Here is a 576,716-nt window from a genome sequence, read left to right as displayed (position 1 = left end):
TGAACAAAAATGAATTTGCCTCTAAAAGAGATTTCTTACAGTCAACCGAACACAGTAGCATAGGAAATAATGAGCGGGCAACAGTAGTACAAGAGAGAAATGTTATTTTAGAAAATAATATATGTGGTAACCTTGACACAGTGCAATAAAGGTGCAAATGCAGCTGCAAACAACTGGATGCTATGATTATCTACTGATTGCTCACTTACTAGAGAAATAAATTACGACAGAACGTCCACAGTTAATATTTTATTCATGTTATGCGTGTCAACTTTATATTAACGTCTCTTCTTAACTTAATATTGATTTATTTTCCTACTTTCTGCTTGTATTATATTAAACTAACTTTAATCCGCGACTCCTCCCTGGCGAATTAGAATAAAACATGTCCTAAGATATGAAAATAGAAAATATTCTTGACGTAAAATAAAAAATGGTAACCATCATCTATAGACATGAATAATACATTCTATGAACTAACATTTTACACACAGAAAAACTTATATATCAAATTTTATTCAAATCCCAATAAATGTCCTAAATTCTATTTTTAAAGCTATTCGTGTTTTCTTCTATGATTTCAATATTAGTAATTTCATTAAAAATCTTTGTAAATAATATTAAAACTTTTGGTCAACTCTTGGTGAGCTGTTCGAATTCAACGTGATTGACCTTGGATCGATCAAATCGATTACGCCTTTTTCTAATATACGAGTACCTTATTGATCATATCCTGTAATGTATCGATTATGACGTCATAACTAATTTGTTGTGATGACTTGATGATTATGATACATGCTTATTAGATCATCTGTTCTATGAATGATACTGATTTAGGTACTACAAGGTGAACCGAAATTATTTGCGTCCTTCTAAGAAAATGATCTACCATTGAAACTGGATATTTTTCGCGCAGGATTATGGTAAAAAGTGACGTCAATTTTACTATACGCGTACTAATGTGATACATTGACATGAAGACGTCAAATTTTTTTATATAAAATAATAATTTTAAGTCTCAGTTCTTACTAAGTAGCAATTATAGATTAAATACCAAAGTTTGTACAAAATATCGTATTACAATTTTATTAGTAATTGATAAAATTCTATATCAGGGAATAATAATATTATTGTTAAAAAGAGAGAGATTATTTCTTTTTCTCTCTCTCATAAATTGAAACAGATATTATTAGAATTCGCGATTGGTTATTTTAACAATTCTTACATATATATACATAACATACACATACTTGTATTAACGATTAGTAAAAATTTCAATTCGTACAAATTTAATATAATAAAATTGTAACTGGATTAATAAGACCAATAGATGCCAAACCAACAATTAAAAAAAAATGTCTATGTTTTTTCTGATATCACGCAAAAACAATTACATACATTAAATTAGATACAATTTCCGTAGTTGTGTTCTTAAAGGAATAACTTTAAAATTGGTGTATATTTTATCTTGATATCTCCTAAGTGGTCGCTTTGATTGATTAGCTTTTTTACTTCTCTAATTCCCGCGTACAAAGTAGCGAGCAAAATGGTACATAGCAATAAATGCATATAGCGATTGGTACAACTTTCAATAAAATCTATATGGTCGTTCTCGCTTGATATATTTTCTCCATGCTATTTATTCCGAGACACGATAAATAATGGAGAATTATTGTCGATGTGTATTATTGTAATGATTTGTTGTTATCTCTATCGCGTGGAACAAGTGATTTATGGCTGTAATTTTATTTGAGGCGATACTGGTAGTGGTATGATAAATTTCACCCTGTCTGTATTAACTCCAATATATTGTCACAATTTTGTGTATTAGTTTAAAATTTTATTTGTTTTATATTACGACTATGACCCGTGAAATGTAGTTTTTGCTTCTTACTGCCATCTAGCGGGTATATTTTTAATAACCGGATAAAAATATCCTATCTCTCATGTGGGAGTAAACAATACACGTTTGCAGAATTTTATCGAAATCGGTTGAGCGGTTCCGGAGATTACTGTGAACAAAGATCGTGACATAGGACTTTTATATAGTCGTATTAAGATTGTTATCTTTAAATAACAAACAGTTCACCTGATGGAAAGTGACCATTTGTCTATAAACACGAAAAGCACCATGGACATAACGAAATACTTTGTTTAGCTCATGGGTTTGATAATTCCGAGGAGTAATGTGTTATGCCCAAATATTCAGTAACTTTACTGTCATATATTACACTGTAAACCAAGACAGAGCCAGGCAAGCATAGATGCTTGGCGAAAGGAATACGAGTATGATAAAGGAACGAAGAATGTAGAATAAGAAAACAGAAGAAGAAACAAGAAGTCAGTTCCACCATCAGAAATGGGGGGAGAGATTGTCAGTAATGGGAATTAGCAACCTCATTGCTAGCAATGAACCATATTAAGTCGACCTCCTTGCGGTTCCCCAAGGAAACTATCGTGGTTCATTTTTGTGGCACTCTTCACGTTACGCTGACTGACCTGCTTTCATTCTCACCTATCATCTCTTACTGGTGTCTGCCATCATATACCGATGGTGCAGGCAGAGTGACCATTCTATTTTCACACGTTAAAAAAAACGCTAGAGGGTTGAGGGGTGGGTTATTGTTAGGAACGTAAGATCGATCTCCATGCGGTTACACCTAGAAACTACCGAGGTTAATTCCTGGTACGAGTACATTAGTCATGTTAAGCCAACTGACTTCATCATTACCAATCATCATTCATTTGAATTTACAGGGTATAGAGGAATAACACTTGAGTCCTCAGGAATGGCAACGCATGGGAGGTATCACAGGCGAAACAGTATACTTTGTTATGTCCATGGTACTTTTCATGTCTATAGGCGACGGTTACCACTTTCCATCAGGTGGGCCCTCAGCTTGTTTGCCATTCTCATTTATATAAAACAAAAATCACAAGTATCGCGCCCGCGTATACCGATGCAGGTGATGTTATTCCATTTTCATCCTATAAAAAATAAAACCAGTGGGTCTATCATGAAATGAAATGAATTCGGACTCAATTTCGTTTTATTTATACCAAAATCGGACCATTAAATGGAATTTAACATTTCGTTCGTCATACATTCTATCATAAAAGTCCAAAGAAACAATATTTTAACATTTTTAATATTTCCAAACGGCTTGTATTATGTAATTTTAACATTAAATTTGTGTTTCGTTTGGCTCCGAAATTTCGGAAAACATTTCATGGTAGGCCCTCTGATATCGTACGTATTTTACGTTAGTAGAAATTGTATAATGCTACCCATATAGCTACATACTACGTTTAATCTCAATTATATGTATATAGTCGTGCCATTCTTGCATGCATTGAGTGACGCTCGCAGCTCACAATAGACGGCTCAATATATGTACGTCTGATGCGGACGCAGCATAAATTATATATAATAAAATTGTATATGCTATGCATGACTTGGTGCATATAGTATGAAATTGGTCGCGTATACTGGCGGAGTCTGCCACCTTTGATAAGTTTGGAAATTGTTCAGTTAGAAATTATGTTTTCGAACAAGCTAACTTCGAGTTCGTTTCAGTTCACTTCTGTGAAGTTTCAACTCACAATCAGTTAGAACAGTAATATTTTAGTTTAGTTTTGTTAATAACTAGAAATAAGATATTTGGCGTTGTTTATATTGGTTCGAGAACTTGGAGTCGTGAGTTGTATTGTTAGTTAAGATGATTGGAATTTTTAATCCTGGTAATTCCATATTAGAAAATTCGTTATAAACCTATATATATATATATATATATATATATATATATATATATATATATATATATATATATATATATATATATATATATATATATATATATATATATATATATATATATATATATATATTTCAGCCGTTAACTGTCCACTGCTGAACATAAGCCTTCTTCATATAGACAGTTTTGCCAGTAGTTGCCACGCTTGGCAGGCAAGTTGGCAACTGCAGTTACTCTTTTAGAGATGTTTTAAAACGGACGCTGCTGCTCATCCCTCAGGAAAGAAAGGGGAGGTTTATTTTATGACGATACACTCGGCGACCGAGATATTTTTACATAATTACTTAAATTAATTTGTTAAAAAAAAAATTAAAAGCATCAGTATAGCGATGACAGCGTCTCAGCTAGCTTGACTATGCTTTAGGGATTACAAGTTCGAAACTCAGCTTAAACATTTAAATTTTTTAGTCTAATGAACTAATTTCGATCATAAGTATATAGAAATAAGAACAATTGTCATTTGCCTCGTGATTTGCATGGTATATACGACGATCGTACGAAAGTTTGAGTACAACTAAGGCGACATACAGACTTTTGATATCAAAGAATACCATATTTAACATTTAGGAGATATATTAGTATGTAACGCTTACAGTATTAATTACTATTGCTACTTCAACTACTTCTTCAGACGCAGTACTTGTGGAAAAACTGCTTTATAGACTTCTTTTACGATACTTAGAATGGCAAATAAGCTGACGGCTGATCGAAAATCATACCCGTCGCCTATAGACGTGATGGCATATATAGACATAGCGCTATGGTGCTCATGATACATTTCATGCGTTGTCATTCCTAAGGACTATGGTGTTATATCTCCGTATCTCGTAATTTCACTGCCCTTGAAACTGAAACACAATAATATAAGCGCAGCTTTTTCATGCAAAAACATGTGTGGGACAAAGGTACTCAAGTAGATGACTTTTGTATAAAGTTTCCCTTTGGTAAATCAACAAGTACGTAATTGACTAATAATTGCAGGAAGTCTATGAATGCAGGCTCAAGACCGTTCCTTATGGCAGTTTATAGGGGAGGCCTATATTAAACAATGGACAAATAACAGCTGATATGTTGATGATTATGATGCTAAATTGACTAATGGCTACTTTAAAGACATAGATGGAAAAGTTACGCGAATTTTAGCACTCAATAAAATAAATTTTATCCTGCCATTAATAAACGGTTAACCTTAATAGCAGATTAATTGAAATACCCACACGTTGTAATATTAAGCAACTACTAAATCAGTTAACAAGGTTACCTGAGGATTAATAGAGTCACCCATAACATTGTCGTGAACTGTCCGTCATGTTTTGAAATATGCTAGTAATAATGATTGTATGCAAATATTTAATTCACGGTATATATCATAGCTGTTTTCTGTACGCTCTCGTATCTGTACTTATTTCGACATCTATTATTACAGTTTCCTATATTAAAGTAGGTAGATAGTAGGTATAATACCTCTATGAGTATTATTACTACATGATCTATATTTCTTTCTTTTTTTTTATTCTTTTTTTTTCAGTGGCATTTTGCGGCTCACTTTTGGCCACAACGTAATATCAGTGTTTTGCTCTTTTTAGGGCAAAGCAAAAAGCTGAGTTGTGACCATTTTGTATTACTGTGGCAAAAAAAAAATTTTACTAATTTTATGCATTCTGATTATGATTTTGTTTTTTTTTTAATTTTTTGTACATGTATCTTTTTTCACTTTGCATTTGTGTCTTTTGCTGTTTGTGTGCTGTAAGTAATGCAAATAAATTATTTATTTATCTATCTATCTATCTACATATTATACATACAGATAGAAGAAATCTTGGGGTGGCCCATTCTAAATATTGTAGGTCCCGACATAGAATTGGCCACTAATTCCTTTCCTGTGGGTGTCGTAAGAGGCGACTAAGGGAACTTAACTGTAGAGGGATGGACAGCAGCGTCCCTCTAAAAACGTCACTAAAACTCTATCTGCGGCTGCCAAACGCCTGCGCCTGCCAAGCGCAGCAACTACGAAAAATTTCGCTTTCTGGAAAAGGCTTATGTTCAGCAGTGGATAGTTAGACTGATATGATAATAAAAATATTTGTTATAATCCTTAATGGGGTTATCAGAGGCATTCATTAATTGTCATCGTTAACAATAAATGCCTATATTATTATACAATTATACTTTGTAATTATATATAGAAGTATGTATCGGTATATTCAAATTAAAGGTAGGGAACGAACCTATCATCGTAATTCGTATTAATATGGTGTTTTTCCTAAGAGTTCGTCAGAATTTTAAATTGATACGAGTTTATTTTGATTGAAGCACGGCTAGTTTTGATAATATTTTTTTTTATTAATTTTATATTATTGGCCTTATTTATGTATCAAGCAATGCAAATAGACAAACATAGAACACAGCTTATTAGACAGCTATGGTTTTTTTTATGGGTGAAAATGGAATGGTAACCCCACCCCGCCTGCGCTAACGGGATACGCTGGCGGAGCACCAGTGAAGGGTAATCGATGAGAATGAAAACAGGTCAGTTAGCCCATCATGATGAATTCATCAGGAATTAACCATGATAGTTTCCAGGGGAACCGCGAGCAGGTCGACCTGGTTGGGTATATTGCTAGCAATGGGATTTTTAGTCTCCATTACTAACAATCCCTTTCCCCCCAGACAGCTATGGTTGGGTTTGAATAGTGGAGTATGAACACACACAGTTCTTAGTTCACACACTTAGTTCTACAGTTCGTAGTTCTGTGATCTCTATGTTATGTCTCATACGCATTATGTAATTTTAATGCTAGCTAAGATTATAGGCACGAGGAATAACATAGACATCACAGAACTACGAACTTGTTCGTTCATTTCTAGACAAATACAACTTTCTAGTTTCAACTGGAAATATAATTTACCTTAGTTATATAAAAAAGGATAAGCAAACTGACGTGCCAATGGGCTGGTCACATATCTCTAAGAACCGACAACCGATGGGAAAAAAAGGTTCTTGAATAGCGACCCCGTACGGGAAAATGCAGTGTAGGACGATCCCTAACTAGATGGAGTGACGATCGCAAATACATTGCAGGGAGTCAGTGGATGCAGGTGGCTCAGGACCGTTCGTTATGGCAGTCTATAGAAGAGGTCTATGTCCAGCGGTGGACGGATGGTAGCTGAAATGATGATGATATAAAAAAATGGTGTCTACCCAAGAAAATCGCATAAGACACAACTGTTAGTATTGTTTAAGATCACGTATTTCGAAAAACCCTACGGACACACATAAACTAGCACGTTTGTTCATTAAAAAATAAGATTACTACAGTGCTTATATATTCCAATTAAAAACACCGAAGTTACATCGTGGTCTCTAATAATCAACCACTAATAACGAGAGATCTCCGCTGCGATTACATCATATATAATTTACTCACGATTTATGGTATCTAAACAAACTAACAGAAAGCATTGTAAACTGAGGGTCGTTGAGAAATGAGAAACAGTATTTTAATTGCACGTTATATTTTTTAATTGTTATTAACATTCCAAATGTGATAGATTGGTTTTTCGATAAACAAAGTCTCTAAAGTAAAAGTACAACACTTATATTCAACAATATTTTATTCACTAAGCAAAATAAATCTAGTAATTTTGTTCATATTATTTTAATTTGGAATTTCTCTTCTGGAATTGATAATAACATAATCTTGAACACAGTACTAAACTACAAATTAATGTAACTTACGACACCAAGAAGAAAGGACTCTACCCCCAAGACAGTAAATTGCGAGATATCAAAGACTTAAGATGATATCAAAAACTGAATACTCCAACAAAGATTGTCTAACAAAATAACGGCGACATCTTACAAAGTAAAATTCAATTACTTTACAATATTTTCTTGGCTTTCATCACAAAGTGAAGTAGATGCAATTCCAATTTATCTGCAGACGTTACATTTTGGTGATTTTTTTTCTATATAAGGTATGATATGTAGACATTGATATTTCAAGGATAATTACAGCATTTAATCTTTGTTTTATGAGTATGGTAGTTATTTTTTTAGTTTTTTAGGTTACTTTATCTGTTTTCTATTGATATAGTATTCTTTATTCTTATGTCAATGTAGCTCCCAAATCATACGGATGGTTTATTCGAATTGTTATTAGCCATATGTGTATTGTGGCTTTTTGCTCTCTTTTTTTGTACCCACTAAACACGATAGCTTAAATGTAGTAAGATAAACATTTATATTTATAATAAATATTATTTTATTTTTCCGAATTAGGTGTTATTTTTTAGAATCCCATATCAGTGTCAATTGATTAGAATTATTATTTTCTTTAAATCCACTACCTTTAGATTATATACATAGATAGTGTCTTCATAGAAATTCTTCGAGAAAAATAGGGTAAATTTTTTCATACAATTTCGCGTAATCAATAGTTATGACTGATTCCTTTATAACTTCTATATTTATTTTATCTTATAATTTCTGCATATTTTTTATGCGTAAACACTCATTTTATTTATTAAATAATACGTCAAGGTATATTTTATGCGTAAGTATATAGAATACTGATAAAAAACAAACGAGTCAGCTAATTTGACAATTAGCCACTACCATATTCCTATTTAAAAGGCCGGTAGCTACCTGCAATTCTCCAGTGTTGAGAATGCTCGTAGGTGGCGGTAGTCACTTATTATCAAGTGAGCCGCATGCTCGTTCGTCTCCTGTGTTAAAAAAAAAATACTATGACAGTCGGATTATGTCAACATTTGAGGACTGCCTATTGTAAGTAAAAGTGCTACGATCTTTTCTATTAATCATCAGTCTCTGGCCATTATTCAGTCTACACTCTAAATTATTAATAATAGTAATCAATTCTCAAATATTAATATTAGCACACATACTAATGGTAGCAGAATTAAACAAAATAATTTTAATTAATTAACCAAAATTTTTTTATACAACTTAGAATGGCAAACAAGCTGACGGTTACCACTTTCCATCAAGTAGGCCATTTGATGGAAAGTGGTAACCGTCGCCTATAGACATGAGCAGTACCATGAACATAACAGAGTATACTGTTTCGCCCATAATACCCCCCATGCGTTGCCATTTAGTACTTTAAATGAACTACTTATTCACCAGTATCTTATTATTTACATTTAAAAGTATGAATGTATATCTCAAATATACGTAGGTCTATAATAATGCATTAGTCAGAAAATAATAGAAAATCCCACACGAATCGATCTTTCTTATTGAAGTTTTATTACGAATATCCGAAATAATCATTAACATACCTATGTTAAGTTGCTAATGGATTATTGGAATTCTGTTAATTATTGACAATATTAGATCAAACGATGCAGGCACATGGTAATTCTTGAATTGGCCTATGTGTCTACCTAATTTGGAAGAAACAGATTATTCAAGATTCAAAATTAACAATTGTAAAATATTATTTCGCAGTAATCAATTTTTATTTTTGGCGTAATTTACAGATGAAGACGCCGTTCACTACAGTCCTGCTGTGACCATGACGTGATGCAGTAAACGTACAGTTTATCGAAACGTCGGCAATAAAAATCAAATAAGCAAGTACTATTTACCTGTAGAATAGAATAGAATAGAATAGAATAAATATTTATTGTGAGCTGTACATTACAATTTTTCGTAAGATGTTATTAACGTCTTAAAGGAAAACAGCCGACCCATACATCGGGCATACAATACGATTAATTACATAACATTAATTATTTTACAGTCATACATTAAAATTGTCAATAAAATTGAAAATAAAATAAAACATGTCAATCAACAGTCACAAACTAACTCATGTAATCGCATCATTTTAAGTATCGATCATGAACTTAAACGTAACATAAATGTATAGATCTCTCATACATACACTCGTTCGTTATCTTTTGACAGCCCGGAAATTCATAGACACCGCAGGTCATCTTTATGCGTAGAAACGTGAACTTGATTTAAATAGAGTAGACACAATTTAGTAGTACTAATTTCAATATAGTAGTGGTAGCAAAGGGAGGCGTTGTATAAAAGTCATTTGTTTGGGTACCTCAGTCCCATTCGTGTTTCTGCCCTGAAGTAGTTATGTTTGCATGGCTGTGTTTCGATTTGAAAAGTGGGATATGGCAATGAAATTACAAAATTAGTCCTCGGGAACAGCAGCGCATGAAGGGTATCATGAACGACTTAGTACACTTTGTTAAGTTCATGGACCTTATGGAAAGTAGTATGCGTCGCCCATAGACTTATTAAAAGCATCTTACAGAATACTGCGATACCCATGGCATTCTTCATACGAGTATATTGCTATTTCTTATGAACTAGGATATCTTAGTATTCTATAATTGAATTGTCATATTTTATCGTTCAAAACGAAATTCAGCCATTCAAGCACAGCTTCTTGACGGCAGAAATACAAATGGGACAGAAGTACCCAAGTAGGCTTAGGTACATATACCTCTGGCTTTTAAGTTAATGAAAAGATAATATATGTCTATTATTTTCTCAATTCATACAATATTTCCCATCATCGTAACTTGGGCGTTAGGCCATGAACTATGTTTTTTAAATTATTCATGGACAATAATAAATCATTGTCATGGTAGATGTTGACAGAATCATAGATCACGAAATTGTTGTATACAGTTTGAGTAGACACTGCATACATAGATAATCATATTTTTTTTATACAAATAATATGTGTTTTATGATTTATATTATCTAATGCTATTAGTAAAGTATTGACGCGCTTGTAACTCGTAAAATAAATATTTATTCATGTAAGTATATTATAGAGTAAGTGAAACAGGTATTTTTTTATTGTTCACAAGCAAACTGCTTCGGCTTTACATGGTTAGATAGAAAATAATGTAATTATATATTATACATAACTTATGTTACTCAGGGATAATGGCATTCTAAGGGTGAAATCATTTTTAAAAAACACACATAAAACAAACATACAAAAATACGAATCTTTCTTCTTTATAAGTTTAGTGTATATATATATATACACTAAACTTATATATATATATATATATATATATATATATATATATATATATATATATATATATATATATATATATATATATATAACTAAATACTTTAACACCAACTATGTAAGTATTGTGACATCTATTTGAAAATACAGAGTAATATTGTAGTCATTAATATCTTTTTGTCAGACTGAGTTATCAGTTCGTAAAAGGTCGAAAAATGACAAAAAACGTTGAACCTCTCATATTACAACGCCTCCAGCTGTCAAGTTAATATGGAAGCTCAAAATTTTTGTTCATACTTCTTCAACCATATTTCTTTGAGGAAATTCTGCTGTTTTATTACCTAATTATTTTGATTTCAACATGTAGGTATCACAAGTAATATAAAATTAGATCGTGCTATATTAACATAATTGCCATATTATCAACTGAATAAATCTAAACGATTTTTTTTATGCAACTTAGAATGGCAAACAAGCTGACGGCCCACCCGATGTAAAGTGGTAACCGTCGCCTATAGACATGAGCAGTATGATGGTCTTAACAGTATACTGTTTCGCCCATGATATCCCCCATACGTTGCCATTCCTGAGGACTCAGGTGTTATTCCTCTGTACCCAGTAAATTCACGCCATATCCCACCGTTCAAACCACACCCATGCAAACACAACTGCTAAACACAATTAATTGCCATATTTTCTACACTTAGTTTATGAGCAATAGAATACTAATCATCGTGACTCCATCTGGCGTCAAAAGTTTTAAGGCCGCCTTTGCATATAAAGGCCTCTAAGCTCACTGGACGACTTCAATTTACGTGCTCCTCGAAGCACGAAGCAAGCGACAATCATTTTTATTAATGATCCAAATTTGAATTTTAAAAATTCAGAGATTGAGCCCGATATTCATATTTCGGGTTCACGGATCTCGGTCAAGCGTATTCAACCGATTGACCTGTCATTAATGATTTTATAACGCAAACCGATCAGTCACAGCGATGTTGAATCAAACTGACGTGCCTGTGTACTTAAGATTTTATTTAACAAAAAACATTTACTTGAATGACCAGTGGAAAAACCATTTATTTTAATTTAAAAACCATTCAATGGATTTTGATAAATTTTCTATGAGATTTGTCTGAAAGTCCTTTCAGATAATAATGAATTTTTCAAATCTGCTTATAAATAACGGAGTTATGAGGTAAAAAAAACACAACCGAATCAAAAACCTACCTTGTTTGTCTTGTTGTTCGTCTGATTTCAATCGTGGCAAACCCAGTGAAATATAAATTGACAAAACTTCTATTAGAACTACTTAAAAATATATCCTTTCGAATGTAAAAGGAATTTTCCAAATCGGTTTATAAATGATGGAGTTATAAGATAAAAAACATAAAAAATACATGCCAATTTAAAACCTTCTCCTTAATTGAAGTCGTTTAAAAAGTACATTTTATATAAATATAAAACTTGATGATACAAGTAGTGTTTTACTAATATAGGATAACAATATATGTCTAGGTAATGGAAATCCATTACCTAGACATTATCATATTATCTATGTTTAGACTTTGCCTTGAAAAGATTGCTTTTAGCAATAAGGTCGTTTTTTGCACTCAGTATTAAATATGTATGTGTTGTTTAAATAAAGCATATTCTCTCTCTCTCTCTCTCTCTCTCTCTTTCTCTCTCTCTTAATGTTTTTGGTTATTTTAAGATGAAATAAAGTCTTTTCATCTTTTAGTTATATCTTTTTTCTTAATTTAACTTTTAAAAAAGCTTGTACAGTTTTTTTTCGTTTTCAAAAGATTTCTCCTCAATCTGTAAATCAGAATCAATAAAATGTCTCATATTGGTCATCGTTTCATTTTTACCATTACTTGACAAAATACATTGCTAGCAATGGAAACACTAATCCCTGTGACATAAATATCCCATCACCCTATTTTCTAAAGTTACATATATAATTAGTTATCCCGACATTTCGAGTATTTTGCGGTATTCGTGGGTGCAGATAGGCCAAAATGTGAACGTTTGTCAAGAGTTTTGTTATTAATTGCAGTTACTGTCGTATGTTTCATAACTTATAGTAACCAAGTTCACGCAGAAACACAGATATTACGGATAATTGTATAGTTCATACGTAAGTAAGAGGTTCTAATTGTATCTTAAAAATATAAAAATTAAAGCATTCGTAATGTCTGGTTTGATAATAATACATACTGGTCGCCGTGTGGTTCCGGCATAGAATGGGCCACCCCTTCTTTTCCTATAAGTGTCTTAAGAGGCGACTAAGGGAACTTATTGGTCGAGGGGTGGGCAGCAGCGTTCTTCTTAGAACATTAATAAAACCTAATTGTAGTCGCCAACCCGCTTGCCAAGCGTGACAACTACTGACAAAACTCTCTTTATAGGGTAGGGTAAAAACCTCCTCAATAGGGAGAGGCCTTTGGTTGGCAGTAAACAGTTAACGGCTGGTATGGTATGGTATACTGGTCCAGCTCGTCTCTTATGTTCCATCACTCCTGCTTATCCCAGTAGGTAAAAGTAATGGAGTTATACAACCTTGAATGTCATGAAAAAAGTGGTCCTCTTCCCATGGCATATTTAAACCTTACTCATAGGGGGGGAAAGGGATTGTTAGCAATGGGGTTTGACAGCCCCATTGCTAGCAATATGTCTTATCAGGTCAACCTCCACGTGGTTCCACCTGGAAACCATCGTGAACAATTCCTGTTGAATTCGTCACGATGAGCTAACTGACCTACTTCATCCTCATCTATCATCCTTCACTAGTGCCCCGCTGGTGTATACCGATAGTGCGGGTGGGGTTACCATTCTATTATCATCCATTAAAAAAAAACCTTACTCATATTATAAATATGAAAGTTTGTAATGTTTGTTACTCAATCACGCTTAAAGAGTAATGTGGATTGGAATAAAATTTTGTACACAAGTAGGTTATATCCTAACCTAACACATAGGATTAGGGGGCAAAGGGATTGTTAGTAATGGAGACTAAAAATCCCATTGCTAGCAATATACCCAACCAGGTCGACCTCCACGCGGTTCCCCCTAGAAACTATCATGGTTAATTTCTGATGAATTCATCATGATGGGCTAACTGACCTGTTTTCATTCTCATCAATCACCCTTCACTGGTGCTCCGCCAGCGTATCCCGTTAGCGCAGGCGGAGTTACCATTCCACTTTCACCTATCAAAAAAAACATAGGATTTATATGCTGATACACGCAGGGAAAACCGCAGAACCACTAGTAATAATAAACAGAATAATGAATCATTAACACCTTTATAACCTATCCAATGCTTTAGCAAATTATACATAAAGTATTAGTTTTTCCTAAAGAAACGTTTGACTCTTCATACATATCTGGTTTTCAACTTACGAAACGAATAATTTAAAAAATATTTATCGTTTGGTTATGAGTCTAACCTTTTAAGAACGGTCAACACTATTTTAAAATGATATCAAATATTTTGGTGTCACCTATAGTCCTGCCTATCATTGAAAGTAAGTCAACAAAGCCATGCGGTATGCGGTAGCTAGTTAAAGTTTATTAATACGTATACCGTCTGAAAGCTTCAAAATATGGGTCGACTAACAACCATTCAAGTGCTACTCATAAATTATCTTCAAGTGCCTATATGTATGACATTTCATATGGATTCCAAGTGCCCTTATTGTTTCGAGACACGTGGGTCCACAGCGTAGGGTTATTGTTGACACTATCGATCACAGTACATGGGAACTACTCTATTGTCTGTATTTATTTTCAACCTACTTCAAAAGGAAAGAGGTTCTCAATTCGATTGTATTTTTATTTTATTTTTGTTACCTCATAACTCCCTCAGTTGTAAATTAATTTGATTTTTTTTATATTATATAAAAGGATTTTTTTTATGCAACTTAGAATGGCAAACAAGCTGACGGCCCACCTCATGGAAAGTGGTAACCGTCGCCTATAGACATGAGCAGTACCATGGATTTAACAGAGTGTACTGTTTCGCCCATGATACCCCCCATGCGTTGCCATTCCTGAGAACTCAGGTGTTGTTTCTCTGTACCCTGTAAATTAACGCCATATTCTTCAAACAAACTTAAACATTAGTTCCACAAGAATTTCATCAAAATTGGGTCCGTAGTTTAGTTTTAAAATAAAAATAACTGGTTTTGCTGCTTTTTGTGTAGAAATTAATTTTAATTATCTAATAATTGTGTTTAAGTTTCCACAGTGAGAGCAAATATGCTTTAATACATTCTACAACTTACGTTCAAATCGATTTAAACATAATGCCTATACTTGGTGTAAATTTATATAATTTTTTTTCTTTGTACTACTATGGTGGCAAACAAGAATACGACCCGGCTGATGGTAAACAGAGTTATCGTAGTCTATGGACGTCTGTAACGATAGGGATGTCACGCGCGCATTGATGACCCTTGAAATTTAATTTAATTTATTATAACTCAATTCTCTTACATAAAAAACTTCACAGCTGAACGCACCGAGTTAGTATAGAACAGATATTCAAGTTTTCTAAAGATATCTTTCAGTCATGTGTTTTGGGAGAAAAATTTCAGTTCTATTTAACTGGATACCAATAATTCCAATTTCTTGCTGCAGTGTTAATATCCAACCCTGGGAGAGAAGAGTTAGTAATAAGATATAATAGCTCCGTTGCTAGCAATAAACTCTGTCAGGTCGCGCGTGGTCCCCTCAGGAATAAACCGCCGGGGTTAATTCCTGGAATTCCTCCTGGGCCACCTGACCTGATTTCATCCTTATCTATAATCATGTGCAGAAATTATAATTATATATTTATATTATTGTGCTGCCATTACCTTTTAATTCCATAAATAAAGTACTTTAATCAAAACAACACTACGTTGGCTGGAAGAGATCTCTTTCAGAGATAAGCTCTCCCTTGCTAACAAGTTGTTAAACTAATCGCTATATGTATTGTTCAAGTGCAATAAAGAATATATAAATAAATATAAAACAAAATGTACCTAATACAATCACAATCTACTACAGCGTATAGGTAAATACTGAAAGGGAATTAAATCTAAGAAGAGAATGTCCGTGGCAGGCTGTTAGGCTTGGAACTTGCAAACTCAACCCAAATCCATATCTATCCTTCTGTCATTCAAAGCCGAACCCAAGAAAGACCTTTCCAAATGAAAGAATAAATTACTACCTATCAGTATCTACGTTTCTGTCAAAGCCAATCCTGAAATCTTAGCAAATTGAGAATAAAACATTATGCTATAAAACAGTATTAAATACGTTGTTTTTATTATTAAAATGATAATTATTATTATAAAATCATAAATAAGACATTAATACTTTGGACGAATCCTTATCCTCATTTAATATGATAAATGTGAGAGTAAGTTTGTTTATTCATTTCTTACCTCTTGGAGCCTTAACGGTTCAATTAATCATCATGGACAGATTTTTGAACTTATACGACGTGTTAACCTTCAAGAAAAGATCATATTCCTTTTTAAAAGGCCGTCAGCACACCTGCAATGCCTCTGGTATTGCGAGTACTCATGTGCAGCGGTAGTCACTTACCATCAGGTGAAAAGCATGCTCGTTTGCCTATTTGTTAAAAAAAAATAGCTTTTTTAATGTAATAAGTGACTACCGTTGCCCATGATTACCCACAACACCAGAGCCATTGCACCTGCAATGTGTATATATATTAATATATATATGATATTAATATATGTGTATATATATATTAATATCATATATATATATATATATATATATATATATATATATATATATATATATATATATATATATATATATTAGATATATGGGTATATTAGATAATACGATATTTTTTTTTAATGGATGATAATGAAATGGTAACCCGCGCTATCGATATACACCGGCGGGGCACCAGTGAAGGATGATAGGTGTGGATGAAGTAGGTCAATTAACCCATCGTGACGAATTCAACAAGAATTGTTCACGATGGTTTCCAGGGGGAACCACGTGGAGGTCGACCTAATAAGGCATATTGTTAGCAATGGGGCTGTCAAACTCCATTGGTAACAATTCCTTTCCTCTCGATAATACGATATTGATCTTTTAATGTATACGAGTATATACCGTTTTCGTGAGTGTCACGCATTTGTACTCGTATGACACTTGTATAATAAGTCATCATGACGCTATAACGCCAACAATCATGGACTATTCGTCGATTGTACATATTTATTTAAATATTCACCTATCAGAGTTATTTAAACATTCATAAATTAATATTATAATTTGTGAACATAAATTAAAATTCTGAATAATTCAACAGTGAATAGTATGAGTTATTTATTAATTTTAAGTAATGTTTCATTAAAGACATTTTTTTTATTTTTCACTTTACATATAAATCATCTGTTAAAAATTTACTATCACTAGCTTAAGATTAATAATCACATATAAAAAAAATACAAGGCAATGATTTATATCATACTACATTAGTCATTTATTACTAATACTATGTACTTATTTACATAATATTAAAATAGTTTTGCTTTTTTATAAATTAATATAAGTGCATGGGAACTAGGTACATGAAATTTTTTATAACATACATACATACATACATATCTGTCACGCCTGTCTCCCATTAGGGTAGGCCGAAACAATGGAAAATAAAAGTAAAAAAAGTAATAAAATAAAATAATAAATTTAAAAATAAAATTAATAATAATTAATAATAATAAATTAAATAATAATAATAAAAATAAAATAATAATTAATAAAATAAAAGGTAATAAAGGTAATTTTATAAATAAAAGTTATATTAAATGCTATCTCTCAACATTTGTCACTATGGCATAAAACATATATTTATCAAAACATGAATAACTAAGGCCGCAAATTTGAGTCAGTGGGATGCCATATTAACGATGCTTAAAGTGCTACTGATTATAACGTATTAATTTAATATAATAGATGAGTGCAAATTAAATATATCTTATTAACATATTAAAATTATAACTAAATGGTGTTTGTAAATGGGTGATATTTAAGAAAAAAAAACTATATGGGGATCTTAATTAGAACAATTGAGGCTAAAACAATATTACAATAATTCTTAGAAATTTACTTTCTCTGTTTGACTGGCCTGCCATCTATCTATCTGCATGTTTATTTCGATATCACCCAAAAATACTACACCAAATTAGATGCGGTTTTCACGTAATTCACAGTTGAAACTAGTATATGTTTTAGCTTAATACACAATCTAGAAGTGGGCTATTACATTGGTTTCCCTACTTCTACAATCTACACGCATGAAATAGTGTGCAAAAAACTTGTCGAGAAATAAATGTAAAAAATAACTGTGGAAAGCAACATAGCTTTGGTAGCTGGTTTAAGCCAATTTCGTTTTTATTATTAAAATTCTCGTGAGTACAATTTATATTTTAATCCAAAAACCATGTATTTGTTGAGAAGTTTTTACGTCATACCGAAATAAATAATAACAATCCACTAACAACATAGGTGACAACCTATATACAAACTTTATCTAACTTTTTTTTTTAATGGATGATAATGGAATGGTAACCCGCGCTATCGATATACACCGGCGGGGCACCAGTGAAGGATGATAGGTGAGGATGAAGTAGGTCAATTAGCCCATCGTGATGAATTCAACAAGAATTGTTCACGATGGTTTCCAGGGGGAACCACGATGAGGTCGACATAATAAGGCATATTGCTAGCAATGGGGCTGTCAAACTCCATTACTAACAATCCCTTTCCCCCTTAACTTTATCTAGTTACAATTTTGTTTTAATAATTAGATACTCCACTCTTTGAAGTCGGTTAAAAATTTCAACACTGAAACTTTCTAGACGGTAAGAGGTACGTTATTATACTACCTCACTGTATAATTATGTTAATTAAGCTTCGAATCCAAATAATAGATGTTTTGCTAAAACCGTGTTATTACCAACATTCTGATAACAGAAATCGTACTGGCAAAGTTTGTTTAGGCCGCTTTTAAAGTGCTTTTGAAATAAAACAAAAATAAACCGACCATCATTAAAAAAACTTGAAACAGCAGGAGCCATTAAAATGTCGTTACATAGGTCCGTAGAATAAAACTGTAACTCTTGAGACATACGGTGTAACGTGTGTATGTCTTTATACGATAATATACTTACTAATATTCTAAAAGCATATTCTGTGACTTTATATGTCCCTTTTCAGTGTTTTCATTACTTTTTTTTTCTCTAATAACACAATATGTAGAACAGACTGCCTATTATTTTTTGTGATGAAAAAAATTTTCGATATGGGCGGGGTTTATTCTCTTATCGACCATTGTAGTCACTATTTTACATTATTTTAATCATATTTTTTAGTAATTAATATTATAAATATGAAAGTAAGTTTGTTTGTTTATTACCTTATACAGCTTCACTCTTAATAGTATATATATTCATTCGCCTATCACTATGAAATTTGGCATACACATACTACATAGAGAAAAATATAGGCTACTTTTTATTCCGGTAAAAGCTAGCATACGACAATTTATCTATGTCTATGGTAAAATCCAAATTTTCCAATTTTTTTAAATCCATATACAATATACCTATGAACACAGTATAAGAGTACATTGGTTCTACAAGCAATACATTTAGTTTTATAAAACAAGGTATACATAGTAAAGTAAATATATTGCAGAGATCGAAGATAAAACTAACCACAGAATAGGTTAGTAGTACCAGTCCCGTACTTCCCAGGGACGTATGGGTCCACATCCAGGGCCACGTGATTGCTAAGAGCCATAAAATACGGTTTCATTATTTACATAAGAAATCTGTTTAAAAGCAATTTTTAAAAACATGTTTTCATATTGTAATCCATCATCTTGTAGTTGTGGCCACTTCCATTTTATCGTTACTTACTCTTCAAGCAATTTTATTTGATACCCATATGGTTGACAAATATACACCATCCGCCATCTTGTGGTGGCAGCCATTTTGAAAATATCATAATATTAAGTATATTATTGTCACCAGAAATAAAAATGTATGCAAAATTACTGCAATATCGGTTGAAAAGAATTAGTTATAATTCAACTTGCAATAATTGACCTAATCAATCTAACTAATATAACTAAATTGCTAATTAAATAAGTTTCTAAAAAAAGCTCGAAATAAAAACACCTTAAAGGAAGGAGGCTCCCAATTCTTTTTCTATTTTTAATTAAAAGAGTTTATTAATTCCTCGTTGGTCGCATACTAATTTTGTAAACAATGGAGTAGGTAATATTTTGGAAACAAAATTAATAAGTAGTATTTGCCCGCGACTTTGTCCGGAATATTGTGACCGAGATAAAAATAATCCTGTACGTCTCCATTCCAAATATTAACTACGGGCATGCAAATTACATGCATTAGCATTTATTTTCTTTGTTTATTTTTTATTCTAATTAAATAGGTAAAAAAATAAAAAAACTCACTCTCACATTCGTAATATTACTAAATATTTACATGTACTAATTATAATTGCCGCAAAATTTTATAATTAGTTATATATATGTATTTATAGTTTTTAATTCATGATTTAATTTAATTTAAAAACTTTCATTAAAAATCGGAAGAATTTATTTTTTTACTTTCTAAAAGGGCCCTACCTATTAACCCAGAGCCCTTGCATGACCTAAGACGGCTCTGGTTACTACAAATGGAGCTATTTCCGTTTAAGTCGAATTTTAAAACTACATGGACGTATAGACATACACAAATGTCATTAAAAAGAACAAGTTTCCAGAATAATTAAATGATCACACCTACTTTCGAAATTGGTCACAACACTTCGTTTTATTTTAAAATACGATAGTTTATCTGTACAGTGTGTACAAGTCGTGTCATATTAACCATTTATTAGTTTAACCCTTTCAACCGACATCGCAACTGTGTTTCGCAAACAGTTGCGAAATAGGTATTTATTATTTGTCGGCCACTAGTAGAGACGGAAGCGAGATTACAAACAAATAATATTCTGTTGGATTATTAGTGACGTCACAATAGTAACATAGATAGGTATTAAAGTTTTTCCTATACTAGTAGTGACGTGATTGTATCAATAGCAACTGTAATATTTTTTTTTCACTAAAAATGTTAAACAACAACATATGGAAGAGGGCACTAACTCCTGAAACACAGGTTTTTTCATACCTACCTCGGGAGTTAGGGACTTCAAATTATATTGTAACAAAGAGTGAAATAAAGATTATTTATTATTATTATAAAATAATTTAATTGTTCAAAATTCATATCATTGATATCAATTTTAAAAGTAAAATTTCACTTTTTAATCATTGAAAGGTATTATAAACTAGCTGCTATATCTTCACTCGACAATATTATTAGCTATAGCTACATGTAAGAAGCGAGAATAGATCACTATATTTATATAGTTACTTTCCATTATCGTGAGAATTCTTAAAAGCCTAAGTTAGCCCATAATTTATATTTTAATTAGTCTTAGTAATAGACCACCGAAAAAATTGCGCGTTGACATGTCTATTAGACATTAGCATAAATAATTAATCAGTCTTTAACATAATTCAACTTCTTTTAGAATGGAAGATTATATTTCTATATTAATAAAACTACTTGTATATATTTTTTTACATCTTTTCGTACTTCACATGTTTTTTTTTTATACAACTTAGAATGGTAAACAAGCTGACCGCCTACCCGATGAAAAGTGGTAACCGTCGCCTATAGACATAAGCAGTACCATGGACATAATAGAGTATACTGTTTCGCCCATAATACCCCCCATGCGTTACTATTCCTGAGGACTCAGATGTTATTCCTCTGTACCCAGTAAATTCACGCCATATCCCACCCTTCAAACCGAAACATAGCCATGCAAACACAACTGCTTCACAGTTGAAACACGAATGGGGCAATCGACTTTTGTACAAAGTCTCCCTCTGGTATGTATGTACATGTTCATCTGTGTGTGTCAGAAAAACAGCTAATTAATGTAACAATACAAATAAAGTGTTAACCCTCACAAAAAAAGCGATACACGGCGATAAATGCAGCTAATTTCGCAACTAAAATGAATATTGACATTAAATATAACTTTACAGTCCAACCGACGGCACCACTTTATGGCTTTCCGATTAATATTGCCTATAAACAGCCTCCAATTGGTGAACTTTTATATTTATTGACATCTAATAAAATTAAATTAACGCACTTAATTTTAAAGTTCATATTAATTTGACAGATCACTATAACCGCGTGCGAATAACTATCTTGTTTTAGCAAATGACCGCCGCTCGGTCTTTGCACGTTGTATTTACACGTAGGTGGTCCGGTATCTTTTGAATGACGGTTTTACCTATCTCTCGGGACCTATAGTTACAATGAGCATGTGTTTCCAGAGGCGAATTTATTTTATACTGCTATTTGTGTAGCAAATAAACATGTAATACTAACACAACAGTAGGTAACTTAAAAGATAAACGGAAAATGTGGATCTCAGTGTGAAGTATAGATACATGGGAAACAAAGTGAATGAAACAAGGTTAGAGTATTAACTGCTATTATTCTTGTGAATTTGTCTCTTTCTGATGTTAAGAGTTTCGTTGTTAATTATTAGTTCGTTAGTTTAATAGTTAGTTACAGTCATAAAAAGATATTAATACTACTAGTTGTATTTATTTTAAAGTGTTGTTGAAATTAAATTGGTGCTTCTTCTTTCTTCTTCTTCATCTTTGATACTTATGTATATATATTAGTATCTTAGATTTGTTGCAAAATTTTCGTGTGTGTTTCCTTGGAACTTCATAAATGGTATCTCTATGTTTTTAAAATACTGTTATTGGCACTGTAAGGTCTATTGTTCTAAAACTGTAATGTATGTTGTGTTAATTATTTTTGTAAATGACTGTTTGTTGCTATAAATAAATAAATAAATAAAAAATTAAAAAGTAAGAATTTATTAAATAAATTGATTAATGTTGGCGAAAATAAATGAAATTTATTGCATAGGTTACGGTAAGCGCTTACCATCAGGTGGGCCGTATGCTTGTGTGCCACCTTAGTAGTATAAAAAAATCACCAGGATTAATACATAAGATAATCCAATATACAATTTATGATTAAAATATCAAAATAAAATTAAATAGTACTGCTTGTAAAGCCTTTTAATATTTTTAAAATAAAATATTACGCGTAATATCAATTTGTTGGTCAATATAACCTCCAGCTCGCATTTAATAAGGCGATTATGATGAGTAGATACCCATCATTACATGAATCATTTAATATTTAATTATATAATAACGCTAACCTTTACTCAGTAATGAGATGTTAAACAGATTAATTTAATTTAGCCAGTTATTTTGCGCAAACCAAAATCATCTGCTTTACTGAATGAGTTTGTTTTATGTGTAGGTACATCTGTAAACGAGGCTTCAATACTTTATTTATATACGAGTATTTATTAAAATAACTTTATTAACAAAATAAAATATGGTACAAAAGGCGGACTTAATACTAGTAGCCTTATATATTTATAATCATTTAATGTTATTGTTTATTAAAATATACATAGATACAGAAATATATAAAATATAAAAGGTGATGACTACTCTTTGTAATAAATTCATAGAGTAAACATGGACTTTTTTTAACGTGAATTTATTTATTTATTTAGCATTCTGTTCCCCTAAGTGTATTGCTCTTGACAACTGGTTACGTATTCTATTAATATTAAAATGTGAAAGATTATAACGGTGGATAGATAGACGAATGGATTTATGTTTGTATCAGTTTTCAGCAAAAACTACTAAACAGATTTGAATGAAATTTGGTACATGTGTAGTTTATATTCTAACTTAGTATATATTATACTTTATATACTGATTCAAGCAAGTGAAGCCGCGAGATACAGCTAGTTAAGAATATACGTAGTATTTCCTGTTTTGCAACTGTGTTATCATTACGATCGTGAGATTATAGATAGCGGGCAATCTATAAAGTACATAGACTACTCGTTTTATTCGACCATACTTAAGTTTTACTATATTAAATTCGTTATTTTATTTACTTCCTCAGATCAACATCTGTGCCAGAGTAAGTCCGGTGCTCGGCAGATAAATAATATAAGATTGTGTTCATTCATATTAGAGACCGACTTTAATTGTTGGAAAAATCAGTAATTTTATTATAAAAACTAAACTTTTAAACTGATTTTGATAAAACTTTTATAGACCATGATCTAGGAATATATACTTTCAAATAAAAGATGTATTTACTAAATCGATTCGATCGATTTACCAGAGGGAGACTGTACAAAAGTCGATTGCTTGGGTATCTCTGTCGCATTCGTGTTTCTACCGTGAAGCAGTTGTGTTTGCATGGCTGTGTATCGGTTTGAAGGGTGGGATATGGCGTGAATTACAGGGTACAGAGGAATAACTTCTGAGTCCTCAGGAATGGCAACGCATGGGGGGTATCATGTGCGAAACAGTATACTTTGTTATGTCCATGGTACTGCTCATGTCTATAGGCGACGATTATCACTGTCCATCAGGTGGGCCGTCAGCTTGTTTGCCATTTTGAGTTGTAAAAAAAAATATAACTGACCAAGTTATGAGGTTAACAAAGTTGAAAAATACAATCAAATTATACCTAACGAAACCGAATATATCAAACCAATCTGTTTACCGGTAAAAATTTTGCCAAAATCGGTTCAGTAATAGATTTTTCAAATCTGATTTAAAAAGTCTTTGAATAAAAAACTGATTTGTCTCAATTAATGTCGTTTTTTTTGTAAAACATAATTTTAAATTAAATGAGTTTGTAATCATTCTAAATACCTATACACATAACACCAAAACGGTATCGTTTAGAAAGTCTTGTATCGAATGGCCAGTTAACATAATCGTATCTTACGATCTATGGCATATTTGAAAGAAATTTTAACAGTTCAACATGAGAATAACAAACCCAATATTAGTTTTAAAGTACGAGTATTAGCATAGAAAATGTAACGCTGGAAAGTCAGGGGGACATAAACTCGTGACAGTTATCTTAATTGCCTTTTTATCATTCCGTTGTGATATTCATTGGGAAGTCTCTTGGGTCCGTCGCTCAAACTCGTAACTTTGAGATGATGTATCTTAAACTCATCTGCATACCTGCTGTATGTTCCAGATTATAAGTAATGTTAATTTTTTATGAGTTAATGAAATATCTATATAAAATACTATCGACATCAGAAAGAGGGATTTTTATATATTATATATGATATATATTTAATATATAAAATTATATATAATACTTTATATATTTGTTACCTCATAACTCCGTCAGTTATAAACCAATTTGGATTTTTTTAACTAAAAGGATATACTTATAGATAATTATAGATTGGCTTCATAGAAAATTTTATCAAAATCAGTTCAGTGGTGTAGTTTTTAAATTAAAATAACCTTTGCCACAAATAAATTCTGTTTTTAGAAACTACAATTTTAAAATTTTTAACACTCGATAGTACTATCTAGCACCAAACTAAGCGAAGATTAAGATAACTAATACAGATATATACTTAAAAACATTTTTATATGTACGTTTGTATTTGTAATAAGTATTTGAAAGGTAGTCTAGATAATATTTTAGCCGCATTACTTGGTGCTAGTTGAGTACAGTACAGTACTCAGTACAGTACAGTAGTAGTACATACTCGTACAAATAAATGTGAAAAGGCAAGGCGATAATTAATATTTAGCGCTAGTAATTTGTCTTTTGTTGTCACATGCTGGCTAACATACAAAAAAAGTAGGTTAAGATAATGTTATTTATTATAAGTGTCAAAATTTGATTTAATAATTTATATCTGGTACAAACTAATATTGTTAAAATTTTGTGGGCCCTGGTTGCCTTGATTAAAGAATTTATTTATTATTATTATTATTTATTATTATCATTTATTATTATTATTTATTATTATTATTATTTATTATTATTATTTATTATTATTATTTTAATATTTCTATTCAATAATATTGGTAACTGCAATTAAGCTTTTAATGATGTTTTAAAAGGGACGCTGCTGCCATCCTTCGAACATTAAGTTCCTTTAGTCGTCTCTTACGACCCCCACGGAAAACGGAGGGGTAGCTTATTCTATGCTGGGACCATCCGCCTGCCAACCATGGCGACTACTGGCAAAACCTCCCAAGGAGAGGCTGGTGTTTAGCAGTACATATGATGCTTGAATAATGTTATTATTATATTATTTCAGCCGTTAACTGTCCACTGCTGAACATAAGCCTTCCCCATAAGGGGAGTTTTGCCAGTAGTTGCCACGCTTAGCAGGCACGTTGACAACCGAAGTTAGGCTTCTAGAAATGTTTTTTTTTTATACAACTTAGAATGGCAAACAAGCTGACAGCCCACCTGATGGAAAGTGGTAACCGTCGCCTATAGATATGAGCAGTACCATGGACATAACAGAGTATACTGTTTCGCCCATGATACCCCCATGCGTTGCCATTCCTGGGGACTCAGATGTTATTCCTCTGTACCCAGTGAATTCACGCCATGTTTTAAGAGGGACGCTGCAGCCCACCCCTCGCCTTCCCTTAGTCGTCTCTTACGACACCCACAGGAAAGGAAGGGGTGGCCTATTCTATGCCGGGACCACACGGCGAATAATGTTATACTAATGTTCAAATATAAGATTTCTTATTAATGATGTGTATCATGATACACTTTCTTTCTATTAATACTATTAAATGTTTTTTTAAGGTGTTTCGTGCATTTAGTAAATAAATAAATATAGACTTTATAACTTAAATAGGAGAATATTTTAATTTAACTATAAAAACTGGAAACATAATCACTTACGTGTTATAATATCAGATAGAATATAATTATAATTAAGTGCAACTTAACCATAAATACAAGGCGTGGCTCATCCATAAATAATTAAGATAATTAACAAAACCCATCACTGTGGCGTTTACGATAAAAAATACTTTGAAGATCGGAGGATTTCGAGGCACCCTTTTTCGTGTAATTACAATGGCGGATGGTCGACACGGAACCTAATAATTAAATTCAGAGTATCGGAACTTGTCATCGCTAATTGTAATTTAAAATAATAATGACCTATTGTAATATACCATCGTATTCTCTTGAAAGATAAAAGCTTTTATTTCGTTAATTGGCAGACGCATTATAAGTGTTATAATAAATACACAATCAAACCAATCGCATGCTTCTTAGGGTACCCTCTGTTTTGAGGCACCGATCAACGTACATCAGGGGGGGGGGAGGGATTGTTAGTAGTGGAGACTAAAAATTTCATTGCTAGTAATATACCCAACCAGGTCGACCTCCTCACTGTATCTCCTGGAAACTATTATGGTTAATTCCTGATGAATTCATCATGATGGGCTAACTGCCCTGTTTTCATTCTCATCGATCACCCTTCACTGGTGCTCCGCCAGCGAATCCCATTAGCGCAGGCTCAGTTACTATTCCATTTTCACCCATCAAAAAAAACGTACATCTGGAGATATAATCAAGAAAGGAGCCAATTCAGAATAAAAATCTTAAATGAATTGAATTGGACCTAATTTATGCATAGCAAATGGTAGGCAACCACTGCACTATAAAGGTTATTAGCATTAAGCATAATTTTACCAACAGCAGTCATTAATATCATGTCAACCATCACCAATTCAGTGCTGAACATAAGCCTTCTTCATAGACTGCCATAAGTGACGGTCCTAGGCTACTAGTATCCACAACAGTAATGTTTTACAAAAATTCAGTTCCCTATTCCAGTGGCAAATGTATTTGTTGATACGTTTTAATTACCGCATTTATAAGAAAGAATAACATGCCCGATATTGCTGTCTTGCTCTATTTCATATATCGTCGTCTCAGCCATTATCTGTCCATATATCCTGTAGCGACAATATACGAATCTTCGAGTAGTGAATACAATTTACACTTGTTTATCTCATATTATTCTGGGTAATATTTAAATCCTTTGAAGAGATATGTTTAACAATTTAACAGAATTGTCAAATTAGTGCGCATAATCTAGCACTTTCCCAAGCGGATTATTTGATTAAATTCGGGCACATACATTTAATTTATTGCAACATATTTTATCATGAGTTTTCACGTTTATAATTTAAAACAAGTACAATAAAATAGTCGATTTTAATTAATATAATTATTTTTTTCATTATTTTTAAAAATGAGGTTAAATTAATCATGAACCGCGTGCCCACAAAATTGTCCAGTGCCCAACTTTGAATATGAGCGGAGCTCTTAGATACATCTAAAGACATGTCTGAGAACTGAGAGTAGACATATAGAAATTATAAAAGGTGCCAGCTCCTCTGAACAAAGTGAAATAGAATCTATTGATAGAATCGTTATCGCTCGAGTCCAAGTGCTAGAATGAGATAGCGCCGTGCATTGTCTCATTCTTATGCAAACGCTGACCGAAATCATTCCGTTAATAGATGCGTTTGTACCTTGTCTAGATGAGTTGGTCCCCCTCTTAATAGGTCCTCCAATTATTTTGATAATCAAAAACAGCATTTTATGATAACAAAATTAATATGGGATTACCGCCAGAGTAAACCCTAACAATTGTTAGAAAATTATTAAAATTGGTTTAGTAATGACGAAGATAACTCCCCAAAGAGGAGACCTATGTTTAACAGTAGTCGGTTAACGGCTGATATAATAATTAATGGCACAAATATTACATAACATACTAAATAAAGACTAATTAAGAATCGACTAATTGTTGAAGTCTATTAACGTTTATAATAAATGAAATAATGCAATATTAAACACTTTCTAATATTGAATATAGGATATGAAAAGGAAGAGAATTCCAGTTAAAAATTCTTCGCTCTACAGCGGCTATTACATGTAATATTAAAACAAAAATTAAATAGGTCGGTGATTAAAATAAAACACTTCCTTTGCCCATACGAACGATGTCATAAAATGTAATGACAGCAATCAAGGCATCATTGTCCCGAGCCTTTGGGAACATGTTATTGTCATAGTATGGTACGTCTATATGGAATATTTACTGGTGGTAGACATTTTTGCTACACATAGATGGGTTTTTTTTGATGGGTGAAAATGGTATGGTAACCCCACTTGCGCTAACGAGATACGCTGGTGGAACACCAGTGAAGGGTGATAGATGAGAATGAAAACAAGCCAGTTAGCCCATTATGATGAATTCATCAGGAATTAACCATGATAGCTTCCAGGGAGAACTGCGAGGAGGTCGACCTGGTTGGGTATATTGCTAGCAATAGGATTCTCAGTCTCCATTACTAACAATTCCTTTTCCCCCACATAGATGGGTTTGACGACGCAAGTACACTCAATCTATATTAAAACTATTCAAGTCGGACTTTACTAAATGTTTCCTTTTATGCAAATTGATGGCCTAAATGACAGAAACTGGTAAGAGGACATGAACAGCAGCATGGACATCACAGTATCCACTGTGATGCCCGTGGTAATATTATACCCTGGTATCCTGTAACTTGTATTTACTATAGGTACAAATACTTTATATTTACTTTTAAATTGTAAAAAGTACATTAAAAGTACTCTTATACTAGCTTGTAGGAATATGTTGATGAATGTGAAGGAAGCGAAAAAGGTTTGTTTGAATCGGAGCATTTGTCGTTTTTTAATGGATGATAATTGAATTAAAGTATACGCTTGCGGTGCACCAGTGAGGTACAATAGGTGAGAATGAAAAGGCAATTCAATTAGCTAATCTTGATGAGTACACCTGGAGTTTAGCACGATAGTTTCCAGGGAGGACCACGGGTAGATCGTGTTACTAACAATACGGTAACGGTATTGGAGATTTCGTGAAATTGCTAGAGAAACTACGAAATCACGCTCATTTTCTCGAGGCATGTATAGTGATCTAAATATAACACAATACTAATCAAAAGAGAATTATTCACACAATGCAATCCGATTACGAATCGAGAATCGATTTGTTTGTTTGCACGATGTGGATTGATTCAGTCAAGAACAGATCCACTGCTTTCCGCATGAATGGAACTTTATCTGGTATCTCTCAGTGGACTCTTTGTTGATTACGTCATACTATAATATTAGCTGTGCCCGCAGTTTCGTTTGCATTGTACAATATTTTACGCATATTAAGGGATAATATCTAATTACTCTCTTTAAGGGGGTGATTGTTAAATTTTCTGTAACATATATATAGGCTAATATTTAGCTCAATATAATGCAAAAATTGCATTTTAATTGATCCAGTTTTTTTACATGTAAATCGATAAACACACGTTTGTTCCAGTATTATGAAAAAACTACTGTATGAAAATAGATAAGGTGGGGGGAAGAGATTGTTAGTAATGCGGATTATTAGTTCCATTGCTAGAAATATGCCTTATAAGGTCAGCCTCCAAGTGGTCCCCCCTGGAAACCATCGTGCTGAATTTCTGCTGTATTCATCACGATGGGCTAACTGACCTGCCTTCATTCTCACCTATCACCCCTCACTGGTGCCCCGCCAATGTATACCGTTAGCGCAGGTGGAGTAATCATTCCATTATCATCAATTTAAAAAATAAATAAATAAGGTTTCTGTTGTTTATTATTTATTAGATTGTTGTTGATGTTGTTGTTTAATAGGTTATTATCTAGAATTCAATCTAAGAAAGTATATTTTATTATCACGCATACAAAGTTGCAGGCGAAAGCTATATACAAGCACTAAAACATATAAGAGGTGAGCACGTAAATACACGGTTTCAATAAAGCCGGTGATGGCGGTGTAGTAATGATGATGTTAGAGAAGTTATTTCTCAATTTTTTTTATACAACTTAGAATGGCAAACAAGCTGACGGCCCACCTGATGGAAAGTGGTAACCGTCGCCTATAGACATGAGCAGTACCATGGACATAACAGAGTATACTGTTTCGCCCATGATACCCCTATGCGTTTCCATTCCTGAGGACTCAAGTATTATTCCTCTGTACCCAGTAAATTCACGCCATATCCCACCCCTCAAACTGAAACACAGCCATGCAAACACAACTGCTTCACGGTTGAAACACGAATGGGACAGAGGTACCCAAGCAATCGACTTTTGTACAAAATCTCCCTCTGGTAGTTTTAGATTCGCAACAAATAATTCATATTCGCATTTGTAAATAAATTAATTTTTGATTCTTTATTTGATTATTGTCTGTTTAATTTATATAAACCCAAAAGTAAATGATTTCCCTTGGGCTAACCATCTCATTGCTATTGATTTAAAGTATTGCGAACCATTGCCTTATTGACCTTGGTACTTGATTGGTAAATTAATACGTAGGTACTTTGAGGGAAAAGGATTGTTAGTAATGGGTTCTAACTATGCCATTGCTAGTAATGGGGTCTTAACAGCCCTATTGCTAGCAATATACCCCGTCAGATCGACCTCCACGCGGTTCCCTCTGGAAACCATCATGGTTAATTCTTATGGAGTTCATCACGATGGGCTAACTGATCTGCTTTCATTCTCACCTAACGTCCCTCACTGGTGCCCCGTCACCGTATACCGATAACATAGGCGGGGTTACCATTCCATTATCATCCATAAAAAAGCACTATTCTATTGCTAGCAATATGCCATAACAGGTCGACTCACGGAAACCATCACGTCTAATTAAAATAATGGATTCGTTATGACAGGCCAATTGACCTGATTCATCTTTACCTATCATCGTGCTGGTGCTGTGCCAGTGTATACCTATAGCGCAAGCGGGGCCACTATTTAATTTTCATTCGTTAAAAAAAATTACTACATATTGACAAACTGGCAGTGCAATTACAAAAACGAGACAAGAAAATACACTAGTGTGCGTATTGTGTAAATGTGTGCATGACTGATTTGAATTTATATGAATTTAAAATTGCAAAAATAACAAGCATTCATGTATTTCTTATAATCAGGTATATTGTGCAACTTAATATCTTATGGTCTCTCTCACTCTAACATTCTGTTTTTTTTTTTTTTTATATTTTCAATCTATATACTTTATAACCTAAGCTTCAATATCTTTGATAATTTTCAGAGATGCAATAATTCCATTTACATGTAAAGGACTAATTACTAAAGCTTTGGTTTTATTTTTTATAAAATAACATAAGATCATTGCGTCTGAAAGTTAAACTAATAAAACAATCGTGAAAATCGGTATCGAGTTTAAGAGAAATGAGTGTCACTTGCAATAATAAGATATGCATTACTTGCCAAAGGATAATTTACTTTTTTTTAAATAGGTATAAGATAAAACCAAAAAAACGTATGGTATGTAAATCTAAAAGTTAAAATTAAATAAATTCATCGTAGAATATATAATATGTAATTTAATAACTGCAGGTCAAAATAATTTATACTACTAGAATTTTTATATCATATTTAGGTATCGCTCACAGTTTACTGAAGAACAAAATTATCTTTGCCTATATTGTATTTACATACATATTTTCGCTAAAGAGATTGTATTACTGCTCCAAGACACCGCACCGAATATCAATTGGTTGCCGGTCATGACCCGACCCACGACAATCTATAACAACCGACCCCTACTCCATCTTGATGGGTTGATGTCATTCATCTTCATATAATTACTTTTTTAAGATTATTAGTTTGTTAATATTATCATTTTATCAATCATTTTAGTCAATTGATTTTGAAACAAATATATATTGCTCAAAAAAAGTGATTTGAGTCGTGAACATACGAGATGCTTCATAGATACACTACATCCTACTACTGTTATCAATGAGCAATTTTTTTTAAATAGATGGATAAATAGATGTTTCTTAATATTTTATTGAAGTAGGTGTTATCTTGCGAAAATCCATATCACTGGTTATTTGATTTTTAATGGGTGATAATGGAATGGTAACCCCACCCGCGCTAACGGTATACACCGGCGGGGCACCAGTGAAGGATGATAGGTGAGGATGAAGCAGGTCAGTTAGCACATCGTGACGAATTCAATAAGAATTGTTCACGATGGTTTCTAGGGGGAACCAAGTGGAGGTCGACCTAATAGGGCAAATTGCTAACAATGGGGCTATCAAACTCCATTGCTAACAATCCCTTCCCCCCATGATTATATGATTAGAATTATAACAATTTATCTGAAGATGCCTCGTTTAAAGGTTTAACACGTATCGCAAAACGTGTGTGAACAAAATGGCAATCGGAGATCGATGGCTAATATGCAAGGTTGTGGAACTTCTGATGGTAAATGTAGTGGTCGATCTCCGAGCGTTAGCAGTCACACATTATAGTAACAGTAGCGGAATTAAACAAAATAATTCTATTCAAATTACCTACAAAATTTTTATAAGCTTATTGTTTATTATCTTGACTTCGTTTCCGAGATTTATCTATGACCATGTAGTAGCCTCGCTACGCTGCAACCCTTCGCACAAGCATTCAGAGGGTAGGAATAAAAACATAATAATGACATTGCTGTCACTCTCCTATGCCGACACATTCCGACCCAGCCTCATTCTTGTCCGTGCGCTCGCGCCGACTGCACAAGCTTATAAATATATAAACTAAAAAAAAAAAAAAAAAACTAAAAAAAAAAAAAAATGCCTAAACGCAAACGCGAAGAATCGAAAGAGGAACGTTGGTCAAGAAAAATGAAGAAATATGAAGCGAAGCTTCTTAAAACACAGTGTCGTACTAAGCTAAGCGTATTGTTTACTCCAGCACTAAGCGTATTGTTTACTCCAGCGATGAAGATGATGTACATATCGAAGGTGATTATTATCACAAATTTATTTCTCGTTGAATTCTTCGAGATATAATTTTTTTAATCCCGTTGTATTCTTCGGGATCAATTATGATCGTTGGCATATTTTGCACGATCGAACTTACCCACATATTGTTTTATTTTATTTTTTCCTTGACTAAAAATTCGTTATTGAGTTTATTATAAATAAATTATTACAATGAATATTACTTAATATCATTGTTAGTGAAGGAGACGTGTTTGTTATTTAAATTAAAAGAAATCCTAGTGAATTTGAGGATTAATACGTAACATTCGTTTCCAGAACATCCGGTACCTGGAGAAACTGAATTGTTTAATGTGGGTAATATTTCAAGCGAACAGCAAGAAATTTTCTCGGATCTTGACTCGTACCAAGACCTTCCTCCTAAGGAAGTACCCTTAACTGTAACTGAGAATAATGAGGAAGTCGCAGAATGCATTGACTCGGAATTATTACAAGCCTTAGGAGAAAATGAATCGGAAATTACTGAATATGGTGATGAAATATATAAAGATATAGCAACAAGGTTCCCAAAAATTTTAATAGAGGGCTTAAGAAAGGAAAATAGAGAAGAACTTATAAAGAAATATCTGTTTCCTAAAAATTTGCCGTTCTTAAAGGCACCCACTCTAAACCCAGAGGTCCATGCTATGCTTCCTGAGCCTTGCCGTCTCCGCGATAAACGTTTGATTTGTAAACAAGATCAGCTCGGACGTGCACTATCAGCCCTAGGAAAGGCCATGACGGCTCTTTTAAAGAAAGACCCTGTTATATCCGAAGTTATTCGCATATTGAGCGATACGGGAAAACTTATCGCAGACTCCCACTACGCAGAAACAGACACCCGTCGGTCAGTCATCATTCCATTAGTAGACAAATCTTTGGCCGATACTTTTAAAAACCGGAAGAGAGATACTTTCTTATTCGGAGAGAGTTTATCTGAAGTAGTGAAGGAATCTCGAGGAATTAAGAAGACTAGTCAATTAATTCAAGCTACAGCCTCTTCTTCCAGCTCTGGTTTAAACTTCAGGGGCCCATCGGCTCGACCACGTCAGTGCGCCAGTCAAACCAACTCGCAACAACGAGCCGGTGGGCACAAAACTTCATATGCGAATCGGCGACGTGTAGTCGCCGCACCGGCGCCACACAGTCGCCGTCCGCAACCACCGCCGCCGCCGCCAGCGCGGCGCCAACCAGTCTACAAGCCGCGACCAGCAGCCGATCGGTCGCGGAATTAAATACAGAATCTCAGGTATATGCAGGTCGCTTGAAATATTTTTTACACGCTTGGCGTTCAATTACAAGCGATAACTTTATTTTAAATTCTATTCAAGGATATTCAATTCCATTTATTACTATACCAGAACAGAGTCCAAGTGAATATCCAAAACGTATTTTTTGTTCTAATGAACGAATTGCACTTAAAAAACAAATTCAACATTTGATAAAATTAGGGGCCATACAAAAATGCAATCCTGTTAAGGGACAATATTTATCTGACATATTTTTAGTGCCAAAGAGTGACGGTAGCATGAGGTTTATATTGAACCTTAAAAAATTAAATAAATATGTTCGTGTCGAACATTTTAAGATGGAAGATATTAGGACGGCGACAAAACTAATAACTGAAGGGTCTTTTATGGCCAATATTGATTTGCAGGATGCTTATTTTTTAGTCCCAATCCATGCTAGCCATAAAAAATATTTACGATTTTATTTTGAAGGAATACGAATTCACTGCACTCCCGTTTGGATTATGTTCTGCGCCTTACATATTTACAAAAATTTTACAGCCCGTTATGACTCACTTAAGAGCTCGTGGTTTTAAATCAGTACGCTATTTGGATGATATACTTTTACTAGGAGACTCGGAAGCGATTTGTTTGAATAATATAAGTAATACTAAAGAATGCCTTACAAGCTTAGGTTTTGTAATAAATTATAAAAAGAGTAGTTTGAAAACAAGTACTTCGTGTACTTTCCTAGGATTTGTTCTCGATTCCAAGTCGATGACTTTGCAATTACCCGATCGAAAAAGAAATAGTATACTCAAAAATTTAGAGATGTTACTCACTACTAAATCTATACGCATTCGAGAATTTGCGCGAGTTCTCGGTTCCCTTACTGCTGCATGTCCTGCCATTTCCTATGGATGGCTACATACGAAGTCACTAGAAAGAGCTAAATATATGGCACTTCAGCGTAATGCAGATAATTACAATGCTTTTATGGCTATTCCAAATAAATTGCACGATGATTTGATATGGTGGAAAAATCATATTCTAATAGCTAGTAATCGTATTAGACAACATAAATATGAAATGGAACTATTTACTGACGCTTCATTGACAGGATGGGGTGCCGCCTGTCACAATGAGAAGGCTGGTGGTTTGTGGTCTCGCATTGAGCGTACTAACCACATAAATTATTTAGAATTACTAGCCGTTTATCTCGGACTGAAATCATTCGCTAACACAAAAAAAGATTGTGATATTATTTTGCGTGTCGACAATACAACAGCGATCTCGTACATTAATAGGATGGGCGGAGTTCAATACCCGCATTTAAATCATATTGCAAATATAATATGGAAATGGTGCGAGGAAAGGAGAATATTCATTTTTGCTTCATATATTAAATCTACATTAAATACTGAAGCCGATAGAGAATCGAGGAACCTAAATATTGATACTGAATGGGAATTAGCGTCGTATGCATTTTCAGAAATAGTATATACATTTGGTAAACCAGATATAGACCTTTTTGCATCTCGTGTTAATACTAAATGCCCTAAGTACATATCGTGGAAAAGAGATCCCGATGCTTATAATATTGACGCTTTTACTTTGGACTGGTCTACTTATTTCTTCTATGCATTTCCTCCTTTCGCTATAATATTAAAGGTACTAAACAAAATTATACATGATAGAGCTACAGGCATAGTGGTTGTACCACAATGGCCATCACAGCCTTGGTACCCCCTTTTTAAATCATTATCTGTAACGAAATCTGTAACTTTTAGACCTAATAAATATCTCCTTATCTCTACTTTCAGTTCAGTTCACCCGCTACATGGTCAACTTTTCTTGGTAGCGAGCGTGTTATCCGGGAAGGATTTTCCAAGCAGGGAGTACCAAAAGCAGCTGTAGATGTTATGATCTCTTCCTTGTCTCGGAATACTATATCGCAGTATAATTCCAGTCTAAGAAAATGGTGGGAATATTGTAATCAGAATCATTGTGATTTTTATGAAGTTAATCTCAGTTCCCTGCTAATTTTTTTGACAGAATGTTTCCAATCAGGGTCATTCTACGGAACCTTAAATAATCATAGATCTGCTATTTCCTTAATTTCTAGTAATAATATTGGTCATAATGAAAAGATAAAACGTTTTTCAAGGGTATTTTCAAATTGAAACCCGTTTTCCCCCGTTATATTGTTACGTGGGATACTAACATTGTACTTAATCATTTGGCCAATCTCTCAAACGATTCGATTAATTTAGAAATGTTAAGCAAAAAACTAGTGATGCTGTTAGCTTTGGCAACTGGGCAAAGAACGCAAACATTGTCATTGATAAAAATTTCAAACATTACTTATTACAATGACCGCATAGTTATAGCTATATCAGATTTAATTAAAACTTCAGGTATTGGTCGTCGCCAACCGGTATTGAATCTACCGTTTTTTAATTCTAGACCTAGTATTTGCCCAGCTGCCACACTTAAGTTTTATGTAGCATCAACTTCTTTTGTAAGACCTAATGATGTGGACCATTTAATTTTAACTAGTAGGAAACCATATAAAGCCGTCTCATCTCAGACGTTAGGGCGTTGGATAAAACTAACTCTTCAAGAGAGTGGCATTGATACTTCCATATTTGGTGCCCACAGTACAAGGCACGCTTCTACCTCTGCCGCTTCACGTGCAGGCCTAAGTGTCGATGTCATTCGTAAGGTTGCTGGTTGGTCTGACCAATCAGCAGTATTTGCCAATTTCTATAATAGGCCAATTATTGATACCACTTCTAACTTATTGATTAATTAGATAATAATAACCATATTTTCAGTTTATTTAGGATATAATAAAGAAATGTACACACTGATTAAATTTTGTTTTTTACTTTTTATTTATTTTTAATTTATTTAATTCTTTTGCAACATTGATAAAAACCTCTGAACATCTACATGGTCATAGATAAATCTCGAAAACGAAGTCAAGATAATTAAATGATCAAACGAACTTACCTAAAGTGAAGTTCGATCAAAATTATCTTGACTTCGTTGAAGAGATTTAAGGTCCCTCCCACCTCTGCTTATAAAACCCAAATTAATATCAATGTTGCTAGCAGTTACTACCTTATGCTCTAAATAGAATGAGGCTGGGTCGGAATGTGTCGGCATAGGAGAGTGACAGCAATGTCATTATTATGTTTTTATTCCTACCCTCTGAATGCTTGTGCGAAGGGTTGCAGCGTAGCGAGGCTACTACATGGTCATAGATAAATCTCTTCAACGAAGTCAAGATAATTTTGATCGAACTTCACTTTAGGTAAGTTCGTTTGATCATTTAATTATTATTTATAGTTTACTATGTATAACACAAATTAGATAGACAAAAGCCGAGTATTAGCTGTGGTTATGCATACCATAGCACTAGTTTTCAGCTTGCGCCTCTAACTTTCCAAGAATTATAAACTCATAAAGAGGCTAAGTAGAGCTTAGCGTAAATAGTTTCCTGTTGCGTATGAGTTATAAATATTAACAATATTTTACTATAACAATATTTTTACGGTTTACCAGCTTATTATCATGTTTATTAATTTATAACCAGACGGTAATTCCCATACTTTTGTTATTGTAAATTCTTTTTATTTGTTACAAATATTCTAATCCGAAAACCTCACCAAAGCCCAATTGCGGTTGCTAATCTATCTGCTAATCGTGGCAAGTACTGGCAAAACCTTCCTTACAGCAGACAGTTAACGCTGCATATGATGTTGACGCTTCTAAATCAAAAGTTTCTAAGTAATTATAATTACATATTTGTTTGTCAATTCTATATGCTTTACTGACACAACTAAACAATATAACATTTCGAATAGACGTAACATTTCGGTGAATAAGGACATAGTGCACTGTTTATACTACTCTGACAACAATATAAATTGTTGTTAGTGAACAACAAACAATTAATTGTTTTTAGATATATATTATATATTTTTAGAATAACATCTATCATAATATATATAATATTATTATTGTTTTATACCTACAATTTAAAGGTTGTCAGATACTCATTCGTAAACATGTACCTACATTATCTTTACTTAGTAATCCATATTTATATAAATATTGAAATCCAATTAACAATATCAACATACGAGTTCTTATACTGATTATAAATATGCATACTTAAGTGAAAATTTTACCATATCCAGCTACTAGTTAATTTTTTTTAATATGTTTAAATAAGTTTAATTCAATTATGATTCTTGAATGTAAGAGCAAAGGGTCGTTTTTAAATTTAATTTCCCATCGAAATACTAGCCATGTCATCATACTGAGTAACATCAACTTTAGTGATGTGCCTAATATTTTTATTTTATTTATTCGTATTAGTATTTGCGGAGAAAAAAAAAGATCTGCGCCGATATCCATATATATATTTGTTATTTATGGACGGATTTTATCTTTAATTTTATTTAATTTCATTGCGTATATTAATTTCTAAGTACCTAATGTGTAAATAAAAGAGGCAGCAATAAAATACTATTATATTCCATTCAATTCAATTTCTGTCTTTTAAAATTACATATTTGGTATATTTATATTGTAAAAATTAAATATTTGAACATTATGATCACCTACCTTGCAAGGCTCCTATTTCACCTCTAAGGGTGTGAAAATAAAGTTACCAATATTGCACCTTAAACATTACGTTAAAAAGTAAAAATCCGTATTTTGACACTAATGATCCGTATTTGTATCCATATCTACAAATACATATTTTTAACGATCCGATCGGCACATCACTAGTAAGTATGTAAAAATATTGACTCTATTGGAACAGCGCCTGTCAATTAGTTTTGTCAACAAATTAGTGGCTGCCGTACGCCGCTGTAAAATTATTCCTGTGCTCATTAAATATCTCATAAATTATATATAGGAGAGATATTACGAAGCGTTCATTGTTTATTAACCAAAATTAATGAGCATAGTGACAAAAACTCTTAGAATATTGATAATCTCTAGTCTAGACTACATATTATGTGATTAAATGTTTACAAGCTAAAATATATACCTACATGAAAATGAAAGAATGAAATCCAAGTTAAAGTTGTTACAGGAGTGTTTTATCAGTGAAAATGAAAATTTGTCTCAATGAAAAAATAAATAAGTCGAAATATGACAAAAAAAATTAAAAACTTATTTTAACATGAACATGACCCGGAGTATGAAAGACAACATTGATATTAAAAAAATATGATTCTGAATTTGACTGATGGTATAATATTCAGTTCATATTGGTTCATAGACAGACAGTCTATACCTTTGGTTTGACATGTAAAATGTCCCTTACAAAAATACAAAAAATTGCTGCGTAAACGACGTCCCGAGCAAGTCCATTGTGTGCCGTTCAATGTTTACATATTGGACCGATACATAGTTACTGTATAAATGATTTATATTTATTTGTGCCTCTAGTTAGAAAGGTTATAACTCAAAACTGCTACTTTTTAGGAAAGCACCCCCGCCCGCTGCAACGACGACACGAACTATGCGAGTTCATATGTAAGTGTGAGGAGAGACACTGACACAAACTGCTAAATACCCCTGAAGAAGACTTTAGGATGAAGTCGAAACAATTGCCGGATACGACAAAAATACTGTGAGTTCATTAATTTCCCGTTACATATGTATATATACAGTTCCTGCAGTCACCACGTGATAATAGGCCTAATTAGATTTACGAAAATGTCTAATACTGAAGGGAAACCATTTCATATAAAAGGATCTAACAGAAACGTTTTTAATAAGGTTTTCTGACATAATAAAATAGTCGTTGCTTAATCGTGTAAATGAACATAAATTTCGATTGAACCCAATATAAAGAAAATAAAAAAAAAAAAACGTATTTGTCGTTTGAGACTAAGTGAGTTGTTGTTTTTGGTACTATTTTTTTTTATAAAATATAATCGTTTTATAATTGAAAATATTTAAATAATTGTGGCTTTTTATAAGTTCTGTATTTTCGTTATTTATAAAGAATAATATCTTTAGGTTTCTTGTATCGTTAGAAAGATAAATGTTTGCTTTTTTTATGTAACTTAGAATAGCAAACAAGTTGACGGCCCACCTGATGAAATGTGGTAACCATCACCTATAAACATTAAGTAGTACTATGGACATAACAGAGTTGCGTCCATTTGCCCGTCTGTTACGCCCATGATAGCCCCATGCTTTGCCAATATTGAGGACTAAGGTGTTATGCCTCTGTATTCTATAAATTCATTGCTTATTTGGAATAAAAAAGAAAAAGGGCATAACTTGACTTACATCGTTTCTCACTAGAGACAGATATATTTACGTGTTACCAATTGATATAATGTATTGGCGGCTGCGACCACAGGTGAAGTGTAATTGGGACCTGCCCAACAAGAACCTGTATTCTCGTTATATGCATCTCACGACTCGTTTGGGGTCCATTATTCACTTCTAATGTCATTATTACGTTATTTGTTGGCTCACACAGTATACTGAGAATTCAGATTGTTAATGGATGTAATCAACCGATTGCTATGAAACTTTTTTTAAAACTTTCTATCTATTTATTTGAATAAAAATCAAATGCTGTTCTTTATATTTATTTAAGAAGACGAAGGGTGATTTAGCTATTTTCTTTAATGTTCGTAACAGTCTGAGGAAATAAAAAGACGTAATTTGATCTTATTGTGAGTAGTTTATTATAAGTATGAAAATAATTAAAAATAATTCAAATTTATTAGTGGGATTAAATAAAAAAATATTATTTTTTATTTAATCCCACTAATAAATGTTATATCGAAATTGTTGGTAAAGTTGTTTAAATATTATTTATTATTCGTTTATTAATTAATAGCTAAACGAATTGGAATGAAATTTGATATACGGATAGTCCAGTAGCTCATACCTACTTATATAGGATGTTTTTAATCTTAACTCATCTGGGCAAAGCTGCCGCATTCTACTACCGACAACTAGTTCTAGTTCCCATCAGTGGTACTTTAATGGGTTATTTATTATAATGATACTGAATAACTTGTGTTTGCAATATAAATACGTAGTGTATTTATAGAACATATATTGAAATCCATTTAATGATTTCGTTAAATTATTATTTAATGAAATTTAGTTTTTTTTTATGGGTGAAAATAGAATGGTAACCCCACCTGCGCTAACGGGATACGCTGGCGGAGCACCAGTGAAGGGTGATAGATGAGAATGAAAACAGGCCAGTTAGCCCATCATGATGAATTCATCAGGAATTAACCATGATAGTTTCCAGGGGGAACCACGAGGAGGTCGACCTGGTTGGGTATATTGCTAGCAATGGGATTCTCAGTCTCCATCACTAACAATCCCTTTTCCCTCTGAAATTTAGTATTAAACCAACATGAGTGTAAACGCTATTGATTGTAAAAATAATCATCAGATTCGATTGATTATTGACTAATATTAAGGATAACGTAAAAAAAAAAGATATTGCTCTTTTTTACGGCTTAACTACTAGATTGATTGACCTTATATAAGTAAGTAATATTACGTAAATAAATACTTACCTATATCATGTCTTCTCCCTTATAAATATCAACAAGTTGTACCTAATACTTATAAGCGGATATATCCTTCCAAATACGTCGGGTGAAATGAAAGAGATCACCGACAAAGTGGATATTCTGAGTGATTGGGTTTATTTCTTATATAAGTATAACGTATGATTTTTTTGTAATTTTTCTATATTCAGTTGAACGTATTTGAATGTAATTTTGCGCCTGCTTTCCTTACTTTATACTATTACTAGCTTTCAGTCCGCTAATTTGTATGCTCGGATTTGAAAAATAAAAAATCAATTAAATAAACCATTTATAAATGGCGTATCAAGATAAAGCATATACTAGTTTTTAAGTCATACTATCAAAATTCAACTGGGGAAACGTCATCCAATTTTATATAGTAGTTTCTGCGTTACACCGAAACAAACATACACACAGATAAAGAGACACAATTTGTAAAAAATAATGTTTTAGCTTCTATTGTTTTTAATCAACATTATACTGCTGGTAGCACTGACACAGATAAGAAAAACGGTATTCGAAACTCTTTGGGTATGAACGGCGGGCATCGTTGTCTTCCTCATCTACTGTTTACTGTCACTGACTGTGTTGCCTTTCAAGTCAACTTCTTCAGCATTGGCCATGGATGAATCGCGGGGAAATGGTGCTAAATACTAATTTATTGATCAGCTAGTTTTTACTGCGACTTCATCAGCGCGACGGGGATGCCTATACCCTTCTTCATTCCGTATAGTTCATGTATGTCAAATTTCGTAGTGATTTGTTAAGCCGCTAAGGCGCGAGAGTAACAAATAAACAAACTCACATTGACCTTTATAAAATTCGTAAGGATAGAATAAAATATCATTGCACACAATATTGAATAGAGACCAAGGATGAATACCTCCGAGTGCCTGTGTTCATCCTTGATGAATACAGGCGCTGATGAAGTCGCAGTAAAAACTAGCTGATAAATAAATTAGTATTTAACCAAGTTTGTAAGCTTGCAAGTTGTTTGCATATCTATCCATCTACACGGCGACAGCGATGCATATCTATTTGACAAATGCTCACATCAAACTGTTAAAAATTCTAAATATATTTTGGGTCAAAATGTCCACTTCAACGTTTGCAGAGTTCGGCCTTCCCTAACTGCAGTGGGCCTCTCGAAACACGAACGTTAGTTAGAAAAGCTTTTTGGCCGAGTATAAAATTGTGTTTTAGGAGTGAAAAATAAATGTATAACAATATCTACATACAGTGGTTATAATATTTATATATTGGCCAATAATGGATATATAATTAACATCGGTTATCCAATATATTACATCTTCATATGTATTTAAAATTAACAAAACTCTTATTGTGCCTTCCATCAATCTTCTATAACTACTCCTCTCCATTCAAAGGTTTATTGGAAGAGATCACTTTAAGCGATAAGACCGTCCATTGTTTTCTTAATATGATAGTACCTTGTAATTATTTGTATCTATAATAAGTTTTAATTAGTTTACTACTGTAATTTTCTGTGGAAACACTAAAGAGCATCTATCTTTTTATCTATCTATCTATGAGAGATATCGAAATGGGTGATGACCTTTCTTTCCACTATCAATGTTCAGAAGAAGCCAATGTATAGATATCGGAGCAGTACATTACCTATATTCCTACTGTGTTTATTATTTTATTATATTATTATATATTATACACTTTTTATTTTCTGATGCTACAGCTGTTTGTTTGTTTATTTCCAAAATATCGTCCGTGTGAACAGACGATATGACTATGACTATGACTTTTTTTATCTAAATAGTACGTGTGTACCAAATTTCATTATGATCGGTTGGGCCGTTAAAGTGGCAACAAATAAACAAACAAATACATTCACAAATAAACAAATCATAAACAAACAAATAAATACATTGCCAAAGGTTGACTGGGAGAGAATGCTATATAGTATTAAGTCCACCTTTTGTACCATATTTTTTTTTGTAATGTGGTCAATAAAGAATAAATAAAAAAAAATAATTCACTATAATACTTTAAATATTAGTTTATAATTTTGTAATGCCTGAGACTGCAATTGTTTTTGTGGAACAAAAGTCTAATTGTAGACACAAAATTGTCTTAATTCAAATATTTTAAATTTGATGTATCTACAAAACATCGCGTTCTTCATCGGTGCTAGAAATAACGTAGTGATTGACGTTAACTTTCTCAGTGGGTGCTAGTCAAAATACTCTCGCTGTTCTATTTTCCCCCTCAAAAAGATCAAATCTACTTGTTATACGACGAGCGGTATTATACGGAATAATATTTTATTACTTTCATACAAAGTTGCATTAACTCATGGTACAGTTGAAGAGTTGAAGTTGCAAAATTTTTATTGAAAAGTTAAGTCTTAAACTTACCTTCTTTAATACCAATATCCCAATATTAGTTTCAAATTCCATAAAGCACACACTCAATATTCTTCATCCTTTCATATCCGATCTATATTCAACTTCAATACTCCTTTCTTTACCTTCTATCAAGGAATATAATACAGCGTTATATATTCTTATTTCCATTTCACTATGTTATCTTCGCTACAGCGTCATAGATCACACAATATGAATGAAATTCCTGAACAAATTCAAACAAGTTGTATTTGTGTATTTTTATTATTTTTTTTTTTTTACTATAACAAATATCTACAGCGTGTGGTGATCAATTTTGTTTTTATTATAATAAAATATTTATATACATGTAAAAAGTACAGTACTAAATTGTATGCAGTTTTAACAGTTATATTCCTGTAGGTTTTATTTTAAGTTTTGTGTGTTTTATTTTGATACGCGAACGAGAAGGGGTCTACTTCGTTGTTTTTTTTTTACTACCAAAAATCACACGTTACGAAGTTGTGGACAAAAGTTAATAAATAATAATTACGAGATTATAACAATGCAATATGTAGGCCAATAAAAAAAATAGGTCATTAAAAATGTTTTTTTTTTTATTTATAAAAACCTCAAACCTATCGAGCTGTTTTTTCTCTTTCTTTTATGCTATATTCTCAGTTTGAATGAAAGTGACAAACTGTATTATAGTTAAAATAGATTTGTAGGAAATTTTAGTTTTTACGAATGAATGAATGAGGTAATATTGTTGGTGATGACAAAATAAAACTAATTTATCAGTAATTATGTTGCAAATAATGTATTATCATTTTTTCATCCCTAGGATATAGTCAGAGGCGACAAAGGGAACAAAGCTTGTGGTTTCTATATAACTAATATCAGGCATAGATAGATGGATAGTCCAAATTGACCTCCGTAATTATCTGGTGACTACATAAGAGAATGGGAAACATGAGTTCCAGTGTTAGCAAAAATATATTTACTAAGTACTAAAACTCATGTTAATAAATATTCCTCTATAGAAACCAGTACGTTGACGTCTGCGGGTGACACGTAGTTTCGTATGCCGTTGGTAAAGTGCTCCTCATCTGTAAAACCTATTGTAATAATTCTAACGTACCTACATGGACAAATTTGGCGATACACTAAAGAGAAACCAAATTGTTAGTTTCGAACCGGCAGGAATTAAATTTCGGCAGGTAATTGAAAATAGACGAAACAAAAGCGTAGCTATCTAGTTTAGGTTGGGTATTGTTCTATCAACATTGTGAAGAAACTTAATCAACAGCTGTTTATTCTTAATTTTTAAAATTATTTTTAGTCGTCTATTATATATTATAGCGTGGTATCTACTGGCAAAACCTTCCAAAAGGGAGACTTATGTTCAGCAGTGGGCAGTTATTGGCTGTATCATCATTTTCATTTACCAATAGTGCATCAACATTGATTATTATTTTTTTATTTTGTAAATCGAAATGCGTTATTAATAAATGCAAATATTTAAAAAAAAATCGAAATTTTGTGGAACAAAATCTTTAATTCGTTCCTATGCATGTACGTAATATGTCACGTTATAACGTAGGAACTTCTTAAGTACTTCGTTAATCAAATAATTTTATAATATAATTTGATTAACCAAGTACTAAATTGTACGCATATGTAATGTGTTACATAATTATGTTTACATATAAGTAATATGAAAACACTTCATTACTTTGTTAAATTATGTACGCATGTAATTACTTACACACTAATAAATGTAATGAAACGAGTCTCCTCTAAATAGACCTTTGTAAAGGAATGGCTGCACTCTTTGGGCGCGGCACAAATAGGTATACATACATATATGATGTGGCATGTATACTTACTCGTGATGAAGTCATTTAAAAAAATACAGTCAGGCAATTGGACGTCTATCATTAGCATGACTAGAGCTCTACTTGATCCAAAAACAAACAGAAGTGAAATCTTATAGAAACATTACGATATGTAATTTTAATATATAAAAATTCCGTATCACTATGTTCATCCTAATTTTCGAAACCGCTCAATCGATTTTAATGACAATTTGTTAATTTTATCTTAAACGTAGTTTCGCCCCCCGCAGCCAAATATCGGGTCCATTTGATCTTATTCAGATCAAAATTATCTTATCTCTCAAATTGGGTCAGTGTACATTTACAACATCGATTGAGCGGTTTCAGAGATTAACATAAATGAACATCCTGACATGGGATTTATATATATTAAAATACTAGTACCACATAAACAGCGTTGCCAGATTAGGTATTATTTTCGCTATTTTTGGTAAAAGTTTTTTAGAAATTAAATTTCTGGAAAAATTTTTGAGAAAAGTGAAATAAGTTTGGAGAAGTTTGGATATTTTTTTTATGTTGAGTAATACTTTTAGTATTCGTAAATTCTGTATTTTCTAAGTTACATAATGAAGTAGTAAGAAAAGTAGTAACAAGGCTTTTTTCAATTATTTTGTGGCATATGGTAAAACGTAGTGAAAAACGATATTTGTGATAAGGTCAAAATCCTGAAAATCATATCGATTTGAATAAAAAATATTTGATGTTTGGGTAAAAATTTAAATTCGCACCTGGCAACCCTGCATTCTTATGCTGTGAAGTGCCAAACTTGGTTTTATACGAAATCTTTTTACGGAAAACTTTCGGCGAGATTGACAATGTTAATGTGAAATATTTTGATGACATTTTAGAATAACATAGTTATAACTATTCCATTCCGTTATATAACTGTTTCATTGTAATTTACAATTGTAGGTAAAGATACTATTTCAAAGTGAACATTCTCGAAAATATTCTCAAAAAGGTTAAAATCACAAATACGTTACTGTAATTATGTAATAAATGATCAATATCTGATTGAATATGTGATCAACAATGGACTGATCACATAACTCGAAAAACCGACAACCGATGGGGAAAAACGGTTCTTGAGTGGCGACCTTGTACGGGCAAACGCAGTTTAGGACGACTCCCCCTACTAGATGGAGTGACGACCCGAAATGCATTACAGGGAGTCAGTGGATGTAGGTAGCTCAGTACTGTTCTTTATGGCAGTCTATGGGGAAGGCTTATGTCTAGCAGTAGAAGGAAATAATGACGATGATCTGATTGAATACACTTGTTGCAATTGCGTTATTTCTGAATATACTTGTATATCTATATATATTAATATATAAGTACTTATAAATAAATCTCCTTTTTTTGTCTTTAAGAGATTTCTTTTATAAAAAATAAATACTCAATTACTCGCATTGTAGTTCATTATAATTATTACTGTATTCGAGAGTCCTACAAGAACATACAAATAAACAGTTATATCCACAGTCCAACGTGCTAGGTGGTCATCAGTGAAAAAATTAATAGAGCGGACATCAAGCTGCTTTTGGGCGCTGGCGACTTTTTATTTTATATAGATAGTAGATTACCAAGGAACACCTGTGCTCACCCGCCGCGGGCACCAACTTCCGTCGTTGTAACTTTAATAATAATAAAACTGAACCGATTTTAATAATAAAGTACTAAATTCCATGAGCCTTCTTACGCTTTATGACGATTCAGACTTTACTCGAACTAAAGGAAAGGTTTTTAAGTAGATTTAATTCAATTAAAAGATTCTAAATGCGCTCAGTCGTTTTGTAAATTTAGCGGTTCCTTCTCACACCTGTCCAAATCATAATTTTATGGTAAATTCAAAATCATTAGCCATATATTTCCATTTTCTTATTCTTTTTAATGGAAATATTTTTAATCTAATGGGTAAATTAAAAATATTTTCAATCTAAAATAATAAAAGTAACAATTAATTTCTATTACTATTAAGTCAGGAATTTTTATGACGACACTTCTTATTATTCCTTTTTATTCTATTTACTTATAATTCTTAACTAATACTTTAAATATTAAAATGAGTGTGTTTGTTTGTCTTTTAGTTTAATCAATCACTATGAATTTTAGTATACACATACTATGCGGAATGGAAAGATCATATGCTACTTTTTATCTGGGTTAGTAATCACATGCCGGTCATGGGGACGAAGCCGTGAGTAAGAGCTAGTAGCAATATTATTTCGATTTTTTTTTAATTAATTACAATTTTGAAGACTACAGGAAGATTATAAAACCGAGAAGATCTCTTTTGCTGCAATCTGTTTGCGATACCCTTCTATTTCTAATATTTATGGTTATGTTATTTCTATGTATCTTAATTATTACTATTTAACGTTTCTGCATTTGGATACTTGTTGATAAATTTAGGCATGGATTATATGGATGCCGATCCGATATCTATATATTGGGTTCCTCTGGACTTTGATGGCGGAAAAACGATCGTCACCCATTTCGATATCGCCCATATCAGTCGGATATCTATTTTCGACGATGTTAAAAGTATGCTAATCAATATTATTTTTTGTATAACAGACTTTTAATATATTCATTATTAGACCAGTATATAGATGTAGTAACTAAATAATAACTAAACAACATATTACTAAATAATATATTATTTCGGTTTGAAAGGTGGGATATGGCGTGAATTTACTGGGTACAAAGCAATAACACCTGAGTCCTTAGGAATGGCGACGCATGGGGGGTATCATGGGCGAAACAGTATACTCAGTTATGTCCATGGTACTGCTCATGTCTATAGGCGACGGTTACCACTTTCCATCAGGTGGGCCGTCAGCTTGTTTGCCATTCTAAGTTGTATATATATTATTTACCCCTAGACAAACGTAAACGCGATTATATCACCCTCTTAGTTACTTATATCGTAATGATCACAGTATTATGCTCATTATTTGTTGTTTGGATAACAAAATATGATAACGGAACAGTATCACAATAACTAAGCGTACATCATACACGTCCATTGATTACGTTAGATTATCTTGACAAAAGCAGATGGTAAAACTGGTTCCGAAGTAGCCGGGCCGGGTCTAATGGCCGTCAATTATTTCAAACCCGAATATGACTGCACACAATGACATGCACGATTACGTATCGAGGGATCCATCTTTTCAACCGACTTCAAAAAAGATGAGTATGAAGAGATTGTTTAGTTAAGGGAATTTAATGGTCGAAGGATTGGCAGCAGCGTCTCTCTATATGTATATGAATATATGTTTGCATGTATTAGTGTCCACATGATAGAGCGCCGCCTAACCTTTGTCTTTTAGGGATTGTTAGTAATGCGCACTACCAGTCTCATTACTAATAAGAGTACATTACTAGTCTGGTCAACCTTCACGTAATCACCTTCCTGAAAACCATCGTGCTGAATTCCGGAAGTATTCATCACGATGGGTTAACTAACCTGCCTTCATCCTCACCAGTCATCTATCACTAATGCCCCGAAAGCGTATACTGTCAGCGCGGGAGGAGTTGCCATTCCATTGCCATCCATTAAAAATCATTTTATCCGGGAGGAAAGGGATTGTTAGTAATGGGGTCTAACAACCTCATTGCTAGCAATATATCCTATCAGGTCAGGTATAAACCCACCCAGTCCCCCTGAAAAATACATTGATTAATTTCTGAACTCATTACGATGGGCTGACGACTGAACTGCCTGATTTCATCTACACCTATTATACATTCACTGGTGCCCCGCCAGCATATACCGACAGCGCAGACGGAGCTGCCATTTCATATTTAATGTCCTCTATCCAAAAATTAACTGGAAGAAATTGCTTAGTGATAGCATCTTTTGTATCACTTCTTATTAAAATTTACTGTATTTGTTATATTTAAGAATAGTGCAATAAAATTAGGCTACTTTTTAGACTTAGTTGTGAATAAAAATTAGTAAGTAGATAAATACAGCAGTAGTATTGTAATAAATTGTTCGATAGGCCGCTAATCTTTCATATAAGTGTTACATAAAAGTATTTAAAAAAAGAAACCTATTTAAATTCAATTCCAAAAAAAGTATTTAAATTCAATTCCAATAAATACATTAATCCCTGCGTTAGCTTTCTGTAATATTGAACTAGCTGTATCCCGCGGCTTCGCCCACGTGAATTCATACATAAAGTATCCTATATACTAAGTTAGGATCCGTGTGCTAAATTTCATTCAAATCCAGTTAGTTTTTACATGAGAGAACAACAAACATCCATTTATCCATCTATCCATCGTTCAATCTTTCGCATTTATTATATTAATAGGATTTCTTTAAATAAAGATCAAATTACAGTTGTTGGGCAAAAGCAACAAAATATACGGCCTTAACAATTTTATAAAACCTTTTCTTGCGTCCGGAGTTAATTATGCATAAAAAGAAATATACGGTGAAAATGAGTTTTGGGTTCTTGAAATCCAATACTCATTTTCAGGGATCTTATGATCCGACCTCGATTCTCAGTTCGTAAATAATCAGAATTTCGTTGGTAAGGGCCGAAATATGCACGGTTATCTGATTCGATACAAAAATTGTGTTATTTTAAAGGTAGAAACTATGGATTTTTTTCTCATGATCATGTGTTAAACTCCATTCAGATGATATTATGGTTTTTTTTTCTAATAATCTTATTATGTCTGTTATTATTTTCTTTATGATTCTACTTTATACAAATTTTTGATTATTTGATTCTTTAGAAAACTGAAAATGGTTGAAGTAGCCCCCGTCCTTTTCTACTATATATACGTACGTGTATATAGCTGTCACCTGCAACATGAATCTTGTATGGTATAGATACAACAACCATTTCAATAAAAGATTAAATTATATAAAATATACAAATTTTATACTAGCATATTTAATTACTTTAAAACCATATAAAAATTTTCACATCTGTAATATTAATAAGGATAAGTACATAAACTATTAAAAATATATTTTTTGTAAATACCACTTTTCTCGAGACTCTAGAGAGTGATAAAGTATGCAGTATCACGTAATTGAAGTCCAGCAAACAACAAACTCCTGGACAAAAATAGACAACCCGTTATTATAAATTTAACATAAACTTGTTATAGTATAGCTACAGTCTGTTTCATTGAAACTTAATGAAAATTTTAACAAATGAATAATTGGACCGATCAAAAGACAGTCTGTGATCTCTAATTACTATTATTACTAGTATGGAAATAAAAAAATTAATTAATAGAATTATTTGATTCCATTTAGAGAGTATTCCTATGATAATTACAACGGAATGAGCTTACATTTTTATTAAGTTCTACTTAAATAGCCTGGTGAACTGTGAAGCAGCGGACGATATTAACGATAAACTAGTGGAAACTGTCCAAGCTATCTATGTAGTAACTAAATTCGGTCGAAACATGGGCGGTACTAGAAAAGATATGGTATAAACATCAAGGGAGAATACATCACTCACCTTAGATTCGGTGATGACATAGTAATCATGGCAAAATTCCTAGAGAATTTAAATACTACGCTCAATGAACTCAATGATGCTTCTTAACATGTAGGTTTTAAGATGAGCATGGGTTAAAATTATATCTAACGACCATTTCACACCTATATTGGTTACGATTGAGAACCTGGGACAACTTATCTGGTTAGGTAAGTCCAACTTCCACCGAGAGGTCAATTGACGTATCTAACTCGGCTGGGTAATGTTCTAAAAACTACGCCACATCTTTTCATCCTAAATACCTCAAAGTTTGACGACGAAGGTCTTTAACCAGTGCGTGTTGCCGATGACGATTTATGGAACCGAAACATGATCCTATGCCCATATGCAAAAGTTTAAAATTACTATGGAGAGGCTATGCTGTGGAAAGAGAGAGGACTATGGGGAGAGCTAAGGTCGGAGTTTCTTTGCATGATAGAATCCGAAACGAGGATATTCACAAAAGATCCAAAGTAACCGACATAGCCCGAATGATAAGCAAGCTGAAATGGCAATGGACTGGTCACATAGCTCGAAGAACCGACAGCCGATGAGATAGAAAGGTTCTTGAATGGCGACTCCGTACGGGCAAAAGCAGTGTAGGACGACCCTCCACTAGATGCTGTGACGACCTCAAATGATTGGCAGGGTGTCAGTGAATGCAGGTGACTCAGGACCTTTCGTTATAGCAGTTTATGGGGGAGCACAATATTCATCAGCGGACAGATAATGGCTGAGACAGTAACACCAAAGAAATGGTTGGAATCACGTTATGTTTAGAAAACTAACTTTATTCTTCTCGGTCTGAGTACTCTACATTTTGCTCCCACTTGCTCATTATCTGAATTCTCATATTACATACGAGTATTCTAGTTTGAAGTAATTACTGTGATTGTGTGACAGAATCTTCTTATATTTATTTTATAAACATCATTATTGCAACACAAACTAGTATAATGTTACTAATAAATATTTAATAAACTTGACAAGTTGAAATTTATTACGAAATATACTGAAATTATAAATACTTATTACTGGTTATTGATTGATTAGAATTATTTTGTTTATGACTAATATGGAAGGTTGTGGAAATTGTGGTAGCAATAGTGGTGGTCAATTTGCGAGTGTTGGCAATCACGATCATGCTAATGGTAGCGGAATTAAACAAAATAATTCTAATCAAATAACCAGTGATATCGACTTCTGCAAAATAACCTATAGTTAGTATCTAGTCACTAAGTAAATAATTATTACTTGTACATTCGTAAGTTCTATTAATATAATAATAACGAAGGTTTTAAATGTGTAACAATAGAATGGATGGATATTTGTACGCTTTCACGCAAAAACTACCCAACGGATTTGAGTGTAATTTAGTACACAAGTAGGTTATATACTTAGTACATAGGATATATTATGTGTTGATTCACGCGGGTGATGCCAAAGGATACAGCTAGTATTAATATAAGTAGTATACCTACTTACGAGTAAGTAGATGTAGTAAAACAAATTACGATTTTTGCAACATAAGTACCGTAAGTAATCAGTAGTTATGAAACCGAAGCAAGGTCTTATGCTGTTAGCCGTATGCGGAAGTTCCAAGTTGCTCAGGGAATTATGGCGTAGAGAGGGCTTTGCTCGAAGTTTGGCTGCCTGATAGAATCCGAAATGAGGTTATCTGTAGTCTGTTTAAATAGCAGTTAATGAAAATGTATATAAACGAAGAATAAAATTAATTTATAAAATAAGATTAATGTATATAAACGAAGAAAAAAACAGATTAATTCAAACAATCTTATATTATATCCCCGCACAATACAAATATAAATATTTGTATTGTGCGGGGATAAAACCCTCGACCATTGGACCAGTGTCGTCATAAATCTAAATATTCAATCAATCAGTATTTAATATTTGATTTCTGATAGTGAAATTACAGAGTACGTATACAGAATCTGAAACGAGGATATCCGCAAAAGAACCAAGCTGAAGTAGCAATGGGCTGATCATTAAGTTCGAAGAACCAATAGAGAACAACGTTCTGAAGTCGCGATTCCGTACGGACGAACGCAGAGTAGGACGACTCTCACACAGATGGAGTGACGATCTCAAATGCATTGCAGGGTGTCAGTAGATGCAGGTGGCTCAGGACTATTCCTTATGGCAGTCTATGGGAGGTCTATGTTCAGCAGTGGACAGATAATGGTTGTGATAATGATGATGAGACATAACACCCTAGTTCTCATAAATGACAACATGAATGGTATCGTGAGTTTCACAGTATATTCTGTAATACCCATGGTGCTGTTCATATCTATAGTTGACAGTTACAACTTTCCATCAGGTGGGCCGTTAGCCTGTTTACTATTCTTAGTTGTATAAAAAGAAACAGATTATATAATTAATTATCTACCTTGAGAAGTACAAAAGTACACACAAGAAAATTGGCGAACCAGTGTACTGAGAACTCTGTCTACAATGACAATCAAACATCTCAACAACAACAATGGTTGTCTGTAAGAGATTGCCCTAACGATAAGATTGCTTTTTGTACCTTTACAAGTATATGTTTATTTTAATCTGTACTTCATGCTACTGTGTTTCAGTTGAATTGTTTATATGTCATTGTTTATTTTTATGTTTTTGGTTCAATAAAGAGTAAATAAATAAACAAATCTCATACCAGTATTTTCATAAAAAGTTTTGCCGTGTGGCCCCGACATAGAATAGGCCACCAATCTTTTTCCAATGGGTATTCTAAGAGGTGACAAAGGAAACTTAATAGTTGAGGGATGGTCAGCAGCATCCCTCTTAAAACATCACTAAAGCCTAACTGCGGTTGCCAACCCGCCCGCCAAGCGTAGCAACTATGAGCAAAACCCTTTTTATTGTCCAGCAGTGGACAGTTAACGACTGATATAATAAGAATGATGATAATAATAAATTTACATACAAATGTATCAAGTTTATTGTAACGTTCATTAGGTTGATATATAGAAACAATGTTGTTGGGCGATTTCCATTACGCACTCAACTCAAAGTCTCGTTGTATATTATTATCCAGACATATATTATTTAGAAGCGAATGTGCCTATTATAACTTTACGTTTTAATATCAGTGAGTGCCGTTACATAAGTTTTCTAACCCAATACCCTGTTATGAGTCTAGACACGAAAATAAATGAAAGTTTGTTAAGATATTTGGATGATTATTACTCCATAACTATACCTGTTAATTATTAATTTATTAACGACCTGTTCGCTATATAAAAGTTGATATTAGCTTGTCGTTTACCCTTACCCTTTAAGTTGCTTGATAAATCTAGTTTATAATCAATCAATCGATTTATTTATTTTTATTTGAAACACATGACATCATCATTATATCATCGGTTAACTGTCCACCGCTAAACATAGGCCTCATAGGTTTTGCCAGTAGTTGTCACGTTTGGCAGATGGATTGGCAACCATAGTTAGGCTGTGGTGGTGTTTTAAAATGGACGGTGCTGCCTATCCCTCGATAAATTTCCTTAAACACCTCTTACGACACTCACGGGAAAGGAAGGGGTAGCCTATTATATACCGGGACTACACGGTAAAATACATTTATTCAGGGTAAAATCAAAGTCGTTGGTTATACGTAAAATTAAAAATCTACCCTTGCTATACAGTAGATTCCTCTGTCCCATTCGTGTTTCTACCGTGAAACAGTTGTGTTTGCATGGCTGTGTTTCGGTTTGAACGGTGGGATATGGCAGTGAATTTACAGGGTACAAAAGAATAACACCTGAGTCCTCAGGATTGGAAACGCATGGTAGTATCATGGACGAAACAGTATACTCTATTATGTCCATGGTACTGCATATGTCTACAGGCGACGGTTACCACAGTTTTCCATCAATTGGGCCGTCAGCTTGTTTAAGTTGCATAAAAATAAGCAAAGGACAAAAAAATTCGTAAATCAAAACTTCAAAATCAATTAAACATAATAATTCAAGATTATGTCCCGTAAAAGAACCGCCTTTAGTTGTACCAAGACCAGTAATTTTGATTTAAAAACTAATAAATCGATTTTGATAAAATTTCTATAACACCAATCTGTAAGTATAGCCTTTCAGATAAAAAAGAATTTTCCGAATGGGCTTGCAACTGACGGGGATATGAGATAACAAATATAGAAAAAAAAAAAGAAAAATAAAACCGAATTGAGCTTGAAATGAAATGAAAAGTCTCTCACACTGAACAGCTGCACGCGTCGTGACAGTATAGGAAGCTCAAAATATATAATATGTGTTCTTGTAATATTTTCTTCGATCCATATAAATCAGATCCAAAATACTGTAAACAATCTTCTATTGATTTACTTTATATCATTTCCTTCTACTCGGATTTTGGGGACTGAAATGCGAACAGCAGACATAAACTACTTGCTAAGGGCTTCCGGAAATTTCCACATTTCCTTGTATGTTGCCCTCGGAGAGAGATAAATTGTAATACAATATACAGGTGCGACAATCTCTAGGAATATGTCTTTTTCATGTTTTATTTTGACATCTAAATATAATATCTCCCTCATGTCAGTCAATCCGTGTGAAAATGGAGTAAGATTTGAAAGGTGAGATACTGCAGTGAAATTACAGGGTACGGAGGCTTAAACCTTAGAAATAGCATAACATATGTATAGTGTATTATCGAAATTTTACATATTTGAATGTTGAACAATTTTCTTTTTGTGTTTATGTTAACTAGAAAACAATGCTAAAATAATGACACCTCGTGAGAATCCCATGAGCATTAATGTATTTCGGACTAGTAAAGTATTATATTATCTGTGAGTTTGGTATCTCCTTGGTATCATTCAAGTCTATAGAATGTATATAGGTGGTAACTAACAGGTGAGCCATGAGTTTATAATTTGTTTACAGGAACAAAATTAAGTAGATCTACTAGTTAATTCTAAATACTGTTTGTTGTATAGACAGGCAAAAATCAAAATCTCTTAAAACCACAATTCTATATGCTCTAATTTCAGATAATGTATGTATGAAATATCAAGCCATTATACGTATAATCTAAGTTGGCTATCGCTGCGGTATTCATTTTACTTTATGAAACTTACTAATCAATGTTACTCCGATCAATATTAATTTTGTCACAACAGAAGTACCTAACCGTTTATTTGCAATACAAAATATAGGTGTTATAAAATATGCATTATACCAATATGAATTCAAAGTCTCACCAACTGCCAACAATCTTTAGTATTAACATAGTACACCAAACTTCAATTTCTGCCAGTTTGGCTTGATAATATTCGTCATTCAGACGGATCGCTATTGTTGTAAGTTCGTGGAATGTGTCATTGTTCTTGAATGGCTCGTTCGTTCCAGTAATGGATTGTTATGTCCATTTAATGCGTTGTTATGTCCATTAACTGTCATAAATTAATGTACGCGCGTCCCTTTGTGAGAGTCGGCTTACCCTATATTTTATTAATAGCTCCGAACATTTGTAATTTCTTTCAATTTCTTCTTTAACGTTATAACGAAACTTGACAATTTAATTTTATTTTAATGTACTAATTCTTTATATACATTATTATGACCATACGTCTGTATACTAATAAATATGATCAGATTATTGTAATTTTCTTACTAGTATTAAATAACTTAATATATCTAGATGCAGAATCCAAAATAATAAGACCCAAGCCAATTTAGAAAAGTTCGTTTTTTAAATTGGCCTAACTACGACTTAAACCCGAGATCAAATTTTATGCAAAGCGATAGACTTACGATTTCAATTATTACAAAATACATCGACAAACGACGAAAGATTTCGTAAATGCATTAGATTAAATGTATTTAAAAGAACCCGGAATCGTGTCTCTACAAATTTTACTTTGGTATATAGATAGATACTCTTTATTTACTCCTCTATAAGACTATACTATTATATAGTAAACTTATTATAAATAAAAACAATTACAAGAAAATTTTACACTAAGAAAACAATAGGCGGCCTTATCACTATCGATCGTTCGATCTCTTCCAGGCAACCTTTGGATGGAAAAGAGTAATGTAATATAAATGATGTATAAATGGTAATTAATTTTGCAATAATTAATCGACAATCATCACATAATTAAAATGAAATCAACACGCGACTATGCCTTATCGATTATATAAAGTATTGTGTAAATCAGTTCAGAATTTGGCCACGTCGCTTTTTTTTTTATAAAATTTATAATTGAAAAAAGGTGACGGTTAACCTGATAGAAAACGGTAACCATCGTCTATAGACATAATCAATACGATGGTCGTCACACAACCTGCTGTGGTATCCAAGGTATTCCTCATGCGTTACTGGTCTTGATGACTATAATGTTATGTCTCCAAACCCTATAAGTTAATATTAAGAAAATTAATTATAAGTATTTTTAATAGTAAAAATATTATACAAATTAAAAATCTTCCAGAAAGTTACATATAAAGACGAATTGATAACTTCCTCCTTTTAGATAGAAGTTTCTTAATTAAAACGAAACTTGACAATCGAGAATTATTTCGTATATCTTTTGTTTACATTCAGCATAAAGGTACGAAGGTGACGAAGTAGATAAAGTCGATAACAGTTTAAACAGATAGATACAGACTAATTTAGCATTAATGTGTAATGAGAAGTCTGATTTATATTACATTATCTTTTACAAACACCTGTTACTAAAATAGCTAAGTTAGCTACGTGAATATCCACTTCCATATTTTATTCATAAAGGGCGGAATAATGTTTAATTCATTCATTAATAGATTTTATTTTACATAAATCCTAGTTCACTTTAAACAAAATTAACATGAGATAAGTAAATCCTATGTATTGCAAAAGTAATTATTAAAATAATATCAGAATTAGCAATGACACGTTCCAAAGGCACAGAAAATCAGACGAAATGAAAAGAAAATAAAAAATGATAAATAACTAGCTATTAAGTGGTTAATAGCTAGTTATTTATAATTTTAATTATTGTAATAGTTATTAAGTGCATAGCCGTGGGGTTTTGCACGCGTGGTGTTGTGTTTCGCTTTTAAGTTGAAATTTTCAAAATCTTTCCTTAGCGGATCCTTGCATTGTAAAATAAACCTATGTTCCAAATTTTAAGTTTTTAGATTTAGTAGTTTTTAACTGTGTTAATTTTTGTAAAAAGAGGTACCAAGTTTTTGCTTCACATTTTTTTTATACCACTGAGGTGGCAAACAAGCATACGGCCCACCTGATGGTAAGCGGTTACCGTAGCCTATGAACGCCTGCAATACCAGAGGTATTACACGCGCGTTGCCGACCCTGAAGAAACCTCTTTACCCCCCCCCCCCCCTTTTTGAAGAATCCCATGCTATAGTCTCTTGGGAAAACCTCGGCAGGAAGCTCATTCCATAACCTGAGTGTTTCTGGGAGAAAACATCTCTGAAACCGCGTTGTACGCGTCCATTTAGGCTGTAAGGTATGAGGTATTAATATATAGATTTAAAATTAATATAAAGATTACTTCTAATTGCGCCCTACAATCGCAATAAACGTATATGGGTTGGTATATTTTATTCTTGATTAAATACATAATTGGTATAAATACACATAGATATAACCACACATAAGGTAGACAAAGGTACAGGGTTCCATTGTATTAATGTAACACTCGACCAACCTACATTTTGCCGAGCATATTTGTCACCCCTTGTCGCTATCCAGTGACAAGGGGCAAGCCTACACACCGTCTTTTGGATATACAAGGTTTATTAACGATATTTATCATCACTGGATTTAGTTGGATATTAAAATTTATTATTTACTAGGTACTTTTTAGTTACGACTTCGTCCATTCAACTGGAATTAATTGATTAACAGAGCTAAAAGTTGCCTATGTCCTTCTTCATTCCCAATCATCATCTTCCTACCCTTATCCCAATTATTATTTGGGGTCGGCGTAATGTTTTCCACTTCCATTCTTCTTCATTTCCGATATATATTGAATTTTCATACTGATTTATTAAGCAATTATGATAGGATAAGGATGCAGATGTCTCGTTTAGAGGTGAAACACGTGTCGCTAAATGTGCGTGGACAAAATGGCAGTTGGAGATTGATGGCTAATATGGAAGGTTGTGGAACTTCTGGTAATAGTAATGGTGGTCAATCTTCAAATGTTGGCAGTCGCACACATACTAATGGTAGCGAAATTAAACAATATAATTCTAATCAAATAATCAGTGTTATGGATTTCCGCAAAATAAGTAGTTCAGTAAAATAGTTATAAAATAAAATTTTGTAACTCAGAGTTCGCTTTCATATTTAACACGCTTCAACAAAATACCCAATTAGAATATTTTAATTGTGTATGTATTATGTTTTATATTATTATATATTAGTGAATATTGTATCTGTGTAATATTTTCCTTAATCTGAGAATAATTTATTTTGTGATTGTTTTTTCAGTGAGGGTTGCTGTCGTGTTGATTCTATTGTAATTTTATTTAAATCAAATTTAGTTTCTTTTGTTTGGAATTACTCAGTGCAAATCGTAAACTGGGTAAATTCATACCAATGAAATAATTCATGATATATATGTTATTTATATTTATATATAATATTATATATATATATATATATATATATATATATATATATATATATATATATATATATATATAAATGGAATTCATTATTGGTGTTATACTTATGTTCAAATCTATCAAACCCATCATTATAAGTTAATTCTCACACTTCAACGATTTTATCTTCTTATCACCGAACATTTTTATTATCTTACTTATTTAATCAAATTCTATTATAAAAATAATTGATGTTTATATATTATTGATATTTAAGAAGAATTTATGTGAAGGGTCTTAATAAGATCAATAGAAGTCAACACAATAATTTTTACAAATTTTGTCTGTTTATATGCTGTGTCTATGCTATCTATTTACTGGTATCACGCAAAAACTACTACACTAAATTGGATACAATTTTTACAGTTATATTCCTGAAGGTCTAACTTATAAACTGATGTATGACTTATCTTAATACTTCATACAGAAGTAGTCCATTTCATTGGTTTAGCTACTTTTGAAATCCACAAGTATGACATAACAGGCAAAACCTAGTGAATAATATAAACAGTAACTCATTTACAAACTTAACGGGATATATTTTATACATTTATATTAGACTTTTTTTATGATAATGAACTAATTAACGAATGACTTTGAAAGCTCGCACCTGTTTTTTGATTGGGGAATGCTTACTACGCAGTCATGCGCATATTAATTGGTTTTTGGTGAGGATTTTATTGCACCTGCTGCATTATATGTATATAAATTGTGTGGTATAGCCGTCATTTATATAATTAGAATAAAGAAAAAACATGCTACAGGTATGTACGTATAAAAAAATATCTTTAAAAACATTCTTAAGAAAAAAATCTTTTATAATGTAATCTGTCACCTTGAAGTGGCGGCCATATTGAACTTAATGTAACATTACTTAATCGTTTTCTAATCTTCAAATCCATTTCATTTGATACTGATATTAAAAGGGTCGAAAATATACATAATCTACCATATTATAATAGTGACCATTTTGAAAATATTACAATATTCACAAAAGATACATATCAAGTACAAAAAATTTTGAATACTTCGCTAGTCCCCGTCATAACAATCCATACCGGTGTGTTATTTAATGGACGATAATGGAATGGCAATCCCGCCTGCGCTAATGATATACGTTGGCGGGGTACCGGTGAGGAATGGTAACTGAGAATGACAGTGATGAATACACATGAAAATCAGCATGATGGTTTCCAGATAGAACCGCAGGGAGGTTAACCAGACAGGGTATATTCTTAGGGATATACCCTATATACCCAATGGGACTGGCAGTCCGCATTACTAACAATCTCTCTCCCCTTACCTGGGTATTATAGATGGGATCACTACGCGCAAAGTTGTTGATGGATATAGTTACAAATATAATGTAAGACTTTGAATGTGGAATTTTATTATAGTCTTATGCTGTTATTTGCAACATAATAGATAATAATGATCAGCTGGCTGAATAAATAGCTCAAGCAAATGATAATTAATGGTGAGGAAGAAGTTACTTCGAGTGGATATTCTGTGCAAGCAAGTGTATTATTGAGTCCCACGTAATGAATTGACTACCTCAAAAGTGTTACAATGTCGATGCATGCGAAAATAAACCTTCGTACTAAGACAGATAAGTTATAATGATACAACGATTTAATATCTAAATAAGAGAAATGTTTAAGAATATGACTGTATATTTAAAACTTCATAAGCATATTTAGCTTCCAAATTATTAGTAGTATATTTTAATCTTAATTGACATAACCGCTCCAAACATAAGGATTTCTTGTTTACATTTTTTTTTACACAGCTTAAACATTTCTAAAACACAATGTCATCGTCTTAATTAAGACATTAATTCCATATCGAGTGAGTAAGTACTCACTTCGCTTCCACCACGCTTCAAAGGTTTGTTTTCAAATTGTCGGCTGCTCAAACATCCATCATTTGTTTGCAGTGTCCATATGGCCGCTGCAAACATTTAAAAGGCCGACGTACAAGCAGCTCTTCTCGTAATGCAGATGTTCATGAGCGACGGTAGCCACTTTCCATCAAGTGGACGGTCTGCTCGTTTGCCTCCCTAACAATAAGAAAAAAAACATTGATTGATGCTAAGAAATAATTATCACATAATATCTATAAGCATATCTTATTTATATGATATGTATTAAAAATTGCCGTGTGGTTCCGATATAAAATGGACCACCCCTTCCATTCCCGTGGGTGTCGTAAGAGGCGGCAAAAGGAACTTACCGATCGAGAGATGGGCAGCAGCGTTCTTTTTTAAACACCACGACCCTAAGTGCGGTTGCCAACCGGGCGAATTGCTGAGCGTAGCAACTAATAGCACAATCTCTCAATACGGGTAGGCTAATATTCAGCAGAGAAAAATTGACGGCTGATATGATGATAAAAACGAAGTATTAAAAAATAAAACTAGGAATCCATCTGATAGCAAGTAGTATCTAGCATAAACACGAACGGTTCCAAAGACCTCATAAAATACAATATATATGCTTGATACCATTCATCCCTTCTAATTCCTCCAGACCAGGACCTCTGAATACTAGTAATTTCATTACCATTGGATAAGTTTTAATTAAACATATACTCGTATAGTACTTTATAAACCTACTACCATTCATTGCAGAACAAATACCTCCAAAATACGCCATATTTATGGTATTAGGTTTTACGAATCCAATTATTCTCAGCATGTTTGTGCAACTGGAACCCACACTGGATCTGACGTAGAATTCATTCCAGCCCCTCCTACATACTTGTAATTTAAAAACGACGAATCTGTTAATAGATATATTATCACAACTGTGGGCAATACAATGTTCGTTGTCTCATTCTTTCTCGATATACAACAACTAACAAAAACAATAATTTTATTTGCCATTTGTTTTAGGAGCAGAACACGTTACATGAACAATTTTTACACTTTATTGTACACAAACATAGTGATAAAAACATTTATTTTAAACTTAATGTACAAAGGCGAGCTTAAAAATAAAAGATCTATTCCAGCATACCTTTTCATGTGAATTAAACTGTTATTAAAAAAAATAGGCAAACGTCGGTTTTCCGATAGATGTGAACAACCTATTGCAACTTCAGCCTGCTAATCCTATTGGCTGTATCGGCTTATGTAATTATTTAACAGATTATATTGTTTCAAATATAATCTCTTAGATAAATTCCCTCTCATAAGAAGTACTTTTTGTACTAATTAAACAGTCTATCCGTTTACATTTAAATTCCTTCAGCCATTTAGGCGTGATTAAATAGCAAACTACAAAACTATTGGAATACTCAGTCAAAATTAAAAAAATATTGTAACTTTTATGACGACCTCTGTGGCTCAGTGAAAAGCAAGTTGCTTTACTCAATGAAATCGCAGGTTCGATTCTCTATGAGGCCAATTTTAGTAACAAAATTTTTCAAATTGGTTCGAGTTATATTCTTCTTGAGTACATACGAGTACCATGTCTGTATTTTTTTATTACTTTCAATCGGATTAAATATATTTCATATTCATATCCAGAAAGACGTAAGAGCCGATTTAGAGAACGTAAGTATAAAGTACTTTCAGAAGCGCAAGAAAAGAAATAAAATCCTATAATAGGCTACTTAAACCGTATGACGCGCACAGCATTATTAAATAATAACATTGCGGTAATAGTGAGTTAATATCGCCTTTTATGGAACAGACTCGTGCCCAATAGTGGGACGATAATGGATTGTGCGTAATAGTGATGAAATATTCTTGGTCAGTAGGAGTAATAAATTTGATTACAGTAAATTACACGAACTATATAATGAATATACAAATAACAATTAAGATGTAAAAACCACAAGGACTATTTTTTATTGTGCAACGCTGGAAACGTTGCAAATTGCCAAAGCCTTCAATTGTTTTGTTTCGATTACATAAAAAAGGTACGCAATGACTCGTTTCTATTTTTATTTCTTCTAAATCAACATCGGGTCAACTGGTTTACCACTAATTTTGTTTGTCTTACAGTATTGCAACATTTTTTGTTTTCTCAATGAATTTGATTACAAAACTATGCTTGTATTCTATGGAAGTAGAGACTACCTATTATTTATAATCCCAATATTTTATGCTTTTATGCTGGTGAATAGAAAGTTAGTGAAGTCCTTATCTGATCTACTCGTATTGGCCTAGTCAAATTGTTGGTTTTAGGGTTCCATACAATAAAGGTACGAAGGAACTCTTATGGTGTGACTTTGTCCGTTCGTCGGTCCATCGGTCTGTCACAAAGCTATATCTCGGCAACTACTAAAGCTATCCATTTAAAATATGGAATAGTTTTACATGTAAATAATTAAAAAAATACTTTTGTTTTTTTTTGCTAGAGAATTCAAAATATGTACTCAAAATTTGAAAATAAACCTACTAGTCTAAGTGGGATGTCACTTGGATGGGGTTCGTATGTACATGTTAAAACTGATTTTCATTTATGGTATGTTTATGATATATATTTTTTGTTGTGATGATGATGTGAGATAAAAACCAATTCCTTTATCATATCTTCAAAGATTCTGGAACAAAAATATGAAATAATTACAATTCATAAACATTTTATTTTACAATCAATAAATAAGTGCGGTCCAGTTTTTAACCACAATTATAATCGAAAATAATAATTTACGAGTTGTAGTATTAATAATAATAACTATTTCTCATATGAAATAGACATTAGGCGTTAGGTATAAATAATTAAATACAATAAAGGTCATCTTATTTCATATTTACATATTTATGTACGGAATCCTCAGTGTGTATTTCAACTCGCCCCTGACCAGACTTTCTTATTTCAAAAACTTGTGATCAATGTTTCCAAATTCTATGGCTTGTTTAGATATCTATCTATTAATAATACCAATGAATGCCAAGTCCAATATAGGGTAGGCAGACAGAACTGAATAGGTACCAAATACTTCTTTTCTTATTACTGTTTTTATCAAACTTTCATATAAGATTTTAGTACGTACGAGAATTATGCCATTTTGGTTCTGGCATGTCCTTTATCATTTTTACATCAACTCATCCAAACTAACTCGCCCTCGCATCGCAATGGGCGATGTAGTTGTGGGATGGACTGTTAACCATTGATAAGAAGTTATGTAAAGACACATATTGAAAAAAATAGATAACTTGGACAGCTGCAATATATTAAAAAGACAAAGAAAACACAGAAACAATAGAAAAAAATGATAAATTTAAGAAAAGAAAATTAAATTAATAAAAAGAAATGTACAGAAGAGGTCCATATTTTAGACACCGACTATCGGATGTCTATTAGTATTTATTACTTTCATTTAGTGGGTGTTTCTGAAATAATTTCAACCAAAGTGTTTTATATTGAAGTAGACTATAACAATGGTTATTATGACTGCGACTGGCTATAGATTCATTGTTTAATGGGTCCTGCAATAGACTGCTAATAATGATGATAAATTTTATAGAGTTTCAAACAATTATAACTTACTATACATACAATTATACTTTAATAATCAACTAATATGAAAGAGAAACAGACACCGTAATGAATGATCTATACCAAGTTGGCTTATTTCGGTATATGAGTGTCTAACTCCATTACTGTATTTGAGTATTTCAATGACTTGAGTAAATTTCGAATTAAGCCCAAGATCTTATATTTTGTTACTTAGGTGTGTATTTAACCTACTTAGTATATCTAAAATATAATTGTATATATAATTTGACAGACTTTGTACAAAAGTCATTTGCTTGGACACCTCTGTCCCATTCGTGTTACTACCGTGAAACAGTTGTGTTTACATGGTTGTGTTTTGGTTTCAAGGGTGTGATATGGCAGTAAATTTACTGGGTACAGAGGAATAACACCTGAGTCTTCAAGAATGGCAACGCATGGGGAGGTATCATGGGCGAATGAATATACTTTATTACGTCCATATTGCTCATGTCTAAATTGACGGTTACCACTTTCTATTAGGTGAGCCGTCAGCTTGTTTATCATTCTAAGTTGTATAAAAAAATTATAGTATATGATTAATATTATTAATAATATTCATATAATCTTCACAATATTTACATTATATCAACTACATATTAATCTATGTATCAATTACATTACCATAGATAGTAATTCTGAAAGAATATTGAACAGTTCAAATTGTTATTCCAGTAATGTGTATTCGAAATAAATATTTTAAATGTGATTGTTTATAAGGTTATTAACTACTTAATACTGTATTCCAATGAGTCTGAATCTACCCATCACTAACCATAATGTGGGGCATATTCAATAAATTAATGATAGGAGTGTAAGCCAATTAATAGCTATTGGTTGGCGCCAAACTAGCAAAATGGTTTATAAATAAATTGAAGAATTCATTGTCTCAGACGTGCAGTGCAATTAATTGGTAGTATAATTGACCCAGTTATATCTTGAAAGATGAACATCGGTAGATACAATAAACAATATAAATTGTTTGTACAATTTTAAAGATGTGATTTATTTTTCCAGTTAATGATATCATCATGCCAGCCATTAACTGTCCATTGCTGAACATAAGCCTCCTCCTATTGGAGGGGCTTTGCCAGTAGTTACCATGCTTGGCAGATGAATTGACAACCGCAATTTACTTTGATTTAGTTAGTTTAATTTTAGAACGGACGCTGCTACCCATTGTCTAACGATTAAGTTCCCTTAGTCGCCTCTTACAACACCCAGGGGAAAAGAAAGGGAAGTTATATGACATTTCTGATGTATTAAAAATGGCATAAAACTATTTTCTATTATTGCGTCAACAGGGAATTAATTCTCACAGTGTAGAAGGAATTTCTTTCTGCAAACACTCAAGTTTAATCATTTATGAGTAACCTGTCATAGTTTTTTCTAGAGACCATAGTTTAGGGTCATCAAAACAACGTTATAATTTATTGTTTCACGACGACTTTCATGGCGCAGTGGCGAGTTCGTAACTTAGCTTAAATGAGGTCTTGTTTTCCATTCCTGGTCGGACTAAACTATATAATGGACTTTTCTGTAGTTGTCCCCCACATGTACGTTGCCTGTTTGTTTTTCACAAACTATACTAACTTGATTATCAGGTAATTGATATTTATTTGTCATTATACCATATTATCATATTCATCATTATCATAATTTCTTACGCACATAGTTTCTTAAAGCCCGGCGATGATATAGCAAACCCTTTATGCACAAGTGTCATGTCTCAATTTTTTTTAATAAATGATAATAGAATGGTTACTTCGTCTGCGCTAAGGTATATACTGACAGGGCACTAGTAAGAGATGGCAGGTATGAATGAAAAGACAAGTCAGTTAGCTCATCGTGATAAGTACACCTGGAATTCAGCACGATGGTTTCCATGGGGGACCGCGAGGACGTCGACCGGACAGGGTATAATGCTAGGAATGGGACTGGCAGTCCTTATTACTAATAATCCCTTCCCCCCTTGACATGTCCCATTTGGTAGTATGGCAGCTCATTTGTTTTCCTAATAAAAACAAAATGCTTTTCGTATTTTGAAATAGGATTTCCCATCCTTTGTGTTAAGTATACTCTTTTGTAAAGCATAACTCTATCCCGAATCTAGTCTTTAAATTTTACACAAAGGTTCCTGTTTTAACGAAACTTACAGTACACACGTGCCACAAATAATTTTAGAATATTACTGCGGGAAGCGGAGATAACAAACAGTCGCGTATAGTCACCGAATTTCCTTTTAATCACGAATAAAAAGAAACTAGGAGGAATTTTTTACAACACAATTCATAAGTTTTATGGTAAACCATTATATACATTGTGTCACTGTAACAGAAATTTTGTTTCTATTTTATTTGGGAAACAAACAATTTCTTGTAGCACTTAATATATCAGTTTAGGTTTAGCTATGTATTTAGCTGCTTGTTTTGAATTAATATCTGGTACTGCTTTCACCACCTTACAACCCACTACATACTAAAGTTCCATCCCAACCCTCTGGATGAGTGGTGGTCCTCCGTCGTGCGTTTTTCAAGCATTGCAATCAACTTCCAGCAGCAGTATATCCGAATCGATACGACATCGTAACCTTAAATAAAAGTACATATTCCTTTTTAAAATACCGGCAGCACAACTACAATGCCTCTGGTATTGTAAGTGTTCATAAGTGGCGGTAATCACTTACCATCAAGTGAAGCGCATTCTCGTTTACCCCTATGTTATAAAAAAATATAAACAAGAACTTTAAATGTAAATAAATATATATACATATTTTACTTTAAACAACATTTAATTCACTTGAAAAGGTTTGCTGCAAGAAATCTCTTATTAGAGATAAGCTCGCCTTTGTACATTATGTTTAAAATTATTTTTAATATTATGTTTGTGTACAATAAAGAATATATATCTATCACATACCAAATTATACTATATACTTATGGATAAAAACTATTTATCTATTTTGTAACGATTTTCTAGCGTATACCAAGTGTGTGATTTGAAGGTGCCCTTTATAAAGTTACGCAAGCGCTTAGTACTCGTAAAGCATTTTCTGGGTCGAGTATAAGTTTAGCTGTTAAGAGGCAAGTGTTCTGGTATTATTTGATGTACGTGATGTTAAGTCGAATGTCGAATGTCTAATGAAAGCGAAATTACTAAGTATTTTAATGTAACCTAATAATTAATAACTACCGCTTCTTGAAAGGTATGTTTAAGATTTTAGAATGTCATTAAAATGACCTTATTTTACGAGAAAGATTTAATTTGAAAAGCTTCAGCAAAAACAGTAAACAAGCCAAACCAAAACATTTTCATTAGACAAAAATGCAGATGATTTATAACTCCATAGATTACGCTGTTACATGGTAGTGAATATGAGGTACGTGAAAACAAAATAAATGGAGTCGAAACGTGCAGAATATTGTGCTGATTTGGAGGAGTTGCCTATTTGATTGTATTTTGTTTTATTTATTTATTTAACAATAAAAATTACACAGTTTTACCATTAGAGAAATCGAGAAATCACGGAACTATTTACCAGTTTATTGGCGGATACAAAAACTCATTTAATTTAAAAATGGAATTGTTTTCAATATACATATATCCTCACATAACTTCTTATCAATAGTTAACAGCCTAATTCCCAACTACATCGCCCAGCGCAGTACAAGAGCAAATTGGTTTGTATATGTCCGTGCAAAAATGATAAATTTCATTCTCGTTAGAGAAACTGAAACTATATATCTGTTTCTTTAGTCGTCCTGATGTCAATTTAACAAATCTATATTAGTGCAATATGTTCATACAAACTAGATACCAATTCTAACCCAACTTCTATTGTTATATTCTAAAATTATACTGCATTATAATCGATACTGAGTTTAAATTCAAGAGTAGACCTAAAGGAATTAGTTAGCGCTATAACAAGATCGTAACTGCATACTCCTTAGCACTTTAACGTTGCGCGAAGTCAACAATGCCGATCTCAAAGGGCCACAATAAAACGGCTCGTTTAATAGACGTTATCTTCACTTTAGAAAAACATAAATTCTTAAAACAGCTCCCTAAAACTCCGTTGGCCTGGTTTCATCAGTTTATCTTCCCCAATCGTCCTACATTTCCAATAGGTAGTCCCGGAGCGAGTATTTCGGAAGCACTTCATTCATTTACGGACCACCCCTCTTTTGTCTTATTGCCTGTCATCATAGATATTTATACTATTCAGAGAATGGAACAGACATCAGGCGTGTTTACTTAACTTATATATTATATATTTTTTTGTCTTCATTAAATTTATGATTTGTTTTTATTTTTAAATAACACATTTCAGTAAATGTATATAGAAGTATAATATTGAAAACAGTTTTTAAGCCAATAACAACTGCTTTAATAACATTTTTTTTTAATTCTACTAATTCTAATTCGCAACTATGCCTCATGAATTAAAATAACATTCCAAATATTAACTTAAGAATTATATTAATATATACTACGTATCAAATTTTATAAAAAAAAAAATCTGGTTATTTAATTTCATGTATTTCTCTCACAAACAGTAGGTACTTAATTGAAAATATTTCGATGTGGCCGATATTTAAAATAAACCTTCTGTACCGAAACCAATGCCAGTTAATTTAAATAATCGCTTCGGTAGACACTCATCGCGAATTTTTTTTTCCATTTTAAAATATCAATGAATATCGGAAATAAAATTTCACTTCAATAGATACTATAATTGTGAGTTTAAGAATAGAGAACATATATATAAACATACAAATACTTCAAAACTTAGAAAACTAAGTGTAATTGTTAGAATGCAAAAATAAAATTAAAAAATTGTAATTGTTGAAGTTGCTAAATTAAAAAGAAATGTTTAAATTTGTTACTTTAATTCCATGTAAACTCATCAACAACCTCTAATTAGGGTGACAATGAGACATACCGACAAGAAACCATTATTGTTTCCACAAATAAATTACATTGCCATAAATATCGCCGCGCCTTCGTGATATTGAACAGCATGGATGCCATCACAATAATACAATATTGGTTATTTATATGAAAATATTGCCCTTTTATCACCAATAAAATTGTTCTTTTGTTTTTACTGTTCACGTCTACTGAATTAAATTATTGCACATCCGTGACAAATGTTTCCTTTTTGTTCCACATGTCTTATTTTTTATTTCTTATGTCTTTTACGTTAGAAATACACAAAGTAAAATCGTAATGAAGCGTAATACTTGACATGAAATCATTATTAAGTGACTTCAGAAAAGGTGGGATATTTTTTATTTATGGTACGCGATATTTTCGGGGACTTATTTTAAGGTTTTTTTTTTTATTAACCTATTTTCAGTATTGTTCCATAATAATTTATTCCGTATATTTATAACAAGATCCCCAGAGCGTCTATTTAGGTTCCTGTACATTGATATATAAAAATACTTAGACACTTATATGCTCAAACACTATAAAACAGCAGAGAAAATAGAGAGCATTGAGTTAATTTTTGTACACATTTTTAGCTATCCAGTGATGTTTGTAGACAAACGTGCTAAGGATTTATTTTGTTAACTTTACAAATTAAATTCAGCTGTCCTGCAAATTAGCACTTAAAGCACTGACTAAATAAAGCAGTTTTAATGACGTCGTCTAAATCTTTAGGCAAGTTTTTAATGTAATAAGCCCCTAAAGTATTCTTACAAATTTTACATCAAAAAATCTTTACATTATCCAAAACTAAAAAAAAAATAATTAAAATTCTGTATCTGTACCTACAGTAATACGATTATATATTAATAGGTATATATGTTTTGTATTTTTTTATAAGTTTACTACTGTAACTTATAGGGATCAATTAACAGTATCTATCTATATACGGGGAGAAGGGATTGTTAGTACTGCAGACTACCAGTCTTATTGCTAGCAATATAACCTGTCAGGTCGATCTCCACGTGGTCCCCCTTAGAAACCATCGTGTTAAATTCCAGATGTATTCATTATGATGGGCTAACTGACCTACCTTTTCGAGGGGGGAAAGGATTGTTAGTAATGCGGACTACCAGTCTTATTGCCAGCTATATGTATACCTTGTTAGGTTGACCTCCACGTGGTGACTCCCCTTGAAACCATCGTGCTGAATTTCAGGTGCATTCATCAAGATGGCCTAACTGACCTGCCTTTTCATTCTCACCTATTATATGATCCTTCACTAGTGCCCCGCCAGCGTAAACCGTTATCGCAGGCGGAGTCACCGTTCCATTATCATCTATTAAAAAAAAACTATTATAACTACTTATTTCTTTAAATTCTATAAGTAAAATTTTAAGTGTACTTTTTTTGTGGGAATGTGAAAAATGGGTTTTCTATATATCGATGCCTTTAAAAATTTGTTTTGTAACTGAGCTTCGTACATGATATGAGGGAGAGAGTAAACAATTCGACGGCTGACGTCGTGTCTTGCGTGACATTTTTACGTCGCATCTTTAATATAGTTCAATATATTAAAACCCCTCCCGTTTCTCTGCCGTCATGTGGTAATATCGATCTTTTATATATTTAATAATTTATATATTCAGACAACATAAACGTTAAGTTTATTAGTTATATTTTACTTATGTTAGCAAATGAGTGGTTAAGACATTTATTTTATATATATCATCTAATATTCTAGTATAGAACAGTCCATTTTACTGGCATTTTATATGAGTCCATTATATATATGTATATATAGCATTATATATATTAGCATCCTTTTATAGGAGTATTTTAGTCTCAATTTCTAAAATACTCCTATAAAAGGATCTAGGACTCAATTTTTTTTTTAATTTGAGTGGAAAAAATTTAGTCTCATACTACATCGGCGTATACAATTGTTGAATTAGTATGAAAAGCTCAACATTTTATTTATAGTTTTTGAATTTATGATTTACGCTATTTCTTTTCTAATATATTCTATAGTATAATTACTCTCTTAGTTTTACATACGATCAACTAAAAATAAAAATCACGTATCAGATACTAAAGAAATAAAGAATCTGTTAATAAGATTTTTTTTTTATTTACTGTATTATGTTATATTTATTTGTTGTTACGAAACTTAGTATGGAACAAATCATTTTATAAAGCCAATAAATGCTGAGTATTATTGCTATCAAACCTTGTACTCATTAGCCAAAGAAGAATAATAGCAATTAAAGAAAAAATTAATAAAACAAATAACTAAATAATACATAAATATTAAAAAAAAGACAGTCACCAAACTTAGGGTTGCTAATGTCCAAAAATTACTAAATATATGAGTATATCTACGTAATCGCAAACGTACAGATGTTGCAACCATACCATCTTGCTCAAATTTTACGATCAAACTGCGAGTGGCAATTAACCGACAATTTTCGATGTTCCGCCATTTTAGATACGCCCTTCACTGACACCTTTGGCTCTATTTACAGATATTTAATTAATTTAATGTCTTTTGGCGGGAAATTGGCGAGTACCTACAATTTTGTCATTTGCCTTTCGTTAATTAAATCGTGGCGAGCCTTATTTTTATTAGGTGCTTACATCTTGTTGATTGGTGTCGAGGAATTATTTAGTTAATATTCATTTTAATCTTCCTTACTGAGTGAGTTTGTCTGTCCGTCTATCTTTCACGTCAATGTATATCATATTCCAAACAAGGCGTTAGTAAGTGCAATTGAATTAAATAATTGAAGAATTAAAATAAACACAGTATCGATCGCAACACGTTGCATGATCGCAACAATTTTGTAATCATAATAATGAATTCAAACAATTTGTAATTTACATAAACTACAGTGAATATAACGATTATTGTGAGAGTACAAACATTACTTCACCAGAGGGAGACTCTGTATAAAATTCATTTGTTTGGGTACCTCTGTCCCATTCGTGTTTCTACCGTGATGCAGTTGTGTTTGCATGACTGTGTTTCAGTTTAAAGGGTGGGATATGGCAGTGAATTTACAGGGCACAGAGGAATAACACCTGAGTCCTCAGGAATGGCATAGTATACTCTGTTACGTCCATGATACTGCTCATGTCTATGGGCGACGGTTACCACTTTCCATCGGGTGTGCTGTCAGCTTGTTTGTCATTCTAAGTTGCATAAAAAAGAAAATTACTGACTCTAAAAAAATATAGAAAGAAAGCATTCTTATTCTTATTAATGATGATGATGATGAGCTAATGAAACGATAGTTTCCTAAAAATACAAAGGTTGAATGTAATTTTCTCTGACAACTACGATTCAGTAACAATGCGCAAACCTAATTTATAATAATAATTGTAGCTCCTGTATGGCTCTGTAGAGCTAATAAGTTGTAAGTATCAACAAAACTTGTCCAAAAACAAAGATTTTCAATAAACATTAAATGCAATTTTCGGCTATCGCGAACCGTTTGCGAGGGCAATCAGCGTGCTGCTTAGCCACTCAAGCGTGATCGAGTGACATACATATAAAAATGTTTACAAATAAAACATGTTTGTTCAGAATTGATTTTAATCAATGTTTTTTTGTTTCAAAGTCTGTCTCTATAATATATATATATATATATATATATATATATATATATATATATATATATATATATATATATATATATATATATATATTAAACTACTAAACTAATTTCGATAAAATTTCTATGGGACTAATTTGAAAGTACATCCATTCAGATAAAAAAAAAGTAATTTTCCAAATCGGTTTATAACTGACGAAGTTATAAGGTGTTACCTCGTAACTCAAATATAAAAAAATAACTGAGAACCACCTTTTTTTGAACTCAATTGAAAATATATATGTTAGAAGAGTGATTGCATTTTTACTGCTGTTATGTAAAACTGGTTGAAAAAAGCAAAGCCTGATTGGCATGTGCAAAATTGCCAAGTTTTTACAATACAAAATGTTCCATGTTTATTTCCATTTTGTTAGTTCTCCCTATTTTTTTTCGTGTTTTTATTTGAACATGATTGGAATATAAAAATATCTAAATTTTTTTCAATAGTGGAAGCGTAATATTTACAATATGTCATATTTATTATATTTATTATATTTACAATACAATGTTTTACCTGTTTATTTTATTTTATATCTTTATGGCAGTCTATGGGGGAGGCCTGTGATCTATTTTTTTTTTCAATTTCACTTTCTGTTCAACAGTGCACGATGAGCTGAGATGATTATTATTATTATTTATAGGAAGTGATATATTATTGTTATTTATGCGTGCGTGCGTGCGTGCGTGCGTGCGTGCGTGCGTGCGTGCGTGCGAGCGTGCGTGCGTGCGTGCATGTGTGCGTGCGTGCATGCGTGCGTGCGTGTGTGTGTGAGTGAGTGTATATATATATATATATATATATATATATATATATATATATATATATATATATATATATATATATATATATATATATATATATATATATATATATATATATATATATATATATATATATATATATATATATATATATATATATATACTAGTAAACCTCGTGGAATTGTCCGTACCAGATCAATACTCAAGTCACGTACACAATAACCCGACAAACCCATAACAGTCCCATTACAGTTATCACATTCAACTGCATCAGCTGACGGTAAGACCATCTCCTGTCCCATGACACTTTAATTCCACTTTTATCGGGGGAAAAGATCCCATACCGAGCACTTTTGGAATTACAGCCTGGCTAAGATAAATGAAACGAGCACCTTTGGAATAACAACCTGGCCACAACTACCAAAGCAGCTTCACGGCAGAAAAATGAGTGGGACAGAGGTGCCGATGCAAAGAATTTTGTACAGTCTTCCTCTTGTTAATTGGAGTTAGTCACTACAATACAGTTCCATTTAAGAAGTTTCTATGCGTACAATGCACAATGGTCAATTAAATTACGAGAGGTCCAGATAAGTAGAATCTAAGAAACTAAAAAGTTTTAAGCACTTAGCTTACTACTGCCCACTAGCCCTCATTGCCAGCAGCAATATATACTATCAAATCGACCTCCACGTGTTCCTCCTTGGATACCATTGTGGTTAATTCTTAGCGAATTCTTCACGGTGGGTTTACTGATCTGACCTCAACCTAATCCTTACATCCAGGAGAAAAGGGCCTGTTAGTAATGGAGTATAATTTCTTTTTAGCAATATACCCTATCAGGACGACCTCCACACGACCACCTTGGAAACCATAGTATTTAATTCCTAGATTTGTCACGATGAATTAACTGACCTGTTTTCATCCTTGCCTATTATTACTCACTGGTGCCCTGCCATTTTATGCCGATGGCGAAACCGGGGCTGCCATTCCATTTTCTTCCAATAAATAAAGTTGTTTTATCCTCCACTGGTACCCCGCTATTGTCTTAGTACAGGCGCCACTCCAGCTTCATATGGAGGAAAAAGTATTGTTAAAAATGAAGATTAGCAATCCCATCACTAACAATATACTTTACAACAGTTAACAGGGTCCATAATTGAAATGTTATCTACTAATTATATTATAGAATACAATAAGAAATAAATAAATAAACTTTATAAGGTTGACCTCCACGCAGTTCCCCTTGGAAACTGTTATGTTGATTTATTGTTGAATTCGTCACGATGGGCCAACTGACCGGTTTTATCATTATCTATCATCCCTCACTAGTACCCCGCCAGTGTATACCGATAGCGCAGGCAGAGTAAACATTCCATTATCATCCATTAAAAAAAGCTCCACCTTCATCCGTAAAAAAATTACTGATAACCCGTACTTTTAAAGTGTCTCAACACATCCAGGTTACGGGCTACTAGAAGGACTTCTTTAAAATAAAAAAAGCTCTTATTTAAATGTTAAAATTATTTTAATGAATAAATAAATAAAAAAAAATCTAATATCTTTACTAACATCAGAAATTAATGTGAAAAAGGGTTAGTTTATTACGTTAATTAAATACATATCTATACATATTATATCAGGTAAATGAAGTCACGACTAAAACTAATTACCTAATTGAAAAAAAAAATGTCATCAATACTTACAAAGATTCCAAATTTCTAATCAATAGCATAAATAGTTCCTGAGATATAGCACTGTGACAAAGGAACGAACGGATAGACAAAGACATTTTTATATGGACCCCTAAAATATATAAACAACCATAATGAGCTAGGGAGGTACAGTATATAAAAACTGTATAATACTAATTATACTATGACGATATAATACCAGGTCATTAGGAACAGTCAAATTGCAGTCGAAACAATGCGGTTAAGGTCGATGTAATTTTGTGAACAATGGTCAAACTATCAAGACTGTGAAAATACTGTAAAAATCGGCCAAGTACACGTTTAATAGCTAAAAGATAATAATAAAAAAAAGTTAATAAAGCACTTCCTTAAAAACTTGTATATAAAAAATGCTTTGCAGTTAAGTAATGAAGAATTTTATATTTTTTTTTATGCAACATAGATTAGCAAACAAGCTGACGACCAACCTGATGGAAAGTGCTAACCATCGCCTATAGACATGAGCAGTACCATGGACATAACAGTGTATACTGTTTCGCCCATGATACCTCCCATGCATTACCATTGCTGACAACTAATGTGTTATGCCTCCGTACCCAATAAATTCCTTTTCACTAGTAAATTCCCACCCTTCAAATTGAAACACAGCCATGTCAACACAACTGCTTCACGGATTTTTTTAATGGGTGATAAAGTAATGGTAACCTGCCTGCGCTATCGGTATACGCTGACGAGGTACCAGTAAGGGATGTTAGGTGACGATGAAAGTAGGTCAGTTAGCACATCGTGAGGAATTCCATTAGAATTAACCACGATGGTTTATAGGGGGGACCGCATGGAGGTCGACTTAATAGGGTGTATTACTAGCAATGAGTCAGTTAGACCCTAGCTAGACTAACAATCCCTTTCCCCCCAATTGCTTCACGGTACAAACACGAATGAGACAGAGGTACCCAAGCAAACGATTTTACAAAGTCTCCCTTTGGTCATATGTCCATGTTACAGCAGGGTTAATGACATATTATAATTACTATTTACATACATTGTAGTAGGTGATGTTTAAAAACACTACGATGTAGTAATAATTTAGTGCTACAAATACTCTAATTGGCTAGCTCTGGTTTTCAAACTGTATCTGAGTTAGTCTAGTGTTATAAGAAACCAAACAATAACATTTGGGCGTTCAACCCAATATGCTAATTTAAAAAGTTTCCTAAGTTATCCTGAATGAGAATCAAACCAAATACCTGATTTATGCAAAATAACCTACCCACCACCACGTCATGGAAGTCGTTAATTAATAAATTTGAAGCGTAAACACACAGTTACATACGGAATAATTTTTTTTTTTTGTAATTCTATTTTCTCTCATCCTGCGCAGTCAACTGGTTCTACGGTAGGAATGAACAAGTTAAGGCAGTTAAAGCTCGCTTGGTCTGTAGAACGCACGTCGTTACGCCCAGTTCGTGTTTCCGAACATACTCGAGTCGCGCGTTCGAAATTCAAATTTTGTGTTATGAATGTAATTTTTATTCTATTCCACGTGTGAAATCTGTTTTCAAGTTATTGTTGTATTAAAATAAATTTTACGTTTATGATGGTATAAATAATAAAAAAAAAGGATAGTGACAATATAATCTTCATGGTGTTGTAACAGGAAAATAAATTAACAGTGAGTATCTTTAACATTCTAAATATTCCATTTTTTATTTTTCTATTATTTTTCATTTTTTTCTTTCATTAATTATTAGTGATTTATTCAAAATTATGCTTATTTTAAGTTATATCATTATTTTTTTAATTAGATATATTACTTATTGTAAGGATACCAAAGTACCTACCTTAATATAAAAAACCCTCTGTTACAATTTTGTCACATTAATTTCCGAAACTACTTTACCAATTTTATGAAATTTTATCCAGTAGGTGTCGATAAGGTACAAAAGAACATTTGCTGGGTCAGCTATAGTATAATATAAAATAAGGGAATTTACTATGACCAAAGAAACCTTAATAACTTACATTAGTTTTACATGCCAGTAATTACATAGTTTACACACTTATCACGTTATTAATCACTTCGTTTTCTACAACTCTATTAAAAAATAAAAAAGTTTTTGCCAAGGGCAATGACCGGGTGCTACAAACACGCAATAACTAAAGGCTCTAATTTGAATATATTTGATATTTAAAAACCAGTCCTTTATCTAAAAATTTTAAGAGGTTTTAGCCAAATCAGTAAGATATTTATGTCTTTGCTCGATACAAAATGGCGGTAAAAAACTCAATATGCGTAACTTATGACTACAGTATAAAAAATCCAGCTAAATTGTAGATGGATTATACAAGCTAAAAAACATGTACCTAATATATTAAACTTTTGTAATAATACTTTTATAATTGTCATAAAATTTATATGAAGTTATATTTCATAATTAAGTTAATATTAATAAAAATTATGCCTTAACTTTAAATTAAGATTATTATCTCAAAATAATATTTATCTGCTTCGAATATTACAAAGAGATGGTGAAATAAAATATAGTTTTTTTTTAATTACTTAAATAATTTTATTTATAGTAACACCCTTACTTTAATTTTATTTTTACAAGTTATTAATAAAAGCGTCCGAATTCCAGACAATTTATCGTATTGAAGACTAGACAGCATGGTCTCCGACCTTAACCTGTTCTACAACGGAACAAACGTACTTAAAAAAAAAGCGTCCGAATTGAAGCCCTGATTTTAAGTCAAATAAACGATTATGCTTTGTGATAATCTGCTTCTATTCGAGTATAATTTTGTCACAATTACTCATAGTGTTACTATATGTTTCATTTTAGTTTTTCTCTTATATTATGGTATTTTCATACTACCTCATAGTACCTATTGTGTAAGAAATCCATAGACATATATAAATTTTTTTTGGTGACTTTATACTAAAAGTACTTTTATAATTCAGATTAATTTAAGCTCTATCTATAAGATAAATACTTTATTTTTATATTTATTTATAAATATAAAGTCAAATAAATAAATTTATTCAAATAATTGAAACTGAAATTAATTATATATTAGGTACCTATACCGACGACAACTTTTTATTCCCGACCAATGTTTTTATCAAATCAATTATTTAAAAGTATGATGGACATAATATAGTTACTTTTTATAACACTAATGATATGGATGATACATACTTATAATGACTAATTGTCACATAAAAATAATATATATACATAACCTAACTCATAATCATAATAGTGTAAGCTGTACAGCTATATAATAGTTTACAAGTTTCTATACGAAATATAAAATGTTTGCTAAGTTTTAAAACAAAACTTACAGATTTTTATTTGAGCAAGTTGTCATCTTTTTAATTTGTTTATTTGCCTGGTTAGCATACCTATTCAGATATCTAAAAAATTTGTGTTTTATGTATACATGTGAGCAATAGTTATATATTTTTATGTATTTGTGTAGGTATTTATATGCATGTGTGTATGTTTGTGTATGTATGTATACATATAATGATAAAATAATGAGTGGGGATGTATATTTACATTATTATATGTATTACATCTCCATATTTAGAAATGATAGAATTTTCATCGCGACTCCGATCAAACTGTTTATAATTACTCCTCTCCATCCAAAGGTTGCCTGGAAGAGATCGCTTTTAACAATAAGATCGCCCATTGTTTTCACACTATGATTATTTCTTGTAATTGTTTTTATCCGTAGTAAGTTTATTCTTGTAATCTTTTGAAGGAAACAAGAGTATCTATCTATCTAACGCAAAACCTTTTTAGACACTGTTATTACGAAAAAAGACATGCCAAGATTGTTTATTAAATATGTCAGGTGAGAAAAAATTTCTACCGTATACTTTTATGTTTGTTTACATTGTTCTAACAATAGTTACACATGCTATAACGCATATGTAGTAGGAATCAAACGGAGGTGAATATTTGTGGGTGGATGATTTAGACTCTTTATTGTTGTGTAAAATTCATAACCATTTGTAGTCAACCATTACTGCTTTTATACCATTAATAATATTACGATTTTGTATACAACGTGACTACAAATATGTAATAAACTTGAAATATGTAATAAATATGATTTGATAAACGTGGTATAATATATACTAATATTTTATAATGGCAATTTGATTTAAAAAAAAAAAGTTTTTGATGACACATTACTGGAGAAAGGTTTAATATCACAATAAAATATGTACAATATAACACATTTGTATTTTGTATCCTAAGAAATGTGCTGACTTAATTACCTAAATAAAACTGTCTTATCTCTTTATAAAAATGGGGCACTCTTCTACATATTTTATATTTTATTAATCTCATATTAGACTTATTTTATCCTTCAAATCATCTTTTCATTTATTTGCATTTTTATTGTGTTTGCATGGCTGTGTTTCGGTTTTAAGGGTGGGATATGGCGTGATTTTTCAGGGTAGAGAGGAATACCACCTGAGTCCTCAGGAATGGCAACGTATGGAGAGTATTATGAGCGAAACAGTATATTCTGTTATGTCCATGGTACTGCTCATGTCTATAGGCGACGGTCACCACTTTCCATCAGATGGGCCGTCAGCTTGTTAGCCATTCTAAGTTATATAAAAAAAATTACTGTATTGTCATTTAATTTTTGCACGCTACGTCATACGTGTGGATCTCAGTAGTTTTTGTTTAATGGGTAATAATGGTTACCCGGCTTGCGCTATCGATATACGCTGGCGGAACACCAGTGAGAAGTGATAGGTGAGGATGAAAGCAGGTCAGTTAGCTAATCGTGACGAATTCCACTAGATACGAATATCGCTATTAATATACCTAGTAGTTTGTTACCTATTTAAAATTAATTTAAAAACTAGCTTTTATCCATGACATCATACTCATAGTCTTTTTTTTTAATGAATGATAATGGAATGGTGACCGCACCCGCGCTAATAGTATACGCTGACGAAGCACCAGTGTGGGATGATAGGTGAGAATGAAAAGGTAGGTCAGTTAGCCTATCTTGATGGATTCACTTGAAATAGAACACGATGGTTTCCAGGGGGAACCACGTGAAGGTCGACCTGATAGGGTGTATTGCTGGCAATGGGTCAGTTAGACCCTATTACTAACAATCCGTTTCTCCCAGACCTCAATAGTAGAAAAATCAACTAAACAGAGGGACTACCATGAAATGTTTTCCGAAATTTCGGGTCCGAACGAAACATAAATTTGATATTAAAATTACATGACACATACCATTAAAAATATTATAAATGCTAAAATGAAATTCCTTTGGTTTTTTATGGTATGATTTATGAAAAACGGCATGTTAAGCTCCATTTACTGGGTCGATTTGGTTATGAACAAAAACAAAAAACTGAATCTCAAAATTCGAAATTTCATTTCATGGTAGTCCCCAGACCACTTCTAGATGGCGTATTAAACTTTAAGTTAGCCTTTCAGGAACTCACTTGTGAGCACCGAATCCAATTTCGTTTTTACATGATGCCGGAACAAACATAGACAGACGAACAGACAAAATTTCTAGAAAATACTGCTGTTAGTTGGACCATATTTGTTTTTTAAATAACTTCTACATTTACCATAGACGTCGTCTAGTTACATTTTTATTACGTTAATAAGATACTTAATACAACGTTTTATAACACTCGCTCTTTCTAGATAAGAAGTAAAACTTTGCGTTTTACAAGTAACTAGTAAAGTAGTTAGTGTAGTTTCTTTTGCAGCATGGAAAAAGTACATACGTATTGGTTATGAGACTTGGATGTGTAGAAAAAGAATACTAGGTGAAATAAATGCGGTCGAAATGCGAACATTGCGCAGAATTTGCGGAATAAGGCTGGCAGAATTTCAAGAATTCGTAATATAACACGGTAGCGGCAGTTGGAAAAAAAAGTGTTTGTATTATCTGTGGTATTGTATCGTGTGAGTGATAAAGATACTGAGTTACCTTAAACCAACTTACTGACAATTAAAGTAATGATAATATATTGTTTAATTATTTATATATTTGAAAGAATTTATTCTATATTAATTTGTAACAAAACCATGTTTGTGGTTTAATTTTTTGTATTATTTATTTATGTCTATAATAATTACTTAAACAAAACTTCTCATTACTAAAATTTTATGTATATTAAATCTATTCATAATTATTTTTGTTTTAAATTTCAATTTGTTCTTAGTTAAGTTACTTATTGACAGTGACGTCAATAAATGACTGTAAAATTTATGTATTGAACAATTTTGTGCTAAATTATATACCTCCAAGTTGTCTAACACAGACATAAAGTGAAATAGACAACGCTTACTCCACAATCCATATAAGCCTTAAGTAACTTTTTTCTACTTACATTGATATTGTAAAAGCTATTACAGAATTGTTATCAAACCTTCCGCACCAAACCCTTTTGAAAATACCTTATGATCTGACTCTTTTTTTCTTATACGTAGTATTTAATAGGTGAACGAACATATGTATTATAAAAATAACAATCCATTCAATAAACAAATAAAATTATATTTATATTTATATATTTTTTTTATTATTTCAGCCGTTAACTGTCCAGTACTGGACATAAGCTTTCCCCATAAGGAGAATTTTGCCAGTAGTTACCATGCTTGGCAGGCGGGTTAGCAACCGCAATTAGGCTTTTATAGATCTTTTAAGAGAGACGCTGCTGCCCATCCCTCACCCTCCTTTAATCAACTTTTACGACACCCACGGAAGAGGAAGGGGTCTATTCTATGCCGGGACCACACGGCGATTTTATTTATATATTGGTGTTTAATAGTTTTTAACGATCTCATAATTTGTAACTTCAAACTATTTGCAAAAAAAATATTTAAATGTCAGTAAAATCCGTATCAAATCGGTATAAAAAAGCGAAGAAACAAAGAGACGCGACGCGATATGAGTAATCATCTGTTTTATTGTTTATATTTGGTGTCGAAAATAAGACACATCAACATTATAATTATTTACCAAATCCTAATATAAAACAAAAATATGCCTAAATCTCATGTATAAACTCACAGTTATTCAAAATAAAACCTTATTTAGACATAAAATAAAAACTCCGACTCGCCATTTTGCCGGTGTGTAAGTAAGCTTAGTGCAAAAAATCTAGACGCTGTCTGAACCATTGTCTGATATCGCATTAGCTAATAGGTTTGTTCTAGTTTAAAAATAAGGCAATCGATTTACGACATTAAGGCAATTCGAGTTTGGTACTGAAGTTATTTTTAATAGAATTCAAAATAGTTACGATACAGCTGAATTTTTTTGTATATATTATTTAGCTAATTGTGAATAAATTTTTATGATTCAAATGAAACTACGATTTGTGTATGTGTGTATATATATATGTATATATTTTGTTAATGTATAATTAATTAATTTATATATATATATATATATATATATATATATATATATATATATATATTAAATATATAAAAATTTTGGGATAAAAAACCTAAATTTTTAGTATTTGATAAAAATGATGGTATTGAAATAAAAAAATTTAAAGCTTGAACTTACTAATTTTTGGAGCGTGTATAAAAAATTTTTTCAAGTAACACGTATCGCGCAACCTTAATGAATATCATAAAAAATACTTTTCTAAATGTTTATCGTTCTTACTTTTGATGTACGGACTTAAAAAAAATTTTACAATTTAACCACCTTATGGATTAGGTTGGTTCACTTAGCTTTAATTTTGTTTTATAAAGTGTATGTGTGTATGTGTTGTGTATATAGAAAAAAATATAAAAATAAAAATTATGAAACAAGGGGTGTGAGAGGGGAGCGATCGAAATAGAATGACAGTGAATATGTATGCAAGAAAGTGTCATTGTCATGTCTGTATGGCTAGTGCGAAAGAAAGAGGTAAAATAATTATGTCTAGTTTAATTAACCTACTTTATGGTAAAGGAGGTAATGCTATACACAAATTGCTGTGAGATGAATATGTAGATAATATTTATTTATAGACACCATATTACTATCAGTAAACAAACAAACAATCAAACAGTTATACTAATAATACTCGTATCAACACTATGGTATGAATGTCGAAGTCACTTTTTAAATTAAATAATCAAGTACATGAAACCATAAAAAACTGAACTCAGAAGTGGAACTGAATACACTTCTAGATCTGATTAAATTAATTCAACAAATTGAGAAGGAATCCAGTTGTGGTAAAAAGAGAAATTATATCATATTGACAAAAATCAAAATATGGACTCGAAAGAGCATCATCAATTGGTGATGAATTAGTGAAAATTACACATACACATACACACACATATGTATGTTATCTTCACTGAATCATAACATACAAAAATAAATTCGAATTTCCCCTTTTGATATAGATTAAAAACATGATAAAATACATGAATGTTTTCACGGATATAAAATTTTCTATACGAGAATATGAGATTAATTATGGTAGCCATCCAACGAAATGGAATAAAGGGTGTTGAGCCGTAGATAAAACAATAATGCCTTTTTCTGTGGCTGAGCTCAGGTGTACGTGGATAGGTATTTAAGCAAATATGCAGTTGTTTTCTATAAATTTATTATGTGTCCAATATATATTTTAAGAAAAATCTTTATAAACTAAGTGTCTGTCCCGGCTTTACACGTGTATACTTATGAAAAAAATGAGATCAAATTTTCCCTCTCACAAACTCAATAAATTTTTTACATGGAGATTTTTAACGTATTTTTTTTTACATACAATTTTTCAAATATTTTCTATCGAACAAGTTTTATTCTGATAAAACACAACACTAATTTAAGATTGTGTTTCAAAAAAGCCGACTTCAAGTGAGGTAAAGCCAGTTATTTTGATTTAAGAACTAAACTACTGAACCCATTTTGATTAAATTTCTATGCGACACATATTTGTAAGTATATGCTTTTACACAAAAAAGGTTTTTTCAAATCGATTTATAACTGACAGAGGTATGAGGTAAGAAACATAAAAAAAAATCGAACTGAGAACCTCTGATATAATACGCTTGCATACATTCGCTAATTGATTTATATTTATATATAAATGTAAAAATGAGTTTGTGTTACCCCTAGTTATTACAAAATTTACCACACACGTAGTGTTTAGAATGCAGAAGGCTATACATCATGCTTTATATAGACAAACAAACACAGACGCACTTTTCAAAAATTATATCCTATATTTTGTAGGTAATCATAATAAAATTAATACTTACTCGTATAATAAAACTTTAACTAGTTTATATCTGTATACTAAAAAAAAATAAGCGAGCCATAATTCTTATTAAGGTCGTCTTATTATTATTTTATTATTTATTTTTCATTAGAGGTCAAAACAATAAGTTTTTGAATTTTTGTTTGTATGTCTGTATGTTTGTTTTGATATCATGCAAAATCTATCAATAAATATAATCATCAAATTAGATACTATTTTTACAGTTGTATTTCAAAAGGTCGAACTAAAAATTTAATATAGGTACTTGTATATTTTACCGCAAAATTCACTCATACAAAGTTGCAGGCAAAGCTTGTATTTTACATTTATACATTACATTAGAAAAGATATTAACTAAGTAATCAACAGTCATCAAATTATTTGAACACACCAAGCTACGTTCTATACGTAGACTATAATTACTATATTAATGTTGTAAATAATTAATTACAATTAAAACGATCACCTGAATGTTATATCGATAGTGTGGACACAAGGTGAAAATGATATTTCCATTAATTTTAACTATAATATTAAGTAATGGGTAATTAAAGTGTATACACGTGTGGTCCACTTCACCTGTAAGTAAATGTCGAAAGGCCAATACTACTAAGACCAAAGCAATAATGTTTATTTAATACGAAGTGTTTGATGAATTAATTAGAAATTTCTAAGTGATCCGAACGCCATAGCCGCTTTGATCAGGCCGCGGCGGACGATGCGAAGGTGAGATTAATAACATGACTGTACACATAAATCTTTCGATTGTAAGCACTAAAAGAATCTTTACACGGAAATTGAGTTATAAAAAATCGATTGAGCATAACTAAATTTTAAATGGATAATTCAAATTCAATTCTTCTCCACTAACTGTATAATAGTGATGTGTCATATCAGGCTCACTCGAATACTAACTCGAATACCTAATAGGTACTCAGGTACTCAAGTAATTCTGTATATTGAGTACTCAAATATAGAATTCGAATACACCACGTTCGAGTACGGACTTCGAGTACTTATATACGACATTTATTACGACATTCATGTGTTTATTGAAGAATTTTATGTTTTGCCGTTTTTTTAGCTATAATTATCAAAGTAAACATTTTTAAATGTCTGGCCATTTTTACTCATCAGAAAATTATTCGAGGTATTCGAATACTAAAGAAAAAATGTATAATCGAATTGAGAACACCATTCTTTTTAAAGTTATTTAACCAATTCCTCGAACACTTGTTCGAGTCCTAAGACTTAAGTATAATTATTAGTTGAATTCTTCTTTTAACATATACCAAAATACTCGAATGCCAAAAAAACAACTCGACACATCACAACCATATATGTCATTCGAGTAAATTACATATAACACAAAGTTATGGCTCCAGTTGGGATGCGAGCGTAAATGGAGAAGTTTGCTTTTTATATTTGGATTGGATAATGCTCACGTTTTCATTATTGATGGAATACATTTTCTTGTAGGTAATAAAACTTTTTGTTAATTTAATTTGTAAGAGCTTTTACATTAAGTATATTGACCGTATCGTAGTATGAATCCAAAACGAGGATATCCGATAAGCAAGCTAAAGTGGCGATGGCCTGGTCACATAGCTTGAAGAACCGACAATTGATGGGGAAGAAAGGTTCTTGAGTGGTGAACCCGTACGGGCAAACGCAGTGCAGGACTACTCCCCACTAGATGGAGTGACGACCTCAGATGCATTGCAAGGAGTTAATGGATACAGCTGACTCAGGATCAGGATCAGGCCATTTCTTATGGCTGTCTTTGGGGGAAACCCATATTCAGCAGTGTACAGATAATGACTGAAATAATGATGATGATCGTAGTCTGAACAAATGTGACAAATTAACTTTTATTTACTTGTACTACCTATCTAATCTTGGCGATAGGTCGATGGAAACTCCTTCCATTTGATCGCTTACTTTTATATACAGATTTACTTTTAAAATGTTATAATTCATAATTTCGAGTTCGTATTTTTTTACCATTGCCCTTTTCTATGCTTGTTTGCTATACAATATATTTTCTCTACTAAAATCAGGGTCGTCATCATTTATCACCTCATCACAGTCTCTTTCTGTAATATTAATATGATTTCTTTTTCTTTTGATGTCTGCGATTTACAGAGATATTAAGAAAATGCTAATACATACTGAAATAATACAGCTTGGATAAGACCAATATTTAATTTGTTTAATCTGAAATCTATTAAACTGATTTTTCTTTGATAATATTTTGTTTTTTTTCTTCGGCATGGAATTCTAAAGTTCCAAAAGAACGTACTCTTAAGAGTTGCCAACTCGCACATGACTTTCTATGCTATGCAGCTGTCTTTAAACTAAAGTAACTATTTATAATCAGATAGTCAGGCGGGTTGTATGCTTGTTTGTATAGTAGTATTAAAAATATGACATTTAATTTGTCTTTATCCAAAGTCATATTGAATTCAAAGTAACACAAACAAACAATATGTCAGAAAACGTGCTTACGAACATTTAAAAGGCCGGCACCGCACAAGCAACTCTACTCGTGTTGCAGTATTCTTAGTTAATGATAACCGTTTTCCATCAATTCGACCATCTACTCGTTTGCCTCCCTACTATTAAAAAAAAAAAAATCAAACAAACTACAAATCACTCCTGCTATATCGGCTAAAATCAATCAATACACACATTCAAGTTCTCCATTTGGAAACAATAAACACCTATAGTGTTTGCCCAAAACTACGCAGATTAGGAAGTTTTAGTTCAACATACTTTGCTTTTAAGAGAGGCTATGAGAATTTATGGTTGTACGCACAAGGGACAGCCACCTAAAACGAAACGGCTAGACTATGCGGAAAATCCGAACCCTTCGACTTTGTGATAGACATTCTAGAAACAAATTTACCCTCCCTTACATTATTACGTTTTAGTAAAATTGAATAAAACTTGGCTACGATACCTATCTGCCTACACGTTGGTAAAATGTCTAACATACCTACATATCTTGAGAGAAAGGAATTATCAGTACCTACCAGCTAGACTTCCATGTAGTTCCCCCTGGAAGTGGTTAATACTTGTGGAATTCATCACGAAATGCTAACTGGTGCACTTTCATCCTCACCTATCATCTTTCACTGATGCCCCGCTGTGTGACCGAAATTTAAGCCTTTAGTATCCTTTGAGGGAATGTTTTACTAATAAAACTGGTAATTTTTTCCAAAGAAACATGGGTTGAAAATAATAAAAAATGTAAGTCTCGCACTAATTGAATAGCTGTACCTCGCTCAATTTTTTTTTCTTTTTTGACCTATTTTCCTTTGTATAAAATGTTCAGTTTCACTTGCAGTATATTACTTTAAAAGAACGCTATTGATTTCCATAATAATGCCTGTAATAATATTGAATAATAACTGTCGTGAGTCATACTGTATTGTAATTATATATGTCGGCTTTACATCCAGCATACATAGATTTACATCGCACCTGTCGTCCATTGCTCCCATTCAAAGAGACCTCTTTTGACTCCTTCAAATTGATCATTCTATTCATACAAAATAGCCAGTTACGAGTACCTTTAACTTAGCCCTTTTTAGCACCCCACCTACTTGTATTTGGTCGATTTACGTCCATATAGAGCGGCCTCTACCTACACTCATTCACGCTCGATATGACTCTTTCGTAATTCTTCTTGCATCCACCCTTTCCAAATGACTAACTCAATAAAAAAATTTAACACTTAATTTATTTAGTAACTAGCTTTTTGACCGTTTCTTCGTAGGCGCTTATTTTAGAAATAGGGAATCTAATAAAATAGGGCACTTTAAGATGTCGTATCAAAATAAAACACATGGCAATTTTTAAGATAGACCTTCAGTAATACAATAAATAAAACTGTATTCAATTTGGTTTAGTAGTTTTTGGGTAATACTGAAACAAACTTACAGAGAGACAGACAGAAAATTTCAGACAAAATCTCTAAAAAATAATAAAAAAATTATTATTTTGGCTTCAACTATTCCCTTTAAAACCCTTTACATCAATTTTTTTGTTTCCATGTACAGACATCGTTAGTAGTCAGGTACAATTTTATTATACTGGACTATACTGCGATTTTGTAAATCATTACCTAGACTGAACTAGATAAATAAACGTATCATTTTTATAATTTATACAGTTTATAATCACTTCGATGATTTGAACCGGTTTCCAGTTTAATTTGTAATATTCTGCGTCTGGCATTACATCTTCACCATTATCTCACATATATAAATTTACAAATACATTTGACTAATTAGTTCTTCTTAATAATTATTTTAAAATATTCCTATATGAACACTTGTATATTTGCTATGTTTGATAAAGTAAGAATTTAAATACATGTAAGACTACACAACTATGTATGTCCACAATATTTAAGATACACAATCTACAAAAAAGAACAACTTCATATATATGTGGCAAAATCGTTTATTATAATTTTTAAGTCTAGATATTTTAGTTTAAAACTAAACCACAGAACCGATTTTGATAAAATTTCTATGAGACCGATCGATGTAAGTAGATATATATAGTATATATGATATATATGATAGTATATTTTCAGATATTTAATTGGCGGAGCTACGAGGTAACAAAAAAATATATACCTCCTTTTTTTGAAGTCGATTGAAATATAACTAGTCTAATCGAAACATATGTATGATCAATACGATTACATTTGGAAATCAATAAGGTTTACTACCCATTTCAAAATATTATCAACATTGATTCAGAATTGCAGAACATATCGCGTAACATACCTACATTCATAAATGTATCATCAAATTTCGAACAATCTTCTATAATGTAGTAATTCATTAGAGCCTCCTCTTTGAAGAGCTTAAAAATAATTACTTAAAGATTTAGCAAAGTTAATTTGTATTTACAACGAAAAATAGCATTCTCTTTTAAAGTGTGAAATCTGATGAAAAGTTTTGATTTTATTCCTGCTGTTCTTATTTTAGAAATACGGAATAAATATTAATTTTCTCGTATTTTATTGTTTTCATATTTCTATATTGTTACATAGACTCATTTTCCAGTATTATAAATATAATGATAGTGCCTACTCTTATAGAAAAATTGTGATTACTTGCTATTTAATCTATATTTCCTGTGTTCCTTTTAAGTATAAGACCCCATCATCGAACAAAAAAGAGCACCCGAATCGATATGAAATTAAACAGTTTTCTAACTATAATATAAGAATAATAAGCTGTTATTATATAAGTTCGTTTATTGGGATTCATTAGATTTGACATATCAAATTTCTAGTTTCATTTAAATGTAAACCTTAATACTATTGAACAAGGTATATTTTCATGTTAACATGAAAATGTGGCATTACCATGAATTTTGTGTATATACTCGAAATTTTCTTTAAAAACTGCCTATTATGTTAATGATTGTGTGATTACGTATATTTACGACAGAAAAATTTCATATGCATTCTTATTGTTCTCACGTGAATTCTATTACAATATTGGAATATAATTTGTGTTATTATATTTGAGTATTATTAGACGTAGACATTTGGTACTACCTGTTGTGAAAATTGCATAAGCTGATTATGGTGTAACAGAAGTCGTCAACTTTTTTGTTATTCTAAGTTGCATAAAAAATTCACGCTATTGTAAACTATATATCGAGTGTAAGGGACAGGTAGGCTAAAACGAAAACAGCTGATTCAGATGAATCGTTTGAATCAGATGGCAGATTATTTTCCCACCGGAACTGCACCACAGCCATATAATTATCGATTCTTATTTTTGATGCCGCGCAATGTATTTGAAATTTTACGATCTACACGACGCGTGATACGTAGGTATAGCGCGGTCAATGACGCTTCGTAGGTAATTTCGTACGTTGACTTCACACAGCTGATTCTGCGCGTCGCGATAGGATTTTAATACGTGTATTACATTGCTGTTTTTTGGTATTTATATATATTATGACATAATATCATAGGTGACATGATTTTAAATGAAAAACTAGAAAAAGTTTTGACATTTTACTTTGGTTTTCAGTTTAAAATAATGGTCTGAATTCACTGTTGCAATGTTTGCCAACCTGCCCCTTACATAATAATTTAGTTTAATCTCTGATGAAGGAAAATACTACGAATGTCTCTGACTAGGAGAAAGTTAGTGATGGGGATTCCAATCCCTATCGTTTGGGGGGAAAGGGATTGTTAGCAATGGAGTTTGACAGCCCCATTGCTAGCAATATGCTCTATCAGGTCGACCTCCACGTGGTTCCCCCTGGAAACTATCGTGAACAATTCTTGTTGAATTTGTCACGATGAGCCAACTAACCTGCTTTCAACCTTAACTATTACAACCAGTATTTCGCCAGTGTATGCCGATACCGCAAGCTGAATTATCATTCCTTTATTTATGCATAGAAAATACCCAATATATAGATATCGTAGGGGTATCGATATTTTCCATGCATAAATAATGGAATGATAATTGGGCTTGCGGTATCGGCCAATGCTGGCGAAATACTGGTTGTAATGGTTTAGGTTGAAAGCAGGCTAGTTGGCTCATCGTGACAAATTCAAGAAGAATTAACCAAGATAATTTCCAGTGGGAACCGTGTAGAAGTAGACCGGACAGAGCATAATGCAAACGATACGGGGAAAGGGATTGTTAGTAATGGAGAATGAGAATCCCATTGCTAGCAATATACCCAACCAGGTCGACTTCCTCGCGGTTCCCCCTGGAAACTTTCATGGTTAATTCCTGATGAATTCATCATGATGGGCTAACTGGCCTGTTTTCATTCTCATCTATCACCCTTCACTGGTGCTCCGCCAGCGTATCCCGTTAGCGCAGGCGGGGCTACCATACTATTTTCACCCATCAAAAAAAAAAAGCTCGATATACATTGTATTTCGATATATATTACAAAGATGGCGGCAAAGCGTATATACGAGTATAGGTAAGGTCCGCGTGTAAACAGTTGCCGCAGCAAAATTACTATTAGGTATTCTGCGGCATAAGGACATTTTTAATATGAGGGTTACACGTACGCATTGCAAACTTAGAGAGGTTATCTCTCCCAGATAAAATCAGTTTCTATTACCGGTGTCGCTAAGAAAAATATGAAAACTATAATATAAAATATCTATACTAATATCATAACTGTAAGAAGAAGGGATTTATAGTAATAGAGAACAGCCCCATTACTAGCAATAAATCAGGTGGATTTCCACGCAGTTCACCTAGAAACCATCGTGGTTATTTCTTATGTAATTAATTACGATGGGCTAAATGACCTAGTTTTATTTCGGCTTAATTAATATATTCCATCACTTGGACAAACTTGCAGATAAAACTTAACATAGATTGAATTAACAAACATAAGTTTATATTGTGCAGGGCTCGAACCCGCAACCGTTAATAGGTAATGCAATGTGATAAACCAGTGCCAAAGCTATCAACCCCGTTCAGAATATTACTTGAGACTGCCAGAGTTCATTAGAAGTTGCCAAGGCTTTGGATTACTATGTTTTGGCAGAGAGCTCAGCCGATCTGATCTCTGTGAAGCGATTATAACTAATTAAGGTATCTAGAACCTCACCACATCAAATGATTTCGTCCGTACAACTCCTTGAATCTTGTACAAATCCTTGGTTCCTTATATTCTTGTAATATTTACTAGCATTTCGCACCGGATTCGCACGTGTAGAATTATTCACTTACACAAAAGTTTGTTTAAAATTATAATGTAATATATTAATATTGTATATATAAACCTTCCGTAAAAATATCTATAACAGAAAAATCCGTTTTAAAATTAGTTGAATGGTTTAGAAGTAACCATAGAAACAGACCGATGCTACTTTGTTTTATTCTATTTAGAAATAGAGATTTGATCGTTGCTGTTGATATATTTAATTCATTGGTTTGCAAGCTATTCCACTTTTATATATTAATATTTACTTATCTTTTTGTTACTTATATAGTATTTGATTATTGGTTTAACACTGTAAAGTACACCGTTGTGGTCTGTGAAGTCACTGTGTGGCTTGCCCAGAATAACAACGCTGTACCAGTAAATAAACTGCTATATAGTATATTGCTGAGTGCTGCCCACGTTGGCAATTGTTACAATATATTATTATTGTTTTTCCTTTTTATTTTGTTTCGTAAATAAAATTGTTTGTCAATAAACCTTTTTTTTCTTTCTTTAATTGAAACCCTTAAGTATTGGCCATTATGACCAATTTAATTCGGCCTGAATGTACTTTATTAAAATTGTATATTTTGTAAGATCAAAAGTAAAACATGCAGAAAGGACTTATAAATTTAAATTCTTTTCGTAACAATATATTAATCCAATATTTTTTACGAGTACTCTATAAAGTACTGTAAAATGCAAACAACAACACTAATTATTAATAAATAATTTAAGGATTACTAATTATTGACAAAACAAATCGGATTATTTTGAAACTAATGACAGCTGTCAATTTAATCCTTTTGAAGACACTACAACAGTTCTCATATCAGTATAAACACATTATATTGTACATTATTTTACTAATTAATTACTTTTGACGTCGACAGCTAATAATAATAAATAATACTATGTATTATTTATTTATGTATCAATGTTTTAAGTATGTGAGGTATTTTATAAAATTAGGGTATGATGAGGCTGACATATCCTTATAGGATAAAAGCCTCTAAATAAAAAAGATAAAAAAAAATACTAAATAAATCTCTTTTTGGGAAGACCGAGGAATAACTTAACATGACACCTAGAAACACTAGGTCGTATAGGGAGTTCAAACAAGAAAATATAAAATAGAGCTGGCGGGAAAAAAATGCTTGAATTAATTGCACCAACGAGAGGAAACTCTTAAATGAGAAAAAAAAGATCTCTTTTAGTTTACGATAGTTTGGGAATTTAACCATATACAAATTAATTTGGCTAAGAAATCACGTATGATTTTGGAAAAGTCCATACATAAATCTATACATTGGTAAATCTTAGAAGACTTGTTTAGAACGTAGTGCTCATATTCGTGATCAGAAAGGTTGATTAGATTAGGTTTGGTTAGATGAAAGCCCAAAAAATTATCTTTTTTCTTCTCATGATGATAAATCTTAGGATTTATCCTAAAAATTATATAATATTGTTAGGTAAATTTTACGATATAATATAGAGTTAAGCTTAAAAATTACCAATGTACATAATTTTATAGTAACAGAAAAAAATAACAGTCATATTAAGAACTTTCTTTTGATAAGTTTAATATTAAATAGTAGATCTATACGAACTAAAAAAAAATCAAAAACTATTTCGTATGACGGAAACCAAACTCGAACGCCTTTAGCGGGTATGGATCTATCTTTGGCATGACAAAATACGTTTCTTTCTTTGCCTTCGTCTCTGCAAACATAAATGAAACATGAGGGAACGTTTCAACATAACGTCCCGTTTTGTTATAGATAAAGGTCTTTCTTCGAGAAATTTCAAAGTATATTTTTATTGAAACCTTCATATTACATTTCATGTTACTGGCATTGTTTTACATATTTCCGACAAAATTACAAATACTAGATAGCCTCTTGCTACATACTTGTATATGATGATAGCGAAATGGGCATTCTATCCTAAACAATGTTTGAATAATAAAGAAGGTTACCTACTGGATCTTTTAGCCCCTAACCGCAATTTGTGTTAAGTACTGCTATTCGTTACTGCTTGTCTATTTTTAAGTAGGTACATACAGACATTTAGAAGGCATAATTGATGTAGAGTTAGGTATTATATGTATTTTATCTAGTCACAAATAAAATATAGACTTAGTCACGTGATCATTATCTCGGCCATTGTCTGTCCACTGCTGGACATAGGCCTCCCCCATAGACTGCCTTAAGGAACGATCTTGAGCCAGCTGCATCCACTGACTTCCTACAATGCACTTGAGGTCGTCACTCCATCTAGTGGGGAGTCGTCCTATACTGCGTTTGCCCGTACGAGGTAACCACTTAAGAACTTTTCTTCCCCATCTGTAGTCGGTTCTTCGAGTAATGTAACCAGTTCATTGACACTTCAATTTGCTTATCCTTCGGACTATGTCCGTTGCTTTGATTCTTTTGCGAATATCCTCGTTTCGGATTCTATCACGCAAAGAAACTCCGAGCATAGTCCTCTCCATAGCCCACAGAGTAATTTATGAGCTGTTTCATACAGGCAATCGCATGTTTCGGTTCCATAAGCCATCATTGGCAACACGCACTGGTTAAATATATGCTAAATAATAATTGTAAATAATCTTTAAGATGAGGACCAGCGCTCGAAACATTCCGGCATATTTTCTTAATAAATTAAATTGGAATGAGAATCTTGCCAGCTTTATTTATTCTAGGGTATAACTGGAATATAATGAAAGGTGAGTATGAAGGCAGGCCAATTGACCCATAGTGCTGAATTTAGCAGAAATTAATCACCTTCCTTGAAAATGATTAATTTCTAAAAATTTCTGGAAAGACATAGACCTGATGGAATATATTGGTAATTAGTATTGCAAGGACCTCAATCGCGAAGGAGAGCCTCATCAACGATCCACTGTCATTGTAAAAACCACGACCACTCTGTCAAGAGTGTACGACTGAAGAGAGAGAGATATATATATATAAGGTCTATCACTAGCTGTTACTAACGTCCTCATTAATAATAATGAGGACATTAATAACAGTTCACAAGCAAACAATAAATAGTCCAACAAAAAAAAGAATGTAAGTACCATTCTTGGTACTGCGGTATATGACAAAGACCTGTTTAATCTTTAAAAGAGGCCTTTTTTAATCATTATCATTTACTGAAAGCGATCATTTATTAATTTTATAAGGACCTATTGTGGTGTTTCATCAATATAGTGGTATGAGAAAAGAAATTTTAATCTAATTTATATGGGGGGAAAGGGATTGTTAGTAACGGAGACTTAGAATCCCATTGCTAGCAATGTACTCAACCAGGTCGACCTCCTCGCGGTTCCCCCCTGGAAACTATCATGGTTAATTCCTGATGAATTCATCATGATAGGCTAACTGGCCTGTTTTCATTCTCATCTATCACCTTTCACTAGTGCTCCGCCAGCGTATCCCATTAGCGTAGGCGGGGTTCCCATTCCATTTTCACCCATTAAAAAAAAATTACCTAATTTATATTGTTTTAGTTGAGTGTGTTATTTGAGTGTACTAATTGACAAAGCTTCAAAATACGAAAAAAGGTATCTAGCTTAACAATGAACATATATCCTTACGTTAGTGAATCCAGCTTAACTAACGTAAGGATATAGATCAGAAGTCGAAATACAAAAAATATCCTTCGTAGGAACCGCGTGATCATATAAAAGGATCATAAATTGTTTTCATATTTGGACCCATGTAGAAAGTTGTTCAGTTTCATGAATATATATTATCATTGGATATTTGGATTGTTATTCCCTTTACATTATATATTTAACATAAGCTTTCATCTGTTTGTGATATTGGTCCTATTGATATACATAAAATACAAGATACATAATCTAAACTAATATTATAAAGAGAGAAGATTTGATTTTATTATTTGTAACAGATAAACAAAAACAAAATACATGATTTTAAAAAATCTTTCACCTATAGAAAGCTATGTTATCAGCGAATAACATCAAGCTATTTTTGAGATTTTCTGTCTATCTATTCATGCAAATGCAAGTCGAATCGCTTATCAAACATAAAAAAAAAGAAAATATTAATAAACCAAATTATAACCTTATTTAACTATAGTGTGAAAGTGGTCTCTCTAAATTGAGTAAAAATAAAAAGTTTAGACTTACAATTTTCATTATAGTTGATACCTATGTCACTTCATTCCCTCATCATAAAACAATTACATAGTTAAAAAAATTTAATTAGGGGCAGTTTTAATTATAACTTTTCTATGATACGTGAATCTTGTATTTTTATATCTATAAACGATAAAGTTTTTGAGTGGCAATTCCGTAAGGTAAATGCAGTGTAGGATGACACCCCATTAGCGGGGGGAAAGGAATTGTTAGTAATGAAGATTGAGAATCCCATGGCTAGCAATATACCCAACCAGGTCGACCTCCTCGCGGTTCCCCCTGGAAACTATCATGGTTAATTCCTGATGAATTCATCATGATAGGCTAACTGACCTGTTTTCATTCTCATCTATCACCCTTCACTGGTGCTCCGCCAGCGTATCCCGTTACCATGACATTTTCACCCATCAAAAAAAAAAGACCCCCCATTAGCTGGAGCGATGATCTCAAATCCATTGCAGTGATTCAATGGGTGCAGGTGACACAGTACCGTTCCTTATGGCACTCTATGGGTGAGGCCTATGTTCAGCAATGGATAGATAAACAGTTGATATCATGTTGATGATGAGTATTTAGTTTATATATATACTTATAGTTTTTTAAACATATACGACTTTTCTCATTAGATACCTGATTCAAAACTAATTGAGGTGAATGAATCATCAAGAATAGAATACTTTTTTATGCAAATTGTAATGTTAAAAGGTATAGTGGCGGCATAATGATCAAAAACATAATCCACGTCCACATAATCTCAAAGTTGTTATTATTTGATGAATATGAAAAAAGTTAATGAAACGTATATATTGAAGTAACTTGTAATTCTAAAAGTTTAATTATATCTTTCACAAAATTGTCGAGCTTTCAAAATATCATACGACAAACATTATTTTACCAAATTCAAACTTCGCACAAAACTCGTCTGCTTGGGTAACTCTGCCCCAATCGTGTTTGTGTCATGATGCAGTTTTGTTTGCATAGCTGTGTTTCGGTTTTAAGGGTAGGATATGACGATGAAATTACAGGGTACAGAGGCATAACACCTTAATCCTCAGTAATTGCAACGCATGAATGCAGTTTACTCTATTATATACATGTACTGTTCATATTTATAGGCAGTAGTTACTACTTTTCATCAGGTGAGCCGTCAGTTTGCTATTCTAATTTGCATCAAAAAACATAGTTAAATAACAAAATCCTTTATTTAGTATTTACTATATTTTTCTCTAAACTTTTCTAAATTATTAACTGTAACACATAACATTGGATATCGCAAAGTTTTCAGCTACTAAACTATTAATCACAAATTCTGTAAGGCTGATAGTGAACCCGGTATATTTCATGCTTTTCACTATGATAGCGCAAAATATTTCACTGTCTACATTTATCCAAAAGCTTAAAACAGATTTAAAGGTTTAAGATAATACTCAAGTCGAAATGAAAATATAAAATATGCTACGACTATATTAAATTTCAGACGTTCGCTTTGTCTGATTTACGATTTATAAGAGACGGAAATTAAGGCGTTCGTTTAGGTAAAATATAATCATTTACAATTACCTATGTGTAGGTCCTAACATAGAATGGGCCACCTTTTTCCAGTGGGTGTCTTAAGAGGCGACTAAGGGAACTTATGGCCGAAAGATGGGCAACAACGTCCCTCTTAAAACATTACTAAAGGCCTAACTGCTATTGCCAATCAGGCTGCCAAGCGTGGCAACTACTGGCAAAACTCCTCAACTGTGAGGGAGGCCTATGTCTCGCAGTGGACGGATAATAGCTGAGATGATGATAATTACCTTATTAATTTACCGAGGTGTATCTAGATACTTCGTCTTGCCTTGCTTGTTATTTTCATCAGGTTTCCTATTTCACAATTTTCATAATTTTTAAGCAACTTGAATCGCTAACTAACTAATAGTCCAGCTTTTTTGCCCTTTAAATATGCAACTTAAATGGTAAAAAAAAGCTAAAAAACTAGGATATCAAAATTCTAATGAAGAGAAATTGCTGATAATGTTTCTTTCTAACTTAAAAATTCAGATTTCTTTAAAATACAGTAATTTGTTAATTAAATAACTTGTTGAATGTGAAGTACGCTTTATGATATTTTCGATTCGATTCCCACGTAAATTAAAAAGAATACTCTCTTATTAATAAGTCTGGTCAATATGTAAATTTAATTTTGTTTAAATTGAGCACTTAATATATACAAATATTACGTTATGATGTTCGTTCACTCCAATCACCGAAATCACTCGACCTATTTAAATATTTGGAAATGTGTATCTTTCATTCCAAATTGAAATACGATAATTTTTATCACGATAAGAAAAAATAGACCTACTTTTTTTTAATGGATGATAATGTAATGGTAACCTTGCCTGCGCTAGCGGTATACGCTGCTGGGGAACCAATGAGAAATGATAAGTAAGAATGAAAAGGCAGGTCAGTGGGCCCGTCGTGATGAATACACCTGGAATTCAGCGCGATAGTTTCCAGGGGGCTCACGCAGAGTTACCTGCCAGAACGTATTGCTAGCAATAAGACTGGTAGTCCAAATTACTATCAATCCCTTCCCCTCCCTCCTCTAAAATAAACCAGTTAAGTAGCAGAAGAGAACAAAACGTTTGGTCTGCTAATATATAAATCGCCATTGTGAAATCGATTCTATTTCCACAAAGCCAATTCATAATTACTGCATTTCAAGATGTACAAAATTGTCATTGGCAATAGACTACATTAAGAATCGATATTGATACTAAATTTAAGATTAGACCTACAGACATAATTATACCTAGATAGAGTAATACTAGTGTAGATGTTACTTCTAAATGATTATTTATTCATATGATAAGTCATATGAGTTTAATAATATGTAGTCATCTATGTACAATATTCAAATCCGTTCAACCGAACCGTAACAGAGTAATAAACATCCAGACATGTTTATTATAAACTTTCACATTTATAATATAGTAGGTATGATAGGAGAAAATGACATCTGTTTAAATAGATTCATGCATAAAATAAACATTACCTCACCCGTTCACACATTACCCTCTCGCGCTTCACTGTGCTTTGGTAAATATTTATAAACGTCTTCTCTGCAGTTCTAAATGAATTAATAGGCTCAAACAATATCAAACTACGTAAATAATTAACATTGCCATTAACGGAAGCAATTCAGCCCGCAATCTCATACAATGAATGTTGTTAAGGTGTTCATTGTATAGACAAATAGTTGGTAGTCACTGAGCCGTACCTTAATCCACATAGGTACAAATGGGAGAGAATTGTAACAATGACTAGCGGTTTTATTGCTAACAATATACATAATAGTCTATCTGGTCGACCTCCACGCAGTCCCTCTTGGAAACCATCGCGATTAATTTCTAGTGAATCCATTACAGTGTGCCAATTACCTGACTTCATTCTAAACTATCATCCCTCATTGATAATTCGCCAGTATAAACCAATAACGTTTTAATTTTATACAATAAAATTCGTTAAAGCCATATTATCATCTTATTAGCTTTTAATTGTCCACTGTTGAACATAAGCTTCCCTCTTGGTGGGTTTTGCCAGTAGTTGCCATGATTGGCAGGCGAATTGGCAATCTCAGTTAGGCTTTGGAAATGTTTTACAAAGGACGCTGTTGTCCATCCCTCGCCTTCCCTTAGCTGCTGCTGTCTTTGCTGCTGTCTTACAATACCCACGAGAAAGGAATGAGTGGGCTATTCGGAAATATTCGGACCATACGGAAAATAAAACCTTATATGTACTCTTCTTTAAGTATATACTTATTAATATATGTACTATAAATATCTATATGTGAACATAACATATTTTTACGTCCGATATTTAAAAAATACTATTACTGTTTTATATCTTTCTATAGAATTTCTACAATATCGAATAAGTTTATTAAGATATTTTATGGGGAATAGCAGACTAAATTAACTAGAAAACATAAGGAAATTACAAGGCTTAGGTAAACTTCTTTTTGTAATTTTTAATGTTATAATAATTTTGTATTTCATGTCAAATGTCTGATAAATAAAAACATTCATGTAGCTATACTTGTTTATTTTTTTATTAAACATAGTAAGTTCGCTGATTATGGACATTAATCATATAATACCGTTTTATTTATAATCGTACGTGACAAGCGGGCACTAGGTCACATGCATGTCATAGTTTTAATGATACTAAAATGACTGCAAATCATGTTATTTTCACAATAAATTCTACATAATTGTTATGAATTATTGTTATTAACTAATTTACACCTTTTTCCTCTCAAGATACGAGGGGATTTAATAATGGTATAACATGAGACTTGTTTTTTATATTTAAATATTTTCTTTACTATATATAATATCAACATTCTTAGAACAAGCTTGATTTTAAATAGAATTTATACCATTGCTGTTATGTGTTATATATATTTAACTACATTTAAGACTAGACCGTTAAAGGCTAGACAGAGAGAGAGAGAGAGACAGAAATTATTATAGAAACACTATGTGAAATTTATAACAATAAATACGTGTACAATTGAATATTTCGATTTGTAATTAAATTATCGATTTTTTATTCATACTGTTATTGGATTACTTATAGACGGGTCGATTATGCATTTATTTAACAAAGTATACTTTTTTTTACAACTCGTCACGTACATTTATGAAAGCAAGTACTATTCTTAATCTATGACATGTATATATACCAATTTTGGAGAGTACTCCTCTATAAGATAATCTCTATCTATTTAAACACTACAGGTTAATTTATATTAATTCGAAGCGTTCTACTTCTACATTCTATTTATTTTACCAAAAACCATGTAAACATTATGTACTTTCAGCTTATTAAAACTAACCTCATTAACAGTTTTAGCACCTATTTGTGGTATAAAACAAATAACTGCCAGAACCCATTTCATATTCATATTACTCTATTTTATATTCATAACAATATACAAGGGAATTCTTATATATACTTACATAATTGTCAATTCGCGTTTCAAGTTGTCCCTAACTATAACTACGACGTTATGTTAAGCCATTATATTATTTCACGTACAGCTATTAATAATTTGCAAACGAAATGGTTACCTTGAAGTCCTTGTAATAATCGGTTATACCTAATCATTACATTACTTGAAAATAAAATGGAACAACGTTTATAAATAACTAAATACCGTTGGACATAACACAGAGTCATCTAGTCGGAAACTAAGCAGCTTATTTTATGAATATGTTACGAATAAACAGACATACTACCGCCTGCTAACCATGGCAACTAATGGCAAATCTCCCCTAGGGGGAGGCTTGTGTTCAGCAGTGGACAGTTAAAAGCTGATATGATGATGATGAATGAAAAAATAAACAAATTTTGTTGAAATTATCACAGAAACATTCTCTAAATGAAATTAGTAATAAATCGAAAAATTTTAATTTTAGAGTGGGTAATATACCATATAGCAATATCTATGTACTGCGGTTACAATATCTATATACTTATTTAATAATAGATCTATTAAATATCATTTATCCTGTATATAATAACGAAATAAAAGATCTGATCGAAACCGATATCCCACTGCTATGGGTGATATCGAAATGAGTGTTGGCCTTTTTTCCGCCATCGTTGTGCAGAGGAACCCAATATATGGATATTGCAGCGGTACCGATATTACTCGTGCCTAATTCAGTCAATTACTCAATCGACTTTTAATTCATATTACCATTGGATCATCAGCAAGCTGCCTTTTGTGGTAATCAATAATTTTTATCAATGTCTATTTAAATATATTATAAATGTTTTATATATATATATATATATATATATATATATATATATATATATATATATATATATATGTATATTTTTTATATAGTGTAGGTAGACAAATTTTTGTTGAGCAAAATGTACTTGTTAAAAAAAACAAAATCTATGTTTCTACGATAACAATAGAAATAGAACATAGCTACGAAAGTTCTAAGGTCCGAGTTTCTGGACTAATTGGACTCATTAATTAGTACTGCACTGTGCAAACAGACCAGTTTATGTTGGAAGCCGTTCATCAGGTTTTACTATTACATCCGGATGTTAGTGAGATCGAATTTAAATTACTGATAAGGCTTCGTTTACTAAGTTCTGCATAATTTCAAGGGATTTTCATAGAAGGCCATAGAACACTGTGTGGGTTTACCACAGAAACTATAAACATGTATGTTTGTCTGTACGTTTTTATAGAATCTAATCAGGCCAGTTTTGCGCTGGTGTCGCATCAGCTCAAGATTGAGGGTCCCGAATGGTCCCAAAACCAATCGAGCTCCCTTGACCAAATTGTATGTAAGTTGAACCGTTAGTTATTATTACATTAAAATAAAAAATCGATTGAATAAAAATGTAAAATTATGACTTGTTTGTTTAAGTTCTTTTTTGTGGTAATTTCAACAATACCTTTTCATTAAATTCTGTTGAAACACTACAAAATCGTGTTTCGATCATGTTTCTATTATCGAGGAGCTATACTTGTATGAAAGTGCTTTAGTATAGAAGGTAAATGCAGCAGTGAAATGCAATAGCAATAAAAAAATAATATACGTGTAATGAAATGAAATGATAGAATAATCGATTGACTAGTATATTGAATATTGTATATACTGCTATTTTTAAAATGTTAATTAATATAATGGAGCAAATAAATTATTAAATTAACCGTCACATATTGAAATAATATAATAATGTAAATAAAAATGGTATTAAAGAATCAACATTTACATTCCTATGTGTACATATACGTAGCTAAACATATACTTATGCATTTTGTATGTAACACCTTGTATAATTTATTTATTTATTTATTATTCTCTTGAAACATGATCAAGAGAATAATAAATAAATAAATACATTGATAGAGATATTTGTCTTAGACAATAGCTACACTTGATGGGTAGCAAAATATGATGCTTGATGCATTCATGATGCAACATTTACCATACAGGTAGTACATCAGTTTGTTTGCTATTCTGGGCAATATATAAAAAAATCTACTCTCTAAATCTCTCCATTTTTTTTTGCATAGAGAATCTCAAATCTTTAAAATCACGAAACACAATCTAACTTGACTGTGACCTATCAAATTGCATTCACGATTGATGATCCGCTTATCACGACGTGTAATCTTAGAGATTGCGTCGAGAATCGTCGGATGTCAATACCGTGGCTCGGATTAAGACAAGAAAAGCGGTTTACCGTTAAAGTACATTCTTATTAGTGTTGCCAATTCTTATCTATAAGAAATCGATCTAATTCTTGAAATAATCTGATGTTATTCCAGAAACAAACCAACCTAAATGTTAACGATATTGGTATGGTGATTTTTCACTGAAAGAATTTACGAGAAACTAAAGAATCATCAACATTAGCTCACATTTTTTTTGTTATTCATGTAACAAATACAATCGATTTTAAATCTTATTAACACATAAACAGTATTTTTCATATCTGTTGATATTTATTTATTTACTTATTATACTTTTATACACTTAGAAAGTGTAAATGGCGGATTTAACATAATATGGCGTTCTCTACCACTCGACCGTAGACACGAATAAAAATTATATATATATATATATATATATATATATATATATATATATATATATATATATATATATATATATATATATATTACATTATATTTATTTATTTATTATTTATTTTTAATTCCTTATTGTACACACCAGTTTTTTATAAAAATATGACAGAGGTAATCAACAAAGGCGAGCTTAACTGTAATAGAGTTCTCTTCCAGCAAACCTAAAGTGGAAAGGAGCATCAATGTCAGCGGGTAGAGCGGTGTACAATATTGTGACAATTATACTTATATACATATAAATATTTTATAAAATAACAAATAATATCAGAAAATCTGCTTAGATACTAGGGAAAGATCAGCATCATACAAAGCAGTGTCTAAAATATATTACGATTCTATGGATTCTAAATAAAAAGATTGTAATTTATGCTGGAATGCCAATTTAGTTGGGGCAGATCTAATGTCAAAGGGTTCTAATGTTTATTAGCTTAAATAGCGAAAGAATTAGAGAAAAATCCCGTGTAATGATATTCCTTCAGTGTTGTTACAGGCAACATACTCGACCTAGATTGAGAGTAGAGTATTCTCTTGTCGGATATATCTATCGGGAGGTAAAATTGTTCAACCTGTAATATTAAATTAATGTTAGCAAAAATTTAAAAAAGTAATAATAGCTGTAAAATAATGATAATGATAATAATTCTAGGTCCCACATAATTTATAAATTAACTAAATATTTTTAGTTGGTTTATTAAATTTTATGCAAACAAATGCAAAAGTGAAATAAACAAGATTGAATTATGTGTATAAATTAAGATTAAAGTATATATATAATATTATTCTTTCTTTTAACTTGAGATATTATATTCCTCTGTATGCCATATTCCATTAAAATTTATAAAAAAAAAAAACAAGAACATGTAAAGATTTTTACAAACTTGCACATTTTATGCTATTATTAGATTTTATATAGATCTCATACTTATCGTAGGTCGGCTTCCGTCGTTTTCATTTACATATAAAAGGTCGTTCAGATATCCATTTTCACGTCTCCAGCTACAAAATATTGCGAAATTCCCATATAAATTTTCATCTCTTGCGTAAAGATACCTATTAATGTACGAGTAAGGGTTCTTTCTTAATGGAAATCTCGTATTTTAATGTATACTCCATATTGAAGAATATTATTTCTGATATCCTTTCCAATCATCATATGAGCTTTTAACTGTCCACTTCTGAACATAGGCCTCTCCTTTGGGGGTTTGGTCAATAGTTGCCAGGCTTGGCAGGTGGATTGGCAACCGCAGTTAGACTTTGGAGATATTTTAATAGGAATGCTGCTGCCCTCGCCCTTCTTAGTTACCTTTTACGACACCCACGGGAAAGGATGGGATAGTCTATTCTATGTTGGGGTCGACACCGCGAACTTTACTAATAATATAAAATTATTTTATTTGTTGCCTCCCAACTCATCTAAACATAATGAAATTTGGTTTACTAGATAGTTTTTGAATGAAGAAGAACATGGCTTATTTTTATATTCGGATCTGTAATATTTCACCTTTTAAACACAATTAAAATAAAACTGTTTGCAATAGAGAAACCCATGTGTCTTTACACAATCACCCCTATTGAATTAAGTAATTTCGACACTAATTTTAATATTATAAAACTTCTTTTTGGCTTTGCATATGAAGCCACTAGCTCCAATAATAAAGATTTACAAGAAGAAGGCTGTATGCAAAAGTTATCTGCATGTTTGGAAGTTAACCACTCACGATCAACCTATGCACACCTGTTACACCCCTTAATTAACAATCCCTCCCCCTTCCTTCAGTTTTACACATTGATACTGATGCAACTGACCCAATATAAATTTACCTTTAGAGATTGTGTGATTAATTACAGTAATATTTATAATGCCCTTGGGATCAGACAATGTAACGTATATGACGGTCGACTAGTCCAACTACCCTACCGTCTCAGTAACCTTTTAACCCATATCGGAATATATGACAGTGTTACGAGTTCAATAACTCTTCGTATATTTAGCAGAGAATATATTGATTGTTCAGTTCAGTTTTAACCATTAACTGCCCACTGCTGAACATAGGTCTTACCCCTATAGAGGAGAAGGGGGTTTACCAGTAGTTGCCACACTTAGCAGGCGAATTGGCAATTGCAGTTACTTTGAAGTGTAATTAAAAAAAAAAAGTATTTTATTTCCAACAGGGAAATCTATATTGTATTAGTATCTTACTCACTGTTTTAGTAAATTAAGTACTTTGTATAATTTAGTTATTTAGTTAAGTATTAGATTTTACAATTAGTGGTCCTTTCAACCGCACCAGCTTGTACTAGAAAAGATTCGAGGATTTAAAGCACAAACAAGATGCTCAAAGTGGAATAAGTCGTGTATGCAAAAAGTGTACTAGACTATTGTCAAATTAATTGAAACAGGGTGTGTTTGTAGACTTTATTTTGTTTGAGCATTAGTGAAATGCAAAATAATTGATTTTCTTGTGCACTTCTAAAATAATTTAAATGTAAGAAATAAAATTAATTTACACAGAGCAATAAGCTACTCTCTGAAATTTAATAACCAAAGACAAATAAAGGCGGCCACACACATACTAGTTCGACTGTCGAGTCGAACCAACTTATATATGCTTATTAAACAACTAGCTTTTTCCCGAGGCTTCGCTCGTGTGTGGTATTCGAGAGAGGTAAAATTTCCTGAAAAGAAAATGTACCTATTTTATTTATTTCTAATTAGAAGCTTAACACTAAATTTTCGTACTTTTGGTTTCAATTATAATAGAACTCCCATACGAATTCTCATTCTCTATAGCATTCCTTTAGGAGTGAATTCATCAAAGGCTATTAAACATATTATTTTTTGTTTTTTTGAAAACAAAAAGTCATCTAAATTTTCACGTGTCTAACTTCTAAATTGACAACATTCCATACACACATTTAACTCCCATTTTATCCTCTTAAATTTTCTAATGTCTTTCTTATTGTTCACTTACGCTTTAAAAAGGACATATCTTCAAAATTTCAAGATTTAACGGTTTCGTTTGTGCACTGATATATGGGTGAGTCAGTCAGTCAAATGCTTTACCTTAAGAGGTCCAATGTTTACCTTAAAATGAGAGGCTCCAAGAAAATTAGACAGATTCGCTTTTTTCGAAATCATAAAATATATAAAGTCATAAAAGGGCATAAGCTATAATTAAGTGGCTTATGCCCAACCAAAAATTCTTTTGCCCTACCTTAAAACTTGGGTCTAACTACGGCCCTATAAAATACTAGAATGTAAACTTTACTAGTACCTCAAACAAAATATTACTTTATTAAAGAAAAAACTATAACTAATATTTATAAAACATCAAAGGTAAGAACGAATGAACACTATTTAAAAGCTAAATTAGAATGTATAGAAAAACGTTGGGAGATTTTCGACGAAACATTGTTAAATAATTTATATGAGAAAAAAGGAATACATTTGAATATTTTAAAAAAGTTTTGTTTTTAAAATACAAAAATTATATAAAAAATATATTTAGGTATATACATACATATATATTCTGAAACAGATATCAAGATGGAATAAGGGAATAACAAAATATAATCCCTCCTGGATTATACTTCATGCAATTTCAAAATTAATAAGTCAAGAAGGAAGTCATCTAAAATTGATATCCCTATTTACAAAAGAAATTGTAACACATAAGTAGTATCAGATAGGTACTGATTCATCTGAAAGTAGAGGAATACAGAGCCACTTGCATACATTGACTTAACTTTCCATACATTTTTAGTACAATTTCTGTATTTCTATTTATATATAATTCTTATTAATATTATAAATCTGTAAGAGAGTTTATATGGCGCCTTAACTACTATTAAATGTGGTATATGGGATGCAGTAGAATATAGGCTACTTTTTATCCCGGCCAGTAAACATATCACGCAGATAATGATGCGGGTAAGAGTTAGTACAAAATAATTAGTTAGTTGATCCATGACCTGTAAAGTCAACTCAACTACAAAATTACACATATACCTACAAATATTACCACCTGGACGCATAAGACAATCGATTAACTAGTAGTTAAAACACATACGAAATAGTTGGTCTGAATATTAAATTCAAGTCCGCTCTACGAAAAATAGTTTTGATTCGCAGACTAACTAATCGAACCGGACTCTCTGGACACCGACTCACTCGTATTCTGCACCAAAGATAAAATATTGTAACAAATTTATCTCTATGTCAGAGATAAAGTTACAAAATTAAGTTCTGGCGTTCGGCTAGTCGCTGACGGTACACCCCTGCTTTTCATTCTTCGCTCCCACGGTACTTTATAAATTGTATATTTAATATCATTTATCGAGATGATTTTGTAATAGTATGTACATATTTTATAACCTTATAAACAGTATTCATGTAATTCTCACAGCTAATAATAAACTTATAATTTTCATGAAAGGAAAAATCTTACAACTTTTGTCCTTTGTGTCGTGTTGTTTAGATTTAAAACAATTGTCTAGAGGGTTTCTCGCCTCACTCTATATAAAGCCCATTTATCTAAATTAGTAACTCATTCTATAACCTCAGATGTTCCGTGGGATTTTACTGCCTTCTCCATTAATTATTTCGTTTAAAATAAAATAGAAATAAAATTAATATACTCATGTTTGTAATCCCTGATGACGTAGTCAGAATAATTTATTAAAAATATATATAGGATTTTCGAACAGATATTAAATCCAGACTTGTAAATGAGTGACTTCTAAATACCCGAAACGTTTACTTACACAACTCAGAAAAAAAATCTTTTCTACTTCTTATATCATCTAATAAAAGCTTGTGTATAAAATACGTAAGTACTTAATATTTAAATAATGAACATGCTTGGTACTAAAGTCTAGTAGATGTTCAGTTAAATGATTTCAACTAAATTAAATTTAATGTTTAACGACGGATATAAAATAACGTGCTGTGTGCTTAGTGCAACAAAGTTTAACGCTCTAAAGCACTAACTTTGTTGTAACTATTAATTGATTTAACTGATCATCCTTAGAACCTGCCATCTATAAACTGTGTCCTGTGTCCCATCTAAATTGTGTCCCAGATTTTTAAAAGTATAATAAAAGCTTGGAAACATTTGTATTTTATTTTCAGTAAAAATATTTATAAATAAAAACTTGGAGTACTTATTTAGATTTAAAAACTTTTTTATACTACTTAGAATGACAAACAAGCTGACGATCACCATGATGAAAAGTAATAACAGCAAAGAATAGATAATATTTGTCATAGCACAGATTACATAACATGCGCATAGTACATACTATGGTACCATTTCTCCCCGCTTATATTACCACACTAAACCATAAGTTACTTTATTGTGCAAACTGAAAAAATAATATGTTTCAAAGTAGATATAAGAGGTACTGCATAGTAATCAAAGATAAGACCATCCTTCATTACTCGTATACATTCCGACACTCTCCGGCTCTCCTAAACTGGTGGTATTTCCAGTCCACGAAATACGATTACGTATATAAATGGATTACGTATATAGAAGGAAGAAGGGGGAGAGGGAGACCGAGACATAGTTACATCAAGCAGATCAAGGAAGGAGTTGGTGTCGTGTCGTATGAAGAGGTGAAGAGACTTACTGAAAATCGTAGTGAGTGGCAAGAGCTCCACCGACAAGAGCGCAGCTCTTAAATGGATAGATAGATAGATATAAATGAATGAATGAGTATACTCAATTTGCGTTATGCAATATAGGGAATAATAGGCAACAAGACAATAAATATAACGATACACTTGTATAAGTATTGTAAGGCAATCTTATTACTGAAAACAATGTTTTCAAGCCAGCCTTAGGGTAATGGACTAATTGTTAGATCTTCTATGACCCAAGCGTAAGCATCTTCTACCCCAACATGGGAAGTCCCCTATCTAATATCCACTAGTGAGAACGAAAATGCAGCAAAGCATAGATAGCAAATGAAAAAATAGTAGTATCTAGTCAAACTGGATTATTTATTTATTTAAAACTTAATGCACAGTAAAATTCTATGTACATTTGGCGGACTCAGCACCGGACGTTGTTCTTTACAAGTCACCCAATGGGCAAACCGAAAAATAAGTAGGCGGTGTATTATTGAATAGAGGAAAAAGAAGACAATACTTGATTTATTCATATAATATAAACATAATTATACTAATATAAACATACACGTAAAATATTAAAATAAATACAATATATTAAATTAAATAAATAATAAACACATACATAAATAAATACATAAAATATTACTATATAAGATAATTAATTGTAATAGAAGAGTAAATAGCCATCAATTACTCAAATAGAATAACCAGCAAGATGAAGTTTAAAAAGAAAGTGTTTTTTTTAAGAAATAGGATTATGTCCTCAGACGTTCGTAGTCTGATTCCTTATAATATAAAATATCCTACCTTGAAAACTAGATGTCCAGTGTTTTTAGTTTCAGTGTTGTAGCATTTAAAAAAAAAATACTAACCATTTGTTACTTTATTGACAACATTTAACGATGAAGGCCGCACATTTATCTCGTTTTTTCTCATGCATTCGGTAAATTCATTTAAAATTCAAATCGTTCGCCCGTCTAGGCCCTTAGTACGGATAGATTAATTGCAGTTCGCGGCTATTCATGCTGTTATATATTACAAACCGCCAAACAACTTCCAACTCAGTTAAACGACTGTTTTCAACTTTTTACAAAAAACATGTTCAAACTCTGACTGTGGGGTGTTGAAGCCTTGCGTGTAATGTATTTGTAATTTTATAATAAGGAAACGAACAATCGTACATAAATAATGAGCGTACATTTGAAACTGTTCGTACTGAACCTGCGTACTAATTCTAATTTTAATCAGAATAGGACTCAAAATTGCAACACCTAGTATACCTGTTTAATTTTTTTTGTTTTACGAACAGGTAAAAAATAATTGATTGTTTATTAAACTTTAAAAGATGTAGATAGTGTAAATGGCAGATTTAACATCATATTGCGTTATCTACCAGTTGACCGTAGACTGAAATAACAGAAAGTATAATTGACGATGCAACATAATGAACAATATTAAAACAGTAATTTAAAAATGGCAAACATATAATACTCATATTACCTACATTATACATACATGTATACAAATATAATATTATATAATAAAGTCGGACGGAAACCCACTCAGATATAAGGGAAATACCAGCAACAGACAAAGCAAAGCGTCTAAAATTAGTTACGATTCTAGAGATTCTAAATAAAAAAAAAAAACGGAATTTATGTTTGAATGCCAATTTACTTGGGACAGATCTAATACCATTTATACATTAAATAATTATAGACCAAACATCCTGCAAAAGAGCATTTATACGACGTATTTTACGACGTATGCAATGGCGCAAGCCACAGCGAATATGTGGTAGAAGCATCTGGTAAGAAAGGTTTTTAAAATTTTTATAACGCAAACGAGTATGCATGCAGCGTACAAAGCCGCAGGAAACCACTACTCTGTACGAATAATACTCATAAAATGGTATAACTCACAACCAAGATGATACATGATGTATGTTACACAGAGTTACAGAGTATGCTGTGGGAATAAACCAGTCATTGTATATTATATGTTAAATATTGGCCTCATTGGCAGCTATTACTGTATAATAAGGGGAAGGGATTGTCAGTAACGCGGACTAATGATTGTATTGCTAGCAATTTACTCCATCAGATCGACCTCCGTGCACTGGAATATTTCAGACATCACAAGCGAATTTCATATGATACGCCAAATCATACGTCACTCCAGCTACGTCGCTTCACAGAGTGCTACAAATCACACTACAGTGAAATCGCAGATTGTTACTGTGTTCGAATTTATTCGTAAGTCATCGGCTGGGCTCGGTTAGCAGTGAAGAGAAATGGCATCAGACGGCCGATTGGGACGTAGCGAGAGAATAGACTTTATCACACTCAGTTAAAATGTCTATCTATACGCTCGCTCTTATCATAAAATCATAATTCATATCTCACTTTTAATAGCAAATAGAATCGACTGTGACATTTTATAATTTGTCAATGATAATACCATTGAAAAAAAAGTCACTAAATGATAAGACATTAAATGTACCAATAGTAACTATGCCTACTACACATTTCCTTTGGATACCATCGTAGTTTCATGCACACCTGCAATGCCGCTGGTGTTGTGGGTGATCATGGGCGGCGGTAACCACTTACCATCAGGTGAGCCGCATGCTCGTTTGTCCCCTGTGTTGTAAAAAAAATGCTCATCGTTTGTTCCTCCACTGGTATTTTGCCATTGTATACCGTTAGCATTAACGAGTGCACCATTCCATCTTCAACCATTAAAAAAAATATTCTGAATATTAATTAATAATAGTTTTCTTTCTATTTCTTAAGAGTCGCTCAATACTGTAATAAATCACATAAATTGCCACAAAAAGTGTTCTCTATGCATTTGTTAGTCGGTCTGTGTATTTATGTATTAAATTTCGGTCAAATCTGTTCTACTTTTTAAACATGATCAAGTAACAAACATCCTAATATATTACAAACTTTTACAAATACGTGAATTAGGATAATTTTTTCAGGTATGCAATAAAATATAGTTTACTTGCATAGTAAATTTAATTTTTAATCATTCAGCCCATTAAAAGTGATTGAGAGGCAAAATTCCAAACATGTTTTAAAAATTTTACGCATATGCGTACACATAATCGATAACTTACTACTCGATACCTTTTCCAGTGTCTACGTGAACCATAGGAAATGGTAATCCGCCACAATGAAAAACAAAAAATGTTATTCAATACATAGTATGCCAATTAACAAGCTAATCTAAAAATAGTTGACCTCATCGTTAGTAAAATAACGTGAAGATTAACATGGAAAATACCAGACGGTCTAGAGAATATCCAATATGGAAGAAATATAATTGAAATGTTTATACGGACGTAATATTTTCTCATTCCAAAGCAGGTACGAGAAACTGAGAGATTTACCACGGGATAAAACCAACGCTTCTTCATTTCATTTTCCATTTATAAGGACTAGAATATTTTCTTGTATTATAAATTGAACTGACTCTAAGATAGGTAGTCTTTTATTTGTTTCCTAAAAGGCGACTAAGGGAGAGCAAGGGATGGGCAGCAGTGTCCCTCTTAAAATATCACCTGCTAAGTATGGCAACTACAGGCAACCCCCCAAGGAGGAGGATTATGTTTAGCAGTAGACAGTTAAAGACATGATATATGTATTAGTTCCATGTATTGCTACTTAATCACTATTTGTGTGATAAACAACGAACAAGTCGTTGCACTTCCCGTTTCGTAGCAATCGTGATATACAATATCATTATTTTTATCAACCCATAATCATCGTCTCAGTCATTATCTATCTACTGCTAAACATAGGTCTTCATCCATAAACTGCTAAAATATCGAAGACATCATGCTTATTAGCGATCGACTTTCAAGTATTGATGAGAAAGTATACACCAATTTGATCTTTTAGTCGGCAATATCAGTGGGCTTATTGATCCCTTAGTCTATATGATGGTGTACGAGTAAAAGACGGGCAAGTTTAGTACAATTAATCTGAGAGACAGCGGTAGGCTCCACCGTGTTACATTGGGTTATTCGCGATGAAATATGAACAAGTCCTTACCTTTGCAGGTACCGTCTCTATAATAGCTCTGACATTTAGGATTATCGTTGTCATAGTATTTTAGTGGACCATGTCTAAAATGAAAAATAGAACATTTATCATTTCAGAACGGAATATGGTCAAGACGAATTTAGATTTTAGCTCGGAAGAGACTGCGGTTAGAGTAGATCAAACTCAGACCCCATTTTGAACTTTTTAATTCCAAATTCAAATTTAAATGTATCTGCCTCAATGGTATTTCTGCGTATATGTAAGTAGTTATGCTCGCTTGACTATGAGTCTCCAAATATGACAGTGAAGAGCTGGATATAGGTACAAAATTGTTAAGTGTGGAAACATGTCTTGTCCTTAGGAATATTACCGTATCCAATATTGAAGTTACAATGTACTTTATTGTGTCCTTGGTAGTATATGTAGTTCTCCGTTTAACTCCGTTCACCTGGTTTACCTTTCCAATTCATATAAAATAATCAGAGGACATTACACAAACACAAACAGACTGTTCAAAAGACGAATTAAAGCTTAATTTTGAGATTTTATAAAACAAAAAATATAATGACGTCTAGTTGGCTGTTTAAAGAATAATAAAAATTCAATTAGTTCATTTTGTCTTTATTTTGTTTTATTCAGTATTTTTCCATAATTTTACTACAAACAAAAATTAATAAACAGACAGACTGCATCTTGACTAATCATTTCTTACCAACTTGGGCCCGTGTTTTTTATAATTTAATTCACTCGGCAATCAACTCAACTCTCCGGCAATGCCTTAGCATAAAAAATATAGACATCAACTATACAAACGTAGGCCATATTTTATTCCAGTCAAATAAGATTCCATGGGGACAGTGGGTCACAATAGAACGCGAATGAGGCCGCAGGCAACCGCTGTAATAAATTAAAGAGTTGAACGTGATGACTCAGTTGGAATTAATACTTCAAAATATTCAACTCGTTCGGGCCATAAGACTTAATTTCTAGCTTATAAACTTTGAATTGTGAACGAACTATAATATAAATTGAATACCGGGAAATGGTAACTTAATTCAATTGTCTTTTAGGTATTTTCTGTGTATAAATTTCTTAGAGCATTTGTGAAAATATACTATACTAATATATAACGCGGAAGAATTCATTTGTTTGAATACGCTAATCTTTAAAAATACCAGTCGGATTTGAATAATTCTTTTTGCATTTAATAGCTCATTTCTTATAGAAGGTTAGATTGGGTTTTTCAATATCGTAATACGACCACGAACGAATTCACAAGATACAGCACAGCTACTTTTACAAATATTTAAATATGTTACTAGTATATTTACATCCATATTTTATATAGCATATTATAGTATAAATTTTATAATTCCATAAAAAAATTCAATCAATATTTGCGCGGGAAATTTAATAAAAATTAACTTTGGTAGATGGTGTAATTGATCTTTAGAATTACGTCACATATTATTATCATATTTTTTATAATACTTTAGAATCTAAAGCATAGATCCATAGTTGTTACTTCTTACAAATATACAATAAAGGAAGTGTCCAGGCACATCACTAACAGATCGCGATCGACTACTAGCAACTTCCTATCACTCACCTGTTACTTACTGTATTTAAAGGGTGAAAATTACTCAAAAAACTTGGAGTCAGATTAAAAATCATTATAAATCAAGAATCCACATCCATCTCAGGCTGGAACAAGAAGAAATATGGGTTGAAATCATTTTGAGCGTTCCTTTTCATATGGTTCAGAAATGGCGGCTTAGGTAAATAAGATTCAATAACCACAAAAAATACAAACATTTTAAAAATCTCTGTCTTTTAGAAGTACCTTAAAAATTATAATATATGCTGCTTGTTCACAATAAGTACATTTATGTGAATTGATAGCACAAAAATTTCGCGATATCACATTCAGATATGAAAGTGGGGAATTAACGATTTAACCGAACATACCGAGATGACGCACATGTGGTTTTTATAGGAGCGCTTTTTTTCGTCCGGATCCATCCAGAGTTTCGAGTAAGACATTTGTTTCTCGCAGCTGGATAATCCACGGTTGGAACGCTGTCGCTTTATTGTATTTTATGTCGACGTCCAATGAAAGTAAATTGTAAAATATGCCTTTTCATAAAGCTTAATTCCGTTACTCAAGAAAGTTACTTATCAAAGGTAAATAAATGCTTAGATTGGATAAACAATACATTTACAAAACTTGACAGCCTCTTTTGTTCAAAACTAAAACAAATTTTGAATATTTATCCAATTATATATTGAATAAGCAGATTTTAGGAGAATATAATTATTAATTTATAGATATATCATTGTTCTTGTCTTTATTTGGATAAGAGGATAAAAGAATAAGATTTTATTCCAAAAGTTACTTCAATCGGGACAAAAGTAATCTTATAAGATGGCGTAACTCAACAAAACCAATTATGAATATCGGTTTAAATTTCGCAAACAATTTGCATAATATACACACAAAAAATTTAAGATATTGATTTTCAAAAAAAGAACACTGGCTTCAATCGTATCAAAGTTATTTTGATTTAAAAACTAAACTAATAAAATTTCTGTGGGACCAAACATTATATCCTTTCAGATAAAGAATTTTCGAAATCAGTTTAGAAATGACGTAGTTATGAGATAATAAATATAAAAAAAACAACCGTATTTAAAAACAGCTCCGTTTTGGAAGTCGTCTAAAAAATATCTACCGTCAAATTTAAAATTTCTATCTTTCAATTAAAATTAAATACGGCAAATAATTTCATGCTCTGTGTATTTGGTATCTATACCTCAAAAGAAAATTTCAGATATATTCCTGCCATCCACAATGTAAAGACTTGATCAGTGATTTTCATTATATTTTGTATTATAAAGTCTCTATAAGTTTATTCCAACTTTTTAAGTAATCAACACTAAATATTACACTACTGCAACCCCAAATAATGAGACAATTTTTATACTAATAAGGTTCGATAGATGATTATTTACTGAACGTCCATTAAATTTAATCCGGACAATTTAGCATGAAATCAATGCATCTTTGCGTTTTAACTTTCATTTAAACAAAGGATTAAAATAGCATTAATAACTATTGTAGATAATATATTCAATTAAACCGTTTGCTTTTAATACATTTTCACTATCATAAGGAGTACAAAAAATATTCTATCCGTTTGGTTGTCACATTAATATTTAGCTATCTACATATAGCTATAGGTATTTATATTAAATCATATTTGATTAGAGAGCCTTTGAGTTACCATAATAATAATATCTTTATTATATTATATAACAAAAACTTTATTTGCAATAAATTTTTTATGAAAGCCGATCGAGATCCGATGAAAACTTTTTTATCTCAAAATTTTACGTTTCTATAGAGAAACATGTCTAAAACTGTTGTTAAAAGTGCTCTAGTTATATAATAGCTCTTTATGAGAGTTTATACAAAGATCAAACTTTAAGAAATTGTTATTTATTTATTTTATACCTAGATCACTTGAACTGCAGAAGTTATAAAGCTATAATACAAAGACGGTAGGATAGAATGGCAGACGTGATTAAAACTTTCTATTTTCAACCGACTTCAAATAGGAGGTTCTCAATTTAGTTATATATATATATATATATATATATATATATATATATATATATATATATATATATATATATATATATATATACAAATTGTATCATATCATAATTGGTAAAATTGAAGTAAATTTTTTGATCTTCCAAAGAAATGAAATGAAAGAAATGTTAGTATTTACTTCAGCTTTTTAGTTACAAGTGGAAATTCTATTACAATGTTATATCGCCAAAGGCTAGCACCATGGTTGAGTATAATGTAAAATATTATTTTTACTGTGTTTCCTACTTCATCCGCCTAAAATTAATCTTTTTATCACGAATATTCAATTCCGTCGGGAGTCCCGTTGGATTTGAGTAATTCCGGAATTTAGCTCTATCAAAGAAAGATTTTTATAAGCCTTCAAGGTCGTTAGCATAACCTTTTTTTACTTGTGTTCCTGACGACAAGCATTTATATTTACACAGATATATTTAGGTTTAAATGTTAAGATATGCCAATGTAATCACTAGATAAGGATAATTGCTTATCTAATAATTACACTATAAAGGATGTGATAATAACATCTTTGTCCTGTAGAATTACCAAATACCGAGTACTATTGATGTCAGTGTATCCTGTGAGACACTGTTTATATCCACGGATGAGTGTTATTATTTTCCAACATGTAGACCAGTGTTTTTTAAAGTCCCATACCTTGAAAACGAGACCCCCTAGAGTGTTGCCAAACCTATACAAGCAACGTAACGCTGTAAAAATAACAATTCTGCAAAGTAATCAATGTCTGTTTTATATACTCCATTACGTATTAATTATGTATCGTATTTGACTGATACCTAACTATAAACATATATAAAAATGTACAGATTTGATAATTGTAACAAAATTCATGCAGGTTAGGAAACGGGAACGGTAAGGAGTCTCAATATATTTTTACATACTATGCAGGTCGTGCCATAAAAAATAAAAGACACCGAAATAGACCATCAACATTTTTGCAATTTTTTTGAACCCATTGTTAAAATTATCAGTATAATCTCTGTGAGATATATTTATTATTAAATTTTAATTTTCGATTAAATATAACTATACAATATACTTGCAGAGAAATTTAATTCTTATTTCCAAAATGATAAAATCGCACTGTTTCGTGTACGTGTATACTGTGGTAAATTATGAAAGTCTACGACATTGTCCTTAATAGTACATTATGGTAGTGCATAACTTTTTTGCGACTAAAAACAACAAACAAGCTGATAGCTCACCTAATGGAAAGTGGAAGCGTTATTTACATTTTCATAATTACAATTTCAAAATAATGTCGGCTAAACTGCCAATTAAAATTTACACAAAGAGTTCAGAAAGTAAATAATGGAAATTATTCATGTGTGTATTAAATAAATATAAACGTATAAACTCATGGTGATGCCCATGAGTTTATACAGATGGCTATCTTTCATTTAGCTGGTAAAATACGCCATGCATTTTCAACTGGCAACTCCAAATAGGTAGTTCTTAGAACTTCGTTTTATTCGAGTGAGTTTTGATGATCCTACAATAATAATATGTTAATGAGTCATAACGTTAGGCTTAGCACAACAGGTTGTAATATAAAACAATGACGACACGGTACCTATTTCAATTAATATAAATTTTATATACTAATATTTACCTGCGATTTCATCCTCGTGACCGATATTATGGTTGAGTAAACTGTGTCCTTCTAAATTCCCAATATTACACGTACGTAAATTTTATTAGAATTGGTGAAGCATTTACGGTGCCTAGAGGTAAACTAACTTTCGAATTTATAATATTAATACGGACTAGTAACCCGTCGTAGCTTCGCTCGGGTAAATAGATGGAAATCTCAATTCTTTATAAAAGTATAATACAGTGATATTATAATACTTGTTGACAATGTATCTTTCTACCTATAAAAAAAATCTCCTAAGAAAGATTTTTTTTTTTTATACTACTTAGAATGGCAAACAAGCTGACGGCCCACCTGTGATTTGATTTATTTTGTGAGTTTATCCATTCCAAATGAAATTTTTCCTCTTTACAATGTTAGTTTAAACTAATAAGATAACACCTACAATATAACATACTACGACTAGTAGATACTTAACAAATACAAAATTTAATATTTTTTTTATGCAACTTAGAATGGAAAACAAGCTGACGGTCCACCTGATGGAAAGTAATAACCGTCAGTCATAGACATGAGCAGTACCATGGACATAACAAAGTACACTGTTTCGCTCATGATACCCCCCATGCGTTGCCATTCCTAAGGACTCAGGTGTTATTCTTCTGTACCCTGTAAATTCAACGACATATCCCACCCTTTAAACCTAACACAGCCATGCAAACACAACTGCTTCACGGTTGAAACACGAATGGGACAGAAGTGCCCAAGCAAACGATTTTTGTACAAAGTCTCCCTCTGGTAATATTTTAAAAATCTCACTTCTAACTTCATCATCATCATCATATCAGCTTTTATCTCTACACTGCAAAACATAAGCCTCTTCCCCCTTGAGGGATTGGATCTCCCTACAGTTTTGCCAGTATTTGCTATGCTTGGCAGGCGGATTAGCAACCGCAGTTAGGTTTAGAGATGTTTTAAGAGGGACGCTGCTGCCCATCCCTCGCCCTCCTCTAGTCGCCTTTTACAACATCCACGGGAAACTTCTGATAGTTATAATCTAAAAAATATTCCTTAACATCAAGTTAATAAATAATTCATTGTTTTTATTAAATCGATGCTCATAACTTTAGACATTTTGATATCAAAGTTTACAAATTCATTTAATAATAGGATTCATCGATTCGTCTAAATTTATTTTGCATAATTTATTTTTTGCTGAACCATACAGCATAAACTATACATATAATAAATCTCAAAAGGTGTAGTTATTACTTTGAATATATATATGAATTATAATTGAATATATATATATATATATATATATATATATATATATATATACATATATATATATATTGAGACTTTATTATTTACCACACCTTTGTCTAGCGAACTGGTTATCCCACATCCATATTTAGGATATTCTTTTTTAGTTATATCATTAAAGTATATTTTATTTAGAAACTAAAATTTAATATAATAAACTAATAGAATATGGCGGATATTATATAATAATAATAATACTAATATAGTGGATATTAATGCAAGAGAACGAAAACTTATAACGAAACGCTATACTAAGCTACTTGGCCATGATGTACGTGCATATACATATATACAGTTGTTAATCAACAAAACCCAAAACCAACAAAACTTGATTCCCTTTTATTTTATTTTTTACTTACTTTCCCTTTAAGCTTAATCTTGCTGGTTACTTCGTTTGAGCCACAGATAGTTTCATTTGCTCTTCTAATGCAGTTGTTTTTTATAGTACCTATTCTATATTCATGCATTTATTTATGTATGTATTTATTTATTATATTATGTGTATGTTTATATTAGTCTAATTATATGTTTATGTTATATGAATATATCAAGTATTGTCTTCTTTTTCCTCTATTCAATAATGCACCGTCTACTTATTTCTCGGTTTGCCCAATGATTGACTGGTAGAGATCAACGTCCGGTGTTGAGTCCGCCAAATGTACATAGTTTCATTGCGCATTAAAGTTTAAATAAATAAAACCCATTCCTTAAAACTATTATTATTATAAGTAAATAGTGTCTCAAAAAAGATTTTTGTTTTTCTAGAAAAATCATCAATTTTAAAGAATGGATTACATAATTAACATACTGTACAATAGCACACCATTAACAGTAGTGAGTCCATAATGAATTGTTACTGAGAGGGGGGGGGGCTGTTAATAATAGAGATTAATGGTTGAATTGCTAGCTCAGTACATACTCTATACACATTGTTAGGTTGATCTCTGCCCCGCCAGGAAACTATCATAGTTTATAAATTCTGGTAAATTAATCACGTTGACGCAGACGGATCTGACTTCATTGTCATCTATCGGTCCCTCGTTGGTGCCGTGCCAGTATATACCGATAACCCAGGCAAGGACACAATTCTAGTTTCATCCTATTAAAATAAATTGTTCTGGCTCGGACTTAATTTTTGTATTAGGTGAAATGACTAAAATTCATTAAACAATGAAATAACTAAGAGAATAACGAATATCAATCTACATCCCAATAATTCGTAGAATCATTGACAGTTCGTTAACGGAACATTATTATAGCAAATCGATACCTGCTAATATAAACAGTCATCCTTATTATAAGAAAAACTTTCACCCCGTAATTGAAGGTGTATGTGGGCAGCGTTGTTAGATTGAGTATTTATTTATTTTTTTGTGATTTTGGACATAAATTTTCATTTTTGCAAAGTTTTGGATAAATGAATTCGTCTGTGAAATTTTTGTAAAAATATTAGATGAGTGTGAAGAAATTTAAGTAATTTTTTGATAGGTTTAATATTTGTAAACCAAATATGGATTCACGTGGATCTACAATATTTTTTTGTCGTTTACGTTGTTTACAAAGTAAACAAAATAACTAGCAATGAAAACCAACACAATTTTATGGTTGGAAAAAATGAAAAAAAACGTGTATATTATTTATTTATTGGTACATCAACAGTGTTACATATAGTTTGTTACAATCCAGCACTTAATACTGACATGGTAACACCAGAGAAATCAAATATTATTTAGAGAAACAATATTTGATTTTTAGGTAGAAATGAAAATTACATCTGGTAACCCTGACTGTGGATCTACAATGAGCGTGCTAAACTAATGATCAAAATGCTTAATATACTTACTCTTGTCTTTTTTTTTTCTAATAAAATAAATTGAAATAAAAATCTTGAAAAACAATTTATTATACTCGTAAATATTAAATTTAATGACTATTTATGTATTTCTAGCTTCAGCTGTATTTTATTTATACACAAAAATATAAAATAGAGAATAAATAATCTCCTCAATCTCAAACACCATATATATACAAAATACAGTGACGCTAAGGTAAGAAACAAAACAAACAGTCTCTTTATTATTTATCATATTAGGAACAATAATAGAGCAAAAACGTACTATTTTTTCCTGTCCTGTTTTTCCTGATCAATGGAAAACTGATACGATGATGATGATTCATATTATACCAAATCGAAGCAAGAATGCGAACCCAAACTTGTATTATATTGTGGATCCGCTCTTAAAATATTCGCGAAACATCTTACCATAAAGTTTTAATTTTGGTACGATAAAAAAGTCGAATAGGTATAGGCTTGTAATCAAATTAAATCTGTTCTTTTAATATCTTAATGGTTTCTTTTAAATTTTTTGTGTATTTTTAACAAATTAGTTTTCTAAGGTTGTCTACTACTCGTACATACGTTGTATTATAATAAAAAAAGACGAGTCATTTCAATTAGATTAAACATATAATTATAAAATATATTATTTAAAAATAATAAATTTATTTCTGTTAATATAAATTGTCAAAGTGAAAAAACATATGTTACGTTGATTCAGACATGTGAAAAGAATGTCGGATCACATTCTATTTTGTGCTTTCCATCAGTAAGTCGTTGGCTTTTTTACTAAGTTGCATAGAAAATGCTGATAATATAGAGAGCTTTGTATTTTTATTTTTAAGACTTTCTTTAACAAATGATAATAGAATGGTAACCCCGCCTGCACTAACAGTATACACTGACTGGCCACTAGTGAGGGATAATAGGTGAGAACCGAAAGGCAGGTCAATTAGCCAATCGTGATGAATCAACGAGAATTCAGCACGATGATTTCCGGTACCGCGGGGAGGTGAACCTGACCAAAATGTATCGGGAGGGAAAGGGATTGTTAGTAATGCGGACTACCAATTCCATTGCTAGCAATAAATCCTGTCAGGTCGACCTCCACGTGGTCCCCCCTGGAAACCATCATGCTAAATTCCAGATGTATATATCACGGTGAGCTGACTGACTTGCCTTTTTATTCTCACCTATCATCCGTCACTGTTGCCACACAAGCGTATACCGTTAGCGCAGGTGGGGTTGCCATCCGCGGCGGCGTACGGAAGGAGTCCCGCAGCACTGACAGATGACATGACAGAACAGATGACACTGGGGGGTTTTAGCCGGTAGAAGTCCGGCAGTACCCACATATCTCCCCCAAGGTATGTAGATCTGCATGAAGGAGAAATGCCTCCTTGTTAAAAAAAAAAGATGGAGTTGCCATTCCATTGTTTTCCATTAAAAAAAGTCCTGAATATATTTGATATCGCTAGCAATAGTCACCATTACTAACAATTCAATTAATTATTACTAGTACCGCATTCGAGTATTGTGACACTTCCCTAAAGTTTGACTGGGAGCGAATGCTTTTAGCATTACGTCCGCCATGTGCACATACATGTACTAATGAATAAATAAATAAATATATCCCTTCCCCCTTCCTCTTTACGGCGTTTTGATAACTGATACACGACTATATAAGGAGATTTATAAGGAGACAAAACAACAGAGACATTTTGAAAGTCTATAAAACACAGGAAATGTCAGTATAATATAAATTGTGCTACTTAAGGATCGGTCGGAACACATAAAATATTCATAGGTACACTTAACTAAGAAAATTGTTTATACGAGTAAAACAAAAACGGTATCTCTTTATAGTTACTATGCGAGGAAATAAATACATAACCGACTTCAAAAAAAGAGAAGCTTCCCAATTCGGTTGTATTTTTTATGTTTGTTACCTCAGAACTCTGTCAGTTGTAAACCGATTTGGAATATTTTTTTTTTAATCTGAAAGGATATACTTTCAGATTGATTCCATAGAAACTTTATCAAAATCGATTGAGTAGTTTAGTTTTTAAATCAAAATTACTGGTTTTGCTACAATTGAAATCAGTGTTTTTTTTTTTCCTAGAACCAAATCTTACATTATTTTACGTTTAACCTACATTGAGATGCATGTAAACTCTAATTAGAAAAGAATTTCTTTTATAATGAACTATTAAAGCTAAATACTTGTATTAAAGTTCATTTTGCTCTGCAAAAATATACAGCGACTTCGTGTATAATAATATATTTATTTATGTCTCCTCACAAACAACTTAAATTTACACATAGGTATTTAGGATAAAATAAAATTAAAATAATATGGAACTCTGCTGTGAGGAGCTGGTGTCTGTAATAGGTTAAGACCTGTAATACAGATCACCAGGCCCCCAACCGATATGTGTTTAAATAATAATTAAACATATATAGAAACATATAGATAAAGAGCATGTATCGCATTCGCATTATATTTAAACAAAAATATATGTTTAAATTTAGAACTCAAAATTGTATATCTGTACATAGATTAATGATAGTATCTGTACATTCTTTTTCTACGTATGCATAATTAGATTTATATGTATACACTGTTTCCCGCAGCACTGCCCGCTTAAATCGATATAAGTATAAAAAATCCTATGAGTTAAAATATAATATAAACCTATCTTCATAAAATTTCAACCAATTCATCTGATTGGTTAATTTATAGCATTTTATATGTGATTCTTAGATTAATATAACTTTTTTATTTGTGAAATGTGTGAAATTGAAATAACATAAACACTAAATGTTAAATGGAGCAAACTGCAACGCATTAGTGAAAACCGCATTTAAATCGACTAAGCCGTTTCCGAGATTATCGTGCACGAATGTACAGACGAACAGAGAAAAATTCTAAAAATCATTGTTTTGGGTTCTATTGCATCCATAAAGCCCATATAATAGTTTTTTTTATATATCTTCCATGTACAGATAGCAACCAGTTACGATTTTATTATATGTCTTGATTGATTTAGATCTAGCTGGCTTGTGACAAGCACTTTTTTGCTGCATAAAAAAGCCAGCTATATTGATGTTTTAACTAGATGAACGTATGATATACACATTATTATATGAATGTAGTCCGAAGAATATGAGCATTTTAATTTACACAAGCCACAAAACAGAAAAGTCCCTTAAGTGCATCCATTAAACACTGTCTCGTATAGCAGACTTGTTTCCTGGTAATGGATACCTGTAAAGAACAGCATATTTCACTATATATTAATAACGAACTCACATTTCCCTTATTGGATTAACACATTTTTACACAGTTTATTTTTTTGTTCACAGCTACGCTCGAACACTTCTCTCGCGTGTACTGAGACTTGTAAGTAATTTTTATAATAATATTCGCACGTAAGAAGTAATTATTAACACATTTTATGTATTAATTATTCAAATTCTATTAGTTGTTTTAACTGTTATACTAACTTGCCTATTAAATACTGGATGTTAATATGCTCGGCGGGGGAAAAAGGGATTGTTAGTATGAAGTCTAACAGCCCTATTGCTAACAGTCTTATCAGGTCAACTTCCACGTGATTTTCCCTGGGAACCGTCATGGTTAATTCTAGTTGAATTCGACAGGATGAGCTAACCAACCTGCTTTCATCCTCACCTGTCGTCTTTCATTGGTGCCCCGCCGATAGCTTATGCGGGGTTGCCATTCCAATATCATCCATTAGGAACCGACCAATCTGCATTGATTCTCACATATCATCTCTCATAGGTGCCGTGCCAGAGTATACCGATAGTGCAGACGGAATGACCATTTTATTTTCACCCATTAAAAAAATATACTCGGCGAAATGTGGGTCAATTGAATGTTACGTCTAACTGCGGTTGCCAACTTATCTGCCAAGTGTGGCAACTATTGGCAAAACTTCCCTTATAGGGAAAGGTTTTATTCAGCAGTAGATAGTTATTGCCTGAAATGATGATATAATGATAATCTGCATTCTTTGTCAGACCAAAAATTAAGCCACTTAGTCATAAAAAGGTCAAACTTCTAATAAATATATTTTAGTTACAGAACTGTTTCGTCTCTTTCTTTTGTCCTAGATTCTCAGTTTGAATGAAAGGGACAAAAGAGTGTAATAGGTTTGTAGTAGTTATTATGAACAAGGGGATTAGAGTGTAAGTAATTTATTGATGAACCATATTCCAAATTACGAGGGTAATTTAGAATATGATTCACCAGTGTAGCAATTTGTATTAAAACAAAATTATTCCATTTTATGAATTGATCCGTAACTGTCTGTTTGCATGTTAAAATAAATAACCTCAACATTACTACACCAAATTAGATGTGATTTTCACAATTTTATTCTTGAAGATAATTTTTTTTTATCTCGATTCGCTCTTAAATTGGTCTAAACGATTGCTTTAAAACCATTTAAATATTTCGAATTTACGGACTAATGCCAGCTATTAGAAAATTAATTCAAACCGATGTTAAAAATAATTATGCTGATATTAATCAAATTGAAATTATAGATTTAAATATAAAAGTAAAAAATGTGGACGAGACCGCGAATTGTCGCCAGTTAATTTATATAATCGTAAGCAATAAGGGCCAATGTCCTTCCATTGGCCTTGTAACACTAACACAGGTACACACGCAACAAACATTAACCCTCTTGTCGTGTAATTGTGTGGTAACAAACGAAATAATATCATTGATTAACTTACGGCAAGAGAAAAGTAACATTATGCAGTTTTTGAAGATGCATAATGATGCATCTTCAAGAACCTAACTACTCGTAAATCTTACTACATGTCTTTTAATGTTGCTTTTATTTTTGTCTTTTCTTACCTACCTGTCCTGTGATTGTGTGTAAAATAATTGTGTATATATATATATATATATATATATATAATAATCTTTTACTTATCATAATTTAAGATTGTATATCACAAAAAAAACTTACTTCAATTGCACCAAAACCAATTTAATTGGTTTTAATTGAACAGCCTGTAAGTACCTATATTCTTTCAAAGAAAAAAATCCTAATCCCTTTATAACTAACGGATTTATAACGTAACAAAGTTGACGAAAAATTAAAACCGAAATGAGAACCTCCTTCTCTTTGAAGTCGATTGAAAAGTATTTTTCTAAATTAGAAAAGATCTAAGAATCTTCAGAAGTTAATTAAGAATATTTATGTCAAATGGTTACTTTTTATTTAACTTAAAAATAACTTGTATAAACTTAATTAGAAAAATCTTCGTCTTCTAAAGACATTTACAAGTTATCTACCTATCGAATACATTCCCGTTTATTTTATTAAAGTGCGGACAAAATAAAATCTATCAGTATGGGTTCATTTAATTTACACTAAATATATTTTTTGCTAAATCTCTTTTAATATAAATAGGTACATTTATATTAACTTTAAAATTAAAACTTATATTTGTTAAATAAAACTGTACTTTGTAAGCTCACTATTATATCACTTTTTTATATATTACTAGCTATATTACGCGGTTTTTCCCACACGAATCAGTATATAATAATTATATTAAATTATGATAATTATAACCTATGCATGTACCAAATTACATTCAAATCCGTTTAGTAGTTTTTGCATTAAAGAGTAATAAACATCAATCTAGACATCCTCACATACGTTCGAAACTATAATAGTAGCATGATTGTAAAACATAATTTTAAAACAAGTCCTTGTTGAAAAAAGAAATGAAAATGTCTATTAAAATACAAATCCTGCAAGACAAGTATTAAAATTTATTTATTTTATTAACATAATTTAAAGAATTGGTAATCATATTAAAGAAAATTTACACAGTATTTTATAAAAGTGACTTTAAAACTTTGAAAGTAGAAAATTGCGTTACGTTTTTATTATAATACTTTTTTTTTCTATTTACTTTTCTTTTTAAGGTACGTTGAAAAACGGCGTATAGAATTTGCATGTGTTAGTTCTTTAGTTCAATTAACTTGATAGGTTGTTAAAATACGACTACTTTGTTTACTAAGTTTAAATGCACGCGAGCACAATAGTTCAGGTCACCTAATACAATCCTTCTACTACCGTTTGTTTTTTCATCTACTATTATAATTATGGAAATTTGCAAAAATGTGTGGATGTTTCTTTCGATTTAGATACAGATTCTTTTATTGCTATATTAGTGCAACAAACAACACAGATAAAACCGAAACACATTTTTTTTCCTTTCATTTAAGAGTTTCCTCTTGTCGGTGCAACTAAGTAAAAGTATTAAATTCATAAAATTACAAATAAATTATTATTGACACAAAATTTTACTTCATCCTTATACACTTAAATATTACATGAATATTAAATTTATAATCGGGTTTTCCTATTACTTTAAGTAATAATTTAATAAGTACCAAGACATTTCCGTAATTTCCATCCACTCTCCAATAATTTCATAAGTTTGTTACATGCGAAGCTTATATTTTATAGTTTTCAAGCCAACTTTATTAGTAGTCAATAATTAAAGTAATTTGAAATAATTCACGGTTCTAATACGCCTTCATTCGATACCATCACTTTTTATTGCAAAAAAATTAAGTACCACATAATTCGTACATTAAGAGGAACGGTCATGCAATCAAATGTTGTACTTTATATTACTTTTATTTAAACGCATACGACACGCCTTATGGCAAACCGCTACTTTATAAACGCTTACAACACCAGACTACTTGAATGAATGAATTAATTAATTAAAAAATAATATAAGCATAGTTTTAAGAAAATGTTTTACCAGTGTTCTTTTCTCCCAAAAAGTCGAACAACTAAGTACCAATATCTCAAAAAATTATAAAAAGTTTTAATCCTTTCATTGGGCATCTAGTGTTAGCATGAAAAACGTATATTTTTTATCGTTTTTCAATACATGTTTTTCCAACATATTCAATTTCACTATTAAAATACCTCCTTAAAAGAATGCACATTATTCTTTTAATGAGACGTTTTAGCAATGAATTAATGATTTATTATTATTAATTAAAGTTTGTATTCCCAAAAAAAGACATCTTCAACTGTAGCAAAACCGGTTATTTTCATTTCAAAACTAAACTACGTAACCGATTTTGATAGTATTTCTATGGGATCGATCTGTAAGTATATTCAGATATATATACTATAAGTATATATTTTTATATAAAATATATACTATAAGTATATATTTTTAGATTTTATCTAAAAAATCTATCTAAAAATTTCCTACTTCGATTTAGAACTGACAGAGTTATGAGCTAACAAAGATAGATAAAAACAATGGAATTAAGACCCTATTTCCTTTAGTCGGTTGAAAATGGTAACCTTTATTGAAATAATCACTGACACTTGTTTGACCACAGGGAGACTTTTGTAGACTTTGTGTAAAAGTCGTTTCCTTGGGCACCTATGTCCCATTCGTGTTTCACCCGTAAAGCAGTTGTGTTTGTATAACTGTGTTTCGGTTTAAAGGTTGGGATATGGCAGTGAATTTACAGGGCACAGAGGAATAACACCTGAGTCCTCAGGAATGGGGGTACTATGGGCGAAACAGTATACTCTATTATGTCCATGGTACTGCTTATGTCTATAGGCCACGATTACCACGATTACTATTCCATCAGGTAGGCCGTCAACTTGTTTGCCATTCTAAGTTGCATAAAAAAACCTACACATGAATAACAAAGTTTATGAGTTTGTTTTTGGTGAAGCATTTGTATGAAGACATTATTTATATTCTTTAGATTATATAAAACACTGAACATTTATAGATAAATAATTTGGGAATCCTAAAAGAAAAAGAAATCTAAAATACGTATGGTTCAAATCTCGTTAGATAGAGCTCCCGGAAAATAAAATTTTTCAACATAAACAGCTGAGAGCGGGCTCAGTAATGTATGTAACGTATTGTATAGATACCTAAAATTATGTGGTTTCGACCAATTTATTCTCTTGAAGGTTCTTAATTTATAAGTCTAATTAAAACCAAAAAGTTCGTCTTCAATTAATATTTTTAATTTATAACACTTATACTTATTATAGGTAAAATAGATAATGTTTTTCAATAGTAGAATACTTCTTTAAATGACTTCGACTTCATCTAACATAATTTTATAAATATTCAAAAGATTTTCTTTCTTATATACCACAAAAAAATTATCTCACAATGCACTCATTTCCAACTGAATTTAGAAGAAATTCATGAATGTCCTCTCGTTTAATATCTATAAACTCAAATTATCTTATCTCATAATATTATAAATATCAAAATGGCGAATAAGGCATAAAGTTAACGATTTTCTCTTTAATAAATAATCGGCTTTAGCAACAAGCAGCTTAACGTTGTGACCAACGCAACGGTTATGTTTCATAAAAAAAAAACGAAAACAAAACAAATGAAAAAGAAGCTATTTGATAAAAATTAATTTCAAAATAAGAATGCGAATTCTTTCCTTTTTCCTTTAAAAAAAGGTTGAATGTACAATATAAATATTCAAAGAACTTTCTGTATTTGGCTGCGGCTTTGTTCATATAAAACTCATTATTATACAGATCCTCACGACTTATTAAATTGACGTTATTAACTGAACCTCTTGCTCGTTCTATTGAAAACAACTAAAACATATTTCTGACTCGGTCTGAGAAAATTTGTCTTAAATTCTTCTTTATAAATCTGTGAATAGGGAAAACAATAAATTTGTACCAATTAATTATCTGGATGTCAAGCGCAGACCATAATTCTTGCCAAGAAATAACGCAAACGTACCTCCTCAGAAAATGTTTGGCTACCCCTTTAAGCTTAAGATCGAAAAGGTCGGCCCTCCACTATTTACCCAACTGCCGTAAAAAGAAGGATAAATGTTTTAGAAACCAAATCTTGTATGTATATATATCATATCTTATATATACTCTAAAAATCTTTTATGAATTCTTATAAGTGGGATATTGTCATAAATGTGACAGTACTTTAGACGACATGACGACAAAATAAATATGACGATCATTAAAATAAAGTCAAAGATTTATTTTACAGTTAATATTTTTAGAAATAATATATTGTTTTTTTTAAAAAAACATATGTACTTTTCCACAATTTATGATAGCAACTTGTCAGTTTTCATTCTTATTTTAACCCTTAACTACTTACCACTTAAGAGTGTAATCAAAGAAGTAGCATCAAAAATTAATCAATAGATTTCTTGTATTCTTGCTATAGAATATATGGAATATTCTAACCGACAAAAAAGTTCAGCGATACGTAATTAGAACTATACCACAAAATAATAACTCTGTTACTGTCGATATCGTAAATACTCGTATAGCAATTGTCGGGCAAAATGACATTGGAAGTTGAATACTTCAGAATGATTTTAAAAAGTGGAGACGCTGAACACACGCTTTTTATCTAATTTTAGTAGAGACTTATAAATAAGTAATACCAGAGACTAGCAATTATGAATTCTATATCAAAAGACATCAAAAACTAGATAATTGACTGGGTAAATAAAACATTTGTATATACATACAAAAATCCCGTATTTGTTCTCACTAATCTTCGAATCCGATTTTAATAAAATTTTGTAAATGTTGATTTATAGAAATTTCCTTATAGCAATTCGCCATTGGGGAAATTTTAAAGCAGTTTGACATTTGGTGATGTTTTAAGAGGGACGCTGATGACCATCCCTTGATGATTAAGTTCCCTTAGTCGCCTCCTACGACACCTACAGAAAAAGAAAGTGTGGCCCATTCTATGCCGGAATCACATGGCAATACCTACATATTATATGATAATATAGTAAGTAACACCGATGGTTCCCAAATTAAAATTTAGTATTTCTAATAAAGTGTGTACTATTCATTAACTATTTACATTTATTTTATTATATAAATAGGCAAAAAATAATAAATAACAAGTAAATGTTATTGAAAAAAATACGCAACTTGAACAGTAAACGACCTGACAGTCCATTAAAAAGTTGTAAAATATGTAAATTCATGTTAGAAAATTAAAAAAAAAAACAGTACTAATCAATATTTAGATACGAATTTTCTCTACAATTAAAATACAGTAAAGAGAAACAAAATTAAAATTTACGAGCTAGTTAGACTACTACGTCAAGTCACAGAAGTGACGTAGTGACATAATTTACGGTTGTAACGTTACTATAAAGTAATTATGTTTTATGTGACGGCATACTTTATTAAAAAGTTACAAAAACCAAAAAAAAACTATTAATAAATATATAACACAAACTTCTAATAATGAGCCGCTGTGTGTCCAAATTACTCCCTACCAGTATTATGTAATTAAAGGTTGTGACCCATATAAAACCGACTTCATTTGTGACAAAACCATTTATTACGATTTAAAAACTTAACTACGGAGTCAATTTTTATAAAATTTCTATGGGACCAATCTGTATATTTATTCTTTCACATAAAAAAAGATTTTTTCAAATCGATTTAGAACTGATGGAGTTATTAGGTGACAAACATAAAAGAAATATCCTGTAACCCCGGCATAGAATAGGCCACCTCTTCCTTTTCCGTGAGTGTCGTAAAAGGCTGACTAAGGATCGGCGAGTGATGGGCAGCAGCATCCCTCTTAAAACATCTCTAACATTTAACTGCAGTTGCCAATCCGCTTGGCAAACGTGGCAACTACTGACAAAACCCCCCAAGGGGGATGTTCAGCAGTGGATGGTTAAGGTCTGATGTGATAATGATTAAAAATACAACCGAATTGAGAAGTGAGTTTGATTCTTTATTTATTACCTTTCGCCTTAACGGCTCAACATCATGACATTTAGCATACACGTATCTAGTGTTTAGAATAGAGAAGGACATTGGCTACATTTTATTCCAGTTAATCAATATTTACTATGTAGATCTTAATAATAATATAATAGACACTAACCACAACCTAGGGTTTTGCCGGCACTTTCTATCTCTATGTCTAAAACAATTATCAATTAGATATTACGACGAAACCATTATTCTAAGGATCCGCCTGAACAAATTTTTTGATAGATTTGAGTCACAACTACATGAAATTTAGCAGGGCATATAATAATAATGATTATTATTTCGACTAATAACTGTCCACTGCTGGACATTTAATAATAAGCCATCCCCATGATTACCAGTAGTTGCTACGCTTTGAAGTTTGGTAATATAATACTGATTATATTTTGTATAGAAAAATGTATTCACGACTTAATCTGTAATAGGATATTCATAGGCACTCGTTGACCATTGCCGTTGTGGTGAACGTAACATTTATCACTTGGCATATCGTCACCTCTATGGCAAAATTACGAATCTGCAGTTTTCTTCAAATTTGACATTTCTTTAAAAATCTACATTTTGCGTCATACTACTTATTGTGGCTTATTTTCAAATTTCTATCTCTAACGGCTTAAGAAATCGAATAGCTCGAATCTCTATATTTTTGTGATATACCCAAAGTAAACTTACTTAGCATATTTTTATAGTATTTTCTATAATAAACACTTTAATTTGAAAATTTCAATGATTATTTTATCAATTTTTCAATCCTAATTTAGTTATTTTACATGAATGATTGCTATAACGTTGTTATTTAAACTGAAGTTCTCTCCAAAACACGTGATTTATACCTTGGTATATTTACGAAAGTGGCACTTTCGTTAGTTTGCCAGATATTAAAATAAATGATTTTCTTTGACAACTTACGAAACTGCCACTTTCGTAGATTTGCTGTTGTATAACTCAATACCTAGGAACTCTCATGTATGAAGGTGCAAAGTAACGAATATGCATTTATTTCTGATACTTGTAATATAATAATAATTAATTAAGAGTATTCAATAAAAAACAGGATTTTTAAAACTAAAATGTTAGCATAATCTTTTACAGTAGTCTTCTATCAAAAGTTATTTGCATTCTAATGTTTCAAAACGTTCCCTTGTGAAATGTATCTTTTTCAGTTTCGTAAGTTTACCATAAAGGTGACGATATTTCGTTGAACAATAGAATCTAACATGATTTAATTGTTATCAGTATTTCTATCACCAGAAATTTACTAAGAAATTTAAATTGACACAAAATTCTTAATGTCAGCCAAATTCAAATCCATGACCTTTACCATCTATAATTCGAAGTAGTATACCACTGGGCTACGAGGCCATAACGTCCTCTTTATTACACTATCAATTCGAAATTTCAATTTTAAAGATAGGGCCATCAGAGTCGACCCCACTGCCACATTAAATGCTGGCACATGACTCATCAAGGCCTATTGGTCAAAAATGTTAAGTCATCGTTACGCAGAAAGCAAAATGTCACGATGCGGCAAGTACCCCTTCTATTTAGGCAACATTCTATTTAGGTTGTTAAAGTGACAGCCAATTTGGCGAAAATATGCAAATCGAACAGAGTTGCTATTCTGTAAAATTTCTCACTACATTCCGCAACAGTCTTCACTGTCACTTCATTAAATACTCTCTCCATCTCATTTTCACACTCTGTAAACTTTAGCAATGACAAGTGAAGTTAAATGAGTTTTGAAAACTAAAGTGACTTCCTAAAGAAGGTAGCGCCTTACCCCAGTTCACTACTCTACCATCTTTACAAAATGGGACTGTCATCGATCTTACTTGTTTACTGAATACTGAATGTAATTCACTCGCGGAAACACTAGTGAAATTTGAATTTGACTTTACAGAATAGCACTACAGTATGGAGTGAGTAAACATTTTTAACGAGTGGCCCCCGGCGACACAGGCAATTTGCAACGGTGTAAGGGCTCGCCCGCAACCCATTCCTCTTTTAGCACTTTGCCAAATATAAATATTTATAAGACTAGTATCTTAATACTAAGCTATTTTGAAGGAATCTACAGTCTTTCTCCTACCTAATATTAAAAAAGTGAAAATGTGTAAAGATTTTTACATTTATTAACATTCTTGCTGATTTTACCACGTGCATGAGTTTTATGACTGCAATTTTTGGCACTGCATTGATTTACAAAAAAATGATGCCTTAGTTGTGACAACAACTTATTTTTTTCAGTATATTTTAGTGCAATAGAACACTATCTCCGTTTTCCATACACAATAAAAAGGTCCTACTTAAATATTGTTAGAGCTACTACATCGTGGCGGAGAGTTACTATTTATTAAAAATATTTTCTACCTAGCACATATTTTTCTGCTTCTAAGCTTTGCTTCGTTGTTTATTTTTGATTTTATTACAGAATAAGAGGTAACGTCCCGCTTGCCTGCGTGAATAAAAATGAACTATTATCTTCTTTATTTATAACTTGTAACTAACCAAGAAAAAATTGTAATAAAGATTAAATACTATTGGGTGTCTCTACCGATCTATCTTTTCTTATAATATCTGTGTATTGCCAAATTTCATTCAAATCCATTTATCCGATTAAGCGTGGTTAAGTAACAATCATATACTCGTCTAAAAATTTTTACAAACCGATATTAGTTTGTAAACATTTTTGAATGAGTAGATTTTTTTTCTTAGTTTCTTTTCTTCTAAATAATATAAAATATAATCTTTAGCCAAGATGATATTACCTATAAGTATAATTAAAAACTATTGTCTCTGTAAATCTAAAACCCAATACAAAACATAGCATCGTTTAATGAATAAATAGAATTTGAAATCCATTCGCCACTGCTCACTTTAGTGCCTTTTATACCTAATACTTACTTTAAACGTTTAACAAGTACGCCAGACCTCTTATCCAGAGCCGTGTTCCATATCAATGGACTTACAGGCTTATCTAAGCCCTCTTCAGATCACCAACTAAATTAGCTAGCGAACCTATTTCAAGTGCAAAACAAACGGTTTTTAGGGAAAATCGATTCCGTTTAATATCGGTTTTCCGCACTGTGAGAGAAACAGTTAAATAACGGAGTTCGACGTTTTTGGGTCGAGCTGAATAAGTTCTTATCCTTCCGATACCTAATGACAGGGCCGGTCTTAGCTTATCTTCCGCCCCTGTGCAAGTTTTTGACGGCATAACCGTCCCCCGTCTGTGATGGCGAAAAAACGAAAAAGCATCGTCTTTTACTGAGATGCCTTCAAGCAAAAAGTTTACAGTGACCGTCGGCTCACCTGACAACGAAATAAAAGTGCATTCCAAACTTGAATTTGATACGGTTCTTAACTTCGCCCTTTAGATACCACGACGCCCCCGGGATCCCCTTAAGTCCGACACTGCCTAGTGGCTCATCGATAGCTAAGATTTCCAAGAAATTTATAGTCTGATAGGTACGATACATTTACCCCGATCTATACATGTGGTAATATTAAGCCATTATCTTATTTCTGATCTTCTCTCAAAGATTATTCTGTCTCTATTTTTCGGCTCGCTATTGAAAATCATTGTTCAGTCTATTAAATATTAAATATTTGATCCTTATGTCACAATAAACATACGCTTATTAAGTACGCGGAATTTTAAGCTTTCGGATTTTAATTCGTCAATCAAATTTATATTCGGCATTAGTGTTTGGACATAAGTCATCCTTTATAACGTAAGGGACCGTCTTTCATATACGTGACTAGTCACAGAGGTTTTCAAAATAGGGGACGCGTATTGCAAGGAAGGCACAGTGACCCATAGAGGGATGCGTACTATCTGCGTGATAAGGCACATGGGACAAATATCATAACAGTTGCAAACCTTGCTTGGGGCTTGATTCACATAACTCTGAGAGTCCCTACTCTAGCAGATCATCTTAATAATATAATAAAATTGTAACTAGACAATGTCTATACATGACCGATATCTTAGGAAAAATTAATATGAATAGTCTTAATAAGAGCAACAGAAGCAAAAGCAATATTTTTTAGAAATTTTGTTGGTCTGTACGTTTATTCCGACATTACGCGAAAACTGATGCACCAAATTGAATGCGGTTTTTTCAGCTAAATTCCTGAATATCTCACTTAAAATCTGGTGTATATTTAATCTTAATATAAAAATAGTTAAGACTGTTAATATAACCGATTAATACCAAAGAAGGTTATATACAATAAATAGATATAAATTATCTATTTTATTGCTTTTTCTACTTCTGCAATTCGCATGTACGATGTTCTAAGTATATAAGACGTAACGTACGTAAGAAGTATGAAGATGGCAAAAGACTACAATATAATAATTATGTTTTATATATTTTCTATATTAAATTAACAATGTTGGTGTGTTTATTTAATGCAATATTACAAAGTATTTAATGTACTTATAAAATGAGAATTTGTTCCAATAACAAGAATATAAAAACCAGCCAAGATTACTAAATATGGTAATTAAATTTTAGTTTGTTCTGCTTATAATCTATTATATCCATAAATATACTTATATTCTTTTTTTTATTTTAATACTGCTTAAACATTTATATACATAATTATATTAAACATTACATTTATTACATGCATAACTATTTGCATTAAAAAAATGCTTTAATAGTCGTAATGGTAGGAACCCGATAGTATAGAGCTATAACTTTAGTTTAAAGTTAGCTTTATATTCAAAGCTATCGATTTGTTTCACATGACAGTCGGTATTTTACAAAATGCGAGACATAAAACGTAAGAGAAAAATGGATGTTTGAACCGTTGTATTATTTCTGTATAGAAATCTGAATATGAAATGTTTCGCATGGAATGAATATCGACAATATCTTACGTGGCGTCTGTGTTTAAATAACAATTCTTACATTTTACTTATTAAAATATAATCACATACATTCATCTATTTAATCTTGGATGGATTATGTTATGGTCATATACCTGGGGTTTTATTTTTGCCAATTCTAAAATGTATTAAACAATTAATTTGCTTAATACATTCTAAAATCATAAAAACATATCTTAATATACGTCATATCTATATTGATCTTATATTTATTTTGAAGCGAATAAATCTACCGTTTTTCTTTACACAGAAAAAGTTTTATTAAACAATAAACCTGGAAGGAAGACAAAGACGATCTTTAATTAGCAAAGCGTTTGACTGTAAATTTGCTTAAGTCACTAAGTAATTATACTTGAAACTATGTTATTTATTATATTATTATATTATATAACATTATTATACTATTCCTCATCTAAAACCTACGTTACAGTTCTAACGATTGACAACACATAATGTGTACTATGTTTATCAGAGAGTACTGTATTACGTTCATAGTATTGTTCATATAGTGAAAGCAACGATTACCACTTTCCATCGATTGAACCAAGTTTGTTTACCATTCCAAGTCATATAAAAAAAAAACTCTATTATCCCACTCGTAACGCACCAAAGGTCCCTTTACCCCTTTTTAGTGGAAAAAAATTCTTTATTCTTACACGAAAACCCCTTTTTACCCTTTTTTATTCTTACACGCTTTTCCTGCTTCGCCCAACTCACAATACATCAATGTCGCCACCAGAGCAATGTGAAGAACCAAACGTGCCTGGTTTGAAAAATTCCTTAGATAAGTTTAAAATTTATTTTTAAATTAAATAAATTGGTGATAGCTTTATTAACTTTAAAAATTGAAAACGAGTTTGTTATTTGACGCTTTAAAAGCTCTACCAATCGTTAGGAAGTTTAGCATAAACGTAATTTTAAGCCGGAGAAAGATATAGGCTACTTTTTTTGTGGTCACGCGATAGAAATGTCAGTTAAATGTCAGTCACAGCTAGTATCTTCTTATCCTTATCCCAATTATTTGGAAGCGGCGTAATATGTTTTAATCTTCCATTCTTCAGCATCCTACTAATATTAAAAATGCGAGAGTTCTTAACGTCTTCTAATTTTTATCTTTACATTTACTTTTTGATATTTATTACTCAATCACGCTCTAACGATTGAATTGATTTAAAAAAAAAAAATTATACACACAAATCCATGAATAGTATAATTTTATCTTAATCTACGCTGACAAATCTGGATAGAGCTAGTAATACTGTAAATATGAAAGTGAGTTTGTTTATTTGTTGTTTTAATTATTCAATGAATCGTGACAAGGCATACACGCAATGTTTGGAATGGAGAAGGGCATAGGCTACTTTTTATTTCAGTCACGCATGCGAAGTCGCAGGCCCGACTAGTATTATATATAGCTAATACGGTGACAAATCTTCGGCTTTTCGGGTATTATTTTTTCCTGATAAACCCTACATTTTTCCGGGGTCCCTAATGTCCTTCACTATATTCCTGACTGCCCTCTGCCAAATAAACGCACCGCCGCCGTTAATTTACATAATCCAGCCATTGTTTTAACTGAAAACCTACGTATTATTTTACGTCTCCCACACTAAACTTATAAATGAAATTATGAATATGATATTCAAATAATGTTATTATTTGTCAGCATAATTAAATTCAATGACGAGATACGAGACTAAACATATTCTATTTATGTTCTATATCTAGTATTATTTGAATTATTGTATTAAAAGTTCTATGTTCTACAATTTTTTTATACTAAGATGGTGGCAAACAAGCATACTACCCGTCTGATGGTAAACGGTCATTGTAGCCTACTGACGCCTGCAATACTGTATAACTATCCTTTTTGAAGAATCCTATATTCTAGTCCTTAGGAAAACCTAGTCAGAATACTCATTCCACAGCCAGATTATTTCTATATTAATGCTAAAAACTTTTATGGATTTACCTACACCAGCTTCACATGGTTCCTTTTTTTTTTTATAAAATACTACTAATACAGCTTTCTATGGGTGAAAATATTTTTCAAATCGGTCAAGTATTTATTGAATGTATCTATTACAAACAAAAAAAAATATGTTTCCTCTTTTAATAAGAGTTTTGATTTTGGAATAGCAACCCCGTACGCGCTTACGGTATGTATACTAACGAAGCACCAAAGAGGGTTGTTGATAGGTGTAAATGAAAAAGCAGGACAGTTAGCCCATCGTGATGAATACACCTGGGATTCTGCATGCTCATTTGCCCCTGTGTTGTAAAAAAAACATATAACACCTTAACGGCATAATCAATTATTATAAAATTTGTTATATACGTACTATATAGCATGGAGAAGATTATAGACTTTTACCCAGTTTAATGAACATATCCCGCTCATCCTGACGAAGTCGCAAGTAGAAGCTAGTATGTTATAACTAGTTCTTGAGTGAGGATTCCATATAGGCATATATGTATTGTAGAGTCTTCTACTAAACGACAGAAGTGAATTGAAGGCCATTGTTTTACAAAGAATGACTGAGTTCCTCATGGCAAGCTATGAGGTACTTTCTATTCAACAGTAATCCTTAAATGGCTTATATCATCGTCATCATATCAGCCCTTAATGATCCACTGCTGAACATGTCTTGGGGGGTTTTGCCAGTAGTTGCCATGCTTGGCAGGCAGATTGGCTTGACCGCAATTAGGCTTTAGAGATGTTTTAAGAGGAACGCTGCTGTCCATCGCTTGCCTTCCCATAGTCGCTTCTTACGCCACCCATAGGAAAGGAAAGGGTGGCTTATTCTATGCCGGTACTATATGGACGAAATGGCTTATATAATAACGATATAACAAACAAAAAAGTAAGACAATATTTAGAATTAAATATAATTTTCCAATATGATAATGAGATTGATAAAGTACTGCAGGTACATTTATTTTCCTGTAATAATATTATACCATATACAAAAAAAAAATCTAAATTTCAACTACGCAACTTTTGGGACAAGTCGTAATTTTAAATGACTTCATTACTATTGCGTTTCTACTTGACATACATATTACAAACAAGTAACTTTATATTGTAACTCTGTCATTTAAAGAGACGCCATTTCTCTCTATCGCAAAACCTTAACCGTGTAATCAACACAGAACCAAAGATTGCTGATGCAAGCACGATCACCACTAATTTCTAGTATTCGTAATAATAGATTATTGGCTTGGCCGCTATAGTCAAGACCCTAACATAATTATTAAGTTATCTCTCAATGCTGTTACATATATTTATTGTATCTGATGCTGATAAATCTAATTGATCGTAAATATACCAAAGAGAATCTACGCGACCTCCTATACAGGCTTTGCTGTCAGTATTTATCATGTTATTTATTACAATAACATTGAAAACACTGAATTTGTGTGAAATACGTAGATAACGTCAATATTTCATCGCAAAACAAACTCCCGCAACAACAATGAACTGAAGTGATTTTCGATGCCCAAAACAAATGCCCTCTGGGCAGTAATACAATAGATTTGTGCCTCTTAATTTATTCTGTGTTGTGTGTCCATCATTTCGACCCTCAAAAATGTTTTATTATTCCAAATAGGTTGATTAATGAAATTACTCCTATAAGTTATCCAACGGCGGTCGACTATAAAGCACATTGTTTACGATCGGGTTTACAACCGTCAGACAGTTCCGTCTTTCCACGTCACGACCGCTAACGTAAACTTAAATGATTAATTCCCTTTTCTTATTATGAATAGTTTACAAAGATATGTACTGTATCTACGTATCAAAATTCCTTTGAGCAACAATCCAATATACAACGGTAGTCACTGACAACGGGTTGCTTGAATATCAAGAAGTCTTGAATAGTGATCACATACAAAAGCAACGACACGCGATTGCTATCAAGAAATATTGAATGGAATAAACGAAAGCAGTGATACGTGAATGCTTTGATACTATTTGTTATTACGTTATTCAATACTAGCTATATACGGTGTCTTTTACTGTATGATTTAAGATGACATTTATTCCAGGTCTTAATCTAAGATATATTCTATCTGAGCATAATGTTTTAGGGCAAATCTGTAAAGCCATTTATAAAATAAAATCATACTTACTTCCAAAATTTCCTCGACCAGTCTTCCGCCTGTGGTTTTTGATGGGGTTATGATAGATTACCAGAAAAAAGTAAAAAATCTTGGCATTATTTTTGATAACACTTTGTCATGGTCTCCACAAATCTCGGAGGTCAGTAAAAAAATGTTTGCTGCAACTTTTGCCTTAAATAGACTACGTAATTTCCTCCCAGTTAACACCAAAATTGCGCTCGCACACACCTTACTCCTACCCATTCTTGATTATGCCGACTCATGTTATTTAGACCTCACCGAAGAGCAATTAAACAAGCTTGAGCGTCTCCAAAATTTATGTATCCGCTTCATATTTGGTCTTCGCAAATATGATCACATTTCTCAATTTCGTACTCAACTCAAGTGGCTCCCTATCCGTTTTCGTCGTAATCTGCATATCCTGTCTCTTCTTTACACAATCCTTTTTAATCCTGCTGCTCCTGATTATCTAAAAGACCGATTCTTGTTTCTCAGTGAGGCTAATGATCATACTTTACGCAGTGTCAATAACCTCCGACTTGAATTTCCCACTCATTCTTCTTCCTTTTATTCTAAATCCTTTACTGTACAGGCAGTTCGTCTATGGAACTCACTACCTACCTCTATTCGGTGCGCTCAAACTCTTACTAGCTTCAAAACCTCTGTTAAATCTTACTACCTCTCACTTTAGTACTATTTTCCTGTGTTCTCTCTTCGTTTTTCTTCGTCATTTTTTTTTCTGTTGTATGTGTGCTGTTAAGTATGTGTATGTTATGTATATATTTAATTGTGTATATATTATATATGTATGTGTATATATGTAGGTATGTATCTATATGATAATATTTATATAATAGTGCGCCACCTACTCTTTGTCTTTTTCTCTATGTCCTCTACCCAAAGGTTGTCTGGAAGAGATTGCTTAGCGATAAGGCCGCCTTTTGTATCACTTCTCATTAATATTTACTGTATTTGTTATTTCTCTTTTTACTTGGTGCAATAAAGTGTAAATAAATAAATAAAAATAAATAAATCTGTCACCATAAAGGCAACAAAGTTCATCCAATCGCGTTTTTACAGATTTTTGAATGGCCGACAGTATACTAGCAGCCAACCTCCTTTGTGTTCCAGATGTTAAATTTTTTATGAAATTTAAGATGGCAAATAAGGTAACAGCTCACCTGAAAAGACAGAAAACGATAACTGTTTGCCCATAGACATGAACAGCATCCCGGACGTCACACAACACTCTGTGATACCCATGCCATTCTTGAGGACTATAGTATTATACCTTCGTACCTTGTAAAATCACCGTCATATCCCATACTTAAAACCGAAACATAAATAACCATGCAAGCGCAACTATTTCAGAAAGGGACAGATATAACGAAGCAGACGACTTTTACACGAATTCTCCTTTTGAACAGATCATAGACAATAATTATCACTTTCCATTAGCTCATTTTTCTATCTACCAATAAATATAAATAAAAAAATTCAATCAAAATTGTACAATTTAAAAAGTTTGGATTCCTCACAGTTCGGTTAGACTAAAGGTCCGATTTCGACTGTTTGATCTTTTTATACGTTTAAGGGATAATTTCGATTGAATTTATCGTTTCATCGTATTCACAAAATTCCTTTCCGCAACTTCAAAATTGGGTTTTATAATTGACTTCCACAAGCATTAATGCTTGACGCATAATAAAGCACTTGAACATAATGCATAATTATAAGAATCTTTCTAATACTTTTTATTTTATTTATTTATTTACACTTTATTTATTATTTATTACAATATAACTATATATACAAAATAAGAATATTATTATTATATTATTTCTTTAACACTTTTTTTCATTTTCTCTAAGCACCAAACATCATACAATTCCGCGAACATATTATTTAGAATGAAAAATAAAATGCGCTTATTTATATTTCGGTTAATCAGTACATGCCGCTCACGTGGTGGTTGTTATTACTCTCGAATAAACAATTAATTCGGCCGTGTGGTCCCGGCATAGAATAGGCCACCTCTTCCTTTCCCGTGGATGTCGTAAGATAGGACCAAGGGAACTCAATAGTTGAATGATGGGCAGCAGAGTCCCTCACTAAACGTCTCTCACTAAAAGCCTAACTGCACCTACCAATACACCTGCCAAGCATAGTAACTGCTGGCAAAACTCCCCTTATGGACAATTAACAGCTAATATCATCATCATGTTGAAGTAATTAATACGATACAACCTGCTAAAACTGTTTACCATTTACAAAATACTTACTAAATAGGTACTTGGACCGCTATTACTATATCACTACTACTATAATAATGATGTTATTGATGATGATCATCAATATTTTACCGAAATATTTATGTTGTCAACATTAATTGACTCTCAGTAGTTAAATACCAAATAATCAAGTAGTCATTGTTAAGGAAAACGAAACAGGCGTTAACAACTCATCAATGTTTAATGATTGCTTTGGCTCGTTGTCACGACAACAACTGATCTTTTAGGGTTTCATAACTGGTTAAAATATATATGAAACCTTATGAGAAAATAAAGTAAACCTTTAATTTTGAAATTTTCTGAACAGTAAAAATGAAAAGAAGTCCAAAAATTTCCATTTTATTGTAAATTAAATACATTAAAATATGAATACATAAAATTACATTAAACAAAGGCCTGTGTAATGGTTTACCTTCTCTTTCTTTCATTTCTTTCGGTAAGGTCGATCGAATAGATAACATACTTTTTGTTTGTTTTTAGTGCTACCGTGATATCCTTATCCTTTATTCATACTCTGATTATTAAGACAGAACATTATTTGCTTAGATTTTTTAATATTAAACCAATATTATTTACATCTTATTGATGACCGATAACAGAGGTGTGAATTTTCACAATTCAATTCAGAACTCTCTACACAATTTATACTAGCTCATATTCATTAACATTATTTCGTTTCATTCCGCTATCATTGATATGCTGGCGACTGCCAATATTTGAGAATTAACTATTGTTATTAGAAAAAGTTCGAAGGTCTTCCCTATTATTCATCAATCTCTGACCGTTATTCAGTCTACGCACATGTTGCAACACGTGTTTCACCTCTAAATGAGGCATCTTCGAGTTATTAATAAATTGCTGCTCGGAACCTAGGGTTGACCGTTTGGTGTTCAGACTACGAATTATTAATTGTAGTGAAATTAAACTGTAGTGTAATTAAATTCTAATCCACAAACCAGTAATTTAAACTTTCGCAAAATTACACCAAATTCAGTAAAATAGCCCATATTAGCCAAATATCGCAATTCATTAACATGACTTATTACCATTATAACGAAAATGACTTCATAATAATTTTTTTCGTTGGGTATTAAAGGTCTATAAAAATTTTAAAGATAGATGAATATCCATATGGTTGCCATATTGTTGCTGAAGATTATGCAGCACAGGAATTTGGAATTCATCTCTATAAATGATGAACTTCATAAACTACCACTTACTTTTACCAGAGGGAGACTACAAAAGTCGTTTGCTTGAGTACGTCTGTCCCATTAGTGTTTCAACCGTAAATCAGTCATGTTTGCATGGCTGTGTTCCGGTTTGAAGGATGGGATATGGCAGTATATTTACAGGGTATAGAGGAATAACACCTTAGTCCTCAAGAATGGTAACGCATGAGGGGTATCATGAGCGAAACAGTATACTCTGTTATGTCCATGGTACTGCTCATGTATATAGGCGACCGTTACCACTTTCCACCCGTCAGCTTGTTTGCTATTCTAAGTTGTATAAAACAAAAAACAATCTAGTCGTATTTAATACACAAATATCTATAATACGAGTAGAATTATAAGAAGCTGAAATAAAATTAAACTAATTTTGATAATTTTATTTTTTTAATCGAACACGTTGACTCCTGTGTTGGCCCATATACTTTTTAACTAAAGTCTATGTTTTGTAGACAAAACAAAGTACACTATTTTAAAATACAGTAGCTAATACCGTATCGTATTATCTAAAGTCAGGTCCAATACACAGGTTTGACCTACATGGATAGAAACCGCATAGAGTTCTCGGAATTTCAACGGGGCTCCCAGCGAGATATCCTAGAACAGATAGAAATAAAATTAGAAATACAAAATTTAAAATCTTTCATATTCGTTTTCATATAAATATAATCGTCAATGAAAAAGGTATGTAAGCTAAAATCCATTGATGGTTATAAAATTTATAGGTACTTAAGGGTTTTTGTAGTGGGTGATAATGTAATGGTAACCCCACCCGCGCTATCGGTATACACCGGCGGGGCTCCAATGAAGGATGATAGGTGAAGATGAAGCAGATCACTTAGCCCATCGTAACGAATTCAACAAGAATTGTTCACGATGGTTTCCAGGGGGAACCACGTGGAGGTCGACCTAATAGGGTATATTGCAAGCAATGGGGCTGTTAAACTCCATTGCTAACATTCCCTTTCCCCCCAGGTACTTAAGGAACATAAATTGAAGAATACTAGAAATGATGCTACTTTCTTCCCCTAAAACGACAATAAAGTAAAGAAGATGGGACAGCGGTAGATTGTCAATTGTCATGTTCTGCTTGACGATTGAGGTCCTTGCAAAAGCGAGATCTCAGTACAAAAACATTCCAAATATAGTACTATGTTTATACGTAATATATGTATAGGTACTAAATGTATATACTTGGTATTAATAACACATATCTTTATTTAGATTCACAACAGGAGGCATTTTTTTTTTATTTATTAATTTACAAGAACCATCATCTACTACAAGTCAAAACTCTTCGTAAGGAATTTATGAAGACAGTTTACAACTCTTGATACTAGAGGGTGCAATTCTCACACGATTAGTAGCAGTATATTTGAAGTTATTTTCCACTGTTCGCAAGCGATATACCCTCTTTCAGAGAAGTGGCTTGAACTTTAAAGATTTATATGTTGAATGTGAGAATTTCAAGTCGTTATCTCATTTCGTCTAAAAGTTAACAACTTTTGAAAGAGAGTCGAATAAAACAACGAAAATAAAGGACACAATATTTCATTACAAATATTCACAGAGGCACGTTATAAAAGCTTAAAATTAAATCAGGATAACTCAGCCTTTTAATCAATCTACCCTAAAATCTAAGGTTCGTTTTAATCAAAGAATCGTGAAAGATATTATTCAAGACTATATTTTTTACCAATACTTCTACCTCTAGTAAACGTGACTAAGAATAAGAATATATATATTTATATATGTATGTATATATGTATATGCCTAAAGTTACCATAGATATATCACAATATGCTGAAAGTTTGAAGAATTTTAGATTCGACTATTACTACGCTAACTACTAATATAAAATACTCCTTTATACCAAACCACCAGGGTTTGGTATAAAGAAGGAGTATTCCATTTCAAACATTTCTCTTTTCTTGTATTGTTTTATTGTGCTTTTGTTTTATTTTTTTTTTACAACACCCTAAGAAAGAGGAATTATAAAATGTATTATTTCTCCATAGTACACGACAGAAGTTACAATACAATTATTTAATATGAACATATACTGTGCTGTCCATGTCATTTTTTTCCTCTTCTCTTTCTTGTCTTCCAACCTTTTGTACTTATTGATTGTATTAAAAACACAACAATGCGTCCATTAGGTTGATGTAATTGATTTACGCCCGAAAAAGGTAACACGCAGGTACTTACGCATCTAGCTACCCGAAAGCCTAGACGATCAATTGATATTTATAACTAAATAAAATTAATGTGTGATAAATACCGATATCGTATCCAAAAATCGTCAAATTCTTTTCATAATCGATTAATGTTTTTTTTTTTAACAAAATCTTAAATTAGTCAGCAAACATATTGTAATAAACTTGATTACAGTTTTTTTTAATGAATTAAAATGGAATGATAATCCATGCTGCGTTATCGGTATATGCTGGCAGGGCACCTATCTATCTATCTATCTATGACAAATGATAAATGAGGACGAAGGCAAGTCTATTGGCTCATCGTGAAAAATTCGACTAGAATTAACCACGATGATTTCCAAGAGGAACCACGTAGAGGTCGACCTGATAGGATGTATTTAACTCATTACTAACAATCCTTTTAAAACACGCTCGTATTATAATTGTCAAAGGTGTTTGTTATTAAATTACAATTTACCAACTGATTGAATTTAGATGAAATATAGTACACAAATTGGCCATAGCCTTTATTTACACTTGGACTATTTTTCTTAATTCACGCGAGCAAATCCACAATGTATAACTAGTGATAATAACAAAAGCACACTTAACGCTTGATCTCATTAAGCCCCCACCGGCGATATTATTTTCCTAACTTAGCCCATTATAAGAGGGGCTTACTTCATTGTCCGATTTGAATGCGGTTGAGCGTTTCTTGTCTAGCTATTTTCTTATAATACAGAATGAAACAACTTCATTTTAATGCTTTTACGATATTTACCGAACAATGTTTGCTCTCTTCCGTATATTTTGTGATGTTCGTAGTCGAACCACGTCCGAAGCTATATCGTCTATTTATAGAATAAATCTTAGATGAAGTTTTGGGATTACTTCTATTTGTTCGTGAGATTTGTCATATTTTTTTCCAGTTACCTACTGCACAAAGTAATTGTATTGAGTCCTTACTAATTTTTTTATCAATATTATAAATGTGAAAATTAATTTGTTACCTCTAGTCGCCTTAACAGCTCAACCAATTGTCATTTTGCACACGTGTAGCACTTGACACGGAGAAGGACAAAGGCTATTTTTATCCCGAATATACAAATGAAATTATGAGTACAATTAATAGATTACACAAATGATAAAAATTAATATAACAAAAAAGAAAACCACTAGTTTACTTTTGTATTTCTGTGACATAAATTCCCCGACAGCCGCTCGGTAAAGTTCCTTTCAGTGTTACGAAAGCCTTCAGTATCTTTTCTCTCGCATAATGTTCGAAACTGTGAAAGGCATTACAGACTAACATCAAAAGAAGTTGTTTTTACTCCATATGTCACAGTTCTGTGTATATTATTCGAGATCTATGAAGTCGCTAGACCGTAATCAAACCGTGTTACAGCAGGAAGCTTACCTTTCTGTAATACAAAACGAATTAAAAGAAAAAAAAATTAAAATTACAAATCATCTAAAGAATTAAACATTCGTAACAATATATATTAACGACGTCATATTTTTTCGCGTATTTTGTAGCGTAATGGAAAAAAATATGAGTTCATTTCCTTACAGGAAGCAAGCTAACACTTCGTTTCCTTATACAAACGTTAGTTTGCGTAAGGAAACATACTTTTCTCCGTTGTTTATATATAAATTTGATGCTTCGACACACCATCGATTGTTCTATCATAAATCAGAATTTACAGCTGTGACCTTCAAAGGTCACCTTTTTTTTAGAATATACTACATTTATATACATAAATAACGGGAATTTAATAAACTTGTAATATTTATTGTATTGTGTATGTATGTATATATATTTATATATGTATGTGTATGTATATATTTGGATATATATGTTTATTTATGTATGTGTATATGACTATGCTGTCACAGATATTTACTATTTTTACAGATCAGTTTTTTTAACGCGCCACTTACCTATTTATGCTTTAATTTTTTCTACCTAAAGGTTACCTGGAAGAGATTACTTAGCAATAAGACCGCCTTTTATACTACACTATACTCATTGAAAATTGTTCAACAAATCCTGTTATGTTGGTGCAATAAAGTGTTAAATAAATAAAATAAACTTTCTATGGTTACTAATATACTGTTAGCTGTATTCCGCGGTTTCGCCCGCGTGAATCAGTACACAAAATATCCTATGTTCTAAATCTACTCGTGTACCAAATTTCATTTAAATCCGTTCAATAGTTATTACATGAAAGAGTAACAAACATCTATCCACCCATCTCTCATCACAAACTTTCGCATTTATAATATTAATAGAACTTATTTCGATTATTTTAATGAACATAACTAAAGCGCTGTCTCAAGTACATATTGAACCACCGATGAACTGATTATTTTCATTCGTTATCAGAGGAAATCTTTGTACAAAGATCCTCTGTCCTATGCTTATTTTTTCCGTCAATTAACGGCAGTGCATTGCTGATCTTGGTACAGGGTGGGTAACCAGGGTTATTATATAATTTGATTGACAGGAATATTATATCAGTTATCGTTTTTTTAATGGATAATAATGGAATGGTCCATCTGATATAAAAGATAAGAATGATGGGTGAGAATAAAAGCAGATCAGTTGGCCCAACGTGACGATTACATCAAGATTAACCACGATGGTTTCCAGGGGAACCACGCGGAGGTCGACGTGGTAAGATACATCGATAGCAATGAGACTGCTAGTTCTCATTGTTAAAAATCCCTTCTTCTTCCTATTATACATAGAGACATCGGAATATAAACATACAATGGACATAAAGTCGAGATAAAAATATACGTAGATATTGTCTCGAAATAAATAATTATTGCGTCTTATTCATGCCTAGTATTATTCCGTGTTTTTTCATTGACTTATCTTTTTATTTATTCATTACTTAAATGGCATAATCCTCTCGGTTGTCGATAAAGCACTTACCACTCACAACTTACTCACTGTTTTCGGCAAATTCCTTTACATTTTTATTAGTGAAGTGCCGAGTCGGGCTGACTCGAGTAGGTACTAACTTGAATACTTACTAAGTACTCAAGTACTTGAATACCCTATATACATATTTTGGATACACGATACTCGAATACAGGGTTCGATTACTTGCGGTACTTGAATACTAATCCCATGTTAAACGTAAATATTGTGTCGGTTTCATCAATTTATAAATTTTTTCTTTAACTACCAAATGCAAAAATATTAATTGATTGAATATTTGACATCTTTATTGAAATATGCTCAAATACAATGATTTATTCGAATATCCATACAATTACTTGAGTACTTGTTAAAGTCCCCAGGTTCGAATCAGGATTCGATTCCTTTTTTAATAACTTCCAAAATACTCGAACACCAAAAGACTGACTCGGCACATCACTAATTTTGATACGATACAACTCCAACTTTTTCCTTAATCTGCCTAATGTAAAATTGCTTGGTTTTCTATGAGACAATTTTATTAATTTCTTTTTTACTGTTGAAGGGTCCTGCGATTGATTACGATCTTACCCGATGGAAAGTGATGACAAAGATTAAGATATAGCTTGTAGGCCCACAAATAATTTAGATAGATAAATGTATAAATATTTATTATTTTAACATACCATATATAGATGGCAAACGCAGCGCAGATAATAAAACTTATATTTAATTTCTAAACTTTACACTTCATTTGGCACACTAATTCACTAAATGCTTTAAAATTGACAAAACTAACTTTCTTTATCACAACAGATGGTAATGGACACAATTACGCAAATTAAAATGCAGGAACATCGACGTGTACTAATGATTTATGTTAGATAATAAACGAGAAACTTCGAAACAGTCGGAATCCCCTCTGGGCCTTTTAAATTGATAGATGATGATGATGAAACAGCGATATTACTAACTGGGTTTTAAATAGCATTCAATTTGTACGCTGACCTCAGAATACCTATCAAAGGTATGCCTAACTTGATAATAATTGGTGATATTCAGGCCGATCATGGAACTGATTAGGTATAACAAATGTTTTTACACAATCCAAAAACAAAAATGAGGCCCGTGTGTAATTACGGTCATCGATTTGGTTATCGTAAAAGACATCTACAATGTTCTATTAGGGATAAAGATCTTTGGAAAATATCTTTAATGGAACTGTCCCCTGTTGGGATAGATATATTTGTTCTTTGACCTCTTCGTGTTGTGTATTAAGGATGAAGTTTTATGATTCTAAAAGTTGATATCAATATGATTTATGTGTTTGCATACGTTGTAGTAATTTAAATTTATAAAAAAAATATTGGCCCTACATACAGTATATTGAATTTCTATGATGTAATGGTAAGAGAAACAGTAAAATAGTTTTATGACTAAGTTCTTATTAGGGTCGAAGTATGACGCAATACGTACTGGTAAGGAGCTTTATAAATTTTGATACATTATATACTTGAATACCTGTAAAATCATTTCCCGACCAACCGATCGTTGAAAAACAAATAATAATGTTAAAACGATTCTTGGTTTTTTTAAATTATATTCTTGCAATAATTTCCATTGTAGCAATTCCATTGGTAAATGATATTCAGTAAAAATGTGCAATTTAAATAGTATTAAAATTAAACAGGGACTTTACTGTGCGGTGCATATAAATGTAATCAGCAAACTGCAGAAACATTTAATGAACGAAAAGGATTGGATGGGGTTTTCAAATAAGTGGGTTTATGTATTTGTTAATTTAATTTCCATTATTATCATACTAGCTGTATCCTGCGACTTTGCTCGCGTGAATCAGTACAAAAAGTATCTATAGTCGTAATCCTATGTGCTAAGTTAAAATATAACTTACCTGTGTACCAAATTTCATTCAAATCCGTTCAATAGTTTTTTTGCGTGAAAGAGTAACAAGCATCCATTCATCCTTACAAACTTTACGTTTATAACATTAATAAGATTTTCAAATCCATGTTATGGATAATAAAATTATATGGATAACTTATTAGCTAAAAGCACGACTTTACCCTCATGCATTAGGATAAATACTATTGTATTATTAAATATTCAAATTCGTATAGCAGTGATTGAGTAGTAAACGCCCAAAACAGATTCTGTATTAAATAACGTAATAAGATTATTACAATATAGGAAAAGAATACTTAAGTGAATATGCATGATAAAATGACCTAAACTCTACTAAAAAAGTTAGAAACGTTCCTCTTCTGATAAAAAAAATTAAAGAGTTTGTTTAGGTATGAATTATTACATTTTAATTGAATTCTTGACTACAACGTCTGTACTACAAAAATACATTAAATGGAATTTGATCGTAAACAAGACAATCAATAAAATTGTAAACAATAACTTTTTAACTAACTAGTTGACCTTCTAACTACCACATTATTTTTAATTTCAGTTTTGAAAAAATAATCTGAGCAAATTAACTGAAAGCTCCTTTGAGCTGGGCAAAGTGCATACTGCTCAAGTCTTTCGTAAAATATCCACTTTGATTCCCCTGCCTTAACGCTTCGTCGATTACGACAGTTACAAGTTCTCATAATTTAATGTACAAAATAATAAATATTAAAACATTATACAGATAATATAACACTATAAATATATTAGTAAGTAATGTATATGCTGTATAATGAATCCCACCAAAAACATAAGATAAAAAAAATGCCAAGTCCCGCAGTTCTTCTAGTTATCTATTCTTCCAATACAAAAAGTTGTGAGGCCTCATGAAAAAGCAAGTCAGTTATTTTCGTTAATGCCTATAGAAATACCTATTCAACAACTTTGTTATAAATTGTCATCTGATCAATTAGTTACCTGGCAACATTTATAGTGACAGTATCAATATTAGATATCTTTATTTCTATAATAATTATAATGACTTGGCACGGGATTACGGGCACGTTGCCGATCCTGAAGAGAGATAAATAATACAAAATTTAATAAAAAATATTTTTGTATTAAAACGAGCCTCTATAATTAGAAATTTAAATATAAGTGTCTCATAATTTAATAGGTACTCCATATGAGAAATGAAATTAATTTTGATTAAAGGACTAATTTAATTGCCTAATTTGTCGTATATTCATGTCCTTATATACGTAATTTCAATTATTCCATTCATATTATAAGCATTATTAGTCAATTACGGGAACTTTAAATCAAATAAAATAAACCATTACTTAGAGATGAATATGGAAATTATTAATGAGAACTCTGTTATCTACATTACGAATCTAATCAATTTCAAATAATGTCTTAAATGGGTATATTTATCAATTGCATTAAAATGGAAACGCATTATAGGACGGCAAATAGATGGAGAGACAACCTCAAGTACATTGCAGAGAGTCAGTGAATGCAGGTGGCTCAAGACCATTCCTTATGATAGTCATACAGTATAGGGAGGCCTATATTCAGATATGGACAGATAATGACTGAGATGATGATGATGATGATTAAAATGGAAATATGCGTTATATATACATATGTATGTGAAAATTTTTCTTAGAATATAGATAGATAGACTCTTTATTGTTTCCTTCAAAAGATTACAATAGTAAACTTATTATAAATATAAACAATTACAAGAAACAATCGCCATAAGAAAACAATGGGCGACCTTATCGCTATAAAAGCGATCTCTTCCAGACAATCTTTTCATTGTATATTTTTTATTTATAAATATGTACCAACAGTAACTTAATTTTACAATTTATTAATACAAGTATGCTATAAAACTGAATAGCTTTAGGCGTATACTGGGTCACCTGTTGCATACTTTATGCATCCACAATATATGCACTACTCGGGTATACAATTTATTTACAGATTAATCAGTCGGCAATACACAACTGCAAACTGATATAAAAGTATGATTTTTTTTTATACAACTTAGAATGGCAAACAAGCTGACGGCCCGCCTGATGGAAAGTGGTAACCGTCGCCTATAGACATGAGCAGTACCATGGACATAACAGAGTATACTGTGTCGCCCATGATACCCCCCATGCGTTATCATTCCTGAGGACTCAGGTGTTATTCCTCTGTACCCAGAAAGTTCACGCCATATCCCACCCTTCAATCCGAAACACAGCCATGCAAACACAGCTGCTTCACGGTTGAAACACGAATGGGACAGAGGTACCCAAGCAATCGACTTTTGTACAAAGTCTCCCTCTGGTAATCTCCCTATGAAAATCATACCTACATAATAATTTATTGAGAGATTGTAAAGTTTCAAATCGGGAGGAACTTGAACGCCATGCTAGGGCCAGTGATCTTACCAGTTGACGCTGTAGCAGCTAGTAGACAGGTAAGATCCTTATTTTTTTTATAAATACATACAAATTATACGTATACAGGAAATACCCAGATCAATACAATTATAAACCCAACTGGTTATACAAAGCAGGCCTTGAACCCGAGACCATTGGAAACTGAGGTGATCAGTATAAAACGACCAAGATCTTCATATGAATCACTACTTGTTCTTTCTGTGAAAATTAATGAATTTCTTTCCATCAAAACGTTTTACTTGCGCCTTTAACAAACAAAACAACCAATCTACGAACATCCGGGTACAACAAAACATCTTTGACGTTTAGCTACATTTCGAGACTCATTCAATTTTGATCCTTATGTGACTAACAATAATGGCCGTGTTATTACAGTACCGTCCATTTCGAGACTGACCACTTGAATAGAACGTAAAACCGCAAATCAAGTGAGCCTCCCGTGACCCAAGCCTTGGCAGTTGGCATTTCCGTTCAATTATGAAAATGCTATACGATACCTATTTCGTGGTCCGTTTGATTGAGACAAAAAGTAATACGTCACGCGACACGCCCCGCCTAATAATAAGATACAAAGATGCCTGCAAACAGGAACGGAATGTTAAATCTTTCTACAACAGCAACTTATAACCAAATGTATTTTTTATGCAATTAAGAGTGGCAAACAAGCTAATAATCGTTGCCTATAGACATGAATAGTACCATGGTCATAACAGAGTAACGACTGTATATAGTATAGACATAACTGCTTCATGGTAGAAACGCGAATGGGACAGAGGTACCCAAGCAAACGACTTTCGTAAAAATACCAAATAATGGCGGAGTGAGTAAAAGAGGTCGTGGCACAGAGCTATCACACAGGAGAAAATCATAAAAATGTTATTTAATAAAATGTGAAGTTAGTCAAAAACGCTCGTCTCCGAATGATTAAAAATTACTTAGTAATTAATTAAATTAAATATTAGCTATAAGCATCCAGCAATTTCGACGCTTCAGGCAAATATTTGCCACTCTCAACTTTGCCATAGAAATATTCTGACCCTCATTTTTGCCACCCTTGGCATTTGTCCACCTCTAAATACCTAAATCGCATCTTATTAACATTTATCCACAATCTTACACACGCTCTTTATTTTTCGGAAGCTTGGAAATTTCCCATTCTATACTCGCTTTATTAGATAACTACGTGATACGGCGTGTACTCGTAACATAATATATGTATATGAAAGACAAAAACTATTGATAGTATTCATAATATCGAACAAACTAAAATAATATGTAAACATTTAGTGAACTTACAAATGAACTTAGCATACAAACTGCAGTGTCATGCGATCGATTTGCTATAGATTATTCCAACATAAGTGTATGTAACATTACCTTGACCAGTGAGCACACTGAATAATGATTATAAAATAATTACTTGGATGTGAATTCGTTGACTTTTGTACACTTCTGGCTAGTAATTGACACTTATGAATTAATTAATCGATATTGTTTCACATGAAAGTATAATACGGTTTAATATGACAAATTAAAAAATGATTTTGTTTTTCATTTTCATTTTTTTTTTCATTATTATTTAATATTTGTATTGTTTTTTTGGTTCATTTTTACCTTTTATTAATATTTAAACAACTTTTGTACAAATTCTATCTTGTTTTCAGAAAACAATCAAATATTATTTAATATTGTTATAAAATTCGATAATTTTATGACGATCAAAGCGTAATAACTATTACTGTGATCGAGTAATTGCTCATCCAAAATACCTGCAGGTCAAAGGAAATTCACAATTTACAAGCGTAACTTGTTCGTCTTGGCACTGATCAAATTAAAAGCAAAGTTCATTTTCCTTTATTAACACAGAAACAACATATTTTATTAAGTTAACATTACGTGTAAAATAAACGTTTTTTAGTCATATGTTGTGTTTGCTAGATATAATTTTGTCTAGACAAACATAGGTTTGCTTTTTATCTACATTAATTCTAATAAAAACAGAAATAAAATACCAATGTTCCATTCTATGAAACTTCAACTTTTCACTCAGAAATTTACATAAATGAATTGTATAGTTTCGTTTAGTTTAAAAAACGACAAGCTAGTCTAGAGATAAGTGGTCGAATTTGAGTGACCTTCAAAAAAGGACAAGGAATGGACGAATAAATCCAGACGAATTTATTTAACGAATAAATATGTCTGCATACATTCATTCATTTTTATCTAGTGTTTACATTCATAGATGAAAGTATTAGATAGGTACAATATTAGACACTAAACGCTTTGCTTTGCTCTACAAAAAAGGTCAGTTTCATACTTAATAAAATTAATATACAATCAACTTTACTAATATTACAAATTTAAAAGAGACTTTATTACCTTATAGTGTCTTAACGGCTTAACCAATCATTATGAAATTTGGTATACACGTACTATATGGAATGGAGAAAGATGTAGGCTACTTTTTATCCAGGTCAACATAACCCGGTCACTCGGATGAAGTCGCGAGTAAAAGCGAATCTTAAAAAACCGCTAAATTAAACTCTGCTTCTACTGATTGATAAAAATAATTTACAATTTCAATAATGAGAAAACTTTTTTATAAGCATAATTTTTTATTTAATAAACTAACTACTGAACTTATTTTCATAAAATTTCAATGAGGCCTGTTTGAAAGTATATTATCGTCATATCAGCCAGTAACTGTCCGCCGCCAAACATAGACCTCCCCCATAAAGGGGATGTTGCTAGTAATTCCCACGTTTGGAAGACAGCACAAGGCAGGTGGGTTGGCAACCGCAGTTAGGTTTTGAAGTTGTTTAAAGAGAGACGCTGCTGCCTATCTCTCGATTAATCTTCCTTAGTCGCCTCCTACGACACCCACAACAAAGAAAGGGGTGGTCTATTCTATGTCAGGACCACACGAAAAAAGAGTTTGAAAATATATCCTTCCAGATAAAAAAAAACCCAACCTATTTATAAATAACGGAGTTCTAAAGTAACAAACATAAAAAAAATAGAACCGAATTCAGAACCTCTTCCTTTCAAAAAGTTAATTGATAATTGCCGTAAACAATTCAGAACTAACAACGTAATTGCGAACTCAGATGAACTGAGAAACCAGTCCGTCTGATTTTATGTTTTCCTTCCTTTGAAAGTCGCTTAAATATACAAATGTTTTCATATTCAGTGAGTGAAACACAGACAAATCTATATTACTGTGATAATTATATATAATTACGTCCAAGTTGTGCAATTTTCTGGTCAGAAATAAATATTACAGATTGTAAGCTAATGTTACAATCTCTAATTATACTTCTGCAGATTTCTCAATAAACAAATACCGCCTACACATCTCACACCTATTAGAACTCAAAAAATATACCTCTAATGACTCAAGTGGGATGATGTCAGAGTAATATATCAATTTAACATGTAAAATATACAACTTCTGTTACATACGGACAAGTAACATTAATTAAGGGAACCTCACATTTAGTTTTAATGACTTGATGATTCTAGGTCTGGGAATTAATTTTATTGATGTCATTGAGTCTTAATAGGGTTCCACGACCAAATAGTTGTAATTAAATATCTTATAATATATTGTTTAACTATTTATCTATATATCTTATATGGGAGTAAATCATAAAGGAAAAAATATGCAAACAATTTCAGGTTCGAATAAATTTTGATTGAATTTTTCTATTTATTGTCGATATTTGTAAAAAGGTATTAATACACAAAAACAAAAATTGATATCTGAGTTATATATATATATATATATATATATATATATATATATATATATATATATATATATATATATATATATATATATATATATATATATATATATATATATATATATATATATATATATATATATATATATATGGAATGGTAAACAAACTGATTGATTTTCAACGAATCACTCCACACATCAATAAAATATATACAAATCTGAAAGTTCAAATGAAAAAACTTTTCTCACATCTCATCAAATGGCGTGACGTTAAAAGCGGTCTAAAGCAATTAAAAATGTCGAATTTTTTTTTATTAGATGTTATCGTTTTGCGAGATTGGTTATCTATTATATCCCGTTACTTTGCCTGTGGGAATATATAAATAAATATATAAATTATCCTATATATTAATCTAGGTTATTATTTATTTACTTAAATCCATTTAAGCGTTTATAAATAATTTGATCATCATCATGATGTCAGTCATTAACAGTCTACTGCTAAACTTAGGCTTTTCCCTATGGAAGCGTTATGCCAGTGGTTGCCACGTTTGACAGGCGGGTTAGCAACCGCAGCTAGACTGTGGTGATATTTTAAGAGGGACGCTGCTGCCCAATCTTCGACCATTAAATTCCTTTAGTCGCCTCTTACGATACTCACGGGAAAGGAAAGTGTAACTCCTTCTGCGCCGGTAGCACATGGCAACGGCAAACATAATTTACTAAATAACAAATACCCAAATATACTCGTATTTACGAACTTTCACATGTAGGATATTATTAAGTATGACATAATTCTATAAATACTTATAGCAACTATTGATATTGTTAAAAATATTTTGTTGTGAAGCTATCCTCTTTATTTAATCACTTAATATGTTATCATTCCTTCAATAATTTGAAATATATGCATTAAAAATAAAATCGAAACTAGCTTTTACTATTCGCCGATAATGTCCCATTATTAATTTTTAGACTTTCTCATTGCATCATTTATGGTTTATACGAGATTGAAATTAACGCGATTATTTAGGTAAAATGATCATTTATAATATAAGGGCACAATTTGTGTGATATGTGTACAATGAGGGGAAAAAATGCTACTGTCTCAGAAGTGGAGACATGACAGCGCTACATCGGTCTACTCGTGGCTACGGCCGGTGTAACCTAGTCGAAACGTCGAGATAATCCAGGTAAATTATTATAGTTTATCTAAATGGTCGCATTAATTCCCGTCTCTTATAAACCGTAACAAACAACAGTGGGCACAATTATCTCCCTATGTAATAAGGACTAACCTACTGTTACTTCACTACACTGTTACTCTACTACTACACTACTGGTACAGGAATTATTTCAAACTTTCCTTCTCTTGGTAAATTGTACTTGATCCACTTAGTTGCTTCTTACGACATCCTAATATTGAATAATATAACAAATAATTGCAAATTTGTTTAGTCGTTCAAATGTGTCATCTTTGGTAAAATATAACTGCAGTACATAATACTATACAAAAGAACCCAAGATGTCACAATTGGAGACTAAACAGTGGCATAAAAATATAACATATTCAATCAAATTTCTTCACACTATAAAACAATACTAATTAACAAATTTGCTGGAATGTTTTTAAAATTTTATGTATGCCTAGTTTGGGAGATTCGCCTCTAATCTTTAACAACTTATTTTTATTTATTTTTTCTAATTTTAATTAAGGTCTATTTTATATTAAAATTTTATATAAGAATGTGAATCAATTACGAAACCCTTTAGCGCATGACGATGTATTTTAATCAGAAGATTTTAGACATGTTTACGGAAACAATGTTTTTGTTTTTAGTTTTTTGTAGTGGCATGGCAAATGCACAAAACTTAATTATACTCGTACAATCTTATTGATAAACACTATATTATTACAATTATTATGATACTGACCTCACTCAACTAATTTGATTATCTTGCGACTGATGGGAAATACGAAAGTAAAGTAAAATACATAATGTTAAAGTTAAGAGAACACGAAGCTAATCTACTTATACCTAATTTAAAACTTTGAAATGCGAGATCAACGTTATTCTAACTGAGATGCCCTTTTTCATTACTGTATATTCGTTTAAATTCACTCAGTATTCCAAACGGTTTACGCGTTCATTAAATTACTTAATCGGGGCCACAGACATAATTCAGATAGATGTCGCATGCACCCCAATATACTAAACCAAAAATACCATAATATTCTGCTTACTGTAGAAACACAAAAACTAGACTAGCTTTCGCTGCGACTTCGTACTCGGATAATGGAAGTAGGTAACTACTTGTAGATGACGTATTAAGATAAAACATACAGCAGATTTAAAGTTAAACCTTTAGGAATACAATACTGGAATATATAGGAATCAATTTGGTGCAAATGTGATTGCTCACATTATTTTTTCATAATATTTTTTTTATATTGTTAAAAGTATTATAATTGTATTATAATAACTATGCATTATTATAATTATGCACTAAATTGGAAAACAACGCAATCTTTGTATATTTTTGTTGAACATCCAGAATTTTTCGACACCAATTTCATGTAAATGTCAACTTGGAATTGACATTTTGCTTGGGAGAGAATTTTTATTTAATAAATAGTTTATCCAAGAACAGCATGGTTTATGAATGCGAACGTCGAAAATTAAGCAATTCTTTCCTCAATGATTGTCCATACTATCCCAGCTCGTCAATATTCTTTTACGATTTCTTATGCTAAAATTAAAATAATCATAATACGGTTAGGACTATTCAATAATTTTATAGCCTGGTTTACGTAAATGAACCATAATTAGGTGTAGCTGGTAGCCTATCCAAATAGTGCGATTGCTAAAAAGAGAAAAAATAAAATAAAAAATTATAATTACTCTGATACTTATCATCTCTCTTGTACAAAAATTACTAACGCAGCATGAAAATCGGCAACTTTGAAGTGGGACTGGGCAGGACATATGTCGTATACCAAGCGATAGGTAGGTCCAAATATACTCGTATAAATTTTGTCTAAGGATGCAAGATTGAAGTTGCACAAGACCTCGTATATGATAAAGAAATGAACTTGACCGAGTCCATAAAGACTAGTATATCTTACCCATCAGTCATGAGGGTTGAAAGCAATTGGCGGCCTTTTGTGCAGCAGAATAATGCCATAGGTTATGACTGACTAACTAGGTACAAGACACTCGGAAAAGCCATATTGGCCGAAGTATTCAAAAGAATTATACTACCTCATCCCACGAGGATGTACTAGAAACTTTATCCTTATACTGAAGACTGCCCGTTCCTTCGAATAAATGAGTTATCGATCTTCTACCTGAACTGCGCCTTGAGGCTATAGAATGGTATTTCCATGACGTAATTATTTCTTCTTAATAAAATACAGAGAGTAATATCTATATTTTTTTGTAGAATGAATAAGTATTTAAAAAGACGACATAGTATGAAGACATGTTGACGCAACCATTTCCGTCATCAATTGTCCACATTTAAAGACTATACCGTCTTTGTCTTTATAGAGGGCTCTTATTATATGTCAATGAACAGAAGAGTGCCTTTGTCAAAACAACTTTGAATTGAGTCTATCGCAAATGATCAAAGTATGGTGGTATATTATAAAATATATGATGGTATATTCGTAATAAACAACAAAGACAAAAATACAATCATCTCTAATAATATATATATTACAGATTTGAAATCTCTTCCTCTAATTACAGTAGACGACAATGTGTTTAGTACGTGCGTTTTTCAAGGCACTTTCTTCCACGCACAACCATTCTTTGGAATCAACTTCCAGCAGCAGTATTTCCGAACCGATACGACAACATAACCTTCAAGAAAAGAGTATATTCCTTTTTAAAAGGCCGGCAGCACACCTGCAATGCCGCTGGTGTTGTGGGTGATCATGGGCGACGATAGTCACTTACCATCAGGTGAGCCGCATGCTCGTTTGCCCACTGTGTTTATAAAAAAAAAATCTTAGATTACTTGCAAAACCCTCCTTATGAAACCTTTCCCGTAAAGGAATTTTTGCCAGTAATTTCCATACTTAACAGGCGAGTTGGCAACCGCAATTAGACTTTGCTTATGTTTAAAAGGGAAGCTGTTGCCCATTCCTAAACCATTAAATTGTCTTAGTCGTCTCTTAAGACACCCACGGGAAAGGAAGGGGTGGCCCTTTTTTTTATATTTGCCGTGCGGTCCCGGCTATCAGGAGCCGGCTTATGGGCATATTATTAGTAGGATATTTAACAGTCAAGATATCATAAAAATGAAATCTGGTACAATATACATGGCACGCAAAAGTATAGTTCTTTTTAATGGGTAATAATAGATTGGTTGATGATTGATGGATAGATGAGGATGAAGCAGGTTAGTTAACCCATCGTGACGAATTTAACAAGAATTGTCACGATGGTTTCCAGGGGGAACCACGTGAAGGTCGACCTAATAAGGCATATTACTAACAATGGGGCTATCAAACTTAATTGCTAACCCCTTTTCCGCCGCAAAAGTATAGCTACAGTGCCTATTTATAATCTACGTCTATGATCGGAACGCTTGTCCTCTCAAACGATCTTCACCTTCACCCGCGTCAGCTGAACTAGTTTCGTAACTCTCATCGCGATACACAACTATTGTATGCATAAATCCCATTAATAATATAACATTATATCTCAACCACAATGCCGTTGATCTGCTTACTCGATATTATGTAAATTATTATTTTACACACAATGCACAAAATTTTACATCGAGTTTCGTGACTTCTGAATCAATAATCTTAATGTTTTAACATGCACTCATTATTCACAGATATAATTCCTCGATTTACATTTTTTAAAGATCTGTATCGAAAAGGAAACTTTTGTTCTGTTATTAACATTCTGTCGGTCTAAAGCATTGTCTATGTATATATATTTTCAACTATCTTTATAAAAAATTTCTCAGATGAATTACTAAAAAACTAAATATGAAGTTTTACACATAGTACATCTTAAACGTCATAAGTGAACGCTAGAAAGGGGATTTTCGGTTACAAATTGCTACGAAAACGGAAAATACTGTTTCGGGAGATACTACGAGACACAGCTTATTGAAATACAGATTATTATTATAAATGTGAAAGTGAGTTTGTTTGTTACCTTTTAACGTCTTAACGGCTTAACCACTTACTATAAAAATTGGCATACACGTACTATATGGAGAATGGACGTATGGAGAATCCTGATCAAGCGACATATCCCGCACGATGTCACAATATTAAAAATGCGAAAGTTTGTAAGGATGGATGGATGGATATTTGTTACTACTTGGCGCTAAAACTACTAAACAGAATTGAGTGAAATTTGGTACACGGGTAAGGTATGTCCTAACTTATCACATAGGATATTAGATATATATATATATATATATATATATATATATATATATATATATATATATATATATATATATATATATATATATATATATATATATATATATATATATATATATATATATATATATAATCTAATTTGATATTTATTGCTGACGCATACTTATAAAATTCCTTTAAAACAAAAGAAACTTTAGTTTACGATAAGGTAAAAAACCACATTTCAATACCTAATTACTTTGATCCGTGTAAACTAAGTTACCAACTCGCTATTAATTTTATAAGACCTTATCAAATCAGACAACCTTCGTAAGTTTACGAATAGATTCGCAATTTCACCCCTCGTGTATCATTAAGTACCTAATCCTCAACAAGTTTAAGTGGCAAGACAGGAATAGACATAAATATCTATGATATTACAGTTCAGAACTGACTACGCGTCACAACAGTAGCTGTGAAATTAGATTAAATTAGTGAAAATGTTTACCGAATACTATAACAATGTCACATGGATATATTTATGTTGCTAGATAACAACGAAAACTGATGTTTTTAGAGCATATAAATTCTCTATACATCGTTATCTAAAAAAGCAAATCCAAAACTTATTCGAATTTAACAGGACTTTAATTACAAATTAGGTTTATTTATTAGCACAAAAGAGATCCAAAATTTAATAATTGCAATACAAATTCGAACATAGTAGCTTATTAACGGGGGCCTAGTGAAATAGATTGCGGCGCTTTGAAATCGACTTCAATGAGACAGGGACCCTCCCATACTTATTTGCGATGCACCTGGTACCGTAGTAGTACCTGGGCGCTTCAGAAAGGCTTCAAAGACCCTTTGCTATTAATAATACCATTAAATAGAATGGTTCGCAAAAAGGGTACTATGACGTTAATTTTATTGATCTAAATTGGAACTATGACATACGAATTTAATGACAATAACTACTAAATAAGTATTAAACATATGGGATTTTTTTAGTTATGTTACTTTAATTTAAAATTTATAATCATGTTTTATGAAATATATCTAAAATCAACGGTATCATGTCTGTATCCTTTATTGTTTAAGAAATTGTTTATATACTGAAACTAAATATCCTCTAAAAGCAAATAAATTACTTTTATAATTAGATTTTCCTTATTGCTTTAAAAGGCAAAAAAAAATACTACCTTATTGCTGTTTTTAACATGTGACATGTAATCTGTTATAACAAACGTAAAATAAAACTAAAAATATGTTTGTCCGGAAAAACTACTCATGAAAATAACTTTGTTTTGTAATTACGATAATCGTCGTAATTATCTTAGTTTTTTGAGATATTGTACAATGTTTAGGTTCAATATAAAACATCTTCAATTATGATAATTTGTTCCAGGTATTGAATGCCTACATATGGCGAGCGGTGTGAGCTACGGGGTCTCTCAACTAGTACTAGATGAGACTCGGTGCGCTCTCGTTGACCAATGAGAACGGCGCACGGGAGCATGGATGGGCCGTAGGATGCGCGTCACTCCGGCGCTTTACCTATTGCTGCTGATCTATACACGTGTCTACACATTCATACCTGGCGTTGACGGTACGTTAATATTAAATAAATATAATAAACTGAAAAAGTTTTGTCTAAATGCGGTAATATCTGGAAATACGATATCATTTGAATATAACCACGGGCGAATTTAAAGAATATAACTAGTATAAATATGTACTTATTTTAATTGTAAAATCCAAATCTATATTAGTAATATTACAAAAATGAGAATGCATTTTTTGATGGCATCTATCACCTGCGGTATGAAGGAAAGGACTGCCGAAAAAAGAGTAAATAAAGGAAGTTTGTAAAAAAGACTGAAAGATTTATGGGGGAAAGGAAAAGAGGGACATTGCAGATGCTGAAGAGATACTGGTCAGAAACTGCAGCGGCTCGGGAAGCCGGAGCGACATACTCATATGCCCTTACTCTAAAACCGGTTAGATTACTAGAGAACACCCCTACAAAACAAAGAGAACAATTTTGAAAACATTCATCAAAGATAATGTAAAATTAAAAGCGTCTTCACACAATTACATTAATTTTGCATTCTAATTATTCTGTAACGATAAAATCGTGCGTGCTATGATAAAACATAAAAGCGTCCATTACTTCTTTCATTACATTATATTGAATATTACACCGCTATCCTCAGTTTCTCATAGGGGGCGCCCATTAATTATACGAGCTTAAAATGGGGGGAAGGGTCTGGGAAAATCTCATTTATAAGGAGGGAGAAGGGTCAATGAATGTCTCACGTCAACTTTATTCTTCACCTATTTCACTGAAAAGAACAAATATAGTTAGTTTTTATAGAATATAATGAAATGAAAATGTACAAGTAATTAAGTTTTGTTGAAATTATAACAGAAATACGATCCAAATTAAATTAAATAAATTATACAGCTATAGGACATCAACAATCTGTTTATGTAATCAATTTATTCTTTGTTTATATTTTCAGTCAGTTCTACTGAAAATATCAATCTAATTTATATAATGCATACAGTAACATACGAGTATAATGGATAAACTAGTGTCTTACCAACACTCGAATTAAAAAAACTTATGCGTAGTTCATCACCATCATCATCATATCAGCTTTTAACTATCCAGTGCTGATCATAAGCTTTCCCATAGGTGAGTTTTACCAGTAGTTGCCATGCTTGGCAAGCGAATTGCTAAATGCATTTAATCTTTAGAGATGTTTTAAGAGAGATGCTGCTGCTCATCCCTCGCCCTTTCCAAGGCGCCTCTTACGATTTCCACGGAAAAGAAAACAGTAGCCTATTTTTTGTCGAAGTCACACGGGAAAAACGTATTTAAAGAAGTTAATATAATGTATTCGTAATTATGAGACATTTTTGATATTTGACCATACTGTTTAGTTTAGCAAGCATTTTAACAGACCTAAAAAAGTGCAGGTTCTCATACCCTATTTGGATTTTATTGCTTTTTTTTGTGTAATAAAATCTAATTATAATTGACAAAAACCGATAGCTACAAAGCAAGAAACCACATGTTTTATTCTCATAGAACTAATAACAAATTAGTATTTTGTATATAATATACTTCCCCAGTAATCACCGACTAATTCCTATCTACTTAGGAACGTACTTTTGTATCGACAATTGATACCTATATAATGCCAAGTAACACGTCCCTAAGTAAACTTCAAGTGATTGATTATTTCTTCACGTTCATGAATACTTAATACAAACTCGCTGGATTTCGAATTGTTTTACCCTTTCCATTACACTGTGTGTGTACTTAAACATACTACGTAGATACAATCTACTTCACATGGATTAAAGCAGCAAAGTTGATTCAAAATTATCTTAGTCAATATTTAGTAGTAGTATTTTATTAATATATTTCTTTACTAGCTGTATCCCGCAACTTCGCCCGCCTGATCCAATACACAAAGTACTCTGTATGTTAATTTATGACCTACCCGTGTACCAAATTTCATTCAAATCCATTCAGTAGTTTTTGCGTGAAAGAGTAACAAAAACCCATACATCCATCGTTACAAACTGTCGCATTTATAATGTATTAATAGAATTGACTATTACATATAAATTATATTATAATCTCAATTTTTATATAAATAATACAAATTTAAATGTATGCTGTCAAAAACTATATTCTAATGACCATCCAAAGTGGTTAATAATGTGAAACATTATAATGAATCATATTTTCTATGTAATTAGTGACATTTTTGTTTAGCTAGTAACTTATACAGAAAAAAAAAATCTGCTTTAATCTTTACTAATATTACAAAGAGAAAAGATTTACTTGTTTGTTTCTTTTTTTTTTTAACGTGTAAAGTCTATAAACTACCTACTCAACCAATTGTCAAATTCTTTTGTAATTCTTCTGTAAAAAGCTACATTATCAGCTAGTGACATAAGCTACATATTACTCTCAAAAATTCTATCTACTTGTGGAAAACCAAACTAGTAATAAATAAATGTAAAAGTTAATTTAACTTAAGTCACTGTAACGGATATATCTTATCACAGGGCCAGTATCCCAACAAGAGGCCTTGGACGGCGGCAACACTACCTTACACTGTAACTCGTCGGCCGACACTTCTGATGAACAATTTACGTTGCTCGTATGGTACAAGGACAACGTACCTATTTTTAGGTAAGACTTATTAATTTACATCTCCTTGATATGTTAGTTCACTAGTCGGTGATTTAGTAACTATGCGGTCGATTGTGTTTAGACAGTGACGAATAAACTCCAAGTGGGTTTTTGTTTGTGCTGTCTGTGTTCGTAATATCATGGGCGTATTTAGAGGAGGTCCGGATCTCAGAATTGTCTGGTATTTACCAAAGGCTAAAACCAAACTTCGAAAAAACATGGATATGCTATGGTAAAAAAGCGCATATTTACTCTCAAATAGAGTACATATACGCTTTTTAGGCGGTCAGCCTCCCCCCCCCCCTTCCCCTCCTCCAACTTGAAAAATGTATTAAATACACATTGATGTATTTGATACATATTATGCATCAAATATTGATTCTTTAGCAATAGCAAAATTTGAACAAAAATCTTCTGCATGGGTATTTTTGTCACATTTATGTTTCCGCGTGTAGCAGCCATGCTTACATGGCTTTGGCGTGGTTTTCATTTATGTCATAATGATAGTGAAAATGTAGGGTATGGGGAACCCTAGTCCTTAAAAATGCTAACGCATGAGGGTTACTGTAACATCCATGGTGGTCGTTAGTTATTGCTATAACATCAATATATTCTCACAGTATAAGGCTTTGCTTTTATTACTGCTATTTATTTTTTATTTATTTGAAAAAAAAAGAATAGAAAAGAAAGAAAGCGGTAGCGATCTATTTGGCGAAAAAAAAACACTCAATGACACATACCTAGTGCTAATATGCATACATTAAAATATATATATTCTTTATTGCACTTGAAACAAAAAAGATACAACGATTAGTTTAACAACTTGTTAGCAAGGGAGGGCTTATCTAAAAGAGATCTCTTCCAGCCAACCCAATGTAATGAGAGAGAAAATACTTGTATATACATATATATATAATTATTTCACATACTGTAACGAGAGAAGTAGATGTGGAAAGAAAAATTAGAAACTAAATTATTTTGCTTAGATATTATTCTGGAATAGAAAAAAAATACATAGATATAATATAGATACAAGAGATAACATATCTCTTAAATTATTTATTTTTGAAATCTTTTTCTACACATAGAACAATTCTTGAATTATAACTATCGTAAGTTATGCTGTATTGTAATTATTTATATTGAAATTAGTCGATAGAAAATAATTACAATTATACAATTCAATAGATATTTTATTTGATGTAGCCCAGCATAGAATAGGCTAACCCTTCCGTTTCTGTGGTTGTCGGAAAAGGCAACTAAGGGAACTTAATGGCAGAGGGATTGGCAGCAGCGTCCTTCTTAAATCATCTCTAAAAGCCTAACTGCGGTTGCCAACCAGCCTGCCAAGCGTAGCAACTACTGGCAATACTCCCCTCATAAGGAAGACTTATGTTCAGCAGTGTACTGTTAACGGCTGAAATTAATTCTTGAACAAAAAGATATCTTTTTATTCTATATAACTGTAAAATATGACACCTCCTTTTGCAGCGTTGAAATTTATATAATATATAAATTCCTTGACTACATTCCTATATATTTCACTCTCTCTCTCTCTCTCTCTCTCTTCGTCCTCTTCATTACTGAAGGTCCTTGAAAGGTGTCTATTGCCTCTCTTATGATGTTATTCCATTTTGCACGGTCTTCTCGCAGGGCAACTGCAATTGACAGTCCCGTAACGGCGGTTACTTGGTCCAACCATCGACTAGGCGATCGTCCGCGTGGTCTTTTTCCCTCTATCTTGCCTACAACCATTAGTTTGTCCAGATTGTCGGACTGTCGTCGAGCAACATGACCAGAGTATCCAAGAATCCTCCGATAGCAGACTGTCGAGAGCCTATCTTTTATGCGGAGTATATATTTCACTAATTAGTTCTAAATATATCATACATTACGATTATGAGTAAATATAAAAAGAGATTCACCTTGAACTTAAGAATAAGAGATATTAATAAATAATTTTGCGTAACTATTGAGAGTGTTATATTCATCATGCTAGTTTCTTAACATTATTATTAATGTATTCAAAGTGTTTTATCGTATATCTATTATGTAACTAAAATTAGTTAAGCGCGATATTTATACATTTAAATAATATATTTATAGGTATCATAAGGTTTCTTGAAAGAAAACTAGCTTTTTGCCTAAATATTGTATTTTATTTCTAAAAGTTTCGTAAATACACATTATATTTTACCTGTTTGCATAACTGGATTAACTTCTATGTAATTTAATTGAAATGTGGAACCCTTAATCATAAGCGGCCGTAATGCGAGCGCAAGCCTTACTGATGATCCCGAATCCCGAAGCTAGACAAGCATACTCGACTAAAATACATTTACATTATTAAATTTGAGTGCATTTGACCACAATCTCATCTGATTTTAAGTGATGATGATATTCAAGGTATGATATACACGCAAACTCAAATAATGCCTATTCACTTTAGTTTTGAAAGACCTAATGTACTTGCCATATTGAAAATTGCTTTCGAAAAAACAAATGTTAAAACAAATATCAAATTGAATTATATATAAAAAAAAGATTGCTTGCCAAGCCGCCAGCAACAATATTCGATAACAAAAATTACCGGAACCGATAAATTTTTGATATTTTAATTAGGTATATTTTCTTAGAAAAAATCCGAGTTCCGAATACGTTCAGAGAAATGTGTTCACTTCAAAAGAGCTTCACTTTGAATAATTGTATAAATACTTTTATGTATTCAGAGAACTAAGTTGATTAATGTTAAACGCGAATAATTAATATATATGATCCTTAGACTTTTCAATAATTAAATCAATGCCAAACTTTGGTTTGAAATATTTCACTGCTCACGTATTAGATACAAACTTGTAATTTGAGGGTTAAAGTTCCTCATACTTGTCAACTGAAATTAACTGAAAACTACTAATTTTACCCACAATAAAATAATATAGAGCACATAAAAATCAGGTTCGAGATAAGGGTTGTATATTCCCCTGTTAAACTTAGATATAGAACATAAAAGTAAACCCTATCTATTGAAAAAAATAATACACTACTATTTTTTTTTAATTGATGATTAATGTAATAATAACTCCGCGTGCGCTAACGGTATACACTGATAAAGTACCAATGAGGGATGATAGGTGAGGATAAAGAGGCAGGACAATCGCTCCATCGTGGTGAATTCACCTGAAATTTCAGGTGAATTCACTGCACTGCTTAATTAAGCACGATCATTTCTAAAGGAATCAGGAGTAGTTCGTCCTGACAGGGTGTATTGAAATGGGGCAACTAATCCCCATAACTAACAATCATTTCCTCATTACACATACACTACATAGGATGTGTTTCCATATGACACTACTGGTACCCACTGGTGTTAAGTGACTTGCCTGACAATGACTTTACGTGCTCTTCAGAAGATTACTATCTATAAGGCTTAATTCACACTATAACAATCGGTCTCAGCTCGATCTCGATTTGGTAAGTAGAAAGACTTCTAGATTGAACATGAGTGCAATGGAACTAGGCTGCACAGATAGGTAGATATGAATACACAGATTGTTTCTTACATAATAATATTTTACCAGACCGAGATCAGATCGAGAAAGCGGCATTATAATCCAATATATAATCCAAACATTAATCTAAGTTAGAAATAAAGTCAGGTATTGTCCAACTGACCTATTACCATTAAAAATTTTACAAAAATTGCTTCGGAACTAGTAAATCATTTAGAAAAAAGATACCCACTACACTAATCGTATTTGAAATGAATTTATATCCGATTTTATTAAAACAGTAAATCTATTTAATACAATATACCTGGAGATATAGATAGATAAAGCTATTGTTAACAAATTATCGATTGATGTTAAACTTTTAACCACATTGTTCAGTTAAATACAAAAAATGGTTAGATTGCGTGGTTATTTATCTATCATCTCTCTCTGAATTCCCATTAATTGAATACAAAACATAAAATTCCAAAAGTAATCTTTATGAATATAATGGAAATAGAAACTTTTTGTGAGTTTTATAGTTGATTTCAAGTTATTTGTGTACCTATTATTTCACTGGAGTTGCCAGATATAATTTGTAATTAGGAATTCCTGTTACGTATAAAAAATCAATGTAAATTTCTTCAATACATATAGAATAAGAAACTAAACTAAAGATATTTTTTTCTAAGAAACATATGTTAAAAATTGACAATAAAATATAGAGTTTTTAAACCCATATATCTTTGGAGAAATTTACAGATCCACTAGTAGGACATTATTTAAAACGCTAGTAATTTCAATTTTATCTTTATTATTAAAGCTATAAATTTTACTAGTAGATATTGATCATATTTGTTACTATAATTATGTCTTATATTTTTCACCACACCTGTCCTTCATACGCTTTTTGTTTTTACCTAATTGTTAGCTGGTAGAGAATGCCATATGGCATTAAGCTCGCCACTTATACAAATTTTTATTGTGCAATAAAGAATAAATATTAAAATAAAATATTTTATTTGAAAACTATGAAACCATGAACCATGTATATAATTTGAACCTTTTACTATTTGCACGTAAATATCCAGAGCCACCAGATAAATTATAAAATTATTAAAGTAAAGAAAACGAAATTAGGTTACAAATGAAAATTGGTCAATGTTCTCATTCGATTAATTAGCAAAAAGTCGCTCGATGAGACTTGGATACCAATCTTCGTCACTTCGTCAGGATAGGCGTTACCCAGATAATGTTGGTCACTTCATTGATCCTTGTCTGACTAGAAGGACATTTAGCCCTGACATGGATAAAATAATAATATTTATTTCCTCCTTATTATAACACTATCATTAGAAAATAATATCCAATAACTTTACCATAATATCTGATTGTGAAATAAATATGGCGGTTATAAATTGTCAAATCTGACAGTTTACGGGCGCCATATTTATTTTACAACCATGTAGCCTACAGCATCTTTACAATGAAGATAAACGATACCTCATTTATAAAAACTATCAAGCCTTTTAAGAGTCCTTTCTTTTTTTTCAGTGGAGGAAATACTGAATTTTATTTAATCCTTACTAATATTATAAATATAAAAGTGAGTTTGTTGGCTCTTGGTATCCTAATGGGTTTTAAAGAACAAGATATTTTAACCCAATTATTTAACATATTACAGACGATGTCGCGAGTAAAAACTAGTTACAACATAAGAGGGACTAATTAATTTAGAAAGGACTAGATTTACTTTATATACCTAAATTAACAGGGTTACTCATTAAACTCGAGACACTTATATATCACTGATCATATTTGAATATAAATGAGGGACAAATTTACTGCCATCTCTCGGATTAATTACATTTGATAACAACATTTTTCATCAGACAAATTTAAAATTATTACCTTTAGAATCAAGTCTCGATAGTACACCACTAATCTCTCAATCCCTATAAATTTCAGTCAGTTTGATAAGCAGGTTTTCATTAAAAACAAATTGCTACTTAATTCCTGAAAATTAATATTATTGACTAACAATTTCCCTGTTCTCATTACAAAACTAATAACTACATGTATATTAAACTCCGCAAAAAACAAGATTTCATTCTACAAAGAAACAAATGCTTCTGTCTAGAAATTAACATATACATTACACAATTAATTAACATAATAATAAACCCTGTCGATTGCAAAAGAATTAATAAAGTCAATCAGAATTAATATATTGCTAAGGTTGGTTGCCTGGAAAAGATCGCTCTTAGCGATAAGGTCGCCCATTGTTTTCTCATTATGATTATTTCTTGTAATTATTTATATTTATAATAAGTTTACTATTGTAATCTTTTGGAGGAAACAATAAAGAATATCTATCTATCTAATTATACAGGCATAAAATACAACCGAGTTTCGAATCTCGCTCTTTAGTAAGTTGCTTTAAAAAAGGAATGTTTTCTTTTTGATAACCTGCTAATTTAAATGTAAATAATCAATATTCATGATAATATAATTATTATAAAATACTTTCTAACGCGTTAAAAGTTGTTTTCTCTTACTGGGGTCCAAAAATCTTATCTTGTAAATTGAAGCAAACAATACACATGTACAAAACTTCTTTAAAATTGGTCGACCGGTTAGGGAGACTAACGTGTAAATATCAAGCATTGTAGCACGGAATTTTCATATACTTATATTACAAAGTTACAATTTAGCGCAATTTTACATTTTTTTTATTTACATTTACCATTTGTTTACATTTTTTAAGTAATTCAAAATAAGCTTGTGTATATGAAACTGTAACAAAATCAATATACAGTCTAACTTATTGAATTTTAAAGCTTACGGCTTTATTTACGCTTAAGATTTACTTCAAAGTAATATCTCTTTATAAGTAAATCTGTTGTGACTATATTCCACTAAAATTGCGATATATTTTCCTTTCATCTTTTCCACCCTTTTCTATGATATACTTTCATTTGCAGTTTCGACACACGTGTAGAAATCGAATGGTCGAACGAGGGCTTCAACAGAAGCGGCCGAATAAGAGCGGACGTAGTAAGCCAACCCACGGCCCTTACAATATCAGCCCTCACGGAGGACGACGAAGACTTGTACCACTGTCGCGTTGACTTCCTCAACTCACAAACTAGGAACATTGGAGTCAATTTGACTATTACAGGTATTTATTTACTTATTTAAATATACATATAGATATTCTTTCATCAGGCTGAAATCATTTCCCTTACCTTTCCTTTGAGGGGCTGTTCAAACGAAAAAAACATATTTTAAAATGAAAAACGAGTAAAATTTATAATATACTGTACAAACTTAACTGGAAGACGTATTTCATGTGTTAAAGAGGTTCTCAATTCGGCTGTATTTTTTTATGATTATTTCTTCATAACTCTATCAATTTTAAACTAATTTTAAAAATATTTTTTATCTGATAGGATTACGGATTGGTCCGAGAGAAATTTTATCAAAATTGGTTCAGTCGTTTAGTTTTTAAAATTACTGGTTTTGTCGCAATTGACGTAGATTTTTTTGTAGGATATAATCATATCCAATTAAATTATTGTATTTAAATTCATGTTACTCAAACAAAAGGTTTAGATTCAAGGAATCTTTGCTTAATTTACAGTTGTTAATGGCCTTGAATTTCATCTATATAAGCATCCATTAATGTCCCACAGATGGGCATCGACCTATATCCACAAGAAAAGTATTAGCCTAACTAGAATGGCATAGTATAGCATAGTATTAGAGATTTCATTATAAACATTAGGTATATAAATATTTACCAAACATAAACCAGTCCCGAGTTTATGTTTCTTCCGCCATTTTAATTATCTCAATTTAACATCATCCAAGGTCCGTTCCGTCGTTTTAGAATGCAGACTAAAAAAAGGCAAAAAACCTTTAACCCACTTGTCTTGTCTAATCCATGAGATTAGACTTTACGTATTAACCATGTAAACCACCTGACCCTCTATCAATTACTTAGTATTTTATACAAATATGTATTTATATACTGGAAAGAAATTAAAAAGAAAATTATGATTAATAAGTATAGAAAAAATATTCTTACAAAGATTTCTTTAACTAAAAAAATTGAATGTTCTTTATAATCCATTTGAACTGAAAGCTATTTTAGTATTCTCTGTGTAAAAGATTTATCTTGAAGTACGTAATAACAAAAAATTAAATATTTTATGTATATTTAAAGAACCATTAGAACTGGGCTCAACTGGTCACGTCAGCTGAATGCCTGAGTACGAGGAAAAACTAAGTGCCTACCATTGAAAAACGTCCGCAAAATGTCAATCGACGACGCAGATGTAGGTAGCGGGATATTTTGTCTCCTACTTACAGGAAGGACTGAACTATTAAAGTCCAAACTATATAGAAATAGAATGAAGGGGAACGTTCTTTGTATAAACGTGGACATTATATATATATATATATATATATATATATATATATATATATATATACATGATATTACAAGAGCTATATAGGTCTTGTAATATCAATGGCATCATCATAACATAGACCTTCCCCATAAGATGTTTTTACCAATAATTGTCACGCTCGGCAGATGTGTTACCAATCGCAGTTAGGCTTTGGTGATGTTTTTAGAGGGACACTCCTGCCCATCCCTCGACCATTAAATAATTGTTATATACGAGTGTCATTTTATCATCAGCATCATCATTTCAGCCACTATCCGTCCATTGCTGGATATAAGCCTCTCCCATAGGCTCTCATAAAGAACGGTCCTGAGCTAAATGCATCCACTGACTTCCTGCAATGCATTTTAAGTCGTCACTCCATCTAGCGAGTTTGCTAACTACTAATGCCTACTCCGCACGGTTTTCTTAATAAAACACAGCCCATATTACTCGGTGATAAGTAACTTTCTTTCGGTGTAAGAATTTTAATAATCAGTTATATATTTAGATATTGTATTTAAAACATTTATACATAGTTTTACCATTTTATTGTAGAATGTAATAGCGTATTTATAAAGTAATACTATGAGTATTTTAAATAATGATAGTCCATCAAACACTCACAACACAAACAGTAAATTATATCATCATCATCATTATATCAATCATTAATTATCCACTGATGAACATAACCTCCCCCTGATGGGGTTTGGGAGGTAACAAATTATATACCAATACACTTATATAATATGGAGAAACGTAAATAGATACCTAAATATTTATTAATACAACTGTTTGTATTGTGCGGCGATCGAAGTTTAATCCTCAAACATATTAATACACATAATACTTAATCGAAATGCCCATATTTCTCTGAAACTACAACTACCTACTACTGCCGCCGTAAATAGCTTGCATCTAAACTACAGTTTAATTAGTTACAAACCATTAGTGATTTAAGTGCAATGGTCCGCAGTTTGCATATTTTTTACATCAAAACTGAACATAAACTACATGTGACTGCAAGAGGAATGCAAATAAATCGCTTTTTAAATCTCCTTTACATTCTCATATAACGTCATAGCAATTTGAGGTATGACGTTTTCGTTTGTATAGAACTAACTAAATGTTTACGGAAATTATTGATATATTATATAATGAAATGTAATGTAAATTGGACTCTCTTTTTCGCGCTTAGCCTCTTATTTAGGCCGTTGTGCGTACATATAATTATATATATAAGACAATTATATATTATATACTTACATGTATATTACATATATTTATTAGTCCTAATATGTTTAGTAGGGGATAATAAATAGCTTCTATGAAAAAAGAGGAGTGTTATAAGTTTGACGTGTCTGTGTGTCTGTTTGTGGCATCGTAGCTCCTAAACGAAAGGACCAATTATAATACGATTTTTTTTGTGTGAAAGCTGACGTCATCGAGATGATGCTTAGCTATGATTTATGAAGATCTGTTTAGACGTTTCAAGATAATTAGTTCCTTTTATAGGTTTTTGTGTTAGGGCTTTTTTTATTTTTAATAAATTTATATTTATGTATGACAAACGAACTACAACAGTATTTTTTATTAATTAAAACATTTAATGCAAGAAAATTACGTCCTAAACGTAATATAAAAGAAACTCAATTTATTACCTTCATTTAAAAATAACTATTAAAATCAATTTGGAATCGTTGATGATGTAAATATAACGGATGTAAACATCAAAATAAATATACAGCGTGAAATCAAAACGATCTCACTTTTCCTTCATAAACCATTTTCTATATTATAGCATTTGTTAATGATATTGAAACTGTCTAAAGTAACTTTAATAATGGCCGAAAAAAAAACTAAAAAAGTACTGATAACAATTGTAAAAATTTATATTATATACATTTATCAGTTGTTCCATATACATGTGCTAGAATTCAACCTATTTTGAAATAATCTTTCACGACGTCACAAGATCATTAAGTAACTCTATGCTTGTAAATATTATTTTGTGAATTTGCAATATTGATACAATATTGCAATACTGAATAGTAAAATCGTATACAAGCCTGCTACTTGCTTTGAGTAACAAAACGTAATGTTTATAAATGTAAATCCTCGGAGGAGTATCAAATATATTTCACTGTATGTACCAGATTTTAGAAACTGTGCAAAAGGTTTCGTACGAAGAAATGTGAAACGAAATAAAATAAAGCCTATGTTACATGAGACTCTTGTTATTTGAACGTTGAACAGGCGAAACATACAATTTCTAAGTAGGAGGTACACGATACGAGATCAGCATGCCCTTACGTACACACTTGTACATTCTATCTAATGTACAATTTATTGTAAGTACCTACATAATAGTTTAATTGAAACGTGCGCCATGTAAATCCTGTTATATATACATGTATACACACAAATTCTTGTAGATAGATAGGTTTAGTTACCAGAACATTGATTTTTAAAGATCTTGATTTTTATAATGAAGTACAAATGTTCGCCTTATAGTCTAAAACATGCAAATTCATTGATACTTAGATACAAGTTATTATGCTAAACTATCTCAATATTATGTCAATTATTCATTAGATTAACATTAATAAAATCATAATAGTATGTTAAACAATCAATCAATTAAAATAAATTACATTCTATTCAATATCAATGCTATTTAATAAAAAAAGTACAAATTATATAATTGTGTAGATAATGTAATACTTATGTACCCTCACATACTACCTATACTTAATATTTTCGAGTTATTATATTTATTTATTATTATATTTATTTACATTATATTATATTATATTACCTTATCATATTATATAAATATCATTATAGCAAATGTCTATATGTATTTGTTTAGTTATAAAAATTACACTCATAGAATAGATAACTTGTTTCTTTGTATATTTTCTTACTGAAACAATTTAAAAGAAATTAAGTACCAAAAAGTTTCTTTAACAGAATATGTTGTTAGCTACGTGTATTGCGTAAATAGGTAAGTACTTATACATTATTTATATATAAAAACATTGTACTACTACGTTATAATTTATAAGTATCTAAGTACCAGACGTAGGCTTTGTATAAAAGTCGTCCGCTTGGGGACAGAGACATTTCATATTGTCCCACTCGTGTTTATGCCGCAAAGTAATTTTCGCATAGCTGTTTCAGTTTGAAAGATGAAATATGGCATTTAAGTTAAAAGATACAAAGATATAACATCTTAGTCCATAGAAATTGCAACACATACGCATAGCTACCATGGGCACCACAAAATATTTTTGATAGCCATAATGCTGTTCATATCTATAAATGACGGTTATCACATTCCATCTGGTGATCCTTAAACTCGTTTGCCATTCGAGATTGAATACAAAAAAGAAAACAAAAATTTTGAATAACAAATTAGAATAACAATTGAGAAATAAACAAGAATATTGAAAAGTTCTAAGTAAGTCTTTTATCAAAATCGTGTTGTTGTATATACGGAACAAGGTACGATAGAAGTGACATCATTATTTTATGTACAAAATTCCCTAACTAAATACAGAAAGAAAATCTTTTATCGTTGTGCTCCATCGGGAAATAGACAAGTAGGCCGCTAGAAGCGATTCTTCTAGTAAACTTTCCGTCTCAATACTAGTACCATAAAAATAAGGACTAGGTAGAAGTGGCACACCCGCTAATCCCATAAAAATACCACGTTTGTTGCACGGACCTTGAGAACTGAACTCCTTTAGTCACCATGGTTGTAAGTCACGCAAAAAGCATATTTAATTGTAAGCTACAAGATGGACCATAGTTTTCAGGGTTCTTGTAAAACGGTCCGATACATTACAAGAATAGGGCAGACATTCGTAGAACGCGTTACGTAACATTTTTTTTTTTTAATTCAATAAAAACTAGTGAATTAAAATCTCCCAAGCTCTCAACCGTTGCCGTGTGTGCCCTGGCATAGAATGGGCCACTTCTTCCTTTCCTGTGGGTGTCATAAGAGGTGACTAACGAAGGGCGAGGGATGGACAGCAGCGTTAAACATCTTTAAAAGCTTAACTGCGATTGCCAATCCGCCTGCTAAGCGTGGCAACTACTGGCAAAACTTTATAGAGAAAGCTTACGTCCAGCAGTGGACAGTTAACGGTTGAAATAATAAAAATCAAATAAAAAAGCTGTCAACCCTTGTCGTTTATGTTTTACGAGGAATCCCTCGAATGTATTAAACCGTCATTTTTATTGTTTTTATTGTCAGTATTCATTAGTGTTATGGCTTTTAGGTAAAATGGTCACTTGGATGTTACGGCGGGATACATGGAGGGAGAGAGGGTCAAAAATCTTCAAAAATTGCGTTACATAATACTTGAACACCCCCTTATGGGTATGAACCGCATATTACACAAATTTATTAAATTGTATGTATCGTCGGAGGGTAGTAATAGGAGTCGCCCTACTCTGCTAATAGGAGGTCGCCCTACTCTACCTTTGTCTATACAAGGTCATACCTAATAACATATATATTTTTCCGTTTTTTTAATACGATTACGGACTGCTTTTTATTAATTACATATAAGAAAGTCATTTATTAAACGAATATAAATTGTGACAGCAGTATTTATTTTTTCTTTATTTTATTTATTTAACACTTTATTGCACCAACATAACAGGATTTGTTGAACAATTTTCAATACGTATAGTACAAAAGACGGTCTTATTGCTAAGCAATCTCTTCAAGACAACCATTGGGTAGAAGGAATTAAAGCATAAATAGGTAGGTGGCGCGTTAAAAAAAAATAGATCTGTAAAAAATAATATTTGTGACAGGATAGTCATATACACATACATAAATAAACACATACATCCAAATATATACATATATATATACATACATATATAAATATATATTATATATATATACATATATACGCACAAATACATACAAATATACCACACTAACACACATATATATAACATACATAAAACTGGAAATACGTAGGACTAAGTGATTATAAGAATAGGTAGTGGGCTTTAACTACCATAAGTTTTTAAAAATGGGCATCGATTGAGCGCACCGTATAGAAGTAGGGAGTGAGTTCCACAAACGAACTGCTTGCACAGAAAAGGATTTGGAGTAGAAAGAGGAAGAATGAGTAGGAATTATGAGTTGGAGGTTGTCAATTTAAAGTAAGTAAGGGGAAATTTATACATTTTGTCGGCATCGGTACGCTCACAAAAAAGGAGCATTAGTGTTACTTCTACCGACATTTTTTATTCCCATGCTAGTACACACTAGACCGTTTTTCCGAAATACTGCGAGCCCGCCGAAAAGGCTTCGCCCAATTCACACGTGACATCGCAAACAGTTGAATTATTCAGATCGCATCACGTATTACTTGAGCGACGTAATGTTCGCGAGGTAATTTTCATACCGAGTTAACAACATTTTTCGTTAATCTGAAAACTCGGAAAGAAAGGTTATAAACCGAAAATGTTATGAACCTTTGGATTATAATATGTACGTGTGACTGTGTAACCAACGTCGAAATCAAAATATAACTGAATATTTTTTCTAAAGAAATTTTTGTCGAAAAATTACAAAAAAATTTGTCTCTCATACTAGTTTAATAGTTGGACGTGCTACCTTAATATTAGAGGTATGTGAATGTGAATGTGAGAAAGACTCTGTTTTCCGCACTTAGCCTCTCATTTGGGCCGTTGTGCGTGTGAGTCGTGGCTAGTACAGCCAACCTAGCTCCGCCCAGAAGCGCAGAAGCTTCCTGGGTTCTTCACAGGCCTCACGGAGCGACCTCACCGTTCCGAGGATTTCTAAACGTTGATGGGCCACAGCCTCACATTCCAGGATTACGTGAGCAGCCGTTTCTTCAGCGTCGAAACAGCCTCGACATAGAGGGCTGTCTGTGGCTCCTATTGTGTATAAATGTTTGTTTAATGGACAATGACCCGTTATTGTCCCTATCATTATTTTGAGGTTTCGAATATGGAGATATCGAATATGGAGAGTGATATCTATGTTTATGCGTACAGTGCAATAAGGAAATAGTTTGTTTATTAAGGACTTTAATAATTCATAATTGTTATTTTAGCACTTCACGTACTAGGTTAAAGTATCGGCCCACCATTAATTTCCTATATTTGTATTTAATATATAAAATATTTTTTTTATTTCTCGGTTATCTCTTGCTTAATTCTCAGTTGAGCGTCAGTTACAGGCCAGTTAAAATATATATCTCTACCAACCTCGTCGTCTCAATCAAACTCGCAACAAGAGACGCGATAAAAATAAAAATAAAACCTTTATTTTGGGAAAAAAATAATATATATTCTATATTGCACTTGTAAGTTACATATAAAATAATGTATTTATAAATGCGGTGAGCAAGGATGGACTTATCTCTGACAGAGATCTCTTCCAGTCAACCCAGTACAGTATTAAAAAAACATTATTATACTAGCAGAGTACTTTCATAAAAGAATGCTAATTTCTCTATTAACCTTAAAATGTTAATAAAATTTCCTTTTAAAAACAAGTGTGATACTACTCATATAACGAATTAAAGAAATGAGTAAATAAATAGCGTGATAAATAATAATGCTCACTAAAGACACGAATAAATAAATAAATATGTTGACTTATAATAGTCCATGTATAATGAATGGTACAGTAAATAGATAACACTTTCCCACGAGAGAATTTTATGCGAGACCAATAATGAAGCCTTTTGGGGTAACACGAAACTGAGTTTCTGCAACCCTTGGGGACCTTGTGTATTATATTCCTTCCTGTTGTGCGTTCTCTAATTTATATGTTTCATGGAAATGTAGTCAGTCGTACGAAGTCATACGTACTTTTCTAAAAGTAATCATACATATTTGGTGTTTATGAACGACATTTAAAACTGCCTGTGAACTGTCGCTTTTTACGCGTGTATTATAATAAGTATTAAGTTATGTGTTACGTTAAAATTATTATAGTTATCCATATTTATAGAAAATTTCATTGAAATCTGTTCAGACATTTCAACGTGATTGACTAACAAACATCTTATCTAAATTTCACATTTAAAATACAGAAGAGTAGGATTGTTATAGAATAATAACTACTTGAGTTTGCATTAGTTAACTAATTAACAACTGCTCATAAAAATATAGCTGTCTTCTGTCTTTTTCTATTGTGTTCTAAAGTTCACATGAAATGGAAAGAGACAGAAGACAACGCAAATCATATGATTTCTTAGCCCACGTTTATTTTGTCTATGGCAACATTTATGGTCTATAAAAAAAATATTGGACTTAATATATATCTGTAAATGACGAGAATGTACTAAACTATCGCTCCCCCACTGTAATAAATAAAAAAAGAAATTTTCTTTATGTATTTTATTAATTACATACAATTATAATTATTCAGAATATATTTTACAATTAGGTTTTACAATATTCCTGTAATTGGATGTAAGTTTTTTTTTTTTTTTTAATATAATAATGAGTTGTTTGATGATTAAAAAATAATAGAATTGATATTGCAATCACGGTATCTAAAAAAATTTTGTTCGCAGCAGTAAGTTCGTATTTATAAGTATTAAAACAAATGGTTTTAATGTCATGTATAGTTCAAATAAAGGGTAAATTATGTTAAAAATAAAAATTGTTCCTAAAATAACTGACAATGACAAAGGGCAATGTGGGTTTGTTGGAACACACTGCGGAGAATTGTCACAATCTCTAACCAATGAAAATTTCGTTCGTTCAAAATTACTCAGGATAATTATAAATGCCACACCATCACACTAACTGTCTCAAAATAGGATAATTAGAGACAGTGTCTTAGTGTAGGCGTCCATTGACTACAATGACCGTTTACCATCAGACGGACAGTACGCTTGTGGCAAACACGCTATACGCTGGTGGTACGTCTCTGTGATATAAAAAAACAACCTACGACTCTCATGCCTAAATCAGTTTTAAATTAATGTTTTTTTTTTTTATTGTTCCAATTAATAAATAAAATCTAAATAGGTTATATCACCTTTAAATGTTTTAAATATATATATATATATATAGAAAAAACATGTTATTTTATTATATTTATTAAATTATTAATATTATAATTTCAGACATAGGACGCCAATGTTTTTTATATATATATATATATATATATATATATATATATATATATATATATAGTGTGTATTATTTGAACGTATTAAAATAATACTCAATATAAAAAAAATATTGACTGTTTTTTTTTTTTGGACGTTTTTAACAGTCGACCCTTCATCTAAATACTATTATGATCTATCTCAAATATTGATATTATTTTAATATATTACAAAAACCATGAAATAATCCATCTGTTAAATAATTTTCCCAGAATCCCAGAATTCATTATTATAATTAATATTCTTTGCTACATAAGAGTTAAATGAATCTATGCCTGAGATCAAAATTTTAGTACATGAATATTGAATAATCCATAATGAATATGTCGCCTGACTTCATTGAAATTCGTCGAGCAGGTTTCATATGATACATAGGCATATATATTATATGTAGACATAGATAGATATTTATATTATCAAGAATTTTTACCTATATTTATAAAACCTCTCGTTCCTTGAAAATGTGGTTATTTGATACTCAGTCACGTTGTTGAACAGATTTGATTGAAATTCGCTATACAGACAGACCCAATCTTAGATTTATAAATAGAATACTTTATACACTGATTCTGGCGAACAAATTTGTGGATTAAAGCTAGTCGGGCTAATCTAGTAAAAAAATGATAACGACTGTTATCTTTTGTAAGAATAACGTCTATGGAAATGGTATTAGTTCCCGACTGTTTTAAAAATAAATATTTTACATTTTTAATCAAAGTTGTTGTGTGTTAATATAATCAACATGAGTAGTTTTAAATGTCACTTACTAAATTAAAATTTCTCTAGAAGAAAAGAAACGACGCGTAATATACCTAATGTCAAAAGTAATATTAAATCAACATGGAAATTGACATCACTTGAAAATTGGCGAAAACGTCGCTAATAAAGATAAAAACACAGATTGAGAACTTTTACCTTTTTAAAGTCGATCGAATATGTTATTGTTCTCTTTGTAAAAAAAAATCAAAGCTCTTATACCTCTTTATAGTGACCGGACGTTATTGATATTCAAACCTAAGATTCGAACACCTTTTAAAACAAACACATCCGTATCACCGCGCATTAACTATAAAAATAATAACGTTTTATCTCTAATGCTGGTAGACGAAAAATCTACGTGCATATTAAAATAAACAGAATGGTATTCATGCAGTTATAATAAAAGATGTAATCGATTACTGATAAATCGACTGTGTTCACTTTTTCATATCGATTGCTCTAAATCGACAGATAGTGACACTATTATCATTACTATCAACGTGGAGTTTCACTTTATTTCTATAAATAGTCTAGCAAGATTATTGATAATATCGATATATATACAAAACGTTACTATAGATTAATTTATTATAATAAATTATATACTATGTTCGATAATACGAACATTTTGATTAATCGATAGTAATTTAGTCAATTATAATCGAATAATTTTTAATAATATATTTTTCGTATTATTAGACGATTATTCAATCGATAATATCTTCGACATTTATAATTGAACAATTATAACATATTATTTATTATGTCATTTATAAATTAGATTATTTTATTGCCTGAATTAAAATATCGATTAATATTCAGCACTTCCTGCCTATTAGGCAAGTCTAGCTGTAATACGTCTCTATAAGCAATGATTATAAATATGTATTCATTACAAATCGAGAAATAATGGCAACTTCACCAAAGTTATCGTTGTATTTTATCTTGACCAATATTACTCGTGCCTATAAAGACGGCGAGCTCTCCGTTCAACTTTATCCTGATAATCTTCTCCGGAAATTATCGGATTTAACTGTTCTAAACACAGATCAGTAAATATACTGATATCAATGGTTCTGAAGGATTTATCAAAATCTGTAATTTTATTACTGCATTTATTCTATTTAATAAAAGATGAAATGGAAATCATTAATATCTCAATCATTAATATTTTAAATAAGAATTCTAACAGTGAAATTAAACATTTTTTAATATGGATTATAATTCGACATAGATAAACTCATAAATATTTAGATTTTAGATGATTTAGAAAAGCTAGTTATTTGATTAGAATTATTTTGTATAATTCCGTTACCATTAGTTCGTGTGTGACTCGAATAAGGTAGTAAATCTCCGAGTACTCCATAGACTTCCGTAAGATAACACGTGTCTGAGTAGATAATAGATTTAGAAAAGTTTTATTGCCAAAGTCTGTACATGTACAACAGACAGCGTTGCCAGATTTGGTAAACTTTTCGCAATTTGGGATAAAAAAAATGAAATGAGAGTGATGGAAAAATTGTTAAATAAATGAAGAAATTTGGTAACTTTTTGACAGTTTACCAATTAAGGTAGTAGCCATAACTATAAATAACATATTGTATATCATAACGAAAATCAGTGAAAATAACGGCGTTTTTTTCGTCGTACGCGTAATAGTTATTAGTAGTTATTAATTAATATCTAGTCGTAGTGGCCCGTAGTAAGTTTGAGATTGGGTAAAACTGGAGGGAATCGTATAGATTTGAGAAAGAAATATTTGAAATCTAAGTAAAAAAAATACATCTAGCAAGCTGATGACGACCTAGAAAACAATTTGCAATGTAAGTTTACTGTGGTACAAATCAGTGAGCACAAGCCACCAGTAACAAGACAAGTAAATTCAAAATAAAAGCCAATACCAAGCTGAACTAATAATACTTATTAATATCTACATATATATATATATATATATATATATATATATATATATATATATTTCTTATGAAGAAACGCTCAACAGTAAATGTTAATAGGTTAGGAAGTGTATTCCCAAATGAACCCTCTTAAATCGTTTAATCTTATCATGTAATGTCTCTAATACCATAGAAATACAATAAGAACCATATTCCCATGGTAATACATAAGCTATTAGATTTACAATTAATATAAGGTTATAATTATAATTCCTAGTTGAATAAAATAGAAATACGGTTTATTTCATTAAGATTGTCTTAATTAAACAGTGTTGAATTGTCATTTTTTTTAACTCTATTGCCCAATTCAAAATGTAGAATCTACCAAGAAAAATCGACAAGAAACTTCACCATTCAGCCCCTTGAACGAAACTAAAATATTGCAAGTTAAAAATACAATGTACCAAATATCAAAAAAAAAATGTAAACTTACAATTAGAGATAAGTAATAAAGTAAATCAGTACTTGTACGAGCAGGACCAGTCCCAATTGTTCTTAAGCTTATAAGTAGATAGTATCGTTGACAAGTATGACGATTCAACCGACCATCATTGCATTCAATAAAATTTTTAGGAGAACAAGAGTAAAAAGTCTGAGTAGAAAAAAGAAGAAAAAGGAAGACTTATTTTGGATTCAACTTTTGCTATACAACTTTCTTGAAATAAAGTATTGTGAAAACTAAAAGTTGTGCATAATATATCAGAAGCGCCAGAAATGCAATTACAGATAGTGTAATAGTAAAACTGTAACAGACCTTAATAAAAATGTTTTTCTTTGTGTTTCAGTGCTCCCAAGTAAGCCGTTTTTCTTGGACGAAGTGGGCAATAAAGTGGAGGACAGAATTGGCCCTTACCACGAAGAGGACACTTTAGTGCTCAGCTGTCTCGTCATAGGAGGTATACATTATTTATTTAACTGGACACTACTATTGCTGAAGTTTAATTAAAACTTTATTTGTATTTGAACCGTTCCAAACATTACATTTTGCTAGTGGACTTCGCTCCGCAATAAAACAGACACTTCAATTGTGAATTATGTGTACTGGGTGTTGTTATTTTAAAAAGATGAATAATTCACCATTGAACAACATGATTTTTATAGACACATACTATGGATTTTTATAGATACACACATTTTGGTGTTATTCACCGAAAAAGAAAATTAATAATAATGTCACAGACATATGTACACGTATCAAAAAATAATTTATCATTTCTTTCACGTGGTCCTCTTCCATGTAATTCAACTAATATTAGAAACTAGCGCGTACGCGTAGTTCGCCCACGGAGCAACAATACAAATATAAATTTAAGCTCACGACTATAATTCTAGATGAGGCAATCAATGGCAAGTTCTCGGGTTTTGCCTTCATCCAATTTGCCGTCATTTCATCAAGTATATTTGAAACTAACCTTTAATATTTATTAATTGTTATAACAGTACTAGCTGTATCTCGCAACTCTGCCCGTATGAATCAATACCTAAGTATATGCAAAATTAAGGTATAATCTACCCGTGTACCCAATCTCATTATAATCCATAAATTTTTTTACGTATGTAATCATTACGTAAAAATGTAACAGATTTATCCATCCATCGTTAAAAATTTTCGCATTCACTATATTAATATGATTATTATATAATCTGATATATTATTTTAATAATAATTCAATTTTTTTTAATATATGAAAATATAACAAAGCCTGCGTTATTAGTTTACGCTTGCGGAATACCATTTAGGTGAGGATGAAGTCAGCTCCGTTGGCCAATCAAGAATTCACCAAGAATTAACCACTACGGTTCCCAGAAATTCAATCAGATAAGTTTTGACCCCGCATCTCTTCAGTATCTAAATCAACTGTATTTCCAGTTACACAAACGATGGGATACTGCCAAATTTTACTTATGCTAATAAAATTTTTAAATATTTGCCTTCACATTATTGCGTCATGCTTAATAATTCAATAATAATTATATATATTTTTAAATCGAATGTTCCCTAATTGTATACAGTAAATTTGATGGAAATAGGTTCTTAATGCTCAGACAAAAACGATAATGGCTCTCAAAGAAATATACACTATGTATAAACCTGAGACGTCTTATGTTACTCTACTCATTACTTTCGTCCTTTAATTAGATCACTCCGGAACATACAAATGCAACCTTTTTCTTTCGTAATTAAGTGATTCCTGCGTAATAACATAAATTAACCCCTAACTAATAATAATATTCGCAGAATATGTTTCTTAGAATATGAAGTAGATGAATAAATAACTTCACGTGAATTCTCGTAAGTATAATGATATATTCAAGGATCTCCCATCTCGCAATTCTAACTACGTAAATTACTTCGTAAACAGCAAAACTTAGAATCACAATTATTAAATTAAATCGAAGTGTATGCCTAATTTATGCCTTTAATTTTTTTTTTCTTTTCATTGCGTCATTTTCTTTAAAGTATTTGCTAGTAATACATATAGCATAAACCCCTTTACAAAAAAATGGCTATAAATACCCTCTTTTATGAATTCTTCGAATCTATACTAATATTATATGGAGGAAATATTTAATCGTTTATTTGTTAGTCTATAATAGATAAACTCAAGAACTAATCAACGGATTTTAAAATTCTTTTCCTATAGAAAGCCACATTATTAGCGAGTAATATAGAAATCCCAATAAAAATTACAATAATGTATAACAGTGGCTTTTGAGGGATGTTTCCGCTACCAGGCTGCGAAATGCTGAAATAATATACCACCACCGATACGATTGTCTAAAACTAAACAAATTTTATATAAAAAGCTTAAATTTATTTAATTATTAAACAAAAAATTGGCATACGTCATAGGTGTGTAGCGGAAATATTTATCGCTTGAGTGCTGGTATCTGACTGAGAATGACCTCTGACTATTCTATATCTCTCTTCTAATAGTATCTGTTATTAATTTATTTAGAATAAAATATTAAATAGTTGTGAATGTAATGGACACACACTATTTTATCCATATATTGTTTTTGTTAAAGAATTTCGCGGCTGGCTTTTGGCCACAACAGGATTGATGTCCTGTGTTTTACTCTTTTCCTCAAAAAATGTTTGCCCTCACAAAGCAATAAACTGAGTTGTGACCATTTTGTGTCACTATAACACACGCACAAAAGGTAAAAATTGTGTTACTTTTTTATGTATTTAACTTTTTTTAATATATATGATTTTATCTCTTTTTTTTTGTGTATGTCTATTATTAGGTCTGTTCTTATTTGTGTGCTGTAAGGCAAATAAATTATATATTTATCTATGTAGCCAAATGTATAAAAAATTTGCCTATTAAAGCTAATATGAAATACTAATTTATTTTTGTGTTAACTATAACTGTATATATACTAATGCGGATAGCTAAATGGTAGTAAAATAAAAGTGTATTTTTTATATAACGCAGAATGACAAACAGGCTAAATGCCTGCCTGGTAGAAAATTGCCACTTTCCGTCAACTATACAAGTAGAAATAAACATCAACTTACTATAATGACTACAGTACACCACAAACGTTGCCATTCCTCAGAAATAATTTTGCTCTGCATCCTGTAATTTCACTACCATTACCTATCTTCCAGAACACAGCTGCTTAGCAACAGAAATATAAAGACAGTTGTACCCATGCAGATGAGTTTTGTACAAAGTCTTTGGTGGTAGAACAAAGGAATCTAAAAGTTGATACAGAGTCAGAGCATCATCATCATATCACCCATTATTTGTCCACTGCTGGACACGAGCCTTCCCCATAAGGAAAGTTTTGCCAATAGTTGCCACGCTTGGCAGGCGGGTTGCCAACCGCAGTTAGGCTTTGGTGATATTTTAACAGGGACGCTGCTGCCAATCCTTCGATTATTAAATTCCCTTAATCGCCTCTTACGACACCCACGAGAAAAGAAAGGATTCTATACCGGGACTACACGGCAGAGCAATAAAAGTACCTAACCTACGTTTATCTTTAAAAATGTCTTTCTTTGATAATATAAATAATAATATTGTATAGAAAATTTCCATTACCAAAGTCTATAGAATATTACATCACGTTACGTTGTATTCGTCGCGCAACTCAATATCTAAAAACAGACAAAACAGATTATCTATCACTAGAAGCCTTTAATTAAATGTAAAGTAATTGTAAAAGTACTCAAGCAATCGACTTTTGTACAAAATTTACTAGAGGGAGACTTTGTACAAAAATCGATTGCTTGGGTACCTCTGTTCCATTCGAGTTTCAACCGTGAAGCAGCTATGTTTGCACGACTGTGTTTCGGTTTGAAGAGTGGGATATGGATATGTACAGAGGATTAACACCTGAGTCCTCAGGAATGGCAACGCATGGAGAGTATCATGAGCGAAACAGTATACTCTGTTATGTCCATGGTACTGCTCATGTCTATAGGCGACGGTTACCACTTTCCATCAGGTGGGCCGTCAGCTTGTTTGCCATTCTAAGTTGTATAAAAAAAATTTGTGTTATAATTATATATATATATATATATATATATATATATATATATATATATGAGCCGCATGCTCGCTTGCCCCCTGCATAGTAAAAAAAAAATTAGTTATAGTTAATACCTAAATAATAAATGAAGTAATGTAGTTATGAAGATGCACTGGTATGTACGGATGGATGTTTATTATTTTTCACTCAAAAAGTACTAAACGGAATTAAATGAAATTTGAGGCATGCATTATAGGATATGAGTTAGATCCTAATTTAAAACATAGGATCTTTTATATACTAATTTACGCAGACAATAAATACGGAATTTAGCTAGCGAAGTGTACATTTTTGCAGAATGTAGTCAGAGTTTATAGAATTATCATTAAAAACGTCAACTTAAATTAAGTATTATTCTAATTCAGCTTTTACTTTACATATTACATCTAATAAAAATTAAGGTATACATGGTTGGTATAAATATTGGACCGAGGGAAAATTTTCAAAAATGAAAGTAAAAGACATTGGTAGGAAACTTTTTAAGCGAATTCAATTCGCACACGCCGAGTATTTTTATGGAAATGGAGGGAAGCAACAAACCCGCGATTCACCTGACAGTAAGTGATCACCTCACCCATAGGAATTCAATAACACCCAAAAACACGATACGTTCCCGAGCTTTTAAAAATACTCTAACCTTACCGAAAACATTGCAGCAGTTGTTTTTCCATACATACATTAAATAAATTTAATATTGTGTAAAATATTTGGACAAGCTTTAATATTGTAGACCGGGAAGAAAGGGATTGTTAGTAATGGAGTCTAAGAATCCCATTGCTAGCAATATACCCAACCAGGTCGACCTCCTCGCGGTTCTCCCTGGAAACTATCATGGTTAATTCCTGATGAATACATCATGATGGACTAACTGGCCTGTTTTCATTCTCATCTATCACCCTTCACTGGTGCTCCGCCATCGTATCCCGTTAGCGCAGGCGGGGTTACCATTCCATTTTCAACCATCAAAAAAAAAGTAAAAAATATTGTAGACCACAAAAATTAAGATCGTATCAGTTGAATTTTAATGTATGACGAATGATACGATGTTGAAATTACCGGTTCACGTTAATTTAAACAACTCCAATTTCAAAGCACTTCCATGATAGGATCTCAAAGAGAAGCAATGTCTTTCAACTGTAAATAAACAAATAAATAGGCTTGTTTATTATAAAGTAAACAAATATATACAATAAAATATCTAGAATGGAATTACGAGTATACCTATAAATGTTTTTATACTTGTTTATTATATAAATTTATGTCTGGCTACTTTTTATCTTGGACAATCAATTTGTCTCGATTACGTATACAAAATCGCGGACATGACTATACTAAATCTTAATATATAAAAATTTTATATTAATATACACATCCACGCTAATCTCCGAACAGCTAAACCGATATTGGTCAAAATTTGTATATATGTATTGTTTGCTCCAACTTGAAAGGCAGAATAGCTTTTATCTCAAAAAAAAAAAGTTTGGCCCGATAGGGGATAAAACAACGTCTATGGAATCAGTTAGGTCTCATTTTATTATAATATTATAAAACGAGATTGTTTGTTATCTGTTGGCACCTTCCTTTCCCGTCAGTGTCGTAAGAGGCATATATGGGAATTTTATGGTCGGGGGTTAGGCAGCAGCGTCTCTCTTAAAACATCACCAAAGCCTAGCTAAGGTTGTTCACCTAGGAAGGTTGGTTGGCACTAAGCATGGTAGGTTTTGTTAAAAGCCCCCAAAATCCCTTTTGGGGCCAACGTTCAGCAGTGGCTGATATGATTATAATAATCATCATCATTTGGCACATTAGTGGTTCAACCAAATGTCATGAAATTTATCATACTAGTAGTCAATAGAAGCCTTTAAAAATAACACAGAAAACCAGAATAATTCACGTGAGCAAAGTCACGGGCAAAACTAATATTTTTCAAGCAACAATATTTAAATCTACTACTTTATTTAACAAAAGTGACCTTAATCTAAGATAATTAGATTTAGATGTTTATTTTTCTACGTTAGCTGCTTGTATTACCAGAATGAATGATTCCCTGGAGCCATAACCCTAAAAGCAAAACCATTTTATAATATATTACTGGAATCAGTAAAATGTGGTCCGTATTAATGTATAATCTTCAAGATTATTCTTCTAATGTGTTAATTTTTGTTATAAAATAAATAATTTATGTACGTAAAAACATAAAGCGTAATTGCACATTAACGCTTTAATTTTATTATTTTAATGCGTAAATTTCATTATTGTAATTCATCTTTATCTTATTATACTCCTAAAATTAAATAATTACAGGTATATAAATACCAACATTAATTGTATACAGTTGTAACCCGAAAACAACACGGCTTCGCGGTCAAATTTAAAAATTAATTAACACAAAGTAAACGGAGACTTCTGGGTCCAACCATCTACGTAACTAAGTAAAATATATACAAGTACTCGTATGAAAAGGTATTATTTGTCCAGAGTAGCCGAAGTAGACACATGTGCAGGCTACCGTGGCTGAACTTTGTAAACTTTATCTTTGTAAAAGGAAAACAAGTTCTAATTTTGAATCCTGTAAAGTTTTCTTATATATTAATTTCATGTCGTTAACTGTACAGAAAAATAAGAATATACTTATACTATTTATTACATATTATATTATATTTATTATATACATTATATATTACATCTGAAAATAAATTTCGCGAATAAAAAAAATTTGAGCCTCTCATCTAGTATCAGTAAAACGGCGCGTAATGATGTGAATATTATTATCTTTTTGTGTTATTTTTATGTACAGCTAGTAACATAAAATGACATCAGGTGAACCGTTTGCTCGTTTGCCTCCCTAACAATAAAAAAATCTACCCTTGCTAAAAAAGAAATTTAACGGAAATTTCGTGCATCAATAATTCAAAAATGATATAAAATTTTCCCATACTCATCTCACTTTCCCATGCTCACGCCATCATTAGACGTGCTGTCTTAGTAACATATGGAAGGTTCAATATTTTTTTTATGTTTATGATCCATTTTTCTTTGGTTCCACTAATAATTTTCAACCCTCTCTCAAAAAGATGCTAACGATATTCATTTCACCCTATATATATATATATATATATATATATATATATATATATATATATATATATATATATATATATATATACATATATATATATATATATATAACATAATATACTCTACTAATGTTTGTAAGAGATGCATAAAAATAGAAGCCAAAACTTATTTAGAAATTATTATTTGGAATTTTTATGTCGTGTTTTATGTTTCGACATCACGCAAAAATAACTACACCAAAAAATTTTATTAAGTTTATACAATTGTATTGCTAAACGTCGAACTTATATTTTTTTTGTATATTTTTTGATACGTCATCTATAAGTAATCTATTTTTTTTTTCTAACGCATCAGGATAGCGTAAGTTATCGGAATGGTTTTTTTTTTGGTCAATTTATTATATGAAGACTGTAGAGAAATTAAAACAAAATTTTACCATGAAAAAATATCATATACCCATACGGAAAATATAGTCAAATTATTATCAACCTACTTACCAAACAACGAACACGAATATACGAGTATATTCTAAAGCTAAAAATCGTACATAACTTCTGTTTTCCAGTTAAATTTATTTTCAATTTCTCATTTATAAATTTCTTTCCTATCTACCGGTCGCAAACCGCCGAAAGCTTTTATCGACAAGTCAGTCCACTTGTGACAAAGGACGCGGAAATGGCTCGCAATCAGTTACTATGAATTTTGATAGTTTGAGGAAATGACAAAGCTGGCTACGAACTAGTGATGTTCCGAGTCAGACTGACTCGAGTTCGAGTTCAATATACAGAATTCGAATATACGGTATTCGAATATAGATCTCGAGTACTGTACTCATGACTACTCATGTGTTTATCATAAGTTTTATATATTTATATATCAGCATTTTATTAATCATCATTATCATCATCATGTCACTTATTAACTATCCTAACCACGATGGTTTCCAAGGAGAACAGCGTGCAGGTCAACCAAATAGGATTATTACTAGCAATAGGTCAGTTTTTTATGGGAAAAATGGAATGGCGCCTGCATTACACGTGTAAGTCGACCTGATAGGGTATATTACTAACAATGAGGCTTTTACATCTCTATTCCTAACATTCTCTATTTTAAATTTATTTATTTTACAAAACCAGATACAGCGTTACTTATACATAGTACTTACCAAAGTGTCAAGCAGTGTATTGGTTTGATGAAGCTCTCATATTGAATTTATATAAATTATTTCTTATACCTAATATCCATCATGCTAACATATATGCTTACTAATATATTAAAAAAAAATTGCCTAAAGATGCCGTGTTTAGACGTGAAACGATGTCGCAAAACTTGCGTGAACATCATTATGTTCTCGCACTATGCAATCAAAGATTGATGGCTAATTTGAAAGATTGTTGAATTTCTGGTTTTAATGTTAGTGCTCAATCTTCGAGTGTTGACAGTAAAAAAAAAATAATTCTAGTCAAATAAAACATGAATTTCCGCAAGATAACGTTTTGTTTAGTAAAATATGCTATTTATTTATTGGCATATATAATTATTTATAACTATATTGCATATATACATGCACGCACGTATGCAAGTTAACACGCACGCACGCACGCACCGTCGCACTCTCATACACACATGTTACAGCCAAATTAATCATATAATTAAACAGTACTTTTTATAATTCCCGCTCCGTATATATGTAGGTACTACTAAATAACTTTATATTATTTGTACTACTACTAAAGTATTAAACGTGGTTAGATTTCTGTCTCTTGTTACCGATGGTCACATAAATTTTAGATTTTTAATAGTCTTTATCGTCACCAAGAATTTACATTGACACACAATATATTATTTTTTAATCTGACTAGAAAACCACTATAAAATACAATAAATTACATGAAATTACTCGACCTTGATTCAAACACACGTCAGTTGTCAAAGTCTTGTTATTAATTTAACGTTATTATTCTACATTAATTGGTACAATTATGACCGAACTACAAAAAAATGGCCTTTACTTTCATTGTAATTACCTTTGTCACTTTGTAGTGTGTATTTCAGTAGCACATACACCTCCAAAAATTACTTAAAGAAATATATAGAATAAATTTAATAAATCTATAGTAATAGTAATATATTTTTTAATATATATCATAATATGTTGCCATTCCTAAGAATATTGTGCCTTATTACACTTACCCAGTAATTTCTTTACCATATCTTGCACTTAAAACAATCATACAAGCACTTTTATTACTATTTACTTGGCAACAAAAATACTTGAGGCAAAAGTGTCATGTAGACAACTTTGTACAAATATTTTAAATTCACAACCGGGACTTAAACAGTGCCTACATACCTGATTTTTATTGCCGACCTATCAACTTTGATTGCACCACATCATCACACATCAGGACATTAAGTCCCGACCCTGAATTTAAAATATGTTAAAACAGTTTAAAATTAAGTCGCCTTCTGGTGATTAAAACACTTAACTTTTACTGTTTTATCTTAAATACTTCAAATTGCTTATAGTTACAATAATAAACCGTTTTTTTTTGTTCCCAGGCCGTCCACCACCTCATATCAGCTGGTACTCTGGCAGCACCCTAGTGGACGCTTCTGACGGTGCAAGCGACATTCCCAGTGTGAAAGAGAACGTGCTATATCTACCTCTCAATCGAGACACGCCAGCAGAGCTCTACTGCAAAGCTTCCAACACTGATCTGGCACCACCGTTAGAGGCCTCTGTACATATTGAGATATATGGTAAGAATTATTTTCATTAATTACCTCGCCCGAAAAGAAAGGACTGAAAATTAAGAAAAAGATAACCTATTATCTATGCTGGCAAAAAAGCATGATACAGTCAGCATATAAAGTTAATAAATACTTGCAGATTTCCAAAATATATAAACATCGTTATTTATATTACATAAAGAACTCAACAAAATTAACGCAGTATTTGGACTACAGCATGAGTTTCTTCAAAAACGTTTTCTCAGAGCGCACATTGGTGTTGCAAGCAGGCAACCGTCCGTAGGCTACGGTAATCATTTACCATCAGACGGTCTATATACTATAATTCACCACTGTACCAATTATTTAAAAAAAAAAAAACATTATTACAATATCTATCTGTAATATTTTTATTATATAGGTAACAGATTGTCTTAAAACTAGAAAAAGTTTTAAATCCAAGACAAAACAAATGATATTTTTAACAGAAAGAGAGCATCTTTAGTAACACATTTTATAACAAATGCAAATAAACACGATGTTACTCGTCGTCAAAGTATTCCCATTCTATTCTATGAAACTTCTGCGTTAGTATCACCGCTTGGCTGATTTACAGAGGAACGTCTGCAGTGCATAAATGCAAGCAGCTTAATAAATTTAATGCAACGGTACTCAAATATAAATAGAAAATTTATATTCTTGTATTTTAAAATATAATAGGTTTATACTACTAGTATAGTAAAGAATATTAGCTTATTTAGGATTATTTTCCAAAGGAGGCATAATTCATTAAAAAAGTCATGAGTATGTACTCTCGTATATGTTTTTGTGAAGATTCTCTAGAATCCTCGAGTGAACACCGTACATTTCTGATGTGAGCACGGCCGTTATCCTGTTATTCACTACCGGTAGAATCGCAAAAAAAATATTCAATTTAAAAGAGCTTTTGTATATGCCTATTTAAATAAAGATTATTTTCAATATAAATCACATTGTTTTGTCGTTCTATATTATTTATTAGTATTTAAAATACATATTGTAATCTACGATATATAATATAATCTATTTGTGGACCGAACATTTAAATTCAATCAGTCGTTTCAGCGGGTATCAAATAGCGATTCAAATTATTGTACATTATATTTATTTATACTACATTTAGTATAAATAAATATACCATTGTATATTAGCATTTTAATTTACTGTCTATATACATGAAGATTAAGCCCACATCTTTTTACTATTAATGTGAAGTGTTTAGACACAAATAATTACAATAAAAACACATCCATCCATCCTTAGGGATGGATGGATGTGTTTTTATTCTTTCACACAAAAACTACTGAACGGTTATGATTGAAATTTGGTGCACGGATATATAAAAATCTAAAACGTGTAATATTTTATACAATGATTCACGCGGGCGAAGCTGCAGAATATAACTATATAAATTTATAGAAATTAGAAAAAATAAAGAAAATAGAGAAAGCAGAAAAAATAGAAAATAAATAGAAAATCTAGAATTTTTTTATCTTTAAATAATTTATATTTTTTAATTACTTGTTCTTGATAATTATAATAAATTAAAGGATTTATTAGTTACTAGTTTATAATATTAGTAATCTCATGTTCTGTCCACTAAATGACGAATTCATTATGTCACATTCACATCAAAACAGATTACGACAGTATTGAACCCTGCATACAAATTGCTAATAATTACGAAAGCATATACATTTCGTCTCAATCTATCGATTTATCAATTCGATCGCGTTACATAATTACAGTTACATGTAAGCAAACAGCCGAAATGGAAAATTTTATCGAGCCCTTAAATCTAAGGCGAGACTTTGCCTCCCATTGTGTGCTCTACCGCTTGTATAACGCATTGTGTTCTAAGAAATTGTTTTAAATCATGCCCATACCTACCTTTTATCACCGCACCTCTCGCCATCGACAGGGAATTCATCCTCACACGTTTTAACCTAAATGGTCATATAAGGACTATACGCTTGTTTGCCACCTTTGTAATTTAAAAAAATTAAATGTAATTTCAAAATAGGACATATAACAGACTTTTTATATAGATGGAAATTAAATAGTAAGTTATTGTTCCATTTGTAGGGTTACTATTAGCACAGATAATATACTATACTATTAGTTACCCTTGCACTACCAATATCGCTAGCGTGACTCTAGCGAGAGATGAAAGGTGAGAATAAAAACAGGTCAGTCGGCCCATCGTGACAAACGATATAAGAATTAATCACGATATTTTACAGAGAAACCGCGTAGCGCTCAACCTGGTAGCATATATGATATTTTTTTGTTTTAATGAGTGATAATGGAACGGTTACCCCGCCTGTGCTATCGGTATACACTAGCGGGGTACCAGTGATGGATGATAAATGAGGATGAAGTAGGTCAGTTAGCCCATCATGACGAATTCAACAAGAATTGTTCACGATGGTTTCCAGGGTGAACCACGTGGAGGTCGACCTAATAGGGCATATTGCTAGCAATGGGACTGTCAAACTCCATTGCTAACAATCCCTTCCCCCATATGATATATTAGGTGTTTATAGGTTTTTTTATGTGATAATGAAAGTGGTGATCGCCATCTATAGAATGATAATATCATGAATAGCTTAAACATTACCGAATTTTATTACGTCTTTTACCTTGTAGTTTGTCTTTGGTTATTACCCACGACTTTGTCTGCTTATTAGGAATAATATGTTCATTGACCATGATAAAATATACCTATGTCCTTTTATATCTCATATAGTACTTCTATATCAAATTTCATACTGATTGTTTAAGCCATTAAGGCGTCAAAATGTAACAAACAAAGAAACAAACTCATTTTCACACTTTGAATATTAATAAAGATTAAATTTCTAAGTATGATTAGAACGCTAAAGGAGTGTGTAACAAGTGGAAAATCACACAACGGTCATAAATGCAATGTAAAGAAATTCACAAAATGCAATAGAAGGAAACAGTACTCTGCGAATAGCTGTATATATAATATTCTTATCTTACCTAACATTTAATTTGTTGAACATGGAAGGCATCTTCCCATAAGAAGACGATATTGCCTACTATAACTATGTCTAAACGGCTTGATATTATTTTTCCCCAATTTTCCTTCTCTTGCTCCAGTGTGTTTTCTTCTCTTAGTCGTTCTTACAAAATTATAGACTTAGTAAGATAATTTTGTTTTTTTTTTAATACAACTATGATTGCAAACAGGCATACGGCTCGGCTAATGATAAACGGTGTTATATGTTAGCTTATGGATGCCTGTAACACCAACGATGTCACGCGCGCGTTGCCTACCCTTGTAATTGTACGATTACATACGTTATATTCTATCTTCCCTAAAAAGAGGTTAAAAAAACCCCGTCACACCACACGGATAAACCATCCTATTCTAAAACGTAAACGCGAGTTCTTTTGTTTTTACCTGTTGAAGCGGAACTCTAAAATATTAAATCCCTTTACTCTCCATTTCGGGGTTCTAATTAAAATTATAAACCGGTGAAATGGTGCTGTAAAAACAAATTGAAAAATTAATATCCCACAATTTTCCACTGGAGTTCCTTATTTTTTCAAATTAATAAACGAACACTACCCAGAATTTGCGAAGGAAAGTTGCCATAATTATATTCAGAAATTAGTAGTTAAAAAGCAAGTGTCGATGTAAAAATAAAAGATAAAATATGTCTATGATTTCCTTGTCTATTCCAAACATGTAAGAATTTCATGATAATTAGTGAGCTTTCTTTTTTTTTTATGAAATTGTGTACCCGCCTGCTTTATCTGTTTACACTGACGAGGCACCTATGACAGTGAGTGATAATAGGTAAAGAAAAAGCTAAGGTCAGTTGACCTAACGTGACAAATTCCACAATAATTAACCACGATGGTTTCCAGGTGTAACCATGTAGAGGTCGACCTGATAGGGTATATTGTTAGCAATAATATTGCAGAGCCATCTAACAGCTAATTCCAACAAAATTAACATATAAATCTTCATTATGAAAATATACAAAGGTTCTTGCTAATCAGTCAAACTTTCATTTTCAAAAGACTTCAAAAACACGAAGGCTCTCAAGTCGATTCTATAATTTTAATATTTGTTACCTCATAATACCTTCAAATATAAACCGATTTGGAAAATTCTTTGTTTTTATCTAAAAGGATATACTTACAGATTGGTCCCATAGAAATTTTATCAATCGGTTTTATTTTATCAATCATTTTAATCGATTCACTAGTTTGTTTTTTAAATCGAAGTAACTAGTTTACCACGATTGTAGTCGGTTCTTCTATCGGATTATAATCTTAGATTAAATATGTACCAGAGGGAGACTTTGTACAAAAGTCGATTGCTTGGGTACCTCTATCCCATTCATGTTTCAACCGTAAAGCAGTTGTGTTTACATGGCTATGTTTCGGTTTGATGGGATATGGCGTGAATTTACTGGGTACGGAGGAATAACACCTGAGTCCTCAGGAATGGCAACGCATGGAGGGTATCATGGGCGAAACAGTATACTCTGTTATGTCCATGGTACTGCTCATGTCTATAGGCGACAGTTACCACTTTCCATCAGGTAGGCCGTTAGCTTGTTTGAAATTCTCAGTTGGTTAAAAAAAATTAATATCATCATTACTTCACTTCGATTTTGACATTGTAAGGACATTCCATAATGAATCACATAAAAATCTATCAATTTTACAAATGATAATACATACAGTTTCAGTACAAAACGTGTCAATCCAGTGGGTGGAAGGTGTGATAGGACACACGCTCCGGTCCGGTAGACCAGCTGTTGCACAGTGCACCGTCCACGGGTCCTACCCGCAGCCCATCTTGGAGTGGTGGTTGGACCGCCAACACCTCACCAAACATAGTAATCAGGTACGATTTATCAGTCACATGTACCAAATTTGTCCGTGTAATCCCGGCATAAAATAGACTATCTCTTCCTTTTCTGTGGGCGTGTGACTAAAGGAACTTATTGGTAGAGGGATGGGCAGCAACGTCTCTCTTGAAACATATTTAAAAGCCTAAATATGGTTGCCAACCCGCCTGCTAAGCGTCGAAACTACTGGCAAAAACTCCATATGGGGAAGAGAGAGACATTGTACAAAAGTCGATTGCTTGGGTACCTCTGTCCCATTCGTGTTTCAACCGTGAAGCAGCTGTGTTTGCATGGCTGTGTATCGGTTTGAAGGGTGGGATATGGCGTGAAATTACTGGGTACAGAGGAATAACACCTGAGTCCTCAAGAATGGCAACGCATGAGGGGTATCATGGGCGAAACAGTATACTCTGTTATGTCCATGGTACTGCTCATGTCTGTAGGCGACGGTTACCACTTTCCATCAGGTGGACCGTCAGCTTGTCTGCCATTCTGTTGTATAAAAAAAAATACGTTCAGTAGTAGACGGTTAACGGCTGAAATTATAATGAAAATAATATGTACTAATTACCATAGTTTCAGTTATTACCAAGTTATGCTGTTTTTTAAGCAATTTACATGGAATATTTCTCTAGATAAATAAACATTAAATTCAGATCATTGATAGGTACAACGCTTATAATAGTTTAAACGATTTTGCAATTTTTTCAATTAAGGGATTTAGGATTAAATGAAATAGGACAATGGCTGTCTTTCTTTTTAAATGACTGAAATTAGATTGGTTTATATCGTAATAAGTAATAGAGTTGTATAATATTAAATAAAATCACTTTTTATTTTCTAGTTACCTATACTTTACTCCTCTTAATATTTTATTAAAAAACGTTACGTCTTCCTTCAATAAATTAAATCAGCTTACAATATATTGAAAGCACTCTCAATCATGTTACACGTAACATTCGTGTTAACAACCCGAATATAAGCAAATTAAATTGATTAGTTCACATCCAATTTTAGTAGGTACGTGGGCACCGCTTTTATACGACCAATGCTTTGATCATTGAATTAATTAAAGAAAACTATTTGCTCTGTTAAAGCCTACGCCGCGTGAATCTGGAAATTGTATTAAAATAGTTGCCCGTGACAACATCGCATGGGTGTATTAAACTCAAATTTTTCACTTTCCCAAACAATTTTTCTAACATTTTTTTCATGCAAAGCTTGTTCTGACAATTACAAACAAAATAAAAAATAATTAGGTACAGCCGTTCTGAAGTTATGCGCTTACATATATTCAGCAATTGTTTTTTATTTATTTATTTATCTATCTATCTATCTATCTATCTATCTATCTATCTATATATATATATATATATATATATATATATATATATATATATATATATATATATATATATATATATATATATAAACGAATCTATGGATTTACGCACTAATTCCAAGGGAAATTTCGCCACTGCTTACACCAAAAATTTTTTAAGAGACTCAATGTCGCCGTGTCGTTTAGAGCAGGCCATGTCCGCCATGTCCTCTAAAACTGACCATAATCGGACCGGACTGATCTGACTGATCAATCCACTTTCTTTAATTGAAAAAATTATTTAAGGCATGTCCTGTATATCAATGATATTATATTTTATAATATGCGACAGAGTCCTAGCGGGAATCTTTGTTTCTCGCGATAAGATTTTTAGCTTCCTAAAGGGGTATCGACGAATTCTGGCTTTAACAGCATTAACAGCCTTTGTAGTTTTAGCAGCACGCGGCCGCCCCGATCTTTTCTGGTCTTCGACAGAGGAAGTGTTGTTGTATTTGTTGATAATACAATGTACAAACATACGGCTGATACCAAGCTTTTGAATTGTCTGGAATATGACCGACTTTGTGCAAGGAGATCACTACAATCCTACTTAACACCCCATTTCATATTGTAATTTGATAATGAAAACGAAAAAATACGTGAAATGGCGCGAAATCATTCGAATCATTTAAAATAATAAATGTGTCCCAAATTCAAAATAATTAAAAAGTTGAAAAAAGAAAAGTTTTTATGTAACAGTATTTATGGCCAGACTAGTTATAGACAAAATTTTTTTCATGTCTATAGCCCATGCGTTACCGCATGATGCTGATAATAAATTTGTAAAACCATAGTACATATTTTAAAAACGATCTAATAACATGAATTTTAAAAGAAATATTTTTTTTATGTTCTATTGCTTATTTCCAAACTCGGTCATTATTTTTTTCGAAAATACTCAGACTTTTAAACCCTGTATTGCCGTAGATTTTAGTTTAAGGTAATAACTTTTTATTTATTATATTATAGAGTTGGAACAACTTGACACGTACTTCGATATCTTACCTGGAGCTGATCCCGTCTGTGGCGGAGAATGGTGCGACCCTTGCATGCGTAGCCACCAACACTGCGATGGCGCCAAGCCGGGGCTCCAAAGCTGACGTCATCAAACTTAATGTTACCTGTAAGTCAAATGTTACAATTAAGATCTTGTAACTTATAGATAAGCCAATATATCATGTTAGCAAAGTATAATCCAAATTATTATTTTAAAATATTCTTTTTGGATGGATATGAAGGATCTCTTTATTGCCTTTACAATATTATAATAAATATTAAAAAAATTCTTTTAAAAATAATTCTAAAAATAAACAATACAATATCTCATGTAGTACTAAAAATGAATTAGGTTCTCAATTCGAGAATATTTTTTTATGAATATAACGTTTTCTTCAAATAAAATAAAGTTTTTTTTTGTGAAAAATATCTTAATTTATGTATTAATGACAAACTATTTTATTTATTACAGATAGCCCCATAGTAGAAATTGCCAAATTAGGAGATGGGGACCTAAGTGATGTAGCTGAATTGGATCCATTGCATTTAGAATGCGAAGTCCAAGCAAACCCACCCGTAAATAAATTTATATGGTATCATAATGTAAGTATACTTTGTAATTTTTTTTTTTATTATTATATTATTATAAAAATTCTACTATTTGTCCTTGCTTCGTTTACTACTCGTATTATCACTATTCAACTCTGGAATATCTAGCGAAATCACAAAATTTTTCTGTATCATTTGGGTATATGCAAGCGATATGAGACATTATGACGCAAAGCGCCGTCTTCCCCCTGCAGAACACAGACACACTCAGTAAATTCATAAACTTCCCGTTATACATATATATATATATATATATATATATATATATATATATATATATATATATATATTTGGTTATAAATACTTAAGTCCTTCACTTAAAGGTCATGTAAATCGTTTAGTAATTTACTTCAAAGATCCTTTCATCTTCGTTTATAAAAAAATAGCCATAAAACTCAATAATTCTGGTGTAAGTACACCAGAGGGCTTTTTTTTTTGATGGGTGAAAATGGTATGGTAACCCCGCCTGCGCTAACGCTGGCGGGGCACCAGTGAGGGATGATAGATAAGGATAAAGCAGGTCAGTTAGCCCATCGTGACGAATTCAACAAGAATTGTTTACGATGGTTTCCAGGGGGAACCACGTGAAGGTCGACCTGGTTAGGTATATTACTAGCAATGGGATTCTCAGTCTCCATTACTAACAATCCCTTTCCCCCCTACACCAGATGGCTCACCTTTATACTATTAGTAGCATTAAAGATATTCAAAATATTTACTTACAGGATAGTGAAATTGTTCCCGGATATATATGGGGTAGTAATGTCTACTCTCACAAATTGCTGGTGGAGGAGGCGTCCCGAAGGCACTCCGGGGTGTACTCTTGCGCTGCTAGCAACAACGTGGGCGAGACCAGGGCTGAACCGCTCACCATCACCGTTTACTGTAAGTATCTGGATCAGTTTATCATTAGTAGCTTTTTTAAACTTAAAACTTAAGATCACCACGTGTTTACCTTATATATGGTGCCCAGCAGGTAATATTAGAAACTTCTTTCTGAAGACATTTTTAGGCCTTACAATATTGTCCACCCGAATATCTATATCCATTTATGTCATCATCATTTCAGCTATTAATTCTTCATTGATAAACATGGCTTCCCTCAAAGACTGCTATAAGTCCTGAACCACCTGTAGCCACTAACTATAAATTTTGTTTTTCTTAAATAAATTACCAACTGAATGCACTAATAAATTTACAGATCCGCCAGAATGTATAGGACCAGGCATTAGTCTCGTCAAAGAAACTATAAAATGCAACGTTCATGGTCTACCTTCCCCGGATACATACTTCTGGCACGTGCAACCGGCCGGCTTGGATGTACAGCATTTGACCACCGGGTCACCTATACTGCCTCTATCCCAGATCAATGAACCACTCTCTGGTATATACTATTACAATATATTTTATCATTTACTTTCGTAACAGAGCGCTATTTACAATAGCGAAAAATAAATTGGTTAGAAAAAAGGTGTTGGCGTAAAATTGAGAAAGACCATGCTGAGTTAGTGTACAAAGAATGTCAAATAGAAAGTTGATAAAACAGTGGAAAATACAAGTATCTGAAGACCTATGCTAACCTTAATGATCAGATAGTTTTACTGTCTAATGGAGTATTCAAGAACATCAGGAACCAACATACATATATTCAAATGACAATCTTGCAAGAGAATGTTACTATGAAAGACGTTCTTTTTTTTATGGGTGAAAATGGTATGGTAACCCCGCCTGCGCTAACGGAGTACGCTGGCGGTGCACCAGTGAAAAGTGTTAGATGAGAATGAAAACAGGTCAGTTAGCCCATCATGATAAATTCATCAGGAATTAACCATGATAATTTCCAGGGAGAACCGTGAGGAGGTCGACCTGGTTGACTATATTACTAGCAATGGGATTCTCATTCTCCATTACTAACAATCCCTTTCCCCCCATATGAAAGACGTTTGGCTTGTAAATAAATAAAATATTCAATGTATTTTCAGGGACAATGAAAGCGAGTTGCGAGGCCGGTAACGGTATAGCGTCTCAATACGAGGTCTGCGAAAGGATCTTCAGTCTGGAGTCACTTCGGCCTCCGCAGCCCAACCAGTGTGACTTAGCTTTTGAATATGGAGAATTCCAAATGAGGTGCATACCTGGTATGTTTCTAAAAAGATATCTTACTATTGTTGTCATCTGCAGATACAGATTTTTTCGACTACATATTTCGTTACAAAAGACAATCTCTTTCTACGTTCATCGACTCAAATATAGCGGATTACAACGAATCACTATAAATAAAAGATGTAACGTGCATAATATTCCTATTAAATGTATCTCGTACTTCTTTTATTATTTTTAAATTCGCTTTCAATTTCTAGTGGAAAACGCAACGTACTACGAGATATCAGTATGGCGCATGTCGACCTCCAATTCCTCTCTATATCTGGAGCGTCGGGGTTCTATAGGATTTGGGACACGGCAGGCATTAGCCCAAGGTGGAGTAGAAGGTGCCCCTGGAAGCATAGCACCCACATGGCTGGTGCGTGGAGCCCTAGGCGTCCTTAAATCTGCTGATGAAGCTGGCGCGGCAGCATGTAACAGATATGGATGTTCAGCTCCACTTCTGCTCAGGCCTACAGAGAATCTACTGCTAGCAGCAGAACCTCCGTGGTGGCATTGTGAGTATTTTATTAAAATTTCTTGTTCATGGACTCCTATTTACAATAAACATATCATTATTCCTGTGTAGTCCCGGCATAAAATGGGTCATTTCTTCCTTTCGCATATATGTCGTAACAGGCGTCTAAAGGAACGTAATGGTCGAGGGATGGGCAACAGCGTCCCTTTTAAAACATCGCCAAAGCCCAACTGCGATTGTCAATCCAACTGCCAAGCATGACAACTACTGGCAATACCCCCTTTATAGAGGAGACTTATGTTCAGCAGTGGACAGTTAACAACTTATATAAAAATGATAACATTATTACCAAATTAAAGCTGTTCCTAACCTGACAACTTGCCTAACTCACTTGGTAAACTACAGATACTACCATACTCTACACCATAAACACAAATACTATAGACAAACTAGCAATATGCATAATACTTCTCAAACTGAACCTCATACCGCTCATGGAAATAAAAGGTTACATATGTCTCTTGTATTGTAGGTTACTTTAGTTATCTTCGTGTTTGCAGTATCTATTAGGTGATTAGCGTTTTCTCCATAATTTCCAATGACAACACTATATTTGCATATTACAATATTTGCATGCCATTTGATGTGGCGAAACATAATGGACATCTTGTAAACTTGACAAATGCAGCATCTTATCTACAATGTTTCAGGCAATAAATTTCATTTCAACACTATTTTGCAATTTAAATGAGTAAAAGCTTAAAAATTCTCGAAACTGTAATAATATAAATAATAAAAAAGAGGAAATATCATCAACATTCTACAAAAAAATCCTCCACCATCCTATCATTGATAGAAATTAGCAGCGAACTTTAAAAAGGGGTAAGCACAAAAAATCATGGAAAGGTAGCAGTGTCACAGGTTTTTTAGCCTTAAAAAAACCGTCTGTCAATAATAATTGTATTGTATTGTATCAGCCGTTAACTACTTAACATAACCTCCATCAAAATATAAGAAGGGTTTACTGCTGCCCATCTCTCGACCATAAGCTCCCTTAGTTGCCTCTTACGACACTCACGAGAAAAGAATGGGTAACCTATTTTATGCCGGGATCTACACGGCTTTCAATAACAATAGTAAAATCATTGGCAATAAATCCGAAATCATTGAATGTATTTTTAATGATTTTGGTAAGTGTTCCTAAATCATAGCCCTTGGGGTCACTTATGATATAAACAACATTTCCTAAATTTCAAGTAATCACAAACCTACGCGATTTTTATAAAATTATTTAGAATATTTTTCCATAGGAAAATTATTGAGTAATTGATATATTGGCTAGACTATTATTTCCATTCTTTTTCACTCTGTGTAAAGAGATCCATTTTATCATTTCCAGTTATACTAGAAAAAGATGTGGGCATATCCCTGGGCGCAGTAGTGTTAGTCATCTCGTTTGTGGTGTCGACGGTGCTGGTGGTGAGATTGATCAGGAGGCCGCGCGGCAAGCCGCCTCCTGTCATACAAGTGGTACAGTTGGATGATCTCACCAGGAACTACATCGATACTATGGCAGGTTAATATTGCATACAGTAAGAGTCTTGTTCAAAATCCTATTAATATTTTAAATACTAAAGTTTATAAGGATAGACGGATAGATGTTCGTTACTCAATCACGCAAAAACTTCTGAACGGATTGTAATGAAATTTGATAAACATGTGGGTAACATATCCTAACTTAATACATAAGATCCTTTATTTACTAATTTACGTGAGCAAATAAAGGATAAAGCTAGTAATCGAAATAAATTTTTCAGATAGAAATTCACTCCATAAGTTCTTTTAGAGTTACAGAATATACACTTCTCGTTAAAGTTGTGATTACCATCAGAAACTACAACTAAAATAATTTAAATAATAAAACATCAAAATAATAATTTAAAATTAATAGAGAGAACCTAGCAATTGTGATAGACGAAATTCTAATGAGAACAGGAACTCCCTATTGCTAATCATCGTAATTATTTCAACTAGTTTGATTTCATCCTCACCTTATGTCCTTACTTATCATGCCTCACTGCCGCCAGTGTAAACTAATAATGTAAAACTATTTTTACTACATTGAAATTATCTATAAAATTGTATATGTAAAAAAGTATAACTAAGAATTAAGGTGAACAGAAGAGTTCATGCAACGACATCTTAATATTTTTCCAGAGAACAAAGTGCGCGCATCGTGCAGCCTTCGTTCTTGCAGTAACGGATACTCCGACGGGTCAGTGTTAGACGAAGTGGCGCCAGCTATTGACCGCCGTCGGAAACCACCAGCTATTTGGGAACAGTGGGACGCCCCTCCTCCTGATGTCACGCTTACATTACATAGGGAGAGTGCCGTTTGAACTGAATAATTGTTTTATGTGATTCTCTCACATATTGTTATTTAAATATTACCCAGTTGCGATGAAATAATATAGAATATCACAGCATCCACTCAAGCAGAGGAAAAAATAAGCCATTTCTCAATAGAAAATTGATTCATATAAGTTTGTACTTGTTTAATTTTTCTTTTTTGTACATCGAATGTCAATTACAAAAAGGATAATGAACGGACGAATTTATGTAAATTATAGAGACGACATCCATTACTTACTGAGTAGGTACCTCAAACTTATTTTCAGTATGTACTCGAATATGAAATAAAATACGAATAGCGCCATCTACTATTTATAATCAGAACTTCTAAGCTGTAATAATGGTTTCTATAGCAGTTTATAGTTTCTGTAAATTTAAATTAACTTACCTATTCGTTCTCAAGGTTTATTTTGCGGGTCTTCAAATATTGTTTTGTGAAATTATTGAATTAGAACTGTATGTTTTTATACATAATATTTAATTCATTCTTATTTGTTATTATTACAACTTGTTTCAACACAATTCTTATTTGGTGTTATTGTTGTTGTCTTTACAAGTGATAAACTGACATTCACAAGATGCATTTCCGTACACGTATTTAATTAAAATATCGATTATAATAAATGACTCAAACATTTTAATTCATATTAAATCTTTGTACAAATTAAAAGTTACTGTTGAAAATTCGCATTTCACTAAATTAAACTATTTAATTTCTAACGTAAATACAATTTTAAATAAGTAATGACTTCTTGATAGAAATTCGTTATTTTTTTGAATGAATAAAGCGTTCATTTTTTCTAGTTTTAAAGGGAAATAAGCATGCTTAGCTACCGAATGTCAATTGTCTAATTATTATCAATTTCTCTACCTACCTAGGTAGTGATAACCATGGAAAATACCAATTTATATTATGTACATTAGCAAAATTTTAAAGGAGAAACGGACACCTATATATGTTAAATGGTCTAAAAAGATTTTATCATTTAAATTATTAAAATTTCACACCGATATTTAATATCAATGATGAAATGAAATTATACTTTACATTCTGTAAAAATTCAGTAAATGTAAAAATAATAATAAATAATATCATTATACCTAATCTATTGTTGAATGTTGTATAAAATTTTATGCGATATCGTTTCCTCTTGTCTACTGTTGGGTGCTGTTGTTTAAAGAAACATTTGCCAAGTTTATGTTTTAAATGAAGAGACTTAATTAATAATAAAGAACATGTTTATTAATATTATAAGCTTACAGTATAGTTTCTACATAAGTTAAGTATAATTTAACAATAAATACTTAAAATTATTTATCTGTACATTTATTTAATACCGACTTATAATTTTAGGATCAATTGAATGCATCTGGTATATCTCCTCTGTTACGATTGACTTGCTTGATATTTACTTTCACATCTTTTTTTCCAATTTGTTTAATATTCAACGAAGAGCCATCTTCTCGTTTCTGTGTGTAAGAATATGTTTCAGAATCGTCAGCAACAACAATTGGATGTTTACTTAAAGAATCATCTACACTGACTTTCATATCGCTATGACTAACGTCAGTTACATTCACTGTAAACTGCTGTGGTGAATTGGGCTTTATTTGTTTATAAACATACCTAGAATTTACTGGTTGAGGAAATAAAACAGAACTTTGTTTGCTTACTTCTGATGATACATCTGTGCTATTTACAACACCTTGATTTAAATGTGGATTGCATTCTACCCCATTTACAACTGTCTCATTATTGACCTCTGTGCAGATTCTATTATTCATCTCTCTATTATTAGAAAAATTTGATGCTGGACCATCTTTGTGGACTAACTTAAAAGAATATGATCCAGTACTCACTTTAACTGCTGGATTATCCATTTCGTTACTAGTGATTTTTTTTAACGTTTGATAAAGTACAGTATCATTAAAACTTTTGTCTATACTTAAACCCATTATTGATGATACCCTTTTCTTTGCAATTTCGCTTTTTCGTTTATTTTCTGATACTTGATCACTTTCTGGATTATTTTCTTTGAAATTAACAATTTGATTATTGTCATAATATCCTTGATAATCGGAAAATGAAGAGATTCTATCACCAATTTCTTCAGCTCCGGGAAAACTTGTCACTGAACCATCGCTATGCACTACTTTGTATGAATAAAATCCATCTCTATTTGCATTACTATTAACATTAGTATCTATGTTGTAGTCATTTACGATTGAGTTTCCATTATTTATTTTTTCCAGTTGTACTTTTTCTGAGTAACTCGGTACAGACTCATCATTATAAATATTTTTATCTGAAAAGAGACTAGGATTTTCATTATTATAAAAATTCATGTGTAACTGTGACACTTTTGTCATATTACTAGCCTGTGAACCCATTATTGATGACACCCTTTTCTTTGCAAATCCTGTGTATTTGGCCATAGAACCGTCACTCTGTCCAGCTTTGTAAAAATATGGATGACCTTTTTCAATATCTTGTTCCGTTGTGTTTATTGGTTCCACATTTATTGTTATTTCACTTTTCTGTTTATTTTCTGACACTGAATTAATTTCTGGGTTATTTTCTTTGAAATTAGTTATTTGATTATTGACATAATATCTTTGATAATCAGAAACTGATGATATTCTATCACCAATTTCGTCTATTCCAGGAAAACTAGTCACTGAACCATCGCTATGCACTACTTTATATGAATAAAAACCACCTGTATTTCTATTACTGTCTAAATTTGCACCCAAAGATTCAACATTATAAATATTGTCCCTGTTATTATTTACAGTTAGGTTTCCTTTATTAATTTTTACCGCTTGTCCATTTTCTGAATAACTCATTACAGATCCATCCTTAAACGTGTTTTTATATGAAAATGGACTAGGCTGTTCATTATTGTAAAAATTCTTATCCAAATTTAGCACTTTTTGTACTTTATCATTATTTATTTGTTGTACATAGAATGGTGAATGCCCTGCAACATGCTTATCATGAGACATTGTTGAAAACGGAATTTCACTGTTCGTTTTTTCTACCGTTTTATTACCTGCATAAGTTGTCACAGTTCCATCTCTGTGCACAGTTTTATAAGAAAATGTATCAAAATCTCCATTATTATTATTATTTTGGTGTTCAGTAGTATATGGTTCTTTAATGTTTACAGGATGCGTATTAACCATCACCATGTTCATATAAGGCTTAGATGTAATATTCAATATGTTTATTTCATTTGTCTTGTCACTTAGTAGTTCATTTCCTGAATAATTTGTTATGGGACCATCTTCGTGGATAGTTTTATAAGGGTATAATCCTGTATTACTTTGTAGAGTCATTTCACCATGAATATTTTTATTAGCATTTTCAGGTTTAGGATATACTGGTATTCGATGTATACCTTCAACTGGTTTCACTTGATCGTCCTTTATATTTGTAGTCTCGAAACCTCCTTTTTCTTCTGATGTCCCAGATCCAGAATAAGTGGTCACTGAGCCATCTTTATGAATCATTTTATAAGAATACAATCCACCATTTTCATTAGCAGTATTATCAATCTTAAGAGCCGGAAAGATGCCAAGATTATGTATATTCATATGTACTTGCGCAGTTGAAGAAACTTCTTTGTTTACTTCGTCATGAGATGCTGTTGAAAATGGAATTTCTCCATTGCTTTTTACTACCGTCCCACTTTCTATGTAATTTGTCACAGTTCCATCTTTATGCACAGGTTTATAAGAAAATGTGCCAAAATCTTCCGTACTGTTGTTTTGGTCTTCAGTAGTATGTATCTCCTCAATATTTTCAGGATGCACATTAACCATCGCCATATTCATATAAGGCTTAGGTGTAATATTCAATATATTTATTTCGTTTGTCCTGTCACTTGTAAGTGCATTTCCTACATAGTTTGTCACTGAACCATCTTTGTGAATAATTTTATAAAGGTATGATCCACTATTACCGTAAAAGGTCCTATCATCGTGAATATTTGCATTAACATTTTCATTTTTAGATATAAGACTTGCCGGTATTTGATATATACCTTCAATTGGTTTTACTTGATCGTCCTTTATATTTGTAGTCCCGAAACCAGCTTTTTCTTCTGATACCCCAGATCCAGAATAAGTGGTCACTGAGCCATCTTTATGAATCATTTTATATGAATACAATCCACCGTTTTCATTATTATTGTTATGTATATTTTTAGCTACTTGCATAGTTGAAGTAATTCCTTTGTTTATTTCCATCGTTCCTATTCCTAAATTATTAGGTACATAACTATTATTATGATCTTGATGACTTTTACTAGATTGTATTAAAGATACAGCATTATGTCTAGGGTTATTATCAATCACATTGACATTGGGTTGGTTTAAAAAATGTGTTGTAACCATATTATCTCCAGCATATATCACGTGATTTGGTCTTCTTCCAACCATAGTTGCCGTTGCAACTTGTCGAATTCTATCTGAAATTACTTCAGGTATAACTGGAGATGTTTTAAGTTCAGATATTCCTATACCGGATTGACCCATTAAAGTTGTTGTAGAGCTATCTTTGTGTATTTGTTTATAAGGGTAATTATTTGCAGTAGATGCAGAAGGTACTACATTATTATAAGATTCTTGTACATTTGATGAAATAACTTCCACAGTAGTTGGAAAATTATGAACTTTAACAGACGTGACTGGTACAGGACCTTTTTTATTTGTATTTTCAGATATTTCATAGCTTTCCGGTAATGAAGATAATGAGCCATAGGTATTCGTCACCGTTACATTCTGATCATCTTGTGCTGTATATGTTGTTATCTGACCATCCCTGTGAATTAGTTTATACGAATACTTGGGCGATGATGGTGTTTGTGCAATAGCAGGAACTAATACAGGGTTAACGATATGTACAACATTTGGCCCTGGAACGTGTACTAACTTCGATCCTGGTATAAAAGTTATTGGTTTTGATACAACAACTGGATAAATATAACCGTGTTTGTGTTTGTTTGCTACGTATTGACATATTTTCATTAACAGTGAAAAGACCCCAGTATTATAACCATCACTACTATGTAAAAATTTGGAACAAGGTGTAGGTGGAGTTAATCGCATATTAGGAGGCAAAACGCCAGTTGCCATTATTTTCTGTACAGCTTCTCCTTTGGTCTCAAGTATTCCTGATTGCATTAGATTTTTTATGCCTTCTAGTGCTGATAATGTCTCATTATCAGTTTTTGTACCTAAATATGACCCAACAATAGTAGACACCGCATCTGCTCCAAGAAATGGTTTATCAAATGCAGTATCTGATTTCAAACATCCTGGCTTTTTGAATTCAGGAACTCGGTAGATTTTATAATTTTCCCCTTCTCCTAAATGTACTGAAGATAACGTATTCTTCGGACTTTCGAATCCAAATATTGATTTATATAATCCTTTTAAAAAGGCCAAATCTCTTTTCGGTCTGGTACTTTCAGTTTTCGCTAATATGATGGCAGTACATCCAAGTAAAATACACTGAAACAAATTAATGTGATATAAGTAAAAATATGGTTAACATAGAAAAATATATAATATTTTTTTCATCAAAACATTTAAATACGATTTATATAAAAAATGGCAAGTAAATACACCTAAATGTCTGCGCACACGTTAAGCAAAAATTACTGGACAAATTTTGATGTAATTTAGTGTGCTAGTAAATCAGTAAGCACGCAGGGCATGTCATACAACATTATGTTGTATGACATGCCCTGAATGGACCCTTTTTGCCACAGTAAAAAATCTAAATCCCATATCAAATTTCCAAATTCTACCATATTAACAATATCTTGTCGAGATTTGATCGAGAAAAAAGACAGAAATTACGCTAATCGCGAAATTGTTTTCTGAATCAGTACTCGAAACAACACATACCTACAACTTTTTTATTATTATGAAAATTAATAGAAAAAAGCTGATTCGCCCACCTATTTCTCACATTTTAATATAAAAATATATATTATATCATTAACACTCTCTCTCTCTCAAATAATAACTACTACCAAAATTCTATATTTTTTCTACCAGAGGGACTGTCAAAAGTCGTTTGCTTGAGTACCTTTGCCCCATTCATTCATTCTTCCGCGAAGCAATTGTATTTGCATGGCTATGCATTTCGGTTTGAAGAATATGACAGTGAAATTACAGAGTACAGATGCATAACATCTGAGTCATACCACCTTAGTAATGGCATTATCTGTGGTAATGGCAACGCATGAGAGGTATCATGGGCGACAAAGTATACTGTGTGATGGCCATGGTACTGTTTATGTCTATAGACGACAGATACCACTTTCCATCAGGTACGCCTTCAGCTTGTTTGAAACAATAAGAATAATAATAACAACAATAATACTGCCAAAACAAAGAGATTCTTTTATCTTAAACAACTTTTTTTAGATGATACACGTTTAAGTTTTCAATTTGTTTCCAATTTCCAATGATTGGGCGACAGTTTCTCTTTGTAGAGCAAACAACTGATTGTTGAAAAGCAAAATGGTAATAACAATTTATTTATTAATTTCTTATTGCATTCTATAATGTGGTTGGTAGATATTATAACAACTTAATTTATGAACCCTGTTCGACACAGCATGTAGGAGAGAGGAGGCTAACCTTTTTTTACTTTAGAAAAAGTTAATAAGTTTATTACAATGTTATTCAATCAATGAAATTGTTTCACGTTATTTCTGTATTATTATTATTATTTAAGTATTGATGTGTATCTATTCATACTGTAGTTATAATTAGTATTATATAATATATTTTATAGTTTATAATTATTCATATTCATATTATAAAAATAATGAATAAATAATTTAATAATAAATTTTCGCCAATCTCAGTTACAGCTATGTTTTAAATTATTATACGCGCATATTTTCATTAATTCTAGGCATACCAACACGAAAATATCTATCTATAGAGTGTCACTTTTTTTTATAGTGAGTTCAATAAATAAATACATAATTGTACAAATACACTTAAAATAACAATCTACACGTGGAAGAGAATAAAACAAAGTGTACGTAGACACATGCTACGGATAGGTAGTAAGGACGAGTGCTTTACTGATTATTACGTAGATGTAATTCTCTAAAATTTTTAATGATAAAATTTGTAATTTATATTATATATTTATATTAATATTATATTTGAAATAAGTAATATAATACGTATGTCAATACTTAAATTTTTCTTAACAAATCACATGCATTTATCGAGTCCGAGTGATATGAAAAAAACACGAAAAATTTACAAATAAAAATCGTATTCTTACATGAAATATGAACCACCTCATCTTGCACTGATATTAACTTATTTCTGAACTTCACAAATAATTATTATGATAAATTATCACACATGTCACTCCGTATATTTCAAACGTTAAACTGACTAAAATTTTCACAGTAGCTTACCTTTATAACAGAGGTTCGTTACTTAATTGCACACTAATGATAGTGATTTCGTGCGTAATTAAAATAAATTATGTAATTGTCCAAAATCCTGATCGATTTAACTGATGACGAAGTAGCTAGGGCATTTCTGACGCAATGTAAATTTGTCACTAACACTACAATCATCCTGCTGGAGGGGCGTGGAGATTTTTAATAATAGGAACTAGTAGTCCCATTTCTCCCTGTTAAATCGACATCCATACGGTCCCATCTTGACGAGATCGTTTTTTTTTTTATGCAAATTATAATGGCATACAAGCTAACGGCCCACCTGGTGGAAAGTGGTAACCGTCGCCTATAGACATCGTGGTTAATTTCTTATTAATTTGTCACAAGGGACTAATTGATCTGACTTCAGCTTCACCTATCCTCATTAACTGGTATATTAATAGTACACGTCGATTTCACAATCCATTTTCAAACAATAAAAAATCTATTTATAGGCTTAGGTATATTCAAAGGAATCCTGGTTACTCGTGCCCACCCCAGAATAGTCTAGCGCCCTCTCTAGAATACAAGTAGAACTTTTAACTGCACACCCAAACCGAAATTTTCCCAAGAGACTACAGCATGGGGTTCTTCAAAAGGGGGGTAAAGAGGTTTCTTTAGGGTCGGCAACGCACACGTAATACCTGGCAGGTGTTCATAAGCTACGGTAACCACTTACCATCAGGTGGGCCGTATGCTTGTTTGCCACCTCAGTGGTATAAAAAAAAACATAAAGACATGTCTGAGACCACTTAAGATGCCTTTTTAAGGGGCTAGCGAGGTCAACAATACTGTCTAAATTCCAAAAGCAAAATAAATTCTTTAAAAACTATACCGGAATTACCGTTAGAATATATGATTGTATATCTATTAAGAAATATCAAATAATATCTATAACGGATTCGAACCACATACCCTATTACGATAGTTAACTTCTAATTAACAATAAAGATAAAATTATTGTGGTTTATCAGTAAATGATTGCTCGTATTATAACGGTGATGCTTTATTTTATACTAGCTTTCTGGCCGCTACTTTGTACGCTTGGATTTTAAAACCAGAAGAAGAAGAAATAAATAAATAAACCACTTTTAGATGGCATCTCAATACATATTATCATATACCATTTTTTAAGTTAGTTTTTTAGTTTTTTAGAACACAACTGTGAAAACAGCATCCAATTTGATACATTGTATCTAACAATAATACAAACAGAGATAAATTCTAAAAAAAAGTGTTGTCGTTTCTATAGCTTATATTAATACCCCCATATACATTTTCCTTAGATAGCTTGTACAAACAAAAATCGTTCAGATACGATTTTATTATATTAGTAAGATGAAAGATACCTAAAGTCTAGTGCCTAAGACCAAAGTACAAGGCGGAAAGAGATTGTTAGTATGGGATCTAACCGCCCCTGTCAGCTCGACCTCCACGTGGTCCCTCGAAATCATAGTGCTGAATTCCAGGCGTATTCATCACAATGGGCTAACTGACCTGCCTTTTCATTATCTCATTGGTGCCACGCTAGCGTATACGCTAGCGTGGCACAGGCGGAGTTACCGTTCCTTTATCATCCATTAAAAAAATTCCAAAGTACATACGAATCACCTCATTCTTAGGGAAAAAGGAACAATTTTTTTTCAAGTTGAGGAAGTTTTTTGTGAAGCATCAAGTCTTCCTTGTAGAATACGGGTGATGAAAAAACATGAAATAATTCCCATTAGGATTCCATATTATCTTTTTTAAGTAGCTGTGCAAAGTGACTTTTGAGATTAGCATCAAATCAAAATCATATAATATCAATTTTTTTATGAAAATAAAAACAAGCAGGCGTACGGCTCAGCATCATGAACATCGCAGAAACACAGTAATTCCCATGATACAGATTATGCGTTGCTATTGGTTAGGTTTAGGTTTAAAGTTTGGTTTAGTTGAGTGTTTTCAAAAAGAAACACAGCCATACAAGCAGAGCTGACTCGCGGTAGAAACACGAGTAGAAAACACGAATGATGTTTTTAAATTTAGTTTAGTTGTTTGAAAATAACTAAACGAAGATGTTTCTAATTAGATTCATCTAATCGGCACACATTTCATGTGATCCCGGCGTAGAATGGGACACCACTTCCTTTCTTGTGGGCGTTGACTAAGGGTTAACTTAATAATAGAGGAATGGGCAGCAGCATCCCTTTTTAAAGAACACCAGAGCCTAACAGCGGTTGCCAACCCACTTGCCAGACTCAGCAACTACTGTAAAAAATTTATGCTTATTTATGGAGCCTATGTCCAATAATGGAGAGTTAACACATACATTACACTTACAAAAATATTCATATCCAATATCTTAAATCTGATTGAATAAAAAATCAGCCCACTAGTGTAATATCTTAGAGTTGATAAATAACTATCTTAATAACTATGTAAATAAAATTATCACAAGTCACAAAGTTGGATTCGATTTTTATTGTGAAGCATATCTATCGATTGATATATGAGATAAAATTCCGACTAGTACATATTAGGTATCATTATTAATGGAAGGAATATTAAATTAATTACAGTGCACTTTGATAAATACCTACAGTATTCGTTATGTTAAGAATACTTGGAAACTGTTAATTGCAAAGATTTTTCCAAAAAATTAGCTATCAAATGCCAAAGATTTTATCAAATCCGATCGGTAGATCTAGAGATCAGCACGTTCGAACAATCTTTTGCACTTCATTATATTGGTTTTTGTGAAATATAAAAATCATACCAAAGAGGCTACTGTGCGAATTACATTTATAAAGAATAATAAAACCAATCGTGTATCAAATCCATAGATAATTTACTTTAATGATCAATTAATAACATACTGTAAAATCTATCTCGAGTTACCTATCTCCAGTATTTAATGGCAATTCTAAATTCAAAATATTTAAATAAATAATTGATATACAAATAAACATATATAGAAAAAATTCTATTGAGCCCCAAACTAATACACCTATCGATCTTTCTAGACGTTGACAGAGGAAGATTTCTTCAATTCAATCATATTTTTTACTATTTTTTTGTGTATATGTTTCATCATATCTTCTTTACTACTTCCGAATTTATTTGTATTTCTTTTTTGTTAAAAGAGTCCACTCCCATATCGAATCAAATAATTTTGTCAAGAAAGAAGTCGATTCTTATAGAATAAAATTTTATATTTCTTCTATAAATAACTTTACAAATAAATTAAATAGGTACATACTTATTCTAATAATATCAAATAATTATTATTAAATTTATTATATTAAGTACAGTAATCAACAGTAATTACTAATTTTAAATGTAATGGAAGACATTTTGTAAGTGGCTATTAATTAATCACTTACTTATTCATAAATGCCAATTCAATTCAGCAAATTAACTTTTGACGTAATTGTATCGGAATTCAATCGAAAATCACATTGCATAGATGTCAAATGACATAACGGTACCATGCATTTATTCAATGAGAGAATACGTCAAAAATTAACCTACTAATTTCTAAATCTTGTATCTATACAAAGAAATGCAGATTCTCTAGACAAGCAGCTAACGAATCCATTATTGGTAGGTATCGTTTTCACAAGCAAATCCGTAAATTGTAATGAGACATCAGACCACACTATCTCATTCTAGATGATCTAGAGGGCCAACTTATAAACTGCATGTTAGCTTTGGCATTCTTCTAAGGGAATCTTCCAGAAAAACTGATTTTCTGTTCCTTGTTAAAAAAGAAGAACAATAAATAGTCCCTCATACTGGGGGAAAGGGATTGTGATTAACTTACCCATTGCTAACAATACACCCTACCAGGTCTACCTCCACGCGGTTCCCCCTGGAAACCATCGTAGTTAATTCTAGTGGAATTCGTCACCATGAGGTGAAAATGGAATGGTAACCCCGAATGCGCTAACGGGATACGCTGGCGGAGCACCAGTAAAGGGTGATCGACGAGAATGAAAACATGACGAATTCACAAGGAATTAACCATGATAGTTTCCAAGGAGCACCGCGCTGAGGTCGACCTAGCTGGGTATGTTGCTAGCAATAAGTGTCTTAATCTCCATTACTAACCATTCCATTATCACCCATTTAAAAAAAAATAGTCCCTCATACATACTATTATCAGAATACTCCCCTAAGCGAATGGTAATAAAAATGCAATATAGAAAGTATGCAGCGCGGAGCCTTCTGACTCTTCATGACCTATACGAGGAATCTACAAAAATATAGCATAATATATTTTAACAATTAGTAATTCCGACAAAGAAGCATTTCGAAAATGTTCAAACATTCTGTCACAAGACAGAATTCAATATTTAAGTAGTTCGATGGACTACATCATCAGTATATGTGTAGTAATATCATCGAGCATGTGTAAAATATCTATTTTTGTATGATAGTCACATGCTTAAATATTTTTCTACGCTTTTCTTATTTTAGGATTCCTTAAAATATTTAATATTAAAAAACAAATCCTACGCAAACAAAAAAAAAACAAAATAAACTCTGGAAAACAGACTAGTTTGCTTTTCTTTTGCGCTATAAAAAGTTTTAATAGTGTTGGTATTTTTTTTTTCTTTAGTTCTCCTTATTTTTTCTCTTCAACGCCCATGTTGATTCAAGCACACCATGGCACTTCAGCATCAAACACATGCCTGGGTGGGTGAAGCGCGTGGTGTGGGTTGTGATGAGGTTGTGGTGATCCGTGGAGGAGTTCACACATGAAGCTGATATATGTGATGGCCAGTCTAAGTGTCTCGATACGAGAGAGGCGTTTTTCGTAAGCGAATGTTGGCACCTAAAAAGTAATAAAATTTGTTTTCTTTATATCATTTTGCATATAGAAAACAAAATTACAAGAATAACAATAATATTTTATAATACAGCAGAAATTTATGATTGGGTGCAGAGTGTAGTAAGGTTATAGCTGTCGTGAAAGAATTCACACATGAAGTTAAGGATTTTTATTATGAACTATATGATCCGCTGAACTTCGTATCACCTACAACGTCATCTATTAAAAGTAATACGAAATAACGATTCCCATACAAAATTGCCTTAATAATTTTTCGATTTTCGGCTAAACTTTTAATTTTTACATCTTTTTTTTCTTTTAAACCACCTTTCCAAAAACAAATCAGTCAATCCCTTTTTGAGTTTTAGTCTTCCATCCGTTAACGCATCCAGCACCTAGTTAGTAAGGGGAGACAAATTTTTAATATTTTTTTAGTTTTATAACTTAATTTTACATACCGCTATCGTTTACATTTCACTTGCAAACCAAAACCTTGTTTAATTAAAATTCATGAAACTGATCAAACCCAAGAAACAATCGAAATTCTTACATACTTACAAATGTGAAAGTGCGTTTGTTTATTTATAAACTCTTAGCATCTTAATGGCTTAACCAAAAAATATGAAATTTGGTGCATACATGTAGGTCATAGGCCATAGGCCATTTATCCCGGTCAGTAAACATGTCCCGGTCACGCAAAGTCGCAGATAAAAGTTAATTTATAACAGCTGTTAAGTACCTTTCGCCGCAACTTATCGAATGCCTCGTTCAAATTGAACATACGTCTCCTCTCCCGAATGTTGGCGGCGCGCCGCTGCGCTACGGAGGCGACGCGGCGCCGCGGCTTCTTCCCGACGGGCGTCGCTCGAGCGCCGGCACGGCCGCCGCAACCCGCCGCCGACCATACTGGACATTCATATATTTTCAACCGACTTTAAAAAGGCGATTTTAAGTACAGTTATATTTTTTATGTTTACTACCTCATAGCTCCGTCAGTTGTAAAACCGATCTGGAAAATTCTATTATTATCTGAAAGGATATACTAATAGAGTCGTCTCATAGAAATTTTATCAAAATCAGTTCAGTACTTTAGTTTTTAAATAAAAATAACTGCTTTTGTCACAATTGAATTAGATTCTTAATGTGGAACACAATCTTAATTATTTATAGATTTTATATTAAATTAAAGACCACACCAATACCCAAATGTTTACGCACTAACTTACGCACACGCACACACACATACACAAGCACGCACGCACACACACACACACACCCATACAAACACCTATGCATGTCCAAACTCACATTCAATGTCACATATTCAAATTAACCCTGTTCGCCGCACTATAATTGTTAAATTTCTAGCTTTGACTTCCACGAGACAGGCTTTGCCTAGTGTGGGGTCATAGTTATATTGTACTACAGTCTAATTTTATTTAAGGAAATAAAGTTATTATATTAAATTGATACTATTAGTTCAGCTTCGCCACCGTGAATTAGTACATGAAACATACTACATTCTAAGCTAAGATATAAAGCCTAATCGTGTACCAAATTTCATTTAAATCCATTCAATAATTTTTGCGTGACAAAGTAACAAACCTCATTACATCCCATTCTTACAAACTTTCGCACTTAAGATATGAATAAGACTAAATTAAATGTAACTTTGTTGAAATCCATAAAACTAGTTAGTGGAGGAAAGTCTAACATTAATATCTGGTATATGTTTCATCTTGATACGCCATCTAAAAGTAGTGTATTTCATTGAATTTGCTACTTCTAGATAGTAAAGTAGCGGGCATCTAGCTAGTATAATATATAAAGAATATCCTTACCAAGGTCGGCAGGCGGGAAGGCCAGGATGTCGGGGTACGGCACTGGGGCAGGCGGCGCGTCCCACAGCGGCCCGTATGGAGACACCTCACTGCCCTGCACCATAAAGTCTCTTCTGCATTTTATCTATCGAAATAATTATACTCATCCGAATCTTCTTTCACAACAAGGACAAGACAATGAAACATACGGTTGTCTAAACTTTATTCTAGACTAACTATCCACCTCGACTTCAAATGTATAGATAACTTTTTATTTAATGGATGATGATGGAATGGTAACCCCGCCTGCGCTATCGGTATACACTGGCAGGGCACCAGTGAGAGATGATAGGTGAGGATGAAAGGGCAGGTTAGTTACTCTGCGTGTTCTACCGCTTATACAACGGATTGTGCTCAGAGGAATTATTCAATATGATGCCTACGGCCACTTTCTATCATCGTACGACTCGCCATCGACAGGGAGTTCACCCTCATACCTTACAGCCTAAATGGTCGCGTACAACGCGGTTTCAGAGATGCTTTCTCCCACGAACACTCAGGTTATGGAATGAGCTCCCTGCCGAGGTTTTCCCGAGAGACTACAGCATGGGGTTCTTCAAAAGGGGGTAAAGAGGTTTCTTCAGGGTCGGCAACGCGCGCGTAATACCTCTGGTATTGCAGGCGTTCATAGGCTACGGTAACCGCTTACCATCAGGTGGGCCGTCAGCTTGTTTGCCATTCTAAGTTGTATAAAAAAAAACAGTAAAAAACAGCAGTACCATGGATATATCAGAGTACACTGTTTCGCCCATGATACCCCCCATGCGTTGCCATTCTGAGGACTCAGGTGTTATTCCTCTGTACCCAATAAATTCACGCCATATCCCACCCTTCAAACCGAAACAGCCATGCAAACACAACTGCTTCACGGTTGAAACACGAATGGAACAGAGGTACCCAAGCAATCGACTTTTGTACAAAGTCTCCCTCTGGTCTCTAAGTCCTCTATGTCCCTAAGCTTATTTTTTTATGCAGCATGAAAAGGCAATGACAAACGAAGTAATGAAAGGAAGTGACAACTGTTGCCTTCAGAGAATATCAAAATAGCAACATGGTTAGTAGTTACCTAGCTAGTCTAAAGTCATAAGAATAAATAATCTATAGTTCTTATTCTTATGCTATGGTCTTATCAATGCTTCAGAAAAGAAATATAATGGATATACTCGTAGATATGGTAGATCGCCTTTATAGTTTATATCTCATTATATATATTGGTGGTGTCAGTTTTTGGCGAACCGTTACACAGATCATCTTCAATAGTTGTACAACAACAATTTAATTTCGTCAACCATTTCCTCACAATCAGAAATGAAGGAACAAAATCTTCATAAACTTCTACTTGCATTGGATAAATATCCATTGATTATAAAGTAAAGGGATATATTGTCTGCGCGATATATCTACTAGTTTATCTATTTAAACACACGACATATCTTTTTTAAAATTCTCATAATCAAACTATTGACAGAATGGGAAATTTGAACATCATTTCTTTAGTTAACAGACAGAAATTAAAGAGAAAAGATATTATTCTAACAATACAATTTCCGTGATAAACCGAGAACTTGTTACCTTTGTCTCTCATATAATCCAATAACAACTCTGTTAACTACTAAGTTTAATAAAGGTTTAAAACCATAGACGTGGTATAACGTACTCATGCTTTATAATCTAATTTTAAAACAGTATTTTTAAATACCAACTCGAAAACTAACTACGCCCATGATGTTACCATTTTTAGAAACTATATTGTTAAGTATACTTCCATGCTAAGTAATTTTTATATATATTATATATTATGCGATATCTTTGAAAATTCTGAAACTATATATATATATGGTTTTGATTACTAAAGCATATTAACTATATGTATATCTGATTTTCTATTTTTATGTAAGTACAATAAAAAATTAAGTAAAAAATTAAGTGCTATGTGACAATAATATAAAATTATTATATGTATAATCCTTTTATACTATTGTGAGAAAAAGTACGAAACGTCATCGTACTATCATCAACATGCGATTTTTTTTGCAAGTCAGTTTTTTGTAACTTGATTACATTAAACTTAGAATAGAATAGAAAGTATTACCAGAAAAACGCAATTACAAAAGAAAATACAAAAATATTACACATATAACTCGGCTCTAGGCTCAGCTGATATTGTGAGTGTCCCAGTGCAATGTGTAGGTACAGCTGCACAGCGCTAATTTTCAATCAGTCCCTCTCTTAATAAAATTTGACAAAATTGCAAAAGAGTAAACTGCAATTCCCTGTTAAAAAACTTATACTTTTTTTATATAATTATTATAAAACCCACGTACTGCTGAACTGCTCCAGACGTGCGGCGTCTCGCTGCCGTAGGACATTAGAGGGAAATGAATCTTGATATTTTAAGCCACACCACTAATCGAAACTCTGCACAACACACTGATCACCACCGAACTGAAAGATCTAGAACAAATACGCTGAATGACACTGCAGGAACAACTGAAACCTACCGCTTGTGAAATTGGACTAAATCAAAATATTTCACCATCATATTTTCTGAAATATGGTCTGGGAGAACTTATTAATTTTTTAAACCCAATTCAAAATTCAATCTTCATACTATAATCTTAAGGTCTATAATCTTACAGGACAATGGAAAAGCCACCCTTAACCATAGCAACGCCAGATTTTCCACTTGTGATTGGCCAGTGTAAGGGTGAAATAGGATACTTGAATGTAATTGGATGCAGCGGTTGCAAAGGGCGGGGCTTAGATTTCTGAATTCTAGCTTTTCTAACTTACGTATACTTCCAACCAGATCTCTAGATATACATATACTACGATATATGATATTAATTATATTAAATCGCTGGAAAATTATTATAAAATTACATTCAATTAGTTTACTAAAACGCCCGTCGCAAAAATTTTGAATATATACCTACTTAAGTTACCAGAGGGAGACTGTACAAAAGTCGATTGCTTGGGTACCTCTGTTCCAGTCGTGTTTCAACCGTGAAGCAACTGTGTTTGCATGGCTGTGTTTCGGTTTGAAGGGTGGGATATGGCGCGAATTTACTGGGTACAGAGGAATAATACCTGAGTCCCCAAGAATGGCAACGCATGAGGTGTATCATGAGCGAAACAGTATACTCTGTTATGTCCATGGTACTGCTCATGTCTATAGGCGACGGTTACCACTTTCCATCAGGTGGACCGTCAGCTTGTTTGCCATTCTAAGTTGTATAAAAAAAAACTTAAACTATTGATTCTTTCAGGTACTAATTGTTCACTGGTAAGCATGGACCTCACCTATACATTACCATGAGAAATGGTCAAGAATACCTACATCCTCTGCATGGATTTTCTTATACTGCGTTTGATGCTCTTCTACCATAAGTCATCAACGTTTGAAGAACTTTAACTTCAAACTTTGTGATTTTTTATACCACTGAGGTGGCAAGAAGCATACGGCCCACCTAGTGCTAAACGATTACCGTAGCCTATGATACCAGGGCATTATACACACGTTACCAACCCTGAAGAAACTTCTTTAGTCCTTTTTTCTTGAACTCCACGCTGTAATCTTTAGAAAAATCCTCGACAGGGAGCTCATTCCATAACCTAAGCGTTCATGTAAGGAAACATCTCTGAAACCGCGCCGTACGCGACCACTTAAACTGTAAGTTATGAGATGAACTCCCTGTCGATAGCGAGTTATACGATGATAGAAAGTGGCCATGGGACATCATATTGAACAATTTCTCTGAGCACAGTCCGTTGTACAGGCGGTAAAAGACGCAGAACAAGGCAAAATGTCTCCTAAGATTTAAGAGTTTATTACCGCTTGTAAGCCTGGGATCATCGTTATCGTTGCACTGAGTCGAAGAGTTCAAGCTGGTATCTAGGTGCTCCTGCTCATAAATGACAACAATACTCCATGTGTAGCCGAATTTGCAATTTATAGAGATTTAATAATTAATCCGGCGTGAAGTATTGCTTCACTTTATTAAGTATACCGAGTTTCTTGGATGCCAGCTTCACCTTATCTTCGAGGTGGCCAGAGAGCTGTACGTCATAAGAGATACCAAGGATCCTAATGCTTTTAGAGATCTATATATATGGTACAAATATATTTATATTGTATTTAAATATATATAATTACAAAGGTATTCAAACAATATTTATCCTACTTATCCTGTTACATCCTGCTAATATTATAAATGTGAAAATTTAATGAACAGCTGAACGAGTACTTAAGTCTTGCTACGTCAAAGTATATAAAAAAAATAGATCGTTTTGCCTTTTAGTCAATAATTTTTTTCTTAGGGGAACACTCTAAGTAATTCTGTGATAACAATCACTTATAATCAATACGTATATTTTTTATAATTCTTAGAAAGTAAAACAAGCCGATGGCGAAAAGTAATAGGCATCGCCTATAGACATGAATAGTCATAGGCATCACAAAATACTCTATGATAACCATGGTACATCTCACGTGTTGCTATTCCAGAGAACTAGGGTATTATGTCTCCATACCCTGTAATTTTACTACTATATCCTAGTCTTTAAACCGAAATATAACCATTAAGGCACAGCAAACACATTAAACAAGAATTTATTCTAAACAGATAAATTATCCCATAACAATGCACCTGCATTGCACAATACGTAATTCCATACGAATTAATCTGTTATTGATCACATTATCGCATCAAAACCGAGGCGTGACCAGACACAGATGGCAAATTCGTCACAGTCGGCAATTCGGCATATTGTCCCCGGGACTAACTGGACAATAGAACACTTGTCATTTTGACGCGAATTTAGGGCAAATGGGGTAAATCCGATCGCGTTTATTAAAATGTTGATCGATGAGGATAATCACAGAAACAAGATATCTAACTACCAAATTTCAAATTTTTTATTATAAGACAGCCAGGGGGAAAGGTATTGTTAGTTACAGGGAATAGTGGCCCCATTTCTAGCAATATACCAGATTGTTCTCCACATGCTCCCCCCTGGAAACGGAACGGACGGATAGTCTCGCCAAAAGCGCTTGGTACCTTTTTTATACAGAATCCCAAAATAAACAATAGCTTGTAATGAGAGATATAGACTTACGTTTCAAAAATTAAATAAAACGTACATATGTATAATAAATTATTTGGAATTTAAAAACGATATAAACTTACTTAGTGTACTTACGATATAAACTTACTTATCTGGAAAATGGAAAAAAAAATTTTAGAGATCAACTTGACTTCCCAAGGGGTGTAGAGCTGTGTCAAATTATGAGATTTAGCAAAACATGTCAACTGAATTACACGCTTCAATTATAGAAGGGGTGCGATATTAAATCGGAGGAAGAATGGTCGCCGCCGCACGTGGTCCAACTTGAGGGGAAATGACAAAATATGTTTTGATATGATAACTAATTCACTATAGACGATACATTGTTTTCTAATTGCTGAGGGAACCGTATTAAATTAGCTGATGGTAAAAATTGTATAAAATCATTAGAAAGAAAAAGAAAGAAAACATTTATTGATAACATCAAAAAGTAAGATAAATTATGAATTAAAAAAAAAAACTACATTTATTATTGCCAACGTGGTCACCACTCAGCATGTGCTGCAGCAATTTAATTGCTACAGCGCTGATATTCTGTGGTGCCCATACGTGACATTACGAACGACGTCAGCAAACATACATATATGTATACATATATGTATACATACAACAACACAATATTATACAATGAAGCAGCAATGTTATGCAATCACAAGGAGTTACATGCTTTTTGTAGATTTAAATAATAGTTCTTAGCATATTTTTTAAAAGTATAAATTGTTTTTAAATTTCGTATGGGAGGCGGGAGGTCATTCCAGATCTTGGAAGCTGCATATTTGAAACCCCTCTGAAAACTTGCAGTTCTATGTCGTGGTACCTTTAAACGTATAGAAGCTACTCTTAAATTATATATACTATGCTCTTGCGCCCACGATAATTTATCGTAAAGGTATTGAGGTCTGCCTGTATTTATTACATTAAACACTAAACATGCAAGATGCAACTTCTTTGTGATGCATTTTTTTTTAAATTATATACATAGGTAGTTTCTATACTTTAAGAAAACAAGCACATGCGCAAATTTTCATACATTATAAAAACATCGAACTAGATTACACCAGGACAATCGACTCGAAACTATATGAATCACCGTTGCGCTATGAAATTCTGAAATATTAGGCTATTTCTCAATCACAAGTATGAAACATTTGTTTAATGAACTCTGCGTCATCAGTACCTACCCACAGACTAATTATAGTGATCATTACTTATTACATAAGTTAATTATTTTTTTATTGACTATTTACGTAGAAGTAATATCAACACAATAAAATAGATAAATATTCATTGACTATAATATTCTACAATACATGTACATGTAGTCCTACAATACAATGTATACACACATACGCATATTATTATAGTATAACTAGTTGACCCCGTCAACGTTGTTTTACCAATTATTGCGAAATATAAAAATCGCGATTAAAAGACAGGGGTTGATCGTAAAACGGTGAAAATTTGAAGTTGTATGTATTTTCCAATGCTAAATCATAATAAAATAAAAATGGAAAAATTTGTTAAAAAAATAAAAAAAAAATTTTGGGGAGGGTCACCCTTATCATTGAGGGGTATGAAAAGTAGATGTTGGCCGATTCTCAGACCTACCAAATATGTACACAAAATTTCATAAAAATCGGTAAAGCCGTTTCGGAGGAGTTTGGTAACAAACACCGTGACACGAGAATTTTATATATAAGATATTACAGTATACATATCTACAAATAAACTTACGCACCTCCTACATACATACATTCAAATTACACTCTACACTCAGAAAGCAAATTTTTTTACAATTTTCATTACTACTAATAGTTATAATTATATGAATTAACTTTATATAAAATCAACATTCTATATGTAGCACTAAAAACTTTGCTGAACTGATATTATAGTATCTAATGAGAATTGAGCGCTGTCGTCTGAAATACAGGTTTTATAACCTAGTTCAGACACAGATGTTTAAGCTGATCCAAATGTACAAATGAATTCGTACCTACTATTATTGTAATTTCCAGTGCTGACTTTGTTACAACCATGGTTATGCAATAAAGTTATGACTATTATTATAGAAGTATGTATCCAAAACATTGATATTTGTAGGTACCATAAAAGACCTATTTACTTTTAGAAAATATTTCTAGAAACGCTGGTTATCTATGGAATCGTATGAAATCTATATTTCATACAAAAAGTGTTTTATTTCAAGTGTTACAGGCCTGAGCAAAGATCAGTGTAAACACTTTTTTTGGTTCCGTTTTTCTGTCACTGAAAAAGGCAAAAGGTCTCAGCCTATACAGCTTTTGTCTTCAGTTAAATTCTAATACTACAATTTCTTTGTTTATATAGCTACCTTACACTTCATACAAACAACTGTAAACGATGCTGCTACAGTTTCCCATTACTTAACTTGAAGAAAAGATCGAAAATGGGTTACAAACATTACACTCAATAGCTGTAGAACAGGCCACGTGTATATATATATATATATTTTTTTTTTTATGGATGAAGATGGAATAGTAACCCCCCCTGCGCTATCGGTATACGCTGGCGGGGTAACAGTGAAGGACGATAAGTGAGGGTGAAGGCAGGTCAGTTACCCATAGTGACCAATTTAACAAAAATTAACCACTATGGTTTCCAGGGGAACTGCGTGGAGGTCGACCTGATTGGGTGTATTGCTAGCAATGGGTTTATTAAACCTCATTACTAACAATCCCTTTCCCCGCCATGTATATATTAGTAGGTAATATATGTTTATGAAATAAAATATCCCAGATTATATAAAATGTATATATCCTGAAGTTTTAACTTATAAATCAGAATAAAAAAAATTGTATTAATCTTGAATATGATCTATCTATGTGCCAAATTTCATTCAAATATATTCAGCTATTTAGGCATAGATAATTGAATAAAAACATCTAAACATTCAAATCTTTATTAAGTAAAAAATAGGATGTTTATATAACATATAATATAATCACTTCTAAACTACACGAGCGAGAAATCGCATCTAATATCAAACATACTAATATGATTTTAATTAAACAGAACCGTAGAAAATTCGCGCAGTTTGGTCACCCTCCGACTAACGCGCAAGGGCACCTTAAGTTAGGGTAAGTGATCGAGGGATAAAACAGTTCAACATTATTTAGATTTTATGATAATCGGTAGTAAAAGTGACTACTCTTATATGATCATAAAATAAATAAAAAAGCAAATTCATTTTATTAAGTAAATAATAAAGAATATTTTTTTAATTTTTTAACGTAGCTGTCCAATTAACTTGATGTATAAGAGATTATTATGAGTTCTTGCCTGCATCTTTTATTTGTAGTTATCTTTTAACACTTACATATTTACATATATCATCGTTTTGGAAGTAAAAGGAATTGTTAATAATGAGATCTAACTGCCCCATTGCTAGCAATGTATTCTATCAGGTCGACCTCTACGCGGTTCCACATGGAAACGATCGTGATTAATAATTGTTGAATTCGTCACGATGGGCCAACTGACCTGCTTCATCCTCACCTCTTACTAATACCTCGCCAATATATACTGATAGCGCTGGCGGAGTCTCTATTTCATTTTCACCCATTAAAAAATATCTATTCGTAATAATATACCTACGTAAACAGGAATACAAATAAATTGTCGTATCTTAGACTACGTAGTTCATCATACTATGTCTATGCGTAATATAATATTGGCGTAGATTCTATTTATAATCTGAGGTTTTATACTACTAGATAGATATCATTATATCTATCTATGGCCGTTAAAAGAATTAACCAGAGTTTTATACGTAGCAAACAATATTATAATAATAATCTTGTTTCAAAAATGGAATATAGAACTATTAAAGAAAAAATAACATCAATGTCATGTGTTAAATCATCAACATCACGATCCTAGAAATGTGCTCTATGAACTGTCCCCTGCTGAACATAAGCCTCTCCTATAAAGGGGGAGTTTTGTCAGTAGCTGCTACGCCTTAGCAGACGAATTGGCAACCGCAGTTAGGATTTAGTTATGTTTTGAGAGGAGCACTGCTGTCCATTCCTGACCTTTAAGTTCCCTTAGTCGCCTCTTATGACACCTACGGGAAAGAAAGAGGTGCCTCATTCAATGCCAGAGCACCACATGATTATGATAAATATGAATGGCAAATGTAATAATACATTTCCCAGGCTCAGAGAAATCATTTTCAATGAGTTTCTTTTGTTTACTTTTAAAACATTGTCAACATTATTTTGTATTTATATATACCTACCATATTACTGGAGGGAAAGAGATTGTTAGTAATCTCGACTAATGGCCCCACTGCTAGCAAGCCCTGTCAAATCGACCTCCACCCGGTTCCCCCTTGAAACCATTGTGATTAAAACTTCTTACATTCATCACGATGGGCTAACTGACCTGCTTTCATACTCATCTATCATCCTTCTGTGGTGTCCCGCCAATGTATACCGATAGCACAGGCGGGGTCACCATTTCATTATCATCTATTAATAAAAAAAAACTACCATATTACTTATCCTCTTAGCTTATACTGTACTAGTACTAATATTAAATTAGAAAATAAAACATCATTACAGATTTATATAAAAGTATATATAATTTAATGAATGAAACTTAAATAGGCTAGTGCAAATTCAACTTAGTGGTAATGAGCACTCTGATGCACTGGTCGTAAGCAGTGGCGATGGCTAGACCCGTGTGGTCGCGATTCCAGTCCAGCGCGTTGATCGGCTGCGAGCTGATCACCATCCGCTGGAGTCGCTGCAGCTTGCCCGGAACACCGCTAGCGACGCCCTTGTCATCCGTTCTTACTCTTTGCTCGGGATATTGACTGGAAGTTATTCATGATTTTTACCAAAAATACAGACAAAATTAGTATGAGAACAACGTTATACACTATCAATTGAAAAAATAATCATCAGAATCGGAAAGATATTGCGCAACATATATATTAAAAACCCCGTCAAATCGGGAATAAGCTCGTAAGCGTTGTTTCCTTAGTCGCCTTATTTTGATATTTATGGATACAAATAAATAAACTTATACTTGCTGCCTTTGTCCAGCATTTAATTTAACCACAATATAATGCGTTAATCTTACTAATTTAGCTATATAGCTTGTTTGCCATTCTAAGTTGTATAAAAAAAATGCCAGTTTTCGTTGTAATTTTATAACTCAAGAACGGGCTCACCTATCCAAACCAAATGTTTAGGCCTTGTTCGTACTATTTAGTAGATGGTTTATATGAAGTTTGCACAAAATCGGTCGAGCGGTTCTTCATTTATCACATCTTTTGTAACTAATGAATTCAATAAATGGCGGATCATTTTGTTATTGGGGATTTTTGTGTCAAATTCAAACTTTTTTTAAGATGGGGATTGTGCTATGAAATTGAAACTTTTTCAGTGTCGACAGTACAATTAAAATAGCTAGCTAATTAATAAAATATTTTTTTGTTTGAATAAATGAATTTGATGTTAAAATTATCATTTTTTTATTATTTCACTTTATACGTAGCGAAATACGTACCGAGCCGCTAATATTAGTAAATCGTAATTAAAGCATGTCTGTACATAGAAAAAAAAATTGATATGACACTTCATAAATAAAAAAATATTTTTTAAAAATGTTGTCTACATATATTTTTGCTCCGGTGTCACATCAAATACCACTGCACCAAATTGTTGTTTTATAGTTGTATTCCTAAAAGTCTTACTTAAAACTTTGTACATTTTATCATGATACGCCATCTAGAAATGGGTGCATACTTCCAAAATCCACGCATAAGAAATTATTCAGTCGTTTGGAACTAATAGAATACATTTATAAAATCACTAGCTTTTACCCGCGACTTCGTCTACGTGATCTGGATATGTTTACTGACCGAGATAAAAAGTAGCCTATATCTTTCTCACTTCTCCACCCCTTATAGTACATGTATACCAAATTTCATGGTAATTGGTTAAACCGTAAAGGTGTTAAAAGATAACAAACAAACAAACTCACTTCCAAATTTATAATATTATAGTACCTAAGGATTGTTAAATAATAAATATATCTACCTACTTAATTATTTACTGATTAATGTAAAAAAGTCCCTTCTGCATCTGTAGGCAAAGTACTTACTATTTCCATAGAGACACCTGTCCATTGCCAGCGCATGTTACGAATAGATCCCGGTTCTGGGGTAGGTGGCGGGCCACCCAGATCGTGCCGCTTTTCGATGAGTTGTCGAGGACCTGAAACCGATACCTGGTCAAGAGCGAGTTGGATGTTCGCATCAAAAATTCCGTACTTATTTAATCAATAAATTTTAAAGTATTATTACTACCAAAAACAAGTCACAAGAACATTCAGTCCTCAGGAATGGAAACGCATGAAAGGTATCATGGGCGTCACACAGAGTCATAGCTAGTAGCTTTTGCCTTACTAACTAGAACTTTTTGATAGGCAAGGCATAATTAAGTAACTTCGAAAAAACTAATCTACCTTATTTTCTTTTTAAAGCCATTCCTTTTAAAGTATGGCATTGGGACATTTAAGGTAGGGCATTACCCTCAATGCCCCCCTCCCCCCTAACTACAACCATTACGTCACAGAATATTCTCTATGATGTCTATGTGTTTATTCATGTATATAGGTAACCACTTTCAATCAAGTGGTCCATTAACTTATTCTCCATTAGAAGCTGCATAATAAGCCTTGATACTTTTATTATTTCGATATCGAATCTTAAAAATAATGAAAGTCATAGGTTAATCTGATGAACGCTCACGCAGGTACCTGTGCAAATCCTTTCCTGGGGTTTTGTGTCCTCACATCAAACACATGGAACTTGCCTTCCAAAGTAGTTGCAACTATCTTGTTCATTGGAATATCTTTGCGATCAAACTCAACGGAACATACCTGTAAAAAGTGAGTAGATAAGTATACTAGAATTCCTTATTTGATAATAGGTTTATTTAACTAAGACAACATTCGTGGCATAGTGGTAAGCATGTTGTGTTCCGTAAATGAGTGTGCGTAAATCGAAATCAGAACAGTTTCAATACTTGATGAGACCAATTATCTCCGATCTGGATATTCTACGAGTGAATAACAGATAAAATATATCATTTAAACCACATACGTATTGTGTGGACGTCACAGTATATTCCGTGATGTTCGTGGCATTGTTTGTAAGTAATGGTTACCACTTTCCAGCTTGACTATTAGCTTGTTTCCCATTCCAGAACGACGCCAATGAATTTCTTACCCCATTCTTCAAGTTGCATTCCCATCTGAGCGACATTGTTCGAAGGTCGAACATTTTCAGATCTCCATTGTCGTACCCAGCCATGACAATTCTCTCTGTATCACTGAACGAGTTTCCGAAGGCAACCGTCCAGCAATCACGCTTCGTCTCGCCTTTCATAGGTTGCATGTTTGCTACTGGTTTTCCTCTTTGGCGGGGATCCCATACCTTTACAGTGCCTAAGGATAAGAAATCATCGCTGGAAACGTTAATAGACGCAACCAGAAGATTGCTATTTTAGGGAAAATATTATTTCATAATTTAATTTTAGTGCTTTTATTAAATTAGGTGCTATTCTTTACATGCAAGCCTAAATACATGACACTTCAATTCTCATACAATGAGAACATATCAAACTATATATCTTTATCAATGGTGTTCTTGTCTATTAAGAATAAATACTTTCTGTTATATAAATCAACAGGTTGTTTTTCATTATAAACTATATTATGAGTCCTTACCATCCCGGCTTCCAGTAACAATTTCTGGTGCCCCACAGTTCATTGTATTCCCACCCATGCCATCTATTGAGTTAATAATATCTGTATGCTCTTTTGTAATGTAAACTTGACAACTCTTCTCCAAATCCCTGAAAAAGAAAAATTTAAGTTTTTAAAAAAATATACAAATATATAATCAATATATGTACTACAAGTCATGACTTTTTGAAATATGTTAGCAGATTTAAATGAATATTTATCACTCTTTATAATAAAGAACTATGTGATCCCAGCATAGAATGTGGCCACTTCTTTCTTTCCCATGTTGTAAGAGGTGAGTAAAGGAATGCACAGCAGAGTCCTTCTCAATATGTCACCATAAACATAACTATGGTTACCAAGACACCTACCAAGTGTGGAAACTACTGGCAAATCTCTCTTTATGAAGAAGGCCTATGTATAACAGTGGACAGGTAATGAATAATGATGATAATGGCAAAAATGAAGAACAGCAAATTATATTTAAATGAATTGACCATATCAACTCACAGTGAACTCATTTCCAGCTCTGGCATTTGCCAGAATTTAGAAATGTCAGGATTTTTCAATTACTTAACAAAACACAAAGATACAGATTTATTTTAAAAAATCCTGACATGTAAAACAAATTTTAATTATTAGAAGTTTATTTGATTAATAATATTATATCAAAAGTTAGTATTTTTCCATGTAAAAATTGAAAATTTCTTCAAAATTTCTCAATATTTCATATGGGTACCTAACATACCTGAATGGAGACAATCCCATTGCTAGAAATATACCCAAACATGTTGACCTCCTCGCGGTTCCCCCTGGAAACTATCATGGTTGATTCCTGATGAATTCATCATGATGGGCTAACTGGCCTGTTTTCATTCTCATCTATCACCCTTCACTGGTGCTTCGCCAGTATATCCAGTTAGCACAGGCGGAGTTACCATTCCATTTTCACCCATCAAAAAAAAATATACATATAAGGTACCCTCCTTATATTTTGTCCTAGTAATATTATGTAAAATACATTGTGTGAACATATTATGCAACACAGAATGGCAAACAAGCTATTGGCCCACTTGGTGGAAAGTGATAACTTTTGCCTATAGACATGAACAGTGCTATGTACTAACTAACATAACTGTTTCGCCCATACTACCCCCATTCATTGCCATTTCTGAGGACATAGGTGTTATTCCTCTGTACCCTGTAAATTCACTGTCATTCCACCCTTGAAACCGAAACACAGCCATGCAAACGACTGCTTCACGGTAAAAACACGAATGGGAGATAGGTTTGGGTACCGACTGACGACTGGCAAACGATTTTTGTCAACAAAACAAGAAAGTCTCCTTCTGGTACTTCTTCTACTACAAGAGCCTGTTTGGACTTATTTATCTGACTACAAACCATATTTCTAAAGTTCCTTTGAAGTCTCCTGTAGCCAATTTCCTTTCCACATCATTACTGGCTCCAAACGTCCCACATTTGAATGAATTAGGTCTTTCAATTTCTTTTATTTTCTTAGCTTCACCCGAATTTATCTCAAACAATTCAATTGTTCCACTGCCCTTTGGTAATGATCCAATAACAACAAATTTTGCTGAACAGGGTACCCACTTACAGTCAAATAAAGAATGATTTAAATTATTTTCAATATGAGTAATTATTTGCGGAGTTTCTAGATCCTCCATTATATTATAAAATAATTAAGTGCAGAAAAACTGCGATGTTAAAATTTTATAACCTAGAACATCTGACAATAAACAAAAAGGTTGCTATAGCAACAGCAATACTTAATTTTTTTTTGTCACGAATAGTAAATAGTGTCACGCACTAAGTTAATTTTGTATTTTTTTTTTTTGTTTTTCTAATATATTGTGTACCATCATAAATAAAATGAACAAAACACTATATGTATGTATGTTTCATTCAAATTCTATTTATTATCAAAGCAAAGACCAAAATTTTCTGTTGTTGAACGATTGCTCTCAGGTCAGCATCACTACGAATAAAAGACTATTTGAATAGTCTATGTAATCAGTTCCTTAAAATTAAAAATTATACACTATAAACTACCCAAATTTTTTTATAACTTTTACCGATATCAAAATAATTAAAACAAAATTGTATTGTAAATATGAATAGTACAATTATGAATGTAATTTATTTCTTTGTCTTGTAATTTCTGGATTGTTGCATAAATGAGTTGTAGTTTTGTTAATTAAAGCTAGTGCCGACTCTTTTAGTGCTAAAGTGCTTATACCTTCTATCATTTCTTACATCCTTTAATAATTTGTATTCCAAATTTCTAATTATTTTTGTAATCATTAATTTGAATTCATAATTGTATGTTTAAATTAAAATTCGTGTAAATTATTTTTCAATTAATCACTTTACAAACATACAAAAATGAGTGACAAAAAGTATAAGCAAAGTGTAAGTTTATAGACATTCAGAATTTGTTTACCTCTATATTAATCACTTAATTAACGCCAATTTGATTATTTTTTGCAGAAAGCTGACATAGCTAAACAGTTTGACCTGCCAGAGAGGCAATCAAAGATAACCACGCTACTGAATCAGGCTGGTCAAGCATATTGCATATGCAGATCGTCCGATAGTTCGCGATTTATGATGTAAGGTCTTGCACACAGTACATTACAAGTTATAATATTATACTTAATATTTTACAGAATGGGTAAATTATATTTTGTATTAGATTCTGACCTAATCGCATTGGACTATGCATGTAAAGTTACGATAATATTTATATAAAAATATTTATTCATAAAGTATCAGATATTTGTAAAGACTATTTTAAAAGTATTCCCTGTATCACTAGAATGTTAATTTTTAAATCGGTTTGATTAGAATTTTAAGTTATATCTCTTTTTGTAACACAATCGTGGCATATAAGCATACAGCCTATCTGCAGATAAATGGTCACTGTAGTCTATTAACACTTAAAGATAACTAGAGGTATTATTTAATGTAGAGTTTAATTTGTAGAAATAAATGTTTAAAAATATATTTTCACACATATGTGTTTCCTTTGAAAAGCAATATTAGAGGTGAAGTAATAAATATTATATATCAGAATAGCTAAACAACAGGTTTTAAGATCTCTGAACTGTTCCATTGAAAACATAACTGTTCTAGTTTCATAACTGACTGCCTGACTAATCACAGAACATACTCTTCTCATATCTAGCATGTGGATTTTACTTGTTAGAAAGAGATGTAAGCTTTCCTTTGCTCTAGAACAATCTTCTATGTTGAAACAGTGTTTTAATATAATATTGTGTTATTTTGGAACAGCCCAGTTACTTCCATTTCAAAGAACTTCTAATCAATATTGCTACAGAGCATGTGATGCATGTGAGGAGTGGTACCATGGTGACTGTATCAACATATCAGAAAGAGAGGCAAAATACATCAAGACCTACTTCTGTGACCGATGCAGAGAAGAGGACCCCAGCCTCAAGACAAGGTTCAGGCCACAAAAAAGAGAAAATGAGACAGAGTCAAGTAAGACTATAAATTATGTTGCAAGAAGATGAAATTAATACATTAGCATGATAGCTCAAATAATCAATGATCTACTGCAGTCTAAAAACCCTAAAATGAAATCCCAACCTAGACCTTAAAATTCCCATAAATAAATCGTAAATTTTGGACAGTGCTAGTAGATCCCAAATAATTGAAATAAGGGCAATAAAATTTTGTTGAATGACTACATTTATTAAAATAATATGTTGGTATTTTTAGCACTAATTGTAAAATATTAATGGGTTATATATTTAAATTATTGACAAATTTGATAAAAAAATTGTAACATTTAAATTACAAAATAATGCGTAGTATTGTTATTAGAGTTTAATGTGGATAAAACTGTTATATTTGTATGAATTAAATCAGGTCGAGATGATCGGAAAAAGAAACGGAAGGAGAAGGACCATTCCGAGAACAAATCATCAAAAAGAGGTAGCACTAAGGATGGTTGTGGTGAATGTGAAGGCTGCCGACAAACACATGATTGTGGACAGTAAGTAATAATAATTGATATATTTAAATTATATATTAAAAATACAGCAGGTAAAAAGTTAAGAAGTTATTTTCTGAAAACTACAGTATCAATTTGTATTAACACACTATGAAGGTGATCTATTATTGCTGTGGGCAATCAATGGCTTAGATAAATAATGATTTGATTATTAAATTTAATAAAAAAATTATTATTCTGACTAAAATGACTCTGGTGATGAGTAAAATAAAACGCATTTTACATTATATAAGTTTAATTTTAGTATATATATATATATACTGATAATATTAACACTAAAAAAAACATTTAACATATTTATGTATGGATATAACTGTGCTAATTTGCATATGTTTAAAGTAAAATTTATATTTTTAACACCACCTACCCATTCATTCTTTGATTCCTTTTACCCAAAGGTCTGGAAGAGATTGCTTAGCAATTAAACTAGCTTTTGTACTACACTATGCTTATTGAAAATTCTTCAACAAGTCCCGTATAAACTAATATTAGTGCAATAATGTGTTAAATAAATAAATATTCATCATTAATCAAATATCAACTGTTAAGTTCCCTTTGTCGCTTTTTACGACACCCAAAGGATAGGAAAGGATTACCCATTCTATGCTGGAATTTCAAGTCGTATTACTCTGATATTAATTAGGGTTAAATAATATCATTTTCAGAGAGATTTTTTCCACAGTTATTTTTATAGTTTTTTTTAAGTCAATGAAACGCTCATACGCACAATGGCCCAAATGAGAGGCTAAGTGCGGAAAATGGAGTCCCTTTCACATTCACATAAGTCAATGAAAATACTGACCAATAGAAAATAATGAGCAAGTGAGAAAGAAGTCAAATCAGTTAGTTCCTTGTGACAACTCGTTAATCAGCTTATATGCTGTATTATGTGATAACCAGGGGCTAACTTCTTGTTACAAGAGTTAGCAATGCTTAATTAAAATGGCCCCATACACATTTGCAATATCAAATGAATATAAATAATTATAATAAAATATAAAACTTTATTATTATTAACTCTACAGCTGTGATGCTTGCGAGGACATGTACAAATATGGTGGCAGCAATAAGTTGAAGTTGAAGTGCAAACAGCGTATATGTGTCAAGAGCAAGAAAACATCTAGACAGTCGAGGTAAAAATGTGTCTCGATAATTATTACTATTAGATTTCAATATGCTCTGTGAAATGGTGAATATAAGAATTGTCTGCAAAATATATAAAGTAATTTTTTATTCAACATATGATGGCAAAAACTGATGACTCACCTGATGGAAAATGTTAACTATCTTCTATAGACAAGGATATCACAGAAAACACTATTGTCAATGGTACCCCTCATACTTTCAAATCTCTTGTTTATTAAAAAAAGTGATACCAAGATATTGTTAATGAAAAAATACCTTTTTCTATAAACAGTACAAGAATAAAGAAGAAACACCACGAGCGGGAGACCTATGAGCCAGAGGAGTCGATATCTCACTTGCAGACCGCGGAGCCGCGCCAATGCTACGGGCCGCAGTGTACACGTGCCGCCCAGTACGGCTCCAAGTACTGCTCCACGCAGTGCGGCATGAGGCTCGCCACCGCCAGGATATATCAGGTTGCCTATTTATATTAGCTTTACAATACTACAAAATAGGTTTGCCTGTTAATAGTGGTTACAAACCAAGGCAGTTTGCAACACTGATGTTAACTAGAGGTAACGTGTGTGCTAACCCAAAACACGCTTACCTATTAAATTCAACTTTTTGAAAATATATCATCATCGTCATTATATCAGTATTTAACTGTCCACTGTTGAACATAAGCCTCACCCCCTTGGGGGGTTTTGCCAGTAGTTACCACCCCATAAAAGCCGACTAAGAGGGCGAGAAATGGACAGCAGCTCTTAAAACGTCTCTAAAACCTGACTGCTGTTGAAAATACGAGGTCTGTCCGGAAAGTTCGTATAAAAGTGTTCTGGAATGCGAGAAAGAGGAGTGGGGAGGCCAGGTAAGCGCAGGACCCCTTCCTTATGTCCCTAACAATGCTTCAGTTCTGGTCTGACCGCCGTGCGGTGCGAACTGGCTTGTCACGCCATCTGTGAAGTTACCTCTTAACGAAACCCCGTCGGCATGGAGCCCGCTTCCGTTGAAGAGCAGCGCGTCGTAATCAAGTTTCTCTCGAAACTCGGCAAGAATGGCCGTGAAATTTTTGCCGATCTCAGAACAGTTTATGGGGATGATGCTGTGAAGGAACCAACCGTCCACAAGTGGCTAAAAAGATTCAGAGAGGGCCGAGAAAGCGTTCAAGATGACCCACGTTCAGGACGTCCTTCCACTTCACATTCCGACGAAAACGTGGAAAGAATTCGAACTTGTGTTAATGGGGACCGTCGTTTAACGGTCAGACAGGTGGCTGAAGAGCTTAATTTGGGCAAAACCGTGGTCCACGAAATTCTAAGAAACGAACTTCAAATGAAAAAAATTTGCGCCAAGATCGTTCCGTGAGTTTTTGAGTAAAAATTCCATTACGGTGACCGAACACCCCCCCTATTCGCCGGATTTGGCCCCGTGTGACTTCTTCTTGTTCCCAAAAACCAAATTGGTACTTCGGGGGCGGCATTTGGGGGACATAAATGAGATAAAAAAAGCTACGACGGGGCAGCTGAGAAACCTACAACCAGAGGACTTTCAAGGAGCCTTCTCACAGTGGAAACGGCGTTGGCACAAGTGCATTATGTCACAGGGGGAGTACTTTGAAGGGGATAAAATTGATTTACCTGAATAATTGTAAAATAAAATTTTTAAAAAACTTTTATACGTACTTTCCGGACAAACCTCGTATATATGTTACATAATTTTGCATTTGTGTTTTAGTAATTTTAATATACAACTCCTCTAGATGACTGCTAGTTTATTATTTAATATATAATATAAAGATTTTATACTATTAAACTACTGTACTGTGATTCAGTCTCATATTCATTCATATCCTTTTTTTTTTATACAACTTAGAATGACAAACAAGCTGACGGCCCACCTGATGGAAAGTGGTAACCGTCGCATATAGACATGAGCAGTACCATGGACATAACAGAGTATACTGTTTCGCCCATGATACCCCCATGCGTTGCCATTCCTGAGAACTCAGATGTTATTCCTCTGTACCCTGTAAATTCACGCCATATCCCACCCTTCAAACCGAAACACAACCATGCAAAAACAACTGCTTCCCGGTAGAAGCTAATATCCTCAAATGGTCTGTCCATGTGGGATGTTTGTAGTCAGAAGTGGATGTTTAATTGAATTAACTACTAATTGTTCATAGGTGCTCCCTCAACGTATTCAAGAATGGTCATTATCAAGTTGTGTGGCGGAGCAGAAGAACCGTAAGGCACTGGAAGGGGTCCGCTCGAGTATGGCACGCGGGCAAGCCGCCCTCCGCGCCCTCGACCGGCAGCATCACGAGCTCGATGCATTGGTCGCGCGGGCTCGTGGCGCCACCATCACCCAAACCGACGATAAGGTAACACACACTAATATCACTATTATATACAGCATATAGCAATATAAATAATACAAATTTGTCAAAGTCATTCAAGATCCTTTATTTTAAAATACTTTAGCCTATAACCCCTATCTGTGCCAAATAAATAAATGTGTACTTACTAAATTTCATGCAAATAAATTTTTTATATATATATATATATATATATATATATATATATATATATATATATATATATATATATGATATACTTATAGATATGGGACCACCCTAGAAATTTTCTCGAAGTCAGTTCAGTAGTTTAGTTTTTAGGTTAAAATAACAATTTGAAATCTTTTATCTTGTGAAACACTATCATAAATTATTAATAAATCTTATTTCTTACCAGGAAGCGGACGACGAGACCTCCATGTACTGCATCACCTGCGGCCACGAGATCCACTCGCGTACAGCCGTCAAGCACATGGAGAAGTGTTTTATGAAATACGAAGCGCAGGCGTCGTTCGGCAGTCGGCATAGGACCCGCATTGATGGACAGAGCACATTCTGTGATTACTACAATCCTGTTAATGGAACATACTGTAAACGGCTTAGAGTAAGTTCGTCTTCATTTACGTTGATTTATAAACTAGATATTGTTAATAAAAAAAATTATCTATGATTATCTAAAATTGCAAAATTGCAATTATCCAAATGGTTGAACTGTTTCTAAAAGTAACCCAAAAAGTACCATATAGTTGTCTGCAAATACATATTATATCAACACTCTTAACTAAACGGGAGATGAACAATAAGCATCAGCTGTAAACTGTCTACTGCTAAACACATTCCTCCCCCATAAGAGGGGGGGGGGTTACCAGTGGTAAATATTGGCACGTGGGTTAGCAACCACAGATAGGCTTTGGTGATATTTAAAAAGGAAATGCTGCCCATCCCTCGATCCTTAGTCGCCTCTTACGATACCCACGGGAAAGAAAGGCATGGCCCATTCATTATTAATACATAAATATTATATTAAATTAAATATTATATTATATTAAATAAGTGATTGTTAAAAGGTTTTTTAACAATCACTTACATCAGTTATTATAATAATGTCCATTATTTAGGTAAATCATGACTTACAAGGTCTACTTTCATCAAGCCATCAGCTTATTTACGATTTACTATGTGCGTAAATAAATATATCTGCACCTTCACATTTTCCAGGTAATGTGTCCAGAACATTTCAAAGACCCCAAAGTGAACGACACAGATGTCTGTGGGTGCCCACTAGTACGGAACGTATTTGAGCCCACGGGCGAATTCTGTCGTGCCCCCAAAAAATCGTGTTTGAAGCATTACCAGTGGGAGAAGTTGCGACGCGCTGAGATCGATATGGAGCGGGTTAGACAGTGGCTACGGCTGGAAGACCTTGTGGAACAAGAGAGAAGCATCAGGCTTGCTATGGCATCTAGGTAATATATGTAAAAAGAGAGACATTATACTGTATTTAATCTTTGGTTCAAATAACAACCAAATTGATTGTGATTATGTATGAATCTGTTTGATATAAAAATTTATGTGAGGTTTCTATTTCTCCTGTTATAGTTAATAGACTTAACTAAAGGACAAAAAGTGGCTTTTTGTTGCTACATTTGATTGTAATGTAGTCGGTAAAATATATATAATTTTTTGGCCGCCACTCCGTACGTGTAGATTTCAAAAATAGGCAAAGCAATTAAAAAAACTACTTCTAGATGGTATATCAAGATAAAATATACACCAAGTTTTAATTTAGACCTTCATAAATACAGCTGTGTAAATCGCATCCATTTTACTGCAGTAAATTGGATGCGATTTACACGAGTTTTTTGCATGCTACCAGAACAAGCAAATAGACAATTTTCTAAACAATATTGTTTTAGTATCTACTGAACTTATTAAGACCATTCATATCATTTTTTTTTCTTAAATATTTCCCATGTACAGATTTCGTCTAGTTATAATTTAATTATATTTGTAAGATAAAAACAAAAATATATTAATTGGATATTATATCCACCACATAAACAATCCATATAACACATCTGACTACCTTTTTGAAATTATAATCGTTAGTATATTGAAATATCATAGCATAAAATAGTAGTAACCGTAATATATACATAGTTTTATTAACTGGAATTTAATTATCAGGGCTGGTGTACTGGGTCTCATGCTGCACTCCACATACAACCACGAGGTGATGGAGCGCATCACCAACAAAGTGAACGAGAATGGAAAACTAAAGGACGGCTCTTGACAGCGGCACGAGCGGCCGCCCGCGCGTCCGCACAACACGGCGGTTCAGAAGAGCCAAGGATCTTCTTAATTAAAATATTACATATTAAAATCTTAATATTAGTTGAAATTATAAATATACCAATAATTTCGTAATTTTTGTTGTTCGACTTTAACAGAGGATATTGACAAAATTTCGCTTCCCTCTACATAGGTCACAAACGAACCTATTTATAGATATGTTATCGCTACTGCATACATGAGACAGAACTAAACACCAACGTCTGGCGTGTTGACCTTTCTCATGCATATGCTGATAGAAACATCTATCTACAATCTGGCTAGTATCACAGTATTTATTTCTATCTATATTGGGGTTTCAATCAACGGTATGTGTACACATATTTTTATCATTGATCAGCTCTCTACGAACCACAGACGAATTAAATAAAACAGCATGTCAATTTTCTAACTCAAAAGAGCAATTTTATTATTCTAGCACTTATAATAAATTAAATTAAGGCTAGCGCATTCAGTTCTTATTACCACTAATAAATGTTAGAACAAGTTGAACAATTGTGCACTTCAGGGTTTTAGGTAGTTTATTGAATTAAATAAACATGAACAAATTTATCTTGAATACTAACAGGTGTGCTTTTACTGCAAACACATTATCAATGATTATTACATGATCATTACAATAATATACACATTACAACCAATATAAAGATAATTTTGTTCACTTTAATAGAAATTTGTGTTATATTAAAAGCACTACCTTAAACAATATTATGCATTAATTTATCACGAGTATGATACACAGCTATCATTAATGAGAATTAAATATTAAATAGGCAATGCAAAAGAGAAAAAGCATAGTAAATACATGATAGAGCGAGTTAAACAGAGGAGACAATCAATTCAATTAAATCTTATCGGTCTGGCATCAGTTGTTACAAATTTAATTATTATGCTTATCAGTTTTTAAAGTGCAATTTGGTGCTTATATAATCATGTTATAAAGCAAACATATTCACATAATATACAACATGTACAAGAGAGTAATTTATTTTTTAGTCTCAACCATACATTAGATATCGCCCTTATTATCATTGCATTACCAAATAAATACGTCAGTAGACAATACTATATATTTTGTCGTGACAACACAAATCCTGAAGTGCAGAACCATCATCAAAAGCGTTACTACATTCATGAACTTCCTCACTCTAATGAAAATAATGCTAAATATAAACTAGTGCAATGTAATTATTTTTTAAAACACATTGATGCCGAGTTGATGCCACACTGCAGTTGCTGAATACCTATTGCCGCATGTCAATACAGTTCAAAGCGTTTCCTTGGATTTCTTTATACAGTCAGCTTCATGTAAAGTTTACAACCAAGAATGATCAAAAACATCATGTGGGAGATAATTTCAATTGTATGTATTTACTTCATCAGAACATATGACCATTAAGAATTGTCAATATTATATTAACAACATATTTATTGTATTTTCTTACATAATTAATTATATAAAGAAATATGTTCAATTAATTGTTTCAAGTTTAAATTATAAAAGTTAAATCTTTATGAAGCCGACTGTAGGTTTCTGTTAAATTGTAACAGAAAAATAGGGACACTAAATTACAAGAAAAAGATCGAAAACAACTGGACTGGAAGTACACAAGTCATTAATTTGCCCATCACGTCTACGTAACGCAGCTACTATTAAAATATAAAACGCATTCCGCTGATAACATTCCTACACCGACATTATCACTTACATAGACTCTTTAATTTTTTTTCCATCCAACGAATTTAAAATTACCTAAGCATGCTCAATTTAGCAATCAAGATCGATTGAAACAAATTTCACACGGGTCGATTTGAAAGCCCATAACACGTGATATCACTAACTAGTGAAATTCATATTGTACAAAAACTTCCATTACTCCATAAGCTAATGATTGCTAATTTCTAACTTATATTATTTTTACAACGAGCTCATAGTTGGGACTTGAATGTGCTGCTAAATATTTTCATTATAAATTGATAGAGGAACAGAGAAGTTCAGGTTACATTATTACATCGTACATGGCAATTAAAAATATATTTTAATGTTCGGAAGTATTAACAACAATTTAATAATTGTTACATATTGAATATTTATAAGAAAATAAACATAGGATTAGTTAGTAGTCGTTACTATAGATATGAACAATATTCACATCACAGATTATATTGTAAATCAATCGTCAATATCATGCAATGACAATCACGTAGCTAGCCATGATCCTTAATTGCACAAACTTTTCATTATTTTAAACCAAACTCCTTTTTTAACAACAGTTATGAGAGTACAAGTTATGAGAGTACAGTATCGAAATAGACCGTCTATAATTCTATGTAAGTATTTATAATGTAATAATTTCCAACTATTTTTTTTTATATTATGATGGTATCACGTATCTGATTCCTCCTCAAAACCAGATTTCAAAAGCGGGTTCATTTATTTATATCCAATTCAAATGAATCATATTAACATCCTCCTAAGGCAGCTCGCTTCTAATAGAATTTGTAGTCTTATTACCGATTGTGCATGCGAGCTTCAAATTGCGATCTCTTTATTAACATTTGATTTGTAACGCCATAAAATAAGTAGAATTTATAAGGGTTGCGTTGCATCTAATTATATTGAAAGGGTCTGGATTTTCATGGAGTAACGCTGAGTAGTTAATTAAGTTTCAGTGCAAACATTACATTACGAAATAAATCGAAATATAATACAATTCTGACACATCATCGTCAACATTCCAGCTGCTGCAACTAACACAAGTAAATTTGAATTTAGATATTATTTTTTATGCTGTATGTGCAAAAACATTACTATAGTGCTCTAGTTGTAAAAATGTAGTTTAGTCAGCGTCAAATAATAAAAATAAGACGTAAGACATACTTATATATAATCATTTAATCAATTTTTAACAATATTGACGAAGCATAATAATACAGTACAATTTTTAGAGATGAATCAATCAACAGCTTGTTCTCTTATGTATTTTAAATATTTAAATGTTACATTAGATTGCGTATATTTTTGTTATGTACAATGTTACATTACAAGAGCACATTCGCACATTACAATATTACGTCTTAACGTTTTCTCACTAATGTAATTAATGCTCGTTCTTATATTACATGTGAATGATCTAGGTGAGTATGCACCCTTAGATATATTTGATGCTGACTGTGCAAACAAAGGGTAAACAATATTTCGTACAGCTGGACCTTTCCTTATAGTCAAAAACATTATACATCCCAAAGATAGTCCATACAATAGAACCTTGGAATCTAATTATGATCTAATTAAAACAAACTGCTTATTATTATTGTTTGTATACAATATACATGGCATTCTATCACGCGTGGCGATACCCGTCGAACATTCTGGACTGACAATCTAGAATAACACACTGTGAGTGGAACCAAAAATTATTATTGATCTACAATGACCTGGCTCTATTACTAAAAGGCTTCCTTACAATTAACAAGCATTTCACACTACATAAACCCAACATAAATTACTTAACAATAATACAATTCATAGGAAATGATGTAATGAATATATTTACATTAATTACTTGATGAATATTCCAAACACACAAAAACACCGTTCGCATCAATTACAGGAACGTATTTATACTATCTGATAATAATCCAATCATCTCAATTTAAATAATTTATGCAAAAACGTCATTATTGTTAGGGAGATATGACACAAAATACCATTAACAAATAGAAGTAAAAAATAACGTAAAGCCCGTTACAATATTGATAAGATGTGAATTTTAAAAATAAACTTAACTTCTTTTACAATTACAACGTTGTCAATAACTTAATGTAGCGACGTATTATACAAAGCGATAAATACCTTTTTATTTTATTTGTTTTTTTTTTTTATTATTTTCATTTATTTCCTTGTCGTCATATCTTACATTGACTCTTATCAAATAAATACATGTCCTCTGTTATTCGAAGTCATTACAATAATCTTATTATTTAAATATACAAAACACCGTAAACACATCGATTTATGAACGTAATGCAGGCCACACACGTTATGACAAACCACTATTACTATCGCACTGTACAATTCGCATTAGTATGGTACCACAAGTAATATAGTCATAAAATTTTGTTCCGCAGTAGCATCGACAGACATCGAATTGTTAAACTGTTATTTTTTATACAATAAAAAAAAAATCAAGAAGCACAAATATTTCGTATAGTTAATTTGGTAACGAAATTGTTTTTGTACCAAAAACTATTCAACTGTCAATATGGAACAAACCGAGTCTTTAAAAAAAATATACTCAATTGATCGTCATAAAACCAAATTGGTAATTGTCGAAAATAATCAATACATCCACAGTATTAGGAAGCAGATAAAAATAATTGGATGAATTATACACTTTACTATTAAACTGCAAAGTCTGTCAATAACAGTAATTGAAATTTATCTTTCACCTCATTTACCAGTACAGTTAAAGTCGTAGAAAAGTGGATAGTCGTGTGTATGTGTTGGACACACTGTACAATTTATTTTTTATACAGTAGAACGTCCATTATTCGAACGTCGGTCATCCGAACAACTGCTTAACCGAACTGTTACTTAGCGGCACGCGTAAACATGCCACTTATAATTCAAATAATAAGAGTAAAATATGTATGTTGTTATTATTGATAAATAAAATTACTTAGTTCGATTATTCGAATAAACTGTTTACCCAAACATCCATGTCGCCCAATTAGTTCGGATAATAGACGCTCTACTGTATTTCGTAAACCGTATACGGCCTGCATTACATATGAGTTCGCGCAAACAATATTATATAGTAACGTAATTATTATCATTCCATTTCCAAGCTGTGTTCACGTTTAGCGCATTTTAATCAATTCAATGGTGGTCGCGTGTGCATCGGTGACGGTAAACGGTGAGATTCATATTTTATTTATTTATTTCATAATGTGAAATGATTACAAATGTATGGACCTTGTTGGCGGCATGATAATATTCTCAAACAATTGAGGATCAACATAACCGGCTGAGTCTGACACGTCGGAAGTCTCGTCGTTAATAGCATCTATGGCCTACGTGCGGGGACATCCGTTTGTTGCACTCGTGTACGTCGGCAGATGGCGTTCCTGCAACACAAACATTGAATAAATTTCGACGTCAACATACACCTACCATCCCGTATGTCGGCTTAAATCCAGCGACCTGGAGATTATGGCCTCCGGAGAAGAAAATGTGCTTTATTACTACAAAGAGAATGATTGACTGTTATTGAAGGAGCCTCCGAAGTTTTTTGAAAAAAGGCCAACTCATTCATGTAAGAACTATACCCAATATAACATTCCGCGCTACAGCAATATCTTTCCCATAGGCTAGATCAAATAAATTCACTTCACGGGATAAAAATTGTCTAATGTTAAAATTCAATATCGTCTCTTATTAGTAGCAGTAATCATATCGGTCGTTAACTATCCACTGCTGAACATATACCACCCTTATAAGGGGGTAAACAGTAGTTGCCACGCCTGGCAGGCCGATTTGGCAACTGCAATTACGCTTTGGGTTATCCATTCCTAGACCATTAAGTTCCCTTAGTTGCCACTTACGACACCCACAGGAAAGTTGGAGATGGCCCATTATACGCCGGGACCACACGGCGTAGTAGCAGTCAATATAAGATAAATTTAAAGTTTTGTTCCACAAAAGAACGTGACAAAACCAATTTGATAAAATTTCTATGGAAACAATGTAAAGATATATCCTTACAAATAAAAAAAAATCTTTCAAATAGATTTACAAATAATGGATATCCATGGTAACCAAAACAAAAATAAAATATTACAATTAAATTAACAACCCCATCTTTTTTTGAAGTCTGTTAAAAAACAAAAATAACTTCCTCCGGCGCAGTCGTTGCTATTAAATAAATACAATAATAGATCTTAATAATATAAATTTAGAATACAATTCTGTATACCTGCTGCGTACATGGTGCCGTGACCAGTGAGAAAATTCAGTCAAGGTTGTCCTGGAATATGAGCCGCACGTAACCGGGCGTGCCCTCTAGCGGCGCCGCGCAGAACGGACAAATGGCGTGGAACCCGTTCGTTCCGTGAGGGATATCCACCGTCGCCCAGTATCTAGATACGTGTGGATACATTAATAACTATTTAATTCATCCGCACACTTTACAAATACACACTGTTCAACTTTATTAATTGTATTTTTTTAGTTTAAACTACAATATTTTTCCTTTCTATTTTGTTAAACTTGATAATTTTCCATCTGTATATACAACTTCATTGTTCTAATTCTTGTACGTTGAAGCCTACTTTCAACATACAATAATTAGCAAGAATCCGAGAAATATGTAACAGTGCATACATACAAATAATTGTTAATACAAGATTTATATTATTACTATTATTATTTACAACTAGCAGTATCCCGCGGCTTAAATCGCGTGAATGAGTATATAAAGTATCCTGTATGCTTTTTATAACATTTGTGACTCTTTAGTTTGATATAACATTTTTATTTATGAACCGATTGAAATAAAACACTAGAGGTTAAGTAGAGCAAACCGTAATACATTAGTCAAAACTGTATTCAAATCGGTTGAGCCGTTTCTGAGATTAGCGTGCAGACAAACAGAGATAGCAACACAAAAAATTCTAATAATCATTGTTTTGGGTTCTGTTGCGTTCATAAAGCCTCCCTATAATAGTTTTTCTTATATATCTTCCATGTACAGACAGCGACCAGTTAAGATTTTATTATATGTATTAATTCTATATGACGCGCGTAAATACAAGAGGAACTGATGGTTTTTTTTATGCAACTGTGAATGACATACAAGCTGACGGCTCACCTGATGGAATGTGCTAACTGTCGCCTATAGACATGAGCAGTAGCATGAATATAACAGAGTATACTGTTTCGCCCATGATACCCCTCCATGGGTTACCATTCCTGAGAACCCAAGTGTTATTCCTCTGTATTCTGTAAATTCACTGCCATATCCCACCCTTCAAACCGAAACACAACTGCATCATGGTAGAAACACGAATGGGACAGAGGTGCCCAAGGAAACGACTTTTGTACAGTCTCCCCTCTGATAGTTATGAAAACTAAATGCGTCATTGCCTCTCGCTGTATCTCTGTGTATATATCTCTTTCTCACTAGCGGCATGTATCTCCGTATATGACATGAATATACTAACTTGACGGTCCTCTCAGACGCCATGTGCCCGCACGGGTTGAAGGCATAGGTGGGCGGGCCGGCGTCGACGTAGAAGGCTGGCTCGATGCCCATACAGACGCGGACCACGGGCCCGGCCGTCAGGCACATAGGGCACCGCCGAGCTCCGGCTTCCGTGCCCTCCGCTCCCCAAGAGTGCTCGCCTGTATAATAAACAATGTTCGACATCATCATACATCATACATACATAAATATATATATATATAATATCATAAACAGGAAACATTTAATTTTGTTTTTTGTAAATAAATTCAAAATCATCATCATCGTATCAGCCTTTAACTGTCCGCTGCTGAACATAAGTCTCTCTCTTGGAGGGTTTTGCCAAGATGTATTGGGAACCGCAGTTAGGATTTGGAGGTGTTTTAAAAGGGTGATGATGCTTAACCCTCGTCCTCCTTAGTCGCCTCTTACGACAACCACGGGAAAGGAAAGACGGCATAACTCAAAATATTCCTAATTTTATAAATTCTTTCACCTATATTACGCTAGATTATCAGTGAATAATAGCAACTATATTAAAAAAAAAACTGCGAAGACGGGACGGGTTGTTAGTATTATATAAAACCGAATGTTATTATATTTGAAATTAGATTATGAAAGCGACTGATATATAAGTTTCTTGCTAGTTATTGACTATATAACAAATTAGTACATACATACATACTGCCGCCACTCAATGTTTTATAAACATCGGGGTCAATTCTGAGGCGCAATTTCTCTAAATTTATGTCTAAAATTAAAATTTTAATTTGACATCACAGCAAAATCTTGATTCTAAGGATGAATATGAACTAAATTTGTAATAGATAAGTCAAAATTATTATAAATTCACTTTAGTAATTTCGTGAAACTATCGAATTAAAACATTAGGTTAAACATCAACGAAATAGCGCCTCAGAAATTGACTCCATTTTCTCAGTAACCGACTGTCATATTTATAGTGTTTTAATACCTCAACGCTTATTATAAAATTTGAATAAATGGCGCCAAGACCTATTCAACAAAATATACCTTGTACGTGTCCGCAGTTAAGATAGACGTAGGGCTGGTTGAGATCCTGCGAGCGCTCGTTGGCGGTGGTGGATAATCGGCGTGGTATCACCAGTGTGTTCAGCCCGACCGGGCACTGCGGCCGGCCCGCGTTCAGTTCGTCGACCAATGTCTCCAGGACACGCTTCGTCTGAGATAGAAAATACATGTTAGAAATCGTTTGAATCATATATTGTTCTATTCACAATTTGAAAAGACTTGAATTTGAAACTCAGATGGATTTAGAATTAAGAGAAATTTATGAAAATTAATGTTTGGAAATCAATCACAGACTAAGTTACTTCATAATTTGCATCAAAAAGTTTCGAATACTTTTTGCCATAAAACTCCCGAGTTTTCTGTGGCAGTTTAATAAGCATATCATTTCATGTTTCACTATTAAAGCACACTTTAAAATTAGAAATATTGATAAGTTGTTTTTAGAAATGGACAACCAATCCCGAAGTAAGTTAATACTTTAGTAATATTCGATACGAACGCTATTAATAATTTTAAAAAGACGCTAATGCCTTTTATTTCACTTTGCATAATAAAAAATATATTACCGGTGAATTTTTCAGTCCTTCTGCACTTCTCCAGAGCAATGTTGCTCCACACAAATCGATCATAGTCCCGTCTCTCAACACGTTAGTCTCCGATTGACATGGCAGACCCTAGAAAATATAAAATATAATATTTATATTATTTCAAAATACGAAAATACAATAAGTGACAATAAATGTTAAAATAAATGTTCCCATTCATGTCTCTACCATGAAGCAGTTGTGTTTGCATGGCTGTGTTTCGGTTTGAAGGGTGGGATATGACGTGAATTTACAGGGTACAGAGGAATAACATCTGAGTCCTCAGGAATGGCAACGCATGGGCGAAACAATATACTCTGTTATATCCACAATACTGCTCATGTCTATAGGCGACGATTACCATTTTCCATTAGGTAAGCCGTCAGCTTGTTTGCCATTCTAAGTTGCATAAAAAAATATAGATAAGCCCCCGGGACGAGATGCCCTACGCTCTCTATTACGGAAGTTATATGAAATTCTATACAATTAATTAAATTATTTGTTGAATTAAACAATATCAAGCGCCTAGGTTTTCATAACGTTCGTGAGACGGAAACGCGGCGCATCGGAAGCACATCCCCGAACGCCTGTTATAACTACTCCCTAATATTCATGGTGGTTGAATATTGTGTAACTTGGTTACGCAATTTCCTAGTAATAAACTAATATCAGTCATCTCCCTTCAGGCGTTTCCTTATTATTTGGTGTTGTTTTTGCCTTCCATTATTGTCTTAGCATGTTATTATTATCTTAGGTACTGCATAATATTATTGTTATTTCATAATTTCCTCAATGGATTACATTCTATTTAATACATTAAATTAATTTAAATTGTGATGTCCATAGTACATGTTCGTGCCTATGGCGCGACCATGTTTATCATTAGAATCATCAGCTTGTTATTATAAGAGTTGACAACGGATAGTGTTCTGGGAAATTGGTTGAGATGACATCTCCCTGAAATCTAAATGGATACTCACAGTACCGTTTTAGAGAAATTTTCTGCTTCGAACACTAAGATTAAGAAATGAGCTTACTACCGAAATTTTCCTAATATATGGGCTTCTTTGAAAAATACGTTATAACATTTCTCATTGGTCAACAACGCAGATGTGACACTCTTAATGTTACATACATCATTAATTATGGTTACCGTTAACCATCAGATAGGCCGTATGTTTTTTAACCACCAATTTCATGAAAGTTAGAAACCAATACAAGGAAGTAGATGACCGTACCTTCTGTTGTGCTGAACGACTTTCACGTAAAGAGAATACTGCGCCGCCTACGGAGGTCTCGCGCCATGGCTCACTCGTTGCACTGCCGCCGCAAAAGTCGCCACGTGGATGCATGATCAGGACACCGTTAGTCGTCAAGCCGTCGATTTCGTGGTTCTCTGTCCATTTTGTTGCTTTCTCCTGTAATGTGTTTCCATTAAATTAGTATTAACTTGTGTAAGCAAAACAGGCAAGATATAAAAATCGCACAAAGCTGTAAACTTTTGTTAAAAAACTTTTTTACAAAACTTTTCAGTTGTTTTTAACAGTTGAGTTTCTTGCCCGTTTTTCTCATCTAAAATTACATTCCGAACTGGGCGGTAGATTCATAAAAAATTACAATTAAAAATAATTAAGTTTACTTGTGTAAAAATATTTTTATTTTATTTAAAAAACAATATCGTTCTATACTAATTTAACAGCTGGACGCGTCGTATTTGTATAAAATAGTCTAAATTTTGTATCATTTTTCGAGTTACATTTCTTTAAACAAAACGCTTAGTTTCCCTAGTAAACTTAACTCGGTCAAGGGGTGCTAATGATACGATTTAATCTATATACTGATAGTTGCCGTTACATCTAAAACAGTAATGTATTGTACACTTCTACAAGTAAGTATTCACAGAATAAAAATGCAAAGTACGTATTTACCTAATTGTAGCCATTCATTGCAGCGCGACCGAAATACAATAAGAAATTGCTTCGCTATATAATTATAATGATTTTTCAATTGTTTCTATATTATAGATATTAAAAATTCGTTTTAGACAACTAAATTACTTGTTTGAGAACAAGGTTCATTTTAATTATAGCTGACTCTTAATAATTGGGAAAATTACTAACACAAAGGGGCAGAGGAAAAGAAAATACCAGTAGCTCAGTCAGGTCGACTTCCACGCGGTCTCCCTTGGCTATATTATCGGTGAATTCAGCACAGTGGATCAAGTGACTTAACTTCATCTTGATCCAGCTTATTCCGCCAGAGTAAAACAACAGTATAAACGAAAAAATAATTCAATTTTCATGCATTAAAATTACTTTTATTAAAATACATAATATTATAACCCCCCCCCCCCCCTATTTATAATAGATAGATCAAACCTCTCATAAACCTAACCTATTTAATTATAAAAGTATTTTGTTTTTTTCTTCTACACTAATATCTCAATCTGAAAGTCAGTGACAAAACACTCCAATAATTAAAATAAGTTTGTAGAGCGTCTAAGTCTTTATGAATAAAAGGGTAACAATATATATAATCTGTAATGTGTAATACTGATAATAAGAAACTATATTATTTGTTCTTATAACGTTATTTGTGAATTAATATTATTATTATTAAATACAATAGATAAAACAGATATCTAGTTAATACAAGCATATTATTAAAGACGGCAACAGCGAGTGCATTAAAATCAATAAATGTTTTAAATATTACTATATAAAGATAAGTGGGATTTTACAACTTTTCTTAAACACTCTGGTTTAACCCAAGTATGATGAAACAAAAATTCATTATGAGTTTCTTGATATTTTTTACTTGTAAAGATAAGCATTTGGCATTCGGTTCTCATTGTCTAAACCGTAAAGGATCAGGTCATGAAGGTAAATAGATAGGATAAATCAACTTAATAATATGACAATTTGCACACATAAAAATCCTTAATTTTTGTTTTAAAACTCTGTAGACATTGTATATTTCATATAAAAATTGGTAAACTATTCCATAACCATACAGCTTACGCAGTCAACGATTTGTTATAAAAACTAATAAAATATATTCAGTAATCAGTCAGTCATCAGCTGGAGGCCCACAAAAGACCTTAGATTGAGAGAATTGACAGATGTAGAAAATCAAACCACTAATTTTCAACTATTAAAGGTTGCATACTATCAAATACTTACACCTAGAAATATATTCCTGGACGAGTCGAACCCTGCGGCGTATATGCGACAGTTGTTGACGTCGTTACGGTCCGCTATGATCCGACAAGCGAACCGCGATATCGTGCTCTGCATCACCTTTGTGTCACCGCTTTTGTCGCCAGCAACCGTGTCCATCACAACAAAGTCTATTGGAGGCTCTGATGATCTCCCAATCTGCGGACAAAATACGAAACAATAACTGAAATTATTCCCCAAAAAAAAATCAGTATTGATAACCCTCTTATCAACAAAAACGTTACACATCCAATAAACCTATTTTAACCATTTAAGTACTTTGTCTTTTGCGATAAATTCTCAATTAGAAAGTAAATGGCTCCAGTAGTTAAACCAGTATTGTTTTAATTTGTATTTTTTTTTTATGAATAAGACCGTTAATGTGAGAACTTTTGGATGTGGAATCAGTATGAAAGTAAATCTTAAAAAAAACATTAAATCTGTTAACAGTTAACATAAATGCACAAAAAATATCGTCTAATTTATAACTTCATATGGTCTTTGCTTCAAATTCTCTTAGCGGCTTCAAAAAGAGGAAGAAGTTATCAAATTGTATTCTTTCATTATGCCATATCATCGTCAATTCTGAACCTATTTCGATAATTATTGTGAACTTGATATAGCAATACAATAAATCAAAGGAGCAATATCCTCCTTTAAGTCTGTTAATTACACTTCTAAAGACTATTTTGTATAATTTGTCTAAGCACCACAAAAAATAACAACAGTAGCAAACGCTTAGGGATCTCACGGCCATCACAGCAAAATTTGTGATGTTAATGCTTCGAGTTAACATTTTAATGAGTGCTTAAATGCATGTTTATTTCCCATTAGTGACAAAATTAGTGGTAGATATTTGTGGAACCGCTTTTTACTTTGATACGGAATTCTTAAATCTTATAGATATAACATAGTCGATTTATAAAGTGCTTGTAAGTTATTGTGTTATATCATGATAACAACAATTTATTGAGTTACTTATAGATATTTTTGCACTTAAGTTTTTGTTCTGAGAATACTTGCATTTGCAATCACTTTCGTCGATAAGAAAATATCTAGGTGGTTTCCATTCATTGACGCATTATGTCACAGAACATTATCTACAGATTGCGGTAAAAAAGGAATTCTTTACTATATATTTGGTAATTTATTACTTAAATATATTGTCATAGTCGTAGAATACTCACGGATATATATATGTAATCTTTGTCAGATCCGTCAGTATTCTACGACTATGACGATATTGTTTGTCATCTTTATAGTATTAAAAAAATCGTAAACCAATATATACGAAAAGAATCTCATAATTAAACGCATTTATCGCTCTTTAAAGAATGCATTAAATACAATATTACAACTTAATGACGATGATGATAATGGGAGTCGTAAATTGAATGGACATATAATGGTGTCCATTAAAAAAGGGGAATCGATTGTCCGATAATAAAGATGTAAATTGTGTGTAGAATTGATACGCTCACACGCGACGAGTTACGAAAAAGAATGAAGCATGATGTATGGAAGGAAGGAAGCTGTGGCGTAATGATAGATATTCAAAGATGTTCAATATACATCTTGACTACAATCGTTAATTCCACAGCAACAATCAGCAATGCACGGGCGACGGGTGTGAAGGCTACCTTACGTCAGGCGTTCCGCTGCGCGCCCGCGTCGCTCTAATTGTCAATAACAGAGTGGGATGGAAAGAGCCACGTCTCAAAGTTCCTACCATTAGTAATCTGTGGTATGCACTAGATATCCAGACAACAGATAATTAGGAAGTTGGATAGCACAGCTAATAAAAGAATCGTGCAAGCAACTACGCTTGCATGGACGTTTCCTGCCGGTTTGATGTGTGAAATGACTTACTGTATACGGGTGGACCCTAGCTTTATTTCTTTAGAAATACAATGCAGAACTACTCAGGGCATCCTCGCCACTGATGTTAAAAATATGTCAATATCTAAAGAACCGTCAGTTTGCTCGCTATTCCATTTCGTATAAAAATATGACCCAGAAATAGAAGTTCATTTTAGAAGTATAATATTTTTGGGAGCCAACTTATTCGTTTTCCCCTGTGCACACGTTCCACACAGGCGACTACTTTTATTTGACTTTTACGAAAATTTCCTTTTATCGAATTCCTCACTCCTGTCTTACTCCCGGGAGCAATGAATATTTGCCGTCTGGCAGCTACACATTCCATTAGTTCATTATATTTATTCATTCTTGAAAAAAAAACCGCATATTTGGGTTCTTGTTTCCAACCCAGCTCTTATTACTTTACAAATGAACGCTTACAGTTATTCTACTAACGAAATGTATATGACGATACCAAATAGATTTAAAACTAAAATACCATAGACAAACATTGGGTAATTGAAATTCGATATACATCGAATATGAAATATAGAATTTAACTACGAGAAACTTATATCTGTCAATAAAAGTTAAATTACAAACCATATCAAAGGTAAACATAGAATGTCGCTTGAGCATTCTGCTTATTGACTTATGGGTATGGATTTTAGAATACGAATGTCAATGACTGAAAGAATGTTCGTTTGCAAATTACTAATGCTGTGGTAATTGCTAAAAAAATGAGAATGTAGATTGGCGTGATTGAAGCCGCATTGCCGTCGTTCTGTTGGGTAATGTGACGCAGCGGCCGGCGCGCCGTCGCTTGCGTCACGCGAGTAACTTCGACGCAGCCGATGTATGCAGCGTCAACCAAATGCCATACATTGCAACCTCCATTATTTACTTATGAAACTACATTGGGTATAATCGATTAGATGACCTTTACTCAAGGATGGTTTATGATAAACAACTGATTATGAAAACTAGTACACTAGGTCTACATGCCTAGTTATAAACAATGCAGTAATCAATAGCATTTTTGAGAAACAGTGGTAGTTTGTTAATGCTTGCTAATTGTTGACAGTGTCTAGCATTGATTTTTTTTTAATGTAAGCACATAAGACTGTTGAAACATTCATGTACGTACGAATATAGACGAAGAAAATTTTTTTAATAAAATAGGACGTAATATTAACATAATTTATTAATAATATATAATGTATTTCTTATAATAAGGACGGCTTTACTGCGTACTTATTATTAGTTTGAAGGTTATTTTTTATATATATAATCCTGTACACCATCCTCGTAATGGTTTGTAAAGCTGTAGTTGGGGTCAAAAGGACAAGAGGATTAGAGGGTTGCCTTTTACCGACCTCCTTATTTATGGCATTCTACTATACTCGTATTCTCATTGACCTGAACTGTATGTTATTAAAGTACAAATTGTACGACTGCAGACATATTAGGATAATATTTCGATTCTATACAAAATAAAATCCACTATTCATGAGGTAAAGAATGACAAGCACCTAAAGGTGGATAGAGACTAAAATAACAAAGAGGAAAAGAGCAAAAATATACAATCAATAGAAAAAATTTAGAGATATACATTGCAAAGAGCCATTTATAGGCTCTTAACAAATTTACATTGAAAAAATATTAGAGAAATAGAAAACAACAATACATAATAAACTAAATTTCATTTAAACTTTAGTAAGATATCCTAAACTCGACGCCTAAAACGCCCGTGTTTTGTCATCATCAATCAAAAACCTGTTACAAAATACCAGTCGAAACCATTGAGTAATCATTTTTTTTTCAACCGTTGAAACCAGAGAATTGGGCCAGAGAGCGTGACGAGGCGATAGCTTAAAGGTGTTGAAGATTATATTATCGCTTCGCGGTTATGTCTGAATTATCGCTTTCCGTTATGTCTGACTTAGTACCTTTATAGCATGGCTAATCTTATCTTAAAACAAGTTTAGCATAAACCAAAACAATTGTAATTACTTCGCGTGTAAAGAGATAAGAATGCGTACGTTTTTTATAGTTTCCGAGAAGCTATTAATTACGTTTTGTGCGAAATTTGTTGTATTGAAATTTGTTTTAGATATTTTTTTAGATTTCGAAGAGCAAAGATAACTCATAATAACTCTGGATAGTTTTAATTCTGATAAATTTAATAATATAAGCAAATTACGAGAAATTATTATCATCAAAATTTTATAAAAGTAACAAGTAGCCAATAACATATTGGAATCCAACATATATCAAACTGATTTATTCTATTCCCTGTATAATAATTGCTTGTACTTAGGTTTAAGAATAGAAGGATTATACATTGTAAATAAAAACTAACATTATCTACCATTCATGACTAACATTAACTGCATTGATGTAGTCAATATTGTTAGATGTTTTTAAATCATTGTTAAACCGCTAACTTTATTTTAAATATAAATAATAAACTAGCTAATAAAGTTATATAAGTATACTATTTAGTGTACTACGTAATTGCAGTTACGTTTGATATCAACATACCACAAATGAAATCACCTGAAGTAGATATAATACTTCAAATTTTATATTTATAACTGCAAACGTTCAAATGGGCTTTAATGGTCAATGTAACTTGCATGCTCCGTTGGTCTTATTCCTTCATAGAGGTCTTGGTCTAGTGAACCATAACATTCATAGTTCCACTCACATAACCCATTCAGAGTGCTAATGTTCTTTACATTATATGTGTTACGAAATGATTAATATTTATGATTTATTCTATAAACTAAAAAAAGAAACGACTATTTTTACATATATATTGTTGATGTTCAAGACAAAGTAACACCGAGTACGAAATGAATTTTTCAATACAACCCTAAAATCATTGAAAAATATTAATTTAAATTTCTTTACGGTTAATCCAGTTAATTGGAAAATACAAATTATTAATTTAAGTAGTTCTTTAAATGATATTTTTATTAGAATCAACTACCACACTATAAATCTGTACACATCGCCATACAAGTCGACTATTGCAAAATCATTTGCAGTATCTTCTTACACACTGCACGATAAATCCGATACAATATTAGGACTAAAATGATTAATCAACAGTTTGAGAAGTGACACATATTGAGTGTTCATTACGATGATTCATAATAACAGAATGTCATGGCATTTTAAGCGGACGTAGTTCTAAGAACCTTTACCAACTCCAGATAATACCATTGACACTACACAAAGAAATAAAAATATAAACGAAGAAATAGTACCCAATACACCAAAATATAGTGAAAATAAGGTTGTAAATGTTATACTTCATTTGGATAGGTGCTGCCGTCGTAATTTTCTACCATGACAACAAAAGATGTGACGTTCAAATTTGAAGGGTAAGAAAGTGCATTCATTACAGCAATAGACATTGTAAGTGAATATACGAAAAAAACTGAGCGTCACAATGTAATAATTTGTGAATGTCATGAAGCTGTCCGTATTTATTGGAAACGGTTACCTATTTTACAAAAGATGAGATGTGAGCTTGTTTGTTACAATAAGAAGTATAAAAAATACATAATAGCAGTTAAATGTCGATAATACGTAGACGTAAACTTGAATATATGTTAATTGTATTACACTGATGTTACAATCAAAGCTTCTTCCACAAAAGCAACTAAAGTGCATTATAAAGTTGAAAACCACAAGTGTCAGTTAACACGTGGAGGTGGTTGCCGGAGCGCGAAAGGCATTGAATCCGCTACTGCAAGGCAATTTCCTTGCACCCGATACCCTATCATCATGCTCGGATTTCTGCGCAATCTAATATAGGAACGAGGAAGCACGCTAGCACTTAATAACTTATTTAAGTTAGATACAATTTATAGAGACGTTGTTTACTTTATAGTATACTGAAACAGTCTTTGGGGCGATAAAAACTCCAGAAAAATTTTGGCTACTTCCAATTTTCAATTCATCAGTATTCTTATGATTCTGTTACGCGTTATTGTCAATTCGGAACCCACTTTTATTTTGATTGATGTTGCCGTTTTTCTTAGTGGAGCAAAAAATATTATTGCGAAACAAATTCTATTTATAGGCACACAACACCGCATTTGTCATGACACTTTTTCGCGGAGCAAAATGTATTTGATATAAATAAGTTTTAGCCTACCTATCTTTTTCTCTGTTAGTATACACGTTCATGGCTTTGATAGTGCCATTACATGTCATGTAATAGTTATGTCGTAAAAGCCACTTTGTATATCTCTTTTCCTTGTACTCTCGAGTCTTATTGGGGTTTTCGGAAACAACTACAAACCATAAGCAAAAACGGTAATGTTCAGTGAAGCCAACATTCAATATCCTTTTACAGCTGTTTTGTTACAAATACTTTGGGCCGACTGGCGCCGTTTACCTGGTAAACAATATCTATTGATCTGCTTCCTGCTATTTAGAATGGCACAAAAAACAAACAAGAGACATAGAGCTAACAGAGTCATTATTGAAAGGACTGAATTCTAATTTTTCGGTACGCAACGGTGTACTTCTTTTTGCATGCCAAGACAGATTACCACTTTTCGAAGAACTATCGCGATCCAATTGCTTCAAGTTGTCGTACAATTTTAGTAGGGAACATAATAGATTTTGAAAGACTTTCTTCACTGGTTTTTGTATAATGTGAAAAGCGGGCTAATATTTACGGAGCGTTATATCTTTATGCACGCATTCTCCAAGCAACTAGAAAGAATTTGTGCAGTGATATTTCGTTATAATGGTCAGCCTAAATTTATCTGGAGACAACAAATTGTAGTACAAAGTCATTATCAAAATGCAAATGTATATAATGTGAGGCCCAAAAAATTCTACAGCCCATTGTAATTTAGGTAGTAGGCGTGATGTAGGCGAAACTATTAGACAGTCAAATATTTCCCAAATGAATTCAATATACATAGTCAAGTGACATTAAATAGACAACGAACTTTGAATATATTTACAAAATACCCATGGCATCAACTATCAAATTCACGGTCATATTACCATAGCAACAAGCAAGCATTATATAATATTTATTTACTTAGGCCAAGGTTTATTATTATCATAAAATGCATATTATCTTTCCATTTATATTTAAGAAATGGTCATTAATGAAAGTAACATAAATTTTTTACTCATAGCATATGATATGACACAGACGTAAAAATATAGACACATCAGATAGATAAAATTTGATCTATATCAGAGAAACGACATATCAATGTAACCAACTTTTGTGATAAAAATGAAATGACAGTGCTCTCCTTCCGAAATCTATAGCAGTCTCCCATATCAATAAAGTATGTTCATTTAGTCCTCCATATCAAGTATCGAAAATGAATCGAAGCTGCTATATTTCAAGCAAAAATACACTCTAAAATTGTGACGTTAAAATGTAGTTTTGAATAACGCAATATAAAATTACGGCGTATGGATGGCAATGTAAGGAAATTGAGCCGAGCCCCGTGTCATCTACTGTCAATATCGCTTCCCTGGCGGGGGCACATTTCATTTTCAACATGATATGAAAGTCGCGTAGAGAATTGAAAAGGCCGATGTCGACGGACACGACACAAACTGGACAATAAATGTTGATAACTTGTACACTAGCACGTTTTATTCTTGTAGTACTCATATAAACTAAAAGTGGAACAAGAGTGAAAAGATTTAAAACCGCTTCATATTAGAATTATACAAAAGAACCCAAATCCATCTCTAGTTTCAATAACATGTGAACAACTAAGTAAAATAAATTAATACGTGTTAATAAAAGGTGATCCCTAAATACATATTAATATAAAAATTAATCTAAAAATGTATTCACATTTTGATAAAGGTTTGCTAAAAATACAAGTAAAAAATATAACAAAAAAACATACATACATATTAACTCATTGCTACCTACTACGGTGGTCATCATTATACAATCATGAAATGCGGATAGTCATGATGTCATCAGGACTACAAACCACAAGTAAAAAAAAAAAGAACTTCCATTTATATTCTGTAAAAGTACAAAAGCATTGCAATGTATGCAATGTCCAATTAAATTATGTATTCCTTTATTATAATATCGGTGCGGATTCTTAAGTTTTTATTCTAGCTTTGTGTGCAGGAACTAATACTCAAATATTCTAATTGTTTAAAAATAATTCATTCAACATCTACTGAGCAAAGACTTCCATCGACCGATTAAACTTTTTTGGCATATCTGTAATTTCGTACGAACAAACTAATAAAATAATTAAAATACCTACTATTATAATTTATACTCCCATTAATACTTTACGATTTTTGAATGTTTTATTACAAATTGATTATTAATGATTTTATTACAAAATGCCTTAGGTTTTATAATCACTAAATGACGCAATTGCCGTGTGGTCCCGACATAAAACGAAAGGGTCTGCCTATCCCGTGGGTATCGTAAGAGGCGACTAAGGAAATTTAATAGTTGAGCGATGGGCAGTAGCGTTCTTCTTAAAACATCACCAAAGGCTAACTACAATTACCAACCCACCTGCCTAGCGCGGCAATTATTGCCCCCCCCCCCCCAGCGTTGAGGCTTTTTTTCAGCAGTGGATGGTTAACCGCTGATATTATGATTATAATGATGAACAATTCAAAAGTCAAATATTAATGAAATAATTATTCATCCTAAAGGTCCAAATTGCATTATCTACCTCTATTTACTAGATATAACATAAATATACACGTGTATACATATGTTTATAAAATAAGAAAAATATTAAATTTGCACCTTTCGTACTGAATAGGAACGATTTTATTTCACATCTATGCGGTTTGTGTAAATTGCTAAACAGTTTCATGAATACTATCTCAGGATTTAATATACTAATTACATAAAAAAAAGTTTGATAATATAACAACTATTAAAGAAAAAAAAATTAATAATATAATACATGGCTAGAGCTATAAAACTTTGGGGAAAGCCCGAACAAAACGTCAGCAAACATCGTATCACTGAAACGGCTTTATTATTCCCGTTTAGCAATAACCTTGAAATAACTGAGTCGATTAGATAACAGTATGCCATTGAATACTTATACTGATGCTAGTTGTGTACTTACTGTTCTCAAGAAGCTGTATAACAGCACAACAGATACTTTTATAGTTCTTCAAGCCTTCTCATACTGTCTACATAGGATACAAACAGTCATTTACAATGATTGTAAAGTTATTACTGCCATTCAACACAGAAGCTGTATAAACAAAACAACAAAATACGTATATTGTATCTCATAATAACAAAAACAATTAGATATACTCAAATTCGTAATTTTGTATCCTGCCGAACATTGCAGCCGTGGTCCTGTAATAGGATGGGTTGTAACAACGCTACAGGGATCAGAATGGAATTATTTATTGTACTACAAAGGAAACAAAGGAATTATAATTGAAAATCGCCTGATCATGCAATTTGTGGAAAGCATTTGATACAGTGTATATAGAATTGATATCTAGGATTGTGTACAATAAGGGGCCGAAATAATGTTATTTTATAAATAGGTACCTGAATAGAATATCAAGTGTTAAAAAATTCGAAATACATAGTAAAAGAAACTACTGACACTGCAGAATTGGAGACTTTTGTGTCAGCAGTTATACGATCTTACTCTGTTTAAGTCACGTCAGGCGTGCAATATGTAAATATCAGAAAAAAAAATACATACTAAATGATTAATAAACATAACAGAGACCACAAACCGCCATTTATTTGTATCCTGATTAATTTTCTCCACATATTTTTATCAAATTTCTAAAACATAAAAAAATTTCAAACTCATCTCTTTACTTATAGTAAAATTATCTTTTATATATTTTTGTATCATTCTGTGATTAGAAATATTTCTAGTGGTTCTAATACTAAAAAAATATCTATGAAACGTACCTGGTTTGTACGAGACGTAGGCAGGTGCAAAACCTAATTTGTCAAATCGAGCAATGAAGCGTAAACCAAATTTGAAATTACGATTATTCTACTTGAGTGAGTTTCGAGCGGAAACAATTTGGGAAATCTGATGCCTAAGTTTTTTATGCAAGTTGCAATGACAAGCTGACAATCCACCTGGTGGAAAGCCTATTATTACCGTTATGCTCAGCTACTGTTGATGCTAGATTATTATACACATAAACTTGACTTCAAACAGTTCACGTCATAATAATGAAAACCGCATACTCGCTTCAGTGCTTTTGTCTACATGACGTTTACCGCTGGCTGTCGCATACTCGTAGACGCGCGTCAGGGTACACATGAGTTGAATTCAATTAAAAAAACTTTTAGATATAGTTAATTTTCGAATAAAACGGCGTAATATAACCAAATTCCTTTTTAAGGCAGGATCGGAGATGAGCCGTGACTATCCCAGAATTATTTGGTGTCCACCCCAACATCACTATTAGGAATGACTAATATACAAACTGGAGAATCGCTTTACCTAATAAATATTTAATCAATAATATCAAACTTTACTACAGACGACTTTTATTGCCATGTAATTTTCAAATATACAATGGTGCTCGTAGTTACAAATGCTTCAAAACAAAAGGTTTTCAATATTTCCAATTTCTCATTAAATAATCACAACTTTGAGGCCGTGAAATTCTTGTATAACATCACAAATCTGTTACAGTCGTAGGATAGTCCAAATTAGCACTGACAATGATAAACCAAATATTTGTGCCGAGGCTATTTCAACGTCCATAAATCGGATTCTCCTGTAATCCATAAATGTGTGGCCCAGCAAAGTTCACAAATATTCAAATCAGTGAGGTCGCACCGCGAAGTCAGAATATTCCAGAAATCTTATGCACTTCTGGGTAGAGATAAGTCTTTACCTCTGCACTATTGTTCATGGGTTTTTTCGAATGTTTTCTTAAGAAAATTTTGTATTTTATTTCAGATAATTCGAATGACCTCGATGTAGCTCTGCGACATTGAATTGTCACAAAAAAAAATATACGAATTACCTCGATATTGCGAGTTAATCACAGTATTCTTAACACCGCTATTTTCATTAACAAGTATATGTTCCCACGTGTTCAATAACATTATACATGCAGTTAGAAAAACCCACACATTGCCGCGTAACGTGAGGTCGTAGGTACCTACGTATGATTCTTACAATGTGCCCGATTGTTTACTATATCCAAAGACATTATGACACTGCATATGGTCATACCGCTTACCCCGATTCTCGCGGTCATTTTCAAACAATGGCGTATAAGTACAAGATGGCTAACGGTGGACAATAGCGGATATTTTGAACAAAAAATATGCCTGTATCAAAAACATACGGTTCGCTTTGCGTGTATGTGTTCTGAAGATGACCCAATTTAAGGGTTGGCGCACCAAATGGCGTCGTTTGCGAATTCATCGTAACAATCCGTTCCTTGCGGAAAATGCGTGATTATATTCAAAATATTTTATAACCTGTTTCAAGTTTAATTCCATTAAATGTGGTTAGTAAATATTCAACTAGCATTTTAAAAATGATGTACAGATTTCCTAATATGCATTTTAACATAGTCTTCTAATAAAAATTGTCTCAATTGAATAAGCAATTACTATAAAACGCGCCACTCGTCCACTTTAATTACGAATATAATCTAACATTAGTCATTACAAAGAATTATGCATTAAAAGACATAGACATTTTGAAACTTTAATATTCTAAGATATAGATGAATAATGGGTAAACTAAGTACTAAACGAGTTCATAGATTAGTTAACTTATACATACCATTCTGTCTAGTAAATCAGATTTATTCCCTTGTAACCCGTAATCCCTTTAAGATATTAAAAGATCCAATGTAGATACTTCTTGGCTTATGTTAGTATTTCTAGAAACTGTCTCAATTGTTTAATAAACATATGTATGTATATGTATAATGTATGTTAAATAAATATATGCCCAACAATGCATTAACGAGGCGTTGAGTATATTTAAAGAATTTTCATGGAATATAGCATGGCAAAGAAGATGACAGCCCACCTGATAAAAAAATTAATAATAGAATAGACGCAAACATTACTGAAATAATAATTAAAGATTGCCTCATAAAAAAACGACTTCAATTGTGACAAAACCAGTTATTTTGATTTAAAAATTAAACTACTGAACCGATTTTGATAAAATTTCTATGGGACTAATCTGTAAGTATAGACCTTACAGAAAAAAAGAATTTTTCAAATCAGTTTATAACGGACGGAGTTCTGGGGTAACAAACATAACTTTTTCTTTTTGAAGTGGATTGAAAATATACTACAATGCTCATGGTACTATCATGATACTCCTTGCGCGTTATTAATCCAAAAAACAAAGCTGTGTCCGTACCCTGTTAATTCGCTGCCATGTCCCAACCCTTCAAACCTTATTATTCTTATTCGATTAAATTCAGTCTATTAACGTGATTATCTCTTCGTATACAGCGCTCAAGTGTCGGCTAGTGTGAATTGTGCTAAAAGGAGGTCAAATGCATCGCTCTAACGGTCCTGTTATAATAGGCGACGTGCCATGAATATATTATAGTTTTATTCAACCATTTCATTTTGTTATATCGACAACAAACCGCAATCCTCACCGTCGCTTGTTGTGGCCACTGTTATCTGACGATAAATTTGATTTCTTTATAGCGTTTTATTAATTCAATTAAATTGTGTTATCACTTTTAAACGACCTTATTAAAGTAAATACACATGTCTGTAAGTCATATCGCTATTTTATTTCATTATAAATTTTAATATTACTTTTTCGCAACTTCGTCCAAATGACCTGGATATAATTGACCGGGAAAAGAGAAGTCCACAGGCTAGGAATGACATATCATTCTCTATCCTAAATACTTCACATATACCAAACACGACGATTTATTAAGCGATTCAGGCACGAAGAAGTAACAAATCCACTTTCATATTTACAATTTATCTAATATTATGGAGAAACGGTTGTGCTTATTGTTTCATTTTTAACAAAAAGACTTTGGCGTCTGGTCATTTCGAAATCTAATAAGAAAATATCTTTTACTAAATATCAAAACACATTCTGTTGCAAAAAATGGTTACAATCTTTTATAAATTCTTTTAAATTTTAAGCCATTTCCCCGCCATTTCGGAACCGGGTCTGGACTTGGAACGGTAATGGAAATGGCAGATGCCATTAAATTATTTGAAGTAGAACTAACTTATCTACCAAGTTCATCAACATCTATTTTGTAGTTTGACCGTGAGTACGTAGTCTGGCAAACCTGCTTGCTTCAATAATATTTAGTATTAGTATGAACAACCGACAACAGTACCGCTGCTATTAGTACAATTATTCTTATATTGTTATTTTTAGTGTATTCCTAAAAAAATATTTTAATAGGTAAAAATGAAATAGTGATCCCGCCTGCGGTATGTATGGTTCGTTACCGTTGTTCATAAAAATTAGTTGACTTTTGTCTCTTTCTACTATATTCATAAAGTCACAAGAAATGGAAAGAAATAAAAGACAATGCAAATCGTATTCTTTTCTTAGTCTAAGTTTTTTGTCTATGGCCGTAATAAAAACATTTATGGTCTATAAAAAAAAATATTGTATTTAATATAGATTTTTAATGTCAGCAATGTGCCTACCGCTCCTGCGTTATTCTAAAATAAAATTTCCTTTATGTATTTTAATAACACAACCATTCCGATGCCTCTCAAGTGTATGGTCTAATGATATAGGTTCTACTAACTTCTAACCTTCTTTACTAACAAAATTTTAAGTTTCTTACTAACAAAATTGATCTTGTTATTTGATAATAAATTGATAATAAACCAGTAAATAATTATAATTAAGGATGAAGCATGTCACTTGGCCCATCGTGACGAATTCATTAATAATTAACCGTGACGGTATCTAGGGAGAACTGCGTGAAGTCGATCTGAATATACCCTATATTTATAACAATAAGACATAAGACTTTATTAATAACAATCCTTTCCCGTTTACTATTAAATTTTCCTTCGCAAAAGACAGTTTTCTATTGCACATATAAAAACAACAATTTTAATAGTTATAAAATTAATATGGACCCAATAATGGAGTAAACCCCCATCGACTATAAAAATAATAAATAATTCTGTAGTTGAATTAAACACAAATTTACTAAAGGGTAAGTGAATAAATTTAAAGGTCAATGTTAACTTTGATAGAACGGAATTAAATACAATAGACTTTCATTTATGTAACACTGTTATTGTTGTCTAAATCTATTGGTTTCGTAACCATCAAATTGTTCTGATGTTAAATTGAATTAAGTTTAGTAAGATATATACTAACTTATGAATAATTTAAAGATAACAAACGAGAATACAATTTGCAATAGAAAATGACTATTATTTATTATTTTAAATGACTATTTATTATACCAAAATAAAAGAAATATCATCACGACTAAAATCTCTAATGGGATAATCTTAAAAAATGCCTGTTATAAAGTATAGAGTACTATAGACGTGTCTAGAGTAGTTGATTCGACCTGTAGATTAATTTACGGAACCGTCAGCATGTGAATACGAATGACGCTTGCCGCATTTTAACGAGAATTATATTTTAACGACCAAAATCCCTCGCCAGGGCTGCCATATACGCCATTTTATTCCTCCCCAATTCGGAAATTATTAATTTTACCCAACCTTAAGACTATACTACAATTATATATTTACTACACATACGTATTAAAATAAAAAGTAATGTTATTTTTCTTGTTCATCCAAGATTTCCCTCCACTGAGTATATTCCTTTTCTCTAGTTTCTCCTGGATATAATTTTTTTTATACCAAATTACGATAAAAATCCAATCTGGCATCATTGCCTCTCGTCGACATTAAAAACAAATACAATCCAATCATCTATAGATAAACTTAAGAACGACTTTCCGCCGGTAATAATAAATCGCGGACAGAATTCAAATTGTGCGAGGACGGAAGTGGTCGTAATTTTATGACCGTTCGATTGTATTGGTAGTAATCGGACCCAACCCCAATATGCATAAAAAAATACATTTACACATGATTGGCAATATTGCCAATATATACAAATTTATTTTGATGCAAAAGTAAACCCTACGACCCTATTTAATTAAGGCAGACGCATACAACATTTTAGTACTATGTCTTAGTAACATGACGTCAATGATAAAGATTCTTTAAACTAATTATTAAACCTACAACGCTATACGATAAAGTGATATTTACATTGCAATACATATTATTTATAACTTTATTAAACCAAATTAATTTTAAAGTACATTAGTACTTCTTATACATTTGAAAATAAGGTTGACAATTTGACATGAATAGAATAATAATATTTAAATATTGATACGTATAAAAAAACAGCATCCTCAATCGAAATAAAATTAACTCTGGACCAAACATGTCGATCTCAAATCGGTTGAGAATTAGCTACGATACCGCGTAACATATACACAAATGTTTTTAGAATCGCTTATAGAAATTGATTGAGATTTCTAGAATCCCTACATTTGCTTGTTAGGAGGACTCAATAGCTTTAGTCATTGATATCCATTAAAATTCCACCATCTTTAAAACGAATAAGAACGATAATAGATTCAATGAGATTAACAGTGATCTCAATCGTCTAGACATAAAATAATAACCCTCCACGATCCCGTCTCCACGCAACTTCGTGGTCCGATGAACCGTCTCGCCGCTACCGATCCCCTCCCTGGCCCTATCCTCTTTGTCCCGTCCTCTTAACCTCGAAGACACTTAAAGTAACGTACTGAGAGTCCAAAATGCACATTACTAATGTTAAAATGTTTGAAAGATCTCAAAATATTTTCACTTATTCGTTTTCTGATCTAGTAATACAACAAATAGATATATACTACTGTACAAAAAATACAAATTGTACATATTATACATTAATAAATACATTCAAAAATAATTATGAAGTTCAGTTTAGAATTAGTGACTTAGCAGACGTAAGATAGTCGCAAAGAAGAATGAGAAAAAAAGTGGCAAATAGTGAATATTCTTCCATTGGCACTCATTTAAAAAAAAATCGTTTTAATAAAAATACATAAGGACGACTTGAGCAAAACTTTTTGGTCCTAGAACAATTAACAGGATAGAACCAGTTAGTATCCAATACATGACGATTTTAAGTTCTTATTCTACTATTCTAGTTTACAAATGCTTCAATAGAGAGAAAATCTGATAATGGAAACGGAATGTTGATAAATTGAATTTGTAAAGCTAGATATATTTTATGTGTACTTACGGCTATTCCCATAAGTATTTACACATAGTGGTAAACAGCAGAATTGTGGTACTCGAAAAAAGTTAATATCTTTTTAAGTTTATATCTTTTTAAGTTTATATCTTTTTTTCGAGTATCGAGTATTATCAAGTTTTCGAGTGCTATCAGGTCAAGTTCCACGTGGTTCCCCTGAAAACTACCGTGGTTAATTCTAGTGAGATTCGTCACGATGGGCTAACGGACGTGCTTGCATCGTCACCTATCACCCTCGCTGGTGCTCCGCCAGCGTATACCGACAGCGCAGACGGGTTTACCATTTCATTATCACGCATTAAAAAAAAAATTATTCCTAACCTGAATTCGGCATACCGTTTTTTCTTTTTTAATAAAAAAAAAATTAAAACAAAAAGATATTCTATTAAAAATATAATAGTAGGTTAGTGTAATTATTTTTCGTTAAAATAATTTTTATAAATAAACTAATTTTCATGTTTAGTATATAAGTAATAAGTATAGATATTGCAAACAGATTCTTTGAACTAGAAATTGAAAACTTCATTAAAAGATAAAAGGAAAAGTCTCCGTACCATCCATACCTACTCTGTTTAATAATAAAAGTTTTGCGCATTTCAAAGTAATAAACCAAGCTAAGAAAGGTTTAAATATAATCAATATAAGAGTCAATAGACTGCGATTGAATGTTGAATAAGAATAATTCTTTACAGACTATTAAAATTTTATTTAAATAACTATTATAATTTTTCTCCGGAAGAAAAATTACATTAATCGTGAATTCGTCACATTAATAACGGACTACCATAAAAACATTGTCGTTGTGTGTTACCGAAAATTATATCAACGATAAGTAGCGTATGTAAGTATACTACGAGTAAGTCCACAAATATACTACATGATTTGTCCAATGTGCATTTGCCAAGGAGCAATATTTTAATTTACATAAATTATTCTTAAATTAAAAAAGAAAAATTGAAAACTTATTCCTTTTGGGAGTCCCATAATAAATAAATAAAAATTAATTAATTAAATAGATAAATAATCTAAGGAATAATAGTTAACATAAAATTGATTCTTTGTTCGTTTTTATAAGTTATTACAGGATTTTTATGCGACTTTTGTACAAAGTCTCTCTATGGTAATATACATATACAATATAGCATATATACAATACCGTGCTATATTATAATACGTACGACGTACGGTATCGATATATACAATACCGATATCGTAGTCGTGTTATCGTCATCAGCATCATAATAGGAGAGCAAACGGTATGCAATTCTATAGAGAAACTTTTAATTTTCCATTTCCGATTTGACAATATCATACCATATCGTAAATTTAATGTATAAGCGCCCTTCACAAGAAACGTGCTTTCGAAGAATTCAAAAAATGTTTTCATATTTCGCCCCACGTCCCTAGAGAAAAGTCGTTAAATTTCATGAATAGGTACGATTGCGGATTGTTATATCTTTTCCGATACATAATATATAATAAATAGAACTCGTATTTACGAGTACATACAAACTTTTAACCTATTTTACTTTCCTAATAAATTTCCCCAAAAAAATATCTTAAAGCTGTGGAAGGGGGCAGCGTCAACGATTCTTAATTTAAACGGCACGCGCGATAACATCATGTTTTCTCTTTTATTTTGCGATAAAGTTTTATGTTCTAAGACTAATTTTAAAGCCAATTTTTCTTAAAGAGAAATTGCGTAAAGGTCAGCTGAAAAACAAAATAATACTCGTATTACACTGAATATTATGAGTTTGTTTGAAGTCACGGATAAAAGCTAGGATATAAAGTTATCTCTCACTCTCAAAAACGTGCTGAACTTGGGAATAGAACTGAGAACTATAAAAAGTAGAAACAGTATCTATATATTGATAAATAATAATAACTACATACCAACATAGAATTATGTATTTTAAATAAACCTATCTTTTCGTGTGGTGACGGAATAGAACTATTTCTTTTCATGTTTAGGATCACAGTAGGCGATTAAATAAAATAAATAATACACCAATACAAGAAAAAAAAAACACGAAATAAAGCCTATCACAGAGGTATTTAGAAGGGTTTGGGCCGTGCCCGCCCTAAAATTATCTGGTGCCCCCCCCCCATGCTAACAAAACGTTACAGATATGTCCTAGAGCATATATGAGCCTTTTTCAGGGGCCAGCCCCCTGAAAAGTAATCTTAAATACGCTAATAGCCTTATGCCAAGCCGCCCTGCTAATGTGATAATAGTACGCTAATATTTTCATTATTTAAACATAACCTGGAAATATTGGGATGCTAATGGTATGTTATCTCTTTTCAGAATTTTTTTAAATAGTAGTAGTTACTCGTAGCAGAAAAGTAGGCAGACAATAAATTGAAACAGAGATAACATTAATTTAACAAAGTGAAAACGTCTAAAAATAGCTTCCTCTCAGGGCTCAGAAGTAGAATTCGAATTCTGTAACAGACTTAATGTATTTTCAAAGCATCACAGGGCATACTTTCACCAGTAAAAGCATATTTACTGGACGCCGGCCAGGGCTGTACCAACGCCAAATTTAATATGACATTTTGGTAGTGCACTAAAAGAGCGCAGTATTTCGGGAAACATAAATTTTTTTCATCTGTTACTAGTTGTATCCACGACATTAGCGGTATGACCTTTATTGGTCAGACAGGATAAAATATAGCCTGTATAAGGACACGGAGAATACTCCATACTATTATACTAACTTAGATTATATAGATAATGCCTCCATAGAAATGCTTCGAGAAAAACGGATCAACTTTTTCATACAATTTTGCGTGATTCCTTTCTAACTTCTATATTTATTTTGTCTTATAAATTCCGCACATTTTTAATGCGTAAAACACATTTTCTATTTATTAAATAATACGTCAAGACACATTTTATGCGTAAATATATAAAATACTGATAAAAAAAGAGTCGGCTAATTTGACAATTAGCTGACAAAAAGTTAAACCGTTTTTGAGACTCGAGGCTCTATCTACATATATAATCTAAGTATACTACATATTCTATACTATGTCAAAATCAAGACAATTTGTTAAACCGCTGAAAAGTCACATAGTAATAAACAAACGAACTCACTATTACATTTATAAAATGACTAACCGTAACAGCATATGTGTGACAGAGAACAAAAACTAGTCTACATCTTTCTCCATGCCAAAAACTATGTGAATGCCAAATTTCATAACCTTTTAGTTGGGGCGTTGGAAAACCAAGAAGTAAGAAACAAATTCGTTTTCACATTTACAATATTTATAAGAAAAAAAGGACTATAAGTACATGTATTGTAAAAAAGTTGATTCGATTTATATAATAAGATGATTATATATATATAGTAGGAAAGCTCACTAAAATATCAATTGATGTCGTATTCAAAGATTTTCCTCAGATAAACAGCCCTTTCACTGAATACAATTTATTTCTCTACGTGACAGATTGCGAACCCGCTGACGTATTTTTCGGATAAAAAATAGTAGACTACGCCTACGCTACTACGTCGCAGATAAAAATAAAAATTGATTTCATCTAAATTGAAATGGAATTTTAAATTTACAATTTATTGTATACGCAATGCCGTTTGTTTGGTAACTAAAATTATAGTAAAATATAATATTATATTTTAAAAATATTCTTTTCGTAAACATTACCATTCACTACCAAAGACCTCTACTTTCTATGGACTTCATAGAATGGGGAAGTCAAGCTGTATTATATGCTTGAGCATTGAATTAGGGTGTCCTGCAGATTATTATCAACTGACTTAAAAAAGGAGGTTCTCAATTCGGTTGTATTTTCATTATGTCTGTTACCTTATAACTCCATCACTTATAATTCGATTTAAATTTTTTTTTATTAGAATGGATATACTTACAGATTAGTCTCATAGAAATTTTATCAAAATCGGTTCAGTAGGTTAGTTTTTCGATTAAAATAACTAGTTTTGTCACATTTGATTTCAATATTTTTTTGTGGGACACAATCTTTAATCATTTTAGTTGAGTTTTTAAATGTCCTCGTGAAATTAAATTTATTACAAGTTCTCAGTAGAACGGATATAACACTACCACATACATAAATAAACACAATAAACGTGTAAGTTGTGTTTATTCAAACATGTGGTGGTCTCAAACGTGACAGAGTGAGACGTGGGACTGGATTGTAACCAGTTTCGCTACACGCATTGAAGGTTGAGATAAACGAGCGAAAGCCGAGTTACCGGAGCGGTCTACTCTTGCTTTTAATATGGACAAAAAAAAAATCTAATACTAAAGAGTGAAATTAGATTAATAATCTGGCTTCCAAGAGTATGTTGGAGACAGTCTAGACGAACACAGACATGCATATATTATGATGTTCAATTTACGGAACTTTGTATGGCCCAATTTCATGTTGAAAACATATTTCTATCTGTGCCTTGTGTTCACTCACAAGCATGATCAAAGTTTATCAGTATTTTGTAATTCAGATGATTTATTGCGTTACGCTTAAACGCATTGCCATTATAATCTGACCATTATAATATCAGTATTATATTTAGTTAGTATATCTAATTGTCAGCAACTTGATCATTGTTACTTATTTTAACATACTTATTTGATAATGATTGATAGTCTACTTATTCAGATTATTATTTAATATCTATCCTATGTTTATATCTATAACATAATTTTGATAACACATCTCATGCATGCATTAGTTCTCAAAACCCATTCAATAAGATAAATATGTTAATTAAAAAACTTTTGGTAAAAATTAAATATTAGATCTATTCTAAAGAGTAGTATTTCATACATGGTGTAACTAAGGAACATACTCGAACTAAATATTTTAGAAGAGTCGTATTCAGTCGTGTTAAGCTATGAAAGATAACATTTCTCTAACATTTTAAAATTTCCAAAAGGTACATATTTTTGATGTTTTTAAATAATCGTTAAATCGGTCGGTTACATTCAGCTCCACTATGCTATTCGATTCCATATCCTATCGTCTCATAAAACGTCTGTCACGAATCATGATTATGATGGTTATAAACTAAATTGATTTTACACGAGCGTGTCCAGATAATAATAACCACGTGACATTCACACGTTCTATGAAAAATACAAATCAAATTAAAACCGTCAGAAATTTTAATATAGCATGTAGATTAATATTCAACAAAAAATTAACTTATTTAACCAAAGACGGAAAATTCCTGACAAAACTCGTCTGATGATGAATAGATCATCATCTATTCATTCATCAATGGAAACTGCTATTTTAAGGAAAAGAAATCTTTCTGAAATTTAAATACAGCATGTACAATTTATATCCAACAAAAAATTAACTAATATAAATTCTATTTATTTCAAATCAGCATATTTTTTTTTTATTATGATATACTAAACATGGAGAAGTCTTGATTGCCATTGAATTGATATGGCTATTTTTAGCAGAAGAAAATTGATTAGAAGTGGTTGTTGGCATTTCATTGCAAATCAAATCCTTGTTGTCAAGTCGGCGGTATCGATTGCTGCGGGTGTTGCGCAGCGGTCGGCCCGGCGACGTCCTTGGCCCGAGCACGCCGTCTCATGCTGTGCCACCCCACCCTCGCGTGACGTCACGGCCCACCCTCTTTGACATGTGGGCCGGGTCATCCGTGACGTCATCCTCCGCCTCGTTAACCCCGCAACGGGAGATGCAATGTTTTCATTTCATTGATACCGCTCAGTTTATGTACTTTTAATTGTGTCACAGTCAGAACTTAGGAACTTACAAACAAAAACAGTTAAAATATGTACTTCTATCGTAATTACGTCGTAATATATGCACCTCAAATGTGTAAATAAGTAAACTAGCTTATTGATTTTAATCGATCAAAAAGACTTTAGACTGTTTTTTTAAGTGATGTTTTACAGATTTCTTAGTATTTTATACGGTCAAAGTATTTAATACATTTGAATATTTTTTTTATATCATATGTTTTTATTAACTAATCATTATATTCTATGTACCTATATCAACAGTGTATTAACTATATTAAAAAAATTAAAAAACGTATGCCACTCGTGACTTTAAACGTGTTGATTGGATACCCTATATTTATAAACCTACTTTGTGACCAAAACACTACTAAGGTTTTTCCAAAACCGAACTTACCTATTTTTACTAAATATTTTTTTATGTAACATAAAATGGCAAACAAACTGACGTCCCACCTGAATTCACCTGATAGAAAATGTCGCTTATAGACATGAGCAGTACCATGGACATAACAGAGTATACTGTTTTGCCCACATTATGCGCCATATTTAAATGTAACCTTCTGAACCTGGCACAGACTTAGAAGCAAATTAACCTTAAATAAGAATAAGCTTTCATATAATCACAGAACCTAAAATACTTTATTATAATATTAATTACATCAACGCTGAAAATTTTTGATTGTTAATAATTATAATATAACATTATAAGTAATCGTACTATTTACCTTTTCATATTTACACAAATATTGTTTTACTAAAATTTATGATCAAAACCTACAACCAACATTATAAACTCAAATAGGAATTCTGCCTATATTATGACTAGCTTAAAATCAAAGATAAACATGGTAAATACTTCAATAATATGTCACGAAAGTTTCAAATGAAACCCACATACATAATCATTATGGTGATAATTATTAATAATTAATTTTAAGGAAACAAATCACCATTTAAAATTTAATATAAATCATCATAAAATAGCAATTTAATTTATATAGAAACTAACGTAACCTAAGCTATTAGTATACTATAATAATATATAACCGATAAGAAGATCTATGAGTATAACTGTATCCCTAATGTAGCTAACAATATGGACCCACGAACTTCATCATAAAAAATTCGTTCTATAAAATCCCATCAAAATAAAATAGTTGTACTACCTTATTGAACCCATTTAAGTGTTTTTCTAAACGAAATTCTCAACTCGTCTAATTTATCTGTCGCAATATTGACACCAAATCTGAACCGAATTTTTTTTAAAAGTTGATCCTATATTATTTTTAATGATAATGGGAGCTATTATTTTCTTAGCTGTCATTAACAGAACTTATTATTTCTTTTCGTACTTTCTCCAACTGGATTCGGAGCAATAAAATAATGTATTTTGGTGGAGTGTCGTTAAAACTCGATGGGATCGTTTATATAAAACATTTACTGTCAAGCGGAAACAGCAAATCAGTGCATCGTAACACATTGCAATACAGAATGCCTCAGAAGACGTACTCCATTACATTCGTGCCGACAGTAGGTTCAAAATAGATATAGAAGGATTCAATTAAACGTCATTGGAGTTAAAAGGACACTATTTGAAGCTATTTTACAATTGACTGCATCTCATGTAGTAATCAGCTGGGCTTGAGACGTTCATAACACTACTGAAAATATGTCCAAACTATTTCTATAATATAATTATATAAGTCCTTATACATACGTTCTAAACATTTGTAAAATTTAAACACGAAGCCGAGTACGATATATGAAGGTTCAAATGTAACATTAAAATTGCAAAAATTGTAAGAAGCAGACGTTATTAGCAAATACCTAACAAGGTTCAACTGCCAAAAAATTTAGGATACTTCAGGATATTCTCCAACAATTTATTTACTATTATATATAAATATATACTTTAAAATACATTAAAAGGTTATAAGCCCAATAAAAAATTACAAAATTGGTAAATATTAATATACTAACCTGTAGTTAAGTAAATAATGCATTTATATTCAATTAACAATTTGGTTTTAAAGCGGACGAACTTTTATTCTAACTTATTATTATCTTATACATTCATGATTCATAATTATTTCCTGTAGTTAGTATAGGTAATATGTTATTGTTCAATTGTTTAATACATCGAAACATTCTCCAAGAACACGATAATGTTTATAGATATTCTGGAAATAAGCGAGGTCATACGAGGTCTGTCCGGAAAGTTCGTATAAAAGTGTTCTGGAATGCGAGAAAGAGGAGTGGGGAGGCCAGGTAAGCGCAGGACCCCTTCCTTATGTCCCTAACAATGCTTCAGTTCTGGTCTGACCGCCGTGCGGTGCGAACTGGCTTGTCACGCCATCTGTGAAGTTACCTCTTAACGAAACCCCGTTGGCATGGAGCCCGCTTCCGTTGAAGAGCAGCGCGTCGTAATCAAGTTTCTCTCGAAACTCGGCAAGAATGGCCGTGAAATTTTTGCCGATCTCAGAACAGTTTATGGGGATGATGCTGTGAAGGAACCAACCGTCCACAAGTGGCTAAAAAGGTCAAGACAATGTTGATTGTTTTTTTCGATGTTCGGGGGATTGTCCATCAAGAATTCGTCCCTCCAGGCCAGACAGTTGATGGAAAATTCTACGTCGATGTGCTCAGACGCCTCAAAGCTCGTGTGGCACGAGTTCGTCCAGAATTGGCGCGAGAGGGGCGTTGGATTCTTCACCACGACAATGCCCCTGCCCACACCTCTCTTGTTGTCCGTGAGTTTTTGAGTAAAAATTCCATTACGGTGACCGAACACCCCCCTATTCGCCGGATTTGGCCCCGTGTGACTTCTTCTTGTTCCCAAAAACCAAATTGGTACTTCGGGGGCGGCATTTGGGGGACATAAATGAGATAAAAAAAGCTACGACGGGGCAGCTGAGAAACCTACAACCAGAGGACTTTCAAGGAGCCTTCTCACAGTGGAAACGGCGTTGGCACAAGTGCATTATGTCACAGGGGGAGTACTTTGAAGGGGATAAAATTGATTTACCTGAATAATTGTAAAATAAAATTTTTAAAAAACTTTTATACGTACTTTCCGGACAAACCTCGTACAAATATGATTATGCAGATAATCTAAAGTAGCAACTTCCGTTTATTCTGTCATAATAATGAAAAATGCTATGGCTATCACTTAGTGAACTTTAGTTACAACAGGAACTGAATTTACAAAATTAGCCATGGTATAAAAGGCAATAAAGATAAACCTTTTAGATGTTACTCTTAGAGAGTGAAAAATAAATAAGAGATTCAGAAGACATAGTAAAGTAGCTGAAAGCGACATGACAAAATTGAAAAGGCAATGGGCAAGTCCAAGTGGCCCTTAAGTAAACAGAGATCGTGAACATGCAGAAGACCTGCAGAACAGCAAAACGGTATACTCATAAAAAAATAGCAATAAGTTCAACTGCCCGAAACAGAGAATGGAAAAGATTGAATGAGCCCTGCACTAAAACAATAACTTGAAGATGGCTTATGGCATTGTCATTAATGTTATAAATTTTTAAATTTACTTTTTTATATTTATCAATAATAGGAAAGTAACTTTTTTTTTATACAACTTAGAATGGCAAACAAGCTGACGGCCCACCTGATGAAAAGTAGTAATCGTCACCTATAGACATGAGCAGTACCATGGACATAACAGAGTATACTGTTTCGCCCTTGGTGCGTTGCCATTCCTGAGGACTTGGATGTTATTCCTCTGTATCCTGTAAATTCACGTTGCTTTATAGATTACTGTCGTTAATTTAGTTAGGTGCTTCGTAAACACTTTTTTAAATTCTTAAAATATTTATTGAAATACAATGCTTTGGTTTTTCTTGTTTTGTTTTAGTTATTGTATATTAGGTAGATAGTTATCAGTGACGTAACACACACAATTCAATCGACATGTGAGGAAAGATAGGTGTAAACGACATATAAACACAACAAAATATAAATTCTACAAAAGTGAATAATTGAAATAATCTAAGAGTGTTCTACAAAAAAACGAATTCAATTGTGGCAATACCAATTATTTTGATATAAAAACTAAACTACTGAACCGATTTTGATGTCCTGACCTTTCAGATAAAAAAAAACTATTTTTTAAAAAGGCTTATAACTGACGGAGTTATGAGGTAACAAACAAAAAAAATGCCGATTAAAAATACAACCGAACCGAGAACCTCCTTCTTTTTGAAGACCGTTGAAATTCGTAGAAGTGGAGGAATTAAATTAATATTGCGTAAAAGTACCACACGCCCAGCGAAACACAATAACGTTTTAGGAAATTAGTTAATTCTATTAATGGAGTTTCATTAAAATAATAATGGACATAAATATATGGTAACACTGCGCGGTCAGTGGGTCGTGTTAGTTGGTGAAGAAGAGGGCGGAGGCGTAGACCATTCATCAAAGTAAGATGCGCTATTCAATGTACATATGAGAGCTCATAACATTTAAATACCGGCCCAGATCTTAAGGTCAATAGCCCTCGAGGCCGACAGCAGTTACAATTGAATACTGGATATATTAAATTTGAACAATAGATTCTAAGTACTGCGTAATTTATTTTTATTAGCTTTTAGTATTATAGTAAATAAACGTATTGTAATATAAAGCCTAACGATTAATTACATGTTTTTTCTTTCATGATTAATTTAAATTATTGTTTTTATACCAAAAATTAATACGTATATAGTTTCAAATGCATGGAATATAAGCTGTAAGTTTGTATAATGCTATGATATATGAACAGACTCGAGCTCCGGTCTAACTTTACGCGAGTAGAATGTGAATGTGAAAATGACTCTATTTTCCGCGCTTAGCCTCTCATTTGGGCCGTTGTGCGTATGAGTCGTGGCTACAGCAAACCTAGCTCCGCCCAGAAGCGCAGAAGCTTCCTGGGTTCTTCACAGGCCTCACGGAGCGACCTCACCGTTCCGAGGATTTCTAAACGTTGATGGGCCACAGCCTCACATTCCAGGATTACGTGAGCAGCCGTACGCGTTACGCGAGTAGATAGATTTATTGAAAAAAAATATATAGCCTAAGTTACTCGCTGATAATGCAACTTTCTATAGGTGAAAGAATTTTGAAAATCGGACGAGTGGTTTTTGAGTTTATCCATTACAAAAGAAAACTTTCCTCTTTATATATTAGTATAGATATAGATGGATAAACAAACACAACCACAAATATGACCGATATGAAAAATTACAACGTAATTGTAAAGTTTCATATTTGACACAGGGCTACGATATGCTAAAGTCACAAATTCCGTTACATACCCACGGAACCTAAAAACAACATTTCGTCAACACGATAAACAATGACGACGCGAATACTATATTGGGTGCGCATCCGTCCTAGCGTAATAAATATTTATAATCCGTTTTTTTTATACTTGGTAACTTAGTAAACGTAAACAATCTACGCAGTCATGTTTTTATTTTGTACTGATACGAGTATGACAATTTTTATAAGAAAGAGATACATTAGATGTTATTTAAAAAAAAAATCCCTTAACTAGGTACTTTCAAAATAACGGTTTCAATTCGTAACCTTGAGACGATTGACACTACAGTTTACTTTACGGAACAAAAAAAACTGCTTGTTACGAAACAAAATCTAATTAACGCGCGAATTTACATTCTAAATTCAAATATTTTTATCTATGAAAAATCTAGTAAGTAGTTCATCGGTGTATGTGTTCACGATTGATATAGCTTTTTATTGCAGAGCAATTGTCTTAATTCTTCATATATAAATTTTATAAAAAAAATTTAAAACATACAATAATACAATCAATTAACACAAAAACTCTTTTACTCTACCTGTTTATTTCATACCCAATCATATCGCTAAAAACACGCACAAAGCTTTTTTTACTAAACAGGGCAAGTATAAAAAAAACAGCTTATGTGTGTTTATGATATCAGTGTGTCGGTGCACTTGCGGTTAGCAGTGGCAACAATGAAGTGGCGACCAATGAACAGGATGTGGAGCGGTGCGACGACCGCGGCGGCAACGAACTTGCTCCCCGTGCCCCATAGGAATTAAAGCGTGTATTCATTTAGGAACAATGTCCTGAAACTGCGCTCCGGAAAATGCGGACAACGCATGTAAATAAACATCCTTCTACAGAAACACGATAAGAATTTCACTAATATTATTCCACTACTATTGTAAATATTTATAAAATTTGTAAACATGTGCAGTCACGTGGATAGATTTTTGTTACTAGTTCACTCAAAACCCACTGTATGGATTCGAATGAAATTTAGTATAGAGATAAGTTATATCCAAAACTTAACACGCAAGATACTTTATATACTGATTTCCAAGGGCAAAGCCTTGGGAAACGGATACTTCAACAATTTGAATAAAATTTAATATACAAATAGATCATATCCGAGCTTAATACAAAAAGTACTTTATACTAATTGAAGTGAACAAATTCAAAATACAATACTGTCTAATATTGTAAATGTAAAGTTTGTTAGATTGTATTAATGCTGTATGGCTGGACGGTTTTAAAAGAAATTATACATATCGTCATAGTCGTAGAATACTGACGGATCTTTATATGTAATATTCTTCAGATCCGTCAGTATTCTACGACTATGACGATATAAACCGTAGTCTAGATAAGCAAATAGGATACTTTTTATCCTGATTTACGCGGATAAATTAAATATTTCATAGCTGACAATAAATGTGTTATAACAGTTCATGGTAACAGTACAGATTTTCCAATGGATCTAATATTTTTGATACGCACAGGATGTAGATGCGTAAAACATTTTCCAACCTACTTAAGCACGCCCATTAAATAGAAATAAATCATGTCATCGCTCATCCTACGCGTTTCCGAATACGATACGATAAACCTGATATGACGCTATTACTTACGACATTATCCATTATTAGGTTGCCTGGCTAGATCATGTACGTCTAGATATCTAGATGTAGTGTTGAGTATCAAAAAACATCCCAAAAAACAGTTCCCAAACTGATTACACGTGGTTTCTTCGTACTAAACGTTTAAATGTTGACATTCTGACTGTACAACTATTGATAATACAATAATTATAAATAAATAAAACAACGGTTTGTGTGATAAAAGTAACCAATTACAAGATAATAAAATTTTACCAGCACGTCATTTTAATTGTCGAATCGTTTGTAGAGAGAGACACCATCTAGATGTTATTGATCTAAGATGACTAGGTGTTTATTTGCATTGTGTTTAGATTAGGGTCGTTGTCACTTGCATCCTCCGTGATCCACGATGTAGGCATAGGACCAACGCATTGTCTCACTACGGGGGGCACTAACCCATGTGCGCCGGGCGCCGATTAGATATGAACAATGTGACCATTTATATTTTCTTAGAACGGGACATAGTTACAATTACGATAGGCAACAGGAAAAAGTTATTTTAAATTTTAACCCACTTTGGCTTCATTCAACTACATACATTTTTAATTGTTTGAGAATGTGAATGTATGTATTTGATATCGTCTGCCAACTGTGAACCGATATTATAATTTTTTTTTATAGAAATACTTTAGATGTCGTTTTAATTATAATTATGATTGCAATTTTAATAGAATAAAAAGTAAAGAATCAAGAAGTAGGGAGTCTTTTAGTCATATTTGTAGATATATTTAGTTAGCAAATAACGGTTTGTCAACATCAAGTCATTAAACCCACTAAAGAGAAATTCTTTCTATTGCTACAATTTTCACCATTTGTGTTACAATTATTTTGTGCTTTTTAGGAAACGAGATAGTTTTGCATGTCGAACCTTTCTTTGGAGAAACCATGATAAAATATGAAGCTGTCCCAGCCAAAACAGGGCATATGGTCACATTAGATATTAACGACTACGCCAGTAAGTACCAGACGACAACGCGTAAACACGCGCCATATTGCACACATCGCAAATAAACAAACCAAGCAATAGCAACATATTGTGTTCGTTTTTGTTAGCACAAATTCTGAAAATTACACGAACATAACAAATTGATTCAAACGAGAAACAATAGCAGTGAAACAAACATCTACATAGTTTTATGTATCAGGCGATTCCATTAGGAGACATATGATCTCGCGGCACTTTGGCACAAAACCAACGTTTTGCTACAAAAAATTACCGTACGAAAATAAGCAAATTATTGACGCGCCTACATTTTCTAGTTTTTATACGAAACTACATCGAAAAATTTGTGACTGTCATTTGTATCCTCGGATAATCGGATAAATTTGTAAATTGTTATTGTAAAACAATAACTAGTTACTTACTTATATAACAAAATTCCGAATCTAACGGTACTTAGTAGAATTATAAAAACTTTGAATATTAAAAAATGCTTGTGTGATCAAGTTTATTTAAATAAATATTATTCAATTCTACTTATTACTGGCATTTTTGTATAACTCGCCAGAGTAGGCCTGTACCACTTATTTTAAAAAAAAATATGATGAAACAAGTGTACCTACTATATTTAGTAATCGCATTATTAAAACACATTGTTTAAATGCTTTATAGTCCAAATAAACGTCTGTCACCTGATAAAATTTCTCAAAGAGAGAAGCTCAGTGATTTGATTGCAAAGGTCTTAAAAGATACACACTATCTTAAAATGTTGCAACACTCTTTAATACCCAGAAAAAATATTACCAAACAAAGTCTTCTTAAACAATCACGGCCCTCTAAAATATGCGTAATATTTATTAGAATTCTAATACACACAAACTTCGCGTTATTAAAACGGATATCTAACGAGTGGTCATAACGTCACAAGTAACTTGGAAAACCCATATTTCCGAGTACTTATATGCTGTTGGTTGCCACCGCTACGAGAATAAATCCTGCTAGCATCATGCATTTTGTCACGTAGGTTTGTGTTCTAATTTTACAAAATAATTATAGCTTGCATGAAAAATATTCATTATTATGATGTGTACTAATTAATCGGAAAACCATGTGAAATTCAAATGTATACATTGTTTAGAACAGTAGGTGTAAGGGAAACATTTGCTTAAACAATTCCGAGGTCAACCGCTCAAAAGCGGAATGGTATTGAAGGTCGAGATCGGATAAAGGATAGACCATGAATGTAAGGTCTGTTAATTTTCCGACGATCTGTAGACAGTCGCAATTACTTGCAATTAGGTCAAATCGGGAGAAGAACTTGTTAGTAGTAAGAACAGCGGCCGCATTGCTAGCAATGTACTCTCCCAGATCGATCTCAATCCGATTCATCTCGAAAATTAATTCCTAATAAATTTGTCACGATGATCCCAACGAGTCTGACTTCCTTACTTGAAGGGGTAAAGGATTGTTAGTAATGGAGTCAAACACCCTTATTTCTAGCAATATATAAGCCCTATTAAGTTAACCATCACGTACTTCCTGCAGGAAACTATAGTGGTATATTTTTCTTGAATTCGTCACAATGGGCTAACTGATCTGCTTTTATCCTAGTCCTATTGTTTCTCATTAGCATCCCGCCAGCGTATCTAGATAGCGCAGACGGGGTTACCATTCCATTTTCATTCATCCAGACTTTCTTGCTTAAGTGGACCCTTTCAACGTAAATCAGAGTGCAGGGAGGGTTACTATTCCACTTTCATCCACAAGAAAATATATCTAATCTTACCTGAAACATATCTGTGTCGGGGTCCTCTGTGTACTCAACGATGACTGCTTGGTTGCGGCTCAGCGTATACGAGATAGAGTGTTGGCTAGCATCGAGTATTGCCTTGCTACTGTGTGGTGTCTTCACTACATAGTGCTTCGAGCGACGGACGCCGTTGGCGACGGGCCGTCGGTACAGTACGAACTTGCTGCGCCGTCGACCACGCTCGCCTGACGGCAACGCTCCATTGTATCTGTTAAAATTTCATTATAATGTTAATATATAGTTATAGACTATATATATTATAGATATAGTCATTCGGTCTGTATAAAATATAGTTGTCATAAGAGCAGCGACACTCCGAATAAAATAGAAGGATACCTTGTTAATTTTACTCAGTTCAAGCAAATAGCATACATACATTTGTTTATTTTTATTTAATTAACTGTATTAACCATAGGAAAATATGATACAAATTGCGAACTTAATGTTAGTAGTATTATCTACCAGTACGCATTTATGATTATTTAACAGGATTCGTGGTGAAACATATAATCAGAAGACAACAAAATCCTGATGATCGTACAAACATTTAATGTTCCTATTTAAACACTAAAAATGAAATAATTAGCACCCATTTTAAAGCACTGCTAGTGAAAGAGAATATTTATCCCAAATAAACAGCAGTTGTAAAACGACAAAAATTTTCAGCTTCTATATTTTATCCATTTTTATAAATTATTTATCATATTTCGCCCCAATTAATTTCGCCCCAATTTAATTGAGAAAACTGTTTAGTTTTACTGGTTCACTTTTTTGAAAGTATTTTAATAATTTCTATTTTACCATGTACATATTTTTTTCTTATTTTTCCTTGCAGCATTACGCAAATATAAATTGTTTAGTCTGCAACTACTATTTAATTGCACAGATTCAATAATAATCGCTGATGGGAAGACTTACTTCCGTGAGAAACAATACAGACAATGAAGTTTGAACACGTTGCGGCATTGATTTCTCATAGATATTTAGCATATCAGAAAAATCCAGTGCCTATGTAAAGCTGATTACATGGTATAGTCAGAAATAAAATTAGAAATATTTCATTCATTTAAAACATTAAGTTTTATTACACAGATTGGAATTCATTCGTATAAATATGTTACGATTTGAGGAAGGCGCAATACATTGGAGCCATTATACATGTTTAATCATCAAGCGTCAGCTATTAATGAATTGAGCAATCACTTGTCTAGACGGCCGGTTATGGAAATGTGTATGCGTAAAATAGAGACAATAAGAGAACTGTTAGATAGTTCACAATGTTGTTAAAAACCATCATGATAGTATTACTACTGCGGTATTACAATGTCGTAGCAAGAAAACGGACAATGTGCCGCGGCTCGCATGGGAAGCTGAACAAGTGCAACCTTTGTTCTCTCTGTATTATATAACACGTCGTAACATTATGTGACATAATGAGAATTCACACCATTTTGACATAATTCTATCATTAGTTTATACGTATCTGTAAGAGTTTAAGACAAAATACAAGTTATTATCAGTGCCTATAACAAGAAATATTACTTTCGCATATTGTAAACTTAAAAAAAAAATAACGAAGTGAAGCTATAACTAATCAATATTAATGGAATTTAATCCGAAAAATATTTCAAGTCATTTAATATCTAAAAATATTGTACTAATAAACAAGTTACCAAGGGTAACTTTCACAACATTACCTCGACATCTGACCTGTATTTGTTCTGGGAAACATATTTTTGTGTAACAAACCAATTTCATTAAGAGAGCAAACGTTTGAGCCTCGATTTCTTGACTCTATGTGTAATCAATTAACAACCTTATTATTTACGAGGTCGTTCAGGTTAAAACATTGAAGATAACGCCAGGTCCTCACAGAAATTATGTTCGAACAATAAAACTGATAAACTGGGTGAAAGTACTATACTGCGATACGGAAACATTCGAGTGTTTGTTAAGCAAATAATAAGCTGATATGTTAGATCAGACTGTAACACTTTCTGTACTGTATTTATGTATGCAGCTCAATCACCTTAATACACAACTTTGTATTGCCTTTGTTATTTGTGCAAAATCAGCACATCGATATGTAAATGAAACAAACGATAAGGCTCAAACAACACTTAAGAGGACATAAAGATACGATAAAAGGTTATCGCACTGCAGACATAGTTAATAAACTATAATTTTGATGAATAATATATTAACCTGATAAAATCATAAATAATTTAAGATTGTGTTCCACAAAAAAACGACTTTCATTGCAATAGAACCAATAAATATTTTGATTTAAAAAGTAAACAACTGAACCGATATTGGAAAATTTCTGAGACAAAAAAAGAATCTTCAAAATCGGTTTATAATTGACGAAGTTATGAGGTAATAAACAAAATAAAAATAATACAACCGAATTGAGAACTTCCCTTTTTTGAAGTCGGTTGAAAATAGATATTTTAACTAGAGGCTTTGTACAAAGTAATCTATATATGTAACTCTGTCTCTTACACGTCATTCGATCGTCAAGCAGTTAATCCGTTTAAAGGGTATAGGGGATATGACAAAGAAATTATTAGATACAAAGACATAATAGCTACGCTTTTTGCACGAGCGGTACCATGGCCGACAGTATATTTTGTGATGTCTGCAGTTGCTGTTCATTTAAATAGGTAATGGTTACCATTTCTCATCAAAGGGAACACTGGACAAACTCGATAGTTGTTATTTGAATACTATTTAGGACTGGTAAGACTTTATTTTTGTATCTATCATTAATACATAAATAAAGGTAATGACCAAGTCTCTAATGCTGCATGCCATATAAATAAGATTTAGTCGGGGATTAATTCAGGGTCCACATTTTTCTGCCTCAAGAAAAATTCGTTTTGATCTGGGTATTCGGAGTGTGTAGGTTGTGAATAAGAAGATTTCACAGCACTTAGAATCAAGACTATATTCGTTACATTACATGATAATAAGCCAAGCTAATGTTTAATCTCCCCTACCCGGTTAAAATGTAAGCATTTTAGTGTAATTGAATTAAAGCACTATGGCGTATGCCTGCGTAGTAACTACTGAAGCCTTCACTTTGGTGCACTGCACACAAGTTGGGTCGCCATTTATTCTATAGAACATATCGATCCAACATACGTAAAGCTTGAATATACGAGTACTTACTATTCTTTATCGATTTTATAATCTATATTTAAATACATACAAGTGTGCAATAAGCTTCATTACTTATTGTCTTTACATCTTTATATTCATAATAAAGCCATAATATTCCAAACAAAATATAAGTAATTCTATTTAGTCTGAATAAGGTTGGAAATATCTTAATCGTCGATCATCGATTGATCAGCTCACCCCCTAGATTATGCACGACAGTATGTATATAATTTACGTAACTGAATAATGTCTTGCATTATTACTTTGCCTCGAGGATTGTGACTGGTAAAGTATTGACACTCAGTATTACGAGTGAGTTCCAATACGCATTATATAGAAAAGTGTATTAAACACAAATGAATTAGCATATCAAGTCAACGTTAACGCGATCTCCCTGGAAACCATTGCGGTTTGTTTTTAGTGAATTCGGTATTATGAGTCAACTGATCTAACTTAATTTTCATCGTGGTCCTACCATTTTACACCTTTAATATAGATGAGTATACAATCTTTATCAGAGACATTTAAATGAAGTATATACTCCACCATGTCGACCTCTATCTACATGGTTTCCCCTGGAGACCATTTTGGCTAATTCCTGATGAATTCATCACGATTCTAACTGGCATGTATTCGTTCTCACTTATTATCATTCACTAATGCCCCGCCAGTGTATACCGATAGCGCAGACGGTGTGACTATTCTATCAATCCAAAGAACCATCTTTAGCAAAAAACAATCTTGAGACGTTTGGTTTATTCCTCTAGTCACTTATAGGAAAGGTAGCGTTGAAATATTACGTAACATAATTTGGAAGAGAGGGAGGGTCTTGCAAAACGTTACAATGCGTTACAGTGGCGGAAGGGAGGTTTAAACAATGCGTTGCGTAACATTGCTTTATTTAATTAAATAAAAACCTAGGGAATTAAAATGTCCAAAATTGGCAACCCTATTCATTTATGTTTTACGGGGAATCCCTCGACTGTATTATACATCATTTTTATTTTGTTTTCGTTATCAATATTTGATAATGTTGTGACTTTTCGGTAAAAATGGTCATTTGGATGTTATGATGGTGTTTGGATTTAGGGAGGGGGAGAGGGGTACAGAAAAATATTATGGCGCGTTACATGGGAATGAGGGTTAAAATTTACAAAAATTGCGTTACGTAATACTTGAACATCTCCTAACAAATATTTGTTTGTTCATCAGTATCAAGTTTATAACAGTAGTTAGGTACTCGTATATCTTATTATTTCGCATGCATTAATTAGAATAAGAAATATCGTGTTTTAAATACAATGTACTAGTATGTTCCATCTATGCACCAAATTTCAATCGAATCCAATCCGGCGTTTAAGTCTGATTGAATGACAAATACTAAAACAAGAAAAACATCTTTACAAACTTTCAATAAAATTTAACATAGGATAGAATTAAGTAAGAATTTTTAAAATACTTTTAAAGTTAATGATGTAATGTAATGCAACAACATAATAATTATTACAGACATTTATAGTAGACTGTAAGACTTTCAGCATTTGGAAATCTGAAACAATCACTCTACGATCAAATCTAGGAAAGTACGTAGCTAATAAATTATTCTGCTGTTGCGAAAAAGCAATTTCACGCTTCTATCATTAGCGTCGCTAGAGCGTCGTCCGGACTTCCGTAGCCTAACCAATTAAGTAAATCAACGTTAGTGATCCATTTTGACGTTCAAAGCTAAACAAACACCTGTGGCTTTTAAGTAGCGATAAAAAAGTTTGTCTAGTATTCTAGATTCTAGTTTACTAAATCATAATCTATCATTTCAATAGTCAAAATATACATAATATATATTTTTTTAACTGTCCACTCCTGAACATAAGCCTCCCCCTAGGGAATTTGCCAGTAGTTGACACGCTTGGCGGGGGTATTGGCAACCGTATTTAGACTTTGAATATGTTTTCCCTTGCTCTCCCTTAGTCGTCTCTTACAACACTTACAGGAAAGGAAGGGGTGGCCTGTTCTATGCCGGGACCATACGAAAAAGATTTACATATAATTAGGATCAGTTAAGTTTTTTATTAAGTACTAATGTTTACCCGTGACTTCGCGTGATCAGGATATGTTTACTGACCGTATAAATGTAGCCTGTATCCTTTTCCATCCCATATAGTAAGTATGTACTAAATTTCATACTAATTGGTAAAGCCATTAAGGTGCTATAACGTAACAAACTAACAATTTCACTTTCACATTTATAATTTTAGTAAAGATTTATAATATAAGTAAAGATGAATATTTATAGCGCTGAAAGAATTATTTTATTTGGTTCAAATATTATCAATAAAACAGGGCAAAATGGGACAGACGTAAGTACGTAGAATTTGTATTAAAATTATCTACATGAGTCATGTAGATGAATTTAATACAAATTCTATCCCTGGTAAGTAAGTAAGGTAAGTGGTAACTGCTGAAATATAGAAAACAAAAGAACGAGAACAGTAAACGGCGACTTGCAACAACAAATTAGTCTATACTGCAATAAAAATATTACTCTGTGGTCAAACGTTAACGCTTACATATCAAACTAAAAATAAGTGTTCAAAAGAGTTATAGCCACAGCGAAGTCAGAGCATATTAGTAGAATTGGCAAGAGATTGGCTAGTTTGCCCTCTGGGACTCGAGCTTTCTGGTCTCTTGCCAAAGCTGCACAAGGGAATTTCTGTAAGTCATCTTTTCCACCTTTGCGCAGGGAGGATGACTCGTTGGCCCAGAACGCTAAAGAAAAGGCCGATCTTCTTGGATCCATCTTTGCGTCAAACTCGACATTGGATGACGGGGAGAAACCACCACCGACCATCACGTGTTGTAGGAGCTCTATGCCTGACATTAAATTCACGCATAGCTCAGTGCGTAGAGCACTTTTCTCCCTCGAAATCCATAAGTCGAGTGGGCCTGATGGTATTCCTCCAATTGTGCTTAGGACGTGCGCACCAGAGTTGGCTCCGGTTCTTACGCGTCTTTTTCGGCTTAGCTACTCATCGGGCATAGTCCCAAAGTTTTGGAAGACTGCTCTGGTGCATCCGATCCCTAAAAAGGGAGATCGCTCAGATCCAGCTAACTATAGGCCCATAGCTATCACTTCCTTATTCTCGAAGGTTATGGAATCCATCATTAACCGTCAACTGCTCCGGTACCTAGAAGAGCACCAGCTGATCTGTGATCGCCAGTACGGCTTTCGACAGGGACGTTCGGCCGGTGATCTTTTAGCTTACTTAACACACCGATGGGCAGTGGCAATCGAGAGTAAGGGAGAGGCCTTAGCAGTTAGTCTGGATATTGCGAAGGCCTTTGATCGGGTGTGGCATAGAGCGCTGCTTTCAAAGCTACCTTCATTTGGGTTGCCTGCGAGACTGTGCATTTGGGTCGCCAGTTTTCTCAAGGAACGTAGCATTAAGGTCGTAGTCGACGGTGCATGCTCTGATTTAAAACCTTTGAATGCTGGTGTCCCGCAAGGCTGTGTACTATCTCCGACTCTGTTTCTTCTGCATATCAATGATATGTTACAGATAAGTAATATTCATTGCTATGCGGACGACAGTACAGGAGATACATTATATACCGGTCATGCAAAGATCTCGCGGGCACATACCGATGAGTGCCGGAATAGACTTGTGTCTGAAATCGAAACTTCACTCCATCAAGTTTCGATCTGGGGTGAACAAAATCTTGTTCAATTTAACCCCAAAAAGACACAAGTCTGCGCGTTTACCGCAAAAAAGACGCCGTTTGTCGTATCTCCTCACTTTCAGGGCACTTCCCTTGATAAAAAGTCAAGTCTAGGAATTCTGGGCGTTGATATATCTTGCGACGTCCAGTTTTGCGGTCATCTGGAGGAGAAGGCTAAGATAGCTTCCAAAAAGTTAGGAGTGCTCAATAGGGTGAGACGATATTTCATGCCAGAACACCGCCTGAAATTATATAAAGCCCAAGTCAGGCCGCATATGGAATACTGTTCTCACCTGTGGGCAGGAGCGCCACAGTACCAACTCCTTCCGTTAGACCGCATTCAAAGTCGGGCGGCTCGAATTATCGATAGTCAACGCCTTACTGTCCGGCTTGACCCATTGAAACTGCGCAGAGATGTTGCATCTCTGTGCATCTTCTACCGAATTTATCATGGGGAGTGTTCTGAGGAATTGTTCGGATTGATACCTGCTGCTGATTTTCACCACCGTACAACCCGCCACAAACTAAAGTTTCATCCCAATCATCTGGACGAGTGGCGGTCTTCCACCGTGCGTTTTTCAAGGCACTTTCTTCCACGCACAACCATTCTTTGGAATCAACTTCCAGCAGCAGTATTTCCGAACCGATACGACAACATAACCTTCAAGAAAAGAGTATATTCCTTTTTAAAAGGCCGGCAGCACACCTGCAATGCCGCTGGTGTTGTGGGTGATCATGGGCGGCGGTAGTCACTTACCATCAGGTGAGCCGCATGCTCGTTTGCCCCCTGTGTTGTAAAAAAAAAAAAAAAAAAAAAAAAAAGTGACAAAGATTTATTGACCAACCTCTTTCTTGGTAAAAATAGCAAATTGCAATCATAACGTCACCACTTATTGCGGTTTGTGGTATATTTTTTCCCCTTAAATGCCGATTTCAAATTCTACTGAGATTTTATATTCGTATTTTGTGCAACACTAACTTATTTTCACTTTCTAAACAGGGTTGCCACACTACTCGCTTAGTGTATTCATATTTTCCCATTAATATTAATATAAAAAGTGTATAAATTTTGACATTAAATATGATCGCTACCAACTGATATGATGCTACGCTTTCAATCGTTTCCACACTAACACAGCTTAGGTTTACGATCTACAAAAATGTAATATTACTTTTAACACGTCCTGGTATTGAACCTATTATGTTCTTTGACAGGCACTTTAACAAATATTTGTTTTAAAAAACAAATACCTAAAAATACCTAAAATAAACAGTAACGTCAGTTTAAATTACGCATATTTTTTGGCTACCATCCTCGTCGCACGCACTACTTCCGCACCACTGTTTACTGTCTGTAAACTGCGATCCGACGTATAAATGCAAGTAAAATAAGTTGCGTAACGCTTGTTATAAAACTACTATATAAACGAATACAATAAAAACAACTATTATTTTGTGATAAAAGTAACTGGCAACATCATTTTACAACGGACGTCCTAAATGAGAACTAATTATAAATAGATACTAAACGACGCGATGTTGGGTAATCAGTACGGTGTGTTAACATCTTAATTGTCAAGACAAATTTATCTATGCACTATACAAATCGGACTTTGAAATAACTACAGAGATTATTGTACAAACGTCACTCACATGGTATGTACTGTTGAAGATATCACCATTAAACTTTAGAATCATTATTCCCTTTTGTTCGATATGTAGTTGTTAGCAGTGTTAACAATAAGATAAAATCTATTGTATATATTCAAATCGTATATTATGTACACTAATTAAAAATATATGCTATTGTGGCTATAATTCTAAACGGAGATAGAGGCATTTAGCTAAGAATAAATAATAGTAGCATAAGCTGACTTGTATTTTGCTAATTTTTGGTGAACATTGCCGTGCATATTTGAATACAATATAGCAGAGTGCGCTACTGTCGTCTTTGGAATTATTTGATTTGTTACCGTTATTAGCATCACCTGAGCATTTATTGGAAATTTATATTTTAATTTATATTATGTTAAAGCTTCAGCCACATTTAAATAATGGTGCATGTAGGCCACGAAAGTAATAAACTAAAATATATTGAATAAAAAAAAACTTAATATAATGTTTGCAAAAATATATTAACATTGGCAACCCTGACTGTTAATGGCTTATCCTTATCAAAGTCCGTCATCGTCGCAATAAGAGATTAGAGTTGATTGACCTAAATAAATATATGCAGAACGAAAATAACAACTGGACTGGCCGCGGCGTATGTGGAGTAAATTGAGCGAACGTGACTACATCTCAGAGATGGAGACTTGATCATGACCTCTAGCTACGAGTTGCGTGGAAACGAGAAATCGACTTATGTGACTAATCGATTTTTTACCAAATATAACAATGTTCTTATTGTATATAATCTACTATATATTTGATGTGAGTATAAATACTACTAGCTGTAACTCGCGGGTTCATCTGCGCGGATCCTATTATTTCCTTTTCTCAGGGGAATTTTAAAAAAGAATCTGCAAAATTGTAGTTATTGATCGAAGTTTTGGCTGTGCTATTATTTCCCCCGTCAATCGGATTACATATTTTGTATCATGATCTAAAGCCCTCAGGCATTATATTCAAAAGATATTTATTAGCTAGCTGTAACTCGCGGTTCTGCCCACATCAATCAGTATATTAAGTACACTATTAATATTTACACAAGTTAAACTTTCTTAATTACTTAATTATATTAATAGGATTAATTATAGCGAAATACGAAATTGGCATAGACTCTATACCGAAATTTGCAGATTTTTTTTAATAGTTAACCACTTAGTTAATTCTTTTAATAACATCTTAGTCCTCAGGAAAGGCAATGCATGTGATGTATCATGGGTGAAACAATACACTCTGTTATGTCCATGGTACTGCTCATGTCTATAGGCGACGGTTACCAGTTTCCATCTGGTGGGCAAGTTAACATATTTTTATTATTTTTATTTACTTAATTATAAATCATTCACGACTTCGTCTACGCATTTTTTCATTTCATTAAAATATACATACTCGAAATTTATTTTTGAAGAGAAATTGAACATTTCCTTTGTTCCTTACAAGTAAGTATTTATACAGTTAATGTAAAACCGCTAACATCAGATATTTCACAACAACCCTTTACAGACACAACTATCCAAATAAAGACATGTTTGACAAAAACGTAGGTAATCCTTAAAAGAGATACCCACGATAAGAGATTGAAAAGATTATGGATACAAAAACATGGTAATGACATTAATAAACCCTTTTATGAAAATTTAATACATTGTAAAAATGGTTATTCATTTATAAATCTATTTAGAAAATTCTTTATGTGAAAGGATATATTTTCATTTTGGTCCCATAAAAAAAAAATATTAAAATCGGTTCAGTAGTTTAGTTTCCAAATCAAAGTAACTAGTTTTGCCACGAAATTTGTTGTACTTGTTTATTCATTATAAATGTAAATAACATTATAAAAGCCTATTTAACTTTTGAAAATTTTATGTATAATTTGATCTTCGATAGCAAATAAGCGTTTAACAACTCTTATAGCCCCAGGTAAACACAACAAAATTAACATATTAAATAACAGAAAGTAATGTTTTTATACATAAAAAAAAAAAATTTCAATCGTGTAAAAATTAGTATGAGATCAACACGGTAGTAAACCGTAAGGATTGCAAAAGAATCGTCGAAATTGAGGAAACAGTGTTTGAAGTCAGTTTAATTATAAATTAACCGTACTAAACAAAGGTATCTTTATTTCCATGGATCCAGCGTGTAATATATACAAGATATTGTAGTTGTATTCTAAACTAGCTTCTATCCGCGACTTCGTCCGCGTTTTAGTCTGAATTCTATATGGCACATTGAAGCTAATAAAAAAAAAATAAAGGAGATGTGCTCATATTGCGCGCGAAGCTATCGAGATCCTATTATTAATATTTCTGGACTGTTCAATTCCAAAATTGTCTGAACTCCAAGGTTTTAATTATTAAAAAATGTATTGAGCGTAAGTGATTAGCGCATACAACTATACACTTGAGAGCATTATAAATCGGAACGGAAGCGGTGTGACGTCACGCATCTGGTAGAGGAACCAAGAACGCGTAATCGCATGCTATGCGCTAATCCGCACGTGTTTACTTAACCTTGTATCCGAGCAACGTGGTATTTTTAGGGTTCCGCAAACAACAATAACAATTTAGTGATTTACAGCATTGGTTTATCCATCAACCTAATTGACGTGAGAATTAGAGCTGGGAGTTTTTTTTTTTATTTGGTGAAAATAGAATAGAACAAGTAAACTGAGCCATCGTGACGAATTCGACTGTGATGATTTGCAGAGGAAATCGCGTCGATATTAACTCTATAGTATATATTGTTGGAAATGAGTACCCATTGTTAGACCTCATTCATGGCCGAGTGGTCCCGGCAACCCCTTCCTTTCCTGTGTGTGTCGTAAGAGGCGACTAAGGGAACTTAATGGTCACGAGATAGGCAGATATCTCTAAAACTTAACTGCGGTTGCCAATCCGCCTGCCGAGCGTGACTACTGCTAGAAAAACCCACCAAGGGGGAGGCTTATGTTCAGCAGTGGACAGTTAAAAACTGATATGATGATAATGATGTTAATGATGATGATGATGATGAGACCTCTTTGCTGAAAATCTCTTTAGTGTCGGAGCTGACGGGTGTTGTATTACCCTCACCAATATGTACGTAATTCTGTTTGTTAATTCTTGACGCATTGAGTCCCACATAGACGGGTTGGGAGGAAGGGATTGTTAGTAACGCGGACTACCAGTCCCATTGCTAGCAATATACCCTGTCAGGTCGACCTCCACGTGGTTCCTCCTGGAAACCATCGTGCTGAATTCTGTATGTATTCATCACGATGGGCTAACTGACCTGCTTTTTCATTCTCACCTGGTGCCCCGCCAACATATACCGTTAGCGCAGGTGAGGTTGCCATTCCATTATCATCCATTAAAAAAAACATAGACGGGTTGATTATTGTAACGATTCGTCGTTCGATCTTCGAAATCGATTATGATTATTGTTTTTATTCAACAAAGCAATAAATCTCTCTGTATATGGCGAGTATTAACATACATAGAACAATCATGTAACTTGGCACACTTCTATCTCTAACGTTGAAGCAAGTATTATTTGGTATGGAGAAGGCCATAGCTACTTTTTATCCCGGTCACGCGGACAAAGTAGAGAACAGAATTAATGATCAAATATAATAAGTTTGTCTTCGAGTTCAATATTCGTAATAACTTACAAAATTCCTACAAAGCATTTATCCTATTCCTTCAATCTTAAAGCTCTAGGTTTATAAGACAGTCAATAATCAAATCATGAAATTATATAAAAGTTTTTGAACTAAAGAAAACTCTGATAATTTAGAAAATGGAATTAAACCTTACCACCTTATTCATAGAAACTAAAACCGTCTACAAATTCTATAGCTAAAGTAGGTTTATGAGAGGGTTGACGTTTTTATGAATAAGGGGGTCAGTCTTCAGGCATGGCAACGCATGAGGAATATTATGGGCATCACAGCATACTCACAGTATTATTTTCCATTAAGTAAGCCACCAGCTTGTTTAACATTACAAGCATCGTAAAAAAAATTACTACGAAGTCTTCTCACATAACACATCTGTCAATAAGTTAAAAATTTAATATTCTTGATAGTTGTTTGCGTAAAACAACCGAAGAACAGGGCCGAATTAGACAATAATATTAAATTTTTTAATAATTTTTAAAACTTATATTAATTTTTTAAAACATTTCTATAGTACTGGACTGCTGTCCACTGCTGAACATAAACCTCCACCATAGATTGCATAAAATACTATATTTATGAATCAACAATGTAACAAATGTTTCATATCTTTTACAAAATCAACTTCAAATAATAACATCCTTATGTAATCCTTTCAACCCGTACGCGAATACTTACATTTTACATATGTATAGTACAAATCAAAATAAATAATTGTTTAACCTCTACAAATGTTTGTTTAAGCTCAATCGTGAATACGGTTTCTAACTTAAATAGCAGTAAAATAAAGATTATATTTGCAAACAGGTCTAACAATATAATTGTATTAACATAACAATCGTTAGTTGCTTTTTGTGAATTATTCATTTTACGTTTATTATTGTTTGTGTCCTTGTCGGATAGTAATTTAGTTGCTCACATGTTTAGTTTATCTATCGTATTAAAATGTATTATTATCATCATCATATCAGCCGTCTACTGACCACTGTTGAACAATGGCTTCCCCTTATTAGGAGGTTTTGACAGTACTTAGTCTTACTTAGTAAGTTAGCAACCGCAGTTAGGCTTTGGTGATGTTCCAAGAGGAACAGGCTATTAATCGCCACTTACAATACCCACGGGAAAGGAAAGGTTGGCTTATTCTATACCGTTACCATACGGTAGTATTAAAAATATACAGCGTTTCATAATTTTTAGCTAACTTTAAAAAAAGAGAAAGTAATAAAAATAATTAAAAGTTTACATAAATACTAGCAGTAAATGTAAGTTCCTATCTAGATTATTATTTTTTTTCATTTTCAACTAAAGACAACAGAAGTTAAAAGATATACCTATATATATTTAAAAAAGCCAAATTATCAAAACCAGAATTCAAAATTACTGATTTCGTCACAATTGAAATCGGTTTATTTTGAAGAAAACAAAAGTCTATTCATCATATATATATTCTACAAGCCTACCACGATTACAATACGACCGGTTATGAATTTACTATAAGACTCTTCTGAAAAATCCTTTAAAAGCCTTTGTACCTATCTTGCCTAGCCTACATAGAAACTAAAAGCAAACTAGCTCAATAAATGTTCGAAATTAATTTATAATATACGTCTATATTAGAATAACATTGTGTTAGAATGCCTCATTTCCAGTTCGCAGCGTACTTACATTCCCAAAAAAACGCTTTACTATAACAAAACCGTGTAATATAGTAACTTTATATAAGGTAACGGGAATATTATTTTTCAGGGAAATATTCTAAAAAAAATAAGAGTTTACTTGTGTTAAATTTTTACCACATAGCAACAAAATAATTAAAAGATTACATAAAACTTTAGATTTTTCCGATTGTCTTTAAATATGCATAGTCGATGAATTCTTAATGATAAATTGGTGTGCTCGATTGTTTACCATAACCGTGGTAAGGACCTGTCAATTATGCATATTATAATAAGTGTAAACACTATTAATGTATTAAAAGAACACCAATACATTTCTTTATTGTTTATTTTTATTACAAAAAAAAAAAAAAACTTCAAAAAAAATCTCAATTCATTTCATTTTTACGATTAAATTACCAAACAGATTCCACTAATATCTTAGACATAAACATTTAGATGTTATGTTTGTATCTCAATCACGCATAAAGGTCTGAATACATGGATAATATTTGGTACACAGCATACGATACTATATATATAGGCACACACCGCAAGTACCTCATTTTAACACTAAACGCGGTACTAAAATGCAAACTCCGAACCTAAATTTAGGTGGAATCAGTTAAGCTCATTTTAACCTAATTTAGGATCTAAATACACACAAAAGTACATACAGTTGCATCACCTATTTAAATCAACTGGAAAGCCCAATACAATTCGTAGATATTATTGCGGACAAATTTTTTTTTTTTTTTATCAAGTTGACTCATACAAAAGAGAGAAAGACGTTACCATCATGAAAGTGTCATAGTGCCCATGCATCACTGTTATTGCAAATAAAAATCACGAACATGCCTCTAACATCATTTCCCGTTCGTGTCTGAAGTGAGAACGTGCAATCAGTATCCTCGGTAACTGACCCATCATATAATAGATCGTTAATAGGTTATTAGGTCAACTTATTCAAGGTAAATGTGTCAACGACGATGCGTCTCACAATTTTTAAATACATTTTATGAAATTTATTGGCATTTAGTTTAAACCGTTAAGCGCAGTTTATCAATACAAAATGATGTATTACACTATTCTTATTTATCATGTAGTGTATTTATTATATGTAATTATTTTAAACAATTGACATTAACTTTAACATTTTCGTGAACTTGACAGAAATATCGTTTGATAGTTAAAACGCACTTTACCGTTATCTAATAATATTAGGTTATAAAGCGAAACGAATTTAGAAATTTAATAAATTGGTCTTTGAAAATTGTAATTTGTATATGTACATAATATACTGTATATATATTGCTACATCTATATTTTGTTTCTACCTTTTTATAGTGCGGAATGCCCTAAGATGATTAACGTATGGCGGTCGATTGATTGTTTAATTAATAATTCTTAATCACTGTTGTGGTTTTTTTATACTTGTTTCCATTTATTAATAATTTCCATGTATTAACTATGCTACTTAGAGATACACGTTCAGTAACGTTTAAATTATTTAAGACTTCAAAAAGTGGGAAGTTAACACACCAATGTTCATATGTGCTTAATCGATCTAAAATTAGGGCAAAATTATAACATTGTCCACTGTCCAAGCCTATTTATTTATATATATAAAAAATTGTAACACTCACCCAAGTATAACTAATTCGCCATATTTGACAGGTGGTTTGGGTTTCTGTTCTGAGCCACTTTCGCCGGTTTCCTCAAGTATGGGCGAATCCGCAGTGTCCGCAGCACTATAACAAAAGAAAAAGAAACTAAAGCATGGTATAAAATCAGTTTAACTTAAGATTGAGACACGATCAGTGTTATGTGCAGAAACCATAAATGCATAAACATTTACAACGCAATATTTGTATTGAATTTAATATAGCATCTTGTCATTCTTATTATAATACAATTCTTTTTTAAATACATTGTTTTAATCAAAAGTGTGGACTGAACTCGCATAACGAATGTTCAGTATAAAATTGTAACAATGTAGTAATGTAAAAATGATGAGTTTATGTATGAAATACATACCTAAAACTTAAAAAATATCCTCGAATATAGATCTTTTGAAGTTGATTAAAAATATCAAAGGACTAAACTAATTGTGAAACGTTATACAAATATATTTTTCTTTAATTTATATGCCTAAGATATATAAGTAGGCATATAAATTACGCAGTACACAAAAGACGCATTAATAATCTCAACTATTTAGGATAATTTTATTTTTAAAAAACAATTAAGTATTATAAAATAGTATCACTAATATTATAACTAAATTTTCCTTAAAAAAATAAAATTTTTGGTTCGATATTTCATTCATCGAGGGTACACTTACGTTCAGAAGCAATTAATTATGAAGGTACTGAAAATTACCTACTTACGCAACAGCTTCAGAGCTACGACACTGCGTAATTAATGTTATAATCACCATAATATTAGGATTAAGTTTTGGTCCAAAGATAATACGAACAATTAAGTACAGTTGTATAATTATAAGCTTACATTGTAAAAAGGAAAAGGGTAAAATAAATATTTGTTATTTATATATGATATCAACGGATTAACATACTTCTTTGCACTTTTGCTACTTAATTAAAATTATTTTATATTTAAAATAAAAAATATTAATTACAGACAACAGAATATAGAGACAAAAAATGCAAACTTTTTTTTAATAATACAATAAAATCCTCAGGCGGGAAAAAAAACTAATATTGAGCCACCTTAGTTTTATTTTCACCGATATGGCTCGTCCGGCTGTATCCATCCCGAGTGATATTCATTAAAATTTTTTATCATCGTAATATACCTGCACTATTTTATTATTCAGGGTCAAATACTTTTACCCTCTTATTAAAAACGTCAAAGCTCTCATAAACCTATATACCTACCGATTTTAGCTATTGTTTTGTCTTTTTTCTTTTATGCTAAATTCTTAATTTGAATGAAAGTAACAAAACAGGGTAACAGATAAAATAGGTCGTCGTAGTCGTAGAATACTGACGGATCTTTATTTGTAGTATTTGTCAGATCCGTCAGTATTCTACGACTATGACGAGGTGTGTAGGAAGTTTTCATTTTTATAAATAAGGAGGGGGTTAATCCCTGATAGTCACCAGAAAACACATCAGTGCACCGCAATTACTAATTTCAAAGTCGTTTCTCCACTAAGGAAACTATACATTAAAATTAAACGCGACTAATATTTTTTTAGCAAAACCCCTTCAATGATTCATTATGATAATCAATGAATTTATTGGATCCTGCTAATGAGCAATCAGTGACGTTATAACTACAATAAAGACGAAACAATAATTTAATCAATTAATTAAATTACATTAAAAAAAATACGTCAAAATTATTTTTTTTTAATGATAACGGATGAATCGATTCAAATTAGACTCGCTAGCCTACTAAATGAAATCTAAGTAAAAATCAGAATTCTGTGTCCTTATTTAGGTTTGGAGAAGTGTTTGTTATCTGGCTGTGTGGTCTCAGTAAAGAATAGGCCACCCCTTCCTTTCCCGTGGGTGTCGTAAGAGCCGACTAAGTAAGTAAGTGCCACTTCAGTAGTATAAAAAAATATATCAAAAACGTGCAAGTAAAATTTTGTAATGATTGGTTGAACCAAGTAACAAACATGGGCTGTGTTCGACGTCATTTTTTTCAACCGACTTCAAAAAGGAGGTTCTCAATTCAGTTGTATGTTCATCAGCTGTCAGTTGTAAACAAATTTGATTTTTTTTATCCGAAAAGATATTCTTGCAAATTGGTTCAATGGTTTAGTTTTGTCATCAAAATATCTGGTTTTGCCACAATTGAAATAGTTTTTTTTTTTTTTTTATGGCACACACTCTTATTTTCCAATGGGAATGAGTGAGATATTCTACTGCAGTAGAAAATGATTTACTTATATGTTGATTCAGGAAAAAAAGTTTTATCTTACCAAATTTAATCCAAATCCGTCTGGAAGTTTTTGCGTCACGCGTACACAGACCCGATCTAATTTGTTTTACTATTTGTATAGATAAATTAATAAGAGATAAATAAGGATAATAATATGCAATATGCTCCATTTCCACCACTAAAATATATCTTGAAAAATTTCTGCGTAACAAGTATCAATCTAATCTATGGCAGGCGTAAACAAAATCTAAGGATTAGGTACATATGTGACGTGGTCAAATACGAATATATTGCGCAGACAGTATTATATTACAGTAACAACTTGTGTATTGTAGTCTATGAACAATAAAGAAAAATACCTACATGAATGATTCCAAATGACCCCATTTAAATCAGAAATGTTATTCACGACTATGTATAGATTTTGTAGAGATAACGCTTTCAATTAATACCATTAGCTCGAACTTTAAAATAATGCGTATCACGCATTATTATGAAGTCATTGACATTTTAATCCTTACTAATCCCTATTATAATAATAAAAATGAGTTTGTTTTTTTTTTATTCACACCTAAACAGCTTAGCTAATCGTCATGAAATTTGGCATAAACAAAAACCATAAGTTACTTAATATTTCGATCACGTAAAATTATAGAATTCTTATCTATTTATTAATATATCTCTAATACCGATATTAACAAATAAGGACGACGCACTGCTTAAACCAGGATATAAAACACTGATGTACAAAAACCGAGATATATTATACATATACACTTACATACAAGGTTACACTTAAAATTGTTCCGAATTAAAATATATTGCTACCTATCGTAGAGAAAGTCGAATCTAATATTTATCATAGATTAACATTTAATATGAAACCCCATCACGTTCATATATTTTTATTAAATTTGTAAAAACAATTCATTTCACAAACGTCACTTACGGATTAAAAAAGAGATAATTTGATAGTACGTGTTCTATTTTCGACGATGTTTTTAAAAAACTCAATGATTAAATATCATAAAAAAAAACATGAATGAGATTAACATCATCTAACAAGCATTTAGCTAGTGTCATAAAAGTAAATTGAATGCACGATTATCATCTTGGTCGTTACCACCTACAACTTACAGCTTACAATTTCCGGCCCAGTGAGTATTACTATCGCGGGTCAAAACCTCGCAGAGCAGACCGAAAACTGGTCCAAGACAGCTGTGGGTCAAGATTAGTGGTAAATTACGACCATGACTGGTCGTAACCGGTTACCGGCGATGCATTGACACTAGCGTGAGCTCATAATATCAATGGTATTTATATTACTGAAACATTAAAACATCTTTGTCTACACTCAACATTCTATAAAATGATGTAACCAGTGAATTGATGTAGTTGTAATACATGTAATATACATTTCAATATTACCTATTACCTATGGATACCTAACCAATCTACTCCGAGAGCTTTATCGATTGCGCCAACGATAATTTTATCAGTTCCTCTGCGAACTAGGACACTATCAGGTAATCTGACATTTAAAAACTTTGCGATAAAATTACTCATTCACGCCCTAAATGCAGCATTCGTCTATTATCCATTTCGAATAGATTGCAAGGTATACAGGCACAATTTTTTTTATTAATCCAAATTATACTGAACTACAAAAATAAATCGATTGAGTTCCACAAACAAGTTTTAAATTTTTTATGTTGTATAAAATAGTCGATATGGTAAAGAAAAAAAAAACATTTATTCCAGTCGATGTGGGATAGGTAGTCAGGCCCGACTGAGCGGCCGTGATTACGGGCACGGGGTCAAAGCCCCTCGTCTCCACGGACCCCTCCCGCACCGCCATCATCCCGGTACAAGGATTGGACACGTATACTAACTGATGCCGACCCACAATTACTGGATGCTGTTAAAATAAAAAAAAGGATGAAATTTGTGTGGAGAGAATACTCAATAAGTAGGCTGGTAGGTTTACGTTGGACAAAATTTACATTTCGTATAGCTATAATGAAAGATTTTGTTTCTGCCGAAATTAATAAATAACAAAATCAAAAACAAAAAAGAGATCAAAACTTTGAAAAAAATTTTTCAAACAATAATGTAGGTACAGTTCATAGTAATAAATTTTTTATAATATTACTAGGAATGACTAAAATTACCGACTGACAGATGACCCACATGACACATTAAATTTAATGATGTTCATACACCATAGATATAACATAGTGAAGTAGTCTATTAAAACGTAATATAAAACAATATACCTACATTTTGAAGAAGTAAACGATATTAACGATAGTACCTATTCGATGTTGAAGCACCATTAGGGGAACACTGAGCACATTTCCTTGATAATAACAATCTATATTTGCATGCAACGCTGTAATTTTTATCGTACATGTCTTCCGCCGCCAGTCTCGCCTTTGTCTGGTGCGATAACTTTGTACGACATGATTGTTAGCTGTGATAAACAGATTTAAAGTAGTCTATTTCTTTTTAATGCCACAATGGTGGCACACAAGCATAAAGCCCATCTGAGAGTAAGCGATTACCGTAGCCTATGAATGTCGCAATGCCAGGGGCTTAAGTACGCATTGCCGACCCTAAAAAACCTTAAAGAGGTTTCTCATTTCTCATTCCATAACCTGAACATTCGTGGGAGGAAACATCTCTGAAACCGCGCTATACGCGACCGTCTAGGCTCTAAAGTAAGGGGGTGAACTCCATGTCGGTGGCGAGCTGTACGATGGTAGAATGTGGCCGTGTAAATAATATTCAACAAGTAATACATAGTTAGCGGTAGCAAAATGCAGACTACTACGGAGAATCAAGGGTGGTTTGTTTCGTAGTAACTATTCGGCAAACCAAGCACGTTAAGATAAAACGCTACGCCATGTCCGGTTGTCGCAACACCAAACGAGGGTATGTGGGAACAACGGAAGTTTACGAATAATCAATTATGACACGAGGAGAATATCCATGACTCATTTCTTGAAACTCCAAGTATGGTCTTATGCGATATTTTTATTCACTACACAACGGCAACAGTACGAGTATATCGTAGAACAGGAAAGACGAAAAGAATTAGGTTAGCCTTACGCAATGTTTTCGCTCCAACACGTGGTTGAAATGAAGTCATTTTTGTAACTTCAACTCGTTCTTCTAACAATAATACAATAAATTGTATTATATAATACAAATCCCTTGTTCCACCCGTACTTTCTCCATTCGCACGGTCACGATTTCAAAACAGATCTCGTGGATTCAGCGGACACTTTCTACCTCAATCGCTCGTTGGCTTTTCCCAATGACTTCATAGTCTTTTGTTAAAATAAATGCTCACAATGTTTTAGTTAAGTGTTAATTAAACTAGATGACACTTACACTTAAAAGCCTATAATCTGAACAATATGGTTGAATGAAAGAAGATACATTTTAAAAAATTATCATGGCAATTTTTAATTTTAAGAAATACATTTCAAATTACCTAAAGAAAAGAACTAAACAAGCAATAACGTCAGCTAAAATTATGCCTACGTTATGGTAATTATTATAAGCGATCATTACACATTACAACACAACTATACAATGTCTTATACAATGTACTTTAAATCACAAAACATCACTACAAACAACTCAAATGTCTAAAAGTAGTCCTCATTAAATAGTGTATACTAAAAAATAATGCAAGTCAGTCAAATGGAAATAATTAAGAGTCATCAAATAAAAATCTATGCTATCTTCAAAAGACAAAACATTTAAACAAAGAAGTGTCATTAAATATAAATTAACGTGAGGTAGTAAGTCGTAACTTCCAAAGAATACGCTCAAAGAAGTTTTATTTTTTAAATGTGTGACTGTACACACAAAGGACGGTCTTGCCATCAACTGAGAATAATCGAAGTGGCTAACGCTAAAATAACGGTAATTGGTCCAACGGTCAGTTTTTTTATGGCACACGGAAATTAACCTGAATCAACACTGCATGCATCCGGATATTCAGATTCGCAATTCAACAAAATTGTAGACAAGGTAATATGTCACGAAGTGTTGTTTAACTCTTTTCTCTTTAATATTAAAATAATTATTCTAGTATATCATTTTTATATCATCGTAGTTCTATGACTTATTTGGCATGAAATGTATATTTTCTGGACAGGTTTCTTGCAACGAACGCGCAAAGAACCAAGTTCAAAGAGCCTCTATTTCTCTGTTAATATTTTGCTTCATCATCTTTACACCAAAATTACATTATAGAAGCGCTCAATTAAAATGGGAAGTTCCTTGTGGTTTCGATTCGTAGAATCGATGATTATAAAAACCATGATTTGAACCCAAAATTCGCAATGCTTACCATTGAATAGCCGTGTAATAGCACGCGGTCAGTGAACCGCAGCAACTTAGCATTGCACGTGTAGTATATATCACATAAGGAGGGGATAACCTTCTCAACGACCCATCATATGAAGATCCCAATACCAGACCTAATTGCCTAACGCAATCTACAGCGCGTACATAATATGAAATTAGAAATCGTCTATAAACCGTTTAATAAAATATTGGACTGGCTCCAATTAACGAACACATCTAGTTATTATTATCATTGCCTTTGAAAAAGGTCGCTAAAACTATTTCTAAATTCGTCTAAGCAGTAACAAAAACTATCTACATCCTTTTAATAGGTCTCTATGCGGGTTGCACCATCTGCCGTGCAGGTGTTCCGCAAAGCAGGTGTGCAGTGTCCGTGTTGAACTTGGCGGATGCTACGCGATAATTTTAAGCTATGGTTTAAATAACTGTAAAACTAACTTTTTTGTGTTGTTTTATTCAAAAAACTGAAATATTTAATGTATATACCAAACAGAAGATATATTACAGAGGATTACTTTCCGTAAATAAGCAAGATATTTTTAAAAGACTAGTCTGGTATTTTTGTATTTAATTTGCACATTTATCAAGACGGCGTGTTGTGTGAATAAAAAATACTTCCATCACATTTAACAAACAAATCTCGTTATCTGTAAGGTACTTGGGTAACATACCGAAGATTTTACGATAGATCATAAAACCGCAGATTCCTATAAAGCGATAATATTGCTACATGAACCATATTTACCCTCGATAAATCTTCCATTATTTGAGCTTGGGTCTCTCTATAAGGAACAAGACGTTTTTTTAAAAGAAAAAGTTAAAATGCTGATGATATTTCTATTAAAATATGATTATATTTACCGCTGTAATTTATAAGCGGTAAAAATAATACTGCTGATTAAAATTATACAAGAGCATTGGATATCCTAAAGAAAAAAGAAAGAATTGCGAGTATTCTTATGTCTATATAGCATATGGTTTCGTTTTTAGTATATTATAACTATGCTTTTTTAAAAAACGAACTGACTGACACAATATTTTTTATTGTTAGACTAGGTTAAATACCAATGAAATATCGTTTAAAATGCCTACCCATCACAAGCAACATCATTGCTGAGCGTAGGTACATTACAACTACTAAACCTCAAATACTATGTGCAAATTTTCAATCCCTGTAGCATACTTAACCCAATGCAACAGGGACGTTAAAAATATGCGGGACTGTGCGCAGGTAAAACTTTCCGGGAAACATAAAATAACCCTGCAAATATCATTCAGCATTTTTCACCCTGGACTTCGGAATAACAAGTGTATTAGGCTCAATTTCAAACAGCTCTTTATTATAAAATGACATTCCTTCCTTCCTTATTGTTTTTAAGCGACTACAAATGGAAGCGATTCTCAATTTGTTATTTCATAATATTACATAATATGTAAGTACGCCAATTCTGAAACAATTAGTGACTTATTCTCCCTTTGGTTCTATATTAGTTTTATGACGAATAATTCATAATATGTGGGTAGATGTTAAATAATTTAACCTAATAACAGATAGAATATAGAAAAGTATGTCTTTTAAATTGATTCAGACAAGATATGAACTCCACAATTATGCAAGTCTCAACTGCTAATACTACGGAAACATACCTACTTCCTGACGTAGATACCGTTTAAAAATTAGAGACAAAGTTGGATTTTTTTTATATTAGTTACTCAAGCAGGTCGACGGCCATCATACAATGGGTTGTAACAACGGCACATTTGAACAACTAAGTGAATGACGCCTGAGGACGCCCTGGCGCACTGAAACATTAATGAGCGAGGGCTAAAAGAGGGCTCAACATAAACGTCACTGTACTTATACAATGTAAAGGTTATGCTAAAAATAAAACGGCGCGCACAAATATAAGGCCCTTTGACGATCGGTGCTGTTGAGCAGACTTGATCCCTTTGAGTCCACCTAAACGAGAGCCCTGTTTGTTGGTTGCTTTTGTATGTTTGTCCCCGTTTATATTATGTGGCAGAAAAACAACAAACGACGAATGTTGTACATTTTTTAGTGGAAAAAATAAAAAGAATTTAATGAGAACGACCTTTCGACCCTGTTGCGTATAATATCCACAGAAATGTTTGGGAATTATAAATGTTAATTCTGTAATGGACTCAAATGCACCCTTTGATGTCCACATATTATGAGTAGAGATAAAATCATTGTAAATAATATATTATGTGGAGATTCTTCCTAAAGAATTATTACAGCTATATACAGGTGCGAACTTAGAGATAAATAAATATAATTACACTAAATGGACACTGTTAGAAATTCACAGAAATTATTTAGTACCTTATAGGACTCATTATATTGCTATATCAAACCTTTCATAGACAGGTTTATACTCTTTTTTTTTTTATACTACTTAGAATGGCAAACAAGCTGACGGCCCACCTGATGGAAAGTGGTAACCGTCGCCTATAGACATGAGCAGTACCATGGACATAACAGAGTATACCGTTTCTTTCGCCCATGATACCCCCCATGCATTGCCATTTCTGAGGACTCAGATATTATTCCTCTGTACCCTGTAAATTCACGCCATATCCTACCCTTCAAACCGAAACACAGCCATGCAGACACAACCGCTTTATGGTTGAAACACGGATGGGACAGAGGTACCCAAGCAATCGACTTTTGTACAGTCTCCCTCTGGTGAATATTAACTCACTGAGATATTAAAACCTAAAATTTAAACTGGTGTTTGTATATTTTTTCATTTCATATTTTTCCCAAGGAGTAAGATATTAAGACCTCCATCTATACCCAGTTATTTCTGGTATATCTCACTCTTTCTCTCACTTAAACCATATTATACAACCACTATTGCTTTGAAAAAAAAAATACCTAAAAGAAGAGAACCTAACTTAAAGACTATGGAGAGAAGGGATTGTTAGTAATGCAGACTACCAATCTGATTGCTAACAATATACCCTATCAGGTTGACCTCCCCATGGTCCCCCTGAAAACCATCATGTTGGATTCCAGATTTATTCATCATGATAAGCTAACTAACGTGCCCTTTCATTCTCACTTATTATTCCTCACTGGTGACCCACCAGTGTACACAATTAGTGCAGGCGGGGTTGCCAATTTCATTACAATCTATTTAAAAAAAAAAGAAAAATCTAAAGACTGTGAGAGAGATTGAATATAGTAATAAGATCAAACAGCCTTATTGCTAGCAATATACTTTATCCACAGGGTCTACCTCCACATGGTTCTCACTGGAAACTCTCACTAGTGCCCCACCAGTGTATGCTATTAGCATAGGTGGAGTTACAACAAGTAGTATATTATATCAAGAAGTCACCACACAAACAGTGAACTATAAAAAAAAACCTATTTACTATTAGGAAATCATGGACTTTAAAATTAAATACAAAACTAACTTCAAACTGTCTAATTAAATAGGTTTAATTGCAAAAATAATAGTGCTTATTTATTTGCGTGAGTGAATATTTAATGTTATTACTTACTAAGTAAGTAAGTTAGTGATAAAATTATACATGTGATTGACATTATCAAAGTTGCATTAAGAAATTATAACTTATCTGTTCAATAAGAAAGATATTTTCTATTAATAATATTATTACAACATTACAGATTGAACTTTGTTTTAATACAATGGTAATATATTTTATCTGACAATAAGAGAATCAACTGTGTGTAGTTCTGACTCTTGAACTAACATTAATTATATATTTTCAAGCTAGTTAAATAAATATCTGGATATTCCAACTGTGAACTAGGAAATTTAACAAGTCATGTTTGACATATAAGCAAAAAGGTTGTACCACACCAAGTCTAGTTCAGAAGAATTTAGATGAGAGTGGTGATATGTTCCAATGAAAGAAAGCATGCCTAGTAAAGTTATAGCTTATAGATATAATCAAGAAGAAACTCTCAAAAACTACAGGTGAATCAGTGGATGATAATGAAATAGTAACCCCATCTGTGCTAATGGTATACACTGGTAGAGCACCAATGAGGGATGATAGGTGAAAATGAAAAGACAAATCAGTTAGCCCATTGTATTGAACACACCTGGAATTCAACATACTGGTTTCTAGGGGAGACTACATGGAGGTTGACCTGGTTGGGCATATTGCTAACAATGGGATTGGTAGTCCGCATTACTAACAATCCCTTCCCACCATAATTCACATAAGTGAATAAGAACAGATCAGGTCAGATAGACATGATAAAATAATATAATTGAGTTGCCAGAAATACAGTTGATATCTCAGCATCAGTGATTGAGAGCAGAATGGCCAATTATAATCTCTTCCATTGCTTATGGCCCTCCAACAGGACCTACTACATAGTTTGAGTTATAATACTAATTACAACGCCAATATTTTTTGTCTTTGGTTCCAAAACAATTACTTGTCTCATTATTCTGATTGACACTATCCTTAGTGGAGCATATCCAAAATGTAATACAGAAAAAGTCTTCACTTATCAGAAAAATCTTTAAGGTTTTTTAATAGATGAAAATGGAATGATGATACCATTCCATGCACTGGACTATAAATTTACTCATACAAAGTACCAGTAACAGGTGATAAAATCTCAGTTTCACCATTCCAATTAATCCTACCAAAAAGAATAGAAAAAAAACAACTGATTTGTAGATCCACATAGTCTTCATAGTGTTCCAAATTTAATTATTTTTTATATGGAGGGTAGTGGAACAAAACTGATTCTATACCACAAATATTTCCAAGGATCTTGCATCTAAGAGATACCCTCTACATTGCTAGCAGAAGAAGAGGGTACTTCGAAAAAACACTATCATTTATGTATAAGGATGTAATGTAATGTAAATAGGACTCTATTTTCCGCGCTTAGCCTCTCATTTGGGCTGTTAATCATATGAGTCTTGACTAGTACAGCCAACCTAGCTTCATCAGAAGCATAGAAGCTTCCTGGGATCTTCACAGGCCTTTCGGAGTGACCTTACCATTCCGAGGATTTCTAAATGTTTATGGGCCACAGCTTCACATTCCAGGATTACGTAAGCAGCTATTTCTTCAGCGTTGAAACAGCCTCAACAGAGGGCTGTCTGTGGCTACTATTGTGTATAAATGTTTGTTTAATGGACAATGGCCTGTTATTGTCCCTATCATTATTTTGAGGTTTTTCCAATCTAGATGTAATAAATGTTTTGATAGTCATTGATTCAATGTAGGCATGGCCAATTTTGATCCTCTGCAATCAGTAGCCTGTATCCATCTTTGGTTTTGTATGTCAGCGGATCTTTGACAAACCCATATTCGAAATTGCAAGAATAGAAGAGGAAGAAGTGGATACGGACCTACCACCCTCGTTTCTGAACCTCTTCTAGCTAGTTCATCTGCAGCATTGTTACCATAAGATCCACTGTTCCCTTTTATCCATTGGAGGATAACTCGGTTATTGGAAGATATACAGTGAATGGTGGCATTCAATTATTAATTTGTTTATGTATGAGGATAAGAGATTTAAAGTTATTGTCTATGTTATATTGTATGGCCATTATAAAGTAAGGATAAGGTTTCTTTATAATTATTATTACATTAGAAAACAAATTAATAATCTTCCATAAGGTAAATAAACCTGTTGAACTGTAACTAAACTTTAGAAACTAATATAATTTACCAACAATCCTCATATATAATTTCACATTTATAATATTATAAATGTGAAATTTGACAAGAATATATAGATTTTAATTTAATATAGATAAAGTCTGAATACACACATATGTGAAAAATACCTTAACCCTAATCTATAAGCAAAGCTATAAGACACATCTGAAATGTAAAATAATAAGATAGTACTTAATAAATGTATTTAGATAAAAATAGGTGTCAATAGATGAAGAGATCTGACATGAAGACAAGTATATTCCTAAATTTGTAGTAATATTAACAGTAACAATCCAATTATACATCTATTAGCAGATACATAGTCAATCAACACTAATACCTAAGTTTAAGTATTGAAATTTAGATATGTTCACATGGTATTAAATATTAGACATTTGCTCATGTTAAGTTTTTGTCGCCAAAATTCGTTTTTATTTGTAATAAGTAAATACGAAATTGTATGTAGGTAGTTGTGCATCCCAAATGGAACACACTAACTTAATCAATAATGGCGACAAATTAAATTTATTATTAACAAGTATAATCAAAACGAAAATATATTTAGTTGCATCGAAAAAAAGTGCATTATTTTCGGGAAATAGTACTTTCTCATATGATTTTAACTAATGTAAACAAACAGCAATACATAGACACCCATAACATCTACCCACTAATAAACACAAAATGACGTATAGAACTATAGATTCAATTTAAATGTGTAATCCCATCGACTAGTATAAAATTCTATTAACTATTCAGTCACAATATCGGTAAATTTATGAAAACGGTACAAAAACGTTACCTACATTTCTACAAACAATGAAGACAAAAACTTACCGTTTTACGACCATGGTAGAATCCGTAGAATCGCCTGTGGACCCTATGATTCGAACTATACTTTACAAATGACACTAACGTTATATAAAACACCATGAATTTTATTAATCCACCGTCAATTCAATTTTATAAATTCACACATCGCTAAAAAGCGATATACGCACTGATCCTCATTATTACACCAACCTCGATTTTACACTGCACTTGTAAAAACATGTAAGCAAAGCAATACTTTAATATAAAATGTGGATCACACCTCACTCTTACAACGATTACAAAAAAAAAATGGTAAATAAATCGCAGTAATAATGAACACAATAACGTTTGAGATATTTATCTCGTAAACACAAACTAATGGTAAATGTGTTTTTAGAATACTGTCAACGTCTGACAACTTCAGATTGAACAGTTTGTAATAGTTCAAACTTCACTTCGATTCTGTACATGTTAGCCAATATAAGATAAAAATAAAGCTATGAATACATATACGTCCCACTAAGACAACCTACAAAAATTAATGAATGAGGGCGTATAAATATTTTTTTTCTTTTTAGATGAATGAAAAATTTTCAAATCGGGTTGGAACCGACGGAGTTATGAAGTAATAAACATAAAAACATACGACCGAATTGAAAACCTCCTTCTTTTTAGAGTCGGTTGAAAAGCATAGTTTGTAATCCATTAAAAAACTACTTGCATAATAGTTACTATTCTTCATCTAAGATCTAGGATCTTTTTTTTCCAAGTTAATGGACACTGTCCTAAAACTATCAGTAATGGATGCCAACACATAGACATTATCTCTGTGTACCAACATTAATAAAGCCTGCTGTTTACTACGAAATTTGAATTCAAATAGGGAGGTTAATACTTACCCATTTGTCCCACAGACAGAACACTTGTATAATATACTAGTTCCAGGTCACAACGAACAAAAAATATTTGAATGACATCTATTCAAACAGTTCAATATATAAAAAAAAAATATTATTATAGAGCATTAGGGATTTTATGATATCAATAAAAATCGATATTTTGAACAAAGGCATAATTATATTGTATAAAACTGAATATTAATTGGATTTATTGTAGTTGTACTTCACCACTTTCGTCAATATAATAGAAGTGCCGACTCTTAAATTATTTATTTCTTGCTGTATATAACACATTGTTTTGTATAATTTAAAAGCTGTTAATGTGCAAATAATAGTGCGCCTCTAGTGAGCGATTTAGGAACTAAAACTTTCTACTTAATCAGAAGTTTGTTCGTAAGGATATGTAAACAAGAAAAGTAGAAAGTAAATTTTATTTCAACTAGCAACTGGGAAGCAGTTGCGCTTCATAATACCATTTTTCTAATATTTATCAATCGTTCATGAAGTACTTACACAATGTTTGCTGTTATAAAGCAAGTCAGTTGAACTATCATACATTACTATCTAATATTATTATTAATATATTTATTCTTAGCTAATATCAATATCTGGGGTAATGTATTCTATGTCGTGTGGTCCCGGCATAAAATGGACCTTACCCCTTCCTTTTCCCTCGGTGCCGTAAGAGGCGACTAGGGAACTTATTGGTCGAAGGATGAACAACAAACATGGCTTAAAATATTAACAACATGGCTTAATAGCCTAACTGCGGTTGCCAAGGGGGGAAAGTAATGGGGTCTCACTGCCCCATTGCCATATTGCAATACACCCTGTCAGGTCGACCTCCACGTGGTTCCCCTTGGATATACAAATAGTAGTATAAATAGGTAGGTAAATAACAAAAAAACTTACCCACCCCATTGTTACAAGTCCTCTGTAGGGTGTCACTAACTTGAGTTTACGTCTTAAATATGTCCTTAAGTAATTATTTATATAAGATATATTTTGTAACAATGTGAAATCATTCAGCAGCTTAACATGAAATTTGCTTTTAATGCATTTTCTATAAATTTCTTCTTGTCTCTTACACCTTATACCCATTTTAATACTGTTGTTTACTAAAAAAATAAATAGGAAAATTGTTTATATATTAATATTTTCTGTTATCATAAATACACAATATCACTTATTGACTGACTAGAATTATATCTACACCAAACCGAGACTACTCATTTATGCTGCGAGCAGTTTCATTTTATAAGGAGAGCCGCGACGTCACGTGTTCAAATTCAAATCAACAAAGCGTACATGTAGCAACAAGTTTCGTCAATGAATAATGGGGTGGAACTATGGACACTTCCATATATTCTATCTTATAGAAGTCATAAGAGGACGAACATCCCAGATTTCCATTTCCAAATTTACTATACTAAGTGCTTACGTTAATAAGTGTGGTGATCTATTTAGCTTAGCGCTAAGAATTTTCGCATCCTGTCTAAATTTTACAGTTAACTCATTATTGGATAAGGACCAGCGCAAACTTTTGTATATTTAATATTTTTTAAATAAGTACCTACATACCTAAAACTTTCGCTTAGAAGAGAAGGATTGTTGATTGGGGCCTAATAGCCCCATTAATAGCAATTTACCCTATCAGATCGACATCTGGTCCCTTCTGAAAACCATCATGATTAATTCCCGGTGATTTTCATTAATTTTATTTATTTATTTCATAACAATATACATTGTATCAAAAACATTATTAATGCAGGTTCTAAAAATATTCCACAATACATTTACAAATTTATATATAATCATAATTGGGGTCTCTAGATAAAGATTAATTAGTTAATTATATCTTAATTTTTTTTTTAACATTTGTCACGATAGGCCAAACGATCTGACTTCATCTTCACTTATCATCACTCGCTGATAGCCCGAAATTACCATTCCATTGACCACTCATAAAAAATATTTCCGCTTTGAAATTTAAATTTTTGAGATAAGTAAGTTTACGAATTAAGACTTCAGAATTTTCTTAGTTCAAACTCAAGTAGGTACTAGGTACCATATCGGCACCCGGTCCCCCCAGCAATTCGGTGTGATTAATTCCTGGTCAATGTCACAATGGGTCAACTTACTTAATTTTATCCTCATCTAATTTATCACCATTTTCACTAAAACCTAGCCAGCTTATATAGACAACTCTGGAGCTACTGATCTATTTTCATCCCTATAAAAATATATGGGGATGAAATAAATATTTTATCACAATATGATAAGGAAGAGTTATTTACTTTGTGAATAATGTTATAATAATGCACTATTGAATATAACTATTATGACTATATTTATAACGCGTACAAGTTCAGACATGTTCGTTTCGCAGTGATGATGCATTTAAGTGCCAGAGATCATATACATCTAGAAGGAGCATCAATGTCAAAACAGTCCCAAAAGCGCTCAGTCAACTGTTGACTAAATCGTCCTTTTTTAGCCGACTTCAAAAAAGGAGGTGATTGTCAATTTGGTTGTTTTTTCTTGTTTTGTTTTTTTTTAGTTTGTACCTCTTGACTTCAGATTGGTTCCTAAAATTTTTATAAAAATCGTTTTAATGGTTTGATTTTTAAATCAAATTAACTGGTTTGTGGAATGAAAAAACGTGTTCATACAACACAAAGTTTAAAAAAATGCCAATGATTTCTATTTCAGTTTGTATTTTGTATTGCCAAAAGTTGATATTTAAATACCTGCAATATTAATATTAATAGAAACGCATTATTTATAAATGTTAAATTGTTTTTTTACGAAGCATTTACTGAGACACCATATCTAGATATTATTGGTCTGTGAACTGCAGAAGTGTCATTGCACGGAACCATGGATATCTTAAGAACCTTAGACACCTACTTAATAACCACCTACTTAGTGATAATAGTAGTATAACTAGTGATAATAATTTATATATTTATCTTTTATAGTACACGAAATTAAAATTTAGGTATTAATTTCTAAGCACTTTAGACGCCATTTTTTCCAATTTAAAAAATTGACTTTTTTATTTCTTTAATTCTTTATTGTACATATTAATTATACATAGTCCGTGCATAGCAAGCATATTTAAATAATTTAATTTATTTATACGACCAATTGATTTTTTGTGTTGATTAGATATCAAATTTATATTTAAATTTATGCAGAAATAGTTATAATACCTATTTTTTGAGGTCGACTCTGAGGCGCCATTTTTTTAAACCTATCTCTAAAATTAATATTTTAATTTATACAGTTTTATGAAAGTACTATTTTATATGTACATCAAATATGTACTCATTTTGACTTAAAACTATTAAAAATTTTTGTTTATATCAGTTCTTAAAATAAAAATTTCGTTAATTGAAAAATAAATTTAAGAGTTAAGTATAGAAAATAGCGTCTCAGAAACGACCCTCTTATATCAATCACATGTTAGGTAGTTTCAAACAAGTGATCTCACTATATATATATATATATATATATATATATATATATATGATTCTTCCAGAACAAACAATAGAGAACATATTATATATCTCAAATAAATGGATGATAAATAAATAGAAATATTATTGGTTGGAAATACTGCATTTAATTTCTTTTTCCATATTTAAAACAAACATAAATACATTAAAAAAAGAAAAACAAAAGTAATCATAAAATCTGTAAACCTAAGATTTAAAATGAACTTTTTCTAATAATAGAGAATACGCGGTACTTTTAATCCCTATATACATAAAAAAAAGTACACACACATCGGGTAAAACTTTTACAGATCATAGAGAACATTAACTTAATAATAGGTACTTACATGATGTATTATTTTATTTAACATTGTACATTGTAACATAGTGTGGTTGCCATGTTGATAGGTTAGCAGTTTGCACTGTAAAGAACTGAGTAAGGTTTATAGATTCAAAGTATATTATAATCAAATATTCTGTTGAATATACTACATTTTAATATTTTTTTTCTATGGTTTTAGTAGCATATCATCCGCATTATACATAAAGAACATACGTACTGAGTTAATATTACACCGACCATAACTGACTAGTTGTATGGTGACTTTGTCCGCGTAAACCGATACATAAAGTATTTTATTTGCTATGTTAAGACATAATCTTCCCGTGTACCAAATTGGGTAGTTTTTGCGATTATGTATTTTCAATTCTGATGCAAAAAGGAACTTTTTACTAGTACAATATAACTGAAATTTACAAAATTTGCAAACAGTTGGATTTTTTAATACACTCAGACATTTATGTAATTTCATTTAAATTTTTTTAAATAAAAACCTATTTACAAAAAAATTGGCACATTCAACTTTTTGGAATAGTTAAATACGTAAAATAATTGATACAATAAAATAAATAACATTATTTATTGAATAAGAGCAAAAAACTTTTAGTTTATAAATTAATTTTATTTATAGTCGATGTTACTGCCCAAACCAACCTTATAAAATAGCGGAGTTACCTACGATTTTTTAACTCGACACGCCATCTACATGCGTATGATTTACTATGGATATTAAAACATTAGTTAATAAGTAGACACCACGCCGGCATACACAGACCACCAGTGTATGCCGGCTGAAGAACCCAGCAGCCTGGAGGTCGTCGCCTCCGGAGTTGAAGCCGGGGAAGGGGTATACCCCGAGGCCCCTACCTCGCCCGCCCACACATCATCTGGCGGGCATGAGATGTCCTTGTTGATTGATTGATAGTTAATAAGTTATCTGTGATTAAATGCACAAATAGTTCCTTTATTAAAAATAAACTCAGTTGTTCAGTCGAGATAATTATAAAAACACTATCCCAGATTTATTTTTATCTAAATTAATACTAACAATAGAAAACTTAATTAAAAACAAAAATACATCCATACGTAGGTGCTCACAAATGTAATATTTAAAACTTATTACCTAAAGTATCTTAGTAGTAAAACACACACGTACCATTCGAGATTGAGAAGGAAATAGGATCCTTTTTATCACGGTGGAATAATACCGGGATTTATATTAACTGAATCTCTTTGAGAAATAGTTTTATGGAACATAGTGAACTCCAAAGTACTTATTAAAGGACGGTGAGGTCGATTTTGAGAGACTAATTTCTCTATATCTCCTATTTCTCTTAATCTAATATTTAGTTTTAATAGTTTTTTTTTTTTAATGGATGATAATGGAATAGTAACCCCACCCGTGCTATCGGTATACACCGGCGGGGCACCAGTGAAGGATGATAGGTGAAGATGAAGTAGATCAGTTAGCCCATTGTGACGAATTCAACAAGAATTGTTCACGATGGTTTCCAGGGGGAACCACGTGGAGGTCGACCTAATAAGGTATATTGCTAGCAATGGGGCTTTCAAACCCCATTGCTAACAATCCATTTCCCCCCGTTTTAATAGTTTCACAAAATTACTTTTTTATGGACTATCATCACTATATTTATAATAATTTTGACTTAAATCTTTTAGAAATTTAGTTCATATTGGTCATCGGAATAAAGATTTTTTTCTGATCACCATCTCGCCTGGTCAAATGTTATGATGTGATCTGAGATGGAGTTCGCGGGTTCACAGTTACGCATAATGTAATGCATTATCAAATAAAAAATTGAATTTTAAAAATGTCGCCTCAAAATCAACCACAATGTAAAACTAAATTGTTTCATCATATTATAATCATAGTCCACTACAATTTTAGATTTCCAAGTAAAGTATGATGTCATGTAATGTTTCTATTTCATTACTATTTATCATAATTTCGCAACATTTTCAATGTAAACATTAATCTATACAATTTTAATTTAACAATTAGTATTCAAGCTATTTGTGTTTTCAATCTGTATCTGAATTAGGTAAAAGAAAAAATATTATTTATATTAAAAAAAATGAAGAAGACAAATAATTATCCTTATTAATAATAGTAAGTTTGTTTGTTACCTTATAGCGCCTCAACGGCTTAAGCAATCACTATGAAATTTGGAATATGGGATAGACAAGGACATACTGGCTTCTTTTTGTCCCGGTAAGTAAATAAATCCCGGTTATGCGGACGAAATTGCAAGTAAAAGTTAATAAATAATATAATATAAATAATAATTTAACTAGAAAAAATTTCTTGACTATTCTAAAAAAAAATATACAAATTTTTATTAGTAATTCTCTAAATATGATATTTTTGTGATATTTTTTACTTCCGCAATGGGTTTACTTTAAAAATTGCTCAAAAATAATCTTATCACAAAAATAATGGAGTGCTTATAGGTAGGTACAATGTTAAATACTTGAAGATTTTTTTTTATCAAACATAATTGTGTTTGTGTGACAGATAAGAAACGTTACCTTATCATTGTCATTTAATATTTTCTGTGTTACATAAAAAAATCTCCTGATAATTGTAATGTCAAAGAAGCTTATATATATAGGGCAAGGAATTAGACTGACTTCCTGCCAGCACCGGACTACAGCAGGACTTCATTTCTTCCATAGTATTTTCCTAATCTCACAATTATGATGGTGGTGGTATGATCGATTGGTATGAGTGATATTTATCGATATTATACATTTAAATATCAAGTATCAGTGACACAACAATCGTAGCTTAATAATTCATGTAAGTACCCTTTCTATGTTTTTTTCTTGCGAATAAAGAGTTGACATATTGAAAAATAGCCACAAATTTTTTATTTTAATTCAAGATGTTTCTTTCTAATGGATGAATATAGTACGGTAACTACGCCTCCGCTATTCATATTCACTGACAGGGTACCAGTAAGAGATGGTGGCTAAGGATAACCCCATTATTACAATCCCTATTCCCCCATACCAAAGTCTTCACAAAAATGACATGAGAATTTCTCATATGGTTTCAAAAGTTAAACAGTTTTATAAATATCATTGTGTTTAAGCTGTATATATTGTCTACCGAACTCTGGGTAACAAGGATTAATAAAAAAAAAAGTATGAACTCTCAACATATCAGAGACTTACACATCACTAATTATGGGTATTTACCCATAATTACAGCAAATGATAATGACTAACAATAATATAACAATGAAATCATTAATACCTATCTGTCACATACACGATAATGTATTTACATAATGAAATTTTAATAAGTTCAAAATTATATATGAAAATATTTATTGGGCAATGCTCAACTCGAAATGGTGAATTTCGAAAATATTCAATGATAATGATGGCGAAAATTATACGTAAAGGCGTTCTATAGTAATTTAAATAACATCCATGCCATAACTGTAATCCAAATGTGGTAAAATATGAAAAATGAGACACTTTGTTTAACACTGCATGTTTTTTTTTACATTTTAAGCTTCAAACCCCTCGTGATATCGGAGCTGCAATACCTAGTATCGTAACCACTCCAGTATCAAATTAATATTGCCATGTCAGGTCGACTTCCATAGTCTACCCTAGAAACCATCATAATAAAATCTTGTTGAATCACGTTTAAACTGTACTGCATCCTTATCTATCACCCTTTATTTCCTGTCAGCGTATACCATCTCGCAGACGGGGCCAAAACTCCATTTTAATCAATGTTAAAAATCCCTCTATCCGTTGACTAAGTATATATAGACCCACATGCACAAAAAGACAATCTGGAAACTCTTTACACTAGAGAGCGCCACCTCCATACTATTGGATACAAGGGCAACTTTACGAAATGTTTCTACTCTATCTGACAATCATAAATTTATTAATTTTCACAGATATCAAAAACATATTGATATCTTGCTTTATTACTTACAAAATTTAAATAAAACAGTGGCGAATTTAAATAAATTACATATTAACCTACTGTACAAGTACAATATTATATAACACACTAATATACATAAATGTTAACTACAGATTTAAAGTTATAGTATAATATACTATTATTTTATATATGTATTATATATTATATACATATTTGTAATAATACTAGTTATAAACATGTTTAAATATATACATGTTTAATTATAACATTATAACATGTTTATATACAATAACTTATTTTATACATGTTTCGCAAAAGCTCATTTTCATTGGAGCCGATTCTAAGGTGCCATTTCTCGAAATTTCACATTAATAAAATTACTATTTTATGGGCTATCATAAATAAAATTTATAATAAATTTATAAATCTATTATAAAATTAGTATATATTAGTCCTTACAATAATAATAATGATATCAAATTGAAATTTTAGAGATTGGTTTACAGAAATAACGCCTTAGAATCGACCTAATTGTCTTACCTGATAAGTAGGCCTGTTTACCCGAGCTTATAAATGTATACACTTCCTAAATACACGTTGGTTATTTTAAACATTTGTCATAGAATAAATGTTTATTACGGCTTGGTCTTGTGTTTCTACCAGTTGTCTACTAGCCATAGTACAAGCTTTGATTAGTCTGACTAGAAGGCGCTCTGTGATGTTTAATTTTTTATTATTATTATGTTATAAATACTACACATATTAATTACAGATACATGCTGTCTGTTTAGTGCTAACAAGGATATAGACAGGATTTCTCCATACAAATACTTTGAAAAAACAAGTCGACTTTTTTATAGATATGTGTGTGATAGGTTTACCAGATTGAAAATTATTAGCTGAAGGTTATAGTTTCAAATATTATTAGTGTGTAACTTTTTGTCAACTAATTTGACAATTAGCTGCCAACAAGTTGACTCGTTTTTTAAAGCAAATTACAGCCACCAGACTTCAATATTCTTCGTAGTCATAGTAATCCTCTTCCTCGCCGTTCTGCAACATGGCCGCTAGCGACATCTCGCCGCCAGTGTCCGTTGGTTCCGTTTCCAATTCGTCGTCGTAGTCGTCTCCTACATCTGTTTATAGACATATGTACATTCATACATTTTAAAAACATGAAATATTAAAATAGCCGGTACCAGATGGAAAGTGGTAACCGTCGTTTAAAAACATGAAATGTACCATATCAATTAATATAGATATCAATTAAGTTTATTTTTAATACATTTCCTTGCGAAGAAGTGTTTATTACTAATAGGGATTAATGGTCCCATTTTCAACAATAAATCTTATTAGGATGGATATCTTCCATGGAGGACCACGCGGAGGTCGACCTGATAGGCTAGCAATATGACTGTTAGACCCCATTACTAACAGTCCATCTACCCCTGATAAACATAAAGTAAGGTCAGTTAGCCTATCGTGAATTTACTTGGAATTAACCACGATAGTTTCCAGAGGCACCATGTGGCAATTGCCTTGGTAAGGCATATTGCTTGTATATGGCAACAATACCATCCCCCAAAACATAGCAGTAATAGTACATTATTGCAGCGGCCAGCAACTGCGCGGAAATCAAAAACACAATTTTACTTTTTAAATTCAATGGCGAATAACAAACAATAATAATTTTTCACGCGGCAGAAATTTCCTTGGTTTTTTTTTTCAATAAACAGCTTTCTATTTGCAAGCCAGTTCGAAATTTAAATAAAACCTTTTATTAGTTACCTCCTTGGTAGCCATGTTTCGAAGTATAAGGTCATTCCATTTTTAAATTACAGGACAGATATGAATTTACATAGTAATTTATCTGGCCGCAAAACACGACAGATATGGATTTTCATACAACTCTTGCCGGCCGCTGCCCGCATGTATCTGGCCAGTATGGCAATTTTAATTTATCTCGAAGAAGATTGTCAAAATAATACTCACATTTCCAAGCATGTTTGAGAAAAAATAGTAAATTTGTTGGTTACCAGTGAGAGCCGGCGTGGGCGGCGCAGGCGTCGCCGGGGCGGATGTAGCTGGTGTGAGCGGGGCGGGTGTCGCGGGCGCTGACGACGTGGAGGGGGCGAACAGGTTCGGCACTATCGAAGGCGGTTGCTTCTTTTTCCTCTTGCGTGGTACCGGCGACTGAGGCACCGTCGTCTCCGCAGAGGTTTGAGGCTTTGTTCTAGAATTAACAAATATGAAATAAAATAAAAAATATTTATTCTCAACTGTATTTATATTAAGGGAAATCCTTGGTAAAATACAATACAGTTTGTTTAAGATGCAACTCCCTTAGTTGTTTCTAGATTCTTAGGTATTTTTTATTGAAATTGGAATATTGAACTGTATTCTTGTTACTTACATTTATTTGTCATCATATACCTTAATCTAAATTTATTGTTAATAATAAAAAAAAAAAATACAACTCACTCTGAAGCAGTTTCAACTGTAGTTGTTGCCGGGGCAGCCGGCAGGGGCGTTCCAGGCTGGTCCAAGCTCTTCAAGATGTCGTAATTAATCTTCGAGCTGATCTTCTTCTCTGCTAACATTTTACCGATCGCCTCGCCGGCGGTCGCCGCACTGCACGTAGTCTTCTTTTTGTATGCACCTCGGATTTTTTTTTTCTTGTCTTTTCCCTCTTCTTTTTCTTTGGCACGCAGTTCTTCTTTTACTGTGAAGGAAGATAAAGAATTTGGTAACATTTTTCACATGTTCATATATAACTTTAAATATATACTTCTATAAGTATATGTACGCGGTTTATTTAAGTAAAGAAAAATTTTGTCTCCTACGAACAGTCTTTCCTTATCAAACATATTTTCTCGTGGATGAAAATGGAATAATGACCCTGTCTGAATTATGTTTGATGTTGGAATGGTACCAATGAAATAGGTTCCAGAAAAAATCAAGTGAAGGTCAACCAGATAGGGCATATTGGAATGGCACTACTACATCTTATTACCAACAATCTTTCTACTCAGGATGTTGTAAGAGACGGCCAAGGGAATAAAATACTACACACCAGTGCAAGAGAAAATAATTTCGAGTATTTGCAGCTCGTTCTACTATACCGAGCCGTATGGCCAGTGTGGCAATAGTAGTCCTAGCAGTGGGGTATCAACGGTTGTTAAAGTAGTTACTAGTGACTTCGAGGATAAATAAAAAAAGGTGTATAACATATCATTACGTTATTAATATGGTATATACCTATGTATTTTGTATATATTTATATTGTATAATATTCATTATTATATTAATTTATATCATAAGGTGTACTTTTTATGTAATATTACATATATAAAAAAATTTCAGTACCACTGTCTCACAATCGCCTTCTGTTTCTATCTAATGGTTAGGTAGTATAGAATGCCCTTAGATTATATAGATAGAGCCACGAGTCTCAAAAATGGGTCAACTTTTTGTCAGCTAATTTGCCAATTCTCTCTTTGACAAGGTTCATTTTATATCAGTGTTCTATATACATATAGATACAATGTATCTTGACGTATTATTTAATAAATAAAGTAGGTATTTACGCATTAAAAAGGTGCAGAAATTATAAGACAAAATAAATATAGAAGTTATAAAGGAATCATTCATAACATATAAATCACACAAAATTGTATGAAAAAGTTAACCCGCTTTTCTCCAAGTATTTGTATGGAGACACTCTATCTATATAATCTAAGAGAATGCCATACTTTATTTGCCATACAAATTGTATCGTTCAATAAAGAATAAATAACATACTTTTTTGCTCCTTCAAATATCCGGCGTTGATTTTATTCCAAAGCATAGTTTTATGTTTCGCCTCATCCTCGCTCATGATAAGCGAGCTGATGTAATCCTCATCCTTGTCATTGAGCAGCAATTCCTCGGCACTGTGAAGGTCCTTGCTGAACTGTTGTTTCGGTTCCGGTTTTATGAATTTGTCACTTTTCTCGTCAGACGGGCCCAGACCTATCACCGCTAACTCAGGCCCTGAAATATAAAAAATTATTTTGGGTTAATAATCAAAGAGGAATTGTATTTTTAGTTTATATAAACTCAGTATAATTTACATAATTTCGAAAGACAAACCCACTTACTTATATTATTAATTTTAATAAATATATAGTTTTCATTTTATAAATGCTTATTGTCTATATGTAGGCAATATATATTTATAATAAACTAGCTATGTTCATAACATTATAAAAAGAAAAGAATTCATTTTTGTTCATAAAGGATAAACTAAAAAATTCATAACCGGTTTTAAAAATTCTTTCACATATATATACATTTTTTTTTTTATTTTATTATCAATAAAAATACAAGTTACAGAATTTATGTTCCATTAGCATTTAGAAACCACGTAGGTTTATATTAATACTAAATACATTAAAATTATTTAAATTGTATTAAAACCATGCAAGAAGTATCGTTTTAATTTACACTTGATGTTGCTAATAGTAATGTTATCTCGTACATCGGTGGGTAGTTCATTAATAAATCGAGGAACCAGGTAGTCAGCCGTACGCTCACCATAACAGTTATTTACGCGAGCGCTATTGGTACAAAGTTGCTTCCGTGCAATTTATACATGTGTATATAACAGAGGACCACCTACGTATTCAAAGACTGTTTGGAAAAGATTGTTTAGCAATAAAACCGCCTTTTGTATCACTTCGCATTAAGTATTTCCCGTATTTATTATTTTTTATAACTGGTGCAAAATGAAATAAATAAGTAATTAAATACACTTACCAAGTCCTTTCTCCAGTTTTAACCGGGCAGAAGGTTTTACTGTCTCGGTCTTCGGTTCAACGTCCCTCGCGATCTCTCCGATGAGTTCGAGTGTGTCCTCAGCTGCGAACCGTGACGCCTCTGCCTCTTCTGATGTACCTTCGTCTGAAAAATACAAAATATATATTTATGTTTAAAATAATCAGAGGGAGACTTTGTAGAAAAATCATCTGCTTGGATACCTCTGTCTCATTCGTATTTCTACCGTGAGGCAGTTGTCTTTGCACCGCTGTTTCGGTTTTAATGGTAGGATATGGCAGTGAAAATACAAATTACAGAGGTATAACACCTTAGTCCTCAGGAATAAAAACGCCTGAAGGGTATCATGGGCGATACGGTATACCCTGTTATGTTCGTAGTGCTGTGCATATCTATAGGCGACAGTTACTTTCCATCAGGTGGACCGTCAGTTATAAAAAAAGTGATCAGCTCTCGATTTCATGCAATCGATAAATAGGCGAGCAATCGGTAGAAAAGGTAATAAACACACATAAATTATTTTAATTTCCGTAAAAATAATAACGATTCTTAACGATATCATGTGGTTTGAATTAAAATAAATAAGTTTACCTATGCCTATCAAAGAAGCTGGAGTAGTGTTGACATTGGCCGCTTTTTTCCTCCGTGAGTTGTCCTTCTCGAGTTGTGCATCTATCTCTTTCTGCAGCTCTGTTAGTTCTCTCTCTCCGTCCTCTTCATCCATAAGCTGTAACACATTACAGAACTTACTTTTAGCCTCTATTTATGCCTCCGTTTACTATCCATTGCTAAACATAAGCCTCCCCTATAAGTAAAGTTTAGTCAGTAGTTGCCACATTTAGCATGCACAGTTGGGCTTTGGTGATGCTTTAAGACGGACGCTGCTACCTATTAAGTTTTCCTTACTCGCCTCTTACGACACCCACAGAAAAGGAGAGGGTGGCCCATTCTACGCCGGAACCAAATGGCAATACGCTTAAACACCCTTAAACAGTCGCTAGCTTCAAAACCTATGTTAAGTCCTATCTCTCCCCTTACGAGTATGTACTGTTTTCATATATTCTCTCATCACCTTTCGCTTACATTCTCTTCTGTTGTATGTGTGCTGTTAAGTATATGTTTATGTATATATTTGTTTATTTATACATGTGTATATATTAGTACATAACAAAGAGCCACCTACCTATCCAAAAACTGGAAGAGATTGTTTAGCAACAAAACCGCCTTTATATCACCTCGCATTAATTAACTTGAACAATAAAGTATAAAATAACTATATAATTGTTCGCGACATTATTGTACATGTGTAATTATAGCGATATTTATAGCAATGTTTATAGTTAGTTGTTAAGTCCCTAGTTTAATCGTTTTGTATACTGTTATTTTATATAGATTTTACATAGATTTAAGATACCTATAGTGTAAGTCAAATAAAGCATTCATTACGTGTCGTTATTATTACCTGCGAATAGAAATAGAAATTGTAAAAACAAATAAGAAATTGTAAATTGTGATAAATAAATAGACGCTATAGGGTACCGATCTGAAGAGACACGCGTCTCGTTCACTCTCGCCCCGTCCCGCTCGCACAGATTCGCTAACGCAAGTTAGAAATGTTATCGTGCGAGCGGGCGGGTATAAAGATAGGCCGCCTCCCGTCGAGCGGCATTCGCTTCCGAGCAGCGACGCACTACACTCGAGAAGAAATAGGACAAGAAGAAAAAATACTCTCTTCAGACGGTACCGGAGGCTTCAGAATAGTAATCGCTGTGTTTCACTCCAGCCTGAACCAACGCCCCTACAGTCCACGCTCACCGTACGGCAGTCCACACCGTTCAATAATAATATATATGTATTAAGTAACTTGTATATCTATGTATCTATCTCCAAGTCAAATCCAGGGTAGGCAGAGTAGTCGGAATGCCAAAGATCTTTATTCTTACACAAGTCTCTTGTTTAATATTTACTCTCATAAGTCATCTCATGCATACACGCCGATTTCAGAGAAATTTGCTTGACTCCTCACTCAGATAGCGAAATAAATTATCTGATCATTATAGGTCAGTTTAGGTCATTTACGCATTGTATATTGTAAATCAGTCTAGATATCGCCCACTAACTGCATCATTCTACTCTCGCTTTGTATATTTGTTTTGTCAATCTTTCATCCGGTATTCGTTCCAGATCTTAAACCAACATAAAACGCCCTTAAATATAGAAATACCTTTTGCAGCCTCTCCTTATCCCTTTTCCTAGCCGCTCTAAACGCTGGCGGATCCTGCTCCTCTTCCAAATCAACAGTCATAAACTCGTCCGGAGTGAGGGCACTCGAAGGCGTCTCCCCGAACTCCAGCAGCCGTTTTCGCAGTGTCGACTCATGAACCTTCACTATCCGAACAACATCGGCGGGTGTTCGCGAGAAATTGTGCAATCGGGCAGCGATGAGAAGCGCTGAAATGTTATGTATTACATTTACTGTCTATATTTGTGACTTTGTTGTCGCATGATCAGAATAAAAATAATCTATGTCCCTTTTCTATCATAAGTATTAAATATATTTCAAATTTCACAATCATTTTTACCGTCAAAGCGCCAAGATGTAGGTAAGAAACAAATAAACAAGCAATAAATTAATAAATATTAGTAAGATTAGGGTAAAACCAAAAGACTTCTTGTTCCCAATGTCTAAGATGTAATCTCATTTACAGGAAACGACTAACTACAGTCAATTTACGAAATAAATTCTGTAAAGTATACTAATAAATATGCAAGCCAGTAAAGATTGATTGGGTGTTACGATGTTTGTTACTCAATCACACTTAAATGGCTGCACGTATTTGAATGAATTTGGTACACGCTTATGTTATACGCTAACTCAACACATAGGATATGTTATATACTAATTTTACGGAGGCAAAGCCGCGAGAAATAGCTAGTATCTAACAGAGTCAATCCGTTTATTTTTAAGCAATTTTAAAAAGGAGAAAATTCTCGATTGAGGTTATTTAAGTAGAATCGTATGATAGGCGATATTTTCGCAAATTCTAATCCGAATTGCAGAACTCTTTGCTACCGTTTACTTTTTAATTATGTGTTTTACTATGGCGTTGGAGCTATATAAATTTTGTCACAACTAAAATAGCCATTATTTAAAAAAAAAATACATTCTTACAAAATATCGTATCGTATACTGCTGAGGGAGAAGTTAAAATTTTTAAGCCAAAGATGCGTGTTGTTTTTTACACTGAAATTATCAAAGTCCACTCAGTAAGGTGTGAGTATAGACAGAATCTCGATAATTATTCTTGGTTAATTTATTTTTGATCCCTATCTTCATTTACATATAGTAAAAATTTCTGGGTATAGAAACAAGTTATTTGGCACATAGGTTTATTTTTGTTTGTAACCTAAAGGTGTTCAAACTATTTATAAAGATTTTTGGAAACACACGCAATAACAATGCATGTCGACACTTTACGATGAATTTTTTAGCATAGACCAAAAGTATGTAATAATACTATTTTTATACGTTTTGTACTTTCTCTAAAGATAAAGGCAAGTTTTATAGTCCTATCGTTTGAATATCAAACAAGTCGAGATTATCCTTAGAAGATTTACTCTCTAAATAGCTAGAATTAGGTATCCATACATAATATTGATAACAGTCGTGGAAATGCTACTTTGCGTTGGTGATGTTCTGGATTTGATTCGTGGTCAAGCCAATTTAGGAAATGATCTTTTCTGGATTGGCTCTCAGTGCTATGGATTGGGCTCTCAAATATCCATTGCTTGATTCTCCATAACACACCCTGTGTTCTTCATAAAACATGTGATATTGTAGTATTTATATAATACATTATAACGCTTGTTTGTACGAGTACATACCATTCTATTTGATGCTCTCATGGATGTGCCTACGCTGATTATGAAAACTCTTGACTACTCATTCAAATAGTACCTCCAAGTACGTTAGTACTAAAAGCAATTTTTGGTCTAACTTTCCCTTGTATAGCTACATACTTTCGACTCCTCAATATGGTCAACAATTGAACTGTAATGAGACACTGTCCTTGTTGACATGTGTTTAAAAGGAATGAAAAACATACTACCATAAACAAAAACTAATGTATGTACTTATTTACAATAAGTTTTGTATGGAGAAACCATTATATAATTGACTCTCGAATTGAATAAGGCTGACATTCTATAGAAGATCATGTAAAACCACAAAAGATAATAGATTTGCTTTAGTTCCGGCATAAAAATAAGTAATTATCTAGACAGAAGTAATACTCGTGTATTTTCTTTGGAAGTGCACCGATGTAGACAAAATGTACCCCACTTCTCCTTACTCAAATATGGTTGGAACAAATTTATACTCATTTAATAAATTACTTTGTCTTATATAAATAATAAAAGCAATCCCTAACAAATAGTAAGTAAAGTTATAATATTACTATAAAAATATTAAATTTAGTTTTGTAAAATTACGTACATTTTTACGGTTGTTAAATAAACAAATCATTAACGTTGATATAAGTTATTAAAATGAAAAAAACATAAAGCACTATCTTGTGGCTTACGATTAAACATGATCTCCGAGTTGAATGACGCACAAGTAAAGGAATTCACAGGGCCTACCATGAAATGTTTTCGGAAATTTTGGGGCCGAACGAAAGACAAATTTAATGTTAAAAGTACATAATATTAAAATATCATTCTTTTCAACTTTTGTAGTAGATGTGACGAATGAAATGTTGAGCTCCATTGACTGGGCATATGAAAATTGGGAGTTTCATTTCATAGTAGACCCCCAGTTCTTGCCTACGGTTCGAGAGACAAACGCGGTATTATTATTGAATTGGCGAAAATATCACTTCTACTTAATCCTTACTATTTCTTATGGTTCCGGTGTAGGATGCCGACAGATGGTTACGATTTTGCAATGTAAACGTCACAAGTTTGCATAAATTAACGAATATAGCAATGTCCTCAGCGTTTAAAACTTTTAATATTTATTAAATGCATTTTGGGTTGGTCGAGTAGTCATATCATTTCCGCATAATAGCTCTTCATGGTCAAGCAAGAGACATTGACTTTTATAGGTAGTGTTTATTTATTATTATTTTTTTACCTGAGCACCAACTATAGAGAAGTTGATAAATCGTTTGTCTAGGTATAAACATGTGAAAGAGAGAATGTGGTAAAAATGAATTAAGAATGAATATTTTAAGTATAAAATACGACCTAAATGGAGACATGAACTGTGTGAAAAATGACATGGCCAGAAAGGAGTGAATACTGAGATGTCTGTAAATAAAGATGAAGAGATAAACATATTACGCCGACTCAAAATAGATACGGGACAAGGGCAGGAACATAATGATACTAAATAGCATTACACTGTACAAATATACTCATGTACCTATACGGGCATAGTAATGGCAGCGAGAGAGACAGAAATATAGTCATCTAAGTATTTTTTGTTTTTTAATATTTAGGAAGCCTTTATTTTATATTAGAAAATCTTGATAATTTTGTATACATACTAAATTAAGTTATTAATATTATTAAGTACTTAATAATTTATATAGATTAATTTTAAATAAATTTTACACGAGAATGACCAATCTCTTTTACACTACGCTTTTTAATTCCGCCGAGATACTTATAGGTCACCCCAAAACATCATATTCAATTTCTCATAAATTCGTCACGATCAGCCAACCGAAATGGCTTTATACTCAACCTCATTTAGTATCGCGCCAGCATAAATCAAATACAAGCGAGATTTACGCGTTCATTTACAGGTAAAACAGAGAGATATTACCTTTATGTGAAGCTACATAAATATTAGTTTTCTATTCGTGTATATTTCTTTAATAATTTTGTCAGTACACGTTTCTTTCCGTGTGTGTAAATATAAACTTAGCTTCACGTATACGGCGATACTTAGAAACTATTTTTATATCACTAGTTACTATTTAAATTTTGTTGTTTCTAAATTTAACATGTACAGTTGCATAAGTAGGTGCGCCGCAGTTATTTTTAACTAACTTACGTAACGAATGTTATCATCCAATCAGAAAATAGGAAACTGGGTTACTTGAAACGCAATTTACACCTGACATACATGCAAAGAGAGAAATAAACGTTCCAGGTGAGATATATGAATTGCCATATTACAAAAATAACATACAATTTCAAAATATACCCATCCATACAATGTTTATCTTCGCAACTTCATTGAAATTAATAAAAATCACCATTAAAATGAACAATAAATGTATCTAATAATTATTATTAATGCTGTAGAATAAAAGGAGAATTCTTGAAGTTATATCTGTCGATAGACATGTATACTTTACTTCTCGAAAAAAAAAGAAACACTGGCCTCAATTATGACAAAATTAATATGAACCTAGCTCAGGACTGAACGTACTAAAAAAGAATTAAAAAAATAGAATTATCTAAAATATAATATATCATTTAATATATATACCACCTTTTTTTGAAAATCACGAAATAGTCACTTTCACCTGATGTTTAACACCGAGTAACTTATATAAGAAATGTTAAGGACGAAAGAAAAAATATTTATATTACCTGCCCCACAAATTCCAGATGGTCTCCGACCAGAATGTATAGAGTCCTTTTGCATCCGTTTGACGAGCCGCAATGCCGTTGTGGTAACATCGTGAACTTTGTCTTCGAATTGCAGCTGCGACGCGAAACGCAGGATATACATGCATGGGTCTGAAATTTAAATGTAATGTTATTTTCTTCCATGGACTTATTTCATATTTGAATAGTATAAAAATTAATTAACTGCTGTTTTCGATCCTAAAAGTAAACTATAAACGGTAAACTACTAAGAATATGCATTTTTTTTAAGGTTTCAATGTTGTATTTGTTTGGAAATACTACTGCCCGGATTAAGTAAGCAAATTCTTCTTCATTCTCTCTTTCTGCACTCCTTCAGTTTTTGAAAATACATTTATATTTTATAAGATATTTAAAACCATTCTTTTCTTGGTCTAAGATAATTTAAACCTGCCTATTTCTATTCTATTTCTTATCTTTTAAGAAACTGCAGTATGAGGCGTTGCTAAAACAGCATGAAAAAGGACATCAATAGGCTACGGTAGTCACTATGAGACGAACCATATTTTCTTTTTCTACCTCAGTAGTATAACTGCGATTATTTATATCAAAATTGGAATGCATTAGTTGTATGCGAAGTATGTAGAAAGGTAATAAAAAAAATTAAATAATTGCAAAAATCAAATAAAAATACATACAAATTCAAAATCAAACCCACTTGAAAAATATGATTTATTTGCCAATATGCAGTCGGAAATTGTACGAAGGTCTGTTTGTATTGGTTCGTAGACTGAATACGGTCGTCGAGTGCCGTTAACATAAATTTAAGAACCTATATCTTCGAATATACGTTTGTTATGATTTTGGTGGAGGCCATGTATAGCGGAACGATTTCGGTTTGCATAATGGCACGGTGACGTAATTCACTGACAAGGCAACCAGTTCACGAGTTCTGGTTTTATGTGGATTGGAAAAATCCATTTACCACCTATATATATTGAGATGTATACTTTAAATTGAATCGGATGATAGGAGTAAATAAAAAAAAAAATCGCGGAATATTTATTTTAACTAAGTATGAACCGATACTGATATTAATTTTGTGACGATTGAAACTGTTGTATTTCTTTGCGGACCAAAAAAAAATGTTAGTTGTGAGTCTTGGTTCTAAATTCAAATATTTTCAATCAAATATGTCTACGAAACGTTACGACAGATTTTAAGTTCGAGTAACAGTTTTAAAAAAAAAAATATCTGTTCTACGGTTTTTTACGTGTATACTTATGTACTAAATGTTAATTATTGTTAAAATAATATACTAAATATTAGTATCTAGTTGATTGAAGCATTTCACTACTCAAGATCAACTGGTGCACTAGGTATCAAATTTGCAAAATGTACCTACTCTATATTATATGTAAATATATGCACTAAAACTAAGCAAATGTTTGGAAGAGTATCATCATTCTATTTCATTCTTGTCGTAAGAGACCACTAGATACAAAAAGGCAATATGTCACTGGAAAAGAAGAAAATTTCGAAATAATACCATATACCATAGGGCGTATGGCTATTACCCTAGTTTATGGAATGATAATAATATAACATAATCTTAACATAGGTATATAATTATTATAATTATTTTTATTAATTTCTACCTTGCATATTAAGTCCTTATTTAATTCTTATTTCCTATTTTTCCTGCCTCTGAACACTATCAACAAAACTTAAGCCTTAACTTAACTTTCAAGGAGAAAACATTCGCTAAGAAATTCGAAGGTAATTCTTTGGTAGTTATAAGTTCAAAACTTATTGTTACATGTCATTAACAATTTCCCGCGGCTTCGCTAACATATTTGCTGTTCGTGGAAGTTGATCCTTTGTTCTCAGTTCGGACGGAGTCCTCGATAATAACCTGGCACCAACAAAGTAACTCATATAAAAATACAAAAAAAAAATCAATACCTTGAAATACTTGGAAGAATCCCTCCTTTATCCCTCAATAGTACCTTACCAGCATAAATCAATAGTGCAGACAGGGTAACACTTTCATCCATAAAAAATCTTTAGAAGCCTCATGTTAATCAAGGAATTTTAGTATTCAAACCAAATATAGTATTAAACGTTAAGAGGTTAGTTTCCATTCAAATAATATTAACTGAAATGGCCTCCGCTGCCCATTGTGATGGGCGGCAATGAAGAGGCGTGCTTCTTAGCACGTTTTCCTGTCAGTGTCTTATAATGGCCTGCGGAGACGACGGACATTTTGCTCCATACTGACAGTTTTACCTGTCAGATCGACCTCCACACGTTTCCCTTAGGAAATTATTATGTTTAATTTTTGTTGAATACATCACAATGGGCCAACTGATCTAGTTCCATCCTCATCCATCAGCGCACACTGGTGTCTGCCAGTGTATGTCGATAGCACAGGCGAGGTTACCGCTCCATGATCAATAAGAAAAATCTTCACAATACAATTAAGTCCGGCATATAACATTTAAAATTGGTTATTTGATTACAATTATTTTGTTTACAAGTTGAAGTTCCACGTCCTTCAATAGCGGTCAATTTTGAGTGTTGACAGTTACTAGCACACTAATGGTAGCGGAATTAAACAAAATAATTCTAATACCCAGTGATATGGATTTTCGCAAGATAACACTTTGTTCAGATAAATATTTTGTTGATACCTTATATTGTAAATATTAAAATTGCAAAATCGGAGTCGCGATCCCAAATATATATTTTACTTAGCAAAAATTTTTGCTCCTCGAAAAATAGCAATTTGGATTATCGCTGTTTTGTGGAGAAAATTTATAAATTATCCACTTTATATTGGACATTTTGTATATATGAAAACTCTGCACAATTGTACTGACGATCCTCGTCATGTGATCAAAACCACGCATGCATGTATGCATGTTAATAATAGTCCGCAATCTGGTCTCATGCAAGTGTGAGCTGCATACTGATGGTACAATGTACCTCATAATATACGACCAGTTGGTATAAAAGCATCGAAGGCTCTTTCTGTAGTTTTTAAATCTAGTTCCTTGTTCTACATCCGTGGCTCCAAAAACTATTTACGGAAATCCTTATGGTGAGCACTTTTAATGGAGGTTAATGGTAACCAATAAAGAATTATATCATCTTTAATACTTCTTTACTTCTTCGAGGATGAAGTAATAATAAATAAACGATGAATGAACAATAAAAAAAACGATTATGAATGACAATAACAATCGATGCCTATGACTACTCAATCAAGAGTTCTTGACATGAGCATAATATTTATTAATTTACTAGCTTTTATCCAAGATTTTGTCCGCGTGACCGGTATCTGACGATGTCCTTCTCCTTCCCATATAACAACCCCCCTAATTTATAAAAGTTAAAACATCCTACACACCTATTTTAACTATTAGTGTTTTGTTACTCATTACTTTCAAATTGAGAAAATAAAGCAAAAGAAAAAAAAAAACAAAATCATTCTATATCTAAAATAGATTTATAAGAGTTTTGACGTTTTGAATAAGGGGTAAGTGTATATAAAAATTCATGATGATTGGTTGATCCGTATGCCAATAAGTAACAAGAAAAAACAAACTCACTTTCACACTTAGACGATTACTAGTTTTTACCCGCGAATTCGTCCGCGTGACCGGGACATGTCCACTGACCGAGATAAAAAGTAATCTATGTCTTTCTTATATAAATCTTGTATATCAAATTTCATAGTAATTAGATAAGCTATTATGACCCCAAAAGTTAACAAACAAACAAATAATAAAACTTACTTATAAATGTAATTTAAATTTATAATATTAATAAGGGTTTTATTTATTTTTGTGTGCCGATTGAGTAAGAATAACTGTAATGTTTCACTATTCCTTTGCATTTCTGTTATTATGGGCGACTAAGCGAACAAAGTACATTAAAACTCGAAAAACCGTATGACCAGAGTGGCTATATCTAGCCTAATGTGGGGGGAAAGGGATTATTAGTAATGGGGACTAAAAATCCCATTGCTAGCAATATACCTAACCAGGTCAACCTCCACGCGGTTCCCCCTGGAAACTATCTATCATAATTAATTCCTGATGAATTTATCATGATAGTCTAACTGGCCTGTTTTCATTCTCATCGATCACCCTTCACTGGTGCTCCGCCAGCGTATCCCGTTAGCGTAGGCGGAGTTACCAATCCATTTACATCCAACAAAAAAAAAAAAAAAACTAGCCTAATGTCTTCTCTTACAGGAAGAGACCCGTATTCAGTGGTAAGACGTTTAATTAACGGATGTAGGAAGTACATACACATAATATGTAACTATGCAAACATTGTCGTATTTGATCAGAGATGATAAATTATTTTCGGGGTTATTCCGGTATAAGTAGCAAGGATAACACGAAACTACCGGTACGAGTATCTTAATTAAATTGGTTTATTCATGCTCTTGTCTTAGCGAACTCGTAATACTAGAAAATCGACGTTTTATTAGATATTTAAATTGATATTGGACAAGTCTTAAAAATTGTTTTGTTTTCGAAGCGAGGCACAATTTTAGTGACAAAATAATTAGATGTTTATTAAAACAGGAAATAAGTCTTTTTTTTTTTTTGCTGAGAGGCGACTGAACCCATGTAGCGATTATGTGTGTTACCTTTATTTAAATATTACATTGTGTACTTCTTTTATGTGAATATTTTTTCTGCTGAATAATAAAGTTATTGAAATATTTACATTCAATTAAAAATGTGTTCATGATACATTAAACATCATGATTAACTTGAAAACAATTGACTTTTAGTGGACTTAATAATAAACATTAAGTCAACCCTCAGTCAGAAGCAGTGATATGTTTAAATAGCATGTTTTGGTTTGGATTTGTCGCATGTTTGTAAGTACTGATGTATTAAATTATTCTCTTTGCTGCTTTCTTTCTCTTTCTCTCTCTACCTATACTCATGCGGTGAATACGCATTTAGTCAAAATCAAAAATGTTTTAATACTAACTGGGAAACAATAAATATAGTAAATTGAGTTTCGAACACTTGACAATACGTGATTTTTATTTCTTCGCGTTTTCAAAAAGGAGAATATTTTCAAGGAGGAATTTTGTGCGGAATAAATTCTTATTGATTTTCTGAAGTTTTGTGATAATGTTTGCGGGGAAAATTTGCATAAAAACATAGTAAACACATCGTGCGATGTAGTGCTATATCTTTTTTAGTATATTTATATATTGTAGTAATATGTACTGCTGCTGTGAGTTGAAAAAACACTTTTTTATTATTTTTTCCAATCTAAGACTATAAATTTTAAACTTAGAGGAAATATCCCCGGACCTACGCTAAAGAGGTTTTTTTTTTCTGATATTAAGCGTGAGATTTCACGATGTATTTTCAATAGATTTTTAAACACTATTTACATGGTAGTGTAGATAAGCACGTGTCGACGATTAATATAAGTGATTTGACCGTAACACGTAATAATTATTGCGCACAACACTTGCATCGATAATAGATGACATCATAACACTTTCTCAAACCAGCAACTGCACTAGTCAGGTGTCCCTTGCCACGACCTTGCGCAAGTCTCGCGTTCGTAGTTACTCTGTTGACTTCGAGAGGCAGTCAGTACAGCGACTCAACGCGCGCGCGCACCAAAAAGAATACGTTCGAAAAAAATAAATAAACAAATTATCTCTAGTCATTTAATTGAACGAGTGTAAAAATTACGAAGTGTATTTGTGAGTTGTACAGTACGTACACAGGGACATGTTCTGTGGTCCTGGTACCGAAGGAATGAAATGAAGCAGAGAACTGCCGGTTCATCACGAAAAAGACCTGTGCTGCTTGGGAAAATCGTCATACACTGGATCTTCAATAAGGCAGATCTAGCGAACATCGTTCCCCGGTTCGTTTGATTCACCCATGTATGTCAACACAGTTAACCTTGATACCGTTAGATTCTCTCTAATAAGAGAAGTGAGTTTATATTACTTAATCTTTATGTAATCATATCGTAATATGCAATATTATAGGAGAAATTAGTATAACAGTAGTTAGGTTTGACGTATAGAAGGCTATAGGTCAAATCTTTGAACTTGTATAAATCAGTGGAGTGAAATGTAGAGTTTAAAACAAATTCAATTTTTCTGGTAACTTCTCTGATAAAATTAAAAAACATACAATATCGTCTACTTTAAATCCTTACTAATATTATAAATGTAAAAGGGCGTATGTTTATTTATTATCTCACACCAAGAGGTTCTTGGCATCTTAACGACTAGACCAATCGACGTAAAATTTTATATAAACACAGTATCATCTTAATCAATGATCAAGTATCAAGAAATTTAAGCAAAGCTACTTTTAGATACTAATCAATCACTAAGTACTATTACATTAGTAAGTAATATATTACTACCCGTAGTACGTAGGTACTTTTAAAATATTAAAATTATTGTTTTCTGATTTAAAGGAACCATGATGTTTTCAAATCAACTAATACACTACTAATAACGGTTTGAAAAGACACTTGATTTCGACTTAATTCTACTTATGCCGAAGAAATCTGTGATAGTAGGTTTAGATACGACGGCGTATCGAGAACAGCTGAATATATTGTAGGTATACACAAAATAACCTAGATCAAGTACTATTCATTTGCACAGAGTTGGCTGCTCTACGTTGCTCAGCAAGTTACAAAGAGAGCCATGCTGGGAGTTTTGCAGCTTGATAGAACCTCAATTGAGAATACCCAAAGTCGTATTTTTCTGAATGAATTTAGTGAATATGATAGAGGTATTTTGGATTATACATAGGAATAATAACATTATATACTAATTTTTATGCAGAATATATTAATTGGCCAGGACAAAAAGAAGCCTATATCCTTATCTATCCAAAATACTAGGTAAAAACTGTATGTATTTATAACGATTGATTGAGTCGTCAGAACGCCAAGATAACAAATAAACAAAGTGACATTTATAATATTTGTAAAGATTATTTTTAGATATATACATACAATTCGCAAAGTCATATAAAAGATAAGAAATTATTATTAGAAATTCTATTTTTGAAAAAAGTTATTAACTTAATAGCTTCTGAAAATTATAGATAAATTATATACACTTAAAATAATTATCATTAATATAACAACACTGAATATTTAATACACAACAAAAACAAAATTATTATCGTAATATTGTTTCAAATTGCTACTTAGAAATTTGAAAACAAATTCCTGTATTAGAATTCATATTCAGAATTAAAAAAGTTATGCTATTATCTAAGGCTGTTATATATTCTCGTTAATTTATTTTCGGGATACTGTTTAAAATAATTATAATTAACAATTACAATATGAATAAATACATATCAATACTTAAATAATTAATAATGGAGACAATATTTACCTATCGTGAAAAAGGTTGTCCTCCTCTCTCCTACTTGCTATGCACAATAGGGTTCATAATTGTAGTTGTTTTGATATCTACCAACTGCGTTATGGAATGAAATAACAAAGAAATAAATATTTGACGGATTACTAATAAAATAAATAAATATTAACTGCTATAATATAATTGAATGAAAAAAACACTATAAAATAGCTATCTAGGTGTTTTACGATACCTATTGATATCGATATTTAGATAGAGACATTTTATAAGAAGTAGTACAACACTATAAATCTTTATTTTAATATATTGATACTTTTAGTTGCAACGATTAATTTGTTAATTCTATTAATATAGTGTAAACTTTTAAATAACGTAATGCCAATTTAAGATTTCCGCACTAAGCCCTTTCGTAAACACCATCTGTAAGTTATTATGCTTTGCAGTAGGTACAAGCAAAATAAAACAAACAACAATAAAAGTAAAAGATAACGCAATTAAAACAATAATGTAATATCAAGTTACGACCACGCTTTGCTTGTTTCGTAGATGTAATAAAAACAGCTATACATGGTGCCTTTCAAGTGGTAACATCATCTATAAATAATAACCGCTTTTCATTTTTGCCATTCCATATTGCATAAAAAAATACTCTACGGACATGCCATAGAATATTTTGAAACATGCATTAAATAGTTTGGTTTCAACTTCGAGAAAATTCATTCGCTTGTTCTCATTTGCATATATGATTGGCTTTTATATTGATCGTTTCCTCTGACGATTTCAACATTATTTTGTCACAATCAAAACCTTCTCTTTTGCAATTATTATTTCATTAGATATCTTATATAAGTAAGTACATTATTATGTGCACACCATATTACATTTTCATTAATTTTATACTATCAGTATCAAAATTATTAACGTCGCTTAAGAGAAAATGTATTTCTTATCTGTCTACGCTTGTTTACATAATTGTATCAAGCAAAAAGAAATAAAATATTCAATTAAGTTTTAACAAAACAAAATTGAATAAGTGTTTAATGATAAAACAGATTTATTCATAATTTAACTTAGTGCTCTATAATGTAAAAAAAAAAACACCGACTTTTGAACAATAGCAATTTGAGTAACTCTTGCTTTTTAAAGTCATTTATAAAATACAGGCGATTCGAAATCTTCCTTTTTTGCATACGAGTATACAGTGTTGCTACTGCTCATTAACTGAGATTAGAATAATTTAAAAATTAATTAAATCAATATAAATATAAATTCACTTTAGGCTAAGTTTCTTCTAGGCTTCTTTGTTAAATTCCTTTCAGTAAGTAATATCAAAATTATTTCGCGCCAAACGTATTCGTTCAAAGATAGGTAAACAGTTGGAAAGATATTTCTGTTATTTAAAAATTTTTTAACGCCTCATTTATGATTAAGCAATATCAATTTCATGAGTTGAAATTTATTTCATGTACCCTCTCATACAAATAGGCATTTTTCACCTTACTTACATTTTACATTACGCAAAGTAGTTGTGGGTTGGGGTATCTATTTGAATTTTAAGTATCTGATCATTTATGTGATGCTTATTCTTAGAAATACGTGACAGGATAAGAAATATGGTCATTAGAGAGATGTATAGTTTGAAAGATGAAGTAACTAGAATAGAGAAGGGAATGTTTTGGTAGGTTAGGCGAATTGAGAGAATAAATGGTAAGTAAACGAGATATAAAAAGAGTTTTGTTAATAGTTAAGTATCAAAATATTTTGAAGTAACTGAGCAAGTCGATCAATGGCGCCCTTCTTGCATATATATTATAATAAAAGAAAAAAACAGATCGATATGTTAGCCTGATATGTAGCCTGCCGAAAATTAATCCTATCTTAAGATAATATCATTAAAATTTATGATCTGTTCTGCGAGGGACATTTTGTAAAACTGTTTCTATCTATAACACGTGCGCATTGGATGGACTAGAGTCTAGACACTAGACGACATCTATACATAGGAAACAATTGAGAAAAAATAGTATGAGGGGTCTTAATAAAACTAATAGATACCAAAACAATATTTTTTAGTAATTTTATCTGTTTTTTTCGGCATCACACAAAAACGACTGCGCCAAACTGGATGTGGTTATCATACATAGTTGTGCTCGTTAAAGGTCTAATTTAAAGTTGAGTGTATCTTGTAAGCTATTTCATGGTCTATTCTATTGGTTTTTCTACTTTAGAAGTCAACGCGTACGAAGTAGCGGGTAAAATGCTAGTATACTTGTATTATAATAAAAGAAAAAAACAAATATTTCACAAGCTTGCCATAAATAAAATCTGAAGATGATCCTAATTAGCCCTACCACAATATTTGTATACACTTCCACGCTAATGATATACACTGACCACATAGATCAAGGTTAGCCAAACTACCTTATTTAGCTTACTTTTAACCTCTTCACCCTTTTTCAATTAGGTAATTGACAATTCGGTGAAACACTCGTATGTGCACTTAGTGGGTTCGGAACGTTTTTTTTTTTTTTATTATTCTCTGAACGTATACGCTATATATTATATTTAAAATAAATAATTGCTTCCTTGCATTTTACGAAACCGACTAGCCGTGCGTGGAAAGGTAAATAAATTAATGTGGAGGAAACTAAGGGCATATAATATACTACGAATGCTAAATATAATATGTATATATATTTGTTTCAGGTTTATTTTGTATGCGTGTCATTTACACGTCCGATCATCGATGAACAGCAGTGTTGACTTTTTTGAAAGTCTCATTGACGAAGACGGCCGTTTTGCTGAATTAAATTGTCAGGAACCTGTTCGACGCAACAGGTCACGACAGCGGTCATTAATTCAAGGTAATTTTGTGCAAAAGTACCTAATTGAATATCAAATCATAATCCAAATTCAGATATTTTATTTATGTCACTTGACTAGGTTCGAAATATATAGTGCTACCACAGTGTAAGGAGTGTTCATACAGTGGTTTATGGCGCATAAAAATCTGTTGTCATTCCACATTCGTCGCAAGGGTTGTCATTTATTGCTGTTATTGTTGAGCCAAGTTTAGTCTAGTTTAATCGCTTAAATCGCGTTTCGTATAGTTTGGCCACTTGGATCAAATATGCTCAAGTTTATTTAGCCAAGTACGACCACTTTAACACTATTTTTTTTAATTTAATTTTAATCTCCTTCTATTGAAGTTTGTTTAAAATAAATGTGACAACAATTTGACAAAATTTACTCCAAAATTAAATAATTTTAACATCGCTATTTTTTTTGTCAAAACACAAAAATATTATAATTTGTGTTTGATTTCTGCTAAATGTATCGATTCGGAGTTTTGAATATCAAAAGAGTTTAATTGGAGACAAACTTAGTATAACGTACTTACATATACTTAATGTAAGTACAGGACCGAATTTTTATTAATTTTAATCTAATATCAATCGCCACTTGGGAGCAACTCCATCTGCGTCCCAATAGCGATACTGGGGTCGATTCTGAGGTGCAGTTTCTCTAAACTTATTTATTAATCTAATATTTTTATTTAATAGTTTTACGAAATAAGTTGTACTGGATATTTCAATTTATTTTATAATAATTTTGACTTGAATGTGAAATTGAATTGGCTATGTTAACAAATTTTAATTTAAGAGATAGGTTTTAGAGATAGATATTTTAATTTTAGAGAAAAATGGCATCTAAGAATCGATCCCATTGATTCGTGTAACTTGTTCGTTTACTGAACCATAAATATTGAAAATGCAAGTAGATCTACTATTATATCCATAAAGTAGAAAAATATAAATCAACCAAAATTACAAAAAATATCACAATAAGTAATTAAACCAAAGAATTGCAAACTATAGACATGTGTACTGCGAACGTAAAATATCGACTTATGAAAATGCGTCATCGGTAAGTGTAAATTAGGGACGGAAATTGTAAAAAAAAATCAATATTTTGTTCAATGTAATGTATCATATATTAAGATTGATATTTTGAAAAATATATTAATGTGTGTAATATATTAAGTGTCTTTAGAAATTTAATATCGCCCACTATTGGTAAATGGTAATTAAGTATTCAGAAAAAATCAGTATTAAACTATCAATATAAAAAAGTTATATAGGCGTTATATTAATATTTTGATACCAATATCAACATTTTATCGATATAACTGCCCCTATGAAGTATTAATAAAAAAAAAATGTTACAAATACTGGTTTATTTTCATTACCTTTGACACCATAATAAAATAAAAATTTGATTGCTAGTATGTAATCCTTATTAAATCTACGTGTCAGTTTTCTTAATTCTATATTATTATTTGAATTACCTTCAAAATATAAATTGGAATTCATTTGTCAATAATATTTATTTCTAATTTCCGCAAATTCAACGCCCTAAGACATAAGAGTATTAAAGAATTAATTTACTTTAATATTGTTAACCCTTAAAGCCTGATTTTTTTAATCAAATTAAAAAATATATGTGTACCCTTTACTGTGTTTACTAATGGGGAAAAATAGTAAAAAAAAAAAAAATCAAACGATATTTTTATATATTTATTTTGAAAAAAAAACATTTGGTAACATGTAAACAGCCAAATATTAAAATAAAATCGATTGTAGGCGCTCAATGCGATTTATAACCCCGGTATCAAATTTGAAACTTCAGGTATTTAAGGGTTAATAACACAGCTGTTTATATAACATCACCAGAGGGAGACTTTGTACAAAAGTCAATTGCTTGGGTACCTTTGTCCTATTCGTGTTTCTACCGTGAAGCAGTTGTGTTTGTATGGCTGTGTTTCGGTTTGAAGGGTGGGATATGGCGTGAATTTACAGGGTACAGAAGAATAACACCCGAGTCCTAAGAAATGGCAACGCATGGGGGGTATCATGGGCGAAACAGTACACTCTGTTATGTCCATTGTACTGCTCATGTCTATAAGCGACGGTTACCACTTTCCATCAGGTGGGCCGTCAGCTTGTTTGCCATTCTAATTTGTATAAAAAAAAAAAAACAATATTTAAATACACAAATAAAAAAAAATTTGCTGTAACTATAAGATATATCGAAAGAAAAACATAGATAAATCGATTATATCACAGCATCAATGATATATTAGTTGAATTTGATACATTTTTATAATACATCAAGTGTTTTTAATACATCGACGTATGTTGTCCACCATTAGTGTAAATAATATAGAAGACAACCCCCGTTAAAATATTTTCTAAAAGATACGCAAAAAGTCTTTTATCTAGTTAATATACTACCTAATGCGATTTACTTTTGATTTTAATTGTAAACAAATAATTTTCGATTCATAATCTATAAATTTTCTGTGACCGTTTCCGAACGTATGACATTTCATTTCCCCCTTCTTTTTCTCGAACGTCAATTCGCTCGCTTCGCCCGCCACAAACAAAGAACAAATCAAGATGGCTGACATCGGTGTTTAAATTGTGACCCAAATGTTGGTTTAAAATTAACTATAATTTACAAAGTCAGTATTCATAATGTCGAATTTGTGTTCAAGAATTGTTTCTAAACCGCCTAAAAGATTGCAAGAAAGTAGAGATAGTATGTCAGTGGCTCAAACAAATACATGGATGAACGGTGAGAAATGTCGCTTTGTAAATATTGATTTTCCTAAAGAACTTCGTATTCCTAAATATAATTTTGCGACGTAATTGAGGTCATTTATGAGTTTTTAAGAAAAATCCTACAAAATATCCCCACTTTATGTTATCACATGAAGTGTCGAATCATATAACTGACATAATTAAAAACAATATTGTAAAATGTATGTAGTAATGTTGAGATTGTTTATAATGCTTAAACAAATAATGAACCTACAATTAGTGATATCATGAATGCTTTTTATTTACAGCGGAAACCATTAATAATGGTGGAGGTTTATCACTGTCCCCACCACACACGATATCTCAGCGTGAGACAGGCACACAGGTATCACAATGCTACAGTGGACCACCATCACCAAGTGGATCAACAAGTTCCACGCCTTTACCTACAGCTTCTCCAGTGCCTCCCCCAGGCACAGCCACCCTTGACCCTAATTGGCAAGCTACCAAACATACTGTCAGAGAAAGGAATGCAGCTATGTTTAATAACCAATTAATGTCTGATATCAAGTTCATTGTAGGTAGTCCAGGTAAGCATTTATATTGTGATTTATATTTATTTATCCAAATAATTAAACTGTCTATGTATATTTATATAAACTATTGGACAGATTTTGGTGAAATTTAGTGTGGGATATTTTTTTACTATAGAAAAATGTCAACTTTATATGCAAAAATTATAAGAATTTGTTGCATGATTGAATTTTTATGAAAAATATGAAATAAATTATGGTTATGTTCAGGAAAATGAGCTTAACCATAATTTGATTCATTTTTTTTAGTGCTTACTAAATGTGTATATATATATATATATATATATATATATATATATATATATATACAATGATATAAATATTATTTAAATATATTGTAGTAATATCCGTCCACATTTATATATATATATATATATATAAATGTGGACGGATATTACTACAATATATTTAAATAATATTTATATCATTGTTATAATAATAACTGTCTGTGCTTATATATAATTTTGTAAAAAAAGATTGTAAGTACTTAAAATTTCCATGAATTATTTGGGGTAATATGATGGGATAGTATATTATAATAGCACTATTCATAGGTGATATTTACTATTATCTGTCATAAGGATAATCAATTTGTCAAGAGTCAGTTTTAACAAACTTCAGCATCCAGGTGCAATATATAATTTACATTATGAAATTCAAAGTGAAAATTACACATTAACCTTACATAAAAATTTTAGATTGCATTAACAGAACATATTATGAGAAATCACCAATAACATAAAAAGATTTTGTATCATTTTTTTAATGGATGATAATGTAATGGTAACTTCATCTGCAGTAACGGTATACATTAGCGGAACTCCAGTGAGAAATGATAGATGATAGTGAAAAGGCAGGTCATGAATACGCAGGAATACACCTGGAATTCAGCACAATGATTTCCAGAGGGGACCACATGTAGGTCGACTCGACAGGGTATATTGCTAGCAATGAGATGGGTAGTCTACATTACTAACAATTCATTCCTGTTCTGTATACATATTTTACCAAATAGTTGATAACATTGCTCAACTGAACTAGACTGATGGAAATCATCTTGGTTAATTCTCATAGAATTTGTCACAATGGCCTAAGTAGCCTACTTTCATTTTTACCTATCATCTCTTGCCATGTATTGCATAGAACAGGCCATCCTTTCTGTGGATATCATAAAAGGTGACTAAAGGTACTTAGTGGTTGAAGGATGGGCAGCACATCCCTGTTAAAACATCACCAAAGGTCTAACTGTGGTTATCAATCCAACTGCCAAGCATAGCAACTACTCATATAACCCTCCTTATAGGGAATGCCTATGTTCACAGTTAACGGCTGATGATGATTTTATCTCTCGCTGGAGCCCTGCCTATATATACTGATAATACAGGCATGTTAAACATTCCATTATCACACATAAAAAAAATTTGCTCAACTGTACATTTTACATTTAACTTTATTATAACATTTATATATGAATTTCACTTTACTTCCAGGGAACATACAAGTAATACCTGCACACAAGTATGTATTAGCGACAGCTAGCTCTGTGTTTTATGCTATGTTTTATGGAGGACTTGCAGAGTGCAAGCAAGAAATAGAAGTGCCTGATGTTGAACCATCAGCATTCTTAACATTACTCAAGTAAGTCTCAACAAAGACCATACCTTCCTATACATATTCTTTAAGAGTATACTACTATAATCACCTATATATTTTTCAGATATGTATACTGTGATGAAATACAATTAGAAGCAGACACAGTTTTATCAACACTGTATGTTGCAAAGAAATACATTGTACCATACTTAGCAAGAGCTTGTGTCAGTTACTTGGAAACTAGTCTAACAGCAAAAAATGCATGTCTACTTCTTAGCCAGTCACGATTATTTGAGGAACCAGAATTGATGCAGAGATGCTGGGAAGTGATAGATGCTCAGGTATGTGAGTCAACTGAAAACTTAGCCACACTCTGCTTAGAACCATCTACTTCATACAGTAGCCTACTAATGGAGCTGTCAGACACTTCAAGTCAGAACTACTCGAGTCCAGAAAGTATTGAAAATCTTACCAGCAATTTGCAATAATTAATAATTAGTTAATATTAATTAATAGCTTTTAAGATATTCCTAAACACAGATGTATATAAATTATTTTTAATAATTATAACATCTTTAGGTTAATTACAAATTAGCTTTCCTTTAGATACTCAAATTCTGGCACTGTCCTAGTATTATTACATAATGATAGATAAAATTCTCACCATATCATAAGTTACTTGTGCCACAATTATATAGACTTTTGTAATTTTCGGTTGTGATTTAGGTTAAGAATAAGAAGGAGAATTTATTTAGTAAAATTGTACAAAATCACACTCTACCATTACATTCCAACAATAATATCCACTATTTGTATCTCTAGTCAATATGCCTAGACATATCTAGAATAACTGCAATACAGTTTAATGTTGTTTGCATGTTTAGTGTTAGTGTTATACAAGTGATTATTACATGTAATATTTTGTAATTTCACATAGAAATCTGAATAAATTATTAAACAAATTGTATTGCAGTTTCAATATACCTATACCTAAAACTTATTATTTCATTGTAGGCTGAGATGGCCCTAAATTCTGAAGGATTTGTAGACATTGATGTGTCTACTTTAGAATCAGTATTAGCACGCGAAACACTAAACTGCAAGGAAATAAATTTATTTGAAGCTGCATTAGCATGGGCAAATGCAGAATGTGGCCGAAGGGAAATCGAACCGACGCCAATAAACAAGAGAGCTATGCTTGGTAGTGCCATATACCTCATAAGATTTCCAACTATGACATTAGAAGAGTTTGCAAATAGTGCAGCACAACTTGGGATTTTGACGCCGCAGGAAACTATCGACATATTTTTGCATTTTACTGCATCTAGCAAACCACAACTGTCATATCCAATCAAAGCAAGAGCTGGATTAAAAGCTCAGGTAATATATAATATTTTATTTTATAATAGTTACCCATTCTTTATGAAAGTAATAACAGTGTATATTTTATTTTCAGATCTGTCACAGATTTCAATCATGTGCATACAGAAGTAACCAGTGGAGATACCGTGGTCGATGTGATTCTATACAATTTTGTGTAGACAAGAGAATATTTGTTGTTGGTTTTGGATTATATGGATCTTCAAATGGAGCAGCAGATTATAATGTTAAAATTGAATTGAAGCGCCTAGGAAGAGTATTGGCCGAAAATAACACAAAATTTTTCTCAGATGGTTCAAGTAATACCTTTCATGTATATTTTGAGAACCCGATACAAATAGAGCCTGAAACATATTATACAGCTTCAGCAATATTAGATGGAAGTGAACTAAGTTATTTTGGACAGGAAGGACTCAGTGAAGTGTATATGGGTACAGTAACTTTCCAATTTCACTGTTCATCCGAGAGTACTAATGGTACAGGTGTTCAAGGAGGTCAAATACCAGAACTAATTTATTATGGCCCAACAGTGAATACCACAATGACTAACTCGAATACAACTGAGGACTGACAATTGGGAAGAACGCGCCCTATCAATTATTACTCTGTGTAATGCAAGGTGGAAAAATTTAATTAGAACGCTCAATTATACTCTCACAAAGGTTCAATTCATATATTTATACTTAACCATTCCCAAATGTTAAAATTGTTTTGTTGAAAATATGTAAGAGTTCTTGTGTATATTGTTGAACTTGAATAGGCTTTAAGAGAACCTTAAGATTGTGATATGGGTGTTGTAAAGCTCTCTAGAAATATAGATTTAATTGAATCCATAAATCATTACAATAAACTCAAAATACCCCACATGTCTTTATATTATTTCGACAATACTACACAGATTATAAAAAATATAAATCACTTAATTATACAAAATTAAGACAAGGTTTAACAAATCGAAAGAAAATTCCAATTCTTGAACTTTCTATTGGTTGACCACACTGTAACATAATGGTTGACTGAAATTTAGCACTAAATATCTTTTACAATTCATATATACAGTTTACTTAGCATATTATAATCAGTTCTGTTCTTACCTGTTGGAGGTATTACAATGCAGAGCGCCCGCGATAATCTGAAGTAGGTGCGGCCTAGTTGGTAGCAACATATTTGTAGAGCATCACTAATATCTATCAAAAGATCTGACTTAGTGTATTAAGGAATTAATAAATAAAAGTAATAACAATTAGAAACAAATAGGAGGTCCAAACTGAACACATTTCCTGGACCACATTTTAGTATAGAGGGGTGAGGTTTACCCGTCAACTTAGAAACTGATTAATTAATTACAAAATCTCAGATTGGCTCATTTAAAATCCTTTAAAATTTGGTAAAATTTAATTTCAAACTTTATTACTTACCTGTCTACTGACTTTAGATTTATGATCATTTATAATTTTTTAATGCCATGGAAATGTTAAAATATATATATTTAAAAAAAAAAAAAGACTAATAGAACCCACCAGATATAAAACTAAATTACTAGGCATAAAACCGTTCAGAAATATAGTCGTATAAATATAGTCTAATTGCTCTCAGCAATAAGACCGCCCTACTGTACTTATACAATTGTATCGTTGTTTGTAAATTGCCTTGCTTATTTCCTATATTGTATAATGCAAATAAAGTATAATCATTCATTCATTCAAATTGAAACTACAGTATTTATGATATTCATAGTAATGTGTAAAGGTGTGTAATATCAATGAATTATGGTTTATACAATTAAGATGCTATTCCCAGTAATACAATTATTTCTAAACACTACTGTTATGAGATGATGAGATAAAAAAACACTATAAAAGTGATAATTAAAAAAAATATAGATATAAGTGATTTTTTTTATGCAACTTCAAATAAGCTGGTTGTCCACTTGATAAAATTTGATAACTCTATAGACAAGTATAGCTCATTGAACTTCATAGAATAAACATATAAATATTCTTGGGAACTAAAGACTTTGCAAGATTATGACGGATAAAGTTATGTATATGGATATTTATATGACATACAAGACTATCTGATTATATTTAAGAACAATATTTTTAAAAGGATACGATCAGTTCTCTCTGTTCTACAAGTCATATATACACAAGCTGCTTGTGTGTGTGTCGCTGGTCGTCCAATAGTGAGATGTCGAGTAAGTGCCATTTTGAAGAAGTTACATGCAATGTCTATACATTGTTGGTTTAGACGTAATTGCTGACACAATGTTGTTATGCCCTCTCTTGCTTTTCTTAAAGTTAATTCTCTGGATTCTTGCCCAATGCCTGCATTGAATGCTAAAAAATACAATTGGATTAGCATAGTTTTTTCTTCGATAACATATGACCTGTTTTACTCACTGATAATGTAGTATAGTAATGTAGTATTTTTAAAATTGATTATGTACTTTTGAGTGTATTACAAATATACAATTATATAAGATTCTGTATTACAAAAAAAAAAAAAACTTTAATTGTAATATAACTAGTTATTTTGATTTAAAAACTAAACTCCTAAACTGATTTTGATAAAATTCCTATAGGCCCAAACTGTAAGTATAATTTAATATAATTTATCATTTTTCAAACTGATAGAGTTAACCTTCTTTTTTCAGGCAGAAAAATCAATCCCTTTATAAAATATACCATTAGTTTAGATTTCTTTATAATATTAGTTTAGATTTATAACAAATAACATTGTTATTAATCTAATCTAATATATATTCAAAACTAATTCAATTCCATAACAATAAATTGTGTAATTAAAGTTGCTAATCGTAAGATACCAACTGGGTTTGTTTTACCTATTTTTATTTATATTACACTACAGTATAAAAACTACTGTTACAGTTATCCAATTCAAGTCACACAGCAGTAATATACATAAGTCTATGACATAAAAACTACCTTTTCCAGTTTTATATTTCTTTATTTATTTAGTTTCATAGTTTTATATTTCTTTATTTAGTTTCATCATATAAACCAAATTAACAAACAAGCTTATAAAAAATCACAGAAATTTATCTGGGATGCCATACATTCTACATATACATACATAGTCCCGGAGGAATAAGCATAATAAGTCTACAGAAACCACAATAATGGTTCTAAATGCACTTAATTGACATATATGTTAATTTATATATATAAAAAAACTAGCTGACCTGGCAAATATTGTTTTGCCTCCTACGGCCATTTACTAGGTTCACTTTTTTTACTGTAATAAGAATTATCTTAACTCTCACAAAAAAATACAAAACTTTATTAAAATCAGGTATCTGACTTCAGAGATTAACATAAAGAAAACTCATTACATAGGATTGTTATAAATGAAATATAATATAATAAAACAAATTTTGTGTTAAATTCCAGTGTCTACATAATAGTATACAGAAATTATCAATATTCAATCATTATTATTTTTCATACAGTGATACATATGGGTTATTAATTTGGGTAAACATGACAAATATCTATAAAACTATGGAATTAAAACTTGTCTCTTAAAATAGAATCGTATTGCGAACCAACCTCGTCCAAATCCAGTTGCACCACCTTTGGATTCAGCCGATACAAATTGTCCAATCGCCGATGCACCACCATGAGCGTTCTCTTGAAATTCAACTTCGGCAACGATTATATTGTCCTCTAACACTGTACCACAACTTGTACATACTGCATCACCTCGGGCTGGATCTACTTCAATCTCTGAAGATCCACAGTGTTTACATTTTTTGCCTGACATGGTTTAGGCCTTCATCTGGAAATATTAGAGTTAAATGCCTTTATCTAGTAAAATTTAATAACATTCCTACTTTAATATTTTACTTACCAGAATTATAGGACATTAAATTTACAGACACGGAAACTGCAAAAAACCAATTTTATTTATTGTCAGTTTAAAAAAATATTATAATATCACATGTAAAAAATACCTACAAACATTTTTGTGACTTAGTTGAACTGTCATTCACATTCATACTATCAATTTGACATATTAACGTTGATATTTGTTTCAATTATAGACAAAGATTAATATTATATAGATAGTGCAGTAGATTCAGAGGCGCCATTTTTTAAGTAATAAATTTAGTATAATGTTTTTACTATAAATCTATCTTCTCAGTGAAATCTTAGTAAGGATCATTATAAACTAAATTTATAATAAATTCAATTCAACAATTTTATAATTTTAGATTATGATGGTACATAAAATAATATCGCGAAATTATCAAATTAAAGATTTGATCAAAAAATAGGTTTAGAGAAATATGAGAGAGATGCCTTAATGAGCTCTAGTATTTTCGAAATACAGAAAGCGGTATTATTTTTAATTTATATGATTATGAGCATAAACAAAGTATGTCAATTTCTTATATTCTTTATCTATGCACAAAGAATTCTTTTTCAATGTAATTCCAAAAAAATAGGCAAATTATTAATTAAAATAATATTATTAATTCACAATTTAGTTATTTTAAAGTGCCTATAGAAATCTGAGTAGGTATTTTATGTGTACCAGGGATTTATTTTCATTATAGGTAAATTTGGTGGGTAATTTATAGCGCATAAAAAAGGCTTAGGTAACTATGGAACAAAATTTTTGAGGTAACTGTGCGATAAATCTGCACTTAAATTATAAGTACCCAATATATTAATGCTTCTTAGTTTATAAATAGTTTGTAGGTACTTTTCAACAATAAAGACCGCACTTTGTAGATATTTATTAAGTAAATGTTAGGACCGCAGTTTGTAGATATTTATTAAGTAAATGTTAGGTAAATTTAGAAGGCCGCAACTTGTCGATATCATAATATCACTTTCATTTTGTAAAAATTTTATGAAAAATAGTTCTTTCTTAATTTACTTTTCACTTAGTATTTAATTTACTTTTCCGTACCGAAGTTGATAATTTTCTGGTTTAGATAGGTAAGTTTTCTGTGTTTCGATTTTACAAGATTTAGATAAATTTATTTTGTGTATATTTTTGTAAACCTTGTCTTTTTGCTAGTTACCACTATTTATCATGTCATACTTGCCAATCTCAATGTTTATAACTTTCATCAAAAATCCGTTCTACATCTGCCAGGGTCAGCAACACTTATGACGTCATAGTCAGAATTACTTATGATTGGTAGATTATCACGCCATAGTCTGAATATAGATGTTGAGATCACCCTTCAATTTTGTATAGCTTGAAGTAGAGGGCTTAATAACAAAAAAGTATATACGTCGAAACTGACGAAAGGCGGTTAGGCTATTTTGTACATTAAAAAAACTCATGAGACGGGCATCCCCAAAGAGAGGACGACGTCATCGTGTTATGTGTACACACATAGCAATTCAGTGATGTGATGAGTCATCATTGTTGTGTTCTCGTTCGTGGTTAATCTCTTGAGAAATTTTTAGTATTTTTATTTCTTTGCTGTCATTTGGGAACTGTCAGATTAGACGTAGTGTCTGAAATATTCCAATATAAATTTGATAAAGTTTTTCTATACAGAACTGTTTATATAAAGTAGTTACAAACATTTCTAATATTAATAAAGTTCGAACAATTACGTAAATCAGTTTTTGTGTGCTGGATATTTTTTTAGTTTTGTGATAAAAACAAATCGAACTGATGACGATGAAGCTAGAAGTTAGTGACAGCCAATCTAACCATTCAGATTTCTCTTGCGATAGTCAATCTTCGCAAGGATCCTCTACAAATGATTTCATATCTTCGGTGCCTACTTCCAGGTCTTTACTTACAGTAAGTACCTGTAATCCTAGTTTCCTATCTAAGGGAAGAATATGTTGTTTTTATTTATGACCTTGATAAAATTCAATGCTATTATATATATGATACCTATTAAATATATCAAATATTTAATAGGTATCATATAATTAATAATATAAAATCTAAAGTTACTAAATATTCTATTTATATTATCTAGCTGTATCTCGCAATTTACACATACAGTCTGAGTAAATTAGGATAAAAAGTATCTTACTTTTTTTATAGGTTATAGTATACATGTACACTAAGTTTTATACTACCACCGGTGATTTTGTCCGTATTAGGATAAAAGTAACCTATCCAATGTATAGTCTAATATTAATATCTAAACATCTTTTCTCAAGCATCCATATTTAATTTATCATATTATTAGGATAAATTTTATCTAAATTAAATTGATGAACTCATGTTCAGCAGTAGTATTTTAATAGATTTTTTTTGGATGAATATAATTATCCTACAATAAATGCAATTATAAATAAAAACAGGAAAATGCGAATTGTATGTTGTAGAATATTCAAAGAGACCGGGAATGGCAATCTTTTATTGATGTTATATTATTATTGTTATTAATTTATATGTTTATCATTGTTTTATTTTTATCCCTCTATGTATAAAGTTTTTACACATTATATTTATATAATTGAGTCCATATTTAGATATTTTCGTAAAAAAGTGCTTTTTACCAAGAAATTTTATCACAATATTTTAAAAAAATATTTTTATTTTTTTTTATAATCATTTCCATTGTATGTATAGTATATATGTATATATTTGATAAAATTTCTACATATAATGTCATCTAGTGGTAATAAAGTACTGTACCACATTAAGTACCATAGTATTTAGTACTCAATAGCATTGTAAAATGTGACATTCCGACAGAATAACATATGAATAGAAAGTCAGAATTCCAATTTTTAAATGCATACAAGTGTCGAGGAAAGTGAAATAGAGGAAACATTTCAATTTCCTTTCCTGTTTAATAACCCACATTGAGGAAAGTGAAATAAAAAAAATTTTTTACCTGTTTAATATATTGAAGCAAATTGTCCAATGGATTATACTTTAAATATTATAAAAAATGTTAAACAAATAAGCAAATAATGACTTGGCTGTTAAAGTAAAAAAGATTAGCTTGTTTATAATAGATGAGTTATTTTATGATAAGATTATTTCATAAGTATGTATTAGTCATTATTATTAAAATATATCATAAACTTATGTCATTTGATAAGATGAATAGGCATAATACAGTATTTTTTAGAAATAATGTTAAAATATGAAATAGCATGTCCTAGTTCATAGTTATGTTCACTGACTCGGATAAAAAAGTATTCTATATTTTTCTCCATCCTATTATCCTATAATATATAAAATCTATAATATGTGGCCCTTTAAAGCACTAAGAGATAACAACAAAAAAACAAGCAAACTCACTTTCACATTTATAATATTAGTGAGGACAATACAATATGTATAATATACCTGTGTAATGCAAGGTACTATAACAAAATATATAAATTATTTATTTTTCCTTTTTCATATAGACTTATGTTAAAATGGATATTTTTTGTATGTTTGTATGTATTTATAATGATCTAGGTGGTGTAATTAATAAGATTTATGTAATAATACCATCCTGCTTCTGATGGTTATGGGTACAATCCACAGAAAATATAAACATTTTTATTTATGACATTTACAATAAAGTATTTATCAATGTCTATCAGATATTTAGTTTGGGATTAGATGACACTATGTAATATATCCCATGGTATTATAGAAAATTAATTAATGAATCGATTTTACAGCTGTTTTAATTTATTATTTAAATTGTCCTTAGTAAATATGCTTATTTTTAAAAGTATAAACAATCTTTGGATGTTTGTTAGGTATTTACTAAATAGAGATGAACAAATTTACATGAAATCTGGTGCACAGATAAATCATATCCTAAATTAACAGAGGATATTATTTTTCCTAATTATCATGGGTTTGGACAGAAGCAAGTGGTATTCTGTAGTCACGGATTGACTAAATGATTACCCATTGTTTATAATTTTATTTTGCAAATGTAAGCAAAATTTATTCAAGTATTGATATTATATATGATGTGCTCTGTTGCATAGTCTATTCATTAAATTCCAACTTTTGAAGCCATTATGAGTCAATGATATTTTATAAGACAGTTACCTAAGTAAAAAAGACACCTGACTTTTCTTGGTTTTCCAAGTTATAGTTATTGGTAGATTGTTATTGTGTATAAAGCAATAGGGTTATCAAGACTGATAGCAAACAATCATATAAATAAGATTGTACATTTTGTTATTTAAAAAAATATAAACAATATTGTATAATTGGTATCTCTTTATTATTATGGTAAAAATATCTATTTATACTATTATTATAAATGTTTGAGTTTATGTCTTTGTTACCTCTTAGCGCCTTAACCTTTCACTATAAATTTTTTTATGTCATATACACATACTATATGGGTTGGCAAAGAACATAGGCTACTTTTTATCATGGTCATTATGATATGTTCATTAGGTATACTTAATAATGTTTTATTTGAATTTTATTCTCACCTATTGCCATTGTAAATCTACTAATTAAAATGCAATTACGACTCCGCCAGCGCTGTTATGTACGGTTGTCATTGATTTCATAAATTTTAAAACATAGACGACTTTTGGGCGACGTCTCTTCTGGTAAATTCTGTAGATCGTTTCTTAATAATATAATTAAACTACAATAAAATTGTGTAAAAAACAGAGCACATTGCTGGCTTAACACGAATTTAAAGCAGGAAAACGGCTTGAAGTGGCGGCAGTCGCGGTCAACGCTGACGTCATTGGTTCGAGGAAAACTCGCGGTCGTGGGCCCACGCGCCGACCAATAAATAAGTAACACAACAATAATATATATGTATGAGTTGTTTGGTGAAGCAATAAGAAGGTGCGGGTTCAAAAACCGCTTATTAGAAAATATTTTTTTAAGAGTAGGGATTATTGATATTTTTAAGAAGTAAGCAGAGAAAAAGATTTCGACAACGATCTTGTTTTATACTATTTACAGAAAATGGAATTATAAGGTAACTTCGTTTATGTTAGTTGGATAACAATGAAGGATAGTGAGAATGATGAAATGAGAATGAAGTTAGATTAGTTGATCCAGCGGCAAATTTACTAGGAATTAACCACGCCGGTTTCCAGGTAGAACCGCGGGACAAAAATATTAATATTGCTTCTAATGAGGGCAGGTGTCTTTATTACTGATAATTTTTTCCCCCCATGAATACCAGTTTGTGTACATGTATATTCTACAAATGGATTTTTCTTCGCGTAGAACCCGTTTCCGTGGGAATTTTGTATATATTTACATGATTTAATTATCTTTTTTCTAAAAATACTAGCTGATCAGGCAAATGTGGATCCTACAGCCACATATCAGCTAAAACATATATTGGACAAAAACTATATGTATAAGAGAAAGATCTAAAGAGAGATATATTTTAGTTTGGAGTAAATAATACATATTAACTAAATAGAATAAATGAAGAGTTAATACTTTTGAAGAGCCTCACGGCCATCTTGACTTGATTGTATGGGAAAAAAAACAATGCCGTTTTATTTCTGATATTTCATATTGACTTGAAGTGATATGCGCAATCAATTTAAAATGATAATACGAATATAAACGCGCATGTGCGCGTTTATATTAGATATGTATCTAGGTACGTAAATAATTAAACGGTACAGAAACTCATATACATGTATGAACAATTGACATAATTAGCGAATACCTATAAGATAGGTATATTTAAGGTAATTAGATATAACTATGAAATGACATCAATAATTTTAACTTCATGTCACAAAAAGGGGAAGTTCTAAAATTGTATATATTTTTTGTGGCTATGTTATTTTTGCCTGTAATTTTTTGTAATTATTAAACGTGATTATGTCGCCAATTCTAATATTGCAAAATAATTGATCAATTCTAAGAATTGATCATTCATTTTGCAATATAGGGTTTACTATTATTTTGGTCCTATATTAATTGTGACAATTATTAATAATTATTCACACATTTTAATGTTCTTTTTTATTCGGGGATGTAAAAAAATCCTATCTAGATTGTTATTGGTTTTTGTAAATCATTCTATTGTCAAATTAAGGTTTAGATTCACATACACATATATTATACAAATATTATTTATATTTGATTTTATTTTAAAAAAGTTTCCTCTTTATTTTTGGGAATCTCCACCTTAACGTTAACTTCCTGCGTTAATCTACTATTCGTTGAATTTAATAAGTGTTTACTTGCAGATAAGAACTGAAAAGCCTTACCAACCTTGTTCTTACAAACTGGATGCATATATTTATTCAAAAATTAAAAGATTGTAAAACAAATTTAGAATACTACCTGTAATGTTACAGTATGAAAGAATCTCAGAATTGGTAGATTATAGCATAAAAACAAAACTCAATAAAAATTTCTTTAATAAAAATACAAAAATTGTTTATTGTTTTTTAGAATTTTTTACTGGGGGTAATGGGGTAAGGAGTGCAGACTCCAAACCCGCAGAAGGACTTAAAGAACAGCTTTCTCTTGCTTACCGGTTACGGAAGATTATGTATTATATCGCATCTTGAGTCTTCGTATCGTATCACAGTATAGAACGAAGCTGCTTGATGATAGAAACATGTGAATTAGCAGTGCAATATGTGACCTAACCTACTCGAATTGTACCAACCCCATTGCTAGCAATATTATCTGTCGCTGACTTACCCGTTTCCCCTTGAAACCATCGTGCTTAATACCGAGTCAATTCATCACGATGGGTTAACCGAGCTACCTTTTCATTCTCACCTATCTTCCCACACTGGTACTCCGCCAGTGTATACCGTTAAGCGGGGCTAGTATTCTATTATCACCTATTAAAAATATCACCGAATTTGTTGTTTGCTATCATTTTAATGTACAGAAAAGCTTGTTAACAGGCATAGTATTAATGTACAATTTAGAAACAAATTTCTTTGTAATTAATTACGAAAATGTAGGTATATAATATGTAGTGGTTTTCAAGATAAACAATCAACAAAAGGTGAATCACGTTCAGGGTATAGTTCAAGGGTGTAAGTGGCACGCGAGCCAAGGCTTCCAGTAGTTCGACCCCTTTTTCCACGAACTCGGACTCATTTCTACGCGTTGCGGCCGCGATCACTATCAAGTACAAAGCGTGTTGTCATACTATCGATCACCTAGATTTACGAATATGACACGTGAATATAAAATATAAAATAAGAAAAAAAAATCCCGGCTTTGTTGACATTGGCAAACACCGCACAACAACTCGTTTGTTTTTTTATTTCCTCGGAATTTTTCCGAACCCTTTGTTTGTTAGTTGATTATTATATATTTTTTTATGATATGCCACACAAGCTTATGAAATGTATAACCGTCATCTATAGATCGCGATATGAACATCACAGAATGCACTGTATTCTTCATCCGTTGATATTCTACATCATATTACGTTTGTAGTTTTTATAATTACAGAGTTATTAAGTATCATTGTATAAATTTTATTAATTACGGAACTCTACATGGGTAGATAATAATGATTTTTTAAAGTATGATAGAAACTATTTAAGTACTTATACGATTATGGTAAACGGTCGCACTGAGTTTGTTCCTTATGATTTTATTGGTGTTGTAGTATAGTTAATGATGTATACATCAAAAATGTGTACAATTTAAGTTGGATAACTATTTTCTAATTATTGACAAAGAACGGTTAGGGAGAACTAATAATGAAAATTTTGTAAAAGAATTTCTACAATGAGATAATATCATAAAGTGTAAGAATAAGAAGAATAAGAATAATTTATTTGCTCGAAATGTGGTACAAAGGTCTTAAATGGTAACTGAGCTACACATTTCGCCTTATCTAAAGGCATGCAAATTTTGTCTTAGCACATGTTAAGTAAAAATTTATCAATTATGTATGTCCAAATAATTATTTTAAATACATAATAATAGGTACAAACTTAATTTACGAATTGCAAGTTTTTGGAATATAGATACTGGCATTCTTTATTAATGATATCATGTCTAGAATCCACCATGACAATAAACCATGTCTTATCAATTACGATTGAATTGAAGATCTTACGGTAAATACTCGTAAGAAAATGATCTCATGAAGCACCTATGCGGTTAAAAATAGTATTTACATCATTAAACTATTTTTAATAGGTGTGTTACTTTTATATTGTTTTTAGAGGTATTTGCTCAAGTTCTAAGCTGCTAATAATTTTATTGTATTACTTAATTAAAAAAATAATATTATAATAAAATATATAATTATTATATTTAGCTTATAATAAAAACGAAATAGATTATAATCTATTAGTATACATTATAAAGAGAAAAGATTTGATTTTTTTCTATAGAAAGCTATTTTAGTAACGAGTAACGTATATATTCATTTCAACTATAAACATCAATAAAAATCAGAGATCCCCTATAGACGTGAATAGTATACCATGGACATAACAGAGTATACTGTGTTGCCTATTATGCGTCGCCATTCCTGTGGACTAAGCTATTTATGCATACCCGTGCGAAGCTGGGGCCGATCGCTAGTTTTGAATAAAAAATAAAAGTCATTTCCGACTAAGGAAAATTAGTTTGTTCAGTTCATTGGGCACTGAATTTTAATAAAGAATATAAATTCTAAAGAAGCTCTTAACCACCTTGACTAACATTCTAAGTATCAACTGCTTACCTCCCAAAAGAAATGGCGGGAAAATAGATACACATACTATACATATTATAAGGAAAAATATAATATAAATAAGATTATCAGTTTGTCAGTCGTTATTTTTTGTTATACCGCTTCTTGTTATCGAAAATAATATGAATTACGTAAAAACTATTATTTATCAGTGACTTCACCTTATATTGTACGTATTTTCTATCTAAAGCGTATCAGACGGCGTGTTACAGGTGTGCTTGGACGTCATTGGTGTTGCTGTTGATGTTATGTCACATTTACTAGAAAATGAGTCCCTATCAATATCCTGCTTATGGAAATATGAGTACCTAATGGAGGAAAACGTATTGATATTTTAGAGTATTACCGAATTGGATTATGTGAAATAGCACTTTTTTGGTTAGGGAATGGGAAAACCATTAAACCCAATTGGGATGACTCGGACCTAAATTGTAGACAGTGATGCTTTATTCGTCATGTAATTTTTTAATATTTTTTTTAATTAAGATCACACTAAAAATTTGTAATAAAGGATTTAGGCTTTTCATTAATTAAAGTTATGTGAAATAGCACAATGTTATTTATTAACGGTGGTACGTAGGACATTTAGGAATTATTGTACTGATGGAACCTCAACTCTTTATATTCATAGAAAATCAAGGAAAAATTGCATTTTAAAAAGTCCTATGTCTAGTCATTTAAAAAAAAAAACAGGACAAGAAGACCTTACCAGTTTCTTTTAAAAATTTTTGCATTGGGATTGGTAAATTTTTACAATAGTAGTTTTCGCTTCTGAAACGGGCAGGCGAGTAATGAAAAATGCTGATTATTAATAAATTTTAAAACAGAATATATACAAGTCTCTCGTTCTCGTTGCCTGTCATATTGCACAAATTACAATTCTAAACACCATGAATAAAATTTGATCAAAGGTTCGAATTGTATTTTTAAGGAATATATATGTATGTTTTTAATGTTCTTAAGGCAGTTGTTAGATCCCATTAATAATCTCTTTCCCCCCTAAGGCAATATATAATTCCTAAAAGAACGAATTATAAGGAGCTACAACGGAAAATTACTCAAAAATAAAGATATTTATTTGATTGTTGTAATAAAAGATCTAGACTTTGGATGGAAGGCAAAATTCTACGACGCTTGTGCGTTTAATAATGATTGTTTACCTATTATTATTTTAAATTGCTTATTACATTTGACGACACCATGTATGTAATCAATATATTAAAATATAACTAAGTGTATTATTGATATAAGAACGTATTATATGCAGATTAAGCAGCTACATTACAATATGTCCGTGTTTTTATACTCATATTATAGAACATGATTCATTTCGTTAATAGCAATTTCTTTTGTGTTAACTAACCGATGCGGTTATCAAAGTCTATTCGCAGCGATCTGGTATTGTTAACTTCCGAAGATGTGTATTTCTATTTACCATTTGTATTGCTTAGGTAATCAAAACAATTTTTTTCTCACGAAAAAGTGTGGATCATCCAGAAATTTTTGGCAACATCAAAGCACAAATTCATAATTGCAAAAATTGTTTCATACTGTCATAAGGAAAGAATTCTTCGATTCATTGGAATTTAAAGTTAAGAAATGCACCGAGTATCTGTGTGTTTTGGCTCAGTAGACAAATTGTTGGAATATTTAGTGACATATGACGTTCTGTCGTCGAGAATGTATTTGCGCGCGTGCGCGGTACAGTTGCCCGCCATCCTACAAAACCGGCCATCAGCGACCTAACTGACTCAGTCTGATATAAAACATTCTAGCTGTATGTTCGCTCATAGTTGATAGCACTCGTCGTATGACTCATACCCTTATCAATCTTATCATAGTGATTTGTAAAGCGGTTCCTGAATTTTGCGAACTTTTTCCCAGTGTTCTTTTATTGTTGATCCTTTTTAATAATTTTTGGGACGGTTGTTGTGAAAACTTGCCTTCATGTCTCAGTTGGTGCCATACTACCTGAACGGCGAGCAAGACGACAGTCTAATGTTCGCTACCATGTTCGAGTACCAAACAGATGAATATAACAAGCCAATGGTGAGTTTTTGTCACATAACTATTTATTAATAATTTTATAAGTAGTTGTTACACAAAAAGTTTTGTGTCGTAGTTTGCGCGTTCAAAGTTTGTAAATAACTTTCTCTATTTCGTTGCTTAGTTTCTCGATATTTCGTAAGAATTCATTTAAATTACGTTTACTTTTATTACTTTTTGGTGTCATTAGATAATTACTTTTTTTTTATAGAATTAATAGACATTGACCTATACATATGTTTCTCTTCGTTTATGAGCGAAATAGCAGTATGTTACATTATTATTACAGGAAATGCAATTGTTTTTAATATTATGTAAAATGTTCAAATTCGCATCTAAATACTAAATTGTAGAAATTTTAAATTTATTATATTAATGAATATTAATAATAATGTTTAAGTATCAAGTCCTAAAAGTGTGTACATAACCTGACGTAACGATACCTATTTGTATCATCAATACCTATCATAAAATTCTATAAATAAGTAATAACATATCTATTAAATAATTTAAAAAAAATTCTAAGTATAATTAAAAAATGACTACTGCTTTAAAGTGAAAATATAAACAATTTGTATTAATTATTTTAAATTTATTGTTAAGTTTGATAGATGGCGTTGTACGTTGTAAAATACTCTACAATCTGTTTGGCAATGGTATTAAAATACTTAGGTATGTGTGTAGCGATATGAATTAACTATGATAAATTACTGACAAGCGCATTGCTTTTAGGTCGTTATCACTGAAATAACAATAGTTGATATTAACGCGATCAAGTAAGTAAAATATAATAATTATTCTAAGGTTTTCTCGATGATTCTACCGGGTTACTAGCATGACAACGTTAATTTTTATCTCTTATAAACTATCCAGATTAAACGTGAAAGTTTAAAAGCTAATAAAACTTATATTTTTACTTTTATCGTAACATATTCAATTGTGTTTATCAACGTAATATATTTATTACTTGATACCCGTTGTTAATTTACTACAATTGTTACTTTTCTTGGGAATCTTCCTTGAAAACCTAAATTTGTTACGTCACTGATCGCGCTATAACATGCCGTCATACTATGACGTCATCGTCGCCCCTCTACCATATCGCCGCCGCTCGAGCGCTTGGAGTTCCACGAACTCACTAGTAAAATAGCAAATTACCTGTACAGCTGGTTTGTACTTGAACATTTAAGTATGTAATTAGTTTATATAGTTAAATGTGATCTTTAAACTTTAGTGTCAGAAATTGGAAATGATAAAAAACTTTTTTTACCAGATCTTTGGATATTCAACGTTAATGCCCTAATTATAATGCCTAGTTCAATTACGTCTAGTTGTATGGTTTAATTACTTACTGATTTTTTGGAGTACAAAATTTGCAGTTATATAGGCATAGCTAAGAGATATATAACCTACTTTATTACCAACAATGGGCTACCTGTTATTCTTCCTCAATTGTTTAATTGTCAACATCTAGTTCAAACCTGCATTTTCTGCGGTGACTGGTGTAGAAAAAAAATAATAGTATGGATTCATTATAAATGTATTCAATATTTTACCATGTAGATAAACAGAAAGATCTCGAAGTTTCTCGTTCAGATAGATTTCTTGTTAATTTACGTTATTTAACAAATGCGTTTACAAACACAGTAAACGAATTTGTTAGCAATATCTGAGAGAATTGTAGTACATAAAGCTTGCCTTAACCAGATCTTTTGTTTAGTTCTGGTGTAATAAGAAATTATTTTAGGTAGAACAGGACCGCACAATGAACAGACAACAATTGTTTGTATTATTAGCAACATAACTCATTGTACCATTGTAAGGTACTTCATTGATAAAATGTTTTATACACATTATTTAGCACACCACTACCCTGGGTTACTGAAAGGCTAAAGCATTGAAATTTATGTTATAGTCTGGGGGTTCAACACAAAACGCATTATTTTGGTCCCATTCTTATATGCGCATTTCTTCAATCTACATTATTTAAATGTTATCATTGATAGCACATTTTTTTATCATATGATCATGCGTCACGCAAGCGTGATTCCAGTTGTAAATTAGTTACATGTTTAAACTGCATGGACGTGCTTCCACTCACGAACTTAAAAAAATCAGGATAATATACAAAAATATATGTAAACAAGGTTATCAATATATAGACGTCAACAAGTAAACCACAGAGTTGTTTACTTTCAAAAACATTACTAATCCTATGCATGAATGAAATCCTTGGGTTAAACCAATAGGTATAGTGCTATTCAACAATGTTGGACATCATTATTTATATGGTCTTATACCTAATAATATACGGATAATTCGATATTGTAGTTTTTGTTCTTGTTATAGATACCTATTTATTGTATTGCATAGGTACTAGAACAACTGATCTTTAAGGATCTGATAAATGAGGCTGTCAATTGCGCAATAACACAACCGGATTTGTCGGTTGCCGTCGACGACGGCGGCGCACGCGCAACCTTTGCGAGGCGAAACATCAAGTCCGGCTGACTTGACCTACATCGCGCTTGTGAAATTTCTCCAGCGCTGCGCACTTCCAAGAACTATCTTCTGGGGAATCCCAATGCCTCGCTGCAAAATTGGTATTGATTTACCTGGTTCTTCTTTAAAATTAATTCACTAAAACTTCTTGTTGCTTTTGTCCAGATATATATTTTGTAACACGAAAGCAAGATTACATTCCGTAATAATATTACAAATATTGTAGTGTTCAATTTATAACTCTTGATGCCTTAACTGCTGAATCTTCATATTTAAGATGCACATGGACACAGGTTCCGTGAACACGGACGAAGTCGCGGGATTAAACTAGTTATTAAAATTACAGGTAGTGGTTATGATTGATTGATTAATAATAAATTAGTGTTATGTCATGTCATATGGAATGTCTCACTATCAATATCAACAATGTCATTCTCCATCTCAATTTTATAGAGACCTGTCTGAGTAATACCAATGATTGACCTCGTGAACTCGAGCAGATGGTTTCTATTGACCAACACCTATTTAATGACCTAGCTAATGTAGCCAATACAAGCCGGATGTGCACAATTTAGTCTAATTCGTACGGGAATTAGAAGAGACGTACTACTTTATGTAGTACTTTACAAAGAAAATGGTTGTGTTTTAAATGTTATCGTGGGTACTAGATTTGTTCTCAGCGTAATTCCAGCAAAACTGGTTCGACATATTATACCGTTTCTAAATGTGTTAGCTAATTTGAATAGCTCATTCTCAGAATAAAATTACTCATCGTCGCTCGTCGGAAGTAAACAATTTATAAGAACATATGACAAAAAATAGGTGTTTTTTTTTTACAGTCAATATGTAAAGTTAGATATATATTAAGAGAAATTATAATACAATTATAAATCATGGTTGAAATCCCAAGAATGTTAGTCGCTTCCGATATAAAACGTCGATGTAGGTAAAAATCGCAGCCGCAACACCTGTGGCTTTGTCATGACGTCATAAACAAGGCATGTGTTAGCGAACGTGGTGATTTTCGCGTCCACCGTCTTGTTTTAGTAGCAAATATAAGCAAAATGAAAATGCATCCACTTGAAAATGGTAGCTAGACCTGAGTAAGGGGAGCTTTATGTAGGTAGAGCTGCACAGTCGTAACTATAAAGACGAAAGTGACTAGTTTATTGTTTCTCTCGAAGATAATTTACCGACGTTATCCGCTGTGGGCCATTATCTAGTTCGGTACGTTTCCTTAACCTTTGTTGCTTTACAATATCTTTGTAAGAGTACCAACTTCCCTAAATTACCACACAGGTAAAATGTTTGTTTCTTATCTAAGCATATTTAGTATCCAAAAAGGTATTAACAACAATCTTTTTACTTCCAGATAGTAAGAACACAAAGTAAAGTTATTAAAGACCGTTTAAAAGTTATTTTTACCGGCAACCAATTTGTCTTTCGACGAATGCCACAAGCATTGATAAAAAAGGCAAAAAGTTAAACGTTCGATGTGACAGGTATGCTGTAGTATCTTTATTGTAGAAAACACATTGTTACCTGTCTGTCGGGGGCACTATTTCGAATGCACTGTTGTTACTTTGTCAAATTGTAACCACCCACGATGGATTAATTATCCCTGGTCGCTTTCACTGTACTTATAGTAACCTCTGTTTTATCTAAGTATACTATTATCTAAGTTATTAGTTACTATTTAGTTTACTATTATTGTATATTTGTATCTAGATGTAAAATGTTCTTGTGTTGTGTCATTTTACTTAAATTTAAGTAATGTTAGTAGTGGGTCAACTACTGATTTTATTAGATTATAAAACATTGATTTACAATTGAAATTATTAAATATTATACTATTAAGACTTCATAACATTACTCTCAATAATTTAAATTAATTAACTGTTTAATATACACAATATAATATTTTAGGTTAGAAAATGTACATATAATTATAATAACCACAATTTAACAATAAATGTATTTATAATAGACATGTACCTATATAATCAACAGGAAAAGAGCATTTACAAAGAAACATAACTCTCGTTATATTAACATAATGTTTAGTCTTTTAACAAATGAATGCATTCTATAAAATTGTGTTCTATATAAATTGAACTTCCTGTTTATTCTATAGAAGTAGACGTAAATGATAAAATTAAAAAGACAAAGGGTTTGTTGAAGTAGTGCAGAATTAATTGCTATTGTGATCTACAATGTTCATTTATAGATATCTAGTTTTGTTAATAAATACTCATTGCAGTAATAAATTAATGGTGTATCTGTCCTTTCAGAATTAAAACTATATCACTACTTAATGTAGCAAGACGAATCGCGATAGAATTTTAGCCACAGACCTATTTTAGCTATGGCTGCTCTATTGGTTCTCTACGCGCTTTTGTCTTCGTTAAAAATAAATGCACGCAATTCTTTTAAAATATTAGGATTCTTTACACGGTCTTTTTGTAATGATAAACACACTCAAAATTCTCCGAACTGTTACCAATAGCGTTTTGCCAATATTTGTCATAATTTCAAGTCGTTATGTTTTGTTTGTGTAACTGTCGGCTTTGCCCAACATTCTAAAATCTATTCGTCTGAACAACAATGCATTCATATAAAAATATAAAGCCATAAAATTTGAACATGGGAATACTTTGTTATTTAAACTACATAAGTGTTTCTTAGATTTAACGGGGTGTTTGAAACAGTCAATATAAACAATTGCATCGGCTTCTGGTGGGTTCAGGAATTCCGTTAAAGGTCTCGAATCCATATTGAATGAGTCATAGTAACCCCGAACCGAAAGATATTTCAACGGGCATTCTAAACATTCCATTCGTTTATCCAAACTGATCGACTACAGCTTGGTTATAGATCTCCTTGTATATTACTATTGTATAAATTAATGAATGTTTCATAAACATTATTTGTATCATATGAATTAAATATTCTTTGTTTTATAAAGTAATTATTATAATTATAATAAGAAGCAGATACATAACAACAGCTGCTTAGTCCTTGTACCAGTTATGGGCAAGAATCGTGCTTACAGCTCTAAAGATTACTGACATTTTCTATGTTTCCGCCTTGAGTGCCTTATTAAAGGATGTCATACTTGGAGTGCATTCGCACGTGCATTGTACCTACGAGTCTCATTGTTATTGTAATATTATAATCAAGACATTCGTGACCTACATAATCGTCTTCATTTGTTCATCGATATTTCTAGTATTTTTACGATTCAACAAAATCTTTACCATTATCATGCAGATATAGCTAATCGTATATTCTTGTAACATTTAATAGATTTAGTTAGTAAAAAAAATAATGAAATCATTAAATTCCTTTCGATTATACATGATATGTGGGACTTGACCGTTCAATCATAATCTTAAAGGGTTTGAAATGTTTATCATTCCATCAAACTTAGTAACAACACTAGTACAAATGTTGCTACGCGCACCACTCCCGCCCACAACAAAGTTTGATATACGACACAATAACTGCAATTCCCAATACCGCCCGACGCCATTATTTAATGAACCCTCGTCAGATGAAAAGGTCAAATTATTTAAAAAGATTAATCTTATAATTTATGTGGGTCTAACGCGCCTCGCCAGATTTCTCGGCTGACAGACCGGAGTTATATGACATTGATTTTATGTAGACAACACAAAAGAAATTTGAGATCATTTTTTACTCCACATCAACTACAATAACTGTAGGATCGTTCCTCAATTGTATTTTAAATATTTTGATGAATGCATTTTTTATTAATCCGAGTGCATGTATTTGGTAGTAAATCCTGTCTATAAAATAAATTGTCCAATCGTGAAGAATAATTTGTGCGGGCACGTCGCGCCGTCGAGCGAGAGTAATGCACTCGTAAATGTTTACTGCTGTGGCTGCGTTTTCAACAGCAATGTTTTTTAAATCATTTTTCGAGATCTCTCGCGCATTTGCAGCAGTTTTAACATTGAAGACTTTTATTGACGCACAATATTTTAGTTTTATGATGTTCCATTCATTTCATGTGAAAATTAAGCCAGTGTGATCTCGAATGATTGCTTTTGCATTTGCCAATTCGTTTTTGCATACGATATTTAATTAGCTTTACGTTGAACACTGTATACAGTTTTTATTAAAATGAGAAATTGATACTATTTTGCGACCAACAAGTATGTAATGAACCAAATTTTTTTAGGATCATATTTTCTAACCTCCATTGTTTGCAATACATAATTCACAAAATCGCAATATCAGTACGTTATGCGATTTTGTTAATTATGTATGTATGTATTTAAGAACAATGTCTTTATTATTTTATCAACTAAAATCATGTGACAGATTTAAATAGCTATGTCCGATAATATATTTAATATTTGGAAATTTTAAATAGCGGCAAACATTAAATATATATTAGTTATTCCGTAGCCAATGTATTTAGATAAGAGCTAATATAAATTTGAGTATTTAGAATAATAATAAAAATTAATGGTTCTCATATGACTTACTTACCGTAATTCTTTGAAACCGATTTTGTATTTAGTAACGCCTACACAATTCTTGATTGTAATACTCTTGTAAAAGGTCACACGTTATGATTCTGGATTTCCGTTTTAAGTCGTAGTTTGTTAAAGTTCAAAATCAAGACTTTTATGCAGTGTATAACATTTTCACAGTAGGTATGTCCATCGTCATTAAGCCGTAACATCGGCATTGTTTTGTGCTACGTATTTGCCATTACGTGTTTTTCGATCATTGAACTTGTAAAACCTATGGGAGGTGACACTATGTCATTGCCTCCTTGATCGATTGTCATGGTATGTTATTCTATTTTAGTATAGGTAAAATCAAAAACATGTATTTGATCTCTCAAGAAAAACAACACGAAGAATTTTTTTCAAAACAGAAATAGGGTTATAATTATCTCAAGTTATAACCTAATTTTATATTTGATTTGAAAAGGCTTTTGATTAATATTTGAAGTTAAGATTTTGATGATTGAATAGTGATACTTTAACCTCTAAAGTTAAAAGACAGGAAAGTTAATAATACATTAACTTTCCTGTCTTTCAGTCGCCAAATACATTAATATTTATTAACAATAGAAAATATTTGTAGATAATGATTTATTTCAAATTTGCTGCAATCTACAGTATTGTGATTTTCTAGAAATGGTGTGCATAATAGTTATTCTATTTCAATGCTTCTTAGGTGAGCATCGCTGCGAGTTATTCTTGCTCGGCATGCTTGTACTAATTGAATTATTCCGTTTATGTATCGAAACGAACGCGTTGCATATTGAATTTCTGTTCGTCTGACGCACCTCTACGCCCAATTAGGAGGACACTAAAAAGGCTGTACTTTTGTTCGCGCCTCATTGTTCTCTTCGGTATCTGGGCGGCCGCCATGGTTTCGCAACAGTGGCCCCTGTTCCCTCGTCTTTTTAAGGAGTCGAAAGTTGTACATTTTCCGCAATACGCGACTCGTTGTGCAGTTGTGAAATTTGCGTAGGTGCAATGCATAATGCGCGGGGGCCTGTCTGGTCGGCGCGACGAGGTCTTCGGTGGCGACGGTAACAACGGCGACGGTGGCATAGTTGGGTGCTGAGGGGCGGCCGGTGGTGTTTACGATGCACCGGTGCGGCGGCGCCGAGTGGGGCGTAGGCGTCGCCGGGGGGCGTCGCGCCAGGCTTATCAGACAGTGGCGGGGCCGGCGCGCGAGCCTCACTCCACGGTCTACCGCTGGCCGCGCGGCTCGTGTCGTACACGCTTGCTGACACCGGTTTTAGATAACAAAAACCTTTGTCCAGTCGAAGCAATAATATTTACAAAGTGCGTCCTCTGCGTCGTATAGTCGCTGAGGGGTTTTCCGACACCGACCGATATCTTGTAACCTATTGTTTTAGTAGTGCGCACGCGTGTTTCGATCTTGTGATTACAAGTTCTGACAAGTTTTTGACATTCTCTGGTTGTTTAATTTATTTTGCGCTGTGAATTAGTGTCCATAATTGGATTGCAGTTTGTGGAAATTGGTAAGTTTAGAAAATACTATCCGTCATGTAAATAAGGGTGGATTATAGTGCTTATTTTTTATAGTTTAGGTAACTCATTGCACCATACGTATCTGAAATTGTCAACATTGCATCATTACCTATTTATCTGAATTCCTATTTATTGGTAGCTGTTTATCAGTTCCTGTTTGTTAAGGTGAAATTTTGTAATGTTTATTATTGATTGAGGGATATCATCTCACGTGTTGGTGTCTCATCATGATGCGCATATGACGCCGCGACGCTGCGCGGGCGCACCGTGTCATCGTTCGCGGTCAGTTGAACGAACCCTCGGCCGACCGACGTCAACCTTGCCATAATCGCGATTATTTGCATCGGCATTGTACCCAGTGGACTGTAAGCGTGTCTCTAATTGTCTCACCATCAAGAAACACAAATCTTTAATTTACCCTTGTCCACTTACCTTCTCTCCTTTAAACCTCTTTTTGTCGCCATTACGGTCTAATATTGCTGATCAAGTTTGTAAATGAAATTAAGATTTCTTGAAATCATTAAATGTAACACAATTGTAACTGTCTTCTCAACAGAAAAATATTTTACTTAATTTCTCTAACATGGGTGTAGAAAAGAATTTGAAGTTAATAGTAAAATGATATATTTCGTATATATATTAACAAGTTTTGTTGAAATTATCATAGATACTTCTTAAATTACTAATTTACGAATAATTTTCAATACTAACGAATTGAAACGTTCGCTTAGATATCAGCAGATTATCTTATGGACAAGTCAATTATTCGTTTGTTAAATTTTTTGTATAATGAAGTTCTGTTGAAACAGACTTGGTATAAAGTGATTATCTTCTGCGTTGCTTTATGGGTGCGGTAACATACAGTTTTCACAATAATTTATTATACAAAGTATCTATGATAGTTATAATAAGAACTTACCATGGTACATGATAAGATATACTCGAGTATCGCTGTAAACAATAGCTGAATGTGGAATTCCGGATTGACCGACTGATAACATAAAACAGCTATGATAATAGATGGATTTAAAGGAATTTACAGAATTAAATATAGATCAAATCGTGTAGAAAACAATAGCTTTGTATAAGAAACTGAAGTCAAATGAATCCTAAATAAAGCTGCTACAGCTAAATAAGAATTGAATAAGAGAAATGCTGCACTTTTCGAAAATAATAAAATGTTAATGACGATAATCACTTCATTTATCTTACAACATTCTTGATTTGTTAACAAAAGATATAAAGACTTTCTATATAAATACATATATTTACACTTATTATTATACATAGATTAAGACCATTTCCAATTATTTATCTGTTTCTAACTTACTGGAGTATAAAAATTGCAAGTCTTTGAAAACAATAATTGCAATTTTGTATGCTATTTATTGTGTGTGTTTAATGTTTTCTCCTTAAAAGTTATATTATTAAAAAAGGTAATTTACATTTTGTTCTACTAGCTATTACTGTTGTTGTAGTACTACCATCCAATATAAATTGTTAGGTCTCGAGCTTCAAAATTACAGATAGTGTTTTAAAAAATATGAGTGGAAAATCCTGAATGATTTGCGCACTTTTTGGATATATTTGAAAACAGTATTTCTGAAGAGATACGGCATTGAAATCTTCATTAAATGAGTATATTCCTTCCAGAAAAGCTGGCAAAAGACACCAATTTCTCTGATGATACCTATGAGCGGCGGTGATTACTTTATATTTTGTTGCTAAATATTATTTGCAGCATTGTTCTACTTACATTTGACTTTTATTTGTATGTATTACGTTTATTTATACATAAATACTTTATACTTATATATAATTATTTTTTACCTACATAGAATTTACAAAAACATGTCTAATCAATTTTTGTTATATTCAAAACTTCATTCTCATATTACATTGCACGGTATATTATTCTCAACAATTTTATGAAAGTGAATAATTCAATATTATGTGGGCTTATTATTCCTCGCATGTCGTTAATGCGTCTCGTCTCTTGATGGTAATCATAAAAGCTGTACCAAATGCATTATAGCTGCGACGGTTAAGTTTACTTGTAATACCTAAGATTTTACAAGGAATGTTTAATATTATGTATAATGAACAACAGTGGACGAATAATGGCTGAATTGATGATGATGATAATGAACAACAATGATTATAAAAAATTATAGATCTATACAATCTATTTGCATTTTTGAATAGTATTCAATAGCGAGTTAGTATTTGTCAGCATTAGTTTTGAGTTCTATTTAGATAATTATTAAGTCAATTACTTGGATACAATGATGTAAAATCTAGAAAAGAAGACTCATTAAATGCTTGAATTCAAGTTGTTATAAAAGGTATCACATGTTTTAAATGATGTATGCAATTACATCTCACATATCTTCCACCAATTATGGAGAATTCTCTAGATACTATGTATTGCTGAATAAGAACAACATTAGTACATAATAATCACATTATAATGACACTATTCACGAACTCGTTCCTTTCTCGTATTGTTAACTGTAATTGCTTCTGTGTTGATATACACGTAGGTACCTAATTATATAAAAGCAGTCGAATATCTTGGAAATATAATGGGTGGTATTATTTATTGCCTGTATATAATGTTTATGACAAATTAATTAATGTTCCCATAACGACGCTTGTACATTGTGAAAATCCTTGGGTATATGCCAAAATGGCTTCAAGTAAATATTCTATTCCATACAGAGTCGTGCTAAACATTGACAGTTGCAATTTAAAATAATTAAGAGATTGTTCTAGACAGTATACTACTGATGTAGTAGAAGAAAATATCTTCCACTTAGTTATTTAATTAAAATGATTAATCTTAACTTATAACGTATAATATAGGAGAGTCTACAATACTACATGTATGTATGATTGAAGTTTTTTTGTTGAAGTGCAAGTGTCTTAACTTCGTTCCGTATTATGATCCAGGTCCATATTACGGACAAGAATTGAGGATTGCGAAAATAAAAATAATATTGAAAATATAAAAAATTAACGAAAATAAGATCTCGTCTAAAAAACTAATTTAAGAAGTTAAGACATTTCCTCAGGATCAGCAACGGATGCGTAATATATATAATATTATTACAGATGTTCACAGGTTACGGCAACTGCTTACTATCAGGTGGGACGTATGCTTGTTTGCCACCTCAATTGTATGAAAAAATTCAGTCTATAAGAAATACTTTACATGAGTCGAACCTAGAAAATAGAGTTGAATAATAGATACTACCATTTGGCATTTACCATTTACCATCTCAAAGAAATTTTTTATCTTTAGATAATTTTTTAAGGACTTGTTTTTGATATTTATAGTACATAGATGTATGGAAATTTGAAAATCTTATAACCCCTCTTTTGCAAAAAAGATAAAAAACCGAACTAATTTTAAATAGTAATAATTGAATACGAGAACTAAAGAATATCTATGGATAGATTTACTGATTGTAAGATACGTGTGGTGCCGCACGTATCAATATACTTTTTAATAATACAAGGAAAATATAGCACAAGTAATATAAAATACAATTTCTAACCTGTACAGTCCACAATGGAGCATTCTTTAGTAAAGATATTTCGAAATATTTCGCGATAAGTGCAAGTGTTTATACTGGATTTCGTGGAAAGGCAATAGATAAGTAAGCCCAGTGTAGGAAGACGATTCGGATGCCGCTATCTACCGTTGATAAGCGGGACGCTTATGTCCTGTTCACTTCGCAAATTTAGTACTGGAGACAATAATTGCTCGCCAAAATATAAAAATAGATGTTTGTTCATGTTTATTAGGCATAAATAGAAAAATTAAAAGTAAAATAAATATAGATTAATATCTATATTTATTTACATAAAAATGTATGAGCGATAATGTTAACGTGCAGCTTTTCCTCTATATTTACATATGAAATTTTGTAGATTCTTTATAATATGCAGACAACCATTAAAAATGTTTGTTTAATTGCTTTAAGGCTTGAGAACCATATTATAAATTTAAACGCAGCAGAATCTTCTACATTTAGGTATATCTACGTACATTTTTTTTTTAAGAAAATTCGCACATTGAGTTAAACTTCAAAATCTACAAACTTGAAAATTTATACTAATCTTTCTCATGCTACGTAGAGTTATTTGAAAACAATAACAAAAGTATTTTTCTAAATTCCCACGGGAACACAAAACAATGTGTTTCGTCCGCGTTTGCTCAACTCATCAGTTCAGCCGTTGTTTTGAGTGAAATTAAAAAATGAATAATCTATTTATGTAAATAGTTATAAACAGATTTACTGAAACTTGGTCAGCCAGATATTATAGCAGATTCATTTAAACGACAGAAAAAAAAATTATAACTTGGATATAAAAATACTAATCAGTGTACTTATTCATTTTAAATGAACATTAAAGTCAGGTCTATCATACTATGAATAGACACTTCAAATTATGCTAATTTCGAAAGTGGCACTAGCTTCACTTTTAAACCTACATGCAGTCTAGATTGCTGCACGCATGACTAGGTCATGTATCTATAAACGTATCGACTTGTGTATTGTAAATGATTTGTTAATATTTTATCAGACTATTAGTGCCGGCTAATTGCAAGCAGCTGTTATGAAGCTAATTAGTTAGGTACTAATAAAACATTTGGTTAATTTGATTTCAATAATATAATACGATTCAGTATAATATATAAGCATAGTTGAAACAAAGATTTTGAAGGATACTTAGAAAGGAGGTCCTCCTCCTTTCTAAGTATCAATTCAAGAGGTTGTTAAATTGGCTTCAGTCTCCAAATCAAGTAAAAATAATGTTTTCAAAATCAGACATCTGTATGAGATTGAAAGTATTTGAATTACATTAAAATTATTTTAATACATTATTTTTTTTAGCTTTGATATAAATATATTATGGTTTAGATATGATTAGGATAAATATATTAAAAAGTTTTTGCTAATTATTTTAATTATGAAATAGTATATTTAAATTAATAATAAACGATGGAATTCTCCGTCTTAAATTTTTGTCTTGATGTTGTTCGTAGGTATATTTTGCATGCACGATAACATATAAACACTCAATTTTATTTTTAACTTGCGAAGTTACTGGTTGGTTTTTCCTTAAGTACAAATTTACATGGCCGTCAACGCAGATGGGCGTTGCTTATCTGGTGCTAGGCGGTGCCAGGGTCGCTGGAAGGCCTTCCGCACCCAAGTGATAAAGCGAACTTTCCACTGCGCTCGCGCAGTAGTATTCGAACAATGCTGTAAACCCCATACATATTGTTAAAATTATTTATATAAAACCATAGATAAATATATACAATAAAACCACAATTATCTTTAACAGGAAAGTATTTGAGAGCAATCCAGTTTGTTAATACAAAACATTCATGCATGCTGAAGAATTGACCAGGGTCCATCATGCTTCAGTATACTGAATTGCACACAGGTTAAAACAGATTTTCAACTGTTATGCTTGAGTGGTTTCTGGTCCGGTCGTATGGAATAAATTCAGTGACTTTAGTCCATACGATTATTTGTCCTATCATGTGCTAGAATAAGATCAGTAATCATGATTTATAAGGTAATGATCTACAATTTACAAGGCCGAATTAATCCTAACTATTATTCTTGTACGTTTTACGTCGATGAATATGCACAAACAAATAATTATAACTATGACTCTAACAGTCGAACATATAACCTCCTCATTGAAGTCGGCTACTTATTACTTATAGTAGTTTTTATTCATAAACAATGCCTGCTATTAAAGTCATAATTTACTTTCTAAAGTTCCTTCGATTCAACATTAGTTGAGTAAAATTCTAAAAACGAAATAATTTAATTTGTACTACAAATTAATATTTCATTCGTTGTGTACGTGAAAATTTGTTCGTTTACAAAATACTGTTTATCTGTCACTTATAAATTAATTTAATATATCTACTAACCAAATGTTCTATGGTAGAACTACGTACAGCTTTTTATATTATTTCCTTGCCTTCACCTTTTGTGCACTTTAATATAGCAGATAATAAAATATTTGTTCCCACTAAGGATGGTTGTAGTGTTCTTCAACAGAAATTAGCATAAGTGCCGCCAAACACAGCGGTTGAACAATGGCTTTGTCTGTCTATTCGTCTACACGTCGCCGGTAACTGTTTTGCTTATATTTATATACTTTACTACGCAATTTTAAAATGCACACAAAGTCCTTATACGCTGAAGCGATTATGCGCGCATTTATTTTCATCATTATAAAAAATTGTAGTGTAGTTAAGAGTTTATTCTTGCAACATTTGTATTATGTGTGAAAATTCTTTATCACAAATATAAGTAATTCTCAATAATGAAATAAGTATATTATTTATAACCACATGAAACAAAACATTCTATAAAAATCATATTAATCAATCACAGAGATTTCGATGTTTAAAAAAAGTAGGTATTCACTGACTTCAAAGAGAATTCCGAAACAGAATAGATGCCAAATTGTTTATGGTAGATTTATGTTTACATTGTTCAGTGCACTACAAAGCCACTTTTAAATGATCGGAAATATTTAATTGTTATTTGACACATAAGGCTGACGTCTTATGGTACTTATTTTTGAGTGTTAAAATAAGATTTTATATTTATTATGGCTTTACTCAGTATTAAGTTTGGGCTGTAGGGAACGTAACCACAGACATTCCGTAAATGGATATAATAATTAGGTTTAAATGATTTAGTATCCTAGAATCCAATAGAGAGAGATATTTGTGTCCTTCAAGGTTCATATAATATTTAAAACAATCGAAGATTACCGAGCACGGGCGATTAGCTTCGAATGTACTTCTCAGTATTATGTGGGCGACGCAATTAAAAATTAAATAAAATATAAAACGTGTGGGCGATCAACTAACGATATTTAAACCAATTGAAGATACTTCTCGTGTTAATGGTAGTCGGGGAAAAGAGGACATTTTTTCCTGTTGAAAACGGTACTTATGTAATATAAATTAAATAACAATTTCGATGTACCACTTTCTTCGGGTATTGTATGTTTACGTTTTTTGTTTATTCTTCTTTTTATAACTATTTGTGTATCATAAAATTAATAATTTCACCTCGTAATATTAATAATTTCCAATTGGATTATATTTATGTAATGATTGATTAGTATGATACTTCAAGCAATTTTAAAACATTTAGCTTATTTAAAATCAAAACATTAGGTTTTATCGTTCTTAAATGCATATTTATTATTCGCGACACTATATACGCTATTGTAATTGTAAATTTTGCACGAGAGTGTACGTAATCTGACTACATTGAAAATGTTAATGACTTTATGGTTAGCTATACCATTCGCATTACCATTTGATGTGTTAGTGTTATACCTCTTTGTTCTACCGCGCTCGCGCAGCTGTTGTTCCTTATCGTTACAAGAACAATAATATACAATCTGTATAGGTACATAATTATTTGAAAACACTTCTTGGTACAGATAAGCTTGGCACTTGTATAATACTCAATCAGCTTTGTTTATATAATAAAATAAACGTTAGGCCATTTACAAGTATTTTAATTAAAATCTTAGGTTACTATAATCGAATCAAATTTTCCGAGAAAACCGCAAGGTGAACACCGAACACGCTGTGTCTCACCTCGAAACTTGAAGCATTGTACTAAAATATTGTTACTGTATGTATTTATAAAAAAGTTCACGATCCTAAAAAACGTTATTGTAAAGTGTTCCAGTTACAAAAAATCTGTATGATCATTGCTTTTTTTTTCGGCGAAGTCTGCGGCTTGGCATCGGCTCCACGCGGAATGCCTGACATTTCCGGACGATTTCCGGTACTCTGCACGCCTTAGTGCGTCGTCGCTGTTTAGATAACATTATCTAGACTAAGTTTTATAGATAATTTAATTTTACATGTTACTTAAAGCATATTATATTAGATTAGTTAATTGAAATATTCTGAGTATTTGGATTCTCCGGTTTTTCTAATTTTTTTAATATATTTCTATTTCTTCTCTTTGTGTTTTAAATTATCGTTTTACACGTCCTGAAAATACGTTTCAGATTCGGGTTAACGTCAACAAGATTGTAACTATTTCATTGTGATAGTTTTCATAGGCAATTTTTTCTTCAATGTCGCACGCTCGCTGATTCATAGTTTGTATGAATCACACGACGTAATCGAGTTTTTGAATCGAGCCGACGACGAATGTAAATACGCGATCGTAGTGACCCGCGATAGAGAGCGGCCGGTGAGTCACGCGGGTTTTCCGAGAAACGCGGAATGGAGCAGTTTTCATGAAAATGAAGGTTGGCTCGGGTGAAACGGCCACGCTAATGATCGTTCTTTTGTGTCGATGGGCAGTAATTTTCTTTTTCATCGAGTGAACTTTTTGATGTGCAGGAAATTATTTGAATTTCGCGTGCAGGTTCGTAACCTCTCGACCTTAGTCTGACGACAGCCCACAGCGGTGAGCATAGGGGGTGTTTTATGAAAAGCGATAGTGCACAAAATTCTAACTTGTGCAATAAATTGCTTACAGATTTATGAATCTACTTTCACTGCTAGTTCAGCAAGGTTTAATTTACCAAAGCTAGACTTAATGCAGCAATGGTCGGTGCATCCATGTTAGCATCGTTCAATGTGAACGTAGTGAAAGGATTATGGCGCGGTGCCAGCCACCGATTTGTTTTATTCGCGCAGTGGCGGTCAATGTCGCGACAGTTCGCCGGCGTTCGGCGCCATGCAACGCTGACATGTGGTTCTTTGTGCTGTTATACCTACCACCATTATAATAATACTTGTTAGATGAAATTTACTGCAATTTGGAAAATTATAAATGTCCAAAATTGAAGAATTATTATTGTTATATTGTTGACAATAGAGTCATTATAGAAACCTTAGATTATATAGATAGTGTCTCCATAGAAATGCTTTGAGAAAAACGGGTCAACTTTTTCATACAATTTTGCGTGATAAGTAGTTATGAGTGATTCCTTTATAACTTCTATATTTATTTTGTCTTATAAATTCTGCATCTTTTTAATACGTAAACACTCATTTTATTTATTAAATAATTTGTCAAGATACATTTTGTGCGTAAATATATATAATACTGATAAAACAAAAAACAAGTCAGTTAATTTGACAATTAGCTTATTAGCTCTTTATGGGGAAGGCTCGTGTTTAGCAGTGAACAATTAACCGTTGGAATAATAATAATAATCGTTTGTAATAATATACACAAGACTTGGCCTTTATCTATATTCTATTATTATTATTTTTTTCTAATCAGAAAATATAATTTAGAATTAAAAAGAAAGTACTTTTTCAAAATCAAATAACAGACAAGCATATACTGATGCAAAACAAACATATCTTTATACCATTTAAAATCAGTTCAAGGAATTCTTACTGGACGACCCGAGCGAGCGCTATTAGTGTGAGCAATTAGCGCTGCGTTAATGATCTCCCATGCAGTCGACTAGATACAAACGTCGACTGTCAGGTCCGACTCCATACAAGATGACCACATTTCAGTTTGGTAGTATAATAGTACGAGTGTTTTATGACGCCTTGTATTTAAAATGGTGAAATAAGTTCTGTATCGCCGTGGTATTGAGATCAATTTCAAAGTTACTTTGTCGAAGGCTGATGGGTAAGGCATTGGAAGAATTTTACGCTACTCCTACATATTGCATTCTATACTAAGTAGTATGTTATATACCTACTGTGAACAGAATACATTATTTAACAATGTTTATCGCTATACTAATGAGATTCCTTTGTGGCAGTTTCCCTTCTATAATATGCACTATTTTCATGTTTATTTTATGAAATTGTTACAGAAATAATATAGGAATTAGTTTTTGTCCTTAATTTCGAATGAAATTGGAAAAAAATTTAAAAATTTTGGTACTTACGCTTCGTAAATTTTATAAACGTATTTGTATAGACAGAATTTTTTTTCCAGTTCTATAATAATATGGTGAGGATTTAGTTCAATATCTCATTGTTTTTCTCTCTTTTGTTTCCTTGTCGCATATCTAATATGTAAGTGGTAGATGAGTTGCGTGTATATGGACGTGAGGTATATGGACGACAAGACCTATTAATCAAGATTTTCCTTTTGAGTACTTGAGCTTAAAGACTCCTAATCTTTGAATCTTTGGACACTTTTGGTACATTAGCTACTAGTAGTAGATCTTATTTTCATTCCCAGTATTACAACAAGTATATATTGTCCAACTGTGACGTGGTAATATTTTTCTTATTTCTAGAATTTGCAAGGACTGATAATAAATGCGTTTCTTTCTTCACCTGTCGTGCGTACATCACGCGCGGTGCACGTGCGCGCGCGCCATTTAGTACGCAACACCGCGCGCGTCGCTCTACACTATTGTCCAAAATTACGTGCTCTATCTATGTGTATGCGATATCCAGTATATTAGATAGGAAAGAAAAACAACACATAAATGTTGTTGTTGTATCCTGTTATCAGTAACTTGGAGTAAGTATGTATATCTTCTTGTGATGAGACAGCTTTCCGAATGAGCGGTAGATTAAAAAAAATGTAATGACTATTCAAAAGTGCTTCAATGTAAGTTTATTTGAATAAATGATTTTCTATTCTATTCTATTCTATTCTATTCTATTCTATTCTATGCCAGTTCGTGTACCCCAAAGAAATTATGTGGTGTCGTGACCAGTTCTGTTTTGGTATTTGAAAAAAATATTTCGCGTTTACTTAGATGGAATGGCACGTTAAAGAAGCAATGTAGAAAAAAAGATTCTAGATTGTGTACTTTTTTATTTGCGTTGATAGTATCAGTAAGTACATTAAATTTAACAATAATGTGTTGTATGTAAGTCATATATTGGAGGACTTATATTGTTTATAATAAACATATTCGCAAGTCATCATTGCTTTATGGCAATTATTATTTTAATAATTTGTTTTCCTATGTAAAGCCATTTTTTTTAAATCGTTTATTTGTATGACCTTTAAGTAAATTTTGATCAAAATCATATAGAAAATCTTAATAGTATCTAATATAGGATACTGTAATGAATAAAATATTGCATCCCGTTATCGAGAAATGGTCCCGGAATGTTCGCAGTTCCTGATACTGCTCTAAATTAAGCGGTGACGATGATATTCGCGAAACGAAACGACACGCGACGTTACAGCGAAACGTTGACGACTATATTATTTCTTAATGTCGAAACTAAGGAAAACGCACCTGTAAATTGTATGCCCTGTATATTATACACTTTTTTACAACTTTTAGATTATTTCCATTCGACCTAAAACATTTCTTGACTTTTGTATCCACCAATTTGGTTTTACATAAATTTTATCGAGACTTATTGAAAAATGCCGACGCTTTAGCAATTTGTCACATTTTAATGGCATATGACTTTATTAGTTCTAAAAAATATTATTTTTTTTAATAACTATATCATTATGTTATTGTATGTCCGGATTCGATTTAGAATATTCTCGGATCTTTGTTTGTATGTAATTACGTGCCTGATTGCGCTATGTTTTCCATCTTGTTTTCATTTAGTAAATATTTATTATATTATATTGAGCACTTTGGACTTTGACACATTAAAATCTAAGTTATCAATATTCAGCTGTCACTATTTTATTAAACTTTGATCGTCAACCATAATTACATGGTTTTATGCATTATATAAAATATATAGTACTACCTCTATCATACTAATTTTATTTACTTATACAAGGCATAGGTAGTTAGGTTAGTTATTATCAAGTATCTTCAGTAGTGTTTGATATCATCATGATGAAACTTAGTAATTGGAAGCAGTAGCAGATTTATTTATTCATAGACCTCATCTTTATTATTGGTATTTTTCGTTTGTATAAGAATTAGGTGTAAGTTTTATTTATGGCTCCGTGTGCCGCTGCTAATGAGTTATTAGTGTAACTAAATGAGCCACTGTAATCTCTTGACAACAATGTGGCTATTGCTTGCAATGGACTGCAAGTCTTCCTTACCACAGATAATATAATACATTACCAACAATCCTCTCTTCCCTCGGCAATCTCAGATTAGCTTGTTTTCAATTCCCTGTAAAACAAGAAACCTCATAATATTATGATTTCGAATATAGAGTTGCAATGGTTCGAATAAAGTTTGAGAAAACTGTTTACGGCTCGCTCGACGAGTTTGTATTATCAGATGTTGTTCCCGGAAAGTCGCTGAACGATACTGGGCTAAATTAAGTGGTGATGTTATGTGACATTCACAAATGTGGCAGTACCACAATGAAACGTAAACATTCGCTAATCGTCTAATACCTAATTATTTCACAACTAGTGTAATTAGAATATTTCCTCATTGTTATAATTTTTAATTTCACTGTTGTTAAATGTTTAATATGAGGTTTATTTATTTAATAAATTTGTTAATTGTTAACTGACATATTTAATTTATTTAACATAATTTGAATTAAATAATAAATCTAATTTTGCTTATAGTTTTATTCATTTATATTCATAAAGTTGGATGTTGCCGTATAATATAATATAATATAAGATTAGTCGCTAGGCTTAGGCCCTAGTGAAATAAAACGTATCCCATATGTTAATTCAGGATAGGTCCATCTGTATGCCAAATGTCATTAAAATCCGTTCAGCCGTTTAATCGCGACTAACATATTTACCAACTTTCACATTTATAATATTTGTAAGATTTGTAGGATAGATGAATGATGAATATTTAGAACGTGACCGTTTCTTGTTATTTTTTGAGTCTTACACAACGAATAGTTAAAGTGATAATAAAATTTGAATGAGGAGTGAAAATCTAGTTTCCAAAAACGAAGATATTTTGTTTGAATAAGTTATAGAGACAATTATAATCCTATTTATTATCAATTTAATCTTTATTGCATTATAAATACATATTATAATTGGCAAAATTCATGGCATTCTTCACTTGCTAACCATTACATAAAAACAGAAAGTGGATAGTAGTTGGGAAATACATCTGTATATAAGTAAGTATTTGGTTTCAGAGTTATTGGAATTGTTCCTTATGCTCTATTAATAGGTACTTATTATAGATTTGTAACGATAACACATAAATTTTATCTTGCGGTTTAATTTTAGCATGTTTTATCTACTAAATCAGCAGGTGCTAGGTCTGATTAAAATCCTGCATTATTATGCTGCATGTAGCGCACAAATTAAATGAAATATCCATTTGGGTCGTGTACGGACACTACTGACTGTTGTAGTTTATGTGTATGCATTTCTGATTGTACGTTGGCCACGCACGTGCGACTATCGGGCCCATATCGGCAGTATTAGGAAACAACTAGTTCACTAAACAAGGGAGTAGTATTATTGTAGTGTACTCTACTAATTTCTAATTTAATTCGTCATATAGTTCTGCCGCACTCAATTATATTTGATACCTATCTTTAATAATCCTTATTAATATTATAAATTTAAATAAGTATATTTGTTTTTAACCTTATAGCTACTTAATGACTTAACCAATTACTGTGAAATTTAGTATACACCTACTATATGGAATGGAAATCGTTATAGATTACTTTTTATCTCCGTTAGTGAATATATCCAGGTCTCGAGAATGAAGTCGCGGGTAAAAGCTAGTATTGTAGTAGTATATGTGAAAGTCTGTTTGTTTGTTTATTTGTAACCACATTGCTTTAATTGCTCAATAAAAGGTTACAATATTTGATATAGAACGGCTAGTTGCATTTTTATCCTGGTCAATCTAATTCCAACGAAGCTGATAGTCTGTTATCTTTTCGCCTGAATACACTATGGATTTTCACTATGTGTATTCATTTCTATGAAATTGCACTGGTATATAATGTGTGCACATTATGCCTTATGTAATAATTATATAATCAGTAAAAGAAACAGTTTGTATATAAATCTATTTATGTTACGAGTTTAAAAAATAAAAATAATAGTCATACATATAGTATCTTTTTTTTTAGTTATTTTGAAACAGGTCTCTATAGTGTTACCCTGTTATTCATAAAAGTGTCAAACCTCTCATAAACCTATTTTAGCTATTGAACTGCTTTGTCTCTTTCTTTGTCACTAAATTCCTAATTTGAAAGAAAGTGACAAAATATGTAATAGTTAAAATAAATTTGTAGAAGGTTTTTGTTTTTATGAATAAAAATTTTGTTTTAAGAAACACTAATTCTTTAGAGACATAAAGTAATTTGTTTAAATATATTTACTGCATTGCAAAGCAGAAAATATTTGTTGTTACAAATGCAGCTCAATAAATATTTCACAGACTTGAGCTTGAATATATAGTATCGGGGTCGCTATTCCGAGATTTTTTATATGAATCTTTTGTTTTTTTTTATGTATTTGGCATCGGACGTGTGTCCCTCGAGTTATCATGATATAACAATAAAAACTTATTGCATCGTTTATAAAAAGCAATGCCATTACCGCAGCACTCGCGCTGTACATCAAGTACATATAATTTACGTCACAACAACATTTATAGTGGTGATCTCATGGTCGTCCTACCACGCGGTTCGATAAGCGACGTCGAACAAGCAGCCAGCGGAGTTGGTAGCCGGCTGTCTACGAGTGATTATGGTGTCTCTACAACTAGGTGTTTCATTTCGCATTTGTTTATTATGTAGGTGTAGGTACTAAACACGGGTTCAAGGGCGTGTTTTCAACTTGTTGATGGAAGTTTGCGTGGATCTTTTCTGTTTTGTGATTTAAATTTTTAATATGTGATAATATAGATGGGCAGTTTTTTTATGAAATTTACTCATAATTAGTACTCGCAGGATTTTAATATAGACCGGTTACTATTGCATGATGGGTAGACTCCGTAATTATTCTGAATAATGTTAGCTATTAAAAACCTAAACTATAACTTTTTCATAACATGTTCTATTCAACAACCAACCTCCAGAACTTCTTGATTTTCAACTGGTACTTCACTACGTTTACCTTAAAACCTTATGTCTATAATGTGTTTTTTTGCGTTTTCTTCCAAAACCACGTGGTTTGTATGCAATATCAAACATGTTCATATTTCGAATTCGGAGAAAGTTTTTAGTATTTTGAATGCACTGATTATTTATTATACATTCAGTTTCATTTATGATTTAAATTTGCTTTTTTGCAATTTCAAGGCGGTTTATGATGTAGAATCGTGACAGATTAAAAAATAAGGAAAATATTGCTGAGAACTGGTGTTAAATATATAAGCTTTAAGTGGTGGACGCAATTTTTGTGGTACATATTGTCGATAACGAGCAGGAATGCGAGATAACGATAATAAAGTATCAGTTAATTGTTAGGTAAGCACCGTGACCAATTAACGTACGTAGTGCGGGCTAGCCGGCGCAGGCGCAACGCGCATTTGAGACGAATTTCATTTAAGCAATTGTGGTAATTGACCGGCCAGAGCGCCTTCCGGAGCAGTCTGCCGCCTTTGTCCCCTTTGTGATCATGTAATTCATATAGGAAATTATACGAGTCATCACAACATCTTCATTACTACGGTTGTATGCACACTATACCTACCGGTGTCTATTTTCCTTGTTTACACTGGAGATATCGACGACAGTATCAATTATTCTAATGAATTTTAGTTATATATTTACTAAAACTATTATGATGATAGTCTACTATGAAAGGTAATTGTGAACTTTTGGGCCGAATTTTGTAAGTACCATGAACAGTTGCTTCTGAAAGTGACTCCGTAGACGAGTAGATGATTTTTTGTTTATTATTTTATATAGACATGATACCAGTTATTTCTTAATTTTAATATCAAGTTCTTATGTCGTTCGGCTCCTAATTTTCAGACATACTTTCATAGTCGCATAGTAATCTCTTTCACTACGATAATAAGTGGCCTAGGTATATGATATAAGATTTATTGAAGTTCTATAATATTAGAACGTAGTTTAAAGTGGTGTCACTAAGGAAAACATTATTCCGACATTTAGCGATAAATCCAAATATAGTCAGTATATGACATACTTTGTATAGCTTATCAGGCGCCAAATAAGGTTGTATAGTTACGGACGCGCCCACGGGTCCGTGAGTGCGACCTTGCCGCAAGGACCGACAGAGCCTTTCGCCCACATTATCGAGCTCTTCTACTTAACGAACATCCTCTGATTAGTTTCTGGCTTAACTAAATAAATTGATTATGAGCAATATCCGTTAGTTTAGTATTGTGTTCGTGGCCACATTTTGATTTGGTATTATTGCGTTGTATACCTATATACATATCTAAGATATCACTATTGGTCGATTTTCGAATTAAAATTTTGTAATGTGTTTAGTTAATTAATGAGGTACGTATCAGAATTTGTACATGTTAAACTTAATGTACTTACCTAGGTAGGTATTTGAGAGAAAGTTGAAAAGCGAAATTATGGAATCTAAAAATTGCTTCACCATCTACTTATATCAGTATCTCGTACATGCTCAAAATGCCTGTTTCCAAGATAATATCTTTAGCGTCTATTTTCTTAGCTTTTCCATCGTGCGTGGTAGGCCTTTGTTTCCGATTTGATCGAACAACAGATTGCCGCCCATTACCTCAGATAACTAGAACCGGCGCGTGTAATGCGAAATGACGCGAAATATTTCCGGAGTTAGAGGAGTATTCTATTAATAAATGATTCGAAGTCGCTCGTGGGCGAAGATTTCGGGCGAGCATGCGCGGGCGCGGCAGTAGCGCGCGAACCGCCGCGGATGCCGCGTACGCGCGCACATCGAACGAACGAGCCGCTATCCCGCGCATACGACGTACAACGCGAACTATCGCGAACGACGACCACCGATCCGCCCCATAACGAACAACTACACGACAACAACACACCGATATCGAGAAACCTAAAATTATTGGTCGGTGCATCGACGGATCGACCCCAGTTAATAGTGTACTTTGCGAGGGCGGATTATAACGAACAAATCGACTAACAAACTCGAACCGCACGAAGGTGTCGCGTCGCAAAAAGAGCAATACAATAGAGTAAGCGTCTAATTATAAACGTGGTTGACTGAGCACCGTCAAGATGCAGAACATCGATCCACTGGAGATCGCCAACATCCTCGCAACGGAGCTATGGTGCCACCAGGTATGCTGTGGGAATGCAGCCAGAATAAAGTAAACCTTAGTTCAGTTGCCGCACTGCATCATTACCCTCGGCAAACACGGAACCAATTATCTGTTTCTCTTATTAGTTCACTTACATTATACTTTTTGTCCTAGTTCCTGACCTGTGTAACAATAATGTAAATTATTTTTTTTAAACATATAGAAAATTTACCAATTAATCGTATCGCTAATTAGATATATGCACCTGTTACATTAAAGTAAAGCCATTTGAAATTATTGGAAATGGCTCGGGATGACTGATTTATGAATTCGCTTTCAACTCGCACACCGCTAGCCCATCGTTGCACTTTGCCCACTTGTTTGTGTGTGAAATTCTAATTCGAAATACTATAAATAGCTTATACTTAAATTTTACCTGCTTAAATGTTAATATGTAAACAGTCTTTGTATAAACATAATCTATAACTATGTAGGTATAATTCATGGTATTGACTAAAAGTTGCGTGTACCGCCACACCTAAAATTTAATATACAGATTATTTTAAAACTATGGTTAAACATGTGTCTGATATTTTTGAAATTTCGAACTAAACGATAATACTATTGGTATAAAAAGGGGTAATCAAGAAAAAATATTTTTTCGACTTTTAACAATTTTTATTAAACTGGAAAAGTACTGTATTACTATTATATTTATTACTTATTTTATTATTTCTACTGTATTTTGCTACAAAATATCAACATTTAATTTTTCATTAAGTAAATAAAGTCATTAAAAAATAAATTAATGAAAGTTGCGACAACCCATAAGTTTGTTATAATTTCTTTATTATCTTTTCATCGTGCATGTATCTTGTAAATATTGTTTGTTATAAAACACGATCGGAATGTGGAAGCAATCCACCACAAGACACAAACATTTCATAATGATTGCAAAATTTTTAAACGTATTGCAGTTATCAAACACTTCATTGGAATTATGTCTCAAGTAAATAATCATAAATTTAGGTATTTTAAATACACTATCGGGTCTTAACGCAGTGAAAAACGTCGGTAATATAGACGCAGCTATGTAGGTACTTTTACCTGCAAAAAAATCGTCGCGTTGAGTCCCTATAGTGTAAATAAATATGTGTAAACAACGCGAAAGATTACAATTAATTATTAATATTCATAAGGTTTCATACCTAATTAAATTACTTATAATAATCTTTCATTTATTATAAAATTTGCACTTTATAATCAGATATCGGACATGGGTATATTCTGTATTAAAACCAGACTTTTATTTTCTCTGACTTTGCCTTACATGATAACATAAAACTTTGATAGGTTTTATTTGTAATAATCATCATATCCGCCTTTACTGTCCATTGCTTACCATAAGCCTCCACCTTGGGAGGTTTTGCCAGTAGTTGCCACCTTTGGCAGGCGGATTTGTAACCGCAGTTAGGTTTTGGAGATATTTTAAGAGGGATGCTACTGCCCATCTCTCGCCCACCCTTAGTCGCCTCTTACGACACCCACAGGAAAGGAATGGGTGGCCTATTCTATGCCGGGATCACACGCCAATTTGTAATAATAAATTCTATTTATTATTACAAATTATATAACTTTTAAAGTGTGTTTTTAGTTTAGCTGTTAATTTTTACTCATTCTTAGATCATTTAGATTTTCAAATGCTGTTTCGTCCAACGAATGACCACCATCTTCTTAATGATAAATAAATAGGCTTATAAAATTATGTGAGAAGACAAAAGTTATCTCCACCTATCTCGCGTATTAAGCTGATCGCTCGTTTGAACATTGAAATATGACAATGAAATTAGGGTACTCAAGATTTTTATATTACAAAAGTCTATAGTGTTTATTGGTTACTTACTATCAACCCCTACTTATATTAACATAACACCGTAGTCCTCAGTAATGGCCACATATGAATAGAAATATTGGTGTCACAGTATATTCTGATTCTGTTGACGTCAGTTCAAAATGATGGATTGTTAGATTCACTGTGTAACGAATGTACTTACAAAATGTGTACTTATAATGTGTATTTATTTTCAGTTGGCAAACCTCGAGGGCCTCCAGTCGGGGGTACCGACTCGCACCACGGCCACCATAACACCAACGCAGCTGCGCAACTTCGAACAAACTTACATCGAGCTGAACAACTGTAGGAGCGAGCAGGCCAACCACGCGGGCTTCGTGCCACCTTCAGTCACGCACGCCAATAATTACGGTAAGTGGCGAAAGTTTACTATTTTAGTTTCATTAATATTATCAAAATAAAGTTTTCGGCCTACCTACTGGTCATGGAAGGTCTACGTGGCGTATTTACGTAAAGATAACGATACTATTTTTTAGTAAAGAAGGATCTGACCGGGTAATAAGGTAAACAACAATATTTCTGTATTTTGTGTGAAATTTTTATTTGAAAATGGCAAACAAACTTACAGTTCACCTGATAGACAGTGAAAACGGTCGAGATAAATGTCAATTAAATAATTTATAACACCGAATTTATCCTTTTATTTCAGTTTGGAAGTGGCTGTATCTTAGATAACCCTTCAGGTCGAAGCAACAATGCACGCCTTAATGCCTCAGTTAATTTTATGCATAAGTAGTGGCTATTTTTCATTAAAATCGGCTTCCCGTATTACATACATACATTGTAAAAGTGATTATATATTGATGATAAATATTCACGTTCTCCATTTTCCTCTTCGACAGGCATCCTGAATTCGGTGGGGTATTGTGATTCGGGCCCGACGACGACGCTGCATGTGTCGCCGGGCCCGCTCTCCGCCAGCGGCGACAGCAGCAGCAGCCCGGGACTACCAGCTCCCAAACGGCGTAATATGGGCGGCCGGAGACCAACCAAAGCCCCACAAGATCTCTCCCCTGAAGAAGAAGAGCGCAGGAAAATTCGGCGGGAACGCAACAAAATGGCCGCCGCCCGCTGCCGTAAACGAAGACTTGACCACACCAACGAACTCCAGGAGGAAACTGACAAACTCGAAGAAAAGAAACAGTCGCTTCAAGAGGAAATTCGTAAATTAAACGTTGACCGCCAAAACCTTGAAATAATCCTGCAAAAGCATCTTCCCTCGTGTCGCTTGAAAAAGAGGTCCATCAGTCCACCAGACATCAAACCTTTCCACGACAACAACTATTATCCCGAACTCCCAGAAGATGGCGTCCGCGTCAAAGTGGAGACGATGGAGCCCGCGGCTGATCTAGTGTTGTCAGAGAATGTTATGTTCACATCGCCGATCCCAGACCAAAAGTAAGTGCTTGTTTATTATAACATTATCTTTATATACGTGTGTGTCATATAAAATGTGAAATGGTAACAGTACATATCCCATATATGCTTTTAGATGAAATAACATTTTTTTTTCAGTTTTCATTAATTTTCTTAATAAACTAAAACTAATTGAAAATGTCAATAATTTATTTTTGTGAGGAGTCCTCAAAATTACGAAATGTTGATAATGGAATTCTTAATCCATCTTTGATATCCTGTAACTTTTTTTCAAGGATTGTCGTTTTCTAATTACAACTTCATGATTTCAGAGTAATGCTGTCGGCGGCGAATCCAGCCGTGGTGACGAGCGCAACACAAATTACCCTGGACACGCCCCCGGCGACCACACGCCCCACCAGGCCCAGTTTCCTTTATGTACATACAAATCCTGCACAGGTAACGTGTTATTAGTTTTTTATTTTTTTTTATTTTAATTATTTATTAAAGGTATACAAATGAGAATAATACTGAATTTATAATCTGTATGAGTGAATAGTGTTTGTTCGTTTGGTAATATAATATTAATGATCACATTATTCGCAATTGTCGAAGATATCTCGTCATATATATTTATGTATATTATACACAAAAGGTACCGACGATACCAAGTCCTATTTTTGAAGTCGCGTAAAAAGTTGAAAATTAGTGTTGTAAAGATTTTTTTCGTTATACGAGGTTTGTCCGGAAAGTACGTATAAAAGTTTTTTAAAAATTTTATTTTACAATTATTCAGGTAAATCAATTTTATCCCCTTCAAAGTACTCCCCCTGTGACATAATGCACTTGTGCCAACGCCGTTTCCACTGTGAGAAGGCTCCTTGAAAGTCCTCTGGTTGTAGGTTTCTCAGCTGCCCCGTCGTAGCTTTTTTTATCTCATTTATGTCCCCCAAATGCCGCCCCCGAAGTACCAATTTGGTTTTTGGGAACAAGAAGAAGTCACACGGGGCCAAATCCGGCGAATAGGGGGGGGTGTTCGGTCACCGTAATGGAATTTTTACTCAAAAACTCACGGACAACAAGAGAGGTGTGGGCAGGGGCATTGTCGTGGTGAAGAATCCAACGCCCCTCTCGCGCCAATTCTGGACGAACTCGTGCCACACGAGCTTTGAGGCGTCTGAGCACATCGACGTAGAATTTTCCATCAACTGTCTGGCCTGGAGGGACGAATTCTTGATGGACAATCCCCCGAACATCGAAAAAAACAATCAACATTGTCTTGACATTTGACCTTTTTAGCCACTTGTGGACGGTTGGTTCCTTCACAGCATCATCCCCATAAACTGTTCTGAGATCGGCAAAAATTTCACGGCCATTCTTGCCGAGTTTCGAGAGAAACTTGATTACGACGCGCTGCTCTTCAACGGAAGCGGGCTCCATGCCGACGGGGTTTCGTTAAGAGGTAACTTCACAGATGGCGTGACAAGCCAGTTCGCACCGCACGGCGGTCAGACCAGAACTGAAGCATTGTTAGGGACATAAGGAAGGGGTCCTGCGCTTACCTGGCCTCCCCACTCCTCTTTCTCGCATTCCAGAACACTTTTATACGAACTTTCCGGACAGACCTCGTATTGTTCATTTTATTACCATATTTCATTTATATCATGTTAGTTAATTTTAAACTTTCGCGTTGTTTACACATATTTTAAAAACATACCTATTTCTTTAAGAAGAAATAATTTAAAAACAATAAAGGTATGTAAGTATTATTTACCTGCAAAATCTTTCATCGCGTTAACTACCGATGGTGTATTTAAAATATAGTCGTGTTAATTCAGAATATATTGCAAGCAAAAATTAAATAAATACTCTTATTGAGAACAAATAGTTTTGTGTGAAGGACGACGTGTTTTCCACACGTGTTATACATACATATTAAAAACAGGTAAACTGGATTATCTCCTCATGTGGAATTGTAACTGCAGTTTACCTACAGTTTTCCGCAATCGGATAGTATGAGTTTCTGGGTCATTATATCCTTACTGTTTGTTTGTACAGTCTCACGACTAAACCGATTTAATTATAATTTAGGATTAGAAAAGATAGGGTGTATTGCAAGCAATGGGTCAGTTAGACCACATAACTAACAATCCCTTTTCCCCATATTTAATGTTTGACAAAGAATAAATATGTTGCTATAGTCAACATTGCGGATGAAAAAAAAAACTATCTAAACTACCTTACGTACATCACATGATGGTACAATGTAATTCTAATAATTTCGTATTCCCATTTCAGGCACACAAAACGAAAGCAATGGGCAACAACAACACCGTGGCAGGTGTCGAGATCACAACTCCAAGCAATGGCATCCCGTTCAACTTCGACAGCCTCATGGAGGGCGGCACCGGACTAACGCCGGTACACCCGCACCCGCACCCGTGCGGCCAGCAGCAGCGCGCCGCGCCCGACGCCGCCTCACCGGACGCGCACAGCAGCCTCGTCAGCCTCTGAGACTATCTCGACGCCACCTTCCTGCTGTTCGAAATTGAGCCCTCACTCGTTGACTTAGAGTCCGATGGCGTGTGAGCGCTCAGTTCGCAGCACGTGGCTTCTTTTCACTTGCCCGTCCAAATTGGTGGGAAACAAACATTTGTAGTTACGTTTACGCTACCGCATGAGTTAGAACAAGATACCGTTGTTGTTATCTCGTTCTATTACGTGTGTGTGGCAGTAAGCGTGTCTATAAATTCGTTTGTCGCTACTTCTAATGAGGAAAGTGTTGTTCGGGCCAGAGCCGCGTGGCGGAAGGGGCTTCGAGACGCTTCTATGTAGTAAGTTTATGCGTGCCTTGCGCAGGTTGTCGGCCGGCGACAGCGTGAGACGCGTCGTCGGTCCAGCGAACCTAGTTCGTATAGCAACTGACTTTTGTACTTCAAATAATACGGATTATTTATTTATTCAATGTACTCCATCAATCCGGTCAAGCTGTTTTTTCTCTTCTCGTTTTATAAGTCGATATCTTTCTATTCTTGTATTTGGCCTATTCATAGCGATCGGCTATATTTATTTATTGACGAACTTTTACAATAAGTAACTTACTTGCTCACTACGTGCTTTGTATTTATATTGTAGTTTTATAATGTTAGTGTCGGCCTAGAGTTGCCAGCCTAATGAAGTCAATTTATAAGCTGTTTTAACTATCTAATCGAGAATATTTTTATAAAAAATTGTATTTGCCTCATAAATAATAATTGTGATGTAAAATAAAACAGAGTTTTATTTGAAGCATTTCAGGGATTTATTTTCGTGTTGTGCTTAAATTCTAGCGAGGCTAGACTAGATGGTGCGTTAGTTGTAATGTGTAAAAGATCTCTTTTACAATTTTTGAAAGTGGCACAAAAATTATTATCGTCGGTGTTTCTTGTCATAATAAAACATAGTGCCATTGTCTACGTCTACTCTCAGAAACAGTTACGAGTATGATATAATTAGTTAACCATAAATTAACAGCAATATTACATAAAGAATAATATATTGAATGTAAGTTAGCTCAATGTTGGTGTAACGTCTTACCGTTCCATTGGATTATGTATTGGTATGCAACATTACTGATAAGCGATTTATGTGATACGTCCAGTGATTATGTATTTGACCCCGCCCCAGCGGCGGTATAGTTGCTTAATTCACTCATGCCATTTGTTAACATTATCTATTTCCAATATCGATGACTTGTCGCCAGTTTATACAGGGTGTATTGAAAGTTTTTAAAACAGCATATGTACCCACTCAACCTTTAGCAAATGAAGGACATCATGGATACTAAGCAGTTATATGAAACTTTGAACTTAACGGTTGTGCTGCTTTTACGTAATTTGTATTAGGTTTCGATGGATTAGTAAATGTTTAGAATACAGAATACGTATGGTGTACGGATTTAGTTACCAGATATATTTTCTTTACATCCTGTATACTATAAAGTTTAATAAAAAAAATATACTTTTAATTTCTGTTCAAAATGCTCATATTTATAATGATTTATACCAATGATGAGATTTAATTAGTCTATTATTATAGATAATTGAGTCACTGATTAGTGTAGAGCGTCTAAAATCATCGATATTAGATTAATGATAGTTTTAATTATACATATTGTATTTTAGATACAATTTTTTTCATAGGCATGAGTCTGTCGGTCGTTTTTATAGAGACCACTGGAATTTAAAGTAAAATAGTTTAAGGCAATAATTAGTATAAGAATACTTAACATTTTAATTATAATATTCATAACTTAGACCAAATTATTAAGTTATATGCTTTATTGTAGATATAATTAAAATCTAAGCCAAAAATTCATTTTATTTCGTTACTGTAGGTTTGTTTAGCTTTCATTTACTTTGAAGTATTATTGAATAGGACGGATTCTGAGAGTATTTATTTAGTATAGATAATAAATCATCACTCGAAACGGCTCGCAATAGCGCGAGTCAACGTTTGCGCAACCGATTTTTATATAAACTTAGTACGCATTCGAAATATTATGCATAATATGAACATCTAGATTTAATAAGAAAGATGTAATTTTTTCTAGAAGATGTTTTCTTAACGCATAGAATACTTTTGTATTTTTTCAAGAAATTAAGCAAAGCAATACCAATATATTTGATAACATTATTGAAATTTATCGCCAGATATAGTGAATTATATATGTAAATCAGAAAATATAAATTTGTTACATACACCTACTAACTTGTTTTATTTTTGTTGTTGGGCTTACCTCTTTTAAAACCTAGAACTGCCATATTTACCTCTTTACTATAATATAAACAGTCAGAATTACTCATAAAAATTTATAGAAAAAGATTTATACGCGAGAAATAATTCCTTTTCCTTAAAATCAGTAAATAATTGTTCAGTTATGCGACGACAATAAAAAAAATAGTCATTAATACAAATTAGGTTATTAACGAATTTGTTATGCCATTAATTATAGTAAAATACTTCACGTTCCAATTGCAGTTGTTTGCTTTTTCTTGAAATACTGTTCTTTATAGTTTTATATATATAAAATAAAATTTCCAGAATGCTGATACTACTGCATCCGAGACACAAACCAAACACACCTCCCAAGTTTGCTGAAAGTAACAAATAAAGTTTAAAGACACTAGAAGGAGACTACAAAAGTCGTTTACTTGGGTATCTCTGTCCCATTTGTGTATCTGCCATGAAGCAGTTGTGTTTGCAAGGCTCTGTTTCGGTTTCAAGGATGGGATATGACAATGAAATTACAGGGTGCAGAGGCATAGCACCTTAGTCCGGAGGGAAGGGATTGCATTGCTAGCAATATACCCTGTCAGGCCGACCTCCACGTGGTTCCCCCTGGAAACCATCGTGCTGAATTCCAGATGTATTCATTACGATAGGCTAACTGACCTGCTTTTTCATTCTCGCCTATCATTCCTCACTGGTGCCCCGCCAGCGTATATCGTTAGCGCAGGCGGGGTTACCATCCATTAAAAACACTAGTTCTCAGGAATTGCAACGTATGAAGGGTGACGCAGTGTACTCTATTATGTCCATGGTATTATTTAATGCTATAGGCGACAAATACCACTTTCCATCAAGTGGGCCGTCAGCTTGTTTGCTTTTCTAAGTTGCATAAAAAAGGTGTTTTTTTTTATGGAACATTGACAAGCAATCAACCTGGTGGCTCACCAGATGGTAAGTGTTTTTTTTTAATGGATTATAACGAAACGGAGGGTCCGTTTCGTTATAATTCTGCGCTGTTGGTATATGCCGACGGAGTACCGGTGAGGATGAAGTAAAGTTAATTCGCCCATCGTGATGATTTTAGTAGGAATTAACCATGATAGGTTTCCAGGAGTAACCATGCAGAGGTCGCCCTGATAAGTCATTACTAACGATCTCTTTTCCACATGATGGACAGTGGTAACTGTAACCTATACCCATTACAAAATCTTCCTTTGATAAATTATAATGTACTTTACTTTACCTCGTTAAAGGGGAAACCCTGTGAATTATGCCTACCATTCTCTAAGACGTCATAGATACGTCATTGGATTTCATGCGAGTCGTCGCGCCGCGATTTAAGTATTTTTTATTGGGAATTGTGGATTATGTAAATACTGGGAAACCTGCAAATGCCAATACGGCGTCATGTGATCCATCTATATAGGTAAATACGAGTAAAATAATTTTTCTGCCAGTAGGTTTGTTTAATTCCATTTCTAAAATATCATCTTAGGACTCTAGCGTCGTTCAAATTTTTTAAACAATGCTATATGGAAAATGAAATGTTTCTGTACTGTTTCTTTGGATACGGAATAGTTTATTTTCAGAAAATAAAAACCTTTACCTAAAATGACCTGACTGAGAAAAGAGTTCAGAGTAATAATTTTAAAATACAACCTGATATTATTATTATTCTTACTGCGCAACATACAACAGATAGGACGTGCATACGTAAGCTTAAATTGTAAGAAATGGTAATAAAATACTTTTTTATAAAGAGATCTACAATTTTTTTAATGGATGACAATGGAATGATATACCCGCTTGCGCTAACGGGATACGCTGGCGAGGCGCCAGTGAGGGGTGATCGGTGAGATGAAAAGATCGGTCAGTTAGCCCATCATGACGAATTTCACTAGAATCAACCACGATGGTTTCCAGAGGGACTTGCGTGGAGGTCAATCAGGTTGGGTATATTGCTAGCATGGGTTTCTTGGTCTCCATTACTAACAATCCCTTTCCCCCTGAGGTCTATTATTATGTCTATGAATATACTTACAAGTAATGCTAATAAGGGACATCACTGTTTCTTGCTTCTGTTTTACATATACGGGGTTTGGGAAGTAGAAATGCATAATGGAGGAACTTTTGTTGAGCTTCAGATCGGTACTGCAAGAAACAAATAAAAAACTGTTAGTTTTTCATATTTATCATAAGAAGTATACACTTGACTTTATAAAATCGAAAATGGAACATAATAGATAATTTGCTATATAAAAAAAGTGGGAAACGTTGAACTTGATTTTAGCATATTGGGCAACACTAGCTCATTGCCAAATGAAAGAAAAAAAATACACGCTTCTCGGCAAAGACATACTCATATTTTAGGGTATTTTACTTGTATATCCTTAGGCTATTTTAGCCAAGACTCACAATAATTCATCATATATATATATTTGAAATTCAACAATGCTCTTGCATTTATTATTTAATTACTTTTAATGTTGATAGAATTATATCAAAATTACAAACGTACAAAGAATTTGTCATCACGTACGGAAGGGCATCCAGGTTGCCTACTGTCATGTCAGTGGTGTAGCGGCGTGAGTCACAGTCCCTCGGACAATCGCAGTTTTCTGATGTAAGCCATTTAAAGATATGAACTGTTAAAGATAATTATAAGATTTTTACTAGTAATTAACTATTTTATATCCATTTTTAATAACTTACAATAACAAACAAAGAGATGGAAAGTGGTAATCTTCGCTTATAGACAGAAATGGTACTATCTCAAAATACCGACACTGGTCATGGAATCTCAGTCCATGCGTTGCCATTTCTGAAGTTTTCACCTCTAATTTTACTGCCGTATCCCGTATTTCAAACTGAAGCAAGGCATTGCAAGCATTGTTGCTTGATGACAGAAACGAGTAGGATAAAACACAATAGTCACATATCCTTTCAAGTTGACTTCCATGCGATCTTTCTGGAAATTATAGCATTTAATGCTCATAAAGTATATAGTAAATGAATTCGATATAATGGGTTAGATAACCTGATTTCATGTTCATTGCTTTAACATCCGTAAGTATAGGAGGATGAGCCACTCCATCTACTCACGTTTAGCCTTCACGATGCAAGAGATACTTGTGAAGTTACAAGCCCGCTGAGCTTTTACATATGGAACGTAGTATAGCATACAATCGCAGGCTGCCTCCACAGCTTTCACGTAACACAATTGATCGCAGTCAGAATTACGGTAATCTCCAAAAAATGGTAAATGTTGTTCATCATTGAAGAAGCAATTGCGACTGAAAGTAATTTATTTAGATTAAGTCCTACATAAGTTATGAAAGGGCAGTTTCTGCCGTTAAGCAGCTGTGGTCGAATGGTTGTGTTTCGGTTTGAAGGATGGAAAATGGCAGAAAAATTACAAGATACGGAGGCATAGCAACTTAGTTCTTAAAAATAGCAAAGTATGGGGGTATACTCTTTGTAATGTCTGTGGTACTTGTTCATGTCTATAGGCGGCAGTTACCACTTTTTATCAGGTATTTGCCATTTTAATTTTCAATAATCCTCTAGTTTAAGTACATTTCCTATATCACCCAAATTAGAAGGACTACTTAAAATAGAGGATTTTTATCTTTTGAAAGATAAAGTAGCAAGAAAGAGTCCTGTGTCATCGTAAAATTAATTGTAATGAAATTTGGTACTGATCATATTTATATTTGTCTCGGCGAATGCTTTTTGTATTAAATATGCTAATATAATGTCAGTGTTAATTTTAAAGCTCATTTAAAAAACCAAATTAATCCTAGTGAGTTAAGTGATCAAAGTATTTAGTGTATCAAATAGATAATAATAATGATAATTATTCATTTAAATAATTAGAAAAATACTTATAACGTATCAGGTGCCTACCTCGAAGAGGGTAAAGCTCGCACATCCTCTGAGCAATATGTATAAGAAACGTGAATTATGTGAAATGACTCTGTGTAAGGATGCACTAATTTTGTCTCTTCATCTGCTGGAAACTCGTACATATCGTTGATCATTATCTGCAACATTTATTTAACTAATTTCTTTAGTATGCTTTTTAAGCAAGTCCGTATTTAGTAGATTTTTTTTGATAGGTGAAAATGGTTTGGTCACCCCGCCTGCGCTAAGGGGTTAGGTTGGCGAAGCACCAGTGAAAGGTGATAGATGAGAATGAAAACAGGTCAGTTAGCCCATCATGATGAATTCATCAGGAATTAATCATGATAGTTTCCAGGGAGAACCGCGAGGAGGTCGACCTGGTTGGGTATATTGCTAGCAATGAGATTCTGTAGTTTAGTAGATTAGGACCATCGAGTTTACATTTTAATGAAAAAAAAATGAACTAAGTTATATGTGCTTTGTTTATATTTATAGTTATGAGAAGAAGTACAAATAAAATTATTATATATATGGGTATTTTTTTATTTTTTCCTGTGTCTATTGTGATCCTGAAACTTTTGGAACCAAAGCGTCTCGCTAATGGGATACAAGACTCAGTGGTGTATAATATATAGTAAGTTTGTTCATGTCTTTATTTTAAATTTTTAATTATTTTTATATTTAGTTTTTTTTTTGTTTTGTGTCATATAGACTTATATAAGTATAATAAAAAATCTTTGATAATATTATTTAATTATTTTTTAATACATTAATAATAATGTATTAAAATTAACAATATTTTATTTAAATTTACATTGTTAGTTTAATTATTTGCTCCGAAATTAATTATAATAAGCAAGTATACTTACGTAGTAGTTGTAAATGTTTTAAATGAAATAGTAAATATTTAGACACGTGATAAGTAATTCAAACTGATTAAAGTTGGCTTAAATGTTCAATATTGGTACTGCGTTTTCTGGTTCTTATAAAATTTTATAATTACAAAATTAGAAATAGCCGAATGTATATAATGGTTGATTTAGTCAAGTACATTCCACAATGCTTAAAATCGGCATAGTATCTTCAGAGAGGTGGTGATTTTTTAAGAAAACATGTTAGACTTATTTAATAATTAAATTCATGAGGAATAAGATAAAAAAACTGGAACAAAAGTGCAGCCCTAATTACTCATGATAAATAGTACTCGTTTCTCAAATTCATCGAAGTTGAGTTTCAGTTTAAAGAACATGTAGATACAATCTCTTCAAATTACCCGTATTGAACCGGCGTTGACTATGGTTCCGTCGAGCGCGTCGTCTGGTTCGTAGTCCGTGACTACTGTAAGCGGCTCCATTGGGCCAAAGGATTTTACCTTCCAATTGAGAAAATTAAAATCTTTCTCATTCCTGAAAGTATATTGCAATCACTACTATGAAGTTCATCAGTACCAGGGAAGAGAATTTGAAAGTAAAACCTATATCAAACCTATGTCAGCGTAATAATAATAGATAAATAGTATACTAGCGGCCCGTCCCGGCGTCTCACGAGTGGACATTTTTCACTGCTCTGCTCCTATTGATCGTAACGTGATGAAAAGTATACAATAACCTGCCCAGGAGTATGAAGAATAATTGTACCAAGTTTCGTTAAAATCCGTCGAGTAGTTTATAACGAACATACAGACAGACAGACAAAAATTTTACTGATTCCATTTTTAGCATCAGTATCGATCACTAATCATCCCCTGATAGTTATTTTGGAAATATATTTCATGTAAGTACAGAATTGACCTCTTTACAGATTTATTATAAGTATAGATTTAGAGATTCTCATACGTGTATATTCTCGTGTCCTTTTTGATTTATTATTTATTTTTTATTATTAGATTAGTAGTTATTGAAATAATGATGACAATGGCTGTATATTTACCTCCGTTTATTTTCGAAGTAGTATATATTATTGAAGATGCAGCAGTGTCCGTTCGTTGTGAGTATTGGCCTGAATAGACCTCGACAGTGAGGGTACGATTTCCTTTGTAGTATGCATAGTTTTAAAAACCGATCGCAACGTTGGGGCATTAAGTTAATTACCTCTGGTACCTGTAATTGTCTCTTATTGCTTATATTAATCGAATACATCGTAGTCAGTAAAGTAAGAATTTATTACAAACAACACAGTTGCAACATGCGTTCCTAAACAAACATGGGTACCTCAACATTGCTTGTTTGCGCTATTGATATACGCTAGTGGAGTACCAGTGAGGAATAATAGACGATGACTTGACATAGTATATTGCTAGCAATAGGCCTACTAGATTTCATTATTAATCCTCTCCCCCAACCTACCAACCTGGTACAGCTACTAACTGGATATTCTGGAATTGTCTTTTATTACTTGTTATAAAACATATTTTCAGAATAATATCGTATTAATTAACAGTAACAAGCTAAAATGCCAATATACGGACAGTATAGAGGTACCTTAGAAAGGTTTTTTCGTTAGAAAGATTGGCGATCTTGCAGATGCAAATCAGTGATGATATCCAACTGGATGAAATGTTTCAGGGACATAATGGATGCGGTAATTGAGAACTAGTGGATGTCATATCAGAGGCTTTTGCGTACACCGAAGTTGGCCTAGAATCTTTTACCATCAGAGGGCGCCATCTTCTTACGGGGATAGAAGTGGTAGAGGATGTAGGTGATGTCATGAATATATTCTATAGTAGTTGATAAGATGATCAGTAGACGATGTCTGGTTAAAATGATGATGACGACTCACAGTGTATCTATTAAGGTTGATAACCTTCTGCAGTTGTTCCAGACCAGGCGCATCCCATACTTGCAGGGGTACGTAAAAACCCAATAATTGGGGAAGAACACGCTCTAAATCGAACGTAATGTCACCATCTCTGAAACATTGTTAAGGAAATGATACTTCTGAATCTCTATAATGGAATAAAGAATATTTTATCGTTTAAAGAATGATTTATCGACTCGCCACATGTTCGTATCGTTTTGAAAATAAAATACAGCTCATGTTACTTGTTGATAATGTAGTTTTCTATAGATGAAAGTATATTTGAAATTGGTTAAGGACTCGTATTTTTTGAGAGAAAGAAAATCAAACATTTGCTTCTTATAAAATTAAAGAAAATATGTGAAAACTGAAGGTGGGTTTTAAGGTAAGTACTACAAAAGAAACTACGTGCAAAACGCGAGATTTCATCAAAAACATTTAATTTACGCGCTTGAATGAAATTTTATATAAATATAAAGCATATTGTCTTATGGTCATGGCATATAAAGGGCCGGGCCACCCCTTCCTTTCTCGTGTATGTCGTAAATGGTGACTAAGGGAACTTAATGGTCGAGGGATGGGCAGCAGTGTCCCTTTTAAATCATCACCAAAACTTCACTGCGGTTGTCAACTCGCTTGCCAAGCGTGGCAACTACTGCTTACAAAACACCCCAACAGACAGAGGCCTATATTCAGCAGTGGAAAGTTAACTAACTAAATTAGGAAAATGTGATTTACGCGGATAAAGTCGCAAAATATAACTAGTGTTAATTATAATTTAACATTTCGTTTCATAAAAAAACCGAATGAACTTCACTCATCAAAATGTAGTTCTAAGTTGGCTCTATATGAGAGATACAGATACAAATATATATATATATATATATATATATATATATATATATATATATATATATATATATATTTATTTGTAATGAGTGTTTGATAATTAGGTGTAGGTATATTATGCATCACATACACAAGGGTCTTATTAAAATGCTTCATGGAACTGATGGTTATTTGATTTGGTGAACATATTGTAATTGATGGATAGGGCATATTCTTCATCATCTCGTATTGGTTTTCTATGGTGATTCTCGTGGGCCTGTCATTGAAGCGATTGTACAGTAGATAGACGAGTGTCCACGATAGACCCAAGGTGAGCACAGTGTTTACCATCCAAAAACATCTGTATGAATAGAAAACATGACACTTTTTAGAAATAGAAATAGCATACAATTCTGATTTTTACCAGCATTACTTGGAAAGATTAGTTTGACACTGGAACGCCTGATTTCCTTTTTTCATATTTAAGCTTTACCTTCTATCTAGCTAAATGGATTTAACAAAAAAAAAATACTTCTAAATGGTAATGTTATACTGGTAGAGAAAGCTTCTAATGCACTTCTCCGCAATTGCATTTTTGTAATTAATTACTTAGATATTATTGGATTTTTTGGCAATAAATGGTTAAGTATAGTGCTGTTTAGAAGTTTATAGAAACAATACACTGTTAGACAAGCCTTAATGGTTGTTTTCACTATCACCTTTATTAATTTTCCATTAATATTATAACTGCGAAAGTTTGTTGGATAGAGGTTTACTACTCTTTTAAACAAAAGCTACTAAACGGATTTGATTAAATTTTGTATACCTGTAAGTCATATTCTAACTTAGCACAACTAATATTTGATGCACTTATTCACACAAGCGAAATCGCGAGGCACAGCTAATGCGGTGTAAAAATCTCTGCCACAAGTAGCTTAAAACCGTTCTTAATGACAAAATATGGGGTATATTTAACAAAAGAATAAACTTATGAATATAAAAAATATATTCATTAGTGTATTTTAACAACCCCTATTTACTTTTTACCCGCATATGTGCTTTCAGACATCTCTTTCATAACCGAAAGTTTTGCTCCTGATCTTAGGGTGGAAACATTTCTGGGGCAAGCACGGTTCACTCGGCTTACCACGTTAAATACGTGTATAAAAATGTAAACTTATCAAATTTGTCTACTAACCTTGACACAAAATCTGGATATATATAAAAATATTTTAATCCTATGAAGGAGCCTTCCAAACAGAATTTCCGGAATAAATTTCTGAAATTTCCCTCCATGTTCTGCAATGAAAGAACTTATTTGCGATATAATACCTACTGTCCGACTGTGATTGCATATGAACTTAAAATGTAGATATATTTAGTACTATACAATATCATAAAGAACTACATAGTTTCGTGATAATTATGTCAATATATAATTAAAAAATATGTATATACCAATTAGTACATATTTTATTCTATACATGTCCACATTCGTATAGTTAATTGTCACGCAACTGAAACTATTGTTAATAATTAATATCGCTGTGTTTCACTAGTAGGTAGAATAAAATTAGAATGTATTTTTTAATTAATATTCTTTAAAAATACATAACTAACAGCCAATTTCTAATAATGTCTAAAAAAATTTGAGGTTTACATATGAATGGTAATGGCCCATATTACGAAATTATGGGAAGTGGTAAAAATAGTTTAAATTGTACGAAGGACACCGAAGATTTTTGTTTGCTTTAAATTAAATCATGCTGTAGACTATTCTGGTAACTATATTTTTTGTCTCTGGGAATAGATTGACTTTCTTATCACATAGCATTGCAGCAATTATTAGTAGGACAGTGTCATCTCATGTTCATCTATTCTTTTAGAGAGAATTGTAGAAATTTGTTAATTTTTTTCGTGAAACTATTGAACCTTGTGATACAAATATATTTGGCGTCTTACAAATAACAGTAAATTGGAATAATTATTACTTTCTAATTCTCCGTGTAGTCTCGGCATAAAATGAGCCACCTCTCTTTCTCGTAAATGTCGTAAGATACTAAGGGAACTTAAAAGTCGAGGGATGGGCTTTTTAAAACATCACCAAAGCCTAATTACGGTTACCAATCCTTCTGCCAAATGTGGTACTGGTAAAAACCTTCGATAGATGGCTATGTTTAGCAACGGATATTTAACGGCTGATATGATTAGGCATTAAGACGATTTATATAAGCAATGTCAAATTGCAATTTGAAAAGCTATGTTATACATCAGGTTATGAGTTTTATATTCACTTTTCTATATAAGTGAATCTGATTTGAATAAATTTTATGGATGGGTCCAGTTGGCCTACCAAATTGTTCGAAAGGAAAGTGGAAAGGTATACAAAGGACAGGATTTTGACGGCCCAGTGGGTCAGATCAACTCTTCCCTTTAGTTTACGCCTTTGAAACCTCGAAGCTCTGGATTAAATCGATAATGTTACATTTTCACTTACCATTCTGAATATAAATATTAGAAATATATATTTTAGTAAGGAATTAAACTATGTGTATGTTCCGGATACTTAATTTTTTTATAAAACAGATGTTGACGGCTCATATGATAATGCAATGTGGTAATCAGCAATTCTATAGACATGAACAGTGACATTGACATCACAGAATACACTGTGACGCCCACTTCATGTGTTGGCATTCCTGAGGACTAAGATGTTACACTTTTAGGTTTCATCCTTTCAACTCAAACGCAATATAATAGGAACAGCTGCTTGGTAGCAAAAACAAGAGTGACAACAGTAGTTCTTTAAGCAAACGAGCTTCGACTTTAAAGAATTTTTATAAAATTATGATATTATGTAAAAAGACGTATTTACTTTATTGAAGGAAAAAAGTATTTATGAATATTTGAAATAAAAAACGTTAATTAGGAAAAATGTATAAAGTGGTTTTATTGAGTTTTTTTACATGTTCATACAATTTGTATTGGTATTAATAATGCAAAAAACATAACAAAGGTTATATTATCTTAGATAATAGTTTTAAATCTATGAAACAGGCATAAGACGCAGAGTAGTGTAAAATGAATGGACAAAAATACAAAGTTAAGAAGGTATGTCGTAATATACTTATGCATGCACGTACCTACTCTTGATTGAATATGAGGGAAAATCTATTTAATTATTATTAAATATTATATTTTTGGATAAAAAAGATGTAAGTGATCATCTACATTGCATATTAAAAAATAAACAAGACACTTGGGCGAGTTGCACAAAAAATTAAATTATGAATGTATGGTATTTGCCTCTCCCTAGAGTCTGGAGTAACACTTATGTTTAGCATGGACGAAGAAAACGTCAGATGATGTTATTCCATTATGTTGTACGTATTTACATACAATCAATAATATGTTTCATTAATAGTTACAAAAATATTAAAAAAAAAGATTATATGCTAGCTAGTTAAATAATGCGTACTTGCATAAGTTATGAAGTAATTTTAAAAGAGAGAATTCGATGAAATCTATTTATCTAAGTATGTATAGGTTTTTAGAGAAATATTTTTTTTAAATCCTTCAGGCATCAGTATGTAATACGATTGATACGTTATAAAAGGTATGGGTATTTTACTAAACACATATAAGTATGAAAAAATTTCTTTGTTTTACTATATATATTTTTTTTACTATATATATATATATATATATATATATATAAAATAAAAGTTGGGACAAAGGTATATATCCGAGCCCTAAAGATAGGTAATTGTTTGAACAAAGAATAATTAAAACAAAACAAGCTGATGGAATGTAACTTTAGTTTGATTATATTATCTTAGTCATGGATTAGTAATAAAAAAAGATATCCGTGTCGCCTGATAGACATGTGACACAGAAGTGATACCACACTAAGTACTATAACTATCTCGTTTGTCGTATTTAGTCACTTGAAACGTTAACACTAGAACATAGTTCAAGTATTTACATACTCTACAGTCAAATCACGAATTGAATAACAGCGTTGGCCTTAGCTTACTTGGCGCTCTTGGCCAAATTTTTGATAATGCCTCTCCCTAAAGGCAAAAAAAGGTCATGCGACTCTTAACTAAAACGCCAATTTATGAGGACGACCTCTCTCCCTTCTTCCGATGAAGAAAAAAAAAAAGGAATTCATACTAAAGTTATCAACGTCGAATTTGAAATCTCTCATTTCTGGTCGCTTCCACTAGAGCCGGTACTGATTGGTAGTACTCGGCTTCTATCTAAACTATGTGAAAGCTGTCGCGTTTTACAAGCAAACTACCTCATGGACTTAATATATAAATGCTTTACTTGAAAATTTTATCAACGCTGAGTCTTTTTTTCTTTATTATAAAGTATATTTGAACTATGGTTTGATCGATAATAGTTTGCTAAAGTATATAAAGAAAACGCTATCGTAGTGACTGCGCTACAAATACTACAATAGTCTTTTCTTACGCTACAATCGTTTATTCATACAGGTACTAATTTGGCCTCATGTTGATAGCGTTTAGACGCGTAATAAATAATATTATATAATATATCAAAGGATACAGACTATAAAAATAATATATAAAGTGGATAAAATTAACGGAAAATCAAAAGAGAGTGTTGCTGCTTTAAGATAGAAATAAGTCAGTGGGAAAACAAATTTCTTATTAATGTTAATAATTCGAATGGTCTTCTGCAGGGTCCTGGATTCACTGGACCAATCAGTACACTGATGGGGGGTGAATGAAGCAATAGAAGATTAAGGGGCAAGATTATGAGAGTCCAGTGCGTCCGAGCCTACTTACTGGTATATGCATGTAGCAAAGTACCTTGAGATAAATTTTGTTATTTTAATATTGTGTAATATTAACCTACATTAAGATTTTAGATCTTTTAGTAAATATATTCACAAAGGTATTTCGTTATAATAACAAATTGTACACAACATTGAAAACGCCCATATTATAAAAACACGTAAATACAGTCAGCATTAAAATTAGTACAATTTAATAATTGTTTGTATACTTATATAATTTAAATATATAGATTAAATTAGAAATCGCGATACCGGATTATTACAACTGACCGTACAACAAAAATATAACATAAATCAATAAAATATTATATATAATATACACATTTCACGGATATACAATTAAAATGAAATAAAAAATCATTTAAGTACTATAAAAATATCAAGTTATTACAACACACGAATATAATTAATTCATCCTTATTAAACTATTAACAATAATACATCTATTCTCATAAAATGGTAATATTTAAAACACATTAATAAATTTTACAATTAATAATTGAAGAATGTCAATAATATCAATAAAGATAGTATATTAATATTCTTACTAGCTAATAAGTATTTGCAAAAAATTAAGTCCAATTAAAAATAACTGTTATACATTTTGTTTGTGAGTAAAGGTACTGTAATGTAAACTGTAACTGTACTGTAAACTGTAACTGTATACATTGTTGTTGTATCTAATAAATATAATATGGGTATAATGGGTAAATAGAAGTTGTTAAGTATATAACTATTAAGAGTCTCGCAAAATGGAGCATGGAAAACTTATTTATTATAAATCACGTCGAGACCTTCGTGTACATTATACAAGAGGCGGCCTACAAACTTTTAACAGTAGAGGGCACCTCAGCTACTTGCTTAGAACTATTTATGCGACATATTATATAATAAAGTACATATATATTATATAAACAGATATCTATTTTATATTTCTAAAATTTGTATGATTCCGTATTAAAGCAAGCCTTTCAATTACATTATATAGATATTCAAATAATGATAAATATAATTATGCACGTAGTAAATTTGTATATATCAGATAGGTATATTTAATATCAGTATTCAATAAATATCAATCTAGTCATAATTTTATTTAATCTCACATTTTATTGTGCGCTCCGAGTCTTCTTCATCATTAAAATTACTTACTACAAAATGAGTACATCCAAACTTTAATTAGACGAAATTAAAACATAATCCAAATCCAAGCATCTACTAATACATATATAGTATATATATATACATTTGAAAATAAAAAATATACTCTATTTACACAATTATACATTTACAGTTAAACTTATATTATACGCAATTTTATTAATTGAATGTAGGTATTACTAGTCAAATACAAATTTAGTAAAAAAAGCAATTTTATCGAATTATCTTTACACATATATAGTTTTACATACGTTATTAATATCAAAACTTTCAATCAGTCAGAATGTGCGTACCTCTGTCATTGATTCATGAATTTTTTAATCCTAATCACAATGCCAGGAAAATATTAAGACAACAGAATCTATTAATAATTATGACGCAGACCGCATCCAAACGTGTTTCAATATAAATATGCGGTTATATATTCAAGTGGAGTATATAAAGCAAATGCCAGTGCTCAAACAATCAAAGCAATGCGCACCGAGTGAAATAACAATTGTATATATAAAAACCTCTCAAATTGTCTCCACATCCTCAAATTGCTTTTTTGGTCAGTAGCTATTTTACTGTAATGTAGCTTTTAGAAGGAAATATCAAAGATGCCATCTTTGGCTTTCGAGTATTTATTAGACGGGTACTTACCGCTCGCCAAAAATATCGATACACGCGTAAGCAGACGCAGTCGAGTTTTTTTTTTACTTTGAATCGGCGTCTCCGCTTGAGCGGTGAACGCTGGCAAAGACCGGCAACGCGCGACTTAATCACCACGTAAAAGCACCAAGTGGTGCGGCCAGGGTGCCAGGTAGAAATTCAAGCAAGCGCTTCGTCCACGCGCTAAGTCACTGACCGTCAGGAGTCCAGAAGTACATGCCAACGCTGGACCTGGTACGATACAATATATACATATTCTTATTATGCTATCTGTCTATTACCTGTCTAAAGATATAACTGTTGTCTTAGTAGGCAACAGTTATCTCTTAGACAGGTTTGTTAGTACAAGAACCTCATTGAGATTATATCTATTGTCCATGGCATCTAGCATTGTAATCTCTGAGAACTAAGGTGATTTATCGGTTGTGATACTCATTTATTATTAATTTTTATTTAGTTACCTGTTCTCCTTGTCTCTCGCATAATTCCTGCCAGTGCCGCTCTTCTTCGCGGCCAGAGGGGCTGTGTCCCAATGAGAACCAGCCCACCATTTCGTTGCGTTTAACGCTACGTCGCCACCAAACCGAAACCATGAGAGTAACTTCACTCAATTGGAATAAAGCAACCTGATGAAAACGAACAACAATTTAACAAGATTGATTTTAAAACAACCGAATATTAAAGTAAGCTATTATTAACAAAACATATTTCATCTAAAATGTGGCTAATGTGGACTAGTAATTCGAAAATTTGGAAGCCCTAAATCTAATTTTAATAATTTTAAAGTGTACAGCGAGGTTTAGTTTCCTTGAAATGAGATTCTTGAAATCTATTTAGTGTACAGTTTTATAAGATATAAAAAAATTTTAACTTGGAAAACTTCAAGTAAACTTCTATTTGCTATGTGTCCTAGAGCACAGACAGTGACATAGGAAGCAATAGTTTCATCAGGGGTTTTCAGCTTAACAGAAATTAGCTCAATCGTTTGAATTCAAATATTTTTTATATCTTTTTTTTATGCAACTTAGGATGGCAAACAAGCTGACGGCCCATCTGATGGAAAGCGGTAATCGCCTCCTATAGACATGAGCAATATTATGAACATATCAGAGTATACTGTTTTCTCCCCATGCGTTGCCGTTTCTAACTCAGGTGTTATCCCTTTGTGCCCTGTAAATTCACTGCCATATTCCATGCTTCAAACAGCAACACAGTCCTGCAAACACAACTGCTTCACGGTAGAAACACGAATGGGGCAGAGGTGTCCAAACTAGACTTTTGTACAAAGTCTCTCTCTGGTAATTTTTAAGTAACATTACTTGTTATAAAATAATGTTTTTACCTGAAATATAAAAACTTCTTTGTAAAGCGGATTGGACTGAGCGCGACGCGTAGTAGACTTGCACCGTCCCATCTCCATGCCGAGTGAACTGATAAGGCACAGTTTTACGTACGTGTCCGGCGCCTTGTTGGGCGACAACTTTCGAAAGTGTGTGCCTTTTATCACCTATTAGGTAAAAATGAATCATCATTTTTTATATACGCTAAAGTTTCGTATGACTCACTTAAGGTACATTTATTCTTGTTATGAAATAGGATTGCATGGTGTCGATCTTGAACTCACTGTCCCTGAGTTTGGCCCTGTGTTCCCGTTAGATGCGCAGAATACTTTAACTCGCACTATATAATCAAGCTGGTAGTGTGTGCTTAAAAAACCGCTGGTGTTTTAATAATAATAAATAATAATAATAAACTCTTTATTGCGCACAGTAGAGATGTATACAAGGAGTATTTATACAGAATGTGCATATACAAAAGGCGGCCTTATCGCTAAAAGCAATCTCTTACAGACAATCCATCTTCATCAGGGAAAATATTTGAATGTCATAAATATTTACCGTCGTTATTGTTTATGGAAATTAGTAAACAGTTTTTTCATTTTTTGTTTATGTTATACTTATGATATAACTTAGCTCTATGTTTGTACTGATTCTCATGATAATTATTTTATTCCCATGTTGGTTACCATATGAATTTTGATAACATTGAAGTCGCTTTCGACAAAAAATGTTACAACCAAATACTCACCTCGACAGAGAGATGTCCAGTAGTGGAGTTATATTGTAGGCCCAGCAGCAGTTCTGGCGTGGATCTGGTGCTGCAGCAGGAGGAGGCGGAGTCAGATCTCGCAAGGCTGCATGCTTCGCCGGCGCCCGGTCCAGCGCCGCTTGGTGTTGTCACGGTCACGATGGACGACGGACTTGCCAGGACACCGGTTATTGTGTGATTTGAATCCAGTTTTGGTAACTGATGATACAAAAAGCAAAAACAAATATATATTATTTTATGCAAGTAGTAATTATGTATGTAAGGAATAACTGCTGTGTGAAGGGGGAAAAGGATTGTTAGTAATAGGACCAAACAGCCATCGGGTGGGAGGGGGGGGGGGGAAGGGATTGTTAGTAATGGAGACTAAGAATCCCATTGCTAGCAATATGCCCAACCAGGTCAATCTCCATGCGGTTCCCCCTGGAAACTATCATGGTTAATTTCTGATGAATTTACGATATATATATATGAATTTATCATGATGGATTAACTGGTCTGTTTTTATTCTCATCTATCACCCTTCATTCGTGCCTACTAGTGTATACCGTTAGCGCAGACGGGGTTGCCATTTCATTTTCATCCAATAAAAAAAAAACAGCAATATATCCTATTAGATTGACCTCCACGCGGTTTTGTCTGGAAACTAGCGAGATCGACTTAACAAGGTGTATTGCCGGTAATGGGGACTAGTACCATCGTTCCTATGAATGATATTCTCTCTTCTCCTATCAAAAGCTTGTATCGTGCTCTAGATCTCCCTGTTTAGACTCAAAATATTAGCAAATAATGGAGTTTTGTTATAAGTACTTTTACCTGCATAGGTGGTTGATGATGTTGTCTTGGCATTAGTTGCAGCCACAAACTGTTTTCTAGCTCGAAATTAAGTGTTGCGAAGCTAACTGCCGCTTCACCGAGCAGTCTCTGTCTGCGCATGCGCTCGCAACCGTAAATGCGTATACGCAGCCCCAGACCATGCACATCCTCTGTTTGAAAGTGTCATTAATCGCGAATGAAATGTTTGAATGATTAGAAATGTAATTACATTTTATAATTATGTACATATTTTATTTAATTAATTTATTAGTTATTACAGCAATTTGCGTATGAGGCATATTACTTCCAAATCTTACTATTTTTACGCCTTAGATAAACAGAATTAACTGTCTATATTATTCTATGCTTAATGTATTCCGTGATACATTTAGCACTATGACCTCTATGGTACCCTTCTTATGATATCATACCTGAGGTTCCTGTAATACACCTAACCCAGTAATTTCGTGACCAACGTCGGATTTCGGAATCCAACGTTTATCATTATATAATTTAGTTTGCTCATTGCAATTTCTTATTGAAGTCTATAAAATAAAAAAGATGCGTTTGCTCTGTAAATTTTACCAGACCAGTTAAATTTAAAGAACAAGAAACATAATTTTCATCTCTCCTATCTACTTTAAATGCTATTGATTTACCTAAATCAAAGCCAAATGAATGTACAAAGTGATGTTTTCCACATACCTGGATTAATTTTGTGTAAAACAAAGCTCTCCATATATTGTGGATTTTCGCCATTTCGTATTTTGGATTTAAATTTTTGTTTCTTCAATGGGAGTAGTACAATTCTAACCTGAAAATTGAATGTGATAAATTAAAAATAAATTTGTTAATATTATTGTTATTAATTTATATTTATTTATTTATTTTATTCCCAAAGACGTCAGGCAGGCGATCGATCGTAAAATCAAAAGTCAAAACCTTGGGTAATATATCTATAAATTTATCTAAAAACATATATATACCAGAGGGAGACTTTGTACAAAAGTCGATTGCTTGGGTACCTCTGTCCCATTCGTGTTTCAACCGTGAAGCAGTTGTGTTGGCATGACTGTGTTTCGGTTTGAAGGGTGGGATATGGCGTGAATTTACTGGGTACAGAGGAATAACACCTGAGTCCTCAGGAGTGGCAACGCATGGGGAGTATCATGGGCGAAACAGTATACTCTGTTATGTCCATGGTACTGCTCATGTCTATAGGCAACGGTTACCACTTTCCATCAGGTGGGCCGTCAGCTTGTTTGCCATTCTAAGTTGTATAAAAAAAAAAAAAAAAAAAATATTACGCCGATCCAAAATTATTGGGATCAGATCAGGAAGATGGTGACTAATTAATTTCATGGTCAATAGGTTTCAAGAAATACATCTGAGACAAAGAGGGATGAGGGGACAATTCCAAATTTATAGTGTGGTCTAACCTGACTTTGCAGAATCTGTCCTTGAGCTTTTTGAGGTAGCGAACGCGCCTGCAGTATGTGGACCGTCATACTACGCACTGGTGCGTCGTACAGAAGCGTCAGTTCGACAGAACCGCGTTCTTGAGAACTGCTGCTTTCACCACACAAAAGGGATGTGTCCTGGAAGCATCACGTGAATGGGTAATTTACAAAAATATAATATGATTAAAATACTTCTGCCTCGAGAGCGTAGGCTTAATATCGCTAAATCTCTACATCAGTTGAAACATTGAAATGAGTCAGGTAAATGATTATCATCATCATATCAGCCAACTGTCCACTGTTACACATAGGTCTCCTCCATAGACGTTGGGGGGTTTTGCCAGTAGTAGCCACGTTTGGCAGGTGGATTGGCAACTGCAGTTAGATTTTGATGTAAAAAGTAGTCTATATTATTTTCCATTCCGTACATTGTACCAAATTTTATAGTGCTTGGTTTAGCCGTTATAGTATCTAAGAGATAAGAAACAAATTTACTTTCACATTCCTAATATTAATGATTCTTAGGTCTCTAATACATATTAATATAATAATAATAGATTGTTTGTTACCAGAAATAACTATTTCGTTGTCAGGATTATACAATACACTATTAGACCCTAATGTGGACCACCTGGAAACCATAATTAATTTCACAGATACACACTCTAAAATTAAAGTGGTCACGTATATTGTGGTTTCAGAAGAGCTTCTTCCCGCGAACGCTTAGGTTGTGGAATGATCTTCTTGCCGAGGGGTTCTTTAAAATGTGCGTAATAAGGTTTTTTAAAGGTCGTCAACGCGCGCGCGATATTCCTGATGTTACAGATGTTCATAAGTTACGGCAACCCTATTTACCATTAGAGGCGCCGTATGCTTGTTTGCGACCATAGTAGTAGAATTATAAAAGAAATTCGACCGAATTCATCACGTTAGGTGCTCTTTATTTATCATCCTACAGAATTAATCGTCATCACAACTTATTATAAAGACACTTTAGCCTTTGTCTATGTTCTTTTAAAGAAGTCTCGTTCTAGTCAAGTACAAAATAAGTCGAACTGGTAAACAGTTGTCAATTTACATTATGAACTATGACATCACTATCGACGCTACTCTGCGCCTCCAGTGTGTGTATGTATTCTGCACGTTGCGGGATGACGTCGTCTATCCTGGTCTCCCTCAGTGTGGTCTCACGGAGAGCCGTCTCCACCAATTCCACCTCCAGCTTTGCCGGAGCTAAGTTCTCGTTCTTCTCCTCGTAGTGGCATTCCACAACTTCTTCCTTATCCTGAAAGACCAATTAACCAATAAATATTTGTTAGGAAATAATTTTACAATCCTCATTATAAACTTTGGAAACCAGTTTTAAACTAATTCATAAAATGAATTTGTTGTGAATGAGATATATTCTGCGCATTGTAGCAAGGAGACTGTAATATTTATTTATAAGTGAATTATAAATAAATTAGATTTAGTGATATTTTTAGAGTTTAAGTCAATCTAACAATCACTTGGAATAATTCTAAGAACAAAACTGATTTCGCTTCAAATTCTTTTCTCCTACATTCTTCACGACTCTGGAACGCGCTTCCTGATATCTTTAAGAGACTACCGCCTAAACCGTCTTTCAAAAAAAACGTTCACGCTCACTTTTATACTTTATCCATGCAGTAAGTGCTTTATATTATTCTCAATTTCGTGTATAATATAGTATATATCATATATGTGTAAGTATATTTGTTATTTATATATATTTATTTGTTTATATATGTAATTTGAGTATGTATGTATATCAATAATGACTAGTACCGCATTCGAGTATTCTGACATTTTCCTATGGTTGACTGGAAGAGAATGCTTTTAGCATTAAGTCCGCCATGTACACATATTGTATTGTATTGTAAAATCCTTATTGTACATAATTCATAAATAAATACATAAAAATCTTTGGAATATTATTTAATTACGTCTTTGGAATATTAGACATATGTAGCTATCAGAATGGTACAGCGCACATAGGAAAAATCAGTATAACATATCGATCAATATAGCCAAGCAGATTGAGGTAATACAAAGGTACTTTTATATGGCAAAAAATATTTATTTACTTGAGTTAATGTATATACATAAAATCTAAATTATTATTCTCGATTTCCATGTATATTTTGTTTTTAAGCATATAGGGTAAATAAATTCTTAGTTCTATGTGTCTATCTGTATATACATTGGCAAATATTTTACAGTAGAAACTCCTTTTTAAATTTGAATTGAGTGAACCAGTAAACACTGCCTTTGTTTGCAGAGTGAAATTAGTTGGATGATTGGGTAACTTAAATATTTGCTTACCTAAAAAGTTACTAACTTGTGAGTTGTAAAACAATAAAGAATGCGAATAAAACTATAGCAAATCTCCTGACCAATAGAGTGATAGTAAACTATATCGCCCTCTTATCATCATACAATAATAGGTTGTTAAAAAAGTAACTTCATATCCAATAAGATTTCATATTATATTTCATAGGAGTTATCTAAATTTTCACCTTTTATTTAATTCACTTAGAGGATATTTTTTTTTAAACCTTGCGTAGTACAACTATGTTCTACTATTATTTATATGATGGTCTTACGTGCAAAATGTTTCAAATATTTATGGTGATTTATTTAGAGAAATGTCAATCAGTCAGTATTAGTACGGAGTGTTAGTAAGAGCTTTACGTCTTACAAGACAGATGTAAGCCCTTAAACGTTTTTATTGTATGAAAAATATCAATTTAAAATATTGATTAGGTTATGGTCACTGCTAACTTAGTTAAATACCTCTTTAGGTAGATACTATTTTGAAAATATTTGTACATAAAAATATTTACATCACCTTAAAAACCTTCTTTTCCTTGCTTTTTTCCGACACGTAGTATAAATTATTTTTTTTAACTACTAAGTGTCTTAGTATTACGACTTACAATTGAACTGGCGTGTTACAATTTTCTTCGTATTTTTTTTGTAAATGCCTACTAAATAAGTACGTACTATGTACAAATAAGAAAATCTAGAATGTATCATGCATTACGCAATATTTTTAAATAAAAAAGATAAAGGCATGCATCGATAAATTACAATATTATATTTTAAAGGATGAGATCGGATTGGCTGCCTGTTGTCTAAGAGAAATAAACTGACACATCTCCTTTAAATTACTAGAATTCTACAGAATTACTCGAAGAAAAAATTTTTACACAAAATTTTATATTAGTTGAGCGCACCAAAGTCTACACATTAATTATTACTAATTAATTAATGTTAATATTACAGTTAGCATAGCATGCACATTTAACAATATATCTTGTTTCTAGCCACCTCACCTGTTGTATGCGCAAGCGCAGCTCCTCGTCCGAGTCGGAGGCCTCGAATGTGAATATGCGTTCAGGGTAATGGATCGGTTTCGACAAAGCATCTATAACACAGACGTACGGACAACTTCAATCGATATAGCCCAGTGTTTATATATAATTATATAGTGAAAACTAAGCTTTATCTAAGCTATTTAGCAAACTATAAAAGTATGATTAATTTCCTATAAAAATTTTAAAGTCATCTAGACGTTCTAATTCTAATAGAATAACAGCTAAGGGACATAATAAGTAGGTACACGGCTGTAACGCCTTGGCTTGTTGACTGCCCTTGAAGCTACATAAACGCTACAAACACATCAATAATATAGTATGTACTATCTATTCTAGTTACTAGCTTTAAAAATGTAATGTACCGCAATTCTAGCACGCAATAATATGTAAGAATTAAATAGTGACTTTTTTACCACAGTTTTCTTTAATATTGACAAATAAATATAAATTTAATTATTATGAACTCTTTTAAGGTATGCTAAACCTTGATAATGTATAGACCTGAATAGAATATTACCTATTAAAACAGAGATATATTAAAAATTTTAATATGTACCTAGACCCTAAATTAAATTACAGTAAAATGAAATTTTTGAGTCCAGAATGCAATAATTTAAAAAATATTACTGACCAAACTGAGCATTGTCGAGTGGGAGACAGGGAGCAGCAACGCGCGGGTTTACCGCGAGGATGTCATCGCAACATTTGCGGCCAAACACCGCGGAGTAGCACCATCGCCTTCCAAGGAATAGTAGCACCACCAAAACCACACCAGCGAATGCCGCTACTGCACTTATGTACGCTGTAGCCTCCACTGCACAACAATCGATATAATTATTGCTAGGTTCTTTGTGTTAATATCGTCGTAGTATGTTTACAATATTACCATTAGCAGGATTGATGACGCCAATATTGGCCACCATTCTGGCTCAGCCGAGAACGGCGGCGCGCATTTCTGCGCTTCGCGCGTTCTCGCTACTGACGATTACTTCGCGCAATGCACGCCCAAGAGAGTTTTTTTTGTTAATATCGCGTCGGATTTGTGATGTTGATATATTATTGAAGAAAATTAGGACGTGCTAACTCGGGTGGGCTGTCAAACGCACGCATGCGTCGTCGACGAGGGGCACGGCGGGGCGTGTGGAACATTCCGAGTCGCTATAGGACGAAGTCTCGTACCTCAGGTACAAGTATCTTCATACATATTTTAATAGCTATAGAACACGGTCCTCAAGGCCGAGGACAACACGTGCCCTCTGAGGATTATAATAAGGTTCCCGTTACATTATGATATTTATGAATAAACAAGAAAAAGTGTAAAAAGGTATATCCTGGTCAAGGTGTGAAAAAAAAACCGAAAACGTTAAAAAGGAAAAAGTTCCAAAACCTTTAAGAATAAACTAAATAGTGTGTAACTGTCTCATTGATTTTATCATAAAAATGAAGCTTATTTCACTTAGATCATAATAATGAATCGATTGACACCATACTTCACGATACCAAATGAAAAGTTTGTCACTACGCTGGAACAAACGTAAATACAAAACATACTCGTACATACATAATCTGCTAAAAACATACCCCCTTTATGTTTAATCGCAGTAAATATTTAAATGCCTAAAAATGGTAACTGACGTCTATAGTTACAAACAGTTTTAGGAACATCTAGAAAAAAACCTTTTTACCAGAGGGAGACTTTGTACAAAAGTCGATTGCTTGGGTACCTCTGTCCCATTCGTGTTTCAACCGTGAAGCAGTTGTGTTTGCATGGCTGTGTTTCGGTTAGAAGGGTGGGATATGGCGTGAATTTACAGGGTACAGAGGATTAACATCCGAGTCCTCAGGAATGGCAACGCATGGGGGGTATCACGAGGGAAACAGTATACTCTGTTATGTCCATGGTACTGCTCATGTCTATAGGCGACGGTTACCACTTTCCATCAGGTGGGCCGTCAGCTTGTTTGCCATTCTAAGTTGTATAAAAAATACCTACATACAGCTTGCATAAAAGAAAATTTGTTCTCAGACAAAACGTGCATCGCCTGCAGAGACTATTGGCATATATATTGGTCTACTTATACCACGCTGTGGATGTTTCTCAGTTTGTTGTTTTGAAAGTTTTCCCTCTCCTACCTCACACTTACTGTGCTTTGCTTTCTTATATTAAATCTCTTGTGGTATGATAAGGAGTAGTGACATTGTTGTTTCACATGGCCACCATAAAGAAGTATCAGGCGTACCAGAACTTTTTTTTATACAACTTAGAATGGCAAACAAGCTGACGGCCCACCTGATGGAAAGTGGTAACCGTCGCCTATAGACATGAGCAGTACCATGGACATAACAGAGTATACTGTTTCGCCCATGATACCCCCATGCATTGCCATTCCTGAGGACTCAGATGTTATTCCTTTGTACCCAGTAAATTCACGCCATATCCCACCCTTCAAACCGAAACACAGCCATGTTAATATCTACATTCTATGTATAGAATATTGCTTTTCAGTTAAAATTGCTTACCTTCGTTAGAAATTATATATTTTGGGTATTTTCATAAAAATATAGTCGAATTTACTTTTTATATCATAAGGTCAAAATCAAGGTTCGTTCATTAATGTTTTGCAGTTTCAGTACGAAGGTTATTTATCCGATGATTTTCTGCAACGCCTATCGATTTATTGATTACTGTTTGTCGGATCAATCAATAAAATACATGCGCCGTCTAGGTTCAAAATGCTGATGCATTTACGCGTGGAAAAAAGTAGCGTAAATTGTAAAATGCGCGTGTAACATTTTGTAAAAGATAAAATTAATAAAATCCATTTCTGAACAAGAGAACATACAATCAATTAATGCTGTTCAAGTTTTTAAGCGACGGTTACCACTTTCCAACAGGTGGGCTATCAAATTGTTTACTATTCCAGTGCGAAATACTAACACCTTTAATAGAAGCCTTACTTAAATCTTGAATTTTAAACATCTTAATAATGTATTTAATATCAAACGACAAGTGTTAAACAAATGTAAGGGACGCATCGCAGTGGCGAGAAATTTGTCGTTCTAATATAGGATAGTATTTAAAAGAGTACAAGAAGGATTTCTTGCAATTTTTCTAATGGAAATTTATCATAAGAGTAAGATCAGGCCTATATAAATATCTTCATATGTATTTAATTTGACCGACGTGCGTCTATCATCTGTTATTTGAAGGTGCCTTTTGTGAACCTATTTTTTAGTTTACCTATTTTAGTACCTAGTAGATAGATTATCATTATCATATCAGGCATTAAATGTCCACTGCTGAACACAGGTTTACCCTCATTGGGAGGTTTTTTCAATAGTTGCCACGCTTGGTAGGCTGGTTGGCAACTGTAGTTAGGCTTTGGTGGTATTTTAAGAGAAAAATTGCCGCCCATCCCTCGACCATTAAGTTCCGTCGGTCATTTGTTACGACACCTAAAATATATCAGGATAGAGATACCTAATGTAAAGTACTAAATCAATAAAACTCGGTAATAATATTTTGAAAATGTTTTTTTTATTAACACTTACATTTTTACAGCGCTCCTAGCCAACAGAGTAATACTATAAAATGAATCGGTGTAAAGAACTGTCGAACGCAAAACAATGTTAGTTCTACAGTGTACGTTAAACAAACCGCTTACAAAGATCGGATCATTACAATAATATATCATCAACGACTATTGTCAGTGAGATGTACATCGTTCTCATCAAACAAGCACAGAAGGTCACCCTAAAGAAACGAACTTCATTTAAATCTATAAACATTTCATATAATTTAGATTTATTAGTCGCTATAATGTTATATTTTACTTTTGTAACCATTATTATAATGTTATATGTATTCGTTACGAAAAATTGAAATGAATCTCCCCACTTGGTCCTTCTATCTGGCCGGTGGCGCCGCAGTCGCGCGACAGCCTGCCTCGGCGCGCGTCCGGCTGTCCGCCGCCCCGCCTCGTCCGCCGTCCGGTCCCGGCTGGTCCCGTCCGGCCGTGCTCGCTCCCCGCCGCGCCGCTACACGATACTTCACATTCTATACCTAACTACGACCGCTCTCGTAGAAGAGCCAAGTGGCGATTAAAACAAGATGACTCTATCATAACTGTATAATTTTAAAAATTTCTAATTACGCTTTCCTACATTTTGTTATTATCTTTTAATTAAGAAATAAAATCTTACGTAATTACCATGAGCAGCCTATTTTAATAAATTTGACGAAATTCGCTAATAATCTGATTATTTTATAAAAGAAAAGCGTCGTGTCCGAGCGCGGTGTCGCGCGACTCGGCTCGCGATACCGCTGCGCGCCGGCCGCTCGCAGCGCCGCCAGCGCTGCCCACAGCGCCGCTTCCAGCGCTGCCGGCGCTACCAGCCGGCCGGCGACTGACCACAGTGACCAGATACAAACGAACAATAGTCGACGGCAGTGCTGTATGAACGTGTACGGGCCGCGGCGAACACTACGCCGGGCCGCACCTGTAAGCGTTCGCGACTGTGTATGCTTTATTTATCTACGTTTACAATTGAAAATACGGCTTCAAAATTTCAACTACCTACCTAACAGTAAGCAGTAGTACACTAAAACTCAGGCACTCCACATCGACCTCTCATACACCATGCACCCGATCGAATCTTCAACTAAACATTATATTCACTCGAAAAATTCAACTTAATCTAATTTACTTAAAATACAATAATAATAATAATGGTTTCTTAACTGTTAATTTTACAACAAATGCTTTTCGTTGGCCGCCGAGCACGGAGCGCGGCGGGCGTCATACTTTTGCCCACTCGATTCACGAACGATGAACTACCGCTAAACGATAATTTATTACTTATTACATAAGTATGTGAAAAACAATTTTTATTAGTATTATTTATTCTATCTTATAATGTCATCAGTGTCACCGGGGCGTATTCTAGTGTAACATGAAGTCCGAGCCGGCGGCCGCTGCTGGCGCCGCGCCCGCGATCCGCCGCGCCCCGCGGCGACATTCGCCAAACGTAGTCAGAGGTTCAACATATACTCAAAGAGATTCATCAACTTGTCACGTGGCATTCGAGATACTCAAATTACATTTTAAACAATTTCAATACAAAAATAACATGATTCATGATTTAAAAATAATGTGTGTATAATATCTTTTTTTATCATCACATATATCCATCATTCTCCACTGTGCATATATACATACATAGTACATAAAAACAATAATGAATAGTGAATGCGCGGGCGGGGCCCGGCGCAGCCGCATCCCTCGGTCACGTTACGCGATGAAACGAACATCATAATAATACATAACACTCGACAGGTACATACACAGGTGCCCCGTGCGGAGCGATGCGGTAACAAGCAGTGAGAAGCGTACACGACAGCGATTACACATATACCGGAACGGCACCGCAACCTCTGTCAGTCTGGTACGAGTACGAGCACAGATCACATACCCCCTAGTACAGTAGGCGCTTACTGCATACTATTATACCGGTTAAACACAGATTTACATTAGCCCAGTGACTAACTTTAAACGGGAGAAAAGTCAGCGCTGACTCGGTACTGTTCGTGCAAATTCAGTATAGCGCTGTGCGTCAGAGCTGACTTAAATATTCCCGTTGTGTATTTGGAAGTCAGTGCACCGTTGATGTGTATAACTGAATGTAAATCTGTATTTATATTGGCGAGTCTGCGGGGCGGTACGTTACGAAGCGTGAGCGCACGTCTTTAGAATGTTTTTAGACTGACACAGTCGTCCACACATCACCTAGTCATGCATGTATTGTACAGTATAGCCGCCGCAGCCGCCCGCGCGTCCCACCTCTAAGGGCTATGTACTCTGTGGGCATAGAACACAAATGAAGTAGTTATGTACGCAGTAACTAAGTGATGCACGACGGTGTGGACAGTGGTCGGTGGTGTTTAATAGTAAGTCTCTTGTTCGAGCCATCCGCCCGGGTTGCGGCGCAGGTAGAAGCGCCGGATCTCGTCGTAGATGAAGATCGAGAGCATGAACGGAATAGCGGGCAACCACCACACGAACCTGACGGCAAACGTTACATGTTATTAATTCGAGTATTGTTCTTTTTTGACAAGTTCTATATTGAGAGTTACATATTTCAAATTTGGAATTGGGAGTTCCATATTCAGAATTATAGATTTTCTAGTTTGAAATAAACGTTGTCTATCTCATTATCTTTTAGAATACTAACATATAGTGAAGTATGATTTGTTATATAAAATAAGATATAATCAAAATGTAGTTTATTCACACAAGCACATCAATCTATAGGTTTTTATGCCAGAATATCTTGCGTTAAGTAAAATAAAACTAGACCTGCACCAATTTAGATATTTTTTTTTCGATAAGATTTTAATCAGTAAGTTTTCAATTTATATAAATGCTGATTAATAAATTTATATAATTTTAAATTTAGGAGGATACTCACTTGAGAGGATACATCCTGAGACCTTTGTCCATGCCAGGCGTATACGACAGGAAGGCGGCCAGAGCGGTTTCAAAGATGAGGCCGAAGTTGAGTGCCCAGTTGCGCATGCCCTGGTGGACGATCGAATTGCGACGGGTCTTGCAAATAATCAAATCGGCCCATTGTACAACGACGATCGACACGAAGAAGGCTGTGTGGCAAGTGAACTCGAGGGCTTTGCGATCCCGGTATGTCTGCAAACGTTCAAATTTAGTCAGAATAGGCACACTTAAAGTAAAATTTGAAATTAAACAAAAAATATCATAGAAAAGAATATAAATGTTAAGAGGCGAGATTGTTAAATATTTAAATGTAATATTATAAAGGATAAGACAGTCAGACAGACATATATGATTTAAGAGGCTAACATTTTGAATGTTGTTCATATATAAGTGAGTTTCCATTTAATATGTTAAAAAAATATAGACAAAGGTCTGTTTGTTATTGCCAGTAATATTTTCTATAGAGATATTATAAATTTAGTGGTACTGCGTAAAATCTACAGTTTTTACTAAAAACATAGTCTCGTAATTCCGTGTTAAGCTGAGAATTAACATTGTAATTTCTAGATTTTTTTTAATTACAAATTTAATATGGTCAAATTAGTACATACCCATTCCTGTCCATAGGAGTCAGTCAAGTCGTTGATAGCCTTCGAGTCCCATTGCTTCCTGATGCCGAAGAGTTTAAGTGGGAGGAATCCGTTCTCAGCCATTATCACGAAGTACACGAAGAATCCGGCGGCGGCTTGGATCATACCGATTTGCCCATAGGCCATCGAGATAAGCCTGCCAATCCCAATAAACTCGTGTCAAATGACTACATTAAAAGGTAAAGGAAAATAGAATTAATTAATGTTGTGTTATAGTTTAAAATCTATTAATACGATATGCACAAGTTGAGCTAGTGCGTGATATTCCTTTGCATTTACTAAGTTGCTTGAGTTACTGATCAGTCATATTTAAAAGGATATATTGTTATTTAAATTCAAATTTTTGTGCTAAATTATTGATCAGTAGTTCTTAGTGTGAAATTATAATGTATATTGAATAACTCGTGTTGTTATATTATTAATTTGTTATGTCGCAATGAAAACCAAATGGAAACATCAGTATATATATTGTGAACATAAATTAATAAATAGTTAAAAAAATCAACTTATGTTTAAACTGGAGGTAGTAATATTAATTTTTGAAATATTTTGAATAATATACATACTCAAAATACATATATTGTTTATCAAAAGTAGCCATGATTTTTTAAGTTAATTTTCTTTAAATCTAAATCTTCACCCTTGTTAAATTTAATAAACAATATGGTAAATCAATTCAAAATCAATTTAACACGATTGGCCCTTTGTACCAATTTGATTTTCACATAGCGATTATGTAATACTTACTTATTTAACATAACACCCAACATGCAGAATTTTATATGTTCATAGCAAGCAAGGTTATAGCAATATAAGTTGGTTACTAGCGAAACTCATTAGAAACGTAACAAATTCCAAATAAAAATTCTATAACATTAAGAATTTTTGTTACATTTTATATTTTAATTTGATAATGGAAATTTAAAGTTATGTTTCTAATGTAATAAATAAAATTATAGGAACATAGAATATTGGAGTAATAAGGCAAATAATAGACAGCTTAAATTAAGAGTCCTAGTTGTGTGTGTGAGGCGTGGAAGCTATTGTAGTTAGCGAGTGATAAATCAGCACTTTATCTACGTGCTATACATAATATAGAAATATATAATAATATATTAAGAAAAAGAAATTACATATACTATAATGTAATAAAAGTAATATAAATACCGCTTCAAATAATAACGAAGAACTATAATCTAATGGCTCCATGTCACCTAAATCATTCCGTAATGTTTATTTTTCACTATGAATCTACGGACTAATACGACACGTCACACAAATTAATCCACTAGTGCGTTGTCTATGACGAAGACTACACGATACTCCTCTAATTCAGTGTTTTTCAACCTGTGAGGGGGGGGGGTACGAACTGAAGGGGGTCACGCTCGCAAACTAGATAATATCATAGGGTTTTTAATTTAAATGGGAAGGCTGTTTGTTTATTTAAAAATTCCTTGAATCGTAGTTGCATTTTTGAGACGCAATTATGCAATTAACTTTCTAAATAGTGTTCATTTTCCGTCTTAATTTTTATGTAGAATGTAATACTGCCTGTAGATCACCTGCGAATATCTTATATAGTGTTAACTTTCAACTTGATATCTTTAATATCACCAACATACTTTTATTACGGTATTAGGGGGATATAAAATCTATATGGGAGGAGTCGATAGAATTTTTAAGTACAAAGTAGTCGTATAATCAAAAAGGTTGAAAAACACTGCTCTAATTTGCTCACTAAACGTGCATTTTAATTAACACTGTTTTTTTTTTCACTATTTTTGAAACATGGAAGAGTGAAGATCAAAGAAGTAGAATAAAGATAACTAACTGCTCTAAATCTATGGTATATATATATATATAAAAGATAGACTTCTATGCAATATTTAGAAATCTATAAACTTGTAAGTAAAAAAGCTTTTCTTGGCGTTTAAGAAAAAAATTAAATACTATTCATTTGTATATTTATTTTGTATTTAAAATTATACCACAATACCCAAGTAGGTATATTGCTATTTGTCGTTGTCAATTTTGAATTAATTGATGAATTTCAGTTTTAAATCACCACCATTATTGCCAATTGCTTAGTGCTGTACTCTTATATTATTATCACTCTTCCACATCCAGTATATTCTTGTCAACGTTGGACATTATGAGTAGCCTCACTGTTCAAATTTCAAATTTACTTTCGCTTGAACAGTGAACACGGCTGCGGACATCACTTTAAATACGCAGGAACAATTGCATAGCGAACTCGCTAGTGAGACCCAGCGGCACCAACCACCTGTGTTGCCAGTACGTAACAAATGCATGCATTACTTCAAACGGGGCTCTCACTAACAAATCAGCGTGACGTTTCTGGTATTTATCGCGAGGTTACTTGAGAGTGGGCTAACAACAGTGTTAACACCCATATAATTAACTAGAAGCGTCGGCACGCGCGAGCGGCGAGCGGCGAGCGCGGCAGGACTGTGGGTGCGAGGCGAACCTTCTGTTGACGAGGTTGTCGCGGTAAGGGTCCCGCGGCTGCCGCTTCATGATATCGGACTCGGGCGCCTCGTACGCCAATGATATAGCAGGCACCTTCGGTAACACCAAGCAATCAGGACAAACCAACACGCGCACACGACGGCGCACTCGCGGCTTATATATACATAATAAATATACGCACACATCCGACGGCAGAGCCGCATATAAAACGCACTACAACTAGCGGTATCAGGAAACAATTATTAAAAAGTTAGCAGTAAGACTAGTTATTGATTTACTTATTTATTACGCATAAATTAGCTATAAGTAGAGGTAAAAATAGAAAAAAGTGGCGTGATTAAATTTAAAAATTACGACAGCTTTACCTTCCTTAATAAGAGACTTAGTACAAAATATAATTCGAAATACTACACTAGTGATAGAAGTTACAAATAAAGGTTAGCAGCGTTTGAATAACATTGTTTATTATAAATAGTATGTATAATACAAATTTGTGTAACTGTTGCCTATGGATAGATGATATTAGCCTAACGGTAAAATATACGAAAATGTGTCGTGGTGAAGCTTGTGATAAAGTAAGTAAACTGAATGATGGCGATATCTTGTGTTGAAATAGTAGTGTCATGGTATACATGGAGATATGAGAGGTAACAAATGAGATATAAAGAAATACGGTATAGGATAAACAATATAATCAGAATAAAACATGTAACGCTAATAAAATTGTAAGAGGAACTCTTTCGCGAATACCAATTATAAATTTGGTATTTTTTTTTAATTATTGATAAACGATTTAATCTCGTATACAATTTTATTAGTTTTCATAAGAAAACGTTAAATTCATAGGGTACACATGCACGTTAGACAAATGACAGAGACAGAGAGACACCGAACACTTACCTTCCAACAACCACTCACAAGACATTTAAATTACCAATAAGTCCACCAAAATAATGGAACAATGTGTTCGGACTCCATGTGGTCACAGCACAACGCATTGTTCCATAACCACATCAATCTAAATACGGTTAAAGGAAAGGAGATTTGTTAGTATAGAAAAGAACGTATCAAAAGACAACGCAAGGCAAAAGTTAGGAGCGGTGCGATGGTCGCCTTCAATACACATAGAGAGTGAGTCGTGTACCTACAGGACACGTGTCCACACACGCAGGCAACAACCAAACTTTAATATTGAAGACTAACTTACACGTGGTATAGCAAGCAATTAGCGGATAGAATAATATCTTTGAACGAGTGCGGATGCCACTCGTGATGTTTTACCTCTCGTTAACGAGTTTATCAGTGAAAGGATTACGCGGCTGTCGCTTCATTATGTCAGATTCGGCCTCCTCGTAGGCCAGGGAAATGGCGGGCACCTACACAAACACTAGCCATGTGAGCGGGCGGCGAGCGATCGCGCGTCCGCCCGCCGCGCTCGTGTTACGTACGCGCTCGGACCAAAGCGTGCTGCATCGTTATCACATGTGTACAACATCGAACACTTAGCAAGCCAATTGCAATCAGACGCCACTACTACACTTTGAACCTTCGACATACAGAGTACGAATGTAGATTTCGGCGCATGCTTGCAACTACTTGTAATGCTTAATAACTATGTTATAGAAAAATAATCGGTAACACATAAAAATGTAGATCATGGGATGACATCGTTGTGGCAGGTATGGGACATATCTGTAATGTGGAACGTAAATTTAACTAAATGAATGAATGGACGTGTCCATTTCGGAGCTTCACAATGGTCGTACTTTGATGAGAGGTTCGACTGAACGAATGAGAATGGTAATGGCATGGCGGTGACTGTGAAACATCAGTGTGCTGTGTCTGTCTAACTTGTAGAGCGTACACTACGGTAACCTTTGCGGGCCATCACTTGTTCGTGCTATTACGCTCCTCATCACTAGGTATATATGTAAAAGTTAAATGAAAACAAAACACACGAAATTATTAGATTTCTAGACTAGAACACCTCATAGGCATATTCACAGAACTCGTTTAGTTGTCAGATGCTGTATTAGTAGGAGATTATAGATAAGATCGTCTGCATGATACCACATTTCATACATCATAACACATTAATTTATTATAGCTATCTTACATAATCATAAGCGCCTCCTGATACTTGTAAAATCTCGAGGGAATCTGGTATTTATGATTATATAAAATAAATCTTACATTAGAGTAACACCACTCGTCACGATATCGAGACAACATGTTATTAGCTGAATCCAGTTAGGATTATAAAACGGCAATACTATGCTAGATATAATAGAGACCTCTCGTTGACAAGTTTGTCGCAAAATGGGTTCCTGGGCGGGCGTTTCATAATGTCCGCCTCTGCTGCCTCGTACGCCAGCGCAATCGCTGGCACCTAATGTTAATCACTTATATAGTTATTTGCATATCTGTTCTATATTCCCACGCTGGAATATTAAGGAAAATAAATTTCCCAGCTATCAATGTGTGTACAAAGCAACTGTATTAATACTAGTAGTGTATTTGTATTTTATTTAATGTGTGTCACAGGACCTGAGAGTGTATGTTTTAAGTTTTAGAACATTGTCAGTTTATCTAATAAGGTCCATTTTAGTTTCAATCTAATATTGTTATATTACACAGAGTGACAGCTGTGAATAGATCACTTATACATAACTTACGCTAAATTTATATAAACATCACAGTATTTTCGTCCCTGTTTAAAAAGAATATTAAACATTAGTTAATACAAAAGATGTACAAATACAACATCATTTCCTTAATATCGCAAATTAAATATTATAAATAATACAAATTAGGTCATTTTAATGATACATTGGTAAAACAAAATGATGTTGTAATGCAACTCTTTAATAGACCGTAAGAATAAATAGATAAGGTCGAACTTACCATGTCAGTTCCAAGATCGATGCAAAGGATCGTGACAGTGCCAAGTGGTAGTGGAATGTCGCATAGGATAAAGGCAAGGAAGGGCGAGATCTCAGGGATGTTGGAAGTGAGCGTGTACGCAATGGATTTCTTCAGATTGTCGAAGATCAGTCGGCCTTCCTCAACGCCAGTGACGATAGACGCGAAGTTGTCGTCGAGGAGAATCATGTCAGCAGCCTAGTACACAAATAAGTAATTGTAAATTGTATGTTAACATTTAGATTTCATGTTAAAAAAAACTGTGTTCATTTTAGGTATGTACCTAACTATGTACCTAACTTCATTCAAATTCGTTTAGTCATTTAAGGGTGATTAAATATCAAATATCCATACATCTAAACATCCTTATAAAAAATTAAATGTCAATTAAATGTGATTATGATCAATACCTGTTTGGATACGTCGGATCCAGCGATACCCATAGCTACACCGATGTCAGCTTTTTTCAAGGCAGGGGAGTCGTTCACACCGTCGCCTGTTACAGCCACAATGGCACCGAGACGCTGGCAGCCTTCAACGATGATCAGTTTCTGTTGCGGTGACGTGCGGGCGAATACGATTTCAGTGTGATACCTGTATAAAATTACAAACAGACAACTTGATTACTGTGTCGAATTTTTCACTTTATTAATATATAAATGAAATATTTGATACGATGATTGAAAAATATTCGAAATGGATAAATCGTTGTTCTAACCCATTTTATTAATTTCATTCTAAGATGAAAATTATGATATCAAAATTATACAGAAGAGTCATAAAAACTTTCAATAACAATAACTAAAGACATAGTTTTAGTATATGGTCATACCGATATAGAACGTAACTTTATCTTCTCGTGAAATGGTAATTGAAAGATAATCACTATAATAAAATTGACTAGTTTTTGTAGTAAATAGATAAATATTGAAAGAGAGAAGAATATGTATTTTACTTGAGAATTTCATCAAGCTGGTCAGAGTTCAATTCCCGAAGTTCAGTTCCGTGGACGACGGCGGCTTTAGCTTCGCGTGGGTTCACTTCGGATACGGGGATGTTGAGGCGAGCAGCGATATCTTCAACAGTCTCATTGCCTTCCGAGATAATACCGACGGACTTCGCAATGGCCTTGGCTGTGATAGGATGATCACCAGTCACCATGATAACCTGAAATATATACCAACATTTAGGGATATACACCAAAAAATGTTGTTTATCTAGTTATTTAGGCTCATTATAAAACACTGGTATTCAGTATAAATTCGATAAAAAAAGAGATATTAGAGAAGTATAAGAACATATAGACAACTGTCAATTCTTGGTTATTCTAACAAAAAAGTTATATATTGCTTTAAACATGTGGCAACAATGCACATACTCTTTTAATCTCATCAAAGTAAATTAATTAATGTGTTGCAAATATTTTTTTAAATATCAACTAGTATTCAATTCGCTCTCACTGAACACACGTATATTCAAAAAATATCACTTTAGTATATATGTTACTACTCTGTATAGAATAAATTAAAAAAAAAACGCAAATTCTCATAATTTCACACTATTATAGCAACTGACCTTGATACCAGCTGATCGGCATTTAGCGACGGCGTCAGGCACAGCGGCACGGGGAGGGTCAATCATACTCATAAGGCCCACAAATCGCAGGTTGTCCAGGGGGAAGTTGGGGTCATCCGTATTGAATTTGTATCCGATGGGATACTTGTCAGAGGGTAGTTGGAGGTCGCAGAAACCGAGCACACGTTCGCCGAGACCACCCAGTTCGAGGTACGCGTTGTTGAATGCCTCCTTCATTTCTTCATCCAAAACCTAGTATTGTAATTATTTGGTGATGAATTTAAAAAATTATGTTCCATAAAAAAAAACTGACTTTAATTGTGGCAAAACCAGTTATTTTGATTTAAAAATGAAACTATTGAATCGGTTTTGATAAAGTTTCTATGAGCCAATCTGTATATCCTTTGCAGATAACAAAATAACTTTTCAAATTGATTTACAACTGACGGAGTTCTGAAGTGACAAACATTAAAAAATACAACCGAATTGAGAAACTTCTTTTTGACATCGGTTGAAAAGATGAACTTACTCCCATAATAAATACCCTTTAGCTATATTTTACCCTTGTTGAATTCATTGGAATTTATAGATAAGTACTGTTAGCAATAAAAGTAGATAGACGCACAGAATTTCAAAATTCCTAAAAATGTTTTAAATTATCATATATAATATATTATATGATAAAGTGTATAGCAGCTTTTAAAATCTTAATTTGTTCGTGTTATTTATGTAGTTTAATTTTTTTAGACTAGTTTAGTTTTCTATTATTTTTAAAATTTTTGTATAACCTTAAAAATATATATACAAATGAAGTAGATTGAATGAAATATTGAAAGAATGAAGTAGAAATCTTATTGACCTTTTCCTTGCCACCAATGAAAATAGTGCTGCAACGTTCTAGGATCCTTTCGGGGGCACCCTTCATCACGAGCTGGTGGCGAGGATCGCTTGCGTCATCACTTTCGTGAATTGAGACCTGGTACTTGTTCGTTGAGTTGAAGGGAATCTCGCACACTTTCTTGTTACGTTTCCTGATGGACATCACGTCACCGAGAGCCAGTTCCATGCATTTGAGCAGCGCAGCTTCCGAAGCGTCACCAGCTACTTCCTTCTTCAAGATAGGAACGCCGTCCTGACCACCCTTGAACTCGGCACGGTTGCAGAGAGTCGCGATTTTGGCGAGCGCCTTGAAACCAGGACTAGTGCGGTCTGGAGGACAACCAAGTAGTTAATGCTTTCTTAAATATTCAAAGTAAGAAAAAGTAAAAAGAAGAGAATTTAAATGCACAAATATCACTAAATAAATAATTAAGAATCACAATCGTGACTATATTTTTAAATTTGTCAATTTTCAAATAAATTGTCAACTATTTTATCAGGATTTTTTAACAGTAGCATTAATTCTACTGGACTCATTAATTTTCTGACAGTGAAGAAATAACCACGAAGATTGTCTCTACGTAAGAGTAAGAGTTAGATGTCTTCCTTGACTTTACACGTACCGTACTGTACTCCAGATTGATCCTCAGTAGTGTCAGCCTCTATGATCTGGTTGTCGAACCACATATGAGCTACAGTCATTCTGTTCTGTGTGAGAGTGCCGGTCTTGTCGGAACAGATCGTGGACGTGGAGCCGAGGGTCTCGACAGCTTCCAGATTCTTTACCAAGCAGTTCTTGGAAGCCATTCGTTTGGCAGTCAGGGTTAGACATACAGTGACAGTGGCGAGTAGACCTTCTGGTACATTGGCTACAATGATACCTGCAAGAGAACAAAATGGTTTTTCTCTCTCTCTCTCTCTTCTAATACATTTTGAATGAAAGCATTTGGGGAGGCTTTTATAAAATCTACGCAGATCTTTGTAAAGCAATAAAGTTACGTCAAAATTAACACAAAGTTAAAAAGAGAGAAAAAATATAGACATTTAACTTTGAAACACATTTAAATAATACATATTATTCAATTAATACATCAATTTTACACATTAAATATTATGAAGAAATTAATCTTACCAATAAGGAAAATGACAGCGTCAAGCCAATGGTACCCGAGGATAAAGGCAATGACGAAGAACGTAACACCAAGGAACACAGCTACACCGGTGATCAAATGGATAAAATGGTGAATTTCTTTGGCAATCGGCGTTTCTCCAGTATCCAGGCCAGAAGCTAAGCCGGCAATACGACCCATTACCTATTGAAGACGGAGAGTTTTAAAAATGATTGTCAATTCGCCTATCAATACTGTAGAGAATGATTTTATTCATTATTTACATTTCAATATATGACTGTGTCTGTCCGGCTGTTTAATTGAACTCTCAAAACAGCTGGTACTGTTGGAATTGATTGATCCGTTTTTTTGCGAGATCATTCTTTACGTGAACATTAAAACGAGGGCACAGCCAGACTGGCGCAGTGGGACTAAGATCTGTCAAGTTTTTAGTCGTATACTCACAGTATTGTCTCCACAGCAGATTACGATGCCCTTAGCGGTACCTTCAACAGCGTTGGTAGAGAAAAATGCTAAATTCTTAGTTTCCAATGGGTTTTCGTTGGTGAACTCTGCTCCGCGGGACTGAGGCTCCGACTCGCCAGTCAAACTTGAATTGTCTACTTTGAAACCGCGCGCTTCGATGATGCGGATGTCAGCAGGGATACGATCGCCGAATTTCACCTAGGATTATAATATTTTGACCTTAAACTTGATCTTGTATTTTTTATGATACTAATAAGGCAAATAAACCAATGTCTAATCTGATTAAAATTGGATCATCTGTAATGAACAACATCAGTAAATTCGAAGAATATCGGTCCTAATATGACCATGGTTGCCATTTTTAGTATACTCTTCTATCTTGGTTTAAGTGAATCATACTATACTAAAAAACTTTCACATAAATACACTTGATTATACGGGACAAGAAACTTTGTACGCCGTTAATAAGCATATGTCATGTCATGTGATTCGCAATGAAAGATTTTGTTTTACTTAAAAAAAAAAAATCTGTACTCCTAGCTCTATATGGTGCCGGAGTTACAATACAAAGTTCAGTTACACGACTCATTTTTGTTGTAAACGTATTGAAATATAATTAGTCCTAGACAAGGATAATTTACTTCATATAGCAAGTCGCTTGGTTGGCGTAGTATAATAGTAGGCCAATATAAAGATTTAGTTCCTTATGAATTATGAAGAGAACCATGTTGAACAGTAGGACGATGTGTTGTTATAAAGATGATAGTAAACGACTGTGCTGCAGCCATACCGCTACCATAAACAAATATATGACAAGTAATAAAATTAAACTGCTGAACTAACTGTACCTCAACGATATCACCGAGTACAAGGTCTTCAGCGCGCAGCGTCAACTTCTCGCCTTCACGTATGACGGTAGCGAACTGTGGCACCATGTTTTTGAAAGATTCCATGATCTTCGATGACTTGCTTTCTTGATAGTATGAGAAGATACCCGTCACAATTACTACAGCTGCCAATACAATGCCGAGGTACAAGTTGTCGTCCGCTGGTTCTTCTACGGTACTAGCCTGTAACCAAGTTTTTTCATCATTTTCCTACGTCATTGGAAAAGTCATAATAAACTGGTGGCACACCTGACGGAATATTGTAAGTTTCTCCTACAGGGAGGAATAATAGTACGAACATCAAGATCTATGATTATACTGGGTTCCTTAAAGGCTACAATCTTGAAGACTATATTCATCATATCAGTCATCAATTATATACTGCTTCATACAATAATAATACTTCATACAAGAACATAGGCTTCTTCTGTTGGGGGGTTTTGCCAGTAGTAGCCATACTTGGCAGGCAGGTTGGCAACCAGAGTTAGGTTTTGGTGTTTTTTTAAGAGGGACGCTGCTGCCTATCCCTTACCAATTATAAAATATAATTCATAAATAATTCTAACCTGAATTCCGTAGGCAATAAAGCATAGAATAGCACCAATCCACAGTAATAACGCGAAACCGCCGAACAGATTTTTACAAAACTTCACCCATTCGGGTGTCTGCTTTGGAGGTGTGAGCGCATTTGGACCGTCCCTTTCGAGGTTCTCTTTCGCTTTTGCGTGACTAAGGCCCTGAAATATAAAAACGTATTTTAGTATTGTGCATTTTTAAATTTATTAGGGATTAGATAATTTTTTTTTTAAATAACAGAATATAATCAACATATATAATTTTATCTTTGGTGTTTTTTTTTTTGTGTTAATAATTTAATTTCTTACATTTTCGGGATGTGTTTGAAATCTTTGGTATAGTTCCTCAGGTGATACTTTGTGGTAGTCAATGTCCAACTCTTGTTTCAGGTCATCTAAATCTCCTGTTTTCCGTTTTTTCGCGGGGGGTTTCCGGCGTGTCTGCAAACATATTAAAAACAACGTATAAATAAATCATAACAAACAATTTATTGACCACCACCAATAATTGCACTTTAATTGCAAGTTTATAATATTTTTACTTATAGTTTATGGAGACTGAAAAATAAAATTTCGCAGCAAACTTTAAAAATAAAATAATACTATATGAGGTAAGCATGCAATATCAAGCGACGATTGACTGCCACGCATAATACACTGAGTGCTGGCATCAATCATCACTTCAGAACATCAAATGAAAGATGGTAATGTAAATATAAACCTTGTACTGTCCGTCAGCGGTTCTATTATCGTCCTTAATGGGGCCGATGGTTGCGACGCGGTACGAGTCGGTACGGCCATGCTGCAAACACAACTAGGGGCTAGACACATTCTACTAGGGACCCTATGGGTCATGCATCATGAATGGCTGATAGTGATGAGTAACGATACAGCACGATTTATGAAATAAAATATGAATGTGTAAAAAGTAATGGTACAGTTAGAATTTCATACGATTAAAATCATGCTATATCGATACAAAACAGAAAGTGCCTTGAAATTTATGCAAAGAACTGAGTTAAATAATATTAGACATTTTAAAAAATTCAGTAACTTAGTGCACAATATTATAAAAAAATCATAAAGTGATAAATAATAAAGTACAGAAACTACTGCTACATCAACATTAAAGAGTAAGTTGCATAATAGGACTATAAAATAATTCCATAGGAGACTATGAAGGGGATTGTATGGCGAGTAGAGTAGCACACAATAACTGATCGCGCGGTTATAACCTTGACGGACGTAAGTATACCCTGGGGACCATCGCTCGATGGCACTCAATTGATACGGTTTAGTTACGCATGCGAACTTGAGAGCAGCGGTAAGGACATTGAAAATATCGATACACAGTCGCTTTATAATCATTATATATCGGATTTATTTTAGGTTGAAAAAAAAAAAATACATAATCCTATAATGAACATTCCCGGTACTGACTGCCATATTTTATAAGTACATATGTTAGTTAGTTACATATTTTATTATTAAATTTAATTTTACAAGATGTTAAGCGACACTTCTTAATATTAATAATATAATTTCAAAATTAAAAATAATATAATTATGAATACCTACTATAAAATATATAACGTGGTGTGCTATCAGCTACCTTTTACCGATACTTTGTAATAATTATTCAAAAAAATACGTGTGAAATAATGTGTATAAATTTGAAGTACCCATTAAGGAAATGTAAAAATCTATAATAACGATAAATTAATTTTAGATATGTTCACTTTGTAACGACAAAATGATTTAACATACATTTATAGGTAAATAACATGCATGTTTCAGTAATGTCATCAGCTCTGAAAATATTAAATTGGCACCTGCCTCGAGGGTGATTTGTGACTATATTTACGTATCGCCCTGAACTGGATATGGACTCTTACGTAAGTGCTGGTAACGTATGAATTGTGCGCGATAAGGGTGCAATATAGTTACATCTAAATGCGTCCACGTAGCCGTGAACAAGTCAGCTGTCACCGTCGATAATTGATGAACGTTTTCATATAGGCCTCATTAAACCGCGCCCTGAATTCTATTCAAGGCCATCACACGAATAACTGGAGCGAATAGTAGAATATATACCATCTAAGTGACAGAAGTTGGATGGGCACAAAATTTAAGTAAAAAAAACCTCATGAATTATCCAAGATGCCTAGATAATAGATTCTGACTATTTCCGTAAAGGTAGGGTTTTAATCTTTAGGAAGCTTAATTAGAATCTCTGAGCCGACCTCTGAATGTGGAAGGCGGAGGTGATGCAATATTCATATGACGAAGGAGGGTGGATAAGATCGTGTTAACTGGAGAGACAGACATGCGGCGGCGTGGTCGCCCGTGTTACATAAGCGGCGGCGCACCGGGCATGCGCGCTGTGGACCAACCCCCACTCGGTACCCTCGACATAAATAGCTAAAAGACAAGGTTGCCACTTGCCACCCCCGGGCGCCAGAGACCGCATTTATAATCTCTATAAAGGTTAAACCGGAATATTTGATGAAAAATCGAAACCAGTCCTCCTTTGACTTCAATATTAGCCGTTAAAGGGAAGCCCTTTTAATAATTCAACACAAAACTAGTCTCCGCAACTGCAAACATGTTAAAAATAGGGTGCCTTCTCTTTTTTACGGTTACTTTGCAATAAAATTGAATAAAGCAAAATAAGGCAGATAAAATAGTCTGTACTGATACTGTTTTTAATTTATTATATTAGGAAGAAGTGTAATTGTAGAAAATAAAGTATTTACGAATGTCAGCGACTGATTTCGATATGACTTCGACTGACTGTAGCTATCAACAGTAGACAATATTTTTATTACAAATGGTTATAAAAATAATAGTCAAATAAATATACGAGTATGCGCTTTCAACTATTTCTGTGCTGGTCAAGATGACACTAGAGTTGCTTATATTTTAAAACTCAACATTATCTATTTGCAAATTCAAAGTGTCAGAAAGCGGACTATTTATAAACTCATTAAATGCTATAAAATCAAATATATATTACATACAATATAGAATGATATTGATTATTGTAAATGTACATAATATAGCTGTGAATATAAGTCTTTTATTAGCACGCTGGCCGATCAATAATTGAACGTAACTAAAATAAATACGTAGGTATACGTAGCAGGCCAAAGATACATTGACTCGTTGACAAAACTAGTTAGCGCTGAAAAATAGTGGTTACTATCGTAGTAAATACATGCGTGAATGAAATAATTATGTATAACATAGACGAGGAGCGCTTTGTATCGAGCCGCTCGTCTAGTGACACTGTGGGATGATTGCCAAAATGCTATTACAAAATAAATTATATTTTTCATGTATATATTTGTTTCTAGATGTCCGATACTGTAACTATTCTTTAAACTATAAAAAGTTATGCTGTTAGTAATTTCTCAAGAAAATGAGGTACAATGTAGAGAAATTATCCTAGAATTTGCTATATTATTTTTTTATAAGTTTTTCACGATAATTAACTATTTCAGTGCTAATCACCATAATTATAACATGGTGAATTTGATCAAGTGGAGAGTACAAGTTTTGATTTAAAAAGTACATAAATGTATCTATAATATAACTCGATTTTTCGACATGTACCTAATGAAAAATTATTATTAATAAATAATAACAAATAAATGTTCCAAGATATTTCCTAGTAGATTATCAGTTATTATTGGAAAGTCTTCAAAATTAGATTTAAAATTTTTACAAGAAACAAATCATAAAGTGTATCAAGTAAGTAATGTATTTAAAAATAGCCTATGTAAGAGGATAGATACGAATTAAAACTATCATTATAATATGGATTAAAGATGTAGACAGAAAATATGAAGAAGTTAAAAAAAATCTCTGTGTAGAAAACAAAGAACTTGAAAATATAAGATGTAAGAAAAATGTACTCAAACTATTTAAAGTACAGATGTAATATAATATTTTCGGTTCTCCATACTCATAAGGACTAGATACCGGAGAACAAGACAAATATGGGTTAGATATCGAATTCAACAAAATGTTTGAATGATTTGAAATTTGGTCTTCCGGAGTAGTAATTTGGTACAGATGTTGTCATCAAAGTTCTAAGAAGTTCTAGTTTGATAATCTACATATTCCTGACATCTTGCTGCTTACTATGTACTTAGCAATATACTTTATCAGGTCGACCTTCACGCGGTACTCACTAGAAACCCTCATCATCATTCCCGGTAATCTTATCACGACGAACTAATTGACCAATCTTTATTTTACCTATCATCTCTTACAGGTACCACCCAGTATAAACCGATAGTGCAGGCGGCGTCCATTATATCATGATTGTCCAGTAAAAAACTTACTATATAATTGAAATATATAGTATCGGTTAATTATCTATTATATTACTTCAAAATAGATATAATTAATCTAAAGAAGATGCTAAATTGCTTTTAATTTATTACAGTTTGTTCTACTTATTTTTAATTATTTCTTCTTAGGAATTTCAATAAACTTAAAAAAAAAAAATCCAGATCCTCGCATTAATTTTGACAATTTGGCCTTTTTATTAAAAATTTTTTTGCACATTCAAAGAAATGTGACATTGCATATTTCAATTGAGAAAGTTATTTTAAAGATAATTTAAAAGTACTTTTTATTTGAACAGCGAGTTTTGTCAGTAAAAATAAATTCATCATTAATGTAAAAATTCTAAAATAGGTAAGTATACAAAGGGGCATTTACTAAAATTTCTACTAATCAAGAAAAAGGTAAATGAGTAATCAAGAAAAATATACTAGTAGTAATTCTGAGGAATGGCCGTTTAAAGTATTATATAAGTACATGTTAGGGACTGAAATTAAAGAGAAGAGAAAAAAAAAACATACTGAATAGGTGACAGTCTTGTAATAAATGAAATAATAAAGAATCCTTTTATCTAAAAACATAACATATATTGTGCTAAAATCTCCCAAGTATGTTGAAATTTTGGGAATAATATAAAATATTCATATATATATATATATATATATATATATATATATATATATATATATATATATATATATATATATATATATATAATTTTGTTTAGTATTTTTAGAAATTTCATTCTCCGAAACAATATAATACGTCCTACAATTATATTACTCTTATGGAATATTCCATCACAGAGTAAATTACGGATTAAATATCAAACTGAAAAGAAAGAAACAGTTTTGTAAAAAAAAATCGGATATTTTTACTACAAATGTTCGTGAAAAGTAAAATATAGTGAGCATTATTAAATAACTACGAAATAGTGTCATTTTCAAAAATCGGTCAGAGTGCTAACAAGTGTCTCAAGATTTTGATATATTAGGAGAAATTTCTAAATAAAAGAATAGCAACAAATAAAAACCCAAAGTGTCTCCACAATGTTGTAATATAAGTAATGGCACATAGTTACCATATCTCCAAAGACAGATGATATTAATTTATGAGTACTATTGTCAACGATAAATACTCCGATAGAGAAACGGCAGGCGCTCTATGCTATTGAAATTAAAGTAAAAAAACGGTCTTCTAATGTTGTATCTAAGATGACTTAGAAATATCCCCCCAAGGACTGTCTAGCATCCTAATTGATGTGTGCTGTCGTCATAAAGGATAAAGGAAATACTCCAATAGAGCGACAGTACTCTATGCGATTTAAATGACATAATGACGAAGCAATTTTCTAATAAACCTTCGGTGCTCTTATAGTTCTCGTGTCCGAACCACAGTACGCTCCCGCGACAACCTGTTAGCTACTTCCTTCAGAACACCTAGCAAGGAGCCGCTTAAAGACTGACGGAAATGGAATTTGAGTTCATTTTAGGTTGGAAATATTCATAAAATGTAATTTTTTTTATTATTATTGAATAAAATTTACGCTGATTACCTCATGTGGAGATTTATTCTATGGTCTATTTTTTAGACTTGAAATACTGAAATAATGTTCAATGATATTGAATGTCCCGAGCATTTTAGTTCACACAGATTTGGAACTATACTATCAAATTTTTATAATTCATTGTATTATTATAAAAAGTTTATCCATTGTACTGCCTTTTATAATTTAAAAACATTTTATTATTATATATAAAAAGTAAAGCAAATATGAAATTTGCAAAATACACTTTATTTTTTATCAATGAAATTTTGATTTAAAAAATACATGTCATGATGTACAATGGTAAATTTAAATAAACTAACAACTATCTATCTATCAGTAAAGTTCTTGTTAGTAGTTTTATCGATATTACAATTCGATTAGTTGAAGGAAGTGATCCTGCACTGTCACATGAAAGACCAAGCGGAGTGTCTCGTTCTCCGCACAGATCGATACCGCACAGTTACGCAACCCGGCCGGCGCCGTCTGCTGATACATTACTTCCTAGACAATTCCTTATTTTTCAAATTTCATAATCTGCATATTAACTATAACTAGATTTAGATGAACAAACAAGAAACAGACGACACAGATAATGAATGTTAAAAATTAAAAAAATATAATAAAAATGCAAGCAATGGTAACAACGGAAGAACTAGTGTTCACGATCTCGACTGTTCGACGATCTGAGTGGGCAAGCTAATAATGAGACACAATCGCGGTGGTAGCAGAACAAAGGCGAAAGACGTGCATAATAGGTCCCAGCGTGAAACGACACAGGGGCCATGCCCCGGAGAACGCAAGCACTTGTCACAAGCAGATGATTACTGCTATGGCTGACGGCGATTCCTTCATCATTACCTTCCGCACTCACTATACCCGACATGCACTAGCACCTTCACGAAAGCACTGTCCCGCAAAGATTTGCTACTGCAAAGGCCTAAGGTATGCACTACAGAAAGCACTGCACTCACCTCGCCCATTTTCGCTAGTCTTTATGAAAAAGGCGGATAAAAAGGAGGTAGCCGCCTCTCGGTCTCGCCTCTGTCCCTCAACGGAGTAGGGTGGGTCGTCGCTAGTTCTGTAACAACGGGGACCTTTACGGTTTCCTCGTTCCAACGAAAAAACTTAAAATTGTGTGCGCTTTCACGTAGTCTCGTGTCACGGCACTGGGGCTATGTCATCGTGGTACGAAACTAAAACCCGGTATGAGAAAGAGCGCGGGTGGCAAAGGCGCGTAGGGCGCGACGCTCGGCGGCCAGTGTCGGGCGGCGACTGACGATGAGGTCCGCGCGTATCGAGCCGACGGCGCACTGACGTCACACTGCGTCACGACGCCAGCGCCGCCGCTGCTGCCGTCGCGCGCACACCACTGCGCATGGCACCCTGTGCTGCCGCCGCCGCCACCGCCGCCGCCGTCGCCACCGCCACCGCCGCGCCCGTCCCGCTCGTAACCTTCCACAACGGGTACGTTGACAGCCTTCTCCTAAACTATACCCAACCCATGCTGTCACTTCGTAAACAATTTATCTGATGGTTCCCACATAAGAATAATGTCGTATTACTTGGCTTTATGTTTATATTACGAGGTGATCTTTAGGTACACAATGTACATATCATTATCTGTGGATCAGAAGCTCTTATACGCTACAATTTTGTATAACACATTTGTTGGAATGGAGGGTTGTCTCTCCCAGCCCTAATGCAATATTGAGTTTTGGCAGACGTCTTATTCGGAAGTGTAAAAGCGGTTACCTAGCAATATGACTAAGATAAAATTAAATAAAAAACTTATTGTGTTACTTATAAATAAAGGCATTGTTAAGTATATTTAAAAAAGGGTAATGTGTATCTTTTCCGTGTTGTAAAAATGCAACTTTGACATAGAGTTTGCGTTACAATGTCTGCAGAAGAATTTTATTGCCAGTGAATATATCTACGCGCGTTTTATTGCATTTGCATTATGATAACGTCATAACATTCGCATATAAATAACTGGTAGACGTAAATGTTTTATTACTAGGGGGCCACTGAAAGTAGCCGCTATACCCGCGAACTAAATCCGCAGGTCTCGCCTTGTGGAACACGCGCGAAATTTATTACCCCACCATGGAGGAATAGAAAGCGGCATTACAACCAGAAAGGGGCTTTGGACGTATTATGTAGGGTCCATTAAATCCTTTGTCCGAAAGAAATATCAGTGTGGAAAAATCTGAAGCTCAAATTACCCACACCTTGGGATTTCAATTATATGGTAAGCCTATTCCATATTCTTATTTCGGTCAAAAGTACATTATATTGCAAAAAAAAACATTTTTGGTTGTTTTAGTTTGTTTAGGTTTGGTTAATATTTTTTAATCAAAATATACAATTTTATTATTTGCAAGTTACTGATGCATTTCTAGTACTATATTTAGAAAGTCGATATTCTAAATCGTTTATGGCACGTTGGGTAGGGTAGGTGCTGTGGACAAGCATGTAATGTGTCTCATATAATAAACCAAGGGTGGGCGTAATATATATGAATCTTAAACAATCACTGATATTTGAACAGTTGATTGAGACGGGAAAGTACACAGAAATATTTATTGCTTCTCGCGAGGGGGGATTAACGAAAATTAAACGAGGTTCTTAAGAACTCTTAGGAGTGATTCGATGGCATTTGCTACCCATAAAAGAGATGTTGTCGTTTTTAGGGGAGAAATAAATGGGGTATTTTAGTATTGTACGATGTGATTAGATAAAAATTGTTTTCCCCATTCTGGTGTATTATTTTGTTATTATCGAGTAGGCCTGTTATCTAATAAGAAATAATCATAATTGTAATAATTAGTGTGGTATACCACACTAATAATGAAAGTTGTAAGTAATAAGTATGTGCATTAGCGTAATTACTTTAGTTTTATACAATTGTTCTCTTAGCGTTTATATTACCATTTCGCAAACTTATTATAATTTTCGTATGAATTCATATCTCTTAAAGGCTGCATTTGGAATGCGTTTAGGTTTGGGGATACGAATTTGCACTGTATAAAGAATATATGTACATATTTAGTTTTCATTTATATTAAATACATTTTTACATCTATAGCTTAAAAAATTATACTATTTCTGTGATGATCCATAGAAAGTTATTAATTAATTTTACACACTTCATCATCATCATTATTTCAGTCATTATCCGTAAACTGCTGAGCATAAGCCTCCCCCATAGACGCACTTACTAATTATTAATTTTGTGCTTTATTGCATCAATATTATTCGAGTTATTTATTGAGTCATCACTTTAAAGTAATAACTACCGGTTTCACTTATGTATATATGTTGTGCCGCTAGCGCTCGGGCCGCTCATGACTAAGTGTTCCGGATGGTCCCGAAACTAGTCCAGCTTTTTCGACTAAAGTACACGTAAATTAAAATGGCAATCGTTACATTAAAATATAATATGTACTTACGAAACGAAATGAATGTTATATAATATTTTTGGTATACATATCCTGATTCTGAACAGCATTTCTTGATTTCAAGAATCTTAAAATTTGGTCATATGATAATTCAAACGAATGGAACTTTTTTTTTAAAACCTATCAATCGTTCGTCTGAATTGACGCTTTTCCATAGAGAACCTATATTTTCCCTAAGCTTTAAATAACTATATATTTTACTCAAGAAGATTATCAACAATCGAAGTTAAATTAACAAGGGGTGAAAACGGTAGTTAGCGGATACATTTCCGGGGTGTTGGGTGCGCCACCTGTCAGGTATTAATTTCCGCTACTTGACGTTGGTCCGGCGTAATTATACGTCAGCAAATTTAGACGTATCACCATCGGTAAATGCCCAGCGGTCCGCAACCCACACCACTTGGGCACGTAACTCCGCTACCGAACTTTTATAAGGAGGAAAAGGGCGGCTTGTCCAATGGCCGGGACGTTCATAAAATGCAATATTAAAAGACCCTATTGACCTTGTGAACATTTATTATGGAGAGAACGTCTTTTGAAGCTCAATAGAATGCTGTTTTTCCCAGTTGGTGATAAATGATATTCGCTACGGTGAAATAGTATAAAATACAGGCAAACCGATGTAATTTGTTATGGATATATGTTGTTAGTATAAAAAACACTGTAGGGGTAGACAGCGGGAGATTTTATTTCAAGCACCCGGTGGTAGAATGGCTGGTCGCAAGACAATAAAACGCAGAGTTGCACACTTTTCAATTTCTGCGTCCGTCGTGCCCTCGCTGTGAGCGTATTTTTCATTTTACCGAGTCTGAAATGAAATGCTAAACAAAAGGATTTTTCTCCTCATTGTTTCACTCAATTCAAAGCGTATTTTTAACAATCCGTTAATTAATTCTTTTTTTATAGAAATGTTTATTTGTAATGAATCAAGTAGGTATTCTACCTAAACGGAGCGGAGTAGTTCGCTCGAGTTATTGAATTTCAATAAACAAGAATGTGTGGTAGTTCACGGGAGAGGCGTATGTTCATTCGTAGACAATATATGCAAGTATACCAGTTAAGTATTAAGAATTAGGATTTCTAAATCATAAAAAAAAACAGCCAACTGTAAACAGAGCATATGTAGTGTATCATCAAAAGTGGAATTACAAAATCTCATCTCAAATAAATTCTAAATTTAAATTTAGAATTATACTAATATTTAGTAGAGGTTTTTGAAAGGCATACAAATAGAATTACTGAAATTCACAGTTCTTTTAATTTTTCTCTTTAAAAACAAATTACAACTGCTGCAATATGTCAGTTCCTACTTGTAGAATTACTAAAGTACGCATGCACCGTTCGCTGCGCTGGGGTGTTTCCCAGGCATAGGTCAGTTACTAACCTTACTAAGCTTGTTTCCCTGCGTGTTGTAGGTCTATTATACACGAATAGCTTATAAACAAGTTTCCATCAGTTTCAGCTCATTTTAGTAAACATTTTTATTATTACTTCATCGCTTTAACGTTGACGGCTTAAAACTGGCGGTGAAAGTGACCTCGAAAGTTTCATTTGAGGATGTCAAACTTCTGCACCCCGCGAAGCTCCCCACAGGCCGTACTGTTGTTCTCGGACAAGTAACCTTAACTTTCAGAAGAACTTCTAATGGGCAGAAGCGTATGAAAGCGTCTATACAACAGATGTCAAATGTCAAAAGGACAAAGAGATTTTAGCGGAGATAATTCAACAGGGCGTTCTTGATGTATTATATAAGACATTAGTATCAGAGTCGAGGCAGCGGGCCATTCCTTCGCTGTGAAGGACCGGCTGATATGAAAATTCGTCGTCGAGCGGCCAGCGGGTGAAGGGTGGTGGTGAGGGGCGCTCGGTTTGGGGCGGAGGGTGCACGGAGGCTCTATTTGGGTCACCCCGGGCGTCATTCCCCACGATCAATAGTGGTGCCGGCGCGCGCCGAGTCTCGCTCTCTCACGCCGCCAGTTACCTAACTCGTCTCGCACACTGGCCCACCGACATTAATTATTTTCTAAATTGCCCTTTATATGAGCTATTTAAACTAAACTATGAGCACATACTGTGCAACAGCCCTTCAGTTGAGACTAATATCGTATTCACGTGCTAATCCACGTATTCATGATAATCTATGTCTGACACGGTAACTCTAGTTACGTTTAGCTTGTAAATTATTATATAATATTAAGTATTATATAATAGTTATAGGAAACCTTTATTCATTTTTATTTATAAGTGAAAGAAAAGTTGTTAAAGCAGTTGTGACGTTGAATGCTTTGAGGCGGATTTAAAAATTAAATTAAAAGTTTGCAGAACGAGGTAATAAATCGACTATAACTCTATGAACCGAGTCATATTTAAAACAGCGCTGAAAGCTTATATTGAGTTGTTCGTTCAGAGTCGGAGAACTGGCTCAAGTGGAAGCATAAATAAAGCTGGCGGTCTGACGAGCTAACGAACTCTAACTAGTTACAAAAAGCGCTAACTTAGGCCAGGTAATATTCGAGATACTATGACAAATTGTCAAATACCATTTTAAACGGAATAACACACTTTACTGTGATGTAGTGCACAAATCTTTTTATTTCAATATATGTAAAGTTTTACGCAATGAAACAGATTGTATTATGTATAAAGTGAAACTGGTATTCTCTGAGAAAACTTAATATGTAGTAGAAATAGGCCGCGGATTCACGCTCTATTCGAATCCTGCGCATTTACATTTTAACTGGATTGTGTTGAACTAACTTTTTACATTAAGCCCGATCCGTCGGTAAAGTTTTCTTCACGGACAAAAGTTCTTTAATATTTTATTCACGCATTTTTTGTTCTTTAATGGAATTATATTACATTCGATTGATCATATTGAATTAGGACCTGCGGGTCAATATAGAACTAAGGATTGACACGTTAGGTGAATAAAAGATTCGTTAATATTTGTGTTTTAAAGGAAATGAATTAGAAATTTGCTGCAGACACCAGACCGTTATATATCCAAGCAAGGTATTAAGTGGTAATCAGATGGTAAGAGAAAATTTCGTCCTCCTAGAAATATGTGGAAGAGATCAATTGAGACTGAAGTAGATATCAAATGACTGATATCAGCTGATATAAACTGGAACTTGCACAAGACCATTGTCAAGTTCTTTCTGCCTCTGATGACGAGTAATAAAAAGATATACTGGTAAATAAGAAAAATACCATTGACACATACTTGAAAATTTTTACAATGCAAAGTAATCATTTAATTCTAAAGAAAAGTAGTTTGGAAACACGTGAAGTAAAAAATTGGAATAGCCGCAATCTACTCTACTACTATATAATTAATAATTTTATACAATAAAAAGAAAAAAGGGTTCTGATTTAAGACCTATATTATATACTAACTGTGTCCCGCGATTTTATATGCGTAAGTATATAAAGTATCCTATGTGCTAAGTTAGAATATAATCTACCTGTGTACCAAACCTCTTTTAAGTAGTTTTTGACAGTGAGAGTAATAAATATACATCTATGCACCGTTTTATTATATGATCATAGCTTAATAATTTGTTTATAAAACAACACATGCATTTATAATATAATTTTATAGAGTGATAATATCAACAATCTGGTGAAATGTTTTAATTAGTACCCCGTATTTATGGCCTCTAAAGTATAATGTGAACAATAAGGAAGGAAAATAGCGTTTCGCCCAAATTTTAAAATAACTCTGACATTATAAAATTATCGTGGGTAAAACTGTTATGATGAATTATCCTCCTGTTCTATAATGTTATACTTTCAGTCATACCATATATATCTACTATAGGTGCATTGTAAATCATCTATTGTTAGGTAAAACACCTAGACCGCAATCCACGCGCTTCAGAAATAGCTTGGCGAGTACCGCATCGAAATAGAAGGTAAACGTGGGTACTAGCTAGCGTGACGCCCACGTTCGCCATACGTTGCACACGCTGCCAAAACGTGTATATAAACCCCTTAAACTTATGGTAAGTCTTTCCATGCGTAAGAAACGAAATCATCAATCATGTCAACCATTAACTGTCCACTGCTGAAGATAGCCTTCCCTATAATGAGGGTTTTGCCAGTAGTTGTTACGCTTGGCAGGCAGGTTAGCAACCACAGTTAGGCTTTGATGATATTTTAAGAGGGACTCTGCTCATCCCTCGGCCATTAAGTTCCCTTAGTCGCCTCTTACGACACCCACGGGAACGGATGAGGCGGTTCATTCTTCCATTCCCTTTCCTTACCCAAAAAACGCAATATATTTGCAATATTAGACAGTAATTTTTAAGTATAATTTAAATAGGATAAAATTACTCCTGTGGCCTACGAATTGTCAATAAATAAATCTGAATCAAGTATTCATAAACCCCGTAAATTTAATGGCTTTTCCATGTGTAAAAATACAGAATACTATACTGGGCAAGTGTTGCGTGATTTTGTGGACAAATAAACGTTAACAAATTGTTATAAGCTTCTTCATAGAAACCTTAAGGCTTTCCATGAGCAAGACATAATTTAAGCTGTCTGAGATATTAGGAAAACATTTTGAAGTACAATTCAACTAGATAAATAATATAGATAAACTCCTCAAACTTTATGGCCTTTCCACGTGTAAAAAATTCAGAATACTATATAGGGCAAATGTTCTGACTTGAGGGTAAATAAACATTAATAAAATGTCATAAAGCTACTCTATATGACTGCAATAATAGTGACATCATAAAGTAATCATAAAGTTCTATGCTGAATTCTCTTTGCAATACATTAATTATTACGCTAAACTTATGTATGACAAATATTACAAAATATAAATGGTAAAATTATTACGAAGATAAATCTTCGAAGTCATTTTGCCAGGACATCAATGTGACTATATGTATATATTACTTAGATTTTAACCGCAACTTCGTACGCGTGACTGAAATAGAAAATAGTAAAACTTCATCCTAAATAATACGTGTTACTAAATTTAATAACTGCTTTATAATGTCCCCCCTGTGGTAACCATAATGGTTAATTTCTGGTGAAATTGTCACGAACAGCCAAATGACCTAACTTCACCTATCATCGCTCAATGACACCCTACCAGCTACCGATAGTGTAGGCGGCGTTACTATTCCATTTTCATAATTAAAAAAAAAATGTTGATCGGTTGAACCATTAATGCATTAAGGTAACAAAAAAAAAAACACACCTCATATTTATAATATTCTGAATGGTAAGGATTGCCGTGTGGTAAAGACCGGGCAACCCCTTCCTTTCCTGTGGGTATCGTAAAAAGCTATTAAAGGAACTTAATAGTCGAGGAAGGATGGGTAGCAGCGTCCCTCTTTAAACATCACCAAAGCTTAACTGTAATGGCATTGCCAACCCATCTGCCAAGCATGGCAACTACTGGCAAAACTTCTCTTATGGGGGACGCCCATAGTCAGCAGTAGACAGTTAATGGCTAATATGACAATGATGTAAGATTATGGGAAGGTAAACAAACATTTAAGGGAAACGTTTGAGCATTTAAAACATGAAGGACATTAAGTTTAAGGGCGGCTAGGGGATCTCGTGATTTAATGAGCCTGGCCCATGGTAGATTACTCTTTAGTACTCTTGATGAAATTTCATGTTTCATCTTAATGGACTATTAGATTAACAAATACATTTGCTATTATGTTTAGTAGTGTATTATAGATTAATTAATACATGAAATTATTAATGTACTTTCAATATCGTTGCAGTTGAGGAATAGTGCGAGCATTCTTCATTTTTTATTTTTCTAAAGCAAAACTAAAAAGTTGTATACTATGTATTGTTTATAAAAATATCAATTTAATATTGGTAGTAAATACCGGAACTGGACTGAGTTGCGTGTGTTTTTTAATGTTCGTAATAGTACGATTAAGATTTTCAAGAAAAGTAGAACCTGTGATAAAGCTGGAAGAATTTGGACAGAATAAAGTCTGCGGCGGGTTCAGCTAGTGTACAATACAAATAAATGGAAATCTAGAATTACTAAATTGCGTATACAATGTTTGTTGAATTTAAACAATACAATGTAAATATTCAAATTAGTCAATGATGTTATTAACATATTTGGAATTTGATATCCCTTTGCATTTGTTGTAGATCCATTACAATTTCTTTACAAACTTTATAAACTGTATAATATTACGCTCGTCTTTATTTAACTTTATCTATAGCTGTAATCTTTTATTATTATTATTACTATACACGAAATCAACTTTTGCATTTCTTGGATATATTTGAGGATAATAGTTTTCCCTCACTTTGAGCCGAGTCGTGGTGGAACCAAAGTGAATAACGCGCGGTAGTCATTTCGGGTATTAAATTTGCGTACAGGGAATGGGCACAGAGACAATATTCTGAGGCGAGCTCCATTTATAAGCGATTTCCAAAAGGAGATTCTCAATTTGTCTGACTTTTGTTGCAAACGCGATTACGTGCACAATTCTGAAACAATTTTGTACAATTCTTTTTATAATAAATAGGGTTTACTGAAGTGCTGATTGTTACTGTTCGCAAGACAAAAAAAATTGCTTCTCGGGAAACAAAATCTTTTTGTGGACACGCGATTAATATTCTAAATTATTTTCAATGTAATGTGTTTACAAATATCTCCTCTTTTGTCGGTATATATGTTTACGATAGAAGGCGAAGTAAAAGGTTCAGATAGTTCAGTTAGAGCTGCAAAAGCTTGTCATGTAATAATTTATAGATATAGAGCTACCTTCTGGAAAATATGAAGTCACACGAAGATAGACGTATTACGTAAGATGCTGCGAAAATTTATGTATCAAAGACTATAGCTGTGTGTTTCCAGCATTAAATAGCCCAACTCTTCCTTTACCGTGGGTGTAGTAAGAGGCGACTAAGGAAACTTAATGGTCGAGGGATGAGCAGCAGTAGACACTCTTAAAATATCACCAAAAGTTAACTGCGGTTGCCAACTCGTCTGCCAAGTGTGGAATCTAGTGTAGTGTATCTTTCTTCTGCTTTATCAGCAGTGGACGTTTAATGGCTGATATCATTACGATGATAATGAGGATGATCAAAGACTGTGTAGCAAAATGATTCTTCAAAAATGTGGACGAGCCTAATTGGAAAAAATGTTCAGCAGTGCATTTGACTTGATTATTCGTTGTCCTGATGAAGCATTTATGTCAATTAGGACCGATTTGCAACCGCCTTTTAGAGGAAAATGTGTGTGTTAAGAGCCTTTTACGATAAAGGTTCTTAAATGGATACGGCGCCATATCGATTGTCTCCCATTTCTAAATTAGATACCCAATGACCTATGCATATTCATTATGTAAATTGGTATAAATATCTATAGTGTAAAATATTTTTAATTTTCTGTTCATATACATTTTGTAATAAAATGTTTTATTTAAAAAAAAAATAACTCTAAATAGAACGGCTTTGTTATGTCATAGTATTTGTAAGTGGGAAAAACTCAAAATGTTAAATGGTAACTTCAATAATTACTTAGATATTAATTTATGAAAATAATAATGTATACTATTATACTTTTTATGAAAAGCCTTTCATGTCCTGCACTGTAGGGTGTATTTTTGTTACGACAAATAGGTTTGATTATGTTTTGATGTTTTATGGCTACCAGTTCACATTTTCGAATTATCCTTAATCACTGTCAATCAGATACATCAAATGCCACCTCAATAATTAAACTCTGTTTACTATTTAGATGAAAATGAGATTTGTTTGACCGAAAAATAAGTTTAATCGTGTTTACTTCAAACGTGAGAAAATTATTGTGGACACATGGGAGAATATTGTTAACACGGAAGTAAACCATGTCCACTGTAAAATGGAAAATTGAAATTGACGCAAAATTTACTAAAATATTGTGTAACGTATACTCAATTTCTTGTGTTCCACAAAAATCTAACTTCAATTGTGACAGAAATAGTTATTTTTATTTAAAAAACAAACTACTGAACTGATTTTGATGAAATTTTCATAGAATATATAAGTAAAAAAATTTCAGATGAAAAAGAGAATTTTCCAAATCGGTTTATAACGAACGCAGTTACGAGGTAACAAACATAAAAAAAAATATAATCTAATTTAGATAGTCCTTTAGAAGTCGGTTGAAAGAGCCAATTGAACTGAGACTGACTTCCATTTTTTAATAAAAAAAAATTGAAAACCCATGACATACCTACGATAAACATTTGTAATTGAGCATTTTTTGCCCATTTTTATTTTCGACTTGGGAGCATCTAAAATGGACGGCAAAGGGGTGAACTCTGACAGCTTGTATCTCTTTACTTTGTGTTTAGTATACGGAATCGGGACGGTCTGTAAAATATTTCAGTCAATGAAATTATTATAGAGTAAACGAATATGAGCAAATATAAACTGAAGGCGTCATGGACGTTGCTACGCCAATATTGTTGATTCACTCACTTCTCGTGTATAGTCTGAAGGTGAATACGAAGGAAGTTTATTAGAAATATATACCAGCAGATAAGATTTATAGTTCGTAGAAACTTTTTAAAATTGCACACGACTCGTCTCTATAGATTGATAGTAGTTCCACAAAAAGCGATATGTAAACTATAAAATGAAACCTTGACTCTCTTAGGATTATTTGCGTCACGACTGAAAAATATCTATAATGTCATTCTCAATCAACATTCTGAGCCAATTCTTATAGTTATTTTTTCAACCACAGCGACTTTTTCCTAATTTGTTCCCATATTAATTTTGTCGCAATTGAATGAAGATGTTTCTTTTTAGAGAGTAAAATATAAATTATTTGTATTTTCCACGATTTAGCCAATTTATTTTTTTATTTGTCCTATTCTTATTTTGGTAGGACAGTTAAATTTGTTGTAGGTAGTTAGCTAATAGGAATAGATGTCGTGAAATAAGATCTGAAACCTTATCGATATACGAAACGAAACGTTCCCAGAGAGAGTTCCCATAATCCAATATTACGTAATGTGATTAGAGAAATGTTAGGATTTTTTAAAATCTTATTGAATTTGGATTTTTGTCTTTTCTGTCTTTTTTTTTATTTGACATAGATAAATATAGTTAGAATAAAAAGGTTTTGTAATAATTAATTATATATGGAAATAAATAAAGAAAATACATGCTAAGATTTTAAAAAGTGTAGTATATAAAATATTATCTATCTATACGCCCGTTTCATTTCTTGGGAAAAATGTTTTATTTCACATTTAGGGATCTACAATGGTAAAAGGATGCTAATGACTTAGATTTCAGCTTGTATATACTACTAATTAATAGATTAGAGCATTAGTAAAATCACTAAAGATACTGCATATTTCAAGTGATATTAGGCATATTAATTACATATCGATCAATGTACCATGGAGAATCATCATTGCTGTATGCGCCTGTGTATATATATGTATATATATACATACGCACACAGGCACGCACGCACGCATGCACGCACACACGCACACACACGCGCGCACACACACACACAAACATGCACATTTCCATACAAACACCTACGCAATATTTAAATTAACCCTGTTCGTCGCACCATAATTGTTAAATTTTTAGCTTTGACTTCCACGAGACAGGCTTTGCCTAGTATGGGGTCATAGTTATATTGTACCATTGGCTTTGTTTAAGGAAAATAAACTTTATTAATATTTAGACTTATGGAATTGAGTTTTAAAAAAAAGTTTTTTAAGTTGAACATCGAATTGACAAGTCCTGCTTTTTAAATCACTTAGTTAATTAGTCACTTAATTATCTTAAACGGTTGAATGAAATAATGTTTAGAGAGCATGGGTCATTCACAAGTGACGTCATTTCATAATGAAAAGTCGCAGATTTCATAATATACTAATATAGTGAGTATTTTACTAACAAGATATAAATGTTGAAGAATAAATAGATAAATAATAGGCTAATAATAGAAGGGTATGGATTTTGTTACATTACAAACGGAACAAAGAACCGCGTGGCTGGTTACATAATTCCGCTGCAAAAACTGACCAATGGACGGAAGCCTTTCATGTTTTGAGACGATCCCCGCAAAGGGTTGGTTTGGGATTTCCTGTAAAACATTATGGGGACATACTGCCTGTATTAATTTAATTATATGTTTTAGAGTCTTGCTAGATAATAATTTATTAAACATTTTTTGCATCAATATTACATGAATTATTGAAGAATAACTTGTAGGACCTTAAATATATATTTTTTTATAATTTACATATATGCACATGAGTAGATATATTTCTATTTAGATTAAAAGAATTGAGCAAAAAGGCTTTTAAGTCAAACGTCGATTTGAAAAGTATTGCTTTTTAAATTATGTGCTAAAGCGAAAATTATTTGCATGTAATGTTTCCACCAAATTCAAATAAACAGTTAGACAGTTACTTAGGAGCAATTCATACAGAATATATAGCTAAAATAAATATATAAAGAATTATTTAAAATTTTGTTTCTCAAAAATAAGGCGACTACAATATCGAAAAAAATTATACGGGACCAATAGGCGAGGAAACGATGTTAATTTTTTTATAACACAGGGGGCAAATGAGCATATGGTTCGCCTGATGGTAATTGACTACCGCCGCCCATGAGCACCTATAAAACCAGAGGCATGCGCAGGTGTGCTACCGGCCTTTTAAAAAGATTATATGATTGCAAGAAAGATGAGAAAAATCTACTCAAAAACCAGCGAATTTAGAAGCTCCTTTTATAAAGTCGCCGGAAGTGCTCAGTGCGTAATTAATAACACCTAAATTCCGTAGACGAATCGTTTATTATCATTCCATTAGTAAACGTTTGAGTTAACTACATTAAAATATCAATTCCATTGATAGGTGTCTTATGTAATAAAATTGAGACCGCGCAGTCGCGGTGTACGCGAAAATAAACTGGGCTAAAGTTGAACACTCTTTTGCCAATTGATTTAGTGTGTGTTAGCGATTGAAAAAGCATTGTTCGATCAATTGCGTGATAGTACGTGAACAGATAATACATTGTATTTGATAATTATTATATTATATACCAATACATAATATAATAATATACCAATATTTATTTTATAATAGATTTTTATTATTTTCTTTAATATGTTAATGTTGTTTTTTGGCTATCAGTGGATGCATTAGCTGATAGCTATAATGCTCAACAAAGGCATCCCGATAAATTGTTTTATATCCCAATAAATTAGGTGAAGTCGCGGATAAAAACCAGTAATTATTAATTTAAGATTTTGTTTTGTAAAAAATGGCTAATACTTCAACCGTGACTAAATTAATACGGGCCAAACACCGAAGTAAATCCGATTGCAAAAAATACTTATCAAAATCGGTTCAAAATTTGAGAAAATATCGTGCAAGATATACACTAAAAATATATGCGAATTAAGAATCTTCCCTATTGTTAATACAATGTGACAGGTCAGAAGACGCGTTTCTAATGTCTGTCTAATTAATTAGGTTTGCTCGTTAATTGCGTTTCCACCGCAGCGTTAATCGGAAATTTAAAACTGACATATTTTGACGTTGAGTAGGAAACAGGACAAACATTTCAACGCGAACTCATAATCAAGATTGACAACTACTTACTGATAATGAGCGCTGCCTAAGCTGTAATTTTGGAATAAATTCAATAAAATCGAATATAGAAGTAACCTATGTAGCAAATTTCAATCAACCCATTCATATGTGACCTGCCTCAACGACGATATTCTATTCAAATTACAATTTTCTTTATCTTAAAACAACTATTATTAACATTAAAAGAAAATGCTAAATCACTCCAGCTGTCCTTAAACCAACGACTTAATTTTTTTTTTCTTTTTCCCTTACATACATTAACTGCCAAATTGTTAGTGGCATAGATGTCTCACTGACATAATGAATCAATGACGATGTAACAAACCTTTAGACTCCAAACTTTACATTTTAATTTTGTCTATGAAACCCTAAAATAGCATCGGATAGATTAGCTTCTATTACATCACCTCACTCCACCATAGCTCGTATTGGGGACAGGGTCGTGAGTCTGTGACGTGTTAAACGCTAGGGCATTTTACGTTATGTGAATCTGCGAATCGGGCAGCGTTAAGTGCACGCGAGAAATGCCGTGCACCGCATAATTCAATTACGAGCTTGATGGCATCTCATAAACCAAAGCTATAGCTAGTAGCTACCCTTTAATATTCATGTACACGAAAACCATATTAAAGGAATTTTATATGAATAATAAGACAACTAAATTAAAGAAATGACATAATTTGTAAGAGAATTTGTGTAATGCACATATCTCATAACTTTAAATAGAATTACTCAACGTTTGTACGAAACGTATAAATTAATTAGCATTGTGTGGTCCCGGCATAGAATAGAATAGCCACCCCTTCCTTTCTTGTGAGTGTCTTAAGAAGCGACTAAGGAAACTTACTTCAGCTGTCAAAAGTGGTAAGTTCTCTGTTTATACCGGAATACAATGAAATATAAATTAAACCAGATAAAACGCTTAGATGAAACGAATAGAAATCTAAACATGTTACTCGTTAATTGCCATTATTCGTACTAAGCCAATACTAACGGTACACATTTTAGTATGAGTATATATATAAAATACGAGAAAAATTAATTTGCGCGATCGTAACTTTTGCAAAAAAAATTGCGTATTCTCAAATTTTGCAGCGAAGGGATGGAAAGATACTGATTTATCACTATGTTGTGGATTATCTTTCTTAACAATTCATTAATATCACTCTTCAGGAAACGAGACTCTCGCTATAAGAAAAGGATATATATACACTATATATGCAACTTCATGACTATCCTTATGCAATAAGGATGAGTTCATGAGAAACATAAGATCTAGTATTTGATGAATTCACAATCAATTAACCAAATAGTAATTCAAATCTTTGATTAATAATTCATTTACTCATTTATTGCGGAATTATGTGCAGAAAGATATTAGTGTAACAAAACAAAAAGATAATTACGGGAAACCGTGAGTTAGCATAGAACTTATTTCGTAAATCAGAACAAATTGTGACAGAAACGGTTACCTACGAAAAGTGGACACTAGCTAGGTTAAAACGACACTGTATAATCAAGTGCAATTTTGTCAAAACGGTGAAGCGGTGTGCGCTGGTGGAAACTGAGCACTCCCCACGGTATCCGCTATTATACAGTCTAATACTGATGGCAATACATATATGTACATACATCAAAATTTTGTTATAAATAATTTATTATATAATATCATTTATAGGTAGAGACATTTTCTGACTGAACATAGGTACACAAAGTATACTATTTTTGTTTTCCCAAAATTAATATATTTCAATTATTGTAAGCCTTTATATTAAATTAGAATAAGAAGAACGTAAGTAGCAGTATGAAGAACTATATCGAGAAATTTGATATAGTTATTATAATATGCATAGTTCCTATCCATGGCCCTTCGTCCAAAGCAATTAGGCCATAAAGACAAGTCCGCCAGCCAGCAATTCCAGCCATGTTCTCTTTCCTCATTAAACGGTAACCTGAGGATGACAAATTGCGCGTGGGTGTGCCGCACGAGCATGAATGAAATTCGCGCATGGAACTCTTGACAATGGCCGTTGGTACTTGTGCACTCTGGTTCATGCTAATTTACATCATAATGGGACGATAGTAGTCCTCTTTGAATACAGTTGAATACGTTAGTAGCGTTTATTGATGACCATTTGAGCTGTAATGATTGCCAGACATAATAAAACTAAAAGCTTATAAAATACTGATTGTATACCAAGTTCTGTTAATTTTAAAGTGACTTCCGTATGTTGTCTGTATTTTTTATGTGTATGTTGTTACATGGTCAATTTTGAACAGAGTTTGATAATTATTTTTGTAATATACAGAATTTTTTTTAATAGACGAATTTGGGGGGGAAGGGATTGTTAGTAATGGGGAGGTTTGTCCCTATTGCTATCAATATACCTGTCGACCTTCACATGGTTCCCCCTTGAAACTATCGTGTTAATTCTTGTCAAATTCATCATGGTGGGCCAACTGACCTGCATTCATTCTTACCTATCATCTTCCACTGATGCCTCGTTAGTGTATACCAATAGTCGGTGTTACTATTCTATTTTCACCCATTAAAAATAATTAGGATTACGCATTAAACATATTTTTAAATAGATAATAATCTACTTTTGCATTACATGATTATTTCCCTTTATACTTTGGATAAAAATCATTAGCTTCAATCATTAAGTGTTATTAGAAAAAAGGTGCGATAATATCAAATATATTTTTATTATGTAGTGGGTAGATTGTACATGAGAATGACGAGAAAATAGATGAAAATTATAGCGGTTACTTCTTATAACGCAATCTAGGCTAGAGAACGGGCCCGTTCAGCATAGATTGAATATAAATAATCGTAATTTCATCATAATGCATGCCAATATTGATTTATTTCGTATAGACGTCTACAGATTTGTCGCTTCAATTTGAGATTCAATACATATAATTCATAATCTTAGACAATTGCGATTTTTTTTTGTCTTTTTGATATATTTATAGTTTCAATGGAATCAAATATATTTTGAGAGATGTTTCAGAGATATTTGGGTTGACATTAAAGAGTTCAATACGGTATTATATAACACAGTTTAAGCCGATTTTAGTCAGAATTACTTTCAATTTAATTCTAAGTTGTCCATAGCATAATTTCGCTAATTTGTAACAATTGTAATTTTATTTAGGTTTAGAAAATAGCATTTTAGAATTATAATTAACCAATTTCCTCAACTATGACATATATATATATATATATATATATATATATATATATATATATATATATATATATATATATATATATAAACAAACCTTTATTGATACAAATGCTTAATATCTGATACCATTTGTAAAGCCATCATAATAACTAAAAAAAATGAGTCAAATAAAAGATAAACCCACAAGTCCAATTGCGCTAAATTTCATTTAGACACTTTGTAACTCTTTATTAGAATTATGCCGCACGTATGAGTCAAAGGAAAAGAGCTATTCATGTATGTAGAATCAAATTAGCCAAAACGCACTTAACTATTTAAGTCGCCACACAAAGACTATTACGAAATTATGTCTGTTTATAGAGGAAATGTAAACAGTAATAAATAACCGTAGAGGTATTAAGGTAAAGTTTATGCATCAGAAACCACATCAAACTGCAGAGGAAGCAAAAACAAACGGCTATGAATGCATTGGAGACTCAAAGGAGATTCAGAGCGAATTCATTATGATGATTCATCTGCTCTTGGGCAGAGCAGTTGAATCTAGACAAAACTAATCTTTTCAGTTTATACTCGTATATTATGTGAAATGTAACCAGTCAGAAGAGACGCTAGTATTATATTAAGTTCTTTACTTCTAATAGCCAAATATTTATTAACAGACTCTATAACACTGCGGGTAGTAGAATGTTTTTGTAACTTGCCTAGGAACAAACTGTCTTATCGATTTCTAAAACAGCAATGCCTGCGTTGTAGTATTTCAGTCTAAAGAGCAAAACGGCTAGGGCACTATCTGACGCAATAGGTTATCTGACAGTATTTGTATTATATATATATATATATATATATATATATATATATATATATATATATATATGCGTTTGTACATTCATTTTTAATAATATTAGCTGTTATACATTCAGCTGTTGGTTTTATTAAGCAGTAAATTTGTATGTCATTCACAGTGGTATAAAGAAAAAAAAATCATATTGTGTGGGAGACAAAGCCTTATATGACACAAATATAAATTAAGACAAAAGACACGGTTTTATCACCACTTATAGATGAAAATACAAACGACTCTATAACAAAGATTCATATATCTGACAATATTAATTAAAAACCACACGCGAGCAGTATGAAGTGCCTGAGAGGAGTTCGTAAACGGTAAGCCGGGTGTACATTTATGAGCTACCCTTTGACACGGCCTAAGGCAAACATAATTACGCTCCCATGTTGACTTTGGACGCTAAATGCTCGAAGTGTGGAACTTAATATTATATTCATAGAGACTTGAGCACAAAGACAGACCAATCGACACAGAAAAGCTTTTACTCCGAAGACCGCAGGAGGCTACAATCAGACGGGCTGTGTAGGAGAGCTATTGTTGTATATATAATATTCAGAAAATAAAAATAGGGAAGAGTTCCCGCTTTGAAATGTATATATTTACCATTCATATATAAACAGGTTATGTTATTTTAGGCGTTGCAATATTCTAAATCGAAGAGAGCGTAGCTTATACAGTAATTGGTATTTATATAAATATTTAGATGAATAATAACTGCTTTAATATAGTTTGGAAGATTTTAGAGTACGGTCTAAAGGTAAAAGAGAAACTCCATTTATCCATTTGATTTCAGATAATGTGTTTAGATATTTGCTAAATAACAATAGTTACGCTTATAGCCTTACTACTTAATATACTTATTATTATATCGCTAAATATAACACTGATAACAATGAATCATATATACGGGATTTCATTAGAAATTAAGGTGCAGGCAGACAAATCGTTAGCATGAGTTATGTTCATCATGATTATTAATAACATGTGAATGCAGAGAGTTTATGAGAAGTTATCGATGACGTGGAATATCCCGTATAAATCCTTGGATTTCAAATTAACATCTGTAACTATTTTCATTAGAATGAATTTAGTATTGTACAGCTATATAGATAGGTATCTATAACAAATATACGCACACAGACACTAATATTTATAATAATAATTAGGCAAGTATATTACTTTATTTTGCATTAAACTTTATTGTTAGAAGATTTTAGACAAAAATAGTCTGCTTGGGTAACTCTGTCCTTTGTCTGTACCATTAAGCAGATATGCTAGCGTATGGCGGACGCATACAATCATAGTCCTTAGAAATAACAAGGAGTGAGGAGTCCCATACTCATCACAGCGCATTCTGTAATGTCCATAGCTCTGTTCTACATCTATAGCCAGTGATTACCACTTTCTGTCAGTATTTTTACCGTTTTATTTAGCATTAAAAACTTACAATAGGTAGAATATCTACCATAAATGAAATATATAATCTGAATTACACTCTGAGATGGGGTAGGCAGAAATTGATCGTTTGACTAGTTCTAAGTATGATCTCTATAGACTTGATATGCGTATACTCTGTCGAAAACATTTAAAATCAATATTCTACTACTCGTATCAATTCGCAGACGAATGTGATTCATTAAGGGTACCTAAATTTCTAGTATCTTATATTTTTCGAGACTTTTAGGGTAATAAACTATCATCGATTTGTCACTATTATATAAATGTTGTATGAGGGAGTGGAGAGAGGGAGTGAAGAGAGGGAGGAAGTCGAGTATTTCCGGGATTGCTGTGTACATATAAAAAGGGTCATGAAAGTGAATAGAAAGAGAACTTCACAGTCCGTTCACTGGTGACTGGTGACTTGGTGTGAAAGTTATGTATTATTTTCTTGTTTTAAGTATATTAAATTACTTATTCATTTCTACACATGTCGGCAAGTTGACTACATATAATTTTATATACTGCAATTGTACTGACTTTATATGACAATGATAAGAGCAAGACAAGAGGAGTGGGTGTCGAACGTCAACTTATCTCGGCGCCCGATTCAATAACGAGCAGACTGAGTGTCTCCCTACATTCAATTAACATGATAAAAGACACAGAAGAGTTTATATTTCGTTATGTCTATACATTAGTTTTAATATATTGACAGTACACTATTAAAATCATAAATTTCTTTAAAAGTGAAATGAAAATCACGAAGTAGTCCCTGTCGAATCATGTCACTATTTTTTTTTTAATTTACAAATAGAATGGGATGGGATTTGCCAAACAACATATAAAATGCGTTAGTTTTTTGTTGGTTGGTTGGTAAATGTGAAAGTGAGTCTGTTTAATTAACACACCTATTTAGTAAGCAATTTTGACATGTCATTATCGAAATAATAGCATATAAAATGAAAAAAACATAAAAAGGGTTTTCAATTAATTGAATGTAAGTATGTTATTTCAGTCTATTTCTTTTTCGTTTGTATTACTTTTTTCTCGGTATGACTTTAAACGAAGCTAGCAATAAATTCATTTAATACAGAACTTGAAACCATTAAATTTACAACAAAGTTTGGTAGAAATTTTAAATACAATCCCGCGAGAGTATGAAGTGTATTTCTAAATGTCAAACGCAATACTGAGACCCTTGAAAACGTAGGGCTTGTAATTGGAACTGATTGTATATACTAATTGTTAACCGTGACTTTGTTTAATAATAGCAATAAAATTTTTGGATTGATTCAATTGTAAGAATGAAAAGAATGTACAATTCTCATAGGTTTTGGTAGGTATTTCACGGGAACATTAACATAGGTACAAGGTGTAGGTACCCAGCCGTACCTAGTCTTGCAGTCTACGAGTCTGCGGCGCGTCGCGTTCTACTTATGTAACATTCAGCAGTCCTGTCTAATCAATACGAAGGCGGGCATTTCGTGCTATAACAAGGCCAATGTACGGAGAAAAGCTTGGAACGCCCTACTGTTGAGATATCTCAGCGGCCATCTTAGCACAGATCTGCCTCGTCTAAAGTTGAACTGATTTAAACGCTAACATAAGTTGAAGCCTCGCGAACTGCTTCAGGCAATATTGATTTTCTATAAAAATGTACAAACACAAGTTGAATTTTATATTGCGTTGCCAACCGCTATGTTTAGTGTGCAATTTATTATATACAAATATATATTAGGTACATTGTTTAAGAATTATGATTACTAATCGTAAATAGCAAAATTTTTCTTGTGCGTGCAGCAGGTAAATAATATATGTTCATCATCATCATCATCGTAACAGCCTTTAACTGTTCACTGCTAAAGCTGCCTGTTCACCCCTTTTAGGGGGCTTCGCCGGTAGTTGTTAGGCTTTTTATTAATAGATGATATTGTGATGGTAACCCCGTCTGCGCTAACGGTATACGCTGGCGGAACTCCACTGAGGGATAATAGGTGAGAATGAAAAGACAGGTCATTTAGCCTATCATGATGAATATATGTGGAATCTAGCACGATGGTTTCCAAGGGGAATCGCGTGGAGTTCGACCTGATAGGGTATATTGCTAGAAATGGGACTGGTAATTCGCATTTCTAACAATCCCTATCCCCCCGCAGTTAAAAAGTTATTGAATTGCTTTGAAGATGTTTTAAGAGGGACGCTGCTGCCCATCCCTCGCCCTCTCTTAGTCGCCTCTTATGACAACCACGGGAATGGAAGGAGTGGTCTGTTCTATGCTGGGACATTGAACAATAAATTATTGAACTATATTAAAATAGTATAAGTTAATATAGTATAATAGTTTTTCGTTAAAATGCATTGAACAATATGCTGGTAATTCAAATAAGAAGTAACCAACGTCTATAGATCACCCTACTAAATAAAGTTCTGAATGAAAATTAAAAGTTGACATTACCAATTTTAGAAAACTATTGCAATTAAAGCGAGTGGCATGACAATTGTTAAAGTAATAAATATAAGTTATAGAACAGTCGGTATAAAAAACACATTTATTTTTATGGTCGTTGCCAATTGCACTTTGGCACCGGAATGTGGCAAAGTTATTTCTTTGTAGGACATAATATAAAAGAGACTAATAAATCAAGAGCATAGAAGGTAAAATAGGGAACAAACAAATATCCTTAATTTTCCTATTTATAACGAGAACTTGTACCGTCTGATGTATCAGCGTTGAGCACAAAACTGAATCCAGAAACTTGAAATTTTGCCACATACAGTCCCATAATATTACTGGTATTTGGGCAAAGCTTGCAGAAACAGAATGAGACTTTTTTTCGTCTATCATTATTTTAGTTAGAATTTTCTATTCATTTAGTTATTAACTTAAATCTTGTAATGAAATATATTACTTTTTGGTGACTCTTACCAAATTCGCACGGGTAAACCGAATTTTCGAATTTAATACATAGCCTACGTTGTTGGTTGTTAATGTAAGCTACATTATCAAGCAACAAGGTATATAGGTAAAAGGGTTCTTAAAATCGATTAAGTAGTTTTTGAATTTATCCATTTAAAACAAATAATCAAATCTTTACTCTTTATATTATTATGTTTTAATGATCATTAGTCTTTACTCGCCACTTTGTCCGCGTGACTGGGATAAAAAGTAGCCTATGTACTTCTTTTTCCCAAATAAAACGTGTATTTCGCATACACGTTCTATTTGGGATAGTGACAAATAGTTCAATCATTGTCACCAAGAGGCAACAATCAAACTTTAATAATAATATTAGTAACGACAACGATTATAACTTGTTATAATCCACTGATTTTATTAAATCCGAGACGGTTTCAATAATCAGTTGATTCGAGAAATAAATATTTCTACTAGAGATAGTGTTTAATTGATTTGACCTGAGATAGGACCTTTATGGCCATAATATAGTTTATACTAAGGCCATAATAGCAACAACAAAATTCTACGTTTCTAAATCCAGCTATTTCCACCGTATGTTAATCAATTAGGCAAATTCTTTCATTAAACACATAGATAATACTGAATTAATAATATACAACGTGAAACACAATAATCTTACTACCGGGTGCCTAACCCGGGGGAGCATCTACTGAATTATGTAAGAGTGTCGAAAAATATTCTTGAATATGTTTCAGTAAAACAAAGGTAAATGATATAAATGGCAAGAAGCGCTCCTATTCGCATTTGGAAAATAAAGGACCACTTTTATAGTGGGAGGGGTTCTATTTTACACAGAAATAAACAATTCTATTAAAAACAATCGGAAGTTAAAAAGACTGAGCACACTACATTTTATTGATTGTATCGCATCGGAGTATTCGTTGATTTTCTGTTGTTGTTCGATTTTAGATTGGTTTTTAATCGTTTTTAAAGATAGCATTTAGTAGATACATACTGATTATTATGCCTTTAAAAAATTAAGGTAAATATTCTTTCATAGCTGTAGATATTTTAAATAGTTTAAAGCTTTATATTATACAAAATATGTTGTGAAACGATAATAGTGACGTAAAAGTACATATGAAAATAAAATCTATAAAAAGGATTTATGTATTTACCTACTTATTATAGTATCTACCTATATATATAAGGTCTATTGTATTGAATATAGCTAAATAAATGGTAACAATGGTTTCATAACAATATCATTACTATAAAACATGCTACCCCAGACCCAAATATCGAATATTCAACGAACTGTGTCAATGACAGGCACGCACGTAAACGCAAAACCATTGTCGGAGGACTCCCTTAATGTTTCAAGGTCTTTTTTACCCAAACTCAACCCGACTACCTACTAACACACGTAAAATGCTGTCACGCGAATTTTACATGTGTGGTGTGTTGAGAGGCGTTCATACCAAAATTTAATTGAATTGGCAACGTTAGAATCGTTTCAGTTTTCAAAAACAACCGAACAATTTTCAATATTTCATACTGATAATGTAAAAGGTGCTCTCATTATGAACTGTATCTTTGTGTGAAAATGTTGATAATGTAATAAAATTATCATTATCATTGAAAAATCTGACTTTGATAGTAAAAAATTTTTTTGAAAAGTTTCAAAGCAAAATATGAAATAGGTGCAAAATTAATTTAAGTGCAATTTATTTTATGATTAACGTTTTAATTTCATTAGCAGAGTACGTTTTAAAGAATTGATCAGAAATATTGATATTGGTTCTATTGTATTTGAAAATTGACAGAAAATTCCGTTGTTGGCACATTTTGGTATATCAGGAAACTTCGGTATGGACGCTCTTAAGACAATAAATATATAAGTAATAATAATACACGGAAAATTACATTACAATTTGCCCTTTCTCTAAACTGGGGACAGTATTCTATTTTGTCACTAGACGGCTATGCTTCATTTACATATAAATTGACATCTCCTCTACAAAACCTTGAAAGATGGCCACCGTCTTTACGGCGAAAATAAATTTCATTTAGAAACTATGCCTTAAAGAGACTCTCTCTTAACACACTACATACACTTTGAGAGTGTGAGTGTAAGGGACAAAGGCCAATGTAATCTAATAAAATATGTAAGTAATTTTCTAGTTCCAGAGGTACAAATATAATATAGTCCGTGGTATGGTTGTGTGCGTGACATATCTTTTTTTTCCTTTTTTCATTATAAGACAATAATGTGTATTGCTTACAAGAATTAACATATAAAAAATAAATACTAGGTTTTAATTTTAATTCAATATTAATAAAGAACCCTTTTTGACTATTATATAAGATAAGATAAGATAAAGATATATTTATTTAACAAAGTATCTTTATCTTATATAATTAACTAATATTACTGTTGCTGTAAACGATAATATGAAAAACTGAAACAAGAAAAATTTTGAGATCAATAATTCAAATTCACTTACTATCATTAACTGTTCCCGAGATTTCATTTAATATAGAATGAATTCTAAGAGATTAAACTTTCTAAGAGTTCCTTAAAGCGAAACAACTAACAAGCCGTTAACTACATACTTTGCTACAGACAAAGTTTTGTCAATTGTTCCCACGAGTTTTCTGCATTGTGTTACCGCTTAGTAGAAATGGGTATTGGAGTTTTCAAATATAAAACCACTTAAAATTTAATCTATTGTAGTGTATACCTACACATCAATTCCTTTAATATTCCGTGAAGAAATTATTACATTTCTAATATTTTTTTATAATAACCAACAATCGTCTCATTGTTTGACATGGGTATCTTTACATAAGACAAATTTAGTATTATTAGCCCATTATTACTGCACTTTTATCGGTACGTCCACTTCGAAATGTTATTTTAAAAAAGCCCATTATCGAATCGACTTCACTGTAAAACGATTTTCTACTGCAAATTCTAGTTACTTCGATTCAGAACACTTATAAATATCGCCTTTAGCGGGTAAAACGTTGTACGCGCGGATTTCAGACGTAAAAAAGCCAATGAAAAAGACCACTTTTAGGTGGTATCAAAATAAAATACATCAGTTTTTAATTTAGACCTTTATTTATTTATTTGAAAATTACTCACCACACTTAGTCTCCCAAAACGTGTAGTGAGCCATAGGTTTATTTTACAAACATAAAAATTTTGTACAACATTTTAAAAATATATCTATTTTGTCATTAAATATATCAATTGAGCAGAGAAATAGCCTGATAAGTGGGAGCAAACTGAGCAGCTTTAGGAGCATAATGGCAAAAACCGTGTTCAATTTGGTGTAGTAGTTTCTGCGTGATGCTGGAACAAGTATAGATATATACTTAGACTTAATTTTTTTTAAATATCTTTCATGTACAGACATCGCCCAGTTATAATTTTTCTTATTCTACATATATATAATGATTTGTAATTTATGTAAATATTCTAATTTCTGTTTTGCACTACTACTGCCCACTCACTACTTCCTATGCCACTGTGTTAGGTTGACTGAAAGAAATCACTTTTAGAGATAAGTTCGCCTTTGCTATCATTGTTATTAACTTATTGCTGTTACTGTATGTTTTAGTGCAATAAAGAATATATATATTATTAAGATAACAATATTACAGACAGTCGGCAATTAATATACATCAAGGGGTGGTAATAGCACTAGGTTAGGTATTATTAGAAGACATTTCCTTGATAAGAGCCTTATTATTTTTACGCGGCACTCCCTCAGCGAAATTAATCTCGAAAGTAAACCGACCTTCGCTGACTTAATTGGTTCCGCTAGTCCATTCGATTACGAGGTACTTAAGCCCGTAAACAAAAGCTTAATTGGAGGAGTATCTGTTATAGTGTGAAGTATATAATGAATATACATATTATCTGTAAACAGTGTGTTAAAATAAATAGATATGCTATGAGTACTCACGCATTATTGCAATTTATCTTATTTCAAATTTATTATATCAGTCGTTAATTGTCCACTGCTGGACATAAGTCTTCCCCATAAGGGGAGTTTTGTCAATAGTTGCCACGCTTGGCAGGCGGGTTGGCATCCGCAGTTAGGCTTTTAGAGATGTTTTAAGAGAGACGCTGCTGCCTATTCCTCGCCTTCCCTTAGTCGCCTCTTACAACACCGACCTCTTACGAAATAAAGGGGTGGCCCATTCTATGCCAAGGCACACACGGCAAACGAATGACTTATTTTACATAGTAAACACTAAAATTAAAAATATAGTAAACTTTATAAATTCTATGTATAATATTTCGTTATGTGATCGCAAATATTAAAATTATATACTTATCTAAATTAAAATAAAATCTATAAGTATACAATTCTCATTGACGCCGCTTCAATATATACTCTCAAATTAAAATTTTATAAACCTAATCTTTTATCTACCATGAAGCCGAATGAGATTCTTACGTACTGATTTTTATATATTTGAATTTAAACTTTTATACTACACTTTCTGACAAAATGTTAACGTAGATATGTAGCGTACTTTGAAGTCAGTCGATTTGCAGTAAATCAAGCCGCCATGCCGGGAGAACGTTGTGACAGCGAAGCAAGGTACACTGCACCACTATTAACTGCATGCATGCTATTTATATAATACGTTATTGTAATTATGTTGTATATGTATGAACATTGACAAATTATGCTGTGCAAAGTGTAAAGGTGATATTATTAGAATACAGATACAGTTAGTAAATTTTGAATATGAAATATAAAATAGTGAACTCGAGCTAATCGCTTTTGTAGTTTGGTAGTAAGTTACCATTTTTTACAACAACTGAGCATAAAATATTTAATCAGGATCCTAGATACATTAATAAATATATAAAGAAAGTAAAGATAAAGAAATAATAATAGATAAAGGAAGTAAATAATCAACACTTGTACTAAACAGAATTAATAATAAGGCTTTATAAGAGGGTGTATAATTGGGTAAATGTATAATTGGGGGATTAACCGACCTTGGAGGACCTCGAGCCTCAAGGAGAAATTTTAGAGTGCTGTATTAATATTAGACGTAATATTATTTAAGAAGTGATTTTGAATATGGCTTTTACTGGGATTATATTTTAAACATAACTGTAGGATTGACTACAACGCATTCTTATAAATTATATTATAAATGTGAAAATGGGTTAGTTTGTTTGTTACTCCTTGGATCCTCAATGGCTGAGCCAGTCGTTATATTTGGTATAAATGTATTATTTCGGATGGAGAAAGATGTAGGCTACTATTTATCCCGGTCAATCGATATAGCTTAATCACGCGGACGGAGTCGCTGGCAGGCTCTTTCGTAGTAAACGCTTTATATTATTTTCATTATTCAAAACTTTAGTTCTATTCTGTAGCCATAGTCACGTACATAATTAATAGATTATTATTGCTAAAGTTTAAAATTGCCGTATAAAACATGACAACATATCATTAAAAAAACCTACATACATTTTAATTCAATTCGTTTCAAACCCCAACTACCTAACAAGGAATCTATCGATACATTTTCGGCTTTATAACCTAACGTTCTATGCTAACCTTCTATTGTATATAATTTTAATAGTTTCTTTGCCAGTTAATAGTATTGAAATCATTCATTTCTTTTTAAAATATTAATTTGAAACATAGATGTTCTCTCATATTTTTCAAATAACTTTTATAATAAAATCTACTATATCATTTTACATAATTTCGATATCAACAACAACAAAGTATGTAGTCGACAACATACTTTCAAAAGAGACAACCTAATTTTAAACTAAAACACAGAGTATTGTATTTCCGACGTTATGAATAAATTAGTATTTAAACTACAATGTGAGTAGAAACAACTAGTGCAAACTCTACGCCTGAAATGGAAAAAGCCAATGTAGCGCTTATGCAATCTAGTTAAATAACCCAATTGGTGGATAAACTGCCACAATAATTGACTTCATAATGCATAAAGTTGGATCGTGTTCAATTCTGGTATTTGTTGCGGGGGAAGTATAAACAGAAAACATTTCCGATTTAGCAACGTCGACCATAATTCAAAAGTGATACTACTTACGATAAATTATAATCGCAGATTTTAAAATTCCATTAATTTAATACTAATCCAAGAGTCATATATAATTATAGAAAAAGATTCCAGCCGGCTATATAAGGCTATCCTATGCCAGGACCGCCGTGTTGTCCTGGCATAGAATAGCCCACTTCATTTTTCATTTTTTGGGTGTCGTAATAAGCGAATAAGGGAACTTAATGGTAGAGAAATGGGCAGCAGCGTCCCGCTTAAAACCTCTCTAAAACCTAACTGCCAACCCACCTGCGAAGCGGAACAACTATTGGAAAAACTCCCCTAAGCCCCCTGAGGCTTATGTTCAGCAGTGGACAATTAACGACTGAAATAATGATGATGGAAAAAGACTATTTTGTGGTTGGATATCAAAAATTAATAAAATTTAAAAAATTGAATATTATTACATAATCGGATCCAATGAGTTCTTTCAATTCTAATCAATATGGCGAAGATGAAGATAAAACAGAACTCTCAAACGGATTCGAGAATAATAAATAATTTAAAAAAAGGAGATCTATTCCAAATTAATCATAAAGTGTAGTGTTCACTTTACACTTTAACTTACAGAACAATGTGATGGGGCGCATATCGTTAAGTTTCAAATTCATTAATTACAATCTTATCGCTCCTAAGACGTCACTCTGGAGACGCGTTAAGCTATCTACACAGATTTAGTCTATCAGATAAAATATTTTAGCTAGTAACGTGCGATGGTTATAACATGATCGCAAATATAGATTAGAACTGATACAAGCCCTTAGGTTTAGCTGTTCCCAACAGCTGAACTGTTCAATAACAGTTATATGGGAACGGCACGAACGCGTCGTGACCCCGTCCGATCGATGGTGACCCCTTTACCGACCGATGCACCGAGCTGCACCGACTGTCCCGGGAAAACGTGCTGTGCCGTGTTTGCGACTTCCAAAAGGAGGAGATTCTCAACTAGTCTGTATATTTTTTGCAGTTATGTTACGTAATCGATAGAATTTATTCCAGTGTGGCTCCATATTATTTTTGTGACTATTGATGTTATGCTGCCGTTTTTCGCAGTTTTTGTTTTTGTAGTAAAGATCTGCTTGTTTGAGAGCAAAATCTATCTACTTGTAAAATCATATCATTCAAATCATTCTACGTTCTAATTTTAAATATCTTCAATCTGGGTAAAGTGTCTTTGAAATATCTTGCTGTTTACCGGGATCTATTCTTTGTGATAGATTTATGTGCAGCTATCATATGAAAAATGGCATTCTGTTAAGTTATAATACTAATCACATTTTAAGATAATATTTATTCGTAGGAACCATTTTTCAAAGTTCTCAGTTCGGTTGTACTTTTTATATTTGTTACCTTATAGTTAGTTATAAACCATTTTGGATTTTTTTTTATTTGTAAGGTAATACTTTATTATTATTATATTGATCCCATAAAAAATAAAAATCGGTTCAATGGTTCACTTTTGGAATAACTGATTTTGCCACAACTGAAGCCGGTTTATTATTGTGGAACACGATGTTAAATTATCTAAAGAGTCATTCAGAATATTGAAAAGTTTTATTTATTGTTTTAGAAAATTGACTTAGTAATTTTCCAGGACGTGCTAAGTAATCGAGGAATTCTACCATTAAAAAGATCGGTGAGAAGAAAACTTTCGTTGTATTTTATCAAAAGTCGGTATTGAAATTGTTGTATAATACAAAATTAATTAATATAATAGTGTGCTATTTAATTTTTCCGCGAATACTACAACAGTTGCTCAAATAACACAAGAGATAAACAACTTTGTCTTTAGCTTGGCTACAAAATCCTTTAATGCGCGATCAAGCAGCTCTTGGGCGGAGTTTTATAACTCACGTACAAGATACTCGTATACATTACGTAATTACGTTTAGTTTGCGACACGTAACGAGCCCCTTACAAGTGGCAAACCAATCTGTCTGTAGATATAATGTGCATATAAGAAAGAACAAGACGTTGAACGTTGCTGTTTCATTCTATTATATTTCATACATAAGGCAGTGGAATTGTGTGTAGATAAATACGTTTTCTCTTATCTAAGGGGACTGCAGCAAAATTCTCACTACGAAAACTACAATCATATCGTAGCGAGTTAGTTGTTGTAACCTCGTATTATATTGTATAGATACGAGGTTTCCACAACCTATAATCTATCTAATCCTTGAATTGTAAAGCAGGTTGAAAAAACTGATGAGGCGCAAAATACAATTTCTAGTATATAGTTATTCGATTAAACTTCTATACTTAAGCGACATTTGAATAATTTTTACAAACTGAGCAGAGTTAATAAAGTGCAGATAAGATTTTATATAAAAAAAAGTATGTATTATGCCGGGTAATTTTCTGTACACTTCTACAGTCAATATAATTATTACCTCCAATGAAAAGATAAAAAAGCCTTTATAATATTTCCGAGCAAGACTTTTATCGCGGTAATTCGATACAAAGGCAAGCTGGCTAAGTAAAGGCTCATCGTTTTGCAAAGTAAAGGGAATATCCGATATCGAAGTAAAACCATGAAAGCGTAGTGGAATTTTCGATAGACGTCCGTCATTTTATTTGAACCATATCGCATTTTAGAGATCCTATTACTCGCAGAATTACTCACAGATCAATACAATTTTGTTCCAGAAAATATTTACGATGCGGTTTGATAGTGATATAGGTACATAAAATATTTTAGTTCGTGTCGACCTTCCACAAAGATTTGTTGAGGCCGTTACCGTTCCAAAGGCGATTCTAGATTTTTTTTTATTTATGAAAAGTGACGTAGTTATTTATAAGTTAAGAGTATTGACGACTAATGTAAATGTGCGTTATTTTAGTATAAACTGGCAATAACCAGTTTATACTAAAATTTACATATATAGAAATAATAATATCTATATATGTAAATTAAAAAGTTTCATAGTCTTAGACCGAGCAAGTACAGATGCTATTTGTTTCAAGTGACAAATGACTTGATTAGAATGCTCCAGATTCAGATATGCAGAGGGTGCTGTTTCATTTCATGGTTATTTATAGTATTCAGATAAATATACCAAGCAAATATATATTTGAGTACATCTAAAACATATCTGGACAAATTCCATTATCTAATAAAAATTTCTACGTCTACCTTTTGGAAAGTGATAACTGTTATCTATAGACAAATTAAACCAAAAATTATAATATGCTGCTCATTGCAGTCCTCATACTAATCGTTCACAAAATTTGTACAAATCCATCACACACAATTAGATATGCTTATAATGCATAAGTTCTGCAAAACACCTATATGAAAATGGGCTAAATGAAGGAAATAACGTCATCTGTGACGTCATATCTCTGGTGAAACAAAAGTATATTAATAGAATACGATCTATCAGGGTGTTTCGGCATCGCTTAATGATCCAGAAAAAGTCCAAAGTCACTTTTAAATTTTTTAATTTTGTTTAAATACTACATTATTGGGTGACGTTAGCGCCGTTATGAATCTTATGTTTGTATGTCACGAATGCTTACACATCTGAAAAGGCGATAACGTGGTTTATTGTGGACTCGGTAAGCCTTGAAGATATTGATCTGCTAGTAAAATGTTTGCCTATGTCTGGAGTTTCACTAGCGACTCCTAGGTGATTTCTAACTTTTTTCAAATGACTTCTAGCAAAAACAAACTTCCTTTTATTGAAAATGCTTCTATCCACGAACGCTAAAGTTCTGGAATGAGAACTCCTAAAGACTGCAACACAGGGTTCTTCAAAAAAGAGAAAAAGAGGTTTCTTTAGATTAATGCCCCTGGTATTGTAGGCTACGGTAACCGCTTACCATTAGATAAGTGGTATGCTTGTTTGTTGTGCCACCTTTTACTAATATAAAATTACTAATATTTACTGTAATAAATTGTATCTTTATTTTTTCTCTTTTAATTTTTTCATAAATTCTTGTAAAAATGTAAATAATAATATAATAAATTGTACTTATTATTATTGAGAAGCGGGCTCTTATTGGCAGAAAAGTCTATGACCTTGCGACCTTACCATGATCTTTTGTGCTCGCCCCTTTTTTAAAGTTCCCTGTTAATTCCTATCAGTGATTAAAATTTTAAAATGTTTTTTTACATCTTCAGGATATAATTTATATTTTCCAAAAATATATAGTTTATGTTATAATAATTGTACTTATAAATAAGTATATATAATTTCATGACACATAGTTTTTGTATCCGTATTGAGTACATAAGAAAAACTTTATTACAGAATTCTTATATTTTATTTCTATAATGAAAAATATATAGTATTATCGATATATAACAATTATATACAATCCAACCTACACATAATTTAGAAATATCTATTTTATTGTTATTATTTGTTATTCGTAGAGAATAAATAAAAAAAAAAATGGATTGCTACCATGATAATTGTAAACAGTATCATCGTGCATGGCAATAAGAATAGAGTCCAAATCAGTATATTTGGATAACCCAGGAGCCTCTATAACAATATACAAACACTAACAGCCTCATACTTCTTAGAGCGAGCCTCGAACATGTCCAATACTTATTACATTCTAGATAATGAGCATCGATTGTACTTCTGACATATACCTAATATCGGATACATGTGAAAGAGAAAATAAAATGCATTGTCTTATGTATGAATCACATTATCACTTGTGAACGTATGACATAACGCTTATAAGATGTATAGATGAATGTAAGATAATTCCTAATAAATACGAGAGTATTAGGATGCAATTTGTGAGTTCCATTCGTTTCCAGCCTCCACTTTACAGTAATCATGAACCAATTACACGATTAATGTAAAAAAAAATTTAATTATATCTGAATTACATGATAAACGATTGAATTAGTAAATTATGTCTAATATCAAGCTTGTATTAGCTACGTTGAAAAAAAAATGTTGTAAAGTAATAACAACCAAGATATCACTTTTACATGAACACCGGACATTCGCCAGTTCTTTCGGTCCTTCAGTATTCAGTAATTGAAAATCAATACGGTTAATGAAAATGGGCAGGTGGAGAGAGAGAAAATTCGCGTGCGCTACATCATTGGGAATGTATAACTTTGTTTGTTTTTAATTAACAAAGTATTTTATGAGTACTTCACTATTATAATCTACATTTATTTACCGACCTATAATTAAAGGTGAAATATTTATAAAGATGTTTGCATGTTTGTCATTCAAACATGTTTGAAATGGTATACGGATTTGAATGAAATTTAATAAATAAAAAATTACACGGACAACTTAACACATAGGATACTGGCGTCGATACTGAGGCGTCTTTTGTTTAAGTCAACATTACAAAAAACTTAATTTATGATGACCCATAAAACAGTAATTTTGCGAAACTAAATTTGGCGTCTCAGTAACGGCTCCGCTAAGTTATGAATAATCAATCAATTCGTGTAATAAAGGAATAAGATTACAGTGTCACTACCTTTTTTAATCTTCAGGACATCGTAAAGGAACAATATATATATATATATATATATATATATATATATATATATATATAATATTCCACTAAAACATACAGTAATAATAACAAATCAGTAACAAAGTAAGTAAAGGCAAACTGTTTAATAGATTTAAGAGATTTCTTCCAGTCAACCTACCACAGCCGCACAGGAAGTAGTGAATGCAAAAACAAACAAAAAAAATACCAGTGTGAGAGAAAGGGAACTCAAAACCTATACCACTATCGTTTGACTAACGTAGTAATAGTAGACAAGGTATATGCTCTTATGGGAAGAGATACATGTCTAATAATGGGATTTTAATGGGTTGTTAAAGGTGAATAAGTTACTGAATAATGTAAGTAGATATCTCGGATGTCTTGACTAATTCCTGTTCAATATATTGTTTATGACAATATTGTTCAAAGTAATGACAGCAAGTTGAGCAGGGTTGTTGTAATTCCACGAATATGACGCAGTATATTTCATCCGTCCATGTATAGTTCATCTGTCATACTATTGAACAGGTTTTATTTTTAGAAAACTTTTTGTTTACTATTACAATTTATTTTTTTATATCAGTTATCAATTGTTTGCTTGAATGTATATGACGTGAAACGTCATTTTCGACTAGGAGTATTAAAAATCCATTAAATATTGTGTTTCTTGTATCATTTTGTTAGACTATTCAATATTATTCATAGATGATTTAAATCTCAAAGAATTAAAGAAAAACATATCTAGGACAAGAAAAAAAGCTATTTGAGAATCTGCTTTTTTATTTTCTAAGTTGTTTAAAAATTACTGCGAATTATTAAAAAAAGAATGTAATATTTATTAATAATTGACCGTTGACCCGATAGACGTCCTACCTAATTTCCAATTTTTGCTTTCCCTAAAACTCTTAATTGGCCTATTACAAACATTTAAGAGAATTATTCAAATCCATACAGCCTAAATGCTCAAGTGATGAAAAAACAAAATCGAAGCGTCAAGCGGATTTAATGAAATCAAAATTTATGACGAAATTTCGTAACCTAAATAGAAACCCGTCGAATATTGTGGAAAATTTATCTTTTCTATCTAAGCAGATACGGACCAATTTCCTACGAGAGGCCTTGTAACCTTTGCAAAATATCCTCCGTCGTCGCGAGCTTATCTTGCCAAGACTGGCTCACGCATTGTACCTGCCTTTACCTAGTCGACGAACGACAAGATTTTTATATAAACCATATTTTACTTGATACTGACATATTGCTCAGATGTTCAATGTGTCATATAAATCGTATCTAATCAATAAAAAATATATGTATTTTTTGTACAATTTGGAGTAACAAACAAGCTAACAGGCAAATTAATGAAAAATGGTAAATGTAGACATGTACAGTATCATGGACTTATCAGAATATAATATGATTGTATGTAATGCGCATTGTATCTGCATCAGAGTTGCCATTCTTGAAAACTAAAATTTTATGACTGTTTAAACTGTACATGGGTATAAAACGAAGTCAATTGTACTAACAAAACTGCTAGAGAAGCATGAATTTATAGTAACTTAGTTAATAATTATTATATAGACGTTGCTTGAAAAACATGTTTTTATATAAATGGGAATAGTAAACGAGCAAAAGCTGATATTAATGTAATAACAAGGAAGAATAACAGCGAATTAAGTGCCAAAAAAGTTTGGCGCCATCACACTTTATTGCAATAAAGCTGTCTAAATCGGACAATTTAAAACAAAATAGTGATATAAAAGTCGTGTAGAATAAAAAGGTCTAAGAACCTGAGTAGTATATATATCTAGATTCTTCCAGTCAGGGCAAGATAGAAGTTCTTTTGTTCTTACATAGTATTAAGGAAAGAGGTTTTATGTCCTCATTGGTCTATAAAAATGCAAAGTATTACATAAGGATTAATTATTAACCCAAAAGTTGCAAAGATTGACAAATATTGGGGAGGATTTTTTTACGCGTCTGCCAAAAAAAGAAATGACCTGTTTTCAGGGTTTATGTATGTACGTGAGGTTTTTATTTCATTATAATTTTTAAATATCTGATCAAATTTAGATGTACGGGTTATCTTTAGAATAATTTTATTTATTTATTTAACACTTTACTGCACCAAAAACATAACATTAACTAGTTATAACTTATTCCAGTATGGATTTAAACCAATTGTTCAGGTAGGAGATGGAATAAGTTACTGCAAAATGTTAATCTTATGCTATGAGAGAGAAATACCTCAGGATTATTTTACAATAACTTGTAAAATGGTCAAGCAAACATTGTGATAATTCAAATGAGAACTCGAGTTGAATTGCTTTGTTACAAAATTTCTATGGCTACCATGGAACTAGTTCCATAATCAATCAAGTTCATTATCACAATAATATTGCCTTGCATATGAAAGGTATTACGAGTATTACGCACGAAACGAGTAAAATAAAAGATTGTGAAAAGTGTCGCTGAACACAACTATAAAAAAAACTGAGAAGACATTAATTCAAGTTCCTAAAAGTTCAGCGTCATAAAACGTAAAAAGAACTTTCTAGACAAGCACCAACGTCAAAAAGATTTTTGAATTATTTCTCTAACATGAAATGATCAGCCTTGACGATCGCTTCGTTTTTTTCCAATAACAATCTTCGACAAGGTCGTACCCACATAAATATTTCACGGCTTGCTCGATATTATGGTATAGGCGTCGTCTCTAATTCACGCATAGGATGCTACAGGATTATCTTGGACAGAGATAATTTTGTATACCCTCAATTTCGTGTTTCGCTCGATCTTTCTCTCATTTTACGTTTTACAATACCTCGTATAAAAGTAGTTTGGTGGTATCTCAGCATACTCGTTTCTACCGACAAGCAGTTGCACTTCCATAACTGTGTTTCTATTTGAAATATTAATTAGAATACATGACTGGCTTTTTTATGTCTGAGATAAATGCAAAGTAGAAAGATTGATTCAGATTGGCTAAAATATCACGTAACATGCGCTTAAAAAAATAAAAGGCGAATCGAGGACATTTTTCTTTTCGAATTCGCTTAAAACACGAAATTTGGAATGTACCCTTTGAGATATTGATACGCAATACGAAGGGATTTTCGGAATTTCATCTCAAAGGGTATTAAAATAGAGAATGGAAGGTTTTATATGAAAACGAAATCACTGAACAATCGAAAAGGAGAAGATTTTTTTAAGTGAAGTTACGTCAACTTGTTTCTAATACTTATTCATCAGATACTAGTTTTTACCTACGACTTCGTGTGCACGGAGTACAGATTGTCGGGAAAAAAGTAACTCATGTCTTTTTTAATATTAAAAAAAAGTGTATGCTAAATTTTGTGGGAAACCGTTAACGTGTCAAGAAGTAACATCTTTGTTCAATCATCAAAGAGAGTTCTTTTTGTTCTGTTTCTTAACAGAACAAAAAGAACTCTCTTTTAAATTTAAAATACTAGTAAAGATTGCAAGAGAAACGATTTGGGGGCCCAACGTAACCGTGTACATGCCTGAACCCTCTCAATTTAGGTATATACATTTCCAATTAGCAATATTGATACTTGATTTGTAATTGTCATTGCAAATCCTTTAAAAATAACAACTGCAATGAAAAAATTGATGCCTTCTGGTAGAGTAACCAATGAAGAAGTTTACAAAGAAATGAAAAACGGTTATCGTAGCATTTTAATGTTTGAAAAAGCAAATTGCAAAACATTGTAAATATGTACTAAAGGTAAAATAATACTTTACTCCTTTAAACTTCAAGAAAAAATATATTACGCAATTAACGACTTTGCAGCACTTCTTTGTTTATAGGACATAATAACGACGTGGCCTCGCAACCGACGATTTAATTAAAGTGAAAAATAAGCACAAAGCACAGCGAACCACGTTTTGACGCTTCTGAATAATATTCTCATTAGGAATTACACAATGTCTACGATCAGTACTACCCACGACATCGCAGAGTTATGAGGACACGCTCTCATTCTCGACATCCTGCGGGAAGCGCGGCCACTTGCGTCAGTGCCAACTAGGACCTTATCCTCGCCAATGTAGACGATCTGTCAGACGATTGTCCATTTGATATATGGTTACCGTCGCAAATAAATCTCACCTTGTAGTTCGCCATCATACACTTAAGGGCTTCTAATCTAGACGATCAACGTTCGCGATATCTCAACAATACCGAGATTCATACGCGACCTTCTCTATGGAGTTACAAAGGTGGAAAACGAGTTACATCTAATGAGTTCACTGTAAACCTTTGTGAATTGAACCGCGTTATCTCTGAAAGGGGTTCGCATTTTGACGTGCCCTATTTCATTCGTGAGACTGTTTTCTAATTTTCCGCCTGAATGCATAGTGGGAGCGAAAGGAGGTGTAAATTTTAGTTATTTACCGTAAAAAATGCCATTATTGTTGCTTCTTTATTTAGCAAAATAAGCAAGTCACAGATGCTTTTAAAGTATACGTGTTGCAAACTCAATTTTCAATTAAGGTTATCTTTTCAACTCCACAGAATATAGACGACACGCGAGGATAATGTTTTCAACGGATAGGCAGTACATCCGCTAACGATGCTGAAAAATGAAACGCATCAGCTATTGAGGCATATTCATTAATCCTATAATGCGAGATATACAATGTCGGGATGGGCGAGGAAGGTCGTAACTATTCATGTATTGGCGATGGATTCCCGTTTTGTATTCAGCAATTCAAATCATATGACTTAACAAATAGTGATAAATCAAATATCATTCTCATCATTGTAAGTAAGCGTTACTCAAGAATATCCCAATATTTTTCCTTTATATTTATAATTTTTTTTATTTGTAGATACGTTTACGCTACCACAAAAAACAAAATGTTGGACGTTGCTGTCCTATTTCTTCGTGCAGGTATCGTAATAAAACAAATAAATTCGTTAGTTCGTTTCACTAGCGACAAGCAGAGTAAGAAGTAGACTAGACAAGAGCTCTTGCCCTCATTATTTCATTGCAAAGGTGTGGTTATCACTTTATACCAGTATGGCACACAGCTTATTTGCTGTATTCCTAGTGGAATATAAAAATGTGGAGGTATGTTTCATCGGAGTGGCAAATGAAGACCGATATGTCCGCTATAAAATACAACCTACATGAACACTCGGCAACCACTGTAGTGTTTTGCCTACGGATGTGTAGGTAACCTTGGTGCGAGATGAGCGTCTTGGAGCGCGTGCTGTGTCCTTTGACACAAATGCGGATGCGCTCAATTGGTGCGGCGGCCGTTATCGAACCGCGCTAAACACCACGCAAGGCTACATTCGCGCACTTTTAACATATTTTTTTCTTTAAATTTTCAATTATTTTCAGTTTTGAAATTAAACTGTTACATAATGCATTGAAAGATAGTCTTGACAGCTTGAACAGTCTTTTTTAGATATAATATTGTAGAGCTTCGGATTATATGTAGAGCAGCTTAAAAGGACTCGTGTCCTGTTGTGGTGTGTTTATGTCTCTACAGTTTGAAATGTTAAATAATTCACTCCTTGAAAATATATTTTAATAAATGTAAGACCAATATGCAAACCCTTGCTTTAAATGCTTTCCAATTTTGAAATTGGTAACAATTACAATGAAATCTAAAGTACAAAAAGTGAATGTTTCAAAATGTACCTGTTCAAAATATAGCAGTGTATATGAAATTATGGTTTCTAGTAACATCTTTTGTGTCAGAGATTGTTCAGAATTATCTTAAAGACTGAAAATCATGAATATTATTGGTACTTAGAAATAATTAAGATAGTGGTAGTAATTCATATGAATTCCTAGAGTCAACTCGTCTGCATGGGTATTTTAATATTTTTATCCCTATCTTGTTTCTGTCACCATACTGTTTTACTTACATATTTTTTTCTATTGTATGGGTGGGATAGTGAAATTACATTAAATACTAAAGACGGAGACATAATATCTTAGTAGTGTGTTACCATTTTCTTTATTCGTGTCACAGTATCTAGTAGCTGAGTGAAAATGTGCACTGTAGTGACAGCAAAAATAGTAGGTTTCATATTAACAATAGATATGTAAAACTAAATATATGACATTGTCATATAGGACATTATTCCATATTGCAAAATATATTGAGTCAAATTTTTAAATACTACTGTTGAAAACAACACAGTAAGTTTATTAAATACTTCTTGTCCAGTTTATACAATAAATTGGCATATGAATAAAAAAAAATATGAATCCTACAACAATTAGAAAGAATCACAAGATTTTTGCAATGATCTGTGAATTTATGGGGTCTTGGACAATTACAAAATCTTAATATGATCAAGATGTTTACAAAGATATTTTTCATCTGATATCCCATGACATAATAGTGGTAATGGTAAGTTAAAATATGTTATATATTATTAATATTTGGGACACATTGCTAAATACATTAATAATTTTATTCAAAATAATTAGAAATCAATATTTAAAGCCTATTTATTAAAAATATTTCATTGATTCTTTTAACTATTACGAGACTGCCATAATTTTTAAAGTATAAGTAATGAATATGTCATGTAAACACAAATAAATTATAATGTATTTAGTATCATATGATTCATTGATAAAAAATCAATTATTAAATAATATTAATAAATATAAATATAAAATAATAATTAATATAGTTGTTTTGTCATTGTAATCTTTATTATTTTTCTTATTAGAATATTTTTTAAAAGCCGCTAAGTTCAATCTCGCAACGATTACAATAGCTTTTTTGAATTAAAACAAGTTCATAGAGAGGTAGCGTAAGTGTTAAATAATTCCTAATATCGATAATGATTATTAAAAAACTCGTTGGAATAACAAATTGCGATTAATCAATATTAAAACTATTTAAAAATCGTATAAATAAGAATTTATTTCAGGGGCGTGGTCTTCTCCTTATAAAATTTCACAGAAATACAATTTACTAGAACTAATGACTTCACTAATAAGTATAGCAAATATTTCATAATATAACTGCACATATATGTAAATTTTTAATAAAATGCCCAAAGAAATAAATAAAATAGTGGTACTCACGTCCAGAGATTCCTTAGACGCCATCTTTCACACACACAAACAAATTGACGTTTTTTGAAAATCGATAACAAGGCAAGGCACTATCTGGGTTCGGATAATTATATAGTTTTTCTATCAATTGAAAAATAAACTTTATACTAAAGTAAGCATTTTTTGTTTTTTATCCCCTAAAATAAAATTAATGAACTTATTACTTTTATCTAAAATTCCTATAATATAAATATAAATTATTCAGCAATTCATAATTTCAAAAAATAATAAATATCTATATATCTTGGATTATTTTTATCATAATCTTTTTTAATTACTTGGGAAAAATGGTTAAGTATTATTAATTTTACAGAGAAATCAAGTATAATTCTATTATAGAATAGAACGAAATTATTAAACGCGAATGTCAGTCAGACGTCATTCCAAAGATAATGTCAACGTCATTTATATGTTATTTTTCGGCGATTTCACTGATTCGCCGTTCTATCGGTTTCGATTGCGGCTTGTTTTCGTGTAATATATATACGTTTTTGTATATATTTATAATTGAAAAATATATATTCAAAAAGTGCCTCAGAGAAAATGGAAAGTATCGTTTTCATTTAAAACATCTATCCATGTACAGGAAAAATCGTTCTCCAGACTGATCAGCCATTATTTAAGAAATAAACAATATACTTAATACAATTTGTTATCCACGTATTTTAATGATCTGAAACTAATTAAAAACAATAGATAGCAAATCATTTTGTTTTTACAATTTATATTTTGTGTTACCTTACTGTTATTAGGTAAACATATTTTTTTTTATTGTTGAAAACTGTTAACTACCTAGAATTATTTTATCCGTATTTATCTATGATTTTAATTAAGATTAATTGATCAGAATGAGGATTAGAAGGTTATCAGCATTCTTTTGGGCAACTTGTATAATTGCATTTATATTTATACTATATGTGGTGACTGACCTGAGTCTTAAATTACCCAGCATAAAACCTGCAGTCCAAGAATTTGATGAGGTAAATATTTTTTTTTAAACATTAAAAATTAATACATAGATATGTACATATCTGTCATACCTGTCTCCATTAGGTGACATGGAAACAATGAACACTAAATGTTTCTATTCAAACAGTGCCTCAGAGAAAATGGAAAGTAGTGTTTTTGTTTAAAACATCTATTCATGTATATAGAATAGTAATATAAAGGAAAAATTCATGTTGTAATTTTACAGATATTTAAGTATAAATATGTATTTATTATGTGCAAATTATTTTTCTAGTTTTCATTCTATATTCTGAATTATTTTGTTTGTGATATGCAATCAGTACTATACATAGCTATTATGTTTAATTCAAGTAACCATATCTTTACATCTTTTTTATATTATGATATAAAATTTTCAGAGTAAATGGTCAGTATTTGAATCTAAGTTGCGTCATATAGAAAATGAGTTGACACAACATGATGTTGTGGTCGGAGAAATAAAGCAGGTAGTGGATCAGATTGCTGAACATTCACAAGGGCACCATCCACCACAGAGACGGCCAAAAGATGAGAAGAAATCAAATAAGTTGAGAGAGTTTAAAGCATTAGATGATAGTCATATAGGGCTACATGTGAAATTTAATGAATCCTCATGTCCTATACAATCTGTACCAAAGGCTGAGGTGCAGGTATGCAGTTGATTAACTATTAGAGTTTGTATTCTTGTTGATAATGTTATAATGTTTTAATTAGAAACTAGCTTTTTATACACTACCTCATATGTATGGATTTCCAAACTAGAAAAATCAATCTAAGAAGACTAAAGACTATCAGGTAGACGAAATTTCCAAAAATTATTGTTTATATTAACATCCTTTACATAAATTTTTCTTAAATATCTCCCATTTACAGCTATATTTAAAGAATAGTATATTTATAAAAGTAATTTTTGAAAATAATAAATAATTTTTTATAAATGGTGCTATAAAATGTAAATAAATAATGATTTTGCAGATGTTATCAATGTATGAGAGGATGTTGTTTGATGACAAAGATGGAGGTGTATGGAAACAAGGATGGAATATAGAATACAAGGAAGATCAGTGGAACCATAAGAATAAACTGAAAGTATTTATTGTACCACATTCACATAATGATCCGGGTAAGTCTTTAATAATAACCAAGTTGACAATATCAATCTTTATCTATATACATATAATAAAACTGTAAAGGATGAATGTCTGGATATAGAAAAAAAAATATTAAAAACCAAGTCAGGAGGATGTTAGAAGGGAAATAGAATCCTAATTTTTTTCAAATTTTTTGTTTCTCTGAACACTTCTCTGCACATGAACAAAAGAATATAGTGCTTGAGCACTATATTCTTTTGTTCATTTGTTTGTTGTTTGTTTATCATTGCTTTCTAAACAATATTGCAGGATGGATCAAGACATTTGAGAATTATTACAAATCACAGACAAAGGCAATATTCCACAACATGGTGGAGAAATTGTCAGAAGGCATTGGCAGGAAGTTTATTTGGGCTGAAATTAGTTTCCTATCATTATGGTGGAACTCTGATGCGTCGGATAATGACAAAGTTATTTTTAAGAAGTTAGTATTCCAACTAGTATGCATTGTTTATTTTAAAATAATCTGAAAAAATGATATTGTTTTTACAAATATTGTTTTATAGTGTTCAGAATTGGCATACAAAAACAATGATCCGTATGATGGAAGATGGTAACCAGCAGGACAGAGGTAGATTATGTCCTTCATATGGGAGCTGAAGATCACCCCCATTTCTTAAGTGGGTGCCACTACCACTGTAAAGAACTCCCATTTTCAGTTTTCTTCTTACAATAAAATATGAGGCATTTAAAAAGTGCCTATAAACATTTAAAAAGTTGGCAATACACAAGTCACTCCTCTCTTGTTACAAGTGTTTATTTGCCTCCTTAACAATAAAAGCTTTACCAATAAGAACAATACATTAAAAACAAGTAATAAAGAAACTAATTCATTTTATTATTTATTATCATGTTAAATTTTACTTACATAGTAAATAATTGTGCATACTCATATTATTATTTTCAGCTTACTTAAGTCTGGAAAGCTAGAAATTGTTACTGGTGGATGGGTAATGAATGATGAATCTAGTTCACACTGGTTGTCTATTATACAACAGCTGACAACTGGCCACCAGTGGTTGTTTGATAATTTGGGGTACATCCCTAAAAATGCATGGTCCATTGACCCCTTTGGTTACTCTAGTTCACAACCATATCTTCTAAAGTTAGCTGGTTTGGAGAATAGTGTTATACAACGAGTACACTATAGAGTTAAGAAGGAACTAGCCTTAAACAGGCAGCTGGAGTTTAAATGGAGACAGTTATGGGGTAATATTACTATGTTGATAAGATTTTAGTTCTCATGAATGGCAGTATATGAAGGGTACCATGATCATCACATTGTTTTATTATTTTTATCCTGTAGGGTACATGGTGCCGTTCATATCTATATGTGTCAGCTACCAAGTTTCTAACAGATGAACTGTCAGCATGTTTGTTATTTTATGTTGTATAAAAAAAATGTAAAAAAATGATCAAATAAACTATCCTCTATCTAGGAGAGGAGTCAAGAGTTTCCGAAACTAGCAGATCTGTATGAAATGGATTATTAAATAGAATGAAGCGAGAGAGTGATTAAGACTTATGGCAATTCACTCTCTTTGCCTTCTCAACAAAAAGACTTTGTGTTTGACAATTATAGATAGATATTATTTTTATCAACCCTACTCTGTATAGCTTGATCATAATACACATAGTAGTATTTATTTGTAATTTATTTCATTGTCTATGTGAATATTTTGAGTAGTGACTTTTAATTATCTACTATTACTAGTGATTTTATTTAATTAGAATATTAAGCAAATGATTCTTTAAAAAAGAAATCTATGTTTTTAGATGGTGTTGGAAAGACTGAAATGTTCACACATTTGATGCCATTCTATTCATATGATGTACCACATTCATGTGGTCCTGATCCAAAGGTAACTGCACTATCAATTATTATAATAATAATAGTGATATAATTCTAATAATATTAATTTTTATAATGTCTGAATAAAAATAGGCTTAATTTTAATTACATATATTTTTATGCTCAAATCATATGGATTTATTTGTAGATTTGCTGTCAGTTTGACTTCAAACGATTGCCTGGTAATGGCGTCACATGTCCTTGGGGGATCGCTCCAAGGAAAATAATACAGAAAAATGTAGAAGAAAGGTAATGTAAAGTAATTCAATGTTGAATATTGGAATAGATTTTTTTTTTGTATTATGTATACATTTAAGTTATGGTTAAAATTAATGCAATTTTAGTTGAATAGTAGTTTTATAATAGGTTTCATATCTTATAAACCTTACTAGTAAATCTTAAGAATGAGTTCGCTAATTTACTAACAATCCCTCTCTTAGATATTATCAGTTTTTTTAAATGGATAATATTGTAATGACAACTACTTTCATCTCATAAAAAAGCTCTTATTACATATTGATTTATACTATAAAGTATATGGATTAGTAATGTAAAAAAGAAAAAAGCAACAAGTATTTTAAACTAGATTGATGTCTAGGTCATTCACCTACACAATATAATCTTAAAGTGGATTTAACTAGTGCAGTTTATATTATATGTACACTAGTGTTTTTTAGTTTCAATCTTGTGAAATAACATATATGATAGAGCAAAATAGACAAGTCTATACAGTTTAAGCTCAAAGTAGATTCGACGGGTAAAGTTTACATTATACACACTATTCTATTTTCTTGTCTCTTTTTTGTGATTATATTTCCAAATTCTGTACATGAGAGCATCATACTTCGTCTATGGTTACAGGGCGCATTTAATCCTGGACCAATGGCGTAAGAAGGCGCAACTGTACCGAAGTAATGTTGTTATGTTCCCACTTGGAGATGATTTCCGTTACGACCGCGCTAACGAATGGGACAATCAGTATGGCAATTACGAAATGCTCATTGATTATATAAATAATAACGACGCTTGGAACGCGGAGGTATATCTTATTATAAACTAATTCTCCTAATAATTGTTATAAATGTAAAAGTTTTGTAAATATGCTTTGATATTTGTTACTCAATCAGATTTGAATGAAATTTGGTCGGACACAGAACGCACTATGCTAGAATAACAGATGGAACCCTTTTTATCCTATTTCAAGTGGAAAAAGCTAAGGGTTTCGGCTAGTTTAAGATATATAGAGATAATGAGAAACTAAAACTTAATATTAACTAATAGTATTTAATCTTATAATAATTCGCATATACCTACGAAAAATAACAGGATGCTCTCGCGTTCTATCTACGTTTTCCTTAGCGCACGCATGACAAAGAAAAAGACAACTTTTCCGTCTCGTTCTCCCTCATGCATGCGGTAGCGATAGTGCATTTATCGGCGGAATCTTTAATAGATATTTTGATTATACAGGTACAGTTTGGCACTTTGGAAGATTATTTCAAAGCCCTGCATGCTGAGACCAAATTGTCCGACTTTCCGGTGTTGTCTGGAGACTTCTTTACATATGCAGACAGAAGCCAGCATTACTGGAGTGGATATTACACATCGAGGCCATTCTATAAGAATATGGACAGGATACTTTTAGCTTATGTGAGGTTGGTGAAAGATGAGTGTTGTTTTTAATTTTTTTTTTTTTGAAGCTACATAATAAAGCTATCTCTACATTTAAATTTATATATTTTTAATGAGTATTTAAAGAAAGAAACAGTTAAAAATGTTTACTTTCAACTCTAACCCATATTACAATATATTTAAAAATGTTTTTGTCCAACAGAGCAGCTGAAATAATAACAGCCCAAGCGACATCTACACACTCGGTGACGTATATAATGTCGCTGCAGTTGCGTGACCGCGTGGAGCAAGCGCGCCGTATGCTGGCATTATTCCAGCATCACGATGGTATCACAGGCACTTCTAGAGACGAGGTTCGCGAAGACTACGCCAAAAAGTAAGCACTGATAACTTTGTACTTAATTGTTATTCTTTATTTATTAAGAAAAAATATTGTTTCTTGTACCATGAATACATACAAAATGCTTTTTTTTATACTACTTAGAATGGCAAACAAGCTGACAGTCCACGTGATGGAAAGTGATAACCGTCGCTTACCGCAGTACCATGGACATAACAGAGTATACTGTTTCGCCCATGATACCCCCCATGCGTTACCATTCCTGAGGACTCAAGTGTTATTTCTCTGTACCCAATAAATTCACGCCATATCCCATCCTTCAAACCGAAACACAGCCATGCAAATACAACTGCTTCACGGTAGAGACACGAATGGGACAGAGGTGCCCAAGCAATATATAATATAATAAGCAATATAATATTACACAGGTGTTCGATCCAGAAGGCAACCCGATAATGGCACAGGTGGCCCCAGTGGTAGCTGGCGAAAAGAGATTAGGTTTCGCCGCTAACAAGTTCAGCTAACAAGTATGCAGTGAAGCATTTTGTCATGGCAAATAAGCTGACTTTTTTATAATACTATAAAAGCAAATAAGCATACGGCCCGTGTGATGGTAAACAGGGTTACCGTAACGCGCACGATGCTGACTTAAGAAACCTTAATACGCCCTCTCTGAAGAACCCTATACTGTAATCTCTAAGGAAAACCTCGACAGGAAGATCATTCCACAACCTAAGTGTTCTCTGGAAGAAGTTCTTCTGAAATCGCTTTGTGCGTAACTATTGTAGTTCTAGGGTATAAGGTTTGCCTATATCATGGTTTAATGGTATAAACATTACATATACACGTTAAGAGTGACAGAATATACTGTAGCACCCAAAGCGCTGTCATTCTTCCATACTCTACAACTTATATATTATAGTCCTGAAAACTTGAAAGCTTGGCCACAAAACATGACTAGTACAGAGATAATCTAGCCAACGTGGTTTTTACCCTTCCTTTTGCTCCAAGAAACATTCAAGTTTCTTACAGATTCAAATAATATCGTTACAGAATGCTAACAGCAATCAAATACAGCCAGTCGGCGATACAGCAAGCTGCTTATTACTTGCTCAAACAACCCCCACTTATCGAGCAAACACAAGAGGACATATATTTCGACGTGGACGACATCTGGCGGCGGCATGACGAAATACCTGGCAGGATCACAATAGCCTTGGATATTGTGTTACCATCTAAAAGGCTGGTTTTGTATAATTCCCTGAGTTTTAAGAGGCATGAGGTGTTGACTGTTCTAGTATCTTCGCCTCATGTTGAGGTAAGTTGACAAAATCAGGATAATTTTATGGTTAGGAACTTTTATTTATGTGTTTCATTAGGTTTTTTTTTTATTTTATCTAGATGATGTCTATATATGACACTAGTGACAGACACACACTTCCCAAAGAGGGTTGACGTCAAGTAGGTGGCCGGTTGTAAAACTAAAAACCAAATCTTTTTGTAATATGGATAAAATCATATTACGCCGACCCCATATGATTGGGATAAGGGTAGGAAGATGATGATGATGATATCTATATATAGGAGATATTTAAGAAAAATTTATATGAAGGGTCTTAATAAGGCCAAAAAAGCCTAAACAGTAGTTTTTAGAAACTCTGTCTGTATTTCTCTCTGAATGTTTTTTCTGGCATCACATAAAAAGTACTGCACTAAATTGAATGCTATTATCAAAGTTATATTTCTAAATGTCTAACCTAAAAACTGGTGTATTTTTTTGTCTTGTCTTTAAGAATTAGTCTGCTTCATTGGTTTTCCTACATCTGAAATCCACGAAGTAGCGGGCAAAAGTCAGTCAGCAATATACTCGTAAATACATACATTGACAATTATATTAAAAACTGAATCAAGTATTTGTGTCAATTATAGGCATACACAACATTCTAATAATATTTCGGCAACAAACAAATTAAGGTTCATATATAGAAAAAAAAGAAATTAAAACTTATTTCAGTCAATATTTTATGTTCTTCAAGACAATATTTTAACCTCCAATTGCTAATCTTTTTTTGATGAAATTTGATGACCTTACTATTTTTTGTTTCTAACAATTTTTTCGACTTCATACGGAAGTCTTCAGAGGGCATACGGCGCTTTGCGTTACAGCGATTCGCCTCACACTGTGGACTGCAGCTCCTAAAGCTTGTGAAGTTTTCGGTGCGGGTGAGAATGGGGGTAGAGATAGTGGTATAAAACGTTGATGTTGTCGGAAACGAGTGATTGTATCGTAATGTGTAATGACAGCACCATTTATAGAATCCATACTAATCCATAGAAGACTTCTAGATGAAGTCGAAACAATTGTTGGAAACGACAAGCTGTAAGTTCATTGATTCCCATTGTTTATAATTACTCCTCTCCGTCCAAAGGTTGCCTGGAAGAGATCGCTCTTAGCGATAAGGTCGCCTATTGTTTTATCATTGTGATTATTTCTTGTAATTATTTATATTTATAATAAGTTTACTATTGTAATCTTTTGGAGGAAACAATAAAGAGTATATATCTATTTATATATAGACAGTTTTAATGTAATATTACACAGGTGTTCGATCCAGAAGGCAACCCGATAATGGCACAGGTGGCCCCAGTGGTAGCTGGTGAAAAGAGATTAGGTTTCGCCGCTAACAAGTTCCTGTTGTCCTTCCCGGTCACTGTGGATGCATTGTCTCTAACTATGTACACGGTGTCATTGCGTGATAATATGAGTATTAACAAGTAAGTGTTTTAATATTATTATTGATATATTTATTAATAGATTTTAAAATGAAATCATGGTATGTTGTTAACTAACAATTTAGAATATTCGCACTTGACCGACTTTTTTTTTATAATTGAAAATGCATAAATAAGTGCGTATTTTCGATTCTATTTATTTTAGAACTCTATTATATGCATTATATACTCGTATAAATGTTCTACATTTGTGTTACATACATGTTATAAAGGATGCGAAATAAAAACTGATTTTTAGATGTTGCCTAAGCACTGTCAGAGTATGCACTAAATCAAGGAAAAAGGTAATTCTATATTTATAAGTATAGTGCGTACCCTCAGTATTTTTAATTTTTATTTATAATGGACTGTATTAATAATAAAAATATAAGTGGGTACATTTATATAGGTATACAAGTAAAAAAGTACAAATAATAATAAAATAAACTAAATCGTAGTGTGTCGCCTACACATGTATTATACTTATATAACACTATGAAAATTTTTATATGTAGGTATTGCGAATATTATCTAATTAAAAATAAAAACAAATAAAATAAACAAACTAATAAAAATATAAACGACTAAATAATTTACTGACCACATAAAAGCAAATGTTCAAAAGCAGTTAAATCAAAACACAATAATTGATTGAATATTTCGATTTATTACTAACTTCATTTCAGTTTTTTCTATGATAATTTTAACAAAACTTGATTACTTATTCATTAATTCTATTGAATTAGACTTGTTTGGTACAGTTAAAAAAAATTATGTATTTTTTGCTTGTCTCGACAACTATTACCACACACGCGTCGCAGATTTAACAAGAATAACGGCATATACTTTGGTAGAAACGATGTCGATAAAACAGTATAAACATATTACAATTTATTTATTACACACACAGGTACACGTCATACACTCGTGTGCGTGTGTACAATGCGGATTATTGGAACATCGAGCTACCCAAGATGTTCCCGGTGGAGCAGCCCCCCGCTCGGCTTACTGAGGACGTCACAGTGCAGGCGGGCAACGGGACACGCGTGGTCGCCAACATGAACGGATTACTCAAAGCAATTGTGTCTTCGAATGGGGGCACCACACCGGTCCACATGGACTATGTGCAGTAAGACTTATATTATTTTTAGTATTTTTTTTTAATGGGTGATAATGGTATGGTAACCCCATCTGCGCTATCGGTATACACTGGCGGGGCACCAGTGAGGGATGACAGATGAAGATGAAAGTAGGTCAGTTAGCCCATTCTGACGAATTAAACTAGAATTAGTCACGATGGTTTCCAGGGGGAACCACGTGGAGGTCGACCTGATAAGGTATATTGCTAGTAATAGGGCTATTTGACCCCATTACTAACAATCCCTTTCCCCTATTTTTAGTATTAGTTAGAATCACTCTTAACTTGTATATAATCTTCTATTGATTTTTGTATTAGCGTATTATTTAAATGCCTCGTGGTACTTGCATAGAATGAGCTACCCCTTATTCACTGCTGAACATAGGCCTTTCCTATAAGGGAAGTTTTGTTAGTAGTTGCCTCGCTTGGCAGGCGGGTTAGCAACCGTGGTTAGGCCTTTAGTGGTGTATTAAGAGGAGCGTTGCTGGACATCCCTTCACCATAAGCTCCCTTTGTGACATCTTACGACACCCACGAAAGGAAGGGGGGGCCCATTCTATGCCTGAACACACACGGCGTCATATGATGTTGACATATGACGGTGATATTTTGACAAATTCTAATTATTTCTCTCTATTGTTTTTTTTTTATACAACTTAGAATGGCAAACAAGCTGACGGCCCACCTGATGTAAAGTGGTAACCGTCGCTTATAGACATGAGCAGTACCATGGACATAACAAAGTATACTGTTTCGCCCATGATACCCCCCATGCGTTGCCATTCGTGAGGACTCAGGTGTTATTCCTCTGTACCCAGTAAATTCACGCCATATCCAACCCTTCAAACCGCAACACAGCCATGCAAACACAACTGCTTCACAGTTGAAACACGAATGGGATGGGATGATTTCATTGTAGAGAATAATGTTTTGTATTATAATTTAAAGGTACGATACTCAAAAAGGACACGACAACAACAGCGGCGCGTACTTGTTCATACCACTCGGGCCAGCGCAGCCGTTCAAGTCGGACGCGTTTCCGGAGATTGTCATTACTGAGGGTATTTACAAGTCGACACTATATTCTTCCCTCAACGGGCCCAGAGCCGCCGAGATCGTGTTGGCTGTAAGTAAACTGCGAGAGAATTTTAAATCACTAAGTTTTTTAGAGACCTACTAACATTTATGACAACCTAGGGAGTTAAAAATAGGTTTATTTAACTTATGCTTTGTATAACCTAAATATATGCCTATGGTAAAGCTAAGGCCTATTTGCCTTAACGGGTTATATAAATAAAGTCCTTAGCTTAGATTATATAGATAGAGCATCGAGTTTTCAAAACGGGTCAACTTTTTGTCAGCTAATTGTCAAATTATCTAACTCGTTTTTTTTATCACTGTCCTATATACTTACGCACATAATGTACCTTGGCGTATCTATATTTAATTATTGAATAAATAAAACGAGTGATTACGCATTAAATATATGCAGAATTTATAAGACAAAATAAATATAGAAGTTACAAAGGAATCACTCATAACTATTTATTACGCAAATTTTGAAACATTTGTATGGGGACACTTTATCTGTATAATCTAAGGTTTTTAGATTTTATAGTACAGATGGAGTATCTCTATACAAAGATTTCATCAAAACAGGACAACTGGCCATGTGTACGTGAATAGGGTTATCACATTTTACGTTACGTTATATATCAATCTGATTCTGAAATCTAATTTACGCAATACAATGTGCTCACCGTTGCACCATATATATATATATATATATATATATATATATATATATATATATATATATATATATATATATATATATATATATATATATATATATATATATATATATATATATATATATATATATATATATATATATAATAGAATAAAAAAGATTCCCAATTGAAATTTAAAAAACCGACTTTATCTAGGAATTTTTTAATCTAATTACTGGCAACATTGAAAAAAAAAAAGAAATTAGTAAGCCAATGAAAGTAAACTCTTACATGAATCGTGTTACATGGGGATTTTTAACGCCCCCAGACCTATATAAGACGATTTGGGTGATGTGGCAGTGCAACACACTGCTTCAATTTCCAATGTTTGTGGGTTTCATCCCCACACAGTAGAAACATTTGCATTCGTGACAATTTTTGTATTTACCTGGATGTTTTCAATGTTTGATACGAATAGATATGTATGTATAAAAACAAGTATTTAAACATGTCTGTCAGTTGCTCATTCACCTGGTACCCTGGTATACTCTAGTACAGGGGTTCCTAAACTTTTAAGATAACAGAACGCCTTTTACAAATACCTTTTATATTATGTAACCCATATCAAACGACTACAAATAAAAAACACTGTAATTTAAATAAAAACAAAAGCTTTCATTAGAAATATTTTAAAAGTATAACACTTTATAGTTTCCTTTAATTGTTAATATGAAGAATAAAATTGTTTCACTATATAATTTCGCGGAACCCTGGTGACTTTTTTACGGAACTCACTTTAGGAATTGCTGCTCTAGTACCCAACTACTTAGTGGACGCTGTTTAATAAATTCACTGGTATTTTTTATTTATACCTCTATTTTTTTTTATATACAGATTTCTGTATACGACAACCCGTCACTGCCGCAAGCTGAAGTGGAGATAAGCAACACGCTGCTCATCGATCCAGTAGTCGACGATATAGAGCTCGCCATGCGTTTCTCAACCGAGATCAAGAATGGTGATGTTTTTTATACGGATCTAAATGGCATGCAGGTATGTTTGTACTATTTAAATCATATCAACTAAACAACAAAAAACTATAACAACAAAATATTCTTATTATAACGAGTCCAGACAATTTCTTTGTTAATTATAAATGTGGATGTCTTTTCCAAAAATATAATATACACAATTTGTTCAGCAAAACAGTGACATCTATTGTCAAAAACACACATACCAATAAATAAATGTTTCGTAGACACCCTACATTCTAAATATATGAGTTTAGAATGTTTAATTGAATGAAACATACATAACGTACTCTCGTGTTGATCCTATAATAATATTACCACTTGGATGTTCTTTTTGTCTTTTATGGAATAAAATCATAAATAATTTCATATTTATGATTTTATTATATACTAGCGGCCTGTCCTTTGGCGGCTCGCACGGGTGGACATTTTTACATTTTAAAAAGTGGCCATTAAGTCTATCATTCACGCATTGGAGTTGCGGGGGTACCGCATATAACAATATTTTTATTTTTAGATGACAAAACGTAGGTATTTCGAGAAGTTGCCGCTTCAAGCCAATTTTTACCCGCTACCAGCGGCGGCGTACATCGAAGATGAGTCGACCCGGTTTACATTGCTCACCTCTACGCCGCTGGGAATGGCCGCGTTGCAACCAGGGCAGATTGAGGTAGACTATTTTTTTTTTGTTATTGAAATCGAAACAGTCAAAATACTATTTCCAGACAGCCATATTTGATATTAAATATCTCATAATTTATTTTTAGTGCTTCATTTAAAGGGAACGCGGAAAACACAATAATAATTAGTAGTAGCAACAACTTTTTTTTTTATACGACCAGTAAATAGATAGAGATTTAAGTTTAATACTATTTATTAATATATATTTCGACAATATAAATATAAATTTTTAACTAAAAATATTGTGTATAACTGGAGTTACAGCGTTCTGAACACCCCCGTCTCGAAAAAATGAGCTTGCACTTCCTCCACGATTCCGGCTGATTGGCTTATCTGAAAAAAAAAAAAAAAAACGGCGTTTTAAACTATATGCCTAAATGCACGGAATGAACTATTATCAAATGAATATACAAAAAATTGGACTTTTGGTAGACATTTGAAATAAAAGTTGCGATTTTTCCGTTTTTTTTTTTGTTTTTTTTTGCGATAAAAAAATAGAAATTTTGCAGATTTTCGATTGATAATAGTTCATTCGATGCGTTTATATGTGCTGAGTATGTCCTATAAATTTCAAGTCATTCGGTCAAGCCGTTTTTGAGATACGATGGAGGAAAGTTTGAAAAACACAGTTTTGAGAAAAACGCGTTTAAAGTTTTTATCCTTTTTAACAGCCCGAAGTCGTGTTCCCATCCTCTTTTCTACGTGACCCACACATTCTTTTTTTGTTACCGCAGTATCTCCATACGGTTTAGTATCTAGGATCCCCTTGAAAGTTTTGCTGTCACCGTCGCCAATGTATGTTAGATACTTTACGCCATATTTTTCTACAGACCTCAGAAACATTTTCGTGATGGCACTTATTTCCATTTTACCGGAACTTCCGGAATGGTTTATGGTGCATTCATCTACATGCGTTTCATACCACATTTCGTATTCTAAAGGATTTGTTTTTTTTTTTTTCCACAAATTACATCCACCACAAAAACTACTCATGACCATGACATCTAAAACTTTCCCAGTGTACTTGCCGATCAACGTAGATACGCCGAGCAGAGATGAAAAGCCTCTTTTCTTCCAAGTACCGTCACCTGACACAGTCAATTCATCCTGTGATTTTCCTGATTTTTCATTCATAGTTTTTTCTTGCGTAACAGCGAATGCCAATAAAGTATCACACAGTGAAGATGTAGCAATATGAATGTTTTCCAGTAGTGCAGTATAAGTAGAATTTGCAACACCCGAACACATGTCCATAAAGCTACAGAAAAGATTTACTCCTTCTTGACCAACTCCCAATAATCGCATCGCAAATACAAACCGACGATTAACCTCAAATGCATTTCCGATCAACGGGCCTGAGTTTATAACTGTCTGTTTTTCACACTCACACGATAAAATAATTTTAAAGCCTAGGCCTCGGAAACTTGATCGCGAAATAGACACGTCACTTTTACAAGTTTTATAAAATTACATATATAAATGAATAAATATATATGAATAACAAATATACTTACACATATATGATATATACTATATTATACACGAATTTGGGAATAATATAAAGAACTTACTGCTCGGATAAAGATAAAAAGTGAGCGATATTTAAATTAAAAAATAAAAATAAACCAAATAGGTCCAGCTGTTTAGCAAATTTTAATTACTTTTTAACAATTTTACACGAAGTTTTCGCTAGCAAGTAAAACTTGCTGTGGTTGTACTAGTTTTAATTACACTTTTTCATTCAAACATCCAAACATGTAGAGTACAGATTTATAAAATACATTGTCTATTAACAGGTGATGCAAGACAGAAGACTGAGCCGGGATGACAACCGGGGAATGAACCAGGGCGTGCTGGATAACGTCCGGACGCGACATACATTCCGCGCCATCGTGGAACACGCCGCCGCGCCCTGCCCTGTATGTAAATTTATTTTTAATAGATAAAAATAAAATATCAGTTGTCCCATAGTGATGTATTCTTAAATAAAATTTAATCAAGATGGTTTCCAGAGGGAACCTATTGCTGACAGTGGGGCTGTTATATTGCTTTTAACTTTAATATTGTCTGGAAGAGATTGCTTAGCGATATGCTTAGCCTTTTGTATTTTTTTTATACAACTTAGAATGGCAAACAAGCTGACGGCCCACTTGATGGAAAGTGGTAACCGCCGACTATAGACATGAGCAGTACTACTTCTCATTAATATTTACTGTATTTGTTATTTTTTTTTTTTTTACTTGCTGCAATAACGTGTAAAATAAATAAATAAATAACATCGTTACTAATAGTCCCTTTAACCTCCCTGTATGAATATGATGCTGGATGGTCTATCCATACATACAAACTTTCGCATTTTAATATAAATATAATAAAGGGATGAAAGAGTTTGTAAATTATTATTAGCATTATTATAATACTTAAATGGCTGAACGGATATAAATAAATTTTGGTATATGGGTATGTTATAGTAACAATTTATAGTATCTTAACACAAGGATATTTTATATCCCATTACACCGCACTACTCTATTTCAATCTCTCCAGAGGGGAGACTTTGTACAAAAGTTGATTGTTTGGGTACCTCTGTCCGATTCAAGTTTTTACCGTCAAGCAGTTGTGTTTGCATGGCTGTGTTTCGGTTTGAAGGGTGGGATATGGCGTGATATTACTGGGTACAGAGGAATAAAACCTGAGTCCTCAGGAATGGCAACGAATTCAATTCAATTCAATTCAATTTATTCATAACAATATTACATTGTGTCGAATAGGTATGATAGGAATTTTACATATAAACAATGTCAATGGGGGGTATCATGGTCGAAGCAGTATACTCTGTTATGTCCATGGTACTGCTCATGTCTATAGCCGACGGTTACCACTATCCATCAAGTGGGCCGTCAGCTTGATTGCCATTCTAAGTTGTATAAAAACAAGAGCTAATTTGCAGGATGTAGCTATTAAATAAATAATTGTCCTGTTACAGACGCGACCGGCGGGCGCAGTAGGCGGGCAGCTGTCGACGGGCGCGCACGTGTCGCAGCAGCTGCACCTGCATCCGCTGGTCGTGATGCAGTACGCGGCGCGGGAGGACGCCGCCCGGCCCGCGTACTCGCGCTCCGCCTCCGCGCCCGTCGACGTCGTACTGGCCTCGTATAGGCCTTATGTCTCCACTAAGGTACCTATTTATAAAGCCGGGTTCTACAATTTTGACATATAATTCGTAATGGACAGTCAGAGGCATATGTTAACTGATCCTATTGCGACGAACGTAATATTTTTTTATACAACTTAGAATGGCAAACAAACTGACGGCCCACCTGATGGAAAGTAGTATCCGTCACTTATAGACATGAGCAGTACCATGGATATAACAGAGTATACTGTGTCGCCTATGATACCCTTTGTGCCTTGAGTATATATACTAATAATAAATCTGTTTAACTCTTTGCATAATGGTGAAAATTTCCATCATAACATTGAATGCTCAAAAATTTACAACAACAAGTTTACTTTAAGTTGATCGTAAACGCAGGAAACCTTTTTAATGTCCATTGCAGAAAAAAAAACATAAATTTATTTTTTTAACCATTTTTCCTTTAATTTTGAACATGAATTATATCACCTTGATTTATTTCACCAATAAAAAAATCATGCAAAGAAGCATAATGGTTTTGCTTTAAATAATTAACTAAACAATGTTGTGGGCTGACTTGCATTGACCTCTTATATTATGCAATGAAATTTTATTTTTCGGTTTATTATTCAGTCTCTTACAATAGGTATAGTTTCTCATAGACGGCCCATTAAATGCTTTTGACACTACGTTTTTATCGTATACGTAATATTTAAATTTATACATTTCAGAGCAAAAACGGCAATGCAATGCATGGTCTAGGCATGACCTTCCAACGTGTCTATTTAGACAATTGTTACGGGAACAAGGATATAAGCAAATGGTACCCTGTTGGTGATGGACAGGTAAGTTAATATTTAGTATACACACATAACCTAGAATAGTAGCGGGAGGGACCAGAGAGAGACTTTGTACAAAAGTTGATTGCTTGGGTACCTCTGTCCCATTCGTGTTTCTACCGTGAAGCAGTTGTGTTTGCATGGCTCTGTTTCGGTTTGAAGGGTGGGATATGGCGTGAATTTACAGGGTACAGAGAAATAACATCCGAGTCCTCAGGAATGGTAACGCATGGGGATATCATGGACGAAACAGTATACTCTGTTATGTCCATGGTACTGCTCATGTCTATAGGCGACGGTTACCACTTCATCCATCCATCAGTTGGGCCGTCAGCTTGTTTGCCATTCTAAGTTGCATAAAAAAATAGCAAATGTCAAATGACTTACTTCATGGAAAGTGGTAACTATCACCTTCAAACATGAGCAACACAATATGCTGTGATGCCCATTCTATCTCTTATGCATTGCCAATCAGCTATGATGTCATATTGAAATGCAAATAAGAAGATTGCCATTCTCGAGGGTTATGTTATTATATCTCTGTATTCTGTGAATTTTTGTGAATACCAGTGAGGGATGATAGCAGGTCAGTTTTCTACAAGAATTAACCAAGATGCTTTTCAGGAAGAACCGTATGGAGGTCGACCTGATAGGGCATAGTGATTGGAATAGAGCTGTTATATTCCTATTACTAACGATCCCTTCCTCTCATTCTGTAATTTCACTACCTATTACCTAGATATCACATTTCAAACTGAAATACAGCCACGCAAGCACATCTTTACAGCAAAACCCTAATGGGACCAGACAGAGATACCTAAGCAGACGAATTTTGCAGAATCCCTCTGGTCAACTGTTACCATGTAACTAAAGTCGAGAAAATTTGTTTTGACAAACAATGAAACTTTAAATTTGCAGGTACAATTGCCCGAATTAGTGGAAGTACGTGCAGAAGAAGTATTTGAGAGTACACTCACATTTGTGCATGTAGGGAAGGCTGTACCAGATGGTGCCCTCACGTTGTGCCCCATGGAGATACGATCTGTATTCATCAATCAAACAATGAAGCATGGTTAAGTATCAGGTACATTATATTCGAAACCGTTAGTGAGATAATCATTGCTGATATGGGGTGTGACAGAAATGAGAAAACAGGCGCTTTGTAATTTACTCTACGATATTTCATACAATAATTATGTTTTCCATATATAAAATGTTTGTATTTACGACAAAACTATCTGTTTTACTAACTCATAGAAATATAGGTATTTCTATGAATTAGTAAGTACAAGCTCTGCTTAGTTTGGGAATAGATGGCGCTGTTGTATGTACAGTGTTAATTATTTATAAACTAACGCCCCCGACTACGCACGGATGCAGTTATCTACATATATGATTATAAACTTTCCATAAAAATGTCTAAGTGACAGTGTAAATCTGTACAATAATTCGTCGCATACTCTAGAAATGAGCGGAAAAAAGACTTTATTTTATGCTATTTTAAGATTATTGTATGTATAATATCGTGACGGTAAAATCCTATGTTATTATTTTATATTACGGTAAATTATATAAGCGTCTAATGACTTGTTTTGGGTTCCGTACTTAAAGCGCTGATACACGAGACAAGAGGACACAATGAATATAATACGGTCTTAAATATTTATTTATATTATAAAATCAAAAATTTTGGCAAATTTTAATAGGGCGAAAATAAATGCTCAATTAATTGGGACAATTATAATGCGGGATTTTTTTACTTATATTAACGTGAGTCGTAAATACGACATATAAATATATGCATTTATTAAACAAAAAATGGCTTATATTTGTTGCTACTATATTTTGAATCAATGAAGTATTTTTCTTTTGTCTTGACGTCATAACAATAATGAGCAATGGTGCCTTTTTTTGGTAGAAAATACTTAAATATGTAAATTCTATTAATTATTGTGGTTGTATTATAATTTTTTTATTGTAAATCTTCTTGTAAAAAAAATAGACTTCAGTTAAAAAAATACGAGAACACATAAAAATATTATGAAAAAAAACCACGAAAACGAAATATACTAATTTTCGTCTAAATAAGAGCACTACCTTTGCGACATGTCACGACTTTTAAAGGGACAATGCTATTATTTCTAATTTCACTTGCTTTAGTATGTAAATCTTTTCATTCAAATTTGCAACGCTGTTTTATTGTATCATTTAGCTGGTCTGATGATGAACTTGTAAGCTACGCATGATAAACCCGTCATGTTTAGACTAGTTTTATTTATTATGACAAAAAGTAGCCCAGTGTAGTGCCTAGAGAGTTCGATGATGAAGATTGAAAGCAATAAGTTTGTTCTAACAAGACTTGTTTAATGTATAATGATTGAACGGTGCCACCCATCTTTATTAATGGTATATCGTGGGGGGATTGTGTACTATCACAATGGTTATCCATGCTTGTGTAAAAGTACATGGCTCTGTTAAATATTTATAATAGTGGTGTAACGAATATTTGCATTCGAAATTCCAGAATGTTCGCATCTTTTTTTATCGCATTCGCAAAAGATAATACGAATGCATTTCGCAGTTAAAAAAGACTACTTAAACTCAAAACCAATTAACGAGAAAACTATCGCCAGAGGGAGATTTTGTACAAAAGTCGATTGCTTGGGTACCTCTGTCCCATTCGTGTTTCAACCTTGAAACAGCTGTGTTTGCATGGCTGTGTTTCGATTTGAACTGAATTTAATGGGTACAGAGGAATAACACCTGAGTCCTCAGGAATGACAACGCATGGGGGGTGTCATGGGCGAAACAGTATACTCTGTTATGTCCACGGTACTGCTCATGTCTATAGGCGACGGTTACCACTTTCCATCAGGTGGGCCGTCAGCTTGTTTGCCATTCTAAGTTCTATAAAAAAAAGCTGACTTTAGTCAGTAAGCAATCATGGGTTTACTTCGTATAGTATCGGCTACTCTTAGTTTCAATACTTTCAACATGGCCGGTCGTGAACGCACGATTTAAATGTGAGGTAGTCTATATTTCCTTCTAGCACTATATTTAAAAAGCATATATTTGCATTCGCGAATGTTGAACTTAAATGTTTGCATTCACATTGCAAATGCGGGCCAATAGAATGTTCATTACATCACTGTTGGTGGCATTCACATGTTACATAAGGTAACTACATACGAATAACGCTTCACTCGTGTGGGACTCTTTTTTCCCCGTTTTCGTGGAGTTTACCTTTCCTGGTGAATCACATCACATGAGACACATCTATGGTATATTTATGTTATTAGATTTTATACTTATCTAAGTTAAATTTGTTAAGGGGCCACTTCCCATGATATATAATCGCACAAATAATGGGGAAAAAAATCTTAATTTTTATTTTATTTTAAAATTTCGTTATTACCAAAAAGAATGGCTAATTTTTTTAATCATATATGTAGGTACGTAACTTTATCGTTAAGTTTGTTTACTATTTTTTATATAATACTTAAGTATAATGTGATTAACAAATGTTGTAATGAGACATTGTGTCAGAATTCATATCATAAACACGTTATATTAAGTTCCTAAGTTAAAAAAATTGTTTTATAATTTTTTCATTTGGAATAACAAAGAATGTAATTGCATTTATTTCAAATATTATTTTATTAGTTCTAATAATCTGAGATATTGTTTTATTAGTAAGAATATTAAAATAATGAATAATATGAAATTTGTAAAACCTAATGTTCCTAAAATAAAAATTATAATAAGTCTTTCCAATCACTAGAGTATATTAACACCTCTGCAATTCCTCTGGTGTTGCGGGTGCTCATGGGCGGTGATAGCCATTTATGATGGCAAGTCACAAACGTCAGGCGAGCCGCATGCTCGTTTGCTACCTGTGCTATGAGAAAAGACTTACAAAAATATATCATAATAATGACTTAAATACATTATGATAATAATAAAGAAAAGACTAGGCAATTAAAAGGCTTATTTATTTATACAAAGAAGTCACAGCATATAATGTGGCGTAACAATGGATAGATAACAATCTTCTACCTTGTTTTTACCAGTCCATGGTGAGATATGGCTTCGAAACAGGCACGGATGCAGAATGGATACATTTTTGTTCGAGTTCAAAATATAAGTCGTAATATTATATTTCTGTATAAAAAAATCTTTAACTAAGACTTACTACCGGTTTACAAGAATAGTCTATAAAAAAAAATATGCGCTCCTTCAAACCATAAACGAAATTTTATATAAGTGCCTGTTTAAGTTTTTTCAACAATAGCATTTCCCACAATAACTTCTAGTTATTATTGAGAAGTAGTTTTTTCCTCACGTTTAACTATTACAAGTTTATACGAGATAATTTCTAACTGCTATAGCTGAAGATTTATTAATTTTTTCTAGTGGCAAAAACTAAATAATAATAAATAATTAAATATTATTCTAAATAATGTAAAGTATTAACCCTTCTTTCCATATTTTTTTTATTGGTGAAATAAATCAAGGTGATAAAATTCATGTTCAAAATTAAAAGAAAAATGGTTAAAAAAATAAATTTGACAGCTATGGTTTTTTTTTTCTATAATAGACATTAAAAAGGTATCCAGACACAATCAACTTAAAGTGAAACTGTTCTTTTATGTAATTTTTGGGCATTCAATGTTATGATGGAAATTTCCACAATTATGCAAAAAAGGGTTAATTAGTACTAACTAGTAATACTGTCAAAACCGACAAACTTTATTTTCACTAGCAATAAAACATGCATTATTTTATCAGTAGTTATGGGGAATGGCTACTTAAAATTATAAAAATGTAAATATTTGATATTACTAGTGGGTATAATATTATTTTGTATATATACGTGAGTAAATAATATACAAAACTTTAAATATGCGATACAATGATCTCTTATTACAAGTAACATGGGCTTGGTATTAACATTACTGTATTGTGAATGTCCCATTTTGGTTAAGTGTAAATTATATATGTAAATAATTTGAAATAAAATTACTTAACAAAATGTTTTTCATTATTTGTTAAATTACTAACAATGGTCAACCATGTTGAAGTCACCTAATTTTTAATTGCTGTTTGTTAGTCCCGCTAAAACTCTATAAGTGACTTATTTGAATGTTTTTTTTTTTGTCCCGTTTTGTTCTCTATAATACAAGGGTAACCACCCTAAAAGAAAAAAAATTGAAAAATCATACTCAGCTAAAGAATCGAAAAACTAGAAATAGGTATTTTTGTATGGATGTCGTTACTTCGGATTACTTTTAATAGAGGGCGTTGAATGCGTTAACGAAGTTAAGCGACCCGCTTAAGTTGTAGTAAAAAATAATAGTCACCAATAGACTATACCTGAATAAGTGGCAAATGAAATAAAGACCAAGAAGCTTGATATAATGAAACGAAATTCATATTTATTCATAAATGTAAGTAACAACAACAACAAGGCGTCTCTTTGCCCGCCAGATGGTGTGGGCGGGCGAGGTAGGGGCCCCGGGGCGTACCCCACTACCCCGTCTTCAACTCCGGAGGCATTAACCTCCGGGTCACTAGGTTTGCACTGGGTTTGCGGGGTGGTTTTTTCTTTTTTCATATTAGTGATGAAGTTGGTGGCGTTTCTTCTCTCTTGCTGTATATATATATATATATATATATTTTCTTTTTTTGTGAAATGAAAGTATATAGGTACTTACAAAAACCATACCAACCACTATAATCTGTGCCGGCCGTAAAATACGTGATACGTGCCTACTGTCTTAATAAAAGTTTAATTTTTTTATACAACTTAGAATGGCAAACAAGCTGACGGCCCACCTGATGGAAAGTGGTAACCGTCGCCTATAGACATGAGCAGTACCATGGACATAACAGAGTATACTGTTTCGCCCATGACAACTTCCATGCGTTGTCATTCCTGAGGACTCGGGTGTTATTCCACAGGTCAGGTGTTGTTAATTATAATTGAATAGCAAAATAATACCAAAAATTCCACATATAACAAATAAGTGGGCAAGTATATTTTAGAGATAAAGAATAAATAAAACTTAAAAATGGTATATATATTGTTTTATTTAATACGAGTAAATACAACAGGCAATTCACATACATAAAATCAATAACAAATTAATACTGGTTAAAATGCAGGCCCTGATCGAACGTGAAGTAGAAGTGGCAAACACACGTTTAATACGTTTTTACTACAAGACATTACTGTCTCGTTCTATCTCAGGTGTATACATGGGGTAACGATATCTATCAATAGATTTGTATGTTACTTATTTAGGCGACAGAATCGGTTGAAATATAAAAAAAATGAATAATTTTCCACTCTCTGTTATTATTAAAGGGTTAATCTCTGAAGACGAACCAGTAACGACTACTTCGTTTCGTCGTATTTAAAAGATTACGGTAAATAGGCAATGGGGTCGATTCAGAGGCGCCATTTCTCTATAGCTATTTTTAAAATTAAAATTTCAATTTGATATCACAGCGAAATCTTTATTGTAATGACCAATATGAACTAACTTTAAAATAGATTTAAGTCAAAATTATAAATTTTGTTCATGATGATCGATCGATCAGAGCCAATGATATAGTCGCAACTTGCTGGCAATACTTACCAGTATTTAAATATAATGCAACAAAAATAAAATTGCAGAATAATACTAAGAAAATTTTTCACAAAATGTCAATACAGAAAATAATAAAAAAAATTAGGTCATTTAATAAAACTTGGTATACTTAGTACACTAATACGTACTAGGTATAAGATTTATCAATTATTTTTGTTAAACAAAGCTGGACAAGAAAATACAAACTATGTTAATAAAAACTTCTGAATACAACACTATATTTTTTAATGTTAAAATTCGTTAGCCATTTGCTCGTAATTACGCGAAATACAAAGCAGTTTTTTTTTTATTTTTTCAAGCCAGAAAATAACATATTTTTTTATCCATAGCATATATACAGGACGTCGCTATGTCCTGTTATGTCCCATTACGATCTCCCTACCAGCATTATAAAAAAGTAATAAATTAATGGGATCGATTCTGAAGCAACCTATTTCAAAAATTAAAATGACATTTTGATACGACAATGAAATTTTTATTGTAAGGACCAATAGAAACTAACTTAGTCATCGATTGAATCCAAAATGATTATAATTTTAGTTTGAAATAGTCCACAAAACGGTAATTTTGTAAAATTATTAAACTAAAATATTAGGTTCAGAGAAATGGTGCTTCAGAATTAGTCCCATTATTAGGTACATATATTTTTATTATCATCACATCTCTAAAAACTACAAATTACCCTAAGCTCTGTGAAGATTAGGTACGTGTATATTTTTTTTTAATTTAAAACAATCATAAAATTTCACTAAAATAAAAACAAATACATTCATTATTTACGGTTCGCAGTATAATTTTATAAATGACCAGATATTATATATGAACAAATTTTTTACTTCTAAAGATAGTGCTCATAGCATTGTTCATTTTTGGCAAAACATTAATTGTTTATAAAGGGTGAAATCGACCGCGTTAGCTGTACGTAACAGTAAGAGTCAAAGCATGCTATAGAAAATATTAAGCCGAAAATTTCACATTTGAAAAATTAGAAAACGGTATTAACTTTTGAGTCTCGCATATTAACTTAATAATATAACGCGCCGGTTTAATTCGGGAGGTTCAACATTTTTAATCGTTTGTTCGACCCATAATTTTCTTGTGAATGTAAATACGTTGACGTTTTTAATTCGACCCTGTATTGCTACTTGTAAGACTGAGATGCTCCATCTTTATTTACATGTAGCAAAACACATTCAAATCACTTGACAATGTACGAAGTCCAAAAAGGAAAACTGTCATTACAATACAAAAGTATATACATATTTGCTTGAAGTCAGCAACATTGTTAAGCAACTATTGAGCAATTTTGCAACTTAATTGACTATATAAATAATTCTATATAAATAATTAAACCTACAGAAAACTAAAGTTTAAGTATAAGCGCAAAAAATAATACTATCACATAAATTCCTTGGGATTTTGTAATACTCATGTTAGTGTAAAATAAACCATTATATGACTAATAAATACTGTTAAATGTATTATACCAATATAAACCGATTAATAAACGGAGCGGTGCTGCACCGCACCCTTATGTACAAAGACATCAGATTAATATATAAAATAGTTTTTTTTATACAACTTAGAATGACAAACAACCTGACGGCCCACCTGATGGAAAGTGGTAACCGTCGCCTATTGACATGAGCAGTACCATGGACATAACAGAGTATATTGTTTCGCCCATGATACCCCCCCATGCGTTGCCATTCCTGAGGACTCGGGTATTATTTCTCTGTATCCTGTAAATACACTGCCTATACAAGTATCTTACCCTTCAAACTGAAACACGGGGAAAAAGGGATTGTTAGTAATGGAGACTAAAAATACCTTTGCTAGCAATATACCCAACCAGGTCGACCTCCTCGCGGTTCCCCCTGGAAATTATCATGGTTAATTCCTGATGAATTCATCATGATGGGCTAACTGGCCTGTTTTGATTCCCATTAGCGTAGGCGAGGTTACCACACCATTATCACTCATCAAGAAAAAAAACCGAAACATAACCATGCAAACACAACTGCTTCAAGGTAGAAACACGAATGGAACAGAGGTGCCTAAGCAAACGTCTTTTGTACAAAGTCTCCCTCTGGTGTATATATCATATACAGTGTTTTTTTTTAATATGTGATAATGACATGGCAACCCCGTCTGCGCTATCGGTATACACTGGCGGGGCGCCAGTGATAGATGACTGATGAGGATGAAAGCAGGTCAGTTAGCCGATCTTGACAAATTCAACTGGAATAAGATAACATGGTTTCCAGGGGGAACCACGTGGAGATTGACCTGCCAGGATATATTACAAGTAATGGGGCTATATGACCCTATTACTAACGATACCTTCCCTCCCCCCAGCCTCATGTACAATGTTTGCACAGGACAGCACGGCGCCGAACCGCTCCGTGTGTTAATACCCCAATATTATATCACCGTTATTAATTACTTAAAATACAAATATTCTAAGAATATATATTTAATCTACATTTCAGCGACTAGTAAGTATAGGTATGTATTGCTCATGGGCACCACTAAATTATATGTCAACATCACTACATTAGCTAAATTTTATATATTATAGTGCAAAGCCTTTTCCAATTAATATTTGTCTTGCTTATGGAAAATAACAAATGTATAATGCAGTCCGCATTATATTGATATAAATAAATACTATTAATTTATTAATTAATCATTAACCTTTTAAATACAATATAAATTCATATTATTCGAGACAAAGGCTAGATATATTCGCATTTCGTATTCGATTTCACGTTCATGCAATAAGGAAATGACTTCCCAATAGCATAGTGTTAGTTGATCATTGAGTCTCACTATTATAATAGTTTGTATACAAAAACCTAATTAACTCGAATTAAAAGTACTTTTAATTCGAGTGTTTGAAAGCAGAAAAAAATGTCAAATTTTAAATACACAATCGGGACTTAACGCAATGTAAAAGTTTTTACAGGTAACGTGGATAACATCACGCCGTGGTCCTGTCGTGGTCACGATGTGCTGCAATCCACGTCGAAACGTCGGCAATAAAGAAACAGGTACGCAGGTACTATTTACCTGTAATAGCTTTTACATCGCGTTAAAACCCGATTGTGTATTTAAAATATGTGTACACAACGCGAAAGTTTAAAATCAACCATTGTCAAATTGTTTATAAAATTATAATACTGATATCTGAATTGTAATTAATAAATATGTATTACATATTTATTAGTAAAATTAATTAAAATAATTTTTAAATATATAGAGGGTAATGTCAATGGCGCTCGGCGTTCATATTCAAATCGAATGGCCGTAAAAATGTTTTGTTTTACTAATACAAATAGTAATACTAACCTAAAATCAATAACCATCAGTAACCATAAATAAATAACCATGTCAGTATTTTAAATACATAAAATAAAATATTATAAAATAATTCTCTGAAACATAGTAAAATTAAGAATTCTTCAACTTTTGTTTTTCTCCTTATAGGAGGAATTGCTTTTCTCGTGGTTCTACTACAATATCTATTATACAGCCCCCCCCCCCCCCCCGCGCGATACAATATATTCTCATAAAAATATAACTATTCAAATATGTTGACAAAAGTGCTATCATAAGACAATACAGCTTTATTTTGTATATTCGACAATTTCCTGCTCTTATCCTAATTATTTAGGGTCGGCGTAATATAATTTTATTTATATTACATAAGGTTTCGGTTTTGTATTTTTTTCATAATTTAAATGGTGTTATTTTCTTTTTAATTAGTGTCTCCAATTATTCACAATTTTTAATAATTCATGGCATTGAGTTGGGAACTTTTTTTATCACAATATAAAATTTCTTAGTAATAATATAAATAGTCCATAAAACACATTAGAGTCTACATAATACATGCGTATTATCGAGGATTACTGAATTGCTTACATCGAAGGCCACTTTGAATTTGGGTTGTACAGTATTGATTAAATGTTGACATTTTTCCATAACTTCTGGTGATAATTGATAAATTGTGTCTGCAGTGCTGAAAAAAAAATTTTTTTTTCATATTATATACCATAATTAAATTGTAAAGAACCTATATTTATATCATAAGTAAGTAAGTACTCCAATGCTTTGAGCAGGGCCCGGACAGTTACATTACAATTCGGGTTCCGTTGGTTTGTCGGAGATGTGGTGAGTGCGAAAGCGAACCCATGTCTCCGACATATGGCACCTCGAGGGTATATCGTCTGGTTTTTGGTGGGTACACCCCCACCTTACGGGGGGATTCCCACAGTACCCATTCACCTCCCACAAGGTGTATGGGGCTGCTTAAAGCATTTTCCAGATGTTAAAAAAAAAAGGTTCCGTTGGTTTGTCTAATCGTGTCCATTGGACCACTGGTTTGTCAGAGTTATTTAGACAATGTTTTATCTATTAATAAATTTTAATCTATCTACATCAAGAGTCCTTGTAAAGTAAACAAACATAACGAATACAGTACGAAAAACCTTTATGCTATTTATTTATTTAAATAACTTTATTGACCAATTGACAATGTGGTATAAATGGCGGATTTAATACCAGTAGCATTCTCTACTAGATAGCCTTTGGGATGAACAGTGAATCACGAAAACAGTACTGCATTTTTAGGCATTAAAATAACAGATGTACCTAATAAACGTAACTAATCTACTTTCATAACATAAATTATGTTAAATCTAGATCAATAGTAGACATTTTTTTATGGTTTCCAATAAATAAATTAAATTAAATTAAAAATTATATTTATTTTTTAATTACATAAGTGTAGTCCGTCTATATATTAATAACTAGTAATTCGGCCCGATTTCGCACGGGTAGATTTAATTTTCGAATATACTATATATATATATATATATATATATATATATATATATATATATATATATATATATACTATGTCACTTCATGGTATGGTAGCTTTCTATATTTATAGTTGAAAGAATTCTTAAAATCGGTTGAGTAGTTTTTGAGTTTATTCATTATAAACAAACAGACAATAAATAAAATTTATTTATGTAAGAGATAATGTCAAGTTACGAAAAAATTTTTTAAAAACATAAATGTAAATAAAACTTACTCCTTCTGCTTTATTAGCGCGCGTCCCAATACGAGTCCCTGCAAACAGTTACCGATGCTCTCCAGGCTGAGGCAGTACGGGTGACATCCGCTTCGCTCCGCCCTTTCTTGTACCAACTTCAAAGCTTGTTTATGCCCACAGTTAACTTGCTGTAAATTTGAAATATATATTTAGGTCCATTCTTATTAATTTTATAAATGTGAAAGTGGCACCATGGATAGCACAGAGAGTTTACTGTGATGCCCGTGATAGATGCAAGTCTGAGAAATATGATGTGATAGTTCTATGCCATGTAAATTCACTACTACATCCTACCCTCAAACCGAAACAGCCACTCAAACACTTAAAAAACACAAAAGGTTAATCACAATGAGTGGGGGGAAGGGATTATTAGTAACGGAGACTAGCATCCCTTTGTTACCCAGGTCAACCTCCATGTGGTTCCACCTGGAAACTATAGTAAAATATTTTTAATGAATTTGTCACGATGGGCCATTATTTGCTTTCATCATCCATCTATCATCTGTCACTGATGATGCCATTCCATTATCATGTTTTAAAACATATCATTATGAGTACCTCAGTCGTAATGTCAGCAGCGAGAGATAGTGTGGTGAGTGCAGGCCAAATGGACCACTTGAGCAAGAACTGCAGTCTCTCATCGCTCCCTGGCACTAGTTGACCATCTACCGACGCGATGATATTGTTTTGTATACAATAATCTATCGACTCCGCTAACGTCTAGAAATAATAAAAATACAATATAGCAACAGTTAATTTTAAACTTTCGCGTTGAAACGTTGGCAATAAAAAAAGCTATAAAGGCTAATAAATTAGCTGCAAAGGTTTATTCATCCCGTTAAGTCCCGATTGTGTATTTAAAATATAGCAATAATTGTAACGTACGTATTAACTATCAAAATTCTAACACGTTTTAAGTTTAAGTTTGATATACAATTTATCAACGATAAATGAAAAAAAAGAAACGTTCTTATAACAAATTAAAGCATTGATCACGCATTAAAATTTCTATTAGACTATCAGTAAACTTTTGAAATTTAATAACTTATAAATTTTTATTTTTATTAAACTCCTAAAGTATATAATATGGAAAAGTGAACATCTTTCTTACCTTTTCCTCTGTTTCTTCTATATGGAAAAATTCATGACGTAAAAGTTTCCTTATTTGATGATAATCTGAAGATAGCTCATCTGGAAAAATTAATAATTTATTTTTGAGTATTTATTTGACGATCTTTGTTTAATTTTAGCAAAGTTAGTGTTCCGTATTGCAGCCACATATTATAAGTTCCTTTTTTTTAACAGCTAAATTGCTAGCAACGTGTCCTATCAGGTCGACCTCCACACGGTTCCCCTTAGAAACCATCGTGGTTAATTCTTGTTGAATTTGTCACCATGGGCCAACTGACCTACTTTCGTCCTCATCTATCATCTATCACTGGTGCCTCGCTAGACCGCTTATAACCGCCGTATAGCGCCAGCGGGGTTACTATTCCATATTCACCCATTTAAAATTAACGGCTTAACGAATCACTATGAAAATTGTTACACACGTACTATATGGAATGGAGAAGCTTATAGGCTATTATTCATCCTAGTGATTGAACATATCACGCGAAGGAAGTCGTGGGTAAAAGCTAGTCTAGCTAATTAATAAAAAATATAGCTGTTACCTTTTGTGATTGGTCTTCTAAGCACAATGAGTAAGACGATCGCCGGCGGAACTAAATAGTGCAGTATCGGATTTACATACAACTGCAACTGTATTATTGGTATGGCGGTCGCCATTGTTTCTGCTTTTAAAATGTGACCTGAAACAAGATACCCAATATATATTACTATCAATTTTAGAATACATAGGATATCATCACCATCACTAACGAAATCCAGCAATAGATTCTGATTCTTTATTTGCATTAAACATGGTTACATTAGATATTCAATTGTGTATACTTCGAGCTACATGTTTCATCAGAATACTAGTATGCAAACTTCCTTAAAATACTATAATCTAGTTAATAATAGTCATTTAAGTAAATTAAATAAATTAATAATAATCATTTAAGTAAATTAAATGTCCATTATAAATACACATATAACGGGGGGAAAGGGATTGTTAGTAATGGAGACGGAGAATCCCATTGCTAACAATATACCCAACCAGGTCGACCTCCTCGCGGTTCCCCCTGGAAACTATCATGGTTAATTCCTGATGAATTTATCATGATGGGCTAACTGGCCTGTTTTCATTCTCATCTATCACCCATCACTGGTGCTCCGCAAGCGTATCCCGTTAGCGCGTGCGGAGATTACCATACCATTTTCACTCATCAAAAAAAAATACCCAATAACATAAAAATAAACATACTAAGAATGATGAAATATGTGTATATATATATATATATATATATATATATATATATATATATATATATACATCAGAGGGAGACTGTACAAGAGTCATTTGCTTGAGTATCACTGTCCCATTTATGTTTCTGCCGTGAAACAGTTGTTTGCATGACTGTATTTCATAGGCGATATATTTATAGGCGACGGTTACATCTTTCTATCAGATGGGCCGGCAACTTATTTGCCATACTAAGTTGCATGAAAAAATATCCATTCCAGAGTAGATCTAGACTTATTTTATAAGATCCTACCACTAACTTCTGCAGATATAAGGCTTTTTATTGAAACTTGGTTTAAATTAAAGATAAGTTAAAAAAACAAATACAAGGCTTCCATTATGTTTGTTCTCAATTAGCCGCAAGTAGGAGTTGCCATTCTTGCGGTCATTTTTTTATAGGCAACTCTATATTATCTTATAGAAAAAAAAACTTCTGTTTAGTATACGTTGCATCATTTACCAACCAATTCTCTATAACTACAGCAACAATTACTTGTAGCCATTTTTAAAAAGGCAACCATATATTACCGTGTAAAGAAAAGAATGAACTTCCATTTGATGAAAATCTTGCATAAATGCATGATGAGTTTATAAATTTAACAAAATTATTCTTATTTTCGTGTTTAACTATGTATTTATCAAAGACATTACGGCCTTACATCGTTAACTGTTATCAGATCAGATTCAACGTATTTCCTTTGTTCTATAACATCGCATCCTTTAAAACTCGAATGAATAAGCACTTAGTGAGACGGCATAATGCGGCCAACCGTTGAGAGTAGAACATTTTCTTTTCGGTTGATCCCATTCATGAATCATATTGTATTTTTGTTCATTTAGGATAATATGGTGTCGTGTAATACGTTTATATAATAAAATACTATACTAAAACCAATTTCGTTACCTTTCATTTTCTTCTGTACATCTCTGGACACGTCCATGAGGGTACCGGATAGCAGACGAAGCCTCCTCTCCTTGTCCAGTTTCACCATCTTGCTGTGCACCACTAATATCCTATTCACATTTCCACGCACGTCGTTCTCAAATACCGTCGCCCCCAAGGTCCTCAACACAGTGATCATCCATTCCACTTGTGATAATACCTCGTCGAGACTCAACAATCGATTCTCTATGAGACTGCTCATTAGTACCAGAGCTAGTAAATTTGATATAGTGGCGACTGTACATTTCTGTTGTAGGATTATCACACGATTGGCAACACTTTGCACCTAGAAATAAAACAATTTTAAACATTTCTCAATAGGAAATTAAATTCTACCCTCAATTTTAGAGTGCAATTTCAGCTAAGAAGAATTGACAAGATCAGCTGTTATTATAATATCATCGAATACACGTGACAAAATTGTTTTTTTTTTTATACAACTTAGAATGGCAAACAAGCTGACGGCCCACCTGATAGAAAGTGGTTAGCGTCGCCTATAGACATGAGCAGTACCATGGACATAACAGAGTATACTGTTTCGCCCATGATACCCCTATGCGTTGCCATTCCTGAGGACTCAGGTGTTATTCCTATGTACCCAGTAAATTCACGTCATATCCCACCCTTCAAACCGAAACACAGCCATGCAAACACAACTGCTTCACGGTTGAAACACGAATGGGACAGAGGTACCCAAGTAATCGACTTTTGTACAGTCTCCCTCTGGTAAAACTCTGGAATATGATATCTATATTTTGTCTACGTCAAAATATATATATCATATTTTATGTAACAGTCAGTATACTAACTAAACACAAAATGTATGAAATTTGGTAGACGGTAAGTTATATTGAATATATAGGTTATTTTATACGCTAAAGCACGCGGGCAACGCCGCGGGAAACAACTAGTATTTACATAAAATACAAATAACGAACCTGTTTGAATTGTTCCGGTGTCAACTGCTGTAGATCTACTGGTTTGAGCATTTCGTTCGTATTCGGTATATTGTTGAGGTAAGATTTTACCGAGAGCGGCGTGCCTATGTTGATGTATATGTTGCCGTAGTGGTCGTTGAGACTGTACAGCGATTTTAACAGGCCCTGCAAAATATGAATTCTCAGTTAATGTTATAAATGTGAAAGTGAGTTTGTTTGTTTGTTACGTCTTGGTGTTTTATCGACTTAAAAAAATACTAACACAAATTTGGTACACAAGTAAGTATATGTATTAAATTTCATATAGATATGACATGGAGAATTATATAAGCTACTTTTTTATCCCAGCCAGTGAACATATTCCAGTTATGCAGACGAAGTCGCGGGTAAAAGCTACCATATATTAAATAAAAAAAATATAATCAAGACTATAATATCTAATGGGGCAGACACAGGTATTCGCCATTTCTTTCTATGGTTTTTAACGTAACACTTGATTTCACAACTGAGCATATTAGAATTCAACGAGAAAAACACAGACATTATGTTTTTCTTTTAAGCAATTTAGAATGATAAACAAACTGACGGCCCACCTGATGGAAAATGTTAACCGTCGCCTATAGACATGAGCAGCACCATGGGCATAACAGAGTATACTGTTTCACCCATGTTACCCTCCATGCATTGCCACTCCTGAGGACTCGGTTGTTATTCCTCTGTGCCCTAATATTGTTCGTATAATATTTATCAGTATGGTATCGATTAAAAAGTTAATCGATGAATTTGACAATTCAAAAATGAACATCTTGTGCAGATCGATTTAACAGTAATACATATATAGTCGATAGCAAATTTAATTCCCTTTCGAATAAAAAAAATCATCAAAATCAGTTAACAATTGACAAAACACAAAAAAGTAAATTGAATAGATAACATCTTCCAACTCGTGTTATTTTGTATATGATTTTTTTTCATCATGGAATACATATATTTCTTATTCTAATATATTTGTACATAAGTTGAAACTGGTATTTAGACTACAGCAGCTTGGCTAGTCGCCTTTTTTATATACATATTTGAATTTTTATATATTTTTTTCATATATTTTTTTGACATCTGTTTTTCTTTTAATGGGTACATATACAGTTTACGTGAAGTGACATACTGATTTATTATTCCTTAGTCACAATTACGTTAAATTATAATAATACATTTTCATACAACGATCGAAATTCGGCAAGCATTCAGACAAATTATTTGTCAATTATTATAAATACTAAGTTGGTACAACTTACCCCAGTGGACTCCTTGGGTTTAGGAACTCCGACGTGCTCATACGCGAAGAGTCCATGCTCCATCAGCCGATCATAGCTCAGGTTCACTGGTACTATCGTGATATCTGACACTTCTCGGGCGAATAGTGGCACCAAGCTCATGGACAACATACCTGCGTAAAACGTTTTGTTCACATCTTATAAAGTAATAGTGATCTAGCCTAGGTTTGAAAGTGCAACTAAAACTACAAAAATACAATTTTTAACAAAATAGCTTTCTTTTCGAAAGAATTTTTAAAATAAGCAGTTTTTGAGTTTATCCATTACAAATAATCAAATCTTTCCTCTTTATGATATTAGTATAGATATAAATTGGCAGGCAATTTTCAGAAAAAAAAAAAAACTAAATCCGTTTATAATTAATGAAGTGAGAAGGTAACAAACATAAAAAACACAACAGAATTGAAAACGCTTTTTTGAAGTCGGTTAAAATATAAACCAATTGTAATGATAAAATAATTTCTTATAGTTTACAAAAGAATATATAAATACCGTATTTCGGAGGTAGACTTTTATTACTGCGACTCCTAGTGCCCTCAAGGAAAAACTCTATCGGGCTGGGGTATTTAGACACCAACGTTCTCACGTACTGTTTGAGAGTCGCCGCGTACAAATGGTCACCAGCAAGGGTCCGGCGAATGTAAAAAGCGCCTGTCTCCCGCATCGCCTTACCCACCACGGCCATCGAATAGAAATCTGAAATGTAACACAGACATTAATTTAAATAGATATCGTAAAACTGCATACTGTACAAACTTGAATTTGGCAAACAAGCACATGGTCTATTTGATGGAATCTGGTTATCGTCATCTATAGATACAAATAGTAATATCATCATATTAGCCGTTGACTGTACATTGCTGAACACAAGCCTATTCCATAAAGTGGGATACTCCCAATAGTTGCCACATTTGTCAGGCGGGTTGGCAGTAAACAGCACATAGATATCGCAAAATACATCGCACTGTGCCGCTATGGTAGCCCTGATGCGTAACGTTTCGGAGAGCTAAGATATAATATTATGTTTCCGTAACCAATAATTTAATTGATATATCCATACTCCACTAATAGAAATACAAACATGCACGCATAAAATGCTTGGCGGCAATAAAACGAGTGCAATATCCAAGTAGACTTTTATAATCTCTTATAATGTACTTTTTGGCCCAATATTTACATATCATCATGATCTCAGAAATTATCTGTCCACTGCTGAACATAGGCCTTCCCTATAGACTGCCTTAAGGAACGATCCCAAGCCACCTGCATCCAGAGCAATGTATTTGGGGTCGTTACCCCATCTAGTCTGGGGGGGGGGGGGGGGATCGTCCCACATTGAATAAGCCCGTAAGGGGTCTCTACAAACTACTGCCAAAATATAGTCCAAAATCTATCCAGAGTTATAAGGAGGTTTGCTATCAATAGATAGTTTTTGTTACATCATTGTTGGTACTTAGCATACGTATAAAATGGCACGTTTAGTTTTATCTATCTACATTATTGTATCTTTGAATACAACATTATAATCCCTTTATCTCTGTTTTAGGACATTCAAACAAGAGAGATTTAATTTGAGATGTTGAATCGAAACTGACAACACGTTCGTGTGCAAATAATACGAAAGGCTCAGCAGTAGAATAATAAAAAAATACGATTTAAAAGAGCTTGTAAATAATTCTATTTGAATAAAGATTATTTCTATTATTGATAAAAACATTATATGTATAATATAAATAATAAAACCGGCAGGTATTGATTTTAGAAGTTTTTTTTTAATGGATGATAATGGAATGTTAATTCACCTGCGTTGTGCGTATGATACTGGCGGTACATCAGTGAGAGATAATAGGTGAGAATGAATTAGGTCAGTTGGGCCATCTAAACAGACGTCAAAAAACTCAACAGTTATTCTTTTAAATTTCTGTTAACATTATGTGTGTTTATTTAAACGTATGTTTAAAATATATGAACATTAAAAAACATGATCGACTAACACCGTCACATTGGGAGGAAAGGGATTGTTAGCAGTGGAGTTTGACAATATGCCTATGTCTAGCAATATGTCTTATTAGGTCGACCTCCACGTGGTTCCTCCTGGAAACCATTGTAAACAATTCTTGTTGAATTTGTCACGATGGGCTAACTGACCTACTTCATCCTCACCTATCATCCTTCACTGGTGCCCCGCCGGTGTATACCGATGGCGCGGGTGGGGTTACCATTCCATTATCATCCATTAAAAAAAAACACCGTCACATTTGTCATTCAAGTAACCGTTTTGTGTGTAATAGGCTTTTTTCAATAAGTATTTTTAATAATAGTTTTAAACTAATATTAAAAATGGACCAAAAATATCATTCGGTATCTTATTATTAAATGTTATTTAATGCCCCCTTCCATAAAAGATTTAATAACTCTTCAAAACAATACTTCGGATAATTGATATAAATACAAGTATGTAAAATTCGAATGGGTTGTTAAACCTTGAAAAAGGTGCGCATTAACGTACCAACACCTATGTGTAATATGTACGTATCTATAATTAAGAATGTAAACATAAATAAGTGTTTAAATAATACAAACGTGGTGGATTTACCGTGTATTTTTATATTTATAGCAAAATTTATGGTGAAAAGACAACATCATACTTACAGGCATATTAATATAATATTTTGTTAGAATGGAAAATTTCTAATAAATAGGTATATGACTATGTACCTAAAAAAAATCAACTTCAAATGTGGCAAAACTTTGATTTAAAAATCTACTGAACCGATTTTGATAAAATTTCTATGGGACTAATCTGTAGTCATATCTTTTCACATAAAACATAGGACATTCCAAAACAATTTATAACTGATGGAGGTATGACGTAATAAACAAAAAAAAAATAGTTTTGAAGTCAGCTAATAATGACAGAATATTTTAAATCAGAATATTTTAAGTCGTTTTCCATTCCGTATTTCTTTAAGAATAAGGTTCAGTTTCAATAGTAGAACGTTTGTTCCACTCATTCGACCAGTTTCACTGTAAGTATCTAGTATAGTAGACAAATACAAAATTAGATACTTATATTAAATGGCAGCAACTACGCCATTAAGTAAGTCAAATAACACAATATTTGTGTAGGGACTTACCGCATCTGACAACTGTTAAGGTAAATAGCAATTTATTCATTTAATACCTACATGTACTCTGTGAGATCATTATTGCTAGGATTAATTTACACGTAAGTACTAATACTTACTTATTTAAGGGACGGAATTATTTCTATTGTTACTATATATACTTAATATTATAAACGGGAAAGTGTGTTAAATCTTTTGTTTCTTTGTTACCTCTTAATGTTTTAACCATATTTTTTTTTTATACAACTTAGAATGGCAAACAAGCTGACGGACCACCTGATGGAAAGTGGTAACCGTCGTCTATAGACATGAGCAGTACCATGGACATAACAGAGTATACTGTTTCGCTCATGATACCCCCCATACGTTGCCATTCCTGAGGACTCGGGTGTATTCCTCTGTACCCAGTATATTCACGCCATATCCCACCCTTCAAACTGAAACACAGCCATGCAAACACAACTGCTTCACGGTTGAAACACGAATGGGACAGAGGTACTAAAGCAATCGACTTTTGTACAAAGTTTTTCTCTGGTATACACGTACTACGTACATAGGGGATGGTGAAGGACATTTGCTACTTTTTATACCGGTCATGCGGATGAAGTCGCGATTATAAACTAGTGAAAGGTGGAAAGGTCGGAATTTTGAACGTCGTAAGGCTACAAATAGGTGGACCAATTTCTTGTTGTAAATTGTATCTTTCCTTCCTCAGTCTTCAATGTATTCATTTGTTTTGTCAAAGGCAATTACTTTTTGTCTGTCGAATGTCTTAACGGCCAGCAAGAAAACCGACCAAAGAGACCGGAACAACTAGTTTTTTATTCAAATTTAAATAGCTTAATTACAAATAGAAAACGATTATTATAATTATTCAAGAACAGCAACGCATGAAAGGTTCCTATAATAGGCATTGCAATGTATTTTGCTATGTCCATAGTACTGTTCATATCTATAGGCGACAATAACCATTTTCCATCATATGAGCCGTCAGCTTGTTTGCCATTTTCTAAGCCATTATATAATAAGACTACAGCAAGGGGTTCCTCAAAAAGGGCCCATTAAGGTGCCATAAGGGTTAACAACGCGCGCGTGACATACCTGGTGTTACAGGCGTCCATAGGCTACGGTAATTCGTTTACCATCAGGCGGGCCGTATGCTTGTTCGTCACTATAGTTGCATAAAAAAAAATAGACAGGTATGCCATCTTGTAAGTCATCACTTGAGAATGGCCAGACCGATTTGGCTATTTTTATCCGAATTTTGGTAAGACGTCTGTGGAATTAACTAGTTAATAAATCGATTTTATAGTAAAGGTACTAGTATAGTATTATATTATCTGTGATAAAGGAGATTTAAGATTTCATTGCTAACAATTGATATATTGATAGTTAGACCATGAGGTCCCCTGGAAGCAATCTAGTTGACCCATAGTGACAGTCGTCGTGCACTATGGGTCAACTGACATTAATTAGGGGAGAAAGGGATTGTTAGTAATCAGGACGACCTCAATTCCACCTGGAAAACATCGTGTTGAATCCCAAGTATATTAATTATGATGTAGCCTATTGTGATATATATACCTGACCTACCTTTTCATTCTCACCTCAGTGATGCCCCGCTAGCGTATACCGTTAGCGCAGGTGGAGTTGCCATTCCACTATCATTCATTAAACAAATTGCATAAATTCTTTTTCATCATACAGCACGTGGAATTACAATTCCTCCCTGGTCTTCTAAATCTATTTAACAAGTGACTATCATTTTCAAACATTAAAAAAAATTGTGATAATAAAAAAAAAAACTTACCCATGCCGGCTGCGACAGCTGGTAAATCGATATCATAATGATAGCAGAGGTATGTCATCAAACAAAAATCGGCATAGCTTCGGTGTGTAGGCAGGAACAAAATTGGATTCGTTTTCATTGATGATCTAAGCTAAAACACAATGTTACTCTTGAGTGCTCCAATATTGATAATATATCATATATTATCAGAAAACTCTAATGATAATTATGAAACACAGTTTTATGATCTTTATATTTCATCTAATGTGGAGGGTGGCCCAACACTATGCTTACCTCCACAGAAGTGTCATGCAAAAATGATAAAATATAAGGGAGATTTAAGTTCAGCACTGGATGATAGATAAAACATTTTATTTATTTCAATTTTTTTTGCAATTTTCTCTATAAATAAAACTGAATTTTTTAAATATTTTGCTATATATAAATAAGTTATCATTAAATACTTAAAATAAGTCTTAAATTACTATCACTGGTGCAATCCTATTAATTGTAAATATAAATGTTTGTAAGAATGTAATGACTAGATGAATTTAAATGAAATTAAGTACACAAATGGACTATATTCTAGTTTAAATATAGTTTATATTTTATTGTAATTTCTATTCTATAACTTAAGTTAATTAAATAATATTTAATATATATATATATATATATTAAATAGGTTAAAACTTCCTTGATTGTATTTTAAATTTATAGTATGAGCAGTCTGAGAAAGATCACTAAAAAATATAAATAGATAACTTATTTTTTGACATTTTTATCTAGAAACTTAGGTTGATGCAACAAAATCTGATTATTAAAATACCTTTAGAACAGCAGGCTCATTGACAAATATACCAATTTTCATCATGAATGATATTTTCAAGAAGGCTATTCCCATCCATCTGATCACATGCATTTTTTTATCGAGACACATTTCTTCAAGATAATTCATAACTTCTTTTTTCAATTTTACTTTACACCCTCCATTTCTTGCAGTCTCCTGTTTTGTAGATTATAAGATAATGTAAGGGAAATAAATAAATCTAATTTATTTTTTTAATAATTTATTGATTCATAAAAAATATGGGACACCAAATAATATTAAGTAAGAAATATATATTATTATTTAAAAAAATATAAATTATTATTTTTATTATTCATTTGTTCTGTTCCTGTGTATAGGTGACTGTAACCATTTTCTGTTAACTTGTTTGCTATTCTATTTTGCAAAAAAAATATAATTTATACACTTTTGTAAATTTACTTTTAGCAAATATATCGGGTTATAATGAAAATGTACATAGGTAGACTTATCCCTAGAAGAGATTTCTTGTAGTCAACCTAGATATGTTCTAATCCCTTCCCAACCAACAACATATCTAAATTGAATAGAAGAAATCCCTTCAAGGGATAAGTACATGTACATTATATATAATTAATTACAAACATGACATATATGATTTTTTATTAATGAATAATTACCTACATAACTGCAATTTTCAAAAAACAATAAAAAAAAACATACTAATAACAAGAAAAAATTAATAAATAAGAAATAAGAAAAAATATAACAGACATCCTATATCACACACTTACAATGGTAATCAGCAGGACATCTTGGAATATACTTAATGACTAACAAAGGCAACACAATATTATTTATTTTTTAATGAATAATAATGGAATGGTACATTGCATTGCCAGCGCTAATGGTATATACTGGTATAGTACCAATTAATGAATATAAACCAGGTGGAGAAAAGAAAGGACAGCTTTGAAGAGAGTGGAGTGATTATATCATGGTTACAATAGGTAAAGAATCGAAGACAAGAGTAAGAAACAAAGGATAGACAGAATAATACTGTAAAAGGCTATGGGTACCGACTGACCAAGAATGCTTCCAGAATACATACATTTTATTTTTATTTTATTACAAGAATTAATTTAATTAAGATAGATAAGGAAAAAATAGTATGTATAAAAATATTAACATTTTAGAAGATTTGATAAATGCTTTATTATTATCAATTATAATTAAACTTACCGCTTCAATAAATGAATCAAGATACACCGAATCTAAAACCATGCCCTTCAATTCTTGTGGAGAATAGTATTTGTCCATATTAAATGTTCGGAGAGGGTGCCATGCTCTTGTCATAAACTGAAATATCCCACTTTCCATTTTTCTCGCCAACAAAATATCTCTAAATTCGACTACCTCAGACATTTTCATATGTTTTAGAGAAACTTTATTATTTTACACCATTCTGTTTCACTGGTTTTATTTTTGTTTTAACTGTTTTTTAATTATTTATATATGTTAATAATTTCTTACTTTTTAATAAATGACTTCTCTGTTTATAATCAATAAAAAATTTAATATAACATCTTAACTGGCGGCAACCGTTTGCCTGTGTGTGTAGAACAAAATGAATGAAATTATAAGCGAGCAAGCCACCATCACATGTTCAACTCCCTTGAATACCTTGAATTATTTTAATTATAAATGTATGACTACTATACATTTATTACTGGCTTAGATACATAGGAAATTAGCTAAATAAACATATATATGATTTCAGGTGCTGAAATTGATGTTAATTAATAAACATGAATAAAAAGTTTGAGATATGATATACTAGTATTTGCGTGAAAGCTTGAGGAGAATTTTATTCATTAGCCTGAAATAAAATCAAAGAATTGAATAAATATGTGGATTGCGGACAGAAAATCCTGAATTAAAGTGTAGCCAACTTATTTTCAGCTATTCGGACTAAAGTTTATTAAAAAAGTTGATTGTTATTTGATAAACAAAATACAAAATTTTAGATATTATACTTACTTTTGTGTTTTTATCGTTTTGATTATTCTTAAATTAGGCCTTACATACGGCTAGAGACTAAATTAATATTATAAGAGTTAGAAGGTACAAAATAACTAATTGAGCTCTAAATGACTAAATTGGCAATACTGAACAAAGTGTGAGGATTGAACGTTGCTATGACTGTTAAGAGTTGACACCATTCTTATATTGACGAATATGGAAAATCACTTATGTAACAAAAATGAGTATTTTATGGGGTTAGAAAAAAATAGTAATAAATCGAAATATTCAATTAATTAAACAATTTTAGATTTGTTCTATTATTAAATAGAACATGGTTAGCTGGCGAGAATGTCATATGATATTAAGCTCGCCATTTGTACAAAGTTTTATTGTGCAATAAATATCTAAAATCGATTAATTGATTTACAGATTATATACTTATATTTTATTAGATAAATTATGTTATTTTTTTAACGGATGATAATGGAATTGTAACTCCGTCTGTCGCTATCGGTATACGCTGGCGGGGCACTTGTGAGGAATGCATGATAGGTGATGATGAAAGTAGATCAGTTAGCCCATCGGGACGAATTCCACTAGAATGAACCACGATGGTTTCCAGGAAAAACAGTAGGGAGGTCGACCTGATGGGGTTTATTGCTGGCAATGGGTCAGCTAGACTCCATTACTAACAATCGCATTCCCCCCTCCCCCATGTTATATTTGACAGTATCTACATACATATACAGTGGATTTCGGGTATAACGACGATGAAGGGACTACTTTATTTTCGTCGTTATATCCGGAAGTCGTTACGTGAAGGTGCTACTCAGAATATCACTTTGTAACTAAACCATAAATTTAACTCCAAAACGTACACGCTTCCCTATCCACACTTGCTGACCATCTGTGTGGATGTAAACAAAAGGTTAGAAATGTTTGTGAAAAAAAGAAATCTTGTTGTCTCTTTAGCGGCCAATTTCCGTCGCAATATCTGCATGGGATTTCTAGGAATTTGCTACAAATGATTTATTAAAAACAGTCGTTACACCCGAAATCCACTGTATTATCGATTCAATAAAAATAACTTATGTACATTTTACCAGGCTTGCGTTAGTTGGAACAATGACGTTTTTGTATGAAACTATATTACCTAGAGTCAGCCAATATTAAGAAATGATATTACATCATGGCGGATCATAGCTATCTTGAATGACAATCGGAGTCATGTATTATTTCAAAAATAGCGATTCACTTATAATTATTTTTCTTAATATTATAATAACTAATTTGCTTTTTGATAAATTATATAATAATACACAAAAATGTATTTGTTTTAAGTGTAATATGACATAATAAAAAGAACAAAATTCGTTTTCAGCATAATTTTCAATATATTTGACAAAAAAAAGTATACATAATATTAATTTACTCGTTCATATTCATATCGATGGGGAAGAAAGGCTTTTAAGTGGCCACCCCGTACGGGTAAACGCGGTGTAGGGTGACCCTCTACTACATAGAGTGAAGACTTCAAATGCATTGCAGGAAGATTGGATGCGGATGGCTAGATACCGTTTATATACATATATTGCTATAAAATTCCTGGTGATTTTATTGCGACGGAGCAATTGGCATCATTTCATTCTTACTTTATCTATCATAATTACTGGTACTCCAGCAGAGTAGGTGTACCAGTTGTGGATGCAAGGTTACCATTTTATTTTCATCCCATATAAAACCTCGCCTGAGTTCACTGCACCTATACGTATGTCCCCCTCTCCCAAAACCAATATGGTAAATTCTTTTGAATTTGCCATGATAAGCTAACTTATTTGATTTGGTTAGGGGGAAAGGACTGGTAGTAATGCGGATTACTACTCCCATTGCTAACAATATATACCCTAACAGGTCGACCTCCCTGTGGTTCCCCTGTAAACCATAGTGTTAAATTCCAAGTGTATTAATTTCTAGCCTATGGTAATTAATACACTTGGAATTTAACACTATGGTTATGGTACGGACCTGCTTTCATCGTCACCTAACACCCCGCACTGGTGCGTCCCACCAGCGTACACCGATAGCGCAGGCAGGGTTCCCATTTCATTATAACCATTATAAAATAAAAAAAAAAAAACTGATTTAATTGGGGAAAAAGGGATTGATAGTAATCGTCTAACAGCCCCATTGCTAGCAATATACCCTTACAGGTCGACTTGCACGCGGTTCTCCATGGAAACCATCGTACTTAATTATTGATGAATTGGTCACCATGGGCCAACTGACCTACTTTTATCTTCACCTATCATCTCTCACTAGTGCACCGCTAGCGTGTACCGATAGCGCAGGAATAAAAAACTAATGAGTAGTTGGTGAATATTAAAATAACTTTCATTTAGGTAAGTTATTATTGTCGTATTTCAGTACATACTTTAATCTTAATCACAGAAGAGTAATTACAAGATTATTGCAACAGAAAGAGAGCAAGGGAAAATAAAAAAAAAAAAAACATAATATCAGTATCTCTTAAGACACAAAATCTTTTAATACTAAAAAATTTTAATACTAAAATGATATTTTAATACTATGCTAGTAGTACTTATTTATAAATTACAATGCAGTTCACAATAAACTGTTATGATAATGTGTTTTTAAATTGTCAAAAATATTGGTTAATTTGTATAAAATTTACGTTTTTAAAAGATATTATGTATTACTTAATACCTATAAGTACTATACACATCTAGTCACATAAACATGTATTTACAATTGTACCTAAAACTGTAGAAGGTACGTACAAATTATATTGTGAGTTCACTTAACAAAGGACTGATTTGATCTACAATAGATCGTTGTATTTGCTCGTCCAGAGGTTCAACATTGTATCCTAAAAATGTACCCATTTGGCGACAGCTTTTTATATACGTATTCCACATCGGATCCTTCTGCAAATTTATAGGGTTGCCGATAATAATAGTCTTTGCTTTTGCCCGAGTCAATGCGACATTAAATCTCTGTAATAAAAAAAAGAAAATAAAATTAATAAGTCTCATCACTAGACTCTGCATTAAAAACAATAATAATTTTCTAATATAATAAAATTGTAATTAGACGATGTTACACGACGATGTTAGACGATGGAGATAGTTTTAAGGCAACACGCAAATATTACTGTAGAAAATTGAATCCGGTTTTTACAGTTATGTACCTGAAGTTATAACTTAAAATCTGGTGTATGTGTTATAAAAAATGAAATGAAATGAAAAATCATTGGTCCGACTTTTGATATTCATCTGTAAAAAGTAACAAGGTAAAAGCTAGCAAATAATAAGATTATAATTAATTATAATAAAAATATGGATCAGTGTGAATTGTTACTACGTACCTAAGAGGTACGTAGTTTAGGGGTTTATCCTAATTTTGGAACCAAAAATTGTGAGTTCGAATTTAGTCTACACAAAAATATTGTCAATTTAATTTTACAAATATCTGATGATGAAAACATCACAAAGGAATATAAATTATTTTAATAATATAATTAGTCGCACTAGTATTACATCATTTTACCTTTGGGTCACTGAGGAAACCTATTTTGAACTTTCCAGCGCTCTTTGTAAAGTCGCATTTACCTCGCACTGTTGTTATAATCACAATTCTCTTCTCACGGCCCTGGAAGGCTTCCACAGTTCCAACTTCGATATTATAATAGCCTTGCTCTTCTAGCCAATCTTTAATTTTGTGTACCTATAATATAATGTTAATAATTTAAAAAATGTAATGTACAAACTTAGATAGAGACAAATAGAACGCCACGAGAGGGGGGCGGGGGGGATTAGGGATTGTTAGGAATGATGATTAGTAGCCAATAGGGCTACTAATAAGCTAAAAATATATCCTATTAGGTCGACCTCTACGCGGTTTCTCCTGTACACCATCGTGGTTAATTTATTATTTAATTCGGTAAGATAGACAAATTGAACTGCTACTTCATACCTCACTGGTCTTCGCCAGCGTGTACTGACAGCGCAAGCAGGGTTATCATTATATTATCATCTCTTATAAAAAAAGTAGAACGCAACGCGTTTTACTTTATCGTTCATCTTGTTTTATGTATAATAATAATAGTCTCCGTTTCTGATCTTAAACTATTTTGTAACAATAATATTTCTATATTTAATGTTACATGTTATAATAAGGATCAGACTTAAAGTTGGGAGGGCACTTGTCTAAAGCGGCAAAAATGAGGGTCTGACAATTGCAAAATTGAGAGCAACTGACGGCAGAAAACGGTAAGCATGCTACGTACACTCGCGTCACACTATAAATCCTTTTTTAGGTACTTTTTTATTGTTATTGCAGTAAATAATACTGCAGTAAGTAATACATATTGCCGATTAGGGCAAATATAAATATATGATTTACCGGAGCTATGAATTCGTTCGGATTCTGTAGATAATTAACAAATAATTATTTAGAAAATCACGGATGTAAGTTTTATTGGAAAATGTGTTACAATGGAGACTGCCCGCGATTCTGTTCCGAATTTTGTTGGGATGGGAATATAGGATCTCTGTAATATGTGACCTTAGGTGCAAATTTTATCCACATAGTAGTTAAAAAAAATTACATGGAGCTTCGCGAACATTCTCGATGTACTATAGAATCGTAAAAGTCGCATTAGGGTGAAATGTAGCGAAATTTTAAGGTAGAAAGGCAAAATGTCTTAATCCTCAGGAATGGAAATTTATACATATGAGTGTCACAATGTTTTCTGTGATATTATTACTTACCTGTAGAGACCTAGATGTTACCTACCTGTCTTATGTATGGCGAGATGATTCCTATATCCTCTTGTGGTATTTTGTGACGTTTTATCAGAGATAAAACATAGTGTCGTACTACTTCTAATTCCATTATATTGAAGAAACTGTAACAAATTTTTAATAATATTATACCCGTATCACTATTCGTGTGAAGAATTTCCAGCGCCTTCGTTATACACAAAGGCCTCTAACGTGGTTGAACAATGGATTCTTTAAGGTCTAATTGTTTTATATTGATAGTACCTATCTATATATACATTGAATAAAATTATATAAAAATTGCTAAGGGTACTTTTTTACATCAAAGTTATATGGTGCAATGTTAATAAAAGCGACGGTTAACACTTTCCATTAGATGGACCGTCAGCTTACTTATTGCTTCCAGTTGCATAAAAAAGTTGGTATCTAAAGTCTATCTAGTATACCTTTGATCTAAAAGTCAAGTGAACTATATATGATAAATACAACAATTATATTTATAATATAATCCCATTGTATCCGCTGTGATGAATTGTAAAGAGAAAATAAATCAATTATTATGAAACGTGTAGACTACACGATAGTCATCAGTCTTAGTTATCAGATATTGTAACACATAAGCGTCTTAATATTGTCGTCATTTTAATTGGCCGAGCCATTTATTTCGACTTATATAGTATTACTATGTAAAATGAAAAATTTTTGGCTCCACCGATAGAAAATTAATTTTAATTTTACGATCCTACGTAAAGGCTAAGTTCGGTCCTGAGTTTTATCGGTGAAATACTTGTTTAGTTAAACTAAAAAGATGTTAATGGTTTCCAAATGAAATGGTTTATTTGCTTGACATTGCGTGTCCAACAAATATTATATAATGTTAGTTGGATAAATAAATAGATACTACGTGTGATAGGAGTTATACGTTTGATTTCTATTATAATTCTGTTATTTTACATTTGTATTTTGAATTGATTTTATGTTTAATATTTTAGGGGACATTTTGTTTTTTATACTTTAGATTTTAGATGTAAACCTACTTAGTAGCTTGTCTATGACAAAACTAAAAAAAAAACTAGATAATAAATGTATTATATTTCAATGCAAAGAAAAAAATTAAAATATTAATTAAAGTTAAATAAAGTGATATTACCTGGGTGACTTGCCAAGTCGTTGTTCCTTGGAAATTACGCTATGGAAGACAATTGCTCTACTCTGACTTTTCACACCTAGGATATCCAATTGGCTTAAACGATCCATGTTAGACATACACTACAAATATAAAAATCAAATATAATTATCATAATTATGACCTTTGCTTCAAATATCATGTATCGGGGTTTTTCAAAAAGGGTGTAATAAAGTTTTTTAAGAGTCGGCAACGCATGCGTAACACCCCTAGTGACGCAGGCGTCCGTACGTTACGGTAACCGTTTGCCAGCAAACTGGCAATAAGCTAATTCGCCACGATAGTAATATATAAAAAAAAAAAAAAAAAACTTCTGAAGACGATATAGCCAAGGAGGCTGGTGTATAATTTTAAACTAGTATTGTTAAAAGAGAGGGAAGACACGATAGACCGGATACTCAATAAAATTTGACATCCTGGGGATTAAAAGAATAAAGAGGATGTTATATTTTACTCAGTCACAACAAAGAGACACAGTCTTTGGTCTATAACCACATCATCACATGGTTGCAGATTCGATCCCCGTACGATACAAACATTTGTACTCAAGGTATGGTTTAGAAATTTTCTATGCACAATTTATGTGTGTATTAAAAAAAGTATTTAAGTGTCTCATTAATATATTGTAGTACATTATTTTGATTTATGTCGTGGGGTACAATGTGGTGCAATGTAAACGCAAAAAATGTGTTTATTTACGACATCACATTAGAAACCTCTAAATTTATCAGTGTTTTTCTACAATATTATGCATGTATTATACATATAAACCTTCCTCTTGAATCACTCTATCTATTAATAAAAAAAACCGCTTCAAAATCCGTTGCGTAGTTTTAAAGATTTAAGCATACATAGGAACAGACAGCGACGGCTTTGTTTTATACTATGTAGTGATTAGTTCATTAACACCCGTTGTACAAATTCTGTTTTATACGGGAATAGATACCGCTATGTAATATAAATAGTATATATCTACTTTACTCCTTTCTTTATTTGGATGTCGTAAGAGGTGACTAAGAGGGTTTAATGGTCGAGGAATGGACAGCAGCGTCCCCCTTAAAATAGCAACAAAGCCTGATTGCGAATGTTAACTCAACTGCCAAGTGTGGCAATTGCTGTCAAGCGGCTATTACTGGCAAAACCTTCATCATGGGGAGGCTAATGTCAGTAGTGAACGGTTATTATTATGTGATTGGTATCATGATCATATATTTATTTTCATTGTAATAATTTAATAGGAATAAATTCAGCATTAATAGTGGCGCAGACCTCTGTCAGCATTCATCCTTGTTAGACAATTTTCCACTACTTACCCTTAGTTGTCCGTTGTAGAACAGATCGTTTGGTATTTGCAGTATATCGGGATGGGACCGAAAATTACTACGGAGCATCACAATATAGTTTGGATCATTTCTTGCGTCGCTGTACAAACTGCATTTACTCTTAAGTCTCTCCATCAGCGATAAACCTAGTCAACATTGGTATTACAATTAAGAAAGCCTATGTTCTTCTCCATTTAATATGTGTGTATACCAAATTTTAAGAGGATTAATTATACACACAAAAAAAACTGACTATCACATTCATAATATTAGTAAGGCTTTTCATTTGGAAATTACGTTTATTATTCTATTTTTCAATCAATTTTGATATATTTTTTTAAATCGAATGAGTTCAATACCATGTGGGTAATTTCGGGCGAAAGGGATTGTTTTAGTAATTGCGATCTAATAGTTCCATTGCTAGCAATATATCCTATCAGGTTGATCTCCACGCGAATCCCCAGGAAACCATTTTGGTTAATTCTTCTGATATTTATCACGATAGGTTAACTAGCCTGCTTTCACTCTCTTCTATCACCTCCCACTGAAGCCCCGCCAGGGTAACCGTTTCATTATAGTAACTTATAAAAATACATTAATTTTGTTATGATCAAAGTTATCTGTTACGAGTAAGTACAATGAATCGTGCCAACATGCTGATATTTAAAAAAAAACTTGTTCTACAAATTCCGTTAATGGCACGGAATCTTTTAAATAATGCATCAACTCACCAAGTCCGATTTCCTTCGCTTTGTGTGATATAACGACAGGACCAAGTTGGAGTGGATCGCCAGCTAGTACCAATAAACCTTTTGGATGAAGTAACCCACTTGCTGGAATAAGGCACGCAGGCTCACTAGCTTGAGCCGCTTCATCAATGAACAGGTGTGTAATGTGAGGTTTGTCATTTCTGAGCTGCCTGATACATTATTTATATAGTTTAAATCATAATTTATTTACTAGAATAAGATTTTACGTATGTAGTCTGCAGTGATACCTATTTTTACCTTCAAGCAGCTACATGATAATGAAATTACTGAGAATGGGGTTGTCGCACCATAGATGTGTAGTCTGGCGATGATTACTTTACATCAAGCGAGCTGAGAATATATTTGCTATTACCATTAAGTTTTATAAAAAATAATATATTACATAGATGTTTGCACAAGAGAGATGGAGATATCAAGAATGGGAATGGTTATTCCACAAAGGTTTATCTTCGGTCTAACATAATTGCAATGTATATTAATATTCTCCATCATATATAATTCTTATTATTTCACTTTTAAAGTAGATCGACTGTAGAAGAATTTCGTTATGCAATTTAAAAGATAAGCTTTTAACATCGACGTCCTAAAATATATTGTGAAGCGATATATACAGCAATATATGGCTGTTTTTGAAGACTAAGGCATTAATCTCTATAGTTGTTGTCCTTTTATCCGAACACAGTTAATACATGTAAAGAAACACGAGTGGTACTGAGTTGTACAAAGTCTCCCTCAGATATATTTATCACAGTATGTTATTAGTCAATGTATCTTCTTTAATTTTGAAAAGTTGCATCAATTGTGTACGAACATGAATGAATTGCGAAGTGACAAGTTAAGAAGACAATTTAATTACTTACTTGGCGAATTTAGCAGCGTGTGACAGGGTTGTCACAACAATGTTGTAGGACCTAAATTTGGTTATAGGCACATTTTTGTATTCAGAAGACGTCATACCATTAGAATATGATTTAAGAGCTTCTGGTATATCCCTGGAAATGTGAAATAACTGGTATAATGTATTCATATATAATAAGAGGATGTTACTTATGAGTGACCTAAGAGGTGAACATTAAGGAAGAAATTTTGAAAATTCAACCCCTAAAGGCCGAAATGAAAGATGAAAATTTGTATAAGAGTTCTGTTATTTTTAAAATTAAAACTATGAACGCTTTAGGTTTTTGATTAAAAAAAAATGTCCAGCAATTTTTAGAAAACCTATTCCTAAAGAAGTGAGATAGGGGATGATTTGATTTAAATTACAATTTGTATGTAAATTTGTTAATTTAAAGTTAGAAATGAGATAAAGTCGCGGGCAACGACTATAATTTATAAGGCTGAGACAAAAAAAGTGACTCCAGCGAGAAATTGAAGGCCCCATGAATGAAGTCGCGGGCATAAACTATTATAAAAATATATAGACAACAATACAGGCTAGGGTAATTTTTTTAAGTACCAAAGGTTTTTCTTTAAGTAAAAACAATAAAAAATCGTATAGAATAAATAATACCTATCCTTGCTACTAAAAAAAATTATTAGGTACAGAAATGAGTCTCTATGCAATTTCAATTTTGTAAATTTTTATTCCCCTATCCTTTTGGTGAGATGTTTGAGTCCTAATATCGCATCGCAAAGATTAATAAAGACTTCAATTATGAAAAAATCAATCGATAGAACCACCATGGAAGTAAACCGCTATAGACTAAAAAAAGTAATTATCAAAATCTAGAATCAGTCTAGAATTGACAAAAATATTGCGTAACATACACACAAAAAGTATACATGCTAGTATTCTGATTCTTGCAATTTTCTTTTTTGCAGTTTGTAATCTATGTAACTTTACATCATCATTTCAGCCGTCTACTGTCCACTGCTGAACAAAGACCTTCCCCAAAAAGATTTTTAACAGTAGTTGCCACGCTTGGCAGGCGGATTGGCAACTGTAGTCAAACTTTAGTGATGTTTTGAAAGGGGTGCTTCTATCACCTACGCGAAATGAAGTAGTGGAGTGATGGTCTATTCTATGCCGGGACCACAGGGCACTATATAACTTACCATGTTCTAAATCTCGAGTTTGCGCGAAGAAGTAATTTTCCCTTCCTGTCAGGGAAATAGTTGACGTACTTCACCAACATGGTTGCAATATAATCAGCAGAGTTATTGGAATCGGTGCATACAAGAATACTATTTTTAGAATTTTTCAACACCAACTGAAAATATCGATTGGATGATAACAGAATCTCCGCTATCCTTATACACTGGCGAGCACTAGTAAAGAGTGGACTCATACAGATGAATGATTTGATTTTTTAAAGTTTTATTGCGTTAACGGAATACTTTCTAAATAATCAATCAGAAAATTATTAACTATTAAATTATTTTCGAAAATTGACAGATAATTTTATGGCACACGTCGTCAAGCTAATGTTATGAACATTCTCAGAACTGTAACAGGTAATAGGCAAACGAATAAACTTATATTTATATTTATAAAATTAGTCTCTTTCTCAGTCAACTAACTGTACTTTAAACATACCTGAAGAATAGCCTCCACAATGGTAACAGTTTTGCCGGTACCGGGAGGCCCGTGTATCAAATAAGGCGCGATCCCAGACGTCTCCGATACTATATGTTCCACTGCCGTGCGTTGTTCTTTGTTGTCTCGAACCAGCGGATTGAAGAATCTTTGAATACAAAAATTAATATTTATAGCATATTTATTTGTTTACTAGTTTTTATCTATAACTTCGTCTGGCTCTTAAACAGCTTAAAAATGGCAAGGCACCGGGGGCGGACGAAATCACAGCAGAACTTTTGAGAGCAGGTGAAAAACCGGTATTTATAGTCTTTCAGAAGCTATATTTAATTTCGTCATCCATAACAGATTATACAGAAGATCGAAGAGTACTATGAAAAAGACTTAGATTCTTTTTTGTTTTATACAACTTAGAATGGCAATCAAGCGGACGGTCCACCTGATGGAAAGTGGTCCCTGTCGCCTATAGACATGAGCAGTACCATGGACATAACAGAGTATACTTTTTCCCCCATGATACCCCCCATGCGTTGCCATTCCTGAGGATTCGGGTGTTATTCCTTTGTACCCAGTAAATTCACGCCATATCCCACTCTTCAAACCGAAACACAGCCATGCAAACACAGCTGTTTCACGGTTGAAACACGAATGGTACAGAGGTATCCAAGCAATCGACTTTTGTACAAAGTCTCCCTCTGGTAAGATTCAGTCGAGATATGGGCGGTATTACTATTGTATTGAAGTGTGTGTATTGTGTTGAAGTGTATGTACTATAAGGCTACGATATCTATCCGAGTACAGAACCAGAGTACAAAACCCAACCTAGTGCAGGAAGGTATAAGACGGGGTGACTCCGAAAGTATTCACAGCTGCATTGGAAGATGTTTTCAAACTTTTGGACTGGAAAAGATATGGTATAATCATCAAAGGCGAATACATTACTCACCTTCGATTTGTCGATAACAAAGTAATCATAGTGGAATCTCCGGAGGATTTGAATACTATGACCTCAATGGCCACCTGTTTCTCAACAGGTATATCTTAAGATGAACATGGACAAGACTAAAATCATGCTTGACGTCCATGTCACACCGGTTACAATTGAGAACACTACTGTCGAAGTTGTCGACGAGTATGTATATCTAAGACAAACTATCCGAATGGGCAAGTCGAACTTTGACCGAGAGGTCAACCAACGAATACGATTCGGCTGGGCAGCGTTCGGAAACTACGACACATCTTTCATCCGTACCTTCCGTATCTCCGGATATCCGTATCTGTACCTTCGTCTTAAAAATATCTCCGTTTTAAGACGAAGGTACAGTGCGTGTTGTCAGTGATGACTTATAGAACCAAAACATGGTCCGACATGATTGCCCGTATGCAAAAGTTTCAAATTACTCAACGGGCTATGGAAAGGGCTATGCTCGGACTTTGTTTGCTTGATAGAATCCGAAACGAGAATACCCATAAAAGAACCAAAGTAACCGACATAGCCCGAAGGATAAGCAAGTTGAAATGGCAATGGGCTGGTCATATAGTTCCAAAAACCTACAACCAATGAGAAAGAAAGGTTCCCGAGTGACGTACGAACAAACGCAATGGAGGACAACCTCCACTACATGAAGTGACGACCTCAAATGCATTGCAGGAAATCAGTGGATGCAAGTGGCTCAGAACCGTTCCTTATAGTAGTCTATGGGGAAGGCCTATCCAGCAGTGGATGGATAATAGCTGAAATGATGAGGATGATGATGATTTATAAATTTTATCGTATTCCTAGTATTTAAAGTATATATGTTAGGATAAGGATATAATCTATCTGTGTAATAGTAAATTTTATTACAAATCCGTTTAGTAGTTTTTAAGTAAAAGAGTAACAAATATTCATTTATAAATTCTCACAAACTTTTGTATTTATAATAGTAAATAATTTTGTCTTTATAATAGATGTAGTAATAAGAAAGTCAGTTTCCATAGCTAGCAATTTACCATATCAGATCAGCCACCACACGGTCCCATATTATTTCATAGTGAATTTGTCATGATGGGCCGACTGACTTCATTTTCATGGCTTCATTGCCCTTCCATTATGATCCAACAAAAAAAAAAAAGACAATGTAGGAAGATATACATTAAAAAACTAATAACATTAGTATGGATTCAGATAATATTTGTTAAATATGTGTGTTCACGTGTGCAAAGTCGTAGACTATTGATAGCTAGTACTTACTTTGTAATACTCTGTACCACTGGAATTTTAGGATTTCTCTCGGGAAATATACGACCTTCGTGTCCCATTTGTTGAATATTAGTAATTGCATGATGCATTCGTTCCAGTGTGAGTCGAGACAAAAAGAATCGAATATCAAATAGAGCATTTTGATTGTAGTAATTTTTAAAACTGGAACGAAAAATGTTTATTTTATTTTTTAATACCACAGAACTTAATACACAGCGTCATCTATTTCCAAACTAAACAAAGCTTGCACTATATAATTTATAGTAGTAGGAACAACTAATAGACAAGTTTTTTTTTTTATAAATACATACATAGTTTATACTATGTATGTATTTATAAAAAAAAAAACTTACATTAAAAACTTAAATAGAAAACAGCCACATTTATTATTTACAGATAAAATTATAATTACTCAGAGTTCAAGCCACTTATTTCTATTATGTTACACTCCTTTATTGCAGTGATCATAGCTTCAAACATTATGTTGGCCTTTACCGGTTTAACAAACAACAGGTCACCTGAAATATTTTAAAAATAAATTAACATCTGTGTAAAACATTTTAGAAAAGGTCTTTTGTTTAAATGATCAATAAAAAAAGTTATATGATACATTTTTAATATATCTCAATAAATTTTAAATTAATTTATATCAATTTTTTAATAATTTTATTTCCTGTATATTTGTTTGTCTATATTACTTCTATTACTAATATTATAAAGAGGAAAGATTTGATTGTTTATTTGTAATGAACAATCTCAAAAACTATTTAACAGATTTTAATAATTTCTCATGTATCAACGAAAAAAATTGATTAAATATTATTAAAAAAAAAATAGAAGAGATCCGTAAGAAAATTAAAAAAATAAAACTATCAAAAAGATTATTTGGGTTTTATAGGAATTATTGAGTTTTCGTTTATCCAATAGTAGCGGGTTCCAATATTAATGGATAAACTAAAAATCAATTAACCGATTTTAAAAATACTTTTACCCATAGAAAGCTACATTGTCAGCGAGTAACATAGCCTCTATTTTATTTAAAAAGCGTGCGAAGCCGGACCGAGCTGTTAGTAAAAAAAAATTAAATTGTGTATCTATTTCGAAATGAAATTAGTTGAATTAATAAATTAACTTTATTTATTGTAATTTTTCTTATACAACTTAGAATGGCAAACAAGCTGACGGTCCACCTGATGGAAAGTGGTAACCGTCGCCTATAGACATGAGCAATACCATGGATATAACAGAGTATACTGTCTCACCCATGATACACCCTATGCGTTGCCATTCCTGAGGACTCAGGTGTTATTCCTCTGTACCCAGTAAATTCACGCCATATCCCACCCTTCAAACCGAAATACAGCCATGCAAACACAACTGCTTCATGGTTGAAACTGATATCTCTTTTATACAAATTAATAGAGGGAGACTGTATAAAAGTTATCTGATTTTACTGTATCGGAATCCTCCATGTGTTAGTTGAACTCAAGATTGACCAGATTTACCTGATAGTAATGATGGCCGCTTCACTGCTAGTCCAGGGACTGCTAGGTAGTAACTATTATGTGCCTCACTTTGTTGTATAGTAACATCCGACATATTGTAATTCTATAATATATATATATTTTTATTATTATTTTTATACAACTTAGAATGGCAAACAAGCTGACGGCCCACCTGTTGGAATGTAGTAACTGTAATCTATAGACGTAAACTGTACCATGGACATAACAAAGTATGCTGTGTCACAAATTATACCTTTCATGTGTTGCCGTTCCCGAGGACTTAGGTGTTATACCTCTGTAGCCTGTATTTTCACTGCCATATCACACCCTTTAAACCGAAATACAGCCATTCAAAAACAACTATTTCGGTAGAAATACAAATGGGAATGATATAAGAAGATTTATAAAATTATTGTTTATAGAAGAAGAAATTCAATTCTCTAGTATTTTCCTTAAATTAGGCACTAATTAGTGTTTTATTTCTATGTCTAATTAAAATAATGGCCTTTGTTTTATTTAATTTGTTCAAATTTCAGTTTTATTACTTTTTATTTTATTTTAATGCACATTTCTTTTGTTATTATGTAAGTGCTTAAAACGTAGTTAGCATCCTTAGGAATAGTACAAATGTGAAAACGAGTTTGTTTGTTATCTCTTAGTGCCTTAACGGCTTAACCAATCATTAGGAAATTTGGTAAATACACGTACTACCTATATGAGACGCAAAAGGATGCAGGCTACTTTTTCCCTAGATAATGAATATGTCCCGATCACTTTCAAATAATTACGTTAATACTAATACCTTATAATTTGATTTCACAACTGCTTCTTCGTACCATAATAAATATTGAAAATATTTTTTGTAATTATCTTTGGTTACACCAATATCGAATACATCCCTGAAAAAAAAAATAGTTTTCATTACATTAAGAAGACACGAAACTAATTAATAATTAAAAAAAAAACAGTAATAATAATAAAAAAATAAATAAAACCAACTTGATACTTTTAACTTTTGCTATTTCATCTTCTGGTGCTTTGTCATTTACATGTAGGCCACTTGTGAATATTGTTTTTAACTGTGGCGGAATTCGATGCTTGTCGTCGTTGTACCTGAAAAACAGTCAATTGGATTAATAAGGATAGTTGTTAATTTTGAATTGTGAATTATCCACCGTCAGTTTTTGTATATAATATATACAATTTACAGTTATATACAATTACCTGGACCAGGGGTCGGCAACCTGCGGCTCGCGAGCCACATGCGGATCTTTGGATATGAAACTGCGACTCTTTAGTTGCATATGTAAATATTTTACATAAAAAAAAATTAAAAATAATTCTGAATCGATTAACCAGGGTTAGGCACCAATTTTATTTCTGCAAGTAAAATTGGCAAGAAATTTTTTTGTGGCTTTTTAAAAACTTTGAAATTTTGTAAACTGTAATTTCTGAGTTTTTCGACTCAAAAAGTCGACCCCTGTCCTAGACCAATGGCAGATCTATCGGTAAACACGTTTTCGATGGCGCGTACATAAGAAAAAATAAAATGTCGTTGCAGTCTCGTTTTATAGATTTGTAAATAACTTGTGTAGGGACCTGATGACAGTAGAAACGCAGCCATCAGGAATGACAACGTACTTAGATTATGAGATTGTATCCGTATAGTTGTTCTACCGTGATAGTACCTGAGGACGACGCATTACAGACATGTGTATTCTGTAATGTATGTAGGTGACAGTTACCATTTTATGAGCCGTCAGTTCGTTTACTGTTCTTCTGTTTGCTTAAAAAAATCTTCTATTACTCGACTTTAACAATACGTCTTCGTATTAGGTTTACATAAACAGGTAGTGCTTTAAATTTCTAAGCAACCTAAGAAAGTATTAATTCCTAAAAAATACTTATTACTAGGAATAGTTTATTATTTTGGTTATTATAATTTGTTAAACTAAATTAGGTGGTAAATATACCTACCTAGGCATAATTTTTTTTACCAAAACCCTTGCTAGCACTTCTTTTTTGGAATAAGGACTTATTTCTTTCTCATGAATGCTCTGAGTCTCCTCAACATAGACCGCCTAAAATATGAATTAGAAATTAAAGGTTTTATATAAGTAAATAAAAATATACAACTATTCAAAAGCATTTGTTATGTTTACATTTTAAATTATAAAAAGAGCATTAAGTATTATATTTCTTTCAGTATAATTTTTTAACCGACTTCAAAAAGAAGGAGGTTCTCAATTCGAATGCACTTATTTTTTATGTTTGTTACCTCAAATCTCCATCAGTTCTAAATCGATTTGGAAAATTCTTTTTTCACGCGTTTCATGACACGATGCGCTAATTGACCTGCCTGCATCCTCACCTATCATCCTTCATTGTTGCCCCGTAAGTGTATACCGATAGAGTAACAAGGTTAACATTATTTTATCACCCATTAAAAGAACACTACACAAAAGTCAGTAACGCTACGTGTATTATTGAACCTTCCCTCCGATGTTACAAGCATTCAGAGTAATGGTGCTGACCATCAGGCGGATCGTAAGTTTGATGGCCAGTTTCTACCGCAGTAGGATAACAAAAAAATACTTACCACATCTCGCACTATTATAATGTTTTTCCTTGTTCTTATGTCGTGGAATGAAAAGAAAACCGGTACTTCATATTGACCAATATGGGCAGATTTAAATTTTATAGAGACTGCTTTTTTAATTTGTGTTCCTGGAATACATTATCTTAGTTGTGGAATAGAACTTAAGTTACGAGATCATATTAAGTTTTTACTACTATAGCATAATATTACTTAATACTATAATGCCTTTGCATAATTCTCCTGGGTCACAGTATAAATTGACCTCAGGTACCTACTTATCTTTAGCATATAGTAGCAAAATCAACTTCTGAGCACTTTTAATTTTTTTTATACAACTTAGAATGACAAACAAGCTGAGGACCCACCTGATGGAAAGTGGTAACCGTCGCCTATAGACATGAGCAGTACCATGGATATAACAGAGTATACTGTTTCGCCCATGATACCCTCGATGCGTTGCCATTCCTGAGGACTCAGGTGTTATTCCTCTGTACCCAGTAAATTCGTGCCATATCCAACCCTTCAAACCGAAACACAGCCATGCAAACACAACTGCTTCACGGTTGAAACATTTAATACTGAATTTCTTATTATGAAATAGTAATGTATCTAAACTTTAGTGATAAAGCAATTTTTTTTATATCTAAATCAATATTCTTTGTCAACACAATCATCATCATATCAGCCATTAAGTGTCCACTGCTGAACATAGGCGTCCCCCTATTGGGGAGTTCTGCCAATAGTTGCCACGCTTGGTATGCGAGTTGGCAATCGCAGTTAGTCTTTGGTGAGATTTTAAGAGGAACGCTGCTGCCTATCGCTCGACCTAATTTCCCTTAGTCGCTTCATACGACACCCACGGGAAGGAAAGGGTGGTCCATTCTATGCCATGACAACACGGCGACCTGTGCCATTTGTCATGTCTATTGTCAACGAAATACTAGCGAATAGCTGACTGAGAGGTAATACAACACTCATACAGTCCATGGATAAGTTCGGAGTATTCATATTTTTCTTCGCTCAATATCTATAATATATTCCATGATATCCGTGTGCTCCTCATGTTTATAGGCAACGATTATCACCTTCCATTAGGAGAGCAATCAGTTTGTGTCATTGTAAGATGCATAAACTAAAATCCTTGATGAAATAAGCGTAAATAAATGTAATTAATACAGCGAGTATATAACATGTACATGATCATAGTAAATTGATATTCAGTATGTTTATACGATAAGTGAAAATAATCTTATGGATTTACTCTATGTATACTGATATCTTTGTATAAAATCACTTACCTGGTTTTAACGGTTGCAAATCTAAATGATAATTTAAATGAAAGTTCGTCTTCGAATGTAGCATTTGTATGAAATCTATACGAATAATATCAGTCGTATTGTTATTTATTATTGTAAAATTGAACTGCACTTCTTCGGTAGGTTTTGCCTGAAAATATTGTACTAGAATTTACCATGATGGTTTCCAGGGGAAACCGCCAGAAAGTTGACCTGATAGGGTATATTGTTAGTAATGGGGTTGTTAGAATACATTACTAACAACCTCTTTCCCCCCTCCCCCAAAAGAAGGCATTAGGTAATTAAAATTTTTACTTTCAGAATTCAAACCTAAAATGTACCTATTTGCATGGACATATAACACCAAAGTTTTGCGTTCAAATAAAAAAAAATACAATATCTCTCTTAATAAATGTTTCCAGCTTCAAACGTATATCCTTAAGTGTTTAACTACGTTTTACTCTATAGGGTATCAAGTTACAAGTTCCACTTACCGATAATGCTATTCTCGCATCAGTATTTTTTTTATGCATAGAAAATGAAGATCTAACGTCACATTCTACGATAATACCATTTCGGTTTTTTGCAAACTTATTTCTGGAATAAACATATAAACAATTAAAATTAGATGCCTACATATTTCGCCGAGCATATTGGAATCCGAGCATAAAAGAAAATAAAGGCATACTTATTCGATGAATATACATGAAGAATCTCATTCCATTGATGTTTTTCTGTTTGTTCATGGCCTGGATTTATATTCTTCTCTGAACAAATGTCACAATTCTTCTTTTTCACCATCTGTAGGTAAATTGAATTTGAATTAAGGTAATATTACTTTTGACTTTAATTTTATCTTTGTTTTGTTTTTCAGGTATACATACATACATATTGAAAATAATAAAGTCTTACATTATTTTAATAACGGTGGATGATACAAAAAATATATTATTAATCAAGGCTTTAGCGCCCATCAACACTTATGTAACATTGTAACAGGAGAAATACGCGAGCTGGTATTTTTTTAAGTTACGTATAATATAAAAATAATTATTATAAATACTTACGAGTATTGTAATAATAACCCTTACTTTTTTACTAATCATTACCAGAACATTCTTGTGGGTTATAAGTTTGTTAAGTTTAAGGGATCTTAATGACTCAAGTACTCAACTTATTGTCATGAAAGTACTTTTTTAATTGATGATAATATAATGGTAATCCCGCTCAGGATTACGATGTACACTGGCGGGGTACCAGTTGGGGATGACAGGTGAGCATGAAAAGGCAGGTCAGTTAGCCCATTGTGATGACTACACCTGGGATTTAGCCCGATAGATTCCAAAGGGGTCCACGTGGAGATCGACCTGACAGGGTATATTGCTAGCAATGGGACTGGTTGGCATTGGTGGACATTACCAACAATCCCTTCCCCCTTGTCATAAAAGTAGTATGAATAAGGTTGCTTGTAATGTTTTTGAGCGGTAATCTTGTTGTGGTTACTTACATAGTTAAACAATATAGGTTTAAAGTTTTACAATTTTCTGTGCCCCAATATTATTAATGACAAAAATGAAACGTTTGAATTATATTAAAGTATTCAAATGTCTGAAATGATGAATGATCATGATTCAAATGTCTGCTTAGTATGGGACTAGATGGCGCTGTGCAATATGTACAGTAGTATTTATATTATAACTAAATAAATCGTCTCTTTGAATAGAATGATAATTCTAATGACTCATGACTACGTATGAGGTGATATCATATAGGGAATATCAAAAATATTCAGTGTAAAACCTCGCTATCAGCAAACACTGCGATTATGGCCTTGCAAAGATTTATCAATAACAATATATTTCAACAATGGTTTACATTCATATGTATCGAAAGCATCGCTTTATGCACTGATTAATAAATTAATAATGTTACCTTTATAGTCCTTACAATGAAAATAGTCCAGAATGTTTGTGAATATTTACACGAATAGGTGCACTACGGATGCGAATATGAGAAGTTCTGTGGCTTGAATACCGTTTATGATTCTTGGTAGCCATTCACAAATTGCGATATCAGCAATATGACGTCAACTAGGTACGCTCGAATGTCTACATACGAGTATGTAACGAAAGCTGGCTCGCTTCCGACAAATGTATTCCTTATTCATATACTCGTAATTAAAAATTTACATAAGAGTACAATATTTTTTTTTTATAATTTCGACGGTATTCTATATAGCCGTGTGGTCCTGGCATAGAATAAGCCCCCCTTCCCTTCCCGTGGGTGTCGTAAGAGATGACTAAAGGAACTTAATGGTAAAGGGTTGGGCAGCAACATCCCTCTAAAATAAAATAAATACTAAAACAAATAAAACATCTTTAAAAGCCTAACTGCTGTAAACTCCCCTTACGGGTAAGGTTTATGCTAAACAGTGGACAGTTAACTGGCTGAAATTATGAATGATGATTCTATATAGTACTTTCTAAAATAACTAATTATTCCTATAGAACTTTCGATCAGTTTTGCCCTAAATTAAGAGTTTCAATTAAGTTTCAATTTTGGTGAAAAATTGCTCATTACTAAGTGGATAATTAGGTTCGGGAAAGACTTTCTAGATCAATTTGACTCGTCGCGATCTTTTGTAGTCTCTCCTGCTTTAGACGATTAGAGTGCCTAGACATCTTGTTGTTTTTACTTAAGGGGATTGCTTCCCCTTAGATCCAGCCCCGGATCTAAGGGGAAGCAATCCTTGCCCAGGGCGGCAGTTTCATGGGAGCGCCAAATCCTTCAAACAAGAATTCCAAATATCGAACATATGAAGCCTCTTTTCCTACAATCTCATAGATTTCTATCAAGTAATCGAAATATAATATTTTTGAAAAACAAATAAGCTTATATTTCATAGACCCAGTTAGTTTTTGAATACATACTAAGTGATTTATGAACGCATCTTAACAGATCAAGTAAATTTTTGAACGAATTTGTAAGCGAAGCTTTAGCAAACTGAAAATAATTAAAACTTATCTACGTTCTACAATGAGTCAGGATCGTCTATCTGGCCTCGCGATCCTAGCGATTTAAAACAAAACTGCCTATGTGACGGACTTTGAGGAGCTAATAGATTTTTTCTTAGAAAAGAATGCACTCCGTGTAAAGTTGTAGTCTTTCCTGGTTATATATTGTGTTTCTATTTTGTCACAAATGAAGGTTATTAGTTATTAGATAACAAAAAGTTTAAATTTATTAAAGAATTATTATTTTAATAAATGGTCACAAAAATGTATTGGCAGTTTTTCTCAAATACTGAAGGAAGGGGGCGCCACAATCAAGGTTTTGCCCCGGTTCGAAAAAAATTGTATATCTAGGGCTGCCTAAGACGATAGTAGACCATATCATCATATATTATTCCACGATATGAAAAACTTATTATAGTCTTTTGGCGTCGGTTTTCCCATTTCTAATCAATTAGGTACATTTAACATGCCGTGTAGTCCCGGTATAGAATGGGTTATCACTTCCTTTCATCATCGGTATCGTAAGAAACGATTAAAAGAACTTTTTTTTTTTTATACAACAGAATAGCAAACAAGCTGACGGCCCACCTGATGGAAAGTGGTAACCGTCGCCTATAGACATAAGGAGTACCATGGACATAACAGAGTTTACTGTTTCGTCCATGATACCCCCCATGCGTTGCCATTCTTGAGGACTCAGGTGTTATTCCTCTGTACCAGGAAGGCCAGCAGCGTCCTTTTTAAAACAATACCAAAGAGTAATTGCGGTTGCCGATGGTCTGCCAGGGGAAAGGGTTTGTTAGTAATGGGTTCTAACATATCAATTACTAGCAATATACCCTACCAGCTCGACCTCCACGCCGTTCACCCTGGAAACAATTCTTATTGAATTCTTCACGATGTGCCGACTGACCTGCGTTCATTCTCATCTATCACTGGTAAACCGACAGCATATACCGATAGCGCAGGCGGGGTTACTATTTCTTTTTTACCCATAAAAAAACCGGTCTGACAAGTGTAGCAACTATTGGCAAAACCCCCAATAGTGGGAGGCCTATGTTCAGCAGAGGTTAAAGCTAATGGCTGATATGATGATGATGATGATATACATTGGAATTTGATAAGTGAATTGGATTGTTATTTTTTACTTCTTTCTATCTGTAATAATCTGCATAATGAGTAATTAAATACTGATTGCTAGAGTGGTGAATTTAATTTTCATTTTAGATGCATGCATTCTCTCTCAAAGAGGCACCTGTCTGGGACCTTTTAGGCCACAGCCAATTTAGAAAGGTTAATTTCCGTTCGTTAAATTTATCCAACTGAGAATGGAACCGGTCACCTCATTTACGCAAAGTAATATTCATAGCACATCGAACAGAGGTCGTCGTTGTCGTTACTCATAACTGAGACATATAATACCTATTTATTATCTGCTGGTAAGTACTATTAAATTACATCTGAGCACGTGACACGGTGACACTCAAAGTTGGGCGTAGGGGGGAAGGGATTGCTGGGATATATATATATATATATATATATATATATATATATATATATATATATATATATATATATATATATATATATATATATATATATATATATACATGTTTGCACGAAAGCGTATGTATGATTTTTACACAATACGGCGCAAACGAATCGTTTCGCTGTTGAGTAGGGTGCATGTTAGCTCAGTTTTCTATAGAAAATTGTCGATAAAATGGCATGTCCGATCCTATATTGGGTGGGACAGCTTATCAATGAAAGAGCGTAATGACCGTGCATTTACTAACATAGGTTAAGTAAATTTATAACTAACAAAATGGGCCTTCTGTTGTCTAAATAAATAAATATTATTATTAATATTTAAATATATATTGTATTTAACATCTCCCTTTTTATGGGGGTAAATGTTCAACCATGCGGGCCTTAGCCAAGCAATGGTTGACTTTTTATTATTATTATTATTATATAAATATATTTATCTAAAATAATTAAATATAATCATACCTTTGATAGTTATTGGTCTTAGACGGAGTTCACCAGGTAAGAATTATAATAAACAAGCAAACCACGATCAAAGAGAAATACGAAGTGGGTACAGAACAACTTATCAACCATGATATATATACTATTGATTATATTATTTCATTCGAAGTAAACGGATGTGACAGCTGATAACGCAAATCGTCAATAGGTATGTAAATAACTGTTACGTGTATCATTGAATGTCGCCAGGTTAAATGAACAAAAATTCGGCAAAAAGTTTAGCCAAAATTGCCAAAAATTACTCTATTTTATTGTAATCTATCTTATATTCTAAGGCTAATACCATATGTACTTAATTATAACCTAACTTTATTGAGTGGGGGGAAAGGATTGTTAGTAATAAGGTCTAACAACTTCATTACTAGCAATATACCCTTAAGTCGACTTCCACGCGGTTCCCTCTGGAAACAAGCGTGGTTGATTCGTATGGAATTTACGACAAGTCAACTGATCTACCTTCATTCTCACCTGTCATCCTTCACTGGTGCCCCGCCAGCGTATACTAATAGCGCAGGCGGGGTTACCATTCCATTATCATCCATAAAAAAAAAAAAAACTTTATTTAGTATGTATCCAACTAAAAATTTGTAGTTACTTCTTAGGTTCTAATAACGTCTGAATCACAATTAATTCTTAGCGTATAAGAAAATAAATGCAAAATTATCACAATATCAACTAATTTAGATATATTTCACACATTATTAGCAGAAAACAAATTGAGCATTCTCAACAAAAATTCCATCTTTTTTTTTTTATACAACTTAGAATGGCAAACAAGCTGACGGCCCACCTGATGGAAAGTGGTAACCGTCGCCTATAGACATGAGCAGCACCATGAACATAACAGAGCACACCGTTTCGCTCATGATACCCCCCCTGCGTTGCCATTCCTGAGGACTCAGATTTTATTCCTCTGTACCCTGTAAATTCACGCCAAATCTGGGGGTCTACAATAAAAAACCTTTTAAATTTCCGGGCTCAATTTCGTGTTTTTATTCACATCGAAGTCGGTCAAGTAAATTGAAGCTTAACATTTCGTTTGTCATAAATCCTAGTATAATAGTCCAAAAGAACGATATTTTAATATTTTTAAACGGTATGTATTATACAATTTTAACATCAAAATTGTGTTTCGTTTGGTCCCGAAATTTTAGAAAATATTTTATGCTAGGCCTTCTATTATAACAGTTAAAAAAATTAACTAATCACTATAACCTAGTTGTACTTATAAACGACAACACCGTATTTTTTCAGTGAAACAAAATTTTTCGAGACCGTTTAGGTATGCTGGTCATCGATTATAAATTTTTGTCACCTCGATACTCTTCAAGATACATAGCCTAAATAGAAAAATCACCGAATCTGACAACACTGGTGTAGTGTAAAGACCCTAATTGTATCTAAAGTATATTGCCAACAAACAAAATATTATAAGTTTATCTTAAGTACCTACTCATGAAGTAGCATTAAATAATACCAATTGATAATGAATTAATCAATATAATGTGCCTAGACTAGAGTAATTTTAATATCTTTCGATAAAATTAATCATATTGATTAAAATTTTACGCAATTTATCATCGCGAATCACTCAATCGATGGATTATATCGATAGTTAGTTCAAAACAATATTATTATATAATTAATTTATATGCATAAATGAATAGTACTTTAAAAAAATGGTAATAGTTCAAAATACGTAATTTTATTAACTGCAGTCTATCGCATATACTATCAATTAATCGATTTAATTATTGTATAGTGTAAACGATTATAAAGTATTAATAGAATTCGCGGGGTGAATAGAAAAATAACTATAAAACTTTTGTCTTTTTTCTATATCAGTCATTTTTACATGAAGTGTAAATGCGATTTTATATTTATTACTCTTTTACTATCCAATTTTTAAACACATTTATGGCCTAAAATAATAAATTACGATTTATAGTATTAATAATAATAACCATTTGGCGCTTATTTCATATATTAAGTGTTGTAAAGGTAATTTTATCTCATATTTATGAATTTTCAAATGAAACCTTTAGTAGTAAACTTTTTGCAAGTTTACTCTTAATTTACCTACTTTATTTTTCATTTTATTCGTTGTTGTTTCGATAAGAGGACATTTCAATTTGTTTACACATATTTAATGACCAACTTAAGATTAATAAATGATACTCTCCTTACGTGCGAACTTAAAATTACAAAAATGACAATTCTACCAAATTTTTCTGTTGATCCTATTCTCGTTTCTATCCATCCTAACTTCGCGGTATATATAAAAAAAAAAATATTTTGGAAGATTATTTTTTTATGTATTCTCGAATTAAGCACACCAACATTATACATATTATACATAAATTAAATAACATTTTTGTGTAGTATGCTGATATGCATACCCATAGCAGGCGTACACAACATTGACTACAGATTACATGCATATAAATGTCATAATATAATTAATATAATAAATTAAATTTACAATTACATATTCTTTATTACAAAATTCAGTTAAATATAAAACAAGACTGGGCAATATCATCAATTCTACATAGTCTTCAGTATCTTACCGCGAAACACTGCCAACGAGATTATAGGATTGTATACTGAATCAATTTTTATTGCGATATCGAACCTTTAAGTGTTAGAAGAGATTTTGCCTCTGTGTGTTCTACTGCTTGTACAACGAACTGTGCTCAGAGAAATTGTTTAATATGATGCCCACAGCCACTTTTTACCATCATATGCCTCATACCCTACAGCCTAAATGGTCGCGTACTACGCGGTTTCAGAGTTGTTTTCTCTCACAAACACTCAGATTATGGAATGTGCTCCCTGCCGAGGTTTTCCCAAGAGACTACAGCATGGGGTTCTTCAAAAGGGAGGTAAAGAGGTCAGGGTCGGCAACGCGCGTGTAATAATACCCCTGGCACTACAGGCGTTCATAGGCTACGGAAACCACTTACCATCAGGTGGCCCGTATGCTTGTTTGCCACCTCAGTATATAAAAAAAATCATGATACTGTGCCGACATATTAACTGCAAAAAAAGTTAAAACGACGTTTCATATTGTTCCTAATTACCTCGTTTTACCGTAGTTATTGAACGAGCTCCCTGCCCAGGTTTTCCCAAGAGACTACAACATGGGGTTCTTCAAAAGAGGGATAAAGAAGTTTCTTCAGGGTCGGCAACGCACACGTTACCTCTGGTATTGCAGGCGTTCATAGGCTACGGTAACCGCTTACCATCAGGTGGGCTGTATGCTTGTGTGCCACCTCAGGTATAAAAAACGCAAGATATTTTATGTAGGTTTTTATGCATTGGACAAAGCGGCAAAAAGGGCTAGCGAATAAGTAGTTATGTAGTATATCACCGCATCGTGTGTGGTACAGCAGACCACGCCCTACACTCCGTCCCTTTAAAACCTAATAATAACTAGATATCTACATAATCTACTATCTAATCTAATAACTAGGTATCTGCGTGTGCAATACAATAACGCATTCCGAGCGATGCTCAACTTGCCATGGCGGTGTAGTGCGTCTGGCATGTTTGCAGAGAACAGGGTTAATGATTTTTTTGCTATTTTACGTAATTATAAGGCAAAATTTCATGACAGATTAATGACAACAAGTAATCATATTGTAGACTGTATTTCTCACAGCATACCTGACGACAAGAGATTTTATAACGAAATAATTTAAATTGGTATTTTATAATTAATGTATATTTTAAAAATAATAATAACAGTTTATTTAATTAATAATATAAAAATGTAAACTATGGGTATGGTATGTAAAGTATGGTATATACCTGAAAATAAAGCGATTTATATTATTATATTAATAAGCAACGAGTCTATTCAAATAAATTATAAAAAATAAAACTCGTTTTTACTAAATACTTACATATTATCTAATTAATATTACATATTGTAGTATCATCATTAAGCATGTCTCACCGTCATTGTCGTGGAATTTTCGTTAGACTTTTCTCCCGCGAACACTCAGGCTGTAGGTTGAGCTCCCTGCCGAGGTTTCCCTAAAATACTACCGTACGGGGTTCTTCAAAATCTAGGTTTCTTCAGGGTCGGCAACGCACAAGTGACACTTTTAGTATTACAGGTGTCTATAGGATCGTGATCGTTTACCATCAAATGGGCTGTATGCTTGTTTGTCACCTTCGTTGTATAAAAAAAAATAGGAAAAAAATAAAAAAAATACTGAATTTTTTTTATCCTTTTATTTATCTTGAATACTTGGCATTTGGTAATTACTATTTTATTCTTCGCGGACGGCAAATTATACCTACTTACTTGAAATTAGAAGCATATTAATGTGTTAATACCTGTTTAGAAGTAACTCCGTTCATCGTCCAAACTAGGGAGAAGTGGATAAGTAAATACGCTTATGCCTAAGTTTCCTTTATTTGTCCCATGTAGTTATTGCTCGATTTTCTCCTTTTTCTTTTGCTATCTATTTTTTGTTTTACTATCATCATCATCATTTCAGCCATTATCCGTCTACTGCTGGACGTAAGCCTCCCCCATAAACTGCCATAAATAAGGTCCTGAGCCACCTGCATACACTGACTCCCTGCAACGCATTTCAGGTCGCCACTCCATCTAGTGCGGGGTCGTCCTACATTGCGTTTACCTGTACGTGGGCTCCATTCAAGAACCTTTCATCCCCACCGATTGTCGTTTCTTCGAGCTATGTGACCAGCCCATTGCCACTTCAGCTTGCTTATCCTTCGGGCTATGTCTGTTATTTTGATTCTTTTGCTCTTTAAAAATCGTCATGTTGATATTTTGATAGGCATTATTAAAAACCTAGTTATTTGATAATGTACATTTTCAAATTCATTGAATTGAATGAATTCAAGAAACTAATCTCATAGATTAGGTAACTAGGTTGTAATAAAGGCGAGAAATCTGTCAACACGGGAGGGGGGAGGATAATAATAATAACAGTATCTTTAAAAATAATGTATTATCATAAAAATATACAAAACTGAAAAGATAAGTTCACCTTTACTTACATTGTTTCTAATTGTTATTATTACTGTATATTTTATAAGTGCAATTAAAAGAAAAACAACGGTTATATTAAAAGAAATCGACAACAGACATATACTCAGTACGGTAATACATAATTTCGTTATGACTTAGTCCGGAGACAGGTAGAACTCTTTCAAAATTAAGAGATTCATATTAAGTTGGCAGGTAGATGTATCAAATCTAAGAATGTTAAATGTATGTATAAATAGTATGGGAATGATTATGTTATCAACAGGAGCACAATTCAAGCTTTCTCAATCATCTTGGTCAAATTTATACTTATTAAATAGTTTGTCCTAAATTACTATCACCACACAGCCAAAACTACTAAATCTAGAAAGCTAAAATTTTGAATATAACCTATGTTCCAAATTTAATATTTTATAATTTATAACGTACCTAAGCATTCGCTAAGAAAGAACGTTTCATAATTTTGAGCCCAAGAGTAGCCTTGTTTATAAACAAGTCTATTTGATTAAAGATAATTTGAATTTGCATTTGAAATTTAATTTAAATATTTATTGAATCTATCTAATATGAAATATTATAGGCAGAGAATAAAACTTTGAGAAATACAATAAGTTGTTAGTTGTTGTTTCAGAGGGTTTCGTTAAACATTGTTTAGATAAATAATGTTTTAAATATTATAATCATAGTTTTTTTAATAAAAATGTAGAAACTCAGAATAAAAGTTTAGCCGCAATCCAAGTACCTAATCAATCTGATTCTGAAATCTAATTTACGCAAAACAATGTGCTCACCGTTGCACCACATATATATATATATATATATATATATATATATATATATATATATATATATAAATTTTGTTAAATAGTATACCTAATACCTATATAGATACTATTAGATAATAAATAATTTAGTATAGAAATTGTTTTATTGCGTAGGTTGTGATAGTTGCAGAATATCCGGCAACGACGGAATATTCGGCGAAATGCACAACTCTTGAGAAACTCAAAGAGCGAGCAGATTCTACTTCAGATGAACAGGCTCCATTTGTAGTGCGAATAGGAACATTTCAAAATCATTTTAAACCACAATATTTCTTCCTAAATTCTTCAAATGAAAATTATTCACCTATATATTTATTGCATTTTGAGGCGGTATATTTCCATTTCCACCTAGAAACAGTAGCGATGTTTGTATTTGAATGTTTCGTCAAGAGCATTACATCAATTAAAGTATCTCTAATGAAACAAAAAGGATATAAATATTGCCAGTCAGGTTTATAATAATCTGAAATAGTTTCCGGCCAACCCAAACGAAGAGTAGGTACAATTAATAGCAGTGATACTAACAGATTAAAAATGGAAGTATCTCCTTCATGGGTGTTATGATGGCTTACCCTCAGCCATTAAAAGACCAAATACGCTGAGATGTCTACTGTATCCAGTGATCTCAACGACAGTGCTTTCGATGATTTGAAAAAAGAATTGGAAGAAAAATGAGTAACAAGTACTTAAATCCACAAAGTCAGGTTTAATAATCTTCTAAAATAATTTTGGGTCAAACCTAAGCGAAAAAAAATATTTTATTCAATGTGTCAGAGGTCTTTGAAAGATGGATCGGATCCTTCTTGGGCGCTCTGTTGGCGCACTCCCGGCCTTAGCATCAAATTAACAATTTTAAGGAACAGCCCTTTGAAAATAAAAGGTTTGCCTAAACGGAGTCCATTTGTAGCGCGAATAGAAACGTTCCAAAATCACTCTAAATCACCCTGTTTCTTCCTATCATAAATTCTTAAAACGAAAATCAGCACACAACTTATAACTAAACCCATTTACACATTTACATATTTCGAGGCGATATATTTCCGATGTGTCCCAATAGTGGTAATGATGTTGTATTTGAACGTTTCGTCAAGAGAATTACAGCGATTCAAGTATCTTTATTGAAACAAAAAGAGTAGAAATATTTGAAAGACCTTTCGAAATACTTTTAATAAAGATAATGAGATTTCTTTTATACTAAGTGATATCAACTACAGTATTTCTGATGATCTACGTAAGAAATATCAATAGATTTGAAAAATAAAATAAATGGAAGAAAACTTAAATGTAAGTACTTAAATTCACAAGCCTATTCACCTAGCCATAGGGTGCCCCACAGTACACCTTACCGATACGCAGATTCCACTCTAGAATACGTCTGTTTCAACGGTTATCGATTCTACAACAGATATGACCTGTCGATTAACACTTCAGCCGTCATGGTAACAGTGGGGCAGGAGATGCTAAGAATCTTCGGCAGTAATTTGCCTACCAACCAAGTTGATTAGACCTGGCAACATATAATGCACAAACTTTGAGAGCTGATGAGAAGTAAACATGTCAGCCGTCATGGTAACGGTGTGGCAGGAGATGCTAAGAATCTTCGGCAGTAATTTGCCTACCAACCAAGTTGACTAGACCCAGCAACATATAATCCACAAACTTTGAGAGCTGATGAGAAGTAAACACTTCAGCCGTCATGGTAACAGTGGGGCAGGAGATGCTAAGAATCTTCGGCAGTAATTTGCCTACCAACCAAGTTGACTAGACCTGGCAACCTATAATGCACAAACTTTGAGAGCTGATGAGAAGTAAACACTTCAGCCGTCATGGTAACAGTGGGGCAAGAGATGCTAAGAATCTTCGGCAGTAATTTGCCTACCAACCAAGTTGACTAGACCTGGCGACATATAATGCACAAACTTTAAGAGCTGATGAGAAGTAATCACTTCAGCCGTCATGGTAACAGTGAGGCAGAAGATGCTAAGAATCTTCGGCAGTAATTTGCCTACCAACCAAGTTGACTAGATCTGGCAATATATAATGCACAAACTTTGAGAGCTGATGAGAAGTAAACATGTCAGCCGTCATGGTAACAGTGTGGCAGGAGATGCTAAGAATCTTCGGCAGTAATTTGCCTACCAACCAAGTTGACTAGACCTGGCAACATATAATGCACAAACTTTGAGAGCTGATAAGAAGTAATCACTTCAGCCGTCATGATAACAGTGGGGCAGGAGATGCTAAGAATCTTCGGCAGTAATTTGCCTACCAACCAAGTTGACTAGACCTGGCGACATATAATGCACAAACTTTGAGAGCTGATAAGAAGTAAACACTTCAGCCGTCATGGTAACAGTGAGGCAGGAGATGCTAAGAATCTTCGGTAGTAATTTGCCTACCAAGTTGACTAGACCTGGCAACATATAATGCACAAACTTTGGGAGCTGATAAGAAGTAAACACTTCAGCCGTCATGGTAACAGTGGGGCAGGAGATGCTAAGAATCTTCGGCAGTAATTTGCCTACCAACCAAGTTGACTAGACCTGGCAACATATAATGCACAAACTTTGAGAGCTGATAAGAAGTAAACACTTCAGCCGTCATGGTAAAAGTGGGGCAGGAGATGCTAAGAATCTTCGGCAGTAATTTGCCTACCAACCAAGTTGACTAGACCTGGCAACCTATAATGCACAAACTTTGAGAGCTGATGAGAAGTAAACACTTCAGCCGTCATGGTAACAGTGGGGCAAGAGATGCTAAGAATCTTCCGCAGTAACTTGCCTACCAACCAAGTTGACTAGACCTGGCAACATATAATGCACAAACTTTGAGAGCTGATGAGAAGTAATCACTTCAGCCGTCATGGTAACAGTGAGGCAGAAGATGCTAAGAATCTTCGGCAGTAATTTGCCTACCAACCAAGTTGACTAGATCTGGCAATATATAATGCACAAACTTTGAGAGCTGATGAGAAGTAAACATGTCAGCCGTCATGGTAACAGTGTGGCAGGAGATGCTAAGAATCTTCGGCAGTAATTTGCCTACCAACCAAGTTGACTAGACCTGGCAACATATAATGCACAAACTTTGAGAGCTGATAAGAAGTAATCACTTCAGCCGTCATGATAACAGTGGGGCAGGAGATGCTAAGAATCTTCGGCAGTAATTTGCCTACCAACCAAGTTGACTAGACCTGGCGACATATAATGCACAAACTTTGAGAGCTGATAAGAAGTAAACACTTCAGCCGTCATGGTAACAGTGAGGCAGGAGATGCTAAGAATCTTCGGTAGTAATTTGCCTACCAACCAAGTTGACTAGACCTGGCAACATATAATGCACAAACTTTGGGAGCTGATAAGAAGTAAACACTTCAGCCGTCATGGTAACAGTGGGGCAGGAGATGCTAAGAATCTTCGGCAGTAATTTGCCTACCAACCAAGTTGACTAGACCTGGCAACATATAATGCACAAACTTTGAGAGCTGATAAGAAGTAAACACTTCAGCCGTCATGGTAAAAGTGGGGCAGGAGATGCTAAGAATATTCGGCAGTAATTTGCCTACCAACCAAGTTGACTAGACCTGGCAACCTATAATGCACAAACTTTGAGAGCTGATGAGAAGTAAACACTTCAGCCGTCATGGTAACAGTGGGGCAAGAGATGCTAAGAATCTTCCGCAGTAACTTGCCTATCAACCAAGTTGACTAGACCTGGCAACATATAATGCACAAACTTTGAGAGCTGATTAGAAGTAATCACTTCAGCCGTCATGGTAACAGTGTGGCAGGAGATGCTAAGAATCTTCGGCAGTAATTTGCCTACCAACCAAGTTGACTAGACCTGGCGACATATAATGCACAAACTTTGAGAGCTGATGAGAAGTAATCACTTCAGCCGTCATGGTAACAGTGAGGCAGAAGATGCTAAGAATCTTCGGCAGTAATTTGCCTACCAACCAAGTTGACTAGACCTGGCAATATATAATGCACAAACTTTGAGAGCTGATGAGAAGTAAACATGTCAGCCGTCATGGTAACAGTGTGGCAGGAGATGCTAAGAATCTTCGACAGTAATTTGCCTACCAACCAAGTTGACTAGACCTGGCAACATATAATGCACAAACTTTGAGAGCTGATGAGAAGTAATCACTTCAGCCGTCATGATAACAGTGGGGCAGGAGATGCTAAGAATCTTCGGCAGTAATTTGCCTACCAACCAAGTTGACTAGACCTGGCGACATATAATGCACAAACTTTGAGAGCTGATAAGAAGTAAACACTTCAGCCGTCATGGTAACAGTGAGGCAGGAGATGCTAAGAATCTTCGGCAGTAATTTGCCTACCAACCAAGTTGACTAGACCTGGCAACATATAATGCACAAACATTGGGAGCTGATAAGAAGTAAACACTTCAGCCGTCATGGTAACAGTGAGGCAGGAGATGCTAAGAATCTTCGGCAGTAATTTGCCTACCAACCAAGTTGACTAGACCTGGCAACATATAATGCACAAACTTTGAGAGCTGATAAGAAGTAAACACTTCAGCCGTCATGGTAAAAGTGGGGCAGGAGATGCTAAGAATTTTCGGCAGTAATTTGCCTACCAACCAAGTTGACTAGACCTGGCAACCTATAATGCACAAACTTTAAGAGCTGATGAGAAGTAAACACTTCAGCCGTCATGGTAACAGTGGGGCAAGAGATGCTAAGAATCTTCGGCAGTAATTTGCCTACCAACCAAGTTGACTAGACCTGGCAATATATAATGCACAAACTTTGAGAGCTGATGAGAAGTAAACATGTCAGCCGTCATGGTAACAGTGTGGCAGGAGATGCTAAGAATCTTCGGCAGTAATTTGCCTACCAACCAAGTTGACTAGACCTGGCAACATATAATGCACAAACTTTGAGAGCTGATGAGAAGTAATCACTTCAGCCGTCATGATAACAGTGGGGCAGGAGATGCTAAGAATCTTCGGCAGTAATTTGCCTACCAACCAAGTTGACTAGACCTGGCGACATATAATGCACAAACTTTGAGAGCTGATAAGAAGTAAACACTTCAGCCGTCATGGTAACAGTGAGGCAGGAGATGCTAAGAATCTTCGGCAGTAATTTGCCTACCAACCAAGTTGACTAGACCTGGCAACCTATAATGCACAAACTTTGAGAGCTGATGAGAAGTAAACACTTCAGCCGTCATGGTAACAGTGGGGCAAGAGATGCTAAGAATCTTCGGCAGTAATTTGCCTACCAACCAAGTTGACTAGACCTGGCAACATATAATGCACAAACTTTGAGAGCTGATTAGAAGTAATCACTTCAGCCGTCATGGTAACAGTGAGGCAGGAGATGCTAAGAATCTTCGGCAGTAATTTGCCTACCAACCAAGTTGACTAGACCTGGCGACATATAATGCACAAACTTTGAGAGCTGATGAGAAGTAATCACTTCAACCGTCATGGTAACAGTGAGGCAGAAGATGCTAAGAATCTTCGGCAGTAATTTGCCTACCAACCAAGTTGACTAGACCTGGCAATATATAATGCACAAACTTTGAGAGCTGATGAGAAGTAAACATGTCAGCCGTCATGGTAACAGTGTGGCAGGAGATGCTAAGAATCTTCGGCAGTAATTTGCCTACCAACCAAGTTGAGTAGACCTGGCAACATATAATGCACAAACTTTGAGAGCTGATGAGAAGTAATCACTTCAGCCGTCATGATAACAGTGGGGCAGGAGATGCTAAGAATCTTCGGCAGTAATTTGCCTACCAACCAAGTTGACTAGACCTGGCGACATATAATGCACAAACTTTGAGAGCTGATAAGAAGTAAACACTTCAGCCGTCATGGTAACAGTGAGGCAGGAGATGCTAAGAATCTTCGGCAGTAATTTGCCTACCAACCAAGTTGACTAGACCTGGCAACATATAATGCACAAACTTTGAGAGCTGATGTGAAGTAATTACTTCAGCCATCATGGTAACAGTGGGGCAGGAGATGCTAAGAATCTTCGGCAGTAATTTGCCTACCAACCAAGTTGACTAGACCTGGCAACATATAATGCACAAACTTTGAGAGCTGATGAGAAGTAATCACTTCAGCCGTCATGGTAACAGTGGGGCAGGAGATGCTAAGAATCTTCGGCAGTAATTTGCCTACCAACCAAGTTGACTAGACCTGGCAACATATAATGCACAAACTTTGAGAGCTGATGAGAAGTAATCACTTCAGCCGTCATGGTAACAGTGGGGCAGGAGATGCTAAGAATCTTCGGCAGTAATTTGCCTACCAACCAAGTTGACTAGACCTGGCAACATATAACGCACAAACTTTGAGAGCTGATGAGAAGTAATCACTTCAGCCGTCATGGTATCAGTGGGGCAGGAGATGTTAAGAATAGTTGCCAGTAATTTAGCTACTAGCCAAAATGACTAGACCTGGCAACATATAATGTACAAACTTTGAGGGCTGATTTGAAATAAACTCGTTAGTAAACCCGTTTACGTATAAATCATCCTCAAATAAGTTCTTACATTTTCAGTCTATAGATTTCTAGTACCACCCAGTAGTAAGAAATTCCAATGAAAACTGTACAACTTTGCAATAAAGTAGAATCAAGCCATCTATTAGAAAAGTAATTTCTTATCGTTTCTTGAATTACTCAACACTCATAAATAATCATTGTAATGTTAAATGTCTGATCTCATCACAAAACCTCGAATGGAAATATTTATTACGAATTAGAAGTAGATCACCTTAATGGAGTCCATCTATAATGCGCGGTAAAAATATTTCAAAATCACTCTTCGACTATCTAAAATATTTTCACACAAAAATTGGTCCTCGCCTTATTAATTAAAAGTAAACTTGTTTACATATTAATTGATTCGCAAATGGGTTCTTGCATTTTCAGCCTATTATAGATTTCTAGTACTACCCAGTAGTAATAATGATGTGGTATTCTTATAATGAATATTTGCAAATGAAAAATTGATATCACTCTAAGGAGACTCACGATCCAGTGAAAAGTGTATTAGTTTATAATAAAGTAGAAACAAGCCATCCATTAGAAAAAAAAACATTCGTTATTCTTTCTTGAATTTTTCAAACATACATTCATCTGTAATTATGACCAAACCCATGAAGCGATCTGCAAGTAGATTTATACATATTTAAATTGTATATTTTATTTCAAGTGATAGCTTACTTAAATGATCCAGCACTAACAATGACGTTTTGTTCCAATTTTATGTTAAAATTATTAAAGAAACTCGAGTTATAATAAAGAACCGAGATCTGTATCTACAAGTACTGTAAGAATAAAATATCAGAAGAATCAGAATATAATATTATAATAAGAAGTTATCCATTTACCGCCGCGCTTCAATTAATTATGTATATTAAAATGTATAAATTGTATATTTAAAGTCCAAAAATAACTATACAAATAACTAATTTAAGAAAAAACAAACTTGTCCTTTAACCAATACATTATTACGACAGTTCTTAACAAAATCCCGTTCAGAAATTATTATTATATCATGGAGCTAGAAAAAGTACCAAAAACAGTTCATCTGTAATGCGTGGTAATATTTCAATATCACAAAACCACCTCACACGTTTTTAGACGAAAATTCTTCCTCACCTTATACGCTCACGAGCAACCAAATCGACTCAACCCTTGACGGAGCACATATTGATTTTACTAAAACGACAACTGTTAATTATAAAGATGATATGTCATTCGAAAGCTGAAGAATTATGCTCTCATTTAACATCAATACCCTAAAAAAAACTTAAGCGCTGATTTAATGACGCATTTTAATTGGGCGTCAGGGAAAATTTGCTCCATAAGGTATCCACGAGTTGCGCTACCTGCCCCCACTATTAAACCCGCCCAACACCTGGTTTACCTTTATCAGTCGCTTATCACATATTGACCGGTACACATCTCAGTAAATGCATTCCTTGTTTTCATGAAACCATAGATACCACACCAGAAGAAACCGCTCAAGTTGCTGCCATGTTAACAAGGGTTAAGCCAGCGAGCAGTCACTGCCCAGCTCCACTTGAGCCAGTCTGCTGTATCCCGAGTATACAAACTAAGCCGTTTCATACATATTTAAACGAAAATTGGCCCTCATCTTATTACCAGTAAACCTTTTTACATATTATATAAATTGAACCGCAAAAGAGTTCTTGCATTTTGAGACTATAGATTTTTGGTACCACCCGGTAGTAATAATGATGTAGTATTTTTGTAAATGAAAAATATGAACATTTGTAAATGAAAAAAATGATATCGCAATTGGGAAATTCCAATAAAAAGTGTAGCAGTTTATAATAAAAAAGGATCAAGTCATCCAATAGAAAAATCATTCCTAATTTTTTCCTGAATTTTTCAAATGTTAATTATGACAATCCAGTCAAACGGCCTGCAAATAGGTTTAGACTCGAATTGATTGTGGTGGGAGAGAAAAATTTTAGTAATGGGGTCTAACAATCCCACTGCTGGCAAGGTACATTGCCAGCAGTGGGGTCAGGTCAGGTCAACCTCCACGCAGTTCACCCTGGAACCATCATAATTAATTCTTGTTGCATTCGTCATGGTGGGCTCACTGACCTGATTTCATTCTTACCTACAATCTCTCACTGGTGCCCCGTCAGCGTATATTGATAGCACCGGCGAAGTAACCATTCCTAGTCATACACAACTTTCAAGCGATAGGATCTTAAGATCTTAATACGACCCAGTACCTACAATGACGTTCTACTCAAGTATTATGTAAAGAACACTCAAGAAACTCTAGTTATATAATAATAACTTGTCCAAATACAAGATAAGAATAAAGTAAAAATTAACATTTACTGCTAGACTTCAATCAGTTATGAATGTATGTTAGAATATTAAAATACCTAAAATACTTTGATAGTTATAACTTTAAATACAACGAAATAGCTATACAAAAATTAATACAGGAAAATAAACTTGTATTTAAAAAAATAACTTTATGATAACATCTCACAAAATCTCGATTGGAAATAATATAATGTGGAAGTAGAAGGATTGCCTGAAAGGAGTCCATTTGTAATACATAGTAAGAATATTTCAAAATCACACTAAGCCACTTTACACATTTTCAAACGAAAATTGGCTCTCATCTTATAACCCCGTATAGTAAATCCGTTTGTATATTAATTGATCCGCAAATGGGGTCTTACATTTTGAGGCTATAGATTTTTGGTACCACCCAGTAGTAATAATGATGTAGTATTTTTAAAATGAACATTTGCAAATGAAAAAATAGATAATGCAATAGGGAGATTCCAATAAAAAGTGTATCGATTTATAATAAAGAAGGATCAAGTCATCATCAGTCAGTACCACACGCCCCGAAAGAGACGTATGAAGCTGCATGATGCATGTTCCTATATAAAAAAAGGATATCGACCTCCACCTGGAAGTGTATGGTAGACTGCCTTACTGAT

At 32.7% G+C, this 576,716-nt stretch overlaps 17 protein-coding genes and 2 long non-coding RNA genes across 42 annotated transcripts in view; 8 read left to right on the top strand and 11 right to left on the bottom strand.

Annotated features, from left to right (window-relative positions):
- The first annotated feature begins 33,230 nt into the window (after nucleotides 1–33,230).
- LOC128202008 (uncharacterized) lies at nucleotides 33,231–35,020 on the top strand. The gene is made up of 3 exons (XM_052900771.1): nucleotides 33,231–33,667; nucleotides 33,700–33,749; nucleotides 34,047–35,020. Exons 1-3 carry the CDS (start codon nucleotides 33,579–33,581, stop codon nucleotides 35,000–35,002), a joined length of 1,095 nt encoding a protein of 364 aa, XP_052756731.1. The 5' UTR covers nucleotides 33,231–33,578; the 3' UTR covers nucleotides 35,003–35,020.
- Nucleotides 35,021–35,773: 753 nt separating this feature from the next.
- On the top strand, nucleotides 35,774–36,913 carry LOC128202007 (uncharacterized). The gene has a single exon (XM_052900770.1). The coding sequence runs from the start codon at nucleotides 35,774–35,776 to the stop codon at nucleotides 36,911–36,913; it is 1,140 nt and encodes a 379-aa protein (XP_052756730.1).
- A 42,074-nt stretch (nucleotides 36,914–78,987) lies between these two features.
- LOC113514121 (hemicentin-2-like) lies at nucleotides 78,988–214,280 on the top strand. Of its 2 annotated transcripts, none has more exons than XM_052900594.1 (16): nucleotides 78,988–79,251; nucleotides 127,911–127,947; nucleotides 168,009–168,209; nucleotides 170,690–170,816; nucleotides 177,289–177,485; nucleotides 190,444–190,554; nucleotides 199,844–200,044; nucleotides 204,781–204,944; nucleotides 207,299–207,452; nucleotides 207,798–207,928; nucleotides 208,660–208,819; nucleotides 209,136–209,318; nucleotides 209,917–210,072; nucleotides 210,295–210,594; nucleotides 211,954–212,130; nucleotides 212,772–214,280. In XM_052900594.1, the coding sequence occupies exons 3-16, from the start codon at nucleotides 168,122–168,124 to the stop codon at nucleotides 212,951–212,953; spliced, it is 2,331 nt and encodes a 776-aa protein (XP_052756554.1). In that variant the 5' UTR covers nucleotides 78,988–79,251; nucleotides 127,911–127,947; nucleotides 168,009–168,121; the 3' UTR covers nucleotides 212,954–214,280. The 2 variants fall into 2 exon arrangements, with proteins under 2 accessions (XP_052756554.1, XP_031770134.2); XM_031914274.2 differs by having other exon boundaries at nucleotides 211,954–212,146; nucleotides 212,772–212,907.
- LOC116413714 (putative uncharacterized protein DDB_G0282133) lies at nucleotides 214,188–220,387 on the bottom strand. Its single transcript, XM_052900593.1, has 2 exons — nucleotides 220,288–220,387; nucleotides 214,188–218,483 (listed from the first exon to the last, which is right to left on the bottom strand). The coding sequence occupies exons 1-2, from the start codon at nucleotides 220,306–220,308 to the stop codon at nucleotides 214,323–214,325; spliced, it is 4,182 nt and encodes a 1,393-aa protein (XP_052756553.1). The 5' UTR covers nucleotides 220,309–220,387; the 3' UTR covers nucleotides 214,188–214,322.
- A 2,878-nt stretch (nucleotides 220,388–223,265) lies between these two features.
- Nucleotides 223,266–229,652, bottom strand: LOC113519889 (protein Fer3-like). The gene is made up of 4 exons (XM_026905103.3): nucleotides 229,474–229,652; nucleotides 227,111–227,204; nucleotides 226,009–226,175; nucleotides 223,266–225,272 (listed from the first exon to the last, which is right to left on the bottom strand). The coding sequence occupies exons 1-4, from the start codon at nucleotides 229,516–229,518 to the stop codon at nucleotides 225,093–225,095; spliced, it is 486 nt and encodes a 161-aa protein (XP_026760904.1). The 5' UTR covers nucleotides 229,519–229,652; the 3' UTR covers nucleotides 223,266–225,092.
- A 7,231-nt stretch (nucleotides 229,653–236,883) lies between these two features.
- Nucleotides 236,884–242,059, bottom strand: LOC113519721 (dynein axonemal assembly factor 10). The gene is made up of 6 exons (XM_026904898.3): nucleotides 241,481–242,059; nucleotides 240,059–240,186; nucleotides 239,559–239,776; nucleotides 239,087–239,209; nucleotides 238,430–238,542; nucleotides 236,884–237,134 (listed from the first exon to the last, which is right to left on the bottom strand). Exons 1-6 carry the CDS (start codon nucleotides 241,762–241,764, stop codon nucleotides 236,927–236,929), a joined length of 1,074 nt encoding a protein of 357 aa, XP_026760699.2. The 5' UTR covers nucleotides 241,765–242,059; the 3' UTR covers nucleotides 236,884–236,926.
- Nucleotides 242,060–242,302: 243 nt separating this feature from the next.
- On the top strand, nucleotides 242,303–250,036 carry LOC113519683 (CXXC-type zinc finger protein 1-like). Its single transcript, XM_026904847.3, has 10 exons — nucleotides 242,303–242,509; nucleotides 242,588–242,709; nucleotides 243,438–243,601; nucleotides 243,992–244,118; nucleotides 245,162–245,269; nucleotides 245,554–245,737; nucleotides 247,447–247,644; nucleotides 248,015–248,221; nucleotides 248,836–249,083; nucleotides 249,805–250,036. The coding sequence occupies exons 1-10, from the start codon at nucleotides 242,483–242,485 to the stop codon at nucleotides 249,908–249,910; spliced, it is 1,491 nt and encodes a 496-aa protein (XP_026760648.2). The 5' UTR covers nucleotides 242,303–242,482; the 3' UTR covers nucleotides 249,911–250,036.
- Nucleotides 250,037–250,348: 312 nt separating this feature from the next.
- On the bottom strand, nucleotides 250,349–324,476 carry LOC113519808 (protein pellino). 2 transcript variants are annotated; one of them, XM_052900709.1, is made up of 10 exons: nucleotides 324,221–324,476; nucleotides 309,256–309,360; nucleotides 293,726–293,957; nucleotides 262,030–262,224; nucleotides 260,086–260,265; nucleotides 258,830–258,937; nucleotides 258,246–258,414; nucleotides 257,194–257,374; nucleotides 255,948–256,110; nucleotides 250,349–255,099 (listed from the first exon to the last, which is right to left on the bottom strand). In XM_052900709.1, exons 1-9 carry the CDS (start codon nucleotides 324,403–324,405, stop codon nucleotides 255,984–255,986), a joined length of 1,482 nt encoding a protein of 493 aa, XP_052756669.1. In that variant the 5' UTR covers nucleotides 324,406–324,476; the 3' UTR covers nucleotides 250,349–255,099; nucleotides 255,948–255,983. The 2 variants fall into 2 exon arrangements, with proteins under 2 accessions (XP_052756669.1, XP_052756670.1); XM_052900710.1 differs by lacking the exon at nucleotides 324,221–324,476 and adding an exon at nucleotides 322,430–322,825.
- Nucleotides 324,477–326,909: 2,433 nt separating this feature from the next.
- LOC113519807 (transcription factor IIIB 90 kDa subunit) lies at nucleotides 326,910–365,948 on the bottom strand. Of its 3 annotated transcripts, none has more exons than XM_052900582.1 (13): nucleotides 365,930–365,948; nucleotides 362,953–362,988; nucleotides 362,652–362,880; nucleotides 361,194–361,418; nucleotides 360,174–360,278; nucleotides 342,500–342,649; nucleotides 338,118–338,344; nucleotides 336,485–336,620; nucleotides 335,876–336,019; nucleotides 334,880–335,110; nucleotides 333,560–333,800; nucleotides 333,115–333,311; nucleotides 326,910–332,214 (listed from the first exon to the last, which is right to left on the bottom strand). In XM_052900582.1, exons 3-13 carry the CDS (start codon nucleotides 362,863–362,865, stop codon nucleotides 332,090–332,092), a joined length of 1,995 nt encoding a protein of 664 aa, XP_052756542.1. In that variant the 5' UTR covers nucleotides 362,866–362,880; nucleotides 362,953–362,988; nucleotides 365,930–365,948; the 3' UTR covers nucleotides 326,910–332,089. The 3 variants fall into 3 exon arrangements, with proteins under 3 accessions (XP_052756542.1, XP_052756541.1, XP_052756540.1); XM_052900581.1 differs by lacking the exon at nucleotides 365,930–365,948 and adding an exon at nucleotides 363,060–363,131; XM_052900580.1 differs by lacking the exon at nucleotides 365,930–365,948 and having other exon boundaries at nucleotides 362,953–363,113.
- On the top strand, nucleotides 329,949–359,945 carry LOC113519611 (BTB/POZ domain-containing protein 6-B). 5 transcript variants are annotated; one of them, XM_052900583.1, is made up of 7 exons: nucleotides 329,949–329,965; nucleotides 352,617–352,774; nucleotides 355,822–356,103; nucleotides 357,597–357,744; nucleotides 357,824–358,040; nucleotides 358,714–359,079; nucleotides 359,156–359,945. In XM_052900583.1, coding segments are annotated over exons 1-7 (1,668 nt in total). In that variant the 5' UTR covers nucleotides 329,949–329,963; the 3' UTR covers nucleotides 359,651–359,945. The 5 variants fall into 5 exon arrangements, with proteins under 5 accessions (XP_052756543.1, XP_031769005.2, XP_026760533.2 ...); XM_031913145.2 differs by lacking the exon at nucleotides 329,949–329,965 and adding an exon at nucleotides 347,356–347,399; XM_026904732.3 differs by lacking the exon at nucleotides 329,949–329,965 and adding an exon at nucleotides 348,086–348,418.
- LOC113519620 (transcription factor kayak) lies at nucleotides 364,412–407,448 on the top strand. Of its 3 annotated transcripts, none has more exons than XM_026904746.3 (5): nucleotides 364,412–364,875; nucleotides 401,524–401,698; nucleotides 402,190–402,745; nucleotides 403,036–403,162; nucleotides 405,002–407,448. In XM_026904746.3, the coding sequence occupies exons 1-5, from the start codon at nucleotides 364,744–364,746 to the stop codon at nucleotides 405,215–405,217; spliced, it is 1,206 nt and encodes a 401-aa protein (XP_026760547.1). In that variant the 5' UTR covers nucleotides 364,412–364,743; the 3' UTR covers nucleotides 405,218–407,448. The 3 variants fall into 3 exon arrangements, with proteins under 3 accessions (XP_026760547.1, XP_026760549.1, XP_026760550.1); XM_026904748.3 differs by lacking the exon at nucleotides 364,412–364,875 and adding an exon at nucleotides 373,464–373,762; XM_026904749.3 differs by lacking the exon at nucleotides 364,412–364,875 and adding an exon at nucleotides 399,066–399,475.
- On the top strand, nucleotides 373,770–378,528 carry LOC128201970 (uncharacterized). The gene is made up of 2 exons (XR_008253534.1): nucleotides 373,770–376,362; nucleotides 377,634–378,528. It is a non-coding gene; the product is annotated as an uncharacterized LOC128201970 (long non-coding RNA).
- On the bottom strand, nucleotides 406,578–416,339 carry LOC113510441 (sodium channel protein Nach-like). The gene is made up of 10 exons (XM_052900585.1): nucleotides 416,202–416,339; nucleotides 415,155–415,364; nucleotides 414,158–414,287; nucleotides 413,306–413,475; nucleotides 412,650–412,782; nucleotides 411,380–411,516; nucleotides 410,576–410,766; nucleotides 409,992–410,118; nucleotides 409,515–409,624; nucleotides 406,578–407,838 (listed from the first exon to the last, which is right to left on the bottom strand). Exons 1-10 carry the CDS (start codon nucleotides 416,297–416,299, stop codon nucleotides 407,687–407,689), a joined length of 1,458 nt encoding a protein of 485 aa, XP_052756545.1. The 5' UTR covers nucleotides 416,300–416,339; the 3' UTR covers nucleotides 406,578–407,686.
- A 2,356-nt stretch (nucleotides 416,340–418,695) lies between these two features.
- Nucleotides 418,696–430,606, bottom strand: LOC113513392 (synaptotagmin-16). 2 transcript variants are annotated; one of them, XM_052900666.1, is made up of 11 exons: nucleotides 430,310–430,606; nucleotides 430,055–430,237; nucleotides 429,382–429,473; nucleotides 427,104–427,310; nucleotides 426,005–426,163; nucleotides 425,271–425,379; nucleotides 424,566–424,735; nucleotides 423,732–423,950; nucleotides 422,986–423,150; nucleotides 422,105–422,269; nucleotides 418,696–421,874 (listed from the first exon to the last, which is right to left on the bottom strand). In XM_052900666.1, exons 1-11 carry the CDS (start codon nucleotides 430,344–430,346, stop codon nucleotides 421,842–421,844), a joined length of 1,539 nt encoding a protein of 512 aa, XP_052756626.1. In that variant the 5' UTR covers nucleotides 430,347–430,606; the 3' UTR covers nucleotides 418,696–421,841. The 2 variants fall into 2 exon arrangements, with proteins under 2 accessions (XP_052756626.1, XP_052756627.1); XM_052900667.1 differs by lacking the exons at nucleotides 429,382–429,473; nucleotides 430,310–430,606 and having other exon boundaries at nucleotides 430,055–430,202.
- A 2,333-nt stretch (nucleotides 430,607–432,939) lies between these two features.
- LOC113519629 (sodium/potassium-transporting ATPase subunit alpha) lies at nucleotides 432,940–495,730 on the bottom strand. 8 transcript variants are annotated; one of them, XM_026904760.3, is made up of 18 exons: nucleotides 495,577–495,728; nucleotides 454,379–454,485; nucleotides 448,227–448,307; nucleotides 447,815–447,946; nucleotides 447,497–447,667; nucleotides 446,892–447,113; nucleotides 446,023–446,241; nucleotides 445,581–445,761; nucleotides 445,072–445,329; nucleotides 444,429–444,778; nucleotides 443,570–443,821; nucleotides 442,950–443,161; nucleotides 442,405–442,588; nucleotides 441,977–442,192; nucleotides 440,354–440,448; nucleotides 436,544–436,718; nucleotides 435,892–436,124; nucleotides 432,940–435,485 (listed from the first exon to the last, which is right to left on the bottom strand). In XM_026904760.3, exons 2-18 carry the CDS (start codon nucleotides 454,385–454,387, stop codon nucleotides 435,365–435,367), a joined length of 3,111 nt encoding a protein of 1,036 aa, XP_026760561.2. In that variant the 5' UTR covers nucleotides 454,388–454,485; nucleotides 495,577–495,728; the 3' UTR covers nucleotides 432,940–435,364. The 8 variants fall into 8 exon arrangements, with proteins under 8 accessions (XP_026760561.2, XP_052756715.1, XP_052756713.1 ...); XM_052900755.1 differs by lacking the exons at nucleotides 440,354–440,448; nucleotides 454,379–454,485 and adding an exon at nucleotides 441,367–441,461 and having other exon boundaries at nucleotides 495,577–495,730; XM_052900753.1 differs by lacking the exon at nucleotides 454,379–454,485 and having other exon boundaries at nucleotides 495,577–495,730.
- Nucleotides 495,731–496,028: 298 nt separating this feature from the next.
- On the top strand, nucleotides 496,029–517,092 carry LOC113519805 (alpha-mannosidase 2). The gene is made up of 20 exons (XM_052900495.1): nucleotides 496,029–496,586; nucleotides 496,974–497,243; nucleotides 497,569–497,716; nucleotides 497,994–498,168; nucleotides 498,652–498,953; nucleotides 499,521–499,606; nucleotides 499,745–499,845; nucleotides 500,458–500,635; nucleotides 501,067–501,251; nucleotides 501,431–501,604; nucleotides 502,622–502,886; nucleotides 504,171–504,343; nucleotides 505,251–505,469; nucleotides 506,427–506,604; nucleotides 508,106–508,264; nucleotides 508,760–508,912; nucleotides 510,720–510,842; nucleotides 511,910–512,101; nucleotides 512,791–512,904; nucleotides 513,817–517,092. Exons 1-20 carry the CDS (start codon nucleotides 496,455–496,457, stop codon nucleotides 513,973–513,975), a joined length of 3,486 nt encoding a protein of 1,161 aa, XP_052756455.1. The 5' UTR covers nucleotides 496,029–496,454; the 3' UTR covers nucleotides 513,976–517,092.
- A 1,878-nt stretch (nucleotides 517,093–518,970) lies between these two features.
- LOC113519809 (dihydroxyacetone phosphate acyltransferase) lies at nucleotides 518,971–537,966 on the bottom strand. Its single transcript, XM_052900547.1, has 12 exons — nucleotides 537,263–537,966; nucleotides 536,042–536,218; nucleotides 535,237–535,366; nucleotides 530,791–530,994; nucleotides 530,260–530,411; nucleotides 528,965–529,129; nucleotides 527,988–528,312; nucleotides 526,350–526,487; nucleotides 525,788–525,867; nucleotides 525,235–525,396; nucleotides 524,656–524,804; nucleotides 518,971–523,575 (listed from the first exon to the last, which is right to left on the bottom strand). The coding sequence occupies exons 1-12, from the start codon at nucleotides 537,449–537,451 to the stop codon at nucleotides 523,428–523,430; spliced, it is 2,019 nt and encodes a 672-aa protein (XP_052756507.1). The 5' UTR covers nucleotides 537,452–537,966; the 3' UTR covers nucleotides 518,971–523,427.
- A 2,595-nt stretch (nucleotides 537,967–540,561) lies between these two features.
- LOC113519667 (putative helicase mov-10-B.1) lies at nucleotides 540,562–561,488 on the bottom strand. 2 transcript variants are annotated; one of them, XM_052900512.1, is made up of 20 exons: nucleotides 561,330–561,488; nucleotides 556,991–557,103; nucleotides 556,797–556,899; nucleotides 556,306–556,453; nucleotides 555,008–555,135; nucleotides 554,386–554,489; nucleotides 553,408–553,521; nucleotides 553,211–553,307; nucleotides 552,409–552,511; nucleotides 551,316–551,421; nucleotides 550,895–551,065; nucleotides 548,662–548,809; nucleotides 548,181–548,335; nucleotides 546,986–547,117; nucleotides 546,087–546,274; nucleotides 545,347–545,501; nucleotides 543,998–544,116; nucleotides 542,861–542,972; nucleotides 541,613–541,789; nucleotides 540,562–541,059 (listed from the first exon to the last, which is right to left on the bottom strand). In XM_052900512.1, the coding sequence occupies exons 2-20, from the start codon at nucleotides 557,101–557,103 to the stop codon at nucleotides 540,847–540,849; spliced, it is 2,586 nt and encodes an 861-aa protein (XP_052756472.1). In that variant the 5' UTR covers nucleotides 561,330–561,488; the 3' UTR covers nucleotides 540,562–540,846. The 2 variants fall into 2 exon arrangements, with proteins under 2 accessions (XP_052756472.1, XP_052756473.1); XM_052900513.1 differs by lacking the exon at nucleotides 561,330–561,488 and adding an exon at nucleotides 558,235–558,387.
- Nucleotides 561,489–576,251: 14,763 nt separating this feature from the next.
- LOC116413724 (uncharacterized) overlaps nucleotides 576,252–576,716 on the bottom strand; it is a 16,685-nt gene continuing 16,220 nt past the window's right edge. For all 5 annotated transcript variants that reach the window (XR_008253551.1, XR_008253548.1, XR_008253549.1 and 2 more), the window contains one exon: nucleotides 576,252–576,716. This exon is cut by the window's right edge. This is a non-coding gene — a long non-coding RNA (uncharacterized LOC116413724).

This window comes from Galleria mellonella, unplaced genomic scaffold, assembly GCF_026898425.1.
Source record: "Galleria mellonella isolate WM207_F2 unplaced genomic scaffold, CSIRO_AGI_GalMel_v1 utg65, whole genome shotgun sequence".
In the NCBI taxonomy this organism is placed as follows: domain Eukaryota; kingdom Metazoa; phylum Arthropoda; class Insecta; order Lepidoptera; family Pyralidae; genus Galleria; species Galleria mellonella.
Note: the sequence above shows the minus strand (reverse complement) of the source record. Positions and strands in the feature narration are given on the sequence as shown.

Coding starts and splice junctions, on each gene's coding strand:
- LOC128202008 (XM_052900771.1), top strand. CDS start 33,579: ATGCCTAAACGCAAACGCGAAGAATCGAAAGAGGAACGTTGGTCAAGA. Junction 33,668..33,699: donor AAGCTTCTTAAAACACAGTG/TCGTACTAAGCT, acceptor TGTTTACTCCAG/CACTAAGCGTATTGTTTACT. Junction 33,750..34,046: donor AGATGATGTACATATCGAAG/GTGATTATTATC, acceptor ATTCGTTTCCAG/AACATCCGGTACCTGGAGAA.
- LOC128202007 (XM_052900770.1), top strand. CDS start 35,774: ATGACTTTGCAATTACCCGATCGAAAAAGAAATAGTATACTCAAAAAT.
- LOC113514121 (XM_052900594.1), top strand. CDS start 168,122: ATGGGCCGTAGGATGCGCGTCACTCCGGCGCTTTACCTATTGCTGCTG. Junction 190,555..199,843: donor CAGCTGTCTCGTCATAGGAG/GTATACATTATT, acceptor TTTTGTTCCCAG/GCCGTCCACCACCTCATATC. Junction 210,073..210,294: donor CCAAATGAGGTGCATACCTG/GTATGTTTCTAA, acceptor TTCAATTTCTAG/TGGAAAACGCAACGTACTAC.
- LOC116413714 (XM_052900593.1), bottom strand. CDS start 220,308: ATGAGGTGGTTCATATTTCAT. Junction 218,484..220,287: donor TGAGGTGGTTCATATTTCAT/GTAAGAATACGA, acceptor AATTTGTTTCAG/TGTATTTTACTTGGATGTAC.
- LOC113519889 (XM_026905103.3), bottom strand. CDS start 229,518: ATGTCCTACGGCAGCGAGACGCCGCACGTCTGGAGCAGTTCAGCA. Junction 226,176..227,110: donor CTTCCCGCCTGCCGACCTTG/GTAAGGATATTC, acceptor ATGAATGTCCAG/TATGGTCGGCGGCGGGTTGC. Junction 225,273..226,008: donor TCGATAAGTTGCGGCGAAAG/GTACTTAACAGC, acceptor ATTACTTTTTAG/GTGCCAACATTCGCTTACGA.
- LOC113519721 (XM_026904898.3), bottom strand. CDS start 241,764: ATGGAGGATCTAGAAACTCCGCAAATAATTACTCATATTGAAAATAAT. Junction 239,777..240,058: donor TGTTACTGGAAGCCGGGATG/GTAAGGACTCAT, acceptor TCTTATCCTTAG/GCACTGTAAAGGTATGGGAT. Junction 239,210..239,558: donor AATGCAACTTGAAGAATGGG/GTAAGAAATTCA, acceptor CACTTTTTACAG/GTATGTTCCGTTGAGTTTGA.
- LOC113519683 (XM_026904847.3), top strand. CDS start 242,483: ATGAGTGACAAAAAGTATAAGCAAAGT. Junction 243,602..243,991: donor AGAAAATGAGACAGAGTCAA/GTAAGACTATAA, acceptor GAATTAAATCAG/GTCGAGATGATCGGAAAAAG. Junction 247,645..248,014: donor TCACCCAAACCGACGATAAG/GTAACACACACT, acceptor ATTTCTTACCAG/GAAGCGGACGACGAGACCTC.
- LOC113519808 (XM_052900709.1), bottom strand. CDS start 324,405: ATGGGTATAAGGTGTAAGAGACAAGAAGAAATTTATAGAAAATGCATT. Junction 258,938..260,085: donor GTCGTTCAGCACAACAGAAG/GTACGGTCATCT, acceptor TATATTTTCTAG/GGTCTGCCATGTCAATCGGA. Junction 257,375..258,245: donor TAACTGCGGACACGTACAAG/GTATATTTTGTT, acceptor TTTATTATACAG/GCGAGCACTCTTGGGGAGCG.
- LOC113519611 (XM_026904732.3), top strand. CDS start 348,312: ATGAAGCAGAGAACTGCCGGTTCATCACGAAAAAGACCTGTGCTGCTT. Junction 348,419..352,616: donor CTAGCGAACATCGTTCCCCG/GTTCGTTTGATT, acceptor TATTTGTTTCAG/GTTTATTTTGTATGCGTGTC. Junction 352,775..355,821: donor ACAGCGGTCATTAATTCAAG/GTAATTTTGTGC, acceptor TTTTATTTACAG/CGGAAACCATTAATAATGGT.
- LOC113519807 (XM_052900582.1), bottom strand. CDS start 362,865: ATGTCAGGCAAAAAATGTAAACACTGTGGATCTTCAGAGATTGAAGTA. Junction 336,020..336,484: donor AGCTTCTTTGATAGGCATAG/GTAAACTTATTT, acceptor TGTATTTTTCAG/ACGAAGGTACATCAGAAGAG. Junction 332,215..333,114: donor GCCCACGCCGGCTCTCACTG/GTAACCAACAAA, acceptor GTCTATAAACAG/ATGTAGGAGACGACTACGAC.
- LOC113519620 (XM_026904746.3), top strand. CDS start 364,744: ATGACGATGAAGCTAGAAGTTAGTGACAGCCAATCTAACCATTCAGAT. Junction 401,699..402,189: donor CACGCACGCCAATAATTACG/GTAAGTGGCGAA, acceptor CCTCTTCGACAG/GCATCCTGAATTCGGTGGGG. Junction 403,163..405,001: donor TACATACAAATCCTGCACAG/GTAACGTGTTAT, acceptor TTCCCATTTCAG/GCACACAAAACGAAAGCAAT.
- LOC113510441 (XM_052900585.1), bottom strand. CDS start 416,299: ATGGAGGGAAATTTCAGAAATTTATTCCGGAAATTCTGTTTGGAAGGC. Junction 415,365..416,201: donor TATCCAGATTTTGTGTCAAG/GTTAGTAGACAA, acceptor CTATTCATACAG/ATGTTTTTGGATGGTAAACA. Junction 407,839..409,514: donor GTCCCTTATTAGCATTACTT/GTAAGTATATTC, acceptor TGTTACTTTCAG/CAAACTTGGGAGGTGTGTTT.
- LOC113513392 (XM_052900666.1), bottom strand. CDS start 430,346: ATGGTGGCCAATATTGGCGTCATCAATCCTGCTAATG. Junction 424,736..425,270: donor TTTACACAAAATTAATCCAG/GTATGTGGAAAA, acceptor ACTTTCAAACAG/AGGATGTGCATGGTCTGGGG. Junction 423,151..423,731: donor CTGGACATCTCTCTGTCGAG/GTGAGTATTTGG, acceptor TTTACCTAATAG/GTGATAAAAGGCACACACTT.
- LOC113519629 (XM_052900755.1), bottom strand. CDS start 495,600: ATGGCGTCTAAGGAATCTCTGGAC. Junction 445,330..445,580: donor CGCTGTCATTTTCCTTATTG/GTAAGATTAATT, acceptor GTTCTCTTGCAG/GTATCATTGTAGCCAATGTA. Junction 436,719..441,366: donor GACAAACTTGTCAACGAGAG/GTCTCTATTATA, acceptor TGGGATTGGCAG/GCTTATCTCGATGGCCTATG.
- LOC113519805 (XM_052900495.1), top strand. CDS start 496,455: ATGAGGATTAGAAGGTTATCAGCATTCTTTTGGGCAACTTGTATAATT. Junction 497,244..497,568: donor TACCAAAGGCTGAGGTGCAG/GTATGCAGTTGA, acceptor ATGATTTTGCAG/ATGTTATCAATGTATGAGAG. Junction 501,252..501,430: donor ATACTTTTAGCTTATGTGAG/GTTGGTGAAAGA, acceptor TTTGTCCAACAG/AGCAGCTGAAATAATAACAG.
- LOC113519809 (XM_052900547.1), bottom strand. CDS start 537,451: ATGAAAATGTCTGAGGTAGTCGAATTTAGAGATATTTTGTTGGCGAGA. Junction 535,367..536,041: donor ATGAGCCTGCTGTTCTAAAG/GTATTTTAATAA, acceptor ATTGTGTTTTAG/CTTAGATCATCAATGAAAAC. Junction 530,412..530,790: donor AAGTCTACCTCCGAAATACG/GTATTTATATAT, acceptor CGTTTTACGCAG/GTATGTTGTCCATGAGCTTG.
- LOC113519667 (XM_052900512.1), bottom strand. CDS start 557,103: ATGGTGAAAAAGAAGAATTGTGACATTTGTTCAGAGAAGAATATAAAT. Junction 551,066..551,315: donor ATAAGTGGCTTGAACTCTGA/GTAATTATAATT, acceptor TTTTCGTTCCAG/TTTTAAAAATTACTACAATC. Junction 542,973..543,997: donor CGACTTGGCAAGTCACCCAG/GTAATATCACTT, acceptor AATTTGTTACAG/TTTCTTCAATATAATGGAAT.